This window comes from Ochotona princeps, chromosome 22 (assembly GCF_030435755.1).
Source record: "Ochotona princeps isolate mOchPri1 chromosome 22, mOchPri1.hap1, whole genome shotgun sequence".
NCBI lineage: Eukaryota > Metazoa > Chordata > Mammalia > Lagomorpha > Ochotonidae > Ochotona > Ochotona princeps.
The window spans coordinates 38,029,489-38,606,204 of record NC_080853.1 but is presented as its reverse complement, the minus strand read 5'-3'; the positions used below and the strand labels follow the sequence as shown (position 1 = coordinate 38,606,204).

The following is a 576,716-nucleotide window of genomic DNA, read 5'->3' as shown; positions in this document are numbered from 1 at the left end:
CTCCGTGCAATCTAGAGCTGCCTGGGGGCAAGGGCTGTGGCCCTGAGTTCTTTCTTTAACACTGTTTTATTTATTTGAAAGGCAAAGAGGGAGGGAGGAAGGGAGAGAGAGAAAAATCATAAAGATTTGCCCTCGGTTGGTTCATTCCTCGAACGCCCACAACAGCCGGGACTGGGCCATGCTGTAACCAGCAGCTGGGCGCTCAGTCTCCCATGGGCGGCAAGGACCAGGGACACGTGGTTGAGTCACCCAGGGAAAGCTGCGAGAGAGGGAGGAGGCAGGACTCCAACCTGGAGACTGAGATACAGAGTGTGGGACTCCCAGGGGGCAGCGAAGTCCCACTGCAAGCAGCAAGTAATTGGGGCAGCAAGGAGGAAGCCATGGCCAGGGGTCTGAGCCGGGAGCCTGGCAAGGTACACCTCAGAACCCCCGAAAACAGGCCCGTGATGCCCCGCACTCGGAGTCACTCCCAGCTCGCCCAGTCACAACCCAGCAGCTTCCTCACACACTCAACTCTCTTCAATAAGGCCTCGCTCACACACCCTCACAAGGCCTTCCTCACACACACACACACACACAGGGCTCCCTCACACACACACACCCTCACAATTCCTCCCTCACACACACACACACAGGGATCCCTCACACACACCCTCACAAGGCCTCCCTCACACACACACACACACACACACACACACACACACACACCTTCACAAGGCCTCACACACACACACACACCTGCACAAGGCCTGTCTCTCTCACACATACACACACACACATACCCTCACAAGGCCTTCCTCACACACACACACCCTCACAAGGCCTCTCTTTCTCTCTCCCCCCCCCACACACGTCCCCACCTGTCTGGTTAGCTCTGTCCGACCCGTGCTTCTCCTGCTTGCCTGGGCCTGGTTTAAGCGTCATCTTCCAGGAACTGCTCTTTAGTCATGTCAGCAGTGGGAGGGCTTTCCTATAGGCCAACATTCAAACCCATGGTTCCTCCAGATACATGACGAATGCTTCTGGAACGTTCAGCAGTGAAAGACAGAAGTTAAGAAAGCCAACCGTCCTTCAGCCCAGGCGCGGCATCCCACGTGGGCACCAGTCCAGGCCCCGCTGCTGCGCTTCCCGTCCAGCGCCCTGCTCTCGCCTGGGAAAGCAGCGGAGGACGGCCAGCTCCTTGGACCTCTGCCCCACGTGGGAGACCTGCGCGAGGCGGCCGGCTTCGGCCTGACCCAGCCCTGGCTGCTGGAGCCATCTGGGGAGTGACAAGATGAAGGAAAGGATATCCTCCCTTTCCCCGCCACGCCCTGCCCTGCCTCTCACCTTTCAAATAAATGAAAGAAATTGTTAAAAAGAGGGAAAAAAACTTAGCAACTGTATAGAAAGGTAGGTAATGGATTTGAGTAAAGAGTTCACAGAACGGAAAATACTGATGTCACACCCACAGATGGAAAGATTCTCAGCATTTCAGGACTATCAACTTAAAACTGCAATAAGCCGGTGCTTTCAACTAAGCAAATTGGAAAACCAGAGAATAAGGCCACCGGCCACTGTCTGAGCTGGCAAGGGGCCCTGCACACGGCTGCCCCGTGAGAGGCCCTGGCACACGGCTGCCCTGGAGGGGCCCTGGCACATGGCTGCCCTGTGAGGGGCCCTGCACATAGCTGCCCAGTGAGGGGCCCTGGCACACGGCTGCCCTGGAGGGGCCCTGGCACACGGCTGCCCTGTGAGGGGCCCTGCACACGGCTGCCCCGTGAGGGGCCCTGGCACACGGCTGCCCCGTGAGGGGCCCTGCACATGGCTGCCCCGTGAGGGGCCCTGGCACACGGCTGCCCCGTGAGGGGCCCTGGCACACGGCTGCCCTGTGAGGGGCCCTGCACACGGCTGCCCTGTGAGGGGCCCTGCACACGGCTGCCCCTTGAGGGGCCCTGGCACACGGCTGCCCCGTGAGGGGCCCTGGCACATGGCTGCCCTGGAGGGGCCCTAGCACACGGCTGCCCTGTGAGGGTCCCTGCACACAGCTGCCCTGGATGGGCCCTGGCACATGGCTGCCCTGCACATTACAAACCAGAGTGAAATGTTACAGCACTTGGAAGGATGGCTCGGCAGTCCCCGGCAGTCGCTAAGGTGTGTAACCTTTGACTGAGCAGTTTTGCCCCCAGGAATTTGTTCTGCCTGCGCTCTCACACATGGCCACGGGATATACAACCAGTGATATTCCTTGCAGCACAGTTTATAGGAGCAGAAATACGGGGAAATAGAAGCAGCCACTAACAGACAGAAATCTGGCAAAATACTTTATAATATAGTCCTACCGGCAAGTGCTCTGGAGTCGTTAAGGTTTACAGTGTAGCAAGGGACCACGCTCACTGAAAAACAAAAACCCAGGAAGTTCCAAGGCAAGAGCTAGGTGTTGACGGATGCCTGCCCCAGGCCAGTGTGTGACTGCAAGCGTGCGTGTCTGCGTGGCAGTGTGTCTCATGCCAGGGGACAGAGGAGAGAGGGGTGGGGTGGAGGGTTGAACTGTTGTTTCATTTGCAAGTTTCGTCTTACCTCTGATTGACAGGCAGCGACTGCACCTGTTGATGGAGCGAAATGTGGGCTTCCTGCGTGTGGACACACGTGCAATGATGGGAACAATTAGCCCACTGTCACCCTGAGCAGGTGGCACTGAGCTGCAGGAGCGTGTCCTCAAACCGCTCGGAGCTACATTGAAACACAGGATAGGCCACAGCCACCCGCAGCACCTGACGGGCATTAGACCCACGGCATTTGTTCTGCCATGTAACTGTCACTCTGTCTTCAGACAAACCTCCCCCCTCTGTGTCACTGTGTCCAGGCCTGCACACATGGTGCCATTGCCTCACACCCAGAGGCCGCCTCAGGCTGTCCTGCCACGGTCCTGGTGTCCCCCCCCAACACGGCGCACAGGTAAGGCAATCGCAGCCGAGAGACGGAGCCCCGTGCACCACAATCCGCTGGTCAGTATGCAGGGCCCCTTGGCACAGTGCCCGCCACCGTGGAGCCATGAGCTGGCCCGGGGCAGCCAGCCTTGGGGAGCAAGCACCCACCTCTTTACAAGCCCTCACCTCTCGTGTTGCAGGGCACCTCTGAGAGAGCCAGGCCAGAGTGAGAAAGTGGCTGGCTGAGGAGGCAGGGCTGACCAGCCGCCCTCAGGCCAGTGCTGGGCCCCGAGAGGGCAAGGTCCTCCTGGCTGGCCAGCTCAGCGCCTGGGGGAGGCTGGAGGAGGAGGTACCGTACTGCGTCCACAAGGCTTGCAGAGGCTATGGGGGGGCCTGGAGTGTTGGTGGCCAAGGCACAGGGTCGCGGGCCAATCCCGGCTGCTCCACCTGGGGGCATCAGGACACCAACCTGGGTGTGTGTGAGCAGCATGAAGTGATCAGAGCTGGGCCACGCTGGGCCTTCCACCTGCTTGACCCTCCGAAGGACAGCAAGAAACGGGTCCCTGAGCCGGGTCAGCCCGGAGCCCCAGGGCATCAGTGGTCCTACTTGGAGGCCAGGTCTGGACCAGGCCATGGGAAGCATGGACAGTGAGGGCCCCTACAGAGGGCAGGAGAGGGCATGGAGGCCCTCCAGGAGGGGAAATGTCCACTGTGATGGTTGCCTGCCTCTGGGGTCCCAGTCAGCAGCCTGGGCTCTGCAAGCAGCAGGAACCCTGTGAGGCCGGCCCACCCTGGGAGTGCCCCGAGTCCACAGGGGGCAGCCAAACCAACTGCTCTGCAGGTCAGCTCAGAACAGCATGTCCAGGGAGGCCTGCTCAGCAGAGAGAAGTGGCCTGTGCAGGGGCAACCCTGATCTGCTCTAGGACAGAGGGACATGTCTGCACCCTTGATACCCAGCTCAGCAGCCATGCCTGTAAAGGGGTTCGGACACCTGCCGGGCATGTCTGTTCTGCAGGCTCTCCAGGGCCTGGCTGCTAGCAGGGTGGCCGTCCCTCTCTGCCTTGGTTCAGCCGGCATCTGTAGGGGGATGGCAGCAGGCACAGCACTAGACTTCTCCCTGGCTTCCCCAGAGTGAGTGAGGCCGATTGGTGGCTGCCTTCCTTGGCCCAGACAGCTGTGTCTGCGTGCGCGGCAGGAACCTGGACTTCTGTCAAAGCTGCTGTCCAGCTGACCCAGCCTTCTGGCATGTCCAAACCAATTTGTTTGCAGACCGGGCCTTGGTCCTGGACACCAAACCTCAGTGTGACCGCCCCGGGATGGGCAAAGCCGCCCTGCATAACTGTCAGGGATCTGGGGGCACCTGCCCTGGGCTGCCTTGAGTGCCCGTCACCTGGATGAGGTCCACATGCACAGTGGCTGAGCAGTGAGGCTGTGCACCAGGCTGCAGCTCATTTACCTGGCAAGGGCTCTCATGCAGACTTCCAGGCAAGGCACGGCAGCCTCACCCTCGGCCCCTACGGGCTGAGCTCAGACGCTGCACTGGGGACTGCCTCGGGGACACAGCTCCCACAGGTGGAGGGGGCACCAGGGCATCGGGGCCGAGTCAGTGGGCTCCCTTTCCCTTGGCAGGCCCTCAGCAGCCCTGGGGAGGCGGAGGGTGGAGCACCGTCCCACAGTCACAGTGTCACGAAGGCAGCGCTGGTGGCACTGGCTCCAGAGGAGTCACTCAGCAGCAGCTTCACTGTATTAACCAGCTCCTAGTTTCAGTTGTTCCCAGAGGTGACAGAGAGCTGGCACATGTGGGCTGTCCCCAATGAGGGTCCCTTGGGGATGGGCAACCTCTGCAGAACCTGCCCTTGCACCTCAAAATCCCCTCAGATAGCCCTTCTAGAAAGTTCTGGAAAGTTGGGTGCTCACCCTTTCGATTCTGCCATCAAATGTCCCAGGCATGGATAAAGTGAGACCATTGCTGCACAGCCTGGTAACTCTCTTTCCCACTGAGGCCTGGGCCTGCAGTGGGTCTCCTAACATGGACATGGATGGCCAGCAAGTTCCTTGAGGGGAGGATGGAGAAGGGACAGTGGGCAGTGGCAGGGAGAGCCAGCAGAGTGGCTGTCATGGTTGTGACTTGTACATCACTTTTTCATGATTGCCTACTTGTGGATCCCCATGTGATCGTGTGCCTGTGGATCCCCATATGATCATGTGCCTATGGATCCCCCGTGTGATTGCATGCGTGTGGATCTCCTCTGCTCACCCCAGTCACACACAGGCCTCCAGAATGTGGGGGTGCTGGTCGGAGGGACAGGCTGCTGCTGTGCGGGAGGGACAAGCCCTGCGCCTGGGGGCAGCAGGGAGCCCACAGCCTGCAGTGTGGCACCATGGAGCTCAAATGTGCTGTGAGAGTGGATCGCAAGTTCTTCATCACACATGCAGTCACAGCAAGGTGGGGTGACAGCTATGCTAATTAGCTTGATGTGGTAGGCATTTCACAAGGTGTTCATATATCAAAACATCACACTGTACATTTTAAGTATATATCATTTTTGTCAATCATAACTCAGTAAATCTGGGGGAAAACAAGATCAGAGAAGGTGTATAGAATGCTCATGGTGTTGGCTCACACACACAGGAAGCACGCGACATGGCAAGTCAGCCACGCTCACGGTGTTGGCTCACGCACACACGGGAAGCATGCAACATGGCAAGTCAGCCAAACCCTCATCCCTCTGTCCTAGCTGTCTCCACCACCACAGCTTCTCCTTTAGCATCACCACCATCATCATCACCCCCTCTCCAGGTCCTCATTCTCTTCATCCTCCTCCTCATCATCATCACTTCTCTGCGGCCTCATCTTCATCACCATCACCACCCTCAACCCTCCACTGCTCTCATCACGGCTGTCACCATCACACCGGCATCGTCCTGCAGATCCTCTAGGTCTGACCAAGCCTGTCCAGCAGGGCTCCTGGACCCCAAGCATGGTCTAGCTCCTGCTTTCCAGGCTAGGCGTTGTACAACATGTGACCTCCTTGAGGGCCTGCGATGGGGCAAGCCCCCTGGGAAGCTGGCAGTTGCTGTGTGCCGCCCATGCAGCAGGGTCCCATGAGGTCATCCCAGCCTGTCCCCCACTAGGATTCCCTGAGGTTATGACTGTCTCTCCCCTCTCAGGAGAACCTACTGCACCTTCCCTGGGAACAACATTTATCAGTTATTGATTCTCCTGACTCATGAAATTGCACCCTTCAGGATGCCAGCAGGAAATGTTTAAAACAATTAGTGGACATGCATAAGGTAGATGAAAGATGTTAGCTTTCTTTTATCTCCAGAAATAGGACTTTAAATTCCTTCACTTTATGATCCTGAAAGAAAGAATTAAATAAGGAGTATACACAAAAAATTTATCAAACTCAGTCCTTCATTAAAGAGCAGAAAACAGAGCCAGTAACGTGGACAGGGAGAGGGTCTGGGGATGAAGCACCAACAGGAGACCAGTGATGGTGGAAGTCTCTGGAAGTCTCTCTTTATTGCTCCTTCACCTCTCCTTGTATACTCTTCCCCCCACGTCCTAATTTAGCCAGGATACTGGATACAGATGAGTCCAATTAGTCTAGGTGTTCTTAGCCACAAGCCCAGCTCCTATTCCTGCCCAGCCCAAGGAACGCTAATCAACATCTTAGCCCACAACAAAACAACACTCTCCCGTGTGAGTCTAGAGAGGCCAACAAGCCACGGGGCCTCTGGAGTGGGGAGGGGATGGGAGTGTAGGAAGGTGAACAGGGAGGCCAAGGTGAGCTGATGGGACTCTCAGCATGCACTGGGTGTGGTCTCAAAGATGCTGGGCGTGGCCTCAGTGAGTGCAGGGCATGGCCTTGAGGTGTTGGGCGTGACCTCTTTGAGTGCTGGGCATGGTCTCAGGGTGCTGGGCGTGGCCTCGATGAGTGCTGGGCGTGGCCTCAGTGTGTTGGGAGTGGCCTCAGTGTGTGCTGGACATGGCCTCAGTGAGTGGCTCCCGTGAGTGCTGGACATGACCAGGCAGCAGGTCGCTGCTGGCTTCCCGATTCTTCCCCTTTCTGCGTGGCGGCTGCCCGAGTGGGCAGAGAGCAGTGGGAGGAGATCTTGAAGTAGGTTCAGGGAGCAGTCAGTCCTGTGGAAACTGGGCAGGGATGGGCCGCCGCGGACACAGGCTTGGGATGGACTTGCAGCAGTCAGCCGAAGGAGAGCAATGCGTGTCCTTCCTCAGACCACGCCTGGACGGGTGCAGCTCCCTTGACTGCGTCCTGGTGGCTTCATAAGCAAGGGCAGATGGGCAGGTGGTCAGGCCGGCGGTCAACGCCCCCCGGCTCACGGCTTTGGGCCCTGGCTCCACTTCCAGCACCGGCTTCCTGCTGCCACAGCTGGCATGGGGTGAAGTGAGGGCACATTAGGGGCCCCCGGAGCACCTGGCCGGGGGCAGTCTCCCAGAAAGACCCAGCTGGGATTCCCTGAGGTGCCCTGTCGGTGAGGACACCTGTGCCAGGCTCCGTGGTTAATGGCTCAGGGCAGACTCTTGTCTTTCATTTCCTCCCACTGGTTGTGGGCTGAAGGACAGGCGTCCATCCCCTGGGGCACATCACTCATGGGCACCCAGCCAGCAGGAGGGAAAGAGAACTAGCCGGAAACAGGGTACTGCCGGGCAGCTGGGCCCCCAGCCCCTGATGGCAGCCACAAGGTCGCTATTTCTGAAAACAAGTGTGTGCCATGGCTCAGCTGGTCCACCCCTGAGCAGCCACGAACAGGATCAGGGCAGGCTGGTGGGCAGGGCGAGCTCTGGGCTCCCCAGGGTAGGAGAGCAGCAGCCACGTGGCGCTGTGGGGTCTGAGAAGTGACAGATGACGACAAATTTCACGTGTTTGTGCCTCTGCTCTCCTGGAACTGCTTCCTCCAGGGTCAGCAGCCAGGCACCACCGGTGTCTCCACCCTGGGGCCTGCCTTCTCAGGTACCTGCAGTTGCAGGGCCGTAATCATCCCCGCCCACTGTAATCCACTCTCCGAGTGGAGAGGAGCGGCAGCTGAGGCTCTAATGAGAAAACAGGTGCCTCCGTGCTAATGGAGCCACGCGGCCACCTGCAGGACCGGAGGCTGAGAGCATCATTAACTAGAACAGAGCAGCCCAACTTTGAACTTGAAGATCATTACCAGCTTGAGCTTCAAACACTTCCCCACAGAGGGAGCCTTCCCTTGGCTCTTCTCCTAATCAGAAATATTCTCCCAAAGACTTTTTTTTTTTTTAATTTAAAAAAACGCTACCATGTGCACTCTACTCCCAAGCAAGGTGGGAGAGCTGATTCCCACCACCGAGACGATGGCAGTGGTGCAGAGGGACAGGTGCAGGCTGGGGGCCAGCCCGGCAGAGCCTGGGGAACAGGGAACTGAGGGGTTCAGAGCCCGTGTAACGCACAAGGGGTTGTTGCCTTGCATGTGGCCTCGTCTTCCTTGGTGTGAGCAGTCAGGCCTTAGAGAAGCAGCAGGTGTAACTGTGTCCTGACGGCAGCTTTTGTGGCCCCAGCCGCACTGCTGCTACCTTACTCAGGCTGTGCCAGGGTTTGTGGGGTCCTGCAGCTCTGCCCACGGGCAGGAGGCGTCCTGCGGGGGTGCGCAGCAGTGGCAGGGGTGATCTCTGACTGGCGCTGCTTTCCTGCCTGTCTCAAGTCAGAGTGGATCTGATGAACTCCCCGCCTGAGTCAGATGGCTTGTGCTTGAGATATTGGTTTTTACCTCATTTGAAGATAATTATTCAGATAAATATTAATCTCCAATGACAATGCCATCAGCCAACACAGAGAATGCCCAGTCAGACGGGAGGGGGCTTGCAGTATGTACGGGGGCTCTATGCAGGAGGCTGAGAGTCAGGAAGCCAACTCCCACCCCAATGCACAACCCAGGCCCAGCCATCTGCCCAGACCATGGGGCCCTCTGGCTCATTCTCGGGGTGTGTTCTGAGCACCCAGGTGGCACGAGACGTTGCATCAGTACAGTGGGGGTGAGGAGCATGCTCAGCCCCTGAAGGATGTTCAGGGGAGCCACAAGTGAGTGGGGCCGTGCCCACGGGGTGGCTGGTGCCCAGGCATGAGAGCCACAAGTGAGTGGGGCTGTCACCACAGAGCAGTTGGTGCCCATGTGGCAGCAAGCATGGGAGACCATGAGCGAGTGGGGCTGTGACTACAGGTGGCTCATGTCCAGGTGGCTGTCACAAGTGAGAAGGCCATGACCATGGCGGGGGAAGGGGTCTGGTACCCAGATGGCAGCAAGCATGGGAAGCCAGGAGTGCCCTGGCAGAGCAGACCTCATGTGTCTGTGGCCAGCAGCCCAGGCCAGGTGGATGGCACCCTCTGGACACCTGGAGTCTGAGGCCACAGCTCGGCAGACTTGCGTCCAGGGCAGGCTGGACACTCGGGCTTCTCCTCGTGTATGTGCAACTTTCCCTTCCTGCCTGCCCCAGGGAAGAGTTCTCTGGGGTCTCTTCCTGTGAAGACACTAACCTTGCATCTTGGGGGTGTCTCTGTTCACACCCCATGACTTCCTTTATGCTTAGCCATGTCCCCAGGGAACCCATCTCCACACACAGTTCCAGTATCAACGTACCACCTGGGGAACACAGGGCCCCGTTCTCTCACGGCAACCCTGGCAGGTGGAGGCGAGATGAGGCAGGACATGGCAGGGCTCTCAGGAGGGGCTGGGCATAAGCCAAGGAGGTAGACAGGGTCAGATGTGTGGGACACGTGATTGTGAAGTTGTGCGTGTGCACACATGTATGACTGGTACGTGTGTGCGTACGTGTTTGTGTGTGTGCAGGCATACATGCATTTGCACGATGGGACTGGAGCTGACGGTGCAGTGAAGACCAGAACCCGGGATCCTGGGGCCACATGCAGCAGACCCAGCTTGGGCAGAGGCCTCCAACAGAAGATGGGGGACAGAGACCCTGCCACGGTCCTGGCCCTCCCTGCGGAAGGGGTGGCGGAGGCCGTGCGAGGTCGGGAGGCGCCCAGCAGCTGGTCAGCAGGAGCGACAGCGTGGCCGAGCCCTGTGTGAGGCCCCTCCAGGCAGGGTGCTCCGGCCTTCTTAGTGGGGGAGGGCTTGGGTTTCCCCCTCCTTGCTGGGCTAAGCAGGCACCTGGCCAGCCCCTGGCTTCTCATGCTGGAATTATGACATTTGCTCGGACAACTGAACCTGGACTCCTTATCACAGCTGCTTTCCAAAAGGTTTACTTATTTGAAAGTCGAAGTTACAGAGAGAAAGAGGGTGGGTGCATCATCCGAGCACATGCGCTTCTCCCACTGCACTGTCAGCATCCCCTTGGAACTCCCACGCTTGTCCCGGCGGCTCCACTTCTGACCCAGCTGCCTGCCGATGGCCTGGGGAAAGCAGTGCACCCACGTGGGAGGCATGGATGAAGCTCCCGGCTCCTGGCTTCTGTCTGGGCCGGCCCCAGCTGTTTTGGGGCCATTTGGGATGAATCAATGAGTTCAGCCCTTCTCTCTCTCTCTCTCCCTCCCCCCCACTCTCTCCCCTCCCTATCTCTCTGTCTCCACTTCTCTGACTCTGCCTTTAAAATGCGTAAGCTAACTTCCTATATATTCGCAATGTCTCCAGAGGGACCAGCCTTGTCAGAGTGAATGATTAGCCGTCCTCTGTTGTCACCGCTGAGCGGCACCATCCAGGGTGGGGACTGGGGCATGGCTGTCAGCAGATGAGCCCGCTCCTGCTGCCCTGTAGCCAGTGCCTGGTGTGCCACCACCGTGGATGTCTCCTGGCCTCGGCCGCGCTCCCCTGGGTGCCTCACTGAAGGCGTGGTGTTAGCTGGTGGATACGCTCTCAGTAAAGGACAAACCGTTGTTGTCGTTAACTCCAGAATGTTCTCTGCCATTGTTGTCAATGTTGCTGGTTTTCACTTGTTCTTCTCTCTGTCTCCCTCCTCCTCTTCTTACCCTCATTCCCAAAGTCATAGCCAGGTGAGAGCGACCCCCTCTCCTCGTCTCCCATCCTGCAGGTGACGGCGGCCCCTTCCCTTTGTCTCCCATCCCCCATGTGGGCGGCCCCCCTCACCTTGTCTCCTGTCCCCATGTAGGTGGCCCCTCTCCTCACCTCCCACCCCCACGTGGGCGCCCCCCTCACCTTGTCTCCTCAGGCATGGGCGGCTGCCACTCCACTCACCCTCTGTCCACATACTTCAATTCCTCATGCCCACTGAAAACTGGATAGGACAGGTGAGCTGCTTCGTTTGGAAAGGCCAATGATTTTTTGATACTGTCTAATTTTTCCAAATCTTAGCTGAAAAATCTGTTTCTTTGCACCTAAGTCCATTTTCCATTCTTGAAACCATGGGGTTGTTTGGTGGAGAGGCCCCTACACCTTCCTGTTAATGTGTTTGATTTCATTACCCTGATGACTAAATTGGACGTTGTGTCCTTGGAAATGCCAGGGAAGCCACAGAAAGTGGGTGCTGGAAGTGCAGGAGACAGGGTGGCAGCTGCATCCATGCCTTGCCTGGCAGGATGTCCATGGACAACCATGTCTCCAAGCAGGCACACCCAGAGCAGGACCTCTGTCTTACTCCTGGCACCAGGGCGGCCACCAGGACCCATGTGCCCGGCACTGGCCATCAATAGTACATGAGAAGCCCCTGGCAGAGGAGGGGGAAGCTAGTTCGACCCAGTGGTTGAGAGCCCAGGGCAGATGAGGGGCCCAGAGTAGACAGCGAGGCAGGCAAGGGAAGAATCACCAGACAGGAGACACCAACTCGGCCTTCTCCAACCACTACCCCTACCTCGGGTGAGAATCTTCTCAGGCCACACCCCTGGTGACCCAGGCCATACCCCCCTGGAGACCCAGGCAACACCCCAGGTGACCCAGGTCACACCCCTGGTGAACCAGGCCACACCCCTGGTGACCCAGTCTACACCCCTGGTGATCCAGGCCACACCCCCTGGTGACCCAGGCCACACCCCCTGTGACCTAGGCCACGCCCCTGGTGACCCAGGTCACACCTCCTGGTGACTCAGTCCCCACCCCTGCCAGGCCCCGCCTCCATCTCTTGGACTCCTAACTTATACTTTGGCCAGTGGGAGTGAGAGACCCAGCTGGTCCAAAGTCCCTCGGCAGAGGCTGCTTCTTCCCTGGCCACATCTGTAGGTCAGGTTTTAGTTAAATCCCAATCAACATGGAGGCGCTCCCAGGGTGGGCAGGGTGGACACGACCCCAGGCATTGCCCCCAGCCCTTCCAGCCTCACAGCTGCTCACACTGACCTCACTCTCCTGGTCTCCAGGATACCGGGGTTCCCCTGCTCCCCCTGCTCTGTCCGCTGCGTCCACCCAGCCTGGGGCCCTTCGTGGGAGACCCATCTCCCGAGGTGGACAGCCCTTGCTCATCGTCTGTGCATCGCAGGGACAGGCAAGGCCCCCTCCTCTGTCACACACGGAGGACCTAGATGCCAGATGTGTGGCAGTCAGTCGGCTCATAACCAGCTCACTGACAGCTTGATTTCCCATCACCCTGGCCACTTGCTGAGCACGCTTTGCTCGGGTACTAAGTTTGTCTGTGTCCAGGCGAGGTGGCGTATTTATTTTACTACCAGTGAAGGTGCACAATAAATCGCAGCCTTGGCTTTACCGCCAGATGGGCTGTTCATTTCTCAGGGCTTTCGGGGTTGAGCTGCTGCTTCTAGCACTTTTCTTTGGAAGAAAAGTTGGCTGAAACTCACTGAAAACTTCTTGCAGGCTCTGGCTGGGGCATAAAATTTGATGAGCGGTGCAGGGGATTTAATCCAGACCGGCTCGTTCCAGGACTCTGTGGCGGGTGCCCACAGTGGCTGCGTCCTCAGCGCCGCAGGTCTCTGCTCCATTTTACCTCGTCAGTTAAACGCTCCCTGAGGACATGATGTCCCTGACCTAGCCCTCTCCCAGAGTCCGCGTGATTTATTGCTGTTTGCCGTATCTGATGTGCCATGTGTGTTGCAGGTGGCATCTGCTCACAGGACCCTAGCGGGAGAGGGACTGGCTGGGTGGTCCATCAATGCACTTCTGATTCTGAGGCCAAGACCTGGAGTAGAAGGCTTGCAGGCAGACTGATGAGTGACTACCAGCTGCCCCTCCCGTGCCCGGGCCTTTCCTTGTTTCCAGGGGATTTGTACGTGAGACTGCAACAGAGGAGCCCTGAAGAGCTGTGTGAATGCCCGGCCTGGCCGTCCACCTCACAGCCTCCCCCAGACCCTGGGAGCTGGGATGGGGTGAGATGAGTCTCCTTGCCCACAGGGCCCTCAGCAGCTGCAGCCCCACGGGCCTGTGTGGCTTAGGGGTGCTCTCCCAGGGGGCACCTGGGGCAGCTGTGACGGCTGGGGGGGCCTAGGATTCAGGAGCAAAATGGCTGTCTGTCTCCAGAGTGCCCTCACTTGTGATGGGTGCCGGGGGTCGCTGGGGCAGGGAGGGCTGCGCTTGTGGGGAGAAGCCTAACCTGGCCTGGTGCATCAACACCGTGCCTTCGCAAGGAGCCTGCGCCGGGTCTGCAATTATGGGAAGGATGGGTCAACGACCGAGCCACAGACACACACACAGTCACACATACACCCCTACATTAACGCACACAGTCACACAATCACACACACACACCTACACTAACAACACACAGCCACACAATCACACACACACCTGTACTAACAAAAGTCACAGTCACACATACACCCCTACACTAACACACACAGTCACACAATCACACACAGACACCCCTATACTAACAACACACAGTCACACAAGTCACACCTACACTCACACAGTCACACAATCACACACACCCCTATACTAACAGTCACAAATCACACACATACACCTGTACAGTCACACACACACCCCTGTACTAACAATCACACAATCACACACACACCCCTGTACTAACAACAATCACACAATCACACCCCTGTACTAACAACAGTCACACAATCACACACACACACACACACACACACGAGCTCCATGTATGAACTCCACAGTTAGAGAGAGTCCACGAGGTCTGTGTTGCTCTTACATCATTGATGCCTTTGTCATCAAAAGTCGAGGAAATCTACCCTACCTTAGATGCTATGGGACAACTGTCGCTGGCCAAGGTCCACGCTGGCCCCCCGACCTCAGCCATGCCCACGCACTCCCCACAGAGAGGACCAGCACCCACGCTAGCCCTGTCAGCATGGCCACGGTCCATGCTGGTCCCCTGACCTCAGCCATGCCCACGCGCTCCCCACAGAGAGGACCAGCACCCACGCTAGCCCTGTCAGCATGGCCACGGTCCATGCTGGTCCCCCGACCTCAGCCATGCCCACGCGCTCCCCACAGAGAGGACCAGCACCCACGCTAGCCCTGTCAGCATGGCCACGGTCCATGCTGGTCCCCTGACCTCAGCCATGCCCACGCGCTCCCCACAGAGAGGACCAGCACCCACGCTAGCCCTGTCAGAGTGTGCATGTCAGACAGCTCCTGGTAGTCGCAGAGCCTGAGAGTGGCACTGCCATATCACGGTGCAAGTGGGGTTGTCAGGCTGGATTTCTGTCCTGGTGGCTGGCCCAGAATGAGCGCATGCTCCATGCAGCTCGGGAGCGCTGTAGGGATTCAGGCTTGTCAGAAGAAGAAGCCAGAATGTGTCAGTGTTTGTCATTTGTTCTCACCTCCGAAAGCCGCATGTCCAACATCTTGGGTTTTCTCACAAGTCACTCACAATTTCAAGGAGAGGAGCCAAAAAATGACGTGTTAGGAAGAGTTGGTAACACATGTGCCCACAAAACACACACATGGCAACAGACACGGGTACGCATACATGCACACACACCAACAGACACAGGCACACATGCCCATTCAACACACGTGGCAGCACACACATGTATGCACATGTCTATGCATGAGTACACACACACACAGCACACACGCACACACGGTGTACACATGAGCCGTGCACCTGTGCACACAGTATTCAAATGTGAACATGAAATCCACGTGCCTGTAAACATGGGTGCACGCATCAGCACACACATGCCCGTGTGCCCAAGGAATGCACACAGACACATGTAGCATTCACGTATGGACATACACCACGCAGGTGCACACACACTGGACAGATGGTCTGCTCAGTCGGGCGTGTGATGCCAGAGCGTGGGAGTCATGAATCGTGGTCCTGAGGGGGCAGACCACTGCTTGGTGCATGTCAGCATTCATTCTGGGATGTCATTATGGCATGTTCACAGCGTGCCCAGCTGGCCTCACACTCAGTATTTAAATACCATTTGCAAGTTGATGCGACTGTCTGAAGTCGCTCATCTAAAGATTTATTCTTCCTAGAACTTTTATTTATGTAGCTAAGTGCTGGGACTGGATCTTGGAGCGGTGTTTTACTGTATTTCTGAAGGGAAAAACCTGTTACACAAGGAGGTGCTTCTGCAGAGCTCTCCATGGTGCTGAAGCACCTGGCGGGGCTGGGAAGGCCTTAAACAGAGGCTTTCAGAGTCAAGCCAAGTGCAGCATCTCTCATTTCTTACTATTAATTCTGTGTTGCACAGCAAAACGAATCTGATGGCATCTGAGTATGCTGAGTGGTGTTTAATACTTTCCCTATCCATTCTGGCCGGCGTTGAACATCTGCGGACCTAGTCTGCAATCTACACCACACAACACGGTCCACTGTGTCTGTTGGGGCCATTGACTCCCTGGCGTCCAAGCTGCCACCTGCAGCACTCACAGGCACAGCACCTGCCTCTGCATGTGTCCAAATGTGATGCGGCCAGGCTTCGACTGTCAGAGGCTGCCAGGGAGCCCAGCCCAGAGCCACTGACCTCAGCGGCAGTACGCAACATTCACAATGGGTAAAAGCCATGATTCGTGTACCCTAAACTCCCTAAGAGGCAAGGATTGCCAGCTGTGGCTTCTTGGCACACCTTGGTATGCCATCAAGGACCCAGGTTGGCATCCCAAGTCTAGGCCTGAAGCTTTGCTGGGATTGCTGTCTGCTGTGCATGCTGATTGCTGAGTGCTGCTGTCCAGGATTTAGGACAAAAGCAACCAGGTTCCAACTGGGCAGAGGGTGCATCTTGTGGATTCAGGGGGACAAGGGATGTATGGGAAGAAGACTAGGAAGGGAGCCGGAGATAAGTGCCCCCAGCTGAGTCAGTGGGGAGAGGTGGCATCCAGGAGAGGTTGTTCCAAGGCGGAAAGGTAAGCATGAATCTAGAACGCCAGTGGGCCAGGTGTGTGGGCTCAGCCTTGCCCACCCTGGACAAAGGGCATGCCATCAGGGTGTTGAGCTTTATCAGTTTCTCCCTGGAATATGGTTCTTTTTCCTGAGCAATCCATGCCTCTCATGTCTAGTCTGGCACGAGGACACCGTACTAGACATGTCACCCTTGCAAATGCTGATGGATGTGTGTCGGTGGATGGCTTCCCTTGGGCTCATGGGTGACAGAGGGCTTTGCTGGCCGAAGGACATGGGGACAGACACTGCTGAGTAAAGCTGGGCTGATGGCCCCAGAGGGGTGCACTCCAGGTGCGAGCTGTTCAGAAGCAGGAAAAGTGGACCCAGTGGATGGCAGGCAGGCAGGGGGGCCAGCGGAGGGCACCTCTGCCTGGCATGGCTGAGGACACGCCCACCTCCTCCTGTGCATGAGTGTCTCTCCATTAGTGGGTGAAGATCGGCGCATGTCCTGTGTGTGTGTGTGTGTGTGTGTGTTTGTGCACTTCGTTGTCTGCATGCTTGAAACTTGACACTGCTGTTCACAGGTGCTCACCCCCCAAAGCAGGAACTGTGCTGTTTACAATCGTGTTTACAATGCAGAGGACTTATGCCTAAGGTCTGCTTGCTGCAGCATCCAGTCCCTGGGGTTGCTGAGCAGTCGGGCTTGCTCAAGTACACAGAAGGAAAGAAGGAAGGAATTGAGCAGGCAGAGCAAGGGGAGGGCCCTGTGGAGGGGGCTCTGGAAGCTGGGTCTGGAAGTCGGGGCTGCCCCGTTTCTGTGATGGCTTGTCTGGGGATCCAGGCTGTGCCACTTCCTGCAGTCTTCAGCCAACAAAGATCCCCCTTGCCGGGCCGTTTGGGGAATGCTCTGGAGCTCGGAGGGGGATACAGTTCTGTCAGGCTGTTCTTCCCTCTGCGTCCCCCTCCCCTGATCACTATCAGTCTGCTTGGCCAGCTGAACATGTCTGAAGTCCAGTGGTCAGCTCAGCAGCTGTGAGTCCCAGGGGCATTGGAGGAGTGTGCTGGGCACTGAGGCTGGCCTACAAGGAGGGATGTGCTGGGCGCTGGGGCCAGCCTGCGAGGTCATTTGTCCACTCTCTGCCTTCATCACTAGCTGTCACTCACTGACATCTTACTCACTGAGCATCGGAAATCAGTGAAACAACCTCCTGCTCGTCCTCCTGTGGAGGACCAGGACTTCTCCCCTGACACACAGAGCCATCTGCTCTGCCCAGGTGTCGCTGCCAAGCCAACTAGGCCATAAAATTCCCACTCCACTTAATCTAAGTTGGAGGGAACCCCTGTGTGCCTCTATAAAGCAGGGAACCATGACCGACAGCCTCTAAATCCATCCAGGTTGAAGATGTGGTGAACTTGACTAGGTCTGAGTGCAGCATAACCACTGATCACTCCTCCACCAGATGGCTCTGGGAGTGGGGGCCGTGGGCTCCCCTCATTGTTGACACCTCCATCTGTCCACCTGTCCAGCCATCCACCCACTGAAAGATGGGCATCCACTCACCAAGTGACCCCTCCATGCCTCCAGCACCCAGCAACCCTGTCTTCCTTTCTCCATACACTCTACTTTTCATAGATCCATCCACCCATCCACACACCCATCCACCCACCCATCCATCCACCCACCCACTCATCCATCCACCCACCCATCCATCCATCCACCCACCCATCCACCCATCCAGCCATCCATCCTCCAATCTACCTACCCATCCCTACACCCATCCACCCACTCATCCATACATCCCTCCATCTTTTCACACATCTATTCATGCATCGATTCACTTGTATTCACCCAGCCCTCTATCCAATCATTCATGTATTCACCCACCCTTTCCCAACATCATGTGCCCAATGACTTGCCCGACCATCCATCATCCACGTGCCTATCCACCCACCTCTCCGTCCTTCTGATGGCTCCATTCATCCACCCACTCTGTCTCATCCCTCTTTTCTTCTCATCCTTGTCTTATTTGTTGTGGAACTAAATACACTGAACTTGCTAGTGGTCCATTCACATAGATGTCCAGGGCTCGGTGCTGGCAGTAAGCATGATTTAATCAAGGGCTCAAGTAGGGCCTGATGTGAGCAAGGATGCCAGGTCATGCTGCCCGGCTCTGTGTGACAGGAAGGTCCCTGAGGTGTTAATGAGAGGCTCAGTGGAAGGCCAACGGCTGCCTCAGGTCCCAGACCAGGCAGCAGTGCCCTTCCAGGGCACCCTTAGGGAAAAGCCCATGTGTCTTCATGCTGGGCAGATGCCTGTCCCATCCAGCTAAGGCCTTCCCTAGCTTGGAAGAACTCTCTCTGGCACTCTGTTGTCTTCACACATGCTTCCAGGGACTGTGAAGACAAGCTCACTGGTGCTAGTCAGGGCGCCTCGTAGCTCCCTGGAACAGGAGAGGGTGCGAGGTTTGTAGGGAGCAGCCCCCAGGGTCTCGGGAAGTGGCTGGAGCCAGGTGTTCCTGCTGGGATACAGGGATCCCTCCCTGCCTGCCATCTGCTGCCCTGCTCTGCGGTGGCCTGGGCCCCTTGAGCTCACACTGCCCATCTGGCTGTGGGGCACCACACGTGGGCAGCCCCTGGGCTGTTTTTGCTGCCCTTTGTATAGCCAGATGCTCTCTGCACCTGAGACTGGCCCGCGTGTCCTCCCTAGCTGACTCCTCAGGCCTCGGCCTTGGCTTGTCTCCTGTGCTCTTGTCAAGCATCTAGGAATCTCCACTCTACATTCTCTTCATTAAAGAGTAGATTTTTCTGGTACTGCAAAGCCTCTCCCTTGACCAGGGCAGTCTTCAATTAATTTCCCCTAGTCCAGCTTCTTTAACGCTAAATCAATACTCAATGATTGAGTCAATTATTTAATCTTCTGGGCTTTCGGGATTATTTAGCAGCGATCTTCAAACTTGGCAATGAGTCGCTAAGGCTCGTCTTCCTTCCTAAACTTCTTTGATTCTTTCCTATTTCATGCCTTATCCAAACACCAATCTCCATTAGCCTGTGAGTGACAGGTCTTGCTTTTAATCTCCTACAAGCCCTGCCACAGCCTGGGCAAACAGGAGCGACACAAACACTGAAGTTTTCTCGTCGGGGCTCTCAGCCCCTGGCAGGGCTTCTCCTGCCATTGCCCAGGGGACTCCGGCCAGGGGCAAACGGACAGTAAGTTGATTTCTTCCCCTGCGGCTAGAGATTTCTTTGCTTATTTGGAAAGGAAAAGTGACAAAGAAAGATCTTCCACTCACTGGTGAATCCGTGTGTGACGCCTGTGCCGTGTGCAGACCTCCACCTATGTGTGACGCCTGTTGCCGTGTGCAGACCTCCACCTGTGTGTGATGCCTGTGTCGTGTGCAGACCTCCACCTGTGTGTGAGTCCTTTGTTATCTTTACCTGACTCTTTGACCTCAGACTTATATCAGCCGGTAAGCACTGGGGACATCACACATACCGGGAGGATGCGCAGCTGCCTGCTGGTGGTTGGGATGGGAGGCGGTGGAAGAGGGCCCTCCCTCCTGCCTCAAAGTGGCCCTGGTGTGTGAAGTTCATGTGCAGTTGGACTGGCTGTGCACACATAGGCACACAGCACAGTGCCTGAGGTACAGGTGTTGGGGCTGTGGGCCTGAGCCCTCAGAGCCCCTGAAGCCCACTCCTTGCAGAGCCACGGGCACTCAGTGGCCATATCTCATCTGTCAGCAGTGGCACCTGCCATGGGGGCAGTCAGTGGTGCCCACCTGCACAGAAACCATCCTCCACTACACAGTCCATGGGCAATGGGGTCACAGCCCACCCGGCACTGCTGGGCCCCAGACATCCAAGCTGAGGAAGGAGGCCCCCCGCCCCCGACTCTGCCGGTCACCTGGGGAGCCCAATCCAGGCTGTCAGTGGGAGTCTGTTAACCAGGCTGGTCCTGACAGCCTCAAACAGCCCCCAGCCTGCCGGCCTGTGACTATTTATAACTTTGTGTTCTCATCACCCAGATCAGAAGGGACAAAACAATGCCATTTGGTAGGAGACTCAGGCAGCCACGAGGCGATGTATGCGTACCCAGGGGACAGCCGTCATGGGGGCAGTGGGGCTGTGACAGCCCCCCCACTGGACATGAAGCAGCTGCTGCCTCCCCCTGTAGCTGTGACAGCCCAGGCACCTCGGGAGCCCCAGGAGCTTGTTCAGCCGGCACCCTGGCCCACTGCTGAGGTGCCTGGGCCCCACCCGAGGCTCTGAGATGATTCGGCCAGCCACAGGGTTTGCTCTAGACCCCTTTAGTAATTCCCGGGTGTAGCCGGATGTGCCAGGGCAGGGCTGGGGCTGGAGCCCAGAATCTAGAACTCGGTCCAATCCGGGTCTCCCACGCGAGTGGCACCATGGCCACTTCTGCACAGGCAGAGAGCTGGGGTTGGGGACGAGCCAGGCATGGAGCTCTGGTCCCCTGATTTGGCTTACCCAGTTCGCATGTTCTGTCTCCGGGTCTCCCGACCCACATGACTTGCACACCCGGGAATTATTGCAGGAATCCAAACCAAACCCTGGTGACTGGGCAAGTCCACTTAGCCTCCAGTGGGGCCCAGGCACCTGAGCAGTGAGCTGGCAAGTCTGGCTCCTTGGTTTCCCAGCCCGAGAGGGCTCCCCTGCAGCTGATCATGGATGAGCCCGGCGCTGTGGTGGGTATCGTGAGGTGGCATGTGCCAGTATGGGCTGGGCACATTCACCACGTGGCTGTGGGGAACAGGGCCAAGGTGGCTCCCCCAGCGCCTGGCCGTGGTGTGCGTGGAGCAGGGCCTAGGTGGCTCCCCCAGCGCCTGGCCATGGGGTGCATGGAGCAGGGCCCAGGTGCTCCCCCAAGCTGTTTTCGGTCCAGAGTGTCGGTGTGCTGTTAGTGGCTCCCTCCACCTCCTCACTCCTAGGCATCCCAAGCAGCTCTCATCCTTCATTATTCATCACCAATTCCACGTTGAGGGCGGCTGTGCTGCCTTCTGAGGGGATGAGAGCCACACGGGGAAGTTCAGAGAGCTCCTTTCTGCAAGTGTGAGCACAGAGATAAAAGCCGAACCCCAACAGAGCAGGGAGGGGCGGGGAGGGGCGGTCACTTCAGCTTCTCCTCCTCTGCGCTTGGCCGAGGACCAGCTCCTAGCCGCTGCCCAGTGGCACCTGCCCAGCCCCTGCCAGGCCCCATAACCCTGCCTGGCCATCAGTAAGCCCCCCAGGCCTATCTCCCTACATGTTCAGCCAAGGCCAGTGAGACCTTTCCAGGATACAATGTGCTCCAGACTTCACCACGGGTCCCCAAGGCCTCAGCGGCTCCCCTGTAATCTCAGTGCCCCGTCTGTGGCCATGGCGACACCTCCGTCTGCCTGCTGGGCCATCCCCAGGTTCCAGGGGTCCTGGGTCCTGCCTACTCCCAGCCAGGCCCTCCCAAAGCTAGCCTCCAGGCCGAGAGTCAAGATCCCTGGGTCTCCTGGAGCCTGGGCCAGCTCTAGCCACTGCTGCCGTTTGGGGAACCAATCAGCAGATTCACAATCTCTCTCCTCTCTCTCTCTCTTCCTCTGCCATTCTGCTGTTTGAACAAACAAATCTTTGAAGGAAGCAACTCTGGGTGTGAATGTGTGGGGCTCACACTGTGTCATCTGAGTCCAGGAATTCTGACTTGGGTGTCCTGGGCATCAGGCTGTCCAAGCATGGAGAAGGCAGGGCGACCCTACTGGACCCCAAGTCCCAGGTCAAGCCTCACCTCCAGCCCAAGCACTGCTCCCTGCAGGGCAGGAGGGGCCCAGGGCAGTGAGCCAGCAGCAAGGAGACGCTACATGCCTGCAGCGCTCAGATCCTTCCAGGCCAAGCCACGATGGCGACATGGCACCTGTGAGAATCCCCATTCAGAGCAGGGGTTCATCTCCTGCACCCCATCCCAGCCCATCACGGCTTCTCCCACGAACTGTCCCTGTGTCCACATGTTGATCTGACCACTATCAGACGAGTCCTGCTCAGAGGTCGAGAGCCAGACCAAAGGCCAGGACTTTGGGGTGTCTCATGGTGTGGGATATGTCTCCCAGAATTGCACGTTCAGGACCCAAACCCCATGCTGGGAAACAATCATCATGTCCACAACCCAGCTCCCCTCCATCCTTCACAGATGGTCTGGCCTAGTCAGCACCGGGTCCTGGGCTCTGGCTGCACCCAGCCGCACAGCACCGGGCCCTGGGCTCTGGCTGCACCCAGCCGCACAGCACCGGGCCCTGGGCTCTGTCCTGTGCCCAGCAGCAGGCTCTGCATCCAGCACTGGGCCCTGGACTCTGACTTGCACCCAGCACCAGGCCCTGGGCTCTAGCTTGCTCGGCTGTGAGCCCAAAAAATGCTATAACCCCAAAGCCTAAAGAAGTGGGGGAGGCCTTGGCAGGGCAGGCCCCATAGTGGCAGCAGTGGAGAAGGCGAGCTCAGAGGCCACAGTAGCATGCCGCTTTTCTGTCGGTCCCACATACAGGCAGCTCTGTCGCCAGCAAACCCACTGCCAGGAGAAGCACAGCCTCTGAGCCTCACCTCCTGCTAGAGAGGAGAGGGCAGCAGTGTGAACCCCAGGCCAGGGGCAGTGGCTGCCCAGCACTGGCCCACACCCCTCCGGACACGCTGAACGTCTGAATGAAGACCACTCAGCCCAGCTGCCCTAGCCAGTGGAGCGCATGTTCTCTGAGGTGGAAGACCAGCTGCAAGCCCAAGGCTTCGGGCAGTGTGCTTCTCCAGCTCACATGAAAAGCTCCCTTAATACGCTGTGACGTCATGCCCCTCAGTGGTACTGACACACCGCCCAGACCTGGTGTGGGGCACAGGAGAGACGGAGGCAGAAAAATGAACATGAGCTTCAGCAAGCTGTCCTTCACAGGTGGGCAGGGCCAGTCCCCCCCCACACTGTGCCCACAGGCGGTCAGGGCCAGTCCCCCCCCCGACACTGTGTCCACAGGCGGGCAGGGCCAGCCCCCCCCCACAGTGTACCCACAGGCGGGCAGGGCCAGTCCCTTCCCCCACACAGTGTACCCACATGCGGGCAGGGTCAGTCCCCTCCCCCACATGTGTCCACAGGTGGGCAGGTGGGAGCTTTCCCCTCTGTCCCTGAAGCTTTGACCGCCGCTCGGTTGAGAACTCTCTTTGCTGTACCCGGTCTTGCCAGGGTTGGCATTTGCATCTTCCTCCCATGGTCCACTGTGTCCTAGTTGCTCTCTCCACTCTGGCTGCTTTCAGCATGGGGAGGCCTCCCTGGGTCCTCCCTGGTCCCGCCCCAGGTGCGCTCACAGAGCTGTCCACTCAGTGTCTGGGTGCCCAGGGCAGCATGGGTCGCATAGTGGACCCAGTACAGGGGGGCAAGGACCACTGTTCCCACACTCAACAGCTACTTTTTCTATCCTCTCTGTGTAGCAGCTGGAGCCAGCGGAGTCCAACCCCGTGGGGTTCAGAGATGTGGGGCCCAGGTGGTCACGTGACACCCTGCTGGTTCTCTGACTTAAGCACATCTGCCGCTGGGCCCGTCGAGCCAGAAGGGGAAGTCTCTCCAGACCCGGCTCACGCGTACTCCCACGGAGCAGCTTGAGTTCGTGCTGTACTCTGGCTGTCAACCTGCCGTGCATGCAGCTTGCCAATGTCGTCCTGCATCTGCAGGCCGTGTTTCCCGCTGCTGACCATGTTCCTTCGCTGTCCTGGAGCCTATGGCCGAGTTTCGCTCTCGCTGTCTGTGCTTTGGCCACCGCACCACGTTGTCCTGGTGCACAGGAGTTCCCAAGCACCAGCTGGTCACGTGGACCTGGTTCTGCGGTCTGTGATACAGCAAGCTGAAGGGGGCTCACACGGGGTGCTGGGAGGTTCAAGCATAAAGGAACAAAGGTGCCAGTTGCCTGGCATGGTCGAAGCCATGCCGTGTGCATTGGGCACTCTGTCCCCTTTATCATGTGTGAATATTTCACATTAACCCAGCACATATCTATATATAGATTATAGGTGTAACTCATTATATATATGTTGTGCATATATGCATAACCTCACACATCTGAAAGATACGGTCTTTGTGTGTATGTGTGCACGTGTGTGCGGATAGGTGCGGCATATATGACCCAGTGTGAGCTTATACCCTCAGGGAAAGGCCTTTGTCAGTGGAATTGGTCCTGTAAGAGACTCGGGTTGTGAAAGAAAGTGCACCTTGATTGGAAATTGGTTGTGGTGGGTGCAGCTGAGTCCCCTGAGAAAGACATGACGGCGTCTCAGGGCTCAGGGCCTGGGGGTGCAGCTGAGCTAGCCTGGTGGCCATGATGAGATCCCGGGGCTTGGCCCTGACCCCAGGGCACCGTGTCCTACAATGAGAGCAAACCTGGCCGCAGAGGCCGGCGCCCAAGGAGGGCGGCACAAGCTGACCCCAGGAGCCGTGTGTGCAGCTGGAGGAGGTAGAGACAGGGTCAGAGGACACGGAGCCACGTCTGAGGGTGGGCTTCCCAACGGGCACAAGGCAAGGGGACCCCTGCAGCAGTGGGAGGCACAGGCTCTGCTGCAGCCTCATCTGGCTCCTTAGGCAGCTAACCCAGTGGCACCAGGAGCCCCCTCCAGTGCCACGCCACACATGCCACTTGCTCTTGGTTGTCCCAGCGGCAAAGGGCACCTGTCACACCAGGCACCCGTCACACCAGGCACCCCTGCGGCTCAAACTGTCCTGAGGCCCAGGGGAAGCCGGGAACACTTCTCACCATGTGGGAGGGCGGATCCTGAGGCCTGGAGCCCACCAGGTATGTGCGGACCTCAACCGGGATCCACAAGATGCGAGCCTGGTCCACTACAGCCTCCGGGGGTCCAGGTCCAGGTCCAGGGCGGCTGGCACTGCGGCTGCAGCCTTCCCTCCCCTTCCAGGCCCTGCCCATACCAGGACAGAGCCCAGGCTGCAGGGGCTGCAGGCAGCATGGGAGACCTCCGAGCCTCACCAGGGACAGCTGCCACAGGCTCGGGGTGGGAGACCTCGGAGCCTCACCAGGGACAGCCGCCACAGGCTTGGGGTGGGAGACTTTGGAGCCTCACTGGGGGCACAGGATCAGGGTGGGAGACCTCGGAGCCTCACCGGGGGCAGCCGATGCAGGCTCGGGGTGGGAGACCTCGGAACCTCACTGGGGGCAGCCAATGCAGGCTCAGGGTGGGAGACTTCGGAGCCTCATCGGGGGCACAGGCTCGGGATCGGGGTGTGGGAACAGGCTGTACCAAGCACAGGTTTCCATAGGAAAGCCAGGAAGTGGCTGAGGACCAATTTAGCTGCTGCCAGGGTGCTTGTCCCAGTTTTTGCTGGGAAATGTTTGAAACCATGTCCCGGCTTTGAAGATTCCTGGAGCGGGGAAGCCCCGCGCCTCCCACGCGTGGCGCTTCGCTGCCAGGCCCCATTCCTTCTCTCCTCTTTCAAGTCCTCACTAACAAGGAACTTGCCTCCCCCCGTCACGTTTTCCATTTTACACAAGTAAACAGCTTTTAATTGAAGCTCCTGGGCATTTAGCATTATTTATAACTCTGCAAATTAAAAGCCTCATGGAGCTGTAGTTACACCTCCTAGCCAGGGGCACCCAGGCTACTCCTAATTATTTGGAAGCCGGTGTGGCATGCCCACCGTGTGGGCTGCATCTAAAGCCATGGCATCAGAATCGCTCTTCCAAAAGGGGCAACCCCGATGCCACCACACTGGCCCGTTTTGGAGGCCAGGCCTGTGAGCTGGGAATTCTCCCTTTACTGACAGCCTAGCTGTGGGGCCTGCCTTCCCAGCGTGGCCTTGCGTGACCCCAGGAATGCTGGGGGCCACAGGGCTGACACTGAGGACTATTCTGGATGTGGGGGTGCTGGCGTAGACACCTCAGGGATGGGGCCGCATCTAGATGGCGATGCCTCACCCACACAGACCCCGAGGCGAGCTCGCACGACGTGTTTGGCAGTCTGTCATAGGATACGGTTTCGTGCTGTGTCGTTTTCCACTGACAGCACCCTGGCTGTGGCTCAGAAAGCTCAGGCAACGGGAGCGCTTTGGATTCTACTCTGCCTCCTCTCCCGTCTGCAGGCTCCACGTGGCGGGCCCTGAAGGCCAGCAGCTGAGTGGTCCTCATGCGTGGGAGAACCAAGCAGCACCCCTTCCTCCCGGCCTCTTGCCCAGGGACAGTCCAGGGACATGGTACTCTAATGTGTGAGGTGCTGGCAGCCTAGAACACTGACTGACTAGCCCCCTCGCGCACCTCCTGCCTTGCTGTTGCTGGGGTAAGGGAGGCAGAGGTGGACGCCGAGCCTCTGGGCACAGATGCTGCCCTGTGGACATCAGCGACTGGTCAAAGAGAGGCAGCAGGAGTGGGCAGACTTGCTTGGAGTCAGAAGGCCTGAGCACACGTGTCCTGCTATGTTGTGTAGCTTCCCTCATTTTCCCATCTGTCTGCAGAGGCCTTGCTCCTGGGGCTGGAGGGGGTGGTATTTTCAGTCCCTGAAAAAGCACCCAGCACGGAAGAGCAAGCCTGAGCGAGCCCACCGCAGCCCCCCACTGATGCCCACTGCCACAGCCCACCGCAGCCCCCACTAATGCTGCTCACTCCACGGCCCCACCCCCAGCTCCCCACCCGGTGGACAGTAGCTCTGTTCAGCACCTTGGAGAGCCCCCTCAACCTGTCATGCCTTGCAGGGCCCAGATCTCTGAGCTCTCTCCTGGGCCACAACAGGCACGTGTGGGCATTGTGGCAGCCAGACCCATGTCCCCATGGCAGAAAGGCCATAGTGTGCCCCTCACCCAGCAGGCTTGAAGGTTAGGCCTGCAGTTGTAAAACTCAGGGGAGCCTGGGACTTCTACTTTATGCAAGCATTCTCCGCCTTGACACCAAAGAGAGAATGACGGAGGGCCAGCAACCAGAATGCGCTTCAGCAGGAGGCAGCCTGCATCAGCCAGCCTGTCAGGTGGCCAGGGTTGGTGCCTGCTCAGATTCCACACACCCCCCAGCCCTCAACACAGCCAAGCCCTGGCTCTCATGGCCCCCAGCCTGCAACACAAGCAAGTCCTGGCTCGCAGAGCCCCCAGCCCTCAACACGAGCAAGTCGTGGCTCACACATCCCCCAGCCCTCAACACAGCTAAGCCCTGGCTCACACAGCATCAACCCCCCCCCCCACCAAAGCCAAGTCCTGCTCACACAGCCCCCAGTCCCCCACCATGACCAAGCCCTGGCTCACACAGCATCAACCCTCCACCACGGCCAAGCCCTTGCACACATGGCCCCCAACCCTCAACACGACTAAGCCCTGGCTCATACAGCACCAACCCTCCAGCACAGCTAAGCCTTGGCTCACACAGCACCAGCCCCCACCACGGTCAAGCCCTGGCTCACACAGCCTCCAGCCCCCCACCCACGGCTGAATACCGACTCACATAGCCCCACTGCAGATGGGGGTGGAGCTCAGTGTGGCCCCCACAGCCTCACCAGCATGTGTATGTGTTTGTGTGTGTGAGTGCATCTATGTGGCATGTGTATGTGTGAGTGTATGTGACATGTGTATGAATGTACTGTGCATGTGTGTACATGTAAGTATTGTGTGTGTGTAATGTGGCTGCATGAATGTGTGTTTGTGAGTGCATGAATGTGTATGGGTGTGTATGTATGTGTCTTGAGTGTGCATGTCTGATGTGTGACCGTGTGTGTGTGTGTGTGTGTGTGTGTGTGTGAGTGTGTGGTTTTCCCTCTCTTAGAGTTTTAATGTTGAAGTTTGACCATCACAGTTCTGCTTTAACAAACATAACCAAACTTCTTTTCCCCAGGGAGTGATCGAATGGCGCACGACCTTAGCTGACCTTCCAGCAGCAGGCAGCCCTGGCCCTGCGTGGCCGGGACCTTTGGTGTGTTTGCAGTGTTAGCTTGTCTTGTTTGTGGGGACTCTGTGCCCACGGTCTTCTGGTGAGCGGGCCACCCCGTGTGTCTTCACTGTCTCATTCTCCTGCTGCACTGGCTGTGGTGCCATGGTGATGCACTCCTGGTGTAATGAGGTAGGAAGCATTTTCATCTGTATTTTGTAAAAGAAATTGCCAGAGAAACGGTCCCTCCTGGAAACCGACCTTCTACAGACGCTGGAACCTGGGAGTGGAGTGTGTCAGTGGAGTGTATCAGTGGAGTGTGTTAGTGGAGTGTGTTAGTGGAGTGTGCTGGTGGAGTGTGTCGGTGGAGTGTGTCGGTGGAGCGTGTTAGTGGAGTGTGTCGGTGGAGTGTGTTGGTGGAGTGTGTCGGTGTTGTGTGTCGGTGGAGTGTGTTGGTGGAGTGTGTTGGTGGAGTGTGTTAGTGGAGTGTGTCGGTGGAGTGTGTTGGTGGAGTGTGTCGGTGTTGTGTGTCGGTGGAGTGTGTTGGTGGAGTGTGTTGGTGGAGTGTGTCAGTGGAGTGTGTCAGTGGAGTGTGTTGGTGGAGTGTGACTGGTGATCTGGTGATCTGGTCCATGCTCTGTGTGCCGGAGGTTTCTGGTTGTAAGGAAGTGACCCTAAGCCTAACACTAACCATAACCCCTGAACCCTAACCCTATCCTGATGCCTAACTCTAAGCCTAACACTAACCCTAACCCTAACCCTTAACCCTAACCGCTAACCAGAACACTAGCCACTAACCCCAACCTTAATCCTTAACCCCAACCCTAACCCTTCAGCCAAGGAATGCAGACATGCGCCTGCTTCATCCAGGTGAGACCTGGACTCTGGGTTATTTGGGATTGAGGTCAGTGGTGTCCAGCCCCCGACACACTGCCTCCCTGGCCAAGTCTTTGCCTCTGACCTTCTAGAAACCTGATGTCACAGCCAGTTCTGGACAACCCAGCAAAACCCATGAAGCAGCAGTATGAACTCCTGGGATCTGGTTAGGAGGACCAGAGTGTGTTTGATGTGATAGGGGAGACAGAGACCCCAGGCAGGAGCAAGATCAGGGCCTGTAGGAGAAAAACCGGCAGGGACTCCCAGCAGAGAGAAGGTGACGATGCAGATGCACAGAAGAGACAGCACCTGGTCTTGTGTGTGTGAGTGTGCGAGTGTGTGTGTGTTTAGGGGGGTGTGAGCACAGACAGGCATGTGTGTGTTTGTGAGTATCTGTGTGTGTGTGTGTGTGTGTGTGTGTGTGTGTACAGGCATGTGCACACAGGCCTCAGGCTGCACCTGTAGGCAGGCAGTGGAAGGGGAGGTGTTCCTGGGCTCACCCCATGGAGGTCATTGGCCATTTTTCTCTTCCTCCCTGAACACTCCTGGCTGATGCTCCATGTCTGGACCCATTCAGGCTCCCAGGCAAACCTCAAGGCCCCTTGGTGTGTGGGTAGGAGAGGAGCCTAATTTGTCATATCTACATACCAAATGCTGCTGGGGCTGGGCCGCAGCCCACACCGTGAACCCAGGCCTGCCTGTGAAGCGTCAGGCCATCCAGCATGTGAACACATGTTTGTTTGTGTGCTCAGACATGTGTTCTTGTGCATGTGCACAAGTACATATGTGCTCACATTCATGTGCGGTCATGTGTGTGGTCACAAAGTGTGCATGTGTGCTCATGTGTGTGCTCATGTGTGTGCATGTGGATATATATGCATGCCTGTGTGCTCTCACACAGTGCTCTCATATATGTGTGCCAACATGTATGTGATCATATGCTCATGTGTGTTCATGTGTTTGTGCTCCCAGGTATGTATGTGTGCCTTGTGCTCATGTGTGTGTTCACCCACTGGCATGTATATGTGTGTGCTTGCATACGTGTATGCATGTCTGTGTATTTGTGTACACATGTCCAGGTATGTGCCCTTGTGATCATGCGTGAAAGCATATGCATGCTCATGCATGTTTGTGTGTATGTGTCGTGCTTGTGTGTATGTGTGTCCTCACATGTCTGCCACACTGTGCTTCCTCTGTGTGAGGTGAAAGCTCCTGGTGAGGTGCCAAGTGTGTGAATAAACTGGTGCAAGCTGGAGGGGCAGCAGGGCCCCCCCCATGACAAGCCCATTGGGGCAGTGAGGACCCCAGTCCCCAGGCTCCTCCCACGCCGCACACCAGGCAGGAACCAGGACACTTTCAGCACCAGGTCCAGGCTGCCTCTGTGTGGGACTCCTGTGGCCAGGTCAGGTCAGTCCTGAGGCCGAGCATGCTGCCAGAGGTGAGCAAGCCCTAGGAGGCCTTGAGAGGCTAGCAAGCTCGCCTACCCCAGGATCCAGAGCTGATCCCCACTTGGGATGTGGGGCTGGGTCCTGGGGTCTCTACCTCCTGTGCTGCCCCCCAAAGCCCAGCACCTCTCAGGCAGTGGGCAACTGCAGCACAGCAGCTCAAGCCCGCAAAGTCCCCTTAGTTAGCACCAGTCAAGCCCCTGCCAGGCTGAAGGAGCCACTCTCCCAAGCAGCTCAATGGGGTGACAGCACTCTCCTGGGGCCCCATTCCTGGAGCCACTCAATCTGGAACCATTCCTGGAGCCACTCAAGCTGCTGAATGGACCAGAGGGTGTCGGGATTAATCCATCTTGGAGCCTACTGCCTCCAGGGAGGGCAGCCCTGTCAAAGACTGCCTCCTTCAACAGATCTGCCTGAGGCACTAGGGTGGGAGTCCCTGCTCATGCACCTCACCCAGGGGATATTTCACAGGCCCTGGCCAGAGGGCCAGGGGGTTAGGGATAGGGGCTGCCCACCCTGGACAGCAAGGCAGTCCTGCTCCAAACTTGGGCAAGTTTCTCAAGCCCTCTGTGCCAGTGTCTGTGTCTATAAAGTGAGGCTTGTCAGACCAGTGCCCAACAGCTGCCCAGGAACAGGCCTCAGGGTCTGCTGGAGACATGCCAGATGGGGAGTACAGAAGACACAACTTGTGGTGACAGCAGAGCAACGCTGGCCGGGTGCAGACCGAGGGGACACAGCTGGCCGCACAGTGCCCCATCCAGAGCCAGGTCACTGCGCAATGCCATCCATGTCCAGCGACCAAGTGCCCCAAGCCTGCAGACCTGGGACAAGGGGTTGGGTAAGAAAGAAGGACTACACAGCCATGGCCAGGCCAGGCCCGTGATTGTCCTGGGCCAGAGTGACCACTATGTGCTTGCGCATCTGATGGCTCCCCAAACCAGGGCCCAGCCCCAGGGGTCTCAGCCCCACCCACCTCCAGGGAAGATGAATGAGTTTGTGACACCTGCAAGTGCCACCTGCCACAGGCTGGAGAGGTGCTGCTGTACACACTTCCTGTGAGCGATTACCACCCTATGCCTTATCTGTGGTGGAAGTTAGGGGGCACAAGGTGGAGGAGGGGGTGGGGGACTCAGGCTTGCAGAAAGGAGCTGTTCACTCCTGGAGAAGAAGGGACTGACTCAGGGCCACTCACTGGTCGCCTGGCATGTGACCCCAGCTCAGGAAGCCCAGCCCTCAGGCCCCTTCAGACGTCTAAGCTGTAATTTGCATTCTCAGGGCTTAAGATATCTAGGATTTAACAGAGAAAAAAAGGTTCCGATCTGTCTCACCCCATACCCCAATATAAACTTGCACAGATTAGACAAAAAGTGTAATGATCAAAGCACTGGAGAACAGGCACGGCCCTATTTGTACCATTTCAGGAAGATGCCAAATCTCAAGGCTTGAAGGAACAACTGATGAACATGACTGTGCAGACACCAGGGCTTCTCTGGATGGAGACAGCAGCCTCCAAAGGGCCATGTGGCAAGCACGGATCAACTGTGAGCAACTGTGCAATGACCCTCTGTGCCAACAAGTGTCACGCATCAGGAGCTCCCAGGAAGCCAGGGGCGACATGGCAGAGGACAGGGCTGAGGTGAATCAACGACTGTCCATCACAGAAAGACGAGGCTGCAGATAATTCAGTGACAAAATGCAGTGCTGCCCAGGTGAGCAGAGGCCCGCAGGAACACTAACGCACTTAAGACGTGGGGGTGTAGCTGGTGTCCCTGTGTGCTGGCTGCAGTTCCAGCTGCTCTGCCCGCACAGTTGCCTGCTGGTGTACCTGGAAGGGCAGTGGAGGATGGCCCAGGCCCTTGGGCCCCTGCACCCACAAGCAAGACTCAAATGAAGCTCCTGGCTCAGCCTGGCCAGCCCTGGCCATGGTGGACATCTGGGGAGTGAACCAGCAGGTGGAAAATCTCACTACGTCTTTTCTTCTCACTCGGTATGTCTATTTTTCAAATGAATAGAAAAAATGTTTTCTCAAAAGTGGAGCTTTGGGTTAGTTTTTACTGGAACTAATACAGCCCATTTTAAGACTGTGCACTTAATTTTTTAATTTGAGAAGCAGAGGTGGTGGTAGGAATTCCCATTTGCTTCTTTTTAAAAATAACGATTTTTATTGCAAAGTCGGATAATACAGAGAGAAGAGACAGAGAGAAAGATCTTCCATCCATTAATTCATTCCCCAAGTGGCTGCAATGAAACCATACTCTGATTCCGGACTGGGGGTAGGGGAAAACCATTGCAATCCAATACAACAAAACAGTTCAGAAATAACACTGTCCATTTATGCTCAACTCATTCTCAATACAGGTAGCCTAGTTAAATCAATTGGACAATACTGTTTTAAAGAAATAGTGCTCATCAAAATTCACTATTCATATGCCCTCCGTCCCAAATAACCTGCCTATGTACCTGAGACGTTACACACAAACAAAAATAAACAGTTCAAGATGCACATGAACCTCAATGTAAAAGCCAATTGTTACAACACCACTTGTGAGACCCACATCCTACACGGGAGTGCCTGAGTTCAAGTTCCAGCGCCATTCCTAACTCAGCTTCCTGCCTGGCACACAACAGATGACCATGTAAGTACTTGAATCCCTGCCACCCACAACAGAAACCGAGATTGAGGTCCTGGCTTTACCCTGTCTGGGAGTGAACCTGCAGACGGAAGCTTTCTCTCCTCTCTTTCAAATAACATGAAAATAAGGGAATAAGGGAACTCAAAAGGAAATGCCCTGTAACAAAAGCTAAAACAACAGAACTTCTACATGGAGAAAAAAAAAATGACTACAGCCACAGATAAGGAAAATACTTCCTCAATGATACGAAAACTAAAACTAAAATCCATCAAAGGAAAACAGGAATCTGCAAGCCATTCTTCAAGTAGATACTATCAGAAAAATGAAAGCCTAAATTAGAGACAAGAATAAAGTTTTTGTAAATCATGTGTCTGATTAAGGACTTGCATGTAGTATAACAAGCTCTTACAAGTATACAAAGCCAACCCAACAAACACCCCCTTGAGGAAGATACACAAATGACTAACATCAACATAAAATATTGCAAATCATTATCAGTAGCCTTTAGGAAAATGCAGATGAAAACTACAAGGAAATACTGCAAGCAAATACCTAATAAAATGGTCATAACCAAAACAAGAGACAACGCGTGTTTACCAGGACATGGAAAAATCGGAAGCCTCTACATTACTGGGGGGAATGTAAAACAGTTCGGCCACTTTGAAAAACATTGACAGTTTTATATATATATATATATATATATATATATACATACATACATATATATACTTGTGTGTATATATATATATATATATATATACATACATACATATATATACTTGTGTGTATATATATATATATATATATATATATATATATCATAATACCGAGCAATTCCACTCTATTAAGAGAAATGAACACATATGTCCACACGAAGTGTTACACCTAAACAGGCATATTATTATTCCTAACAGCCAAAAACTGCAACAATCCACTGATCTTCAACTAGTAAACAAGTACAAAGGTACATACATACAAGGAAATACTATCAATCAATAAAAAGCAAATGAAGTGAAGCCCAGCACAGCATCTAGCAGTTAATCCTCAACTGGCATGCTCCAGGATCCCATATGGGCACCACTCAGGCCCTAGCTGCTCCAGCTTCCCATCCAGCTCCCTTCTTGGAGCCTGGCAAAGCAGTCAAGGATGGCCCAAAGCCTTAGGACGCTGCAGTCCCGTGCGAGTCCCAGAAGCAGCTCCTGGCTCCTGGCTTCAGTCTGCCTCAGCTCTGGACACTATGACCACTTGGGGAGTGAACCAGTGGATGTAAGATCTCTCTCTTTTTCTCTCTCTCTCTCTACTTGCCTTTCCAACATAAAATAGTTTTAAAACATTCTTCCCCCCTAAAAAGTTTTATTTTGATTGGAAAGGCGGATTTACAGAGACAAAGCTCTTTAATCCGCAGGTTCACTCCTCAAGTGGCCACAACAGTCCCAGCTGAGCTGCCAGAAAGCAGGAGTTCCTTGCTGGTCTCCCATGTGGGTACAGGATCCCAAGGCTTTGAGCCATCCTCCACTGCTTTCCCAGGCCACAGGCAGGGAGCTGGAAAGGAAGTGGAGCTACCGGGATACAAACCAGAGCCCATACGGGATCCTGGCACATGCAAGTTAGGGATTTTGGCCACTAGGCTACCACACCAGGACCAATTTATCCACTTCTAAGAATAATGCTGCAACTCACCAGAAGACTGACACCACACTGGAACAGCTCACACGGGTAGAGAATTCTTTCACAGTGAGACACTGAAGAGAGACCCAGTTTCTTTTCCTGGCAGATATCCCAAGCAGCTATCGACTTTAGACCGCTTCTTTTCCTTGGTGACCATTTCAAGAAATCCTTGGCTGGCAACAATCTGAATTTAAAAAAAAAAAAAAGTAAAAATTAGTGTTTGAGTCAAGCATTCTCTGCTAAATACATAAATAAATGACAACAGTGACAGCTGTAATATTTACAGGCAAAAAAATAGATAACGAGTATTAAAGCTTCTTTGTTGTTTCCTTGTTAAGATTTATTTAATGGGCCCAGCACGTTGGCCTAGTGTCTGAAATCCTCGACTTGTACGAGCTGCGATACCATATGGGTGCATGTTCATATCCCAGCAGCCCTGCTTCCCATCCTACTCCCTGCTTGTGGCCTGGAAAAGCAGTTGAGGATGGCCCAAAGGTTTGGGATCTTGCACTCATGTGAAAAACCTGGAAGAGGCTCCAGGCACCGGGCTTCGGATCACATACCACCAGGCTTTGCGGTCACTTGGGGAGTGAATCATCAGGCAGAAGATCTTCTCTGTCTCCCATCCTCTGTGCATATCTGACTTTGTAATAAAAATAAATAATCTTTAAAAAAGATTTATTTATTTTTGGGCCCAGAGCAACAGCCTAGTGGCTAAACTGCTCAACTTGCATACACCAGGATTCTAGATGAGGACTGGTTCATGTTCTGGCTGCTCCACATCCCATCCAGCTCCCTGCTGCTGGCCTGTGAAAGCAGTCAAAGAGGGCCCAAACCCTTGAGATCCTGCACCGATGTGGGAGACCTGTAAGAAGTTCCTAGCATCAGATTGGCTCAGTTCTGGCCGTTTTAGTCACTTGGGGAGTGATCCAGCAGACAGATCTTTTTTTTTTTTAAGATTTTTTTTTTTATTACAAAGTCAGATATACAGAGAGGAGGAGATACAGAGAGGAAGATCTTCCGTCCGATGATTCACTCCCCAAGTGAGCCGCAACAGGCCCGGGCGTGCCAACCCAATGCCAGGAACCAGGAACCTCTTCCAGGTCTCCTACGTGGGTGCAGTGTCCCAATGCATGGGGCCATCCTTGACTGCTTTCCCAGGCCACAAGCAGGGAGCTGGATGGGAAGTGGAGCTGACAGGATTAGAACCGGCGCCCATATGGGATCCCGGGGCGTTCAAGGTGAGGACTTTAGCCGCTACACCAATGCGCCAGGCCCACAGACAGAAGATCTTTCTCTCTGTCTCTCCTTCCCTGTGTATATCTGACTTGCTGAAAGAATAAATTAAAAGAAAAAACTTTAATTTTTGGAGAGGCAGATCAGATTTACACAGAAAGGGAAGCAAAAAAAGATTTTCATCCACTGCTTCTTTACCCAAATGGCCATAACGGTAACAGCTGAGCTGAGCAGAAGTTTCTTCTGACTCTCCCACAGGGGGATAAGGTCCCAAAGTTCTGAGCCACCCTCTTCCTCTTTCTCAGACCACAAGCAGGAAGCTGTATGGGAAGTTGAGCCACCAGGACACACTCAACCACAAGGGATCCCGGCACTTCCAGGACAGCATTTAGTCACTGAGCCTTTGTGCCAGTCCCTCTCATGGGGTTTTATGTTGTTTCTTTATTTGTTAAGGTTTATTTGTTTTTGTTGTGAAGTCAGATATACACAGAGGAGGAGAGACAGAGAAGAAGATCTTCCATCCATTGATTCACTCCCCAACAAGCTGCTAGGGCCAGAACTGAGCCAATTATCCCAAGCTAGCAGCCAGAAGCCTCCTCTGGGTCTCCCATGAGGGTACACGGTCCCAAAACTTTGGACCGTCTTTAACTGCTTTCACAGTCCATAAGCTGGGGGAATGGGAAGTAGAGCTAACAGGATTAGAACCGGCACCCATATGGGATCCTGGTACATTCGAGACAAAGACTTTAGTCACTAGACTACCTTGCTGGACCCTCTCTCAAAAGTTTTAAACTCTAAAATTTAATTCATATTAGAGTGCCTACACTGAAACTAGACATTGAACAGATTTACCCAATGTGTACCCATTGCCTGGTTTGAAGACCAGACTCATTTCTGTCTCTAACTAAATTCTTTGTAATTCATAACATAAAAGGCAGCAGATGAGGCTCAGCTGCCGGGTTCCACTCACATAGAAACCCAGTCTGAGTTCCTGACTCCTGGATGAGGCTGGCCCTGCACTAGCAACTGCAGATGTGTGCACAGTGATCAGCGGAAGGGAGGTCTCCCTGTTTCTGATTCTCTGCCGCTCAAAGAAATTACAAATAAATCACAATGGGTTAAGAATAAACACTCTCAGCTGCAATCATGGAAACGAAGAAACAAATTTTCACATCCCTTTGCTGAACTAAAATGGTTCATAATTTAATTTTTTAAATCTATATTCTCATTTGAAAGTGAACTGAGAACAGCTCTTCCATCCACAGGAGCTTCATCCAGGTCTCCCATAGAGGCGACAAGGGCTCAAGAACCTGGGCCATCTTCCGCTGATTGTCCCAAGCCACCAGCAGGGGTTGGATGGAGTAGAACAGCCAGGACCTGAGCAACGGGCTGGCGGCTGTGCAGGCAGCAGCTCTACTCATCACGAAACCAACTCAGTCTCACACCACTTCAATTTCTAACCTCACCAAACTAAGGACAAAAGCTCTCCACAAAACAAGATTCTTTGTGCTGAAAATATGCATGTATGTGCATATTTTAAACCTAAAACAGCAAACATGGAAGAGACAGACACATTTCTTCCACCCACTGGTCCACTCCCCACATGGCAACAATGGCCAGGCTAAAGCCAGAAGCTGGACCTCCGTCTGGGCCTCCACGTGGGGACAGGGATCTAAGGAACTGGGCCATCTTCAACTTTTCCCTCAGGTCATTATCAGGGAGCTGGATGAAGGCAGAGCAGTCAGGACTCACACTGGCAACACAGGCAGCAATTTCATCCACAACACCTCACAGGCCTCAAGCAGCAAGTTTCTAATTCACTTCCCACTGACCTTCTTTCTCATTCTACTAGAAGAAAAGATCCATCAAAAACATGAGGGAAACAAAGACCTGCAACAAAGGAAGAAGCAAAAGGAAAGCACAGAGGTTCTAGCCTCATAGCTAACCTTAAAAACAGCTGGTCTGGAGTGAACAGCAAAGATAACTGCAGCAAACAGCAACATGGCCATGTGGGATGTCGCATTACAGATGGTCGATTAGCGCACTGTGCCACAACACCAGCCCGCGCATACACCTCAACCAGAATATCAGCAGAAACTCTGACTTTTTACTACTTATACCTAGAAAACCACTCATCCAGAGAATAAGAGAGAGCATGAAATTGTCAGTGAAAACAAATCACTGGAATACTGACTTAATCAAAACCTCAACTAAAATGCAATAAATTGCTGCAGAAAAATGAACACAGCATTCAGTCTTACTGGGATTTGTGTAAGTAAAAACTGCTCTGTGGGTGTGAGGCCGATGAAAGCCAGTATTCATGGCAAAAGGGCCAAACATTTGGTTTTGTTTATTCTCCTCGGCAATTTTTAAAGGTACCACACTTTTTTTGTACTTTTTCTTCTTTTATTTTCCAGAATTGTCATTTAATTCTTAAATTCCCCTTTATTGAAGATGGAAATAGAATTTGGAGTTAATTACCTTTGCATCTAAAATAGAAAATTTACAAGTTAAATTGTTGTTCTTATTTTTAAAATAAATATAGGTAAATTTATATCATACTTAAATCTTCATTTTCAGCTTTCCTGGATACCTAACTTGTAACTGACAGTATTACACTGATCAGTATGTGAAACATGTTGTTCTACCCTGCTATTTAACATTTATTTAAAAGTAAGCAATGATAAGAAATTTATGAAAAATAATAGTATGTTTCTTTTGGTGTTAGAAAAAGTTACCCATGTAAAACTGATTTGTTAAACATACTACACGTCTAAAAATAAAGAACTGAATGGCAAAAAAAAAAAAAAAAAACACTTGCCACCTGCCCTCCTGGAACCCGTGCCTAGAGCCAAGCCAACTCATGCCTTTCATGGACCAAACAAATGAACAAGATGCCACCAGCCATCCCAGACAACACACAAAGCGCCAAGACACGGCCTGCCCTCCAAGTACCAAGCCACCACCTGCCTCCTGGACCCTGCACCTAGGCACAAGCCACCTCCTGCCTTCCTAGACCCCACGCAGATGGCCAAGCTGCAACCTTGCCACCTGCAACCCGCTCTGAGTGCTAAGCCATGGCCCGCCCTCCTAAACCCCACATGAAGGCAAGCGGCCAGGACGAGGCCAGCCTACTAGAACACGCACAGAAAGCAAGCCCACCTCCCCACCCGGAGCCAGTGCTGAGGTCCAAGCCACTGCCTACCCTTCCCACCCGGCACTGAGGACCAAGCCTCCACCTGGCCGCCAGGAACCCACACTCACGGCTAAGCTGCGGCCCACCCTCTTAAACCCCGCAGGAGTGCAAGTGGCCACCTCCCCTCCTGCAACCCCCGCACCCAAGGAAAAGCCGCGGCCTCCCCAGCTGCACCCCGCACCCAAGGTCAAGGCGCGGCCTCCCCAGCTGCACCCCGCACCCAAGGACAAGCCGCAGCCTCCCCAGCTGGACCTCGCCCCCAAGGACAAGCCACGGTCTCCCCAGCTGCACCCCGCACCCAAGGCCAAGCCGCGGCCTCCCCAGCTGCACCCCGCACCCAAGGCCAAGCCGCGGCCTCCCCAGCTGCACCCCGCACCCAAGGCCAAGCCGCCACGTGCGCTCCCGGACACGCGCTAGGGCCAAGCCGCCGCCTCCCCTTCCCGGACCTCTGGATCTTGGGGGGGTCTTACCTTGTGGATGTCCGTTTGGGTCTGAAGACTCCTCCCAGCAAGGCTCAAATACCGGCCACTCTGGAGAAGGCACCAACTCCACCTCGTGTACCGCGGGCCCTACGTCCACCATGGCGGCCACTGCCAGGCCCTCCCCCGGCAGGGTGCAGGTGGACAGCAGGCGGGACGAGGGCCAGCTGAAGTCCAGGAGCCCTGTCACGTCCACTCACGGGGCCCGCAGCATCTCTTGCGGCAGAAGAACGGCTTCCAACCGGGAGGCTCCAGCCACGCGTCCCTCTTCCTCGGCGTCTTCTTCCTGACTGAGGGTGCGTGACCGCAGCTCCTCGCAGGAAGTGACCTTGCGTCCAATCCCTCCGCGGCAACACCACGCAGGATCCCTCCGCCTTCCGGGACCCTTTTCTTCTTCCTCCCCGACCCCATGGCGCTCGGCTCAGCTGCATCTCCTCGTCTCCTCGTCCCGGTAAGTTTAGCGCGGCTTGTCGGGGCCTGGGGCTCCTCGCTGCGCTGGGCCTGGGGGCACAAGGGGAAAGATGCACGCGTTAGGTTTAGGGTTAGTGCCGGTAAACTTTGGGGCAGAGCAATGGGTGTGGTTAGGGGTAGACTTCGGGTTAGGGGAAAGTGAGGGTTAAATTTAGTGTAGACTTGGGGTGGACTTATGCTAGGGTCAGGGTCAAGTTCAGGATCAGGGTCAAGTTCTGGGCCAGGGTCAGAGTAAGGCAGGGCAATGGATGTGGTTAGGGGTAGAGTTAATGTTAGGGTAAGGTTAAGGCTAAGTCTAAGGTTATGTTCAGTGTCAAGGTGAGTGTCAAGTTCAGAGTCAGGATCAGTGTCAGGGTCAGGTTGAGGGTTATGTTCAGGGTAGGGTCAGATTCACGTCAGTTTCAGGCTCAGAGTTAGGGGTGGGGTGAAGTCTGGGATTCAGAGTCCTAGAAAACGTGTTTGGGTTTCTATGTTGTGTGGCAGGTGTAGTTAACTCAGACTGACATGCTGAATATTCATGAAGTAGACGTAGTGGGAGAGTTACAGTCGTAGACCCAGGTCTGACATTTTCCGGTCTGACACAGTCTGAGACTCGATGGTGAGTGCACATGAATATGGAATATTATTCTAAGTGGGTGGGAGGGGTCTCAGACACAGGCACACACACATACACACACAACTGTGACAGACTCTGAGACACACAGAGTGAGTCAGTCTGTATTTACATGAATATGCAATCTTACTCTAAGCAAGTGGGATGGGTGCGGGAGATTCCATCTCTGTGTGTGCGGTGGGTGTGGCTAACTCAGACAGACCTGATGAATAATCATGCGGTGGGGGCCCGGTGGTGTGGCCTAGCGGCTAAAGTCCTCGCCTTGAACACGCCAGGATCCCATATGGGCGCCGGTTCTAATCCCGGCAGCTCCACTTCCCATCCAGCTCCCTGCTTGTGGCCTGGGAAAACAGTCGAGGATGGCCCAATGTTTTGGGACCCTGCACCCGCATGGGAGACCCAGAAGAGGTTCCTGGTTCCCGGCATCGGATTGGCACAGCACCAGCCGTTGTGGCTCACTTGGGGAGTGAATCATCAGATGGAAGCTCTTCTCCTTTCTGTATATCTGACTTTGCAGTGAAATAAATAAATCTTTTTAAAAAAGGATTTATATCTCTTACTATTAGTACTTTTCTTTGTGATTTTTAAACTTCTAATTGAAATTGGGATCATGCCATACTCAGCAGGTATTTGATTCAGAACAGTAGACGACAGGTCCGGGTCTAATACTTTGATGATACACCCATCATGTTCTATTCTTGTTTACAGCAATAAAAATGCAGATAGATAGCTATTTAGATGTTTAAAATGGATTTAAAAATCAAGTACAGGATGTTCATTGTCAGTTCAATTTTGGATAATAGTTTCTTCATCATGTAACTTTTAAGCTGCTATGCAATTTTTCTATTAGTGAGATAGAATAACATTTGTAGTAGGCAAAATAGCTTTATGTTTAGGCTTTATTTAAATTTTATTTATTTTTATTGGAAAGGCAGACATACAGAGGGAAGGAGAGAGACAGACAGAAAGATCTTCCATCCACTGGTTCGCTCCCCAAGTGGCCACAATGGCCAGAACTGCACAAATCCAAAGCCAGAAACCAGGAACTTCTTTTGGGTTTCCCACATGGATACTCTGTCCCAAGGCTTTTGGCCACCTTCTACTTCTTTCCCAGGTAATGGGAAAGGGATGTGGATGGGAGGTGGAGCAGCCTGGACATGAACTGGAATCTTGGCATTTGGAACAAGAGGATTAACCAGTTGAACTATTGTGCCAGGCCTTCATTTTTGTTGTTGTTGTTGTTTCTTTAATAACTCTTTTGTGTGTTCGAGTGACACAAAGTGGGCATTGTAATAGTAAGTAGATCATTAAAAATCATGTGTAAGTAAGTCACTGGTAGCGCAAGACCCTCATTTTGGATTGTACAAGTTTAAGAAAAGTTCAGCACCACACCTCACCAAGCTAAATCCTCTACCTTCAATACCAGCATCCTAATAGCCACCAGTTCAGGTCCAGCTGCTCCACTTTCAAAGCAGCTCCTTGTTTATGGCCTGGAAAAACAGAGGAGGCTGGCCCCATTCATTGGGCTCCTCTACTCAGGTGGGAGACCTGGAAGAGGCTCCAGCTTGCTGCCTTTGGATGGGCTCAGCCCTCGCCCTGATAGTCACTTGGGGAGTAAATCAATGGGTGGAAGATATTTCTCTCTGTAAATCTGCCTTTCTAACAAAAATGCATAAATTTAAAAAAATTACAATGTGCTCAATGTAAAATAGCACAAAATCATAATTTAGTAAAAACCTCCTTTCTAGAAAGTGCGTGACCTTATTTGAAAGTTGTCCAAAATTGACCATGACCTTATGTTCATGGAGAAAACAGAGAAACAACATCTCATGCACCACATTGAACATTTGAAATGACTTATTTATTTTTTAAAAGATTTATTTATTTATTTTTATTTAATAATTTATTACATTGCATTATGTGACACAGTTTCATAGGCTCTGGGATTCCCCCATCCCCTCCCTGTACCCTCCCCCGATGGTGGATTCCTTGACCTTGTTGCAGTATTACAATTCAAATTAAGTCGAGATTCTTTCGTTGCAAGAAATGACTTATTTATGTAAGCATTGTAAATAGGGCTGATGGTCTGGTACAGTGATTTAAGTGCCAGTTGCGATGCCAGCATCTCACATAGGAACTGATCAAGCATGACCGCCTCACTTCCAACCCAGCTCCTTGCTAATGTGCCCAATTCCCAGATGGAGACTCAGGCTGAACCTCCTGGCTCCTGGTTTCTGTTTGGCGCAGTCCTGGCTATTGAGGTTATTTAGGAGTGACGACAGATGAAAAAACTCCCCTTCCCCTCTCCTTTCTCTGTAACTATGGCTTTCAAATAAGTAAAACAAATGTTTTTAAAAATTAGTTTCCAAAAGTACAGTATGAATACTATTCAAACCGTAAATACATCTCAGGAGTGATAAACAATAAAAACAACAGTAAGAACAGCAGCAGAAGAAGCATGTCTTCAAATACTTCGGATATTGAACCTATGAAACTCAGAGTATAAAGAAGAAGAAAGGGATGGGCTCAAAGATATTGTTTCTAGAAACAGGAAAATATGCACATTTCAATGAAATTCTTGAAAATGATTTAAAAAATAGATCGAAGAATTTTTTGAAAAAATAAGCAGTATACAATATACTATTGAAGCAGACACAGAGCATGTCAGAATGAAATATTCGGAGGTAAGAACAGAGGGATAAAAGTTTAAACCAGAAAAGTAGAGAAGTGAAACAGGATACGGTCATCAGGTGCAGCATAGTTCAGCCACAACCTCGGAAATACCGAACAAAGGAGACAGTACTCAAAATGAGAGTGGCTTGGGGCGAGTGTTGTGGTAGAGTATGTTAAGCAGCTCCCCGAAACAGTTCCAATCCCAAAGCCGAGTGGCTGATTAGAATCTTAGCTTGTTTGTGCTTCCAGTTCACCTTTCTACTGATTCACCTGGGAACCAGTGCATGACGTCCCAAGTCCTTGGGACCCAATCTCACGTGAGAAACTGAGGAAGCGTTCTGACTTCTGGCTTTAACCCCAACTGGCTCATGTGAAAAAGTGAGCCAGTGGAAGGAAGGTTTTCTTTTTGATCTCTTTCTCCCTCATTCCCTTTTTCTCAGCCTCTCCCCATTCTCACACTGCCTTGATCATTTATTTGAAAGACAAAGTGATAGAGAAGGAAAGAGAGAAACAAAAGCAGGAAATGAGAGGCAGAGCAACAGAGAGGCATAGAAAGAGGGAGATCTTCCGTCTGCTGGTTCACTCCCAAAATGGCCCCAATGGCCAGGTCTGGGCCAGACCAAGGTCAGGAGCCTGGAACTCTGTCCAGGTCTCCCACGTGAGCGGCAGTAGCCCAAGCACTCAGGTCATCACCCACTGCTCTCTCAAGTGTGTTACTAGAGAGCTGGATCAGAGGCAGAGCAGCCAGGCCCCTATGTGTGGCGCTCATATGGAATATCAGCTTAAATTATGAAGCCCCAGTGCTGGCCCCACAAGTGAATCTTTCTTTAAAATGATGTTACTTCGAGTTTTTCAGAACTGATACAAAAGCTTTAATTTAGAAATTCAGGTAGCCTCCACCTGAAAAAATTCCAAACCCATGTCAATGAAGAATTTTCTGTGTGGACAAATCACAAAGCTATTAGGACAGAAAGCATTCAGACTAGTAAGGATAGAGATAGACAGATGATAGATAAATGGATAGATAGATAGATAGACTAACATGCTTTTAGAACACCAGTCATCGGGTGGTCCTGTGATGAAGTAGGTTAAGTTTCTGCTGATGCATCCAGGAAGGCAGTGGGAGATGGTTTATCAGTTAGGATTCAAAGCTGAAGCAGAGATGAGTAGTTGAGGTAGAAAAGACAGCAGATTGGAGATTTAGCCAGTCAGGATAGCAGGCTTGAATGTGCCAAAAGCTTGTTTGATTTCCAGTCTTTGTCTCAGTCCCTTCGATACATCCTGGGAGAAAGATGCTTTTAAAATTCAGTGTCTGGCTCACAGAACATTGAGTATTGAAATAACAGCAAAGCCTAGGTGATCTGTTTGTGCCAACTCTTTTGGGTTTGAAATGTACTATTTTCCATGACATCCTAATAGATTCTAATGTCAATTGATTGGGACCTGCCACACCCATGGGAGATGTGGATGGATTTTCTGGCTCCAGGAGTTATTGAATTGCTATGGTCATTTGGAAAATGAACCAACTGATGGAAGATCTTGCTCTCACTCTAGCTTGGGCTCTCTCTCTAACCCATGTCCTGCCTTCTTTCCAATGTTTTGCCTATCAAATAAATAAATCTTTTATTAAAAATAATAGTGGTTGGGCCCGGCAGGTGGGCTAGCGGCTAAAATCCTCGCCTTGAACGCCCCGGGACCCCATATGGGCACTGGTTCTAATCCAGGCAGCTCCACTTCCCATCCAGCTCCCGGCTTGTGGCCTGGGAAAGCAGTCGAGGATGGCCCAATGCTTTGGGACCCTGCACCCGCGTGGGAGACCCAGAAGAGGTTCCTGGTTCCCGGCATCGGATCGGCGCGCACCCTGGCCCATTGCGGCTCACTTGGGGAGTGACTCATGGGATGGAAGATCTTCCTCTCTGTCTCTTCTCCTCTCTGTATATCCGGCTTTCCAATAATAATAAAATCTTAAAAAAAAAAAAACCACAAAGAACTTAAACAATGAGAAACCAATTGCTAAAAAATACAGGATCAATCATTACCTCTCAAAATCAACCCTTAACACAAATGGCTTAATCTCATCAAGCAAAAGATTACCAAACTGGGTCAGAAACAAGAGCCACTTGTTTGTTTGCTACAATACATACATCTCATCAACAAAGATAAATGGAAGCTGAAGGTGAAAGGATGGAAAAGCGTATTTCAGAGTAACAGAAAGGAAAAACTAGCTGATACAGCCATTCTGTTATCAGATGATATAGACATCAAAGTGAAAAGCTAAGCATTAAAAGTGATGAAGATGGACACCTCCTAATGACAGAGGGATCAATTCAGCCAGAAGAAATAATTATAATGCACAGATACACACCAGATGACAGGGCACCCAGCTATGTCAAATGACTGTCACAGGCCTAAGGAGAGATACAGACCCCAATACAATAGTAGTGGTGGACCTGAACACCCCACAGACATCAATGGACAGATCTACGGTGCAGAACCACAACAGGGAAACAATGAACTTACCAAGACAATGGAACAAATGTCCCTTATTTATAGCTACACAACTTTTCATTCTACGCACACATTCTATGCATACTTTATTTCATTAGCGCACGGAATCTTCTCCAGGATTGATTACACTATAGGTCACAAAACAGGATTCAACAAATTTAAAAACCACTCAAATCATCCTTTGTATCTCCTCAGACCACTGGAGAGTGAAACTGGAAACCAGTAAATCAAAATACTCCAGAAAATATACAAATACTTGGAAGCTAACCAAGATGCTTTCGAATGAACCATGGATTAGAGACGAAATCAAAGAATTAAAAAAATCCTTGAAATGAATGAAGATATCAATGCAACATATAGAAACTTTTAGGATGCCACCAAGGCAGTACTAAATGAAAAATTTATTGCACTTAACACCACTATCAGGAAACAAGAAGGCACTAGATAAATAAGCTCACTAACTACACATCAAAAGGAGTTGTAAAAGCAACAGCAAAATAACCCCAAAATGAACAGAAAAAAAATAAGGGAGGAACTAAACCACATAGATGCCAAAACAACAACATGCAAAATCAATGAATCAAAGAGTTGGTTCTCTCGGAAAATAAACTGAAAAATATTCCACTAGCCCAGCTGTCAAAAAAGGAGGAAAGGACACAAATCAATGGAATCAGAGACAACAAAGAAAGCCTCACAATGGATGCCTCAGACGTGCATGTAAGAATCAGGGACTGCTACACGCAGTTACACTAAAACAACTCAGAAGACCTTCAGGAACAGAGAGATTCCTGGATGCATGCCATATACCAGAAACGAATCATGAGATAACAAAATTCCAAATAAACCTACAACCAAGATGGAGATTGAATCCGTAATTAAATTCCTCCCAGTAAAGAAAAGCCCAGGACCAGATGGCTTGACTGCTGAATTCTCCAAACATTTCAAAAAAAGACCTGAATTTTTCACAATCTTTTTAAAACGCATAAAGGGAGGCAATCCTTCCAAATTCCTTCTAGGAAGCCCATATCAGCTTAATACCAAAGCTGAAAAGAGACACAACAAAGAGAACTTTAGACTGCAATATACCTGATGAACATAGATGTAAGAATCATAAGTAAAATATTAGCCACAAGAATTCAACAATACATCAAATGTCTCATTCACCTCAAGCAGGTAGGATCTATCCAGGATATGCAGGGATGGATTAACATATGCAAATCAATAAGCGTGATACACCACATCAACAAAATGAAGAGCAAAAACCATATAATTTTATCAACAGATGCAGAGAAAACATTTCATAAAAACATCACAACTTCATGTTAAAAACCTCAAATAAGGTAAGCATAGAAAGAATATTCTACAACACAATCAAAACACTTTACAAAACCCAATGCCAGCATCATACAGGATGGAAAAAGAATGGAAGCTTTTCCAGCAATATCTGTAGCTAGACAAGGACGTTCACCATCACCAGTGATGTTCAGTATAGTGCTAAAGTCCTTGCTAGAGCTATTAGGCACAAATAGAAATTAAAGGAGTTCAATTTGGAAACAAGGAGTTAGTTATTTCTTCTTATAGATAACATGCTTCTATACACAGAAGAACCAACAGACTCAACAAAGAGACTATTGGAACTCATAAGAGAGTTTGGCAGAGTAAAAAAAACCTACAAAAATAAATCAATGGCCCTTGTACACACAAATAACTCCATGGCTGAGAAAGAACTTCTAAGTACAATCCCTTTTAAAATAGCAGAGATGAATCTTAAGTCACTTGGAATAACCCAACCGAATATGCGGAAGACCACTCTGAATGAAAATCACAAAACATTAAAAAAAGAAATAGAAGACATTAAAAGTTGGAGAAATTTGTCGTGTTCCTGGATCTGTAGAATCAACATAATCAAAATGTTCATATTACCAAAAGTAATGTAGAATTAATGTGATACCAATCAAACAAAATTCTTCACAGAGCTGGGAAAAATATTTTGAAAAGAAAAATCATCTAGAAACACAAGACATCACAAATAGCGAAAGTTGTCTTAAATAAGCCACAGGAATCACAATTCCAGATCTTAGGACATACTACTGTGCAGCAGTTATCTAAACAATCTATTGTAGATACAAAAAAACAGAGAGAAAGCTCAAGAAGAGAGCCCACATGTATTGCCAACTAATACTTCCTAGAATAGTCACCAAAAGCATCCAGTCAAGGCCCAAATAAACAAATGGGATCATATCAAGCTAAGAAGCTTCTGTATAGCAAAGTAAACAATCAACAAAATGAAGAAGCAACCAACAGAATGGGAGAAAATCTTTGCATATTACACTACAGAGAGAGGACTAAAGTCTAGTATTTTCAAAGAGTTCCAGGAGCAGAAATAAAAACTGCATTGAGGTTCCATTTAATTCCAGCAAGAAAGGCCTACATACAGAAATCTAATAGTATATGCTCTGAAGGATGTGGGGAAAGAAGTACCCTATCTCACTGCTAGTCGGATTGTAGACTTGTGCAGCCAGTGTGTAAACCAGTATGGAGTGTGCTCAGATAACTGAAAATTGATCTACTCCGTGACCCCGCAATCCTACCCCTGGAAATCTACCCAAAAGAAGTGACACCTACAAAAGCAAAAGCAAAAGCAACCTGCATCCCTACGATCCTAGGAGCACAATCCACAATAGCAAAGACATGGAGGTAACCTAGAGATTCATCAAGAGAGATGGATAAAGAAACTGTGGAACATCTACTCTGTGGAATACTACTCAGCCATCAAGAAGAATGACATTCTGTCATTTGTACAAAGACCATCATGCTCAATGAAATAAGCCAACCTCAAAGGACAAATATCACATATTCTCTCTAAGATCCTCTTCATCCAAAATGCAAAAAGAAAAATGTATAGGAGATAAGTATGCACTTGTAATCTCACAAAAGAAGGGTGTAATGGAGACTAGAGTACTGGGAAACAAAGAAAAGTAGTATGCATCTCTACTTCAAAATAAAAGACATCCCCCCATAAAACTGTTAAATATACCTTGACAACCAAATACTAGGCTCTACCACTGCTTATCTATACAAGGTCAGGGCTGGAATCATGACCGTAGCTGAAAGGGAAGGAAAGGGAGGGAAAGTGGGGAAGCCCCAGACCTGCAGAACTGTATAATAAAATACAGGAATAAAAAAGCAATGAGGAAGGAGAAGGGTAGGAAAAGGAAAGGCCTCATGTGAGAAATGTCTTCCTAAACCTGGAGAACTGGGGAATCCTTACACTCAGATGAGCGATGCTGGGGGAATTGGAGCAAACTGACATTGTTGTGCACCCCAGTTTGCTATGCCAAGCTCATACCTTTGTTCCATGACGGTCATTCTAAACTCCACACTTCACCCAAATTGGCACAGGGTTATATTCTTTTCTGTTAGACAATACACACTTTTTAAACTGTGATATTAACATTACAATTCATGAACGTTGAAACAACATGGGATTATTATGACTTGCTGTGCCCCGGTTCTAAAAATAAATCACATTTATTACATTTTTCTTATTGAAGTTTTAACATCTGTGTATTGCCGTAGTAAAACTGTTGAGCAAATCTGTGGTAGGTGATTTTGTTTTGTTAACTACCAACCTTACATTATATTCACACATAATTTTTAGTTCCCATAAAGGTGATTAAATATTACAATTAAGTTTAAGGCAGTTATACTATATCTCAGTTTTATTTTGGGTAACAGAATATTTTGTTCCAAGCAGGTGGTAATGGTTTGAATATTGTATATGTGGTGTTCAGGCTGTCCTGTTCCATTAGAAATACCCTTGGACTAAAAATTTTAAGGCAGGTTTTTTCAACCCAATTTCACAGTTACTGATATAATTCTGATATAATAGCAGAATATCAGAATATAATTGACATAGTATGAGAAATCATTTGAATGTAAGCAAGTTGTTGTGGGCTTAGGGATGAGAGCAGCAGGTTTCCAGGCAAAATTAAAATGCTAGGAACTGAACAAAATATACCTGGATAATTGGGACCAGGAAGCACAGTGATTTCCTGATCAGGCTATTGTGTGGGTGATGGGAGGCAGAAATCTGCCAAGAAGCTGGTGAATTGAGCAAATAGAGGATGGAAAGTCAATGAGCTTTTTGGGTAGGAGAATTAATTTGATTCAGAAAGTCTGGAGCAAATCCAGTAGTCAAAAAACCCAAGGACACAGTTCTGGTATTGGCAGCAAACACAAGACCTGCCATTTCCATCAGGTAGCAAGAATAATGCTTCTGCTATCTTGACATTCTCTCAGCACGATTTTCCTAGGAGAGCAATGATCATAGTTTCATACAGTGATGATTCGTTCTATAGGACTGTTCTTCATGTATATAGCCATGCTTGGTGCGAACTAACACACTTCATCATCTGACTCCATTGTACATTAGAGGGAAATTTAACCTAATGAAAATCCTCCCGTGAGACCCTTTAATGCTTAATACTCTGTACTTCCCACTTAAGTCTGTTAGCCTGGCATGGCCACTTAGTACTTTAACTTCTTCATCTGGTAATATTCCAATCATCATATCTCTCACTTGCAAACCCATATGTAATTTTCTCTAAATATCTAACAAACAAAAAAGGCTTGCTGAATTTCCCATGATACTACCTTTGGACAGCAGAACCCTGAGTTCTCCCCTGATTTCCCAGGCCAGAAGCAGCAAGCTGGATTGGAAATGGAGCAGCTGGCATTGGCACTGGTGCCCATAAGGGATGCTGGTGACACATGTGGAGGATGAGTTTTATATGCCACCTCGCAGTCCACCCCAACCTGAGACTTCAAAACATCAAATAAAATTAATTTAAAAGTGTTGTTTGTATTAATAAATAAAATTAAATATATACTGAAGATAGTTTTATTTTTTAAATGTATCTATCACCTCTAAATTTATTCAATAGAGTTCTGAAGGAGACGTTTTAGATCCCTTCAATTACCGGAGTGTATGTTAACAATTAGGCTTACTTGTCTAGAAAATGCTCTGTAATCCGACTTCTATTTTTCTTTCTTGATTTTCTGTTCCTTTACTACGTAGCCTGATGTATACCTACTGAGAAAGAGAAAATCAGTTTATGATAGCTAAATGTTGGCCTTGCTAAGCTTTTAGCTTTGTTTCCCGTTGTTCTTTCTTCAGTGCAAACACTTTTGTATGACGTCAACCTCAGATAAAGCCATCAACATCTGTGAATGTAATTGATGATGGCCAAAATAGCACTGATCTCTAACCACATCAAAACATAGAGCCTGTCTCTGGCTCTGGCATCCCATACAGGTGCTTGTTCAGTCCCGGATGCTCCGCTTCTCATCCAGCTCCCAGCCTCTGTCTTGGGAAAGCAACAGAGGAAGGCTCAAATCATTGGGGGCCCTGCACTCCTGTGGGATTAGTGGAGAAAGTTCCTAGCTCCTGGCTTTGGATCGACTTGGCTCTGGCCATTTTGACTATTTGGACAGCGAGACTGTGAGTGTAAGATCTCCCTCAATGGCCCTCCTCTCTGTGACTGTGCCTTTCAAATTAAACAAATCTTTAAAAAAAAAAAAAAAAGATAAAAACATGAACAATTGTGAAAGCAAGCAATGACTAAAATTTACCTCTCCTATCTGATGTGAGAGTCCCTTACAAACCACAGCTTTAGATGTACTTTATTCCTTTTACAAATATGATAAAATTTCATGAAGACGCCTGCAGCCGACTGACTTCAACATGACCTAGATTATCCCCACGTCTCAGCGGTCACACCTTGTGGGTATTCCCCTTTCCTTGAACCTAGTTGGGAGCTCTGATCTGCTGCTAACCATTAGAATACGGCAATGATGACAAGATCTCATGTTTGCAATGTCATCTCCCAGGATTATTAGCTCCCATGTTTCTGTCACTTCCTTTTCTCACCTCCCTCCCTTGTAACTTTGAACAAGTAAGATGCCATAGAGAAAAGCCTGCATGGCAAGGAACCAAGGCTCCTGGTCTGATAAATCACAAAGAAGTGCTGTCCAAAACCACTTCTGGATGAACCGAGAGACCAGGGCCAGGGATAGCAGCTTCAGCTTCATGGGAAACCATGAAGCCCAGGCAGGCTTTACCCACGACCCAACTCACAGAAGGAGTAAGACAGATGTTTCATACTTAAAGCTATGACAGTTTCGCTAGTGGGTAAGATTCTGGGTGGATAAGCCTCATGCTGCATTGGAATTCCTGGGTTTGAGTCTTGAGTCTGTACCCAATTCTAACATTTTACTAAGGTAGGCTGGAAGGTTGTGGGTGGGACTCAGGTAGTTGGAACCCTGCCGCCCACATTGGATACCAACATTGGGCTGCTAGTTTCTGACTTCTGCCTGGTCCAGCCCTAGCTGCTGTGTGTAAATAAGAAGTAAGCCAGCAGATGGAATCTTTTTCTTCCTCTTTCATTCTCTCTCACTCTCTTGTTCTGCCCCACCCTATCTCTGCCGCTCAAATAAGCAAAATTAAAAAAAAAAAAACCTTCCATGTGTCTTATTTTAAACTCCTGCTTTCACAATAATTTGTCAAACAATAAGGAATAACTAACAGTGATTGTAAGATTGCATCCAATTCCAATTCATCCAATCTGATGCAAATGTCCACTTCCTTTAAGCCATTTCAGAATCAATTCCCAGAATTGTTGTGGGCTAACGAGTTGATTAGTGCTAGTTAAGCTGGGCAGGAAAAGGAACTGGGCTTGTGGCTAAAAACACCTAGACTAATTGGACTCATCTATATCCAATTTCCTGGCTAAATTAGGACTTGGGGGAAAAAGTATATAAGGAGAGGTGAAGGTGCAATAAAGAGAGAGTTTGGAGAGACTTCCACCATCAGTGGTCTCCTGTCGGTGCTTCATCCCCAGACCCTCTCCCTGTCCATGTTACTGGCTCTGCTGGCCGGAGCACAGAATCACATGTGTAAATGCCTTCTGGTTGCCCTGCTATTGCCACATATTTAGCAATTCCCCCATGGTGTGCATTTTTCTGTTTTTCACAAGAAGGAATCCCTCCAGCCTCATTCAGTTCAACTACAGCTGTGTTGGTGGTGATCTTAGAAGCATGGGTGCTGACACTTACACTCTATCTTTCAGCAGTGAACTGCTTGTATCTCTTGACCACTGGCCTTCCAAGGGGTAGCAGAAACACCTGGTGGTCAAACAAGGGACAAGGTGTTAGAACTTCTGTACACCCTCTGGCTAGCAGAGTTTGTTTAACCTCGGGTTAACAAAGTTTGTTTCACAAAATGAGGAGTTTAGGAGAGGCTATTTATGAAGCTTTTGGGCCAGGCCTGAATGATTTTAAAATGGGCTTAGTAAGGTGGGGAGCTGGTTGTGACTGAGCTGATACCGTAATAATCTTGGATGAAGAAACACAACTTAGCAGGCATCTGGATATGAACTCTTATGCACAAGCATCTTAGTCTTAGCAATTAAGGCAATTTAATCTATTCAGTGGTATTTTTAAAAGATTTGCATATATTTTTTTTGCAAAGTCATATATACAGAGAGGAAGAGAGAGAGGAAGATCCTCCATCTGGTGTTGTTGGGACCTCTCTCAAGGATGCCAGGAAGGCTTGCAAGAGGGTGTGGAAACACCGCTGCTTCATCTCCTGGCACCAGAGCAATGCCAAGATTGCCATCCACTGACCTTTGAAAACCTTGGAAACAATCACATACCTTCCTTTTGTACAAATCCGTGATTCAAACTCATCATCTTGGGTGCTGGGCAAAGACCCTCGCGCCACCCCTGGGCGCACCCTCTTGGTTAGAGGGCCTTGGAGTACAGGGGGTGATGAGATCACACCGGTGAAAGCAGAAGGTGAACTGTGGTTGGTTTTGATTTGGATGATACGTCTTTTGACTTTTATAATTTGACGATACACTTCTATAGGCCCTGACATTTCCCTGATTCCCTCCCCCCTAACTTCCTCCCCCCACCCTGTTTCCCTAAATCACTGCTAGAGCAGATGGAAATGCAGATGGAAGATCTTTCTCCTCTCAGTAAATCTCTCTTTCAAATTTAAAAACTGAATAGTAAAAAAGTTACCTAATTTAAAAAATAGTTCAGGAAGTAAACTTGGTTCCAGATGATATCTAGGTATCTAGGAAAATAAATTTGAAAATAAGTGTGATGCTCCTTAGAAAGGGTAAGTTTGACACAGATAGTTTCTGCATGACTTATCAGGCAGGTTCATTGTCAGTTCAGTGATAATGAAAGCAAAAGCATATCAATATTACTATATTTAAAGAATAATCAGAAATATTACATTTCCTTCTTCATTGCCGAATAAGCCACATAAATAGAAAAGCAGACTTTCTTACTTTTTCCAACACATAAGACAGATGACTCGTGGCCATAAGTTTAGCCTTTTTTAGATATACATCATGACCTTGCTTTTGCTTACAGAATTTCCTGGAAAAGGTCATCAATACATAGCTAGTCTTTAATGTCTCCGATCTACTGACTAGCAGCCAGTATGTGGCTGTAGATGTCCTTGCTGTGCATTATGGCAGCACAGTGTGCAAGCTCTCCAACATTCAAGATGCCCACAAATCCATTCTCTTTCTTTTTTCCCAACACCAACCAAGCCCAGGAAGAAAACCTCAGGAAGTTCTTCAAGGACAAGAAGTACAAACCCATAGAACTGTGGCCCAAGAGGACATGTTGTACACTGCTCGCCTAAGGAGCATGAGGAGAATCTGAAGAGGAAGTAGTGGAAAGTGAGGCTGTACCTGGTGCTGAAGCTTGCAGTCAATGCCTGAGCCAGGAACCCCAGGTCCCAGGGTGTTAATAAAACCACAAAATAGCAATAATAATGATAATAATAATAAAATAAGAATTCCAGGGACTGGCCATGTGTGGAAAAGTACATAAACCTTTGCCAGCTATGCCAGCTATATGGGTGCTGCTTCAAGTCATAGCTGCTCCTCTCCAACCCAGCTCCCTACTCAATGTACTTGCTATTGTGTCTGGGACAGCAAGCAGCAGGCATGGGCCCATGGGAGAGAGCTGGAAATAGCTCCTCTTCCAGCTCCTACCTTCAAACCTCCAGATATTGTGCACAACTGGGGAGTGAAACAACTGAGGAAGTATCTCTGCTTCTCCCTGGAACTGAGCATTTCAAATAGATAACTTTTAAAAAAAGTTCAGCATTAATTTTACTTTTATTTACAAGACAGAGTTACACAGAAACATGAGAGACAGCAGGAGGTCTTTCATCTGCTGGTTGACTTCCCAGATGGTTGCAATGTGCAGGGAAGGGCCAATTTGAGACCAGCAGCCAGAGAAGCCTCATCTGCATCTACCACATGAGCTCAGGGTCAAAAGACTTGAAACATCCTCCATTGTTTTCCCAGAGCATAAGCAGGGAACTAGATCAGAGTAGAACAGCTGGGACACAAACCTGTGACCATGTGGAATGTCATCATATAGACCAGCAAAATAAATCTTTCTCTCTTTTTTTTTTTTGATTTTTTAGTTCTTTTTTGGAAAGGCAGATATACAGATATATGAGATATTCAGATGTATTCAGATACATCTTCAATCCGTGGCTATGGACTATTTGTTCCATTTCCCAGGATCAACTTTGTCCTGGTAGTAATCAGTTCCACACACTGGAGACCAAAAATTGACAACCAGAAATCAACTTCAGAAATGGTGTCAACATGACAGCCAGCTCTTTGAGGCCTGCCAAGGACGATGAATACCACACCAGAGGATGGAGGACAGGACAGATTGGACAACATTCCTGGCCAAGTTAGACAGCAAGTGTCTCAGTGAGTTAATGTGCTAAGGTGGAGTATGTCAGTCAATGGGCATTGGAAGGATTTCCTCTACCTTGGAGCAATAAAACCAACAACATCTCAGAACTATTAAACCCACTTAAGCAAGACCTTCAGAACACTCTTCTTCACATCAGAGTTCCTAGTGTGAAAAGTGGTCCATAGGAGCATACATCCTTCTCAACTTTGAAACACCAAAAATAAAATAATGAAGAAAAAAAGAGAGAAAAAGTGGTCTCAGTCACATTTCAACTACAAAGACATAGAAAGGAGAGTTTTGGGTAATCTTTACCTGTAATTCACCATTAAAATAAACTCTCTTCTAGGGCTGGTGCAGTGGCATTGCAGGCCAATCCTCAGCCTTGAGAGCCAGAGTCCTATAATGGATACCAGCTCAAGTCCTGGAGGCTGCACATCCAATCCGTTTAGATTTTTTTATGGCTTGAGGAAGCATCACAGGATGGCCAAAGTTCTTAGGATCCTGCAGACCCAAAACCTGGTTCTCAGCTTTGGATCAGCCCACCTATGGACATTGTGAGTGTTTGGGGAGTGATCCAACATATGGAAAACCTCTCTCTCTGTTTCCAGTTTTCCATAACTCTTTGAAGCACACACACTAAAAAACAAAAACTTCCACCAGACCACCCACTCCTGGAGCTCATGGACACAGCACCCACTGTGCAGGGGAGCCTAAGGACTCAGGCCCAGCAAACTGGGTCCCACTGGACAAACCATCTCCAGGACTCATGCACCTGGCACACACCATGTAGGTGGGCCTAGAAACACAGGCCAAATGAACCAGGCCCTGCTGTACCCCTGGACCTGATACCCCCACATATCTTTAGAATAAAAAACAGAATAGGATTGATTACTTTGTTGGTATGCTGGTATGGTTAACACAGAATTGGAATTAACCAGGCCCAGGATGCCCACCAACTCTTAGCTGCTTTTCTTCCAGCAGTGTAACACTTGCCTATGTATAATGCAGCCTAAGCCATTGCTCATAGCTGGGGTATATTCAAATTTTTATAACAGCACTTTTTAAAAAATATTTTTATTTTGAATTTCAAATTATGTGACACAGTTTTGTGTAGGCTGGGATTCCCCCCAAATTTCCACCCCCCATAAGATTTTTCCCATTATGTTACAATAGTGTAGTCCTTCATAAGGAGTCATAATTCTATTAGTCTCTTATTTAAGTGTACCCCGACATTGTTGGTACAGACAATGTGAGACAGTTCAGCATCCCATTGTTTACACATGTCCAACAGTTTCATTGGGAATCCATCTTTTGTCTGGAAGCAGGGATGCATGTTCCATTATACCCCCACGTCTGTATATGATAGACCCCCAGTACCCCATCACTATATATTACCATAAGTGAGAAGCAATGAAACAAGGCAAACAACTGGAATGAGTTAGAACAGTCACAACAACACCATCAACAACAAATTACAGTACCAAGAAGAAAAAAAAAACGCGGCACTGAGTAACCAACACATGAGTGACAAAAAGGAAACACAGAAGTCTCTTGCGAAAAATGATGCCATCATATAATTCATGAGCCCGTGATGAATTCGACTAGAGAAAAGAGGTTATTTGGAATGAACCAAACTAAACTAAAAAACATCAAAACACATGGGACACAGCCAAAAAAGCAAACAATCAAAAAACAGTATGGATTGAACCATTGGAGTTACTTTGGAGAACTTTGGCGGGTGAGTCTCACTTGGATTTGATATTCACGCATAGGTTGCTATCTACTACTTGGTCAAGCTAGAATCAATCACATACAAGCCACAAGAGCTGAACTTGCTTTACTTCAGACTGAGAGTCCTCTGTGTAGAATCAATGCAATTAGAACAAACAGCTTTGTTTTGCTTCTGGTTCCTCATCAATAAATGCAATTTATAAAAATGTATACTATTTTACATTATGCTCCTGCAAATATAGGATTACAGAGCCCCTTCTCTTATACAGATTTCACTTCTATTGGGTATATTGCTAAGAGTGGGATAACTGGGTCATATGGCAGGTTTATTTGCAATTTTCCAAGCACTCTCCATGCTGATTTCCATAGTGGTTATACTAGCCTACACTCCCACCAGCAGTGAAGGAGGGTGCCTTTCTCCCCACATCCACGCCAGCAGGCATTGTTAGTTGAGTTCTGAATGTAAGCCAGTCTCACTGGAATTAAGTGGTACCTCAATGTGATTTTCATTTGTATCTCTCTGATGGCTAGGCAGCCTGAGCATCTTTTCATATGTCTGTAACAGCAGCTTTGAAGAAGAAGTATATTTATTTAAAATAAAGCTTGTTAATTTATTTTCTCTTCATAGGCAATGCACTTGTTATTCTGTCTAAACCTCATTCCCATACTAGCATCTCCTATGTTATTTTATTGTTTGATCTTCTCTCATTTTTATAATTCACATTTTTAATTTCAGAATATGGTGAATTTTTTATTGGTTTTGTAAAATGTAAAAGGTAGCTGACCAGATTTATATATTTTGGCATGGGTTATCCAGTTGCTTTAGCATTATCTGTTGAAAGGATACGTGTTATTCTCTGGCAGTGCCTTTATTTCTTTGTCCAACATCTGTTGTATATGCTTACATGGTTGCATTTCTATGTTGTTCCTTCTGTCTTAGTGAGTCCCTGCCGACCCTTGCACTAATGTGCCTCTGTGTTTGTTCTTGTGAAATCATCACAGTAAAATTTCCATAGGATTCCTCAGCGATGTTGTGTTGCTTATTTGATGTTAGCTTTTAAGTAAAGTGAAAATCAGTACAGTCACAAAATAGTTTTTGGTATTTTCACTGAAATTATTAAAGTAGAGAATATATAACAAATATATTATCTAATATTTAATAAATATATTAAAGTAGGGAAGTAAGTAAAGAAATTTTCTGTTCATAATTATGGAAAATTATAACGTTTTAAAATATTTATTTTTTTGAAAGCTAGAATTACACATAGAAAGAATAAGAGTTGAAGAGAGTGGGAAGAGAGGTGGGGGGTTGAGAGAGAGAGAGAGAGACAGAGAACCTTCCAGCACTTGGTTCACTTCATAATCAGTCATAACAGCTGCTGCTAAGCCAGACCATAAGAAGGAGCCTGGAACTTCGCTAGGATACAATGTACTGTGGTACGTTTGACTACGTTCCCAGGCATATTAGCAGGGAGTTGGATAAGAGGTAGCTTAGCTTGGACTTGAACTAGCACTCTCATGGGATGTCAGCACAGCAGGTGGCAATTAATTCCACTGTAGCACAGGTGTGGCCTTTGTAACTCCATTTTTAAGGTATTGTTTCCTTTCATAAAATATTTTGTGCTTTTACTCATGTAGATCTCTTATGTGCTTTCTTAGAGTTTTACCTGTTCATGTTTTTGCTAATGTAAATGACTGAGTAATATTAAGCCCCATTCTAATTGTTACTTGTTTATAGCTAAACAATACATTAATTCCAATTCTTACAGTTCTGGGAGAATAATTTGATTGGTTTTTAGACATGTTTCTTACATAAAATATTATCATATGTGAGGAAAGCCCACTTTATTTCTTCCTGCCCACAGTACATTTTGTCTTATTTTCTTCTTTTACTGCATTGTTAGAACTTCCAATATAACACTAAATAGGGGGAATAGTTTAGATACTCTTATTTTGCTGCTGATTTTACAGGAAAAATAATTCCAAAGGAAAATCTGTTAAAAACTGGTGTTGTGGGGCAGTAAATTAAGCCACCTGATGCCTCAGCTTCCCATCTGAGCACTGGTTTGAGTCCCAGCTGCTCCACATCTGATATAGCCCCGATACATGTCTGAGAAATCTTCCTAGAATGGCCCTACAGTACTGTACCTGCGAAGACTATTTGAGGATATTGACTTCAGAAAATTCATAATGAACATGAAAAATGAGGAAATTTAATATAGCCAAGATATTGAGAACATTAACTCCTTAGCTAGGTGGAGGGAACGGTTGAATAAATTAAAATGCATTCATGTTGTGACTAGTAAGCAAATGTAAAGAGAACAAAGGGAAAGTCTTAATAATGGGGAAATATTAATTATTGTTGGAGAAAACAACAGCCAGCCTAACTATACGACACTCACCCACTTCTAACTATACTCACCCACACCAAGATGATTCTTCAAATTTTATGAAAAATTGAATTAAAAATCTATTATTTTTTTAAATTACATTTTCTACAATTTCTAAAGTACCTTATAAATGTTAAAAACAAAAGAAAGATCTGATCACATTGTCTTGAATGCGTAATCAAGTTACTGTCACATACTAAGCTTATGCTGGCCATAACCAAGCCTGTTGCTCCAATCTATTCCAATGGGCAACAGGTTTTATAAGTTTTTTATTATATGATTTTGCTATTTGTCGGGAGCACTGCACGTGTACCCTAAGATGGCGCTGAGACTTCTCCTCCCCCCGGAGCTTGGCGGTACACAGGTTTCAAGAAGTGCCTTCTGATTGGCCCGTAGCTGCATGCTTAGCGCGTGTGCTACGCGTGATCAGAGCTGATTGGCGTGCCTGCCGCGTGCATCGGTGACCTTTAAGCTGATTGGACTAGGATTGTATTTAGCGATGAGGGTTTCAGGAAGAAGGGCCAGGACAGGAAGACGGAGACGGAGACGGACGGACTGAGACGGAGGACAGAGTACGACTGGGATGGACGGACGGACCGACGGACAGAAGAAGACTAAGGGTGACGAGGAGGTTGGGGAATGAAGCAGAGACAAATGGGAGGAAAAGGGAGAAGTTGAGTCGACTGGCTGGGAAACGGACTGATTGGAAAAATAAAGTTCCTCAAGAAACAGAGCCTGGAGTGTCGGGTGATTTCTTCTGCGGGACGGAAGACCCTGACAGCTATTATTTTTTAATCAGCCAGAATCTCCTGTCCCCACACCGCAGGCTGAATGGCTCAGTGCCTGAGTGTGGGGACCAAGCCCTGTCCAGACACTTGCCTTCTCCACCAAGCTAATCTGTAGGGCTGGACTTCTGACCCAGGACACACTAATCGAACTCCGAACTTCAAGGCTTCAACCCCAGGAGGTGGCTGTGGCCACCTACTTCTGCAAGCCTGACTCTCCCTGCCCTGGGGGGCGGGGTTCAGGCTCCCATAGGATTCACCCACCTCCCTCCCCTTCTCTCTTCCTACTCAAACCACTCAGATTAATCTTTCCTTGCCTGAGACCAGTTGGGAGCACTGGGGAGCAGGGAGGAGAAGGGGATGAGCCAGGCTGGGCTGCCAGGTTCTAGCCTCCGTTGCACTGAGGGCCAGATGATCACCTTGAGGGGAGAGCCCTGCAAGGCAGAAACTCACCAGGCAAGAAGACACGGACACTCCTGCCCTGCTGTGTATAGATGCAAGATATTTATATATTTTTTGGTTGTCAATATTAAATACAGACACTAAGTTATAGTTATATCTGGACAAACCAACTTGTAAATACATCAACACACTCCCTCTGTAACTTACCTAAACAGATATAAATGGCTGATTTTTAGAAAAAAAAATGTAGTCTAAATTGTCTAAAATAGTCAGATTGTATGTGATACTATTCCGAAGAGCAATGCTCTATGTAGCAGAAAACTCTGAGTTCAAGGTACAACTAAACAGTTCTGCTAGAGGAAAGACCTAAATCAATTCAAATGTATTTATAGGATGGTGATATAACAGATTATGATTCTGTGTTTGATACATATTTGCCCATTTCATTTTTTGTTTATCTCCACTCTGTCCTCTGTTATTCAAATTCATGGTCATCTGTACCCAACTGTTCAGGAGTATGAAGCATAGCCATTGAAATTACCTCTGGCCTCATAATTATCCAACTGAAAGGTCCATTACATGTTGGCATTGCTAGAGCATACAAGCTAAACAAAAACTGCCCAATGGCTTCCTCATTGGTATTCATATATGCCAAGGCTTTTATAATTTTTACCATTTAAAAATATCAGAATATCTATAGGAAATGGAATTAAACTGATAGCATTTCTTTGAATGCACTTACAGTTAATAGGTGTGTTTGAAAAAAATGTGGTTTTCGAGGAGGAAGAGAAGAATATTTGGACAACAAATATTTAGAATTATATGTAATATTTCATATGCAGGTTTGCATATGAATCTATCCATGGTCTTCACAGAGTCCAAAGAGAATATATATTTAATAAAAGCTAATTATGAATTTCACTTTTTCACCAAAATAAATTTATGTTTTATTTTCTTTTCCCTGAGTTTCTTGAAGTACGTTCTTATGCATAAGTGTGTGATGCATTCAATTGTCTATAAACAATGCCCACTATATAGGAGGTGTGATGTATGACTATGTACATGTCCCCCTCTCCATCACCAACCTACTTCTCATTTATGTACAACTGTAATAAGTGCACAGAGCCACATACCAAGTGACAATCAAACAGAAGGTGGGTTTCACTCCAGTCTTAATTTGGTTCCAAAACCCAAGATACGTTGATCCCAAGTTTTCTCAGAAGAACTACTCATAACTTCAGCACTGATAAAGAGATTTTTCTCATCTTGTAAGAGGGAGAAGGAAAGAGATTAGACCATTTATAACATTCCAATGTGAATGTCCCAAGTTTTAATGAAAGAATATCAGAGCAAACTAGAGAAAAATATTAATTAATTAATTTGTTAAATGCTTCTTTTAATCTCAGGGCTCAGGCTTTCTTTGAAAAGGTCATATTGCATGTTGAGCTATGTAAAACTAACTGTTCATTTTCATTCAATGTTTGCTTAAAACGCAGGTTCATACATCCAAATTTTGCCTCTGTTAGAATCGCTGTGGCTGTTTTTGAGCCACAAGGTATTATTTTTTAATTTTTTTAAAGATTTATTTTTATTACAAAGTCAGATATACAGAGAGGAGGAGAGACAGAGAGGAAGATCTTCTGTCCGATGATTCACTCCCCAAGTGAGCTGCATCGGGCCGGTGAGCGCCAATCCGATGGCAGGAACCAGAAACCTCTTCCAGGTCTGCCACGCAGGTGCAGTGACCCAATGCATTGGGCTGTCCTCGACTGCTTTCCCAGGCCATAAGCCGGGAGCTGGATGGGAAGTGGAGCTGCCGGGATTAGAACTGGCGCCCATATGGGATCCCGGTGCGTTCAGGGTGAGGACTTCAGCCGTTAGGCCACACCGCTGGGCCCAAGCCACAGGTATTTTTAAATTCACATCTGGTTTACACAGATAGCCTACATTAAGTTTTAAAGATTTATCTATCTTTTTGGAGAGGCATATATGCAAAGAGGAGGAGAGACACAGAGGAAGACCTTCTGTCCAATCATTCATTTCCCAAGTGGCCTCAATAGCCAGACTTGAGCTGACCTGAAGCCAAGAGCCAGGAGCCTCTTCCGGGTCTCCAACACCAGTGCAGAGTCCAAAGGCCTTGGGCTGCCATTGACTGCTTTCCCAGGGCGCAAGCAGGGAGCTGGATGGGAATCAGAGCAGCCAAGATGCTGACATGTGCCCATATGGAATCAGAGTGCATGCAAGGCGAGGACTTCACCATTAGGCTACTGTGCAGGGCCTGAGAGTCTGCATTTTTAAAATTTTTAATACTTATTTCAAGGACAAAGTAACAGAGAAAGCAAAAGAGACAGAAAAAGAAAAATGTCTTTGCCCCCTCATCCCTGGGTTTACTCACCAAATAGCCTCAGTGGTTGAAGTTGAGCCAGGCTGAAGCCAGGTGCCTGGAATTATGTAAAGTCCTCCCTGCCCCCAGGTGCGGGGGAAGAGATCGCTTTCTCATTCACTCACTTTCTCTCACCTTCTCTCTTTTTGTAACTCTGCCTTTACAAAAAAATAAATAATTTGTTACTTAAAAATTTACACTTAGTGCGTGACGTGGTAGCCTAGTGGCTTAAGTCATCTTACACTCTCCAGCATCCCATATGGGCACCAGTGCTAATCCCTGTGGTCCTGCTTCCCATCCTGCTCCCTGCTTGTGGCCTGGGAAAGTAATTGAGGACAGCCCAAAGCCTTGGGAACCTGCACCCGTGTGGAAGACCCACAAAAGACTCTGGGCTCCTGGTTCCTGGCCTCAGATTGCAGCTGCTCCAGCCATTCAAGCTACTTGGATAGTGAAACAACGAATGGAAGATCTTTCTGTCTCTCCTCCTCCTCTCTGTATATCCATCTTTCCAAGAAAAAGAAATACAATCATTAAATAAAACAAAATTTACATTTACTTGCTGTACTTTACAACCCGGCAGTCTTTCCGTCCTTTTTTTTGCACTGACAGCACCTCCCCATTTACTGTAAGGCATATTGGCCTACTGAGCAGGTGCTGTGGAGCACCGGTGACGCTCCTTCCTGAGGGCCTTGTCTCCATCCTGGCTGCTCCACTTACAGTTCAGCTCCTTGTCAGTGCATCCTGTGAGGTTGTGGTAATGGTGCAGGTGCCTGGATCCCTGTCCCCAGCAGGGGAGACCCGGATGGTATCCAGGTGCCAAGGTGTGGCTTAGCCAAGTGCTGACCTTTTCTTTGCAATTGAGGAGTTAGCCATCATGTGAAAGAGTCTCTCTCCCTCTTGCTCTCCTTGTTTTCTAACTAGATGAAAAAAAGAAAATAATCTAAAAATCTAGCATATTATGGCATGCTTAAACTAACGATATACGCCTCAAGATATTCACAGATGGCTCCGTCATCTCCCCTGCTACTCGGAACATATGAGAAGTTCAGCTTGTTTGATGAATCACATACTGTAAACTGTGTTTTTCAACAGCTTGAGATTGTTTTTTGAAAAACATTAATTTATTTTTATTGGATAGGCAGATTTGCAGAGAGAAGGAAAGAGAGAAAGAGAGAGAGAGAGAGAGAGAGAGAGATGTTCTACTCACTGTTTCACTCCCTAAGTGGCTGCAATGGTTGGAGCAGAGGCAACCTGAAGCCAGGAGCTTCTTCTGGGTGTCCCCCACAGGTGCAGGGTCCCAAGGCTTGGGGGCATCCTTGTGTGCTTTCCTAGACCACAGGCTGGGAGCTGGATGGGAAGTGGAGCAGCCGGTACATTAAGCGGTGGCCGTATAGGATCCTGGCAAGTGCAAGGCAAGAATTTAGCCATTGAGACATTGTGCAAGGCCCAAAACTTGCCATTCTTTTTGTTTCCTCAGAAGAGTGTTTTGCTGCTCTGAGGTAATTCCCTGGCTACATTCCAACTGTAAGCTTGATGGTGGGTGTTTGTGCAGTGATTAAGACCCCATGTGAGGGCCCAGTGTGATACCGTAGCAGTTAAAGTCCTCACCTTGAACAAGCTGGGATTCCATTTGGGTGCCGGTTCTAATTCGGGTGGCTCCACTTCCTATCCAGTTCCCTGCTTGTGCCTGGGAAAGCAGTTGAGAACGGCCCAAAGCTTTGGGGCCCTGCACCAACGTGCGAAACCCGGAAGAGGCTCCTGGCTTCGGATTGGCTCAGTTCCAGCCGTTGTGGCCACTAAGGGAGTGAACCATTGGATGAAAGATCTTTCTCTCTGTCTCTCCTCTTCTCTGTACATCTGCCTTTCCAATAAAAATAAATAAAACCTTTGTTTAAAAATGAACAGTGATTTGTATCCTAGCCAGGCAACTGATCCAGCTGCCTACTAACTCACCTTTGACAGGAGCAGAGGATGGCCCAGGTGCTTGCAGCCTGGTCACCCATGTGGGAGACCTGCATGGAGCTCCATGTTCCTGGTGTGGCCGTGGCTTGGCCCTGGCTATTGCACTCCTGAAGCTAACGGATGATCTGTCTGTCCCACTCTATAACTCTGCCTTTTACAAACCAAAGAAATCCTTTAGAAGTGAAGTAGGAAGCCAGGATTCGACTTGGCACTGTCATCATAATGTGACGGCTTGACCTGTTGCACAACACTAGCCTATGTGCCTCTTTCAACACATGCGAAGAAAGTTCATCTACATCATGATGTCTTCAGCAGCCTCTGAGTGTTTGAGACAGATTTTTGTCTTCCTTCATTTTTTTTTATAATCATGGCATCCTTTAGCCCTTATTATTTTTCTTAAAAAGAATACCTCATTTTTAATATCAACATTGGGTTAATTTATGCAGCTCAAGAGATTTATTGGTGAGCAACAATCCAGTCCTGAGTTGTGGCATTGTTGTCACTTTCCTTCTGCTTGCGGCTTGCCATCTGCTCTGGGGCTCTGAAATGCACTGTTTGAGGGATAGCAACCCTGTGCAGTGTGGTTTTCTTTTCTGTTCTTTTTTTTTTTTTTTTTAAATATTTTTCCATTTAAAAGGTTTTTTTTAAGTTTTCTTTTTAATTTACTCACCTTAAAGGCACACACACATAAACACAGATATTCTACCTGGTGTTTCACTGCAGATGTCCACATGGTCAGGGCTGGGCCAGGCCGAAGCCCAGAGCTAGAACTCCATCCAGGACCCCAGCTGATTGAGCTGCTGGTTGCCAAGGCACACATCACCAGAAAGCTGGAATTGAGCCTAGATTGAAGTCCAGGCACTTCCAACATATGGTGTTGGCAGTCCAGATAATACCCTAACTCATGCTCTAAGTACTTGCTTCTATGATTTTGATTCAACTGTATTTTCACCCCATTTTCCAGTGCCCCCTCTATCACCTTTCCCTCAATCACACTTAGCTCCGATGAGCTTCTAAAAGCACCTCCCACATGCTACAGAAAACCTTCAGTATTTCCCTTTTTGTATCTGGCTGCTAGGCAAGGAGCTGGACAAGAGGGAAGAGAGATTGGACTCCATGGGGAAGGGAGAGCCAACAGCTCACAAGGTGGCAGGAGAGCCCTGAGTCTGGAAGTGTGCCTGGTGAGGGGGACATGTGGAGAGTGTTGGGGAGTGATGACGGCCCAGGGTCGGGAGGCTGTGGGGCAAAGCTGAGGGCTGGACAAGTATGGTGGGAGCTCTGGGCAGGTGTGGGCATGCTCACACGGGCCCAGAGTGAGGTTGGGCAGGTGGTGCAAGTCAGTGCTGAGGTGCCCTGGGGAGCTGGGACAGCCCCCCCCCCCCCCCACGGGTGGGTGGGCGGGTGGAGAGCTGCTGGGGGAGGGAAGGATGAACACGTTGTAGATGGTGGAGGCCACTGAGGACTCAGAGCTGAGCCCAGAGCATGACCACTGAGGGGAGGGCGTACCAGGAGGGGCACGTGGACGTGTGTGTATGCAGGGCTCTGGTGGGGACCACAAGAGGTGGCGTGAAGTCCAAGAAGAGAGCTCCAAATTTCCTCACTGAGGAGGGCTGAATCCCCCAGAATGCTGGGGCGGAAGGAAGAGGTGCAGGATGAGATGGAAGGGAGACTAGGGATGGGAAGGATGTGATGGATGTCAGAGGATTGGAACAAGGTGAGTTGCCAGAACCGTGGGATGTTCAAACTACTTCTTTTTCATTTTAAGCAGTTGTTTCGTCTTGGTTCTCTTTGCTAATGTGGCTGAGCGATTGTTTTACTCTCTTTAGTGAATGGCTCTTTTTTGTTTCAATTTGTAGTATCTTGGTTTCAAATGCAAGTATTTTTCTGTGAATTTTTACCTTTTTGCAGTCTCTTTTTATTGGTCATTTTCAGTACATCCTTGTGACTCTTTAATAGATCATTCATGTGATCTTTGATTGTTTGTAAGGACCTGGTGTTGTCAATATCCCTTTCCACACTGTTCCTGGTACATCTCATGGGCATTGATATTCATATTACCAAAAGCAGTATACAAATTCAACACAGTTACAATCAAAATACCAAGAATATTCTTCACAGATATGGGAAAAAATGATACAGAAGTTTCATCTGGGAGCACAAGTGACCACAAATATCCAAATCATCCTGAATAATAAGACCTTAGCTGGAGGGATCATAATCATAGAACTTAGGATATGTTATAGCATAGTAGTAATCAAAAGAGCGTAACTGGCACAGAAACAGAGAAGATCAAAGAAACAAAAGAGAAACTCCAGAAGGGAACCCACAATGCACAACCAACTAATCTTTTACAAGAGAACAGAAAACACCTCTAGAAGGAAAGAAGAACTCTTCAAGAAATGCTGTTGGGCGACAGGATAGCAGCCCAATGAAGTAAGAAACAAGACCCCCAGCTTTCACCACATGCAAAGATCAAGTCTAAATGGATAAATAAACTAAATCTACAACCAGAAAGCATCAAACTATTAGAGTAAAATGTGAACAACACTCTGCAAGCTTTAGGTGCCTGCCAACTTCCTAGAAAAACTGTCAAAAGCAAGGGAAGTCAAGACGAAAATAAATAAATGAAACTACATCAAACTAAGAAACTTCTGCACAGCAAACAATTAAAAAAAAAAAAAAAGAAAAACAGCAACCAAAGAGTGGGAGAAAATCTTTGTACGTTACACAATACACAGGGGACTAATATCCATTAGATACAAAGAACACCAAAAAAGCTATAACGAGAAAACAAATCAGGTAAGAAATGATCAAAGGGGGCCTGGCATGGTATCCTAGTGCTTAAAGTCCTTTTCTTACATGCACAGGGATGCCATAATAGTGCCTTTTTAATCCCAGCAGCCCTGCTTCCCATGCAGCTCCCTGATTGTGGTATTGCAAAGCAGTCGAGGATGACCCCAAATCTTAGGATGCTGAACCCACATGGGAGACCTGGAAGAGTCTCTAGACTCCTGGCTTTGGATCCGCACAGCTCAGGCCTTTGCAGCTGCTTGGTGGAGTGAATCAATGGCCGAATATCTTCCTCTTTGTCTCTCCTGCATATCCGATAAAAAGTAATATAAATCTAAAAAAAAAAAAAACAAAGAAGAAGAAGAAGAAGAGGAAATGGGAGAAGGAATGAGCACTTTTCTTTTTTTTAATACTTTTTTATTATTGTTATTATTTTATAATACAGTTTCATATTCCCTTATCCCCTCCCCAGTTCCCTCCCGCCCAGTTCCACTATATCATTACTAACATAAAGTTCTTCATACTCAGTCCATCATTGCGGGCACGGAAAATGGCAGAGAGTCCAGAATCCTATTGTCAAGATATAGTAAACAGTTTCATTGTAAGTCCATCTTTGTCTGAAAGTAGAAATGCATGCCACACTACATCCTCACATCTGAATGTTAGTCTCCATTTCACAGCTACCATACATCCCCTTAAATGAAAAGTCATGATACAAAATCAACAATGAAAAGAAAAATAGAAATTTACAATGCCTGTAGTTAAATGACACGTTGCTAGATATGACAGTCTCCATTACACAGCTACTATACATCCCCTTAAATGAAGAGCCACAAAACAAAATCAACATCAGGGAGAAAAAAGAAATTAACAGCATCAAGAAGTTAAATACCATGCTATTAAATGACTAATGTGTAGCTGAAGAAATGAAAATCAAGAACCTTCTTGAAGAAAATGATGCCACTGCATGATCTACGAGTCATTGAATGATTTAATCAGAAGGAAGTGTTTTGAAGAGATGAAACTAACAGAAAACAACAAAACCTATCCCATATAGTTTCTGCTGATCTTTGTTTAAGTGAGTCTCCTCCAGACAATAAGAAGATGGGCTTTGATTTTTAACACAGTGTACTAATCTATGACATTTGATTGAGCTTAAGCCATTTACATTCAGAGTTTAATGTGTATGGATGTTATTTTGGTCCTGTCATTTTAGGAATGGGTTGTTCATTGGTTTAGTCTTCTGTTGTCATTTTCGTGGGATGTTCTTCCCATTTGCCTTTGGTTTTGGTAGGTGCTATTCCTCTTCTCTGTCAAGAGAACATCTTGAAGTATCATTTGTAGGGCAGGTTTAGAAGAGGCAAATTCGTGTAACTTTTCTTTCCTGTGGGAGAATTGTATTTTATTTTCAAAGACAAAAGAAAGCTTTGCTGGATATGTTATCCTGGGCCGAAAATTTTTTTCTTTTAGAATCTGGAATATGTCAGTCCATTCTCTTCTTGCCTGTAGAGTTTCCTGTGAGAGATCTCCCGTGAGCTTAATTGGCTTTCCTTTATATGTCAACTGATTTTTTTCACGTGCGCATTTCAGGATCTTTTCCTTATGTTCAATTGAAGAGAGCTTGATGATGATGTGTCTTGGTGAAGATCGCTTTTGATCAAGCCTGTTGGGAGTTCTGTGCCCCTCCTGGATCTTGTTTCCCAATTCTTCCTCTAGATTAGGGAAATTTTCCTTTATTATTTCATTAAATACATTTGCAAACTCAGCTTCTCTTTCTGCACCTTCTGGGACTCCCATAACTCTTGTATTTGGCCTTTTCATAGTGTCTTTCAATTCTTGAATCCTTTTTTTGGCCTGATCCAGCTCTGCTTCCAGCTTTTTGTTTGCTTCCCCCTGATGACAGGAAATACCTTCCAATTCTGAGATTCTGTCTTCTGCTTGCTTCATTCTGTTTTGGAGACTCTCCACTGTACTCTTAATTTGCTCCACTGTGTCCTTGATTTCTGATATATCAGCCTTGATTTGCTTTATTGCTTCCTTAAATTCTTTGAACTCTTGCATGAGCTTCTCATTGTTAATCAGAATCTTTAAAATGAGTCTTATGGATTCTGTGTGCCCCATTTTATCGATGTGTTCCTCAGTTAGCTCTGAGGTTGGCATAGGGTTTTGCTCCTTTGCAGGGGAGTTTTCGGGAATATTCATTGTGCCTTTGTCTCTTCTTTTGCTGTTGATCATTGTACTTCTGGTTAGCAGAGTCTTCTCCTCGGGGTAGGTTTCTAAGCTGTGTCACCCACAGGTCTACAATGCGATTTTACTTATTGCAGTTGGTACACACCTTTTTGCTTGCAGCCACTTGTGCTACAACATCCAGTGATTTCCAGGTTTGGGTTCTTATATCAGATTTCCACCGTGGTCTCCACAGCCCTAGCTCTTGGTTCACCACTCTCCTCCACCTCCTGTGATACCGTGCTGAGGCTTCACCATTGTCTCTGCAACCTTTCTCCCACTTTCAGTTGGAGCAGGTCCCAGGATTAGAGAGACACCAGGTATCCTATATAGTTAGGTTGTTGGTGGTGCTGATCTTGTCTGAACCTGTTGGACGTTAGGTCTGGGTGCCACACGGACATATTTTGGCCGATACGATGCCACAGTCGGTATTATTTTCCTGTGTGGGGCCAGTGCATTCACGGACCTCAGCAAGTTCTTGTGAGATCAGCACATGCGCAGTTCACTATTGTCCCCTGCAGTCCTAAAGCCATTGCCACAGTGCGCAAAATGGCGCCTGATGTACAACCACTAAGGTTCTTGATTTGTTGGCCGTGAGATCCGAGGGCTATCCCAGACCTGCCCTGAGTGGAACCCATAGAATGCCACGTCCTTGCAGTTTACCAAGACAGAAATGAGTTCACTCCCAGCTCAGCGCATGCTCAATCCTCTCCCTCGCCCTTTCCTCTTTACACAAAATGGCGCCCAATTCAGCTCTAGGGGGCTGACTGGGCTGTGAAATCCACTCTGTTCTAGTACTGCCCGTCTGAGATCTGCTGCTCTGTCTCTGCTCCTGGTCAAATCAAATGGACCAGCAGAACGGACAGTTCTTTGTCTGGGTTCACCTCCCAAGCTCCCAGTGAAAGTCCCTTCCTACCTGGTTGCTGGTGGAGTTCCGGCTGCTGTGGAGTTCAGATCGCCGTGCTGGAGTATCAGTCTCTGCAACACCACACCGTTGTGTCCACTGCTTTCCTGTGTCGGTCAGTCTCCAGGTATCCCTCTGCTGTTGTTCTGTCCTTTCCTACAACCTGAAATATGTCCTCTTTGCTTCATCCTGATTGAATGTTTTTCCATCTGTCTAAACGTGTCCTTACCTTATTCCGCCATCTTGATTTCTATTTTTGAATGGGCACTTTTCAAAGGAACAAATCCAAGTGGGTAACAGACGTGAAAAACTGCTCAAATTCCATAGCAATAATGGAAATTCCAATAAAAACAACACTGAGGTTCCACTTAACTGCAGTGAGAATGTCCCACATACAGAAAACTAGCAACAATACCTGGTGGCAAGGATGTATGGGGGAGAAGAACACTGGTCCACTTCTGGTAGAATTGTACACTGGTTTAGCCACTGTGGAAGTCAGTATGGGGAATATTCAGGCAGCTGAAACTTGACCTGCCATATGACCCTGCAATCCCACTGCTGGGAATATATCCAAAAGATCTGATACATACACAAGAGAAAGCAACTTGTACCCTTGTATTCGTTGCAACACAATCAACAATTGTATAAACATGGACACAACCTAGATGCCCATTGAAAGAGGACTGGATAAAGAATTTGTGGTACATCTTCTAGGAAATACTGTTCATTACTCAGTACAAAGAATGAAAGAAATGAAGTTACAAAGAATGAAATTCTATCATTTGATTCCAGATGGGCCCAACTGGAGACCATTATGCTAAGTGATATGAGTCAGTCACAACAGGACAGATACTATCTGTTTGTTGTACTGTAAGACAACTTCCACTGAAAGCACAAAAGAAAAAACAAAGGAATAAATACACACTGTATAACCCCACAAAGGATGTAATGAACAGCAGAGTACCAGGAATCAAAGAAAATCATCAGAATGCATCTCTTCTGAGGAATGAAGGTAGACTCCCATTCAATTTCAAGATATACCTAGACAACACAAAATTAGAATCTACTATTGCCAATGCCAACAGTGTCATGACCCATCTAAAAAGCAGAGAGTTGGAGCCATTGCTCTTTCACCTTGAATTTCTGTAGCGGAATGATGGCCTTATGACTGTTGATGAAGGACTACCCATTGCAATACTAGAAGGGAAATCAGAGGTGGGGGGAGGGTTTAGGAGAGGAGATGGGAAACCCCAGAGCCTATGGAACTGTGCCATAAAATAATAATAAAAAATAAATAAATAAACACAAAAAATAAACTTTGAAAATACTATGTTACCTAAGTGTAGTTCTTGAAATTAAAAAGCATTATAAAGGAAACTTTTTCTTTTAGTTCAAAGGCCACAGTAAACATCTAGCTGTTAACTTTGAGGATTGTGGTATGCATGTATTTTTGAGACCTAAATGATAACCTACGCATGAGAATCACCTATAGCAATGTTTTCAAAGTCTCAGAAATTATACAGTAAGGACACTGGGAATTCTGATTCGGTTTAACAGGGATAAGACCCGAGGTTCTAAATGTTTTCTAGCCCCAGTAAGGATGGGGTGTTATTCTGCAAACTTTAAATTTGATTCTCAAGAACCCAAATCTGAAGGGTTTACTGAAAATAGGGGCATTGTCCCTTCACTTCCACAACTCTTGTTATTTTATCTAGGGTAGAGATAGAGGCTGCAAAGTTTTAATGAACCTCCTCGTGATCTGAAGTGATTCTTTGATGACTTGCCTTGCAAAATCCTGGATATCATGTGTAAAGTTCCTTTTAATTATAAACTGGTGGCCGGATGCTTTTTTGTTTGTGATCTTCTTGATGATGACAAGCGTTCTTATACTTCTGTATGTTTTTATTTAGTTCCATTTGACTCTTAGGATTATCATTTGACCATTTGAGGAAGCAGCAGTTCAGAAATATGCCCAGACTCCAAAAACACAGTGATTTCCAAGTACAAATGACGTTGGAGGATACTGTAGTTCCTGAATGTTGAATTTACCTTTCAAGACTTCAGTTACCTGTTTTGCCTGTTCCTTAAAAAATGTTATACATTTCTAGAAATATCAGATAGACCAGTCAATTACATTAAGATTGCAAGTTTTGTCCTGATTGTCATTGAATGGTTTTTGGAAAGTTACGTAAGTATTACAGAAATTTAACTTTATTTCATTCAGATTCAAATTTTTAAATTTTTAAATTTTGGAATTAATTTTTAAAATTAATTATGATAGGAATTATCTAGTTAAAATCATTAGCTAGACAAGTTACTTTCTTTCAACAGATAATAAATTCAGCAGGTCCATGTGCATCCAAACCTCTTTTATGGAAGCTTATCTTCAGATTTGAAGAAGCTACAAGCCCAGTTGTCTGTGCTTAAAGAAAAACGGCTTGCATAGGATGCTGTGAGGTTGATTCACAAGCGTAGTGACTCTGAATACTATACTATTTTGGAAAGTATGTGGTAATAAACTGTTTCCTTAGATCTCACAGGTATTTGATTCCTAAGCTCAAAAATAAATGTACACTAGTAATGACTTTTTGCAGTTAAGGCTTCTGGTTTCTTATTTTTTTAGATGTGTTGTTAATATCAGACGAATTTTTGTTTGATTGTTTAACACTGCCTTATATTATTGAAGCCTTTTTCCCCTATTGTACCCTTTTGTCATGTACATGCATTACGTACTCCAAAGTGATTCTATACTGAAATTAAATATCTTGTCCAGAAAGACTCACTTGAAATGGGATCATCTTATAACTTTGTTTTGTCTGATGTGAGAACCATTGGAGAAGCATACCTATAGTGTCAGTGCATGTATTTTGAACTGATTCAGTTGTTTCAGAGTATTCTTCATATTAAACACTGAGTTTTTACATGAGTCTCAACATATAAAAAGTTATTTATTTATTTATTTAATTCATTCATTCATTCATTCATTCATTCATATGGCTATTTTCAAGGTAGAGACAGAATGAGAGATCACAGACCAGGCTGTGATTTGCTATCTACCGGCTCAATTCCCAACTGGTCACTGGGGGATGGACCAGACCAAAGGCTGGAACTCCAGCCAATTCTCCCTCTGTTTTCCAGTCACATTAGCAGGGAGCTGAATAGTCAGTGAAGGAACCAGGACTCCAGCAGGGTACCCTATAGGATGACTGCACAGCAGGCAGTAACTTAACTTACTATGCAGCAATGCTGGCCCCTACCTCAGTTGCTGGGTGGCATGGAGTAGAGTTTAAGGTTGTGGGGGTGGGTGGGTTGAATTTAAACTAAGCTGGACTTGTGTGAATTTCAATTAAAATACTGCTTATGTAGATTCATATTTTTTTATTATACAAAGTGTTTTGTATTAAAATAGGAGCTACACATATTATCTTAAAATCAAATAGTCTTGAGTTTAGAAATAAGTGGATCTCATTTTTAGGCTCAGTACCAGTGCCCCTTAATGGAAACCATTAGGCATTAAGTAAGTATATAACAGGCTCTAAGTCTTTGTGACTTATTACACGGATGGCAACATCATTTTTTTTAAGATTTATTTATTCATATATTTATTTATTGAAAAGGAAGAATTACAGGGAGAAGGAGAGACACAGAGAGGAAGATCTTCCATCCACAGGCTCACTTCCCAAATGGCTGCAATGGCTGGATTTTTTTTTTTTTTTTTTTGCTTTCCCAGGCTGTAAACAGGGAGCTGGATGGGAAGTGGAGCAGCTGGGACATGAACACCAGGGAAGCTGGTGCTTGAAGATAGAGCATTAGTCTGCATTACCAGCGTGCGGACCCTTTAAGTATTTCCTTAAGCATTCTGGAGTATATTGGAAAAGATATCAAGATGTGTCTCTCTTTTAATATCAGATTTTGAAGGAAGATAGATTTTTTTGGGGACAGAATATTGCTTCAAAAATTTGGAAATGTACAGCTGTGAATTTAGGTCATGGTAATTCGAGCCTCCATCAAACGTTGTGTGACTACTTTTGAAGTTGCTGCCAAGCAGTGCAATGTACTTTGTATTTTTTAGGTGAATGTTGTGGGAGACAGAAAGCAACTTATTTTGGAAGTCAGCTTCATGTCATTCTTTATGCTCTAGGAAAAGGAGTCATTTCAGAACGCCTGTAACAGGCAGCAGCGGGGAGTGCTTTGGGACTATGCCTTGCTTTTTTATGGGATTTGGGGGGGGTTGATATGAGTTTTATATGGTAAGCAAAGGACTATTGACAAAAAGACTGAGCCTTCCCATTGCGATATACTCAGCTAAGTCCTCCGGCTAGACAGTGTGTCCAGTCTGACTCAGAGGCAGCAAGGACCACCACAAAGTCTGGACAGAGCAGGGATGTATTTGCTTCATGAATTTCCAGAATATGAAGGTGGTCATTTCATTTTGCTTCTGCTGTGGTGGAGGGGTGGTGGGGTGGAGGGTGGGCCTCTGTTTCCTGGACACACACAGCCCCGGGCATCCAGCACGGAGCACTTTGGCTGCAATGAGTTCCTCAGACCCGCTCCAGGTAGCCGCGGGAAGAACAGGGGAGGGCCTGGCTGGTCCAGGACCAATAGGAGCGGGGAAAGGAGAACCTGGTTGGCCAGGGCCAATAGGAGAAGCGCGAGGGCGGGCCTGGCTGGCCAGAACCAATAGGAGTGGGGGAGGGCGGACCTGGCTGGCCCAGGGCAATAGGGGCAGTCGAGGGCGGGCCTGGCTGGCCCAGGACCAATAGGAGCGGTTAGAGGGCGGTCCTGGCTGGCCAGGACGAATAGGGGCGGTGCAAGGGCGGGGCGTACCCGGCGGGGTGTGGCCCCGCGCACAGTCAGGTGTGGGGCGGTCCAGCGGGATGGACGTGCTGGCGCGTATTTCTGCAGCCGCCGGACGGACGGACGGACGGACGGGCGGATCCGGCAGCCTCCCAGTCGGCCCTGGGACCCGTGGGCTGCAGGAGCCGGCGGATGGGCGGGCAGACGCGGAGCCCGCGCTCGTGGTCCCGGCCTCAGGAGCCCCGGGAACGCTGGAGAGGCGTCGTAGGTGAGTTCTTTTGGCGGCGGTCCCGGGTGGTGCTCGGGGAGGCCCCTGGGCGCCCGCGGTGGAGGGAAGTGGGATTCTGGAAGCGACTGTGAGGAAGGTGGTCCTGCAGGGTCGTGGCTCCGGGGCGTTGGGGGCCGGGGGTGTGGGCTTGTGGGCGGGCGGGCTGAAGCAGCCCCGGGGGAAGGTGTGGGAAGTGGCCGAGCGCGGCCATTGGTGCGCTTGCTTGCCCGGTCGGGTGCTGGGTTCTGTGGTGCGCGCCGCGCTGTGAGCACCTGCCTGGTCCTCAGCGGCGCTGTGGGCACCTGCGTGGTCCTCAGCTGAAGGCTTTCAGGACTCCTCAATTTGTGGTGAGATGATGGCTGCCTCCCAGTGGGAGTCATGGGTTGCTCACTGGACCAGTTGTTTTCACTCTGCAGGTGGGCTTGGCTGCACGCTGAAGAAAAAAAAAAAAAGCCAGAGGGATTGAGAAGGTCTGTAAGGCCAGCAGCCGGGTTAGGGAGTCACTTCCCTGGGTTATCCTGAAACAGTATCCATTTGTTAAGAGTTGTTGATTAGTTAGTATTCATTTGTTAAGAGTTGTTATTGGACACAGTTGCAAGGTGGATCCTATGGCTGCTAGATACTGCCGCTCTTTTATAATAGTTGAAATCAGCTTTAGGATCAGTGGTGTGTTTTGTAGGAAATCTAGGGGTTTCTTTTTGAGGTCTAACTGTTCCTGTCCTGATAATGATGTAAATTCACTATCCTCCCCAGCAAAGAATGATGTATGTCATAAAAGTGAAGTGGTTGTAAACCCCACATTCCTTTTATCTACAAATTCTTTTTAATTTTTTTTTCTGAGATGCGTTATTGTAACTGCAAGAGTTCATTTCTCCCCTTTCTCCTCCTCTTTTTCCTCCTTCCCATTTCCCCTCTTTCCATTCCTTCCTGCATTATCACAGTAGTATAGTTCCTAATTCGAAACTGCTCGGTGGACTCTGTGTAAAAACTATAGGGGGAAAACAGGAGGAAGTTCAGCAACGTTTTTAAAAATGGTTAACTTCATTTCTCCCTGGCCCACCTATTTCTAGGAAATTTCTCCCTGGCCAGGGCTATTTCTAGGAAAAGGGTCTTTCCCCAGCATGTAAAAAAAAAAAAGGAAAATGATTTTGAATAAGAACCAACTACTGAGTGCAAGAACACAGCCAGTTTGTCCTGCGTGATAACACGGTGTAGTCTCCTGTTAGTATTTTTGTGGGAGGCCAAGGATCTGTGCTGGACACCTGCATGCGGCCCAGCAGGTAAACAGTGTAGAATGTAATGGTAGTGAATTGGTAGTGGGTGTTGTTCCTAAGCCCAGCTGTCAACAGCTTGTCTGGCAGTGACAAATGGACTAGGCTGTAGGCAGTTCAGTTGTTCTTGATGAGCAGCTCCTGTTTCCATAACTGGTGTCTAATTGAGGGGGTTAGTATTCGCAGCTGCTCTTGTTCTGGGAGCTGCCTGAGTTTCAAGGAACTTTGGTTACTTTGCACTGCTTGTATGATCTTGGCCCTTGGAAATGTTGTGTTTCCTGGGTGGGCAGTGTCAGTGCTGGAGGGCTGTGTGAGGTGAGCAAGTGCAGCAAACTTCCCAGTGGTCCTCGGTAGAGGATGCATTCATCTGCTTTTGTTATTGTTATTAGTCTGCAAAGTAGAAAATTCCATATAGTGACTGAACTGTGTTGTTCATGTTCATGTCATGTGACCATGGAAAAGAGCTGCATGGTTTTATTTTGTGTTTAAGTTTCCTTTTGAAGAGAAAGTTCTGATTAGTATCTGATCAGGATTATACATTATTTTCATTCAATTTAAACAGTAATTTTCATGGGCAGTAAGCAGAAGAGGAACATTTCAAATGCATGTTTTCCTAATTATGAGGAATTTTATCATGAGAAGGTGACAGCTTGCATTTTTAGTAGTTTGATTATTGCACTTTGGCTGTCAGGTTGTAGTTGTCCATTTTTCCTTCTATCAACCGTGTTTTGAAGCAGTAGAATTTGTAGAATTGATCCAGTGGAATTTCAAATCAAGCGTGTGTAATGCCTCCTTTTTTGAGTATTGAGTCAGATAACAGTGTAGGACCTAATTATTAAGGCAAAACTTGACAAATTTCTGCACAATTCTAATTCCTTGGACATTGGAAGTATTTTCTTTTTGAAAATAAGGGTGCCTTTGTTCTGTAAATCAAAGGGGTATAATGCATGGAAAACCAAGTCTTTGCAATTAAAAAACTGTATCATGGACTATGAAATCATTCTGATTGAATCATGGTGTGCTGAACTCGTAACTATTGTACATCTGTATTGATTCTCAGTGAGTTGTGATGGTTGCCCATCCTTTCTTTTTGATTCAGAGAATGGGCAGAGTGCTGACCCTACAGCTATGCAAGCTTCTACTCACCATGAAAGTGTTGACATTTGGAAGTTACCTTTGAACTAAAATGTGGATGTAGAGGCAGAGGTAGGTAAACTGTTACGCAAACTTTCTTCTCAGTGAGCTGAAGAAGGACTTGTTCCTGAGGGTTAACTTTGTGGAACCGTCTGTTACTTGTAAATATTTTGAAGATTCGTATCTAAAAGAAAAGCCTTTTCTTAACATTTTTACTTTTTACCTAATTATTCTGAGTTGTTGTGTAGCCACTAAATAGCCTGTGTTGGAGGGATAAATAAGTCATCTTTGTTGAACTCATTTGCCCAGAAGGAAGTTTAATTTTAAGCCAATACATTCTACATCTGTTAATTACATGATATGTTATTACTGTGGTTTTCTGTGAATGGTGTGACATGGTTGAATTTTGGTTTATAGCGGTAATGTTTTAACATCTTTCTTTATTTGAAAGACAGAGCGAGTGAGAGGGCCAGGCAGAGACAGAGACTTGAGGTGTGTTGGTGTCTGCACTGATCCCTGCAGGACTGGGTCAAACCACAGGCAGGAACCTGGAACTCCACTGGAGTCTCTCCCATGGGTTGTAGGAGGGATGCAAGTACCTCAAGCGCCACCTGCTACCTTCCAGGTGCATTGGCAGGCATCTGTGCTGGAGGTAGAGTGGGTGGAAGTCCCAGCAGGCACCTGATCTGGGCTGCAGGTATCACAGGCTGCAGATTTAGTCTGCACAATTAGGCTGAGCATGTGCTTACAATGTTTTATTATTATTATTATTATTTCTTTCTTTCTCTTTCTCTTTCTCTCTCTGTCTCTTTAAAGAAAACTATTTTGGGTCCTGGGCACTAGCCTAGTGGCTAGAGCCCTCGCTTTGCATGGACCAGGATCCCCATCTGGGTGCCATTTTATATCTCAGGTGCTCCACTTCCTGTCCGGCTCCCTGCTTGTGTCCTGGGAAAGTGGTGGAGCCTTTGCCCAGGTGAGAGACCTGGAGGAGCTCCTGGTTTCTGGCTTTGGATCAGCTCAGCTCCTGCTGTTGTGGCCACCTGGGGAGTGAACCAGTGAACAGAGGGTCTTTCTGTCTCTCTTCTCTGTCAAATCTGACTTTCTAATGATGCTGGACTCTCCGATATTTATTGTCCACACCTCCAGTGTGGGGAAACACCTCAGTACCAGCATGATGGAATTTATGACTGTTCACAATGGACCACCAATTGTAAAACTACAGGGGGAAACATGGAGAGAGAGATAGGAAATCGCAGAGCCAGTGAAACTATATCCTACAACAGTAATGCAAAATGATAAGAAAAGCTTTATTTTAGAAGATATTGTCTATTACATAGGAAAAGATAGAGGGAAGAGGAAAAGAGAGATAGATCTTCTGTCCACTGGTTCAGTCCCTCAGTAGCTGCACCTGCTGGGTTGGGTCAGGCTGTAGGCAGGAGCAGGGTGTCCCACATGGATGCAGGGGTCCAAATACTTGGAACACCTTCTGCTGCTTTCCCAGGCACACTAGTAGGCAGACTAATGTGAAGTGGGGCAGCTGTGACATGAACCCTCTTGGATGCTTTCCTCATAGGTGGTGGCTGAACGTGCTGTAGCACGATGCCAGCCCCCGTAAGTCGTTGTTACATCCTTCTTGGTTGTGAATGTAAGAGTCCAATGTGCATTGTAAGGTGTTCTGTTTTGATGGAGAGATGGACAACTTTTAGTGTTGTGTAAATGGGAAACAAGCACATTATTTGGTTAGTATTTGTTTGATTTGAGGAAATGAAGTAAAATTCCCTGAGTTGAATCTCCTTTTTTATTTAGTGAATCCTGAAAGTGTATCATGTACTGAAACATTCAAATACTTTTAGTTACTAGGGAAATTAACTGCTTTCAAATCTAATCATTAAAGTAATATGAAAAAGACACTGAAAAGCTACGTGTTTTCCACCACGTTTATTGAAAAAACCCTGTTTTTGTTGTGAACTTAGTGACTCACTCTGGTCCTGTGGGATTCAGTGTGTGTGTGTGTGTGTGTGTGTGTGTGTGTGTGTAGATGTCCTCAATGTGAGAAGCTCTGCAGGAGGGTGGTACAACTGTCAAGTTGGGATTACACTGGATACTGCTTTGCAAAAGTGGATTTTGTGTTTTAGTTTTTCCATTGAGCTCAAAGATAACTTATTAGCTACCTCTGGGTGGAGTGAAGCTGAATATGCCAGGTGTTGTGTAAACTCTACCTGTTAAGTAGAGAGCTGTGAAGTCTGTAAATAGATAGTTGGAAAACTTTATGGAGAAATTAATTTAAAGAGGAGTTTCTTTCTGTCCAAACATTAAAAGCCATACATAGATTTTTTTTCATAATATTAATTTCCTGTCAACCTGTTGACAAATCATTATACTTGCAAAGTTTTCCCACTGCCCTCATTTAAAATTCCATTCTGTATTTTGTTCCTTTGAGTGGTTTTTACATTTTTTTTCTTGATTGAGATGTAGAGTGCCAGACACAGAGAGAGAAAGGTGAAGAGATCAAGAGGTGTCTCCCATCTGCTTGTTCACCCCCCATGCCTGGCAGAGCCAGCACTGCCTGAAGCCAAAGCCTGGAGCCTGAAAGGCCTGTGGGTGTTGTGTGTGGGTGGCAGGGACTCCAATCCCTGTATCATCATCTGCTGCTTGCCAGGTACAGAAGGTTGAAGCTGGACTGGAAGTAGAAGCTGGCCACAACCCCACGCAGTTAGACGGGGTAAGTAAGTCCCACGCATAGCTCAAGCTGCCTTGCTACAATGCTCGCCTCTGTTTTCTGTTTTCAAACCAAAATGGGCAGATGGAATTTTTTTCCAAAGATATATTTATTTTTTATTGCATAGACAGATATACAGAGAGGAGGAGAGACAGAGAGGAAGACCATCTGTCTAAAGATTCACTCCCCAAGTGACTGCAGCAGCCGTTGCTGTGCTGATCTGAAACCAGGATCCTGGAGCTTCTTCCTGGTTTCCCTTTGGCTGCAGGATCTCAAGGGTTAGGACTGTCCTCGACTGCTTTTTCAGGCCACAAGCAGGGAGCTGGATGGGAAGTGGAGCTGCTGGGGTTAGAACTGGTGTCCGTATGTGGACCCGGTGCATTCAAGGTGAGGACTGTAACTGCTTGGCCACCGCACTGAGCCCGCTGATGACATTTGTTAAAAAAAAAAAAAAATAGGCATTGGAATAGGAACAGAGTGATTTGTACATCAGGTTAAATTTGTAAAGTGATGATTTTGTAACTTGATAGCCAGTGTTGTGGGAAGTCAGGTAAAGGCTGCTGCCCGCATAGCCAGCATTCCATATGGGCTCTGATTGGAATCCCAACTGCTCCACGTGTAATGCAGTCCTCTGCTGATGTGTTTGAGAAGCCAGTGGGTGGCGTCCTGAGTGGTGAGTCCTCTGCACCCCTGTGGTGCAGCTGGATGAAGCTTCTGGTTTGGGTGAGACCCTGTCTGGCTCATTGGGATTATCTGGGGAGTGAACCAAGGGCGGGAAGACTTCTGCTTCTTTTCTCTCTTCCCCTCTCTGTGGCTCTGACTTTCAAATAAATACAAATCAACCCATAAAGATACATGAATTCAACTCATGTCCTGAGACTACAGTAAAATCTCGTCAATCCATTTTTTTTTTAAAAGATTTATTTGTTTTATTGGAAAGGCAGATATACAGAGAGGAGGAGAGAGAGAGAGGAAGATCTTCCATCTGATGGTTCACTCCCCAAGCGACCGCAGAGGCCAGTGTTGAGCCAATACGCAGCCAGGAGCCAGAAACTTCTTTCCGGGTCTCCCATGCAAATATAGGGTCCCAGGGCTTTGGGCCGTCCTCGATTGCTTTCCCAGGCCACAAGCAGGAGCTGGATGGGAAGTGGAGCTGCCAGGATTAGAACTGGTGCCCATATGGGATCCCAGCCCATTCAAGGAGAGATCTTAACCTTTAGGCTATCACGTTGGGTCCATCAATCCCCTTTTTTTAAAAAAAGCAAAAAAAAAAGATGTATTTATTTTTGTTGCAAAATCTGACATACAGAGAGGAGGAGAGACAGAGAGGAAGATATAGTGTCTGATGATTCACTCCCCAAGTGACCACAATGGCCTGTACTGTGCCGATCCAAAGCCATGAGCCTGGAACCTCCTCCAGGTCTCCCATGTGGGTGCAGGTTCCCAAGGCTTTGGGCCTTCCTCAACTGCTTTTTCAGGCCACAAGCAGGGAGCTGGATGAGAAGTGGGGCTGCTGGGGTTAGAACTGGTGCACATATGGGATCCCTGTGTGTTCAAGGTGAGGACTTTAGCTGCCTGGCCACCGTGCCAGGGCCCGATCAGTCCCTTTTTATAGTGTATTTAATATTGACCAGAGGGGGATGTTTGAAGAAGTCTGGAGACTTCAAGGTTTTGAAGAGAAATATGAGGAGAGCTTACATTTGCAGGTTCACACAGCAAATGTCTGCTGTGGCTGTGGCTGAAGCCTCGAACTGTGAATGCCATGGAGGGTCCAGCCCTTGAGCCTTCCCCGCTTCCTCCCAGGAACTGCATTAGCAGGAAGCTGGAATCTGGAAGCTAGAGCCAGAACTGCAACCCAGGAACCCTGCTGTGGGATGCAGGCATCTTTACTGCTGGACCAGTGGCCCACCGTTTACATCTTTTTAATTTTGCACTTGAGTGGTGGAATGCTGTGGACATCTATTGGATGGAAACCCCTGTCCACTACTTTGCCAGGCTGGGGAATCAAGCTGGCGCTTCTATGAGATGTCGGCATTTGGAATGCAGGATGAGCTTGAGCCATGGCACTGGCCAGTAGATTGACTTTCACATGCTCATGATGCCCGTGAGTCATTTATCTATTCTGTTGTTGTGGCATCTGCACCTTTTCTATTTCTTGCATTGTAGTTTTGGTTAAATTGTCAGAAAACATCAACTTATTTAAGGTTAGTGAAAACCACTTTAAACAGAATTAATATTAGTTTTTGTTGTAGAGACCAAGCTTTAAGGAATGATATGACTGTCTAAAAATGATGGTGGAGAAAACGTTTAATGTATGTAGCCTTTAGTTTCTTAATTTCTGAGAACAAAGGACTGGAAAGTGAAGGAAGACAAATACTTAAGATACCATTTAGTGTTCAGCATCCTGGGTGTTTATGATATTATTCCCTGTGTTTATTCTTTATTTTTTTAATATTTTATTATTATTATCATTTTATGTTACAGTTCCATAGGCTCCTGGATTTCCCTTATCCCCTCCCCAATTCCCTCCCCCCCACCTAGTTCCTGTATATCATTACTAAAATATAGTTCTTCATACACAGTCATATGTCCATCATTGCGGGCATGGACAATGGCACAGAGTCCAGCATCTTATTGTCAGGAAATAGTGAGCAGTTTCATTGTAAGCCCATCTTTGCCTGGAAGCAGAGATGCATACTACATTGTATCCTCACATCTGGATGTTAGTATTCGTTTCACAGCTACTGTACATCCCCTTAAATGAAAAGTCATAATAAAAAATCAACAAAAATAGAAAAATAGAAATTTACAATGCCATGAAGTTAAATGACATGTTATTAGATATGACAGTTTCCATTACACAGCTACTATACATCCCCTTAAATGAAAAGCCACAAAACAAAATCAACATCAGGGAGAAAAAAAGAAATTAACAACACCATGAAGTTCAATAACATGCTACTAAATGACTAACGTGTAGTTGCAGAAATGAATATCAAGAACCTTCTTGAAGAAAATGATGCTACTCACTGGTTTAAGTGAAGGATGAGTGTGTGATGGCCAGAACCAGGATGGGCTGCAGTACTCATTGGTTCCAGTGGAGGTCGGGGCTGAGAATAGAACCAACCCAGCAGTTGCAATCACCAGCTGATCGGGGTGATGGATTGTGGCAGGCACTGTGCTTACTAGTACATGTAGGAACCTGGTCTGGGAACACTTCAAAGTTTCTTTGGGAACTCCCTTAATCATAGTGGAGGAATCAGAACATTAACTAAGAAAAGACAGAAGATGGAATAGATCAATCAACCACCTCAGTTACATGTTGGCAGAGAAATACTGGACAAGGGGAGACGCTATGATGGTCTATATCAGTCAGTGGACTCTCCACCAGCCTCATCATACCTGGATTGTTGCTGATGATATGTTGGAGCTTCTAGTTGATCGGGATGACACTCTGCTGGCTCTGCCTTCAGACCTGAGAGGGCCTCCCTAAGAGGTCATTGAATTTGGACAATGGGATGCTGGACTCTATGTATGGTATAAGCTTGCAATGAGGGAATCCCAGCGGAACTTGAGCTGTGGCTATTCATCAGAATGGAGGAATCCACCGGGGGGGGGGGGGAGAGTTTGTGGTGAAGGGGAGAGAATCCCCGTACCTATGAAATTGTGTCACGTAATACATTGTAATTAATGGGAAAAAATAATAAAATTAAAAAAAAAGAAAATGATGCTACTGTATGATCTGTGAGTCATTGAGTGATTTATTCAGAAGAAAGTGTTTTGAAGAGATGAAACTAACAGAAAACCACAAAACCTATGCGATATAGTTTCTGCTGATCTTTGTTGGTGAAGTGTGTCTCTTCTAGACAATAAAGAGATGGGTTTTGTTTTTTAATCTAATCTACTAATCTATGACATTTGATTGAGCTTAAGCCATTTACATTCAGAGTTTAATGTGTATGGATGTTATTTTGGTCCTGTCATTTTAGGAATGGGTTGTTCATTGGTTTAGTCTTCTGTTGTCATTTTCGTGGGATGTTCTTCCCATTTGCCTTTGGTTTTGGTAGGTGCTATTCCTCTTCTCTGTCAAGAGAACTTCTTGAAGTATCATTTGTAGGGCAGGTTTGGAAGAAGCAAATTCTTGTAACTTTTCTTTCCTGTGGAAGAATTGTATTTCATTTTCAAAGACAAAAGAAAGCTTTGCTGGATATGTTATCCTAGGCCGACAGTTTTTTTCTTTTAGAATCTGGAATATGTCACTCCATTCTCTTCTTGCCTGTAGAGTTTCCTGTGAGAGATTTCCTATGAGTTTAATTGGCATTCTTTTATATGTCCATTGATTTTTTTCATGTGCACATTTCAGGATCTTTTCCTTATGTTCAATTGAAGAGAGCTTGAAGATCATATGTCGTGGTGAAGATCGTTTTTGATCAAGCCTGTTGGGAGTTCTTTGCCCCTCCTGGATCTTGTTTCCCAATTCTTCCTCTAGATTAGGGAAATTTTCCTTTATTATTTCATTAAATACATTTGCAAACTCAGCTTCTCTTTCTGCACCTTCTGGGACTCCCATAACTCTTGTATTTGGCCTTTTCATAGTGTCTTTCAATTCTTGAATCCTTTTTTTGGCCTGATCCAGCTCTGCTTCCAGCTTTTTGTTTGCTTCCCCCTGATGACAGGAAATATCTTCCAGTTCTGAAATTCTTTCTTCTGCTTGCTTCATTCTGTTTTGGAGACTCTCCATTATACTTTTAATTTGCTCCACTGTGTTCTTCATTTCTGATATATCAGCCTTGATTTGCTTTATTGCTTCCTTAAATTCTTTGAACTCTTGTATGTGTTTCTCATTTGTGATCAGAATCTTTAAAATGAGTCTTATGAATTCTGTATGCCCCATTTTCTCGATGTGTTCCTCAGTTAAGTCCGAGATTGGCATAGGGTTTTGCTCCTTTGCAGGGGTTTTTTCGGTAATATTCATTGTGCCTTTGTCTCTTCTTTTGCTGTTGGTCATTGTACTTCTGGTTAGCAGAGTCTTCTCCTTGGGGCAGGTTTTTTTTTTTTTTTTTTAATTCAAGGATTACATTGTATTATGTGATACAGTTTCATAGGTACTTGAATTCTCCCCACCACTCCCCGCACCCTCCCCCCATGGTGGTTCACTCCACCTTGTTGTATAACCACAGTTCACGTTCAGTTGAGATTCCCTCTTTGAAAGCATAAACTAAACATAGAGTCCAACATCTTATAGTCCAGTCAAGTCCCTCAGCTTGTTGGGGAGACCCTGTCTGGTCCGAGGGCAGAACCAGCAGAGTATCATCCCCATCAATTAAAAGCTCCAACATACCCTCCACAATAATTAACTTCGTTGTGGAATTAATTGATATAGTATCGAGTAACTAATATGTTGAAAACAAATGCGATTTCTTAACCACATTCTGTGGTCACCTCATTGACATATCAGTTTTAGTTTATATACAACATATGACATAACATGCATAAAATAACATGTTTTACATGACATCATATCCTCTTAAATTAAGGCAAACATGTGGTATCTAACCTTTTGGGATTGGCTCATTTCCCTTAGCATTATAGTTTCCAGTTTGGCCCATTTGGCCACAAAAAACTGCATTTTGTTTTTTTTTTAATAGCTGAGTAGTATTCCATGGAGTAAATGAACCATAGCTTTCTTAACCATTCCTCTGCTGATGGGCATTTTGATTTCTTCCATGTTTTTGCAATTACTGATTGTGCTGCTATGAACATAGGGGTGCATGTTGGTTTCTCATAAAACAGGTGTTTTGGGTATATTGCTAGGAGTGCTATTGCTGGATCATAAGGTATGTGGAATTTGAGTTGTTTGAATGTTCTCCATACTGATTTCCATAGAGGCTGCACCAACCTGCAGCCCCACCAGCAGTGGAGAAGGGTTCCCTTTTCCCTGCAACCTCGCCAACAAGTGTTGTTGGTGCTTTTTTTCATATGGGCCACTCTTATTGGCATCAGGTGGTACCTCATTGATGTTTTAATTTGGATTTCCCTTATTGCCAGGGAACTTGAGCATTTTTTCGTATGTTTATTTGCCATTTGGGTTTGTTCCTTTGTGAAGTGTCTGCCCATTTCCCATGCCCATTTATTGAGTGGCTTGTTTGTTTGGACATTTTGGTTGTTTTGTAGTTCTTTGCATATTCTGGAAATTAGCCCTGTATCACCTACGTAGTGTGCGAAGATCGTATCCCATTCGATGGGTTGCTTTTTTAGTTCGTTGATTGTTTCCTTCGCTGTACAGAAGCTTCTTAGTTTGATGAGGTCCCATTTGTTTATTCTGGTCTTGATTGCTATTGCTTTTGGAGTCCTTTTTAGGAAGTCAGGACCTACCCCTAGATCTTGCACAGTATTTCCAACATTTTCTTCCAGAAGTTTGAAGGTTTCTGGATGTAGGTTTAGATCTGTTATCCATTTAGATTTGATCTTAGTGTATGGTGAGAGATGTGAATCTATCTTTTTGTTTCTGCAGGCTATTAACCAGTTGTCCCAACAGCATTTATTGAAAAGACCTTCCCATTTGCATGGATTGTCATTTGTCTTTTTGCCAAAGATTATTTGGCCGTATTTTTGTGGGTTCCCATCTGGTGTTTCTACTGTGCTCCATTGACATTCTTCTCTATCTTTTTGCTAGTACCAGGCTGTTTTGATAACCACTGTTGGGGATGGTTTCTAAGCTGTGTCACCCACAGGTCTACAATGCAATTATACTTATTGCAGTTGGTACACAACTTTTTGCTTGCAGCCACTTGTGCCACAACCTCCAGCAAGTTCCAGGTCTGGGTTCTTATGTTAGATTTCCACTGTGGTCTCCACAGCCCCAACTCCTGGCTCACCACTCTCCACCTCCTGTAATACCATGCGGAGGCTGCACCATTGTCTCCGCAACCTTTCTCCTCCTCCTGGTTGGAGCAGGTCCCAGGATTAGAGAGACACCAGGTATCCTATATAGCTAGGTTGTTGGTGGTGCTGATCTTGTCGGAACCTGTTGGACGTTAGGTCTGGGTGCCACATGGACCTATTTTGGCCGATACGATGCCACAGTCAGTATTATTTTCCTGTGGGACCAGTGCAATCCACAGAACTCAGTGAGTTGTCACGAGCTCAGCACAAGCACAGTTCACTGTTGTCCCTGCAGTCCTAAAGCTATTGCCACAGTGTGAAATGGCGCTTGACATACCACTACTAGAGTTCTTGATCTGCTGGCCATCAGGTCTGAGGTCTACCCAGACCTGTCTTGGGTGGAACCTGTAGAATGCCACATTGCTGCAGTTCAGTGAGTCAGAAATGAGTTCACTCTCAGCTCAGCATTTGCTCAGGGTTTTCCCTTGCCTTTGTCTCCTTACTTAAAATGGCTCCCAGTTCAGCTCTAGATGGCTGACTGGGCTGTTGAATCCACCCTGTTCTCACACTGCCCATGTGGGATCTGCTGCTCTGTCTCTGTTCCTGGTCAAATCCAATGGACCAGCAGGATGGAGAGTTCTTTGTCTGGGTTCACCTCGCAAGCTCCCAATGAAAGTCCCTTAAAAGATGGATGAGTATTTATGTGACCCAAGGAAGAGTTTTTCCAATTGCTCTTTATTACTAGGTAGACTAAAATCTGAATCCCCAGATTTGAAAAGGGAACATAATTGTAGTGCTGCAGTCTTGCCTTACTAATGCATGCTTTTATGTTCTCAGTTTGAATATTATTCCCAATTTCTCTTTTTTTTTCTTCATTTTCTCCACTAAGCTCTTTTGTCCTGACCTCTAAAAGTTTTCTAGAATTCTGAAAGCATGATCCTCCCTGCTGCCAGCACTGTGGTGTTTTCAGCTCTTGTCTTTCCTCACAGCTTTCCCTCTGATTGTCTTCAGATATTTCCTCCAGTCTTCTCTGGGAGATTTCCCCCTTAGCTCTCCTTTGTAGTTGTTACACAGAGGCAGGTTTGCCTGTGACTGCACTAGAGGATTCAGGCAAAGCAGTGATGAGCATGGCTCAGGGATACTGACTGAGCATATCCTCTGTGGTTCTGGGACTGTTGAACATAACATTGGTGGGTCCATCAACTAAGATGGGGAATTCCTGGGATGAGATCAGGTTTTGAAGAATTGAGAGACAGAAGAGGGGAGAAAAAAAAGAGTCAATATCAGTGTTATTTACAGTCCCTTTCTAAATGATTTGAGAAAACCTTGGGAAGGTCATGTGTAACCTGGTCTCTTCAAATTCTCATTTGGTATCAGCACCTGAGAAATGCTGTATGCTAATTGTATTTGGGTTATTTAAGGTGGATTCGGAAGAACACAAAAGCTTACTAAATTAAGGTCTTAGTGCTCCTGTACTTCTTTCATCTAGAATAGACACCTGGAAATAAATTTGCTGTGATTTCTTGTGTGTTTGTGTATGTTCTGTAATCTTCAAATACGTCTCCTTTTTTTTTTTTAATAGTTTGGGTATTTCTGGATGCAACATGGAGTTTCAGATCCGTTACAAATAGGAATTCCATCAGGGCTGGCATTCGGGACTGGGAACCTCTCAAGCATGCTACTTTCCTGCCTCCCTTTTCAAGCATCGTTTCCATAAGTGGAACATTATAAGCAGCCTCTTTTGTGTGGTTTCACAGAAAGATTTGAGAATTGTGTGTATGTATAATTTTACTGGTTTATCTTCACTCATATCTTCCATTTTCCAATTCTTAAGCCTATACAAACATATGCTAATGCCTTACTGATGATGAATGTTAGTGTTGTTTGACGTTGTTGTGCCACTGAAATGGGTGACAGTTTTATGTTCCTAAAAAGGCATTCCAAAGTGCTTTATGTCCTATTGTGTTACTTCTGTCAAATTGTTTGTGTCCCCTAAAATTGATGTGGTGGCTCACAAACTAGGAGTAGGGAAAGATGAAATGGTTTGCCTTCCTACAGTATAGATACTATTGGTGATGTGTATTTCGCTATTGGTCTGATCCTAGATTAACCTGGGCTTACTGTTGATCTATGGAGTTAGTCATATTCAGGGGATAATGTGATGGCTGCCAGATGCTTGAGTCAGGGCCGGAGCAGCCAGCCCACAGTCGTGGTTCTCATGCACAAGAGTGGAAGCAGCAGCCCAGCCAGTGCAGTAAGCCAAGTTCCTGTACCAAGCCCAGCTCCAGTCCTGGGTCTTGCAGGCAGCAGTGGTTGCTGTGATCTCAACTGGGGTTTGGCAAACGTAGTGCCAGTTCTCAGTAGCAGCAGGTGCAGTAGCCTAGTGCACCAGGCCCATCACCAACCCTGAGGGTCACGTGAACTTACTGGTGTGTGGTGACACAATGGAAGCACCTGCATCCTGTCTATTGTGCCAGCAGAAGCTGCGTATGCTCTCAGCCACTGAGGGATTTGAGTAGGGAGAGGTTCACCTAAGGACTCTGGGTCAGCCTGCTGCACCTGTGAGCAAAACAAGAGGAATCTGGGCTAGGATTTCAGGGCAGTTTGTCTGAATAGCCAGCACTGTGGCCTGTGTTGTCCAGGAGATAGCACCTGTCAGTGAGTGAGAGGGCTGGAGCTGGGAACAGGCTTGGCAGGCATCCTCAAAGGACTCTGTAGGGCAGACTGATGCACCTGCTTTAGCAAAGTTTTACCCACCAGTGGCTTCTGGATTGGGCCAAGAGCCCATGATTTCATCTCATGTTGACGTCAGGCACAGGAGCATCTCCAGTCTCCGGGACCAGAACCTGTGAGTGTGTGGTCTGGCCTCGGCACACAACACATACTGCATGATGAGATCACTTCAGTGGCTGAATCCTGTGCAGAGAAGGCAGTGATATCAGGGTGATGATGAAGATGCAGGTAACCTGGCCACGAACATGGAGTGCAAATTCTCGAGCTCCTGAGAGGGATCCATTGAGAAGAGAGTTGCACGTAAGGGATAGGCAAGCATGGAGGCCCTCTTGTACAGGAAGTGAGGAGAGAAGCTGTGATGGGTCTGTAGCCCTCCAAAATCCTTGGAGGAAGATTCTAGCCATGAGAGGTAGTTTAGGCTATAGAACGGTAGGCTGAGTCTTAGCCTGATGTGCTGGCCTCTCGTAAGAGTGCCAGTTGGTGTGTTACCTGCAGTCCAGCTCCCGGCTGATGGCCTGGGAAACAGCAGAGGATGGCTTAAGGCCTTGAGCTCCTCCAGCCACGAGGAAGACCAAGAAGAAGCTTCTGAGTTCTTTCTTCAGCTTGGTTCATCCCCAACCATCACTGCGATATTGGTAGAGAACTATTGGATGGAAGGATCTCATAGTCTCTCCATCCCTCTCTGTTGTACTTTTGCATTTGAAATGGAAAGCAATTTTATTTTTGCAGGAAAGGTAGGTTTACTGGAGAGGAAGAGACAGTGATCAAGCTCTTGTGTCATCTGGTTTGCATCCCATGCGTTTGCAACAGCCACGACTAAGAAGACCCACGCCAAGGCTTGTTTGGGGTGCTGCATGCAGGTAAGGGTTCCCCAGGCATTAGACCTTTCATTACTGCTCTCCTGGTCAAGAAGCAGGGAGCTGGGTGGGAAATGGGAAGCAGAGGGGCTAGGACACGAAGCAGTGCTTGTATGGGATCCCAGCATACCTAAGGTGAGGATTTAGCCACTAGGACATTGGGCCAGGACCAAGAACGATTGATCCTTAAACAGCATACTACCATTCCATACCTTTCTGTCCTTGAGGAATAGTACAGGATTCTTTGCGTGGTACACATTCGTGGTACACATGAATGTTTTTAGAAGAGATTGATTTGAGGAGCCAGCAGTGTGGCCTGGTAGGCCAAGCCTCCCCTGGGTAGTGGTTCTTGAGTGACAGCAGCTCCAATTAGAAATCAGCTGTCTGGTGTTGTGCTGGAGAAAGCCTCAGTGTGTGATTCCAGTCCTTGCACACCTGCACATGCACAGGAGACTCAAAGAGAACTCCAGTGCCCTGGCTTCAGAGTGTCCCGGATGTGACTGCTGTGGCCATTAGGGGAGTGATCCATTTGGGAAATGATCCAACAGCAGATGGAAGATCTTTGTCTCTCCTACTCTCCCTGTGAACCTACCTTTCAAATATAGAACAGGAAAGCGAAACCAACAAAATGTAGATCTTGGTAATGAGAAAATGATGCTCATATGAATGGCAGAATGACAGGGAGAGAAAGAGAGACAGAGATGTACCATGTGCTGGGTCAGTGTTGAAATGGCAGGCAGGGCAGGGGCTGTGCTGAGCCAGAGTGAAGTCAGGGCTCAGGAGCTTTTTCCAGGTCTCCCATACGTTGAGCCAAGTGACCAAGCACCTAGCTGATTGTTTTTTTCTACTTGCCCATGCCAAGGAGCAGGGAGCTGGATTACAAGAGGAGCAGCTGGGACTAGACTCAGTGCCCATGTATGATGCTGGCATCCAAGGAGATGTCTGCATGACGTATGGTGACAGCGTGCTGATCCCCAGGAAGTCCTACTGTCCATCCACCCCTCTCCCTCTCCCATGCCACACCCACCCTCAAGCAAAAATTGGCTTGCTGTGTGTTCTGTGAGGGGCCCATTGAAGGGTTCTACAGATACTCCTCCCAGCAGTTTTGGGATGTGAGAAACTTTATTAGAACCTTGTCCACCTAGTGTTGCGGACACTTCTCAGTCTCAAATCGGTCTCTAGAAAGTACATGGTGCTTCCATTGGAACTCTTTTGCTGTTCGTCCTGCAGTCTGGTCTTGGTAGTTGTTTTCCAGTCTTCTTCTATAGACTTTTGTGGTGAAGGGGGGTCAGCTTTCCTTCTCACTGCATGAGTGATAGGTTCCAGTGCTTGTCTTTGTCTTGGGAAGCAGAGAGCTGTAATGACCATTGTCTCTCTGCTGAGCCAGCCTCTTGAAGTGTTTCTGTGTTGATGGCCTGAGGCCACCTGTATCTGGGTCCTTTGCACTTCTTGTGTGGGTGAAACTAGCCTGTCCCAGCCATTCCTCTGCTATGAGAATGGTATGAGGTGAGCCAGTGTATCATCTTGTCTTTGTCATGGGTTTATTTTCTAGTGCACAATTGGTAAGTTCAAGTTGGCAGATGACATATGGTCAAATCCAAATATCTTCAAAATGTCCACTTGGACAGATAGGAAACAACTCACTCAGTAAACCTTGCACTGTGTCCTGAGGAAACAAAGTCTGTGTTGATGATGCAGAGACAGCCTCAAGTCGCTGTCAGCTGCGTGAAGCATGTAAGAGCTGTGAGTGTGGGGTTCAGTGGTCAACGAATCATCCTCACTCAGTGCTGACGGTGGTTTTGTCGTGAGTGGTGGTGTTTGAGGTGTGTGACTCGCATGTGTGATTGCTTGATTGCTGGGTGAGTAAAGGAGATGAGGGTGATGTTGTTAAGGTGGGCATCCCTTAGCAAAGTTGTGGAGCAGGTGGATTGTAGGTGGATGACTGGGCGGCCCTTTCCTGTGAGCCATGTTGGTGTTTGTGGCTGTGTGGGCGGCTGCATGGGGAGCAGCTGAGAGGCGGCTGCTGGGCTTGGGTGTCTTGTCCCTGTTCTTGAGTGTGCTCTTGGTGTTTGCATGCAGCCAGGCCCTGGGCAGCTTTCAGCCCTTGTGCCTGCCCTGACAGCAGAGTGTGGGAATCATGCCTTTGGCTCCAGTCAGGTGGCCTCTGGTAGTTGAGTGGGAGACTTGGGCAGCCTTGGGACCAGCGAGGAGGGGCCTGGCCTTCTCAGGTGCTGTAAGAGCCCTGCTTGTCATGGTGAGGTGAGTCTGTGGGAGATGGCTCTGAGGAGCCCTGCGTCTTAGCATGACTGGAAATGGCTCCACTGGGCCAGGTGTCTGCTACCGTGGACTGCAGCTGCTCTGGAGCCTGTGATGTTGGCAGCCTGCACAGCCTTCTGGCCCTGCACCCTGTCGATCTGCCCATTCTTGTCATCTCCTAGGTCGGACAGGTACTTCTTGGGCTTCTTGTCCTCCATTGTGGTGGGCTCAGGCTTGGGCTGGGGCTAAGGCTCAGGCTTAGGCTCATGGGTGGCGGGCAGTTGTTGCTGGGTCTTGTGAGCATCATCTTTGGCCTGGCCTCTCAGGGTGTTGGTTTCAGTATCCAGGGCTGTCTGTGTCATGGGCTGCTTCCCACAGTGTGTCTGTATCGCTGGGCCTGTGGCATTGGTGGGGCTGCTCAGGGCTCTGTCTCCTGCTCCTACTCCTGCTCCTGCTCTGGCTTGAACTACCACCAATGCATGTGCTTTGTGCAGGCCCTGAGGCAGGTGAGACTCTTGGGACTGTGGAAGATGGTGGTGGTCCCTGTGGCACTGGCGGCTGATCATGTCTTGTAAGCTCTCCAGTGTGCTGTGCAGGGCCCATTCCTGCAGGTGTTTCTGACGCAGGGCCAGCAGCATTGAGTCTCCTGCTAGAACAGCAGGATCTGCCTCAGGATGGCCTCTGGGGCACTGAAGAGCTGCTGGCATCTGTCTTCTTTTTCTCTGAGCAGCTGCTCACGAGTGTGCAGCTCCTCCCTGAGTGCACAGGCAGCCAACAGGTCCTGTTAGATTGACGTGGGCCTATCCATGTTGGAGTCTTGGAGTGCCTTCTTGGTTTCCCGAGCTGTGTCGGGTCTTCTCTCGTGTTCTTGTGTGCATTGCTGACTCTGCATCTGCAGTGTGGACACGGCCTCTTCTAACTGGGTCACAGATTGCTTTAAGATTCTGTTCTCCTCCTCCTCCTGTGTCCCATCCAGCAGGACAGTCAACGGGGTCGCAGCCACCTAGGAGAGAATGAAGGGACAAGAGACGCGAAGAATGGACAGCAAGACAGTAGGTCTGATCAAGCTGTCAGTTTATTGATTTCAACTGAGGGTTTTTATATTCTTCAGTAACTAAGGCTCAGGGAGGGAAGGAGAAACTGGGACGCAAGCCATGTTCTCAAGACCGATTGTTCTTGAGCAACCACCACATCAACAATAGTAACCAACATATCAACAATAGTGACCAACATATCAACAATAGCATAGGTAATCAGTAACAAGATGTCGGTAAGTACGGCATAAATCACATTCTAGAACAGTTGTTACAAACAATTGAAGCTAAACGTGTGATTAGTTTCCTAACCTCTTTCCCAAGCATCTAGCCAACCGGGGATTTTCCACTGTCCCATAGGTCTATATTCAAAATGGCTTCAGTGTAGCTATAGTACATGGCTCCTGACACTTCTGCACAAGGGTGCCCTGGAGTGTGCGCACCTGCTGGGTTTTGTGTCTGAGAACCAACCCTTTCCCTCGCACGAGCTTCTCTAGCTCCTGTTGTTTCTTCCTCATTTCCTCGAGTGCTGAAGACTCTGGTTCATGTTGTGTCTGCAGTGACATGGTGTCGGTGGTGGAGTGCGAGAGTGTCCTCAGGGTTGCCGTAAAGTGTTATTTTCCTTCTCTTTGAGCTGGAGGTTCTTGTGGAGAGATCGTAGCTGCTTGCTTTTGGCATGCATGAACAGGTCTTTGCCTTTGAGTAACTTTTGCAAGAACTGCTGTTTGTCCTTGAGTTGCTTGATCTGCAGAGACATTTGGTGTTGTTGCATGTCGAGTGTGGTGGTGGTGTTCTTGGAAGAAGGTATTGTGTGTGTTTGTTCCAGAATGAGCGTGGTTGTGGCTTGTGTTGGTGTGAGTGATGCTTTGAGGTTGTGTCTGGCCCATTGGAGGAGTTGAGAAGACTCGCTTGAGGTCCCTGGTTGCGTGAGCTCTGGAGACTTGTGTGGATGGTGTCGTATGGGAGGCGTCTAGAGAAGAAGCTTGGAGGTGTCTTAGACGATCTTCCTGGGTGGAAGAAAAGTTGCCAAGAGTGTGTGGGACTTGGCGGGATTCATCCTCGAACTCTGTGGCCATTATGTTGTTGTGGAGATTGTGTGCCAAGTGGGTGTGACTTGGTGTGTCCTGGCTGAGGTGCTGTGTGGTGTCAAGAAGCCTCCCGATCTGGGTGAGTTTGTCCATGCATTGTTTGAGCATCTGGTTTCCCTGCTGGATCTGTGCCAGCTGGTTCTGCAGAGTGTGCACCTCCTTCTTCTTGGCAGTGAGAAAGAGCTCTATGCCCTTGGCTAGCTTGTGTAAGAGCTGTTGCTTCTTCTGGAGTCGTTTGATCTCAAGGGTCACTTGCCGGTGTTGCGTGTCCACGTGTGTGGCTTCTATCATGGCCTGACATAGTGTGCGGATGCTTTCCTGGAGGAGCCTGATTGCTTCATCTTTGGTGGCTAGTGAGGTCTTGAGGTTTTGGTTCTCCTGCAGGAGCCACTGAGGAGGCTCGAGGCAGGCCAGAAGTTTAGTTTGTTCGGGAAAGGTCGGCTTGTTGGAGGCTTCTGGTAGAGGCTCGGGTGCTCTGAGGAGATGCTCTCTGGGAAAGTGCCTGAGAGTTTGCAGGTGCTGGGCACCTTCCTTTCCCAGCTTTCCCACTTCTGTGTTGTCCTCTGTGTGGTGATGGGTGCAGTTGGTGCTGAAGAGTTTCGATTCAATTCTGAATTGATCCAGTGTTTGGGGTAAGGTGTGTTGAGAGGCGGTGTGCTGGTTGTTGCGCAGCTCCCATGTCTGATAGCGTGCTTCCACGTCTGTGGAGAGACTTGTCAGCATGTGCTCTTCATATCCTTGCAGGTGCTTCCTCCACACGCCTTTGCCAAGTCTCTCTGTGAAATAACTGCCAGTGTCCTTTGCTTGTCCCTGGTAGTGGCCTAGCCTGTTGCCTAGGCCACGGATCCCTGAGGACATGGCTGTGGGTCGCTGAACTGGTCTGGAGCACTCAGAGAGCGTCCAGCTCAGTCGGACAGTCCCACAAAGTGTCATGAGAGCAGAGCATGCTGGGCCTTATATAGGCAGCTCACAATGGGCATTGGTTAGCAACCAGCTGTTGCCTGGAGCTGCCCGGAACTTGGGCATGGGCCCCAGCCCACCCCCTTAAAACCTCACTGGCTCCTTTGCCTCTTCTAGAGTGCCAGACATAACCCTCATGACAGTGCTAAAAGCCCCTACATAGTCTTTCTCCCAAAGTTTGTGTTAGTGTCAGTGTCAGTATGAAAAATCTAGGAACTCACCTACTGCTGCTCCCCCCACACCCTTTGCTGTGGTTCTTCCCAGTGTCAGGTTCTGCCCTTGTCAGGGTTTTTCCTTTTTCCCTGACAGCCTGTAGCTTGCTGCCCCTGTGAGCTCTGGGAGGCATTCGGTGATCACTCAAGTTCCTCAATTCCTGTCTCGTTGGTGGCAGCACAGGTTGGAATCCTGTCTCCTGGCTTCTGCTGCGCTGTGCAGGCCCTGGCGGGCTTTGGGATAGTGAGCACATTCCAGCCTGTGCTCTCTCTACTATGTCTTTGAAATAAGTAGAAGCAATTAAAAAAAAAAAAGGAAAGGGAAAAAAATTAGGGTAATCTTGTCTTATCTCACAGAAGCTTTGGGTTAATTGCAGATAATGTAATTACATGATGTAAATTTGGTATGAGTAACTAATAGTGCACTTCTCTTGCTGACAGTTTATTATATACAGTACATACAGTTATGTTTCATTTGCAGTGCTCATACTCTAAAACGTACCTGTCAAAGTCTTTAGGCTTGAAAATAGCCATATAAAATGTGATTTTCTTGTTAGTTTCATCTCTTCAAAAGTTTCTTCTGACTAAATTCTTCAATGACTCCTATATCGTACAGTAGCATCATTTTCTTCAAGAAAGTTCGTTTTCTTTTACATTTCTTCAGCGACACTTTAGTCATTCAGTAGCATATTATTTAACTTCATGGTGTTTTTAATTTCTTTTTCCTTCCTGTTGAATTTGTTTTGTGGCTTTCCATTTAAAGGGATGTATTAGTAACTGTGTAATGGAGACTGTCATATCTAGCAACATGTCATTTAACTTCGTGGCATTGTAATTTCTATTTCTCTTCCTATTTTTGATTTTGTATTGTGACTATTCATTTAAGGGGATGTACTGTAACTGTGAAATGGAGACTAACATATCCAGATGTGAGGATACAATGTAGTATGCATCTCCACTTTCAGACAAAGGTGGGCTTACAATGAAACTGTTTACTCTATCTTGACAATAGGATGCTGGACTCTGCCATTGTCCATGCCCGCAATGATGGACATATGACTGTGCATGAAGAACTGTATGTTAGTAATGATGTAGGGGAACTCAGCGAGGGGGGGATTGGGGAGGAAATTAGGAAAATCCCTGGAGCCTGTGGAATTGTATTATAAAATGACAATAATGAAAAATAAATAGATAAATAAATAACTTTTAAGGTATTAATTTGTTTTAAAGTCATATTTACAGAAACAGCTTGGTGCCTTAGGATTTTACTGTGTTTTGTTTGGTTTTTTTCTAGACCTTTAAAGCTGTTGCCGGTTTTCTTTTTCTAAGTAAGAATTACCGCAGCCTTAGTGGCTTTTCAAAAGCCACTTACTGTTTCACAGTTCTGGTGGTCGGAATGCTGTGCACAGCCTGCCAGGGTTCTTTGCTCAGAAACTCACAAGCCTGAGCTGAAGGAAGGTGTCTAGTAAATGGCTTTCTCTTCTGAGGCATATGTCCTCCTTGGAAGTGCCATTAGGTAGTGAGCAGAATCCATGGAAGCTGGGGGCTGTGGTCTCTGTTGGCTGGGAATTTTGCTGCTGGTTGCACTGGTCATCCTCAGGTCTTGGTCACTTAACCCTGTGTGTGTTCTTTCAACACATGCAGTCTCTGCCAGAAGGAGTGTGACCCCTTTTGAATCCTCACAGGTATGCATGCAATCTTCCTTCATCAGAGGTAAGCATGCCCTACCATGTGACCTAGTCATGAGAGTATTGTTCCTGGGTAGCGTCTCTAAGATGATGCAGGGTGAGGACCAGGTCAGGGCTCTTGGAGTGTTCTGTCTGCATGGTTCGCAAAATCAGGTTCCTTAGTTTGGCCTCATTTTCCTCTGCTTAAAAGGTGTTCATTTTCTCTTTATGGAACTCTAGTTGATCAGGTAATAAAGCTCTAAGATTGACTTTCTTCTTCTCTTTTTTCCTGTTCAGTTTCTCCTGAGGTTCTCCTCCTCTCCCTCCCTTTTTGCTGCTTCTCTGTTGTGTTTTGACTTTTGGCAAGAATTTCTTCAAATTAATCTTCTCGTCTTTCTAATTTTTATTTCTTGTTTCCAATTTGAATTTCTTTAATTTTCTTTTCTTGCCTAATAGCTCTAGTGAGGACTTGTAATACTATATTGAATAGAAGTGGTGAAAGTGGGCATCCTTGTCTAGTTCCAGATCTTAGTGGAAACGCATCCAGCCTTTCCCCATTTGATCTGATCATAATTTCAATGTTTTCTTTGTTGCTTTGATTATGTTCCTTCTGTGCCTATCTTGCTTAATGTTTTTAGCATAAAGTGACATTGGATTTTATTAAGTGCATCTATTGAGGTGATTTCTATGGTTTTTGTTTTTTTGATTTGTTTATGTGGTGTATCATACGTATTCATTATCCCTGTATCCCAGGAATAAATCCTGCCTGGTCCAGGTGAATCGTCTCATGTATTGTCTTCTGTTGGTTAGTATTTTGTTGAGGATTTTTGCATTTATGTTCATCAGGAATATTGGTCTGTAGTTCTCTTTCTGTTGAGATTAAGGTAATGTTGGCTTCATAGCAAGAGTTTGAAAGGATTGCCTCCCTTTCTAGTTTCAGATAGCTGATGGAGAATTTCGGTAAATGCTCCTTGAAACATTTTTTAGAATTCAGTGGTGGTTAAACCGTGTAGTCCAGGGAGGCAGTTTAATTAGTGATTCAGTCTCTATCCTGGTCATAGCGCTGTTTCGATGATCAATTTTAGTAGATTGTACTTGTCCCCAAATTCATCCATATCTTGTAGATCTTCTGATTTGTTGGCATTGAGTTGTTTGTAATAGTTTTTATTCTGTATATGTTGGCAAATCCTTCTCTGTTTCAAGCTGTCCTCAACATCTTCTGACATCTGGAATCTGCTATCCATCTCTTTTAGAGTTCAAAGTATTATTTTACTGTAGTTATTTGTCTTATGCCTTCTACCTATTTTCCCATAAAGTAACATGACATTAACAAGGAATCAATTTCAGTTATCAGAGCTTGTCTGAGAAACTTGTGTATATCTTTTATTGTGAAAATTTTTGAAATCCTTGCACAATTTTTGAAAGTACTCAGTTTCCATGAGCTTTGTGAAGATCGTGTGTGTGTGTGTGTGAAATGAGTTTAAGAATCAGTGTTGTTGGGACCAGGCCTGTGGCCTTGTGAGTCAAGCTGGCACCTGTGATGCAGGCATCCATTTTGGGTGCTGATTTGTCTTGGCTGTTCCACTATTTTTATAAATCCCTGTTGATGCACTTGGGAAAGCAGTTGAAAATGGTCCAAGTCCATGGGTCTGTGGTAACTGTGTGGGAGCCCAGAGGAAGCTCCTGCCTTTGGCACGGCTTGGATCAGCCCCAGCCACTGTGGCCATTTGGGGAGTGATTAGCAGATGGAAACTGGTTCTGTGTCTCCCTCTCTCTCTACACGTCTGCCTTTCCCAGAAAAGAAAAAAGATGTCTGGAAAGGAGGCAGGGAGGAAGGAAGAAAGAAAGAGAATCAGCCTGGTTGTCTGAGTGGTCTAGGAATCACGTTTGGCTTTCCTATGTGAATGTGCAGTTTTAGCTTCATTGCCCACTTTTAGGGAAACCACCAAGGGAGAGTGCTAAAGGAACAAAGCAACTTCAGTCCTCTTGAACATCGTCACTGTAGGAGTTTTCTGCATGTTACTTTTTTAGCTCTTTAGAGAGTAGATTTCTTGTCAGTGATTTTGAATATTTGGTCAAACATGAAGAAGTTTGGTTTGAGTAATACGCTAATTATGTCAATAGAAACTTGTGTTTGACAGTTAAGTTTTTTTATGATCTATTTCTTCAGCTCACGTGAAATGATTTTTAAGTTTTAAAAATGATCATTCCAAGAACTGGCCTTTTTCCTCTGCTTAAAACAATTCTTTTCTCCAAATCTTCTGTTAGGTCCCAGAAATCCAGGACTGGAGTGCATCAGGCTTGCCCAGTGCAGCCTGTGTTCTCTAGGACAATGGTGCTAAGAACCTCCCTAGAGTTGGCTTTGAAGGTAAGCCATGAAGAGTCACAACAGGTGCAGTGTTGGCAAGCTAAACAGAAGGAAACCATAGTCTTACTGTGCTCATTTTTTCTGGTATCATTTTCTTCTGTCACAATAGTCATCTGACTCAGGATTTTGCAATAGAAAGCAAATTTGTGGTCCGGGCCTTGGGACTGGGGTAAATGCAGCTCCCTGCAGTATGGCGGCTGTGGGGGCGGGGTGCCCTAACCAGGCTGGACCCAATGCTGGGGACTCCGGCCAAAGCCACTGCTGAAAGGCAGTGACTGAGTCCTAGGTTTTGGTGCCAGGCTTTGCCTGCTGGCTGGCTGGCAGTGAACTATGGGGTTTTTAGGATATGTAATTGCTGCTAGGGACACCCATGAATAAGGCCAGTGTTAGTGTAGTTGAGAGATAAATTTTGGTGATGCCCAGTAACAGGGTCACGAAACATTCGGGCAAGAGTGGTGACAGACTGTATGATTTGTAGGGGAGTGTCCATAAGATCTATTTGGGCCAAACTGATTCACCAGCCCAATTAGGAATCCGGAGATCGGCTGTTAGGATAGAACATTACTGACTGCCACACACCAGTCCACAACAAAGCTATTGATGGGGGCCTGTCTGGCAGGGCTAGGTACAACCAGTAGCTGACTGGGTGGCAGAACACTGGACTGGTCACACTTGGCAGGCTCAAGACACTAACCAGCTCACAAGTGAACTAGGTCTGGGGGTAGACTCTGTGGGGGAAGTGTGGGCCCAACCCTGTGGAAATATAAGTCCTACAGGTTAGCTCACGCCCTGGGGTGGCGATGGGCTGAGCTAGGTATGACCATGGCACTTGCCATCATTTACGGGTAAAGAAACTGGTAGAAGTCTGAGCACATCAAGGCAGCAGTACCTGAAGGTGGATCCTAAAATAGGATGTGGAAGGGGGCGAACTGGAAAGGCCAAGCAAACTTCAACTCACAAGAAAGAACAGAAATCAGGATGAAGCACATGTCATGCTGAACTAGGCTCTTACACTAACTGGTCTACATGGAGCAGGGATGCTATGCCACAGCATTGTAGGCAAAGGCTGAGACAGGGGAGGGGCTAAACCAACTGGGTCAGAGCAACCACTGGCACACGCGAAATCTAGGGCTGGGAATATCTCGGTTGGGGAGCTGTGAGAGTACACCCTTGCTGGGTTGGGGTTTCCACAGGAGACTGTGGGGGGGGGGTGGCCAGAGTGGGAGCTGCGTTCTGGTCTGGATATGGCTGCGATCTCCCTTGGCACAAGTGTGGACTGAGGCTGGGCACACTGAGCTGCGCTAGACACCAGCACCATCTGGTGCTCTGGAGAACCTGGGTAGATGTAGGACAGACTAAGCTAGGTCTCTGCCCCTACTGAGCCATGTGTGAGCAGTGTCTGGGTATGAACAAGCCTTGGCTTGGCTGAAACATCCAACAGTAAGAACTGGAATGGATTGAAGGTTAGCAAAGAGGGCTGGCCCATGGAACCACCACTACACGCAAGATCTGGCATAGGGAGATATTCTGATGGAGGAGCTTGGGAAATTCCTCTTTTGGGACACAGTCCCTATAGGTAAGCCCAAAAACCATGATAAGGAGCAACCCAGACCAGGCCAGAGAAAGATACCCACCATCATATATATGGCATAGGTGGGGGAGCAGACCAGGCTGAACCAGTTCACATCACCCGCTGGCACATCTGAGCACCAGAATAGTGTGTGGGTTGGTCTGGGTTCGGTTGCAGCAGAAACCAGTGCACATTATTGAATGCCAGTGAGGGGTGAGGCGTACCAGATGTGGTCACAGTGCCCAAACAGTACATGTGAGAACCAGAGAAGAGGGGGCAAAGCAGACAGGGGGAATGTGGGCTCCCCTGCTGGACAACCACTCCCACTGGAGAGTGTGAGTTGGGATGGGGCATACCAGACCAGGCAGGGCTACAACACCTGTGGGCCTCATATGTCCTAGAAAAGGGAAGGGACAGGTTGGGCTGACTGTTCCGACTGGTGCAAGCAAAAATTAGAGTGGGTGAGAGTTGGTTGGGATTTACGACATCATCAAATGGCAGAGGCTGGCACTGGGGGATTAATCTGTCCAATTGAACTCCAGAACCACCTGGACAGCGCACATTCCAGGAGTAGGAGTGACCTAGTAGGGAAATAGTGGGCATCTCCCTCTTGGGTTACCACTCCTACTCTAGAGCACGATAACCAGGACAGGGACAGGGATGGCCAGACAGAAAGGCACCCTCCAGTATGTGTGTGGGCTGGAAAGTAGCGTTGGTTGGGTTGAACTCGGCTTCAAAGCCCATTCACATTTATGAGAGCTAAATGGGATGTGGGACAGACTGAACAAGTCTATGGTACATACTGGCCTGCATGGGAATCAGGGTAGGGGGCAGGCCTGGTGGGATGAGGGGGGGTCGCCCCCTCTAGGCTGCAGCTGCCACTGGTTTGCTTGAGGCCAGAGTTTGTTGTGGATAGGATTGAGCTGAACTGCAACACCCATGGATTTGCTTGGAAGACAGGACTGGAAACAGAACTGACCCAACAGTTGCAATGACCAGCAGCATGTGCATAAGCTGGGGCAACGGACTGTGCCAGACCCTCTTCGGGCAAGCACACACAACAATCAGGTCTGGGATTACCTCAGACGAAGTTTCTTTGGCAATCCCTCTAACTGAACTGCTGATCTCACAACCCCAACCATGAAGAGACTATGTCAGCCAGTGGATTCTGAATAGATTTCATCGCTATTGAGTGGCGAACTTGACAGTAATTCAGAACTGTTGAACTATCAAAACTTCTTGAGCAGGAACCTCAGAGCGTGCCTCACATCGGGAACCTGGGATGGGCGGGAGGCTGGGTGGGGCTTCTTCCTTTGTTTCTCCCCTGACCCCAGATACAGGGGAGAAAAAGTGATGAAATTAGTGTGGAAACAATGGTCTTACCCACTTTGATCCTGCAGCTCTTGACCCTTTATACCATAATCAAGTAAGTAAAGTTATTTAAAAAAGAAGAAGAAAGGAAATTTGTAAAGTGAGAATTTAATTTGCCCTCAAGATCTGCACAGTTCTTATTGTGCCTGTCCAGCACTTAGTAGTATGGACTTTGGCCTGAAGGTCACATTTGTGTCACTGCTGTGTATTGATTGTGTAGAGCTTATGTCTTCACCAGTACCCATTTGGAGGATTTACTTAAATCTGCCCAAACCATTTAGCATCAATAAGTATGTGCCTCAAAATGTTTGTTACTGTGATGCCTGCATAGTGGAATGAAGTGTTTGGTTAGAGTCCCAGCTGTGTCCCTCAGATCCAGTTTCCTGATTATGTATACCATGGCAGGCAGCAGATTGTGGCTCAAGTAGGTGCAACTTTGCCACACATGGCTTGCCTAGTGCAGGTATTTGGCAGTATTCTGGTACATTGAAGATTTCTGTCTCTACTTTTCAAGTAAAAACGGAAAAGGAAATAAAGACCACTTTTTGACATAGACTTCGAAGAGTACAATGTGGTTCTTCTCTGTTTTGTGCTGTGAGAGCTTATACAAATTACAGTAAATATTAGAATTATCTTTAAAGAAACTTTTTTTCTTTTTCATAGATTTTTTTGAAGGGCTGATTTATAGAGAGGAGGAGAGATAGATCTTCCAGTCCATTGGCTTACTCTCCAAATGGCTGCAACTGTTAGAACTGAGCCAATCTCAAGCCAGGAGCTTCCTCCAGGTCATTTCTGTTGGTGCATGGTCCCAAAGACGTGAGCCATCCTCTGCTACTTTCCCAGGCCATAAGCAGGGAGCTGGATCAAAAGTGGAACAGCTGAGACACACAGCAGGTTCCATGTGAGATAAAGGTGCTAACATGCCAAGTAGTAGCCTTTAAAGCCATCTTGTTGGCTCATTAAATATTTTTTAACTTATTTTTATTTAGAAGGTGCATTTTATAGAGAGAGGATGAGAGACAGATGTCCTCACTTCTCAGTGACTACAACTGTTGGAGCTGAACCAGAAGTTTCTGGGTCTCCTACGTGGGGACAGGTGCTCAAGGACTTTAGCCCTTTTATGCTGCTTTCCTGGACTCAAAGCAGGTAGATGGATTACAAGTGTAGCAGCCAGGACACAAACCAGGAACCATATGGGAGGAAGGCACAGGCAGGGGAAGGATTAGCCTGTTGTACCACTGCACTGACCACTGGCCCCAAGATTTGCTTACTTCATTTTTCATCCAAATGCTTTAAAATGTAGTTATTTGAAAGAGAGCTGGAAGAAGATGTAGATCATCCATTTGCTGATTGACTTTCCAAGAAGTCACAACTGGAGGAGGAGCAGGTTCAGTCTGGGTTCCCCATGTGCAGGCAGGGACACAGATACTTCAGTCATCACCTTCCTACTTCTGGTTTGGTTTGCAAACCAAACCAAGAAGCTGGAATAGGTACAGACTTGGGACTCAAAACAAAAAAGTTACTAAGATAGGGGATGTTGATATTATGAGTGGTGCCTTAATGCTATAGTTCTGGTTGATAAATGAAAACTATTGACCTGGAAATGCCCACAATTTCTTGAGCGTTCTGAGAATACTGCAGGTCTATTCAATGGAATAGCTTATTAACTTTTGGCATTTCATGGAACATTGTTTGTGCTTTGGCCTTGGTGTTTTATTTCCTTGCAAGCTTAGTCATTTCCCAAATACTGATTTCTTTCATATCTGTTCAATCTTGAACCAAATCCATATTCAAAGAATTTTTTAAACTTCGTATTTTCTCAGCTGCCCTGTGCCTTCATTAGCAAATGAGAAAGTATTCCCCTGTCACCTTAATGTATTCAAGTTCTGTGTGCTACCCAGATATGTGAAATTAAGCAGAAATTTTTTTTTTTTTTACATTCTGAATAGAATTTAAGTTACTTTGAGCATGTAAAGTTTGTATTTTTTCTTCTTTACTATCTTTGGTCTTGTTTACAGAGCAAAATAAAGTCTGAAAGGATACTTCAGAAAGTTCATGGAAATAGAATTTAAAAATTTGAGTGAGTAATTTTCATAATACATATTTTCTATGAGCATTATAGAACTCATGTGTCATGTATGCATATGTTATGTTCATTTCTTATTGATTGATGGGCTGGTTGGTTACTTAAAGTTTTTTTTAAAGAGTGCTAAGGATGGAGACAGAAATAAAGAAGTGTTCTATATCCTGGTCCATTTTCCAAAAGGCAGCAACAGTTAGGCCTAGGCCAGACCAAAAAGAGGAGCCAGGAACTCCATCATGATCTCCCATCCAGGTGGCTGAGGTCTAAATCCTTGGACCATCTTCGGCTTTCCCAAACACACACAGCCCGGAGCTAGATCGGAAGCCGAGTAGTGGATACTCACACTAACACTCCCAACAATCCTGTATGGATGCCAGTGCCACAGTGCCAGCTGCAGCGCAGTGTTGGCCTCTCCTAGGGTCTTGATTGGAAGTCTCACCCCCCTGTTCACATTCCCTCTTCTCTTACTGTTTGTCCTTTACCTGCACTTCAACCACGTATTCACTAGGAGTGATTTGAAAACTAGGTCTACTGGGCACATGTCCACTTGAAAGAAATTTTATAACTTACGTGGAAATAACTTCCACGTTCCCCAAAATATGATGGCTTTATATGACTACGTAGGAAAGCAAAGTCAATTCTAGACAAGTTCTACAGAAAAAATCAAATGAATTTTCAAGTGCTTGGGTCTTTGCTAGCCCACATGGGAGGCTTGCACTGAGTTCTGGGCTCCACGGCTGGGCCAGGACAGCTTAGGCTTTTGCAGGCATTTGGAAAATAACAACTGCATGGGAGATTTGTGTGTGTGTGTGTGTGTGCCTGTGTGTGTGTTTGTGTATATGTGTGCACCAGGATTTTAGATTTTAAAAAAAGGGTTATTTTTCTGGAAAACAAATGCAAACTAACTTTGTTTCTTTTTCTTCCACAGCCTATTTTTTCCCGGTTACCAACTGTTCTCAGGCTGATGGAGATGTAAGGTTGATCTTCAGCATAGAACAACAAGGTACAGATTCTTTTAGTGAAAGTTTCTTTTGTACCTTTAGTTTTTGAAGTGATTTTAGGGCAATTTAATATGTTTAAGTAATTACCTAACATGGATAGGAAAAGTTTATTCAATCTTCCCTCGACCTTATTTATGGTGCTACACAAGATTTACAGAGTGGAAGCATTTCAGAGACATTAAATGTTAAAGTTGTATTTCCTGAGTATGAAATGATACTTCAAAAATGTTGGGACCTGGTACGGTGACCTAGTGGCTCAAACCTTTTCTTGCATGTGCTAGGATCCCATATGGGTGCCAGGTTGTGTCCCAGCTGCCCTTCTTCCTATCCAGTTCCTTGCTTGTGGCCTAAGAAAGCAGTCCAGGGTGGCACAAAGCCTTGGGACCCTGCACCTGTGTCGGAGACCCTGCAGAGGGTCCTGGTTCCCACCTTCATATCAGCTCAGTTCTGGCAATAGCTGCCACTTGGGGAGTGAACCAGTAAATAGAAGGTCTTTTTGTCTGTCTCTCCTTCTCTCCATAAATCTGCCTTTCAATTAAAAAAAACAGATCTTTAAAAGGGTAATTATTTGAAAAATAGAGAGATAAAGAAACACAGATAGACAAATAGTTTTCATCCACTGGCTCACTCTTCAAATGATTGCATCTGTTGGGCCAGGCTGGGCTAAAGCTGGTGTTCAGGATTCGGTCCAGTCTCCCACATGGGTGGCAGGACCTCACATTACTTGAGCCATTAACACTCCATCTCATGATCTGCATTAGCAGAAAACTGGAGTTGGGAACATGGATTATCCAATCCAGGCGCCTCGCGGTCGGACACAGGAGCCTTCATCTGTAGCTCTAGATCATATCTGCCTCTAGTCTTTGACCTTTTTGTTTTATTTTGATTTTAAAATTTGAAGTCAGGATTAGAATGGGAGAGCGGAAGACAGAGGCAGATATTTTCCATCAATGAGTTTACTCCCCAAAGTCCGCATGGCCGGGAGTGGGCCAGGTCAAAGGCAGGAGCCAGGAGCTTCATCTGGGTCACCCACATGGGTGGCAGCGATTCAAGCACTTAGGCCAACTTCTTTTCCAGACTATTAGCAGGATGGCTTAACTTGTTACTCCATGGCACTGGTCCCTCAGATTTGACCATACACTCATTTGTGACTTTGTCTTATGTAAGGAAATCAATTTTGTCTTTATATAAGTCAGGTCTTATGTTTTGTTACAATTTGAAATAATCCATTTGTATCTTGGTGGAAAGGAAGATCAAAGCTTGTTGAATCTGTTGTAAATAACTACACTCCTGGTTCTGATGCTGATCATGGTAGATGGAGAACACAGTCCTGCTAAAGATCAGGGGACAGTCTGAACAAAACATAAGAAACCATTCTTCTTTTTTATTTATATATATATATTTTTTTTATTCATTGATTACATTGTATTATGTGATACAGTTTCTTTGGAACTGGGAATCACCCCACCCCTCCCCCTAACCTCCCCCCATGTGGAATGTTCCACCTTGTTGCATATCAACTGATCAAGTACAGTTGAGAGTCCCTTTTGCAAGCATAAACTAAACATAGAGTCCAACATCTTATAGTCCAATCTAGTTCCTCAGCTTCCTGGGGAGAACCTGTCCGGTCCGAGGGCAGAACCATCAGATTATCAACCTGATCAATTAAAAGCTCCAACATACCCTCAGCAACAATTAACTTCGTTGTGTAACTAATAGTTATAGTATTGAGTAACCAGTATGTTAAAAACAATTGCAATTTCTTAACCATCTTCTGTGATCACCTCATTGTCAATTCAGTTTTAGTTTATACACAACATATAACATAACATACATAAAATAACATGTTTTACATAACATCATATTCTCTTAAATTAACGCAAACATGTGGTATCTGACCTTTTGGGATTGGCTCATTTCCCTTAGCATTATGGTTTCCAATTTGGCCTATTTGACCACAAAGAACTGCATTTTGTTTTTTTTGTTTTTTTAATAGCTGAGTAGTATTCCATGGAGTAGATGAACCATAGCTTTCTTATCCAGTCTTCTGCTGATGGGCATTTTGGTTGCTTCCATGTTTTTGCAATTACTGATTGTGCTGTTATGAGCATAGGGGTGCATGTTGGCTTCTCATAAAACAGGTGTTCTGGATATATTCCTAGGAGTGCTATTGCTGGATCAAAGTTCCCTGGCAATAAGAGAAATCCAAATTAAAACATCAATGAGGTACCACCTAATGCCAGTAAGACTGGCCCACATGAATAAAAGCACCAACAACACTTGTTGGCAAGGTTGTGGGGAAAAGGGAACCCTACTCCACTGCTGATGGGGCTGCAGGTTGGTACAGCCTCTATGGAAATCAGTATGGAGAACATTCAAACAACTCAAAATCAACATACCATATGATCCAGCAATAGCACTCCTAGGAATATACCCAAGAAACCATTCTTCTTAAAAACCAAGTGTTGCCAACATAATCTGTCCTTAGGAGACAAGTCAAGAAGGAGAAAGTCCAGAGAGGGGAGACTGGCATGATTTGGACCACATTTGCCTTCAAACTGCTGTCTTAGGAAGAATCAGCTGAGAGATGAGCCTTAAGCTTTTGCAAACTTTGAAGATGAAAGAGGAAATCATCTTAATTGAAGCAAGGAAAGAAAGATAGAACATAAGCCAAATGCTAAGAGAACTCCTGGTTCATGAAAGTCTTCTATAGTATTTGAGTGCTTGAAAGAGAAAATAATTCAGAAATGATACAGGTACTTCAAAAACTTTGTGGAACATGGAATTTAAAAAGGTTTTGTTACAAAGGCATTTTATAGTCATTGTGTAAGTTTTAAAGATCATCTTCATTGGAACGTCAGATGTACAGACAGATGGGGAGAGAGAAAGGTCTTCTGTCACTGATTCAATCCCCAAGTGGCTGCCAGAACCAGTCTAAAGTCAGGAGCCAGTGGCTCGGTCCGGGTTGCAAGTCGACCAGGTGCCTGGTGACACTTAGTCTCACACAGGTGGATCCACTGGTTGCTGCTGCCCTCCTCTCACAGGCTTCAGCAGCAGTCGACCAGGTGCCCTGTGGCAGTTGGCATGCACCAGTACATGCGCTGTCGCCAGTAGCTGTCGCTGCTGAGCTGCTTACTTTCTGTGTCATGCTGTTGTCAGTCTTCTTAAAAATTCCCTCCTCCCTCTCTGTCCCCTCTTTTTCATCTCTCCACCACTTTTTTCTATTGTTCAGACGTTTAATTTTTTTAAAAGATTTATTTATTTTTATTGAAAAGTCAGATATACAGAGAGGAGGAGAGACAGAGAGAAATATCTTCCATCCGATGATTCACTCCCCAAGCGGCTGCAACAGCTAGAACTGGGCCAGTCTGAAGCCAGGAGTCAGGAACTTCTTCTAGGTCTCCCACACGGGTGCAGGGTCCCAAGGCTTTGGGCCGTCCTTGACTGCTTTCCCAGGCCACAAGCAGGGAACTGGAGGGGAAGTGGAGCTACCGGGATTAGAACTGGTGCCCATATGGGATCCCGGTGCATTCAGGGCAAGGACTTGAGCTGCTGGGCCACCATGCCGGGCCCCCAGATGTTTAATTTTAATTGGCTTGCTTTCTTGCTCTCTGTGTTCTGGGGGAGTCTTTCTAAAAACTGTTTAAAAAAATTTTTTTAAGATTTATTTTTATTACAAAGTCAGATATACAGAGAGGAGGAGAGACAGAGAGGAAGATCTTCCGTCCGATGATTCACTCCCCAAGTGAGCCGCAACGGGCCGGTGCTGTGCTGATCCGATGCCGGGAACCAGAAACCTCTTCCGGGTCTCCTAGGTGGGTGCAGGGTCCCAAGGCTTTGGGCCGTCCTTGACTGCTTTCCCAGGCCACAAGCAGGGAGCTGGATGGGAAGTGGAGCTGCCGGGATTAGAACCGGCACCCATATGGGATCCCGGGGCATTCAAGGCGAGGACTTTAGCCGCTAGGCCACGCTGCCGGGCCCAAAAACTGTTTAAATTTTAAATTTAATGTTTTGACTGACTCGTTGATTGACTTACACATTTATTTTCCCATTTCTTTAGAGAAAGGAGCACTTGTCCCACCACAGGAAACTGAGCTCAGCGTTGAGTGATGACCTGCCTCTGCTCGCTCACCTGGAGCAGCACAATACTGCCCGCAGCTCCTTCCCGCCCAGCCTACTCCCTAATTAGTCCAACACTAAACCACCAAGATGCTCAGGTGTGCTTCATGCCAGCCTAGAAATCCAGGCAAAATGGGCAGCTGGAGCCAGGGCCAGGGCCGGGAGGAATGATTTAGCGGCCTGTGCTTTAGTGGACACACACACAAGAAAAAAAAACCAGAGGTGCTGGGATGGAACAGGAACTAACTGGGCATTCATTTGATGAATGGACACAATGATCAGAGCTAACAACTCTGTGGCTGGCACTCACTGCTCATTTTTGTTTTCAGGGAAAAGCAGCTTTTGTGAGCAATCACACACCAGGCGGAGGGAGCGCCTCATTGGGAACAAGAGGTGAATGCAGAGGACGTGTCTTCCTGCTGCTGTCCAAAGGACCCACCCTGCCACCAGCGGTACACCCCCTCACCCCTGACACACCAACAGCACCCACATTTCTGCTTCCTGAATGCCCCTACCTATGGCTGCCTTAATGCTGTGATTGTGGAAGCCTGACCTTCCTGCCGCCATCTACTTCCATTATGTCCCCCCATCAATATAGCTTTCTTCTAAGCCACTAACTTCTGCTTGAGGCTGATGATTCGATGAAACACTGAAGCCAGGCGCATGCACACACACACCAGCACACACCAGTGTGCCATCCTGGTGGGTACGTGGGTGGGTGGATTGGTCTTTCTCCTGCCGCTGCAGTGACAAGTAGACAAGCAGACAAGCTTCCAGGCTGTCTTTCCTTGGCTTGCTTTAGCAGGAAGCTGGACCTTGGGAGCAGAGAATCACCACCCATAGTGGATGCTGGTGTGGTTTTGGCTGGCTGGCTGGCGGTGGGTGGCTTGGTATGCTTCTAGGGACTCAACTGACCCAATGACTGCTTTTAGAGCAGCCCATGCCAGCCCCTCTGCTTCCCTTACCAAACCACCACATGACTCGCCTTCACCCCAGGCTGACTTTGGGGAGAGTCCCTCCTGCTTCTCCTTGGTCCCCTGGGATCTTGCTTAGCCTTGCTGGGGGGTTTGGGGGGAGGGAGGATGATGTAGCAGGAATTGCTCCAAGTCCTGGTGAGACTACCCCCTACACATAGATCCCCACCACTGGCTGCTTGTGCTTTGGACAGGGTCCCAAGCACTGGGCAGGCTTCTGCTGGAAGGGAGAGAGGTGCATCATATCAGTCCTACCTAGAGCGGTCTGGACTTCAGTTCCAGTGCCGCTGTCATGCCACCATGCCAACCAACCCCAGAGTCTGTGCTTTAGTGTCTGGGAAACCCCATGATATAAGTGCACACATACAGGGTGGAGGCGAAAGCTGATGAAAACCCATTTCTGTCCAGAGTCCCATCCCCATCTCCTATCCCAGGCCAAAGCCAGAGCACCAGGATCTCTAAGGAGAAGTATGGGGGAGAGCACACCCTCCAACCTGTCAGAATGAATGTGTGTGTGTGTGTGTGTGTGTGTGTGTGTGTGTGTGTGTGCCCGCTCCCCCAAGGAAACAGCAGCCTTTCCTTTGGAAGCCACTGGCCTGTGGGACAAAACCCCTCGCTCACTTCCAAGAGGCGCCGTTAATTGCCTTCATTGAAAGGCACATGGTTTGCCCTGTTGTCTGTCAAAGGCTTCACTTTCTCTTCACTCCACCCAGAGCCTTATGTGCCCTCAACAGTTTGTCAGTAAAAGGATCTGCCTCTCTGGGGCAAAGGACAGCCAGAATCAGGCACTCCCCTTCACTTTAGGAGTCCAAAATGGGATGTGGCCACTGCTTTCTGACCTGCATGGGGCAGACCATGAGTGGTTCTCAGGAGCGGCTCCCTTCTGATGTGGCCTCTCCATTGGCGTATTGATTCACTCTTCCATCCACCACCTTAACTATGTGAACATGCGTTATTAACCTGTGGGTGTACTTCTGTCACTCAGACAAGCAGAACCGCTCAACATCCAGCATCCCTCCCTCTCAATAGAACAATCTAGCCAAGCGTGGTACTCCAAACATTGACATGAACCTCTTACCTCTCCCTGTGTATGTGTGCATGTGTGTCTGTGGGCGGTGGGGGGAGCAAGTGGGGGAGGGGCTCAAGCTGATCTCAATTGCAGGAATATACCAGGCCTGTGTTCTTTGCCCTGCACCAGGCCCAGTTCTCTGCTTGGATCGCTGGTGGACTGACCGACAGGACACAGCAGCCAGTGCCTTGGGCAGAGTCTCTCACCTCCTCTGAACTCTGAGCCGCCATGTTGATTTCACTGAGCGTCTTATACCTCCTATTCCACATCTGTTCAGAAAAACAATCCCTTTTTTCCTTTTTAAAGATTTATTTATTCATCCATCCATTCATCTATTCATCCATTTTTATTGGAAAGGCAGATATACAAAGAGAAATATCTCCTGCCAACTGGCTGGTTCACTCCCCAAGTGGCGAAGTGGCTGATCTAATCCACAGCCAGGAGCATCTTCCCAGCTAGGACGTCCCTTTTAGCTCCCCACCAGGTCTATTTCCAGCTATAGATTTGCATGTAGCAGTGGTTTTTCTGACCCAGCTTGGCCTAGTCCCTCACCTGTCATGACCTTTGCCTTTGAATTCTAGAGCCTGGCCTGACCCAGCCTAAACTAATTCCCACTACTTGCTGGTGCTGGAGTCTGTCCCTACTCCATCAGCTCCCATCCCAGTCTCTTGCAGCCTGGTAGGTGTGGCAGCCTAGCTGAGCTTGACCTGTGTCCATTCTGGTTTCTGCTCTTGTCAGTGGGGTAAGGTTGGCTTAACCCTGTCCAGTCGCTCCCTTCCAAAACCAACCCACACATTAACCAACAAGTGAAGCTACCCTGCTCAGCCTACCTAACACCCAGGCTTGAAACACGTGCACAGCAGTGGGAGCTGTGACCCCCTGTAGGTTCTCCACGTTCCCAGATTCTCCCACTCGGCCCACTCCCTGACCCAGATCTTACGTGCTCCAGCAGGTCCTAGGTCCTTGCCCAGCATAGCCTGCCACATCGTCTTGGGCTCTGTATGAGTTGGAGGATGTTTTGGCCTGGTCCGTCTCACATTCTGTGGTAGGATGCACTTGCAGGTGTTGCAGCCTGGACCTGCCCAGCCTGTTTCCAGCCCCTATGAATATTGGTGGGTTCCAGAGTCATTCCTAGCTCAGCCCATCACCACTCCAATTCTTAAGCTAACCAGCAGGACTTGTATTTACACAGGGTTGGGCCTATTTATCCCCTACAGAATCTACTCCAAGACCTGGTTATCCAGCATTTGGGTTGGTGTCATGACCGTTCCTAATGTGATCCATCCCATTTTCTGACACTCAGATGCTGGGATCTAGCCCTGCCAGACAGGCCCTCAGCCATAGCTTTCTAGTGTGCTAGCTTGTGGTGGTCAGCAATGTGCTGCACTAACAGCTCATCTCAGGAATTCCTTGTGAGCTGGTGATTCAATCTGACCCAAACATATCATATGGACTCTCCCCTCCAAACCACCAGGTCTCAGTCCCCACACCTGCCTGCAAGTTCAGTGACAATGTCACTAAGTGTCACAGGATTCATTTCTCACCTACATGCACATCAACTTTATCCATGGATGTCTCTAGGCAGTAACTACATACCCCAAATACCCTAGAGCTCGCTGCCAGGGGGCCAGCTGGCTGAACCCTGCACCACTTGGTGCACTGGCTGCCCGTAAGCCCAGGATTCGCTCACTGTGTGCCAATGGTGTCCATAGCCAGAGTCCCAAGCATTGGGTCCAACCTGACTCAGGTACCCTCCACAGCTACCACACTGCTGAGAACTCCTTTTATCTGAGCCCCGCAGCCAAACACCCTCCCCTTAATTTCCTCCTGCCACAAGGTGGTGGTGGCAGGGCAGGGACCAAATCCTGTTCCTAAGATTCCCTACTGGTGTACTCACCATCGGAGGAGAAATCTCTCAGGCCTCCCAACAGCCCAGGATTCACTCACTGGGTAGCGATGGTGTCCATGGTCAGAGTCCCAAGCATTGGGTCATTCCTGGCTCAGTTACCCTCTGCAGCTGCCACGCTGTTGAAGTCTCCTTTCACCCGAGCCCTTCAACCAAATACCAACCCCCTAGGTTTCTGCCACAAGGTGGTGGCTCTGAGAATGTTAATGATGAAGCTAACATCCCTTCTTCCTCTATCTCCCTTCCCTTCTTCCTCTATCTCCCTCCCTCATTTCCTTCCTTCCTCTTTCCCTCTGTTTCTTTTTTCTTATATTCCCCTTCCTCTTGTCCTCCCTCCCTATTTCATTCCTTCCTTTATTTCTTTGACATGTCATAATGAGAAAATACGGGCTTTGAAAATCCTGAATCAAGTACTTATTAGCAATGAGTCTTTGGGAAATTACCTAACCTGGTAAGTTTGAGCAGCTGCCGACTACATCCCATTGTACTTCTACATGTTTAGGAAAAGATATGTTACTTGTATGTTTTATCAAACAAACAACTGCATCTCTGAACACCACTAATAAGACTTTACCAAAGGATTATTGCAAGTAGTTAATGGGTGAACAAAGCCTTTGTATGCAGAGATCCCAGGATGAATGAATGTGAGGGAGACAAAAAACTAAAGCCTCTTAAAAGATCTTGATATTTAATTAAGAACCATATCGAAGTATTCAACAGTGGTAGATTGGGGCCGGAGGTGTTTATTTTCCTTTGGTGAATTTGCAGGGATCTGATCCTTGGATGGCCCCCAAAAAGCAACTGGAGATTAGCTCGTGTCAATTTGAGGGTGAGCTCTCAAATATCCTTATGGACAGGATTTCTCAGCACTGGTATTGCGGGGGACCAGTGGAAACATTTGGTGGGTATTCTGGCTAAGGTCAATGGTTTTAGAGCCCTACTGATCAGGCATATTAAAGAAGGTTGTGTAAGATACAAAACAGAAGGAGCCAGCAGTTAAATCCTAAGGATGTCCAGTGAGGGAAGCCATGCTGTCGGGGCAAATGGCATAGGAGTGTAAGGAGGACCGTTCTGCTGTTGGCAAGGCTATGAAGAGTTTCTGGCTGTGCGGCAAAGCCCAACAGAATGTCTCTCTAATCACCCATTGCTGCCTCACCCCATTGTATGGAGACTTGATCTCTGATATTTCATGAAATTCTCTTTTTTAAAAAAGATTTATTTTTATTGGAAAGGCAGATATACAGAGAGGAGGAGAGACAGGAAGATCTTCTGTCTGATGATTCACTCCTCAAGAGATCGCAACAGCCGGTGTTGAGCCGATCTGAAGCCAGGAGCCAGGAACTTCCTCCAGGTTTCCAATGCGGGTGGAGGGTTCCAAGGAGTTGGGCAGTGCTCGACTGCTTTCCCAAGCCACAAGCAGGGAGCTGGATAGGAAGTTGAGCTGCTGGGATTAGAACCAGCACCCATATGGTATCCAGGCACATTCAAGATGAGGACTTTAGCTGCTAGGCCACCGCACTGGGCTGTGAAATTCTCTCAAGTGTGTTGCTTTTATGCAAATGTGAAATGATTTCTGTAACTAGTATAATACCTGAAACTGATTTTTATTAATCATGTTATGGTAAAGGGATCTTTAGGAACTTAAGACGTGACACACAGCTATGAGCACTTAACAGTAAATTGGGGCCACCTTTGTTCTGAAACGTACCCTAGGATATGTTTCCCAATGTCTTATGTGCCCACCTTTTCCTAAAACTTAACCTCAGATATATAATGTTCCCCTTAAGAAATGGCTTAATAATATCTTAGAAACAGATGGCAATCATGCAGGTACAAAAAGTTTGTTTACCATGCAGCCTCAAACTGTTACAACACATGAAATGACACATTTTGATTTCTTACCATGGAAAGCAAAAAGTACGCAGGATTTCTTCTAAAGAGGGACAAATGTGAAACTCCCGCAAAATGGCTTAAAACTTCTACCTTATATTGGCACTTATATTTAGGGAAAGAAAATGGTTTATAAAATCTTATACTTTATATTGGCACTCATTTAGGGAAAGAAAATAGTTTTTAAAAACTTCTATTGGCACTCATATTTAGGGAAAGAAAACAGTTTATAAAGATAAAAAGAAGTTTCCTGTAAAGGTCGTCTGTTTGTAAAAAGGTTGAGCTGCCCTGATCCCTTTCACTGACCTTTAACAAAAGAACAAACAACAATTGAATCAGTACTAGGTGAAGGTGATGGTAATTAATGAATGATTGATGATAAGATTTTAAAAAGAATCTACGATGTATGCCTTTACAAATTCCATTCATTTATGAGATTTCCTTTTAATTCTGTGCTCATGATATTTTTTTTAAAGATTTTATTATTATTGGAAAGCCGGATATACAGAGAGGAGGAGAGACAGAGAGGAAGTTCTTCCATTCGATGTTACACTCCCCAAGTGAGCCGCAATGGGCCAGTGTGCGCCAATCCGATGCCGGGAACCAGGAACCTCTTCCGGGTCTCCCTCACGGGTTCAGGGTCCCAATGCATTGGGCTGTCCTCAACTGCTTTCCCAGGCCACCAGCAGGGAGCTGGATGGGAAGTGGAGCTGCCGGGATTAGAACCAGCACCCGTATGGGATCCCGGGGCATTCAAGGCGAGGACTTTAGCCACTAGGCCACGCCGCCGGGCCCTGTGCTCATGATATTTTAAGTAATATTAGTTTAGTGAAAATTGATTTTGAATATGAGTAAACCATTTGTCACTATGTAACTGCATGTGCTGCCAACCATGGAGTTCCTGGCTGCAGCCAGGTCACTGCAAGTTTGAATGAGTAATAGCTTGCTGAAAATATTTTCTCTGAAATAAAATAGTAATAATGTTTATTTAGGATTGCTTTTGTAATCATTCTTTTACAATGAAATAAAAATGAAACAATCAGATGTTTGTGCAAAAGCTTGTCATGATTTGTGTATAAATAAAGAAGGTAACTTTTTGAGTTGCCCATATGAGCATCATGCCACAGTGGCCCATGCCTCCTCTGCCTCTTACCTCCTTGCTGATCCACACATCCTTTGCAAGCTCTCCAGTCAACTGGAGCAGGTCTCTGGTACATACATGTCGTGGCCATATCAATGGAAGTCCCTCAGTTGTAATTCCTAATCTGGGCATGAAAACCACAGGTCATCTCCTACTGCTACCTGTGTGATCCCATCATCCCTGTGCATCAAGACACTCTTACCTTTAGGGTGTGCCCCTGAGCGGTCCAATGGCCTTTGCCCAGCAACTTTGGCACCCAGGATACCCAACTGCAGACACTGTGCAGGTCAAAATATCTAACCTCCAGAATGGGGTGTTCCTGGAGCCCTGCAGAGCTTCCTCCCCCAGGGATTCAGTGTGCTCAGTTACATGCACCTGTGCTGGGTTCTTTTCTTTTTTCTTTTCTTTCTTTTTCTTTCTCTCTTTTTCGCGTTGGTCCTGGTCCTGGTAATGATTTTGGTGCCAGCTGAAATTTCTGCCTTAGAAGCAGGCCCTGCTAATTTTTATTTTGCAAGTAGCTATTCATCATCTGAATCATGTGGAAAAAGATGTCTGAATTTAGAAATAAAACTTGCATATAGTTATGTGCAATAAGTTGTTTTCAAATATGTAGACTGTGGGGAATGGCTAAATCAAGGTAATTACCAATATCCTTTGTCTCCCAGATTTGCTGCTTCTGGTGGTAACACTTCATGATAGAGAGGGAGTCATTGCAGGGAAAGGGGATATGTGGAGGGGGAAGGGAAATCACAGTCTATGGGACTGTATCTTAAATTAATAAAATAAATACACTTAACACAAAAAAGTCTTCACTGATTTTCAGGAATGAAGAACATTTTTATTAGCTGTAGCAATCAGTTGAATTTTTTTGATTCTCATGTTTTTTTAGGATGTTAACAGCTTAGACAAAGTTTTCAGGCATTTCTGTATCTGTGGATGAAACTGTGGAATTTGGGAACTCATATTGTGGCCCAAAGGCTCCTTCTACTCTCCACAAACTGTAATTGCTTCACTATATCACATATATTTTAATGTGAAAGGAAACAAGAGAGTGAGTGATCTTTCATTCACTGTTAATTCACCCCCTAAATGCCTACAGGAGTTAGGGTTGGGTCACACTTGAAGCCAGGAGGCAAGAACTCTGTCCAAGGCTCGCCTTAAGTGGTAGTGATGTTAACACTTCAGCCATCACGTACTGCCTCCTGGAGTGTGTACTAGCAGAAAGTGGACTGGAAAGCAGAGCTGGGATTTGAACCCAGATGTCCAAGACAGGGTGCTGGTATCCCAAACAGCAGCTTAACTGCTGTGCCACACGCTCATCTGCAAGTCCGTTGGCTTCTCAGGAGATTGAGAATGGTTGTTAGCTTTGAGGTTGCAATATTCCTAAGCCTCACAGGATTCCAAGATTTCTTCTTGTTAGGAGGAGGTCTGTGTCCTAGTCCCAGTGAGACCCCCGGAGACCTCCCATGTGTTTCCGCCACAAAAGCAGTGAATTATTTCATCAAGGACCATATCCTGACTGCCAAGGAGATCACAGGGAATTTGAGTGACCTCGTAGGCCAAGAACTCTGAGGTCAGTCATTTCCTATCAGATTTCCCAGAAGGGATCAAAGCATCCCAGAACCCTCCTCATAAGGTTGGTGACACTGGAACAATGGCCAGGAGGCCCTGGCGGTCCTCAGAGAAAAAAGAATCGTAAATTTCCTTCTGGACTCAGGAGAGGAGCTTTCTCTAGTCCTTAGGTAGTTCCAGCTCTGGCTCCCCATCTACCTTGCACTGACCAATAGGATCACTCAGGAGCCCCCAAATTAGCTCAGATAGACGGAGAGAGACTCATATAGAAAGTTTGCCATAACATAGTTGATAAAATCAGTTTCCAGTATTAAACCAGTTACAGAGATTTCACATTTGCAGAAAAATAACACCCTTCAGGGAATTCCATGAAATATCAGAGAGATGATCGAGTGTCCATAAAATGTGATGAGGCAGTAATGAGGTGACCAGAGACATTCTGCCAGGTTTTGTCACCTGACCAAAAACAACTCGTAGCCTTGCCAACCAAGGAGCCGTGCTCATCACACCCCCATGCCATCCGACCCAACTGTTTGGCCACCATACAAGGGAAATAGAATTAAAAGAAAATGTCTGCTTCCTACCCTCTTCTCCTGCTTTTTTTTTTATTAATTATTTTGCATTATGTGACAGTTTCATAGGCTCTGGGAATCCCCCCACCCCTCACCCTCCCCTCCCCCCTGGTGGATTCCTCCACCTTGATGCAGTATTATAGTTCAAATTCAATCAAGATTCTTTCCCTGCAAACATATACCAAGCATAGAGTCCAGCTACTTCTTGTCCAGATGGGTTGAACAGTTTCTTGGGGAGACTATTTCTGGTCCGAAGTTAGAGCTGGTAGAATATCATCACAGTCAATTAAGAGTCCCAATATAACATCAACAGCAATTTGCAATATTATGGAATTGACATGGTTTTGAGTAACCAGTATGTTAAAAAAAATAAAATTAAAAAAGCAAGTCCTAACCACAACCTATGATTAGCTCATTGACATTTCAATTTTAGTTTATATACAGGACCGGCTGCTATATACCCTAAAATGGCTATAAGGTACCATTCAGCTGTCTCGTGTCTATTTGATTTTAGTATTTAGACATTTGTTGTGTTGAAGTATAATTTTGCTAATCTTGGCAGATTTTAGGATAATCTAGACTGGCTTGTAACTCTAACAAGACATTTGTCGACATTTAAGGTGCAGAACATTTTTTTTGGGGGGGGTGTGCAGGAAAATCCTCAACACCATGGTGAGGAGTAACTAATCTTTGTGTCCCACCCAGCTAGGCATGAGCCAGTCCACGCCAGCTCTTTCCTGTCAGATTTCAAGCTCTACTTTCTGTTGTTTGTCTATTTATTTTAGGTGGTTTTTTTTAGTTTGTATGATTGTTTGTTTGCTGTGAGGGGTTTTTGAAGCGATCCCGATGGTCACTGCAAGGGAGGACGGGGGTCCAGAGGTGGAGCCAGGCTCTCGGACCAGAGAAAGCTCTCCTCCCTGGTCCCGAAGGACATTTATTGTTCTTCTGTTTCTGCAGACCGCTCAGGGCTTCTGGTTGTCTTTCCAATGGCGTTGGTTTCTGCATGGTAGTGTTTGGACTTCTTCCATCCCCTGGGGAAGCTCCGGTTGGGGGTGGGTGACCTCAGAGTACTCGGCCTCCGAGGGCATCCAATTCCCTGTGGCCTCCTTGGCAGTTGGGGTATAGTCCTTGTTGCTCGTATTAATAGTTTGTGGTGAAGGTCTGGGAGTCTTCATGGTTGGAATCCAAGCTTCCTGCTTACCACCTGCTCCACTCTGGAGTGCCCCCCTGCTCCATGCACATGACCTCCTGTTAAGAGGTTGTCAGGATCACACCCGATTCCCCCCTCATGCATTGGTATAGTAGTTTTATTGTTGTTTAGTGCCGCTTTGAGTCTGTTGTCTATGAATTACCAGATTTGATCTTGATAGGCTATATTGTACTTTTTCTCACTCTTTTTATGGTCCTGAAAGATTTCCCTGCACTACCCCTCGCCCCCATTACAGGTTAACATAGCGTATTGAGGGTATAGTAGGTTTTATAGTTTTTCGATGTAGGTCTTAAGTATTCTGACATTAATTGTTGGTTTGTAGATTATATCACATTATCTTATTGCATTGGATACAGGTTGTTAGAGATTGCACTAATATTACAATATACAGGTACTATCTTCCAAGTTGTCATCTTTTCATCTCAGATTAAGGCAAACATGTGGTATTTAACCTTTTGGGATTGGTTCATTTCTCTTAGCATGATGGATTCCAGTCGGGCCCATTTGTCCACAAAGAACTGCATTTCGTTTTTTTTAATAGCTGAGTAGTATTCCATAGAGTAGATGAACCATAGCTTTCTTATCCAGTCTTCTATTGATGGGCATTTTGGCTGCTTCCAGGTTTTTGCGATTGTGGATTGTGCTGCTATGAACATAGGCATGCATGTTGGTTTCTTGTGTAGGAGATGTTTTGGATATATCCCTAGGAGTGCTATTGCTGGATCATATGGTATGTTGATTTTCAGTTGTTTGAGTATTCGCCAAACTGATTCCCATAGAGGCTGCACAAGCCTGCAGTCCCACCAGCAGTGGAGTAGGGTTCCCTTTTCCCCACAACCTCGCCAGCAAGTGATGGTGGTATTATGTATGTGTGCCATCCTTACTGGAGTTAGGTGGTACCTCATTGTTGTCTTCATTTGGATTTCCCTTATTGCCAGGGAACTTGAGCATTTTTTCATATGCTTGTTTGCCATTTGGGTTTGTTCTTTTATGAAATGTCTGCCGATTTCCCATGCCCATTTCTTGAGCAGTTTGTTTCTTCTGGTGTTTTGGTTTCTCTGTAGCTCTTTGTATATTCTGGAGATCAGCCTTCTATCTCCTATGTAGTGTGCAAAGATCTTCTCCCATTCTGTAGGTTGTTTTTTTACTTTCTTGATTATTTCTCTAGCTGTACAGAAGCTTCTTAGTTTGATGAGGTCCCAATTGTTTATTTTGGTCTCGATTTCTATTGCTTTTGGGTCTTTTTTAGGAAGTCAGGGCCTACCCCTAAGTGCTGCAGTGTGTTTCCAACATTTTCTTCCAAAAGTGTGAAGGTTTCTGGATGCAGGTTTAGGTCTTTTATCCATTTAGATTCGATCTTGGTGTATGGTGAGAGATGTGGGTCTATCTTTTTGTTTCTGCAGGCTATCAACCAGTTGTCCCAACAGCATTTATTGAACAGACCTTTCCATTTGCTTGGATTGTTGTTTGTCTTTTTGTCAAACATTAATTGACTGTATCTGTGTGGGTTTCCATCTGTTGTTTCTATTCTGTTCCACTGATCTTCCTCTCTATCTTTGTGCCAGTACCAGGCTGTTTTGATGACCACTGCCCTATAGTATGTCCATAGATCCCGTACTGTGATTCCCCCTGTTAAGTTCCTGTTCTTCAGAGTGGTTCTGGCTATTCCTGGTTTTTTGTGTTTCCAGATGAATCTGTGTATCGTTTTTTCCAGTTCGATGAAGAATGCTGTGGGTAATTTGATTGGGATTGCATTGAATGTATTTATTGCTTTTGGTAGTATAGACATTTTGATGGTATTAATTTTGCCTATCCCGGAGCATAAGATGTTACATCTTTCGAGGTCTTGTTCTGTTTGTTTTTTGAGTGTTTTGTAATTTTCTTCATAAAGGTCTTCTACGCTTTTGGTTAAATTTATTCCCAAATATTTCATGCTTTTCTCTGTTATTTTGAATGGTAGCTTATTGGTTATATCTTCTTCCATCTTGCGGCCGTTTGCATACACTATGGCTGTTGATTTTTGTTCATTTATCTTGTATCCTGCCACTCTGCTAAATTCTCGTATGAGTTCTAGGAGTCTTTGTATTGAGATTTTTGGTTCTTCTATGTAAAGAATCATGTAGTCTGCGAATAGTGAAAGCTTGGCTTCTTCATTTCCAATTTGGATTCCTTTGATTTCTTTGTCTTGTCTTATGGCTTCTGCAAGTACCTCTAGGACTATATTGAATAGCAGTGGTGATAGTGGGCAGCCTTGTCTTGTTCCAGATCTCAGTGGGAAGGGATCCAGTTTTTCTCCATTTAGTATGATGCTGGCATTGGGTTTTTCATATATTGCTTTGATTATATTGTGGATTGTTCCTTCTATCCCCACCCTGGTTAGGGTTTTTAACATGAAGGGGTGTTGAATTTTGTCGAAGGCTTTTTCTGCATCTATTGATACTATTATATGGTTTTTGTTTTTCAGTTTTTAGATGTGATGTATCACATTTATGGATTTCCTTATGTTGAACCATCCCTGCATTCCCTGGATGAAACCTTCTTGGTCTGGATGGATGATCTGTCTGATGTTTTTTTGTATTCTATTGGCTAGGATTTTGTTGAGAATCTTAGCGTCAACATTCATCAGGGAGATCGGTCTGTAGTTTTCCTTCTCTGCTAATTCTCTATTCGGTTTGGGGATTGAGGTGATATTGGCTTCATAGAATGAGTTTGGAAGAGTTGCTTCCTTTTCTATTGTTTTGAAGAGCTTGTAAAGGATTGGGGTTAGCTCTGGTTGGAATGTTTTGTAGAATTCTGTGGTAAAACCATCTGGGCCTGGGCTTTTCTTTGTTGGGAGCTCTTTAATCACTGATTCTATTTCTGATTCGGTAATGGGTTTATTCAGGTCTTCTGTTGCTTCTGGGGTGAGTTTTGGTAAGTGGTGGGAGTCTAGGAATCTTTCCATTTCCAAGTGGTTATCGAATTTGTTGGCGTATAGTTCTTTGTAATAATTTCTAATTATTTCCTTAATGGTAGTAGTGTCTGTTGTTGTGTTGCCTTTTTCATCTTTGATGCTGCTAATTCTTGCTTTGTCTTGTTTTTTCTTTGTCAATTGGGCCAGTGGGGTGTCTATTTTGTTTATCCTCTCAAAGAACCAGCTTTTTGATTCATTTATTTTCTGAATGGTTTTTTAAATTTCTTTCTGATTTAGTTCTTGTCTTGTTTTGGTAATTTCTTGTTTCCTCTTGTTTGTGGGGTCCTTCTGCTGCTGCTTTTCCAGTTCCTGGAGGTGTGTGCTTAATTCCTGCATTTGTTGCCTTTCTTGGGCTTTGACGTGTGCACTAATTGCAATAAACTTACCACGTAACACTGCTTTGGCAGTGTCCCATAAGATTTGGACTTTTGTATCTGGGTTTTCGTTGGTTTCCATAAATTTTTTGATCTTGTCTTTAATTTCTTCTCTGACCCATTGTTCGTTTAATAGCATATTGTTCAGCCTCCAGGAGTTTACATGTTTCCTGGGACATTTTGAGTTGTTGATTTCCAGTTTCACTCCGTGATGGTCTGAGAAGGTACATGGTATGATTCTGATATTTTTGTAGTTAGTTAAACTTGCTTTGTGTCCTATTATGTGGTCTATCCTGGAGAAGGTGCAATGCACTGCTGAGAAGAAGGTGTAGTCTGTGGCCTTAGGATGAAATATTCTATAGATGTCTACTAGGTCCAGTTGTTCTATTGTTTGTGTGAGTTCTGTGGCTTCTCTGTTGAGCTTTTGCTCCGTTGATCTATCTATTGGTGTTAGTGGGGTGTTCAGGTCTCCCAGAATTATCGTATGTTCATCTATGTCTCCCTTTAAGTCCAAAAGTAGTTGATTCACGTAGCTGGGTGCATCCAGGCTAGGAGCGTAAATGTTAAGAATTGCGATTGGTTCTTGTTGGATCCTCCCTTTCAAGAAGATGTAGGGCCCTGCCCTGTCCTTTTTGACATTCGTTACTTTGAAGTCCGTATCATCTGAGAATAGGACTGCCACACCAGCGTTTTTTTCTCGTCCATTGGCATGGAATATTTGTTTCCACCCTTTCACTTTTAGTTTCCTGAAGTTTCTTCTGGTTAGATGTGTTTCTTGCAAACAGCGTATAGTTGGGTCCTGATTTTTAACCCAATCTGCTACTCGGTGCCTTTTGATTGATGAATTTAAGCCATTTGTGTTGAGGATTAATATTGAGAAAGTATAATTATGCCATGACATGTGCCTGTGTTTTTGAGGTTGTTGGTAATTGATTGTCGTTTCTGTGGATGGACTTTATTGAGATCTCCCTGATTGCCATCCTTGCTTATGGCTTGCTTCCTTTTTCTCTGGGAGTAACGCATTTCTAAGGAGATTTTGTAGAGTTGGTTTTGTGTTGGCATATTCTTCTAATTTCTCTTTGCTGTGGAAGTATCTAGTTTCGTTCTCGTATACAAATGAAATCTTTGCTGGGTAGAGTATTCTTGGTTGACAGTTGTTCTCTTTCAGTACTTGAAAGATTCTGTTCCACTCCCTTCTTGCCTGGAGCGTCTGTTCTGAGAAGTCGGCAGTGATTCTGATGGTCCTGCCCCTAAATGTAAGCTTCTCTTTGGTTCGTGCTAACCTTAGAATTCTTTCTTTGTATTCATTGGAGGGTAGCTTGATTACCACGTGTCTTGGGGAGGATCGTTTTGGGTCCACCCTGTGGGCAGTCCTCTGGCCTTCCTGAATTTGGATTGGGTTCATGTTCCAGGTATTTTGGAAGTTCTCCTGCATAATTTCCTCAAGTACTGGTTGTATGCCTGTCTCTCTTTCCACTCCTTCTGGGAGCCCCATTATTCTGATATTTGACTTCTTGATGTTGTCATTCATCTCCTGGATCATCTTGGTTGCCTTGTGTAGTTGTGACTCTAATTGGTTAATAATCTGCCTGCTTTCATTCTGGGAATCTTCCAAGTCGGATATCCTGTCTTCTGCTGCTGTAATTCTGTTGGCTAAGCTCTCAACTTTGTGCTTCAAGTCTAGGATCTCGTTTTTGAGTGATTTTGTTTCTGTGATTATGTGGTTTTTAAAATCTTTGAGCTCATCCCATTGTTTTTCATTGTCTCTAAAGAGTTTTATAATTATTTTTCTGAACTCCTTATCAGAGACATCTTCGACTTTTTCATCTGTAATCTCTGTGATTGACCAGGCTTTATGGTGGCTTTTTGGGGTGGAGCAAGCTGTGTCTACGTCACTAACTCTCTTATTCAGTCTCATATTTGTGGCCCAAGGTGTTGCTGGATTCTCACCCTTGACCTCTGTTGCCACCTAGTGGGTGGCCTGAGGTCTTGCTAGCCTAGGTTTTTGTTTTCCTTCTGGCCCAGGGAGTTTTTGTTTTTTTGTTTCCCTTCTAGGTTTCAGGTTTCAGCGCATTAGGTTTCAGCACCTTAGGTTTCAGCACCTAGGCGCCCTTCTCATTTCTTGGATTTTTTTTTTCCTTTGTTTTTTTGTCTGAGGTACGGGATCTGGCAGCCCCGCTCCGCCGCCTCTTTCCCCCGGCCTGGGTTGGCCCAGAATTTAGTTTAGCTGTGATCCTGGGGGTTTCACCCTTGCTGCCGCAGCTGCTGGCCACTGCACTTCAGGGTCCTAGCGCCCTTCCGGTACCACAGCGTTTCGTTATGGGGGAATGTGTGTTAGTTAGCAGTCCCTGTCTTTGCCTGGGTCCCGCCAAGGTTACCAATATTGTCACCAGTGCTAGAGGTTTCAGCACTCCTGCAGTCTTTAGCCGCCACTGGAGGGGCTTTGTGCAATGACTTCCCAGAGTTGCCTGTATATTCTCTGGTCAAAATTCTCGCCAGCCTTTCCCCTGCTGGGTTCCCAACTCACCCTTTTCCGAGGCGCCGCTAAGCCGACTGCAGAGCGCTGCCTTGGTTTTTTTTTGTTGTTGTTGTTATTTTTGGTTGATTCTCCAGATTACGTGGATCTTGTTGATTCTGCAGTGTCCTGGGAGGTTCACACACCTGCTTATACTATTTTTGACTATACTTGCTCCTTCTTCTGGCACTCTTTGGCCCTCTCTCTCTGCCTTCCCCTCTACATCAACCCTCCATGGTCAGCCATGTTTTTCTCCTCATCATTTATTTGTTGAAATCTAAAATTGCAGCCGAGAGTAATTTATGTATTTAGCAGAGAAAGCTTGAATCTACTTAAATACTAATTTTTACTTTTTTTAACAGATTGTTGCCAGCAAAGGAGGTTTTGAAATGGTCACCAAAGAAAAGAAGCGGCCTGAAGTCCATAGCTGATTGGGGTAGCTACCAGGAAAAGAAACTGGATGCCGCTTGAATTCTCACAATGAAAGAATTCTCTACCCATATGAGCTGTTCCAGTGTGGTGTCAGTCCTGTGGTGAGTTGCAGCATTATTCGTAGAAGTGGATAAATTGGACCTGGTGTGCTAGCCTAGTGGCAAAAATCCCTCCCTTGCATGTGCCAGGATCCCATATGGGCTCTGGTTTTTATCCCGGCAGCTCCTCTTCCTTTCCAGCTCCCTGCCTGTGGCCTGGGAAAGCAGTGGAGGATGGCTCAAAGCCTTAGGATCCTGCACCCACATGGGAGAGCAGGAAGAAACTCCTGCTTTCTGGCAGCTCAGCTGGGGCTGTTGTGGCCACTTGAGGAGTGAACCAGTGGATGAAAGATCTTTCTCTCTGTAAATCTGCCTTTCCAATAAAAATAAAACTTTCTGGGTGGGGGGAAGAATGTTTTAAAAATATTTTATGTTGGAAAGGCAAGTAGAGAGAGAGAGAAAGAGAGAGATCTTACATCCACTGGTTAACTACCCAAGTGACCTTAGTGTCCAGAGCTTAGTCAGTCCGAAGCCAGGAGCCAGAGGTACTTCTGGGACTCCCACGTGAGTGCAGAGTCCCAAGGCTTTGGGCCATCCTTGACTGCTTTGCCAGGCTACGAGAAGGGAGCTGGGTGGGAAGCTGGAGCAGCTGGGGCCTGAGTGGTGCCCATATGGGATCCTGGAGCATGTCAGATGAGGATTAACGGCTAGACTGCTGTGCTGGACTTCACTTCATTTGCTTTTTATTGATTAATAGTATTGCCTTATATGTATGTACCTTTTTACTTGTTTACTAGTTGAAGATCAGTGGATTGTTGCAGTTTTTGGCTGTTAGGAATAATAATATGCCTGTTTAGGTGTAACACTTCGTGTGGACATATGTGTTGATTTCTCTTAATAGAGTGGAATTGCTAGGTATTATGATATCTCTCTCTCTCTGTCAATGTTTTTCAGAGTGGCCGAACTGTTTTACATTCCCCCCAGTAATGTAGAGGCTTCCGGTTTTTACATGTTCTGGCAAATACATGTTGTCTCTTGTTTTGGTTATGACCATTTTATTAGGTATTTGCTTGCAGTATTTCCTTGTAGTTTTCATCTGCATTTTCCTAAAGGCTACTGATAATGATTTGCAATGTTTTATGTTCATGTTAGTCGTTTGTGTATCTTCCTCAAGGAAGTGTTTGTTGGGTTGGTGTTGTATACTTGTAAGAGTTATACTACATGCAAGTCCTTAATCAGACACATGATTTACAAAAACTTTATTCTTGTCTGTAATTTAGGCTTTCATTTTTCTGATAGCATCTGCTTGAAGAATGGTTTGCAGATTCCTGTTTTCCTTTAATGGATTTTAGTTTTAGTTTTCATATCATTTAGGAAGTGTTTTCCTTATCCGTGGCTGTAGTCATTTTTTTTCTCCATGTAGAAGGTCTGTGGTTTTAGCTTTTGTTACAGGGCATTTCCTTTTGAGTTCCCTTATTCCCTTTTTTTCACTTTATTTGAAAGAGAGGAGAGAAAGCTTCCATCTGCAGGTTCACTCCCAGACAGGGTAAAGCCAGGGACTCAGTCTAGATATCTCTTGTGGGTGGCAGGAATTCAAGTACTTGCATAGTCACCTGTTGTGTGCCAGGCAGGAAACTGAGTTAGGAATGGCACTGGGACTTGAATTCAGGTTCTCCTGTGTAGGATATGGGTCTCAAAAGTGGTGATGTAACTATTGGCTTTTACATTGAGGTTCATGTGCATCTTGAACTGTTTATTTTTGTGTGTGAATAATGTATCAGGTACATACGCAGGTTATTTGGGACGGAGGGCATATGAATAGTCAATTTTGATTAGTACTATTTATTTCAGACAGTATTGTTCAATTGATTTAACTAGGCTACCTGTATTGAGAATCAGTTGAGCATAAATGTACAGTGTTATTTCTGAACTGTTTTGTTGTATTGGATTGCAATAGTTTTCCCCTACCCCCAGTCCTGAATCAGGGTATGATTTCATAGATTTTTTCTGTGGTTTTGATTACTTACAGTCAATTGCATTAAAACATTGCATGGAAAATTCCAGTATTAAGCAGTTTGTAAGATATTCACTTATTTTACAGAAACAACCCCAAAACACAACAGTAGTGATGTTGGCAATTTGGATATGCTAATGAGAGTCATAATATGTTTTCTCTCATAAGAAAAGTGAAATTAAAATAAGACTTGTTTAGATCAATGACTACCTTCACCTGTTATCATTGTATGTAATTGTGATTACTCAATTTCAGTATTTTTAATCTCATACTCTACCTAATATATAAACCAAACTTTTGTAGAAAAAAAAAAACCTGTACTTTTCCTCTATTTCAAACGTCCATTGGTGGTCTTGGAATACCTACTCTGTGTTGTGGTTCTACTGTATGTGTCTGAGCAAATCTCAGTACACTATTTTGAGTTCTGTAGCTTTAAAATAACTTTGGTATCTGGTAGTGGAAGTTCTCTTTTTTTTCCCCAAGTTTCCCAGCAATTTATATTTCCACATGAATTTTAGAATTTTGATTTTCTACCAAATAAAAAATTCTGAGGTTTCAATAGGGATTGCCTTCTGTCTGTAGATGAATTTGTAGTGGAACTGTCATCAGGTTTCATGAAGTTGTAGGAGCTTTGTTGGAAATGTGTTGTTCTCCAGCGTTGGTCAAACCTAACTTTTCTTTTTTTTTTTTTAATTTCATTGCGTTATGTGACACATTTTTCTATGTACTGGGATTCCCCCTGCCCCTCCCCAAGCCCTCCCCCCACCCCCCCAAGGTGGATTGCTCCACCTTGCTGCATTTCCATAGCTCAAATTCAGTTGAGATTCTTTCATTGGAGGTTTTGACCAAGCATAAAGTCCAGTATCTCATTGTTCTGGTATGTTCAATGATTTCTTGGTGAGACCATCTCTGGTCTGAAGGTAGAGGCAGCAGAGTATCATCCCAATCAAGTAAAAGCCCCAACATAATATTTCCAACCATTTACAACATTATGGCGTTAATTGACATGGTATTGATTAACCAATATGTTAATAGGAAATGCAGGTTCTCAACCACAACCTGTGACTTCCTCATAGACATTTCAATTTTGGTTTATATTCAACCATGTTCTATATACCTTAAAATGGCTTAGATTGCTATTAAGCTGTCTCTTGTCTATTTTAATTTTAGTATTTAGCAGTTTATAGCATTGAAGCATGATTTTGCTGAACCTGGTTGTTTTTCGGGTAGTCTAACTCTATAACTTTAACAGGACATATGTCAACAGTTTAGATGAACGTTTTTGGGAGGGGTGTGCAGAGAAATCTTTATTACCCCAGAGAGGAGTAACTGATCTTTGTGTCCCACCCAGTGAGTTATAAGTGCATCCCCGCTGACCGTTTCCTGTCTGTTTCTAAGCTTTCCTTGTTGTTCTCTGTCTATCTATTCTAGTTTATTTGTTCATTTGTTTGTTTGTTTGTTTTGAGGGGTTTCTGGAGCGATCCTGATGGTCCTTATGAAAGAGGGTTGGGACCCAAAGTTGGAAGCAGGCAAGGGCCAGAGAAAGCTCCTCTCCCTAGTCCCAAAGGAAGTTTACTGTTCTTCTGTTTCTGCGGACCGCTCAGGGATCCTGGTTGCTGTTCCGATGACCCTGGATCCTGCAAGGCAGGAATTGGGCTTCTTCCATCCCATGTAGTAGATCCAAATGGGGGTGGGTGACCTCAGAGTTCTTGGCCTCCGAAGGCACTCCATTTCCCCGTGGTCTCCTTGGCAGTAGGGATGTAGTCCTCGGTGCTCATATTGATAGTCCTTGGTGAGGATCTGGGAGTCTTTAGGGTTGGGATAAAAGCCTCCTCCTGTCCCCCTGCTCCACTCTGGGGTCACCCCCTGCTCTATGCATATGACCTCCTGTTAAGAGGTTGTTAGGATTACTCCTGATTCCCCTCACATGCCTTTGTAGTTTTGCTATTGTCTAATGCTGACTCAACTCTGTTGTCTGTGAGTTACCAGTTATGATCCTGATAGGTTATACTTCCTGTCTTCCTCACACCTACTAGGGTGATGTAAGATTTCTCTGCTCTCCCTCCCCATTTCCAAGTATCATAGGGCCTTACAAGTTTATTAGGTTTTATAATTCTTGATGTAGATCATAAGCAATCTGGCTCATATCGATTGTTGGTTCATTGGTCAAACCTAAGTTTTCTCAGGAAATTCTTTCCTTTGGTCTTTTAGGTTGTGCACATGCCTAATTTAGATCTTAAGGAAGAAGTGGAACCTGACGTTCAGATGTTGGCACGAGGAAGAATCATTGGCCAAAGAGAACGAGACGCCTAAAATCTCAGGTATCAATTCCCATAAGCCATTTTTCCTGAGAGTTTTGACTTCATTGACTCTTGAAAAAACAGTTGACTAGTTAAGGGAGGCCATTTGCGTAGTGTTTGAAACTTTAGAGCGATAATAACTTTTCTTTGAGATGAGTTGTAGAAGAAATTGTGAAAATCCTTCTACTCTGATTTAGAAGGCTCTTTGAGTTCTGAAGTGGGCTGAGTGGGAGAACCTGGGAAACTCTCCTAGTGGGTCACAACTCTCACTGATGGTCACATTGTCCAGGGCTGTGGGCTGGGCAAGCTGGGCAAAGTAGCACCAACTATTGGCTAATGTATTGATTGGTTATGGAAAGGAGTGGACTGGGCAGGGCCGCGCAAGCCTTTGCTCACCAGCAAGAGCAGAAGTCAGGCTGGAGCTCAGGTCATGCCAAACTGCCATACTAGACTCTTACATCGACTGGTTTGCATGATCCAGGGATGCCAGGCTACAGCATCTAAGGCAAAGGGCAAGACAGGTGAGAGGCTATGCCAAGCTGGGTGAGAACAACTGCTTGCATGAGCTCAATCTATGGCTGGAAACAGGCATATTTGGACATCAAGGCTGGGTTGAGTCTCCCATTGGTGTGTGCCGGATCCAGAGTGGGGGCTGTGTTCTAGTTTGGATATGGCTGCAGTGTCCCTTGGCTAAAGTGTGGCCTGGGGCTGGCTGCACTTAGTCGGGCTAGACTCTAGCACCAACTGGTGCTCTGCAGGACCAGGCTGGGCTGGAGAACCAGGATGGGCTATGCTAGGTCTCTGCCCCTACTGAGCCATGTGTGAGCTGCATCTGAGTGAGGATGAGCCTTGGCTGGGCTAAAACATCCAACAGTAAGAACAAGAACAGGTTGAAGACCAGTCAAGAAAGGCTACTGTTCATGGTAGAACAGGAGATGGACTAAGTAGGGCTGTCCCATGGACGCACCGGTGTGTGCGAGATCTGGCACTGGGAGAGGTTCTGATGGAGGAGCCTAGGAAACTCCCCTGTCAGAACAGAGTCCCTGTAGGTGAGGGCAAGGACCATGATAATGAGGAGCCCAGAGCAGGCAGGCAGGGAAAGGTATACACTGGCATACATTAGGCATAGGTTGGGGGCAGACAAGGCTGAACCAGGGCACATCACCCACTGGCGAATCCAAGCACCAGAACAGAGTGTGGGTTAGGCCAGATTCAGTTGCAGCATATACCAGTACACATAAGGACTAGGACTGGGTGCCTGCTGGGCTGGGCTGGGCTAGGCTGCAAACCCTACCAACGGGAGCTGGAATTGGAGTGAGCCACACTGGGTGAGGCTACAGCACCCAATGCAAATGCCAAGGTGAGGTGGGCCATGCCAGACTGAATGGCAGCATGCACCTAGCAGTCATGACAACCAGGAGGCAGGGGACAAAGCTGGTAGGGGAATGTGGATGGATCCTCTGCTGGATCACCACTCCCACTGGAGAGTTGGGATGTGGGCAGAGCAGACCAGGCAGGGTTACAACACCTGAGGTTCTCATGTGAGCTAGATCAGGGAAAAGCCAGGCTGAGCTGACTGTTCCTACTGATGCAAGCTTGAACCAGAGTTGGTGAGTGTTGGTTGGGCTTTGTCACAGCATCAGCTGGCAGAGGCTGGTGCTTGTGGCTAATTCTGTCAAGCCAGACTGCAAAACCATGTGGAGAGTGCATGATCCAGGAGTGGGAGTAACCCAGTAGCACTGGGTTACCCACTTGGGTTACCACTTACACTAGAGAGTATGAAAACCAGGGTTGTGGCAGACATGGCTGGGGTGAATGGCACTTACAAGAATGTGTGTGGGCGGAAGAGTAGGGGTGGTTGGGTTCAGCTAGGTTTCAATGACCATTGTTATGTATGAGAGCTGAATGGGATGTGTCACGGACCAGACCAGTGTACTGTACATACCAGCAAGCATGGGGACCAGGGCAGGGGGCAGGCCTGGTGGGGGTTATTGTGCATTTCTCAGACTAGGCTGCAGGTCCCACCAGCCTGTGTGAAGGCCAAGTGTGTGTTGGGCAGGATCAGGCTGGACTGCAACACCCAGAACTAACCCAGCAATTGCAACCACCACATGTGCATAAGCTGATTGGGGCGATGGACTGTGCTGAACACTGTATCTGGCATGCAGACACAAAAGTCACCTTTGGGATCACCTCCTGATGTGCTTAGGTTGTTTAGGGCATTGGTGGAGGATGGAAAGATTTTCTGGTCTTTACCAGGATGTGAAACCCCAAAACCCAGGAATTTGTGCATATAAGTTGGTATAACGTCAGTCACATTGGCAGCCAACAGCATTTTTCTCTTTGGTTAGAAGGAATGTGATTCCTCTGTTGTGTCCTAAGGTGTCCACTTGCCAGTGTGAAGTGTAACATGGTTTCTGTAATGTATAGAAGAAAAGTATTTTATTCCCTTATTGAAAGTCCCTGACCTTATATGGCCCTTGTCAAAGATGCTGGGCGGGGTTAAGTGGTGTCTCACAGGAGCATGATTAGTTCTTAGTGGAGGCTCCAGTCCACACTGTTGAGGCTTGGAGTTGGGTCTCCATTTGTCCAGGGTCGGTTTGCTGGAGTACTGGCTGGCTTGGCAGGACGTCCCCAGGCAAGTGGCCACCTAAGTCAGTTGCTGTCACAGCAGAGTAGATGTGCTTGCTTTGTGAGTGCTCCCACCCCACCTCATAACCTTCAAAGTAAAGGGCAGTAGAGCAAGCCCTGGGGCCACCATTACCCAACCTTGTCCAGTTTGCAGTGTTGAACTTGTAAACAACCTTTCATTAACACTTCCTGAATGGTTGAGAAGGTGTGAAGCAGTCTTGTTTACTGCCATGGTGCTTTCTTCTGGTCAGTTTCTTCTTGTAAGCAAAACCTCTTCTTTTTGTGTTCATTGCTTACATGAAAATAGTTCTAAGACTGCTTGGCAGTGAATGTGTTAAATTAATAGACCTTGACTCTGACTGTGACGGACGATGCCCCGCACCACGCCACTCTGCGCCCTGCTGCGGCCAGGCGCTTCTTGGCGGAGTAGCTGTGGGGGGCGGGGTGAATCTACATGCATGCGCACCTGGCACTCTCTGCCAGAGGTCTGGAGACTTTCCCCTAGGGGAAAAGATGAGGAACAAGTCCCCGTATGTAGCCTAGGAAACAGGCCTTCAGCGCGAACTAGATACCACATGTTTGCCTTAATTTAAGATGATATGATGTTAAGCATAACATGTTATGTTATGGATATTATGTCATATGTAGTATATAAACTAAAATTGAACTGTGAATGGGGGGTCACAGAAAGTGGTTAAGAAATCGCATTTATTTTTAACATGTTGACTGCTCAATACCATGTCAATTAATTCCATAACGATGTTAATTGTTGCAGATGGTATATTAGTGCTTTTATTTGACCGGGATGATACTCTGCTGTCTCTGCCCTCAGACCAGAGAGGGTCTACCCAATAAGTAGTTGGACTTGACTGGACTATAAGGTGTTGGACTCTATGCTTGGCATATACTTGCAAAGAGGGAATTTCAACTGAACTTGAACTATGGTTATGCAACAAGGTGGAGGAACCCACCATGGGGGGAGGGTGGGGGGAGAATCCCAGATTCTATGTAATTACAACACAATGTAATTAATGAATAAATTTAATAAAAAAAATCAATAGACCTTCTTCTGTCAATCCATCCTCTGCTTCATTTTCCTGTGTGTTTCATTTTCCTGAAAGAAGTTTCATGGGGGATTATTTGTAACAGTCTTCTGGACTTCTTTTGGGGAGCAAAAACTGAAGAAAGGTGATTTTTAGAAAAATCTCACCTTCCTCATTAAAACATTTACTGGCATTATCATGAACTCACGACCTCAATTCTTTGAGTTAGTATCTATTATTTCCTCAAAGACTTACCTTTTGGCCTTTTTCTAGGGGATAGGAGAAGGCAGATCAAATGTAAAAGACTTACAGAAACTAAGATTTGATTCACTCCACAAATGGCCCCAACAGCCACAGCTGCACCAATCTGAAGCCAGAAGCCAGGAGCCTTTTCCAGGTGTCCCACGCAGGCGCAGTGTCCCAAGGCTTAAGGATGTCCTCCACCACTTTCCCAGGCCACAAGCAGGGAGCTTGATGGTAAGTGGGGCTACCAGGATTAGAACCGGTGTCCATATGGGATCCTGGTTCTTGCAAGGTGAGGACTTGATCTGCTAGGCTGCAGCGCTGGGCCCAAAGCAAATGTTTAAAATACTATTTATCTGAAAGGCAGAGAGGCAGCCAGCTAGATGATCCACTTGTTCAGTCCCCTGTAGGTCTGCAGCAACCAGGGCTGGAGCAGCGAGCAGCCAGCAATCCAAATACTTGAGCTACCAGTGCCTTCCTCCCATGAGGTAAACCCACACACCTCAATGGGATTCAGGTTTCCAAACAGTGTGGCTACACTGAGCAAATGCCTGCCCTGGAACGAAAGAGGAATGTTTCTATTGAAAGGAATTTTATGACTTGAGAAACAGAGCAACAGAGTAAGTAAATGACAGGGAGTGGAATCTTCCATTCACTGATTTATTGCCCAAATGGCTGTTAAAGCCAGGGCTGGGTCAGGTTGACTCCAGGAGCCAGGAACTCCAGCTGGGTCACCCCGGTGTGTGGCAGGGAGCCAGGTATTTGGGTGCTGTCTTCCCAGAAACAGTAGAAGAAAACTGGATGGGAAGCAAGAGTATCAAAGGAGTCAAAGTGGCACTCCCATATGGACTGTTGAGCGTCCTGAGTGGTAACTGGACTGGCTGTACCACAAAACTGGGCCCTCTGCAACCTTTCTGAAAAGGAACATAAAATCTCCCTATCAGCAGCTTCCCTGCTGCTCCTGTCATTACTATTAAGATTGCAGAAAGATGTGATAAAGTCAGTATTTTCCCACTGCCCTGAGCAATTAGACTATTATGGAGCGATGATGGTACAAAACCCAGATGACACACCCCACCGGCGACAGAAGCCAGGCTCGCTGGTGTTGATCGTTTTTTGTTTAGACAGTGTGGAAACAGTTTTGGAGAAAGAATCGGTAGTTAATTTTGTTATTGCTTTTAATGGACATTGGGAGAGTGGCATCATCCTTGGATCGGTGAAAAGGGCAGTGTTTCAGAACTATCTAAACCACTTGGACAGAACCCTCGGAATATGTACACATGGAGGCTCTGGGTTGATGTGAGGTGGCAGTTCCTCATCCCAGGGTGCTGGGTTGTGTGGAAAGGCTTGAGTGGTTCCCCCATTTGGCTCTCCCCTTCCCTCAGAAACAACAAGAAGAAATAGCAAATTTGGAATCAGTGAATTCACCCAATTTCCCTTAAACCTAGCTCCTTCACACCATGATCAACATGTAATTATTATTAAAAAATAAAATTAGAGATTTATTTATTTGTGCCAAGCACAGTAACCTAGTGTCTAAAGTTCTTGCCTTGAAGGTGCCAGGATCCCATATGTGAAGCAGTTTGTGTCCTGACAGCCGCTCTTCCCATCCAGCTTTCTGCTTGTGGTGTGGGAAAGCAATCAAAGATAGCCCAAAGCCTTGGAATGCTGTACCCACGTGGGAGACATGAAGAAAGCTCCTGGCTTCAGATCAGCTCAGTTCTGGCCATTGCGGTCACTTGGGGTGTGAGCCAGCAAACAGAAGACCTTTCTCTCTGTCTCTCCCTCTCTCTGTATATCTGATTTTCCAATAAAAATAAATAAATCTTTTAAATAAAAGATTTATGCATTGTTTGAAAGGCAGAATTACCAGAGAGGAGGAGAGACAGAGAGAGATAAAGATCTTCCATTCAGTCGCTCACTTTCTAGATCTAAACATCCAGATTTGGGCTGGTCTGAAAGTGGGACCAGGAGCTTCTTCTAGGTCTTGGGCCAACCTCTCCTGCTTTTTCCGGGCTACATTGGAGCATCCAGGACTCCAGGTGATGCCACAGGTGGAGGCTTAGCCTGTCCACTGTGGTGCTGGACCTGAAATTGCTAGGACTGAATGAAGATTTAAGTCTGGGGACTGGCATGGTAGCCTAGTGGCTGAATTCTTCACCTTGCACATGCTGGGATCCCCTATGGACACCAGTTCTAATCCTGGCAGCCCTGCTTCCCAACCAGCTCCCTGCTTGTGGCCTGGGAAAGAGGTGGAGGATGGCCCAAAGCCCCAGAACTCTTCACCCACTTGGGAGACTCGGAAGAAGGTCCTGGCTCCTAGCTTTTGTATTGGCACAACTCCAGTCCTTGTGGCCACTTGGGAGAGTAAATCCACAGATGGAATCTCCTCCTCTCTATATATCTGACTTTGCAATAAAAATAAAATTAAAAAGATGTAAGTCTTGTATTGTTAGCTAGGCTAGAATTGAGTGAAGGAAGAAGACTCATTTACTAAGTGGAATGGATATAAAATTCCAAGCCTAGTGGTAATAGGGAAGAAAGTTTGTCAGCATGATTGAGGAAAGAGTAGGTAGCACTCAGTGATCAACAGTGTAGGAATACATGAAGAAGCTTGTATTAGCTACAGACTCTGGGCCATCCTCCTCTGTTTTTCCAGGCCACAGGCAGTGAGCTGGATGGGAAGTGGAATTGCTGGGATTAGAACCAGTGCCCATATGGGATCCCGTGGTGTTCAAGGTGAGGACTTTAGTTGCTAGGCCACGCTGCTGGGCCCTCAAATAATTTTTAAATTTCTCCTTGGATTATACTATAACCTCTTGTTTATTCAACAGCATATTATTTAGTCTGTATGTGTTTGCATGTCTTCTGGAGTATTTTGACTTATTGGTCTCCAGTTTCACTTCATGGTGATCTGAGAAGATACATGGTATAATTTCAACTTTTTGAAATTTGCTGAGGCTTGTTTTTTGGCCTGTACTGTGGTCAATCTGGAGAAAGTTCCATGTATTGATAAAAAAAAAAAAAAAAACTGTATCCACTGTAGGAAGAAAGTTCTACCAATATCAATTAAGTCCTTTTGCTATAGTGTCTGGGTGAGCTCTGTTATTTCCTTGATCAGTTTCTGTCTTGTTGATGTGTCCATTGATGTTAATGGGGTGTTAAGGTCCTCCATGATTATTGTGTTGGAGTCTATTTCTTCCTTTAAATCCATTAATATCTATTTCATGTAGCTTGGTGCCCTGGCATTCGGCACATATACATTTATTATAATGAGCTCTTCTTGCTGAATGGATCCTTTGATCATTACATGGTGTCCTTCTCCCACTCTTTTAATGTTTTTCACATTAAAGTCTCTCTTTTCTGAGATAAGAATGGCTACAGCAGCTCGTATTTCCTTCTCATTAGCTTGGAATATCTTTTTCCATCATTTCACTTTTGGTGGAAGTGTGTACCTTTGTTGGTGAGATGTGTCTCCTGTAGACAACAGATAAATGGGTTTTGGTTTTTGATTCACTCTGCTAATCTGTGATGCTTGATTGAAGAGCTTAAGCCATTTACATTCAGGGTTAATATGGATAGGTAGTAATTTGGTCCTGTCATTTTAGCAACGGGTCATTCATTGTTTGATTTAGTCATCCTTTGTTATATATGGGGACATTCTCTACATTTGCCTTTGGTGTTGATAGGTTCTATTGCTTTTCTCTGACAAGAGAATATCTTTAAGTATCATTTGTAGGGCATGCCTGGAAGAGGTGAATTCTTTGAGCTTTTTTTTTTCCTTCTTTTTTTTTTTTTTTTTTTTGGCTGTGGAAGAATGTTCTTTGATTTTCAAAGGCAAAGGAAAGCTTTGTGGGTAAGTTATTCTGGACTGACAATTTTTCCCCCTTTAATATCTAGAATACGTCATTTCTCTATTCTGGCCTATAGAATTTCCTGTAAAAGGGCAGTAGTGAGTCTGATTAGGGTTCCTCTGTATGTTGATTTTTTTCATGTGCATATTTAAGGACCTTTCCTTATGTTCAACTGAAGAGAGCTTGATTATCATGTGTCATGGTGAAGATTGCTTTTGGCCAACCCTCTTTGGAGTTCTGTGCCCTTCCTGTATGTTGTTTTCTAATTCTTTCTCCATTTTACAGAAGGTATCATTGTTTCATTAAATACATCATTAAACCCAGTTTCCCTTTCTGTGCTCACTTTAATAGTGTCCCTTACTTCCTGGATGTGTTTCTTAGCTTGATTCAGTTCCTCTTCCACTGTTAGACTGTTTTCCCATTGTTGTGGGTAATGTCTTCCAATTCTGAGATTCTTTCATTCTGTTTTTGAGGCATTGCACTGAATTTTTTTTTTAACACTTATGCCTTTTATTCTTACTTACAAACTTAATACAGAAAGACCAAAAGCCACAATTTACTACTACCAATAACTGCTAACACTTTGGATATACTTTTCAATGATTTGGTGTTACAATGCACAGATGTACTCATAGTAAGAGTTGACACTGCCAGGAACATTCCAGACAATTGTATGTACTCAGCAGGAGGCCAGATCGAATGTGGCCCTTCCAGGGATAACAGTTGAGGGTTCTTCTGGAGGAAACAAGTCCCCTGGGCCATCATATTTAAAACAATATTTCAAATTAGAAAAAAATTACAGAGTTAGAATAGTTCCAAAGAACTGAGAACTAAGAGAACTGCTTCTCTTGAAATCTTCTGTTTAAATGACAAAGACAAAACCCAAACAAACCAAAACGAAATTCTTATCAGATCATGTTGAGATTGTTCTCAAGTTGCAGAACAATTTCTTTCAAAGTGCGATCCTCTGCCCATTTAGCTTTGCTCCCCAAGATGAGGTTCTGGAACAATGCTGAATGACGGTGGTGATGTGCAGCTTCTTCTGCAGGAAAATTCAAACAAGATACAGATGCTACATCAGAACCTGCACTAAATTTTTAATTTGTTCCATTGTGTTCTTAATTTCTTGCATTATTATAATATCATTCTAAGAAATTATTGATGATTTTAATAAATTATTATTTTAATAAATTCCTTTTAGTTTAATAAATCCCTTTTATTTTTGATTGTGTACATAGTTGAGAGTGATACATACACTTGTGGACCATGAATTAGAACAGAGAGGCTCAAGAATTGGAGAAAGTAGATGAGACAACTGCCTCCAATCTTTTTTCCTTTGGCATCTGGAGAAAGTGGAGATAAATGGGGACAAGGCCGCTCCTAGCAACCTAGTTGCATTCGTACTCAGGAATGGAGGAAGGCAAACTGATGTCAGTGCAGGGTCCCAGATGTGGAGCATGTTCAGAGGATGCTGCTTAAGTGGTCTTGATAGTTCTGAGATGCTGTTGATTTCATTGCTCCAGGATTGAGGAAATCCTTCTAAGGTTCATTGGCTGCCATACTGCACCTTAGCATCTTGATTCACCCAGAAACCTGTCTGGGAGAGCTCTTTAGTTGGTTCTGCCCTCCATGATCCTCTGCAGGCCTCAGTGAGCTGGTAGTCTTGTATGGGCATCTGGGCATGCTGTCTACTGGCTCAGCAGCCCTGGAGACCCAGTTCTGGGACATGCACTCAATGATCAGACACAGAACCTGCAATTCTCCCCATGGTTGGAGTTCTGAGTCCAATGGTCCAGTTGGGGTGTCTCCAAAGAAATCTCACCAGAGGTCACCCCTACCTGACTGTTATGGATGCCAGCCTGTTTTGGGTGGCTTATTCCATTACCAACATTAGTGTACACACATACACTGGTGGTTGCAGTGACCTGGTCAGTTCTGTCCCTAGCCCCAGCTCATATGCAAATCAATGGATGCTGCAGCCTAGCCAAACCATGCCCACTATACTCTCTGCCCTCTGTACACAGCAGGAACTGCAGCCTAGTCAGAGTGATCCCCAATCATCTCCACTAGGCCCGCCCCCAGCCCTGTTTCCTGTGCATTCCAGTATGTGCACCATACTAATCCAATCTGTTCCACATCCCATTCAGCTTTTGTACACATCAATGAGCTTTGGAACCTAGCTCAGCCTAACTTTCCCCATTTTTCAGCCACACTCATGCCAACAGGTGCCTCTGTATGTCTACCCAGGTCTGCCCTTAGCTCTGATTCTCTTGCTCAGCAGCTGGAGTGCAGCCCATCAGAGAGGTGCCTGCAGTTTCCCTCCTGGCTCTACTACCAGTCATGGATATTGCATTTTCCAAGTGGTTCTGCAGTCTAGCCCGGCAGGATTTATCCCCAGTCCCAGCACATGCCAGCTGATGCTGCAGCAAAGCCCAACCAGCCAGCATTTACTGTGGCTCACGCATGAACCAGTGGGTATGGTCGCTTAGCCCAGCCTGGCTCTCCCTTTAACTAAGCTTACATGCACAGTAATGGGTTTCATTGCCCTGCCCAGCCTGGTTTGCTTGCAATCCCATCTGTCACACTCAATTGCCCAACAGGAGAGCTTCCCTGCTGGGCTTGCCCCCTTCTAGGGTTTTATGTTTGCTGGAGGGAACTGTGACCCATACTGCATGGCTTGCCTCACCTCAGCATTCACCACTGGGTGTTGCAGACTGGCTTGACCCAGCCTGCCCCCAGTCCAGCTATTGCTAAACCTAGCCTAGCCCAGCCAGCCTCCAGTTCCGGCCTGCCCTCAGACAAGACCCACAAATATAATAGTGGGTACTGTAATATGGGCTAATTTGGGCTAGTTTGGGCTGCTCCCAGTCTTGGTTCTTGAGCTTATTTGCATGGACTACATCCTGACAAAGGAATTCCCCAAGCTCCTTTATCAGATCACCAATGGCAGATCTTGTGCACACTGGTGAGTCCTTGGCCCAGCCTGATTTGGCCTACTTCCTGTCCTGGCAGGAACAGCAGCCTTGACCAAGGGCCCACACCCATTTTGACTCTTAGTGTTGGGTGCTACAGCCCAACCCTACCTGGTCCACTCTCAGACACAGCTCTAACATGGTTCAGCAAGGGCAGAGACTTAGCTCAGCCTGTCTTACACCCACCCTGAATCTCACAGGCAACAGTGGATGCTGGCATCCCAGTCTGGCCTACCACAAACCCAATGCACGCCTATGCTGAAGCCATATTGAGCCCAGTTGACCACCCCAATTCTGACCCTTGACCTCATCAGTGGGAACCACAGCTCAGCCTGGTTGTCCCCTTAACTCCTGACCAGGCTTGCTCCCAACAACAGATCTTGCGCTTGGGTCAGTGGTTGTTCTGACCTAGCCCAGGATAGCCTATTGCTCATCTTTGCCTTTGCCATCAGATGCTCTAGTCTGGCTCCCAGTCCCAACTGTCACTGGTGGGTGCTACAGCCTTGCCTTTTCAAGCTTGCCTTATCCCAGGCTTTTATGCAAACTGGTATGCATGATAGCCTAGTCCAGCCTGTCTCACACCCCACCCTGACTCCTGTGCAGGGTGCAATGATTTGGCCTAGCCCTGTTGGTCTGCCCCCTCCAGAACCAACCCACACACTTGCCAACAAATGGAGTTGCCTTGCCTGACCTGACCTCAGGCCTGACTCACATGCTCACCAGTGGAAGCTACAACCCACCGGGGGAGTTTCCTATATTTCCCTACCAGGCCCAGGCCCAGACCCAGGTCTCATGTGTGCCAATGGGTGCTAGACCCTTACCCAATACAGTCTGCTCCTTCTATCTTGGCCTTTGTGTGTACTGGTGGATATTACAACCCTGCCCACCCCACTGCCTATTCTTGGGTGTGCCTATAAGTGATGCAGCCTGTACCAGACTGGCCTGTTCCCTGCCCCAGTACCCATGAGTGTGGGGGTTCCATGGTCATGCCTAGCTTAACCTATCACTACCCCTATTTCTTGATTACTAGTGGGTATTTCCACAGGGGTGAGCCCACATATCTCCCACAAAATCTGCCCCCAGACCTGATTCTCTCACGTGCTTATTAGTGTCATAGCACAGCCTAATGTTACCCATTCCCTATTCTTACACTCACTGGTGTGTTCTGTTCTAGCCCTGCCAGCTGGCTGTGACTAGCATGAGATGTGCTGCTATCAAGCCCTGCTTGATCATATACCTTTTTCTACCATTGCACACAGTTTGCTCTTGTGGCCCACCACATAAATTAAGTGCTTCTGCATCATACTGGCTTAGCATCAACATGCGACTCGATATCCATTGACATGTATGAGACCTGAATGGGATGTGGGATAGTCTGGACCAATCTGCTGCACATACTGGCAGGTACAGGAACCAGTGGATAGGGCAGAACTGGTGGGGTTATTGTGGGTCACTCTGACTAGATTGCAGTTCCCACTAGTTTGCATGAGGGCTGAATGTGCAATGGGCAGGATTAAACTGTGCTCCAATACCAGTTGGTTTGTATAGAAGACAGGACTCGAGGCAGAATTGACCTGGCAATTGCAACTACCAGCATATGCATAAGCCGGGCAGTGGACTGTGCTGGACCCTGTATTGGCAAGCACACACAAGAATCAGGTCTGGGATCACCTCAGATGAAGCTTCTTTGGGAATACCCCCAAGTGAATCGCTGGACACAAAACTCCAACCATGGAGAGAATTGCAAGTTCCTTGGTCTAATTGTGGATTGTATGTGTCAGAGCTGGGCCTCCTCAGTGGCTTAGATGGAGCAGTGGATAGCATATCCAGGTGCACAAGCAAGGCTTGGGGGTATATTGGAACCTGCAGAGGACATCCGGCGCCATAGCAAAGGACAGAGGACAGAACAAATTGATCAACTACCCCAGTCAAATGTTGGCAGTGAGTTTCTGGGAAAATGGAGACTCTAAGGTGGACAATTTCAAACGGTGGATTCTGGAGAGATTTTTATCATGCCTGGAGTTTTGAGCTTGGCAGTATTTCAGAACTGTTGAACTATCAAAACCTTTTGAGTAGGGCCCTTGGAGCATGCCCTACGTTGGGGACCCTGGGGTGGTGTCAGATGGCTGTTCTCCATCTTAGGATGCAGAGACATTTGGGAGGCTGGGTGTGGCTTTTCCCGTTATCTCTGTCCTTTCCCCAGATACAGGAAGGAAAACAGACAATGCGGAAATGGTGATCTCACCCACCTGCCTGTGGACCTTGACCTTTATCTTCCTAAGTAACTATGTAAAACTCATCAAAAATAATAAATATATATAAAAAAAGAAAATGATCTTTGTCTTTTGTGGGAATGTGTCATCTGGGGCTACAGGCCCTTCCTGAGGTGGGACCCTAACATACAAAAATGTGTTGTGGAAAACAATAAAAACACATAGAAAAAGAAAGTGCAACGTAATATCAGAGTGTCACATAGAACTTGATGTAATTTCTATATTTTTATAAAGGATAATTATCATGTCGCGTTTCTGAATTTGTAGCGTATAAAACTGTAACATGAGTTAAAATTTTCCCTGTTTCTAGGAGAGGTAGACGAGGCATGCGTGTAATCAAAAATGGAAGAAAATGATTCTGGGTTTTGTAGATGGTCCTTATTTTCTTGTTTAGTGTTATCAGTAGCATCGCCTCTGGGCTAGACCCTGGAGAGAACTTCTCTGCTCTCCTAAGGGCATCCATCCACTTACAGGTCTGCTTGACATAATTACTACCTTGAGGATTTGGGCTTCAGCACAGGATCGAGGGGGACAGAAACTTGCAGTCCACAATGAACTTTCCATACTTCCTTTTGGTGGGTGCTTTGCTGTTGCTTCATTCTGTTCTGTAATCAGGAAACATTCCCAAGTTATTTTCCATGTAACACTAAGTCTGCACTAACATGGCAGGTATTCCAAGGGAGAAGGTTGGGGGGAAAGAAGGAGGAAGACAAGTGTGGAGAGGAAGGGGGGATGGAGGTGGGCGTATGTGTAAATTAGGAGAGCAGAGCCCTATAACTGTAAACTAACTGAAGTGCCTACATTCATGGAAGTGAAATCTCATCATAGAATATCACTATCAGTAAGAGGAGACAAAAAGGATAACTATGGAAGTGTAGACCAACTCCCAGTTAAAAATGAAACTGAGGGCCTGGTGCAATGGCTCAGAGGTTAAATACTTGCTTTGCACATGCTGGGATCCCATATGGGCACCAGCTCATGTCCGGACTGCTCCATTTCCCCTCTGGCTCCTTGCTTTGTGGCCTGGGAATGCAGTAGAAGATAGTCCAAAGGTTAGGGACCCAGAACCTGTATGGGAGACCCAGAACAAACTGCTGGCTTCTGGCTTCAGACTGACTCAGCTCGTGTCATCATGGCGACTTGAGGAGTGACCCAGTGGATGAAGATCTTTCTGTATATGTAAATCTGCCTCTCCATTAAAAATTAATATTTAGAACAAATGGAAGTGAAAAAATCAGGGATATGGAACCTGGAACATGTTTCACAAGTTTCCTACCAGGGAATACAAAACTGGCATTGGTTGTCGCAAGGCCAGGATTTTAGGCATAGAGTGTGAATTTAATGTAGTTTTATGCTGTATAAGTGTTTTTTTAGCATTAACTTAAACTTCAAAGAACAAAGTAGTTTAGTGTTAAATGTTAGGTAGGTAGCTGCCTGACATGGTGAAGTTCACATCCTGTCAGAAATGTGGAAACACACAGAAATAATCACAAAAAAAGCGACCCTTGGGACCCTCACCCCAGAGAGACAGTCAGGGTTGGAGAAGAGGAGCACCGGGTGGGTGGCAGGGCTGCTGTGGTTGCAAGCCACAGGTTCGGACACTAGGTGCTTCCCTCAGGCCGCAAGTTCCATCTAGAGCACCCTGCATCGCTGCAGCGCTGGAAGCAACTGCCTCCTATCCCATGAGGCAGGTGGCTGCGACTGCAACCCCAGCCTGGGGGACCAATGGCAGATGTCCTCCCTGACCATCTTGAGGGCAAGCGCAAGGACCAGTGGCCTTATTCTGCACTCCTTGCTGAGAGCTGGCTTGGATAGCACCCAAAGAAGGCCGGTCTTCCTGACGTCTTCCGTCAGCTGTTTCGGTGGGCTCCCGGTGGGCGTCAGCCTCGCATAGTGAGGTGCCCATGTGCATGATGGACAGGAGACGCTGGCACAGGTGCGTGGGGTCCCGCAAGTGGTCGTGTTATGGGCCGCGGTCGTGGAGCAAGTACCCTGGGTGGCAGGTTGGAGCTGCTGAGCGGATTGCATGTGGCTGGCCAGGCAGGAGGGTGTGAGGTGGCCAGGTGAGACCCAGCACAGAGGGGGGCTGAGGTGACATTACGCTTGGGAACCAGATGCCCGGGTGCGTGGCCTCTGGGTTGCCTGAGAGCCCTCTCCAGCAGCAGCGCAGAAATGGCAGGGTCACTCAGGAATCTTTTCACCTGGTGAATGCATCCTGCTTCCTGCCATGTTCACCAGTTTGCCCTCACTCTGGGAGTGAATAATCCAGGCATTCTTTGTGACTATGGCGAATTTACGTCTCTTTTGTCCCCTAAATGGTCACCGTGATATCACATAAATGCATTAAATATTTATAGTTTTCTTTCTTTGTAAAAGAAAAAAATTGGCGGTCTAGGATAACATATCCAGCAAAGCTTTCTTTTGTCTTTGAAAATGAAATAAAATTCTTCCACAGTAAAGAAAAGCTAAAAGAATTTGCCTCTTCCAAACCTGCCCTACAAATGATACTTCAAGAAGTTCTCTTGACAGAAAAGAGGAATAGCACCAAACAAAACCAAAGGCAAATGGGAAGAACATCCCAGTAAAATGACATCAGAAGACTAAACCAATGAACAACCCATTCCTAAAATGACAGGACCAAAGTACCACCCATACATATTAAACTCTGAATGTAAATGGCTTAAGCTCAATCAAAGGTCATAGATTAGTAGACTGGATTAAAAAACAAAACCCATCTGCTTATTGGCTGGAGGAGACTCACTTCAACAAAGATCAGCGAAAACTATGTCACATGGGTTTTGTTGTTTTCTGTTGTTTTCATCTCTTCAAAACACTTCCTTCTGACTTAATCATTCAATGACTCGTAGATCGTGCAGTGGCATCATTTTCTTCAAGAAGGTTCTTGATTTTCATTTCTTCAGCTACACATTAGTCATTTAATAGCATGTTATTTAAATTCGTGATGTTGTTAATTTCTTTTTTCTCCCTGATGTTGATTTTGTTTTGTGGCTCTTCATTTAAGGGGATGTATAGTAGCTGTGTAATGGAGATTGTCATATCTAGTAACATGTCATTTAACTTCAGGCATTGTAAATTTCTATTTTTCTTTTCATTGTTGATTTTGTATTATGACTTTTCATTTAAGGGGATGTACAATAGTTGTGTAATGGAGACTGTCATATCTAGTAACATGTCATTTAACATCATGGTATTGTAAATTTCTTCTTTTCTTTCTATTGTTGATTTTGAATCATGACTTTTCATTTAAGGGGATGTACAGTAGCTGTGAAATGGAGACTAACATCCAGATGTGAGGATGTAGTGTGGCATGCATTTTTACTTCCAGACAAAGATGGACTTACAGTGAAACTGTTTACTATATCTTGACAATAGGATTCTAGACTCTCCGCCATTGTCTATGCCCGCAATGATGGACATAAGACTGAGTATGAAGAACTATATGTTAGTAATGATATAGAGGAACTGGGGGGGGGGGGCTGGGGAGGGGATAAGGGAATATGAAACCGTATCATAAAATAACAACAACAATAATAAAATGTATTTTAACAAAACACCCCAGCCCCCCAAAACACCACCTTGGGGTTCAGTGAGGGAAGCTGTTGGTGACACCAGCATCTCATAGAACCCTGGTTGCTATTCCAGCTGCTTCAGTTCTGATCAGTTTCCTGCTAATGTGTCTGGAAAAGCATTGAAATGTGGCCCGAGTTCTTGGGGCTCTGTCACCAACGTGGGAGATCCAAATGGAGTTCCAGGTCCCACCTGTGGCTGGCCCAGCCCTGGCTGGCATGGACATGTAAGAAGTGTAATAGCACCCGGGGAATCCCTTTCTCTTTGTTTGTTTGTTTGTTTGTTTTTCTCTTTGTTGGCACTATTGTCATTTTGCCTTTCCTGAAAAATAAATATTTATTTATTTTAATTTATATGGAATGTCAACAAAGAAAAATCTTTTGTGTACTGGTAAGCTTTCAAAGTTGCTACAGCTGCCTGATCTGGGAAAGGCCCAAATGGAGCCCATCACTTTAACCTTCGCTTTCTCCTTGGCTGGAGTTGGTATCACAGCTCCCTGCTAAAGACTTTTGCTAGGCTTCTGTCTCCTGGTCAGCTTTTGACGCCTCTAGCCTAATGGGAAAAAGCAGGAAGAAGCAAGAAACCAGTCCTTTTAACCTTTGCCTGTCTGTCATGGGTGTTATTTCTGACATTGATTGGGTCTGTTTCACGGGTCGTTCTTACACTAGTCAGGCCCGTCATGGGGCCAGTTCACCAGGGTAGCGCCAATCCCTGTTTTTCTAATAGAGTGCCCTCTTTGTGTCATTGCAGCTTAAGGATGCTGGTGGCTTCTTATCCATCTCTACATTGCTTGGCTGTTCCCATATGGTTATTGTCCTCTTTCGTCACTCCTGTAAGTATGACCTCTTTTTTTAAATTATTTTTTAATAATCTTACTTAGTTGATTAGGGAACAAAGTGTCAAGGGCTACAGGGTGGAAGTGGGTAATACCATTGTTTCCACATCAATATCATTTTACCTGTATTGGGGGTCAGGGAAAAAAACAAAGGGAAAAGCCCCACCCAACCTCCCACCCAACCTCCCAGATCCCCAACGGGAGGTGCGCTCTGAGGGTCCTGCTCATACAGTTTTGATAGTTCATCAGTTCTGGATTGTTGCCAATCTCTCAGATCCAATCGCAATGAATCCTATTCAGAATCCACTGGCTGACAGTCTCTTCATGGTTGGGGTTCTAAGATCAGCAGTTCAGTTGGAGGGATCTCCAAAGAAACTTCATCTGAGATGATCCCAGGCCTGATTCTTGCGTGAGTTTGATAGTACAGAGTCCGACACCATCCGTCACACCAATCAGCTTATGCTCATGCTGGTCGTTGGGATTGCTGGGTTCTTTATATAATGTTTTCTCTGTATTGAATACACAAAGTGATTTAATTTTTTCTTTTGAAGTGCACATGCATTCGTACATAAGCACATTCCATCTATAGGCAGTGGTTTAAAAACACACTTAGATAGTGCCCAGTGTTGTGGTACAATGAGTTATGCTGCCACCTGTTACCCTGGCATTCCACATTGGATTGCCAGTTAGTGTGCTGGTTGCTCCCAGCTCCTTGTAATGCACCTGGAAGGTGGGGAAGATGGCTCTCATGCTTCATCCCTGAGACATCCATTCATGACAGGTTCTCAATCCTTTGTACTGGCATAGAGTGCAAACAATTTTCTGGTTTTATTATGTTTGTGATAATTTCATGTATAATTGTATTTGTTCTGAGGCATGTATATGGGGGATAACAGCTCAGTAGAGGAATCTCAGCTTCAAAAATGTATTCTCTTGAAAGTGAGGGGCTGGCATTGTGGTATAGCATGTTGAGCTACCATCCGTGTCTTATATGGGCTGTGGTTTAGGTCCTGGCTGCTCCACTTATCCAAGTCTCTGTTAATGTATTTGGGAAAGCAGCAGCAGATGACCCTATTGCCTGAGGTAGAACACCTAGATGAAGCTCCTGGTTTTCCCTGACCCAGTCCTGGCCATAGTAGCCATCTGCGAACTGAGTGCATTTCATTGGTGGAGCCCACAAGGTCTCCTGGGTGATGAGGTAAGTGAAACATGAGACATACAGAAGGTGCAGAAAGTTTCAAGGTTGCTTCGAGTAGCTGAAAGAACCAAGTTTTTCTTCCCTGTGATTGACAAACGGGCAGTGTGTGTGGGAAAGAGTATTGCCTGGGCACATTCCATGATGGTAGTAGTCCGTTCAGACAGCTGATTACATATATCTGTGTGAAAATTCAGAATGGGGGTGTTACTTCTGACTAGAAAGAACATATACTGATAGAAAGTTATGAGCTAAACTCAGGGACTGTTTTAGATACAGTCACTGCAATTGTATTTATCTGAACAAGAAATATTCTTTTTAACATGCAAGCAAGGCACATTATAGTTTTATATACCATATTTGTAGTTGAAATACAAATATAAAATACAACAGCTTGCACATTGACCTAAAGCATCTCGTTATAGAAATAACGATGAACTATTCTTAGTTTTCCCTAATTTCAACATTTAATTATTATGTACTTATAAGGAAACCGATGAAAAAAGTTAAAAAAATGTAATCAGAAAGTTGAAGCAACATTAGCAAATTTAGCGAAATTCCAACTAAATTAGGACAGGGGCACTCAGACATTCAAAATTCTTTATATGTAGCCAATAGAAACAATAATAAAAATGGATGGGAAATAATGTTGAAATCACCAGTAGGAGATACTTTGATAGGTATGACATATTTACCAGCAACAATTAGTGACTTTTTAGAAAATGTTTATGACACTGTATAGGAATTAGCTTGTTTGAGCATATGATGACTGAGGGAGCATATAAGGACTAAGGGAGTTGATTTCCAAAGATACAGTTTAGCAGCCACAGTTGTAGTTACAGTTAAAACAATAAAATGCTGAAAGCAAAATTTAAAAGCAATAAAAGTAACATTGGGGTAAACTACTCTTATTTTGTAGATGGCAGATAAGAGCATACTTTAGTTTTTTAAATGTCAAAATATTCATACTAATTAGCATCTCCATTAGACTGAGTATTGCAATTGCTTCCCCCTTTTCCAGAGCTTCCCATGTCTGACTTTTTGTTTTTTTAAACATATATTTCTATTGCATTTCCTTTTTTTTTTAAGTAATTACATTGCATTATGTGATACATTTTTTTATGCACTGGGATCCCCCCCGCCCCTCCCCAAACACTCCCCGCCCAAGGTGGATTGCTCCATCTTGTTGCATTTCCATAGCTCAAATTCAGTTGAAATTCTTTCATTGGAGGTTTTGACCAAGCATAAAGTCCAGCATCTCATTGTCCTGGTAAGTTCAATGGTTTCTTGTTGAGACCATCTTTGGTCTGAAGGTAGAGCTGGCAGAGTATCATCCCAATCAATTAAAAGCCTCAACATAATATTTCAAACCATTTACAACATTATGGCATTGATTGACATGGTATTGATTAACCAATATGTTAATAGGAAAATGCAGGTTCTCAACCACAACCTGTGACTTCTTCATAGACATTTCAATTTTGGTTTATATTCAACCGTGTTCTATACACCTTAAAATGGCTTAGATTGCTATTCAGCTCTCTCATGCCTATTTTAATTTTAATCTTTAGCAGTTTATAGCATTGAAGCATGAATTCGCTGAACCTGGCTGTTTTTCAGGTGGTCTAACTCTATACTTCTAACAGGATATGTGTCAACAGTTTAGGTGAACATGTTTAGGAGGGGTGTGCAGAGAAATCTTCCATACCCTGGTGAGGAGTAACTAATCTTTGTGTCCCACCCAGTGAGGTATAAATGCATTCCCGCTGACCATTTCCTGTCTGTTTCTAAGCTTTCCTTGTTGTTCTCTGTCTGTCTATTCTAGTTTTGTTTGTTTGTTTGTTTGTTTGTTTTGAGGGGTTTCTGGAGCAATCCTGATGGTCCTTACGAAAGAGGGTTGGGACCCAAAATTGGAAGCAGGCAAGGGCCAGAGAAAGCTCCTCTCCCTAGTCCCAAAGGAAGTTTAATTCACCCGGACCAGGTGGGATTCATCCCAGGCATGCAGGGATGGTTCAACATTCGCAAAACAATAAATGTGATACATCACATTAACAAATCGACAAATAAAAACCATATGATCCTCTCAATAGATGCAGAGAAGGCATTTGATAAAATCCAACACCACTTCATATCAAAACCCCTAAACAAGACAGGCATAGAAGGAACATTCTACAACACAATCAAAGCAATTTATGATAAACCCAATGCCAGCATCATACTAAATGGGGAAAAGATTGGAAGCCTTCCTGCTAAAATCTGGAACCAGACAGGGATTTTCACTCTCACTGCTACTCTTCAATATAGCTTTGGAAGTCCTTGCCAGAGCTATTAGGCAAGAAAAAGCAATTAAAGGAATAGAAATTGGAAATGAGGATTTGAAATTATCCCTATTTGCAGATGACATGATTCTCTACATAGGAGTACCAAAAGATTCAGTCAAGAGACTATTGGACTCATAAGAGACATTGGCAGAATAGCAGGATACAAAATTAATAAACACAAATCGATGGCACTAGTTTATACATATAATTCCATGGCTGTGAAAGAAATTGTAAGTACAGTCCCCTTTAAAATAGAGGGGAGGAATCTTAAATACCTAGGAATTAAGCTAACTAAATATGTAAACGACCTCTATGATGAAAACTATAAAACATTTAAAAAAGGAATAGAAGAAGACCTTGAAAAATGGAGAATCTTACCATGTTCTTGCATTGGCAGGATCAACATTATCAAAATGACCATATTACCAAAATCAATATACAGATTCAACGCAATCCCAATCAAAATCCCAGCAACATTCTTCTCAGAAATAGAAAAGATGATACAAAAGTTCATCTGGAATCACAAAAGACCACGAATAGCTAAAGCTATCCTGAAAAATAGAAATTAAACTGGAGGAATCCTCGTTCCACACCTCAAGACATACTACAGAGCAGTGGTTATCAAAACAGCCTGGTACTGGTACAAAAACAGAGAAGAAGATCAGTGGAACAGAATACAAACACCAGAAGGGAGCCCACACACGTGTAGTCAACTCATCTTTTACAGGAAAACTGAAAACAATCAGGCAAAAAACCTGGTCTATTGATCAAATGCTGTTGGGACAACTGGATAGCAGATTGCAGAATAAAGAAGCAAGACCCACACCTGTCGCACTATACAAAAATCAGCTCTAACTGGCTCAAGGACCTAAATCTACACCCAGAAACCATCAAATTATTAAAGGAAAACATAGGAAACACACTCCAAGATACAGGAACAGGGAAAGACTTCTTAGAAAAGACGCACAAAGCAAAGGTAATTAAATTCAAAATGAACAAATGGGACTATATCAAACTAAAAAGCTTCTGTATAGAAAAGGAAACAATTAAAGTGAAGAAGCAACCAACAGAATGGGAGAAAATTTTTGCATTCTACACAAGTGATAGGGGACTAATATCCAGGATCTACAAAGAGCTTCAGAAACCCAGGGACAGAAAAAAAAAAAAAACCCTGTAGCAAAATGGGCAAAAGAAATGAACAGACATTTCTCAAAAGAACAGGTTCAAATGGCTAACAGACATATGAAAAGATGCTCAGGCTCCCTATCCATCAGAGAGATACAAATAAAAACCACGTTGAAGTACCACCTAACTCCAGTGAGACTGGCCTACATTCAGAACTCGAATAACAACACCTGCTGGCATGGATGCAGGGAGAAAGGCACCCTCCTTCACTGCTGGTGGGAGTGTAGGCTAGTACAACCACTGTGAAAATCCGTATGGAGAGTGCTTGGAAAATTGCAAATAAAGTTGCCATATGACCCAGCTATCCCACTCCTAGGAATATTTCCTTCTTCTTTTACCTTCCCTTCCCTTTCCTTCCCTTCTCTTCTCTTCCTTTCCTTCCCCCTTTCCTCCTTTCCTTTCTTTTCCTTTCCTTTCCTTTCCTTTCCTTTCCTTTCCTTTCCTTTCCTTTCCTTTCCTTTCCTTTCCTTTCCTTTCCTTTCCTTTCCTTTCCTTTCCTTTCCTTTCCTGGGGAGGGCCTAGTTGATACAGTACAAACAGAGCCTACATGGGGTCCATGGGGAGGCTCTGAGACCAGAGACCCTTGAGGTAAAATGGTTGCCTAGCTCTGTAGTGAGGGGGCCTGGGGCTGCAGCTGTGCCACTTGGAACCTGGAAGACATGGAACATAAGCCTGCCTACTCCAACATACCAGTTGAAGACCTCAAACACCTCTTTAAAAGGTTAAAAAAATTATAAGCATTACTTTGTCTAAGTTAACTCTGATGGCACTTTAAGACAGACATGTTTCACTGAGCTCTTTCTTCTCTTGATCCTATCTGTAAGCTGTTGTCCTATTGAACATGACACTAATCTAAATGAAAACAAAAAACAAAATTTAATAAAAGGAAAAGAAAAGAAAAACAAAAATATCTGGACTGTTGCATTGCTTTCTCCTATATTTCATGACAACTTCTGCAGCAAGTCTCTAAGTCTGTTGACACTCTGACAAAGCTGTCATGGATGACTGACAGGCCTTAGAACATACATTTGCCAGAATAGCCAGCCAGGGATGTGACTCTGAGTGTCTAGGTCTTCCCCCATAGTGTGACACAATATCAATGTGGGAACTGCCAGTGAAAGGCCTGATGCTATGGTCCTAGAAGAAGGCCATACATTTGCTGAGCCACCATAGCAATCTGGGAGAAGGCAGCAAGAGGTTCATGGGGGAATTCATGGAATTCATTGGATAAAATATGGAGAGAAATATGAGCCTGTGGTGCCTATGGCCCAAGTCTCTAAACATCAAGAAGTAGCAAGAAAAGTTGAGGTGAAACTACATCTTGAGCAACTTTTAATAATAGATTCTGGAAATCTCAGGATAGAATGAAATGGAACAAGCAGGTAGCAAGCTTAGACACACTACTTGGAAGCCATAACTCCTCTTCCTCTTTTTCTAATACAGTCTGCCTAATGTGTTGATCAAATGACCCCTTTCACCAGATTTTACACTGCCTTGGGATTGGAGGGTGTGTCTTGTAACCCTACCTCTGCCCAGGCACATGAGAAGCCAGGCAGTTGTGAGGGTTGACCTAGCTCTACTGTGGACACAAGATAAAAGAGATGTCTCTTCCACTTTTCCACTCTGGCCATTCTACCCATGAATGATTTTCTGCCATTATGTCACATTTTAAATAAACCTGACAAAAGATTAGCCAAGTTCTTGATAGTTCTTTGAGTTCTAAATCTGAGTACTTCTATGAGTATTACGTATTAATTATCTTAAAAGCTAACACTTTCTGACACTACATGGCTATTTTACCTTTATTTGGGCTGCTTTTCAACAAAATATGCATAAGCTTTATTTCACTTGACATCTGTTTATCCTTCGGAACCGCTTGCCCGAGCTTTAAGGTAAAATAAGAAAACAACTTGATAGATGTGAAAGAAAATACTTGAAACCTAATCAGTGACTCACAAACTTATTGTTGAGTAGGTCATTTACAAAACGAAACCCTTGGGCCAGGCAGGATAGCTTAGCAGTTAAAGTCCTAGGCTTTCATATGACGGGACTCCATATGGGTGCCAGTTCATATCCCGGCCGACCTGTTCCCCATTCCAGTTCTTACTTGTAGCCTGGGAAATGCAGTTGATGACATCCCAAAGCCTTCCAACTCTGCACCTACATGCAAGACCCAAAAGAGGCTCCAGGCTCCTGGCTTCAGATTGGTGCAGCATTGGCCATTGTGGCCGCTTGGGGAGTGAATCAACAAGTGCAAGATCTTCCTGTCTGTCACTTCTCCTATATGTATATCACACTTACCAATAAAAATAAGATAAAGCTTAAAGAAAAATACAAAAAACCTTGTATAAAATACACAGCACATGATACCTCCCCCTTACATAGGGGTGTTATGTGGTGCAAGAGAGATCACATCAGGCAGACAGAGGACGCATTATGGAGTCTTTATCAACCAAGCTTGGTGAAGGCAGGGCCCTCTAGAAATCAGCAAATGAAAAGTCATTGTGGCAATCCAGTCAGAATTGAAACCCTGAAAGGAGCAAAGGGTCATTGCTGGGAAATCCACCTGCTAAACTAAAGCCTTCTTCAGCTTCTCCAAGAATATAAACTGTTGTGATAGACATGCAGTGAGAATCTGGAACACACAAAGCTGAAAGCCTTAACCTTTCCCTGGCTTCTCTGACCATATTCCATTACTGCTAGGCCTTGCCTCTCCTGGAACTCCTGAAAGTACAAAAGTTACAAATACAAAACTTTTCAGCATTTGCATCTTTGCTGACTGATGGAAGCAGTGAACAGAGGCCGTGGGCTACAGACATACAAGGGGCCATGTTCAGGGGATCCATCTGTCCTCAGTTTGTCTATGGAAGGCCAGAGAGCAAGTGAGTACTAGGGAGGCCAAAATTCAGAGTGGGAGAGTGATGGAAGCACACAGTCAAGAGAGTCAGCCCTTCCCTACTATGGGCCTTTAAAGGGCCTTAACAAGAGAGTGCTTATGCACAAATACCACCTCTTCTCTGGCTCCAGGTGATGATCTGTGAGTGTCATTTGACTCACAAGTAAGCAAATAGGATGGCCTAGTTGAAGAGGCATGGTTCTCCAACTGATGGCCCTGAACTATCTGCCTAATATAAGAGTAGGAGAACTTAATTAGGAGAAACCAGATGTAAGGAATCAGACAAAAATTGACTAGAAGTTGAAAGGTATAATTAAATGCATTACAAAAGAAGCAAAAAATTATAATTTTAATACTAAAATAAAAGTAAAGCCTATAAAATAGGTTTAAAGAACTTTATAAAAGGATTTTGAAATTATTGTCTATTGCTACAAACAATATTTATTAGCCAATATTAATTATTATGAATGCTTATACTAATCCATTAAATCATTATTAATTAAATAAATCTATTTAATTATGATTTATTTTATAATTATTTATTAACATTATTAATATTCCAAAACTTGCGGGACACGGAAAAAGCAGTGATACGGCACAAACTCATCGCAATTGGAGCTCATGTTAAGGCCCAAGAGAGGCGCAAAATACAGGAATTAAAAACACACCTCCGGTTCGGGCCTTGGGATTCGGGGGCAACTGCCACTCCTCACAGTGTGGCGGCTGTGGGGTGTGCCCCTGCCGGGTCGGACCCAATGCTGGGGGCTCACGCCAAAGACACTGCCGCAAGGCAGTGAACGAGTCCTCGGCCTCATCCAGGACCCAAGAGAGCTCATTCCTCGGGTAAGTGCGCCATGAGGGAACTTGGGAACTGGCTTAAAATTCCTAGCTCCACCCAGCTGCTAATATCTGGCAGCTAGGTGAGTTTGGGAGGGGTTTGGGCCTTGGGTTTGGGGGCAACTGCCGCTCCTCACAGTGTGGCGGCTGTGGGGGGGTGCCCCTGCCGGGTCGGACCCAATGCTGGGGGCTCACGCCAAAGACACTGCCGCAAGGCAGTGAATGAGTCCTCGGCCTCATCCAGGGCAGCCAGTGCACCATGTGGTGCCAGACTTTGCCTGATGGCCGCCCGGTCAGGAAGCTCTGGGGTAATGGATGTCCGAATTGCTGCTTAGATAGCTCTAGGGTGACCCCACTGTTTCTGCGTTCTGAGTCAATCCTAAAGATTCCCAACGCCAGTGGCTCTTCTTTTGGAGAACTTCTAATCACTCAATAATGCTGAGCTTTGAACACCTATAATGCAGAAGATAACCCCCAGATTGTCTAGCAGGATATTTTTTTGCCTGATTTGATGTTGGTTCAGGAGACTGGTCACGTTAGGCAGGTCCATAATTTTAACTAGCACTCTAGAACCTTATCCTGGGGTGGACTCTGTGCAGGATGTGTGGGCCACACCCTGTAGAAAGTTTGGCCCCACTGGTAAACCTAAATTTTAGGTGGTTATGGACTAAGCTAGGTGTGACCAAGGAGCCTGCCATCAATCACAGGTAAAGGGATCCGCCATAGACTGGACTGGGCAAGGCAGCAGCACCCAAATGTGCATCCTGAATAGGTTGTGGGGTGGGCTGGGCTGCAACATTCACCAGCTCATACAAGGCCAAATGGGAGGCCAGAGTACACCGGGTACTGGCCTAAAAACCAATGGCATGTATGTAAACTGGGTTTGGGAGTGGATCAAGTGGAGGTACTTGGGAAGCTCCCCTGGCGAGTCATAGCTCTCGCTGGTGAACACGCCGTCCAGATCTGGGGGTCGGACAAGCAGGGCATAGTAGCTCCAAAATGTGTAAATTGGTAATGGAACGCAATGTACTGGGCAGGACTGAGCAAACCTTTGTTTACAAGCAAAACTAGAAACCAGCATGGAACACAGGTCATACCGAGCTAGGCTCTTGCACCTACTGGTCCTCAGAGCAACCACGGGCAGGTGCATGATTTACAGCTAGGAACAAGCCCAATCGGGGAGGTAACGGGACACCCTAACTAGGTTGAGGTTCCCACCAAGGGGCGTATGTGCTAGAATTGGGGTTGCGTTCTATCTAGGAAACAGTTGCAGTCACCCGAGGCACTAGTGTGGGCTGGGATTGGATGCACCAGGCCAGTTCAGACCCCAACACCATCTGGTGTCATGGAGAACCAGGGGGTAGATGTGGGACTGACTAGGCTGGGTCTCAACCCCCTACTGAGCCATGCGTGAGCTGTATGTGGGTATGGACGAGCCATGGCCGGGCTGAAACATCCAACAAGAACCAGAATGGGGTGAAAGCCAGCCAGGAAAAGCCACTGTCCCTGCTAGGACAGGAGGTGAACTGAGTTGGGTTGGCTCAAGGACCCCCTGGCATGCGCAAAATCTGGCATTGGGAGGGGTTCTGATGGAGGAGCCTGGGCAACTCCTCTGGCAGGACACAGTCCCTGCAGGTAAGCGCAAGAAGCATGATAGGAAACAGTCCAGAATAGGCCATGGGAAGTTTCCCACTGGCACACATTCAGCATGGGTCAGGAGCAGACCAGGCTCAATCAGTCCATATCACCCACTGGCAAATCCGATCACCAGATCAGAGTGTGGGATGAGCCGGGTTTGGTCACGACAAAACCAGTACACATTATGGAATGCCAGGGCGTGGTTGCCTGTACTGGATATGAATGCAGCACCCAACCAGCACACGTGAGATCCAGGAAGGAAGGGAGGGGCAGAACTGGCGGGGGGATTAAGGGGCTGGTTCCCTCGCTGGACAGCTACTCCCACTGGATAGCGTGGGCTGGGATAGAGACAGACTAGACTATGCAAGGCTACAACACCTGTGCGCTGCATGTGGAATAGATCAGGGAAAAGCCAGGCTGGGCTGATTATTCCTGCTGGTGCAAGCATAAATTAGAGTGGGTGAGGGATGTTTGGGCATAGCCGCAGAAGCTGACACTGGGGACTAATTCTGTCAGGTCAAATCACAGAACCACCTAAAGAGTGCATAAACCGGGACGGAGAGACCTGGGAGGGAAAAAGTGGGTTCCCCCTTCTTGGGTCACTATTCCTATGGGAGGGCATGAAAACTAGGACCGGAGCTGGGATGGCTACATAGAGAGGCACTCAACAACACCCATGAGGGTTGGATGGTTGAGTTGGTTAGATAGAACTAAGCTTTAATACCCATTGACAAGTGCCAGAGCCAAATGGGATGTGGGACAGACTGGTCTTCTGCTACACATACTGGCAAACCAGGGGCGGGCCGGGTGAGGGTTATCGTGGGTCGCCCCAACTAGGCTGCAGCTCCCACTGGTTAGTGTGAGGGCCGAGTACGTGCTGGGCAGGACCAGACTGGACTGCAACACCCATTGGTTCCACTGCAACTCGGGACTGAAAACAGAACCAACCCAGCAATTGCAACCACCAGCTGATCGGGGTGATGGACTGTGCCAGGCCCTGTGCTTGCTAGAACATGCAAGAAACTAGTCTGGGAATACCTCAAAGTTTCTTTGGAGATCTCCCCAATCGAACTGCTGGACTCAGAACTCTAATCAAGAAAAGACAGAAGACAGAGCAGATCAATCATTCATCTCAGCTACATGTTAGCAGCGAAAAACGGGGCAAACAGAGACTTTATGATGGACCATATCAATCAGTGGACGACCTCATCGAGCGAAACTGGCAGCGATTCATAACTGGAGAACTATTAACACCACTCGAGCACATATCTCAGAGCATGCCCCACATCCGGGACTCGGGGTGGGCGGGAAACCGGGTGGGGCTTCTCCCTCAATATCCTCCTTTACCTCAGATACAAGATGGAAACAATATGGACATAATAGTATTGCCTACTTCCCTATCCCCGTGAAACTTTTTTTTCCTTTTTCTTTCTTTAACTGTAATTAAGTATGAAAAGATTGTCAACAACAACACAATAAAATAGATTATAAAAAAAAAAAAAACACACACCTCCAGGAATTGGAAGAACAACAGCAGAAGAGTCCCACACACAACAGGGAACAAGAAATAGTCAAAACAAGGGAAGAAATTAATCAGATAGAAATTAAAAAAACTGTACACAGAATCAATGAATCAAAAAGTTGATTGTTTGAGAAGATAAACAAAATAGACACCCCGCTGGCCCGACTGACAAAGAAAAAACAAGAGAAAGCAAGAATTAACAGCATCAAAGATGAAAAAGGCAACATAACAACAGACACTGCAACCATTAAGAACATAATTAGAAATTACTACAAAGTGCTCTACTCCAACAAAGCAGAAGACCACCAAGAAATGGAAAAGTTCTTAGACTCACACAACCTGCCAAAACTTAGCCCAGAGGCAACAAATTACCTGAACAAACCCATAACTGAAGCAGAGATTGAATCAGTGATTAAAGATCTCCCAAAAAATAAAAGCCCAGGACCAGATGGCTTCTCTACAGAATTGTACAAAACATTCAGAACAGAACTAACCTCTACAAACTCTTCAAAACAATAGAAAAGGAAGCCACCTTCCCAAACTCATTCTATGAAGCCAACATTACCTTAATCCCAAAACCGCACAGAACCTACAGAGAAAGAAAACTACAGACCTATCTCTCTGATGAACATTGATGCTAAGATACTCAACAAAATCCTAGCGAGTAGAATTCACAAAATCATCTGACAGATCATTCATCCAGACCAAGCAGGATTCATCCCTGGAATGCAGGGGTGGTTCAACATACGGAAATCCATAAATGTGATACACCACATCCAAAAACTGAAAAACAAGAATCATATGATAGTATCAATAGATGCAGAAAAAGCTTTCGACAAAATCCAGCACAACTTCCTGCTAAAAACCCTAACCAAGGTAGGCATAGATGGAAAAATTCACAACATAATCAAAGCAATATATGAAAAACACAACACCAACATCATACTGAAAGGAGAAAAACTGGAACCCTTCCCACTGAGATCTGGAACAAGACAGGGATGTCCACTTTCTCCACTGCTATTCAACATAGTCCTAGAGGTACTTGCTGAGGCCATAAGACAAGAAAAAGAAATCAGAGGAATCCAAATGGGAAATGAAGAAGTCAAGCTTTCACTATATGCAGATGACATGATTCTTTATATAGAAGAGCCAAGAGGCTCAACACAGAGACTCCTAGAACTTATACGAGAGTTCAGTAGAGTGGCAGGGTACAAAATTAATGAACAAAAATCAACAGCCATAGTGTATGCAAACAGCCCCAAGTTGGAAAAAGATCTAATCAGTAAGATACCATTCAAAATAACAGAGAAAAGTATGAAGTATCTGGGAATAAATCTAACCAAAAATGTAGGAGACCTATTTGAGGAAAACTACAAACCACTTAAAAAAGAAATTGAACAAGACCTCAAAAGATAGAGTAACATCCCATGGTCCTGGATAGGTAAAATCAATATCATTAAAATGTCTATATTGCCCAAAGGAATATATATACATTCAACACAATCCCAATCAAATTGCCCAAAAACATTCTTCATGGAACTGGAAACAATGATTCAAAGGTTCATCTGGAAACAAAAAAACATGAGTAGCCAGAACCATCCTGAAGAACAGGAAGTTAGCAGGGGGAATCACAGTTCCGGACCTCTGGACATACTATAAGGCAGTGGGTATCAAAACGCCTGATACTGGCACAAAGATAGAGAGGAAGATCAATGGAACAGAATAGAAACAACAGAACGGAACCCACACAGATACAGCCAATTAATCTTTGACAAAAGGACAAATGACAATCCAGGCATATGGGAAGGTCTCTTCAATAAATGCTATTGGGACAACTGGTTAATACCCTATAGAAACAAAAAGATAGACCCACATTTCTCACCATATACTAAGATCAAATCTAAATGGATAAAAGATCTAAACCTACACCCAGAAACCTTCAAACTTTTGGAAGAAAATGTTGGAAATACTCTGCAAGATCGAGGGGTAGGTCCCTACTTCCTAAAAAGGACACCAAAAGCAATAGAAATCGAGACCAAAATAAACAAATGAGACCCCATCAAACTAAGAAGCTTCTGTACAGCAAAGGAAGCAATCAACAAAATGAAAAAGCAACCCACAGAATGGGAGAAGATCTTTGTGCACTACATAGGTGTTAGAGGGCTAATCTCCAGAATATAAAAAGAGCTACAAAACAATCAAAACACCAAAACAAACAAGCCACTCAATAAATGGGCACGGGAAATGGGAAGACATTTCACAAAGGAGCAATCCCAAATGGCAAATAAGCATATGAAAAAATGCTCAAGTTCCCTGACAATAAGGGAAATCCAAATTAAAACATCAATGTACTACAGCAACTCCGCTGCCAGGTCAGCAGGCTTTGTTTAGCAGCCTTAAAACATCAATGAGGTACCACCTAACGCCAATAAGACTGGCCCACATGAAAAAAAAGCACCAACAACACTTGTTCGCGAGGTTGTGGGGAAATGTGAACCCTACTCCACTGCTGGTGGGGCTGCAGGTTTGTACAGCCTCTATGGAAATCAGTATGGAGAATATTCAAACAACTCAAGATCGACATACTGTATGATCCAGCAATAGCACTCCTAGGAATATATCCAGAACACCTGTTTTATGAGAAGCCAACATGCACCCCTATGCTCATAGCAGCACAATCAATAATTGCAAAAACATGGAAGCAACCAAAATGCCCATCATCAGAAGACTGGATAAGAAAGCTGTGGTTCATCTACTCCATGGAATATTACTCAGCTATTAAAAAAAACAAAATGCAGTTCTTTGTGGCCAAATGGGCCAAACTGGAAACCATTATGCTAAGGGAAATGAGCCAATCCCAAAAGGTCAGATACCACATGTTTGCGTTAATTTAAGAGAATATGATGTTATGTAAAACATGTTATTTTATGTATGTTATGTTATATGTTGTGCATAAACTAAAACTGAATTGACAATGAGGTGATCACAGAAGATGGTTAAGAAATTGCAATTGTTTTTAACATACTGGTTACTCAATACTATAACTATTAGTTACACAACGAAGTTAATTATTGCTGAGGGTATATTGGAGCCTTTAATTGATCGGGTTGTTAATCTGATGGTTCTGCCCTTGGACCAGACAGGTTCTCCCCAGGAAGCTGAGGAACTAGATTGGACTATAAGATGTTGGACTCCATGTTTAGTTCATGCTTGCAAAGAGGGAATCTCAACTGTACTTGATCAGTTGATATGCAACAAGGTGGAATATTCCACATGGGGGGAGGGCGGGGGGGAGGGGTGGGGTGATTCCCAGTTCCAAAGAAACTGTATCACATAATACATTGTAATCAATGAATTAAAAAAAATCAATGAGGGGGCTGGGGACGGACTGAACCACTTCTCAGGGTGGTAGCTGCGGGGAGGCGTCTCTGCTAAACGGAATCCGGCTACGGGTTCAAGCCAAAACCACCCCGCAAGACGGTGGATGAGCCCTTGGTCATCTCCACGCCTGGGAGCAACGATCCTTCCAGTAAGCGGACCCCCGTTCGTAACCATGAGGACAATTTGGGAGCTGGACTAATCTGGCTCCATCCTGCCGCCATGGAGGCAGGACAAGTTAGGGCGGATTCCATTCTTGGGGCTGGGGATGGACTGAACCACTTCGCAGGGTGGCAGCTGCAGGGAGACGCCTCGGCTAAGTGGAATCTGGCTAAGGGTTCAAGCCAAAACCACCCCGCAAGGCGGTGGATGAGCCCTTGCTTTGGGCGGCCAGTGCACCAATTGGTGCCAGGCTCTGCCTGCTTGCCACCCAGTGGCGAGCTCTGGGGTTATTATGAATTGTAATAGCTGCTCAGGGACACTCATGAATTAGACCAGCTTTAGTATAGGTGAAACATGAATTCCTGGCGATTGCCAGTGATAGGAACAAGCAACTTTGCGCTTGCACCTGCTGGTCTACTTTAGTCAGGGATGCTGGGCCACAGTGTCTGGGGCAGAGGCCAGGATAGGAGAGGGCCTGAGACAAGCTGAGTCAGAACAGCCACTGTCGGGTGTGTAATCTGCAGCTAGGAGCAGGCCAAGTTGGAGAGCTGGGGGGACACCCTAATTGGGTTGAGGTTCCCACCAAGGGGCACGTGTGCTGGAATGGGGGCTGAGTTCTAACTAGGAAACAGTTGTAGTCTCCCATGGCACTAGTATGACTGGGATTGGATGCACCGGGCCGGGCCAGACCCCTGCACCATCTGGTGTCCTGGGGAACCAGGGTAGATGTGGGACTGACTGGGCTAGGTCTCAATCCCCTACTGAGCCATGTGTGAGCTGTATAAGGGTATGGATGAGCCATGGCTGGGCTGAAACATCCAACAACAAGAACCAGAATGGGATGAAAGCCAGCCATGAAAAGCCACTGTTCCTGCTAGGACAGAAGGTGAACTGAGAAGGGCTGGCTCATGGACCCCCTGGGATGCGCAAAATAAGTGCAAGAAGTATGATAGGAAACATCCTAGAATAGGCCATGGAAAGTTTCCCACTGGCATACATTTGGCATGGGTCAGGGGTGAACCAGGCTGAATCAGTTCATGTCATCCACTGGCTAACCCGAACACCAGAGGAGAGTGTGGGTCGGGCCAGGTTTGGTCGCTTCAAAAACTAGTGCACAATATGGAATGCCAGGGTAAGATTACCTGTACTGGATTTGAATGCAGCACCCAACCAACACGTGTGAGAACCAGGAAGTGAGAGGGCAGAGCCAGCGAGGGGATTGAGGGGCTGGTCCCCTCGCCAGACAGCTACTCTCACTGGATAGCGTGGGCTGGGATGGGGACAGACCAGACTGGGCAGGGCTGCAACACCTGAGCACCGCATGTGGACTAGATCAGGGAAAAGCCAGGTTGGGCTGATTATTCCTTCCGGTTCTAGCATAAATTGGAGTGGGTGAAGGTTGTTTGGGCTTAGCCACAGACAGCTGGCAGAAGCTGGCACTGGGTACTAATTCTGTCAAGTCAAACCACAGAACCACCTGGAGAGTGCATAAACCAGGACTGAGAGAGACCCGGAAGGGAAGTGGTGGGGTCCCCCCCTCTTGGGTCACTATTCCCACTGGAGGGCATGAAAACTAGGACAGGGGCTAGAGTGGCTAGAAGGAGAGGCACTCAGCAACATCCATGAGGGCTGGATAGTTGAGTTGGTTCGAGGGAACTAAGCTTCAATGCCCATTGACAGATACGGGAGCCAAATGGGAAGCGGGACAGACTGGACTAGTCTGCTATGCATACTGGCAGGCCAGGGTGGGGGGCGGGCCTGGTGGGGGTTATTGTGGGTCGCCCCTACTGGGCTGCAGCCCCCACTGGTTGGTGAAAGAGTCGAGTGCGTGCTGGGCAGAACCAGGCTGGACAGCAACACCCTTGGTTCCAGTGCAAGTCGGGACTGAGAGTGGAGCCAGCCCAGTGATTGCAACCACCAGCTGATCATGGCGATGGACTGTGCCGGCCCCGGTCCTTGCTGGAACATGCGGGAACCTGATCTGGGAATACCTCAAAGTTTCTTTGGGGATCTCCCCAATTGAACTGCTGGACTCAGAGTCCTGGCCAGGAGAGGATGGAGGACGGAACAGGTCAATCAACCACCTCAGCTAAATGTTGGGCGGCGAAATACTGGGCAAATGAAGACTCTATGATGGACTGTGACAATCAGTGGATTCTTCAATGACCTAATCAAGCTGGGAGTGGTGAGACTGGCAGCAATCCATAACTGGAGCACTATTAAGACCACTTGAGGAGGTATCTCAGAGCATGCCCCACATCCGGGACTTTGGGCGGGTGGGAGACTGGGTGGGACTTCTCCCTCAATATTCCCCTTCACCTAGGATACATAAATAGTATAATAAATGTGTATATATAAAGAATATTTGTATAGCTTTCACAATAAAAAAAATCAATGAGGTACCACCTGATGCCAGTAAGATTGGCCCACATGAAAAAAAGCACCAACGACACTTGTTGGCGAGGTTGCGGGGAAAAGTGAACCCTACTCCACTGCTGGTGGGGCTGCAGGTTGGTACAGCCTCTATGGAAATCAGTATGGAGAATATTCAAACAACTCAAAATCAACATACCATATGATCCAGCAGTAACACTCCTAGGAATATACCCAAAACACTTGTTTCATGAGAAACCAACATGCACTCCTATGTTCATAACAGCACAATCAATAATTGCAAAAGCATGGAAGCAACCAAAATGCCTATCAACAGAGGATTGGATAGGAAAGCTATGGTTCATTTACTCCATGGAATACTACTCAGCTATTAAAAAAAAACAAAATGCAGTTCTTTGTGGCCAAATGGGCCAAACTGGAAGCCATTATGCTAAGAGAAATGAGCCAATCCCAAAAGGTTAGATACCACATGTTTGCCTTAATTTAAGATGATATGATGTTATGCATAACATGTTATGTTATGTATGTTATATGTTGTGTATAAACTAAAATTGAAATGTGAATGGGGTGGTCACAGAAGATGGTTAAGAAATCACATTTATTCTTAACATGTTGGTTGCTCAATACTATGTCAATTAATTCCATAACGATGTTAATTGTTGCTGATGGTATGTTGGTGCTTTTATTTGATCGGGATGATACTCTGCTGGCTCTGCTCTCAGACCAGAGAGGGCCTCCCTAAGAAGCAGTTGGACTTAACTGGACTATAAGATGTTGGATTCTATGCTTGGTATATGCTTGCAATGAGGGAATCTCAACTGAACTTGAACTGTGGTGATGCAGCAAGGTGGAGGAACCCACCGTGGGGGGAGGGTGTGGGGAGGTATGGGGAGAATCCCAGTTCCTATGAAATTAGAACACAATGTAATTAATGAATAAATTTAATAAAAAACTATTATGAATGCTTAAACCTATTCATTCAATAATTATTAATTAATTAAATCTATTTAATTATAATTTATTTTATAATTATTAATTAACATTATTAACTATTATTAATAGTTAAAACTATAACTATTAACATAAAATCAGTTGCTTAAACTTATGGTTATAAATGCTAGCTTCATGGTATTGTGCCTTAGCCATTTAAAATAATATTTTAGGAAGTATCAAAAATCTTTCACTAATCTCAGCAAATAAAATTTGATACAAAGTTCATCTTCTTTCAATCTTCTAAAGCACTCTAATGTTCACTTGAGTATTTGTTCCATACTACTACTATTTCTTCATGTGACCTCTGCAGCACCTCTTTTTAGATAAACCAATAGGAACTGATATTCAGAGACAATATTTTTTTCTCGTCTAAAAAAAAATAGAACATGTCTCTCTTACCTCAGTCTTGAATAATATAAGACACATTCTCATATTCGTAATTAGCATTTCTCTCACTAGCACTTCTGGATTTTTAAATATACATTTTAAAATATCAATACTACCATGGTGGTGAGACAGACATATAGTGTTGGCATCTCATATGGATGTCAGTTTGAATTCCAGCTGCTCCATTTCTTGTCTAGTTCCCAATGTGGAAAAGCTGCACAGGATGGTTGTGATCTCTGGGCCCTTGTTTCCACATGGAAAACTGGAGAATGTTCCTGGCTTCTGGCTTTCAATTGACTCAGCTATGACCACTGAATTCATTTAGGGGTGAAATTCAAATGGGAAATATCTCTTTCTCCACTCCAAAACTTCCATTCAAATAAAATCTTTTTAAAATTCCATAGCAACTCTGAATTGAGATTTTAAAAAACCTGAAAAATAGTCAGTTTTAACCTAGGGTTATTTTGAAATAAAGCATAGAGGAATTACATTACAAAGGTAGATTTTTATCTTACATGATACTTTATTCAGAGATTTTGTTAACAGTCAATTGCAAGTCTAAAAATGTCATAACGGTAAGGAAAAACATCCAAAAAACATCCCTGAATCCTACATGATCATCTGTCTTTAAAAGGTCTGATGCTGTTAATAAACTTCAGCTATTGACCATCAGGTATTTGTCCACAAGTATTATTAGTGGCTCCATGCACCAAGTCTATTACTGCTGGACAGCCAACACTATGTCACAGTGCTTGCCCCATGCTCATTCCCATAATTAAAATGCTGTTGGCACAGGGTATACCCGGAGGATGACTCATCCCAGTGGCATCAAACTTGCTGTGGGCAGCCATCATGCATGAAACCAGTGTGCATCTGAGCAATGGTTGTAGCACTTGATACTTAACCTCCAGTGGCCATTACCATATCCCAGGTGTCTGTTAGCAGTCAATTCTTTCATCTCTGGGATAAAACTCCTATAGTATATAAGGTGAGGTGGTGGGAATGCTTCACCAGATACCACAAGAGAATCACTCACCACATTGGACAAAAGATCCACATATTAAAGTTGGGAGTTTAGCATGACAATTGTCACATGCATCAGCTGACATGTTTGTGACAGCAATATTATTGTATTGAATAATGTGTGAGCATTATGAGGATATATTAAAACAGCTATGTTAGATAACTGCAAATGACAAAGACGGTACTTCAAACAAATGAATGTAATAAAATGAATATTTATTTATCGAATTAAAAAGTGAAAGCAGAGTTCATTTACATTTCTCCAGTCATAACAGGAAAATCAAGAACTGACTGATAAGATTTTCAGAACATAGTGCCTGATTGTGATATGCAGCAAGATTCTTTATGAAACTTGCTGAGACTTTTTTCTTGTGTTCTTGATTTTATTTTTAAAAATTTGTACTGTTTACTTAATTGAGAGGTATGCACACATATACATGCCTCCAGTTAGAGTGGGGATGGTCAAGGAATGGAAGAAAGTGGGTGGAGCAAATGTTTCTATTCATTTTGCTTTTATTTGCTTTTGTGTCCACAGAAGGGAATGGGAAGTGGCTGCTCTTTATTCTCAGATTATATCAGAACCTGGCAATGGGGTACAGTAACTTGATGATGCCTCAGAGACCCCAATGTGTGGAAGAATGTCTGAGAGTGTTACTTGAGTGATTTTGACAGTTCTCAGATCTTGGCTTCTTTATATAAGGGTTGGGAAAATATCTTTCCAAGGCCTAAACACTGGCCAAGTCCACCATGGTGCATCCACAGACTCAGATACTTGTGCAAAGCTTGATCAGGGGAGATGTCCATCCTGTTCTGTTTACCATCTTCTGATGAGAAACTCGATATCCTCTACTAGCCTAAATAACCTGGCTGTCACTGCAAAGGCATCAGCAGCTTCAAGGACCCAGTCCCAATAAGTGCACTCAAGGTAGGACCACATAGGTTGTAACTTTTCTCTGTGGCCAGGTTTTCAGTTCAGCAATCAACTGAGGAGTACCCCATTAGATCTCACTTGCTATGACCTCAGATTTGACCCTTGTGTGCACCAGTTTCAGTCTGTCAGCCACAGCAGCCAATGCACTTTCGGTGAATACAACTGACAGGTCAATTGTTGTCCCAGTCCCATCTGTCACTTGAACCCACAAGGGCCATAGCCTGATTCTTGCTGAGATATTCAAGGTATTCTTCTGCATCCATTATATCCTACAGTGTTTTCTATTTGTATTCTTGATAGTGCTCATTTCATGCTCTGTGTAACATCCAATAATGAGCAGGATTATAGTACTAAATTTTCCCTTTTACATGATTTTAAACTTCTCAAATCTGTAAACTATGTAGAACACTGACTTCAGAAAAGGGATGTTTCAATTAGCATAGTGATAGTTTTTTTTCCCCCTTTCTATGAATTTGTAGCTGGCTGTTTAATTGTAACTCCTGGCATTTTTTTTTTAATAGTGAATACAAGATTTCCTTTATGTGTGAATTATTTTCACAATAGTTGTGGCATTTAAAAGTAAACACATTTTATTACACTCAATATATTAGATTTCATATTTGTGAATTTGCTGAAGTGTGATGAGAATTGTCTGTTGGTAAAAGGCATTTTTAAACTACTTTAATTCAAAAGGTTTGTCACCTTTATGAATTTTCTCATACCTCAAGAGGCTTGCCTTCCTGTTGTATGCTTTCCCACATTCACTACATTCATAAGGTTTTTCCCCTGTGAATTTTCTGATGAATCATCACATTTGACCACTGGTTAAGTCTTTTTCCACATTCATTGCAATAAGGTTTCTATCCTGTGTGAATTCTCTGATGTCTAATGAGATTTGACCTCTGGCTAAAGACTTTTCCACACACTTTACATTCACAAGGTTTCTCCCTTGTGTGGATTCTCTGATGTCTAAGGAGATTTGACCTCTCTCTAAAGACTTTTCCACACACTTTACATTCGTAAGGTTTCTCCCCTGTGTGAATTCTCTGATGTCTAATGAGATCTGATCTTTGGCTAAAGACTTTTCCACACACTTTACATTCATAAGGTTTCTCCCCTGTGTGGATTCTCTGATGTCTAATGAGATGTGGCCTCTGGCTAAAGACTTTTCCACACACTTTACATTCACAAGGTTTCTCCCCTGTGTGGATTCGCTGATGTATAATGAGCTGTGACCTCTCTCTAAAGACTTTTCCACACACTTTACATTCATAAGGTTTCTCCCCTGTGTGGATTCTCTGATGTCTAATGAGATGTGGCCTCTGGCTAAAGACTTTTCCACACACTTTACATTCACAAGGTTTCTCCCCTGTGTGGATTCTCTGATGTATAATGAGCTGTGACCTCTCTCTAAAGACTTTTCCACACACTTTACATTCACAAGGTTTCTCCCCTGTGTGGATTCGCTGATGTCTAATGAGATGTGGTCTCTGGCTAAAGACTTTTCCACACACTTTACATTCACAAGGTTTCTCCCCTGTGTGGATTGTCTGATGTCTAATGAGCTGTGACCTCTCTCTAAAGACTTTTCCACACACTTTACATTCACAAGGTTTCTCCCCTGCGTGAATTCTCTGATGTCTAATGAGATCTGATCTTTGGCTAAAGACTTTTCCACACACTTTACATTCGTAAGGTTTCTCCCCTGTGTGGATTCTCTGATGTATAATTAGAATTGATCTCCTGTTAAATGCGTTTCCACACTCATTACATTCATAAGGTTTCTCACCTGTGTGAATTCGCTGATGTCTAATGAGATCTGATCTCTGGCTAAATGCTTTTTCACACATGTTACATTCATAAGGTTTCTCCCCTGTGTGGATTCTCTGATGTCTAATGAGATCTGATCTTCGGCTGAAGACTTTTCCACACACTTTAAAATTGCAAGGTGTCTCACCTTTGTGGATTCTCTGGTGTCTAATGAAAACTGACTTATGACAAAAGGCTTTTCCACACTTACTACATTCAAAAGGTTTTTCACCTGTGTGGGTTCTCCGATGTGTAATGAGGTAGAACTTGGAGAAAAAAGCTTTCTCACACACACTGCATTCAAAAGATTTCTTCCCCTTTTGAATTTGCTGATGTGCATGGAGGACTGACTTGTCATGAAAGGCTTTTCCTGGCTCATTACTTTCATATGGCTTTTCTACTGTGCAAATTATCTGATCTCTACTGGGTTCTGATTTCTGGTAAATGTGTTTTTCACTTTCATTGCACATATAGAGATTTTGCCCTATGTTACTTTTCTGTTTGGTGGAAAAGCAAGATTGAGAGCTCAAAGAGTTTTTACAGTTGTCACATGTGTACTGACTTTTTGGTGTGTGCATTGTCTGTTTTAGTTTAAGATCTGTTTCATAAATAAGAGGTTTGTCTTTCTTACAACACTCATGGAGTTTCTCTCCCAAGTGTGCTTGCTGATTCTTGCCAATGTAAGAATTGTTATGGAACATCTTCATTCCTATCTGAATTGTTGCTCCCACAGTGACAGGTGGTTTATCACAGGAGTCTTTGTGATAAACTCCTTCACACATAGAGAATATCTTGTCCCTGCTGCAAGTCGTTATTTTCTGACTGTGTTTAAGAGAATGCTGATCAGTTTGCACCTTGGCATGCTGGCAAAGAATCTCCTTGCACTGGAGGTTGCTCCCAGGCACATTTGAGGCTTCATGTGTTTTCCCAAATGCCATTTCTTTAGGTTTCCTGGGAAAAACAATTTGAAATGAATTATATTCTCCAAGTTTCTTTTTTGTACAGTTTCCCATTCATATAATCAGTTTCACTTTGGCCAGAAATTTAAGTAAGCTTCTTTGTCAATACAACTGCTTTGGATGAATTATTATATATATATATAATCATCCTTATATATTATGTACTAATTTATAAGGATGATTATAACTTGCCTGAAGAGTTTTTCTTGACTTTCCTGATTATCTTCAAGCAGCTCATTCTTTTGGTAGGAATCTGAAAATAATGAATAAGAGCAACTATATGAATGAATTATGTATTTTTCAAGGGTTCATGTAAAACAAATGGCATTTCTTGCTGATCTTGTGGCATTACACTTACTGAGCTATTTTTCAGCTTCCATGGCCAGGTATGTGCTGACTTACCTGAAAGTGGTTGGTTTAGAGATTTTTCCACTTTCCATGGCAATGCTCCCTGCTCCAACTTGAAGATCACATCAGGCTTGGTAATTGAATATCCTGTTTGTGAAAGACTAACATCAGATTTAAAGAAGAGAAAAGCATGGTGACATGTTTTTTGCCAATTCATGTTAAAGTACTAACATGAATTATTTCCTGGAGGTTCAATATTCACATTGTTTATAAGCTCAAATACTAGTCTCATGAAGCAGTAAACTTTATAAATTATTTTTTGATCAACTGAGAAGAAAGCATTCTGTTTGGGCATCACAGAATTTCACTCACCCACAGACAGCAGATTGCTATAGGTCTCAAGCATCACATCTCTGTACAGGGTCCTCTGGGTATTGTCCATGAGCTGCCATTCCTCCAGGGACAAATCCACAGCCACATCTTCAAATGACAGCAACACCTATAATAGCAAACAAATGAATAATATACATAGCAAAAATATAACAAAATAGCACAAATTAGCACAGTTCCTGATGACTAAACAGAAAGAATAAGAGTGAATCTTTCTGTTCATACTTAACTTTCATCTTTTGTGGTACCACTTTCTTTGCAATCTATATGGCAACACAGGGCAAAAACAAAATGCAATATCTTATGCTCTATTAACTTGGCAATTACAAAACTATAATTTTCCTTATTCTGCAACTGATTCTTTCATTTAATGATTCGCTTATTTAAGGTTTACTGTGTAATGTGCAGATATAGGTATAAACACATGATATATACAATATGCTAGATACAGAAGATACATGTTAAATATTGGTCTGGATAGGAAGAAAAAAATAATGATTCATGAAGATTATTTGCTCAAACATTCTGAGATTTTGAAAAATCCACAAAGTATATTAACACATTCCAATTTTCTTGCTCCAACTTGGAAAAGTGGAATATTGGAAATATTGTTTAAACTAAACTTGCATAAATGAATAAATACTTCCTAAGGTTCTTCGTGGAAATACTTACCTCATAAATGTTTATAAATTTTATTTTTTCTTTAACTTTTCAAGATGTATATATCTGAATTCTTTCTATTTATTTTAGTTTTTTCACATTGAACTTTATTGCCCATATTCATTTGTTGCATCCCTAGAAAAAGAATGCCAGGAATTTTGCTCCTGTGTCTTGTTGTTTTGCTTCTTTGTGATCTATGATGCCAGCTGAGACTCTCACTGCAATGAAACCAAACTGGCAAAATAGGAGCAGATTATTCTTCCAGTTTTCTAGATCTTTCTGCTGCCTCTCATAACTGGGGCTATCACTCCACACTTGCTCAACCTGAATGTGAGGTTCACAATTTCCCCAGCCCTGTGATCATCATTAATTTCAAGCTCATCATTGTATCCATGCTTCATCATCATGCTGAGGGAGCAGATGATGACATAGGAATACTGTCTGGTAAGAATCTAGTTATCTTGCTTCTTGGCATTATTGATGCTCTCCAGGGCACTGGCCAATGGTCACACACAACAGTGTAGTAGCATAAAAAGACAGTGGGAAAGCTTATTTTACTTTTCCTGGAATGACCATCAAATTATGCCCCCTTATTGTCTATTTTTCTTAAAATTTGGAATAACACATTATAAGTTTACATTAAAACCAATATCCTAATGGTTCATTATGCAAAGAGTTCTAAAGAAAGCTATACACACATAGTTTAATAGGAAATGACTGCAAAATATGATCAAATGTGAAATTATTAGCTTCAAACACACAGTTGAAAAGCAAAGATCATTACAACTGTAGTAGAATATCATTTTTCATTTGTCTCAGAAAGACATAAAAAAGTGACAAAAATATTTGCAGAAATATTGACATACATAGAAACACTCTAGGGCCCGGCTGCGTGGCCTAGCGGCTAAAGTCCTCACCTTGAAAGCCACGGGATCCCATATGGGCACCGGTTCTAATCCCAGCAGCTCCACTTCCCATCCAGCTCCCTGCTTGTGGCCTGGGAAAGCAGTTGAGGACGGCCCAAAGCTTTGGGACCCTGCACCCGCGTGGGAGACCCGGAGGAGGTTCCTGGTTTCCGGCTTGGGATTGGTGCGTACCAGCCCATTGCGGCTCACTTGGGGAGTGAAACATCGGATGGAAGATCTTCCTCTCTGTCTCTCCTCCTCTCTGTTTATCTGGCTTTCCAATAATAATAAAATCTGAAAAAAAAAAAAGAAACACTCTAATTGTTCTTTATCCTGATTTTCATTTTTCAAGCCATTCTCTGTAATGAAGAATATTTGATATTTGGATGTCTGTGCTCAACTTATTTCATTCAACATCTTGCTCTCTGGTTACCTTCTAACTGTAATGTAAGGCACCAAATCTTGCTTTTATCACAGCAAAGTAATATCCCCTTGCATGGATTTGATACACCTTTTATAACCTTTGTCTACTTAAAAAACAAACAAGCAAACAAAAGCAAGCCACTCTCACAGAGATGACGCGATGGTTCCTTGTGATTCTAACTTGGAAAATAAGCCAAAAATCAATATCTACACATCATAATCTCTCTTTCATTTTATCCAAGTAAATAAATAAAAGTCATGTACTTTGAAAATCTACCCATGGAAAGTTGAATTGATAATATATTTTCCAGCAATGAATTCAGTCTTCATCAAAAATAGTAATGTTTCCCTAATCAATGATAACTAATACATCAATAAAAACACTAATTTATGTGTAAAAATGACACTCTGGGATATAATTATTATATACTGCCTTTGTTTATACTCATGTGGAATGGTAGGTTTTTGTGCATTGCTATTATTTTCTACATTCGATGTCCCAATATCTTTACCTAATAGAGTGCTACAATTGAGTGTGAAATGAAATCAATGTATGCAATTGTATAAACTGGAACAACAGACCTTGGCATGATTGCCTAGTGATTATATCCTTGCCTTGCAACTCTGAGATCCCATATAGGCACCAGTTCATGTGCCAGATCCTCCACTTCCCATCCAGATCCATGCTTCTGCTTGAGGAATAAGTCAAGGATGGTACAACCCCTTGGGACCCTGCACCCACATGGGAGAACAGAAGAGCTCCCTGGCTCTTCGCTTTGGATTGGATCAGCATAAGCCATTGCAGAGACTTGTGAACAAGAGGATGGAAGAGCTTTCTCTGTGTCCTTTCTGTAAATTTGGGCAGTGAATGGGATTGGGTAGGGGCACGACCTTGGGCCTAGGAGTTTCAACTTCCTGCAGTTACCCAGCTTCTGGTGGGTCTCAGGACGGGTGTTTTGCTTGAATCCTGACTCCAGACACCACGCGCACATGGTGAGCTGTCCCTGGGTGGCCAGTGCACTATGTGGCACCAGGCTCTGCCTGCTGGCCACCCAGCCGGGGACTCTGGGGTTTTGGTACTAGGACGTGAATCAATTCTAAAGACAGTAACTCTTCCTTTGAAAAACTTGTAATCACTGAACAATGCTGACCACCAAACACCAGTCCATACAAAAGCTATGGCTTGGGGCTTGTCCAGCAGTATCATATCCTGTTACCTGACATGATGATGGATCAGGAGAAGGGTCACATTAAGCAGGGCATTTACATTAACTGGCACTGGAGAACCATATCCGGGGGTAGATTCTGTGAGGTATGTGTGGGCCACACCCTGTGGAAATTCTAGCCCCAATGGTTAGCTCAAAAGTTGGGGTGCCTCAGATACAAAAAGGAAACAATATGGACATAATAGTCTTACCCACTTCCCTATAGCCCCTGAACCTTTTTACCATAATTAATTATGTAAATATTGTCAACAATTAAAAATAATAATAATAATAATAAAGCTGGGGTGGTAATGGACTAAGCTAGGTGTGACTAAGGAGTCTGCCATCAATTACAAGTGAAGGAACTGACAACAGTCCGGACTAGTCAAGGCAGCAGCACCCAAATGTGCATCCTGAATGGGGTGTGGGCTGGGCCAGGCTGCAACATTCATCAGCTCATACAAGGACAAATGGAAGGCCAGACTTCACCGAAACCTGGCCTAAACCCAATGGCATGTATGAGAAATGGGTCTGGGAATGGATTCAGTGGAGGAACTTGGGAAACTCCCCTGGTGGGTCATAGCTCCCACTGCTGAACATGTGGTCCAGACCTGGGGGTCAGACAAGCTGGGCAAAGTAGCTCCAAGAGCTGTCTAATGTGTCAATTGGTAATGGAACAGGGTGGCCCGGGCTGGACTGAGCAAACCTTAGCCCACAAGCGAAACTAGAGACCAGGATAGAGCACAGGTCATGCTGAGCTAGGCTCTTGCACCTTCTGGTCTGCATGAGCCAGGAATGCTAAGCCGCAGTGTCTAAGGCAGAGGTCAGGACAGGTGAGGGGCTGAGCCAAGCTGAGTCAGAGCAACCACTGGCATGCTCGTATTCTACGGCTGGAAACAGGCCCAATTGGGAAGCTAAGCAGACAACCCCAGCTGGGTTGAGGTTCCGACCAAGGGGCACGTGTGCTGGAATGCGGACTGCGTTCTGATCAGGATGTGGTTGTAGTCTCCCTTGGCACAAGTGTGGACTGGGATTGGATGCACCAAGCCGAGCCAGACTCCAACACCATCTGGTGCTCTGGAGGACCAGGGTAGATGTGGAATGGACTAGGCAAGGTCTCAATCCCTTACTGAGCCATGTGTGAGCTATAATGTGGGCATGGATGAGCCAAGGCTGGGCTGAAACATCCAACATCAAGGACCAATTTTGGTCAGGAAAAGCCACTGTTCCTGCTAGGACAAGAGGTGAACTGTGTAGGGCTGGCTTATGGACCCACTGGTATGCACAAAATCTGGCATTGGGAGAGGTTCTGATGGAGAAGCCTGGGCAACTCTGGCAGGACACAGTCCCGGCAGGTATGCACAAGAAACATTATAGGAAACAGCTCAGAACAGGCCATGGAAAGTTACCCACTGGCATACATTTGGCATGGGTCGGGACACACCAGGCTGAAGCAGTTCACATCATCCACTGGCAAATCAGAGCACCAGAACAGTGTGGGTTGAGACAAGTTAGGCCGCAACAAAAAACAGTGTACAATACGGAGTGCCAAGGTGAGGTTTCCTTTACCAGATGTGACTGCAGCGCCCTACCAATACACATGTGAGAACCAGGAATGGAGAGGCAGAGCCAGCAGTGGGAATAAGGATAGGTTCCCTTGCTGGATAGCTACTCCCACTGGAGAGCGTGACCTGGGATGGGCGCAGACCAGACTAAGCAGGGCTACAACACCTGTGGGCCTCATGTGTGCTAGATCATTGAAAATCCAGGCTGGGCTGATTATTCCTACTGGTGCAAACAATTAGAGTGGGTGAGGGTTGTTTGGGCCTAGCCACAGCATCAGCTGACAGAAGCTGACACTGGGGGCTAATTCTGTCAAGTCAAACCACAGAACCACCTGGAGAGTGCATAATCTGGGATTGGGAAAGGCCTGGGAGGGAAATAGTGGGCTCCTCCCTTTTGAGTTACCACTTCCACAGGCAGGCATGAAAACTAGGACAGGGACTGGGGTGGCTAGACAGACACCCAACAGCATCTGCGTGGGCTGCATGGTGAAGATGGTTAGAGGGAACAAAGCTTTAATACCCATTGACATGTACGAGGGCTGAATGGGATGTGGGATAGACTGGACTACTGCTACACATACTGGCAAACCAGGGTAGGATGCAGGCCTCTTGGGGGTTATTGCGGGTCGCTCCAACTAAGCTGCAGCTCCCACTGGTTTATGCGTGGGCCGAGTATGTGCTGGCAAAACCAGGCAGGAATGCAACACCCATTGGTGCCAGTAGAAGTCGGGGCTGAACACAGAACCGACCCAGCAATTGCAACCACCAGCAGATTGTGGTGATGGACGGTGCTGGGCCCTGTGCTTGCTAGAACATACAAGAATCTGGTCTGGGAATACCTCAAAGTTTCTTTGGGGATCTCCCCAATCGAACTGCTGGACTCAGAACCCTAACCAAGAAAAGACAGAAGACAGAACAAGTCAATCAACCATTGCAGCTATATGTTGGCAGCGAAAAACGGGGCAAATGGAGACTCTATGATGGACTATGTCAATCAGTGGATTCTTCAAAGACCTCATCGTGCTTGGAGTGGCAAGATTGGCAGCGATTTATAACTGGTGAACCATCAAAACCACTTGAGCAAGTATCTCAGAGCATGCCCTATATCCGGGACCTGGGAAGGGTGGGAAATTGGACGGGCCTTCTCCCTTAATATCCCCCTTTAAATATGAAGGAAACAATATGGAAATAATAGTCTTACCCACTTTCCTATAGCCTTGAACCTTTTTACCCTAATTAACTATGTAAAGATTGTCAAAAATAAAAAATTGAAAAAATAAAAAATAAAAAAAGCTACTTAACAAAAAGGGAGCAGGGAGGGTGAGGGGATACAAGCATGAAGAGGATAAAAGGAGAGAAGTTAAAGGCACTATTAAAACAAAATCTGTATAATGATATATGTAAAATTTGTCCATTGTACACAAATACATACTTGTATTATATTTATATGCATTTATATATATTATGTACATGTACACAAATATACACTTATATGCACACATATATATACATATATGCAAAACTATGTATTTCATCATACTAATTATATTATGAATGACCTTATTATAAATCTTATTATACCTAAAAATGGAGGCTCAAAATACATGAAAACAAAGTAACACAGCGAAAAAAAAACTAAACTAAAAAAACTCCTAAAATCATGCTGGAAAACACATACTCATTTTAGAGTAACTGATGAACTAAACTGATAAAAAGCAATTATAAATACAAGTGACAATATTCATATACCACTCCGTGGAATATTGATATAATATATTCTGATTCAAAAGTAAGACCATCAGAGCCAATGTGTGGTGGAGGCTGATGCTTTAGCCATGAAGCCAGCATCACATATGGGATTCCAGTTCATGTCCTGGCTGCCCCACTACCAGCCAGTCCCCTGATTCTTGCCTGGGAAAAAACAGAGATTACCTCAAGTTCTTGGAGTCCTACACCCATGTGGAAATCCTAGAGAATCTTGGTTCCTGATTTTGGATCACTTCAGTTCTTGCTGCTGCATTAAATTGGAAGTGAACCTACAGATGGTATATATCTCTCTTCTTCCCTCCATGACACACTCTCTCTCTCTCACACACTCTTTCCCCTTTTATATTTAATTCTGCCTTTCAATTAAAAAATAAATACTCTACATGAGGTAAGCACAGTAATTTAGCAGGTGAAGCCACTGGAACCCCATAAGGACAATTGGTTTATGACTGGATGATCCCATTCTGAACCAAATCCCTGCTGATGGGACAGGAAATGACAGACCCAATTCTGCTCTCAACTAACCAGCCATGCAAAAGAGTGGAAGACAGTCCAATTATGAGACTTAAATATGAAACCCAGATTAACCTCCTGGTTCCTATCCCTGACATTGTTCAGCCCAGATTTTGTGACCAGTTGGAGAATAAACCAACAGATAACAACAAGCCTCTGTTTATATCTCTCTTCTTTTGGTGATTCAGTCATAAAATAAAAATAAAACAAACTTATTTTTAAAAAAGAGTATGTAACAGATTATGTTTCCCATACATTTTTGTAGAAATTCGTGAATATATTGTCATCCTCAGAACAAAACTATTTCAGCAATTCCAAAAAACAAAAACTGAAAATTGCATGATACTTTTATGCTAGGGAAATCTTACAATTGAACTAGGGAAATCTTACAAATACTTCTGTTTCCAGTGTTGAAGTCCAGAGGATATAATGAAAACGATAGTAAACCACTTTTATTAGTTTAGTACCACTTTCAATATATCATGTGTAAGATCAATTAAGACCTTCTCTGTTAGTTCTCTGTCTGGTTTTGGGATTAAGGTAATGTTGGCTTCATAGAATGAGTTTGGAAGGGTTGCCTCTTTTTCTATTGTTTTGAAGAGTTTGTAGAGGATTGGGGTCAGCTCTGTGCGGAATGTTTTGTAGAATTCTGGAGTGAAGCCGTCTGGGCCTGGGCTTTTCTTTGTTGGGAGGTCTTTAATCACTGATTCAATCTCTACTTCAGTTATGGGTTTGTTCAGGTCATTTGTTGCCTCTGGGCTAAGTTTTGGCAAGTGGTAGAAGTCTAAGAACTTTTCCATTTCTTGGTGATCTTCTAATTTGTTGGAGTACAGTGCTTTGTAGTAATTTCTAATTATGGCCTTAATGGATGCGGTGTCTGTTGTTATGTTGCCTTTTTCATTTTTGATGCTGTTAATTCTTGCCTTCTCTTGTTTTTTCTTTGTCAGTCGGGCCAGTCTATCTTGTTTATCTTCTCAAAAAACCAGCTTTTTGATTCATTGATTTTGTGTATGGTTTTTTTTATTTCTATCTGGTTGATTTCCTCCCTTGTTTTGATGATTTCTTGTTTCCTATTGTGTGTGGGGCTCTTCTGCTGTTGTTTTTCCAATTCCTGGAGGTGTGTGTTTAGTTCCTGTATTTGGCGTCTCTCTTGGGCCTTGACATGAGCTCCAATTGCGATGAGTTTACCCCGTAGCACTGCTTTGGCAGTGTCCCACAAATTTTGGAATGTTGTGTCAGAGTTTTCATTGGTTTCCATAAATTTTTTGATCTCATCTTTAATTTCTTCTCTGATCCATTGTTCGTTTAGTAGCATATTGTTCAGCCTCCAAGAGTTTCTGTATTTCCTGGGGCATTTTGAATTGCTGATTTCCAGCTTCATTCCGTGGTGGTCTGAGAGGGTACATGGTACGATTCCTATCTTTTTGAAGTTATTTAGGTTTGCTTTGTGTCCTATCATGTGATCGATCCTGGAGAAGGTGCCATGCACTGCTGAAAAAAATGTATAATCTGTGGCCTTAGGGTAAAAAATTCTATAAATGTCAACCAAGTCCAGTTGTTCTATTGTTTGTATGAGTTCTGTTGTTTCTTTGTTGAGTTTTTGTTTTGTTGATCTGTCTATAGTTGTTAGTGGGGTGTTAAGATCACCCACTATTATTGTGTGCATATCTATGTCTCCCCTTAAGTCCGTGAGTAATTGCTTCACGTAGCTAGGTGCGTTTGAATTTGGTGCATATATGTTCACAATGGTAATTACTTCCTGATGGATCAGTCCCTTCACCAATATATAATGTCCTTCCCTGTGCTTTTTGATGTGTGTCACATTGAAGTCCACATCATCTGAAATTAAGACAGCTACCCCAGCCTTTTTTTCTCGTCCATTGGCATGAAATATCTGTTTCCAACCTTTCACTTTCAGCTTCTTCGAATCTCTTCTGGTTAGATGTGTCTCTTGTAAGCAACAGATAGTTGGGTGCTGTTTGATAATCCATTCTGTTAATCTATGCCTTTTGATTGGCCATTTGTGTTAAGAGTTAAAATTGAGAGATTGTGATTTTGCCCTGCCATACTTGTTTTTGTGGGTGTTGATATCTGTGTTATTGCCCTTCCTTGTGTGAACTTTAGTGGGGAGATCTTCCTGTTTGCCATCTTTGCTTATGATTCACCTCCTTTTTTTCTGGATTTAGTGCATTTCTAAGGAGATTTTGTAGAGCTGGTTTTGTGCTGGCATATTCTTCTAATTTCTCTTTGCTGTGGAAGTATTTGATTTCGTTCTCAAATACGAATGAGATCTTTGCTGGGTACAATAGTCTTGGTTGACAGTTGTTCTGATTCAGGATTTGGAAGATCTTTGTCCATCCTCTTCTTGCTTGTAAGGTCTCTTCAGGAAAGTCAGCAGTGATCCTGATTGGTTTTCCCCGGTATGTGATCTTTTCTCTGCTTCGTACTTGTCTCAGGATTCTTTCTTTGTCTTCGTTGGAGTGGAACTTGAGCACCATATGTCTGGGTGAAGATCGCTTTGGGTCATATCTGCTGGGAGTCCTCTGACTGTCCTGGATTTGAGCTGGATTCATGTTCCAAGTGTTTTGAAAGTTTTCCTGTATAATTTCGTCGAGCACCATTTGCATTCCTGATTCTTTTTCCGCTCCTTCAGGAAGGCCAATAATCCTAATAACCAGACAGAGAACTAACAGAGAAAGAAAACTACAGACCTATCTCTCTGATGAACATTGATGCTAAGATTCTCAACAAAATCCTAGCCAACAGAATTCAAAAACACATCAGACAGATCATTCATTCAGATCAAGTAGGATTCATCCCTGGAATGCAGGGATGGTTCAACATTCGAAAATCTATAAATGTGATACACCGCATCCAAAAACTGAAAAACAAGAATCACATGATAGTATCAATAGATGCAGAAAAAGCTTTCGACAAAATCCAACTTCACTTCCTACTAAAAACCCTAATCAAGGTAGGCATAGATGGAAAAATCCACAACATAATTAAAGCCATATATGAAAAACCCAACGCCAGCATCATACTGAATGGAGAAAAGCTGGAACCCTTCCCACTGAGATCTGGAACAAAACAGGGATGTCCACTTTCTCCACTACTATTCAACATAGTCCTAGAGGTACTCGCTGAGGCCATAAGACAAGAAAAATAAATCAGAGGAATCCAAATGGGAAACGAAGAAGTTAAACTCTCACTATACGCAGATGATATGATTCTTTATGTAGAAGAGCCAAGAGACTCAATACAGAGACTGCTAGAACTTGTACGAGAGTTTGGTAGAGTGGCAGGGTACAAAATTAATGAACAAAAATCAACAGCCATAGTGTATGCGAACAGCCCCAAGATGGAAAAAGACTTAACCAGCAAGATACCATTCAAAATAACAGAGAAAAGTATGAAATATCTGGGAATAAATCTAACCAAAAATGTAGAAGACTTATTTGAAGAAAACTACAAACTACTTAAAAAAGAAATTGAACAAGACCTCAAAAGATGGAGTAACATCCCATGCTCCTGGATAGGTAAAATCAATATCATTAAAATGTCTATACTGCCAAAAGCAATATATACATTCAACGCAATCCCAATCAAATTGCCCAAAACATTCTTCATGGAACTGGAAACAATGATCCAAAGGTTCATCTGGAAGCACAAAAAACCACGGATAGCTAGAACTATCCTGAAGAACAGGAAGTTAGCAGGGGGAATCACAGTTCCGGACCTCTGGACATACTATAGGGCAGTGGTTATCAAAACAGCGTGGTACTGGCACAAACATAGAGAGGAAGATCAATGGAGCAGAATAGAAACGCCAGAAGGAAACCCACACAGATACAGCCAAATAATCTTTGACAAAAAGACAAACGACAATCCAGGCAAATGGGAAGGTCTGTTCAATAAATGCTGTTGGGACAACTGGTTGATAGCCTGCAGAAACAAAAAAATAGATCCACATCTCTCACCATACACTAAGATCAGATCTAAATGGATAACAGATCTAAACCTACATCCAGAAACCTTCAAACTTTTGGAAGAAAATGTTGGAAACACACTGGAACACTTAGGGGTAGGCCCTCACTTCCTAAAAAAGACTCCAGATGCAGTAGAAATCAAGACCAAAATAAACAATTGGGACCTCATCAAACTAAGAAGCTTCTGTACAGCTAGAGAAACAATCAACAAAGTAAAAAGGCAACCCACAGAATGGGAGAAGATCTTCGCACACGACATAGGTGATAGAGGGCTGATCTCCAGAATATACAAAGAGCTACAAAACAACCAAAATGTCAAAACAAACAAGCCACTCAAGAAATGGGCATGGGAAATGGGCAAACACTTCACAAAGGAACAAACCCAAATGGCAAATAAGCATATGAAAAAATGCTCAAGTTCCCTGGCAATAAGGGAAATCCAAATTAAAACATCAATGAGGTACCATCTAACGCCAGTAAGACTGGCCCACATGAATAAAAGCACCAACAACACTTGTTGGCGAGGTTGCGGGGAAAAGGGAACCCTACTCCACTGCTGGTGGGGCTGCAGGTTGGTACAGCCTCTATGGAAATCAGTATGGAGAATATTCAAACAACTCAAATTCAACATACCGTATGATCCAGCAATAGCACTCCTAGGAATATATCCAGAACACTTGTTCTATGAGAAACCAACATGCACTCCTATGTTCATAGCAGCACAATCAGTAATTGCAAAAACATGGAAACAACCAAAATGCCCATCAACAGAGGATTGGATAGGAAAGCTATGGTTCATCTACTCCATGGAATACTACTCAGCTATTAAAAAAAACAAAATGCAGTTCTTTGTGGCCAAATGGGCCAAACTGGAAACCATAATGCTAAGGGAAATGAGCCAATCCCAAAAGGTTAAATACCACATGTTTGCCTTGATTTAAGATGATATGATGTTATGTATAACATGTTATGTTTTGAATGTTATATGTTGTGTATAAACTAAAATTGAAATGTATAGGTGAGGTGGTCACAGAAGGCGGCTGGGAACTCGCATTTACTTTTAACATATTGGTTACTCATTACTATGTCAATTAATTCCATAATGATGTAAATTTTTGCTGATGGTATGTTGGACCTTTCAATTGACTGGGATGATACTCTGCTGGCTCTGTCTTCAGACCAGAGAGGGTATACCTAAGAAGCCGTTGAACTTGATGGGACAATAAGATACTGGACTCTATGTTTGGTATACGCTTGCAATGGGGAAATCTCAACTGAACTTGAGCTGTGGTTATGCAACAAGGTGGAGGAATCCACCATGGTGGGAGGGTTGGGGAGGGGTGGGGAGAACCCAAGTATCTATGTAACTGTGTCACATAATACAATGTAATTACTGAAGTTAAATAATAAATAATTTAAAAAAATAAATTAAAAAACTGGTTTAAAAGCTAAAAAAAAAAAAAAAAAAAAAAAATAAGATCAATTAAGACCATGTCAGACTTGATATTCCGCAAGAATTAAAGTCTTAGTTTCAGTTTTAACAATGTAATCAACAAGTCTTGATAATTGCATTGGGAATCCAGGAAGTAAATTTTCTTTTCTATTTTATTTCTATCATTATTTTTTAATTAACATTATTACTTTTTTTCAACCATGCAGGTCCCAAGCTGGTAGCAGTATATATATATTTTTCAGTTTTACTTCTTTATTAGTATTATCATTATTATTATTATTGCTATCATCATTTTATGATACAGTTCCATAGGCCTTGGGATTTTCCTTATCCCATCCCCAAATCTCTCTCTGCTCACTGGGTTCACATATATTATTACTATAGTAATAATAGGCTGCTCCCTATTGTGGTTCTTGCACTCACCTGCAAGGACTGTGTACTGATGGAGGAGTTTCCCAAGCTCTTCCATCAGAATTTCTCCCAAAGCCAGATCTTACATATACCAGTGCATCCATTGGCCAGCCCTGCTTAGTCCACCTCCTGTCCTGGCAGGAAGAGTGGCCTTTCCTGACTGGCCTTCAACCCATTCAGGTTCTTTCTTTGGATATTTCAACCCAGCCAATGCTCACCAATGCCCAGTCAGAGCTCACACATGGCTCAGTAGGGACAGAGACACAGCCTAGTCCATCCTACATCCATCATGGTTCTCCAGAACACCAGATGGTGATGGAGTCAGGGCGGCTTGGTGCACCTAGCCACAGTCCACAGTTGTGCCAAGAAACACTGCAACTATATCCAGACCAGAATGCAGCCCCTACTCTGACCCACCCACTCATCTGTGGGAGCCCCAACACAGCCAGAGTGTCCTCTTAGCTCCTCAACCATTCCTGATCCCTGCCATAGATCATGCACATGCCACTGGTTGCTTTGATCCAACTTGGCATAGTTCATTGCCTGTCTGGCTTCTTGCCTTAGATGCTCTAGCCTGGCATTCTTGGCTCATGCAGACTAGAAGGCATAAGAGCCTATCTTGGCATGACCTCTGTTCTAGCCTGATTTCTGTTCTTACTGGTGAACTAAGGTTTGCTCGACCCTGCTCGGTCCACTCCATTCCATAACCAACCCACACATTAACCAATGTCTAGAGATACTTTGCCCAGCTTTTCAGACCCCAGGCCTGGACTATATAATCATCAGTGACAGTTATGACCCACTAGGGGACTTTCTCAATTTCCTCCATTGACCGACTCTCTGACCCACATTTCATGCCAGTGTGTGTTAGGCCAGTGGCCAGCATAGTCTACCCTGCCAATATTGCAGCCCAGACCAACTCACATCATGTTTTAAGATGCACATTTGGGTGCTGCTGCCTTGAGCTGCCCAGACAGTTGTTGGTGACTTTACCCGTGAGTGATGGCAGGCTCCATGGATCACCACCCCAAATCTTAAGGTAACCAGCAGTTCTTGTATTTCCACAAGGTTGGGCCCATTCATCTCCTGCAGAATTTACCCCAAACCTGGTTCTCTCGCGTAATGGTTGGTGTCATGACCCTTCCTAATGTAACCCATCCCTTGTTCCAACACTCAATCAGAGACTGGAATCTAGCCCTAAAAGACAGGCCCTCAGCCATAGTTTCATGTGAGCTGGCATGTTGCACAAGCGATGTTGTGCACTGACAACTCATCTCGGGATTCCCATGTGGGCAGTGAATCAGTCTGACCCAAACAGGTCTAATGGACTCTCTCTTCCAAACCACCAGGTCTCAGTCCCCATGCTAGCCAGCAAGTTCAGTAACCCTGTCACTGGAAGTCACATTGGATTCATCCCTCAAGTACACTCACATTGGCATTATCCATGGATGTCTCTAGGCAGCAATTACATAACCCACAAACCCTAGAGCTTGCCACTGGGGGACGTTCAGTCAGAGCGTTGCACCACTTGGTGTGTTGTCCCCCCAAAAGTTCAGGACTCACTCACCACATGGGGATAGTGTCCAAGGCCCAAGTCCCAAGCTTTTGTTCCTACCTGGCTCAGGTACCCTCCGCAGCCACCATGCTGCTGAAGGGTTCTTTAACCCATGATCTGCATTTGAACACCCACCCCCTAAGGTCTTCCTACCACAAGGCAATGGTGGCAAAGTGGGGCCAGAGACCTAATGCCATTCAGTAGATTTCCTCATGGCACATTTAACATGGGGGAAGAAATCTCTCATGCCTCCCAAAAGCTCAAAACTCCTCAGTTAACTCTATCTTTGGCAAAGGCTTTGGCCGCTTTGCAGTTGAGTCTTCGGTAATATTCACTGTGCCTCTGTCTCTACTTTTGCTCTTGGTCATTTAACTTTTAGTTAGCAGAGTCTTCTCCTTGGGGCAGGTTTCTATGTTCTGTCTCCCACAGAACCGTGGTTTGATTTTTCATATTGCTGTTGGTTCATGCCTCTCTGCTTGCAGTCACTTGTGCCAATTACTCCATAAAGTTCCAGGTCTGGGTTCTTATGTTAGATTTCCACCATGGTCTCCATAGCCCTAGCTCCTGGCTCATCACTCTCCACGTCCTGTGATACTGTGCTGAGGCTGCACCATTTTTTGGTACAACCATTCTCCCATGTCCTGTTGAAGCAGGTCCCAGGATTAGGCAGACACCTGGAGTCTTATATAGCTAGGGTGTTGTTTGTGGTAATCTTGTAGGAACCTGATGGCTGTTAGGTCTGAGGACCACACAGACATATTTTGACCCATTTGATGTCATACCCGGTATTATTTTCCTGTGGAACCATTGTAATGCACTGAGCTCAGTGAGTTCTCACCCAGATCAATGCATGTGCAAATCACCACTGTCCCTGCAATCTTAAAGCCTTTGCCACACAGTACACCATAACAAATGGCATGCCACTACTAGAGTTCTTGATCAGCTGGCTGGCTGTCAGGTCTGAGGGCTCTCTGCACCTATCTTGGGTGAACCCTGAAGGATGACATGTTGTTTAAGTTCACTGAGTCAGAAATGAGCTAACACCTACCACAGTCTTTTTCCTAGCCTTTGCCTCCTTAAACAAATTGCCACCCGTTTCAGCTCTTGGGGCACTACTGGGATGTGAAATCCACCCTGTTCCAACATGGCCCATCTAGGATCTGCTGCTCTGCTCATTTTCAAATCAAACAGATCAGCAGGATGAGCAGTTCTATGTCCATGTTTTCCTCCTGAGTTCCCAGTAAATGTCCTTTCCCACCATGTTGCTGGTGGAGTTCTGACTGCTCCTGGAATTCACATTGCCACTCACTGAATGCTGTTAGGGCATCTGTCACTGCAACACCACAATGTTGTGTTCACTGCTTGGCTGAGTCTGTCAGTCTCCAGATACCTCTCTGCTGTTGTTCTGTTTTCTATTTCCTGCAATATGCCCTCACTGCTTCATACCGTGTCATGTTTCTCTGGCTGTTTAAACGTATTCTTACCTTATTCCACAATCTTGATTATCTCCAAAGAAATTTTCAATCAAGTTTCACATCTCTAATGGCTGAGTTATATATGCATTTATATATATATATATATATATATATATATATATATATATATATATATATATATATAAAACTACTATCTATCTGTCTACTAATATACAAATAAAAAGTATATATAAATAAATATATATCTATTTATATATAAACAAAAACTATATAAAATTATATATGTAGCATATATCATACATTACAAGTATAAATAAAAACTACATATGTATATAGTTTATATTTTCAATATTACTTTTATTGCACTTTTGCTCACGTGCCTGCTGGTTTATTGTAAGGCTAAAGCTGAAAATTCTACATTAGTTTCAGCCATTTTTTCATCAGGTGAATTACTATAGAAAATTATTTATATTTTGCCCTGGTTTCACCATTCAGAAAGTAGAATGTTAAGCTTTCTAATTTATTTAGGTACTGGAACAAGGATTTTTGTTTTTTAATAAGTTAAACACGGAGAAAGGTTGCAGAGACAATGGCAGCCTCAGCATGGTATCATAGGAGGTGGAGAGTGGTGAGCCAAGAGCTGGGGCTATGGAGACTACGGTGGAAATCTGACATAGGAACCCAAACCTGGAACTCGCTGGAGGTTGTGGCACAACTGGCTGCAAACAAAAAATTGTGTGCCAACCGCAATAAGTAAAATTGCATTGTAGACCTGTGGGTGACACAGCTTAGAAACCTACCCCAAGGAGAAGACTATGCTAACCAGAAGTACAATGACCAAAAGCAAAAGAAGAGACAAAGACACAATGAATATTACTGAAAACTCCCCTGCAAAGGAGCAAAACCCTATGCCAACCCCAGAGTTAACTGAGGAGGACATCAAGAAAATGGGGGACACAGAATCATAAGACTCACTTTAAAGTTTCTGATTAAAATGAAAAGTTCATGCAAGAGTTCAAAGAATTTAAGGAAGCAAAAAAGCAAATCAAGGCTGGTATATCAAAAATTAAAAACACAGCAGAGCAAATTAAAAGTACAATGGAGAGTCTCCAAAATAGAATGAAGCAAGCAGAAGAAAGAATCTCAGAATTGGAAGATATTTCCTGTCATCAGGGGGAAGCAAACAAAAAGCTGGAAGCAGAGCTGGATCAGGCCAAAAAAAGTATTCAAGAATTGAAAGTCACTATTAAGAGGCCAAATAAAAGAGTTATGGGAGTCCCAGAAGGTGCAGAAAGAGAAGCTGAGTTTCTAAATGTATTTAATGAAACAATAAGGGAAAATTAACCTAATCTGGAGGAAGAATTGGGGAGCAAGATCCAGGAGGGGCACAGAACTCCCAACAGGCTTGATCAAAAGTGATCTTCACCACGACATATGATCATCAAGCTCTCTTCAATCCAACATAAGGAAAAGAGCCTGAAAGGTGCACATGAAAAAAATCAATTAACATATAAAGGAAAGCCAATTAAGCTCACAGAAGATCTCTCACAGGAAACTACAGGCAAGAAGAGAATGGAGTAACATATTCCAGATTCTAAAAGAAAAAAAAATTGTTGGCCCAGGATAACATATCTGGCAAAGCTTTCTTTTGTCTTTGAAAATGAAATAAAATTCTTCCACAGTAAAGAGAAGTTAAAAGATTTTGCCTCTTCCAAACCTGCCCCTACAAATGATTCTTCAAGATGTTCTCTTGGCAGAGAAGAGGAATAGTGCTTACCAAAACAAAGGCAAACGGGAAGAACATCCCAGTAAAATGACATCTGAAGACTAAACCAATAAACAACCCATTCCTAAAATGACAAGACCAAAGAAACACTCATGTATATTAAACTCTGAATGTAAATGGCCCAAGCTCAATCAAATGTCATAGATTAGTAGATTGAATTCAAAAACAAAACCCATCTATTTATTGTCTAGAAGAGACACACTTCACCAACAAAAATCAGCAGAAACTGTATCGCATGGGTTTTGTTGTTTTCTGTTGGTTTCATCTCTTCAAAACACTTTCTTCTGATTAAATCATTCAATGACTTGTAGATCATGCAATGGCATCATTTTCTTCAAGAAGGTTCTTGAATGGCGAGCCGAGGGCTGCGGGAGAGGACGTCTAGCTCGGATCCCGAACCCAGTCCGCCATGTGCCCATGGCTCATGGCGGGCTGGGCCCGGACATGCCTGGGTGCGGCCTGCTTCCTTCTGGGGTGAGTACGCCGAGGGGGGAGGCCTCCGTGACTGGGCATGTCCGGGACCCACCCAACACCCTCATTGGGTGGTGGGTGAACGGGATTGGGGAGGGGCGCAACCTCGGGCCTGCAGGATTTAACTTCCGGCTGCCAGAGGCGAGCCGAGGGCTGCGGGAGAGGACGTCTAGCTCGGATCCCGAACCCAGTCCGCCATGTGCCCATGGCTCATGGCGGGCTGGGCCCGGACATGCCTGGGTGCGGCCTGCTTCCTTCTGGGGTGAGTACGCCGAGGGGGGAGGCCTCCGTGACTGGGCATGTCCGGGACCCACCCAACACCCTCATTGGGTGGTGGGTGAACGGGATTGGGGAGGGGCGCAACCTCGGGCCTGCAGGATTTAACTTCCGGCTGCCAGAGGCGAGCCGAGGGCTGCGGGAGAGGACGTCTAGCTCGGATCCCGAACCCAGTCCGCCATGTGCCCATGGCTCATGGCGGGCTGGGCCCGGACATGCCTGGGTGCGGCCTGCTTCCTTCTGGGGTGAGTACGCCGAGGGGGGAGGCCTCCGTGACTGGGCATGTCCGGGACCCACCCAACACCCTCATTGGGTGGTGGGTGAACGGGATTGGGGAGGGGCGCAACCTCGGGCCTGCAGGATTTAACTTCCGGCTGCCAGAGGCGAGCCGAGGGCTGCGGGAGAGGACGTCTAGCTCGGATCCCGAACCCAGTCCGCCATGTGCCCATGGCTCATGGCGGGCTGGGCCCGGACATGCCTGGGTGCGGCCTGCTTCCTTCTGGGGTGAGTACGCCGAGGGGGGAGGCCTCCGTGACTGGGCATGTCCGGGACCCACCCAACACCCTCATTGGGTGGTGGGTGAACGGGATTGGGGAGGGGCGCAACCTCGGGCCTGCAGGATTTAACTTCCGGCTGCCAGAGGCGAGCCGAGGGCTGCGGGAGAGGACGTCTAGCTCGGATCCCGAACCCAGTCCGCCATGTGCCCATGGCTCATGGCGGGCTGGGCCCGGACATGCCTGGGTGCGGCCTGCTTCCTTCTGGGGTGAGTACGCCGAGGGGGGAGGCCTCCGTGACTGGGCATGTCCGGGACCCACCCAACACCCTCATTGGGTGGTGGGTGAACGGGATTGGGGAGGGGCGCAACCTCGGGCCTGCAGGATTTAACTTCCGGCTGCCAGAGGCGAGCCGAGGGCTGCGGGAGAGGACGTCTAGCTCGGATCCCGAACCCAGTCCGCCATGTGCCCATGGCTCATGGCGGGCTGGGCCCGGACATGCCTGGGTGCGGCCTGCTTCCTTCTGGGGTGAGTACGCCGAGGGGGGAGGCCTCCGTGACTGGGCATGTCCGGGACCCACCCAACACCCTCATTGGGTGGTGGGTGAACGGGATTGGGGAGGGGCGCAACCTCGGGCCTGCAGGATTTAACTTCCGGCTGCCAGAGGCGAGCCGAGGGCTGCGGGAGAGGACGTCTAGCTCGGATCCCGAACCCAGTCCGCCATGTGCCCATGGCTCATGGCGGGCTGGGCCCGGGCGGCTAGTGCGTCATTTGGCGCCAGGCTGAGCCTGCTGGCCGTCCGGCCGGGGAGCTCTGGGGTATTGGACATCTGAATCGCTGCTGAGATAGCTCTAGAGTGACCCCACTGTTTCTGGGATCTGAGTCAATCCTAAAGATTCCCAATGCCAGTAACTCTTCCTTTGAAGAACTTCCAATCCCTTAATAATGCTGAGCTTTGAACACCTATCAAGTAAAAGATAAGCTCCGGCTTGTGTAGCAGGCTGGCACCTAATGGTCCTCGGAGCAACCACGTGCAGGTGCGTGATTTACAGCTAGGAACGGTCCCAATCTGGGAAGCCACAGCTGGGATGAGGTTCCCACCAAGGGGTGTATGTGCTGGAATGGGGGCTGCGTTCTATCTAGGAAACAGTTGCAGTCACCCGAGGCACTAGTGTGGGCTGGGGTTGGATGCACCAGGCCGGTTCAGATCCCAGCACCATCTGGTGTTATGGAGAAACAGGGTAGATGTGGGACTGACTAGGCTGGGTCTCAATCCCCTTCTGAGCCATGTGTGAGCTGTATGTGGGTATGGACGAGCCATGGCTGGGCTGAAACATCCAACAACAAGAGTCAGAATGGGGTGAAAGCCAGCCAGGAAAAGCCACTGTTCCTGCTAGGACAGGAGGTGAACTGAGTAGGGTTGGCTCAAGAACCCCCTGGCAAGCGCAAAATCTGGCATTGGGAGGGGTTCTGATGGAGGAGCCTGGGCAACTCCTCTGGCAGGACACAGTCCCTGCAGGTAAGCGCGAGAAGCATGATTGGAAACAGCCCAGAATAGGCCATGGAAAGTTTCCCACTGGCATGCATTCAGCATGGGTCAGGAGCAGGCCAGGCTGAATCAGTTCATGTCATCCTCTGGCAAATCCGATCACCAGAACAGAGTGTGGAATGGGCCGGGTTTGGTTGCGACAAAACCAGTACACATTCTGGAACGCCAGGGCGTGGTTGCCTGTACTGGATATGAATGCAACACCCATCCAGCACACGTGAGATCCAGGAAGGGAGGGGCAGAGCTGGCGGGGGGGTTAAGGGGCTGGTCCCCTCGCTGGACAACCACTCCCACTGGAGAGTGTTGGCTGGGATAGAGACAGACACGACTAAGCAAGGCTACAACACCTGTGCGCTGCATGTGGACAAGATCAGGGCCACAGCATCAGCTGGCAGAAGCTGGCACTGGGGACTAATTCTGTCGAGTCAAATCACAGGACCACCTAAAGAGTGCATAAACCGGGACAGAGAGACCTGGGAGGGAAAAAGTGGGTTCCCCCTTCTTGGGTCACTATTCCCGTGGGAGGGCATGAAAACTAGGACGGGGGCTGGGATGGCTAGACAGAGGCACTCAACAACATCTGTGAGGGCTGGATGGTTGAGTCGATTAGATAGAACTAAGCTTTAATACCCATTGACAAGTACCAGAGCCAAATGGGATGGGGGACAGACTGGTCTTCTGCTACACAAATTGGCAAACCAGGGTAGGGGGCAGGCTTGGTGGGGGTTATTGTGGGTCGCCCCGACTAGGCTGCAGCTCCCACTGGTTGATGTAAGGGCCGAACCAGACTGGACTGCAACACCCATTGGTTCCAGTGCAACTCGGGACTGAAAACAGAACCAACACAGCAATTGCAACCACCAGCAGATCAGGGTGATGGACTGTGCCGGGCCCTGTGCTTGCTAGAACATACAAGAATCTGGTCTGGGAATACATCAAAGTATCTTTGGAGATCTCCCCACTTGAACTGCTGGACTCAGAATTCTAACCAAGAAAAGACAGAAGACAGAATAGGACAATCATTCATCTCAGCTACATGTTGGCAGCGAAATATGGGACAAATGGAGACTTCATGATGGACCATATCAATCAGTGGACCACCTCATCGAGCGAAACTGGCAGTGACTCATAACTGGAGAACTATTAACTCCACTTGAGCACATATCTCAGAGCATGCCCCACATATGGGACTTGGGGTGGGCGGGAAACCGGGTGGGGCTTCTCCCTCAATACCCCCTTTTACCTCAGATACATGATGGAAACAATATGGACATAATAGCGTTGCCCACCTCCCTATCCCCCTGAACCTTTTTTTTTTTTTTTTTTTTTTTCCTTTCTCTTTCTTGATTTTCCTTCAACTATAGTTAACTATGTAAAGATTGTCAACAACAATACAATAAAATGGATTATATATAAAAAATAAAAAAAAAAAAAAATAAAAAAAAAAATAAAATAAAATAAAAAAAAAAAAAAAAAAGAAGGTTCTTGATTTTCATTTCTTCGGCTGCACATTATTCATTTAATGTGCGGGGAGGGGGGAATTGGGGAGGGAATAAGGGAATATGGCGGCGTGGCCTAGCGGCTAAAGTCCTCGCCTTGAAAGCCCCGGGATCCCATATGGGGGCCGGTTCTAATCCCGGCAGCTCCACTTCCCATCCAGCTCCCTGCTTGTGGCCTGGGAAAGCAGCTGAGGATGGCCCAATGCCCAATGCATTGGGACCCTGCACCCATGTGGGAGACCCGGAAGAGGTTCCTGGTTCCCGGCATCGGATTGGCGCGTACCGGCCCGTTGCGGCTCACTTGGGGAGTGAAACATCGGACAGAAGATCTTCCTCTCTGTCTCTCCTCCTCTGTGTATATCTGGCTGTAATAAAAATGAATAAATATTTAAAAAAAAAAAAGAAAGTTCTTGATTTTTATTTCTTCAGCTACACGTTAGTCACTTACTGTCTTGTTATTTAACTTCTTGGTGTTATTAATTTCTTTTTTCTCCCTGATGTTGATTTTGTTTTGTGACTCTTCATTTAAGGGGATGTATAGTAGCTGTGTAATGGAGACTGTCATATCTAGTAACATGTCATTTAACTTCATGGCATTGTAAATTTCTATTTTTTCTTTCTATTGTTGATTTTGTATTATGACTTTTCATTTAAGGGGATGTACAGTAGCTGTGAAATGAAGACTAACATCCAGATGTGAGGATGCAGTGTGGTATACATTTCTGCTTCCAGACAAGGATGGACTTACAATGAAACTGTTTAATGTATCTTGACAAAAGGATTCTGGACTCTCTGCCATTGTCCATCCCTGCAATGTTGGACATATGACTGAGTATGAAGAACTATATGTTAGTAAGAATATAGAGGAACTAGGTGAGGGGGAGGGTACTGAGGAGGGAATAAGGGAATATGGAGCTGTATCATAAAATAATAGCAATAATAATAAAATGTAAAAAAAAAGAAGTCAGGGCCCGGCGGCGTGGCCTAGTGGCTAAAGTCCTCGCCTTGAAATCCCCGGGATCCCATATGGGCCGGTTCTAATCCCGGCAGCTCCACTTCCCATCCAGCTCCCTGCTTGTGGCCTGGGAAAGCAGTCGAGGACGGCCCAAAGCTTTGGGACCCTGCACCCGCGTGGATGACCCAGAGGAGGTTCCTGGTCCCGGCTTCAGATCAGTGCGCACCGGCCCGTTGGGGAGTGAAACATCGGATGGAAGATCTTCCTCTCTGTCTCTCCTCCTCTCTGTATATCTGGCTTTCCAATAAGAATAAAATCTTAAAAAAAAAAAAAAAGGAAAAAAAGAAAAAAAAGAAAATAAAAAAAAAAGAAGTTAAACACACAAAAACAAACCAAACTGTACTCCTTAAAGAAAAATATGTCTCTCTATATTATCCAGAATCAGAGAGCTTCTGATTATACAACAAGGTCACAATAATTATATATTAACTCATTTCCAAACTGTTCGATTTTATATGAATTTAATCACAGATTTAAGAAATGTCAATACTATGAGAAATTGATTATTTCACAATTAAATCAATCAACAGACAAGAAATCAATCAACATAATGACTCAGAATTTCATAAATTATTATCTTGTTGGAAATTTTCCAGAATATGCAGAATTCTTCCTTTCTCCCTACTCCCAACCTTTGCCTAATGCAAAAGGGAGAAGAAATGTAGTCCCAACTGAAATAATTGATTATGCACCTATTTTACGTTAATCAATGCCATATTTTCAAAAGCACAGTGACAACAAGCATTTTCAAAATCTTCTAAATTAATAAATTCAAATCTCAGGTGACATATTATTTTTAGCATATAACTGGTAAAATTTTACACCCCACTCATAAGTCCATATTTAATTTAAACCCAATAAGTTTTCCTTTCAAACATTTTTACCTAAAGATTTACAAAGATCACAATTCTGGTTTTCATTTTAATTATACAAACATCATATGCTGCTCATGCTACCTCGAATGATCTGTTAACAAATCTGTAGGAGCTCCTTTCATAGCCTTTGCTTATAACAATCACAATTATTAAAATTGCATCTTAACTTCACAGTGAACTGGCATCCATGCTTATTCCACATGCATATGGGAAGTGGTCCCTGAGTCCTTTCAACAATGACAAATCTATCAGGGTTGCCAAATGCCTCAGAGAAAACTAGTAAATCTTGTATTGCATGCTCCTCAACCTGAACAAGAGCCAAGGGTTTTTCTCGACTTCTGACAAGGGCTACTTCCTGCTGTAGCTCTTCTTCTACAATAGATGAAAAAGTGTCTGGAGCTACCACTAAAGGAACAGTCACTGAAGAAGACAGCCAAGGACTGGGATAGGCTAGAAGTGGTAAATCTGATATCTGGCCTCCTCCTGGTCCTGGAGTACCATGGGGAGAGCTTCTTACAATTTTTGATACCTGAGAATATTCAATTCCTTTGAAACAAACTTTCTTACAATGATCTCCTAAACTATGTCCAGTCACAGAATTTTTTTCTTCTGGCAAAAAATCCGGTAATAAAAAAATTAAAAGATAAAATAAAATAAATCCTGTAATGATTTGGATGCAACAATAGTCAGAGAAGACATTGGCACATTTGCTGGTTTATGGGGTTTGAAGGAGGAGATAAAAATGCTTCCACACTGTTCAATCCTGAACTGTTTTCTTTGGTACTCAATGCAATCATTTTTCATTACTTCTGAGAATGCTTAATTCCATGAGAAATCACTTTGCCAAATTTGCCTTTATATATATAACCATGGTTGTCACATCTTTTCTATTCCATCTTAAGTTAAAAAAAAATACATAAAGCTCCTAAAATACACTGTAAAACAAGCTGAGAAATAAACAAGCTACTTACTGAATGTGTGTTCATGTCCTCTTTCCTAAAAACACCTGCAGTTCACTTCAGGACTGTATCTGCAAGTTAATGTAAATGGAGTTATAAAAACTGGTCTGGAAAATTCAGGGCAATACTCAACAAAAGAATGAGTAAAATAGTGAAAACATCTCAAATTGGATGAAATCTCCTGCAGCAATAAGGAAACAGGGTAACAATCCACCATGGTGGGAGGGTTTGGGGAGGGGTGGGGAGAATCCCAGTACCTATGAAACTGTGTCACATAATACAATGTAATTAATGAATTTAAAATAAAATTAAAAAAAAAAACAATTAAAAAGTCTTTAGAACTGATTCAAAGGATGAACATAAGAGTTATGGGCATTTCAAAAGTCTCTAAAAGGGAACCAGGATTTAAAGATGTATTTAATGAAAAAAAAAAAAAAAACTTTCCTAAAAGGGAGGACGACTTGGGTAACAAGATAGAGAACAGGAACAGAATTCCCAATAGGATTGACCAAAAGTAATCTTCACCATGATACACCATAATCAAGTTTTCTGAAGTTGAAAATAACATCCTTAAATATTCAAAAAAAATCAATTAACTTATAGAGACATGTCAATCAGACTCACAACTGACCTCTCAGAGAAACCTTCACAAGTCAGGAGAGAATGGAGTGACATCATACAGATTCTAAAAGGAAAAACTTTCAGCCAAGAATAACTAAGTCAACAAAGCTTTCCTTTTTCCTTGAAAATGAAAGAAAATTCTTCCACAGCCATAGAAGGAACATTCTATAACACAATTAAAGCAACATTTTAAAAATCTAAAACCACCAGCATGGCAAAAATGAAAGACTAGAAGCTTTTCCACTAAGCTATAGAACTAAAAGTTGTCCACATTTACCATTGCTATTCACATATAGTAGTAAAAGTCTTGCTAATGAATTAGATAAGAAAAAGAAAATAAAGGAATTTAAATCAGAAATGAAAAGAACAAAACATGTAAATGAAAATATTTGGAACTCATAAAAGAATTTGGGAGAGTAGAATATAAAATTAATGTGCATAAATCAATGGTGTTAGCATATACATGAGAAATTGTTAATACAGTCCTCCTTAAAATGAAAAAAGATTCTCAAATTTCTTGAAATGAACCAAGTCAAAAGTGTAGGATACCTCTATGATGAGATTTAGAAAACATTTAAAAAAATAGAAGATAGATAAACCCAACATGTTCCCAAATAAACAGGATCAGCATCATCTGAATGTCCATAGTACCAAAAGTTACGTACAGATTCAATGTAATCCCAAACAAAATCCCAACAGCATTATTCTCAGAAAGATGATTAAAAAGTTCATCTGCAAACACAGGAGACCATGAATGGCCAAAACCGTCCTGAAGAATAAAACTCAAGCTGGAAAAAGCCCAATTCCACACCTCAAGACATACCACAGAACAGGGGTCATGAAAAGAGTGTAGTACTGGTACAGGAACAGAGAAGATCAATGGAACAGAATGAAAACCCCAGAAGGAAACCCACACACGCACAGCTAACAAACCTTTACAAGAGAACTAAAAATAGCCCTAGAGACAAGCCTGGTTTCTTCCACAAATGCTGTTTGGACAATCAGATAGCAGCCTACAATATAAGAAGCAAGACCCCTAAATTTGTTTATATCAAAATCAGTTCTAAATGGATCAAGGTCCTAATTCTCTACCCATAAACTGTCGCTGTCCCGCAGCGATGGACTTGGTGCACGGAGCCGATAATAACACGCGTGGACCCTGACTGATGGTCAAAAGCCGTAGTTTATTAGTGGCATCAGACTTTATACACTGAGGGCCATACAGGATAAGGGAGGAAGTATTGAGCTCATCAACAAAGCCATCAATGCTTGTTTGGAACTCTTTTGTCTTGTATATTCCATCAGGTGTTCTCATATACATACTCTGCACTCAACTGTTCTTATGCAAATGATATCCACTAAGGTATACCTAAGGTAGCCATTTGGTTGTTCTTCTCCAAATATTATCCAACCAACTGTAATCCTGTGCTCACTGACCTTCTACGGTCACATTGTCCTCCTACAATAAACCACCAAACTACCAGAAAAAATGAAAAACACTCAAGCTTCCTGGCTGTCAGGAAAATACAAATGAGAACCACACTGAGATATTACCTAAGTCCAGTAAGATTGGCCTGCATTCAGAACTCTACTAACAACATGTGCTAGTGTTGATGTATACAATAAGCTACTCTCCTTCGCCATTTGTGCAAACCTGTAGACTGGCATAAGCACTGGGGAAGTCAGTATGCAAAGTACTAAGAGAAAACTGAAAATAAACCTGACATATGACTCAGTTTTCCAGCTTCTGGGAATATAGCCAGAGGAAAAGAAGTCTGCATTTCACAAAGTGAACTGTAATCCTGTATTTATAGCAGCACAATTCACTACAGCAATGCATGGAAAAAACCAAGGTGACCATCCAAAGAGGAGTGTATAAAGAAACGGTGGTGCATCTACTCTATGCAATATTACTCAGCCTTTAAAAGAAATGAAATTTTACCATTTGCAACAAAATGGTGATAACATAAACCATTATGCACAGTGAAATAAGTCAATCCAAAAGGACAAATATATGTTGTTTCTGACACAGGCAACCTTTACGCAGAACACAAGATTGATAAATACATAGGTCAACACACATATACATATAGTCATCTAGAAGAACTGTACATTAGAACCTATCATACTGCGATTTGAAGATACAATCCTGTATGCACCTCTACTTCTAAATAAATGATTAACTCCAAATGCAATTGTTAAATATATCTTGACAATTGGATGCTGGACTTTCTGACATTATGTATGTATGTATAACAGGACACATTTAGGTAGAATAATGATAGACTTGTGTCCATTTCTGAAGCAATATATCATTCTAATAATATGAGGGAAATCAGCGAGTGGAGAGTTTTAATTTAGTACATTCTGTTATAAGACTTTGGGTAGAATCAAGATGGTCGAATAGAGAAAACATGGAGAATCATTATGCAAGTTTAAGCAGAGAGGACACATTACAAGAAGTGGAAGAGGACAGGATAAAGCCAGAGGGCACTTGTAGAGCAAAGGACACAGAAAAGCAGTAGAGACAACAGTGTGGGGTTGCAGTGACCAAATACCCCAGTGGCAGTCAGCAAGGGGTAGACTGAGCTCCACTAGTGGCCACAGAGCTCCACCAGCAGCCAAGTGGGAAAGGCAGTTCACCACAAGCTCAGGAGTTGAACCCAGGTGAAGAACTACCAGTCCTTCTCATTTGTTTGATTTGACCTGGAGCAGAGGCAGAGCAGTATACTCCAAACAGCTGGTGCAGGAACAAGATGGATGTTATGGCCTAGGACCCCACCAGAACTGTATCAGGCACCATTTTCTACAGGGAGAAAAAGGCTGTGGGACAGGATTGCACATGCACTAAGCTGGGAGCAAACTCATTTCTGGTTCAGTGAATTATAACAGCATGGCTTCCTACAGACTCAACCCATAATAGGTCTGGGTAGCTCTCAGACCTAATAGACAGCAGATTCACAACTCCACCACTGAAACATCAGTGGCCATTTTGTACAGAATGGCAAAGGCTTTGAGACTGCAGGGACAACAATGTACTGCTGTTCATGTGATTAACTGGGAGCAAACTCACTTCCTGTTCAGTGCATTGCACTGCTCCCACATTGAAAATAATACCGACTTTGCATCTTACAACTCAAAATAGATCTTGAAGCTCTAAGACATAGCAGCAAGTAGGTTATGGCAACATCAGCACAAACAACAACCCCGTTATTTAGAATACCTGTTGTCTCACTAATCATGAGTAATCCTCAAAATGGAAGTGGGAGAATGGTCGTACAAAAGCAGTGCAGCCATAACACAAAATGTGAGGAAGTGAAGAGTGTTGAGCCAGGAGCTACAACTACAGAGACCATGGTGGAAGTCTAACATAAGAGCCAGATCTGAATCATACTACAGCAAGTGGCATAAGTAACTGAAAAGAACCAGGTACCATACACAATCAGTAAAATCAAACTGTAGACCTGTGGGTGACACAGCTAAGTAACTTGCGCTAAGCAGATGCATCTGCTAACCAGAAGTACAATGACCAAGAGCAAGGGACAGAGGTACAATATATACTACTGGAGATTCCCCTGTAAAGCAGCAAAATCCATTGCGAACCTCAGAGTTAACTGAGGAATACATCAAGGAAATGGGGGAATACAGAATTTAGAAAACTCATTATAAACCTTATCAATCACAAGAAACACCTACTGGAGTTCAAGCAATATGTCACATAGGAAATAGCAACACTGAAACAAGATCAAGTCAAATTAGGAGAAATGAAGGAGACAATGAAACACATTAAAAATTCAGTAACAAATCTCCACAATAGAATGGATGAGAGAGATGAAAGAATTTCAGAATAGGAAGATATTTCTTGCCACAATGGGGAAGCAGCCAAAAAGCTAGAAAAGGAACTAAGGGAAACTAAGAAAAGTACTCAAGTATTAAGGGACACTATTAAAAGGGTAAATATAAGAGTTGTGGCCGTTCCAGAAGGCACAGGAAAAAAATCTGGATTGAAAATGTATTTAATAATAAAGGAAAATTTTCCTAATCTAGAGAAAGAATTGGGAAACAACATCCAGGAGCAGCATAGAACTCCCAACAGGCTTGATGAAAAGCGATCTTCACCAAGACACATGATAATCAAGCTCTCTTCAATGGAAAATAAGTAAAAGGTCCTTCAATGCTCATGTTAAAAAAATCAATTAACCCAAGAATAATGGCAATTAAATTCGAAGCTGATCTCTCACAGGAAGCTCTACAGACCAGAAAATTGAGCAACATATTCCAGATTCCAAGAGGAAAAAATAATTGGCCAAAAATAACATTTCCAGCAAAGCTCTCCATTGTCTTTGAAAAGAAAATTCTTCCACAATTTAAAAAGATCAAACAATATCCCTCTGCCAAACTTGTCCTGCAAATGATACTCAAAGACCTTTCTAAACAGAGAAAGGGAATAGAACTCACCAAAACCAAAGTCAAATATGAAGAACATCCCATAAAAAATAACAACAGAAGACTGAGTCAAACTTGAACAATCCATTGCAAATAATACAAGACCAATTGCAACCCATTCAGATTAACCCTGGATGTAAATGACTTATATCCATAAATAAAACATCATGGTTTAGTAGACTGGATGAAAAAAACAAAAAACATCTCTCTGTTGAGTACAGGAGACACATCTCACCAACAATTATGATGTGAAACTCTATCTCCTTTAGATGATTCATTTTTTCTTTTTTCTTCATTTTCACAACATTTTAGACTTATTTATTTATATTGAAAAGGCAGGTATACAGAGAGGAAGAGAGACAAAGAAGATCTCTCCACTGATTCAATCCCTATGCAGCCAGAAAAGCTGGAGCTGAGCTAATACAAAGCCACGTATAGGTTCCCAAGATTTTGGACTGTCCTCAACTAATGTCCCAGGCCACAAGCAGGGAGCTGGATGGGAAGCGGGCCACTGGGACATGAACCAATGTCCATATGGTATCCAGTGAGGATTGTGACCCACTAGGCTACCACACTAGGTACCCAAGGGAAATTTTGTACCCATTAAATTTTCCACTGACTACTAGGTCATAAGTAACATCATTTTCTTCAAGAAACTACTTGATTTTTTTTTTTCATTTTTTTCAGTGACACATTAGTCATTCTGTAGCATATCATTAACTTCATGGCATTGTAAAATTTCATTTTTCTTACTGTTGTTGATTTTGTTTTGTGGCTTTTCATTTAAGGGGATGTATAGTGATCGTGCGATGTAGATGATGATATCCAGATGTGAGGATGTGGTGCAGTATGCATCTCTTCTTCCAGATCAAAGTGGACTCCCAATGAAAAGCTTACATATATATTGACAACAGGAAGCTGGACTCTCTGCCGTTGTCTATGCTTGCAATGATGGACTTATAACTATTTGTAAATAACCATACTACTGCTTATAGCATAGGGGAAATCAGTGGGTGGTGGGAAGGGATTTTGAAAGTGGGATCATGGAAATCTCAGAGCCTGTGGAAGCATACCATAAGATAATAATAATAATAATAATAATAATAGGAAAAAAAGAAGTTAGGTAGTGAAAATCAGAATGTAGAAGTCTTGTGTTACTCTCCATGCTCTGTGTTATCACTTCTAAAATAATCAAATCATATAAAAGGATGATGGCTAAGCATCACCTTCAGTGCTGGCATTCCATATGGCTACTGGTTGAGTTGCAGCTGTTCCACTTACAATCCAGTTTCCTGCTAATGGCCTGGCAAAGCAGAAAAGGATGGGGCAAGTTCTTGGGGCCTTCTACCTACATGTGGGAGAGCAAACAGAAGCTTCAAGCTCCTGACGAGGACCAGTCCATCTTCAGATGATGAGCACATTTTGGGAGTGAACTAGCACAACAAACATTCCTCTCCACATCTCTCCTTCTCTCTCTGTAACTCAGCTTTTCAAATAAAATTAAAGTTCAGGGTCTTACGTTGTGGCCTAGTGGATAAAAGCCTCATCTTTTTTATCTTTTTTCTTTTTCTTTTTTTTTTTTTTTTGAGTTCTTCAATTTTTTTATTTTTTTCAATTATATTTTTGACAATCTTTACATAGTTAATTATGGTAAAAAAGGTTCAAGGACTATAGGGAAGTGGGTAAGACTATTATTTCCATATTGTTTCCTTCACATATCTGAAGTAAAGGGGGATATCGAAGGAGAAGCCCCACCCAGTTTCCCACCCACCCCAAGTCCCGGATGTGGGGCATGCTCTGAGATACTTGCTTAAGTGGTTTTGATAGTTCACCAGTTTTGAGTCACTGCCAGTCTCACCATCCCAAGCACGATGAGGTCGTTGAAGAATCCACTGATTGACATAATCCATCATAGAGTCTCCATTTGCCCAGCACGTTCGTTGCCAACATATAGCTGAGGTGGTTGATTGACTTGTTCTGTCTTCTGTCTTTTCTTGGCTACGGTTCTGAGTCCGGCATTCTAAAAGCCTCATCTTGAACTTGCTGGGATCTCATTTTGGCACTGCTTTTGATCCTGGAGTTCCCATTTCCCATCCAGATCCCAGATTGTGACCTGGGAAATCAGTCAAGGATGGCCCAAAGTGTTGGGACCCTATACCTATGTTTGAGACCCAGAAGAGCTCCTGGCTCCTGGCTTCGGATTGGCTCAGTTTCAGTAATTGTGGCCACTTCGGGAGTGAATCATCAGATGGAAGATCTTCCTCTCTGTCTCTCCTCCTCTCTGAATATCTGAATCTGCTTAAAAACAAATAAATCTTTAAAAAATGAATACATCTCAAAAACCAATTTTTATTGTTTAAAAAAGAAACAATATTCCCTGGAATTCCCACTAATACCATTAAGCACTTCACTGCTTATATCCAGCTTATATATGATTCGCCCATGGTGGCCACTGCATACGATTAAGATGGGATCCATGTGTTCTCATGCTCAATTAAGAGACTCTTCACCCTTGCAGGCCCTGGGAACATACTTCTCAGCTCCACTCAGCCAGAGCATGGTTCTGGCCACAGGTAACTGAGGACAGAAAAAGCAGTGATGTCAGCTTCTGCTGGCAGTCAGCACGAGGTGGAGTCCTGTGATCTCATTTGCAATTGCCTAGAGTACAGTTTTCTCTTGACCTGGTCTTAATGGGGGAGGGACAAAACAGGTATAGGTTAAAATAACACTGAGTCTCTACACCTTTATCAAATCCTGAATTTTCTTCAAATATGCCTTCATTTGCTTTGTCTGTGGCACCATTTTGATACACTTATGAAAATTTTTTTTCTTTAAAATATTTTTTATCTGGCTAGCAAGTTGGTTCACCTAGATCCCATATTTTCACTTGTTCCTGTCTCAGCTGCATAACTTCAAACCAGCTCCCTGTTTAAACCTGAAAAAGCAGAGGAGGATAGTCCAATGCCTTGGTACACTGCACACACATGGGAGACCTGTAAGTTGCTTCTGGCTCCTGTCTTTGGATTGGCTCAGTTCCAGCCATTTGTGGAATGAGCCAGAAGAAGGAATATGTTTCCCTCTGTCTTATCTTCTCTTTGTAAACATGACTTTCCAATAAAAATATATAATTTTTAAAAATTTTAACATTTTGGATTTGTGATATAGGTTGAATTAGCACTTGCAATAATGGTATCTCATTACCAGAGCATGTTTTAGTGCCAGTCACTGCTTCTGATCAGCTTCCAGATAACACAGCCAGAATGGCAGTGAAAGATGCCAAAGATAGCACTCCTGAAAACTACATGGAAGACCCAAATGGGACTCTTCTCCCTGGTATTGACCCGGCCAAATGTGGAATGGAGATATTGGGTTCACTGTGGGAGTGAACTGGTGAGCTGAGGAACTTTCTGTCCTTTCCACACTCTCTGAAGGCCCTTCCTGCATTCTGAGAATTTATAGGTCCCAAATTCCACACAATAAGGGCACATTAGCTAAAATAAAATGAAATCCCATGATGTCTCCATTGATGGCACACATATGTTTTATGCCTTGGAGGCTTTGAGGATAAGATTAGAATGCGAATTATCTTTATGATCTGATATCACCTTCACAGTCACTGAAATGGTAACGTGTGAGTGTGTGTGTGTGTGTGTGTGTGTGTGCATTGACAAACACCCCTACAATAAATTTGGAAACATACATCTTATAACTGCTTATTAAGGAGCACAAAGCCTACACTGATTTACCATTGAATTAATTAGGCAGAGAATGTAAGAAAATAAAAAAGCATTAATCAAAATTCTGCTAAAGTGTTGTAAGACTTATGCTTTTGGAACTGTGTCATCTCAAGTTTCACTTAATCCTAAGTACCAGTTTTTACTCACAGTGATTTACCATATACGAGACATAGGAAATCATCACTCATGCTCATTGTAGCTTAACTTCTCATATTTCAGAATTTACATTTTAGAAAATATAAATATTAGCATATACACAGTTTTTAATTCTATCTAGTTCACATTAGGTTTGTGGACTAATGATTGGACAGCATCATCAAGCAATTTCATAATCATTTATATATGTGTATTGAGGTATTCGAGTTATGTGTGTGTCTTCAAACTTACGGTAATGCTGACAGAGACAATATGTAAAATGAAACTCCAAGAAACCAACCTTTACTGCAAAAACAAATCCCCTTTAAACATGCTGGTCTCTAAGGCAGACCACTGGATCCCTTCTACCTGCTATTAGTGTATCCAGATTTTGAGATCCCCAGAAATCATCATGAGTCTGAAGTTGATACAAACATGTAAGAGCAGTTTACTCATGCTAGTTTGGGCTCCCACTCACCTCCCATCCAGTGGGACTTGGGCAGAGCATCAGCTGGGGATTGGACAGCATAGAGTTTTTATACACTTTACGCCAATTCCACACAAATACACAGTCAAGATTGGCCAGTCTAACAGTTAATTTTAAAAAGAGCAAGTTGGCAGGCTTCTATTGGTGGCTTTGATGTGAGCAACTAAACAATAATATTAACTGGTGGGCTATGGCATATTGAAAAAGCCTTCCCTAAAAAGCACACAATGAGGGAGAATCAAGATGGCAGAATAGGGTAAGGACATGTTTAAATGGATGGAGAAACATTTAATCAGGATGAAGCAGAGAGGACACATTCCAGGAAATAGGAGAGGACCTAACAACGCAGAGGCATACCTGGAGACTGTTAGACACCGGAAAGCAGCAAAAACAATGGTGTGGTATTGCAGTGACTGATACTCCAGCGGCATTCAGCTAATGGTGATCTGTACTCCACCAGCACCCAGAACTCCACCAGCAACCAGGTGGGAAGGGACTTTCACTAGAAGCTTGGGAGGTGAAACCAGACAAAGAACTGTCCATCCTGCTGGTCCATCTGAATTGACAAGGAGCAGAGACAGAGCAGCAGATCACAGATGGGTAGTACAAGAACAGGGTGGATTTCACAGTCCAGTCAGCCCCCTTGAGCTGAATTGGATGCCATTTTGTGTAAGGAGGCAAAGGCAAGGGAACGGACTGAGCATAAACTGAGCTGGATGTGAAATCATTTTTGACTCAGTGAACTGCATCAACGCTGCATTCTACAGGTTCCACCCAAGACAGGTCTGGGTGGCCCTCAGATCTGACAGCCAGCAGATCAAGAACTCTAGCAGTGGCATATCAGGTGCAACTTTGCACAGTGTGGCAAAAGTTTAGGACTGCAGGGGACAACAATGAACAACACATATGTTGAGCTTGCAAGAACTCACTGAGTTCAGGGGAATGCACTGGTCCTGCTGTAAAATAATACCAACCGTGGCATCGTACGGGTCAAAATAGGTCCGTGTGGCACCCAGACCTAATGTTCAACAGGTTCCAGCAAGATTAATACCATCAACAACCTAATTATATAGGATACCTGGTGTCTCTCTAATCCTGGGACCTGCCCCAACCGGAAGTGGGAGAAAGGTTGTACAGACAACAGTGCCACCTCAGCATGATAGCATTGGAGGTGGAGACTGGTGAGCCAGAAGCTGGGGCTACAGAGACCATGATGGAAATTTAACATACGAATCCAGACATGGAACTTGCTGGAGGGAGTGGCATAATTGGCTGCAAGCAAAGAGTACAAATTGCAATAAGTAAAATCACATTGTAGACATGTGGGTGACACAGCTTAGAAAATTGCCCAAAGGAGAAGAATCTGATAACTAGAACTACAATGATCAAGAGCAAAAGAAAACACAAAGGTGTTGGGAGCACTGCACAAGTGCCCTGCCCTAAAATAATGACTGGTTCAAGGCCAGGAGGCAGCAGGAAGACAGGAGGTCACAGGTGAGGCGGATCTGCCTCCTTTCCAGGGCCTGGCCAGTCAGGTAGCACCCAGTGGACCCACGGGAATGCAAGTGATGGGAGTGAGAGCTGAAATTTTATGGCAATAAGTATAGTTATTGTTATTTTATAGGCTAGCCTGTTTTTGCAATTTTTTGGAGCATAGAAAATGTAGCTGTTTTAGCCACTTTTATACTTTTTAGCTAGAGGAATTAAGGATGCTTTCATTAAAGAAAAGTGCTTTTGATTATTGTCTTATTGTTTATGGGGTTGTAGAGCTTATAGTTGTAGGGAGATTTAATATTTGTAATTTTTGTTTTTAAATTTATATTTTTTCCCTTGTAAACTATTTTCCCATTGAATAATGGGCAAGTTGTAGAAATAGAAATGTGGTAGAAATGTACTACTGATTAGCAGGTAACTGCATGTGCCTTGGCCTTGGAGTCCTGGCTGCCGCTCCATGGCTACTGTTGAAGAATGAATAATGGCTTTCTTTGAAGAATATGAATACAGTGTTTTAAAGAATTATCTCTGGGGACACCTGCTTAGCCTTGAAGTGCGGACAGAGTGACCAAATGTCTGTACATGCCCCCTTAGTCTTGAAGTAAAAATAGAATAATTAGTTGCTTGTGCAGAAGCTTGTGAGGTTTTGAGTAAATAAAAAGGACAGCTTTTTCTTGGGTTGTTGTGAGAACGCACCAAGTGTCAGTGTCTGTGTCTTTCTTTATCGCCGACTCCACGCACCCTTCCCGAGCTCCGAACTCTCGACTGGAGCTGGACTCCGGCACAAAGGCAAAATGAATATTACTGAAGACTCCCCTGCAAAGGAGCAAAACCCTATGCCAACCTTAAAGTTAATTGAAGTAGATATCGAGAAAATGGGGGACACGGAATTCAGAAAACTCACTATAAAGCTTCTGATCAACAAAGCACATACAAGAGCTCAAAGAATTTAAGAAATATGTTAAACAAGATATAGCAGCAATGAAGCAAATCAAGGCTGATATATCAGAAATTAAAAACACAGTAGAGCAAATTAAAAGTACAATGGAGAGTCTCCAAGATAGAGTGAATCAAGCAGAAGAAAGAATCTCAGAATTGGAAAATATTTCCTGTCATCAGGAGGAAGCAAACAAATAGCTGGAAGCAGAGCTGGATCAGGCCAGAATCAAAAGACACTATTAAGAAGCCTAACATAAGAGTTATGGGAGTCCCAGAAGGTGCAGGAAGAGAAACTGGTTTTACAAATATATTTAATGAAATAATAAGGGAAAATTTTCCTAATCTAGAGGAAGAATTGGGAAACAAGATCCAGGAGGGGCAAAGAACTCCCAACAGGCTTGATCAAAAGTGATCTTCACCATGACATATGATCATCAAGCTCTCTTCAATCGAACATAAGAAAAAGAGCCTTAAATGTGCATGTGAAAAAAATCAATTGATATATAAAGGAATGCCAATTAAGCTCACAGGAGATCTCTCACAGGAAACTCTACAGGCCAGAAAAGAATAGAGTGACATATTCCAGATTCTAAAAGAAAAAAAAAATTGTTGGCCCAGGATAACATATCTGGCAAAGCTTTCTTTTGTCTTTGAAAATGAAATAAAATTCTTCTATGATAAAGAAAAGTTAAAAGATTTTGCCTCTTCCAAACCTGCCCTACAAATGATTCTTCAAGATGTTCTCCTGACAGACAGGAGGAGTAGCACTTACCGAAGGCAAATGGGAAGAAGATCCTAGTAAAATGACATCAGAAGACTAAACCAATGAACAACCCATTCCTAAAATGACAGGACCAAAGAAACACCCATTCATATTAAACTCTGAATGTAAATGGCTTAAGCTCAATCAAACATCATAGATTAGTAGATTGAATTCAAAAACAAAACCCATCTATTTATTGTCTAGAAGAAACACACTTCACCAACAAAATTCAGCAGAAACTGTATTGCATGGGTTTTGTTGTTTTCTGTTGGTTTCATCTCTTCAAAACACTTTCTTCTGATTAAATCAATCAATGACTCATAGATCATACGGTAGCATTAGTTTCTTCAAGAAGGTTCTTGATTTTCATTTCTTCAGCTACATGTTAGTCATTTAGTAGCATGTTATTTAACTTCATGGTGTTGTCAATTTCTTTTTCTTCATGTTGTTGATTTTCTTTTGTGGCTTTTCATTTAAGGGGATGTATAGTAGCTGTGTAATGGAGACCGTCATATCTAGTAACATGTCATTTAACTTCACGGCATTGCAAATTTCTATTTTTCTTCCTATTCTTGATTTTGTATTGTGACTTTTCATTTAAAGGGATGTACAGTAACTGTGAAATGGAGACTAACATATCCAGATGTGAGGATACAATGTAGTATGCATCTCCACTTACAAAGTTTAACTTAGAATGAAACTGTTTACTGCATCTTGACAATAGGATGCTGGACCCTCTGTCATTGTCCATGCCTGCAATGATGGACATATGACTGTGTGTGAAGAACTATACTTTAGTAATTATATAGAGGAACTAGTTCGGGGGAGGAATTGGGGAGGGGATAAGGGAAACCCCAGGAGCCAATGGAACTGTATCATAAAATAACAATAATAATAATAAAAGGAAGGAAATAAAAAGCACATGAGGATCAGCCTCCTTCCTGAGGAATTCTCTGCTTGAGGAATTCCTGAGGAGTTCACGTGACCTGTCAGGTGTCATGTAGGCTGTCAGTCCTGGCACTCCCACAGCCCCCCAGCCAAGTAAGCAAGGCAGATACCACAAAAAACAGAAAACACTGAGGTTCGTCACTATGGCCAGAAATGTGTCTCAAACTTTAAATGATGAACTGCTAATCTCCAATGTGACTTTTCTTGGAGATCAGCGAGTCTGGGAGCAGTTCGGGCCTTGGAGTTAGAGGCAGCTTGTAGCCCCCTGCAGTGTGGAAGCTGAGGAGGGTGCCCCTGCCAGGCTGGACGCAATTCTGGGGACTCAGGCCAAAGCTACTGCCGAAAGGCAGTGAACAGTTCCTTGGCTTTGGGCGTCCAATGCACTACATGGTACCAGGCTCTGCCTGCTGGCTGCCCTGGAGTAAGATCTGGGGTTTTTAGGATATGAAATTGCTACCTTGAATAAGGCCAGTTTTAGTGTAGGTGAGAGATGAATTCTGGGTGATTCCCAGTAACAGGATCATAAAACTTTAGGGCAAGCATGGGGATTGAGACCTGATGGTTGGGAAGGGAGTGTCCATAAGATCCTTTTGGGTCAGGCTGATTAACCAGCCAAATTAGGAATCCTGAGATGGGCTGTTAGCATAGAGCATCACCAACTGCCACACACCAGTCCACACCAAAGCTATGAATGGGGGCCTGTCTAGCAGGGCTAGGTACTATTATTTGACTGGGTGGTGGAATAGTGGACAGGTCACATATGGCAGTGTCAAGACACTAATCAGCACATGAGAGAACTTGGTCCAGGGGTAAACTCTGTGGGGGAAGTGTGGGCCCAACCCTGTGGAAATACAAGTCCCACAGGTTAGCTCGTGAGCGGGGGTGGTGTTGGGCTAAGCTAGGTGTGACCATGACACCTGCCATCACTTATGGGTAAAGGAACCAATGTCAATCTGGGCAGGTCAAGGTAGCACCACCTAAGGTGAATCCTAAAATAGGATGTGGGGTGGGCCGAGCTGCAATTGGAAGGGAGCAGGCCGGGCAGGGCCAAGCAAACTTCAAGTCACAGAAAAGAATAGAAAACAGGATGGAGCACATGTCAGTCCGACCTAGGCTCTTACACCAACTGGTCTTCATGAGGCAGGGATACTATGGCACAGCATCGAAGGCAAAGGCTGAGACAGATGAGGGGCTGAGCCAACTGGGTCAGAGCAACCACTGGCACGTGCACAATCTAGGGCTGGGAATAAACTCAGTTGGGGAGCTGTGAGAGTACACCCTTACTGGGTTGGGATTCCCATGGGAGGGTATGGGGGCTGTGTTCTGGTCTGGATATGACTGCAATCTCTCTAGGCACAAGTGTGGACTGGGTGCACTAACCTGGGCTAGACGCCAGCACCATCTGGCACTCTGGAGAACCTGGGTAGATGTAGGACAAATTAGGCTGGGTCTCTGCCCATGTGTGAGCCATGTGTGAGCAGTGTCTGAGTATGGACAAGCCTTTGCTGGGCTGAAACAGCCAACACCAAAAACTGGAATGGATTGAAGGCCAGCAACGAGGGCTCGCCCATGGAACCACCAGTATGTGCAAGACCTAGCATAGGGAGAGGTTCTAAAGGAGGAGATTGGGAAACTCCTCTTTTAGAACACATTCCCTAAAGGTGAGCATGAGAACCACAATAAGGAGCAACCCAGACCAGGTCAGAGGAAGCCATCATACATATGGCATAGGTGAGGGTCTGACCAGGCTGAATCCATTCACATCAACCACTGGCAAATCCGAGCACCAGCATAGAGTGTGGGTCAGGCCAGGTTCTGTCGCAACACATAACAGTGCACATTAAGGAATGCCAAGGTGAGGTGAGCCATACCAGATGTGGTTGCAGCACCTAAACAGCACACATAAGAACTGAGGGGAAGGAGGCAAAGCTGGTAGCGGAATGTGGGCTCCCCTGCTGAACAACCACTCTCACTGGAGAGCATGAGTTGGGATGGGGGCAGACCAGACCAGGCAGGGCTACAACACCTGTGGGCCTCATGTGAGCTAGATAAGTGAAGGGCCATGGTGGACTGACTGTTGCAACTGGTGCAAGCAAAAATTAGAGTGGGTGAGGGTTGGTTGGGCTTAGCCACAGCACTAGCTGGCAGAGGCTGGCACTTGGAGCTAATTCTGTCAAGTCAAACACCAGAACCACATGGAGAGTGCACAATCTGGGAGTTGCATGGCCTAGTAGGGAGATAGTGGGCACCTCTCTCATAGGTTATCACTCCCACTGGACAGCACGAAAATCAGGACAGGCACAGAGGTGGCTAGACAGAAATGCACCTGCCAGTATGTGTGTGGGCTGGATAGTAGGTTGGTTGGGTTGAACTAGGCTTCAATGTGCATTGACAAGTGCAAGAGCTAAATGGGATGTGGGACAGACTGAAAAAGCCTGTGGTACATACTGGCATGCCTGGGAACCAGGGTAGGGGGCAGGCCTGGTGGGGGTTATGGGGAGTTGCCCCAACTAGGCTGCAGCTCCCACTGGTTTGCCTGAGGACCAGGTATGAAGTGGGCAGGATCGAGCTGGACTACAACACCCATCAGTCCAAGTGAAAGATAGGGCTGGAAACAGAACTGACCAAGCAATTGAAATGACCAGCATATGCATAAGCTGACTGGGGCGATGGATGCTGCTGGACCCTGTATTGGCGAGCACACACAAGAATCAGGTTTGGGATCATCTCAGATGAAGTTTCTTTGGAGATCACTCCAACTGAACTGCTGATCTCAAAACCCCAATCATGAAGAGACTATGTCAGCCAGTGGATTCTGAATAGGTTTCACCGTAATTGGACCAGCGAGACTGGCAGCAATTCAGGCCTGTTGAACTATCAAAGCTGCTTGAGCAGGACCCTCAGAGTGGACCTAACATCGGGGATCTGGGATGGGTGGGAGGCTGGGTGGGGCTTTTCCCTTTGTTTCTCCCCTGACCCCAGATACGGGGGGGCAGGGGAAACTGATGATATTAGTGTGGAAACAATGGTATTACCCACTTTCCTGTAGCCCTTGACCTTTGTACCCTAATCAACTAAGTAAGATTATAAATAAATAAATAAATAAATAAATAAATAAATAAATATTTTAAAAAGAAGGTAAATAACAGCAAATGATGTAGTATCTGTGAATACTTGTTTAAATGAGTTAAGTTCCTTTAAAAAGGATACCCATGGACAGAGGAAACACTATGTAAGGGTACAAAGATATTGTGGCTTTAAGTAAGAGAGAGAGATGTGAGGAGACACCAAACCTGATATAATTTTGCTGTTAAATTTTCAATCACTAGAACCCTATGAGACAAATTACTGTAATTCAGGCACATATTCTACAGCATCTTATTATGGCAACCCAAACAAGGCACTGCACTGAAATTTTACCTACATTTCTGATAGCCAAAGAGAAGAAACTTGCAATTTTCAAAGACATACAGAAATCAAATGCTATGATTTCAGATGGCCAAAATCTGAACAAAGAAAAATACAAAATAAGCAAACTAACTACTCATTTCCAACACCCAGAATAATAAGAAGCCTAACCAGCAGCAGTAAAAGAAAACTGTAAAGATCAATGAAGAGGGCCCGGCGGCGTGGCCTAGCGGCTAAAGTCCTCTCCTTGAAAGCCCTGGGATCCCATATGGGCGCCGGTTCTAATCCCGGCAGCTCCACTTCCCATCCAGCTCCCTGCTTGTGGCCTGGGAAAGCAGTCGAGAAAGGCCCAATGCATTGGGACACTGCACCCACGTGGGAGACCCTGAAGAGGTTCCAGGTTCCCGGCTTGGGATCGGCGTGCACCGGCCTGTTGCGGCTCACTTGGGGAGTGAATCATCAGATGGAAGATCTTCCTCTCTGTCTTTCCTCCTCTGTATATCCTGCTTTCCAATAATAACAAATCTTTAGAAAAAAAGATCAATGAAGAAATCAATAAAAGGTATATAAACATATTGAAAATGATGGAGATATTGATTTTTGAAAGGACTGAAATGAAAAATCTTTTATCCAGGTTAGGAAAGAAGTAGACTCAAGCAAGCAAACAAAAAACGAATATAACACATTGCAATGAAATTACGGAAGTACAATAGATCATGATTTTCTGTGAAATAGTGGGTTTTAGGAGAAAGAGAGAGACATCTCTCTGCAAATGGCTACAATGGCTGTAGCTGGCCAGTCTGAAGTCAGGAACCAGGAGCTTCTTCCGGGTCTCCCATGCGGGTCCACCATCCCACTGCTTTGGGCTGTCCTCTATTGCTTTCCCAGGCCACAAGCAGGGAGCTGGATCAGAAGTAGAGCAACTGGGACATGAACTGGCACCCATATGGGATCACAGCACATGCAAGAGAAAGAATTTAGCCTCTATTCCAACACACCTGGCACAGTCTCTATACTCTTTACAAGTGAAATAGATGAAAAATTTTTAAAAACATAATGGGAGAGAAAAAGAAAGATTTTGAAAACAAGACACTAGCTTGGATGTCTGGTGGAGCTTCTTACACATACTTTTTAGGACCACATGCATCTGTCCTTGACCCTAGAAGAGCACCAAGTTATAGAAAGGTAAAGCTTATAGAAAAGCAAGTTAAAGGACATACACACTCACTAGAAGTTATCAGTATAAATAGCATGATGTAATAGTGTAAGCACCTGTGTTAAGCACTAGTGAGCAATATTATCACACAGAGATATCAGTTCACACCAGAAAAAATAATAGTCAAACCAAGTGCTAAGAATCACTTATAAAGAGATAAAGAAGTGCATATGTATAAAATGGCAACATACTGAACTTTCTACCCTACCACCACTTCCTACAGCATCACAATGTATCCTCAGTTTGTAAGGTAAGAATATTGTAAAACACTTGCTAGGAATTAGCATATGAGAAATACAAAGCAAAACACAAAATACATTGTCACCAGGATTAAAATTTAAAGCAAAGGCTAACACTACAGTGTAACCTGTAAAGTTGCCAGTTGAGGCACCAGCATCCCACATGGAACCAGCCCTTCCGCTTCCAGTACAGCTCTGTTAGTGGCCTGGACTAATCAGTGTAAGATGGCCCAATGCATGGGCCCTGACTACTCACATGGAAGACCTGCAAGAAGCTCTGGGATCCTGGCTCCACCTTGGTCCAATACTGACCATTTCAGCATCAGGGGAGTGAGATAATAGATACAAGTTCTCTGTCTCTCTCACTTATTCTTTAACTCTCACAGATAGAGAATTATAATTTTTTTAAAAGATTTATTTACTTTTATTGGAAAGTCAGATATACAGCGAGGAGGAGAGACAGAGAGGAAGATCTTCCATCTGGTGATTCACTCCCCAAGAGAGCCACAACGGGCCGGTGCTATGCCGATCTGAAGCCGGGAACCAGGAACTTCTTCCGGGTCTCCTATGCGGGTACAGGGTCCCAAGGCTTTGGGACGTCCTCGACTGCTTTTCCAGGCCAGAAGCAGGGAGCTGGATGGGAAGTGGAGCTACCGGGACTAGAACCGGCGCCCATATGGAATCCCGGGGCATTCAAGGCGAGGACTTTAGCCGCTAAGCCACGCCACCAGGCCCAAGAATTACAAATTTTAAAGCTGTATATATTTACTTGCAAGGCAGAGATAAAAAAGGAGATATTCCACCTGATTTGCCAGGCCAAAGTCAAGAACCTTGATTATTCTTTGAGAGCTGCCAGATGGGTGCAGGAACCCAATCACATGAGACACCCTAAGGTGTTTTCTCAGCTTTCTGATCAGGGAAGAGCGTTGGAGTGGAGCAGCCAGTTCTCCAGCCATCACACACATGCAAGTAGAGGCTAAACCTGTGTGCTGCCACATCAGCTGAAGAAATACATTTTAAGCAATAAAAACCATTCAATGGAACTAGGACTGACCACCTGTGGGGACAGAAGTATACTACATCAAGATCTGAACTGACAAAGACTTTTTTGTACCTGTGTGTTCATTTTATGGTGTTTGCAATGTTAATGAATCAAGGTAGAAAATTTAAAAAGGCAAGAGCTTTCTTTTCTGCCTGAGATCAATGAATGAATGCAGGTTCCATCACAGAGATTAAAGAAGTAACACTTAAAGCACGGCATATAGATCCTAGAGAAGTGAGCAAACTGAAAATAAAGGCAGCATGTGTTTGCACAAAGACTTGAGAGAGATTGAGCTCTGGGAAGCAGCCTGCTTACAGTTCACAAGGGGATTCACTCTGAAGTTTACCCAGGTTTTCAGGCCTTGGGGATCACTCTCACTGAGGATATATGTCCTGAGGTGGGGAGGGACCAGTGGGGAACCCACTCCAGTGATGGAGGGAATCCTAAGCAGCCAGAGAATAATTAATTCTCAGAACTTGACACCTTTCTCTTTCTAGTCCCATCAACCTGCACTGTCTCCTCAGACTCTCTGCTCTCTTCTGCAACCACTCACTCCAAGGTTGTTATCCCTTCCAAACTCAAATGTCTTCTGTTTGCTCACTGCCAGTTTACACCATTGGACAGTTAGAAAATTATTTAATTGTTTCATCACCTGGAGTTAATACAGGCCTCACATTCAAGGCTGAATCTGCATACCACTGAAGGCAAATGTTAATAGAAAACATGTGTCTGCTCTTTCTGGACATTTTTGTCCCTTTTAAGAAGTTATCTAGGGAACCTGCCCAGAGCTATCTCCTTAGCCTTAGCTTACTTTTTTTTTTTTCTGGTGGGTTCTTGCTATGCAGTGGCAACAGGTGGAAACATGTAAGAAGTCATTAAGACAACCCAATTCAAGTAATTAGTGCCTTAAAGGTGTACCGCTTGTGTTCTTCTATACAAGCCACTTTAGTCCCATCTATAATCACTTTTTGCCCATTAGGTTGGTATGCCACCCAAGGCCACTGTTAACCAGAAGGTCACCAAATGCTGCCCCTCATCCTCGGAGCAAAACTATGAGGTAAGCAATACTGCCCTTGCTGGTCTGCTATCAGGACCAAGAAAAGTCCCACAGACCCTTGGGAGGAGCTCTGCTGAGGACTGACCTGAGGACTTCACACTCTATTTCTCAACGCCAGAAAATCAGGACCAAAATGAAGTTCTAACTCTGCCAGAGGACTCCCGCAACCTCACAGCACAATGCTGGAGAGTGAGGACACCAAGGTCTGGCTACTGGCTCCCCTCCCACCCTGGGGGCCTGAGGAGATCCTCTCACACACTCACCACTTCCCAGCGTCTAAGGAGTCAGGCGTCCTCCCCAGGGCTCCTGCGCTGGAGGCAGCTCACAAGGCAGCAACAGCTGAGCCACCTGTGGCCTCTGAGCAGCAGATCCAAGCAGGTGAGTATGGCCATGCTATCATTAAAGATCTCGCCTTATTCATCAGGGTTTCCCAGGATTTCCTGATTGGAGCTTTTGCAAAGACTGTGGTTAATTGTGACGCCAGAGGACATGCACCCAACCAGAGGGTGGGCACTTGGAGTGTTGAAGGGAGGATGAGTGAGGGGCGGGATTTCATCCCAGGTCTCAAGCTGCCTTAACTTTCACACCTGGAACCATTCGAAGGCTGGGGCTGCTGTCACTTCTTGATAATCCCACTCCCTGGCCTCTCTTGGCTCCTATCTTGTGGATGATTTGGGGATTCAAAGTCTTGAAACTCAAAAATGTATAATGATGTTCAAGACTAACTATTTTCTGAATGTTCACTGGGTTCTGGGAGTTTTCTTCTTTGTACTGAGTTTTTATAATATACAATTGAAAAATATCAAAATATCAAAGCTAAGATTTCTGAAGGAAGACTGATATTTACTCTGATGTCGGTTTTTCTGCCTCCATTTTTGAAAATTGTTTTGAGATACAGACAGCGAGATAGAGTATGATCTTTCATCATCTGAACTGAGAACACTAGAATAAATTGAGTTTCGGTTTCCTAGTTTAAAACCAACAAATTCTCATATATTGCAATCATTTGGAAAACAAGGCAATAATCTATAGCCATACATCATAATCTTTCTCCAAATAAATAAACAAAAGTCATATACTTTACAAATCTTCCCATAAAAAGTTGAATTGATACCACACTTACCAGTAAAGAGTTTAGTCTTCAACACATGACAGTTATATTTTTTCCTAATCTGTGATAACCAATACAACAATATAGAAAAAAGCAATCTATCTGTAAGAATGGCACTCTGGAATTTATTATAGCACATATTTGATTACACTCGTGAGGATTGATAAGCTTTTGTTTTTGTTATTATATTCTACATTCTATGTCCTGACATATTTATGTAATGGAGTGTGAAATGAAATCAAACTATGTAAGTGTCAAAACTAGAGCACTTGGTCTGGCGTGACAGCCTAGTGACTAAATCCTTGCATGTGCTGGGAACTTATATAGGCACCAGTTCACATGCCAGATGCTCCAGTTTCCATCCAGCTCCATGCTTGTGTCCTAGGAAAACATTCTACAATGGTCTAAAACTTTGGTACCCGGCATTGCGTTAGAGGCCTGAAGGAGGCAACTGGCCCCTGACGCCAGATTAGCTCATCTCCAGCCATTGTGGAGACATAGGTTGTGAGCCAGTGAGTGAAAGATCTTTGTCTCTCAAACTCTCTCTGTAAATTTGATTTTCCAATAAAAAATAAATAATTTTTTAAAAGCTAGAATAAACAAAAATTAAGGAGAAAGCTGTGGGAATAAAAGCAGGAAGGAGGTTAGAATTGAGTAGTATCATTAAACTACAATCTGCATACTGATACATGTGAAATTTGTCCACTTTATACAAATGTGCTTTATAAATTTGTCCACTTTATGGGGCCCAGCAGCGTGGCCTAGTGGCTAAAGTCCTCGACTTGAAAGCCCCGGGATTCCATATGGGCACCAGTTCTAATCCCGGCAGCTCCACTTCCCATCCAGCTCCCTGCTTGTGGCCTGGGAAAGCAGTTGAGGATGGCCCAATGCATTGGGACACTGCACCCGCGTGGGAGACCCAGAAGAGGTTCCAGGTTCCCGGCTTCGGATCGGCATAGCACCGGCCCCTTGCGGCTCACCTGGGGAGTGAATCATCGGATGGAAGATTTTCCTCTCTGTCTCTCCTCCTCTCTGTATATCTGGCTGTAATAAAATGAATAAATCTTAAAAAAATAAATAAATAAATAAATTTGTCCACTTTATACAAATATATGTGTGTATATGTATACATGTATGTACTAGAAAAGCACATATTTCGTCATAATAGATTATAAGCATGACATAATTATAAGTGATAATATGCCTAAAAATGGAGACTCCAAATACATAAAAACAAATTGAGTAAAACCAAAGTGAAACTTAAAAAGCACTAGAAAATTTATACTTACTTTATAGTAACAGAAAAAAACTGAAAAAAAAATCAATGAGAAGGGCCTGGCGTGATGGCGTAGTGGTTAAGGTCCTAGCCTTTCACGTGCCAGGATCCCGTATGGGCGCCAGTTCTAACCCCAGTGACCCCACTCCCATCCAGCTCCCTGCCTGTGGCCTGGGAAAGCAGTCGAGGACAGCCCAAAGCTTTGGGACCCTGCCCCTGCACAGGAGACCTGGAAGAGGCTCCTGGCTTCAGATTTGCTCAGCTTCAGCTGTTGCGACTCACTTGGAAAGTGAATCATAGGATGGAAGCTCTTCCTTTTTGTCTCTTCTCTCTGTATATCTGCCTTTCCAATAAAAATAAAATAAATCTCTCAAAAAATCAATGAGGAATATAAGAGAATATTTATACACCACTCTGTGGAATCATGATAAAATATATGCTGAATCAAAAATAAAACTATCAGAGCCAATGTGTAGTGGAGGCCAACCCTTTACCCATGATGGCAGCATCAAGTATGGATTCCAGGACCTCTTTCTCTCTCTCTGTCTCTCTCTCTCTCTCCTATCTTCTACTCTCTCCTCTCTCCCTTTATGTTTAATTTTGCCTTGCAAATTAAAAAAAGAAGAAGCATTCAACATGGGGTCAGCATGGTAATTTAGCAGGTGAAGCCCCTGGCATCCCACATGGACATCCACATGTCCTGGATGTTCCCCTTCTGATTCCTGCTGATGGGACTGGAAGGCACAGACCTGAATCCAACTCCTGGCCCATGGGTTCAGAATGGTTTACTTTTCACCATTTTGGCCATTAACCAGGGGAGTTAACCGGGAGATAGAAAATCTCTTTGTCTCTCCCTGTCTCTCAGCATATCTGTCTTTAAAATTGGCAAACAAATCTTTTAAAAGAATCTGCAAATGGAAATGCTTTATCAGATTAAGCTAACTCTTGTTCCACTTCCAATCCTGCTCTCAACCTACAAGCCATGGAAAATAGTAGAAAATAGTCCAAGTATTTATGCACAAGTCTTATATAGGAAACCCAGGTGAACCTCCTGGTCCCTCTCTTTGACTTGGTCCAGTCCTGACGTTTGTGACCATTTGGAAAACACACAAACAGTTAGCAACATGCCTGTCTCTACATCTCTCCTCTTTTGGTAATTCAGCCTATAAACAAATAAAAATAAAACTTTTTATTAAAAAGATTAGGTAGCAGATTCTGTTTTCCATACATTCCTGCAGCAACTCATGAATATAGTGCCGTTCACAAATGTTATAAGGAATAAAGCTAGAGTCACAGGATCTGTGGTCTGACCATGGAATGCATGTGTCAGAGCAGGGCCTACTCTTTGGCTTGGATGGAGCAGTGGATGACATGCAAAGATGCAATGGAGGATATGACAGTCCATTAGAGCCTGCAGAGGACATCTGGTACTATACCAGAGGGGGGAGGGCAGAACAAACTGGCCAACTACCCCAGTCAAGTGTTGGCAGCAAATTCCAGGGTGTATGGGGATTCTAAAGTTGTCTATGCCAGCCAACGCATCTTGGAAAGATTTCTCATCCTTGGATTTTATTTCAGAATCACCAATATTTAAAAACCACTTGAGCAGAAACCTTTGAGCATGCTCCACAGCGGGCAATGGGATAACAGAGTGGGCGTTCAACAATCCTGGGTAGTGAGGCATTTGGGAACTTGGGTGTCACTTCTCCCCTTATCTCACCCTTTCTCTCAGATACAGGAAGAAAAACAATACATTAGATAAAAAATGGTCTCAAATACTTTCTCCTAACCATTGGCCCTTCCCACCCTAATCAACTATGTAATCATCATCAATAAAAAAAAATTGTCTCAAAGGAATGAAAAAAAGACTTCTCTTGAAAAGTCACTCAAAATACAGGCAAAGCAAAAATAAATAATTGGGACTGTATCAAACTGACTAGCTTCTGTACAGCAAAGGCAATGATCAATAAGGTGAAGAAATAACCAACAGAATAAGAGAAAATCTTTGCACACTACATGACCAATATAACACTAATATCCATGATTTCTTAAAAAAAAAAAACAAAAAAGCAAAAAACAATTTCAGCCCTCAGCCCAGTAGCCTAGTGGCTACAAGTCCTCATCTGGCATGCATTGGAATCGCATATGGGCACAGGTCCTTGCCAGCCCTTCTCGGGCCTGGAATCAGCGCTTTCCCACTGTGCCCTTCTGTTCTGAAACTAGGGCCTCTGGTAAGGATGCAGGGAAATAGAGGGAAAGCCTGCACCCACCCATCTGCATGCTGGACACGCCCTAGTTGCTGCTTCCTGACAATGTGGGGCCTCGGAGCCAACACATTAGCACTCAATAAACACGACTTCCACGTGCGAAAGCCCTGAAGATTGGTCCGGAAGCCCCCACAAGGGTCTACAGGATCAGGCAGTAGTCAAGGTTTGGTCTGGAGCACCCTGAGCCTCACCCCCCAGGATGGACAGGGAGGGGCATCTGTGAGCTGCACAGTACTCCTCCAGCACGAGCCCACACTGCCACGACTACATAGGCTAGAGAGCTAGACACAGTAGAGGAAGGGCACAGGGCACTGGGAGGTGCTGCATGAACAACTCAGCTGGTCACTGGCTCAGTGGGTTTCCCCTTGTCATCCAGGTGACACACTGGGCAAGGGCAGATGCTCCTCCCCCCGCCCCATCAAATTCTCAGAATTTTGGTTAGGGACTTCCCCACTGTCCCCTTCATCAAGCAATTAGAAGGCAGACCGTGGGCCCAGCGGTGTGGCCTAGCGGCTAAAGTCCTAGCCTTGAAAGCCCCGGGATCCCATATGGGCACCGGTTCTAATCCCGGCAGCACCACTTCCCATCCAGCTCCCTGCTTGTGGCCTGGGAAAGCAGTTGAGGACTGCCCAATGCATTGGGACACTGCACCCGCGTGGGAGACCCAGAAGAGGTTCCAGGTTCCCGGCTTGGGATCGGCGTGCATTGGCCCGTTGCGGCTCACTTAGAGAGTGAATCATCAGACAGGACACATATCACACGGGGCACGTTTCCAGCTGCTGAGTCCAGGGCTGCTGAGGTTAGACTTGAATCTCAGGGAACCTGGACCTGGCTGTGTAGCTGGGGGGGGGGGGGGTGGGGTGGGCGGGGACACCATGGACAGCCCCTCCTCGGGATCCAGAATAGCTTGAGACAAGACAGCCATGCCCCAGACACACCTGCCTCCCCTCTGCTCCCTTTCCCAGTCTGGCGGGGAAAGAACAAACCCAGCAGCTCCCTCCCTCTGGACCAACAGAATCTGCACCACCTGTGCTCTAGCTCTGACCATTTGTTCCTGTCCTGAATGCGGCTCCTCCTGGACCTCACACCAGAGAGTGCCTCCCTCTACTCTTCTGCGAAGGCTTCCTCCCCTCACCCCTGTTTCCTCTCCTCCCTGCCCCTGTCTCTTCTCCTCCCCTGCCCCTGTCTCCTCTCCTCCCCTGCCCCTGTCTCCTCTCCTCCCCTGCCCCTGTCTCCTCTCCTCCCCTCCCCCTGTCTCCTCTCCTCCCCTGCCCCTGTCTCCTCTCCTCCCCTGCCCCTGTCTCCTCTCCTCCCCTCCCCCTGTCTCCTCTCCTCCCCTGCCCCTGTCTCCTCTCCTCCCCTCCCCATCTTCTCTCCTCCCCTCAGCCCTGTCTCTTCTCCTCCCCTCCTCCTCTTCCTTTCTCCCTCTCTCCCTCTCTCCCCCTCACCTTCTCCCTGCTCCCTCTCTCCCCCTTCTCCTTTCCTTTTTCCCCCCTCTCCTTCCCCCTTCTTCCCACTTCTCCCTTCCTCTTCCTCTCCTCTTCTCTTCCCCTTCCTTCTGTTCCAAGAGCTCCACCAGGAAAGAATCACATGGAAAACCCATCTTCAGACACAAGCACTCATGGGTCCGCTGTGTCCACATAGCTGTGCCACTGGACTTTGCAGCTTGTCCTTACACAGAAGGATCCCTTAGCAACATCACCAACTCCCTGGTTCCCTCCACCTTCCTGGCTCTGGGCATTCTGTGTCCGGGGCACACTTTGTATCCAAGGACTGGCAAGGTACTTGCCCTCCACAGTTGGGACTCACAGGCGTGACCTACCATGCCATCTAAAGGGTGAGAACTCTTCATTTAAAATGTCAAAATCACCCATTACAAAGGCTGAGAACATGATATAGTGTCTGACACACTGTAATACTACAGAAGGGTACTTCCAAAACTGAGGAATTAAAGGACAACTTCATTTTGGTGCAAAAAAAAAAATTGAAAATTTTAAATCTGTGTATAGTTTTCTCATAACACATTTTCCACAAACTTTTGGTGGAGACCTTATGCGAGTACAAAGGTTGACATTCTTCTTCTTTTAGAAATGGTTTATTTGTTTCTTATTTGACAGAATGAGCATCAGAGAGAGACAGAGAGGGAAATCTTCCTCCTCTCGCTCACCCCTTGAGTGATTATGATGACCAGAGCTGGGGCTAGAACCTGCAGCTCCACCAGGGTCTCCCACGTGGAGGCAGGAACCCAAGTACTGGAGTTACCACTGCTGCCTTCCCAACTCACTAGTGGGGAGCTGGATTGGAAGCAGAGCAGTCAGGACCTGAACTGTGCACAGTGACAGGTAGGAGAGGCCTGGCCTAGGCCAACCCTCTCGGGGAGGAAGGAGGCAACCTCCTCGGTAAATGACTGTGGGAAAGCCGGATCCCGGGGCAGCAGCCAGGGCCTTATCTTGCACTGCATCAGCCCAGAATAGACTTCAGGCCCAGAGCCTGGAAAAGAAAGAGTCAAGAAAATGTTCAGGAACATCAGTCAGGATGGAGACTCTGAGTTGGACCCAGACACAAGCAGCAAAAGCAAAAACTGACAAGTGGGACAATATCCCACTGGCAGCTTCTCTGGGGGAGGATACACTCAGGGGTGCTTTCTAGCATGCATTTTATCCAAACAGCTGGAGAGCAAAGGAAGAGCCCAGTTCAAACAGGAAGCCACAGCTCAGAACCTTGGTCAGGATGGCCGTCACCAAAACCACAGAACCCAGTGAGTGCTGGCAAGGGTGTAAAGAAGGGGTCCTCAGCACAGTGTTACTAGAGCTGGCAGTTACAGGCCTCTCTGGAGGGTCCAGAGAACTGGCAGCAGAGCCGGCCATGACCAGCCATCCCGCCTGGAGCCTGCACCAAGGCGCTGAGCCAGTCTGTACAGCAGACACTGCACTCTGTGTTGCTCACAGCACTGTCCACTGTGGCTAGCACAGGGAAACAGCCCAGAGGCCTACATCCGGGGGAGTGGACCAAGCTCTGGTTTATAATAGAATGCTACTCAGCCTGGAAAACGGGTGAAATCCTGATGGTGCTGTGTCGGGGGAAGAACTGTGGGCCATCATGTGACGGAGTTATTCACCAAGATGTCACTCCTTCCTCATGTGCATAGCTGCTTGTCTGGACAGAAGGGTTCTCAGGGCCAGAGGAAGCTATGGGGAAGAAGGATGGGAGCAGGTAGGGTACCAGACAGTGGCAGGGGGAATGCTGGATAGGGGCAGAAACCTGTGTAGCAAACACTAAGCCATCGAGAAGTATGGTTATCCCCTGATTTCTAGGAGGATTGCTTCAAGGACTCAGTGAGAATGTCAAAGGTGTGGATGCTCCTAACCCTAACCTGAACCCCTAATCCTAACCCCAAATCTAATCTGAAAAAGAACCTGAAACCTAACCCCCAAATCATAAACCTAACCCATATCCTATCCCATACCCTAACTGGCACCCGTACCCTAAACAATACCCTAACAAGAACCCTAACCCTAGCCCCAACCCTAACCCTAATGCAAACACATAACCCTAACCAGAACCCCTAACCTTAAGCCGAACCAGAACCCAAAACCTAACCCTAACCTCAACACTAAGTCTAACCCGTACCCATACCCTGTACCTGTACCCTAACCCTAACCTATAACCTAACCTCTACCTATACCGGTACCCTAACCCTAACCACTAAGCCTAATCCTAGCCCTAACCCTAGCCATAACCTTTACTGTAACCCTGACCCTAACCCATACACTGACCCTTACCTGTACCATAACCATACCCGTACCCTAATCCTAACCCTTACCAGCACCCTAACCCTAACCCATTCCCTTACCTGTGCCCCAAGCTGTACCCTAACCCAGCCCTGAAGTGCTGCGCATGCTCAATAAAACAAACAAATGTGGAAGATGCGTGTGCAGCGAAGGGACAGAACTGCGCATGTGCGAAATGCTAAAACTGCAGGAATACCACATTCCTCTCCGCCTGGCACAAAGGTTCCTTCCCCCGGAGTGCGGATGGGGAGCTGGTTCCTCCTCTTCCTGCTTCCTTCATCCTCCTTCCGGCAATGGCAGCCTCCATGATTGACGGAATGTGTTGCATTTGGTGCAGCGGGGAGCCTAGCCACATGTTCTAGGTTTTCCTGTTTCTTCTTTGTGTTGCTGCTTGTGGTATTCCTTGGGGTTTCTATTTCTGTGTTCTTTTTTGTACACGCTGCAGAGTGAGATAGAAAGAGAGGGCACAATCTGGGAATGAAGAAGCAGCGAGGTAAGGCCAGCAGGCCTGGCAGGGAAGGACCGGAAAGGCCAGGCAGGGGAGGCCAGGGATGGATGGGCATTGCCGGGAAGGACAGGGAAGGATGGGGGAGGATGGGGAAGGCTGGAAAGGCCGGGCGAGGACTGGGAAGGACTAACGAAGACAGGGGAGGAAGGGCAAGGATGGACAAGCCTGGGGAAGGACAGACAAAGATGGGGAAGGCTCGGCAAGGACAACAGAGGATCGGCAAGGCCAGGGAAGGACAGAGGAGGACAGGGAAGCCTGGACAAGGATGGGGAAGGACAGAGGAAGATGGGCGAGGCTGGGGAAGGCAGGGCAAGGATGGGGAAGGAAGCGAAGGACGGGCAAGGACGGTGGTGCAGCAGGTGGAGAAACTGGAGGGAAAAAAAGACAAAAGAAATGGTGGCTCCTCAGTGGCTTCAGTCAGCTGAGCTGTGCACGTTTTTGGCAGTGGAAATTTTTCAAAGATATTAAAAAGCCTGGTTGTTATGTGAAATTATCAAATTGTGTATTGCTTTTCATTTGTGAAATGATCAAATTGGCATTGGCATAAAGCACTTTGTGTAGGAGGAGGGAGGGAGGGAGGGTCACAGAAGGCTTCATGAATGCCTGTCTGTGGCACAGACAGAGCTGAGGCCCCATGAACACTGATACCTGTTTTCCGCAGGAGTGTGGAGCCATCCTATGTAAACATGCCATGCTATGTAAACATAGAAGGAGGGCGAGGAAGAGGATCACGAGGAGCTGGGGGAGGGCCACAAGGAGGAGGACGAGCAGGAGGAGGAGGTGACAGACCACGAAGACGAGGAGGAAGAGGAGGAGGAGACATCCAAGAAACTGCCGTTTGACACTGGTGCAGTAAATCAATAACTAAAGAGAGAAATAATTCCTGGCTGAGACTCATTGAGGCTTGTGTATGCAATGAAGGCGCTCTCCAAGAGCCACTGGGCACTGCTCATAAGTAGATGAAGCATGAAGTCCCTGCTTGCAGAGTGAATGTGTTTAGGAAGAGGGAGAGGGGAGAGTTAACAGAATGCCTCCTGAATCTTAAGGAATAAATGCTAAACTCCCGAATGCTTGATTCATGACCATGCTGTGGGAATTAGAGGTGAGGCCTCATTAACAATGATGCATCCTCTCTCCAGGTATGTGGAGCCTTCATTCGTCCACACGAGAAGAAGAGGTGACATCAGAGCAAGTGATCCCATCAGATTGTCACATCCATCCATCCATCCATCCATCCGTCCATGTGTTAATAAAGGTCTGTGTTTGGGCCCAGCGGCGTGGCCTAGCGGCTAAAGTCCTCGCTTTGAAAGCCCCGGGATCCCATATGGGCGCCAGTTCTAATCCCGGCAGCTCCACTTCCCATCCAGCTCCCTGCTTGTGGCCTGGGAAAGCAGTTGAGGATGGCCCAATGCATGGGACACTGCACTCGCGTGGGAGACCTGGAAGAGGTTCCTGGTTCCTGGCTTCGGATCGGAGCACATTGGTCCGTTGCGGCTCACTTGGGGAATGAATCATCGGAGGGAAGATCTTCCTCTCTGTCTCTCCTCTCTGTATATCTGACTTTGTAATAAAATGAATAAAATCTTTAAAAAAAAAGTCTGTGTTTGTGTGAGAACCTGACAAGTCTGGAATCTTCCATCCCTCACACCTCATGATGAGGATTCCTCACAGATGTCCCCTTAACCACACTAACCTCAAACAGAGAGACCAAGGATGCCAGGCTGTCTTGTGGGTCTCAGAGCTTAGAATAGCTTTGCCTGTCCATGTCTCCAGGATTCTGTATCCCAGAGCATGGCAGCCATCTACCAGAATGTCTGTGTGCATAGGTGTGTGTGTCTGTGTGTGTGTAGGTGTGTGCGCACGCACGCACACTTTGGTGGCCGTGTATGTATATGTGCACGTGCCTAGCTTGCCCTAGCTGGTATGCTCTGACTGCGTAAACACAGACACACACATACTCACACTCACAGGTCCTAGGTTCAGGAACTCTCTACTGTAAAGGCAGGCCTCTTTCGGCCAGTGTTGAGGGCTCAAGGGGGACTGGCCCCAGGTGAGGGTGCTAGGTATGTATTTGGAGGAGTGGTTAACCCTTCCTCAGCTGGAATCTGCTGGCTAGGCGAGTTGTCTGTGGGGGTCCTCTTTTCTTTCCTCCAAGAAGGCACAGAACAAGACATTAGTTCCCTCTCTTCCTTCCCACTCCATCTGCCATGATCCCCATTCTAAAATTAGATTTTCTCCTTCCCTCTCACTTGGCCTTCCAATGTAACAGGGATTCTCAGGAAAATTGGCTGTGTGATGAGACCCAGTGTGAGGAAGAGGAGAGGAAGGGACAAGAAAGCCGGGGGAACAGGCTGCTGTCCATTCCTGCTTTGCACAGATAGCTATTAGCATCCGTACCCCACCCCATGGGGTAAAAAGTGTAATTCTTGTTAATTACCTTTGCCTACATGTCATACAGGAAACTTCAGAGATGTGTCTATACAGGGAAGAAACTGTTTACAAAACTATTTCAAAAAGTGTTATGCTCTAGTTCAGCACTGAAAAGCTAAACACACTTACCCTCCTTTGGAGTTCCCTGGTTGGGGCAGCTTATTTGAGCGAGGTTCAGATACTGCTGTGGGGATACCTAATGCCTTCTACCTATTTAGATTAAGTGGGTGGACAGAGGCCTGAATTCCTTGTCCAATGGGTCCCTGTGGAGACTACATTCTGGCTCCTGGCCAGTTCTGTACAATGTCAATATTGAGAGAATCAAGATGGCGGAATAGGGTAAGGGCACGTTTGAATGGATGGAGAAACATTTAATCTGGATGAAGCAGATAGGAATTATTTCCGGAAATAGGAAAGGACAGAACAGCAGCAGAGGGGTACCAGGAGACTGACAGACACCGGAAAGCAGCAGGCACAATGGTGTGGTGTTGCAGTGGCTAATAACCCAGCAGCATTCAGCAAATGGCAATCTGAACTCCACCAGCAGCCGGAACTCCACCAGCAACCAGGTGGGAAGGGACTTTCACTGGGCGCTTGGGAGGTGAAACCAAACAAAGACCTGTGCATCCTGCTGGTCTGTTTGATTTGACCAGGAGCAGAGACAGAGCAGCAGATCTCAGATGGGCAGTGCGAGAACAGGGTGGATTTCACAGCCCAGTCAGCACCCTAGAGCCGAAGTGGGTGCCATTTTGCGAAAGAAGGAAAGGGCAAGGGAAAGGACGGAGCATACGCTGAGCTGGGAGTGAGCTCATTTCTGACTCAGTGAACTGCAACAAGGTGGCATTCTACGGATTCCACCCGGGGCAGGTCTGGGTAGCCCTCGGATCTGACAGCCAGCAGATCAAGAACTCTAGCAGTGGCATATCAGGTGCAACTTCGCACAGTGTGGCAATAGCTTTGGGACTGCAGGGGACAACAGTGAACTGCACATGTGCTAGCTTGAGAGAATTCCCTGAGGTCAGTGAAGTGCACTGGTCCCACAGGAAAATAATACCAACCGTGGCATTGCACGGATCAAAATAGGTCCGTGTGGCACCCAGAACTAATGTCCAACAGGTTCCGACAAGGTCAGTGCCACCAATATCCTAATTATATAGGACACCTGGTGTCTCTCTAATCCTGGGACCTGCTCCAACCGGAAGTGGGAGAAAGGTTGTACAGACAACGGTGCAACCTCAGCATGGTATCATAGGAGGTGGAGAGTGGTGAGCCAAGAGCTGGGGCAATGGAGACAATGGTGGAAATCTGACATAAGAATCCAGACCTGGAACTCGCTGGAGGTTGTGGCACAACTGGCTGCAAGCAAAGAGTTGTGTACCAACTGCAATAAGTAAAATTACATCGTAGACCTGTGGGTGACACAGCTTAGAAACCTGCCCCAACGAGAAGACTCTGCTAACCAGAAGTACAATGACCAAAAGCAAAAGAAGAGACAAAGACACAATGAATATTACTGAAGACTCCCCTGCAAAGGAGCAAAATCCTATGCCAACCCCAGAGTTAACTGAGGAAGACATCAAGAAAATGGGGGACACAGAATTCATAAGACTCACTTTAAAGTTTCTGATTAAAATGAGAAGCTCATGCAAGAGTTCAAAGAATTTAAGGAAGCAATAAAGCAAATCAAGGCTGGTATATCAGAAATAAAAAACACAGTAGAGCAAATTAAAAGTACAATGGAGAGTCTCCAAAATAGAATGAAGTTGGGCCCGGCGGCGTGGCCTAGCTGCTAAAGTCCTCGCCCTGAACACCTTGAGATTCCATATGGGCACCGGTTCTAGTCCCAGAAGTTCCACTTCCCATCCAGCTCCCTGCTTGTGGCCTGGGAAAGCAGTCGAGGATGGCCCAATGCATTGGGACCCTGTACCCACGTGGGAGACCTGGAGGAGGTTCCAGGTTCCTGGCTTTGGACTGGCGCGCACCGACCGTTTCAGCTCACTTGGGGAGTGAATCATCGGACGGAAGATCTTCCTCTCTCTCCTCCTCTCTGTATATCCGACTTTGTAATAAAATAAATAAATCTTTAAAAAAAAATAGAATGAAGCAAGCAGAAGAAAGAATCTCAGACTTGGAAAATATTTCCTGTCATGAGAGGGAAGCAAACAAAAAGCTGGAAGCAGAACTGGATCAGGCCAAAAAAAGTATTCAAGAATTGAAAGACACTATTAAAAGGCTAAATATAAGAGTCATGGGAGTCCCAGAAGGTGCAGAAAGAGAAGCTGAGTTTCCAAATGTATTTAATGAAATAATAAGGGAAAATTTCCCTCATCTGGAGAAAGAATTGGGAAACAAGTTCCAGGAGGGGCACAGAACTCCCAACAGGCTTGATCAAAAGTGAACTTTTTGACATGCACATTTAAGTCTCTTTTTCTTATGTTCAATTGAAGAGAGCTTGAATCTGGAATATGTCACTCTATTCTTTTCTGGACTGTAGAGTTTCCTGTGAGAGATCTCCTGTGAGCTTAATTGGCATTCCTTTATATATCAATTGATTTTTTTCACATGCACATTTAAGGCTCTTTTCCTTATGTTCGATTGAAGAGAGCTTGATTATCATATGTCGTGGTGAAGATCACTCCCATGACTCTTGTCTGTACACAGATGTCCCTCTAACATAGCCATGAAGCTCTCTGGCTCCTGAGAGATCCAGCAGACAAAATTATCAACTATATAAAGGCAATTAAGTTGGAGTCAACCTTTCCTTTTAATGTGGTTAATATTTCACTGACTTTCTGGTTGTAGGGTTTTTTTTCTTAATACAATTCATTATAAGGCCACACCGAATAGTCCAGGATCCTTCCACCCAGCCACACATGAGAGAATGACTTTGCAATATGTATACATGTGTGGAAATCTGGCTACTAAAATCATGGCTATGTTAGAGGGACATCTGTATACAGACAAGAGGGGCAAGTACAGAACTCTGCCAGATGGAATTTTGTTTCTGGGCATTTCCCATCCCCTTTCCTTCTCCCCCACTGTATATGTGTCTATATCTAGAGTTTGGAAGGAGTAAATACATGATATTATCCTCATATTTCAATTTTGGTGAAAAAGTCCATGTGTCCTATGGCGTTACCAATTTCTCAACATTTTAACTTCTGTGTTTTTATGCAGATAAGAGCAGCTGTTCTAGGAAGTACATATTTAACTTAAAAATTAGACAAGTTCTAGTTCTCTTGAAAGAATGAACCTCTTCTAGAATTAGAAAAGAAAGTGGAATTTACTTTCATTAATGTGTAGAAAGTGTGTTCTTTAAAAGAATGGGATTTGAAAGGGCACAAAGCAAAACCCATAACATTTCACAGGTAATGTGGAGAGCACAAAGCCAAAACAAACAAACAAACAAAAAAAACCCCAACTTATGCAAACCCTAAAATAGATTACAATGACCTCAGCCACTTTAATTTTCAAAAATAATAGCTATGCTTCTAGTGGGGAGGAGGTGTGTTGTACTTGGAATGATACTCTCGCCTTATTGTAAAGACTGTTTTGAGGTTAGAGAACTGCTTCATTATAGATAAAAGATGCAAGTAAATTCTTAATTAAATGCCTGACTTCAAAATTGTTCATTCTTAAATTACTAGTCTTTGATTTTTGGTATTGTTCTTATTCATTAGCAAACATGTTTCAGCTGTACATTCAGGCAACCGTTTCCTGCCAACTTCTGTAATAATTCTGAGGTGGGAGATTTTTTATTAATTCTTTCAGTAAATGCCTGCCTGGGGGTCAATGATCTGTGACAGGAAGAGCAGGAACTCTCTTAACTATACTCAAGAACCTGCCTTGTTCAAATGACAAAGTCTTTGGAGGCAGCATTTGGCGGGCTTCGGGCATAGGCAGGCTTATAAAACGAGTGTCAATGAAGTACTATGGTTAATAGGTGTGGACAGAGCACATCCCCTGCTCTGAATATTCACATCAGAATTTGAATGTGAATCCATGATCACTGATTAAATAGTCATCTTCAAGTGCCTGAATGCCTCTGGTCCTCCATATCTCTACTTGTGAACTGGAAGTAATAATACTTCCCTCCTTGAGTTGCTGTTCAGGTTAATCTGAGAAATGTGTGCAAAGCAACTAAGTCACATGCAATCACTCAATAAATCTTAGTCACTTCCCTTCTGATTTATCAGTTAAGTTTTTTGAAGAGGAAACATTATTTTCTCCCTCCTGTTCTTTCTTCTTTTCCTTTCTTTCTTCTTTTTTTTTTTTTTTGTAGACAGTTTTTGCATGTCTATGGTTGGCATTTTATATAAATTATGCCTTCAGGATGGAGGGAAGTCGTATCTAAAGTTGACCTCATTGTCATTGTCTATACCAAGACAGACAGGCAGCAGGTTTATTCTGTACACTTGTCTTTTTTTTTTTTTTTTTTTAATGGAGGTGGGATGGAGAGGAAGGGGGACATATCTGAATAAGATGATTGAGACTTTAGCTTTCTTCTTAGATTTTGGCATTGTGGTAGCCACACAGCTGAATTCAGTTTTCCATACTCCCCATTTCTTAGATCCAGAATGAAAGCTTGGCTTTCCATGGAGTGAACTTGTCAGTTACTTCACTCTCCTGGCCAAGGCACTGCTCTCTGAAAGCAGAGGATGCAGCACCCTCACAGGGCTCTTAAACTGAAGTGCTGCTGGGAAGTTACAGGTATGCTATGTGAGTCAGGCAAGTGGGTGTAAGTACTAGGCCCTCTCCTGTTTTGTATTTAACTCCTTGGCATCCAGATTTTGTATTCCAGAACAAGAGGGAGAGGTTGGGATACAGCAAACTCACAGCCCATGGTTTCTCTGAAGGTGGCCATCGCTGCTCAGCTCCAGCTCATTGCTGCCCTCTGGATGAGAGAGCCCAGAAGGAACTGTATCATAAAATGATAATAATAATAAAATGTTTAAAAAAATGTAGGCCCAACCAAACATCTCTGGATGCAATACGTATTTTGTGAGCCTTAATTTTTCAATATCTGGATTAGCTGATTTCTAAGCCTCTTTATTCTTGAAAGTTGCAGTACTCTACAATATTCATGATGTTTCCTGAATTTTATCTTGTGTTTTTAAGATCTGTATCTTCCTCTGTACCCTAAAGGTAATGTGTATACGTGTATGTGTGTGTGTGTATGTGTGTGTGTGTGTGTGTGTGTGTGTTTTGATAGATGGAAGTGCATATTACAGATTCTGATATCTGGCCATTTATCTGGAAAAAGAGTAGTTCATGGTCATGTTGTGTCTTTCTTTCCCTACATTCTGCCTCATCATTAATTGGCTTAAGAAAATAAATGGAACCACCCCCTTCTCCTCTTGCAGCCACTGGCTGCAGATAACCATCCTCCAGCTGTGAGTGATTATTAGGTTTCAGTGGCTGCTGGATGAGGATTCCCCTTCACCAAGACTAGCCTGGCGGGGACTTCTTGTTCTTAGGAATGCTCTTCAGTCAGTGGGAGCCCCTGGAAATGATGGTAGGGGCTGACAAGCACTGCTATTCTACTTCAGTGCTGACTGTAGACTTCACCTGTGGCAGGGGCCATGAAATGAACTAGTAGTATAACAGTTTATGAAATGACCAAAGGAATGGAATTGGATTCAGTTGGCTCATGATTTGTGAATTTCTTTTGGGTTTCAGACCCCTGGGAGACTCTGATGAAAGGTTTGAAATCTCTTTCCAGAAACTGCTTAAATGCATAGGATTTTTTTTCATTTAATTTCAGCAGTTCATAGACTTCTCAGTTCCAGAGATATTTATTCACGTTTTCAGACTTGACTTACCCTAGAGTATTTATTTTGTAACATCTTAATGTTCTTATCAAATTTCTCATTATGTTAAAAGTGTATGCTTTTCTGATCACAGAACTTCCGCACAATAAAAAATGAAACATCAGAATGTATCCTACAGAAAATGAAAGTTCTTTTCTTCCTCTTGTTAAGCTCTATTTGCGGATGAGCACAATCTATCCTTTACTTAAAAGCTCCTGCAGCTCTCCACCCCATACATACCAGGGTACTTCAAAATGTTTGTAGAAAATGAAATTAAAAGATGTATTTATTTTGGTGCCAAGAAAGTGAAATCCAAGGTGTTCATGCAAATATGTGTACTAGGAAGAAGCTATGCATGCATTTCAACATAATTTTCATCAAAATAAACATGTCTTTCAGTTCAGTTTCTTCACATTTTGAAATAATTAACACATTCATGCTTATTGAGTTAGAATGCTTTAGAGTAACTTTCCAATTTACTTCAGACATCTTCCTCTTGCATTGCTTATAAATCTAACCTATTCTTTTTTTCATTTTTTAGTTACTTTTGATTGTGTAACACAGTTTCATAGGCTCTTGGATTCCCCCAACCCCTCCATGTACCCTCCCCCCATGGTGGATTTCTCCACCTAGTTGCAGTATTACAGTTCAAATCCAATCCTCATTCTTTCATTGCAACCATATACTTCACATAGTATCCAGCATCTTATTGTCCAGATAAGTTCAACAGTTTCTTAAGCTGACCATCTCTGGTCTGAAGGCAGAGCTGGCAGAATATCATCCTGACCAAATAAAAGCCTGGACTCATATATAACTTACCAAGTAGGACACAAACAAAAGTTACTCCTCACTAGGGTATTGAAGATTTCTCTGCACACCCCTCCTAAAACTATTCTGAGCCTTAACTATTGGCATATACCTTGTTAGAGTTATAAGCCAATAAAGACTATCCCCAAATCCACCAAGTTCAGTAAAATTAACCTATTCTTTTTTACAGGTAGCAGATCTCCCATGGTTTGGATAGAATATGTTTTTCACTTGAGCCCATCCCCCATGGATCACATTTGAGCAGGACAGAAAAGCTCCCCAAAACAGGACTCTAAGGAAATGAAAGTGAAGTCTACAATTAAAGGAAGCTCACAGTTCAGGGCGAAGTGTGCTGGCCCCTTAGCTGTGGGGCAGAGGGCTCTTGGGAGGTCCCAGCAGAGTGCCTCGGCCTGTCAGGATCGATCAGATTTCCAGGCATCTCTCCAGCTGTAGGGACCCAGGCTAAGGCCCAGAGTGATGGCCTATCTGTGTAAGAGCCTCTGAGATCTGCACTAGTTCAAGCTTGCTGGGCTCTTCTGAACCTGAAAATGGCCTTGTTGCCATTTCCTTCTGATACTTTGAACAGGCTGTAGCTAAAACCAACCCCAATAGCCCCAACTGGAGAAGAATAAGTAAGTTGTAAACATTTCAGGTCTCAAGTTTCTTCCTTCCTCCTTCTCCTTTTTCTCCTCCTCCTTTTCTTTCAAGGAGAGCTCCTTGTTGTGTGGGGCATCACTATCATTCTCCCCATAATGTATACATACCTTAAGCCAAATGATGCAACTAGATGAATGTAGAAGTTTATCTGAAGTGAAGCAAAATGTTTTTGATGATCTTAAAAACCCCCACATAATTTCTAATGCAGGAATTGGAAAGACAATTTTTAAAGAAAAATGTTTCTCACTGGGTAACCACTATGGGAAAATTTTTATAATGGAAACCATCTATTACTTTTAACTATAGCATAAAAATATGACAGTATAAAGTTACACAGTAAAGCCCATCAGATGCAAAACTCCAGTTTTTGATTATAACTTATAAACCAGGATAGACAAATTTCTGAAAAGTGGTTTTCTTTGGCAATGATGTTGTTGATTAAATATTAAAAATTCAGAAAAAAATTAGTCTAGTCCATTCCTTTACATGGAAGATTACAAAAATGAGGTAGCTGCATTCTGGTTCTACTGGGAACTACTTTGTTTATTATAGCTCATCAGATTATATTATTCTAGAAAAACAGTGAACATTTTAGATTGTATTTGAAAAGGTAATATTCAAGGAATGAAAATTTAATCATGTAAATATTTTAGAAATTAATTTACCTGTCATCTTGATTCTTTATAGTACAATATTTGTCCTAAGCTCACATTTTTTCCCCTGTGGATGCATAAAGTTTGTTCTGTGGGGCCATTACTCAATTCAATGTTATTCAAAGTGTACTTTAAGTTAAATCAAATTGAGTCAGAAAACGAAATCGTACAATAGCCGGTCTCATGAATATAGTGGACCTCATCATTTAACAGACATTTAATGGAAACAAAGATCATCATGTACCTGTGGCTGGTTGTCAATGACTGTAAAGTTGTTCTTGGAGTTTGAAATGCTGGATCCTCTGCCTACTTCCCCCAATATCTGTTCTCCAGCTCTTTTGCTAACCTATGAAGTCACACACCCAACATGTGTCAGTGCTATTCTATGCATTTAGGATCTTCCACCTGCAAATAATACCACATTTCATTTCTTTTAATACCTATCAGATGTGGAGGTCATTGTTGCCACACTAAATTATCTGTATCTTATTGCTGCTATGGTTCTCAATCAAGGTACTTGGAAACAGGAGAGTGGCTGTTTATCCTGGTGTGAGAAACACCCTCGTCCAACACTGGAACACCTAGGGTTGATGCCTGGGCCTACTGCTCATTCCAGCTTCCTTCTAATGTACACTATGAAGGTGGCATTGATGGCAGCCTGGTTCGAGAGCCTAGATTCTGGCTTAGGTGTGGCACAGCCCTGGCCATTGCAGGCATTCAGGAAGTGAACCAGCAGACAGGGGCTATCCATCTCTATCTCCCTCAAAAGAAATTCGTGAAAACAAAACCAAGGGGTCAGTGTTGTGCAGCAGCAGGTTAAGGTGCTACCTGCGATGCCAGCATCCCATATAGATACTGGTTTGAATCACAGCTCTTCCACTTCCTGTCCAGCTTTCTGCTAATGGACCTTGGCAAGCAGTAGAGGATAGCCTAAGTACCTCAGCCCCTGAACCCATGTGAAAGACCTGGATGAAGTTCCTGGCTTCAGCCTGGCCTACCCCTGACCATTGCTGACATTTGAGGATGGAAGATTTCTCTCTCTCCCCCACCCCTTCTTCTCATTTCTTCTTCTCCCTCTGTAAATTTCCTTTTCAAATTACAAATAAATCTTTCTTTAAAAGAGCCCTTTGTATCACCCATCCATTCACTCAATAGGTGTTTATTGCATGTTTATAACTGTAGATCAAGGGAAAGCAACAGCAAACAGCATGGACAAGGCTGTTGCCCATAGGGAGTTCACGTTCTGGAGGAGACCAGGGTATAGGACTGTATACTACAAGATTTGTTGTGGTATGTTTGAAGGAAGAAAAGCAGAATCACTTCCTAGAGAGCCCAAAATGACCATATTGTGGAAGAGCAATTGAAGATTGAAGATACTTTGAGAAGACGACATGTAAGCAGAGAGCTAAGTGAAGAGAACGTTTATTAAATGTTTGGAGTGACACGTATCCCCAGAGCTTAGAGAATGGCAGGAATAGCCACCTGCCTTGTTTTTTCATCTTTAGACGGAAGCAGATAATGGACAAAAGTTATGAACAACATTCATTCCAGTTGTGTCAAGTACATTTTGAATATCATATCTACAATGGACTGACTCCAAAACTTAGGAATCAAGATAAAGATGCTTGTGTCTTCTTTTATAGATAGATGTAGGAAGTGAAACTTCCGTGTTTGGTCTATAAACATTGGGTTAGTGGCAGCAGCAGAATAAGATATTAAATTTTTAGACCTATAATTCAGTCCAGTTAAACAAACATTTATTGAATCTGCGTCAAACAATCCAAGCCAAGTTCTAACTTAAGCACTATGCATACAAAGAGAGATAAAATATGTTTCCTGCCCTGGAGGACCTTCTAGTTTAGTGGGAAAGACAAGCTTGTGACCAGATGCCGTTAGTCCAGTATGGGTCACTCACTGAACAGGAGCGATGTGAGCAGTGGTCTGTAACAGGTGGCATGCTCTCTTTTCACATCTGGGCTTACAAAAATATTTAAGTTATGCTCTCCCTAAACAGAAAAGAGTATATGATTCAAATTTGAGGGTAAAAGATTGCGTGTGTTTAATAATGTGCTTTAAGACATGTTTCTAAATGCATCTTCTGAGATTTCCATTGTCTAATACAAGGGCAATTCGTACATTAAATGGACAAGTGTTTTCTGAGAAGTCTGTCCATGATATTAGTTTGTTGTTAGGGAAATGCTGGTTGTAACAGCAGCCTAAGATAACAGGTGTATTCCCCACAGCCTTTAGTCCTCAGATAGGTAAACTATTCTTCTGTCCTCACCAGTTTAGTCTACTGTATTCTCTGTGTAGTTAGAATAAGGTTTCCCATCACAGTTCAAGAAGTTCCTTTTGGAGGGTCACCCAAATTTTTTCCTATTTCCTTGCCACTTGGTGCACTGTCAGAGAGTAAACAACTGATCAAAATGATCAAAGTGAAGCTTCCATGGCATAACAAGGCACATCACATTTTAGGTTTGATTTTTATCCAGTAGAAGACTCCTAAACACACATGAACTTGAGTGGCTTGTCTCTCAGGCTGTCACATGATTTTATTGTTTGCAAAACAGAAGCAAGCAAAAAAAAAAAAAAAAAGGCATTGCCTGCCTTCTCTCCCAATTCTATGCCAGCCTTCATGCTAAATTGTGTGTGCATCCATGCCAACATTCCAGCCCGAGCCCAAACCCGAACACAGACCCTAAAACCGAACACTAATCCTAACCCAAACACAAACACAAACCCTAAAGCCAAACACTAATCCGAACCAGAAACTGAACCCTGAATCGCTATCCCAGAACCTAGAACCCGAACCCAAATCTGAACCCGAACCAAAACTGCTATCCCAAGCCCAAACCCAGAACCCAAACCCGGACCCAAAACAAAACCCCTATCACAAACCCAAACCCCAAACCAGAAAACAGACCCTAAAACTGAACACTAGTCTGAACCCACACCCAAACCCTGAAGCCCGACCCCAAATTCGGACCCTAAAACCGAACACTAATCTGAACCTGAACCCGAGCCCCAAACCCCTATCTGGAATCCGAACGCTGAACCTGAACCCAGACCCTAAAAGCCAACACTAATCCAAACCCAAACTTCAAACCCCTATCCCAAACACGAATCCAAACTTGGACCTGAACCCTAAAACTGAACACTAATCTGAACCCGAACCCAGAACCCGAGCCTGAAACAAAACTGCTATCCCGAACATGAACTGCAAACCAGCTACTGGACCCTAAAACTGAACACTATTCCAAACCCAAACCCCGGACCTGAACCAAAACCCCTAACCTGAGCATGAACCCTGAACCTGGACCCTAACCCTAAAACCGAACACTAATCCTAACCAGGACTCGAACCCGACCCGAAACCACTATCCCAAACCTGAACACTGAACCTGAACCCGGACCCTACTCACCTCCCCACCCACCCCCCAGACCATTTTCCAACAACAGACTTGAGCACTGGCCAGCATCCCAGCAGTGCAGAGTGGCTCTTGGAGAGCACTTTCAGTGACTTACTACAGCAGTGTCAAGCAACAGGTTCTTGGATGTCTCTATCATCTCTTCGTCCTCCTCCTTCTCCTACTCCTCCTCCTGGTGGTCCTCCCCCTTCTCCTCCCCCTCCTGTTCCTCCTCGTAGTCTTCCACCTCCTCCTCGTGGAGGAGGACCATGTCCTCGTGGTGCTCCAGCTCCTCCTACTCCTCCTCCACCTCTTGCTCCTCGTCCTCCTCCTCCTCGTGGTCTTCCACCTCCTCCTCCTCCTATGTTTACGTAGCATGGTGTGTTTATGTAGAATGAATGGCTCCACACTCCTGGGGAAAATAGGTATCAGTGTTCATGAGGCCTCAGCTCTGTCTGTGCCACAGAAATGCATTCATCAGTCCACCCCAGTGGACTGATGCACCCGCCGTTTCCTGGGTGTGTTTTCAGTGTTTTCATTTTTTTTCCCCATTTTTTCCCTGTAGGTGATCACTCCACCTTGGAGTGAGGGAGCATCCCCTCCCTCCCTCCCTCCCTGGGGTGGCTGCCCTCAGGAAGACAAAGGGCCAAGCCTCCGCACTAGGAATGAAGAGACGCCAGCAGCTCACAGAGCAGAGCAGCAGCACAGCAGAATGGCAGCAGGGCAGCGCAGAGGTGGCCGGATCAAATCCCAGCAGTGGCAGCAGGAATCCAGGTAAGCAGGTGATTCAGGGGTTAGAGAGAGGAGGGGAGCAGGTGTGGTGGGGGGCAGGCAGGTCAAGAGAAGGGTGGTTAGGTTTAGGGTTCAGCCCTCTCCTGCCAGTGTGTCCTGGCTAATGAACCACTGCGAGTGAAGTGAAACACATCTGAAGGTGACTTTGCTATGGACTACACTGGGGTGCACCAGTGACACCCAAGAGGAGGAAAGGCCTGCCTGCCTTCCAAGTAACAGGATGTTCTCTGTCATAACAAGTGGTTTTGCTACCACTCCTCTCCTTGCCCCTCCAACACAAGGGAAGGACAGAAGAAAGCTGTGTTTAAGTGATGGTGGGTGGATCTTGTGTGCATCTTGCTAGTCACCTCCCCCATCCACATCTCCTTTCCCAGGCCAGAGACAGAGCCAGGTCCAGCGTACAGGGATGTGTAAGGAGAAGCATGGGGGAGGGCACGCACATCCTGCCTCCTGTCAGAATGCGTGTGTGTGTGTGTGTGTGCCCCCAAGAAAGCAGCAGCTTTTCGTTTGGAAGCTACTGGCCTGCGGGACTCAACCTCTTACTCACTTCTAAGAGGCCTCATTCGTTGCCTTCATTAAAATGCAGATGCTTCTTTGTTCGAAATAGACACGAGACAGCTGAATGGTACCTTATAGCCATTTTAAGGTATATAGCAGTCAGTCCTGTATATAAACTAAAATTGAAATGTCAATGAGCTAATCATAGGTTGTGGTTAGGACTTGCTTTTTTTTTTTTTTTTTTTTTTTAACATACTGGTTACTCAAAACCATGTCAATTCCATAATGTTACAAATTGCTATTGATGTTATATCGGGACTCTTAATTGACTGCGATGATATTCTGCCAGCTCTAACTTCGGACCAGAAATGGTCTCCCCAAGAAACTGTTCAACCCATCTGGACAAGACCCTATGCTTGGTATATGTTTGCAAGGAAAGAATCTTGATTGAATTTGAACTGTAATACTGCATCAAGGTGGAGGAATCCACCGGGGGGAGGGGCGTGGGGAGGGGTGGGGGGATTCCCAGAGCCTATGAAGCTGTCACATAATGCAAAATAATTAATAAAAAAATGCAGATGGTTCTGCCCTGTTGTCTGCCAAATGCTTCACTTTCTCTCCACTCCACCCAGAGCCATACCTGCCCTCAGGCGTTTGTCAGTGAAAGGATCTGCCTCTCTGACTGGGGTAAAGGTCAGCCAGAGTCGGTCACTCCCCTTCACTCTGGAACTACAAAGTGGGATCTGACCACTGCTTTCTGACTTGCCTGGGGCAGACCGTGAGTGGTTCTCAGGCTCCCTTCTGATGTGGCCTTTCCATGGGCATATTGATTCACTCTGCCATCCATCACCTTAACTATGTGAACACACGTTATTAACCTGTGGGTGTACCTCTGTCACTCAAACAAGCAGATCAGCTCAACATCAAGCATCCCTCCCTCTCAACAGAACAATCTAGCTGAACCTATTACTCCAAACACTGAAGCGAACTTCTTACCTGTCCTTGTGTATGTGCATATGTGTGTATGGGGGAGGAGGGGAGCAAGCAGGGGAGGGGCTCAAGCTGATCGTGGTTGCAGGAATATACTAGGCCTGTGCCCTGTGCCCTGTGCCAGGCTCAGTTCTCTGCTTGGATCAGTGTTGTTCTGACCAACCTACCGGCCGACCGACCAGGACACAGCAGTCTAGTGCCTTGGGTAGTCTTGAGCCTGCTCTGAACTCTGAGCTGCTACTGTCGGTTTCACTGAGCCTCTTACACCTCACATTCAGTGTCTGAGAAAAACATTTTTGTTGTTGCTAAATAGTTATTCATCCATCCACCCATCCATTCATCCATCCATTTTATTTTTATTGGAAAGGCAGATATATAGAGAGGAGAGACAGAGAGAAATATTTCCTGCTTGCTGGCTGGTTCACTCCCCAAGTGGCCACAATGGTCGGGGCTGAGCAGCTCCAAAGCTAGGAGCTTCTTCCGAGTCTCCCACATAGGCAGGTACAGAGTCCGAAGGCTTTGGGCCATTCTTGACTGCTTTCCCATGCCATGGGCAGGGAGCTAGATGGGAGTGGAGCAGCCAGGACATGAACCAGCGCCCATATGGGATCCTGGCACATACAGGGCAAGAACTTAAGCCACTAGGCAACCGCATGCCTGGCCCAAACAACAATTCTTGTCTTCCACTTGTATTCTTGTCTGGTCCCAGGAGATGCACGCTGTCGACATCTCTGGCCCAGGCCTTGTATTTTTGGCACATACAGCCTGATGATCTATGAGTAACTTGCTGTTTTAGTCCAGCAGGTCTTAACGTGCTCTCCGATGGGAGCTACAGCCTAGCTGACAGGGGGAATGCCTGCCTGCCTGCGGTTCCCCTGGCAGGCTGGCGGGCTCCCAGCCCCAGATCTTGGGACTGTCTGGGGGTACTGTAATTTTCACCCAGTCAGTCCCGGCACTTTGCTGACAGCTGGGTGTTGCGGCCTAACCTGGCTGGCCCGCCTACACTGCACCCACCCATTTTGGCTCTCTTTTTGCGTGACTGGGTGCAGCGCCCTAGCTCGATTCCTGCTCTCACGCTCCCTCTCCCTCACCTCCACCCCCAGGTCTTGTGTGCACCAGTGTGTGCTGTGGCATAATCTGAGATGGCCCACCCCCAATCCCAGCTATCGCCACTGGGCTGGGGTACAGCATCCTAGCCTGGCATGGTCCACCCCTAGCCCTCCTGTGAACTGGTGGGTGCTAGCCAGTTCAAAGTTCAACCCAGCCTGGCTTGCGCCCCAACCTGGCCTGGCCTGCGCCCCAACCCAGCCCGGCCTGGCCTGGCTATTTATATGTGTATTTTGGAAGGCAGCTCTCCTTTGTGCTCACATCAATGCCCCCCAAAACGTGGGTAGAAGCTGGCACAGTGGTTGCTGTAACAGACTGTCCCTCTGCCTGACAGTGCCAGGACACCACATGGGATACTGCTCCACTTTCCAATCCAGCATCCTGCTTGTAACCTGTGAAAGCAGCGTGGGTTGGAACCAGTTCTTGAGCTTCTGTGCACCCACATGGCAGACCTGGGAGCAGTTCTTGGCTGCCAGCTTCAGGCTGGCCTGGCTATGCTGCAGCCATTTAGGGAGGGAGTGAATCACTGGATGGGTTCTCTCTGTCTCTCTGTTACTCAGGCTTCCCAACTACAATAAATTTACAAAATAAATAGATACACAAATAAAACAAAAGCAAAAGCATTGTTAGAAAGCCTCACAGTGAGAACGGAGCCTGCAGAGTCTCCATTCCCAGGCAGCTGGAGTTGTCAACTGCAGCCAGGAATCCAATGTGGATACTCCTTTCGTGGCACTGGCATGTAAGTCATCTTAATGACTAGTCAAGAAGAACATCCCACTATCACTTCTTTTCGGTATAGTAGAGGTTTTCATCTGTATGTTGGAGAGACAGAGTTGCAGACTAGAAGGGAGGTGAGGGAGGAAATGCCAGCCTTGTGGGGCATTTGATAGGGCCACAGCATGGTAGCCTAGCAGCTAAAATCCTCGCCTTGAACATCCAGGATCCCATATGGGCACCAGTTCTAATCCCAGCTGCCCTGCTTTCCATATCCAGCTCCCTACTCAGATATGGCCTGGGAAAGCAGTCAAAGATGGCCCAAATCCTTGGACCCTCACCCATGTGGGAGACCTGGAAAAGGCTCCTGGCTTTGGACTGGTTTAGCTCTGGCTGTTGCAGTCACTTGGGGAGTGAACATTCAGATGGAAGATTTTCCTCTCTGTCTCTCCTCCTCCCTGTATTTCTGACTTTCCACTAAAAATAAATAAATCTAAACAAAACAAATGGTTTATTTCAAAAATTAGTTAATTAATTAATTCAGTAGCTGGGTGGGGATGCCAGCATTGCCAGTGGAGGAGGGTGGATTGATTACGGAATTCCATGACCCGGGTTATTTATCCTTTCATCTTTTTTGGCCTCTTGACCCTGAGGACGCTTCCCCTCCCCCCACCCTCCTCCCACAGCCTGCTGAGATCCATGTCTCTCCAGCCAGGCCTGAAGTTTGAACTCCATTTAGTGGCCACTGTAGCGGATACGGGGCTGGTGAAGGATAGTGAGATGGAGCCGGTGGCCACAAGATATAGTCAGGAGGACTGTGTGTGTGTGTGTGTTGAGGGTTGTTGATCAGGGAGTTCTGCTTGGTGTGTGTGGAGCGCAGCTGGACTTTTTCCTTGAGAAGCAGCTGGTGCTTGTGTGTGGCTGGCACATCTGGGTGGGACTGACTGCGGTCGCCCTCCCTGTCTCTGGAAAAAGAACCCTGTCTCTGTCTCCCTCCATTAGGGAAAGCTCCCTCAGCCTGGGTGGAAAAAAGAAGGAAGCGGAAGCTTGAGAGGGCGGAAGTCGCGGTGCATTGTGGGCTCGCCTGAGTGAATAAAAGTGGCGCATGGCCCCTGACAGTCTGGGCCGGGAGCCGTCAGCATTCACATCCTGCTTGGCGTTCTGGGCCGCCGGCCTCCAGTGGGGATCGGGCCTCCCTACCTCCGGTGGGGATCGGGCCTCCTGGCCTCCAGTGGGGATCAGGCGGCGGGGAGGCGGTGGCCGAAAGTCGGTGGGCTTCCGACAGGCGGAGCACACTGCAGCACTGCAGGGCCCCAGACATGGCTCCAAACAAGATCCCACCGTGATGGCTCAACTGTCTACGCGTGGCCAGCTGGTTGCAGGAAGATTCTTACCTCTGAAGACAATGTTAAAACCAAGAAACGATAGTCAAGTTGCTGAATAAAATCGATTCCATCCCAGCATGCTCTGAAGAGTCGAAAGGTTAAAATGAGCTTATTGGTAGACCTGACAAATACTTCAAGATTGTATGATAGAAATGACATAGAAAAAGAAGGAATTACGTATATAAAACTTGAGTGTAAAGGACATGGTGAATGCCCTACAACCGAGATTACGAATACATTTATTCTTCTGTGTGAGCGGTTTAATGACAGAACTCCACCCGAATTTATCGGTGTTCATTGTACTCATGGTTTCAATTGCACCGGCTTCCTCATATGTGCCTTTTTGGTGGAAAAAATGGATTGGAGTATTGAAGCAGCAGTTGCTACTTTTGCCCAAGCCAGACCACCAGGAATCTAGAAGGGCGATTATTTGATGGACACATAAAGATTAAACTATGAATTGGAAACATTGCAAGAAATGAAGACATAGACTAGAAGCCTGGCCCCCATGCTGAGCAGTTTGAGCAGCAGACGCACTGTGTAAAATATTCCTACATGGATTGCAGGCCCTGGCCTCTCTCAGATAGTGGGTGGAGCTGTTTCTTTGGCACTCAGTAGAGTGACTTCCATATATGAAACTTGAGAGTACTATTACTCCCAGCTCATAGTCTAGAAAGAAGAAAAAAGTGAAAACATCACCTATAGCTGCCTTAATGATAAACAAAACATGCGTGGAGATTAGGGGACTTTAGAATGACTTCATTCTTCAAGGCCATTTTATAACATTTTACTGAAATACAGTATGTATACCAAAGAAATGCACATAAAAGTACAGAAAAGCAAAAACGTGTCCCCTGAGCACACCCATAACCAGTGTTCAGATGAAGAGCAGAGCATGACGAGTACCAGAGGAGCCCTCGGCACTCAGGTGGGAGTCAGGAGGGGGCTGGTCAGCATCTACGAGAGAATGCTCTCATAACACATTTATTCTTTTTTTTTTCTTTTTTTTTTTTTGGAGGAGGGATATTTCATTACTTTCTTTAAACCATTTGTAACTATATGACATGCCCATTTTTTTTAAGATTTATTTATTTATCACAAAGTCAGATATACAGAGAGGAGGAGAGACAGAGAGGAAGATCTTCCGTCCAATGATTCACTCCCCAAGTGAGCCGCAACGGGCCGGGCCGGTGCGCGCCAATCCGAAGCCAGGAACCAGGGACCTCTTCCGGGTCTCCCACGCAGGTGCAGGGTCCCAAAGCATTGGGCCGGCCTCGACTGCTTTCCCAGGCCACAAGCAGGGAGCTGGATGGGAAGATAACACATTTATTCTTACAAGGGAAGTTATTGGAAAGTGTTATTTTCAGGAATTTACGTTTTAATCACAACGTAAAACTAAAAAATGTATGTAATGGCAAAACACCATTGGTGAAAGTTTTATTATTCCCGAATAACTACATCTTCTTATTCCTGAATAACTACAACCAGAGAAACAGGAGAAAAAATGAACTACATGATATGTCCACACTACATTAAAACTATCAGTGCACGTATAAACACACCAGAAGGCAGTGGCTCAAGTACTGCCTTCCTCATTTCTCGTTTCTGGAAGGATTCCATCTGTACAGCAATATCACAGTGATGGAAGTGTGTCATACATTCAAGAGAAGCTGGTGTAGAAAATCAGCACTGGATCATGACCATGGGATGCAAGCTATGAGATCCTGGGAAAGTCATTAAGCTGCTGGAAGCCTCAGTCTCCACAAGTTGAAAAAGGTGTTAATTTACAGAGGACTTTTATAGCTTCTGTTCTATTCAAATGTAACAAGTAGCAGGATTCTAATTAACTTACCCTAAAGATTACTTACATGCGGATTAATATGTTGGCCCAGAAACAAGAGTATCATTTGTGAATAAGAGCCATAATATTTATTTTTACATTCAGATTCAGAATTAAAACATGTTCAGTGAGTTCTTCTTGGAGTCACAATGTCAGTCATTGCCTTGTTACATGATCAGGGCCAATGTTTCCCTTCCCAAACAGTCTGAGAGAGAATTTCTCTCAGTCTAGACATTGCAAGCAACTATGCCCTTCCACAGCTAATCCACGTACAGACTGAATTAGTACTTACTGGAAGGTGTCCATGAATTCCATTGCAAGCCCACCCAAGAAGAGCAACATTTTGTCACAGGTGTTAATCCTTTCCTCCAGTTTGTCCACCATGTAGTTGATCACCTGCAGGTAGTTGGGTGACATTACATGCTTAATATTAAAGTTGTTCTTTATTTTTAGAAAGTCAAGCAATAATCAATATTAGTTTGTTTCTGAATTATTATGGGAGAAGCTATGCTCCTGAGAAGACTTCTTGTTGTACCTGCTACATAAATGTTTACATCCATTCCCCATGAGTGCACAGCACAGAGGACCATAAGATAGGACTCTACAAAGTGTGTCCTGAGCACAGCCAGCCTAAGGAGCGTCCTGAACAAACATAATTAAGGGGAGCTTTCTGAATGCTGAATATGTGTTGCGGACCACACTCTAAACGCTAATTTTTAAAGAACCATTCATTCATGCATTGCCTGTATTGTACCTATTTCTTACTTTATTTGGGAAACTGAACAAATATCAGAAAGCACATGATTAATACATATTTTTTTGAGAGATCGAGACAGACCAGGAAGGCTGGTATTGCATTTAGTGGGTAAGACTCCTGCCTTCAGCGCCAGCACCCCACAAGGGCACCAATTTGAGTCATGGATACTCCACCCTTTATTCAGCTCCTTGTTCATGCAACTGAGAAAGAATCACTTGGACCTCTGCTCCCACAGAGCAGACCTGGAAGAAACTTCTGGCTTTTGGCCTTGGACCAGCCCACCACCAGCCGTTGCAGCCATTTGTGCAGTGAACTGCCAGAGAAAGATCTCTCTGCTGCTCCTTCTCTTTAGTTCTGCCTTTCAAATAAGTAAACCTTTTAATGAAGATAGAGACAGACTAAACATGCACAACCTTGGATTTCATGGATTTAAATATGTTGAGTGATACCTTTTGTAAGCAATCTAAGACATAAGTTATTTTAAGTTTCCTTTCTTAAGATTTGCTTCAGAAAAAATTTTCTAGCTTGAATTCAGGTAGCTAAATTTGAAGCATTGTTTTTCTCCTCTCTGGCTGTTACCTGAGGGGTGATACCTGTTCCTAAAAGCTGGCTGTGTCCTTCTGTGCCAGTTCCCTTGACTTATGCAAATGACATTTACATGACAATGTTGGGTTCATTTGGGATTATCTTTCTTTGTTAGGGTTGAAAAGCTGATATGTCTTCACAGTGTATTCTGTTTTCTAGCCTATTCATAGATGGCAGGGGTTTGGGTGTGGAATGTAGAGTATTCACTTGAGGGGAATCTTCCTACTACTGACATCCAACACACTTAGGGATGAGAAGCAGTCACTAGTGCTACCGTGGTTGCCCTAACTTCCCAGGTGAACGAACACGAAGCCTATGATGCATACAGCTTGACAGTCTGGGAAAGTGTTTCAGGGAAGGTTGATGGCATGGGGGCCTATTGCATGTGAGTACAAACAGAAACAGGCTGGCAAAACAAATCCCCTGCAAACACATTCTACTGTTCCTGAGAAAGTGAGGCTGACACAGAACACAGCCAAAAGCATAAAGGGCAGGACCAGTTGCCCAGAGGGTAGACCCAAGAGCCACAAAAGACTGTGGTTGAAGTAACCTTCAGCAGTTTACAAAACAACTTACATACACAATGCACGTCGAAGGATCACTGAAAGAAATATGAATTCCCATGTGAATGTCAATGATGGTGTGAGAGGAGTCAGACTGTGTGGTAGGCAGTTAGGGTTTTCTGGGTCCCCAAGTCATTTTTTTCTCAAATATAAAGGGGTATTTTCCCCACCATGTCTTGGATTCACCAGAACATGTCTCTCCCAAGACAAATGCATATCTTATCAAGAGTGCTTCCCCCAGGAGACAAGGGTGACATTAACATATCTATTCCCCACCTGAAGCCTCCACCCAATTCTGTCTCCAGCCATTGCCAAGGGGGAGGGCTTCAGACTGGCCTCTTTATCATTAGAAAGGGACCAAGGAAGTTGGCCAGTGACACCTTTCTGGCCTTTTGTCCCAAGGCCAGGTACCATGGAAACCAGGAATTTCCTTTGTTTATGGAGAAACATCTTTGAGGGGAACCTTTAAAAGATACTTTCCCCACCATTAATACGAGTTCTCTCTTAGCTTTTCCTCCTGCCCCTATGGCAGGGGACTAGGGTCTCTCTTTTTGCTTTTTCTCCTGCCACTATGGCAGGGATAAGGGTCTTTTCTATCTCAGAGCCCCCTCCTGTCACTAGGGCGGGAGTCTTCTTTCTTAGCTTTTCTAATAAGTCTTACTTTAAAATTAAACTGTGTCCACATGAAAATTCTTTCCTGCGAGACAAGAATTTGAGGTTGCTGCAGTATTCAGGGTTCAAAAACCCTACAACAATAGCATTTGTAATAAAATATATAATCTTTAAAAACTCATGTGATTGTTAAGATTATAACAAAACAAAGTGTATTTTGCAAAAGCATTCTTAAACTGTAAAGTTCTCCACAAATATTTGCTGCTAGTTCATTGGAATGAACAGTGTCAGACAGGTCCTTTAAGAAGTGTCTGATTCAATTAAGGGAAACATATACACATTGCATTTTCCCAATATCTTAAACTAATTGAGACTTTCAAAACTTATATTTCTAGTCGTTCACCCAGTTCATTCTGCCAAGACATTATGCTACACTCTGTATGAAACACCTAAGTGAGTATGATGGATTTAATTGACCAACCACTGAATTTTTCAAAATTGGAAGCAAAGCAATGTGTAGACAAACATGTAAAACAAAATAATACCAAGACTTATGAATAAATAATTGCGGGTTGGATTCATGCTAATATGAAACTGAATGTAATGAAAGATTATGGTAAAGTGAGTCCCATCTTGTCATTCAAATTTTATGGGGAAAAGGGGCTAAGGAACGTAAAATACTGGGTACATTAAAATGTGTACAGAGACCAGACCATTTTTTCTATAATTTGGTTGTACTTCCACCATATTCCAAGAGATCTCTGTGACTACACTAGGAAAAAAATATAATGAAGAAAATATTAAACTCTTATGAATAGGGCAGAGATTTTCAGAGACTTACAGAAACATAATTTTCCCAGAGCACAGGCAGCTTTGTCTTCTGAGAACATAAAGTCTATTGTCTCATCTTGGCAGCACTAATTCTTTTTTTTTTTTTTTTAAGATTTATTTTATTACAAAGTCAGATATACACACAGGAAGAGAGGCAGAGGGGAAGATCTTCCATCCGATGATTCACTCCCCAAGTGAGCCACAACGGCCGGTGCATGCCAACCCCAAGCCGGGAATCAGGGGCCTCTTCTGGGTCTCCCACGCGGGTGCAGGGTCCCAATGCTTTGGGCCGTCCTCAACTGCTTTCCCAGGCCACAAGCAGGGAGCTGGATGGGAAGTGGAGCTGCCGGGATTAGAACTGGCGCCCATATGGGATCCCGGGGCTTTCAAGGCGAGGACTTTGGCCACTAGGCCACGCCGCCAGGCCCAGCAGCACCAATTCTTAACAACACCAGTAGCTTTTTATGAAACGAATACTGAAGTTACAGATTAGTTCCTATGTTTTAGGGGAAGCAAGTCATACATGTTTTGGCGGTGCTGGTCTATTTGGATGATCTCAAATCACACATGAAGAGATTACGTTGTGTAGCACAGATCTGAATGACCTTCTAAAAGCTTGAGCTGCATTTTGGTTGATAAGAACCGCTTTTTTCTTTAATTCTTGACACAGAAAATGACACAGCCTGTGGGCCTGGTGAGATTTGAAGATAAATCAGGCAGCACCAGGAACTCTGCAGTAGCCAAGGCAACTTGCTGTTACGATGCAAGGTTCCAAGGCTCATGCCATAACTGACAGTCTGTCATACTGACTTCTCATATTTAAGTCCCTTTTAATTTTTAAAAATAGGTAATTATCAATTCACATGTAATCTGGGAAACCACCAAGTTCTTTTTAATTCAGTTTTACAATTGACTCAAACTGGAATATAATTTTTTTAAAAGATTTATTCATTTTATTACAGCCAGATATACACAGAGGAGGAGAGACAGAGAGGAAGATCTTCCATCCGATGATTCACTCCCCATGTGAGCCGCAACGGGCCGATGCACGCCGATCCGAAGCCGGGAACCTGGAACCTCTTCCAGGTCTCCCACGCGGGTTCAGGGTCCCAATGCATTGAGCCGTCCTCAACTGCTTTCCCAGGCCACAAGCAGGGAACTGGATGGGAAGTGGAGCTGCCGGGACTAGAACTGGTGCCCATATGGGATCCCAGGGCTTTCAAGGCGAGGACTTTAGCCACTAGGCCACGCTGCCAGGCCCTGGAATATAATTTTATATCCATATATTTCAACTTATTCTCTATTTCTCTGGGAAATACTTGGGGCCTTGTAAATTCATAAAAGAATGAGTTTTCTTTTACTTGTTACAGTCTAACATTAGGGAGTATTGCTGATCTAGCCTTTTCCTGGCTTGTAAATGGCCATCTTGTGTGCCTTCACATGGCAGCGAAGGAGAAAGAGGTGAGGGGCTCAAACAGGGACATGTGTGGGGACACAAAAGTGGTCATCTACATTTGTTTTTTATTGTCAACACTGACCTTTCCCCCCTGAGTACCAAATGGAAGAAATAGTATAAAGTGATGCTCCGCCTAGAAATAGTTTCCCCCCTCATGTTTCTGCACGAATGATCAAATGTCACTTATTAGCTGGACTGAAACCTCTTTTGGTTACCATGTGTGTCACACAGGGAAAAATAGTGTTTTCTAGAAATATCTCTAAGTCTTGGTTTGTATAATAAAGGAAACACCTTCGAGGATTCTCCCATAATTGCAAATAAATAAATAAATATACAATAAAATAACATCACAGAAAAGGCAGTATGGATATAGTCTTGGCTTAACAATTTAAATCACCATGTTTGCCAGTAGCATTCCATATCAATGTGCTATTGATGGGTGTCTAGGTTGTATTAAGTAGTCTTTATTAACCAAACTAGGTGGTAACAGGGCCCACTAGAAACACCAAATCACAAGCCCATATGGCAATCCAATCAATCGTAACTCCAAGAGGAACAAATGGTCATTACTCTCAAGTCCATCCATTAAGCTGAAAACCTATGTCCCAGCCTCCCCAACAATATAAGTTATCCTAAGAGACGTGCAATGAATAACCTGCAACACTTCATTGCTATCTTCATTGTCCTATCCACGCATTAAACAGAGGGTAAGGAATATAGACACACAGGGGCCATGCTCAGGGGATACCTGTCCTCAGAGGTACTGGGGAGGCCAAGAGTTGGAGTGCCAGAGCAACAGACACACACAACCAATAGGGTGAGCCCCTCCCTATCATGAGCCTTTATAGGGGCTTGTGAGGGGACTGATTATATAACAATGCAGTAACGCTCCCCTCAGGTGATAGGTGAGACACAGGTGGCCAGGAGGGGATACCTAGGAGGTAGGGCAGTGACTTCCAAGCTTATGACCCTGAACTAGCTACCTACTTCACCACAGTGTCAGTTTTAGTCTTGGCTGTTCCGTTTCCAATCTCTGCTAACATACGTGAGGAGGCACTGAAGACTGAGCCAGATCCTTGGGCCTTCTCCCATGTGGGAAACCAGGATGGAGTTCCTGGTTCCTGCCTTCCTTCTTGCCCAGCTCTGCTAATTCAAGCCATTTGAGAAATGAATCAGAAGTTGAAAGATCCTATTCTCATTTATTTATCTATTTACTGATTTATTTTAGTTCCATAGGCTTTGGGTTTTCCTTTCCTCTCTTCCCCAAATCCCCTTCCCATTCTCTCTTTGATGCTCCCTTTCTTTTTCATATTTGAAAGACACACATGATGGTTATTGCACTTACAAGAAGTGGGTGGAAACCATAATGACTTCAGCCAGAGATCTGGCACACCCCAAAGGCAGCCAAGGCCACATATGGGCGAGTGATGGACAAAGACCAACATTCCTTGCCCTAGCAGAACCCACACAGGTCCAATGCCAGCACTCACATCAGAAGGGGTATAAACCTTTGTCTTCACTACTCAGCAAGTAGGGCCCTGTGCTCCCCGAGGACCCATTCCTGGGATGCTCAGAAATCAGCTCTGGGCTGGCAGGAGTCCAGGAAGAAGCTGTCAGGTGTCTAGGAAGACACCCTTCTTGTTTCATAGGAGCACTTACCAGGCCACGGGGGCAGATGGAGAGTCTCGGGCAGGAAGGTTGCACCCTGGCAGCCATCCTCCAAGGGTACTGAGGTCTGCAGTGGCAGCCAAGGCCTCCTCCAGCTGTAGCACCAGCTCTGGGGGCTGTGGTGAGAATGCACCAGTGTCCACTCTCTGGAAGTCAGGTTGTGCCATGACAGAGAGCAGCACCTCTGTAAGGTGGCTGATGTCAAACGCAGCCTTCCAGTGGCCCAGCCTTCTGCCCCCTATCCCAGAACAAGGCGCCTCCTTTCAGTGAAGACCTTGAGGAAATGGTAAAACTCTTCAATTTCATGATGATCTGAACCAGAATGAGAGGCCAGTCAGCCATGTGGTCACCGCTAAAGACAGCACAGGATCCTAGTGCAGGCCCAATGAGCAGCGGCACTGAGAGGTAAGGGAGCAACCCATGGGTTCCAAGTCACAGAGCCTGTGAGCCTCCTGAGACAGGCAGCTGGCCCTGACAGCTGGCCCTTGATTAACCCTCACACATGGCTGATGACTGCCTGCCTGTTGGGCTTTACAGGCACATCCTCCCCAGAATGGTGGGCTACTGACACGAACTCCTCTCGTACCTTGAGTCAAGCCCTGCAAGCTACAGCCCCTCCCATGGTCCCAGTCCAGCCCAGCAACCTCGGGCCTGACATGAGCCCTTCCCTCACACCTGTCCAGTTCCAGCAACCCTTAGCCATGAAAGCCCCTTCTATGATCCTAGTCCAGCCACAGAAAGCCTTGGCCCAGTCCCCTGGATCCCCTGGTGGTGGTGGTGCCAGGTTGGCGTCAAATCCCTCCACTTACTGATCTCCAGCTGCATGGCACAGAGCTCCTGTTGCAGAAAGTGCCACATGAAAGCCAGGTTGCAGCCATTGACTCAGTTGTGCTTGGTGGAGATGGTGTCATCCTGGAGGGGCCAAGGCAGTAATCCAAAAGCTGCTATAGGTGTCCCAGGTGCCAGCTCAGCTGGGGGAGGGCTATGGGCCATATCGGAACATATCCAGAAGCTAAGATCATCTCAGTTCATAGCCTCTCAGATAAGCCCAGGGTAGGAGTAGGGCCCAGGGGTGGCTTGGTGGTACCACTCATATTGTCTTTGGTATCCTGCCCTCTGTCCTGGTTCATCAGGGAGCCACTAGGAGATGTGACAGGGACTTTAGTGAGTAAGAGCAAGGAGTGCAGGTTGTGGGGCGTTGGGCAGATAGGGCAGTTTTAGAGTTAGTTATAGAGCAGGGTGCAGGTTAGTGATACGGTTAAGGATAGAGCAGGGTTAGGATTAGGGTTAGTGCTAGGGAAGGGTGCAGCTGCCTCACCAGGCTGTTTACCTGATGGTGCCACCTGCTGGACACAAATACCATCGATCTGGAGTACTGCGTCACCTTGAGGGTGATGACCCTATGATCACCCTGTCACAGTGCTGATGCATGGTATGGAAGTGAGCATACCAGAGCATGGAGGAGGGGAGGTTACATCATAGGGCAGGACAATGTGGCCCTCCCACAGAGACTCAGCTTGTTAGAGTCACTATACAGACCATCTGTGGGTATTACTACACTCTATGGACATCACATCCATGTTACAGCCAGCATACAGACCAGCTGTGGGTGTTACTATTCTGTGTGTAAATCACATCAATATATCGCACCAAAAACTGAAAGTTTTCAAAAACGGTTGTGCTCGCAACAGTACCAATTCACTTAATTTTCAGATTTATTCTATTTTATTTGAAAGACAGAGTTATAGAAAGAACGGGACAGAGAGATCTTCTACCTGCTGGCTCACTCCCCAAATGGCCGAGCTGAGGTGATCTTAAGCCACGACCCCAAATGACCAGTTGCTTTATGCACATGGGTCTCCCACATGGGTTTAGGAGATCAAGGCTTGAGCCACCCTGTACTGCTTCTGCAGGCACTTCAGCAGGGAGCTGGATCAAAAACAGCTCCTGGGACACAAACCAGCACCTACATGGATGCCAAGGCTGAAGGAAGTGATCTAGTGCACTACAACCACAGCACCTGGCCCACCATCCATTTAGCTTTAGGGAGAATGAAAGTGTTTAGTTTTAAAAGACAGATGGATTTGAATGGCTGAGCAAGAGCTACCCCAAAAACAGCTGGTGTACTCTCCGGATTACAATTGTCGGGGCTGGGCCAGAGTTAGGGTTAGGGTCAGAGGGGTCTCCAGTTCTGGTACAAGCACAGGCTCTAGGACCACCTTATACTGCCTTCCCAGGCCACAACAGGAAGCCCCAGGGACAGCAACAGGGACAAAGCCTTGTGGGGTGACTACAACAGAAAGGCTGAAGCAGACACGTTCGTGTCCAGGGTCAGCTACACCATCACACGCTTCCCGGAGCACAGTCCAGGTGGGAAGGTTCCCAAACAGGCGAGCCACCTCTGGCTTCCCTTTCTTCTTTCTTTGTTTCTCTTGCTGCTGCTGCTGGGACTCAGCTCACAATGTGCACCCCATCCTGGAGTACATAGGAAATGAGTGAAATTCAGTCCTGAGCTGAAGACTACTCAAGGTCACAGTTCAGAAATGAAAATGGAAAAGAGGCGGGCTCCTGGGCACAGCTTTCTGTTGTTTTGGGGCACTCACTATCATGCATCTTTCCCATAAATGAATCTGTTACTTTGCAACATAAGCTTTAAACATTAATAAACTATGAACACTACATTGATGTAAAAATTCTCCTGGGCAGACACATGGTAAAGGACAATGCCAGCAGGTGGACTAAGTAGGGGGCTAACACCAAATTGATTTGGAGGGGAGAGCAAGAATAAGAGAAGTGTGTCTGACAGCAGAATTTGTGCAGAAAATGTGTGCTCACCCTTATGGAACAATCTCTGCTGGCATGTCCAAGAACTGTGCATGGGTACAGGTCTGGCTGGGGAGCTACGGGGATGCCCCAGCTTGGTTGGGGTTCCCATTGGTGAGGACAAGAATAGGATCAGGGGTAGCAAGCTGGGCTGGACATGGCTACAACCTCCACTGGTGTGGGTGTGTACTGGGTCTTGGCAGTGACAGATTGGGCTAGACTCCAGAATCAACTGGTGCTCATGAGAGCCAGGTTGGGTATAGAATGGCTTAGGCTGGGTCTTGACTTCAGCTGAACCATGTGAGAGCTGTGTCTGGGTGTGGACCAGGTATCACTGAGCTGAAACATGACAACCAGAATGTGTGTAGGCCAATTGAGCAAGGCCACTGTTCATGCAAGGACAGGAGGTGAACAAAGTCAACCTGAGCCAAAGACCTACTGATGTGCACCAGGTTTGTGAGTCCCAGAGACAGATGATCTGGTGAGGCTCAGGTTGCATGGCCCAGCTCCTGTGGCCTGCCTTCTAGGTGGGTATTGGGCTCTTGAGTCCCAGGGGTTGGGTATCCAGTGGAACCCAGGTCACTTGGCTCGTGTCTTTGGGCCCACCTGTGAGGGGTTGCTAGGTTAATAATCCTCATGGGTGGGGAATCCAGTGGGACAAATGTTGCCTGGCTCAGGTCTCTTGCCCACCTGCAAGGTGGGTGCTGGTCTTGTGAGTCCCAGGTTTGGGGGATCCGGGGGGTCTTGGGTCACCTGGCTTGGGTCCTTTGACTCGCCTACGAGGTGAGTGCAGGTACATGAACCCCAGGGGCAGGGAGTCTTGTAGGGCTCAGGTCATCTGGTCCACGTCCTGGGACCTGCCTGTTAGATGGGTGCCTGGTTCATGCTTCCCAGGCATGGGGGATTTGTCCAGGCTCGGGTCATCTGTGAGGGGAGTGCCAGGTTAGTGAGCCTCAGGAGTGGGGGAATCCGGTGAGGCTTGGGTCATCTGGCCCAGGGCCTGGGGCTCATCTATTAGGTCAGTGTCAGGTTCATGAGCCCTGGGGACAGGGGATCCAGAGGAACTCGGGTTGCCTAGCCTGGGTCTTGGGGTCTACCTGCGAGGTGGGTGCCAGATTCATGAGCTCCAGGGGTGAGGAAATCCAGCGAGGCTTGGGAGGCCTGGCCTGGTTCCTTGGGCTCACCTGCAAGAATATGTCCTACCTAGTGAAAAAGGCAGAGCAGTGGACACCAGCCATGTTATAAAAAAAGAATATGGTAGCTCATCTGGTGCCATAGCAGAAAAAGGAGAACAGAACAAACTGAACAACTACCCCAGTCAAACGATGACAGGAAAAATATCTCAGCGAATGGAGACTTGACACTTACTATATTAGGACGGTGGCATCATCCTTGAATCAGGGAAATCAACAGAATTTTAGAACTATCCAAACCACTTGGTCAGAATCCTTGGAATACGTACACATTGTGACTCTGGGTTGATATGAGGTGGCAGTTCCTCATCTCTGGGTACTGGGACATTTAGAAAGTCATATGTGGCTTCCCTCTTTGTTTCTCTCCTTCCCGTGGAAACAAGAAGAAGAAATAGCAAATTTGGAAACAATGAGTTGACCCAATTTCCCCTGAACTTTGATGCTTTCCACCCTGGTCAACCATGTAACCATTATAAAAAAATAAATTTTTTAAAAAACATGCAAATCAAAATATAGCACCATCCTGTTTCTACTTCTTAAAAAAAACATTTATTTATTTTTATTGCAAAGTCAGATATACAGAGAGGAGGAGAAACAGAGAGGAAGATCTTCCATGCAATGATTCACTCCCCAAGTGAGTGCAATGGCCAGTACTGTGCCGATCTGAAGCCAGGAGCCAGGAACCTCCTCCAGGTCTCCCACATGGGTACAGGGTCCCAAGGTTTTGGGCTGTCCTCGACTGCTTTCCCAGGCCACAAGCAGGGAGCTGGATAGGAAGCGGGGCTGCTGGGATTAGAAACGGTGCCCATATGGGATCCTGGCATGTTCAAGGCGAGGACTTTAGCCGCTAGGTCATCATGCTCAGCCCCTGTTTCTACTTCTAAAACTGATGAACAGACTTTCCTAGGAGCAATATCGAAACTCAGGAGAAGTCTTACCATGCATATTTACAGACCTGTGTACAGATACATAAACACATAAATTTTTTTAATTTTAATTTTGAATTTTGGAATTTTATAGTACAATTTTTTAGAGACTGAGATTCCACCTCCCCTACCCCAAACAATACATAACTTTTTAAATAGGTTTATTTATTTCTATTAGAAAGTCAGGTTTACAGAAAGAAGGAGATACAGAGAGTAAGACATTCCATCTGCTGGTTCACTCCCCATATGATCTCAATGGTCGGAGCTGAGCAGATTCACAGCCAGGAGCCAGGAACTTCTGTGTCTCCCATGTAGGTATAGGACCCAAGAATTTGGAGCATCTTATACTACTTTTCCAGGCCACAAACAGGAAGCTGGATGGCAAGTGGAGCAGCCACGACATGAACGGGCACCCATATTGGATTCTGGTGCATGCAAGGTAGGGACTTTAGCCACTAGGCTGCCTCACTGGCCCCTGAATACATAAGTTTTAACCATTGAGGCCTGGCATAGACATGCTCATGATATTTACTTAAATTGATCAGGGTGGGAAAGATTGAGAGTTTAGGGTAAAATGAGTGATATCAGTTTTTGCAGATTTTCTTTTTATTCCTCCTGTATCTGGGGAAGAAGCGGGGGATAAAGGGAGAAGCTGCACTCAGCTTCCCAATTGCCATCAGTATCCGGGGTTGGAGATTGGCCACCCAATATCATCCCAGGGTCCCCGATATGGAGCATGCCCCAAGATTTCTACTTAAGCAGTTTTGATAGTTCTGAAACGTCCACCTTGCCAATCCAAGGATGAGGAAATCCTTCCAAGGTCCATTGCTGACATAATTCACATTAGAGTCCCCATTAGCCCAGATATTTACAGTCAACACTTGGCTGTGGTAGTTGTCCAATTTGTTCTACCCTACATCCTCTGCTATGGTAGCAGATGTCCTCTGCAAACCCCAATGGACTGCCATATCCTCCATGTGCATCTGGGCATGCTGTCCATTGCATCTTAGCCATTGAGGATGAGCAGTTCTGACACATGCACTCATTAGTGAGTCCACCAATCCTCCAATTCTCCTCATGGTTGGAGTTCTTAGTCCAAGAGTTCAGTTGGGAGGATCCCAAAGAGACCTCACCTGAGGTGATCCAAGACCTACTCTTGTGCGTGCTTGCCAGTATGGGTCTGTCTCAGTCTGTCACCAACACACACAACCTGCACACACACTGGTAGTTGCAATCACTGGGGTCAGTTTTGTCTCCAGCCCCATATCATATGCAAACCAACAGATACTGCGGCCAAGACCAACCCAGCCTATTACACACTTGGACCTCAAGTACACCAGCGGGAGCAGTAGCCTAGTTGGAGAGACACCTAATAACCCCCACCTGGGCCACCCCCATCCGATTCCTGTGCTTGCCAATATGTGCAGAAGAATGGTTCAGTCTGTCCCACGTTCCATTCAGCTCTCCTACATATAAATGGGAACTGGAGCGTAGTTCAACCCAACCGACCCCACTATCTAGCCCACACTGATGCCAGTGATTGCCACCACCTGTCTAGCCAGGCTTTTCTTCAGTCCCAGTTCTCATGCTCACCAGTAGGAGTTGCTGCCTATCAGAGAGGTGCCCACAACCTCCCAGCTGGACCTGCTCCCATTCCCAGATCACTCGCCAGGTGACAGCAGTCTAGTTTGACATGATCTGTTCCCAGTCCCAGCACTGACCAGATGATGCCATGGCAAAGACCAACCAGCCAACACTCAGTTGGGCCCATGAATGTGCCAGCAGGCACAGTTAACCCAGCTCGGCTCTCTCCCTAACTCAGTTCACATGCAGGCCAACAGGTGCTTCAGCCCTTCTCAGCTCAGTCTGCCCCCAGTCCCAGCCCCTATGCTCACCTGTGGGATGAGTGGCCTAGCAGGGAAGCCCACGCTGCCCCCAACCAGGCTCGTAACCTCCCCTCTGGACTCCATTATGTACTGTTAGGTGCACAGCCCAGCCTGGCATGGTCTTCCTTACCCCAGCACTAACCAGCAGGCACTGCAATCTGTCCTGCCCTGACCTGTGCCCAATTCCAGCTCAAACTGGTGGGTGCCACAGCTCAGCCCAGCCCAGCCAGCCACCAGTCCTGACCCTAATGTGAACTGGTTGGCATTGTGCCCCTACCTTTGTTGTCCTGTATCCTGTCCTGGTTCTCATTTCTGCCAGTGGGCACCATGAACTGGCCCAATCTGGTCTGTACCCCAGACCTGACCACATATATACCAATTGGTACTGTAAACTGGCTTGGTCTGGGATGCTCCCAGCTTTGGTTCTTGCACTCATCTGTGGGTACTGCATTCTGACAGAGGAGTTCCCCAAGTTCCGCTATCAGGTGTTTTCCCAGTGGCAGATCTTGCACACAGTGGTAGATTCCTGGCCCAGACTCAGACTTGTCTACCTCTTGTTTTGGAAGGAACAGTGGCCCTGCCCAACTGGCCTACACCTATTCTGGTTCTTGCTGTTGTGTGTTACAGCCAAGCCACATCTGACCCATGCCCAGAAACAGCTCTCACATGGTTCAGTGGGAGCTGAGACCTAACCAAGCCTGTCCTATACCCACCCTGGCTTTCACAAGCATCAGTGAGTACTGGAGTCTAGCCCAGTCTGGCACACTGTGGACCCAGTCTACACCCACGCTGAGAGATACTACATTCACATTCAGCCCAGATTGCCACTCCCATTCCAGCTCTTGCACTCACCAGTGGGAACCACAGCCCAACCAGGGTGTCTCCTTAGCTCCCCAACCAGGCCTGTTTCCAGCAAGCCACAGATATTGCACGTGCCAGTGGTTGCTCTGACCCAGTTCAACACAGCCCACCTCCTGTCTTGTCCTTTGCAATTGGATGCTGTAGCCTGGCCTATTGTGCCTGCTCCCAATCCCAGCTCTCACTGGTGGATGCTGCAGCTTAGCCCTGCCCAGTTCGCTCCCATCCCTGGCTCATGCAAATTGGCAGGTGTGATATCTTAGACTGGCAGGGTCCACACTCCAGCCTGACATCCGCATATACCAGTATGCTAAGGTTTGGCCCTACCCTGCCTGTTTGGCCCCCGCTTCCTAGAATCAACCCTCACACTTGCCGACAGGTGAAATTACCTTGCCTGGCCTGACCAGCACCCAGGCCTGAATCACATACTCACCAGTGGGAACTATGGCCCATCAGGGAGTTTCCCCAAGTTCACATACCAGGTTCATTCCCAAACCCAGATCTTACACATGCCAGCAGGTGCTAGGCCCTTATCAGCATAGTCTATTCCCTCCACCCCAGCCTATGTATGAGCTGGTGGATGTTGCGGCCTAGCCCACCCCACACCTTATTCTTGGGTGTGCCTGCAGGTGCTAGCCTGGAATAGCCTGACCTGTACCCAACTCCAGCACCCATGAGTATTGGACAGTTCTATGGTCATGCCTAGCTCAGCCTATCAGCCCCCAGCTCTTATGCAAACCAGCAGAAATTTCAGATCACACAGGTGGGTCCACATATCCCCCATAGAATCTGCCCCTGGACCTGGTTCTCTTACGTGCTGGTTAGTATCATGGCCCAGCCTAACGTGACCCATCCTCTGTTCTGACTCTCACTGGCAGGCACTAATGATCCTGCCCTACCAGGCATGCCCCCAGCCATAGCTTTATTGTGCACCAGTGATAGTCAATGGTGTTCAATGCTAACTCAGTCCCAACTCAGGTGACCCACTTGGGCGGGCATATCAGTCTGACTTAGGAACATTCTCCAGTTCCTCCCTCTAAATTGCTTAGTCTCAGCTCCCATCACTCATCTGCAAGTACAGTGGCCTTCTTGGTGGAAATCCCCCAGAAGTCATTCCTCACATGCATCATACTCCCTCAGTGGTTCTCCTTCACATCCCCATACACCTTCCCAGATCATCCATAGTCCTTGTGCCTGGCATGTTGGCCTGTCCACCAGAGACCCAAGATCATAGATGGGTTCCCAGACCTTGTGCTCTGGCACACATGCATGTCTGGGACCTTTCCTCTTCACTAACCTGGGACACAAGTGCATATATGAGACCACAGGCATGGCACATGAATGCACCACACTAGCCTGGGTCCTCCCCCTGCCACCACCACCCTTGGGACAAACACATGCATGATCTCAGACCTGCTCTGACATCTCCCAATGCAACTCCCCAGAACCCAGAGCTCTCAGAAAAGAGCAAAGCTTCTGGTGGAAAGAAGCTGCCAGCAGCTCTGGCTCTACAAAAGCAAGAGGATTAGAGACAGTTTTGTGCACCAAGTGTCTTGGGTACCAGCATGGTCCTGTGCAACAAGGCCATTGGGTACAGATACTGCCTCATGAAACTTTGGCCTTTGTACGCACAGATGGCATAATGCGTGAGGGATCTGTGGGTGCAGAATGGTCTGGAACAACTATGGCCTTTTTGTGTATGGATGGCCTCATGTGACAGAGAACTGTGGGTGCAGGATTGCTTTGTGCAGTATTTCCCTTTCATTGCAGAGGTGTCCTTGTATGACAGGAGCCTATTGGTGCAGGGATGGCCTTGTGTGACACTGGCCATTGCAGGTTCAGTTAATGTGACAAGAACCTATTTGTACAGGTTGGCTTCATGTTGCAGGGACCTATATGGGCTGAGATGGCTAACGGGGGCCTTTAGGTGCAAGAATGGCCTCATGTGACAGGGACATCTGAGTGTAGAGCATTCTCATTTGCCATTGGCCTTTTTTGTAGGGATGGCTTTGTGTGACAGAGGTCTGTTTGTGCAGGATGACATCATGAGACATTGTCCTTTGAGTGAGGGATGGCCTTGTGTGACAGGCCTGAATGCAAGTCAGCCACAAATGAGTTGAACCTGTAATTCAAGAGATGGCCTCACAGGACCAGTCCCTGTGTTTGCAGGGACTTCTCGAAAGACAAGAGTCTGTGGTTTCTGGAATGGTCTTAGGCAGCAGGGGTCCTTGGGTGCAAGAATGGCTCTGTGAAACAGCGGCCTTTGTGTGCAGAAATGGCTTAATACAGGAGGGATCTGTGAGTATGGGGAAGTTTCATGCAACTTGGGTTTGTGATGCAGGATGGCCACACCGGACCAGCCCCTGTGTTTGCAGGGATTACCCGGAAGACACAAAACTGGTTCAGTGCAACAAGTGCCTTGGGTGCATCCATGGGTTTAAGTGAGGGTGTCGATTGTGTGTAGGGACAGCCTTGTGCTACAGGAATCTCATGAGAAAGAGAGAGACCTGTAGGTGTAGGAGGCCCTCGAGTAGCTGGGATATCGGAGTGCAGGGATGCTCTCTTGTGATAGCGACCTGTGCATGAAGTGATGGTCTTGTGTGAAAGCAATCTGTGGATGCAGGGCATCCTTGCACATCTGAAGCTTATGGATGCACAAATGGCTTCTCCAAACAGAGGCCTTTTGTTTCAGGCATGGCATTGGGTGAGAGGCATCTGTGCAATACAGACTTGTACAACATTCATTTTTGGTTGTAGGGATTATCTCAACAACTAAAGCCTTTGTGCAGGATAACATCACAATACAGGGGCCTTTCTGTTCAGGGAAGGCTTCATGTGATAGCAGCCTGTGGGTGCTGGGAGGACTTCATGCTCCTTTGGCTGTGGGTGCAGGGATGGCCTTGTTTGACATAGACCCACGTGTGCAGGAGTGCTTCATGTTAGTTGGGCGTATAATGCAGGATGCCTTCAGGACCAGTTCCTGTTTTTGCCAACACTGCCTTGAAGACAAGCATTTGTGGCTAAGGGATGGCTAGTGTGACAGAGGACTTTGGCTGTAGGCATCTGTTTATGCAACATGGATCTGTGGTACAGGGCAATGGATCATGGATGGCCTTTAGAGACAGGGGCCTGTTCATGGTATCTACATGCAAAAAGCATCTGTGCATGCAGGAGGAGCTGGGCCAACAGAAGCCATTAGGTGCATGGATGGCCTCTTGTGACAGGGACTTATGGGTGCAGGTTGCACTCATGTCACATTGGCCTCTGGCTACAGTCATGGCCTTGTGCAGCATTGGCCCTTGGTTATGGGGATGGCCTTGTACAACAGTGCCTGTGAATGAGGACAGCCTTGTGTGACATTGGCTTTTGGGTGCAGGACAGCCTCATGCAACAGGGACCTGTGGGTGCTGGGCATCCTTGTGCAACATTGACCTTTAGGTAAAGGGATGGCCTTCATGATTTCCCAAGATTTCCCAGCTCAGACAGCTGTCCTCCATCTATACCATAGGTAGTACTAAGTCACTCAATAGAGTAGCTTCATTCTTCCTCTACAACAATGCATGTCCCACCTAAGGGTTAAGGCTCCCCAAGTCCTGTGATCCCAGGTGGGAGGCCGGGCAGTTTCTGTTTCAGGCCACAAGCAGGCAGTCATGTAAAAGTGCTGAACAGAATCCTTGCCAGTTAAGCTACACGTTATTAAGACATCCCTTTCCGAGATTGGCAGCAATTCAGAACTGTTGAACTATCAAAACCACTTCAGCAAAATCCTCAGAGCATGTACCACATTGGGGATCTGGGATGGGTGGGAGGCTAGGTGGGCCTCTTCCTTTATCTCCCCCTTTACCCCAGATACAGAAAAAAAGACTGTGTGAAAATAATAGTTTTACCCACTTTGCTGCAGCCCCTGAACCTTTATGCCCTAATTAACCATGTAAAGATTGTCAAAAATAAATTAATTAAAAAAAAAAAAAGACATCCCTTTCAAGTACAGCTTGGGCATCTATGGCCCTGATCTATACTTAATTCATAGTGTTTTAGCATTCCAAATCCCATTAATGCTGCTGCTCACAAAGTTTTGTATTTGCTTAGGTCAACTTAAACTGGGGGCTTGCTTATTCCTTCTTTCAGCTCTGCCTGCCTCTTCTTCTTCATTATTTAATCCTCCCCACCCTCATTTCTCCTTTTCTTTATTCTCATCCTCTTCTTTTGCTACAAAGAATGCAGATGTATTATAAGGATGTGTTTTTGTCACCAAACTCTAAGCACCAGACAAGTGAATTTGGCTTTCACTCCCCTTTTAACTCCCACCTCTGGGCTAATTTCTGGTAATGTGGTCCAGCTGTGGAAGATGCTGCTGTTTTTTTCTTGCTTTCTTTTCCTTTCCTTGTTCATTTCTCTTCCCCCCCCACCTTTTCTTAAATTCCTTCCTTTTTAATGTTTCACATCCTTAAAAAGAGCCTTGACCAATGCAAAAGTTATAAAACTTCCAACATCTCCATTAGCATCCCCACCCGTTTCCTCCTCACCTTTCACTGGAGCAGAGATGGTGGTTCGCCCCTTCCCCCGTCCTCTGACTGAGGCAGCCTGTGCTGGAGGCAGCCATGTGGTGCCTTGCTCGACTCTCGACCCCATTGCTTATCCCTCTCCAATGACCTCTCCTGCGCCAGAATGAAATGTCTCCACCCAGCTTCACTTGAAATGCAGCATGGAGATGCCTGCAGCCAGATGTGTGCCAAACGCCTGAGTGGCAGCCATGGCCTGATGGAAGTTAGAGCGAGAAGGAACCTGAGCACCTGCACCGGTCAGAGGGCCTATTCTGTCTGTTCCCATGGCCACACAAAAAGTGCAGGCAGTGCTGGGGATGTGGGCTGGTGTGTGGATGGCTCCACACCTAGCATGGATCCAGCACAGCAGAAAGGGTGGGCCAATGTCCTGTAGATACAGATCTGGCAGACTTCACAGGGCATGGGCCATGGTGGCTCTGGCTTCACATCCTACTTCTGCCTCAATTTGTGGCACTGAACACACTGGCAGGCACAGCAGTGCCTTCTTCACTTTGCCAATGGTGTTCAAGGCAGATCCTGTATGCACTGGCTCCCTGCTGAAGCACCAGTTCCACCAGGAGCAACTAGAAACAGGAGAACAAGGCCAGCACCTAGGGCCTCAACTACCTGTGTGTGCGGTAGCCTCCTAGAGCTCAGCCAGCTGAATGAAGAGGGCACCCCGGGCACGGATCACCATGGAAGAGTTTCGGGACATGGGGACTGCATGAGGAAATCATTGCCTGCTGTAACACCATGTCCCATTGTTCTGAAGCAGCAGCCATGAGAAAGCAGATGGTGAAATGGATGGTGAACCTGATGGCTGATGTGCAGATATTTGGTGGTGTTAGCACAGGTATTTATCTTCCCTCCAGCAACGTAGACCTGGTTGTGTTTGGAAAGTGGGCGTGTCCTCGTTTGCAGCTGTTGGAGCAGTCATTTGCAGAAGCACAACATGGTAGACACATGTTCCATCAAGGTCCTTCACAAAAACCACAATATTGATAATTAAACTTACAGTGCATGTGGCTGAAGTTCAAGTGGAAAGCAGCTTTAAGATCGATGGGCAGCAGAGGCCATCAAGGACTACATGAAGAAATATTAACTGCAGCTTTAATTGGTTTAGTAGTGAAACAGTTCCTGCATTGGAGGGATCAGAATGAGTTTTGACAGGAGGAGTCAGCTCGTACAGCCTCATTCCGATGGCCATTAGCTTTCTCCAGCTGCATCCACGAGTTCATGCCCAGAGACCTAACGAGAACCTGGGAATGCTTCTCATAGAATTTTTTGAATCCTATGGAAGAAATCTTAACTACTTGAAAATTAGAATTAAGATAAAAGAAGGAGATACCTGTATCATCAATATCTTGAAATCCATGACCAGTGGGTGCAATCAGGATGCTGTGCTAAGGAGTCCCTGCTGCTGGAGACGATGTTGGTAGGAACTCCTACAGCTCATGCAGGTGAAGTGTTCAATTCACCTACATCGTGCTCTGTGATCTTTCCTTGCGGGTACCTGGGGAGGGAAGGGGTCTAAAGAGTCAGACAGTTTTGTGGGAAACTGACAAAAGTTTTATTTCCAGGGTTTCTGTTTTCATATGTTAGGCAAAGCAACAGTTCAAACTTAGTTGAAACAGGTTAAACTTCTGCAAAACATTAGTTACCATCACCAGGTTAAATAACGTTAGTTTAAACTTAGGCTATGTCACTAGGATTAATCGAAATAGTTCAAATTCAGAATTTTGTCACAAGAATTAATTGGCTAGTCATTTACATTTCCCATATGGGCAGGAAATTCCAGGAAAGTTAACAAAGCTAATCCGATCTGGAGTATAGTTTCGTTCTTGGCTAATCTATTAACTTGAGTACCGACGTTTATTGGGAAAGCATGAAAGCACCTCCAAGGTGTCACTGGGGGGAAAAGTTACTCTGGGCAAGGAGGCCCTCTGCCTCCTCTTCCCTGGAGTCTCTGTTCAACAGATTCTCATAGGCCTCTGCCCTTCCAGCTAACCTGTAATTCCACAGTTCTTGGTCATGTCATGTCACCACTTACGAGATCCCACCCCTACCTATTTAGAAAGGACTTTAGGAAGGATCATTAAGGATCATTAAGGATGTGATCGTCTACCACAGGTGGGTCAAGGTCCAGAACTGGAAGTAAGGTCACCCTACACACAGGTGCCTGTCTGCCCAACCCCAGCTTCTCTCTTCAACTCCTCTGCACCTTTATGTTGTCACTCTCTGGAAACAACATTGATTCAGACATGCTACCTTTTACCACATCTAGTGTTTATCAATTCAGTAAATATTGACTTCTCTGATGGCCAAATGAACCACTGTCTAGCTGACACCCCATAGCAAAGCTCAGTCCATGCCTTCCAAACATCAGACCAGGTTCACCACACTTCTGCTGACTCTTGTGATGGCTACAGTTGCTTGTAGATAAGCTACTGTCAAAGGGACTGCCTCCCTGAATGTCCATCATTCATCATCTCTGGCCATCTCCTCCACTTCCTCCACCCAGTGGTCCAGTGTGCATCTGTATTGTAAGTGGCATAACAGCATGAAATTATCCATGAAAGGTTCTCATGGCTATTTGGAAGCTCTGGGCAGCAGAGGCAGGGATCCCCTGTTGGCAACTGGAGACACAACAGTACATCTGAAGGAAGAAACCACACATACACACACAAGTGATAGCCTGCCTATGAGCCAGAGCAGACAGCGGCTCTGGTATACTCTGTACCCTATGCCGCCCAATGACCTCGGTGCCCATGGGGACCCAGAGCAGTGCCAGCAGGTGAGCCTGTGGCTGGGCCCACAACCATCACTGTGCATGTCTGTGTGAAGGTGGTGTTGGATCCAAGAACAACATATGCTCACCTGTGAAGCCTTACAAGGCATGGGCGATGTCTACTCTCATGTTTGGTTTTAAACTCTGGAACTGTTTTTCTGTGTAAATATTGAAAATTACAATTTGTGCAATAACTTAGATTTTTAAATATAGTTTCATATTTTCACATCATATTTTAGAAAGTGTTTTTTTTTTCTTTTAAAAGAAGTCAAGCTCAGATCCTTTGCCAAGTTGCATTTTCTAAGATGGGTTCATTGTGTCAGCTGTAGTCAAATGGGCACTGTCAGAGGTTCTTGGAGGCCTCAGTTTCATGATTTTACTTTTAGTCAGACATGAAGCTAACTGCCTCCAGGCTTCTGGAGGCTTCAGCCCCAGAGCTTGGGGCAGGCTGTCCAGCTCTCATCCTGTTCTGACTGCAGTTCTAGCATTTTTTTTTTTTTTTTTTATTCTTTCAACCTTGACAGAAAATCCAGCATTGAAAATGCCAGAAGTATAATTCTTTTAAGATTTATTTATTTTTATTGAAAAGTCAGATACAGCAATCCAGTCAACTGTAACCCCAAGAGGAACAAATGGTCATTACCCTGAAGTCCATCCGTTAAGCTGAAGACCTATACCTCAGTTTCCCCACCTGGGCACACTTACAAATCTGCAGACATTCACCTTTCCCTGGCTTCTCTGTCCATATTCCATTATTGTCAGGTCTCACCTCTCCTGGAACTCTCAAAAGTACACAAATTAGAAATACAAAGCATTAACATCTTCACTGTCCTGCCCAAGCAGTGAACAGAGGATGAGGACTTCAGACATACAGGGCCCATGTTTAGGTGCTACCTGTCCTCAGAGACTGTCTGTGGGAAGCCAGAGAGCAAGCAGGTACTGGGGAGTGCCAGAGTGATGAGACACACAACCAAGAGAGTGAGCTCCTCCCTATCACGGGCCTTTATACGGGCTTGTGAGGGGAGTGGTTATACAACCATGCAATACTGCTCCCTCTCAGGTTCCAGGTGGTGATAGCTGAGCATCACAGCTGGGCAGAAGGGAACACCTAGGTGGTGATGGGGGAGTGGCTTCCAAGTTTGTGCCCCTGAACTAGCTGCCTACCTCACTGTAGACCATTACCGCTAAGTGTTAAAAAGTTTTTAGTAAAATTAAGCTTCTAATGAAGGAAACTGTTAGCAGAATAGAAAATAGCGATTTCCTTATAATTAAGATAGGATACAATGCATCTGTAATGACCAGTATTGCTAATATATAACCCTAGACAAGATATCTTCTCACTTTGTCTCTTATTGTGAATCCACAATCAGGTGTTGGGTCGGAATTTATCCCACCACCTTGAACAGAGGAGTTCCACACGAGATAATGCAAAGGCGAAGGAACTTTATTGCTAGCACGCTAGGGTCCAAGTCTCATCTGACACAGTGGAGTCTTGACAAGGATCCCGAACATACATTTCACATCGTTCATATGGGGTTTTGGCTGCATTTCTAGGAATGGGCCATTGATTCTACAGACATTGGCAAGATTGTTTCACTTATGACCCTTCTGGTGGCCAGTCTCTCTTGTCCGTGCCCACCCCAGTGGTCAGACTCTATCACCATGACCACTTGATGACTAGGGACCTTCCAAGTCTCCTCTGATTGGTCAACTCTAGGGTGTGTAGTGGCCCACTTTCGGGAATCTGCTGCCTCAATTCTAGGGACTGAAACTTAGGCCTAGCCTGTCTGAGGCCTGCTCAAGGCCTGTCATGACCTTACCTTGGTTCTCCTCACAGCAAGCGAAGCTCTCATTACAGCAGCCAGAATTAGTGGTTAGCTTAGCCATTGATCAGTCAGCATCACTTATCCTGTATTCTGATTACCATTACTTATCCAACCCTCTGCTATCTGCTATCTCTTAACATTCACATATGTCTTTAATTATCTTATTACTAGTTACTCACTCAATGCTATCCCTAGTGTTTTCTTGTAACACTTGCATATTTTTGCCATTAACTTGATTTTCTTTATTGCCAGACATTCATTTAACTATTTACTAGGGCTCCCCAATACTATTCCTTGTTGATATCATCCTAGTACTATTTATCTACTGCTTAGCACACTATTTTCTTAATTCATTTATCAGCACACTTCAGTACTACTTAGCTCTTATTTTAGTTCCTCAGTCTCACACAGGAAATTAAACACAACAAAGAAACTATGCATAGTGGTCAAGTTTGAAGAACTATCAATTTATATTAATAGACCTTTTATGTGTGGAGGTAATCCAATAGAAACTGAAACCAAAAACGATGAGATAGGCAAGCAAGTTACTATGTACTAATAAGAAAGATATGGAACATTAAAATACAAAATACAGACCAGAAAATTAACACCAGTAAGATATATGAGACTGAAAAAATAAATGTATACTGTATTTTCAAATGTTCTTCAGTTCTGCATTTTACAAAGCCAGCCAGGCAGCACAGAGGCTTGGGGTCTGTCAGCAGCCCGGAGCGCGCCCGCAGCCTCCCCGGGGCCGCCATCTTGGCCCTTCCCTCTGCCAGGCCGTCCGCGGGCTTCACAACGAAGATGGCGGCGCCATCCGGCGAATGCCGGGATGAAGATGCCAGCCCCCGAGGCCCGCAGGCTCCGCCACCGCCCCGGCTCCCGAGTCCTGAGGGATGGACGCGCGGGGCTGTCCTCACCCTGCAGCGGCTTGCCGAGTGGAGAGGCGGCGGGGGAGAGAAGGGACAGGCGGGAGGAGAAAAAGACGGGAAGCGCGCATGCGCTGCCGGAGGCGAGGCGGGCGAAGTGACGCAGCCGAGCGCCCGGGAAAGGGCAGATACAAAGAAGGAAGAATCTCCTGTAACTCGTGAAGGTTGGCACACTTTTAGGGAAGGAGAGCGGCCAGCAGGCGGACTTCTCTGAACCGATAGCGCTGCCCGCTGCAGGGAGGCTGATGCTGCAGAGGCGCCCGCTTCCGCGCTGAGGCAAGCCTAACCCGCCCTCACACCGTGTGATTCGGCTTGGCTGCCCGTCCTCTGACGGTCTGAGAACGGTCCAATCGCGCGCTCCCAGGAAGCCCTGCAGAAGCGCGCCGGTGTTGTTTCCCGGTGGCGGCAAACTCCTCCCGGTTCAGCAGTGAGAGAAGCCCGGGACAGCGTATCCGCTGCCGCCCGTGAGTTGCTCTGCTGTGAGAGGCCCCGGGCAGTGCAGCGCCTGCTGCCCGTGACCGTCCTCTGCCCAGGAGAGCAGCCCGAGACAGTGCATCCCCTGCCGCCCGAGACCGTGCCCGTCCTCTGCCCGTGAGAGAGGCTTCAGGCTCTGCAACCCCTGCCGCCGTGCCCGTGACCGTCCTCTGCCCGTGAGAGAGGCTCCAGGCTCTGCAGCCCCTGCTGCCCGTGCCCGTGACCGTCCTCTGCCCGTGAGAGAGGCTCCAGGCTCTGCAACCCCTGCCGCCCGTGACCTTGCACATCCTCTGCCCGTGAGAGAGGCTCCAGGCTCTGCATCGTCTGCTGCCGTGACCGTGCTCCAGCGCCGGAGCCCTGGGAAGGACGCCCGACTCCTTAGACGCTGGGAAGTGGTGAGTGTGAGAGCATCTCCTCAGGCCCCCAGGGCGGGAGGGGGGCCAGTAGACAGACCTTGGCGGCCTCACTGTGAGGAGCGATTTGAAGGTCATCCCGGAGACTGATAGCCTGGACCCGGCGCCATTCCTTCTTCCTCACAGCTCACGAAATTCCCGCTGGCCTAGCCATCCACCAATCAGATGTAACCCCGCATTCCAGCTGAGAACCCCATCCCCTTTCTTCCAGCCCCTCCCCAACTCCGCCCACTCACCAATCACCTCCAGGCACCAATCCCCTGGGCCCCGCCCTGCAGCCCTCCCAATCACCGCCCCCACACCTTGCGGGCCTAACTGCATAAAAAGGCCCCAGGTGCTTCCTTCTCCCCTTCTTTCTGATCTCAACCCCTCCTCCCCTCTGGAATAAACCTCCTCAGATACCTGGTTGCGTCTGGTGTTTTCAGCTCACGGTAAAGAACCAGGTTGCGGGAATTAGCTGCGCGTAATAATATTGTAATAATATCGTAATATCCTATGAACTAGAACTCTATTTTGTCTTTTTAAATAGCTAACACTTACTCTGCAATATTGACCTTGAGCCTTCAGGACTCACATTTTTCCAAATTGTGCTGAGGGGAGGGGAGAGTGCCCAGGGACAGTTGCAACTTCACGTTGGGACGGATTTTCTTTTTTAAAAATTGGTCCTAATTTTGTTGAGAAACAGCGTGTGGAGCCCACAGCTAAGTCCTCAGTGTAGCTCCTCAGGGTCTCACAGTCACCTTGTTCTAATGTCAGAGCAGCGCAGACTCCGGCAGTTTACCTCACAGCTTGGCTCCAAGGTTGGGGGGCACCATCTGGTGATGTCCTGGTTGGCAAAAGCCTGGGGTAGCACAGAGACCTTGCAGACAAATACATCTCCCTTTTACCTAACTGAAGTGCAGGCATTTTATCAGAATTCCCTTTGTGATTCCCTTTGGAAAATTTTGGTTTGGCTGAGTCTGAAAAACTTCTGTAACAAACAGGACCAACTTATCTTGTCTCACTCATTCCTCCTGAAAGATAGCAGTAGAATGCTGCCCTAAAGCTGGAGGGCATCTATTGTGTTCCCTCTGTTTTGTATGGTTAACCCTGCAGCGTTAATACTTTCCTTGCCCATCCTCATTTCCATTCCTTGCTGACATATTGGTGTCAACTAATTAGCAGCTGATTACTTGGTTCATTTAGCCTTGCCTAGGGAGTGAAACCTTTGCAAAGACCCAGGTAAATCCCAGGACAATGTGCCCTTTTTTGAATGTTAAATCTTTTTTCTTTTGCATGGATTTTGAGTTTATTCAATAATCTCAGAGAAAGAAAAGACAATTCTTGACAACTTTATTTTCTGCCAAGTTTTCAGTGAGACTGTAAACAATGGAAACCTAATGCCTGGGTGAGGAAAAAAGCATTTGTGAGTTCAAGTCTTGGTCTTTTTTCCCTGCGTCTGCAGAGGTGACTAAGTCCTGGTTCTATCTGATGTGTTTGATTGCCTAAAATGTATTTCTTTGTTAATGTGGTGGCACAGCAAATCAAGCTGCTACCTGCATATGGGTGCCAGTTCAAGATCTGGCTGCTTCTTACAATTGTGCTCCTCACTAATAAATCTGCCACTGGCTTTCCCAGCTGATTAACAGAGAGCTGGGTTGGGAATGAAACAGCTGATTCCATATGGGATGCTGGTGTTGTAATTGATAGCTTTATATATTATACCACAATGCTGGCCTTGGCTTTATTTTTTTATACTGATGACAATATTTTTCTTGCTTTTTATTTCTCATATGCTGATTCATAGCAAGTGTTTTACATATGGGACAATAGTCTCATTATAAATCGTGGATAAATTCTGATGCTATATAAAGCATTGGTAAGGTAGAAGGATTGGAGTTTCACAGTTCCTTCTTGTACATTTATTTATTTTGTGATTCTCTAGGAGTTGGTTTGACTTATTTTTTTTTCATCTAGTATTAACTGAATTCTCTGTGTGATAACTTTGCTAAATAGTAGTTGCCACGAACTTATACTGTAAGCAGGAACTTGTACTGATACTGCAAGCTGGTGTGCACTTGACTTGCGTTTTACAAGATTTTCCTCTATGTTGCTCTGTTTAGAATCACTGGGGAGAAGCCTGTGGTCCTCAAAATTATGTGTGAAAAGCTGCACCAAACGTCCATGCCAATTCTTGTCTTCAAATTGTTTCTTTTTCTCATAGTTTTTAACAATATTTATTATTCAGGTATTTTATTTATAAAAGTCATGGAGACAGAGTGATCTGTCATTTTCTGGTTAACCCCTTACATTCTTGCAAAATTGTGCCAAAGCCTGGCCGAAAAATAGGAGGCAGGAACTCCGTGTGTGTCCAGGAGAGCAGTTGCAAAGACTCACTTGCGAAATTCCCTGATGGCTTCCAGGGAGTGCGTTAGCAGCAAGATGGAGTTTGTTGTGGAGTCGTAGGACACACAGCAATTCCAGTGTAGAATGAGGGTCTTCTGAGCATTTTCACCTCATTTTATTTGAGCATCTTATTGGATTCTGTTTTCTGTCATTTATTAAGGTATAAAGGATATGTGTCTCCTAAATTTTTATTTGTATAGTTTCCGTAGAGTCTGCAATGCTTATTGCCTATAATCTAAACCCAATTTTAAATAACACTGTGCTATTCCTTGAGAAGCTCAGGTATGTTATGGTCCCAAATTTTTCACATATTCTATATATAACTTCTGTCATTCCTTTTAGTTAGTGTAAATTGAAACAATGTTGTTCATTGTTGGTAATATCATTTTGAATAAAGATGTATGTATTAAATGATATGTGGGGCCTGGTGCTATAGTGTAGGTTAAGGTCCTCACCCTGAAGGTGCCCCGGGATCCCATATGGGCACCGGTTCTAATCCCGGCAGCCCCACTTCCCATCCAGCTCTCTGCTTGTGGCCTGGGAATGCAGTTGAGGACGGCCCAAAGCTTTGGGACCCTGCACCCAAGTGGGAGGCTTGGAAGGGAGGAAGTTCCTGACTCCTGGCTTTGGATTGGCTCAGCTCCAGCTGTTGCTGTCACCTTGGGAGCGAATCATCAGAGAGAAGATCTTCCTCTCTGTCTCTCCTCCTCTGAATATCCACCTTTCCAATAAAAATAAATAAATCTTTAAAAAAAGTTATGTGAATAGAGAAAGTGAATGTCTGTACCTTCATTTGATGTCAAACACTCGTTTTGAATGACCTGACATCTAAAATCATGTTGAACTTTTTACCTGATTAGTTTCTCTATTATTTGTTTAAGAAAATTTGAGAGAAAATCAGAATTCCAATTCACTGGTTTGCTTCTTAAGTGTCCACAACTGCCAAGTATGTCTCAGGGCTTAGGCTGGGAGCTGAGAACCAATGCAGGTTCTTCCTGTGGGTAGCAGAAACCCAGTGCCCAAGGCCATCACTGCTTTAATAGAAACTGGAGTCAAAACCAGAACTAGGAATGGAACCCTGGTACTCTTACCCTGGTACTCTTACCTGCTGGGCTAAACACTCATGTTCTGTTTTTTCGTCATTACTGTTGTTAACTGAGATACATTAATTAAAATTTGAATACCATACCTGTAAGTTGACAGCAATATAAAAATGAATAAAACAGGGTAAGACAGTATGGGTATTTTGGAGTGAATGCATCTCACTGCACTGCAGCTGATTCAGGTCCTGGCTACTCCATCCTTTCAGTCCAGCTTCCTACTAATGCATCTGAGAAGCAGCTGGTGGTGGCATAAGGGCTTGCACATCTCCCACCCATATACGAGACGCAAGAGGAATCGTGGGACTTGGAGTCAGTCTGACACAGCCACAGCTGTGAAAGCCATTCAGAAATAAACCAGTGAATGAAACATCTGTTTTTCTGTCATTCTTTTAACTGAATAGAGACATTGTAACTAAAGAATGTAACTATCTTTCCACCCAAGTTCAAGGTTAGTTTTCCAACAGTGACATTTACAAAATGCCAGGTAACACCATTGTAAATCAAGCATGGGATGAGTGAGAGGTTCAATGGGAAAAGCAATCCTGAGTTTTGGTTGGAAGATTTTTGTGACAGGTGTTGTGAGGTCACATGTTACATTGCTGCTAGTAATGCCAGCAGTCCATAGAAGGATTGATTATGGTCTTATGTTCATTTTCTGATCTAATTCCTGCTAATATGCTTGGAAAAGAGCAGAAAATGTCCCGATTCCTTGGACACCTGCACTCCTCTGGAGGATGTGAGTGGAGTTCCAGGCTCCTGGTTTGGACCTGCGCCTTGCTGCCTATTGTGGCCACATGGGGAGTGAACAAATGGGGGAAACTCTCAGTCTGTCTGGCTTAGATTCTTGCTCTAATGCTCATGTTTAAACAAATAAACAGGCTGTTTTTTTAAAAAAATTAAAAAGGGCCTGGAGTGATAGTCTAGTGGCTAAAATCCTTGCCGTGCATGAGACATATAAATAAATATAAAGAAAAAGAAAAAAAAGCAATAAAGAATTAAAAGAGCACTAATCATATTTTATACTCTGTAAATGGGAACTGTTGAATTTCTTTTAGATAGTCCATTGTTAGTGTGAAGGGGTGATTTCTAATTTTTGAAAATTCTGGTAAATTTTGATCAGTGTGTTTATGAATGCTATCGTAAGTAGCCAGTGCAGTATTTGAATATATATACAGCATAAGCCAGGTAGCCAGGCTTTCCATTTGTCTTTACTGTTACAGCATACCAGGGCCTTCATTCCACTTTCTTAAGTTTGTCTTATTGTGAAGTGTAATCGCCACACACTGTGATGGAACACTGGATCTTGTTCTTTCTGTCACATGTCACCAGCTCCATCTCCTTCCTATCCCCTGTCCTCATTCTTCTTAATGATAATATGCTAGATTTATTTCTACATTCACCTTATTTCAGTTTACAGTATCTTTTTTTTTTTCAAGATTTACTTATTTTTATTGAAAAGTCAAATTTACAGAGAGAAGGAGAAAGATCTTTCCTCTGCTACTTCTGCATCCAAGTGGCTACAACTGCCAGGCTGCACTGATCAAAGCCAGCAGCCAGGAGCCAGGAACTTCTTCTGATTCTCCCAGGTGGGTGCAGGGTCCCAAGGCCGTGGGCTATCCTCAGCTGCTTTCTGAGCACACAAGCAAGTAGCTCGATGAGAAGTGGGGCATCTGGGACAGGAGCCAATACCTAAATGGGATCCTGGTGCATGCAAGGTTAGGACTCAGACCCTAGGCTACCACACTGAGCCCTATTATATCCAGTTGCATCTATTTTGCAGCAAATAATAATATTTTATTCTTTTTAATGGCTGAATGCCATCTTGGCAGTCATTAGGTTTCACTACTAATACATTCAGGAGAAACAATATCTAAAAACAAAAAGGCTTGATTATCTTCATTTCTGCTTCAGTTCCTTTGATTTCCTTCCCTTGCCTACCTCCTTTGGGAAAATATTAAATTGCATAACAGTGAAAGGTTGGCATTCTTATTTTGTAGCATATTTTAGAGCTTTTGAGTTTTTTGGCATTCAGTTGTATGATGGTTATAGGCTTGTCATCTGTAGATGCTTTATTGAGGTGTATTTATACCTCAATTGTGGTATATTAGGGTATGTCTATAAATATTGTAGATTTGCACAACTTACATATGTGTAAGTATTACATAATATTGAACTTTATTGAACGTTTTCTAGAAGACCATTTCAATGATGCTTATCTTCCATCCTGCTTATGTAAAATAGTATGAAAAGTTATTTCAGAAGAAGCATTAAGAAGTAATTCCACTGTGTTTTTCGATTTTAAATACAGCCAGCTGTAGGTTAAAATCTCCCAACAGCTGATTGAGTCTAGTTTTGGAATCTAAGTATTGTTGGGTGCAGAATAAATTGGGAACTCTTTTCTTCCTTTCATATTTTTACATTAGTTCTAGCATCTTCGGTGTTAATTTGATAGAATTTATTAGTGAAGACATCTGCTATTGACCTTTTGTTTGTGATTTTTATTCCTGATTCAGTGTTGTTACTTTTGATTTTGTCAGGCTTTTTTTTTTTTTTTTAAGGTTTATGTATCTTTATTGAAAAGTAAGATTTATAGAGAGGAGGAGAAACAGAAAGATCATCTGTCCACTGATCCCCAATGACCAGAGCTGAGGCAATTTGAAGCCAGGAGCCAGGAGCTTGTTTTGGGTCTCCACTTGGATGTAGGGTCCCGAGTCTTTGGGCTGTGTTCAGCTGCTTTCCCAGGCCACAAGCAGGGAGCTGGATCGGAAATGGAGCAGCTGGGATTTGAACTGGTGCCCATATGGGATCCCAGTGCATTCAAGGTGAGGACTTTAGCCACTAGGCTATTGCACTGCCCCCTTGTCAGATTTTTCATGTCTGTGATTCAGTTTGGTAGGCTCCAAAATTCAACCATTTCTAACAACTTGTTTGTTTTTAATTACTGTTAGCAGTCCCTAGTGATCCATTGAATTTCTCTCAAATCTTGAAAAAAGAAAACTTGTTTATTTTTATTGGAAAGGCAGACATACAGAGAGAAGGAGATACAGAAATATATTCCATCCACTGGTTCACTCCCCAAATAGCCACAGTGGCTGGAGCTGAGCCAATCCAAAGCCAGGAGCCAGAATCATCTTCTAGGTGTTCCATGCAGGTTCAGGGTTCCAAGGCTTTGGGTCATCCTATACTTTATCCTATACTATACTTTCTCAGTGCACAAGCAGGGAGCTGGAAGGGAAGTGGAGCAGCCAGGATAGAACTGGCATCTATATGGGATCCTGGTGTATACAAGGAGAGAACTTCAGATACTTGGCTGCCACACCAGGCCCAATGATTGAAAATTTCAGAGCAATATGATGATAGGTTTGGTTTCTCCTGAGGTCTGTTCTCTTTGGCTAACTCACAGCTTCCATCTTTTTGCACCCATACATGGTGTTTCCTCTATCCTATACAAATCTTTTTCAAACTGGGCTTCACAGTTTTCATATTATTTCCAATTCGAGGCTTGGCCAGGTCCAATCCAGGAACAAGAAATCCCACTGGGGCTCCCATGTAGGTATCAGGGGTTCAGTCTGACATCAGTCACTGCCATTTCAAGAGTCTCATCAGGAAGTTGATCAGGAGCAGATTGGCTGTGTAGAAACTGGTGTTCTGTTAACAGGATGACAGCATTACAAGTGCTGGCTCAACCTGTTATGTCTCTGTGACAACCCTGACTAAATATTTTAAAGAAAGAAAATTCTCACAAAGCTTCTCAAAATGGTGTCAAACAGAGAGCAAATAGGGACATATTTGCAGAAAATTCAAGATTCAATAAAGGCAGGGAGACTCGGTATTATTTGAACTTAGAACTGGTTTCTGTGTACCCAGTCATGACCAGGTCAAAGGAAACCTCCAGTCTCGGCAAGTGCAAGTAAAAGCACAGGACTCCACCTCTGCTGACTACCAGCAGAAGGTGACATCACTGCTTCTCCTGTCCACAGTTCCCTGCGGCCAGAACCATGCTCTGGCTGAGTGGAGCAGAGGTATGGGCCCGGTTCCTGTAGGGGTGATGAGGCTCTATATGAGCATGAGGACACGTGGATACCACCTTGTCCATCTGCAGTTCCGCTGTGGGCGACTGTATGGAGGCAGCACATTTGTAGTGACTCTGCATTGAAAGTATTAAAGGTATTAGGGAGAAGTCCACAGAGGACGGGGCTTCTTTCTTTCTTTTGTATGCTTTTTTTTGTTTGTTTGTTTTTGGAATAAATGTTCTTTTAAAATTTATTTCTTTTTTTTTTTTTTTTTTTAAAGATTTATTCATTTTATTACAGGCAGATATACATAGAGGAGGAGAGACAGAGAGGAAGATCTTCCATCCGATGTTTCACTCCCCAAGTGAGCCGCAACGGACCGATGCGCGCCGATCCGATGCCGGGAACCAGGAACCTCTTCCGGGTCTCCCACGCGGGTGCAGTGTCCCAAAGCTTTGGGCCGTCCTCAACTGCTTTCCCAGGCCACAAGCAGGGAGCTGGATGGGAAGTGGAGCTGCCGGGATTAGAACCGGCGCCCATATGGGATCCCGGGGCTTTCAAGGCGAGGACTTTAGCCGCTAGGCCACGCCGCCGGGCCCTAAAATTTATTTCTTATTTGAAAGACAGCATTACAGAAAAAGACACAAAGACGGAGAGGGATCTGCCGTCTGCTGGTTCACAACCAAATATCCTCATTGGCTGCAGGAGGGCTGGCCCTAGTTAGGAGCGTGGAGCTTCTCCTGGTCCTCCCACATGGGTAGAGGGGCCCGAGCACTTAGACCATGCTTTATTCCTTTCCCAGGCCATTAGGGAGCTGGATTGTAAGTGGAGCAGCTGGGACTTGAGCCAGCACCCATATAGGATGCCAGCACTGCAGGTGCTTAGCTACTGACTGCTGGTCCTGTCTTTCTGTATGTCTTTGTTTTAGAGGCAAGGACAAAGAGCATGGAGAGAAACTACTCATAAGCTGGTTCACTACCCAAATTCTGGTAACACAATGGACTAAGTTAATCTTGGCAGCTAATGAGGCAGGTATGGTAACACAGCAAGTTAGCAAGTGATTTGGATACCAGTATTTTGTTTATAAAGAGTGCCAGATCAGGATTTGTCTACTTTTAATTAGCAGCTTCCTGCTGATGTTTCTGGATAGACAGCAAAAACCTACTTGAATTTTTTAGAAAGAAATTTATTTTTATTGAAAAGTCAGATATACAGAGAGGAGGAGAGACAGAGAGGAAGATCTTCCGTCCAATGATTCACTCCCCAAGTGGCCGCAACAGCTGGAGCTGAGCCAATCCAAAACCAGGAGTCAGGAACTTCCTCCCTTCCAGATGCAGGGTCCCAAGTCTTTGGGCCGTCTGGGCTGCTTTCCCAGGCCACAAGCAGGGAGCTGGATGGGAAGTGGGGCTGCCAGGATTAGAACCGGTGCCCATATGGGATCCTGGTGTGTTCAAGGGGAGTACTTTAGCTGCTACGCCACCGCGTTGAGCCCCCTACTTGAATTTTTAACTGTCCTTATGGGAGGAAGCATGGATGGAATTCCTCATTTCTAGCTTTGTCTTGGCTTAGCTTGGCTCTTGTAAGTGTGTGAGGAGCATGAACCACTAGATATAAGTTGTTTTTGCATTGTAAATAAATGAAATAATTGTTAATAGTTGGAAGCTGTGTCTTAAATCTAAGTATCCAACATAGCTTAATATGTCTACTTGAACTTCGTATTTCAGTGATGTTCCACGTTGACTTGTGCAGTCAGCTATAATTGAATCTGGCATGGTGCTTGCATCTCAGCCAGATACTCTGGGTTGTGTTTATGCAAAACAGAAACTAAATCATTATGGCAACAGTTTTTAGAAGTTAAAAGTGTTTGAAAATTGATGGTGGCGATGATCAGAATTGAAAAAAATGAGTTAAATTTGGAAATTTTCTGGTGAGTTCTACTTAATATCCTTTTTGACATTATAAAAGGATGCAATGAATTGTTTCAAAAATTTCAAGTGATAGGTTATGTTTTAATATCTCTAACTCCAATCGACAATAAGTGTGATTACCTGTATAGGCTATGTTGCATATTTATATGTTGATGTGAATATACATGTAACAGTAAGGGATGGTCACACATAAATTACATGAATTACAATGATTGTTTCAGAGCTAAGAGCTTTTGGAGAAAGGTAACATTAATGTGCCTAGCCTTTTAAGAATGGGATTATAAAATGAATTAATTTTTTGAAGGTACATGACAATATTTTTAGTAGTAATGAATCAAGGAGACTAACCTTTGGGCCTGGCATTGTGGTACAGTGTGTTAGATCGCTACTGGTCATACTGCATAGAATATTGCAATGCCAGGTTGATTCATGGCTACTCCTTATTCAGATTCCTGCTAATGTGCTTGGCAAGGCAGTGGAATTTGGCCCAGAGATTTGGATCCTTGCCCTCCATGTGGACGAAGAGAAAATTAATTGCCACCGTTTCCTGGTCCATTGACCTTGTCTCTGCTTCTGTACCAATACCAGTACCAGGCTGAATTGATTCCAGTGCACTGTAGTATGTCTTGATCTGGAATTGTGATTCCAGCTTCATTTTGTTATTCCAAATAGCTTTGACTATTTATGCTCTTCTCTGATTCCAGATGAATTTTTATATGATCTTTTCTAGCTCTGAGAAGAATGTTTTCAGGATTTTGATTCATATCACCCTCAATTTGTATATTACTTTCAGTAGTATGGATTGTTTTTTTGTTTTTAAGATTTATTTATTTAATATATATTTTTTATTTTTATAATTTTTACATGGTTGACTAGGGTACAAAGGGTCAAGGCCCTAAGGAAAGTTGGTAAGACCATTGTTTCCACATTATTATTATTTTTTCTGTATCTGGGGTAAGGGGGGAATTAAAGGGAGAAGCCCCCCAGTCTCCCACCCATTACAGGTCCCTGACGTGGGGCATGCTCTGAGGGTCCTGCCCAAGTGGTTTTGATAGTTCACCAGTTCTGAATTGGTGCCAATCTCACCACTCCAAGCACAATGAAATCTCTCCAGAATGTACTGGCTTAGGTAGCTCACCTTAGAGTCTCTGTTTGCTCAGATTTTCACTGCCAACACATGGATGGGATAGTAGATCATTCATTTCTAACCTCTGTTGTGGCACTAGGTGTCCTCTGCAGCTCCCGATGGACTGCCATAACCTCTCTGTGTACCTGGGTATGCTGTCCACTGCTCTGTCTGAGCCTCTGAGGTGGCTCAGCTTTGATACATGCACTCCATGTTCACACCATGGAACCTGCCCTTGTCTTCATGGTTGGGATTCTGGAATCAGCAATTCAGTTGGGGGGATTTCCAAAGAAACTTCATCCCAGGTGTTCCCAGACCAGATTCTTGTGTGTACATGACAATACACGGTTTTGCACAGTCTGTCACCCCAGTCAGCTTATGCAAATGCTGGTGGTTGCAATTGCTGGGTCAGTTCTGTTTCCAGCCCTGTCTTCCACGTGAACCAATGGGTGTTGCAGTCCAGAACGATTCTGTCCAGCACACACTCGGCCCTCACATAAACCAGTGGGAGCTGCAGCCTTGTTGGAGCGACCCACAATGACACCCACCAAGTCTGCCCATTGCTCTGTATCCCAGGCTTGCCCATATGCACCACCGACTTGTCCAGTCTATCCCACATCCCATTCAGCTCTCCGACATGTCAGTGGACATTGAAACCTAGTTCAACCCAGCCAGGCCTACTATCCAGCTCACACACATGCTAGCAGGTGCCGTTCTGTCTAGCCACCGCTGCCCCTGTCTTGGTTTTCATGCTCTCCAGGGGGAGTAATAACCCCAGAGGGAGGTGCCCTTTATTTCCCTACTGGACCACTTCTATTCCTGGATCATGCACTTTCCAGGTAGTATTGCAGTTGAGCTTAATAGAGTTTGCCCCCACTGCCAGCCTCTGCCAGCTGATGCTGTGGCAGAGGCCAGCCAACCCTCACCCACTCTGATTTATGCTTGCCCCAATAGGAACAGTCACCCGAGCCTGGCTTTTCCCTGATCTAGCTCACACGAGGCCCACAGATGTAGCCCAACCTGGTCTCGTCTACTGCATTCCAACTCGCGCTCTCCAGTGGGAGTGACTGTCCTGGAGTAGAGCCCTCCACATTGCCCCTCCTGGCTTTGCCTTCTCCCCACTTGGTTCTCATGTGTGCTGGATGGGTGCTGCAGTCCAGTCTGTCTAGCGCCTCCTAACCTCGGCATTTGCCAGTGGTGCTGTAGCCTGGCCCACCCCCAGTTCCAGCTGATGCTGGTGAGGGTTACAGCCTAGCCCAGCCCAGCATGCACCCAATCCCAGCTGTAATATGTACTGGTATGTGTTATGACTGAACCTGGCTCTACCCACACTCTGTTCTGGTGCCGAGATTTGCCAGCAGGTTATGTGAACTGGTTCAGCCTGGTCTGCCCCCAACCTACGCCAAATGTATGTCGGTGGGTACTATTACCTGTCCTGGTCTGAGCTGCCCCTGTTGTGGTTGTTGCGCTCACCTGCAGGGACTGTGTCCTGACAGAGGAGTTTCCCAAGCTTTTCCATCAGCACTTCCCCCAATGCCAGATCTTGCGCATAGTGGTGAGTCCATGGGCCAGCCCTACTTAGTCCACCTCCTGTCCTGGCAGGAACAGTGGCCTTTCCTGACTGGCCTTCAACCAATTCTGATTCTTAGGTTGTATGTTTCAGCCCAGTCAAAGCTCATCCATGACCAGACACAGCTCATGAATGGCTCAGTAGAGTCAGAGGCCTAGCCTAGTCCTTGCTACCCCTACCCTGGTTCTCATGAGCACCAGATGGTGCTGGAGTCTAGCCTGGCTCAATGCACCCCAGACTCAGTCCACACTTGTTCTATTGGACACTGCAGCCATATCCAGATCAGAATGCAGCCCCCACTTGGGTCCCCACACTCACCAGTGGGAGCCACAACCCAGCCAGTGTGTCGGCTTAGTTCCCCAACCAGGCTTGTTCCCAGCCATAGATCATGTGCGTGCCAGTGGTTTCTCAGACACAGCTTGGCGTAGCCCCTCACCTGTCTTGTCCTTTTCCTTAGATGCTGTGGCCTAGCGTTCCTGATTCATGCAGACCAGTAGGTGTAAGAGCCTAGCTCGGCATGACCTGTGCTCCATCCTGATTTCTGTTCTTGCTTGTGAGCTAAGGTTTGCTTGGCCCTGCCTAGTCTGCCCCCTTCTATAACCAACCCACACATTAGCCATCTGTTGGAGTTACTTTTACCTATCTTTCTTGACCCCCAGGCCTGGGCCTGTGATCATCAGTGAGAGTTGTGACCCACTAGGTGAGTTTCCCATGTTCCCTCACTTGACTCACTCCCACCAGATCTCATACATGGCAGTGGGTGTTAGGCCAGTGCCCAGCATAATCTGCTGTTCCATCTTGATCTTGCACGAGCTGGTTAACATTGCAGCCCGACCCACTCCACATCCTATTTTAGGATGCACATTTGGGTGCTGCTGCATTGGCCTGCTCAGACTGTTGTCGGATCCTTTACCTGTGAGTGATTGCAAGTTCCATGGTCACACCTAGCTCAGTCCATCACCACCCCGACTCTTGAGCTAACCAATGGGACTAGTATTTCCACAGGGTTTGGTTCACACAGTCCCCACAGAATCTACCCTTGGACCTGGTTCTCTCATGTGCTGGTTAGTGTCGTGGCCCTGCCAAATGTGACCTGTCCCCTGATCCAACATTCTGTCAGGAACTAGGATCTAACCCTGCTAGACAGGCCCCCAGCCTTAGCTTTCGCATGGATTGGTGTGTGTTGGTCAGCATTGTTTGGTGATAGCAAGTCCTACACAGGACTCACAAGTAGGCTGGTGCATCAGTCTGACCCTCTGAACCACCAGGTCTCAGTACCCTTGCTGACCTTCAAGGAAAAGTTACTCTGTTGCTGGGAGTCCAGTGGGAGTGATTCCTCACCCAGATGCACAGTGGCCTTATTCATGGATGTAACTGGGCAGCATTTCCACACCCCCAAGGCCCCAGAGCTTGCTACTGGGCAGCTAGCAGGTGGGGCCTGGCGCAAAATGGCACACTGGCTGTCCAGGCCCAGCTCACCACATGGTCAAGGTGACTGGAGCTAGGGTCCCAAGCATGGAGTCCAACCCGGCCTGGGTGCTCCCAGCAGCCGAAGTTCTCTCTACCCAGATCCCAAGGTCATACTCCTCAACATTTATTTTTTTCTTGGAAAGCCTGACATACAGAGAGGAGGAGAGACAGAAAGGAAGATTTGTCCGATAATTTAATCCCCAAGTAGCCGCAATGGCCAGAACTGAGTTTATCCAAAACCAGGAGCCTGGAGCCTCCTTTGGGTCTCCCACTCAGATGCAGGTCCCAAAGGCTTTGGGCCATCCTCGACTGCTTTCCCAGGCCACAAGCAGGGAGCTGGATGGGAAGTGGGCCATAGGGATTAGAACCAGTGCCCATATGGGATCCTGGCACGTACAAGGCAAGGACTTTAGCCATAGTCTACTGTACCCGGCCCAGTACTATAGATATCTTAATGATCTTGATGTTGCAGATCAAGGAAAAGATAAATTTCTCCATCTTGTAATTGTCTTCTTCTATTTCTTCTTTACATGTTTTGTAATTTTCATTGTAGAACTCTTCCACATCTTTAGTTAGGTTAATGAATTCCAAGGTATTTAAGGTTCCTCTCTACTATTTTAAAGGGGACTGTACTTGCAAGTTCACTCTCAGCCATGGGTTTTGTAAATACTAGGGTAATTCATTTATGTTCATTAATATTGTATCCTGTTACCATGCCAAACTCTCTCATGAGGTTCAATACTCTTTATTGTCTTATATTTCTGCTTGTATAGACTGCTATCATTGTATACACTGATAATTTGACTTTTTCGTTTCCTGTTTGAATTCCTTTGTTTTTCTTGCCTAATAGCTCTGGCCAGGATTTCTAATGCTATATGGAATAGAAGTAATGAAAATGGCCATCCTGGTCTAGATCCATATCTTAGCAGAAAAGCTTTCAGCCTTTCTCCGTGTAGTGTGATGCTGACATTGGGCTTCCATTTATTGTTTTGATTGTGTCATAGAATGTTCTTTCCAGGCAATTTCTTGCTTAAGGTTTTAGGATGAAGTTATGTTGGATTTTATCAGATGCCTTCTCTGCATTGATTGAGATGGCAATATGGTCTTCACTTTTCAATTTCTTGATGTGGTGAGTTGTTGTAAATCAGAACACAGAGTTTTCAACCTTTCCAGGAAAAAAGAAAAAGAGTTTTGTTATGGAGCAAGGTGGCAACTATCTTACAGGATAGTGCACCAAGGGGAAGGCAAAACAGTTTTCCTAGTCAGAAGTGAATATACAGTCATGTTACGTGAACAATGCCAGAGTGGTCACTGGTAGCTATCTGTTCTATTGCAACAATATCTCAAGCAAAGTGAAATCTTCTGAAGTTGACCCCATGTCAGCAGTTTGGCAGTTGTCACTGTGATAAATGGCACCTTGGCTGTCAGCTACATCCTTTGAAACTCCTGTTTCTTAAGGGAAGATCCGTTTTCTTCAGGGACAGGGATGTTTCCATGGGAACTGCTGCACTTCTCAAGCCAGATGAGCAACAGAGAAACCTGCAGTTTTTGAGAGGCTCAATCAGGAAATCCTGTGGCGATAAGAGCATAACCTCTGCCCAGAGACAGTAGTGTTCCAGTCAGTTAGTTGTCTTACCAAGGCGGTGATTTATAAGGCCATATTAGAGAATATTTGTTAACAGGAGTATTAAAGTCTTCTTGAGTGAAATTATAAAAATTAAGTGTTAAAAATGCTAGGCATAGGGTGTCTCTGGGGGGTATCACCCCTTTTATTATTTTTAAGTTATTTTTTTACCAGCTGACTTTTATTAGTATGTGATGTGATGTGTACATTCAATAATAGTTTGTTCTTGAAGCTTATAAAGAATTCTTGTAATGCATAGTATGGATTACTCTAAGACGGTTTGAGATTTTTGCTTAGTATATGTAGGTTTATTGTTTGTATTAATAGTTGAGGGAATTTTTACCATAGGAAAATTGCTGAAAAGGAAAGATTTAATAGTTAAAGTGTATTTCTAACTCATCGGTTGTGTCTAGAGGAATTTACAGATGCTGTGAGGTAATGTCCATGAGGAGATAATTGATACCTATTCTTTAATACGTGTTCAGGCATTACTACAGAAAGCATTATTCATTGTTTCTACAGGGTAGGGAGATCCTGAGAGGCTTTTGTTTAGAGTTTTAAGAGAGCATAGAGGAAAAATGAAGAAAAAGTCGGAGTCACAAGGTTGTTTATTCTAAGGAACAATATTAAGTGAAAACTGTTAAACAACAGTTTTAGAAAACATTTAGCCAAAGATTTGATGTTTGCTATAAATTTAGGAGTATAAGTTAATGATTAAACTGAATTGTACATTATGGACGCTAGTCAGAAAATAACATGAGTAACTTGTTAGATTGGCGAACTTGGGGGTGCGGGCCTTGGGTTTGGGGGCAAGTGCCGCTCCCTCCAGTGTGGCGACTGTTGAGAGTTGCCTCTACCGGGTCGGACCCAATGCTGGGGACTCATGCCAGTGACGCTGCTGGAAGGCAGTGAATCAGTCCTCGGCCTCCCCCAGGACCCAAGAGAGCTCTTCCCTCAGGGTAAGTCCGCCATGAGGGAACTTGGGAACTGGTTTGAGATTCCTAGCTCTGCCCTGCCGCTAAGATTTTGTGGCTGGGTGAGTTTGGGAGGGGTGCGGGCCTTGTGTTTGGGGGCAAGTGCTGCTCCCTGCAGTGTGGTAACTGTGGGGGGGGTGCCCCTGCCAGGTAGGACCCAATGCTGGGGACTCATGCCAAAGACGCTGCCGCAAGGCAGTGAACAGGTCCTTGGCCTCCCCCAGGGCGGCCAGTGCACCAAGAAGTGCCAGGGTTTGCCTGCTGGCCGCCCAGTGGCAAACTCTGGGTTTTTTTTTTTTTTTTTAAAGATTTATTTATTTTATTACAAAGCCAGATATACAGAGAGCAGGAGAGACAGAGAGGAAGATCTTCCGTCCGATGATTCACTCCCCAAGGGAGCTACAATGGGTCGATGCGTGCCAATCCAAAGCCGGGAACCAGGAACCTCTTCCGGGTCTCCCACACGGGTGCAGGGTCCCAATGCATTGGGCCGTCTTCTACTGCTTTCCCAGGCCACAAGCAGGGAGCTGGATGGGAAGTGGAGCTGCTGGGATTAGAACCGGCGCCCATATGGGATCCCGGGGCATTCAAGGCGAGGACTCTAGCTGCTAGGCCATGCTGCCGGGCCCAACTCTGGGGTTTTTTAAGAAACGTTTGCTGCCTGGGGACACCCATGACTAAGGCCAGTTTAATTTCTCGCCTACACTAGTAGGTGAGAAATGAATTTTGGGTGATTCCCAGTGACAGGCTCATGGAAGTTTTAGGCATGCATGTGGACTGAGACCTGGTGGTTTAGAGGGAAGTATCCAGAAGACAATTTGGGTTAGACAGATTCACCAGCCCAATTAGGAATACAGAAGTGGGATGTTAGCATAGAACATCACTGAATGCCACACACCAGCCCACACCAACACTATTGATGGGGGTCTCTTTGGCAGTGATGGGTACCATTATCCAACTGTGTGGTGGAGTGGTCATATTTGGCAGGGTCAAGACCCTCTCCAACACACAAAAGAACTTGGTCTGGGGGTAGGCTCTATGGGGTTGTGTGGGCCCAACCCTGTGGAAATAAAAGCCCCCCTGGTTAGCTCGCAAGCTGGGGTTGGGATGGACTAAGCTAGGTGTGACCATGCCACCTGCCATCACTCACGGGTGTAGGAACCCACAACAGTCAGGGCAGGTCAAGGCGGCAGCACCTGAATGTGCATCCTGTAACAGGATGTGGGGTTGGCCGGGCTGCCACTGGAATGGAGCACAATGGGCAGGGCTGAGCAAACCTTAACTCACAAGGAACAACAAAAATCAGGTTGGAGCACAGGTCATGCCGAGTAGGCCCTTGCACCTACTGATCTTTGTGAAACAGGGACGCTAAGCCACAGCATCTAAGGGGTCATGACAAGTGAGGGGCTCTGCCAAGTTGAATTAGAGCAGCCGCTGGCCTTCACGAGATCTAAGGCTGGGACTAGGCCCAATTGGGCAGCTAAGGGGATACTCTAGCTGGGTTGAGTTTCCCACCAATGAGCACATGGGCTGGAACTGGGGCTGCCTTATGATCAGGATACGATTGTAATCCCACTTGGCACAAGTGTGGACTGGGAATGGAAGCACCAAGCCGGGCCAGACTCCAACACCATCTGGTGCTCTGCAGGACCAGGGGAAATGTGTGACAGACTAGGCTAGGTCTCAGCCCTTACTGAACCATGTGTGAGCTGTATGGGGGTATGGAAGAGCCATGACTGGGTTGAAACATCCAACAATAAGAACCAGAATGGGCTGAAGAACAGTCAGGAAACACCACTGTTCGTGCTAGGACAGGAGGTGACCTGAGCAGGGCTGGCTCATGGACCCACTGGTATGCGCGAAATCTGGCACTGGGAGAGTTTCTGATGGAGGAGCCTGGGCAGCTTCTCTGGCAGGACACTGTCCCTGCAGGTAAGCGCAAGAAGCACAACAGGAAACAGCTCAGAACAGGCTACGGAAATTATCCCACTGGTATACACATGGAATGGATTGGGGGCAGACCAGGCTGAACCTGTTCACATCAACCCCTGGTGAGTCTGAGCGCCAGAACAGAGTATGGGTCAAGCCAGGTTCAGTTGCGACATATACTAGTACACATTAAGGAATGCCAAGGTGAGATGAGCAATACCAGATGTGCTTGCAGCGCATAAACAGCACGTGTGATAATCAGGAGGAGGAGGCAAAGCTGACAGAGGAATGTTGGCTCCTCTGCTGGACAACTACTTCCATTGGAAAGCATGAGTCAGAATGGGGGCAGATCAGACTAGGCAGGGCTATAACACCTGTGGGCCTCATGAGTGCTAGACAAGGGAATTTCCATGGTGGGCTGACTGTTCTGACTGGTGCAAGCAAAAATTAGAGTGGGTGAGGGTTGGTTGGGCTAGCCTCAGCACTAGCTGGCAGAGAGTGGCACTTGGAGCTAATTCTGTCAAATCAAATGCCAGAACTACCTGGAGAGTGCACAATCTGGGAGAGGGTGTGGCCTAGAAGGGATATAGTGGGCACCTCCGTTGGGGCTACCACTCTCACTGGACAGCACAAACACCAGGACAGGGGCAGGGGTGACTGGACAAAAGGGCACCTGCCAGTAGGTGTGTGGGCTGGATAGTAGGATGGTTGGGTTGAACTAGGCTTCAGTGCCCATTGACATATGCAAGAACTAAATGGGATGTGGGACAGACTGAACAAGCCTGCGGTACATACTGGCAAGCATGGGAACCAGGGTAGGGGGCAGAACTGGTGGGGGTTATGGGGAGTTGCCCCAACTAGGCTGCAGCTGCAACCGATTTGCATGAGGACCGAGTATGAAGTGGGCAGGATCGTGCTGGACTATAACACCTGTTGGTTCACAAGGAAGACAGGGCTGGAAACAGAACGAATCCAGCAATCACAATGACCAGCATGTGCGTAAGCTGATTGGTGTGATGGACGGTGTTGGAGTCTGTACTAGCAAACTCACGCAAGAATCAGGCCTGGGATCATCTCAGATGAAGTTTCTTTGGAGATCCCTCCAACCGAACTGCTGATCTTAGAACCCCAACCATGAAGAGACTGACAGCTAGTGGACTCTGAATAGGTTTCATTGCGATTGCAACTGAGAGATTGGCAGCAATTCAGAACTGATGAACTATCAAAACTGTGTGAGCAGGACCCTCAGAGCACGCCTCCCGTTGGGGATCTGGGATGGGTGGGAGGTTGGGTGGGGCTTTTCCCTTTGTTTCTCCCCTGACCCCGATACAGGGAAAAACGATAATATTAGTGTGGAAACAATGATATTACCCACTTTCACCCTGTAGCCCTTGACCCTTTGTACCTAATCAACTAAGTAAGATAATTAAAAATTAATTAAGAAAAAAACAAAAATAAAATAAAATCTTAAAAAAAAGATTGGCGAACTTGAGCATAAATGTATTAATGACTTAAAATATTTTAAAAACAGTTTTTATTAAACATTTAAATTATATGAACCAGAGATAATTTGTGTTGACTTTGTGATTTTTATTTAGGGCAGGACAATAAATTTTAGCATCAGTTTAGGATTTTTAGATTTATGGTGGTTTTTAGCAACATGAGTTTATTAATTTTTTCAAGATGGCGTACAAATATAAAATATAGCTAGAGTCAGATTTTAAACAGTTGTGGCTGGAACCATAAAACCCATTAATGAATGAGACAGCTGTTAGTTCTCTTAGCTTTGTCCAATTTATACTTAATTATCAGAATGACTTAGGAAACATATATAACATCTGTTCTTCAAAAAAAATTTTTTTTGTTATAGAAAACTCTAAAAATTGGTTCACAATAGGTGAAAGGTATAATTTTTTTGAAAGGTATAATATTTTTTGACCAGCAAGCACAGACCGTAATGTGTGTTAACAATTTAAAATATTTCTAAAAATAACTCTGACTGGAAAAGAGTGGCATAAAACTAAAATTTATTATATGAAGCCATTTTTAATTGAATCTCAAGGGGTATAGTGGCCAAGTAGTGTTACTGTAAAGCAACACCCTTTTTTGCAAAATACACAGTAGAGGACTGTAAGATCAGCAGTTGCTCTCTCCACCACTCCTGTAGAATTCAACAGTAAAGAAACATAGACATCAAGGTACACAAGTGACCATCTCACTCAGACAGAAACCTGATGGGCCATAACAGCATCTCCTATGGAGCCTGACCTATAAAGCTGCGTGGGATGCAGCCTTCCTGAGTGCAAGATGAGTACTCAGAACAGAAACAGATCAGGTGGTGAGATACATGTTTATGGTTAACGGTCAGTGCGAATCCTGTGAGCCTGGAAGCTGGAATCGACTGCCAGGGCTGTGTTAATCATCTCGGTGCCCCGCTCCCCCGACTACTAAGCCTGTTTTGGAGCTCAGGATGACCGCTACCCTCTGACTAGGGTCTCCAAAATGCAAGGCGTGTAAGAGAGATCGTGTCAGATGAGTATAGGATGCACTAAGAAGTCTTCATTAGCCAAGCTTAGCAATGGCAGTAACCACTAGAAATTAGTAAGTGAAAAGACGCCATGATAATTCGGTTTGAATTGACCCTGAGATGAAAAAATGGTTATTACTGTGAAATATATCCATTCAACGTTAAGACCTATAGTTTGTTTCTCAGTAATGTAAATTATCCTAAGAGATATGCATTGAGCAACCTAGATACATTGACGAAACTGTAGACATTCATCTTTTTCTGACTTTGTGGTCTACATTTTACTAATAGGCTTCATCAGTTCTGAAACTCTTGAAAATACGCCGAATTGAATTAGGCTTTTATAAGTTTTCAGACAAAGGGAATGTTTAAACTAGATGAGAGAGAAACTATGCAGTATGGGTTTGACTCAAGCTCAGCCACTGAAGGGTGCTGTTGCTCACCTATAAGGCCTTGGTTTATCCCTTTGGTTTCAAAATGTTGGTAAAATACATCTCCAGATTTCCAGCAAGATCCCTGGATCTTTTGTTTTTCCACTGTGGGACAGGTGAATTTATGGGGTGCTCAGAAAATGAAGTGTTTTTTACATTGCTGTGTGATGTACCTTCTCAGTTTCTTTCTTTGAGTTTGCAGAGCTTTATATAAAACTTAGTTTACAAGGGCTGAGGGGTTTATGATGGCTGTTAGAGTATGGATTAAGATCTTCCTTCCTTCCTTTGTAAACATATCTCTATGTCTGAAAGTCAGAGTTAGAGAGAGAGTGATCAATCTTCTGTGCACTAGCATAGTTCCCAAATGGCTATAGTGTTCAGAGCCGGGTCAGGCCATGGCCAAGTACTAGGAATTTCTTCTGCTTCTCGCTCTCCCACTCAGGTGCAGGCTCCAAGTACTGGGCTACTTTCCCACAAGCACTAAGAGGGAGCTGGATTAGAACTGGAGAAGCTAAGGACTTCAGCTGGCACCAATGTTGAATCCTGGCATTACAGGCAGAGCTTTTTTCTGCTTATCCACAGCAATAGCACAAATCCTGTTTCCTTCCTAACACAGTTATTCGTGCCAAAGGAAGCAATAAGCTTTATGAACTGGAATTCACTTTGAATAGTGCTTCGCTGCCCAAACTCTCTAGTGCTTCACAGGAGAGGCAAGGGAAGGCAGAAGAGGTGAGGACCCTTCCTTACATTGCCCGAACAACCTTTTTTTCTGGTAGAGATTTATTGTTTTATTTTAACAAAGTATAATTTTTTTTAAAGATTTATATTCTTTTCATGACAAAATCAGATAAACAGAGTGGAGGAGAGACAGAGACGAAGATCTTCCGTCAGATGATTCACTCCCCAAGTGAGCCGCAATGGCCGGCGCTGTGCTGATCTGAAGCCAGGAACCAGGAACTTCCTCGCTGGTGCAGGGTCCCAAAGCCTTGGGCCGTCCTTGGCTGCCTTCCAGGCCACAAGCAGGGAGCCGGATGGGAAGTAGGAAACTTTTTACTGTATCTTGACATTAGGATTCTGGACTCTCTGCCATTGTCCATGCCGAGTCGGACATATGACTGTATGAAGAACTATATGTTAGTAATGATATAGAGGAACCAGGTGGGGGGGGGAATTGGGGAGGATAAGGGAATATGGAACTGTATCATAAAATGATACAATAATAAACTGTAAAAAAAAACCTAATGAAAGGCACAAAACACAAAGATTACTTTTATATAATAAGCACTTGGATATAAAGGGTAGTACATTCACATGTCTCATATTTTGAGAAAAATCAACAGAGCTAGAGTTTACTGGAGCTAGGTAGAACATTTTACTATTAATTAGGTAAAAGCCCTTTAGCCATTTAAAAGATGTTACAATAACATGTATTTTGGGCCCAGTACGGAAGCCTAGCGGCTAAAGTCCTCGCCTTGAACACGCCAGGATCCCATATGGGCACCGGTTCTAATCCCGGCAGCTCCACTTCCCTCTTCCCACTCGCCCTAAATTTTTCTTTCACAGTCTTCCTCATCAAGAACACATTTCCATGTTTGTAACCATTTTGCATGTTAATATTAACTAAGAGATAGAGAACATGTGTTCATCTCATACATTGAAGCAGTGTAAGAGATGATTAGATTCTAATTCTATACCAGTTTATCCTTGATGTAAACATTTCATTTTTTTAGAGAATGCTTTCAGTGTTATATTTAATTATGCACATTGTTCATACGGTACAAGAGGCTAGATATTAAGTTTATATTCAGAAAATATTTATCTCTGAGTCTGGCTTAGTGATGGCTTAGTGGCTAAAATTCTCACCTTAAATGCACCAGGATCCCATACAGTTGCAGGTTCTAATCCCGACAGCCCTGCTTCCCATCCAGCTCCCTGCTTGTGGCATGGGAAAGCAGTTGAGGACAGCCCAAAGCCTTGGGTCCCTGCACCTGCATGGGATACCCAGAAGGAGGTTCCTGGCTCCTGGCTTCAGATTGGCTCAGCTCCGGCCATTGCGCTCACTTGGGGAGTGAATCATCAGACAGAAGGTCTTCCTCTCTGTTTCTCCTCCTCTCTGTATATCTGACGTTCCAATAAAAATGAATAAATCTATTCTTTAAAAAAGAAAATCTCTTGCTTAAAATTTAAACTCTGTACAAATCTTTAGTTGAATATTCATTGTTTTGGGGGGTCTCTGTTACAGCAAGTTACTGAATAAATTTGTAAATAAATAAATTTTTTTTCTTAATTGTTTTTAACTTATCTCCTACCCCAGTGAGTGCATGATGGGTGGGGAAGAGACAAAGATAAGAAATGGGGAAGGAGAGTGCAGTGAGGTACAGATGAAGAAAGCAGTGAGAGCTGAGGAATGGGAAGGTATAGAAGTGGGTATTGGGAGTGCAGGGCCTCAGGCTTGGCAGGTGCAGATGTAAGTGGACAATGGGGATAAGTACCACAGGGCATTGGTGAATAGAGCTGTCAGATACCGTGTCATAAAGTACAGAGGATTGGCAGAGAATACAACTTAAACCTAAAGGCCATGAAGCTTATAGTTGTGAGGCACTAAGGTGTTCAAGACCTAGGAGCGGCAGGTATTTAAGATGGCACATCTGTCTTAGTGGCCACTGTTCCAGTCAGTCCTTACAATAAAGTAATGAATAGATAGAAATGTTTTCAAAGATATAGAGTATCTAAAAATATTGCATATTGAACAGAGTGAATAATGATTCTTTACAAGCAGCTGGTTTATGCTGTAGGCACAAGGACAATTGACTTTAATGATCTGGTTTAAATGAGATGTTTATAATGGGTAAATGCAAGGATGAACATCGGTCCCAGTCATGTGAGGTGTTCAAACTGTAGATAACTTACGGTGGCATAAGCAAGACCTGAGGATACATAAAAGCAGGCATAGCCAGAGGCACATAGGGCTGGATACAGGAGGAGACAGACAAGTCTTGTTAGTATAGTTTTCTGAAACACAAGAAAGAATACAGAGCATGCTAGATAAACTGGCAGAGTAGATGGGGCCTTGTGTTCATTTATTGTGAGTTCATTTATAGCTTCAAGTGTTTGAGTATACTGAAAATCAGCTATTGTGGCAATCCATTAATAGCTACCCAGGAATGGGGCAAAGCCACCCAGTGTCATCCAAAGATCCATCTCATCTATTTTCTTCCATTCCTCAACCTCCCCACTCTAATTGGTAGTCCTCATGGGCATGCATCCCTCTCGTATGTAAATGTATCAAAAATAGGATTTACTTATTTTTTTAAATTTATTTTTATTGGAAATTCAGATATAGATAGAGGAGGAAAGACAGAGAGGAAGACCTACCATCCACTGATTCACTCTCCAACTGGCTGCAACAGCAGAATTGAACCGATCTGAAGTCAGGATCCAGGAACTTCTTCCGGGTCTCCCACACAGGTGTAGGGTCCCAAGGTCCTGGGCCATCCTCTACTGCTTTTCTCAGGCCACAGACAGGGAGCTGGATGGGAACCAGGGCTGCCAGGACACGGACTAGCACCCATATCGGATCCCGGCATGTGCAAGATGAGGACTTTGGCCACTAGGCTACTGAAACAGGCCGATTAAATTACTTATTTCTAAAAAAGAATATATGAGTCGGGTTCAAGGATCCAGGCCAGGAGACTTGGCATGCACTGGACCCCATTTCCCAAGGGGCTCACTTGAGCAGCATCCACCATGCACGCGGGCCTCAAAAGCTGAGCCATGTAATCTGAGCCTCACTGGACCCCTGCCCCCAAGGCCCAAGACCCGGTGCCCATTGTACAGGCAGATTCAAGGACCTAGAACACATGACCTAACCTCTGCCTGAACCTGCACACATTTTGCAGGAAGGCCCAAGGGCCTGGGCTATGCAACCCTGACACCACCGGACCTCTACCCCTGAAGCTCACAGACCTGGCACTCACCATGCAAGTGGGTCCAAGGTGATCCAGATCTCACCGAACCTCCCCTCCCCAGGACTCATGAACACAACATCCACCTGCATATGGGCTCAAGGAAGGACTGGGCTAGACTACCTGGACCTTACTAATCTCCTGTCCCCGAGGCTCAAGGACCCAGCACCCACTGTGCATGCAGGCTCAAGGACCTCTACCAGGTTACTTGAATACCCCTGGACCAGGTACCCTCCACACAGGTGAGCCCAAGGACCCCAAGCATGTGATGCTGGCCCTGCCAAAACCCCCATTTCCTAGGGCCTCACAGACCCAGTATCCAACACACAGGTGAGCCCAAGGACCCAGGCCAGTTGTCCCCAGTCCTCTCAGACCAACGTTCCCACGCCTCACAGTCACTGCCTTTCCACCGCAGACTGGAATGGCTAGCCTTGCTTCGGCATCAACCAATGGGTGCTTCAGCCTGGGTCAGTCCAGCCTGCCCACAGTTCCAGCTCCTGTTGTTTGATGCTGCAGCCTAGTTGGTTGTGGACAGCCCTGGCTCCTCCTGCAAGCTGGTTCTTAGATCTGCCAGTGGAGTTCCAGTGGGCCTGGTGCTGCATCCTAGTGGTCAAACCCTTGGATACACCTGAATCACATATGGGTACCAATTAATGTCTCAGACGCTCCACTTAACCATCCAGCTCCCTGCTCGTGGGCTGGGAAAGGAGTAGAGAATGGCACAAATCCTTGGGATCGTGCACCTGCGTGAGAGACCAGAAAGAAGCTCCTGGCTCCTGGCTTCAGATCAGCTCAGCTCCAGCCATTGCAGCCGCAGCCACTTGGAGAGTGAATGAGCAGGGATCGAGACCTTTCTCTTTGTCTCTTCTCTGCACATCCTTTTTCAATGCTTTGGATTGTGTGAATACAATAGACTTATAATGCAGTTTTTCTTACTTAGTATGTTATCCATTACTGACAGGCAAAAGTGCTCCAGATTTTAGCATGAATCAGCTTTCAAGTATTTAAAAATTTAATTTTATTGGAAAATTGGACATAAACAGAAGAGGAGAGACACAGGAGGAGATCTTCCATCCATTAGTTCACTCCCCAAGTGGCCTCAATGGTAGGAGCTGAACCCATTCTAAGGCAGGATACAGGAGTTTCTTCTGATTCTCCCGTGCAGGTACAGGGTCCTGAGGCTTTAGGCCATCCTCGAGTACTTTCTAAGGCCACAAGCAGGAAACTGGATGGGACAGGAACTGGCTGGACAGTAGACAAACCAGCTGTGGTATGGGATCCCAGCACATGTAAGGCGAGGACTTTAGCCACTAGACTATCATACCAGTCCCATTTTCTTTTTTTAATTTTACTTTTTTAAATTCATTAATTACATTTATTATGTGACACAGTTTCATAGGTACTTGGGTTCTCCCCACCCCTCCCAAGCCCTCCCACCATGGTGGATTCCTCCACCTTGTTGCATAACCACAGCTCAAGTTCAGTTGAGATTCCCCCATTTCAAGCATATACCAAACATAGAGTTCAGCATCTTATTGTCTAGTCAAGTTCAACGGCTTCTTAGGTATACCCTCTCTGGTCTGAAGACAGAGCCAGCAGAGTATCATCCCGATCAATTAAAAGCTCCAACATACCATCAGCAAAAATTTACATCATTATGGAATTAATTGACATAGTATTGAGTAACCAATATGTTAAAAGTAAATGCTAGTTCTTAACCACCTTCTGTGACCACCTCATTGACATTTCAATTTTAGTTTATACACAACATATAACATACATAACATAACATGTTATACATAACATCATATCATCTTAAATTAAGGCAAACATGTGATATCTAACCTTTTGGGATTGGCTCATTTCCCTTAGCATTATGGTTTCCAGTTTGGCCCATTTGGCCACAAAAAACTGCATTTTGTTTTTTTTAATAGCTGAGTAGTATTCCATGGAGTAGATGAACCATAGCTTTCTTATCCAATCCTCTGTTGATGGGCATTTTGGCTGCTTCCATGTTTTTGCAATTACTGATTGTGCTGCTATGAACATAGGAGTGCATGTTGGTTTCTCATAAAACAGGTGTTTTGGATATATTCCTAGGAGTGCTATTGGTGGATCATATGGTATGTTGATTTTGAGTTGTTTGAATGTTCTCCATACTGATTTCCATAGAGGCTGTACCAGCCTGCAGCCCCACCAGCAGTGGAGTAGGGTTCCTTTTTCCCTGCAACCTCGCCAGCAAGTGTTGTTGGTGCTTTTATTCATGTGGACCATCTTACTGGCTTTAGGTGGTATCTCATTGATGTTTTAATTTGGATTGCCCTTATTGCCAGGGAACTTGAGCATTTTTTCATATGTTTATTTGCCATTTGGGATTGTTCCTTTGTGAAGTGTTTGCCCATTTCCTGTGCCCATTTCTTGAGTGGCTTTGATTTGACATTTTGGTTGTTTTGTAGCTCTTTGTATATACTAGAGATTAGCCCTCTATCACCTACGTAGTGCGCAAAGATCTTCTCCCATTCTGTGGATTGCTTTTTTACTTTGTTGATTACGTCCCTTGCTGTACAGAAGCTTCTTAGTTTGATGAAGTCCCATTTGTTTATTCTGGTCTTGATTTCTATTGCTTTTGGTGTCCTTAGGAAGTAGGGACCTACCCCAAATCTTGCAGAGTATTTCCAGCATTTTCTTCCAAAAGTTTGAAGGTTTCTGGATGTAGGTTTGGATCTGTTATCCATTTAGATTTGATCTTAGTATATGGTGAGAGGTGTGGGACCAGTCCCATTTTCAAGTGTTTAAAAATCTATAAACCATTTTACTACTACTAATAAAATTCTTATTATCCATAAATTACACTAGAGTACCCAAATACCTGAAAAAACAAGTTACAGAAATGTCTTTGTGGATTTCTGTTTAATTGAACTTGAAATTTAATTCCTTATTCCTCACAAGATATATCCACAAATCAACCTAAACTATGTAGTTTTAGATACAGTATATTTCTTTCTAATCACTTTTATTAATACAGTATTTATTTGAAAGGTAGATTGCAGGTAGGAGAGAGATATTCCATTAGATGGTTGAGGGCTATGCAATGCTTAGTTCAGCAACAGGAATCCATTTAGGCATGCCAATAATCCATTTAGTATCCCACCCACGTGTTGCAGGCACAATAGCAGGATCCTGCGTTGGAAGTGTTGGATAGCAAGGCAATTGTGTATCAGATGTGATCTATCCCAAGCGGCAGCCCAACCTCCTGTATCATGAGATTCAATCCTCTAAGTCTGATGGTTTTCTCTGACTGTTGCTATTATATAACTATTTAATGAGGTAAAATAAAAATACATTTGAAACTATGTTTCTGTCATATTTATGGATGTCCTGTGGGCTAAGGCAAATAACATGGCAAAGCCAAGTGTCATTGAAGGTTTAAGAACTGGGAAATGTCATTGAAGTCTTAGGAAGTTTCAGTTGGAGCAGTTACTAGAAAGCTGTATAGAATAAATATGTATTATATCAGTTTTTCCCGTATAAGTGCAGATAAAATTACTCTAATTGAAAAATGTCTGCCTTCAACAGAGAAATTTTAGTATTAACAGCAATAAATGTTCTAATGGAAGTCCTTACATGGAGTCCTGTGCAGCTCATCTGTAGAAATAGACAAATGCTTAATACCCCCAATTATTTTTGAGTAGCATGAATTTTAGTGACAATGTATTTTTTTATGGTATGTTGTAATTTTTTTTTTATTTTTTTTTTATAATCCATTTTATTGTATTGTTGTTGACAATCTTTACATAGTTAACTATAGTTGAAGGAAAATCAAGAAAGAGAAGAAAAAAAGAAAAAAGAAAAAAAAAAAGGTTCAGGGGGATAGGGAGGTGGGCAATGCTATTATGTCCATATTGTTTCCATCATGTATCTGAGGTAAAAGGGGATAATGAGGGAGAAGTCCCACCCGGTTTCCCGCCCACCCCAAGTCCCGAATGTGGGGCATGCTCTGAGATATGTGCTCAAGTGGAGTTAATAGTTCTCCAGTTATGAGTCACTGCCAGTTTCGCTCGATGAGGTGGTCCACTGATTGATATGGTCCATCATGAAGTCTCCATTTGTCCCATATTTCGCTGCCAACATGTAGCTGAGATGAATGATTGTCCTATTCTGTCTTCTGTCTTTTCTTGGTTAGAATTCTGAGTCCAGCAGTTCAAGTGGGGAGATCTCCAAAGATACTTTGAGGTATTCCCAGACCAGATTCTTGTATGTTCTAGCAAGCACAGGGCCCGGCACAGTCCATCACCCTGATCAGCTGGTGGTTGCAATTGCTGTGTTGGTTCTGTTTTCAGTCCCGAGTTGCACTGGAACCAATGGGTGTTGCAGTCCAGTCTGGTTCGGTCCTTACATCAACCAGTGGGAGCTGCAGCCTAGTCGGGGCGACCCACAATAACCCCCACCAAGCCTGCCCCCTACCCTGGTTTGCCAATTTGTGTAGCAGAAGACCAGTCTGTCCCCCATCCCATTTGGCTCTGGTACTTGTCAATGGGTATTAAAGCTTAGTTCTATCTAATCGACTCAACCATCCAGCCCTCACAGATGTTGTTGAGTGCCTCTGTCTAGCCATCCCAGCCCCCGTCCTAGTTTTCATGCCCTTCCACGGGAATAGTGACCCAAGAAGGGGGAACCCACTTTTTCCCTCCCAGGTCTCTCTGTCCCGGTTTATGCACTCTTTAGGTGGTCCTGTGATTTGACTCGACAGAATTAGTCCCCAGTGCCAGCTTCTGCCAGCTGATGCTGTGGCCCTGATCTTGTCCACATGCAGCTCACAGGTGTTGTAGCCTTGCTTAGTTGTGTCTGTCTCTATCTCAGCCAACACTCTCCAGTGGGAGTGGTTGTCCAGCAAGGGGACCAGCCCCTTAACCCCCCCACCAGCTCTGCCCCTCCCTTCCTGGATCTCACGTGTGCTGGATGGGTGCTGCATTCATATCCAGTACAGGCAACCACGCCCCGGCGTTCCAGAATGTGTACTGGTTTTGTCGCAACCAAACCCAGCCCATTCCACACTCTGTTCTGGTGATCGGATTTGCCAGAGGATGACATGAACTGATTCAGCCTGGCCTGCTCCTGACCCATGCCGATTGCATGCCAGTGGGAAACTTTCCATGGCCTATTCTGGGCTGTTTCCAATCATGCTTCTCGCGCTTACCTGCAGGGACTGTGTCCTGCCAGAGGAGTTGCCCAGGCTCCTCCATCAGAACCCCTCCCAATGCCAGATTTTGCGCTTGCCAGGGGGTTCTTGAGCCAACCCTACTCAGTTCACCTCCTGTCCTAGCAGGAACAGTGGCTTTTCCTGGCTGGCTTTCACCCCATTCTGGCTCTTGTTGTTGGATGTTTCAGCCCAGCCATGGCTCGTCCATACCCACATACAGCTCACACATGGCTCAGAAGGGGATTGAGACCCAGCCTAGTCAGTCCCACATCTACCCTGTTTCTCCATAACACCAGATGGTGCTGGGATCTGAACCGGCCTGGTGCATCCAACCCCAGCCCACACTAGTGCCTCGGGTGACTGCAACTGTTTCCTAGATAGAACGCAGCCCCCATTCCAGCACATACACCCCTTGGTGGGAACCTCATCCCAGCTGTGGCTTCCCAGATTGGGACCGTTCCTAGCTGTAAATCACGCACCTGCACGTGGTTGCTCCGAGGACCATTAGGTGCCAGCCTGCTACACAAGCCGGAGCTTATCTTTTACTTGATAGGTGTTCAAAGCTCAGCATTATTAAGGGATTGGAAGTTCTTCAAAGGAAGAGTTACTGGCATTGGGAATCTTTAGGATTGACTCAGATCCCAGAAACAGTGGGGTCACTCTAGAGCTATCTCAGCAGCGATTCAGATGTCCAATACCCCAGAGCTCCCCGGCCGGGCGGCCAGCAGCCAAAGCCTGGCGCCAAATGGCACACTGGCCGCCCTGGCCCAGCCCGCCATGAGCCATGGGCACATGGCGGACTGGGTTCGGGATCCGAGCTAGACGTCCTCTCCCGCAGCCCTCGGCTCGCCTCTGGCAGCCGGAGGTTAAATCCTGCAGGCCCGAGGTTGCGCCCCTCCCCAATTCCGTTCACCCACCACCCAATGAGGGTGTTGGGTGGGTCCCGGACATGCCCAGTCACGGAGGCCTCCCCCCTCGGCGTACTCACCCCAGAAGGAAGCAGGCCGCACCCAGGCATGTCCGGGCCCAGCCCGCCATGAGCCATGGGCACATGGCGGACTGGGTTCGGGATCCGAGCTAGACGTCCTCTCCCGCAGCCCTCGGCTCGCCTCTGGCAGCCGGAGGTTAAATCCTGCAGGCCCGAGGTTGCGCCCCTCCCCAATTCCGTTCACCCACCACCCAATGAGGGTGTTGGGTGGGTCCCGGACATGCCCAGTCACGGAGGCCTCCCCCCTCGGCGTACTCACCCCAGAAGGAAGCAGGCCGCACCCAGGCATGTCCGGGCCCAGCCCGCCATGAGCCATGGGCACATGGCGGACTGGGTTCGGGATCCGAGCTAGACGTCCTCTCCCGCAGCCCTCGGCTCGCCTCTGGCAGCCGGAGGTTAAATCCTGCAGGCCCGAGGTTGCGCCCCTCCCCAATCCCGTTCACCCACCACCCAATGAGGGTGTTGGGTGGGTCCCGGACATGCCCAGTCACGGAGGCCTCCCCCCTCGGCGTACTCACCCCAGAAGGAAGCAGGCCGCACCCAGGCATGTCCGGGCCCAGCTCGCCATGAGCCATGGGCACATGGCGGACTGGGTTCGGGATCCGAGCTAGACGTCCTCTCCCGCAGCCCTCGGTATGTTGTAATTTGAACAATAGTTGTTGAAAAAAATAAGTTAGTTCAATCACTGCCAATTATTGAACTTGTTTATGCTATTTCTAGGAAGCCTTCGTGGCACTTGTGATCTGTAATGCACTATGCTTGCCCAGGAAAGTTGATTGTCTTTGTTTCTCTAACCGTTGTGTCTGATTCCTGTCTTGACATTACTTACACAATAGGAAATAATAAGGAAACTTGGAAAAGCAAAACCAATTCGTAACTCCTTCTGTCCACCTTTTCTTCCAGGTGTATCCCTGAAACCCACTACATGCTTCCAAGTCTAGAGAATTCAAACACAGTTTCAGTAAGTTATATGTTTATGTCTCAGCTTGTTTTACATTGTGTTGTAGGAGCTTTATGATGCTTTTCTTAAACTGAAACAAAGAAGTAAATATGAGAGTAAGAAGGTAAGATTGTCAGAACTAGACATTGGAGCAGTTAAATCTGATTCAAACTTTCCAAGTTTTCTGATTATATAACTAAGACATATTTATTATGTGATTCAAACTGAAACTAAGAATGTGTTAATTATAATGGAATATCAACTTTGAAATGGTGAGTATGAGTTTCCAAATATAAAAATAGTTATCAAGTTTTCAGTTTTGCTTTTTTGGAATTGCTGAAATGGTGCCTAGTAGCATTTGGAGGTTTTTATTTATTTTAAAAACCGATTTAAGACGTGTCTGCTATCTGCTGATTGATTTTCTAAATGGTCACAATGGTCAGGGCTGGCCTGTGTCAAAGAGAATAACCAGGAGGTCCAATTGTGTCTCCTAGATGAATCTCTCACCCCAGTGCTTGAGCCATCTTTGCTGTTTCCACTGCACATTAGCTTAAAGCTTGATTGGAAATGGGGAAGGTGTTAGTTTAACTTGATACGCCACAATGCCATTTCCTTTTGCAGGGTGTTCTTTCTTCTTTCCTTCCTTTCTTTTTCTTTCTTTCTTCCTTTCTTTCTTTTTCTTTCTTTCTTTCTTTCTTTCTTTCTTTCTTTCTTTCTTTCTTTCTTTCTTTCTTTCTTTCTTTCTTTCTTTCTTCCTTCCTTCCTTCCTTCCTTCCTTCCTTCCTTCCTTCCTTCCTTCCTTCCTTCCTTTCTTCCTTCCTTCCTTCCTTCCTACTTTCCTTCCTTCCTTCCTTCCTTCCTTCCTTTTTTTCTGATTTATTACTTTGAAAAGTAGAGCTACTAAGAAAGACAGACAGGTGGACAGAGATCTCTTGTCTGCTGGTTCACTCCTCAAATAACCAGAATGTCCAGAGATGAGCAAGTCTTAAATCATGGGCCAGGAGTTTCGTCCAGGTCTCCAACTTGGTTACAGGAACCCTAGTGTTTGATCCATCCTCCACTTCCTTTCTCAGCCTGTTATCAGGGAGTTGGGCCAGGATATAAATCAATGCCCATGTGGTATTTCAGTTTCTTTATCTGCTAGAGCAAAGGACTGGCTCCTGCTGCATATGCTTTGGTTTTTATTTAAAATGCAGAGTTGCAGAGAAAAGATGAAAGAGAGTGAGTGAGCTAGTGATCTCATAGGTAGTTCTTAAAAAGTTGCCATTAGGGAAATGTAAATCGAAATCACAATGAAATATCACCCCAACCCTGCCCAAATGATTATTGTTAACTTGGAAGAAAGGGTAACAAATGCTGGTGAATATGTGGAGAATGAGAACTTTTATACATGTTGATGGGGTTATAAATTAATTCAGTCACTGTATAAAATTTCTGAAATGGTTATGCTGTATGATTGAGCCATCTGCTAGTTGTATGCCCTGAAAGTATGAACACATTGTATGAAAGAGATATCTGTAGCCATCTTGTTTACTGTAGCAGTGTTCATAATACAGAATATATGGAATGATATGAGGTGTCCATCATTAGATGAAGGAATAAAGAAAATGTGCATATCTACAATAGACTTAATATTCAGCTATAAAAACAAAATTCTGTGGATTACATGAAAATCAGTGTAACTAGAGGGTGAGGGGTTAAGTAAAATATACTAGTAACAGATATGTAAATATCACTTATTCTATTACATAGAGTAAGTAGCTTGAAGAATCAAATGCAACAAAAACAAGGAAGAAATACCTGTGTTTATCAATATTGGTGCAAATGCAATCTTCTCAAACAAATGGTGAAGCATGATATTAAAATAAATAAGTAGCTAGAAAACAAAAGAGATAACTGGTTAATTTTAAGGGGCTTCCAAAGCACAGAAACAAGTTGTTTTATAGCAGCATGGCATTTGCCTTGTATGTATATTTTCTGTACAATTTGGAGCCTGTGACTGGCTGAGACTTAGCTACTTGTTACAAGAAGGTAGATCTGAATGAGTTGTAATTTGTTTCCCTACTATATTTGAAGTTCACTGTAATTAAAATTTTAGCTTAATTTAAATGTTTTTTCATAAAAAGTAAAACAAATGGAAAGCAGAAAGGATTTTAATATATGCATCCTCCAAAGTTAAAAAAAAAATCACATATATATTTAAATCCAGAATAAGCTGTAGGAACTATTCACTCATTTGTGCAAGTTTAATTTAAAATGTTTTCCAATATTTCATTTTTCAAGTTGAAATAAGAAAATTGAATTTTATTAATGTCACTTTATAAGATTTTTTAAATATTAACTTCTTTGAATAAAATATAAATCATTAAAATTTTTTCTTAACATTCTATCCAGTACTAAATATGTGTATTTCTTATCTAACGTGTTATTTAGCATGTTATGTTCATATTTATATCTACAGATTACACAGTGAACTCATAATTATTAGAAGGAATTCCATTATAACTTCAAAATTGCAAATACAATGTAGGACAAGATGTTTTTGTTTTTACTTTATGTTGCCATATAGATTGTAAATTAATCTGTCTTTAGAAGATGCAAATCAAATATGCAAAGAATAGTTGTTCTGAGCTGAAGTTTTAGTAATATTCCTCAGAAGACTGAACGTGACACATCCATGGATACTGATTCTGTTCTTAATGTATGGTTTTCAACAGAGAACCGACTCACTTCCTAATCCTATGCCTTAAGTGAGTGATGCATAAAACTTTCCCCTTATAGCTGAGAATTCAGCAGAGAAGCCCCCAATATACCATTCTTAAAAGAAAATCTACAGAAAGAGAATATGGGGCAACATACCAGTTGGAAAACACTCAGCTTACTATTACAGGCACTGAGTTTATATTTTTGCTCGGTGTTAAAATGCTTATTTATTTTAATTTAATCGAAAAGCAGAGTGGCAATAACAGGGACAAACTGAGAGTACTATCTTCTACTTGCAATTTTATTCTAATGATGCCTTCAACATTTAATCAAAATCATGGGCCCGGCGACATGGCCTAGCGGTTAAAGTCCTCGCCTTGAACGCGCCGGCATCCCATATGGGCGCTGGTTCTAATCCCGGCAGTCCACTTCCCATCCAGCTCCCTGCTTATGGCCTGGGAAAGCAGTGGACGACGGCCCAATGCTTTGGGACCCTGCATCCACGTGGGAGACCTGGAAGAGGTTCTTGATTCCCGGCTTGGGATCTGCACGCACCAATCATTGTGGCTCCCTTGGGGAGTGAATCATCGGACGGAAGATCTTCCTCTCTGTCTCTCCTCCCCTCTGTATATCTGACTTTGTAATAAAATAAATAAATCTTTTTAAAAAAATTTAATCAAAATCAGAGTCATTAGAGGAAAGAGTCTACTACAGAATAATAAGGGGTAGTCTATTGTAGTTTGGGAATTGCAAAAGTAATGCAGAATGAGTATTTTCATTTTGCCTTTACTTTATAATGCCATATTGATTATAAATTAAACTGCATCCCTAGAAGTTGCATATCAAACATACATAGAAGAATGTACTGTCAGTCTTTCTATTTAATGATCCAGAACTGAAGACACATGTGCTTTTGCAGGTGTTGGTGTCATTTGAAGATGTAGCTGTGCACATTACCCAGGAGGAATGGCAGTACATGGACAATACTCAGAGGACTCTGTACAGAGATGTCATGCTTGAGACCTATAACAATCTGCTTTCCGTGGGTGAGTGAAATTCTGTCATGCCCAAGCAGAATACTTTCTTTATACTTGACAAATTAAAGAAGAGTTTATATAGTTTAGTACCTAGTAGGACTAGTATTTGATGCTTTAAAGAATCTTAATATCTATTCTTCAGATAATGATTCATATTAGCCATTTTGTGACAGATTCTAGATCTAATCTTTTAGCTGCAAGATAGTGATTTCACAAAATCTCTATTATTTCCAATTAACAGGGTACTACATAACAAAACCTGATGTGATCTTCAAATTGGAACAAGAATCAGTACCATGGACTGTGGAAAAATCTGTAAACCAGCAACTTCCAGGTAGGTCAGTACATATTTGGAAGGGAAGTTGATACATATCTCAGTAAATATTCACTGGAATTCATGCTGATCTTTTTTTTTTTTAATGTTTCTTCCCAAATCAGCTCATTTCATGCATGAGACAAAGGCACTCTAAAACCTCCATGTGTGCAGTTCTATTCTAACAATGCCTTCAAATGTTAAAATTTATCAACCTGAAACCAAAAATGTAGAACTAAATATTGATCTTTTACATGGTCCCAGCAAGACAAGATAAACTGGAACTGTTATGCGATGTAATACATCTGAAGCATTAGTTTGAATTTCTGTACGATATTGTCTGTCCTACCCCCATCAACTTAAAATACAGAATTCCAAGTAATTGAAAATGGAAAAAGAAACTATTTATTGTATTAATGTATTAACTTAAAAAAGTGTAATGATCATAAATGCATGCATTTTATGATTATCAAAACCTGCTATATCTAGAATGGCGAGAAATGTAATTGTTTTACTTCAGCATTTGAAAAGAAATACTTAGATGTGATTCACGAATGCTCTTTTTCCTCATTTCAGACCCTTACAGAAAGAATGAGCTGCTTGGAACCAATCAGGAAAATCAAGAAACCACTTTCAGGCAAGTTGTAATCACAAAAGTTGTATAACTTCAAAAAGAGTTGCATTGCCAAGACGATTAATTTAAGCTCTGGTCATGATTGTAACATGCTATGAAAAGGAAATTGTATAAAAAAGAAACTAGAAATATAATTTTTTTTAATTATTTGCAGAGAAGTTTTATTTGCAGAGTTACCAGGTGAATGTAGAAAGCAGAGGGAGTGGAAAAGAACCACCTGGGAGAGAGAGGAGATATGGGATACCTGTTGAGTGGAAAGAACGAGATACACCAACATTTTTCAGAAGGATCTTGGGTTTTTAAGTGTTCCATGACACTTTGTTTTCTGAGCAGGAATCTGTGGGAAGACATTTCCCATTTGTTGTCTCTCACCCAGTAGCTCCTACTGTGTAGTTTCAAATGTACCCCTCCTGTTCTGTGGCTGTTCAGGTCTCAGATTTTGGAAGCCGCATGGGTGATAGAATTGAGACAGGAGACAAAATAAAGGAACTGGTCTTTTCTCAATTCATCTCATTAGTGTGGAGGAGGTCATCAAAGGTCCACATGAATCATTTCAAATGATCAAATCCGAGCAGAATACTTGTCGGGGTGCCATGAGTCAGCCCTCCTTCACTAAGGATAAACCAACATGAAACATGAGGAAGGAGCTTTGCACTTGGGTACCATGCCAGGTGGTCAGCATTTAGAATCCACCTCGAGAGTTTCCAGTCATGCAAAAAGTTGCCTCTGACAGGGACTGGCAGTCCTCCACCAGGTTTCTTCCAGACACGCACCCAGAGCCTTACTCCCAAAGGGAAATTGAGATGATCGGAAAAGAGCAAATAGGTAGTTGGGGATTAGAGACTCTTAATTACTAGACAGCTATGCTTCCTATTTTCATCCCCCTAAAAAAAAGCATCGCCTTTGGAGTTTCAGCCAGTTAGGTGGTGGACAGTGGATGGGGTGGAGGGATTCATGTGTATGCAGAACCATGGGGTATCAAGAGTCATTTTCAAGGTTCAGTCCCACTTGAGGGACAGCATACCAACACGGTAAATTCTCTCTGTTGAGTCAAGCCACATGACTGACATAAGAAGCCTTTTTCATGCCCTATGTTGGGCAACAGAGAAAATGTTACCAGGACATCTCAATGGATCCTTCCTCAGCTTAGTATAGGAACAGAAACTGGGACTCAGTTGCTTACGGAAGGTTTGCTTCTTTTTTTTTTTTTTTTTTTTTTTTTATTATTATTTTTTTTTTGATTATTTATTATTTAACTTCAGTAATTACATTGTATTATGTGACACAGTTACATAGATACTTGGGTTCTCCCCACCCCTCCCCAAACCCTCCCACCATGGTGGATTCCTCCACCTTGTTGCATAACCACAGCTCAAGTTCAGTTGAGATTTCCCCATTGCAAGCGTATACCAAACATAGAGTCCAGCATCTTATTGTCCCGTCAAGTTCAACGGCTTCTTAGGTATACCCTCTCTGGTCTGATGACAGAGCCAGCAGAGTATCATCCCAGTCAATTGAAAGCTCCAACATACCATCAGCAAAAATTTACATCATTATGGAATTAATTGACATAGTAATGAGTAACCAATATGTTAAAAGTAAATGCGGGTTCCCAGCCACCTTCTGTGACCACCTCACCTATACTTCAATTTTAGTTTATACACAACATATAACATTCAAAACATAACATGTTATACATAACATCATATCATCTTAAATTAAGGCAAACATGTGGTATTTAACCTTTTGGGATTGGCTCATTTCCCTTAGCATTATGGTTTCCAGTTTGGCCCATTTGGCCACAAAGAACTGCATTTTGTTTTTTTTAATAGCTGAGTAGTATTCCATGGAGTAGATGAACCATAGCTTTCTTATCCAATCCTCTGTTGATGGGCATTTTGGTTGTTTCCATGTTTTTGCAATTACTGATTGTGCTGCTATGAACATAGGAGTGCATGTTGGTTTCTCATAGAACAAGTGTTCTGGATATATTCCTAGGAGTGCTATTGCTGGATCATACGGTATGTTGAATTTGAGTTGTTTGAATATTCTCCATACTGATTTCCACAGAGGCTGTACCAGCCTGCAGCCCCACCAGCAGTAGAGTAGGGTTCCCTTTTCCCCGCAACCTCGCCAACAAGTGTTGTTGGTGCTTTTATTCATGTGGGCCAGTCTTACTGGCGTTAGGTGGTACCTCATTGATGTTTTAATTTGGATTTCCCTTATTGCCAGGGAACTTGAGCATTTTTTCATATGTTTATTTGCCATTTGGGTTTGTTCCTTTGTGAAGTGTCTGCCCATTTCCCGTGCCCATTTCTTGAGTGGGTTGCTTGTTTTGACGGGACCAGGTAAACTTGGAAGAGGGGAGGTGGAAAGTGTGTCCCAGGAAAGATCTCAAACCATAACTTATTTCAAAATGTGTTTTTTTCCTAGGAAGCCTGATGAAATGTCTCTTGGGAAAAAGCATGTCTCTAATGTACCTGAGTACAAATTCGAGTGTTGGGAAAATCTCAGTCAGCAAGACAAGGCGTACACTTGTAAGCAGTCTTTTGAACACAATTTGAAACAAAAACCTTTCAGCAGGAAGATGTTCCTTAGGTGTGAGAAAATTTGTATCAAAGACCCATGTAATGACCCTAATGTAGGAGAAACAATTCAGGTTGACAAGAAAATGTTCCATGGCAATCCTTATTTTGGCAAGCATCAGCAAACACACTCAGGAAAGAAACTCCATGAACCGTTCAATAGTGAGAAATCACCTATTTATGAAATAGATCTCAAAATAAATCGGATAATCCGAGCAGCGAAACATCACTATATATGTCGCTACTGCAAACAGTCTTTTAGCTGTAACTCTAGCTTTACCACCAAACATAGAAGTGACATAGGAGAAAATTTCTGTGTGTGCAATAAATGTAAAAAAAACATTTACCAGAAGTTGGAATTCACTAGAAATAAGATGCTTCCCACCAAGGAGAAACCATATGAATGTAATGAACTTGTAAAATCCTTTTGCGCTCAATCTGGTTTCCTCACACATCAGAGAATTCATACAGGGGGGGAACCTTATAAATGTAGTGAGTGTGGAAAAGCTTTTTGCAAGCCATCACTTCTCATTAAACATCAGAGAATCCACACAGGGGGAAAACCTCATGAATGTAATGAGTGTGGAAAAGCGTTCTATACACAGTTAGCTCTCTGTAGACATCAGAGAATCCACATCGGTGAAAAACCTTATGAATGTAATGAGTGTGGAAAAGCGTTTAGTCGAAAGCAATCCCTAATTGCACATCAGAGAATCCACACCGGGGAAAAACCTTATGAATGTATTGAGTGTGGAAAAGCATTTTACACACAGTCAGCTCTCTGTAGACATCAGAGAATCCACACAGGGGAAAAACCTTATAAATGTAGTGAGTGTGGGAAAGCTTTTAGTCGAAAACAATCCCTAATTGCACATCAGAGAATCCACACCAGGGAAAAACCTTATGAATGTATTAAGTGTGGAAAAGCTTTTTGTCTAAAGTCAAACCTAATCATACATCACAGAATTCACACAGGGGAAAAACCTTATAAATGTAGTGAGTGTGGAAAAGCCTTTTGCATGCCATTGCTTCTCATTAAACATCAGAGAATCCACACAGGAGAAAACCCTTATAAGTGTAGTGATTGTGGAAAAACTTTTTATCACAAGCCATCCCTAATTCAGCATCAGAGAATCCACACAGGAGAAAAACCTTATAAATGTATTGAGTGTGGAAAAGCTTTTAATCTAAAGGCAAACCTAATCATACATCAGAGAATTCACACAGGGGAAAAACCTTATAAGTGTAGTTATTGTGGAAAAACTTTTTGTCACAAGCCATCCCTAATTCAGCATCACAGAATCCACACAGGGGAAAAACCTTATGAATGTAGTGAGTGTGGAAAAGCTTTTTGCCAGCAGTCTAATCTCATTCAACATCAGAGTATTCACACAGGGGAAAAACCTTATAAATGTATTGAGTGTGGAAAAGCGTTTTACACACAGTCAGCTCTCTGTAGACATCAGAGAATCCACACAGGGGAAAAAGCTTACAAATGTGGTGAGTGTGGAAAAGCTTTTAGTCGAAAGCATTCCCTAATTGCACATCAGAGAATCCACACAGGGGAAAAACCTTATGAATGTAATGAGTGTGGAAAAGCGTTTTATACACAGTCAGCTCTTGGTAGACATCAAAAAATCCACACAGAGGAAAAAGCTTATAAATGTAGTGAGTGTGGAAAAGCTTTTGGTCAGAAGTCAAACCTAATTGCACATAATAGAATCCACACTAGGGAAAAACCTTATAAATGTATTGAGTGTGGAAAAGCGTTTTACACACAATCAGCTCTTTGCAGACATCAGAAAATCCACACAGGGGAAAAAGCTTACAAATGTGGTGAGTGTGGAAAAGCTTTTAGTCGAAAGCATTCCCTAATTGCACATCAGAGAATCCACACCGGGGAAAAACCTTATGAATGTATTGAGTGTGGAAAAGCTTTTCGTCTAAAGTCAAACCTAATCATACATCACAGAATTCACACAGGAGAAAAACCTTATAAATGTGGTGAGTGTTGTAAAGCCTTTTGCCATAAAAAAGACCTAATGAAGCATCATAAGAGTTCACACCAGAGAAAAACTCTTTCAATATGACAAGTACGGGAAATCTTTTGGCTATCAGACAGTTATTACATAAGCTAAGTCGCATGTCTGAATAAGTGTTGAAAAACTCATACAAAAATACATTGATTTCAATAGAATGCAAAGACTTATATTGGGTTGCAGTTCAGTAACATTCACAGGACGGAACAAAAACATTAGATTGACGGAAATCATTTTTTGGAAGTCAATCCTCTGCAGATCCCATAAAGTTAAGAAAAACAAAAGTATGTAAACAGAAAAGCTAGCTACTATAAAGCTGCCGTCACAGTCAAATCTTATAAAGTCCAAAACAAGCATTAGTAAGATTACATATAGGACTCATTGTAAAATTGCAGTAGGATGTGGAAAGACACTTTGAAAGTCTCAACAATTGTCAAGTAATAAAAATGAGTGTCATTTCAGAACAAGGCTATGTGTTGTTAAGATACTTGAGATGGAATCTGTACTTGATCTCGTTTTGTTGTAAATAATTTCTGCTTTCACATTTTGATTTTGAAAATAAATATTCTGCGTATAACACTTGTGTTGAATTCCATATAGCTTTTATGCAGTTATGTATTATAGCATTTGTTACAGTGTTAGTTCACCAATATTCTATTACAAATTAATATGGGACTCACAAATATCAACTGATGTACGTTGCAGTTGTAATGCTAATCACCCAGTTTTGAAGGATGGATGTTTTGTTCAGAGCACGGAGTGATTAATTTGTGACATCTGGCAAACTGGATCACTATTGGCCCTTGTCTAATAATTTCATACATTTAGAGGCATGTGCAAGAGGCACAAGTATTGTTTGGCATCAGATTTTGGGATGTGTTAATGGCCACCGGAGTTTAAATATCAGCTGCCAACCTGTGCCTAAAGTCTTTCAACTGTGAGGATGAACATCAGATCCAGCCCTGTGGCATATTAGGGTAAGCTTCTGGTTACCCTACTGTGGTAACCTAGGGCACCAACTTTCATGTCCTAGCTGATTCACTTCTGATCTATCTTCTGGGTTCACACCAGCTCAACTACTGTTGTTGCAATCATTTGCGATTGGAATCAATGGAATAGAGATGCCTCTCTGCTTCTGTCTGTCGGGGAATCTCCGAACCCGCGGAAGAAAACCCGAGGCTGCGTGAACATGTAGGAACTCTATTCCACCAGGTAGCATGCAAACAGGAAAACTGTCTTCTTTCTCTCCCCTCTTTCTCCTTCCTCTCCAGGACCCAAATTGCTTATATATACCACCTAGCCAATCAGCCAAAAGCTCACTCCTGCACACGGGAAGCGACCAATCAACCAAAAGGTCACTCCTGCACGCAGGACACGCAGCTTCGCCCCAGCGGGAAGACACTTCCTGAACTTGCCCTCGCCAGGGCGTTGGTTCGCGGCGCTGTCCTACACAGTCCCATAGATTGTTAGGCGTTCTCAACAGCTCCCCCTTTTTGTTTGATTAACAAGGGACCGTGCCTGTCTTAGGTGTTCCAAGTTAGCACTCTCCTTACCCGTCATGGGCTGACCATGCGGCCGTGGACGCGGCACCTGTCTTAGGTTGGTAGAGCCCATATCAGATACTTAGCCGTCTTGAACTACCGGTCCAGCATGTTCAGCCATACCTTGGGGGACTCTTGTCTGGAGCACAAGTACCGCTTGCACTAGCACCTATTGTTGGGCTTAATGGTGCCACACCAGAATTAGGGTGATGCGGCCAACCCAGAGCACATGAATGACAAGGAGCAGACCAACGTTGGTTAGACCAGCCCACTGGTGAGCAAATGAAAGGCCTCTCAAGACCCAATCGGGCCACTGCTCTACTGAAGCTACTCACCCATGTGGCATTGATGGAAAGAATTTGTGTGTGGAGCTCTCTGGTTAGATTACTGAAACTCAAGGACCAACTGCCATTATCAGCACAGCAGTGCCTAAGCCATATTCACTACAATTCAAATAAGAAACATTGAACCAATGGGAAACCAAAAACAAATGATGGGGAAACGCAAAGGCAGGGGTGCAGAGACATTACTCTTACAGGTCACATTTACATTTTCTTCCTAACTGTATGAGTTACTATAGATAGGGGCACAGTTCTGTATCACTGTCCCACGAGCTGAAGCGAATGCTGATGTATCTGAGCGGCCACCATTGCTGGTACACAGTACCCAGGCATTCCAAGCTTGAGCGAACACTGAGCAGGATCACCATATGAATAATTATACCCAAAAAATGTTGAGTTGGAAAAGATGGAAAACAAATTTGTCACAGCAAAACCTTGCAACACTCTTCTTTGACACAGTACTTTGACATCCCGTTCATTCCGGGGGCGATCTCCAAACACCAGCACAGTGTGGCAGTATCTGACGTACTCTGGTCACAGATGCGTTGCCACATTCAGCTTGTGGGCAGAGTCGAATGGTGACAGTCATGGTCATAGCTACTCCATCAGTTTGGTTACCCTGAAACCTCCCTATGGTCTGCTCTGCCATCAGGATGCAGGGTCGAGTCTCATTTACAGCATAGGCCCAGGCTTCGAAGCACACAGTACCAGGCAAGATGATATTTATATTCCTTATGGTACTGTTTTATTATCCAAAGGGATAGTGGGCAGCCCAATACTCTCATTGTTGATAAAGAACGGAGGCAATATACAGCTGTTATTGGTCACCAGCAGAGGCATCAGCCATGCCCTCACTATCATCCACAGGTGAAGGTCCTGGTTATGCCTGTTCGCTGCCAAGCTCGTTCTCAGTGCAGTCATTAGCATCCAGCACATTGGGGGCTTCATCTTGAGGAGGCTCCTTCACCACACGTGTCAGACGTTCGAGTATCCACACTGGACCTTCAGAATCCTGAGGGAAAACACAAACTGCACCTCGTGTCCATTGTAAGACAAGATGTGGGCCTCGCCATGCTTTTGTTAAGACATCTTCCACATAACCCGGTCTTTACAGGGGCCATTGCCCGAGGCATGCCGCTCGGCAGTGTAGCGGCCATGCAAATCCAAAATAAAAAAATTAAAAATATATGTAACAAGAGCTAATTGGTGTTTTGGGCTACTGGGGAAGAGGGAGGCTCCTACTCCCCCTTTTTACTTAATTAACAAAGTCTTGAGTATGGCATGAGCACGCTCTACTATAGCCTGACCCATGGGATTATAGGGAATGCCAGTGGAATTTTTGATAGCAAATGCAGAACAAAATTTATACTCCTGAAAATTAGGAATATTTATATACTTGGATATCTAGCATTTCCCAATGCAATTTTAAGAGCATCTTTTTAGTTTAGGAGTACCAAATATGCTATACAATAATTTCCTCTTTTGCTAATTTGATAAATCATCATCCTTTTAATTATGATATCTAATTAGAAACATTCGTGACAACAGCTTTTACCATAACCACAAAAAAATAAATCTTTCTTTTGAAGAACAGTCATGATTTATTTACAGCAGTAATAGAATGTTACTTTTTTTACGGAAGACTACATATGCTCTAATGCATCCCAAAGCAAATGTACTATAAATTTTATATACCAATTACACAGTAAGAGGGCTTCAATATTTGCTTTAATGTATTCATTGCAAGTACAGTTTGAAGCCTCTTAATTTGGGGTTGATATGATGAGGTTATATAGTATCACCTGTGATATGATCGAAACTGGTTTAAAAGGCCTCTAATTATCTTCAGGTACTATTTAACACTCTATTCACCATCTTTAGGTTTTCTCTTTGCCTTTCTAAATATATACATATATAGACACAGGGGTATATATAAAAACTGCAGTGAATTTTGCATCCCATTTGTCTATACAACTCTTAAATGTTCATTTATTATGTAAACAATAAAAGAACTATTTCATGAGGTTCAGGCATTTTCCATAAAAGGATGAATCATTAGTCAATTTAAAGAAAGATATTTGATTTTTGTATGTTGGATTGTGATGACTCAAATCATTGTGGAACCTAGTAAACAAAATGGTAAATGAAAGCATCTAATTCAACTCTTTCACTAGCTTGAAATCTAGTCGGACCCAGGAGAGTACAGGGGGATTTGGGGTTCGGTCCTCCTGTACGGGAAAGACCTGCCCAGGGCACGCAATTCCTTCCAATCTTGCCTCTCCTCCACATTGAGGTCGCGTGGCCGGGCCCCTAATACATTCTAATCAGTGGTCCATGGAGGGGCCGTAGGCGCCAAGGGCGGGTCTCCTGGTGGGGGTCTAGATACCCAGGATTTCTTTGAATGACTCACCGACGTGGTTTCTAGTCTTTCCACCAACTCATCCAATTCGCTCCCCGAGGCTTCCTCTTTCTACTCTGAATCTGATCTTCCTGACTCACTAGTCACTCCTTTTGAAGAAGCTTCCTCTTGCATTTCTCACAACAGCTCTTCCCCTTCCTGCAAGATTTCCTTAAACCTGTCTGACTGTTCATTGAGACATGACTTAACCAGGGTCCAGAAACCAATCGTTCCTGGCGGTAATGGACTCTTCCGCTCCACCCGCAGAAGGTCTCTCCTGAGGCGCTCCCATTGGGGCAGAGTCAGAAGACCTGCATCTAAGAACCAAGGGGAAACCCTACCCGCTGTCTGCAAAAATGCAAGCACCGTTTTCACCTTCATGGGAGTACCATGTTTTTTCAACAGTTTCCATAACAGCTCCTGCATACACATACTAGAAGATAGATTCCCCATAATGTTGAACGGTATTATTCCCTAACTGAAGGTTGTCTCATCGCTACCGTGCGAACCTCTCATCACTACCCATGAACCTCTCGTCACTACCCTATGAACCTGACAAGCGTGTCCTCGCAAAAGCGGCTTCCTGAGCCTATGCTCAGCTACTTACTTTTTTCCCGCGTGTGTGGCTTCCTGAGCTGTGCACTCAGTTGCTTACCTTGTCCCGTGTTTTGCGGCTTACCAGCTGAAGTGGATCCGAGTCACAGCGCCAGACGTTGGGGAATCTCCAAACCCGCGGAAGAAAACCCGAGGCTGCGTGAATGTGTAGGAACTTTTTATTCCTCCAGGTAGCATGCAAACAGGAAAACCGTCTTCTTCTTCTTTCCCCTCTTTCTCCTTCCCCTCCAGGACCCAACCTGCTTATATATAACACCTAGCCAATCAGCCAAAAGGTCACCCCCGCACACGGGAAGCAACCAATCAGCCGAAAGGTCACTCCTGCATGTGGGACACACAGCCTCGCCCCAGTGGGAAGACACTTCCTGAACTTGTTTACCGCTGCCCTCGCCAGGGCGTTGGTTCGCGGCGCTGTCCTAGACAGTCCCATAGATTGTTAGGCGCTCTCAAAACTGTCTATTATAATTCCATGTTCAAATGAATTAAAAATGTTATTTTAAGCATGGGCATCATGACTGATGTTTAGTTAAGTCAAATATTTACTATTAAGCTCATTGGCATGGTCCCATCTGTGACAGCCCTGATTACTTCTGTTACTTACTATTTAGAGACATGACCCTATCAAGTTCCATAATGCTGAGGATCAAGTACGAGAGAGGCATCTTTTTCTGTAGAATGTATCATGTAACATATTATCAATGCCTTAAATTGCAGAATGATTTCCACCAGCATTCTCATGTGAGCCCCTAGCTGTGATTCCTCTGATATTGATACTGACCAGATCCTGGTCAAGGTCCTCCCTAGGAACACACTTCAGCGAGACTATTTTACATTGAGATTTATTTAATCTTTTGCAGTCCCCCTTTTCAAACATTCCCAGTACCTCTGATAGCATTCTAATGTCCTTTGATTCTTTTCATTGCCTCCTAGGAAGGTGGAATAGGAGAAATGAAGGGATTTGTGAGTTTTGAGATAAAATAGTATTTATGTATTCAGGTTATAGATCATGCTTTAGTAACCATGGGTTGGAACAAGTTTCAAAAGAATGGATCCACTTTTTGCATCTTTCCACCCCCTGTATATGAGCAACAGGTACTTAATCTAAACCTCCCTATTTTGTCTTTTTTTCATGTGCAATTGCTGTTATCTAATTTTTTCAAACTGTTTCTATGTCTTAAAACATTGGTAGTTTTGTACTAGAGTGTAACAACATTTAAGAAGGTATTAAGTAAAGTAAAATGTATTTTTTTTTTAAATTTGAAAGTCATATATACAGAGGGAAGGAGAGACAGAGAGGAAGATCTTCCATCTGCTGCTTCACTTCCCAAGTGGCTACAACAACTCGCCATGGCTGAGCCAATCGAAAGCCCAGAGCCAGGAGCTTCTTTGGTGTCTCCTGTGAGGGTGCAGGGTCCCAAAACCTTGGGCCATCCTTGGCTGGTTTTCCAGGCCACAAGCAGGGATCTGATAGGGAAGTGGAGCAGGAGGAATACAAACTGGCACCCATGTGGGATCCCAGTATGAAAGGCAAGGACTTTAGTCACTTGACTACTGTGTAGGACCCATAAAATAAAAACATTTCCCTGTTTTTTCACTTAATTCCTCCAAACATCAAATTTTTAAAAAACAATTACAAATAAAGTTCATATTTTTATCCTTTCATCTTAATTTAGATATGCTGCATTATTTTTAATTCTTTATTTGAAAGACAGATTGACAGTAGGGGCAGAGAGATCTTCCATTCATTAGCTCACTCTCCAAATGGCTGCCATGGCCATCGGTGATTCAGCTGAAAAAAACAACCACCTCCAGCTTTCCCATGTATGTGCAGTGGCCTAAACATTACAGCCCTCTGCTTCTTTCCAAGGTTATAAGAAGTGAATTAAACATGAAGTGTAGCAGCTTGGATTCCAACTGTCATAAGATGCTGGCATGGCACCAGAGGATTAGCCTGCTAGACCATCACTGACAGTCCTAATTTTTTTTTTTAATGTAAAACGAAAAATCCATAAAGAGTGGAGAAAATGTAATTGAAACCACCTACATGAGAATGTCATGAATATTGCAGACTGAGGTATGAGAGATGTGTTCTGTCTTTATTATAATAGGTAGTAATTTGATAAAGGCATTTTTATTTGTTTTGTGTTGAGTTTAATTACACCTGTTCAACATGTAATGATTTCTTACCTAGTTCCTTATCTCTGTTTTTTTTTTCTTAATTGAACTTTTGACAATCTTTACATAGTTAATTATGGTAAAAAGGTTCAGGGGCTATAGGGAAGTGGGTTTGACTATTATGTCCATATTGTTTCCTTCATGTATCTGAGGTAAAGGAGGATATTGAGGGAGAAGTCCCAACCAGCTTCCCACACACCCCAAGTCCCGGATGTGGGGCATGCTCTGAGATACTTGCTCAAGTGGTTTTGATAGTTCACTAGTTATGAATCACTGCCAGTCTTGCCACTCCAAGCACGATGAAGTCATTGAAGAATCCACTGATTGACACAGTCCACCATAGAGCCTCCATTTGCCCCGTATATTGCTGCCAACATTTACCTGAGGTGGTTGATTGACTTGTTCTTTCTCCTGTCTTTTCTTGGCTAGGGTTCTGAGTACAGCATTTTGATTGAGGAGATCCCCAAAGAAACTTTGAGGTAATCCCAGACCAGATTCTTGTATGTTCTAGCAAGCACAGGGCCTGGCGCAGTCCATCACCATGATCAGCAGGTGGTTGTGATTGCTGGGTTGGTTCTGTTTTCAGTCCTGACTTCCACTGGAACCAATGGGTGGTGCAGTCCAGCCTGGTTCTGCCCAGCACATACTCGGCCCTCACAGAAACAAGTGGGAGCTGCACCCTAAGTTGGAGCGACCCACAATAACCCCCACCAGGCCCGTCCCCTACCCTGGTTTCCCAGTCTTTGTAGCAGACTAGTCCAGTCTGTCCCACATCCCATTTGGCTCTCGTACATGTCGGTGGATATTGAAGCTTGGTTCTATCTAACCAACTCAACTATCCAGTCTTCAAGGTTGTTGAGTGCCTCTCTGTCTAGCCACCTCATCCCCCAATCCAAGTTTTCATGCCCTCCCGCGTGAGAGTGGTAACCCAAGAGGGAGAAATCCACTATTTCCCTCCCAGGTCTCTCTCAATCCCAGATTATGCACTCTCCAGGTGGTTCTATAGTTTGACTTGGGAGAATTAGCCCCCTGTGCCAATTTCTGCCAGCTGAAGCTGCAGCTAAGCCCAAACAACCCTCACCCACTCTAATTTATGCTTTCTCCAGCAGGAATAATCTGCCCAGCCTGACTTTTCCCTGATTTAGTCCACAAGCAGCGCATAGGTATTGAAGCACTGCTTAGTCTGGTCTGTCCCCAGCCCAGCCCACATTAACCAGTTGCAGTAGCTGTCTGGCGAGGTGAACAGCCCCTTAATTCCCTTGTCAGCTCTGCCTCCTCCCTTCCTGGATCTCACGTGTGCTGGTTGGGTGCTGCATTCAAATCCAGTACAGGCAACCTCGCCCTGGCATTCCATAATGTGTACTGGTTTTGTCGCAACCAAACCCGGCTCAACCCACACTCTGTTTTGGTGATCAGATTTGCCAGTGGATGACATGAACTGATTCAGCCTGGTTTGCCCCAAACCCATGCCAAATGTATGCCAGTGGAAAACTTTCCATAGCCTATTCTGGGCTGTTTCCTATCATGCTTCTTGCGTTAATCTGCAGCGGAGTTGCCAAGGCTCTTTCATCAGAACCTCTCTCAAGGCCAGATTTTGCGCATACCTGGGGGTCCTTGAGCCAGCCCTACTCAGTTCACCTCCTGTCCTAGCAGGAACAGTGGCTTTTCCTGGCTGGCTTTCACCCCATTCTGGTTCTTGTTGTTGGATGTTTCAGCCAGACCATGGCTTGTCCATACCGACAGATAGCTCACACATGGCTCAGTAGGGGGTTGAGACCTAGCCCAGTCAGTCCCACATCTACCCTGGTTCTCCATGACACCAGATGGTGTTGGGGTCTGACCTGGCTCAATGAATCCAATCCCAGCCCACACTAGTGCCACGGGAGACTACAACCGTTTCCTAGTTAGAACACAGCCCCCATTCCAGTACAAGTGCCTCTTGGTGGGAACCTCAACCCAGTTAGAGTGTCCCCTTAGCTTCCCAACTGGGCCTGTTCCTGGCCATAGATCACGCACCTGCCAGTGGTTGCTCTGACTCAGCTTGGCTCAGCCCCTCACTTGTCCCGGCCTCTGCCTTACACACTGTGGCTTAGTGCCCTTGACTCACGCAGACCAGTAGGTGCAAGAGCCTAGCTCGGCATGACCTGTGCTCCATCCTGGCTTCTACTTTTGCTTGTAGCCTAAGGTTTGCTCAGTCCTGACAGTACAATCTGTTCCATTACCAATTTACACATTAGCCCAGCTACTTTGCCCAGCTTGTCTGACCCCCAGATCTGGGCCACACGTTACCAGCGGGAGCTATGACTCTCCAGGGGAGTTTCCCAAGTTCCTCCACTTGATCCCCTCCCAGACCCAGTTCTCATACATGCCAATGGGTTTTAGGCAAGTGCCCGGCGTAATCTGGCCATCCATTTGTCCTTGCATGAGCTGGTGAATGTTGCAGCCCGGGCCACCCCACATCCTAGTCAGGATGTACATTCGGGTGCTGCTGTCTTGACCAATCCAGACTGTTGCAGGTTCCTTTATTTGTGATTGATGGCAGGCTCCTTGGTCACGCCTAGCTTAGTCCGTTACCACCCAATCTCTTGGGCTAACCCGTGGGTCTAGAATTTCCATAGGGTGTGGCCCACACATCCCCCACAGAATCTACCCCTGGATATGGTTCTTGAGTGCTACTTAATGTTATGGCCCTGCCTAATGTGACCAGTCTCCTGATCCATCATCATGTCAGGTAATAGGATATCCTGTTGGACAAGCCCCAAGCCTTAGCATTTGCATGAAAAGTGTTCACTGCTCAGCATTGTTAAGTGATTACAAATTCTTTAAAGGAAGAGTTACTGTCATTGGGAATCCTTAGGATTGACTCAGATCCAAGAGGCACAGTGATATCAACCTGGAGCTACCTAAGCAGTGATTCAAACAACCAATACACCCGAGCTCCCTGGCCGGGTGGCCAGTAAGCAAAGCCAGGTGCCAAATGGCACACTGGCTGCCCAGGGACAGCTCACCACGTGCACATGGTGGCTGGAGTCGGGATCCGAGCAAGAATCCCCATCCTGCAGCCCACCAGCAGTCTCCAGGCTGCCAGAAGTTTAAATCCCCTGGCCCAGGGTTGCACCCCTCCCTAAACTCGTTCACCCCCGAAATAAGGTGTTGGCTGGGCCCTGGAGCTACCTAGTCACAGAGACTTCCCCCATTGGCGTACTCACCCAGAAAGGAAGCAGCCCCCAAACCCAGGCAGGCCTGGGGACAGCTCACCACGTACACATTGTGGCTGCAGTTGGGATCTGAGAAAGATGCCTCTTCCTGTGGCCCCCCAGCAGCTGGGAGGATGCTGGAAGTTTAAACCCCCAGGGCCAAGGTCGCGCCCCTCCCCAATCCTGTTCACTGCCCAATGAGGGCAGTGGGTGGGTTCTGGGCCTATGCAGTCACAGAGACTTCCCCCTCGGTGTACTCACCCCAAAGGAAGCAGCCCTTGAACCCAGGTAGGCCCGGGGACAGCTCACCGCTTGCATATGGTGGCTAGAGTCAGGATCGAACAAGATGCCCCATCTTGCGGCCCACGTGTTTTCTTATATATTTAAATTCTCCCAAGTAAAGGGAAGGTGTCACGTGGTAGATATTTTATACAAGGATTTTAGGTTTTTTGACTTATTAAACAATGAATTTGTACATCTTTGGTTATGTTTTAAGTATTCTCTTCTATAATGAATTTTATTTGCTTAGTGAAAGTTGAGCTCTAAAAGCGCTAAAAGCATCCAATTATTTTACCTTAAATTTGTGATTAAACTGATCCATAGTATAAGCAATTTAAATGAAATAAATTGTTATGTATACTTTGTTGAAAAGTAGCCCAAATGAATATGACATAGCCATGTTTATGCCAGAAACTATTTTTAAGGTCAATAAGCAAATATGTACTAAATGTATACTGCTCACTCCTTTAAGCACTGAGATATATAACTCAAAGAATGCTTTTGGGGACTCTCGCAAGATGGCCGACATAGGAGGATGGATGTGAAGGAGATCACAGCGAGAAAGGGATAGAACAAGACAGAAGCGTAAGTGGATCAGCATGGAGTGCAGGGAGAGGAGCGTTACGTTCCCTGTACAGTGTGGAGCCAAAAAAATCCACACAACTCGGAAGAGCAACCAGGAAAAAAACAAATAAAACAAAAGGCAGGGAAGACGGTGTCCTGCTTCAGATCTGCTGAGTCACGTTTAAGTGCAACTGCCAGGAGACGCAACTGCCAGAAGATGCAGCCAGACGATAAGGAAGGTTGGAGGGATCATCACTGGCGAAGGTCCTCACCAGCGGCAGAGGCAGACTTTAAGAGCCTGAAGTTTGGGTGAGCTGAGTAGGGGCAGCAATGGGTAAGAAGCTCCTGGAGCTCACCCTCCAGGGGCATGCAAGGATGCCCGAGCATCCTTGGTGCTCATCTCCCCAACCTTCTCCACTCCCCTGGAGATTCCAGCATTTGAGGACACAGGGCAATTGCCTTGAAATTGCCGAAACTGTGTCTTGGAGGTGAGGCACAGTGCTCCTGTGCGCTGAGGAGACAAAGAAAAACCGCACTGAATACTCCCCCGTGCCGTGCGGAAGGGCACACATTTGGGCAGTACTGACCCACGGGACCCGCGGGTGCCTCTAGGCTGTGTAGACTCGTGCGTGCCTATGGGCTGGGCGGACCTCGCTGCTGGGGTGGGAGGACCTGTGCAGGAGGAGTTTCTAGAGAGCACCTGGAACACTCCATGCCCTACAGTCCTGCGAGTGGGAGACACAACAGAAGGGCACTGCGGATCCATATGCAGGAGGCATTCCCAGAGAGCAGCTAGAAACTCCATGCCCTGCAGTCCCTGGCACTGGGGACACACCAAGAAAGCACCTAGAATCCTCCGTGCCCTGTGAACCCATGCACAGTGGGAGCACCCAGAGAGCCCGTTCATTCCCCCACACCCTGTGGTAGCGTACGTGTAGGGGATGAGCTGAGAGTGTGCCTTGAATTCGCTGGGCCTTGGAAGTGGCGCCCTGAGGTCCAGTGCACTGGAGATGCACCAAAAGTGCCTTGAAAACTCCCACACCCTGCTACTCCACACCTGCAGGCTCCAATATCTGCAGTATAATGCTTGGAGACCTCTCAGCATGCTGGTGCCTGGGTCTGTCAAAAAGAAACACAAACGCAATGGGAACAAATACCAGAAAAGGTAATAATCCAGATGACAGAGCCAGCACTCTACCAAAAAAAGACCAAAAGCCAGTATCTATTTCGGAGATGCAAGACTAAGACATGGAAGTTCTACCAGACAAGGAATTCAAAAAAGTAATGTTAAAATCGGTCAGAAACAATGAGAAAAATTGGGAAGACTTCAAGGAATTCAAGAACCACATAGTCACAGAAATACAACAAGTGAAAAGTAAAATCTTTGACTTAGAGCACAAAACGGAGAGCCTAACCAACAGAATAAAGGCAGCAGAAGAGAGGATCTCTGAAACGGAAGACATGCAAAATGAAGATACCCAGTTCCTTAAACAGCTGGAGGCAAGTCTGAACAAAGCCAATAAGACCATACAAGAAATGAAAGACAACCTCAGAAAATCGAATATTAGGATTATTGGCCTTCATGAAGAAGCGGAAGGAGAGTCAGGAATGCAAATGGTGCTTGACGAAATTATATAGGAAAACTTCCAAAACACTTGGAACATGAACCCAGCCCAAATCCAGGAGGTCAGAGGACTCCCAGCAGATACAACCAAAAGAGATCTTCACCCAGACATATGGTGCTCAAGTTTCACTCCAACGAATTTGAAGAAAGAATCCTGAGACAAGTACGAAGCAGAGAAAAGATCACATACCGGGGAAAACCAATCAGAATCACAGCTGACTTCACTGAAGAGACCTTACAAACAAGAAGAGAATGGACAATGATCTTCCAAATCCTGAAACAGAACAACTGTCAACCAAGAATAATGTACCCAGCAAAGATCTCACTTGTATTTGAGAACGAAATCAGATACTTTCATAGCAAAGAGAAATTAGAAGAATATGCCAGCACAAAACCAGGTCTTCAAAATCTCCTTAGAAATGCACTAAATCCAGAAAAAGGAAGCAAGTCATAAGCAAAGATGGCAAACAGGAAGGTCTCCCCACTAAAAAGTCCACACAAGGAGGAGCAATTACACAGATATCAACACCCACAAAAATACATACATATGGCAGGGCAAAATCGCAACCTCTCAATTTTAACTCTTAACACAAATGGCCTAAACTCACCAATCAAAAGACATCGATTAATGGAGTGGATCATCAAACATGACCCAACTATCTGTTGCCTACAAGAGACACATCTAACCAGAAAAGACACTAAAAAACTGAAAGTGAAGGGATGTAAAAAGATATCTCATGCCAATGGACGAGAAAAAAGATGCTGAGGTTGCTGTCCTAATTTCAGATGATATAGACTTCAATCTGACACACATCAAAAAGGACAGAGAAGGGCATTATATATTGGTGAAGGGACTGATCCATCAGGAAGCTACTACCATCGTGAAAATCTATACCCCAAATTCCAATGCGCCTAGCTACGTGTAGCAATTACTTACAGACTTAATGGGAGAAATAGATATGCACACAATAATAGTGGGTGATCTTAACACCCCGCTAACATTAGAAAGATCAACAAACCAAAAACTCAACAAAGAAACAACAGAGCTCATACAAACAATAGAACAACTGGACTTGGTAGACTTTTATAGAACATTTTATCGTAAGGCCACAGATTATACATTCTTTTCAGCAGTGCATGGCACCTTCTCCAAGATCGACCACATGATAGGACACAAAGCAAATTTAAATAACTTCAAAAAGATAGGAATCATGCCATGTACCCTCTCAGACCACCACGGAATGAAATGAAATCAGCAATTCAAAATGCCCCAGGAAATACAGAAACTCTTGGAGGTTGAATAATATGCTATTAAATGAACAATGGGTCAGGGAAGAAATTAAAGATGAGATGAAAAAATTATGGAAATGAATGAAAACTCTGACACAACATTCCAAAACTTGTGGGACACCACCAATGCAGTGCTACGGGGTAAACTCATCGCCAATGAAGCTCATGTCAAGGCCCAGGAGAGGCGCCAAATACAGGAACTAACCACACACCTCCAGGAATTGGAAAAGCAGAAGCAGATGAGCCCCACTCACAACAGGAAACAAGAAATCATCAAAACAAGGGAGAAAATCAACCAGATAGAAATAAAAAAAAAAACCATACACAAAATCAATGAATCAAAAAGCTGGTTTTTTGAAAAGATAAACAAAATAGACACCCCTTTGGCCCGACTGACAAAAAACAAACAAGAGAAAGCAAGAATTACCAGCATCAAAGATGAAAAAGGCAACATAACAACAGACACTGCAACCATTAAGACCATAATTAGAAATTACTACAAAGCACTGTACTCCAACAAATCAGAAGACCACCTAGAAATGGAAACATTCTTAGACTCACACCACCTGCCAAAACATAGCCCAGAGGCAACAAACGACCTGAACAAACCCATAACTGAAGCAGAGATTGAATCAGTGATTAAAGACCTCCCAACAAAGAAAAGCCCAGGCCCAGACAGCTTCACTACAGAATTCTACAAACATTCCTAAGAGAACTAACCCCAATCCTCTACAAACTCTTCAAAACAATAGAAAATGAATCAACCCTGCCAAACTCATTCTATGAAGCCAACATTATCTTAATCCCAAAACTGCACAGAGAACCAACAGAGAAAGAAAACTGCAGACCTATCTCTCTGATGAACATTGATGCTAAGATACTCAACAAAATCCTAGCCAATAGAATTCAAAAAATCATCCAACAGATCATTCATCTGGATCAAGTAGGATTCATCCCTGGAATGCAGGGATGGTTCAACTTCTGGAAATCCATAAATGTGATACACCACATCCAAAAATTGCAAAACAAGAACCACATGATAGTATCAATAGACTCAGAAAAAGCTTTCAACAAAATCCAACACCACTTCCTGCTAAAATCCCTAACCAAGGTAGGCATAGATGGAAAAATCCACAACATAAGCAAAGCAATATATGAAAAACCCAATGCCAGCATCATACTGAATGGAGAAAAACTGGAACCCTTCCCACTGAGATCTGGAAGAAGACAGGGATGTCCACTTTCTCCACTGCTATTCAACATAGTCGTAGAGGCACTTGCAGGGGCATAAGACAAGAAAAAGAAATCAAAGGAATCCAAATGGGAAATGAAGAAGTCAAGCTTTCACTATATGCAGATGACATGATTCTTTTTTTTTGTTTGTTTTGCTTTTCTTTTTTTAATTTTTATTTTATTTTTTTATTTTTTTTATTCATTTATTCATTAATTACATTGCATTACATGACACAATTTCATAGGTACTGGGATGACATTATTCTTTACATAGAAGAGCCAAGAAGCTCAACACAGAGACTCCTAGAACTAATATGAGAGTTTGGAAGAGTGGCAGGGTACAAAATTAATGAACAAAAATCAACAGCCATTTTGTATGCAAACAGCCCAAAGATGGAAAAAGATCTAACCAGCAAGATACCATTCAAAATAACAGAGAAAAGTATGAAGTATCTGGGAATAAATCTAACCAAAAATGTAGGAGACCTATTTGAAGAAAGCTACAAACTACTTAAAAAGGAAATTGAACAAGACCTCAAAAGATGGAATAACATCCCATGCTCCTGGATAGGTAAATCAATATCATTAAAATGTGTGTACTGCCAAAGCAACATATACATTCAATACGATCCCAATCAAATTGCCCAAAACATTCTTCATGGAACTGGAAACAATGATTCAAAGGTTCATCTGGAAACACAAAAAAACACGAATAGCTAGAACGATTCTGAAGAGTAGGAAGTTAGCTGGAGGAATCACAGTTCCGGACCTCTGGACATACTATAGGGCAGTGGTTATCAAAACAGCCTGGTACTGGCACAAAGATAGAGAGGAAGATCAATGGAGCAGAATAGAAACACCAGACGGGAACCCACACAGATACAGCCAGATAATCTTTGACAAAAATAAATGACAATCCAGGCAAATGGGATGGTCTGTTCAATAAATGCTGTTGGGACAACTGGTTGATAGCCTGCAGAAACAAAAAGATAGACCCACTTGTCTCACCATACACTAAGATCAAATATAAATGGATAACAGATCTAAACCTGCATCCAGAAACCTTCAAACTTTTGGAAGAAAATGTTGGAAATTCTCTGCAAGATTTAGAAGTAGGTCCCGACTTCCTAAAAAGGACACCAAAAGCAGTAGAAATCAAGACCAGAATAAACAAATGGGACCTCATCAATCTAAGAAGCTCTGTACACCAAGGGAAACAATCAACAAAGTAAAAAAGCAATCCATAGAATGGGAGAAGATCTTCGTGCACTACGTAGGTGATAGAGGACTAATCTCCAGAATATACAAAGAACTACAAAACAACCAAAATGTCAAAACAAACAAGCCACTCAAGATTTGGCAGACATTCACAAAGGAACAAACCCAAATGGCAAATAAACATATGAAAAAATGCTCAAGTTCCCTGGCAATAAGGGAAATCCAAATTAAAACATCAATGAGGTACCACCTGATGCCAATAAGATGGTCCACATGAAAAAAAAATGCACCAACAACACTTGTTGGCGAGGTTGCGGGGAAAAGGAAACCCTACTCTACTGCTGGTGGGGCTGCAGGCTGGTACAGCCTCTATGGAAATCAGTATGGAGAACATTCAAACAACTCAAAATCAACATACCATATGATCCACCAATAGCACTCCTAGGAATATATCCAAAACACCTGTTTTATGAGAAACCAACATGCACTCCTATGTTCATAGCAGCACAATCAGTAATTGCAAAAACATGGAAGCAACCAAAATGCCCATCAGCAGAGGACTGGATAACAAAGCTATGGTTCATTTACTCCATGGAATACTACTCAACTATTAAAAAAAACAAAATGCAGTTTTTTGTGGCCAAATGGGCCAAACTGGAAACCATAATGCTAAGGGAAATGAGCGAATCCCAAAAGGTTAGATATCACATGTTTGCCTTAATTTAAGATGATATGATGTTATGTAAAACATGTAATGTTATGTGTGTTATGTTATATGTTGTGTATAAACTAAAATTGAAATGTCAATGAGGTGGTCACAGAAGGTGGTTAAGAAGTCACATTTATTTTTAACATATTGGTTACTCATTACTATGTCAATTAATTCCATAAAGATGTAAATTTTTGCTGATGGTATGTTGAAAGGGTCTCCCTAAGAAGCCGTTGAACTAGGCTGGAGAGTAAGATGCTGGACTCTATGTTTGGTATATGCTTGCAGTGAGGGAATCTCAACTGAACTTAAACTGTGGTTATGTAACAAAGTAGAGTAATCCACCATGGGGGGAGGGTTTGGGAGGATTGGTGGAGGGAATCCCAGTACCTATGAAACTGTGTTGCAAAACACAATGTAATTAATGAATAATAAAAAAGAATATCTTTAGATTAATACCAGCTTATTATGTCTTTCAATCTGTGCCTAAGTATAATAGCTAAATAATTCTGAAAATAAAACTACCAAACCCAATATGGAAGGAGAACATAGAGACTTCTATTTTTTGGATGAAAGTGTTAATAGTAAAGGTGACTGCACTCCTAGAGATCTGGGATCTCAAAAAAGAGACACCTGCACCCTGTTATGAGAAAAAGATCCTGCTGCCTGAAACACCAGGAAGCAGATAGGAAACAGAAAGGATCTTGGAGTTTTAGGATTTATGTGAAAGACAGCTACCTTTACGGTGTGCTGTTTTACTACTGTCCACATTGAAGTAGGATCAGGATCTTAAGTCTATGCATTGTAAATTTCTATTACATGCTTTCTGCTTTGTGTCACAAAAAGCCCCTAACCATGTCTTTGCCCACTGTCATGTAGATTTTGATTTTTCTATAGATATTTTCTCTAAAAACCCCACACTTTTTGTGCTCAATGTGCTTTTTCTCCATGGCAAGATGTGATGACTCAACTGGAAGTTAAATAAAATTATTTCACTAACATTGGTGTCTTACAAAAATATCTTTGAAGTCTTACACCTGGAGCATTTATTTTTTAAAAATTAAAAAGATTGACTTAAACTTACTTTCATTATATTTCAGGACAGAAGGAGAGGGTTCTTCCACCCATTGGTTCACTCTCCAAATGCGTATAACAATAAAGCCAAAGCCAGGAGCTCAGAACTCTATTTTGGTCCATCATAGGACTGACAGGGATAAATGTACAGGAGTCATCATCTACAGTCTCCCAGGATGCCCATTAGCCGGAAACCGGGTGGGAAATGGAGAACCCTTGAATATGAGGAGGCACTTCAATATGAGATGTGGGCATCCCAAGTGGATTTATTTGTTGGATTACATACCAATTCCAGCTGTGTAAGTTTCAGTGAGGAAGAAGTCCATTTCTTTTTTTATTAAGATTTATTAATTACAGAGTCAGATATACACAGAGGAACAGAGACACAGAGGAAGATCTTCCGTCCAATGGTTCACTCCCCAAGTGAGCACATCGGCCAGTACTGCGCTGATCCGAAGCCGGGATCCAGGAACCTCTTCCAGGTCTCCCACGTGGGTTCAGGGTCTCAGAGCCTTGGGCCGTCCTCATCTGCTTTCCCAGACCACAAGCAGGGAGCTGGATGGGAAGTGGAGCTGCCGGAATTAGAACCGGTGCCCATATGGGATCCCAGCGCATTCATGGCGAGGACTTTAGCCGCTAGGCCACGCCACAGGGCCCAAGAAGTCCATTTCTAAAACATATCAGACACAGCCTTGCTTAGAGATAGTACAGAAATAGCTAGCTCTTAGTAGGTGCTTACTTGTCAGAAGTATTTCAGAGTCACAGTTGAGATTTGGGAGATTCAACTAACATCCCAATGTCATACTTCTGATAAATGGCCCAGCTAATCAATTTCAGGTCTGCTTTGTTTTAAAGTCCTATTTCCTACATATACTAGTTGCCTCTGAAGGTTTCCACAAGTCTTTTTAAACTAATTTATTTATTTTTCATTGCAAAGTCAGATATACAGAGAGGGGGAGAGACAGAGAGAGGAAGATGTTCTGTCCAATGATTAATTCCCTAGGTGACTACAACAGCCCGTGCTGAGCAAATGTGAAACCAGGAGCCAGGAACTTCCTCCAGGTCTCCCACATGGGTGCACGGTCCTAAGGCTTTGGGCCGTCCTCGATTGCTTTCCCAGGCCACAAGCAGGGAGCTGGATGGGAAGTGGAGCTGCTGGGATTAGAACTGGCACCCATATAGGGTCCTAGTGTGTTCAAGGTGAGGACTTTAGCTGTTAGACCACGGCACTGGGCCCTGCACAAGTCTTTTAATACAAAGTTTTAAGTGTCTGAGATAGAGGAGGTTTAAATGCTTGGCCATGGGGATGTGACTATTTGGCTCCTTATGCCCCTACAAAGATGGACCATGTAGCACTGGAGCTCGTTTGATGACACTTCTTGAATAACCTATAGTCAAGAAAAGCCAGATGGTTATTCCTCCCATTTCAATACAACCAATTGGTAACGAGAATGAATAGCGTTAATGAATAAAGAAAAATTTTCCACAAGGATATGTCCTTGGGATCCATTGCAAGAGCCTAGTTGCTAAAGTTCTTGCCTTGCATGTGGCAGGAATCCACACAGGCACTACTTAATCTCAGCTGTTCCACTCCCTGCCTGTGGCTTTGGAAAGAAGTTGAGGATGGGCCAAAGCCTCGGGTCCCTGCACCTATGTGGGAAACTGCGATGAAGCGTCTAGCTCTAAGCTTCAGAGCAGCTCAGTTCCAGCCATCACAGCCACTTGGGAAGTGAGCCAGCTGATGAAAGATATTTCCCTCTGTATATCCTTCTCTCTATGTATCTCCCTTTCAATAATGATAAACAAATCTTTAAAATAATGCTCACTTGAGGGAATGTATAGTGACAGCCTAATGGAGACCCATCATATCCAGATGTGAAGATATAATTTAGTATGCATCTCTACTCCCAGATCAGCAATTTGCTCCAAATGAAATTGTTGGATAAGTCTTGACAATATGAGGCTGGACTATTTACCATTGCCTGTACCAACAATGTCAGTATACACTGAAATAGCAGACTGATGAACATATGACTGCTTATGACAGATTATACTATTGAAATAACATTGGTAAAATCAGTCTGGGGTAGGAATTTTGGGAGGGGCCAGGGAAATCCAATACCCTTTGCAATTGAGCCATAATATTTACACAATAATAAATTAAAAGGAATAAATCTCTTAAAAATAAAAAGGGTGTGGCCTTAAAATGAGGCTAAGATAGTAGGTTGCTGTTAATCACGTGAAGATCATGGAAAGCGGTTCATGTACCAGGAAAAAGAAGCAAAGAAAAAGAAAGTCCTAGCAGCAGCATGAATAAAGCTGTGAAGGCATGAAACAGCCTGGGACACACAAAGCAAAGCAAGGGAAACTCTGTCATGGAAGCACAAGATATATTTAAAATGTCTAAATCCTTGAGAAGCAGAGAACCACAGAAAGGGAGCACAGGTTTGCTGGCTTCCTGTGGAGACACACTGTGCAGCCTGCTCTCCCTGCCTCCAACATAGCAGCATCTGCATTCCTCTGATTGGCTCTGCTTCCCCCAACCTTATCTCTATTGTGGTTCTGCAAGCACAGGGTGACCTTGTCAGCAAACCAGCTCCCTCACAGCCATCAACTGGGATATGAACAGGTGTCCATGAGGCATCCTGGCAATTGCAATGCGAGGACTTAAACTGCAATGCTACTGTGCCAGGGCCTGCATTATTTCTTCTAAGCCCAGCCCTATTGTGACCTGGAAGACTGAGCATCTGGATATAATTATCTCAGTGCCAATGATTCTTTAATTTGTTTATTTTCTTTAAAGGCTGTCCTATCTACTCAAGTCATCCCCACACATAGAAATGGCATTTCACTAAAAATGAAGTGCAAAGCATCTTCTGATGCTGAGGGTCTGCTTGGGCAGTGCATGGCAGAGATTGAGAGCCTATGGGATCATCAAGGCTAGGTTGGATTTGCAGTACAGGCACATGCTTGCATTGTGAACTTGACCCCTGAGTCTCATGTTTTATGCCTATCTCAGGACAGATGTGCTAAGTAAAATAATACAAAAAATAGCACAGTGCCTAATTCCTAATGATCAGTAATGCTTCTAAACATTCATTATTCAATAAATTATTCATTATTATTAAGAAAGCTACTGTTCTATCTAGGACATGGGGAATATGCATACCACAACCTACCCTCAAAGTGTAATGTGGAAATGATCTTCCCTTTCTCAAGCAGTTCTTTTTCTTTTCTTTTTGCAAACATTTATTTATTTTTCTTTGACAATTTACAGAGAAAAGGAAATACAATGAGAAAGATCTTCGATCTGCTGATTCACTCCCAAGTGCTGCAATGGCCAGAGCTGCACCAATCTGAAACCAGGAGCTTCTTCCAGGTCTCCCACATGGGTGCAGAGTCCCAAAGCTCTAGGCCAAACTCGACTGCTATACCGGGCCACAAACTGGGAGATTAATGGGATGCAGGGCCTCTGGGATTAGAACCAATGACTATATGGTATCCCAGAAAGGTTTGAGATGGGAAAGATGGCACCAGGAGTTGTGGCTAAGAAGTTCGACCACAGTTTGTATAGTAAGAATCACCGTGTGAGGTCTGGTCCCCCACGGCTGAAGTGAGTCTGGGTGAAGAATCTTAAGTAGGATGGAATCTTCTGGTTGGAGAGTGAGGGCGTTTGGGTCCAACGATGTGTTTGGGTCAAGACATGGGAGTCACAGGTGTTCGTGTTCATGGAGCAGCTTGCGAATCAGTCAGACAAGGTTAATAGTCTACCAAGGGAGGATGCTGGAGTCCAGCTCCAGCTGAGTTCGGAACTCGAGAAGGGTGCGTGTATTCAGCGATAAAGAAAGACATGGACACTATCAATTTGTGTGCTCTTGCAACAGCTCAAGAAGAAGGTGTCCTTTTTATTTACTCAGACACATTACAAGCCTCTACACAAATAACTAATTATTCTATTTTTACTTCAAGACTAAGAGGGCATGTTCAGATATTTGGTCATTCTGTCTGCACTTCAGGGCTAAGCAGGTGCCCCTAAAGATAATTCTGCAAAAATACTGTATTCTTATTACTCAGAGCAAGCCATTATTCATTCTTCCTGAAGCTCACAGGAATATGGGGTCTCTGAAGGTTGGTCTTGAGAAGCTACTCTGGGGTGATACTGTGGTGGCAGATGGAATAACATGGCAGGTGTTGACCTTCTGTGCAGACTCTCCATTTCCACCACTTTTGGATGGAGTGCCCATCTGGCTTTGGCAGGGAACTGGGGTCACTTCTACTCAGCCCCAATATCCAAGCCTTTTGTTGTATGATATTAGTGGGGAGGCTTGGGCAGGAACGTACGGGAAAGATTGATTAAGACTATCTAGTTAGGCCCTAAGAAACGAATAAGACATGAAAAGAAGCAGCACAACATGTATGGCTGTGGGAAAGAGAAAACATTTCTGAACATATTCTAGTGGAGACAGACTAGTCTGCTGTTTGTCCTGTGCTCTTTCGCTCCCTCTGCTCATGGGGACTCTGGCTTCTAGCCAGAGCTAGGGTGATTGTTTTGGTCTTTTGGGCTGAGCAGGAGCAAAGTAAGAGCCTATGGTAAGGCCAGGATTCCAGCTGGCTACAGTGCCAGCTAACACAAATTATTTCTGATATCTTATACACATATGTACTAGAGTTTTACTGTAAGAGACATCATAAATGAAGTGCAAAATGCTATGGGCAGACGTCCCGTTGACTCCCATTACCTGGCTGGACAGAGAGGAGAGCTGGCCTAAAAAGGAGGCTAGTAGAGAACATACGGTGTCTCTGGATGAAATATACAACTTTATCTGTGATTTTGTTGACCTTAGGCCATCACTCCACAGTGATGGATGCTTTGGGAGCTGGACAGAGTGAAGAGCTTTCTAGCTGGTGGCCCACCATGGTTCTGACCCAGGGTTTCTTTGACCCCCAAGGGCCCTCCCTTTTCTAGTGGCTTGGCTCTTGATCTTTGAAAGCCACTTCTGTGATTGGCAGCTGGTTTCCCAATCCTCTAGCTGCCCACATTGCAAGCAGGTGCCACTCAAGGGTATACTGGCCTTGCTGGGTCACCTTGAGAACAGGTTACTGTGTAAAGTCGCATTAAAAGGCCTCCTGCTGCCTAGCTCACTACTCTTCCTCTGGGCCCTGGTTAAAGTGGACCCCAGAGGCAACCTTGGGATGTCAGCCAAGAGGATGCTCAATTCTATCCATAAATTTGTTAATGGACTGAGCTAGAAATTTGTAGTCATAGACACATACTGACAGTTTTTAAGGAGATACCCATGAGGAGATAATTAGGCTAGTAAGTTAGCCACACTGTTAAGGTCTGAAGATCAAACTATGCAGCCTGAGTCCTCAGTGCCAGAGAGAGAGAGAGAGACAGAGAGAGAGAGAGAGACAGAGAAGGTAAAAAGGGGGGCTGGAGGGGGTTGGAAACACCAGATTAATTACGCAACATAGTCAAGTGAAAACTATCAAATAAAACTCTAGAAAACATTCACCAAAAGTATGAAGTCTGCTATAAATTTGAACGAAGAGTACAAGTTTATACTTACCTTACATTGTAAATTTGATTGGCTACAAATGTAGATAGAATAAGATACAAACTTGTAAGTTGTGAGAAAAACTTTAAGCAGTTAGATTTCAAACAGTTGTGGCCTATAATCATAAAAACTCCTGAACGAGACAGCTGTTCATTTCCCATGGCATCTGAAAAAACTCAAATAATTTTTTCTTACCTTACCCCAATCCATATTTGTTAAGGGTAGAAGGATTTATTAGATCTGTTTTTTAAAAACATTATTTCTTACAAGATCTCTTAAAATTAATTCACAAATGCAAAGCATTTTTCAATTAATAAACACTGATAGTAAGACATAATAATAATTTCAATCTTTTACAAAAGACAAAATTGAGACACACACTGTATAGCGCCACACATACACACACACACACTTTTGCAACCAAGGTTGGCCAGGACTACAGTCATTGCATGAAATTAGTAACTGAGGTCCCAGAGCAGTGGCCTAGCAGCTAAAATCCTTGCCTTGAACACATCAGGATCCCATATGGGCTCAGGTTCTAATCCCTGCAGCTTGACTTCTCATCCAGCTCCCTGCTTGTGGCCTGGGAAAGCAGTTAAGGATGAACCAAAGCTTGGGACCCTGCACCTGTGTGGGAGACCTGGAGGAAGTTCCTGGCTACTGGCTTTGGATAAGGGCAGCATCAGCCATTGAGGTCACTTGGGGAATGAATTGTGTAACAGAAGATCTTTCTCTCTGTCTCTCCTCCTCTCTGTTATCTGACTTTGCAATAAAACTGAATAAATTAGTTTAAAAAGAAATTAGCAACTGAAAATTTGTTAACCTAGTCTGATTCAAAATCTTGAGAAAAATGCTTATTGCTGTGAACTCAAGTTATACGTTACAATTTTTTGTCATTTCTAGTCTTTTTTTTTAAAGACATTATTATTATTGGAAAGTGGATATACAGAGAGGAGGAGAGACAGAAAGGAAGATCTTCCATCTGATGTTTCACTCCCCAAGTGAGCCGCAACAGGCCGGTGCACGCCGATCCCAGGACGGAAACCAGGAACCTCTTCCAGGTCTCCCACGCGGGTACAGGGTCCGAGAGCATTGGGCCGTCCTCGACTGCTTTCCCAGGCCACAAGCAGGGAGCTGGATGGGAAGTGGAGCTGCCAGGATTAGAACCTGCGCCCATATGGGATCCCGTGGCATTCAAGGCAAGGACTTTAGCCACTAGGCCACGCCGCTGGGCCCCATTTCTAGTCTTCTTTCTTTTTCTTTTTCTTTTTTCTTTTTTCCATTTTAAAGGGCAGAACAGGGAAAAGGCAGGAGAAGGAGTGGGAGGAAGGGCGGGCCAGTCCCCTTGTTCTGGACTCTGGTGCTGGCAGGGAAGTGGGAGGTGGAGCTTGCACCATGGGCAGTTTCTTTGAAAGTGGAGTGGCAGAAATGAATTTGAAGACAGTGCCTGCAGAATAATGGAGGAGGTTATGGGCGGGGAAATCAGCATTGGCTGCATCTGTGGATATGAGGTGGGAGGGGATGAAGGTGCTGCAGGCGAAAGTCCTAAAAGTTAGAAGAATTTTGGAAACAGATCAATGAGAGCAGACAGAAGGATGAGACCACAACTCCCAGAAATTATGGTATTTCAGGCCAACTGCTGTGGCGAGGGCGGGAATTGTCCAAATCTATGAAATTGAAGTCCTCTTCACTGGCCACTTTGAGCTTTTATCTCACAGGGTTTGGGACTTAATGATATCCATCTTGCTCCGAAAAAGTGTCCTTGGCCCAGATCAGATTTAGGAAGGGATTCTCCCCCCACCCCTGAAACCTGTGCTAGGCTGGAAGCTCGTTGCTTCCCAAGGAGTGGGTCTCAGACCTGGCGTCCCAAAATCTGCAAGGGCTCCAAAATCTGGTGGGACCAGTGCAATCTGGGATGTCTCTCCCTTGCAGCAGGTTCGTAAATGAAGGTCTGGTGTGCCCGTGACTAGGCAGACTTGAAGGAAATGATTGGGGTCCTAATTGGAACTCACCTTCTGCAGCAGCCAGCAGCAGTCTTCAGCTGGTTGAGGTTTGGAGGGAGGGAAACCACAACCCTATGAGTGGTGGGCAGCTTAATGAGCTCTCCTCCTGGCTGGCTCGTTTAATGTTAGATTTGCAAACCAGCAGGGAAAGAAGAACTCAACCGAAATATATAAAAAGAATTTAGACAGCCTTTATTTCTATTTTTTAAATTTATATTTATTTATTTATTTATTTATTTATTTTTGGTTTCTATAAGTGCTTTTACTCAGATGTTACATGAAGTGTTTTTTTTTTTTTTTTACTTTTTTTTTTTTTTTAAATTTTATTTTAAATTCATTAATTACATTGTATTATGTGACACAGTTTCATAGGTACTGGGATTCTCCCCACCCCTCCCCAAACCCTCCCACCATGGTGGATTCCTCCACCTTGTTGCATAACCACAGTTCAAGTTCAGTTGAGATTCCCCCATTGCAAGCATATACCAAACATAGAGTCCAGCATCTTATGTCCAGATAAGTTCAACGGCTTCTTAGGTATACACTCTCTGGTCTGAAGACAGAGCCAGCAGACTATCATCCCGATCAATTAAAAGCTCCAACATACCATCAGCAAAAATTTACATCACCATGGAATTAATTGACATAGTAACGAGTAACCAATATGGTAAAAGTAAATGCGATTTCTTATCCACCTTCTGTGACCACCTCATTGACATTTCAATTTAGGTTTATACACAACATATAACATTCATAACATAACTTGTTATACATAACATCGTGTCATCTTAAATTAAGGCAAACATGTGGTATTTAACCTTTTGGGATTGGCTCATTTCCCTTAGCATTATGGTTTCCAGTTTGGCCCATTTGGCCACAAAGAACTGCATTTTGTTTTGTTTAATAGCTGAGTAGTATTCCATGGAGTAGATGAACCATAGCTTTCTTATCCAATCCTCTGTTGATGGGCATTTTGGTTGCTTCCATGTCTTTGCAATTACTGATTGTGCTGCTATGAGCATAGGAGTGCATGTTGGTTTCTCATAAAACAAGTGTTCTGGATATATTCCTAGGAGTGCTATTGCCGGGTCATACGGTATGTTGTATTTGAGTTGTTTGAATGTTCTCCATACTGATTTCCATAGAGGCTGTACCAGCCTGCAGCCCCACCAGCAGTGGAGTAGGGTTCCCTTTTCCCCGCAACCTCGCCAGCAAGTGTTGTTGGTGCTTTTATTCATATGGGCCAGTCTTACTGGCGTTAGGTGGTACCTCATTGATGTTTTAATTTGGATTTCCCTTATTGCCAGGGAACTTGAGCATTTTTTCATATGTTTATTTGCCATTTGGGTTTGTTCCTTTGTGAAGTGTTTGCCCATTTCCCGTGCCCATTTCTTGAGTGGCTTGTTTGTTTTGACATTTTGGTTGTTTTGTAGCTCTTTGTATATTCTGGAGATCAGCCCTCTATCACCTAAGTCGTGTGCAAAGATCTTCTCCCATTCTGTGGGTTGCCTTTTTACTTTGTTGATTGTTTCTCTAGCTGTACAGAAGCTTCTTAGTTTGATGAGGTCCCAATTGTTTATTTTGGTCTTGATTTCTACTGCATTTGGAGTCTTTTTTAGGAAGTGAGGGCCTACCCCTAAGTGTTCCAGTGTGTTTCCAACATTTTCTTCCAAAAGTTTGAAGGTTTCTGGATGTAGGTTTAAATCTTTTATCCATTTGGATTTGATCTTAGTATATGGTGAGAGATGTGGGTCTATCTTTTTGTTTCTGCAGGCTATCAACCAGTTGTCCCAACAGCATTTATTGAACAGACCTTCCCATTTGCCTGGGTTGTCGTTTGTCTTTTTGTCAAAGATTATTTGGCTGTATTTCTGTGGGTTCCCATCTGGTGTTTCTATTCTGCTCCACTGATCTTCTTCTCTATTTTTGTGCCAGTACCAGGCTGTTTTGATAACCACTGCCCTATAGTATGTCCAGAGGTCCGGAACTGTGATTCCCCCTGCTAACTTCCTGTTCTTGAGAATGGTTCTAGCTATTCGTGGTTTTTTGTGCTTCCAGATGAACCTTTGGATCATTGTTTCCAGGTCTGTGAAGAATGTTTTGGGCAATTTGATTGGGATTGCGTTGAATGTATATATTGCTTTTGGCAGTATAGACATTTTAATGATATTGATTTTACCTATCCAGGAGCATGGGATGTTACTCCATCTTTCTAGATCTTGTTCAATTTCTTTTTTAAGTAGTTTGTAGTTTTCCTCGAATAGGTCTCCTACATTTTTGGTTAGGTTAATTCCCAGATACTTCATGCTTTCCTTTGTTACTTTGAATGGTATCTTGCTGGTTAGATCTTTTTCCAACTTGGGGCTGTTAGCATACACTATGGCTGTTGATTTTTGTTCATTAATTTTGTACCCTGCCACTCTACCGAACTCTCGTATAAGTTCTAGTAGTCTCTGTGTTGAGCCTTTTGGCTCTTCCATATAAAGAATCATGTCATCTGCATATAGTGAAAGCTTGACTTCTTCATTTCCCATTTGGATTCCTTTGATTTCTTTTTCTTGTCTTATGGCCTCAGCGAGTACCTCTAGAACTATGTTGAATAGCAGCAGAGAAAGCGGACATCCCTGTCTTGTTCCAGATCTCAGTGGGAAGGGTTCCAGTTTTTCTCCATTCAGTATGATGCTGGCATTGGGTTTTTCATATATTGCTTTGATTATGTTGTGGATTTTTCCATCTATGCCTACCTTGGTTAGGGTCTTTAGCAGGAAGTTGTGCTGAATTTTGTCGAAAGCTTTTTCTGCATCTATTGATACTATCATGTGATTCTTGTTTTTCAGTTTTTGGATGTGGTGTATCACATTTATGGATTTGCGAATGTTGAACCATCCCTGCATTCCAGGGATGAATCCTACTTGATCTGGATGAATGATCTGTCTGATGTGTTTTTGAATTCTGTTGGCTAGGATTTTGTTGAGAATCTTAGCATCAATGTTCATCAAAGAGATAGGTCTGTAGTTTTCTTTCTCTGTAGGATCTCTGCCCGGTTTTGGGATTAAGGTGATGTTGGCTTCATAGAATGAGTTTGGAAGGGTTGCTTCCTTTTCTATTGTTTTGAAGAGTTTGTAGAGGATTGGAGTTAGTTCTGTTCGGAATGTTTTGTAGAATTCTGGAGTGAAGCCGTCTGGGCCTGGGCTTTTCTTTGTTGGGAGGTCTTTAATCACTGATTCAATCTCTGCTTCAGTTATGGGTTTGTTCAGGTTGATTGTTGCCTCTGGGCTAAGTTTTGGCAGGTGGTGTGAGTCTAAGAACTTTTCCATTTCTTGGTGGTCTTCTGATTTGTTGGAGTACAGTGCTTTGTAGTAATTTCTGATTATGTTCTTAATGGTTGTAATGTCTGTTGTTATGTTGCCTTTTTCATCTTTGATGCTGTTAATTCTTGCTTTCTCTTGTTTTTTCTTTGTCAGACGGGCCAGCGGGGTGTCTATTTTGTTTATCTTTTCAAAAAACCAGCTTTTTGATTCGTTGATTTTGTGTATGGTTTTTTTTATTTCTATCTGGTTGATTTCCTCCCTTGTTTTGATGATTTCTTGTTTCCTGTTGTGTGTGGGGCTCATCTGCTGCTGCTTTTCCAATTCCTGGAGGTGTGTGGTTAGTTCCTGTATTTGGCGACTCTCTTGGGCCTTGACATGAGCTCCAATTGCGATGAGTTTACCCCGTAGCACTGCTTTGGCAGTGTCCCACAAGTTTTGGAATGTTGTGTCAGAGTTTTCATTGGTTTCCATAAATTTTTTGATCTCATCTTTAATTTCTTCCCTGACCCATTGTTCGTTTAATAGCATATTGTTCAGCCTCCAAGAGTTTCTATATTTCCTGGGACATTTTGAATTGCTGATTTCCAGTTTCATTCCGTGGTGGTCTGAGAGGGTACATGGTATGATTCCTATCTTTTTGAAGTTATTTAGATTTGCTTTGTGTCCTATCATGTGGTCGATCCTGGAGAAGGTGCCATGCACTGCTGAAAAAAATGTATAATCTGTGGTCTTAGGATAAAAAATTCTATAAATGTCTACCAAGTCTAGTTGTTCTAATGTTTGTACGAGCTCTGTTGTTTCTTTGTTGAGTTTTTGTTTTGTTGATCTGTCTATAGTTGTTAGTGGGGTGTTAAGATCACCCACTATTATTGTGTGTGTATCTATGTCTCCCCTTAAGTCTGTAAGTAGTTGCTTCACGAAGCTAGGCGCATTGGAATTAGGTGCATATATGTTCACGATTGTAATTACTTCTTGATGGATCAGTCCCTTCACCAATATATAATGTCCTTCTCTGTCCTTTTTGATGTCTGTCAGCTTGAAGTCTAGGTCATCTGAGATTAGAACAGCTACGCCAGCCTTTTTTTCTCGTCCATTGGCATGAAATGTCTTTTTCCATCCTTTCACTTTAAATTTCTTACAGGATTTTCTGGTTAGATGTGTCTCTTGTAGACAACATATAGTTGGGTGCTGTTTGATGATCCATTCCGTTAATCTATGCCTTTTGATTGGTGAGTTTAAGCCATTTGTGTTTAGAGATAATATTGAAAGGAATTGGTTTTGGGCTGCCATGAGTGTAAGTATGCAAGTGTGTATTTGCGACTATTAGAGTTCTTGATTGGTTGACTTTTCTTGTATGGATTTTAGTGGGGAGGTCTTCCCATTTGCCATCTTTGATTTTGGTTTGTATTTTTTCTTTCTGGGTTTAGCACCTTCCTGAGGAGATTTTCCAGAGCTGGTTTCGTGTTGATGTATTCTTCGAGTTTCTCTTTACTGTTGAAGTATTTAATTTCATTCTCAAATATAAATGAGAGCTTTGCTGGGTACATTATTCTTGGTTGGCAGTTGTTTTGTTTCAGGATTTGATAGGTTTTACCCCATTCTCTCCTTGCTTGGAGCGTTTCTTCTGATAGGTCGGCTGTGATCCTGATTTCCCTTCCCCTGAAAGTAATCTTATCCTTTTTTCTTACTTGTCTTAGAATTGTTTCCTTGTGTTCACTTGAAGGTAGCTTGAGGACCACATGTCTGGGAGACGATTTGTTTGGGTCGTATCTCCTGGGGGTTCTTTGCCCTTCCTGGATTTGTGCTGGATTTATATTTCCAATATTCTGGAAGTTCTCCTGTATTATCTCATTGAGCACCCGTTGCAAGCCTGTCTCCTTTTCCACTCCTTCGGGAAGGCCTATTATTCTAATATTTGATTTTTTGAGGTTGTCTTTCATTTCCTGTATGGACCTATTGGCTTTCTCTAGATTTGTCTCCAACTGTTTGATGAGCTGCTGCCTTTCATTCTGATTGTCTTCCAATTCTGATATTCTGTCCTCTGCTGTGTTCATTCTGTTGGTTAGGCTTTCAATTTTGTGCTCTATATCGAGGATTCCCTTTTTGATTTGATTTATTTCTGCAGTGATATGGTTTTCGAATGCCTTAGACTCTTCCCAGCGCTTTTCACTCTCTCTGACGAATTTCATCATTAGCTTCTTAAAGTCCTTATCTGATAGTTCCTCTATGTCTTCATCTTGCATCTCAGATATTGAGATTAGTTTTTGGTTGTATTGGGAGGGAGTGCTTGATCTTTCCTCTGGGTCATTGCTTTTTCTGATACTTCTCCTCATTGTGTTTTTGCTTCTTGTTGTTTTGAGATTTTAGCGGTGATTCAGATGAGCTGGCTCTGGTTTGGGGCCTCCGGCTGAGCCCAGCAGGGCTTACTGCCTGAGTCACCAGCTGCTTTCAGGGTCTGTAGATCACAGCCCTGAGCTGGGTCAGGAGGCTTTGTGGGCCAGCCCCAGTGCCAGGCCCCTTCCCCTGTGGCTCCCTCTCAAAGGCAGTGCCCTACAGATTCACTCTGCTGAGCCGCGCCTGGGCTTTGGGTCACAAGGCTAATACAGCGGGGGTCTCCGCCTCAGTGCTGAGCCGAGACTCTCCTTCAGGGCTTGAGGTTAGCACAGCAGGGGCTCCTGCTGCTCAGAGTCTAAAATCCCCAACCCCGGCCTGTGCTGGGCTGGAAATCTCCTCGGCCCCAGTGCCAAACTCGGAAGCGCTGCTCCGCTGAGGGCTGCAACACCACAGGCAGGTCTTTCCGAGTGGGCTCCTGCTGGGAAAACCTGTCCGGCCAGTTCAGCTGAGCCCGCTCTGGTCTGGCCTCTCTAGCTGAGCCCAGCTGGGGACTCTGCCCTGAAGAAGCCACTTCCTCAGCTGCACTCTCTCAAGGGTAGAAGTGGATCTCTGAGAGGCACAGAGCCCTTGAGGTGAAATGTGCCCCCACTAGTCCGCTCCTCTGACCAGGACGTGAGGCCCTGTCGAGCGTTGCCCAGCCTCTGGGGCTCAGGGCTAGTCCAGCAACAGGATCCACTGACTCTCCCGCAGCCAGTCCACAGCTCAGAGCCGATACGGGGATCTCTGAGCCCCAGTCCCACAGCGCCGCTCCTGTTCCCTCTGCACTCTCCCTCAGCCGCTGAGCAGCGGGTAGGCAAGCCTACATGAAGTGTTTTTACAGAGTGGTTTCAGTAAGCGGTTTTTCACAGTGGTTTCAAGAAGTGGTTTACACAGTAGTTTCAATAATTGGTTTTACTGCTTGGCATATGCTTGCTAAGAGGGAATCTCAACTGAACTTGAACTATGGTTATGCAACAGGGTGGTGGAACACACCATGGGGGGAGGGTGTGGGGAAGTGGGGGAAGAATCCCAGTTCCTATGAAATTACAACACAATGTAATTAATGAATAAATTTAATAAAAAATAATTGGTTTTTACATAGCAGTTTTAGGATTTGTTTTCACACATCAGTTTCAGGAAGTGGTTTCACATAATGGTTTCAGAAAGTGGTTTTACACAGCAATGTCAGTATGATGTTTTAAACAGCAGTTTCAGGAAGCGGTTTTACACAGCAGTTTCAGGATGTGATTTTATACACTGGTTTTAGTAAGTGGTTTTACATAGCAGTTTCAAGAAGTGTTTTTTTTTAAATTTCATAAATTAAAAAAAAATTTAAATTATATTTTTGACAATCTTTAGATAGTTAATTAGGGTAAAAAAACGGTTCAAGGGCTATAGGAAAGTGGGTAAGACTATTATTTCCATATTGTTTCCTTTCTATTTAAAGGGGGGTATTAAGGGAGAAGGCCCACCCAATTTTCCACCCTCCCCAGGTCCCGGATGTAGGGCATGCTCCGAAGTTCTTGCTCAAGCATAAGTAAATCATTTTTCACTATGTAACCACATGCACTGCCAACTGTGGAGTTCCTGGCTTTAGTCAGGTGACTGCAGGTTTCAATGAGTAATGATTGTTGAAAATGTTTCCCTTAGGGTTGTTTTTTGTATTCTCTTAATCATGTTGTAAAAATGAAACAATTGGAAATTGTGCAAAAGCTTGTGATGATTTGTGTATAAATAAAGAAGGCAGCTTTTCTGAGTTGTCCATTATGAGCATCATGTCATAGTGGTCCACGTCTTATCTCTTCTTATTGTCTCGCCGATCCACCATCCTTTGCAAGCTCTCAGTCAGCCGGAGCTGGTCTCCGGCACTCCAAGTCCAAACATGATGAGGTCTTTGAAGAATACACTGATTGACATAGCCCATCATAGAGTCGCCGTTGGCCCCGTGTTTTGCTGCCACCATTTAGTTGAGATGGTTGATTGACCTGTTCTGTCTTCTGTCTTTTCTTGGTTAGGGTTCTGAGTCCAGCAGTTCAATTGGTGAGATCCCAAAAGAAACTTTGTCTGAGGTATTCTCAGACCAGATTCTTGTATGTACTATCAAGTACAGGGCATGGCACAGTCCATCACCACGATCAGCTGGTGGTTGTGATCGCTAGGTTGGTTTTGTTTTCAGCCCTGACTTCCACTGGAACCAATGGGTGGTGCAGTCCAGCCTGGTTCTGCCCAGCACACACTTGGCCCTCACATAAACCAGTGGGAGCTGCAGCGTAGTTGGAGCGACCCACAATAACCCCCACCAGGCCCGCCCCCTACCCTGGTTTCCCAGTCTTTGTAGCAGACTAGTCCAGTCTGTCCCACACCCCATTTGGCTCTCGTACATGTCAATGGGTATTAAAGCTTTGTTCCATCTAACTAGCTCCACTATGCAGCCCACACAGATGCTGTTGGGTATCTGTCTAGCCACCACAGCCCCTGTCCTAGTTTTCATGCCCTCCCGCGGGAGTAGTAACCCAACAGGGAGGAGCCCACTATTTCCCTCCCAGGCCTCTCCCACTCCGGATTATGTACTCTCCAGGTAGTTCTGTGGTTTGACTTGACAGAATTAGATCCCAGTGCCAGCTTCTGTCAGCTGATGCTGTGGCTAGGCCCAAACAACCCTCACCCACTCTAATTTTGTTTGCACCAGTAGGAATAATCAGCCCAGCCTGGCTTTTCCCTGATCTGGTCCGCATGAGGCGCACAGGTGTAGCCCTGCTTAGTCTGGTCTGCCCCCATCCAGCCCACACTCTCCATTGGGAGTAGCTGTCCAGCAAGGGAACTACCCCTTATTCCCCTGCTGGATCCGCCCCATCTCTTCCCACAGTCACAGGCTTCCCTTCCCCATGCAGCAGACAGACGTGAAGGAGTGGGCTGCAAAAGAGGAAAAACAGCGCAGAAGAGGTCTTTTTAAATTCTCCTTGACACGGAAGCCGAAACTGGGGTTGCTTCAGCCCTTATTTGGTAGGGAAATATGGGTCTATGCCACTCATTGGTGCAAAGGTGGTTTCACAGCCTGAGGGGCCTGCCAGAATGCCGCCATCCATTCCAGGTTTGGTTGGAGGCAAACTCCTCCCTTCCCTGGTTACCATGGTAGCCATCATCAACCTCCCCAGAAACAGAAACAGAAAGGAAAAATAGAAAATCTGAAATATAATGATCACACTCACTTTTGCCTAACACTTGAATCATCTCACCCTGGTCAACCATGTTAACATAATCTTCAAAAAAAAAATGATACATACATTGAGAGCAAATAAGTATGCTGGGGTCCATGCAGTGGATGTGAATGACATGAAGGTGTGAGGAGAGCTGCTCCCCTGAAGGCAAGGCCATGAAGAGCTCCCTGCTGCAAGGCAACACACAGTAGATATATCTGCAACGACCTCAAGGCAATCCCACCCTTGTGTGCAAGGACACCCGACCACCTGCTGAGAGTTCTGTAATCTATTGAGGTTTTGTTGTTTGCCTCAGCAGATTTGGCTTTTACTATCAATGTGACAATAAATGGAAGTCGATGTTGCTGATTGGCAAATGAGCATTTTACACTTCATGCTGTCTCAGCTGACCCCACTGACCATCCTGGATCTTTAGGTCCCTCCTTTTGTGATGCATTTCATCCCTAACTGATTCAAGATTAAGTTGTAGAATGAGGATTGTTATAGGAATGTGCTACTGATTGATATGCACCATATATTGAAAACTTCCTGACCACAGGTTCAGGATGGGTAACATCCTGCTGTGAGCTGAAACAAATGACAGAACTATTCTTGGAAACATACATTTGACCATCACATAACAAGTTTGTGCCAGAGTTTGCAGTGATTGCATCTGTATAAATAAAGGGGACAGCTTTCTTGCATTGTCTAGTATGATGCTGAAATAGCATTGGTTCATTTATTTTCCCTTTAGGCCTACTCCATGCACCCTTCTTGAGTTATGAACTCAGCTGAAACTGGTCTCTAGTAAAGTCACTACACACATGCACACACAAAAGACAGAAAAGCAAAACTTGCAAAAAAAGATTAAAATAGCAAGTTCTGCATTTTTAAAAATCATATTAATTACTCAATACCATGTCAATTAATTCCAGAATGTTGTAAATTGTTGTTGATGTTATGTTGTGGCTTTAAATTGATCAGGATGATATTCTGCCAGCTCTGATTTCAGACCAGATATGGTCTTCCCAAGAAACCGTTGAATTTATCTGTATAAGAAGATGCTGGGCTCTATTCTTGGTATACACTAGCAATGAAAGAATCTTGACTGAATTTGAACTGCGGCAATGCAATAAGGTGGAGGAATCCACCATGGGAGAAGGGTATTGGGAGGGGTTGAGGGAATCCTAGAGACTATGAAACTGTGTAACATAATGCAATGTAATTAATAAAACAAAACAAAACAAAACAGAAAACACCAAGCTCACAGGAGTAAAGTGAAAATACGGAGATTTGGATTGAGTCCTAGTTGCCAACATTCAGAAAGTGGATAGATATGGAAACTGGATTATTAATTTTCATTTACCATTAATTTTTGTGCAAAGTTTTATTCATAAAATGGCCAGGTGAGTGGAGAAGCAAAACATAAGGGGAAAACCCATTCCAAGAGAAAGCAATGTGTTGATGGGCCTCTTGAAAGCACGGGAGAGGTACCTGTGTAATTCTTGCACTTTGTTCCAACCTATCATAACTGAACTAAGATCTAAAACCCCCAATACATACCTCACTCCTCTGTTTTATCTCAACCCCCATTAATCCCATCCTCCTGCCCTATTCCACCTCCCTATGACACAATCACAAGAATCAAAGGATGTCAGGAGGCTGTCAGAGACTGGGAATGTTTGAAAAGAGCAATTACAAAATATTAAATAAGTCTAATTGCAAGGTAGGCTCTTAGAGGAGTGTTCCTAGGCAGGGCCTGAGCCAGGAGATGATCAGCAACAACAGATGGTTCACAGCTCACATGAGAATGCTGGTCGGAAGCAGTTAGGAGTGTACAAACTTTTTAAAAAAGATGTATTTATTTTTATTACAAAGTCAGATATACAGAGAGGAGGAGAGACAGAGAGGAAGATCTTCCGTCTGATGATTCACTCCCCAAGTGAGTGGCAATGGTTGGTGCTGCGCTGATCCGAATCTGGGAACAGGAACCTCTTCTGGGTCTCTCACATTGGTGCAGGGTCCCAAAGCTTTGGGCCATCCTTGACTGCTTTCCCAGTCCACAAGCAGGGAGCTGGATGGGAAGTGGAGCTGCCAGGGTAAGAACCGGTGCCCATATGGGATCCAAGGCTAGGACATTAGCCACCAGCCCACGCCGCCGGGCCCAGGGGTGTACAAACTTTATTCTATACTTTAAGTAAGGCATTGATTACATGGCACATTCTGCAGAAAATTTGCCTCTCTTGCACTCAGTGCTCACCATTTTGGGGCTTGAAAGGGTCTTGACTCTAAATAGCAAGTAGTGAAATTGCTTGAGGTTGTCACAAATGGGATACATGCCAGCGGGTTTCACATGCAGAATTTGATTTATGTCAACACCAGTCATGGTATACACCGGGAAGAAAAAAAGATTTTATTTACAGAGTTACAATAAGCAGAGAAACAGAGGCAGGGAAATATCTGCCATTCATTGGTTCACATGCCAAACGGCTGAATGGCAGTAGCTGACCCGATGTGAAGCCAGAAGCCATGAGCAAGATCAGAAGAGGATCCACTAGGATGTGAACCAGTGGTGTCCATCTGGGATACCAGCTCCTCAGACAGCTTACCTATTATGCCACAGTAGTGCTGATCCTGGTGCTCACTCATACAGTTCAGGCTTCAGGCACAGGCTGATATCTAGTGGAGTTGCTCATCCAATGCAAAGACACTTATTGTGGAAAGCCGATGCATAAAAGCAGTGTGAATCTGAGCAGCAGTTGTGGCAGCTGATACATAGACTTACTAGAATTATCTAATGTCAGACAATTCCAATGTCTCCCTGATATATATATATTAGAGTCAGGGTTTTCCTGACCAGCAGTCCCTGAGACCACTGAGGGGTGAGGTGATGGTGTTCTTTGGCCAAAGAACCACCAATGACAAACTGGTGAGGGATGTTCATTTATTGGGGAGAACTTACAAGCTTATATAGAGTACAAAAAAGGGGAAGTTAGAAGGGTGGTTTCAACAGTACTCCTACACAATGACATTGTAACTGGCTAGTAGGCATGCCTACCTCTCTCAAGCCTCCAGTCAAGGCACAGGTCACATTTCACACAGGGCTGGAAGCTATGTTTCAAGCCACATGCAAATAGTCGAAGATAAGTTAGCGCCAGGGCTAATAGGTATGCCTTGGGGATATGTTCATTACACGTGACTGGAAAACAGAATGAGGGTTGCATGTAATTTGTTGGAGTTGATTAACAGCCAAGATTACTGTCAGGGGTTACCCCAGGAACACTGTGTGCCATGTGCCTATACTTCCTACAGGGACTAGGTAGGCAGAGTCCAAAGGTGATCTCGCACACTACAGTATTCAAGGAGTGACAGCAGCCAAATGAGATCCACATTTGGTCAGATGTCACAAGAGAATCTTCACTCTGGTCAAGATTCATCATTCACAGCTGGATCTTTAGCATGACAATTGCCACACGCATCAGTTGATAACTGTGCTTTCAATAGCAGTCTGTAATCGAGTGTGGAATTTTGAGATTCTAACAAAATGACATTACATACAATGTGAAAATGAAAAAGATGGTATTCCAAACAAGTGTTATGCACTGAACATTTATTATCAACATAAAAATGTGAAAGCAGAACTCATTCATATTTTACCCCTCACAGAAAAGGGAGCTCGTGTACAAATGGCTTCTTATTTCAGCAACACATGCCATGTTTATTATTTAACAATTGCTGAGACTTCCAAAGTGTTTTTCCACATCTATTGCACTTTTACTGTTTTCTATTTGCAAAGTTGCTAAGGCTTGTTTCATTCACTCTGTAAGCAGATAGACCATGGCAGTATGTTTATGGCAGCTAATATTTGTTTACATGCTTTTGTAATGAAAATTGACAGCTTTCAAAAGGCTTCTGCACAATTTCTTCATTCGTAATGTTTTTCCCATTTGAATTCTGATGTTTAACGAAAACTGACTGCGTGCAAAAGGATTTTCAATAAACAGGACATTCTTGTTTTTTTTATTAATTACATTGCATTATGTGACACATTTTTATATGCACTGGGATTCTCCCCACCCCTTCTCAAACCCTCCCCCCTTGGTGAATTCCTCCACTTTATTGCATTTCCATAGTTCAAATTCAGTTGAGATTCTTTCATTGGAGGTATTTACAAAGCATAAAGTCCAGCATCTTATTTTCTTGATAAGTTCAATGGTTTCTTGGTGAGACCATCTCTGGTCTGAAGGCAGAGCCAGCAGAGTATCATCCCAATCAATCAAAAGCCCCAACATAATATTTACAACAATTTACAACAGCCTGGAATTAATTGACATGGTATTGATTAACCAATATGTTAATAGGAAAACGCAGGTTCTCAACCACAACCTGTGGTTTCTTCATAGACATTTCAATTTTGGTTCATATTCAACCGTGTTCTGTACATCTTGAAATGGCTATAAATTGCCATTCAGCTGTCTCATGTATATTTTAGTTTTAATATTTAGCAGTTTATAGCATTGAAGTATGGTTTCTCAACCTGGCTGTTTTTTGGGTAGTCTAACTCTATAATTCTAACAGGATATATGTCAATCATTTAGGTGAACAGTTATAGGAGGGGTGTGCAGAGAAATCTTCAATACCCCAGTGAGGAGTAACTAATCTTTGTGTCCCACCCAGTGAGTTATAAGTGCATCCCCGCTGACCGTTTCCTGTCTGTTTCTAAGCTTTCCTTGTTGTTATCTGTCTATCTATTCTAGTTTTGTTTGTTTGTTTGTTTGTTTTGAGGGGTTTCTGGAGCGCTCCTGATGGTCATTATGAGAAAAGGTGGGGACCCAAAGTTGGAAGCAGGCAAGGACCAGAGAAAGCTCCTCTCCCTAGTCCCAAAGGAAGTTTGCTGTTCTTCTGTTTCTGTGGACCGCTCAGGGATCCTGGTTGTTGTTCTGATGACCTTGGATGCTGCAAGGCAGGACTTGGGCTTCTTCCATGCCATGTGGTAGATCCAAATGGGGGTGGGTGACCTCAGAGTTCTTGGTCTCCGAAGGCACTCCATTTCCCCATGGTCTCCTTGGCAGTAGGGATGTAGTCCTCAGTGCTCGTACTGATAGTCCTTGGTGAGGATCTGGGAGTCTTCAGGGTTGGGATACAAACCTCCTCCTGTCTACCTGCTCCACTCTGGCATCCCCCCTGCTGTATGCATATGAGCTCCTGTTAAGAGGTTGTTAGGATTGCTCCTGAGTCCCCCATATGCCTTTGTAGTTTTGCTATTGTCTAATGCTGATTCAAGTCTGTTGCCTATGGGTTACCAGTTATGATCCTGATAGGTTATACTTCCCATCTTCCTCACACCTTCTAGGGTGATGTAAGGTTTCTCTGCTCTCCCTTCCCATTTCCAAGTATCATAGTGTCTTACAAGTATATTAGGTTTTACAATTCTTTGATGTAGATCATAAGCAATCTGACTCATATCGGTTGTTGGTTCATTGGTTACTTCACAATATCTTATTGCATGAGATACAGGCTGTTTGGGGTTGAAATAATATTACTGTTTTTCAGATTGACATCATTTCACAACAGCCACATGAATCACAACAGGAACCACAACATCAACAACAAATTATAGCACCCTGATAAAATAATGCACCACTGAGTAACTAACACATGCTTAATAAAAGGAAACACAGATGTCTCTTGGGAAAAATGATGCCATCGTATGCTTCATGTGCACGTGATGAATTCTACTAGAGAAAAGAGATTATTTGGAAGCACCCAAACTGACATAAAAACAATCAAAACATATGAGATACAGCCAAAAGAGCAAACAGGCAATCCAAAAAAAAAAAAAAAAAAAAAAAAAAACCAGTATAGATTGAACTGTTGGAGTTACCCTTTCCATGTTGGCTTCCTTATATGAGAGAGAATATATGGTATTTGTTCTTTTGTGATTGACTCATTTCACTGAGCATGATGGTTTCTAGTTGGGACCACCTGGTTTTAGATAGAATAATATCATTCTTCTTAATTGCTGAATAATTTTCCATAGAGTAGATGTACCACAGTTTCATTACCACTCTTCCTTGGTCGCACATCTGGTTTGTTTCCATGTCTTTGCTATTGTAGATTGTGCTGCCGTAAATATAGGATTACAGATCCCCTTCTTATATACAGATTTCCCTCCTTTTGGGTATATTCCTAGGAGCGGGATAGCTGGGTCATATGGCAGGTTTATTTGCAATTTTCCACGCACTCTCCATGTGTTAGCCATTTGAACCTGTTCTTTTGAGAAATGTCTGTTCATTTCTTTTGCCCATTTTGTTACAGGTGTTTTTTTTTTTTTTTTTTTTTTTTTTTTTACTGTCCCTGGGTTTCTGAAGCTTTTTGTAGATCCTGGATATTAGTCCCCTATCACTTGTGTAGTATGCAAAAATTTTCTCCCATTCTCTTGGTTGCTTCTTTACTTTGTTAGTTGTTTCCTTTGCTGTACAGAAGCTTTTTAGTTTGATATAGTCCCATATGTTCATTTTGGATTTGATTGCCTTTGCTTTAGGTGTCTTTTCTAAGAAGTCTTTCCCTGTTCCTATATCTTGGAGTGTGTTTCCTATGTTTTCCTTTAATAGTTTGATGGTTTCTAGGTGTAGATTTAGGTCCTTGAGCCAGTTAGAGCTGATTTTTGTATAGTGCGACAGGTGTGGGTCTTGCTTCTTTATTCTGCAAGCTGCTATCCAGTTGTCCCAACAGCATTTGATCAATAGACCAGGTTTTTTACCTGGATTGTTTTCAGGTTTCTTGTCAAAGATGAGTTGACTATACATGTGTGGATTCCCTTCTGGTGTTTCTATTCTGTTCCACTGATCTTCGTCTCTGTTTCTGTACCAATGCCAGACTGTTTTGACAACCACTGCTCTGTAGTATGTCTTGAGGTCTGGAATTGGGATTCCTCCAGTTTGATTTCTATATTTCAGGACAGCTTTAGCTATTCGTGGTCTTTTGTGATTCCAGATGAACTTTTGTATCATCTTTTCTGCTTCTGAGAAGAATGTTGCTGGGATTTTGATTGGGATTGCGTTGAATCTGTATATTGCTTTTGATAATATGGTCATTTTGATAATGTTGATCCTGCCAATCCAAGAACATGGCAAGGTTCTCCATTTTTCAAGGTCTTCTATTTCTTTTTAAAATGATTTATAGTTTTCATCATAGAGGGGTGGGGGGAATCCCAGTGCATATAAACATGTACCACATAATGCAATGTAATTAATAGAAAAAAAGAACATAAGAAAAGAATATTGTGAAGCAATCTCTTGTGATCAAAGTTGGCCCCTAACTCCACCCACCACCACCATCTTGCAGCAGGAGGGACGCAGGAGAGTTTGACCTCAGGGACTGGGTGGTGGGAGCTTCATACAGCATGGTGGCTGCTAGGGGTACCCAAGCCAGGTCAAGATCATTGCACGGGGTCATGGCCACAGCTATTGCTGCCACACAATGAGCAAATCCTGGGTTTTGGTTGGCCAGTGAGTCAACTAGAGCCTGGTGGCCACCCAGGGGCAAGCTCTGGGGTTTGGGGGATGTGCAATTACTAAATAGAGACATCCATAAATAAGACCACTGTGCATGTTGGTGAGAAATCAATCTTGAGGGATTTTCAATGACGAGGTCACTTTACTTGCCAATAAGCAAGGGGACTAAGATCTGATGCTTATTTGGGGAGAGGAGAGATGATTGAAGAATGTGGAGGCTTGGACAAAATTGAAGCTCTTCAAAACCATGAAAATTAATCGGTGTACAGGGCTTCATTAAACTTGATTGAGAAATATTTCTCTGTAGAGGAAGAGGAAGATCAAAATGTGCCAGGAACTACCTCTGAAGGCTACACCTTCCAAGTGCAGGATGGGACACCGGGCACCTTTAACTTCTAAGCTGTGCAGCTGAGACAGATGTTGTTTTGTTGTGCACTGTTTGGTAAAAGTTTGTCTTACTGTTTCTCTACTAAGACCTCTTCTTAAAATGTGGTTTGTTACTGTAGCACTTTTACCACAAAACTATACTTGAACAGTTCCAAACTGTACATACTGTATGAAGCTTACCCTCTGAATGAGTTTCTCTCAGAAATGTGGAATTTTGTATCTTACAGTGTCCTGTAAATAAAGATTCAATTAAAAAAAAAAGTCAGATTGATACACCAACCCACATGGAAGTCCTGAGTAGGATTTGTTATCACCAAAGAATGCTGACCACCACACATCAGTCCATGTGAAAGCTAGGGCTGGGGACCTGTCTAGTAGGGCTAGATCCTAGCACCTGACAGAATGTCAGAACAGAGGATTGGTCATATTAGGCAAGGCCATAACACTAAGCAGCATGCGAGAGAACCAGGGCCGGGGATAGACACTGTGGGGGATGTGTAGGCACAAACCCATGAAAATGTAAGTAACGCTGGTTAGCTCAAGAGTTGGGGTGGTGATGGCTTGAGCTAGGTGTGACCATGGAACCTGCCATCTCTCAGGAACTGATAACAGCCTGGGCTGATCCAAGCTGCAGCACCCAAATGTACATCCTTAAACAGGGTGTAGGGTGTGACAAGTCATAGCATTCACCAGTTCATACAAGGTAAAGATGCAAGGGCACACCATGCTGGGGGTAAGGGCCTAACAGCAGCTGGCATGTATGAGATCTGGGTCTGGGAGTAGGCCAAATGAGGGAAACTTGGGTAACTCACCTAGTGGTTCATAACTTCCACTGATGATCACATGATCCATGCCTGGAGGTCAGGCAAGCTAGACAAAGTAGCTCCACCTGTTTCATAATGTGTGGGTTGGTTGTGGAAGAGGGTGGACTGGGAAGGGCCGAGCTAGGCTCTTACACCTACAGGCTTACATGAGCTAGGGATGGGAGTAGACTGAACAGGGTCAGGTTCCATCTCCCACCAGCAAGAATCAAGATGGGGGTCAGGCCAGGCTATAGCACCTAAGGCAGGAGCCAAGCCAGATGAGGGGCTATGCCAGTCTTTGTCAAAGCAAACACTGGAACAAGGGCATCTATGACTGGGAATAGGCTGGTTGGGAAGCTAACAGACACCCTTGCTCGGATGGGGTTCTCACTGGTGAGTGTGGGGGCCAGAGTGGGAGCTGCATTCCAGTCTGGATATGGTTGCAATGTTCCTCGCCACAAGTGTGGGCTGGGTATGGACCTACTGGACTGGGCTAGACTCCAGCACCAACTGATCCCATGGGGAGAGTAGCACCAGTTTTATGCCCTGCAGGGTCTGTGTGGACCCTGGAGGTGAAAGCCAGCAAATCCAGTTTCCAACAGCACAAAGCTGGACCCTATGTTTTGAAGCAGAGGAGCAAGTGTGGATTTCAAATGATGGTCTAGCATGGGCATGTTTCTAGCTAACTGCACTGAACTGATGGCCAACAGCCCAGGATCTCTGTCAGTGCCCCCTATGGGGATCATCTTGCACAGAGTAACAAGGACTCACAGTATTGGTAATCTGTAGGAGGAGCAGAAGTAAACTGTGCATGTGCTAAATCTGTAGTGCTCAGATACCAGTGTCAAGGGACCAGGCACTGTTAGACTGAAGGGAGGATAGCTGAGTTGTCTAAGAGCTAAGCTGGCAACAAGATCACCTCCATCTTAGAGCACTCCACAGGCTCCACACACACACACACACAAAAATCAGTCCCTTCATGGCACCCTACCCAAAATAACTCCAAGAGGCACTAAGACTTATTGGCCATCAGATGCTGATAACATCAGAGCTGCCAAAAAACAGTTATTCAAGACAACTGGTGTTTTCCTAATCCAAGGAACTGATTGAACATAAAAATCAACTTTTAGGGCCCAGCGCAGTGGCCTAGCAGCTAAAGTTCTTGCCTTGAACATGCCAGGATCCCATATGGGCACCCGTTCTAATCCCGGCAGCTCCAATTCCCATCCAGTTCCCTGATGTGGCCTGGGAAAGCAGTCAAGGAAGGCCCAAAGCTTTGGGACCCTGCACCCATGTGGGAAACCTGGAAGAGGTTTTGGGAAACCTGGAGTATAGGTTAATGCTATGATAGTATATTAGTATGCTAAAACAGTACGTTTTTGTTGGGCAGTGTGAGATTCCCTTGTGCTAAAGAAAACTGCTACTTTGCTAGGCCAGGAGGTGCCTGGACTTTGGGAAGATTCAGCTTTAGCGATAAATCTATTCTTTGCTGCCTTGCAACTTTGTGAAGGCAAGGGCACAGTTCTTCTCCGGTCCCAAGAACAGGAGGAAGATAAGGGTGTGAGAATGGGAACCAGCCATTTTGAACCCTGCCACTTTACTGCCTAACCTGGACATGGAGACCCCCCTCCATGACTGTCGTGAAATCCTGTCAAAAGTCACTCAAGTTCGTCATGATCTCCTGCACACGCCCTTGCCTAACAATGAGTTGACCTGGTTCACGGATAGTAATAACTTTGTAAAAAATAGAGTGCAAAATACGAAGACAGCGGTGGTTGACCTCAACAAGAAAGTAGCCTATAGAGTTGTACCCTTCCCCCAGGGACTTCAACACAAAAGGCAAAGCTAATTGCGCTATCCGAGACTCTCGAACGAGCAAAAAAAGACGGGTGACTGTTTACACAGACAGCCAATATGCCTTCGAAACTATACATACTCACGGCGCCATATACCAAAAACAAGACTTCATGACAACCAAAAGGAGAAAGCTGCAAAACCTAACAAAAGTACAACGCCTACTTACAGCCATAGAGAAACCCAAGACGGTCGCCATAGTACATATACCCGGTCATCAGTCCGTAAACACTACCAAAATAGTGGGAAACCGCCATGCAAATAAAAAAAACAAAAAGAGTGGCCGTGACTATTAGAGACTCCAGAAACAAAGAGAAAGAAGCCATCGAAATAAAAACAATAAACTTACCAATACCAAAACTCCCCGCATTACCACCCCAGCCAAACTACACCTCAAAAAATTTAGAGTGGATCCAACGCCAACACCTCCAAGAGACCAAGTCAGACAATTAATACAAAAACTCAAAGGAAAGATTGCTTTTGCCTTCAAAAGTAGAAAAATTTTTCATCACCAACTTACATGAGACCACCCACTTAAAGTGGAAAAAAATGCTAGATCTATTCAACACTGCCTCCCTCCGGTTTCCACATCAAAACTCTAAGGCCAAATTAATAGTAAAGCGGTGTGTGAAATGCCAAGCAATAAAACCTGACAAGAGAGGATTCCCACATACAAGTACTCAAATTTGGAGGCAAACACCAAAACATAATTTAAAAATAGACTTTGTAAAGATAAGGCCGAGAAAGTTTAAGTACCAGTATCATCTAGTCTTTGTAAATACATTTTCAAGATAGATAAAAACATTCCCTACTAAAAAAAAAAAAAAAAAAAAAAAAAAAAAAAATCAAATAGTGGCTAAAGTATTGCTTGAGAAAATTATACCTCGATATAGGGTTCCAATTATACTAAGGTCGAACAACAACCCAACTTTCATTAATAAAGTCTTACAAAGACTGGCCCAAACCATAGAAACAAATTAAAATGACAAATAGAAAGCTACATTGTAAATACAACCCACAAAAGCTCAAGACAAGTAGAGAAAATAAACAAAACCATTAAAGAGACCTTATCTAAATTAGCCTTCGAGACTAACAAAGACTAGGTGACTCTCCTTCCCTTCGCCATCTTCCGAGCCCGGAATTCTCCTTACGTACATGAATTTATCCCATTCAAAATTATGCACGGGGCTCCGCCCCCTATTGTCCAACGAGCTCTCTCTATGAACAAGACCAAAGTGGCTCCAAATTACTTGACCAACATGCAAGCATTGCTCACAATACAACAAGAGATTTGGCCTCTAATACAGACTTATTATAAAAAAAAAAAATAAATATCCGGGCCTAAAACATGACATTGTCCCGAAAAACTAAGTCTAGATATGACGTCATCAAACCAAAACTCTTAAATCACATTGAAAAGTTCCTTATATTGTACTTTTTACTACCCCATCTGCCCTAAAGGTCGACGAAGTTAGACCATAGGTGCATCACACACACGTCCAAAAGGCCGCTACTCCGTCCCCCAAACTAGAGACCAACAACTCGTGAAAAACACAACAACATCCCAACAACCCACTAAGACTCAAACTAGTAAAAAACTCCAAGACAAACACCCAGTCTACGTGTCCTTCGGACTCTTCTTCGTAGTCCTTACAACCTTAAACAGTGAGACCACTACTGACAATCCACATCAATCTTACGACATCACCTAAAAACTAAAGAACAGCCGCACTCATGAAGTTCTTGCCTAGACATCAGCCTTACAGCCTCTAAACTCATAGTGGCCAAATTTATACTTCAACTTAAGAGACTTAACCACCAATAATAATAAAAAAAAAAAAGAAGAAAGAAGCTGGGATTAAAGGTGTATTCAATGAAGTAATAAACAAAAGCTTCTCTAATCTAGAGAAAAAATTAGAAAATGTTCTAAGGAGGGCCACAGAACTCCCAACAATGTTTATGTTAAGAAGCTAGAAAAGCACCCAAGTAAATAAGCTAAGCTTACAGTGAAGAAAAGCAACAGCAAAGCAATCCCAAGATTAGTAGGAAAAAGAAACAATCAAAATAAGGGAGGAAATAAACCAAATAGAGACTAAGAGAACTGTACATCAGATCAATGAATCAAAGAGCGGTGCTTTGAGAAAATCAACAAAATACACTCCCCATTAGCCCCACTAATCAAAAAAGGAGAATATATTCATCAATAGCATCAGAGATAAGAAAGGAAATATGAAAACAAATACTTTGGACATACGGAGAATTATTAGGATCTATTACAAGCAATTGTATTCACACAACTCAGAATACCCAGAAAATCATAGGTTTTCAGACACATACAATCCACCAAAGTTGAATCAAGAAACAATTAACAATCTAAATAGACCTATAACATGGACTGATACTCAATCAGTAATTTAATCTCTCTCAACCAAGAAAAGTCCTGGGTCAGATGGCTTCATTGCTGAATTCTACCAAACATTTCAAGAGGAACTTGCCCCAATCCTACACAAACTTTTCCAAATAATACAAAAGGAGGCAATCTTTAAAAATTGCATTGTGGCATAGCAGCCTAAGCCACCATCTACATCACTTCCAATCCAACTTTAAGTCAATGTGAATTGGAAATAGTGGAAGATGACTCAAGCACTTGGGTGGGAGACTCATCTGGGAGACTAGATGGACCTCCTGGTCCTTCTGTGACATGATCCAGCCCTGACCACTGTGACCACTAGGAGAATCAATCAGCAGAGAGCAGACATGTCTGTCTCTGTCTCTCTGCTTCTCTTTCTGCAAGTCAGTCTTTAACCAAATAGAATGATCTATAAACACCACTTCAAACTTGATATCCTACAGTCATTTACAAATTCTTAGTTTCTATTTGAATCATGTAGTAATAACCATGTCTTGGCTATCACATTAGAAAACCTTGAGAGTTTCAATCAGCTTTGACAGCTCCAATGCGTTAGTTATGACAGTTTTGCCTTCCTTCTCTCACGCTTGTTTTTTCATTTTATTTTGCCAACCACTATAAAGCTCCTAAAATGAAATGTAAAACAAGGTCAGAAGTAAACAAACAACTTACTGAAGGTGTGTGTGTGTTCTCCAGTTTTGGAAGCATGAAGCAGGCTGCCGGGCTACACCTGCAAGAGAAGGTGGGCAGAGGGAGTGATGAGTTTTTCTTACTTGTTATCAGTCTGCTTAGTGATTCCTACTGTGCTAAGTAATGTCAAGGCAGGAAGCAGACACAATGCTTGGAGAAATAAAAGCAACCAGCTTCCATGGGCAAGAGTAGTGCTTTACAAGTGCCAGCAAGGCTTCCTTGAAACAGTATTAGCAATTTCAATAATTGGTAGTGATTAAACTCAAGATATCATTAGGATAATGCAAACAACTACTGCTTATTTTAAATGTTATTGGGCCCAGCGCCATAGCCTAGTGCCTAAAGTCTTCACCTTACATGTGTCAGGATCCCATATAGGTGCAGATTCATATCCTGACTGCTACATTTTTACTTCCAGCACTCTGCTTGTGGCCTGGGAAAGCAGTCAAAATGACAAAATACACTGGGACCCTGCACCCACATGGGAGACTTGGAAGAAGCTCCTTGCTCCTGCCATGGATTGGCTCTCTTCTGGCTGTTGGGGCTACTTGGAGGGTGAGCCAGGTGATAGAAGAGTTTTTACTCTATTTCTCCTCTCTGTAAATATGACTTTCCAATGATAATTAAAATAATAATAAGAAGAATGTGACAACCAAGCAATAACTCATTTATTGTACAAATGTTGTTAGTATATTGTCACTAAAATATATGCTACAGAGAAATAATTGGGTGGTATAAAGTATTTCTGTATTGCTACAATGAGCTGCATAGTACTCCAGCTAAGGACTTCCATTGGAACACTTCTTGCTGGGAATGCTAACATGTGTAGAAGGCAAACATCTTTCAATCAGCAATTTTGTCTACACCAATATATGCTAAATGAATATAATACATATGTTTAAGGTCCAGCACAGTGGCCTAGAGGCTAAAGTCCTTGCCTTGAATGCACCGGGATCCCATATGGGCGCCAGTTCTGGTCTTGGCAGCTCCAATTCCCATCCAGCTCCCTGCTTGTGGACTGGAAAAGCAGTCAAGGATAGCCCAAAGCTTTGGGACCCTGCACCTGTGTGGGAGACCCGGAAGAGGTTCCTCATTCCTGGCTTCGGATCAGCACAGCACTGGCCATTGCCACTCATTTGGGGAGTGAATCATTGGACGAAAGATCTTCCTGTCTGTCTCTCCTCCTCTCTGTATATCTGACTTTGTAATAAAAATAAATAAATCTTTAAAAAATACATATTTATATTCTATACAGGATTCTAGTAATTGTCCCAAATGAAAGTTCTGATAATTTCTCTTTTTGTTGTTTTTGTTTTATTTTTTAAATTTATTTTAATTTGTTTTTATGTAACGTCCTGAAAATGTCAATGACATTTCCCAACTCCTACACCTTCAATGACACTTGACTTTATGATTCCATTTGCCTTAGCCCATAGGATATCCATAAATGCGACAACAACATAGTTTGAACAGTGTTTTTACTGGGGGCCGTGCACAATAACCTAGTGACTTGTCTTTGCCTATGCCACAATCCCATATAGGTGCTGGTTGTTGTCCTGGCTGCTCTACTTCCCAATCAGCTCCCTCTTGTGGCCTGGGAAAGCAGCTGAGGATGTCCCAAAGCCTTGGTATCCTGTACCTATGTGGGAGACCTGAAAGTGGCTCCAGGCTCCTGACTTGAGCTTAGCACAGTTCCAGCAATTGTGGTCGCTTGGGGAGTGAATCATTGGGTGGAAGGTCTTCCTCTCTGTCTCCTCCTTTCTGTTTATCTAACTTTTCAATAAAAAAATAAATCTTTTTTTTTTTTAAGTGTTTTTACTGCACCTTATTGGATAGCAACCTATGGCAACAGCCAGAGAAAACCATGACTTGAATGAGTGAATGTCATGATACAGGAGGTTGGGTTGCAGCTAGGGATACATCACACCTGATACCCAAATGCCTTGTGTATGTATACTGGCTATTTAACACTTCCAATGCAGTATCCTGCTGTTTTCCCTGGGATAGATTCCAGGAGCCCTGGGGAAACCTAGATGGATTCCTGTTGCTGGACTAAGCATGACAGAGCCCTGATTCTTGTAAGTGAATCAACTGGCTGAAGGATCATATCTTTGCTCTATGCAATTTACCTTTTAAACAAATATCATATTTATTAAAAAACAATTACACAAACTATGCTTTACCTAAAACTACAAACTTTAAGTTGATTTGTGGATATATCTTGGTGAGTACTACAGATTACATTTTAAACTCGATTAAGAGGAGAAGCAAGAATGTAGAATAGGGTAAGGACAAGTTTAAATAGACGGAGAAACATTAGCCATTATGAAACAGAGAGGACACATTTCAGGAACAAGGAGAGGACAGAACAACATCCGATGGGTACCTGAAGACTGACAGACATGGGAAAGCAGAGGAGACAAGTGTCATATTACAGTGACCAACAACACAGTAACATTCAGAGAGTGGCAATCTGAATTGCACCAGCAGCCAGAATTCCACCAGCAACAAGGTGGAAAGGAACAAGAGCTGAAATCGGGCACCATTTTTTTGAAGGAGGCAAAAGCTATAGGACAGGACTGCACATGCACTGAACTGGGAGTGAACTTATTTCTGGCTCAGTGAACTGCAACAACATGGCATCCTACAGATTCCACCTAAGAGAGGTCTGGGTAGCCACCAGATCTGACATCCAGAGATCAAGAACTCTAGTAGTGACGCATCAGGCATCATTTTGTATGGTATAACCAAGGCTGTATGGCTGCAGGGACAACAGTGAGCTCTTCATGTGTTGAGCTCAGAGAGAACTCATGGACCTCAGTGCATTGCACCAATCCCATAGGAAAATAGTACCAATTATGGCATTGTATGGGTCAAAAAAAGTCCATGTGGCCCTCAGACCTAATAGCCAACAAGTTCCTGCAAGATTAGCATCACCAACAACTTAGCTATATAGATCTCCTTGTCTCTCCCTAATCCTGGGACGTGCTCCAACCAGAAGTGGGAGAAAGGCTATGCACACAACGGTGCATCCTCAGCACAGTATCACAAGAGGTAGAGACTGATGAGCCAGGAGCTGGGGCTACAGAAACCACGGTCAAAATCTAACAGAAGAATCCAGACCTGGAATAAATCCAGCATTTGCAACCACCAGCTGATCGGGGAGATGGACTATCCAGGTCCTGTACTTGCTAGTACATGTAGGAATCTGGTCTGGGAACACCTCAAAGTTTCTTTGGGGATCCCCTCAACTGAAATGGTGGATTCAGAATCTTAACCAAGAAAAGACGGAAGATAGAACAGGTCAATCAACCACCACAGCTATATGTTGGCAACGAAACATTGGACAAAGGGAGACTCTGTGATGGACTACGTCAATCAGAAGATTATTCAACAGCCTCATCGTGTCTGGAGTGGTGAGATTGGCAGCAATGCATTACTGGTGAACTACCGGGACCTGGGGTGGGTGGGAGCATGCCCCACATCCGGGACTTGGGGTGGGTGGGAAGCTGGGTGGGGCTTCTCCCTCAATATCCCGCTTCACCTCAGATACAGGAAGGAAACAATATGGACATAATAGTCTTACCCACTTCCCTATAGCCCCTGAACCTTTTTAACCGTAATTAACTATGCAAAGATTGTCAACAATATAATTTAAAAAAAATTAATATTACTGAAGACTCACCTGCAAAGGGGCAAAACCCTTTGCCAGCCTCAGAGTTTCCTTGGGAAGACATCGAGAAAATGGGGGATACAGAATTCAAAACACTTGTTATAAACTTTGTTATCAACAATGAGAAGCATGTAAAGCAGGCATTCAAGGAATTTAAGGAATATGTCATTAAGAAAATAAATAAAATGAAAGCTGATATATCAGAAATGAAGAATACAGTGGAGCAAACTAAAAGTACAGTTGAGAGTCTCCAAAATAGAATGAAAGAGGCAGAGGAAAGAAACTCAAAATTAGAAGATGTTTCCTGTCACCGGGGGAAACAAACAAACAGCTGGAAGCAGAGCTGGGTCAAGCTAAAAAAATATTGAAGAATTGAAAGACACTATTACAAGGTCTAACATAAGAATTATGGGAGTCTCAGAAGGTGCAGAAAGAAACTGGTTTTAAAAATATATTTAATGAAATAATAAGGGGAAATTTCTCTCATCTAGGGAAAGACTTGGGAAACAACATCCAGGAAGCGCACAGAACTCCCAACAGGCTTGACCAAAAGCAATCTTCACCAAGACATATAGTAATCAAGCTCTCTTCAGTTGAACATAAGGAAAAGATCCTGAGATATACACATGGAAAGAGTCAGCTGACATATAAAGGAATGCCAGTTAAACTCACAGGAGACCTCTCACAAGAAACTCTACAGGCCAGAAGAGAATGACGTGACATATTTCAGATCCTAAAAGAAAAAAATTGTCAGCCCAAGATAACATATCCAGCAAAGCTTTCCTTTGTCTTTGAAAATGAAGTAAATATTTTCCCAGGTAAAGAAAAGTTAAAAGAATATGCCTCTTCCAAACCAGCCCTATAAATGATACTTCAAGATGTTCTCTTGCAGAGTAAAGAAATAGAACTCACCAAAAATAAAGACAAATGTGAAGAATATCCCAGTAAAATAAAAACAGAAGACTAAATCAACGAACAACTCATCACTAAAATGGCAAGACCAAATTAACAACCATTCATATTAATCCTGAATGTAACTGCCTTGAACTGGAATTAAAAAAAAAAAAAAACCCCTATCTGTTGCCTATAGGAGACACATCCTACCAAGAAAGATCAGCAGAAACTATATCTCATGGATTTTTTCTTGTTCATTTTATCTCTTCAAAACATTTCATTTCATTAAATTCTTCACTGACTCATAGATCAGAGTGGCAGCATTTTCTTCAAGAAGGTTCTTGATTTTGTTTTTCATTACTTCAGCAACACTTTAGTCTTTAAGTAGCATGTTATTTAACTTCATGGTGTTGATTTATCTTTTTCCTTCCTGTTGTTGGGTTTGTTTTGTGGCTTTCATTTAAAGGCATATATAGTAACTGTGTAATGGAGACTATCATATCCAGATGTGAGGATACAATACAGTATGCATCTCTACTTCCAGATGAAAGAAGAACTCCCAATGAAACTGTTTACTATAACTTGACAATAGGATGCTGGACTCTCTGCCATTGTCCATGTCCACAATGATGGACATATGACTATTTATGAAGAACTAAACTATAGTGATGCCATAGGGGAACTCAGTGAGGGGGGAGGGAATTGTGCAGGGCATAACGGAAATCTCAGGGCCTATGGAGATATATCATAAAACGATAATAATAAAAACAGGAAGAATAGGGGAACAGTGCCATGGCCTAACAGCTAAAGTCTTCGCTTCTCTCATTCCGGGATCCCATAGGGAGCCAGTTCTAATCCCAGCTGCACCAATTCCCATCCAGCTCCCTGCTTGTGGCCCGGGGAAGCAGTTGAGGACGGCCCAAACCCTTACAACCCTGCACCCACGTTGAAGAACTGGAAGAGGCTCCTGGGTTCAGATTGGCTCACTTCCAGCTATTGCGCCGCTAGGAGAGTGAATCAATGCACCTAAGATCTTCCTCTCTGTCTCTTTCCTGTCTGTATATCTGAATTCCCAATAAAAATTTAAAAAAAATTAATTATTGCAAAATATAAAAAATAAAGTATATAGAGACATAGGAAGACATCACTCATGTTGACTGTTGAGTAGGATTGTTATGTCTGTGTTTTGAATTGCTTAATTTCTCAAATTTTAGAGTGTATGTTTTGAAAACTGTACATTTTGATTAACACACATCTTAATTTTTACCATTCTTTCTACTTTATATGTTTTGTGGATTACCCAGCAATGACCTGCATATGATCATCAAGCATTTTCATAATGGTACATATATGCATATACAGGGGTTCTGGGTGTGTGTGGGTATGGGTATGCATGAATCAATGCTGACAGAGACAATATTTAATATGAAACATATTTAATGAGCAATCATAATACTAATTTCAAAACCCAAACCCATTTCAGAGAAGGTTGTCTTTGGGTCAGATCACTGGGTCGTTCTAAATGCTATAGACAGAAATGGGTCTCCCTAAATTTCATAGCATGGAGGGTGGATCCCCAATGTGATTCCACTTTGAGACAGTACTTTTTTTCTTAGAGAACTGCTTAATTTTTTATTACAAATATATATACAGAGAGGAATATCTTCTATCCATTGATTCACTCCACAAGTGATCGCAATGAAAAGAGCTGAGATGATCCAAAGCAAGGAACCTGGACCCTCTTCTGGGTGTCCCACACAAGTCCAGGGTCCCAAGGCCTGTCTTTCACTACTTTCCCAAGCAACAAGCAGGGAGCTGAATGGGAAGTGGGGCAGCCAGGATTAGAACACAACCCATATGTGACCCTACCATGTAAAAGGAAAGCAGTTTACCTACCAGGCTACCACACTGGGGACAAAACAGCACTTCAACAATGTAATTAATGGACCCAGTGTGGTAGCCTTGTGGCTTTAGTCCTCACCTTGCATGTGCTGGGATGTCATATGAGCACCAATCCATGTCCCGGATGCTTCTCTTCCCATTCAGCTCCCTGTTTGTGGGTGGGAGAACAGTAATGGATGGCCGAAAGCCTTCGGACCCTATACCTGTGTGAGGGACCCAGAAGAAGCTTCTGGCTCCTAGCTTTGAATCTTCTCAGGTCTGGTCTTTTCATCCACTGCAGAGTGAATCACTGCATGGGAGATCTTCCTCTGTTTCCCCTGTTCTCTTTATGATATTCCAAAGTAAACACATAAATAATTTAAACATTTTTTAAAATATGGTAATTACCAGAAAATGTAGTCACTGTGAATCCCCTTCAAATTGATTTTGGTTCCTTTAAGGATACACAGAGGACAGAGGAAACATCATGGAGGCTGTGAGTTGGCCAGGGAGTGACCTCAGGACAAACCAAGCATATTCTCATCTTGCTCTGCAATTTTCAATCATTCGCACTGCAAGAAATGAATGACTGTGATTCAAGACACATACTCTATTCTGTTATGCTGACTAAAGCACACTCTTCATTGTAACTGTCCTTTCTCTAGCAATGAGAAAGAACCCACCACCGTCAGAGACATAGAAATCAAAGGCTATGAATTTAGATGCTAACACCTAAACAACAACAGCAACAAAAAATCAAATAAGCAATCAATGTACTGATCATCAATTCCCTCCCAAAATAAAAAGCCAAGTAAAAGCAATAAAAGGAAACTCAAAATAAAGATTAATGAAGAAATGAATAAACTCTATTAAGCAAAACTGAAGACAAAGGAAACATTTTGTTTCAAAGACAGAATTAATAACTCTTTAGATAGATGAAGAAAAAAAGTAGACTCAAGTACATAACATCAAAGAGAAAAAAGGAACATACAAAAATTGCTCTCATGGATGGAAATGGCCCAGGACTGTCTGTGACAGAGTGCGTTCTGTCATTGCTTGTGGTGTGACCATCCCATGTGGATCTTTTAATCTGCCTCTCCTCTGCACATTTGCATCTCCAATAAAAGTAATTAAATCTAAAAAAACTCCTGTGTACTTGGCATGATAAACTAATGCATATTTTGCATGTGTCAAGATCACAAATGGGCACTGGTACTTATTTTTTTAAAAGATTTATTCATTTTATTACAGCCAGATATACAGAGAGGAGGAGAGACAGAGAGGAAGATCTTCCGTACAATGATTCACTCCCCAAGTGAGCCAAACTGGCGGTGCACGCCAATCCGAAGCCGGGAACCTGGAACCTCTTCCGGGTCTCCCACGCAGGTGCAGGGTCCCAATGCATTGGGCCGTCCTCAACTGCTTTCCCAGTCCACAAGCAGGGAGCTGGATGGGAAGTGGAGCTGCCGGGATTAGAACCGGCGCCCATATGGGATCCTGGGGCTTTCAAGGCGAGGACTTTAGCCACTAGGACACGTTGCCAGGCCCTCTTTTTTTTTTTAATTTATTTTATTGTATTGTTGTTGACAATGGTTACATATTTAATTACGGTTTAAAAAAAAAAGGGTTGGGGGTATAGGGAAGTGGGTAATACTATTATGTCCATATTGTTTCCATCATGTATCCGAGGAAAAGGGGAATATTGAGGGAAAAGTCTCACCCTGTTTCCCGCCCACCCCAAGTCCTGGATGTGAGGCATGCTCTGAGATATTTGCTCAAGTGGTTTTAATAGTTCTACAGTTATGAATCGCTGCCAGTTTTGCTTGATGAAGTCATCCACTGATTAATATGGTCCATCATAAAGTCTCCATTCGCCCCATATTTAGCTGCCAACAATATACAGCTGAGGTGGTTGATTGACCTGTTCTGTCTTCTGTCTTTTCTTGGTTAGAGTTCTGAGTTCAGCAGTTCGATTGGGGAGAAAGAAACTTTGAGGTATTCCCAGACTTGATTCTTGTATGTTCTAGAAAGCACAGGGACTGGAACAATCCATCACCCAATCAGCTGGTGGTTGCAATTGCTGGATTGGTTCTGTTTTCAGCCCCAACTTCCACTAGAACAAATGGCTGGTGCAGTCCAGTCTGGTTCTGCCCAGCACATACTCAGCCCTTACATCAACCAGTGGGAGCTACAGCCTAGTCAGGGCGGCCCACAATAACCCCCACCAGGCCCACCTCCTACCCTGGTTTGCCAGTATGTATAGCAGACTAGTCCAGTCTGTCTCACATCCCATTTGGCTCTTGTACTTGTCATTGGGTACTAAAGCTTAGTTCCATCTAACCAACTCAACTATCCAACCCTCATGGATGTTGTTGAGTGCCTCTCTGTCTAGCCACCTCAGCCCCCATCCTAGTTTTCATGCCCTCCCGTGGGAGTAGTGACCCAAGAAGGGGGAACCCACTTTTTCCCTCCCAGGTCTCTCTCAATCCCAGTTTATGCACTCTTCGGGTGGTTCTGTGATTTGACTTGACAAAATTAGTCCCCAGTGCCAGCTTCTGCCAACTGATGCTGTGGCTAAGCCCAAACATCCCTCACCCACTCTAATTTATGCTTGCACCGGCAGGAATAATCCGCCCAGCCTGGCTTTTCCCTGATCTAGTCCACATGCAGCGCACATGTGTTGTAGCCCTGCTTAGTCTGGTCTGTTCCCAGCCCAGCCCATGCTCTCCAGTGGGAGTAGCTGTCTGGCGAGGGGACCAGCCCCTTAATCCCCTTGCCAACTCTGCCCCCTCCCTTCCTGGATCTCACGTGTGCTGGTTGGGTGCTGTGGTCAAATCCAGTACAGGCAACCTCACCCTGGCATTCCATAATGTGTACTGGTTTTGTCGCGACCAAACCCGGCTCAACACACACTCTGTTCTGGTGCTCGGATTTGTCAGTGGATGACATGAACTGATTCAGCCGGGTCTGCCCCTGACCCATGCAGAATGTGTGCCAGTGGGAAACTTTCCATGGCCTATTCCTGGCTGTTTCCTATCATGCTTCTTGTGCTTACCTGCAGGGACTGTGTCCTGCCAGAGGAGTTGCCAAGTCTCCTCCATCAGAACCTCTCCCAATGCCAGATTTTGCGCATACCAGGGTGTCCTTGAGCCAGCCCTACTCAGTTCACCTCCTGTCCTAGCAGGAACAGTGGCTTTTCCTGGCTGGCTTTCACCCCATTCTGGTTCTTGTTGTTGGATGTTTCAGCCCAGCCATGGCTCGTCCATACCCACATACAGCTCACACATGACTTAGTAGGGGGTTGAGACCTAGCCTAGTCAGTCCCACATCTACCCTGGTTCTCCATGACACCAGATGGTGTTGGGGTCTGACCTGGCTCAATGAATCCAATCCCAGCCCACACTAGTGCCACGGGAGACTACAACCGTTTCCTAGTTAGAACGCAGCCCCCATTCCAGCACATGCACCCCTTGGTGGGAACCTCAACCCAGTTAGGGTGTCCACTTACTTCCCCATTTTGGCCTGTTCCTAGCCGTAAATCGCGCACCTGCCCGTGGTTGCTCTGAGGACCAGTAGGTGCAAGAGCCTAGCTCGGTATGACCTGTGCTCCATCCTGGCTTCTACTTTTGCTTGTAGGCTGAGGTTTGCTTAGTCCTGCCCAGTACATTCCGTTCCATTACCAATTTCACAGCTCAGCATTATTAAGTGATTAGAAGTTCTTCAAAGGAAGAGTCACTGGCATTGGGAATCTTTAGGTTTGACTAAGGTCCCAAAAACAGTGCGGTCAGCCTGGAGCTACCTAAGCAATGATTCAGACAACCAATACCCCAGAGATCCCCGGTCGGGTGGCAGGCAGGCACAGCGTGGCGCCAAGGGGCACACTGGCCGCCCAGGCCCAGGTCACCATGAGCACATGGTGGCTGGGATCGGGATCCGAGCTAGATGCTCCCTCCTGCAGCCCACAGCAGCCTCCTGGCTGCTGAAGTTTAAGCCCGCAGGCCCAAGGTTGCGCCCCACCCCAATCCCGTCCACCGTCCAATGAGGGCGGTGGGTGGGCCCTGGACCCACCCAGTGCCGGAGACTCCCCCCGCTCCAGTGTAATCACCTGAAAGGAAGCAGTTCCCGAATCCAGGTGGGCCCAGGCCTAGCTCACCATGAGCACATGGTGGCTGGGATCGGGATCCGAGCTAGACGCTCCCTCCTGCAGCCCACAGCAGCCTCCCGGCTGCTGAAGTTTAAACCCGGAATGGGCACTGGTTCTAATCTCTCCTGCGGCACTTCTCATCCAGCTCCCTGCCTGTGACCTGAAAAAGCAGTAGAGAATGACAGAAATCCTTGGAACCCTGCGCCTATGTGAGGGACCCAGAAGCAACTCCTGGCTCCTGGCTTTGGATCAGCTCAGTTCCAGCAGCTCTGGTCACAGAGGCCACTTGAGGAGTGATCCAGTGGATGGAAGATCTTTGCCTCTGTATCTCCTTTTCTCTGTGTATCTGCCTTTCAATAATATGAACAAATCTTAAAAAAAAAAAAAAACTCATAAAGCCAGTAGTAAGTAGCAGCACTGAGTCAGGAATAAAAATTGCAAACATAATGTCAATACCAGGTGTCTTCACTACTAAATTTTACCAAAGTAACACCAACGTTTAATAGATTTCGAAACTAGACTGAAACTGCAGTGGGGAGATCTTATCCTACATCTGACTGTTTTCAATTGAAAAATATGATGGAATGGCTCAGGAGACCATCACGATAACCACCTGTGGTGACATGGGGAACCTCAAGGTGGGCTGGTTGGTGGAATGAGAGGTTCTCCTTGGGGAGGCATGGTGCAGAAACCAGGCTTTGGAGTGGGCAGGGGTCTTGCTCCAAGTCAGTAAATTTCCTCCACTGATCGTCATGCAGCATATAACCCTTAGCTCCTGCAGAATGAATTTCTTCAACCAGCCTTTCACGTCTTGGAGAATGACATAGTCTGTTATAAACTGCTAAAGTTTGTTCAACTTCACTTACATGTTAAAAGTGTGTGCTCCCTTTCCTTCCTTCTCCCTCCCCTTAGTCCATCACTTCCAATTTTGTGGAATGGTGTTTTAGGAGTATAGGATTTATAAAGAAGAAAAAAGACTGAATTTCCTTGCTCATACGCTGCATATACAAACTTGACTTTTTAAAAATAGCCATTTCCCCAAAGGAATGTCTTTGTCTTATTACTGACATTTGGTATGTTTCATTCCTTGAAATATTTCTCATTTTCTACATGTATTCTAAACCCTGAGAAACAGAGTTTGGTAAGCATTATGAAGGCAGGAAAAATCCAAATTGTTTCTTTGAGATTGATAACCTTCTCATGTACAAAAATTGCCATTGGAAAATTTGACGAGTGTGATTTTTGCTACTATGGCTAACAACTGATTAAAAGGTATTAATAGTTCAAAAATGTCATCTCCATTGCAGCACAATTGGTCTTCTGTAGATTTATTTCTTAATGCTTCTTCTGAAATAATCTTTCATATCCCAGAAATCTAATTAAACATATCTCACACCGTTGTAAACAATAAAAATAAAGGTAAACAAAAGGAAGAAAATCAAAGGCACAGAACTAGGAATGAAGATGCTATTCTTTTTGCTTTAGATGTTGTTTCTCCTGATTTTATTAAGCGTGAAGTCTAGGGGGTTTGAACTTCCAGCAGTTGCTAGGCTGCTGGGGGGGCCGCAGGAAGATCCCGACCCCAGCCACCATGTGCTCATGGTGAGCTGGGCCTGGGCCTACCTGGGACCAAGGGCTTCTTCCTTTCAGGGTGAGTACACCAAGGGGGGAAGTCTCCGTGACTGGATAGATCCGGGGCCCACCTACTGCCCTCATTGGGCGGTGAACGGGATTGCGGAGGGGCACAACCTTGAACCTGGGGGTTTAAACTTCTGGCAGCTGGGAGGCTGCAGGGGGCCACAGGAAGGGGCGTCTTTAGTGGGTCCTGACGCCAGCCACTAAATTGTGCACTGGCCACCTTGCCGGGGATCTCTGGGGTATTGGTTGTCGGAATCGCTGCCTAGGTAGCTCCAGGCTGATCCCACTGTGCTTCTTGGATCTGAGTCAACCCTAAAGATTCCAATGGCAGTAACTCTTCCTTTAAAGAGCTTGTAATCACTTAACAATGCTGAGCAGCGAACACCTTTCATGCAAATGCTAAGGCTCGGGGCTTGTCCAACAGGATATCCTTTTACCTGACATGATGATGGATCAGGAGACTGGTCACATTAGGCAGGGCCATAACATTAGCTAGCACTCAAGAACCATATCCAGGGGTAGATTCTGTGGGGGATGTGTGGGCCAAACCTGTGGAAATTCTAGCCCCACTAGTAAGCCGAAGAGTTTGGGTGGTGATGGACTAAGCTAGGCGTGACCAAAGAGCCTGCCATCAATCACAGGTAAAGGGACCTGCAACAGTCTGGACTGGTCAAGACAGCAGCACCCGAATGTGCATCCTGAATAGTGTGTGGGGTGGCCCGGGCTGCAACATTCACCAGCTCATGCAAGGACAAATGGATGGCCAGATTACGCCGGGCACTTGCCTAAAACCCATTGGCATGTATGAGAACTGGGTCTGGGAAGGGATCAAGTGGAGGAACTTGGGAAACTTCCCTGGAGAGTCATAGCTCCCGCTGGTAACTTGTGGTCCAGATCTGGGGGTCGGACAAGCTGGGCAAAGTAGCTGGGCTAATGCGTAAATTGGTAATGGAAGAGATTGTACTGTCAGGACTGAGCAAACCTCAGCCTACAAGCAAAACTAGAAGCCAGGATGGAGCACAGGTCATGCCGAGCTAGGCTCTTGCACCTATTGATCTACTTGAGTCAAGTATGCTTAGCCACAGTGTCTAAGGCAGAGGCCAGGACAAGTGAGGGGCTGAGCCAAGCTGAGTCAGAGCAACCACTAGCAGGTGCGTAATCTATGGCTACAAACAGGCCCAGTTGGGAAGCTAAGGGGACACTCTAACTGGGTTGAGGTTCCCACCAAGGGGTGCATGTGCTGGAATGGGGGCTGCGTTCTAACTAGGAAACAGTTGTAGTCTCCCGTGGCACTAGTGTGGGCTGGGATTGGATTCATTGAGCCAGGTCAGACCCCAACACCATCTGGTGTCATGGAGAACCAGGGTAGACGTGGGACTGACTAGGCTAGGTCTCAACCCCCTACTAAGTCATGTGTGAGCTGTATGTGGGTATGGACGAGCCATGGCTGGGCTGAAACATCCAACAACAAGAACCAGAATGGGGTGAAAGCCAGCCAGGAAAAGCCACTGTTCCTGCTAGGACAGGAGGTGAACTGAGTAGGGCTGGCTCAAGGACACCCTGGTATGCGCAAAATCTGGCATTGGGAGAGGTTCTGATGGAGGAGACTTGGCAACTCCTCTGGCAGGACACAGTCCCTGCAGGTAAGCACAAGAAGCATGATAGGAAACAGCCAGGAATAGGCCATGGAAAGTTTCCCACTGGCACACATTCTGCATGGGTCAGGGGCAGACCCGGCTGAATCAGTTCATGTCATCCACTGACAAATCCGAGCACCAGAACAGAGTGTGTGTTGAGCCGGGTTTGGTCGCGACAAAACCAGTACACATTATGGAATGCCAGGGTGAGGTTGCCTGTACTGGATTTGACCACAGCACCCAACCAGCACACGTGAGATCCAGGAAGGGAGGGGGCAGAGTTGGCAAGGGGATTAAGGGGCTGGTCCCCTCGCCAGACAGCTACTCCCACTGGAGAGCATGGGCTGGGCTGGGAACAGACCAGACTAAGCAGGGCTACAACACATGTGCGCTGCATGTGGACTAGATCAGGGAAAAGCCAGGCTGGGCGGATTATTCTTGCCAGTGCAAGCATAAATTAGAGTGGGTGAGGGATGTTTGGGCTTAGCCACAGCATCAGTTGGCAGAAGCTGGCACTGGGGACTAATTTTGTCAAGTCAAATCACAGAACCACCCGAAGAGTGCATAAACTGGGATTGAGAGAGACCTGGGAGGGAAAAAGTGGGTTCCCCCTTCTTGGGTCACTACTCCCACGGGAGGGCATGAAAACTAGGATGGGGGCTGAGGTGGCTAGACAGAGAGGCACTCAACAACATCCATGAGGGTTGGATAGTTGAGTTGGTTAGATGAAACTAAGCTTTAGTACCCAATGACAAGTACAAGAGCCAAATGGGATGTGGGACAGACTGGACTAGTCTGCTATACATACTGGCAAACCAGGGTAGGGGGCAGGCCTGGTGGGGGTTATTGTGGGCCGCCCTGACAAGACTGCAGCTTCCACTGGTTGATGTAAGGGCAGAACCAGGCTCGACTGCAACATCCATTTGTTCCAGTGGAAGTCAGGACTAAAAACAGAACCAATCCAGCAATTGCAACCACCTGCTGATCATGACGATGGACTGTGCCAGTCCCTGTGCTTGCTAGAACATACAAGAATCTGGTCTGGGATTACCTCAAAGTTTTTTGGGGGATCTCTCAAATCAAAATGCTGTACTCAGAACCCTAGCCAAGAAAAGACAGAAGACAGAACAGGTCAATCAACCACCTCAGCTAAATGTTGGCAGCGAAATATGGGGCGAATGGAGACTCTATGATGGACTGTGTCAATCAGTGGATTATTCAACGACCTCATCGAGCTGGGAGTGGTGAAACTGGCAGCGATTCATAACTGTAGAACTATTAAAACCACTTGAGCAAGTATCTCAGAACATGTCCCACATCCGGGACTTGGGATGGGCCGGGAACAGGTTTGGGCCTCTCCCTCAATATTCTCCTTTTCCTCGGATACAAGAAGGAAACAATATGGACATAATAGTCTTACCCACTTCCCTATAGCCCCTGAACCCTTTTTACATAATTAACTATGTACTGATTTTCAACAATAAAAAAAAAGTGAAGCCTAATGAATGCTGAGACTGCATTCAGCCATTAGAACAAATCAAATATTGTATTTGCTGCACAACAGATGAAACCGGATATGATAATACCTAGCATGGTGGTTGTTCCAGGTTGCGAAGAAGGGGCCTGGGGACAGGAGGGAGATGGAACAGCTAGCAACGAAAGTGAGGCAGAATGAACAAGATCCAGGATTCCACCCAGCGTGTAGAAATTACACTTCACAATATGATAAGCTTATGCAGGACACTGGGACAGAGGACCCCGTGTGCTCTCAAAAGAAAGCCTGGGCACCTGGTTTACTCAGCTTATGCTATATATGTGCTCAAATACTGCACTGTACCTGATGATAGCATTCATGTATATGCTGATCAAAATTCACTAGCATTTGTGTAAAATCAGAATCATCTCTTCAAACTAACAGTGAGCCATCTAAAACAATTAAACAGTTCTGATGTACACAGTATACAGTACAGTAACCATCTTTCAAATTCATCGTTGCATTTAAAGTATTTCTTTATTTATATTGGAAATTCAGATTCACAAAGGAAGGAAAGACAGAGAGAAAGATCTTTTATTTTCTGGTTCACGCCTAAAGTGGCCACAACAGGCAGAACTGAAATGATCTGAAGCCAGGAGTCAGGAGCTTCTTCATGGTCTCCCATGCAGATACAGGGTCCCAAGACTTTGGGCTGTTCTCTATTGCTTTTCCAGGTCACAGGCAGGGAACTGCATAAAAAGTGGAATACACAGGACATGAACAGGCAAACATGTAGAATCCTGGCTCACTCAAGGTAAGGATGTTAGCCACTATGCTACCATGCCAGGCCTTTTTTAATTCTTTTAAAACAACTTATCATTGACTTAAATGTGAGAATCACAGTACAAGAGTCAAACACAGGGCCCGGTGGCATGGCGTAGTGGCTAAAGTCCTTGCCTTGAAAGCACTGGGATCCCATATGGGCATCGGTTCTAATCCCGGCAGCTCCACTTCCCATCCAGCTCCCTGCTTGTGTACTGGGAAAGCAGTTGAGGATGGCCCATAGCCTTGGGACTCTGCACCCACGTGGGAGACCCGGAAGAGTTTCCAGGTTCCCAGCTTCAGATTGGTGCAGCACCGGCCAGTGCGGTCAGATGGGGAGTGAATCATTGGATGGAAGATCTTCTTCTCTGTCTCTCCTCCTTTGTGTATATCTGGCTTTGTAATAATAATAAATAATTTTTTAAAAAAAGAATCAAACACAGAAAGACTGAGATCTTCCCTCCACTTGTTTACTCCCCTATGGCCACAATAATTAGCAAGGTCCAGCCAAAACCAGGAGCCTGGAATTCCATTCAAATCCTCCACAGGGCTGCTGGTATCCAAGGAACTGGGACATTTTATGTTATCTTCAAAGTACAGTAGCAGGAAGCTAGGTCAGAAAGGGAACATTAGAGTGTAACTTGTCCTTATATGAAATGCTGGCATTGTATGCAGGAATGTAACATGTTATCTTATAATATCCACCCCAAGGATTATTTAAATACTCAAAACTTAGGACTGGCAAGCTAGTCTAGCAGCTAAAGTCCTCACATCAAAGGAATCCCATATAGGCACCAGTTCTAATCCTGGCTGCTCCACTTCCCATCAAGCTCCCTTCTTGTAGCCTGGGAATGCAGTGGAGGACAGCCCCAAACCTTGGCACTCTGCACCCACGTGGGAGACCAGGAATATACTTCCAGATACTGGCTTAAGATTGTCTGAACTCCAGCTGTGCTCCAGGTGTTGTTCTGCTTGAGGAATGAACTAGCAGGCAAAACATCTTTCTGTATCTGCTTCTCTCTGTGTATCTGCCTTTCCAACAAAAATAAATCAATCTTTCAAATAGGTACATAAGTAAGTAGCAAATAAATAGATAAACACATAAACAAACACACCCTTGTAATCAAACCACAGGGTTGTTTTTCTCATTGAACCTCTGCTCACCTTTTGTGTGATTTACAGTCATGTTACCTGGCATTTTGTACATACCACCGCTGGAAAGCTAACCTTGAACCTACATGAAAAGAGAGTCACACTGCTTTTGCTCAAATGTGCCTATGCACTTAAAAGGAAGAATGAGGGAAAAACATGTTTTGTGCAATGTTTTTGTTTGTTTTTTTGATTGCCTTGAACAGCTGGGGCTGTGTCAGACTGACTCTAGGCCCCACCCTCTGCCTTGTAGGTCACATGTGGATGAAAGACACTCAAGTACTCATGCCACCACCAGCTGCTTCTCAGATGCATTAGTAGGAAGCTGGATTGAAATGGTGGAGTAGAGACCCCTGCTGTAGCATAGTGGCTAAGTCCTCACCTTGCGCACACCCCTGATCCCATATGCTCACTGATTCAAGTCCCAGTGGCCCCACTTTGCATCCAGTTCCCTGCTTGGGGCCTGGGAGGGCAGTCCAGGATGACGCAAAGCCTTGGGACTCTGTACTCGCTTGGGAGACCCAGAAGAAGCTCCTGGTATCTGGTTTTAGATCAGCTCAGCATCAACCATGGTGGCCACCTGGGGAGTGACTAAGCAAACAGATCATCTATCTGTTTCTCCTCCTGTCTGTGTCTCTTACCTTCCAATAGAAATAAATAAAACTTAAAAAATAAGACAGGTTGGAGCATCCAGGCTTAAAATAAGTACATTGAAATAAGATGCATTCATTTCACCTCACCCATAATATCCTCCTCACAATGTTTGATTCATTTTAATTCTGCTGTCAAATTACAGGCAAGGTATTCAAAATTGGATCAATGTATCTCAGTTGACACTAGTGACTAAAACAAACAACAAACAAAAAGCCCCCATGCATGATGAGTGTTGAGCCTAGCAGGTAAGGAACTTCTACCTTACATTGCAGTACTTGGGTTCCATTCCTAGTTCTGACCTTGATTCCAGCTTTGTGTTAATGCAGACCTTGGGTAGCAGCAGTGATGGTTTAAGGTACTGGGGTTCTACCCACAGGAAAAATCCTGCATCCAATTCTCAGCTCCCAGCTTAGCCCTGATTGATACTTTGCAGCTGTGGTCAAGTCAGAACTAAACCAGTGAATTGGAATTCTGATTTCGCTCACATCCTCTTAAACAAATAATAGAGAAATTAATCCAAAAGTACAATGTGGTTTTGGCTGTTGGGTCACTGAAAAAAGTGTTTTGACACCAAGGAATGGTACAAATATTCACTTTAACTATTTTGCTGCCATTTAATATATAAATCTTGTTCAAAAAGATACTAGCAAAAATGAACAAAATTGTTACAGTTTACAATAAGTAAAAGAAATGACAGTAATTACACAAGGAAAATGTAAAAGAATTTTGGAGTATAATATACCTTAACTTCTCAAGAAATAGTACAGTGCAAAGTAAAATTAAGTTGAGATTATTGCAAAGAACATGACATAATTTAGGAGATACATATCCTTGATATCGTAGCAAAAGACAGAAAGTGTCATAAGATGTTCAGTTAAAATGAGGAGGTGTGGGCCTCTGCGGGGGTGGAGACACTGCTAGGAGACCCTCACCTTACAGCGGACTTCCGGTGTTTCCCTTAAGGCTAAACACCAAATTCCACCTTGCTGCTAAAGCATACCCTAGAAGCAACCAGGGAAATTCTCAAGTACGCAATTGTTTGCAACTGCTGTCATGGACACAGATTTACTTCCTGGCACCTGTTTTACCCAGGCCTTGTCACAATCTTGCAGGAATTGAAAGAGTTATCCATTAGATGGTAAATCACTGTGTCTCCACGCCTTTTTTTTTTTTTTTTTTTTTATCTTCCATCCGATGTTTCATTCCCCAAGTGAGCCACAACGGGCCAGTGCGCGCCGATCCAATGCCGGGAACCAGAAACTCTTCCAGGTCTCCCACACGGGTGCAGGGTCCCAATGCATTGGGCCGTCCTCAACTGCTTTCCCAGTACACAAGCAGGGAGCTGGATGGGAAGTGGAGCTGCCAGGATTAGGACCAGCGCCCATATGGAATCCCGGGGCATTCAAGACGAGGACTTTAGACGCTAGGCCACACCACCGGGCACGTCTTTTTACAAGAAATACATTAACAATTTTTTTTTTAAATGAGAACAAGAAATAATTTGAAAATAACAACTGACCGGAATGTTTGGTGCAGCTTTTCACACACACACAATTTAGAGGACCACATGATTCTTCCCACTGATCCTAAATAGAGCGGCACATTATGGGAAGGAAAATCTCACGGAACAGCAAGGGAAGGTACACACCGACTGGCATGAATCAGGACAAGTTAATGCTGTAGTGTCAGTGCCCAGCCAGGGGTGGCGACTGCTTGGGAAGGTGATCACACAGCCATATTAATTAACATCACATGAAGAAGAGAAGGTCAAACCAAGTCCTAGAGAACCACAAAAGAGAAAAGAACACAGGAAGGAAATGTTAAGACACCAATCCTTCTACCCTACCAATACCTCATACAGCATCAGAATTCATCCACATGTTGTAACATAAGAAAGTTGTCCCATATGTAAAACAATTGCCATGAATCAACATATGAGAAGTAAAAAGCCAGAAAAACACTGCTACCACCACAAAAACAAATGCAACAGCCTTTCCTCTTACTCTTGTACCTGGACACGGTAGCTATGAGTGGAATTCTGCCTTTTGTTGAAGTTTCTGTCAACAGGCCTGCATAACAATATGTTTCCCTTAGCTGTCTAATCAACTAACAGCCCATGATGGTTATTTTCAACCTATTGCATAGTAACATTGCTGTCTCATAGTCGCTTTCACATAGAAATTAAAAAGAAAAAAAAAAAGACAGCTCAGGTTGCAAGCATTTGTTTTCAGATTTGAGATTATGTGCTTCACTGGTAGACATTTTCCTCTCTCTCTCTCTCTCTCTCTCTCTCTCTGTGTGTGTGTGTGTGTGTGTGTGTATGTTTGGGTTTGGGTAACCCTGACATTCATTGAATGAGAAATTCTGTGTTTTGAAGACTTCAAAGAAAGGACGAGTGAAATTCCAAGAAGAGCTGTTAAAGTAAAAAGTATTCATGACAAAGTATTAATTTAAGAAACGGGATTGCTGTAATCTGGCTAATAGTAAAGGGGAGAGTTTGTGCCCAGCTCTGAACATGACGAAGGCAAGGGGATTTAAAGCAGAGAAGCTGGCTGGTAAAGTACTTGGAAGAAGGAAGATTCATGACTGAATTAGTCCAGCAGGTGCTTTGCTGCAGGCAGACCCAGGGAGCAAGTGACAGAAGGTATCAGAACTGTGATAAAAAAAATTTTTTTTCTTAATTGGCTCAGCAAAACTTTTTCTAAATTGGGAAAAAGTTGGACAACATCAGTTGTAGCAAGAGAAAACATTCAGAGATGCCAGACAGCAAAAATTGTTTGCTATCAACCGAGGTGCAAACGGTTTCTCCAATCTGTCGCAGTACTGACAGACATTGTGTGATGAGAGAAGGGTGGACATGTGCAGGACTTAAGATTCCCCTGCTTCCTGTCCTCTGCTCTTCGAATGGGATAAGACAAGACCTCAGCCATCTTATGCTGGTATAAGAAATGTGATCAAGTCTTCACAATTGGGACAACTTTTCCTTTGAAAATTCAAGGGTACAAAGAAGGAATCCATGATATCTCCCCCTGCCAATCCTCTTCTTGTAAGAAAAAAAAGAAAAGAAAAGCAAATCAACAACAAATGGTAACTAAAAAATAATATGTAAGATGAAGATGAAATGTTTTGATATAAAAACAATCAGCTCATTGTCTCTAGACATAGTAATCAGGATATTATGACCGATCAAGTGACGATTTTTTTCTGACTGCTCTTTCCCTGGCAAATAAAAGCTAAGTACACAGAGAATGCCAGCCTCATGCTGAACTGCAGTAAGCTCTGTATTGGTTAAAATTCTCTTGAAAAAGAAAAGATGAAAGAAATTGTGCAAGGGAATCAAGATGGCGGAATAGGGTCAGGACATGTTTATGCGGACAGAAAAACATTTAATCAGGATGAAGCAGAGAGGACATATTTCAGGAAATAGGAAGAGACAGAACAACAGCAGAGGGAGACCTGGAGACTGACAAGACACAGGAAAGCAGCAGACACAGTGGTGTGGTATTGAAGAGACTGATACTCCAGCACGGCGATCTAAACTCCAACAGCATCCAGAACTCCACCAGCAACCAGGTGGGAAGGGACTTTCACTGGGAGTTTGGGTGGTGAACCCAGACAAAGAACTGTCTGTTCTGCTGGTCTGTTTGATTTGACCAGGAGCAGAGACAGAGCAGCAGATCTCAGATGGGCAGTGTGAGAAAAGATGGATTTCATAGCCCAGTCAGCTCCTTAGAGCTGAATTGGGTGCCATTTTGTGAAAGGAGAAAAGGGCAAGGGAAGGGATGGAGCATGCGCTGAGCTGGGAGTGAGCTCATTTCTGTCTCAGTGAACTGCAATGATGTGGCATTCTACGGATTCAACCCAGGACAGGTCTGGGCAGCCCTCGGATCTGACGGGCAGATGATCAAGGACAGTAGTGGTGGTACGTCAGGCGCCATTTTGGGCACTGTGACAATAGCTTTGGGACTGCAGGGGACAATAGTGAACTGCGCATGTGCTGATCTCGCAAGAACTTGCTGAGGTCCATGATTGCACTGGTCGCACAGGAAAATAATACTGACTCTGGCAGCGTACTGGTCAAAATAGGTCCATGTGGCACCCAGATCTGACGCCCAACAGGTTCCTGCAAGATCAGCACCACCAACAACCTAATTATATAGGACACATGGTGTCTCTCTAATCCTGGGACCTGCTCCAAACGGAAGTGGGAGAAAGGTTTCAGTGACAACAGTGCAGCCTCAGCACGGTATCACCGGAGATGGAGAGTGGTGAGCCAAGAGCTGGGGCTGTGGAGACCACGGTGGAAATCTGACATAAGAACCCAGACCTGGAACATGCTGGAGGTTGTGGCACAAGTGGCTGCAAGGAAAAAGATGTGTGCCAACCACAATAAGTAAAATTGCATTGTAGACCTGTGGGTGACACAGCTTAGAAACCTGCCCCAAGGAATTCAAGACTCTGCTAACCAGAAGTACAATGATCAAGAGCAAAAGAAGAGATGAAAGCATAATGAATATTACTGAAGACTCCCCTGCAAGGGAGCAAAACCCTATGCCAACCTCAGAGTTAACTGAGGAGGACATCGAGAAAATGGGGGACACAGAATCCATAAGACTCATTTTAAAGATTCTGATCAACAATGAGAAGCTCATGCAAGAGTTCAAAGAATTTAAGGAAGCAAAAAAGCAAATCAAGGCTGGTATATCAGAAATTAAGAACACAGTAGAGCAAGTCAAAAGTACAGTGGAGAGTCTCCAAAATAGAATGAAGAAAGCAGAAGAATCTCAGAATTGGAAAATATTTCCTGTCATCGGGGGAAGCCAACAAAAAGCTGGAAGCAGAGCTGGATCAGGCCATAAAAAGTATTCAAGACTTGAAAGACACTAGTTAGAGGCCAAATCAAAGAGTTATGGGAGTCCCAGAAGGTGCAGAAAGAGAAGCTGAGTTTGCAAAAGTATTTAATGAAATAATAAAGGAAAATTTCCCTAATCTGGAGAAAGAATTGGGAAACAAGATCCAGAAGGGGCACAGAACTCCGAACAGACTTGATCAAAAGCGATCTTCACCACGACATATGATCATCATCAAGCTCTCTTCAATCGACATAAGGAAAAGATCCTGAAATGTGCATGTGAAAAATTTGACTGGCATATAAAGGAATGCCAATTAAGCTCACAGGAGATCTCTCACAGAAACTCTACAGGCAAGAAGAGAATGGAGTAACATTTCAGATTTTAAAAGAAAAAAAATTGTCGGCCTACGATAACATATCCAGCAAAGCTTTCTTTTGTCTTTGAAAATGAGATAAAATTCTTACACAGGAAAGAAAAGCTAAAAGAATTTGCCTCTTCCAAACCTGTCCTACAAAGGATACTTCAAGAAGTTCTCTTGACAGAAAAGAGGAATAGCACCTACCAAAACCAAAGGCAAATGGGAAGAACATCCCAGTAAAATGACAACAGAAGCCTAAACCAATGAACAACCCATTCCTAAAATGACAGGACCAAAGTAACACCCATGTATATTAAACTCTGAATATAAATGGCTTAAGCTCAATCAAACGTCATAGAATAGTAGAATGGATTAAAAAACAAAACCCATCTGCTAATTGTCTGGAAGAGACACACTTCAACAAAGATCAGTGGAAACTATATCGCATGGGTTTTGTTGTTTTCTGTTGGTTTCATCTCTTCAAAACACTTTCTTCTGATTAAATCATTCAGTGACTCGTAGATCATGCAGTGGCATCATTTTCTTCAAGAAGGTTCTTGATTTTCATTTCTTCAGCTACACATTAGTCATTTAATAGCATGTTATTTAACTTCTTGATGTTGTTAATTTCTTTCAAATTTTTCACATGCACATTTCAGGATCTTTTCCTTATGTCGATTGAAGAGAGCTTGATTATCATATGTCGTGGTGAAGATCGCTTTTGATCAAGTCTGTTTGGAGTTCTGTGCCCCTTCTGGATCTTGTTTCCCAATTCTTTATCCAGATTAGGGAAATTTTCTTTTATTATTTTATTAAATATTTTTGCAAACTCAGCTTCTCTTTCTGCACCTTCTGGGACTCCCATAACTCTTTGATTTGGCCTCTAACTAGTGTCTTTCAAGTCTTGAATACTTTTTATGGCCTGATCCAGCTCTGCTTCCAGCTTTTTGTTGGCTTCCCCCGATGACAGGAAATATTTTCCAATTCTGAGATTCTTCTGCTTTCTTCATTCTATTTTGGAGACTCTCCACTGTACTTTTGACTTGCTCTACTGTGTTCTTAATTTCTGATATACCAGCCTTGATTTGCTTTTTTGCTTCCTTAAATTCTTTGAACTCTTGCATGAGCTTCTCATTGTTGATCAGAATCTTTAAAATGAGTCTTATGGATTCTGTGTCCCCCATTTTCTCGATGTCCTCCTCAGTTAACTCTGAGGTTGGCATAGGGTTTTGCTCCTTTGCAGGGGAGTCTTCGGTAATATTCATTGTGCCTTTGTCTCTTCTTTTGCTCTTGATCATTGTACTTCTGGTTAGCAGAGTCTTGAATTCCTTGGGGCAGGTTTCTAAGCTGTGTCACCCACAGGTCTACAATGCAATTTTACTTATTGTGGTTGGCACACATCTTTTTCCTTGCAGCCACTTGTGCCACAACCTCCAGCATGTTCCAGGTCTGGGTTCTTATGTCAGATTTCCACCGTGGTCTCCACAGCCCCAGCTCTTGGCTCACCACTCTCCATCTCCGGTGATACCGTGCTGAGGCTGCACTGTTGTCACTGAAACCTTTCTCCCACTTCCGTTTGGAGCAGGTCCCAGGATTAGAGAGACACCATGTGTCCTATATAATTAGGTTGTTGGTGGTGCTGATCTTGCAGGAACCTGTTGGGCGTCAGATCTGGGTGCCACATGGACCTATTTTGACCAGTACGCTGCCAGAGTCAGTATTATTTTCCTGTGCGACCAGTGCAATCATGGACCTCAGCAAGTTCTTGCGAGATCAGCACATGCGCAGTTCACTATTGTTCCCTGCAGTCCCAAAGCTATTGTCACAGTGCCCAAAATGGCGCCTGACGTACCACCACTACTGTTCTTGATCATCTGCCTGTCAGATCCGAGGGCTACCCAGACCTGTCCTGGGTTGAATCCGTAGAATGCCACATCATTGCAGTTCACTGAGACAGAAATGAGCTCACTCCCAGCTCAGCGCATGCTCCATCCCTTCCCTTGCCCTTTTCTCCTTTCACAAAATGGCACCCAATTCAGCTCTAAGGAGCTGACTAGGCTGTTGAAACCAACCTGTTCTCACACTGTCTGTATGAGATCTGCTGCTCTGTCTCTGCTCCTGGTCAAATCAAACAGACGAGCAGAACGGACAGTTCTTTGTCTGGGTTCACCACCCAAACTCCCAGTGAAAGTCCCTTCCCACCTGGTTGCTGGTGGAGTTCTGGATGCTGTTGGAGTTTAGATCGCCGTGCTGGAGTATCAGTCTCTGCAACATACCCCTCTGCTGTTAGTCTGTTCTTTTCTATATCCTGGAATATGTCCTCTCTGCTTCATCCTGATTAAATGTTTTTCCATCCTTTTAAATGTGTCCTTACCCTATTCTGCCATCTTGATTCTGTTCAGTCTCAAAGCATTTCATTTTATGCTTCAAGACCAGATTGCACTTTTATCCTGGGTACTGTTCAGTTTCTATTTCTGTACATTGTGTAAAGCCATTTACATAATGATTCAACAAGATGAAAATACTAGTTATTAATATTAATAATATTTATAGCACTTGTAGATTTGAATTCTTTAGAAGCTAGTTGAAATGTAGACAATGATTTGTACCCTTGTTACTTATAATAACAGAGAATGTAGTCCAAAATTATGCAACTTTTGCTAAGTAATACAAGTGAGTCAGAAATGATGGGAATAGTTAAGTACATTGCATCTATCTCTATTCATCTATCGATCAATGATATACGTTTATGAATACATTTATATGTATATGAAACTGGTGAAACTATATATATATATATATATATATATATATATATAGTTTCAGCACCACTGGCAGCAGGTCAATAGTAAAGCCTCTGGATTGTTTATATATTATGATACAAAGTTAAGTGTACTAAATGCTATTTGCATATATGAATCAGAAAAATGACTACATAAATATGTAAGTTTGAAACCATGACCAATTGTTTAACAGTGCCTGTTTCTGGGTTGTGAAATTGTACAGTTGTTAGCAATACATTGTACCCTTTTGCAATGGATTTAAAATGCAGATTTAATATATTAAAGCTTTAGGTAAATTAATTTTCAGATGTGATTTTAATTCATACTTTCAGAACAAAGTTGTTTAGATTAGTAGTTGTCAGAACCCTTATGTAGATTAGCATGTTAAAAGAATAGGAGCAGTCACTCTAGCTGAGCATATAAGTCATTTTGCTGAAAGCCAGATGACTACTATTATTTTTACTGTTTGCAATTTCTGTGTAATTTCAGAGATGCTTTAGTATTTAGCAAGGTTTAAGGAGCATTGGCAGTAAAGGTTGTGGTAGGAGTTTAAGGAACATTGGCAGTGAAGGTTGTGGTAGAAGTGTGTGTGTGTGTGTGGGGGGTCTGTATGTGTATTTCTATTAAAAACTTCATTTTTTAGACCCCAAGCAAAATACGTTTCAACTACACTAAGACATATGACTTTTGCAGATCAAATGATCCCCTTTTTTTCTGCTCTATTTTTATTTTTTATTATCATTTTATGATACAGTTCCATAGGCTCCTGGTATTTCCCTTATTCCAGCCCCAATCCCGCCCCCCCACCTAGTTCCTCTATATCATTACTAAAGTATAATTCTTCATATGCTCATATGTCCATCATTGCGGGCATAGACAATGGCAGAGAGTCCAGCATCCTATTGTCAAGATATAATAAACAATTTCATTGTAAGTCCATCTTTGTCTGGAAGTAGAGATGCATACTACATTGTATTCTCACATTTGAATACATTAGTCTCAATTTCACAGCTACTGTTCATCCTCTCAAATGAAAGGTCATAATACAAAATCAATAATAGGAAGAAAAATGGAAATTTACAATGTCATGAAGTTAAATAACATGTTACTAGACATGACAGTCTCCATGACACAGCTACTATACATCTCTTTAAATGAAAAGCCACAAACAAAATCAACATCAGGAAGAAAAAAGAAATTAACAACACCATGAAGTTAAACAACATGCTACTAAATGACTAACGTGTAGCTGAAGAAATGAAAATCAAGAACCTTCTTGTAGAAAATGATGCTACTGTATGATGTATCAATCATTGAAGAATTTAATCAGAAGAAAGTGTTTTGAAAAGATGAAATTAACAGAAAACATCAAAACCCATGCAATATAGGTTCCACTGATTTTTGTTGGTGAAATGTGTCTCTTCTAGACAACAAATAGATGGGATTAAAAAATCAAATGCGCTTTAATTAGGAATAGATGTTGAGGCCCGGTGCAGTAGCTTAGCAGTTTAAGTCCTTGACTTGCATACACCAGTATTCCATATGGTGCAAATTCTAATCCCAGCAGCTCTGCTTCCCATCCAGCTCCCTGCTTGTGGCCTGGGTAAGCAGTGGAGGACAGCCCAAAGCCTTGGGACCCTGCACCTGCGTGGGAGATCGAGGAAAGACTCCAATCTTCTGGCTTCAGATCAGCTCAGCTCCATCCTTTGCAGCTGCTTGGGGAGTGAATCATGGGACAGAAGATCTTCCTCTCTGTATATCTGACTTTCCAGCTAATAATAATAATAATAATAATAATAATAATAATAATGTGTTGGTAGTTTTGAAAATTAAATACAGATTTCCAGGTTCTTTGGCAAAAACCAGAGAGCAATCTCCAAGTGCAAATGGCAGTCGTGCCAGCTGACCTGGAATGAAATCAAATTTCCAGCTCAAGAATGACTGTAAAAGTCAACTTTTCAGTTGCATAAACAGAGGATAGGGAGAAACACACAAGCCTCTTTAAATATGTCTAACTTTTTTTTCTGTTTTTCACATGAAACAATGCAAGGCTGGGACTCGTAAAGAATGGACAGAAGGTGAATATTCACTTCAACAGTTACAGAAAAATGAAGAGTCAAAATTCAAGACCCTTTTGTGATAAAAACTGAATGGGTCAATTATAGAAAGCTTATAGCTCAACAGAGCAAAGGCCACCTATAACCAGCCCACAGCTACAATCATGCCCACCAGGAAGGAGTGAAAGCCTCTTGCCTAACAGCAGGCACAAGACAACGGGGCAGCTCTCATGATTTTTCTTTGATAGAGTAATGTAAGATTCACCAACAAATTAGCTGGAAGAGCGAAATCAAAGGCACCAAAATCAGAAAGGAAAATGGAAAAATACCTTTTTCCAGATGACATCATCTTTATATACAGTAATTTCTAAGACTTTACAAAAATAATTGTTAGAGCTAGTACATATATTCACCAAATTTTGGATTAGAAAAGCGGCACACGGAGAAAATTTGTATTTCCATACATTAACACAAAATCTCAAAAAAAAAAGTTCCATTGCTAGTGCCATTAAAAGGGGTTAAATGTTTTGGAATAAATTTGGCCAAATCCTTAAGTGGAAAATCAAAACGTGTCAATAAAAGAAGTGGGAGAAATGCAAAGAAATAGAAATATACCCTGTGTTCATGAATCAGAAGAACTAATCTTGGCAAATATAATCATACTACCCAATCCAGATATTCAATGCAATCTTTATTAAATTCCTGAGTAAAAAAACCCGAAAATTCAAGTGGGACTACAAAAGACTATAAATACCAAAGTAATTCTGAGAAACAACAAGCTTAGTAGCCTCACACTTCAATTTAAAGATTAAAAGTCAAATATACAGAGGAGGAGCGCCAGAGAGGAAGATCTGATGATTCACTCCCCAAGGGGCTGCAATAGCTGGTGTTGAGCCCATCCAAAGTCAAGAGTCAGGATCTTCCTCCAGGCCTCCCTTGCGGGTGCAAGGTCCCAAGGCTTTGGGCCATCCTTCACTGCTTTCCAAAGCCACGAGCAGAGAGCTGGATGGGAAGCTGGGCTGCCAGGACACTAACCGGTGTCCCGCTGTGTAAAGCAAGGACTTTGGCCACTAGGCTACCTTGCTGGGTCTCCACACTTCACTTTAAAAGGATGTTACAATCTAGTTCCTCAGCTTCCTGGGGAGACCCTGACAGGTCCGAGGACAGAACCATCAGATTATCAACCCAATCAATTAAAGGCTCCAACATACCCTCAGCAACAATTAACTTCGTTGTGTAACTAATAGTTATAGTATTGAGTAACCAGTATATTAAAAACAATTGCAATTTCTTAACCATCTTCTGTGATCACCTCATTGTCAATTCAGTTTGTTTATACACAACATATAACATAATATACATAAAATAACATGTTTTACATAATATCATACCCTCTTAAATTAACGCAAACATGTGGTATCTAACCTTTTGGGCTTGGCTCATTTCCCTTAGATGTTGGACTCTATGTTTAGTTTATGCTTGCAAAGAGGGAATCTCAACTGTGCTTGATCAGTGGATATGCAACAAGGTGGAATATTCCACATGGCGGGAGGGTGGGGGAGGGGTGAGGTAATTCCCAGTTCCAACGAAACTGTATCACATAATACAATGTAATCAATGAATAAATTTAAAAAATTGCAAACTTAAAAGGATGTTACGAATACAGCAATTAAAACTACCGCACTGGTATACTGACAGTTCAAGTAGTTAGACGCAACAGCTCCAATATAAACTCAAGCTCCTATGGTAAACAAATCATTGAGACAGGGAACAAGAATAGCAAAATAGACATGGAACAGCCTTTTTACTACATTCACAATCAGAGAAGAAATGCACATGAATAAGGACATAGTTGGATCCTCATTTTATACACTCACAATGGATTAAATACTCCAAGGTGCAATGAGAACCTGTAAAAATCTGAGAGGAAAACAGAGGAAATGCTCCTTTACATTGCTCTTTTCGATGACTCTGGATATGACACCAAATAGAAGCAACCAAAGCAAAGCTGATTCCATGGATTGATGCCTAGCAGAAGCATCTCTGCGGAGAAATGAGAACAGCGAAATGAGGAAAGCACTTATAGCATAATTTGCAACTGTATATCTCAAAAGAGGCTAGCAGCCAAATCATTCAAGAAATCAGTAAAATAGCACAAAATGAACTCCAAATAATCTTATTTAAAATTTAGCTAGTGATCAAGGCTTTTTTTTTTTTCTTAGAAAAACCATTGAAACATTCAGAAGCTAGGTAAAAAATGCACTGCTGCTGTTTAACATTAAGGAAATGCAAAACCACCGTATCTCCTCATATCTGTTAGGCTGGTTAGTAACAGAAAGAAAATAGATGGTGAATATTGAGATTGATATGGAAAAAGGAAGTCCTTGCACACTGTATTGGGGTATTGATAAGTGTCAATGGAAAATAGAGTAGATGCCCCTTAAAAATGTGAAAGCATATGATCCTATATGATTGCATTTCTGAATACACATGTCAAGGAAAGAACACCAATATCTCAGGGATGTCTGCATTCCTATACTCATGGTAAAGTAACACAGTGACCAATACATGGAAACTGCCTAGGGATCCCTCAGCAGATAAGATGGATAAATATACCGTTAAGGACATCTATTTCCCATGCTTTAAAATGTTATTCAGCCAAAATAAAAAGGGATGTGCCACAATTTGTGACAACATGGATTAAATTGGAGGACACCATAGTAAGTGGAAAAATGCCATACAAACATGGACAAACATGTAAGACCCAAGTAAGTAGAGTCCATTTAAGCCAATAGAAGAATGATTGCCTTACATGATGATGTGATGGAAATTGGATGCTTATCAAAGGTTTATATGTGTCATTTTCTTAAAGATTTATTTATTCTTATTGGAAAGGCGAATATACAAAGAGGAGGAGAGATAGAGAGGAAGATATTCCGTCCAATGGTTCGCTCCTCAAGCGGCCATGATGGCTGGAGCTGAGACAATCCGAAGCCAGGAGACAGGAGCTCTTATGGGTCTCCCACACAGATGCAGGGTCCCAAGGCTTTGGGTCGTCCTCCACTGCTTTCCCAGGCCACAAGCAGGGAGCTGGATGGAAAGCAGGGCCGGCGGGATTAGAACCAGCACCCATATGGGATCCCGGTGCATACAAGGCGAAGACTTTAACCATTACGCTATTGCGCCAGACCCTATATTTGTCATTTTTAAAACGATCCAGATGGTGATGGACGTGTCAATTGATTGGACTGTGAAAATCTCTACAGAATACATGCATATATCAAATTAATACCTTGATCATACAGATGATTTTAAAATGTTAGAAAATAAATTGGAGGTGAGCAATTGACACAGTGGTTTATTCGTCCCTTGGAATACCCTCATTGTCATCTTGGGATGCCTGTGGAAGTCCAGACACCTCTGTTGTCAACCAACATCCTGCTCTTACGCATCCTGGGAGGGAACAGGTTAATGATCGAGTACCTGGGCCTTGGTTCCCTACTATCCACAGCGGGACCAGGCTTTCAACTTTTTACCTAGCTTGGTATTAGCTGTTGAGGGCATTTGAGGAATAATCCTACAGATGGCCAAGTAATGGTGTCTATCTCACAATTTGTGTCGTGGCAAAAAGCATAGCATGGAGGAATCTAGAAAGCTCCTTAAACTAGGCTAACAGATCCAGAAAGAAAGCCACAGGCTTGACTTTCCCCTTCCTTTTTAATCTAGCATGTAATTATACCATCTCAACCTCTGGCAGCCTTATGACACCCCACTATGAGGTAAATGACTTAGCAGAAGTTAGAAGAATCCAGGTCAGGAAATACATCACATGTCTGAGAGTAACGTATTTTCATCATGTTTTGAGAAGGGTAGGGAAGAGCATTCTTAAAGGTGCTGAATCAGCACATTCTTTGTCCTACACTTCAAAATGTTTGTTCCAGGCTGAACTGTGTCCCCACAAAAATCTGCATGTTGAAGTTCTACATGCATTAAATATAAACATACATATTAAATAAAACTTATCGGTAAGCCCTCTTTTCTCCATTGCAAAACAAAATCACAGTTACTCACATTACAAGCTCATGTGAAAGGTTAAATAACGATGGGATCCATTGGCAGAATATTTGTAATATATTCAATATTTAACAAGTTATCTCCACTACGAGTATAAAGACAGTAAAAAAAAAAAAAAAAAAAAAAAAAGAGGAATCACATGAAAAGTCAGTCCTTTGTAGAGAGCATCTGGGAGCCACATCTGTATAACTGAAGATGGCTTTTCTATGGGAATACAGGTGACTTTCTCTATTCTTACTTCTCATGTCTTCCCAATGTCCTGGACCCTGAACAAACTGATTTCTCATGGATCATGGGAATCAAATTGCATTTTCTACAAATTGGCTTGTTCTCATTTTGGTCAGCCAGTCTAACGGTGAGTGGACTCTGACCCCTGGGCCTTGCCGAGTAGGTGAGTCCTTATGATCTCGGGTCTCCTGTGGAACTGCTTTCAGCCTAACAGGAGGACCACAAGGAAAGCTGAGTCAAGAACCAGAAATTGTGCACACGTCCCACTGATGTTGGAGAGCTACAAAGTACTTCAAAAAGTGTGTGAAGAAACAGGATTAAAAGCTGTATATTTTGCTACAAAATGGAAATCCATATGCATTTTTCAAAATATGTATTTGAATATTTTCTATGCATATTTCTTGCAGCAAAATGCTTTTTATTCAAGAGGCAGAGACAAAGAGAGGAAGGGAGAGAGAGAGGAAGATCTGCTTATCTGCTAATTCGGTCCTCAATGACTACAGTGGACCCTAGTTGTGTCCAGAGCTAGGAGCTCAAGCCAGGTCTCCCACACAGGTGTCAGGGATCTGACTTCTTGAGCCTGGAGCTTGCCAAAGGGTGTGCAATATCAGAGAGCTGGTACCTAAACCCAGGCACTTCTGTATGGGGTGTAGATTCCTCAGGTGGCACCCTATCCACTACCTCAAACACCTGCCTCTACACTTGTACTTTAATTAGGTTTTCCACAAACTTTGTGAAGTGTTCTTCACAATATCACACCCACAGAATGAAACACACTCCTCATCGTCTGCCTAGACAAGCAGGAGCATCTCCTAGGGCTGCTCATTTACCACTCATCGTGAGAAGCTGACAATGTTCCAGAGAGAGGTGAGGATGAAATTCCTCCCCATGAACTGTGCTCACAAATATCCACCACCTGGCACATGTAACAAATAGTGGCATATTCACACCCCAGCCCAATTCTGTGTTTCTTATTAGTACATAGTAACTTGTTTGAGTATCTCATCGTTTTTGGTTTCAGTTTCTATTTATTAATATAAATTGATAGTCCTTCAAACTTGACCAGTATGCATACGGTTTCTTTATTGTGTTTAATTTCCTGTGTGAGACTGAAGAACTAAAATAAGAGCTAAGTAGTACTGAAGTGTGCTGATAAATGAATTAAGAAAATAGTGTGCTAAGCAGTAGATAAATAGTAGTAGGATGATATTAACAAGGAATAGTATTGGGCAGCAGTATTAAATAGTTAAATAAATGAATGTCTGGCAATAAAGAAAATCAAGTTGATGGCAAAAATATGCAAGTGTTAGAAGAAAACATTAGGGATAGCATTAAGTGAGTGACTAGTAATAAGGTAATTAAAGCACATATGTGAGTGTTAAGAGATAGCAGTTAGCAGAGGGTTGGATAAGTAATGGTAATCAGAATACAGGATAAGTGATGCTGACTGATCAATGGCTAAGCTAACTACTAATTCTGGCTGCTGTAATGAGAGCTTCGCTTGCTGTGAGGAGAACCAAGGTAAGGTCATGACAGGCCTTGAGCAGGCCTCAGACAGGCTAGGCCTAAGTTTCAGTCCCTAGAATTGAGGCAGCAGATTCCCGAAAGTGGGCCACTACACACCCTAGACAGAGTTGACCAATCAGAGGAGACTTGGAAGATCCCTAGTCATGAAGTGGTCATAGTGATAGAGTCTGACCACTGGGGTGGGCACGGACAAGAGAGACTGGCCACCAGAAGGGTCATAGGTGATACAAACTGACCAGTTACAATCTTGCCAATGTCTGTTTGTAGAATCAATGTCCCATTCCTAGAAATGCAGCCAAAACCCTATATGAACTATGTGAAATGTATGGTCGGGATCCTTGTCAAGACTCCACTGTGTCAGATGAGACTTGGACCCTAGCGTGCTAGCAATAAAGCTTCTTCGCCTTTGCATTATCTCGTGTGGAACTCCTCTGTTCAAGGTGGTGGGATAAATTCTGACCCAACACCTGATTGTGGATTCACAATAAGAGACAAAGTGAGAAGACATCCTGTCTAGGGTTATATATTAGCAATACTGGTCATTACAGATGCATTGTATCCTATCTTAATTATAAGGAAATCGCTATTTTCTATTCTGCTAATAGTTTCCTTCATTAGAAGCTTAATTTTACTAAAAACATTTTAACACTTAACGGTAATGGTCTGCAGTGAGGTAGGCAGCTAATTCAGGGGCACAAACTTGGAAGCCACTCCCCCATCACCACCTAGGTGTTCCCTTCTGCCCAGCTGTAACGCTCAGCTATCACCACCTGGAATCTGAGAGGGAGCAGTATTGCATGGTTGTATAACCACCCCCTCACAAGCCCCTACAAAGGCTCATAATAGGGAGGAGCTCACTCTCTTGGTTGTGTGTCTCATCATACTGGCACTCCCCAGTACCTGCTTGCCCTCTGGCTTTCCACGGACAGTCTCTGAGTACAGGTAGTGCCTAAACATGGGCCCCGTATATCTAGTCCTTATCCTCTGTTCACTGCTTGGCAGGACAGTGAAGATGGTAATGCTAAGATGCTTTGTATTTCTAATGTGTGTACTTTTGAGAGTTCCAGGAGAGGTAAGACCTGACAATAATGGAATATGGACAGAGAAGCCAGGGAAAGGTGAATGTCTGCAGATTTGTAAGTGTGCCCAGGTGGGGAAACTGAGGTATAGGTCTTCAGCTTAACGGATGAACTTCAAGGTAATGACCATTTGTTCTTGGGGTTACAGTTGATTGGATTGCTGTATCTGACTTTTCAATGAAAATAAATAAATCTTAAAAAAATATACTTCTGGTATTTTCAATGCTGGATTTTCTGTCAAGGTTGAAAGAATAAAAAAAAAAAAATGCTAGGACTGCAGTCAGAACAGGATGAGAGCTGGACACCCTGCCCCAAGCTCTGGGGCTGAAGCCTCCAGAAGCCTGGAGGCAGTTAGCTTCATGTCTGACTAAAAGTAAAATTGTGAAACTGAAGCCTCCAAGAACCTCTGACAGTGCCCATTTGACTACAGCAGACACAATGAACCCATCTTAGAAAATGCAACTTGGCAAAGGATCTGAGCTTGACTTCTTTTAAAAGAAAAAAAAACACTTTCTTAAATATAACATGAAAATATGAAACTGTATTTAAAAATCTAAGTTATTGCACAAATTGTAATTTTCAATATTTACACAGAAAAACAGTTCCAGAGTTTCAAACCAAACATGAGAGTAGACATCGCCCATGCCTTGTAAGGCTCCACATGTTGTTCTTGGATCCAACACCACTTTCACACAGACATGCACAGTGATGGTTGTGGGCCCAGCTACAGGCTCACCTGCTGGCACTGCTCTGGGTCCCCATGGGCACTGAGGTCATTAGGCGGCATAGGGTACAGAGTATAGTAGAGTCACTGTCTGCTCTGGCTCATAGGCAGGCTATCACTTGTGTGTGCATGTGTGTTTTCTTCCTCCAGAGACCCACTGCCTCTGCTGTCCAGAGCTTCCAAATAGCCATGAGTGCCTTTCATGGATAATTTCAAGCTGTTATGCCACTTACAATACAGATGCACACTGGACCACAGGGTGGAGAAAGTGGAGGAGATGGCCAGAGATGATGAATGATGGACATTCAGGGAGGCAGTCCCTTTGACAGTAGCTTATCTACAAGCAACTGTAGCCATCACAAGAGTCAGCAGAAGTGTGGTGAACCTGGTCTGATGTTTGGAAGGCACGGACTGAGGTTTGCTTCGGGGTGTCAGCTAGACAGTGGTTCATTTGGCCATCTGAGAAGTCGATATTTACTGAATTGATAAGCACTAGATGTGGTAAAAGGTAGCATGTCTGAATCAATGTTGTTTCCAGAGTGACAACATAAAGGTGCAGAGGAGTTGAAGAGAGAAGCTGGGGTTGGGCAGACAGGCACCTGTGTGTAGGGTGACCTTACTTCCAGTTCTGGGCCTTGACCCACCTGTGGTAGACGATCACTTCCTTAGTGACCCATGATCCTTCCTAAAGTCCTTTCTAAATAGGTAGGGGTGGGATCTCGTAAGTGGTGACATGACATGACCGAGAACTGTGGAATTACAGGTTAGCTGGGAGGGCAGAGGCCTATGGGAATCTGTTAAACAGAGACTCCAGGGAAGATGAGGCAGAGGGCCTCCTTGCCCAGAGTAACTTTTCCTCCCAGTGAACTTTGGAGGTGCTTTCATGCTTTCCCAATAAACGTCGGTACTCAAGTTAATAGATTAGCCAAGAACGAAAACTATATCCCAGGTCAGATTAGCTTTGTTAACTTTCCTGAAACTTCCTGCCCATATGGGAAATGTAAATGACTAGCCAATTAATTCTTGTGACAAAATTCTGAATTTGAACTGTTTCGATTAATCCAAGTGACATAGCCTAAATTTATTTATTTTTAATATACATTTTATTGTTATTGCTTTCATTTTATGGTACCGCTCCATATTCCCTTATCCCCTCCCCGCCCCACCTAGTTCCTCCATATCATTACTAACATATAGTTCTTCATACTCAGTCCTATGTCCATCATTGCGCGCATAGACAATGGCAGAGAGTCCAGAATCCTATTGTCAAGATATAGTAAACAGTTTCATTGTAAGTCCATCTTTGTCTGGAAACAGAAATGCATTCCACACTGCATCCTCATATCTGGATGCTAGTCTCAATTTTGCAGCTACTGTACATTCCCTTAAATGAAAAGTCATGATACAAAAGCAACAATAGAAAGAAAAATAGAAATTTACAATGCCTGAAGTTAAATGACAAGTTACTAGATATGACATTCTCCATTACACGGCTACTATACATCCCCTTAAATGAAGAGGGACAAAACAAAATCAACATCAGGAACAAAAAAGAAATTAACAACATCAAGAACTTAAATAACATGCTAATTAAATGACTAATGTGTAGCTGAAGAAATGAAAATCAAGAACCTTCTTGAAGAAAATGATGCCACTGCATGATCTACGAGTCACTGAATGATTTAATCAGAAGAAAGTGTTGTGAAGAGATGAAACCAACAGAAAACAACAAAACCCATGCGATATAGTTCCACTGACCTTTGTTGAAGCATGTGTCCTCCAGACAATAAACAGATGGATTTTGTTTTTTAATCCAGTGCAATAATCCATGGCGTTTGATTGATCTTAAACCATTTACATTCAGAGTTTAATATACATGGGTGTTACTTTGGTCCTGTCATTTTAGGAATGGGTTGTTCATTGGTTTAGGCTTCTTTTGTCATTTTACTAGGATGTTCTTCCTGTTTGCCTTTGGTTTTGGTAGGTGCTATTCCTCTTCTCTATCAAGAGAACATCTTGAAGAGTCATTTGTAGGGCAGGTTTGGAAGAGGCAAATTCTTTTAGGTTTTCTTTCCTGTGTCAGAATTTTATTTCATTTTCAAAGACAAAAGAAAGCTTTGCTGGATATGTTATCCTAGGCCGACAATTTTTTTCTTTTAAAATCTGGAATTCTCTTCTTGCCTGTAGAGTTTCCTGTGAGAGATCTCCTGTGAGCTTAATTGGCATTCCTTTATATGCCAGTCAAATTTTTCACATGCACATTTCAGGATCTTTTCCTTATATTTGATTGAAGAGAGCTTGATTATCATATGCTGTGGTGAAGATCACTTTTGATCAAGCCTGTTGAGAGTTCTGTGCCCCTCCTGGATCTTGTTTCCCAATTCTTTCTCCAGATTAGGGAAATTTTCCTTTATTATTTCATTAAATACTTTTGCAAACTCAGCCTCTCTTTCTGCACCTTCTGGGACTCCCATAACTCTTAGATTTGGCCTCTTACTAGTGTCTTTCAAGTCTTGAATCCTTTTTTGGCCTGATCCAGCTCTGCTTCCAGCTTTTTGTTGGCTTCCCCCGATGACAGGAAATATCTTCCAATTCTGAGATTCTTGCTTCTGCTTGCTTCATTCTGTTTTGGAGACTCTCCACTGTACTTTTGATTTGCTCTACTGTGTTCTCAATTTCTGATATACCAGCCTTGATTTGCTTTTTTGTTTCCTTAAATTCTTTGGACTCTTGCATGAGTTGATCAGAATCTTTAAAATGAGTCTTATGGATTTTGTGTGCCCCATTTTCTCGATGTCCTCCTCAGTTAACTCTGAGGTTGGCATAGGGTTTTGCTCCTTTGCAGGGGAGTCTTCAGTAATATTCATTATGCTTTCGTCTCTTCTTTTGCTGTTGGTCATTGTACTTCTGGTTAGCAGAGTCTTGAATTCCTTGGGGCAGGTTTCTAAGCTTTGTCACCCACAGGTCTACAAACACAACTTTTTCCTTGCAGCACTTGTGCCACAACCTCCAGCGAGTTCCAGGTCTGGGTTCTTATATCAAATTTCCACCGTGGTCTCCACAGCCCCAGCTCTTGGCTCACCACTCTACCCCTCCTGTGGAGTTAAGGGTACACTGTTGCTCTGCAACCTTTCTCTCACTTCCGTTTGGAGCAGGTCCCAGGATTAGAGACTCCAGGTGTCCTTTATAATTAGGATGTTCGTGGCACTGATCATGCCAGAACCTGGTGGGCGTCAGATCTGGGTGCCACATGGAGCTATTATGACCAGTACGATGCTACAGTCAATATTGTTTTCCTGCAGGACCAGTGCAATCCACTGACGTCAGCGAGTTCTTGTAAGATCAGCACATGTGCAGTTCACTGTTCACCCCTGCAGTCCCAAAGCTATTGCCACAGTGCCCACAGTGTTTTACGAGAAGCCAACATGCATCCCTATGCTCATAGTAGCACAATCAGTAATTGCAAAAACATGGAAGCAGCCAAAATGCCCATCAGCAGAAGACTGGATAAGAAAGCTATGGTTCATCTACTCCATGGAATACTACTCAGCTATTAAAAATAAGCAAAATGCAGTTTCTTGTGGCCAAATGGGCCCAACTGGAAACCGTAATGCTAAGGGAAATGAGCCAATCCCAAAAGGTTAGATACCACATGTTTGCGTTAATTTAAGAGGATATGATGTTATGTAAAACATGTTATTTTATGTATATTATGTTATATATTGTATATAATCTAAAACTGAATTGACAATGAGGTGATCACAGAAGATAGTTAAGAAATTGCAATTGTTTATAACACATTGGTTACTCAATACTATAACTATTAGTTACACAACGAAGTTAATTGTTGCTGAGGGTAGGTTGGAGCCTTTAATTGATCGGGTTGATAATCTGATGGTTCTGTCCTCGGACTAGCCAGGAAGCTGAGGAGCTAGAATGGAGTATAAGATGTTGGACTCTATGTTTAGCTTATGCTTGCACACAAGAGGGAATCTCAACTGTACTTGATCAGTGGATATGCAACAAAGTGGAATATTCCACATGGGGGGAGGGATGGGGTGACTCTGTTCCAATGAAGCTGTATCACATAATACAATGTATTCAATGAATAAAAAAATGAAATTAAATTAAATTTGAAAAAATAAAATAAATTAAAAAAATATTCATTTTACCTTTGTGTATTCATTTGCTCTAGGTCAATGTAGTTGTAATTATCAGATTCTTCTCCTTGGGGTAGGTTCTAAGCTATGTCATGTACAGGTCCACAGTTATTGTGAGGGTTTCCCCCAGGGACATATTGTGCCACGGGCCTATATCTTCCTACAAGGACTAAGTGGGCAGAAATCCAGGGATGATCTCCCACATTAGAGAATTCAAGGAGTGACAGTGGCCAAATGGGCTCCACATGTGGCCAGGTGTCACGAGATTCTTCACTCTGATCAAGATTCATCCTTCATAGCTCAGTCTTTAGCATTAGAATTGCCACATGCATCAGTTGATATTTGTGCTTTCAATTTTAGTCTGAAACAGAATGCGGAATTTTGAGACTCTAAAAACTCATACTACATACAATCTGGAAAAGATAAAGATGGTATTCCAAACAAGTGTTATGCACTGAACATTTATTAGCCAAGTGAAAATCTGAAAGCAGTACTCATTCACATTTTACCCCTCACAATAAAGGCAGATCACACACAAATTGCATCTTACTTAAGCTACACATAGCCTGTGTTTTGAAATACACTGATATTCCTCATGTTTACTTTTTAACACCTGCTGAAACTTCTAAAGTGTTCTTTTCACTTCCATTTTACTTTAATACTTTCTGTTTGCAATGTTGCTAATGCTTGTTTCATTCAAGCTGCAAGCTGATAGAGCATGACAGTATGTTTATGGCAGCTAACATGTGTTTACATGTTTTAGTAATGAAAATTGACGGCTTCCAAAAGGCTTCTGTACATTATCTATAATCATGTTTTTTCCACGTTAATTCTGATATGTATGAAAAGAAACTGGCTGCAAAAGGATTTCCCAACAGGACATTCATATTGTTCTTATCATGTGTGGGTTCTCTGATGTGCAATGAGGTAGGACTTCCGAGAAAAACTTTTTCCACACTCATTACATTCATAAGGTTTTTCCCCGGTATGGAGAGTTTGATGTGCAATGAGGTGTGGCTTCTGAGAAAAAGCTTTTCCACACTGGCTACATTCATAAGGTTTTTCCCCTGTGTGGATTCTCTGATGTATGATTAGGTCTGACTTGTAATGAAAAGCCTTTCCACACTGGCTACATTCATAAGGCTTTTTCCTGGCGTGGAATCTCTGATGTCCGATTAGATACGACTTCAGCTTAAATGCTTTTCCACACTCACTACATTCATAAGTTGTTTCCCCAGTGTGAATTCTCTGATGTATAAGTAGGTATGACTTCAGCTTAAATGCTTTTCCACACTCAGTACATTCATAAGGTGTTTCTATTGTGTGAATTCCCTGATGTTTAATGAGATATGAATTCTGAGAAAAAGCTTTTCCACATTCACTACATTCATATTTTTTTACCCCGGTGTGGTTTACCTGATGTGTGATTAGGGATGACTTCTGCTTAAAACCTTGTCCACACTCACTACATTTATAAGGTTTTATCCCTGTGTGGATTCTCCGATGTGAAATGAGGTGTGACTTCTGAGAAAAAGCTTTTCCACACTCACTACATTCATAAGGTTTTTCCCCTGTGTGGATCCTCTGATGTTTGATTAGAGATGACTTCAGTGTAAATCCTTTTCCACACTCACTACATTCATAAGGCTTTCCCCCAGTGTGTTTTATCTGATGTGTGATTAGGGATGACTTCTGCATAAAAGCTTGCCCACACTCACTACATTCATAAGGTTTTTCCCCTGTGTGGATTCTCTGATGTGTAATGAGGGTTGACTTCTGAGAAAAAGCCTTTCCACACTCAGTACATTCATAAGGTTTTTCCCCTGTGTGGATTCTCTGATGTACAATGAGTGGTGACTTCCGAGAAAAAGCTTTTCCACACTCGCTACATTGATGCGGTTTTACCCCTGTGTGGATTCTCTGATGTGCAATTAGGTCTGACTTGTAATGAAAAGTTTTTCCACACTTCTCTGCAGTGTCAAGGATCTGATCTCCCACAAGTTCTGACTTCCGGTAAATGTTTTCCTTACAGTCATTGCACACACAGAAATTTGCTACTCTGTTAGTTCTATGCTTGCTGGTAATGCATGATTTAGAGTTAAAAGGCTTTTTACAGTAACCACATATACAGTGATTTCTAGCTGTTTGGGTTTTCTGAATTACTTTCACATCTGTTTTATAAATAAGTGATTCCTCACTCAGGAAATGCTCATGGAATTTCTCTCCTGATTGTGTTTGTTGATGATTGTCAAAGTCAGGATTGTTATTTAACATTTTCTCTTTAAGCTGAACAGACTCTCTGACATTGACAGGCTGCTTATTACATGCGTTGTTGGTATAAACTTTCTCACTCACAAGGAATATCTTCTTCCTGCTGAAAGTATTTTCTTTCTCACTGTGTTCAAAAGACTGCTGACAAGTGTGCATCTTATCATGCTGACTGAGATTTTCCCCACTCTGGAGTTTGGTCTCCGGGAAATTAGAGGCACGGTTTATCTCAAGTGTCATTTCATCAGGCATCCTGGGGGAGGAAAAGATTTCAAATGAGCTATGGTGTCTTTCTTCTTTGCTTTCAAAAGCCAGTTGACTTCTAAAATCTCTTCTTGGAGTTGCTTTTGCTGCCCTGCATCCAAGTTTACTTGGTCACTTAGCAAGTAAACCTTGTATTGAAAACTGATTTCCTACTTCTGTTTCTATAGTATGATCCAGAAAGAAGCACTGAGTTTTCCTGGGTAACATTTGCTATGGTGTCATAATATAAGACCTGAACAAAGACCCAACTCCAACCACTGCCTGCCTCTAGCTAAACCTCCAGAGGGATTGCACTTATAGAGGGGTGGAGGTAGGAAGGACAGCAGTTTAGCACTTCAGACAAACTACTCATTAACTACCTATTTGCACTCTTCTTATCAATTCAAATTTCATATTGGAGTCTAAGCTCTGGATACTTGTGTTTGGACAGCTCCTTAGGGAAGATTGACTGTCCCCGGCAAAGGGCACTTTTATGCATGACTTGAAACACCCGAGGTGGATTCTGAATGCCAAGCACCTGACATGGTAACTAAGTTCTGGGATCCTTTCTCATGTTTCAGGTTGGTTTATCCTCTCTTCAGGAGTGATGAGACTCCTTGCACCCCAGTATGCTTCTTGGCCTTGATTTTTTTTTCGGTTTAAGATTTATTTATTTTTAACAGAAAGTCAGATATGCAGAGAGGAGGAGAGTCAGAGAGGAATATATTCCATCCATTGATTCACTCCCAAGTGACCACAATGGCTGGATCTGAGCTGAAACAAAGCCAGAAGCCAGGAAGTTCTTCTGGGTATCACACACAGGTACAGGGTCACAAGGCTTTGGGCTGTGCTCGAATGCAATGACAGGCAACAGTCAAGGATCTGGATGTTAAATGGGTCTGCCAGGATGAGAATAAGTGCCCACTTGAGATCAATGCATGTACAAAGCAAGGACTTTAGCTGCTAGTCTACCAGCTGTGCCTTGGGTTTGAGCTTTAGAAATGGCCAATGTGGGCCCTTAGATTACCCACTCTACAGATCATAGATGTCCTGAGAATAGAACAGTTGCTTTCCTTTGTATCCTGTCTCAATTAGATCACTCGCATGTCTTCCTAAATCTGAGACCTGAACAGGCATAGAATAGCAAGGGTACATTTGGAGCTACAAAGTAGGAGCTATTCCCTGGCTCTTCAAGAGAAAATCACTGGGAAATGCCTTACGCACAGGCTCCTGAGCAGAAAAGGGCGGGCCAGGGGACACTTAAACACCTAAGACACTTTTGAAATTTTGTTGTCTCTACCTCTCTCCATTCAAGAGGCACACCATCCCCTGGCTCTCTCCAACGTAACGTAGTTTCATTCCATCTGCTTTCTACATTCACCTCATCACTTTCAAATTAACACTCTAACTATAAATGAAATATATATGTATATATAAAGAAACAAATTACATTTCTTAAGTTTCATTTTTGTACAATTTCTCATCCATATCATGTTTTAATCATGAGCACAGCTAATATTAAGCATCTTTACCAGGGCCCTGTGAGGTATACTAGTGGCTAAATTCCTAGAATGAATGTACCAGGCTCACATATGGGTGCTGGTTCTAATCCAGTCAGCCCCGCTTCTCATCAAGCTTGCTTCATGTGGTCTGAGAAGTCAGTCAAGGACAGCCCAAAGTCTTGAGATTCTGCAGCTGTGTGGGAGACCTGGAAGGGGTTACATGCTCCTTGCTTCAGCTCCAGTCATTGTGGTTGCCTGGGAAGTGAATCAATGCATGAAATCTCCCTCTCTCACCTCCTCTCCTTATGTCAGACTTTGCAATAAAAATAAGTATATCTTCAGAAAAAAGTCACCTTGGGCAATACAACTCTCTTTTGGGTTATTATACGATTTTTGTGATTACAACTTGCCTGAACATTATTTGTTGATTTTCCTGATTAGTTCCAAGTAGCTCATTCTTTCTGTAGCGATCTGAAATGAGGAAAAGAGCAACCATCTCCATGAAGCTCATCTAAGTTTTTGTGTTAAAATGCTCAATTAATCCCAGTGAGGTTTGTTGCCATTTTAGACACAACACATTTTAATATTAGTGAAATATGGACATTTATGAGCATAATTAATGAGCATTGTTTCTTTATTAATGCATTAACATAACTTTTTTAAATGACAATTTCAATTACTTGGAATTGTGTATTTTAAGTTGGTGCAGGATAGGACTGAAAATGTGGCACAGAAATTGAAAATAAGGCTGGGGTATCTTACATCCCATTACAGCACCAATCTGTCTTGGCTTGATTACTCTGATTCAAACACAAATTCCTGAGAATGTATCTGGCTGTGGCAGATGATGATTCAAGTGCTGGGGATCATGAAAAGACCAGTAAGTAATGCTAGTTGTATGGTTACTTGCCAACAAATTTTGAAAGGCATTGCTAGGATAAACCTACAATGCAGACTGTGGAATTCCTATGTCTCATCAGCTATCCTCTGGGAGGAAACTTAAAAAAAAAAAAAAAAAATCAGAGAGTTCCAGTCAACCTTTAATGAGCTATGTTTTAACTTCAATGCCCACTAGGTGCTGACCTACCTGGAAGTCTCTGGTTTGTAGATTTGTCCACTGTCCATGGTGCTGAATGCCATTCCAAATTCAAGATCACATCAGGCTTTGTCAAGCTGTACCCTGTTCATGGACAATGACGTAGATTTTGTGACATCAGTGCTAGTCTTATCTAATGTGGAACTACAGAAACTCTCCTTTCACTTGTCAACCATAAAGAAGTATTCTGTTTGGGCATGACAGATTTTCACTCACCCAAGGACAGCAGATTGTTATAAGTCTCAAGCATCACATCCCTGTACAGTGTCCGCTGAGTGTTGTCCATGTGCTGCCATTCCTCCTGGGTAAAGTCCACAGCCACATCTTCAAATGACACCAACACCTATGAAGTACATGTCTCCTCAGTTCTGGATCATTACGTAAAAAGACTGACAGTGAATTGTATGTATATTTAATTTGCATCTTTTATGGATGCAATTTAATTTACAGTCTATACAGAGTAACAACAAAACAAAAATAAGTTCTCCTGTATTAATTTTACAACTGCAATATTACAATACAATAGCCCTTATCATTCTCTTAAAGGATGTGTTCTATAAATATTTTGAATCTAAGGAACTGTTGAGGGCGTTGTTCAAATACATTTATAAGAGGAAGACATCACTCTGTCTGCCCCTGATTGTCGTTCTGATTTTTAATCAAATTAGAATAAACAATCACTTTAACACTGAGCCAAATTATTAACTCAGTACCTGTAATAGTAAGCTGAGTGCAATTCTTTTGTGTTTGTTTAACTTGCACCTTGTATGGATGCAGCTAAATTTACAATCTATACTGCAACATAGGGCAAAAATAAAAAATATGTTGTCCTCCTGTATTATTTCTGCAATTCTAAAGCCACAATTCCATTATGATTCTGTATCAGATTGTTTTCTATGACAATTATAAAACTAATTAACTATGTAATCTGGAAACACACACACAAACACATGACAAATAACCTGTTTGGATTAGGAAGAAACATGTATATATGTGTAAATATTTCTTATATCTTACATTGGAAATAAATATATATAAGTATCCCTCGCCATTATTTTTTAATTTTTAGTATAAACATATTAAAGCTATTTCTACATTATTTGCTTTGCTTTTTATGGAATAACATTTAAATTAAACTAAAATTTTAATTTCTACATAGTGAACTATAGCTTAGTAGGAATCCAAACTGCAGCCTCATACAAAACTATTTTTTGTTAACAATGACTAATATCAGCCAATCACAACCATCCAGTTGAACAGAATATATACATATACATATACAGCAAATGCTATGTTGTAACATCATTGGAAGCAAAAATAATTTTAATCAGTTATCTGGCTTTTCCATGGTTATCTATTTACTCATTTTAATATAAAAAAGAATGAATGTAGCTGATATACAGAATTTCTTAAAAAAAGATTGATACTTCTTCTGTATCTTAACGTTTTATCTCTAATGCTTTTTTAAACATTTGAAATAGCATGTTTTAAACTTACATTGCATTCAAGATCTTAATCTTTCAGTGATTAAATGGAAAAGAAAATCTTCATAGTTCAAAGAAAAAGCTATAAATATCATGAAAACAAATGTTTCAATCATACCAGTTTACGAATACAGATCATTAAAACTATAGCAGAATGTCTGTTGAATGTGCAGAATTTTCTTTTCACAGTTGAATAACTTGAAGTTTTTGTTATTCACTTAATAATATTTGACAATTTTTAAGTGCAATGTAGAAACAAAGGTAAAAAGGGGTGAATACTGGAATGAGGATTTATTCAGTTTCTCTCTCTGAGAATGCAAAAATGTGCAGTGAGAAAGGACTCCATTCATATGACACACTGTGATGAAAGCTGTTGAGATTTAGTGATGTGGGATAATTGCAAAGAGTGCGAATAGCTATAACTGCAGATTTCGGTAGATTTTAAGAATGTGGAAACTAAATGCTTCCCAAATCTAATGGATGCTATAATCCTAATAATCCAAGAAGCCCATAAGACAACTGAAAAACATCTCTCAAAAATTAATATTTCCTCATGAAACATGACCTTCATTCATATTTGTGGGTTTTGTCTCCTTCTTTTTCAAAGATTTATTTATTTGAAAACCAGCGAGAAAGAGAGAAAGACAATCAGAGAAATTGGAGGTGGAGGGACCTAGGAGAGTTCGAATTCAGGGCCTTGGTGGTAGGAGCTTTGGGGCCTGGCTGCTGGATTATCTGTATGGATGAGATTGATACACCAGCCTACCTGTAAGTCTATGTAGGTTTTGTTATCACCAAAGAATAGCCACCCCACAGAGTCAATGTGAAGGCTAGGACTGGAGTCCAGTCAAGCAGGGCTAGATCCTGGTACCTAACAGAATGTCAGAACAAAGGATGGGTCACATTAGGCAGGGCAATAATACTAACTAGCATGCAGGTCGGGGGTAGATTCTGTGTGTGTGTGGGGGGTGGGAGGTGTGGGCCAAACCCTGTGTAAATACAAGTCCCAATGGTTAGCTTCAGAGTTGGGGTGGAAATGGGCTGAGCTAGTGTAACCATGGAACCTATTATCACTCAAGGGTAGAGGGGCGACGAATAGGCTAGCCAGATCCAAGCTGCAGCACTCAAATGTGCATCCTTAAACAGCATATGGAGTGGCTTAGGCTTATATCAGCTCATACAAAGCCAAGATGTAAGGCATACTAAGTTGGGCAAGGGCCTAACAGCAGCTGGAATGTATGAGACCTGGGTCTAGGTGTGGCCTAAGTAGGGGAACTTGGGAAATCCATCTAGTGGGTCATAACTCCCACTGCTGATCACATGGTCTAGGACTGGGGTTCGGGCAAGTTGGGAAAAGTAGTTTTAACTGTTGGTGACTGTGTGGGTTGGTTATGGAAGGGTGTGAACCAGGCAGGGCTAAGCAAAGCTTGGCTCACCAGCAAGAACAGAAACCAGGCTGGAGCACAGGTCATGCTGAGCTAGGCTCTTACATGTATTGGTTTACATGAGTCAGGGATGGCAGCAGACTGAGCAAGGCAAGGTTCAATCACCTGCCAGCACAATTGAGACCAGGGCAGGCTGAGTCAGGCCAGGATACAGAATTTAAGGCAAAGGTCAAGACAGGGAAGGGAATATGCATGCAATCTATGGCTGGGAACAGGCCTGATTGGGAAGCTAAAGGGACATCCTGGCTGAGTTGGGGTTCTCAGTGGTGAGTGTGGGGGACAGAGTGGGAGCTGCATTCTGGTCTGGATATGGCTGCAGTTTTCATTGGCGCAAGTGTGGATTGGAGCTGGACCACTGGACTGGGCTAAACTCCACACCCACTGGTGCTCTGGAGGACCAGGGTAGGTGTAAGACACGCTAGGTTATGTCTCTGTTCCTACTGGCCCATGTGTAAGCTGTGTCTGGGCGTGTACCAGGATTGGCAGGACTGACATATCCAACAGGAAGAACTGGAATGGGTTGAAGGCCAGTCTGGAAAGGCCACTGTTGTAGCTTGGACAGGAAGTGGACTAAGTAGGGTTGACCCATGGACACATTGGTGTATGCAAGATCTGGGACTGGAAGAGGTTCTGATGGAGAAGCTTGGGAAACTCCTTTGTTGGGAGAGCCCCAAACCTTTGGACCCTGAACCTGTATGGGAGACCCAGAAGATGCTCCTAGCTTCCAGCTTGTGATTGCTTCAGTTCCAGCCATTGTGGCTACTTTGAGAGTGAACCAGCATAGGGAGAATCTTTTTCTTCATATATCTGCCTTTCCAATAAAGAAAAATCTTTTCACATGAATTTTTTGGTTTTTACTTTTATTTTGATTATACTAACATAGATGATAAGTATGGTATTGTTCAAGGCTTAGATAAAAATTGGGTATGATCTTTGTGTCCAGATTTTCTATTTCTTCTCCCTGTATAAAAAATTTTGACACATGAAAACTACAAGATCTAAAAACCAAAATATGAAAGTCATATAACATGATTTATATAAAAATCCTGATAACATGGAATTAATATATAAATAATTTTTAAAAATCAGTTTAGGGGGAAGCATAGGGTACAGACATGTCTGGGCTGATGGAGAATCTTTGGATAGGGTGAAGTACAGGGAGCAGAGTACAGGGAAAACTTAGGGGTCACAGAGCAGGAAGGGGTCATACCTACAGACCCCTGGACATAAGGAAGTGCTGGTGATGGCAGAGCAGTGTTGCAGTGAACAGAAAAACCCACCAGTGCCTGGCGAGCAGCAATCTAGACTACAGTGATCCAGGATCCAGCAGCAGACCCTCCTTGGCTCTTGTGTCAACCAGGTGGGAACTTGGGTTCACACAGGGAGCTCATGAGGCGAATGCATTCTGAGACCTGCCAATCTCACTGGAGAGTTTGTACCAGCAAGAAGCAGAGAAATGATAATGGGCTCCGGGCGCCATCTTATGTGGTGAAGCAGTGGGGAGGATGGCACCAGCTTTGTGCCCTGCAGGGTCTTTGTGGTCTCTGGAGATGAAAGCCAGCAGGTCATGGTGGGTGCCAGGCCGGTATCATCTCCATGCTTGGAGCACCAATTCCAGCCACTGCATCCATGCAGTGACCTGTCCCTGTGCCTGCTGAACTTCAGAGACTGCTCTGTTCGTGTTGAGTAACAGAAGCGGGAAGTTTGGAGGGGGTGGGCTCAGACCCAATCCGCTGCCATCATGGCATGGTGGATGGGATTGGGGAAGGGGTTCAGCGGATGGCATTGGCTCCTACTCTGAGGTTGTGGGTTCGGAATTTCTGCTTAGGTATCTCCATGTCAAACCCACTGTACTTCAGGTATGTTAATCAATACTAAAGAATCCCAACAACAGAGAAACTTTGCCTTTGAAGGTTAGCGAGGGTAATGAGACCTAGTAGGTTGGAGGAGAGGGACTAGATGATTTTTATGTTTAAGACTGATATACCAAACACCAGTCCATGCAAAAATAAGGCTCAGGGCTTATCTAGCAGGATCATATTGCATTATCTGACATGTTGATGGATCAGGAAATGGGTCACATTAGGAAAGGCCATGTAATTAAGTAGCACAAGAGAACCATATCAGGGGGTAGGTTCTGTGGGGGATGTGTGCGCCAAACCCAGTGGAAATGCTAGCTCCACTGGTTAGCTCAAAAGTTGAAGAGGTGAGGGACTAAACTAGGTGTGACCAAGGAACCTGCCATCAATCACAGGTTAATGAACCGACAGCAGTCTGGATTGGTCAAGGCAGCAGGACCCAAATGTGCATCCTGAATAGGGAGTGGGGTGGGCCAGGATGTAACATTCACCACCTCATATAAGGCCAATAGGAAGGCCAGACTATGCCAGACACTGGCCTAAAACCCAATGGCATGTATGAGAACTGGGTCCAGGAGTGGTTCAAGTGGAGGAACTTGGGAAACGCCCCGGGGAAGTCATAGCCAAAAGGATCCAACAGTACATCAGGCAAATCATTCACCCAGACCACATGGGATTCATCCCAAGTGTGCAGGGATGGTTCAACATCTGCAAATCAATAAATGTGACACATCATATCAATAAAATGAAAATAAAAACCATATGATCCTCTCAATAGATGCAGAGAAAGCATTTGATAAAATCCAACACCACTTCATGCTGTAAATCCTAACCTAGATAGGCATAGAAGGAACATTCTACAACACAATCAAAACAACTTAAGAAAAACCAAATAGCAGCATCATACTAAATGGACATGGCATGATAGCATAGTGGTTAAGGTTCTCATATTGCACGTGCTGGGATCCCATAAAGGCCCCAGTTCTAATCCCGGCAGCCCCGCTTCCCATCCAGCTCCCCGCTTGTGGCCTGAGAAAGCAGTTGAGGATGGTCCAAAGCCTTGGGACCATGCACCCGTGTGGGAGAACCAGAAGAGCTCCTGGCTCCTGGCTTTGGATTGTCTCAGCTCCAGCCATTGCGGCTGCTTGGGGAGTGAACCATTGGACGGACGATCTGCCTCTGTGTCTCTCCTCCTCTCCTCCAATAAAAATAAAGAAATCATTAAAAAAAAAAAGAAAAACCCAATGACAGCATCATACTAAATGGGGAAAGATTGGAAGCTTTTCCATTAAAATCTGGAACTAGAGAGGGATGTCCACTGTCACCACTACTCTTCACTACAGTATTGGAAATCCTTGCCAGAGCTATTAGGCAAGAATGAGGAATTAGACTAATCCACATTGGATGTGAGTAACTGAAATAGGAGAACCAAAAAACCCAGTCAAGAGACTAGTGGAGCTCCTAAGAGACATTGGCAGAGTAGCAGGTTACAAAAATTGATGGACACAAATCAATGGCCCCAGTGTACACAAATAATTCCATGGATGAGAAAGAAATTTTAAGGACACTCTCCTTTGAAATAGCAGAGAGAATCTTAAATACCTAGGAATTAACCGAACTAGATATGTGGAAGACTTCTATGATGAAAACAATAACACATTAAAAAAAAAGAAACAGAAGAAGATATTGAAAACTGGAGAAACTTACCATGTTCCTGGATTGGCAGGATCAACAGCATCAAAATGACCATAATACCAAAAGTAATATACAGATTCAATCCAATCATAATCAAAATCCCAACAACATTCTCAGAAATAGAAAAGATGATAAAAAAAGAAAGTGCACCTGGAATCAGAAGATACCACAAATAGCCAAAGCAATCCTGAAGAATAAAAAACTAGGTGGAGGAATCATAATTTGAGACCTCAAGAAACACTACAGAGCAGTGCTCATCAAAACAAGCTGGGTCTGGTACCAGTGGAATAGAATAGAAATACCAGAACGGAGCCCACACATGTATAGACAACTAATGTTTTAGAAGTAAACTGAAAACAATGCAGGCAAAAAGTCTGGTCTCTTCAAGAAATGCTGTTGTGGCAACTGGATAACAACTTGTATAATTAAGAAACCAAATTTACACCTGTCACATTGTACAAAAATGGATCAGCCATGTAAATCTACACCCAGAAACCATGAAACTATTTAAAGAAAACATAGGAAGATCACTTCCAAGATATAGCAACAAGGAAAGGCTTCTTAGAAAAGACACCCAAAGCAAAGGTAGCCAAAGCCAAAATGAATAAATGAGACTACATCAAACTAAAAAACTTCAGTATGGCAAAGGACACAATTACAAAGTGAAGAGGCAACCAACAGAATTGGGACAAAATTTTTGCACACTACACAAGTGATAGAGGAACTTCAGAAACCCAGTACAACAAAACAAAACAAAACAAAAAAACTAACAACAACAACAAAAACCCTGTTGAAAAAGTCCAAATGCCTAACAGACATATGAAAAGATGCTCAGGCTCCTAGCCATCAGGGAGATAAAAACAAAACCCATATTGAGATACCACCTAACACCATTGACTGGCTACATTTAAAACTCTATTATCAACAGCTGATGGCATGGATGTGGGTAGTAAGGTACCCTCCTTTACTGCTGGTGGAGTGTAGGCTAGTACTACTATTGCGGTAATAAGCTTGGAGAATTGTAAATAAACATGGCATATGACCCATCTATCCTGCTCGTAGGAATATACCCAATAGAAATGAAACCTGCATATGAGTAAGAGACATGTAATCCTATATTGACAGCAGCATAATCTACAATAGCAAAGACATGGAAACAACCCAGATGTGTATCCAAAGGGGAGTGGGGAAAGAAACAGCGGTACATCTACTCCATGGAGTAAAGAATGGAATTATACCATTTGCAGTGAGATGGGCCCAGCTACAGACCATTATGCTCAGTGAAATACATCAACCCCAAAAGAACAAATGCCAAACGTTCTCTCTGATAGAAGGAACCCGTCATGCAATGTCTAACTTCAGTCACACGTTCAATAATGTCCTTATCTCTCTCTCTCTCTCTCTATCTACTTGTTTCTATCTATCTACTTGTTTGTTTGTTTATTTATTTATTTATTTATTTATTCATTTATTTATTTTTGGCTGCATGCCATGTGTTTTGATTTCAGTTCCACTCTTCCAAATACTTTCTTTACTCTTGTCAAATTCATCACTAGCTCATGGGTTACAGGGTGGCATCATTTTACCCGGGAGACTATTGCGTTTTCTTTTTTGTCACCCATGCGTTGGTTACCCAGTGGTATGTTTCTCAGGGTGCTGTAATTTTGTTGTTGCTCCAATTCATACCGGTTGTTTACCTTCTTTTTGGTTTCTCATTCATGGGAATGTATAGTGATGGAGAAATAGAGATTACCATATTCAGATTTAGGGAAACAATGCAATAGGCATCCCTCCTTCCAAATCAAAGATGGACTCGCAATGAAACTTTTAGAAATGTGTAGAAAATGGGATGCTAGACTGATGTTGTCTATATCAGCAATGTTGGGCCACACTTAAATGACAGACTGTTGGAATCCTGACTCCTTATGAAGCACTATACTATTGTAGCAACTGGGGAAAAAACTGTCAGGGGGTGGGAGTTTGGCAGTTGGGGATCCCAGTGTCTAAGAAATTGTACCATAAAACTAAAAACTGCAAAATTAAATTTAACAACAATAAACAAATATATTTAGAGCCTGGCGTGGTAGCCTAGTAGCTAAAGTCCTTGCCTTGCATGCTCTAGGATCACGTATGGTTCATATCCTGGCTGTTCAATTCCCTCCCAGTTCCCTGCTTGTGGCCTAGGAAACCAGTAGAGAGAGTTCAATGCCTTGGAACCCAGCACCTGTGCAGGAAACCTGGGAAGGTTTCCTGGCTCCTGGCTTAAGTTCAGCTCAACTCCAGAAGCTCTGGCCGTTGTGGCCACTTAGGGAGTGAAATAGGAGGTGGCAGATCTTTCTCTCCATCTCTCTATAAATCTGACCTCCCAATCAAAACCAGTTAGAAAATAACTTTATAAAGTTGTACCTTAAGGATTGCATTATAAGTCTCTATGATCGGATCCCTGACTGCAGCCAGTGCGTGCATGTGGTGAGCTGTCCCCGGACGTGCCTGGGCTCCCAGGGTTGTCCCCTTTGGGGTGAGTACACTGAGGGGGGAGGTCTTGGGTGCCCAAGTAGGCCAGGGACCCACCCACCACAATCATTGGACGGGGGATGGGATTGGGATGGGGAGCAACCTTGGAATCTGGGACTGAAACTTCCAGCATCCAGCTGGCTGATGGTGGGTCTCAGGCCGGGGTGTCTCTATGCTCGGATCCCTGACTGCAGGCACCGTGTGCACATGGTGAGCTGTGCCCAGGTGGCCAGCGCCATCTGGTGTCAGACTCTGCCTGCTGGCTGCCCGATGGCCTGCTCTGAGGTTTTGGTTCTTAGAATTACTGCTTATGTCGCTCCATGTGGAACCCACTGTGCTTCTGGGATGTGAATCAGTCCTAAAGATTCCCAATGACAGAGTAACTTTTCCTTTGAAGAACCACTGAACAATGCTGACCACTGAACACCATTCCCTGCAAAACCTAAGACTCCATGCATGTACAGCAGGATCATATTCTATTACCTGACATGATGGTGGGTCAGGAGATGGATCACATTAGGCAGGGCCACGACATTAACCAGCATGCCAGAGAACCATATCAGGGGGGAGATACGGTGGGGGATGTGTGTGGGCCAAACCCAGTGGAAATATTAGCTCCACTGGCTAGCTCAAAAGTTGAAGGGGTGAGGGACTAAGCTAGGTGTGACCAATGAGCCTGCCAACTGTCACAGGTGCATCCTGGATAGGGTGTCAGTGGACCAGGATGCAACATTCACCAGCTCATACAAGGCCAAACGGAAGGCCAGGCTAAGCCTGGTACTGTCCTGAAACTCAATGGCATGTATGAGAATTGGGTATGGAAGTGGATCAAGTGGAGGAACTTGGGATACTCCCCTGGCAAATCATAGCTCCCACTGGTGAATATGTGGCTAGGTCTCAACCCCTACTGAGCCATGTGTGAGCTATATGTGGGTATGGACGAGCCATGACTAGGCTGAAATATCCAACAACAAGAACCAGATTGGGTTGAAGGCCAGTCAGGAAAAGTCACTGTTCCTGCTAGGACAGGGAGTGAACTGAGTAGGGCTGGCTCATGGACCAATGGTATGCACAAAATCTGGCATTGGGAGAGGTTCTGATGGAGGAGTCTGGGCAACTCCTATGGCAGGACACAGACCCTTCAGGTAAGCGCAAGAAGCATGATAGGAAACAATCCAGAACAGGCAATGGAAAGTTTCCAACTGGCATACATTTGGCATGGGTCAGGGGCAGATCAGGCTGAACCAATTCATGTCATCCACTGGCAAATCCAAGCACCAGAATAGACAGTGGGTCAGGCGAGGTTCGGTTGCGACAAAAAACAGTGCACATTACGGAATGCCAAGGCGAGGTGACCTGTACAGGATGTGGCTGCAGTGTCCAACCAGCATGTGTGAGTACCAGAAAGGGAGCGGGTGGAGCTGGCAGGGGAAACATGGGGGGCACCCTGTTGGACAGCTACTCCTACTGGCGAGTGTGAGCTAGGATGGGGGCAGATCACAGTAGGCAGGTCTACAACACCTGTGGTCCTCATGTGGATAAGATCAGGGAAAAACCAGTCTGGGCTGATGACTCCTCATGGTGCAAACAAAAATTAGACTGTGTGAGGGTTGTTTGAGCTTAGCTGCAGCATCAGCTGGCAGAAGCTGGCACTGAGGGCTAATTCTGTCAAGTTAAACCACAGAACCACCCAAACAGTGCATAATCCAGGAGTGGGAGAGGCCTGGGAGGGAAACAGTGGGCTCCTCCCTCTTGGGTTACCACTCCCACCCGAGGGCACAAAAACCAGGGCAGGGGCTGGGGTGGCTTGACAGAGAGACACTCAAAAACATCCGTGAGGGCTGGAGAGTTGAGTTGGTTAGATGGAAGTAGGATTTAATACTCATTGACATGTGTGAGAGCTGAATGGGATGAGGGACGTAAAGTACTAGTCTGCTACACAGACTGGCAAATCAGGGTAGGAGCTGGTCCTGGTGGGGGTTATTGTGGGTCCCTTCAACTAGGCTGATTCCACTGGTTTATGTGAGGTCCAAGTATGTGCTGGGCAGAACCAGGCTGGAATGCAACACCCATTGGTTCCAGTGGAAGACAGGGCTGGAAACACAACCAACCCAGCAATTGCAAAAACTTGATCGGGGTGATGGACTGTGCCAGGCCCTGTACTTGCCAGCACATATAAGAATCTGGTCTGGGAACACCTCAGACCAAGTTTCTTTAGGGATCCCCCCAACTGAACTGCCAGACTCAGAACCCTAGTCATGAAAAGAAGACAGAACAAGTTAATCAACCACCTCAACCATATGTTGGCAGTGAAAAACTGGGCAAACCAAGCCTCTATGATGGACTATGTCAATCAGATTCTTCAACGACCTCATTGTGCTTGGAGTTGTGAGATTGACAGCAATTCATAACTGTTGAACTATTAAAACTACTTGAGCAAGACCCTTGGAGCATACCCCACCTTGGGTGGGGCTTATCCCTTAAAATCCCCCTTTACCTCTGATATATGAGGGAAACAATGTGGAAATAATAGTCTTATCCATTCTCCTGTAGCTGTTAAAATTTTTTAGCCTAATGAACTAGGTAAAGAATGTCAAAATATAATTAAAAATGGGAAAAATAGAATAGCATTAGCAGCCAATTTGTACTTACCAAGACTTCACTCCTATTCACACATCACAGCACATCCAGTCTGGGCTCATTTTAGGAATTGCTTTCCCAACATTAAACATATTGTGACATTGAAAAAGTCATTAAGTGTCACTGACTGGTAGAGTTACAGGACAATCTCAATTTAGTTTGTGCATTAGTTGCAAAGTAAATTAATTTTGTATTGCGCTATAAGTATGACTGTCAACTTAAATACCACCTGGTGGGCGTGACTAACAGCCCACCTACCCGTAACCTGAGGCATGGCTTGCACTTGTGTGCAAAATATGACCTGTGACAAGATTGGAGGGTTTAAAGGGATACACAAGTCTTATAGTCAATTACAGTGTTGTTGTTGGGTGGCAGGCCTGTCAGGCACTGCTCTGCTGCCATCTTCTTTCCTAGTCCATAACAGTTGTGCTCATTTCACAAAAAATGGACATGCCCTCAAACTATCCCCAGTGGTTCTTGTAGCTGGAGAACAATGATGCCTCACCCCCTCAGATTGCACCCTCTTGGGGCCATCTGGCTGGAAACCCCCGAATAGACTCAAAAGCAATAAAAACAGATTCCAAAATGGACAAAGAACTAAACACATATTTCTACAAAGATCACCAAAACCCTGATTAGCACAAGCAGATTCTCAGCAGGATTCATCATTAGCTGAATGAAAATGGCAACCACAACGAGATACCACTTCACACTCATTGCAATGTCCTTCATTCAAAAATGTTCACAGAGAAATAGAAATCAGGCATTGCTGATTGAAGTGGAAAATGATGAAACTAATATTACAAATGGTACTCAAGGACTGCCTATGGTTTTAACCATCTCACAAACTTTGGAACTAGTACAGGGTATCATCCGGAAGAACCAGGGAGCATGTCAGTGTTTTCATGGTCTGCCCCTGATTCCTTTGAACCAAGTCAGTATCAGTGGACTGAACTGTGGCCTGGTGGGCTAAGCTATCATATTGGTGTAGTCCATGTCCTGTGTGTTCCACTTCCAATCCAGTCTCCGGCTTTTGCCCTGGGAAACCAATGGAGGATGGCTCAAGAATTAAACACCTGCACCCATGCGGCAGGCCCAAAGGAGGCTCCTGGCTTTGGATTGGCTTAGCTCTTGCCATTACAACCAAGTAGAGAATCTTTGCATTTGAAATGAAAACCAAAGAGAATGCAACAGGGACCTGGCATCCCACTTGGACATTGGTACATATCCTGGATGCTCCAATTATGACCCAACTCCCTAGCAACAGGCCTGGAAAGGAAGTGGAGGATAGCTCAAGCACTTGGGTTCCTGTAATCAAGATGGAGACCTGGACAATACTCCTGCCTTGTAGCTTCAGACTTGCTCACCTCTGCTGATTCTGGTTATTTGAGAAGTAAACCAGCACATGGGAGATGCCTCTCCATTTCTTTCTTTCTTAAAGACAAAACTAACAAAAAGAAACCACGCAATAGCAAAACCATTCTTCAGTAGGAAATGGCATTGTAGCAGAGCAGCCTAAGCTACCACCTACGTCACTTCCAATCCAGCTCTAAGTCAATGTAAATTTGAAGCAGTGGAAGATGACTCAAGCACTTGGGTGGGAGACTCAGAAGAACCACCTGATTCTTCTGTGATATTGTCCAGCACTGACCACTGTGCCCACTGGGAGAATCAATCAGCAGAGAGCAGACATGTCTGTCTGTCTCTCTCCTTCTCTTTCTGCAAGTCAGTCTTTAAATAAATGAATAGGATGATCAGTAAACACCATTTCAAACTTGATATCCTACAGTCATTAACAAATTCTTAGTTTCCATTATCATCATGCAATAATAACCATGTCTTGGCTATGCCATCAGAAAACCTCGAGAGAAAGTTTCAACATGTTTTGACAGCTCCAATATCTTGGCTATGACACTTCTGCCTTCTTTCTTTTATACTTGCCTTTTCATTTTAGTTTACAAACCATCATAAAATTCTTAAGATACAATGTAAAACAAGGTGAGAGGTAAACAAACAACTTACTGGAGGTGTGTGTGTGTTCTCCAGCCTTGGAAGCATGAAGCGGGCTGCAGGGCTACACCTGCAAGAGAAGGTGGGCAGTGATGAGTTTTTCTTGCTTGTTCCCAGTCTGCTTAGTGATTCCTACTGTGCTAAGTAATGTCAAGGCAGGAAGCAGACACAATGCCTGGAGAAACAAAAGCAATCAGCCTCCATGGGCAAAAATACTTCTTTACACGAACCAGGAAAGTTTCCTGGAACCAGTATCAACAATACAATAGCTGGCAGTGATGAAACTCAAGACGTCATTAGGTTAATTGAAACTACTACTGCGTATTTTAAAATGTTGCTGTACATGGCACCATAGCATAGAGTGGCTTAAAGTCTTTACCTTGCATGTGTCAGGATCCCATATGGGTGCTGATTCATATTCTGACTGCTACATTTTTATTCCAGCACTCTGCTTGTGTCCTGGGAAAGCAGTCAAGAATGACAATACTTTGGGACCCTGTACCCATGTGGGAGACTTGGAAGAAGCTCCTTGCTCTTGCCATGGATTGGCTCACTTCTGGCTGTTGGGGCTACTTGGAGGGTGAGCCAGGTGATAGAAGAGCTTTCATTCTGTCTCTCCTCTCTGTGAATCTGATTTTCCAATGAAAATTAAATAATAATAATAATCAATAATGTGAATGTCAAGCAGTAACTGATTTTTTCAACAGCTACTCTTACTATTGTACAAATTGCAAAATATCATAGAAAATATCATGTTGTCACTAAGATGCTTGCTACACAGAAAGAACTGGGTGGTCTAAAGTATTTCTCTTATTTCTACAAAGAGCTGCATAGGATTCCACGTAAGGACTTGCACTGAACACACTTGAGGTTAATGCTAGCATCTGTAGAAGGCAAACATCTTTCAATCAGAGCAATTTTGTCCACAAAATACATGAAACATAGGTAACACATATTTATTCCATACAGCTTTCTAGTAATTGTTCCAAATGAAAGTTCTTAAGACTTCGATGACACTTAGCAGCTCTGAAACCCACAATGACATTTGACTCTGCCATTTTAGTGGCTTAGCCCGTAGCATATCCATATACATGACAGCAAGATAGCTTGATATGTATTCTTACTGGGCACGACGCCAAAGCCTAGAGGCTAAAGTGTTTGCCTTGTAGGCGCCAGGATCCAACATGGGCACTGGTTCTAATCACAGCAGCTTCTCTTCCCATCCAGCTCCCTGCTTGTGGCCTGGGAAAACAGTCAAGGATGGCCCAAAGCCTTGGGACCCTGCAACCATGTGAGAGACCTGGTACAACACCAGCTGGTGCAGCCACATGGAGAGTGAATCATAGGACAGAAGATTTTTCTCTCTGTCTTTCCTCCGCTCTGTACATCTGACTTTGTAATAAAAATAAATAAATCTTAATAAAAAAATACAAAACGGTGAAACATGAATTCTGTGGCTAAGAATCCATCTGCAATGCTGGCATCCCATATGGTGCTGCTTTGGGTTCGGCTGCTACACTTACAATCCAGCTCCCTGCTAATGGCTAGGAAAGCAGCAAAGTCCTTGGGCCCCTCTACTCATGTCAAAAGGTAGGACAAACCCCAGGCTCCTAACTAGGACCAGCCCACCTTCAGCTAATGAGGACATTTAGGGAGTGAACCACCTACCAGATGGAAGATCCCTCTGTCTCCATTTCTTTTTCTATCTTGCTGTCTTTCAAATAACAATATGGTGAAGATGGGGTCCAGGTGTCCTCATGGTCAATAAGAGCCCCATAACCTTTGCAGGCCCTGGGCCCATTCCTCTCACACCACTCAGCAGAGCATGCTTATGACTACAGGTAACTGAGGACAGGAAAAGTGGTGATGTCATCTTCTGCTGGCACTCAGCAGGAGGTGGAGGTCTGTGTTCTCAGTTGCAATTGCCTGGATAGTAGTTCCCATTTGACCTGGTCATGGTAGGAGAGGAGGAACCAATTCTAGGTTCAAATAAAACTGAGTCTTCCTGCTGTGAATAAATCTTGAATTTTCTTCAAATATGTCTTTCTGGCCCAATTTTGAGAATCTTCATAAGAACTTTTTTTTTTTTTTCTTTTCTTTAAACTATTTTTTGAATGAGGGTTGTCATTGAGACACTTCACTGGTTGAGCCGCTACTTCTAATGCTGCCATCCAGTTATTATAGCACTGGTTTCTGTACCAGCCATTCTGCTCCTGGTCAGCTGTATAAAATACACCTGCCATGGCAGGGAATGATGCCAGTAATTGGGCTCTAATACCTACATCAGAGACCTGGCCAACCTGGAATGCAGACCCAAGGGTCATGGTGGGAGTGACCTGGTGGATGCAGGATCTTTTTATTCTTTCCACTCTCATGACTGCTTGCATACTTTGAACTTGCATGTCTCTACTTGCCACACAAGTAGGACACACTAGGTAAAAGAAAATTAAACTAGTGATATGCATCCCATTAATGACCCTCATTATTTGTGTGCTTCAGAGGCTTTGGCTATATTAACATAACATGTTTTAATCTGATAAGTACAATATAAATTTTCTTTTTAATCTTGTCAATGTCACCCCAACCTCACTAAATGGGCAATATCAGCTTGTGTGTTGACAAACACTCCTACAATACACTTGAAAATCTGAGTATTGCAATTGCTTATCAAAAGTAGAAATTCTGCATTGATTTATTTTTTGTGCGACAATAGTATTAGGTTTATGCAATTGGGAATGCTTCATTCCATCTTTGATTTACTCCCAAGTACTACTTTCCAGGAACAGTGATTTAAAGCAGATACAGACATAGGAACACATCCCTCATGTTGACTGTTGAGTAGGATTATTATATCTGGGTTTTGCATTGCTTAATTTTTCAAATTTTAGAGCGCATATTTTAAAAATTACAAATGTTGATTAGCACACACGTTAATTTTTATCATTCTTTCTGCTTTATATATTTTGTGGATTATCCAATGATGACCTGCATATGATCATCAAGCATATTCACAATGCTACATATATGCATATACAGTTGTTTTGGGTATATGTAGGCATGGGTATGCATGAAGCACTTCTGACAGAGATAATATTTAAAATGAAACCATGAGCAATCATAACACTGGTTTCAAAAAGCAAATAAACTTCAAATGGTTGTCATTGCGCCAGATCACTGGGTCCTTCTAACTGCTATTGACAGAAATGAGTTTCCCTAAATTTCATAGCAAAGAGGCTGGATTTCCAATGTGACACTACTTTGAGACAGTACATTCTTCTCTTTTCTCTTATTTTCTTCTTTTTAGAAATTTATTTTCATTGCATTGTCACATATACAGAGAGGAGGAAAGATAGAGGAAGGTCTTCCGTCTGATGATTCAGTCTCCAGGTGACCACAATGGCCAGAGATGAGCCGATCTAAAGCCAGGTACCCGCAGCCTCCTGAGTGCAGGTCCAGAGGCATTGGGCCATTCTTGACTGCTTTCCCAAGCCACAAGCAGGGAGCTGGATGGGAAGCAGGGCAAGTAAGATTAGAACCAGTGTCCATATAGGATCTCGGCAGCTTCAAGGCACGGACCTTAGCTGCTAGGCCACCATGCTGGGGACAAGACAGTACATTTTTTTCTTAAATACTTTCCTTTTACATTACAATGTCAGACATAAGACCTTCTGTCCATTAGACAAAGATCTTCTGTCCATTGACTCACTCCCCAAGTAACCACAATGGCCGGAGCTGAGACGATTCAAAGCAAGGAGCCTGGACCCTCTTCTGGGTCTCCCACAAGTCCAGAGTCCCAAGCCCTGTTCTCGACTGCTTTCCCAAACCACAAGCAGAGAGCTGAATGGCAATTACTGGGCCTAGCACGGTAGCCTAGTGGTTTTAGTCCGCACCTTGCATGTGCTGGGATGAAATATGTACAGGGTTCTTTTCACGGATGGTCCACTTCCCATTCAGATCCCTGTTTGTGGCCTGGCAAAACAGTCAGGGATGGCCCAATGATTTGGGATCCTGTACCTATGTAAAGAACCCAGAAGAAACTCCCAGATCCAAGCTTTGAATCAGCTCAGGTCTGGCCATTTTATCCATTGCAGAGTGAGTCAGTGCATGGGAGATCTTCCTCTCTCTCCCCTCCTCACTGTTGTTAATATTCCAATAAAATAAATTTATAAAAATTTGTAAAAGAGGGTGATTACTGAAAACTATAGTCATTGTGAATCCACTTCAAAATAATTTCTGTTCCTTTAAGGATACACAGGGAGAGAGGAAACACCATGGAGGCTGTGAGTTGGCCAGGGAGTGACCTCAGGAGAAACCAAACCTATTCTCATCTTGCTCTTCAATTTTCCAACAATTAGAACCAAAAGAAATGAATGATAAGACTTAGGATGGTGATTATTCCAGGTTGGGAAGAAGGGGCCCGGGGACAGGAGGGAGATGGAACAGCTAGCAAAGAAAGTGAGACAGAAGGAACAAGATCCAGGGTTCCATCCCAGCGTGTGGTGACTACAGCTCACAATAGGATAAGCTTATGCAGGACATTGGAACGGAGGACCTCGTGTGCTGTCGAAACAAAGCCTGGGCACCTGGTTTACTCAGCTTATGACAAAAATGTGCTCAAACGCTGCACTGTACCTGATGATAGCATTCAAGTACACGCTGATCAAACTTCACTAGAATTTGTTTAAAATCGGAATCATTCTCTGAAAGTAACAATGGGACATCTAAAATAGTGAAACAGTTCCAATCTACACAGTATACGATACACTTATTAATTTTTAAATTGATAACTGTGGTTTTTAAAAATCTTTATTTACTTATTGGAAATTCAGATTTGCAGAGAGAAGGAGAGACATGGAGAAAGATCTTTCATTCGCTGGTTCACTACCCAATTGGACACAAGAGCCTGAACTGAAATGATCTGAAGCCAGAAGCCAGGAGGCAAGAGCTTCTTCAGGGTCTCGCATGCAGATGCAGAGTCCCAAGACTTTGGGCTGTCCTCTAATGCTTTCCCAGGTCACAGGAGGGAGCAGGATAAAGAGTGGAGCAACCAGGACAAATGAACCGACAAACATATAGGATCCTGGCTCACGCAAGGTAAAGACTTTAGCCACTATGCTACCATGCCAGGCCTTTTTAATTCTTTCAAAACAATTTATAATTGCTTGAAGGTGAGAATCACGGTACAAGAGTCAAACACAGAGAGACTGAGATCTTCCCTCCACTTGTTTACTCTCCTGGGGCAACAAGAATTACCAAGGTCCAGCCAAAGCCAGGAGCCTGGAACTCCATTCAGATCCTCCACAGTACTGCAGGTGTCCTAGGAATTAGGATGTTTTATGTTATCTTCCATGCACTGTAGCAGGAGCTAGATCAGAGAGTGAATATCAGAGTATAACTGACCCTTGTATAGAATGCTGACATTGCATGCAGCAATGTAACATGATATCTTGCAACATCCACTCCAAGGATTATTTAAATACTCAAAACCTGGCACTGGCAAGATAGTCTAGTGGCTAAAGCCCTGGCACCTAGAGGGATCCCATATAGGCATCAGTTCTAATCTTGGCTGCACCACATCCCATCCAGCTCCCTTCTTGTGCCCTGGGTAAGCAGTGGAGGACAGCCCAAACCTTGGCACCCTTCACCCATGTGGGAGACCAGGAAGACACTCCCAGATACTGGCTTCAGATTGGTTGAGCTCCAGCTCTGCTCCAGGTGTTAAGACCACTTGAGGAGTAAACTAGTAGGCAGAAGATCTTTCTGTATCTGCTTCTCTCTGCATATCTGCCTTTCCAACAAAAATAAATCAATCTTTGAAATAGGTAGATAAGTAAGTAGGAAATAAATAACTACATAAACAAACAAGTACAACCTGTAATCAAACCATAGCATTGCTTTTCTCATTGAACCTCCTGCTCACCTTGCATGTGATTTGCAGTAATGTTACCCGGCATTTTGGACATACCATTGCTGGAAAGCTAACCTTGAACTTAGATGGAAAGAGGCACACTGCTTTTGTTCAAATGTGCCTATGCAGTTGAAAGGAAGAATGATGGAAAAATAGATGTTTTGTGCATAATTTTTTTGAATGCTCTTAACAGCTGTGGTTGTGGCTGTGTAACACTGACTCGAGGTCCAACCATTCCCCTTGAGTCATATATGGATGGGAAACAATTACTTATGCCAGCGCCAGCTGCTTCTCAGATGCTTTAGTAGGAAGCTGGATTAAAAGGGTGGAGTAGAGACCTATGCTGTAGCCTAGAGGCTAAAGTCCTCACCTTGCACACACCCCTGACCCCATATGGGCACTGGTTCGTTTCCTGGTGGCTCCAATTTCCATTAACCTCCCTGCTTGTGACCCAAAGCCTTGGGACTCTGCACTCACATGGGAAGTCCAGAAGAAGCTCCCAGCTCCAGGCTCAGCATTAACTAGGGTGGACACTTCGGGAGTGACTAAGCAGACGGATCATCTCTCTGTCTCTCCTCCTGTCCCTGTCTCTGACTTGCCAATAAAAATAAATAAACCTTAAAAATAAGACAGGAAGGAGTAGCCAGGCTTGAATTAAGTGCACTGAAATAAGATCCATTCACTCCACCTTATCCAAACCCTACTCCTCACAATGTTTGATTCATTTTAATTACACGCAAGGTATTCAAAACTGAATCAATGTACATAGTTGACAACAATGACAAAAACAAACAACAAACAAGCAAACACAAAAAACAGTACTTGATGAGTGTTGAGCCTAGCAGGTAAGGAAGTTCTACCTTACACTGCAGTACCTGGGTTCCATTCCTAGTTCTCACCTTGACTCCAGCTTTGTGTTAATGCAGCCCTTGGGAAGCAGCAGTGATGGCTTAAGGCACTGGGGTTCTGCTACCCACAGGAAAAATCCTGCATCCAATTCTCAGCTCCCAGCTTAGCCCTGATTGATACTTCGCAGCTGTGGGTGTCTCAGAAATAAACCAGTGAATTGGGATTCTGGCTTCTCTCACATGCTCTTAAACAAATAATAGAAAAATTAATCAAAAAGTATAATATGATTTTGGCTGTTGGGTCATTGAAAAAAAGGTTTTGACACCAAGCGATGGTACAAATATTTCCTCTAACCATTTCCCTGCCATTTAATATGTAAATCTTTGTTCAAAATGATACTACCAACACTGAACAAAATAATAAATAATTAAATAAAAAAAAACACTGAACAAATTTGTTATGGTTTTTAATAAGTAAAAGGAATGACAATAATTACACGCAGAAAATGTAAAACAATTTGGGACTATAACATACCTTAACTTCTCAAGAAATAGCACAGTGCAAAGTAAAATTGAGTTGAGATTATTTGCAAAGAACATGACATACTCTGGGGAACCTCTTTAAACAAAAATTTAGGAGACACATATCCTTGATATCTTAACAAAAGACAGAAAATGCCATCCTATCAGAGGGTCAGTTAAAATGAGGAGGTGTGGGCCTCTGGGGAAGGGGCTGCGGTGGAGAAACTGCTAGGAGACCCTCACCCAACAATGCACTTACTGTGATTGTGTTAAGCCTAAGCACTAAACTCCATCTTGCTGCTAATGCACACCCTGGAAGCTAGCAGGGAATTTCTCAAGTATGCAAGTCTTTGCAACTGCTGTCATGGACACAGATTTACTTCCTGGCTCCTGTTTTGCCCAGGCCTTGTCACAATCTTGCAGGAATTGAAGGAGTTAGCCATCAGAGGGTAAATCACTGTGTCTCCATGACTTTTTACAGGAAATACATGAATAAACTTATTTTTAAAAAATGATGAGAACAAGAAACAATTTGAAAATAACAACTGAAAATGTTTGGTGCAGCTTTTCACACACACAATTTAGAGGACCACATGCTTCTTCCCACTGATCCTAAATAGAGCAGCACATGATGGGAAGGAAAATCTCACAGAACAGCAAGGGAAAGTACACACCGACTGGCAGGAATCAGGACAAGTTAATGCTGCAGTGTCAGTGCCCAGCCAGGGGTGGCGACTACTTAGCAAGGTGATCACACAGGCATATTAGTTAACATCACATAAAGAAATGAGAGTCAAACCAAGTCCTAGAGAACCACAAAAGAAAGAAGTGCACAGGAAGGAAATGTTAAGACTCTAATCCTTTCACGCTATCGATATCTCATACAGCATCAGAATTCATCCACAATTTGTAACATAAGAAAATTGCCTCATATGTAACACACTTGCCATGAATCAGCATATGAGAAGTAAAAGCAAGAAAAATGCTGCCATCAGTACAAAAACGAAAGCAAAGGCCAGCCTTGTGGTATAATATGTAAAGCTGCCAACTGCAAAACCACCATCCCATATGGAGTCGGCTGTTCCACTTCAACCCAGCTCTCTGCTAATCACCTGGGACAAGCTGCAGGTTCCAGGACTCAGTTTGGTCCAGAACTGGTCATTTTGTCCATTGCAGTTTCCAGTGGATTAATAGACGTGTTAAGCTGTTAAATACCAATTTAATACCCCAAACTAATTCCAAAACAACTCAATTCTTTCTTAATCTACAGGTAGTAGAGGCCTCAGAGTCAAGGCTCAAAGTCTACACACCCGTGCAGGATAATCTTAGTGGACAGCAAGTGTTAGCTCTCTCTGATCTTTTGTTCCCTTTAAGAAGTTATCTAGGAACCCCACCCAGACCTATCTCCTTAGCATTAGCTTATCTTGGTTCTGGAGGGGCATGTTATATGGAATCAGGGCGACTCAGGAAATCCCCATCATCTTCAGACCCTTGTGCCATTTACTGAGTGCAGAAATAACTTTTCATTGAACCAAATACACTCACAAATTGATAAGTGCTCTGGCCACCAAAATTGCTCCTTCACCAAAATTCTTTCTGGGTACAAAATCTCCTCTGACTTAATCAATTTGCGGAGCAAAATGAAACTCCTGGGTACCCCAAATACATTGTTTTAGCATTTACTCAGTCCTTTGCAAAGGTTTTCCTCCTTAGCTAGGCAAGGCTGAGACAACCAAGAGTTCAACCATTTCTGTATTGACCCTTAAATATGAGCTATGAATTAGATGATACTAATAGGTCACCAAGGAATGGAACCATGATGCATAAAGAAAGTATTAATGCTCCAATGGATTAGCTCTATAAAATAGAATAAACATAATATGCCCTCCAGTTTAGGGCATCAGATGCCACTCTCAACAGCAACCCTGTTCTTCTGCTATCTTTCAGGGGGAAGGAGTGACCAGGATAAGTTGGTCATGTTGGTCTGTTACAAAGAATTTTGAAACTCAGCAAAACAAAACAGAAAGGTATCCTGAGGACCATGTCAATTTGTCACGAGGGATCACAGACTGAGGACATCCTGATAAAATGTCTGCACTCAAATTAGGCAAAAGGAGACGTGCCAATGCTTTTAAAGCTTAATTGAGTTTTGTATATTTACTGTACAGAGATAAGGGTAGACCTTTTCATCCATTGCAGCAGACAAGGCTGAGACAAGGCTGAAGTCGCAAGACTGAAAGTCAATCAGGTTTTTCTCACAGGGACTTACAGCCCAAGCCACTGTCTGCTGCCTCCCAGCCTGGGCAGTAGCTGCACACTGCATCTGAACAGAACTGAAACCCGGGCATTCCGATGGAGACACAGGAGTCCAATGTCATCTTAACCACTGTCACTCTCACACACACAGGGCAGTGATTCCTTCCTGTGTTGTGTCAGGTGGGCATGCACAGCTTTCCTCTCATGCCTGTTGTTCACAGAAAACAGTCCTTTTCAAGAGATAATGCTGATTTTTGGCGGGTGGAGAAAATTCAAGTTTTTAAAGTTAAATGAGTTGTATCTTATGGGGAAAGAGTGGATAGTGTTGTGATTTTTCAGGGCAGACCACAGCACCTGGAATTGAGGTAAAAGCTCTAGACACTGAGGAATTTATTCCCTGCCTTATTGCGCTCTGCTAAACCTGACTTATCCCCTCTACAACTCATGGGGACATCTAGTCCCAATTATGAGAACTTAAGCAGTGGGGACAGGGGGCACCATATCAAAAGCCATCAGGATACATCAGTTCAGGGAACTGGTGCCCTCATGGTTTAGAGTTCGGGTTCTGCTACAGAAGCCCCTTGAAGTCCATCCCTGCTGCACTCCCTAGACTTGTCTACAAGGTAGCTGTGCCACCTGACACCTCTGCCCAGCACAACGCCATCAGCGGATGCTGCCTCTCAAGCTGGGAGCAAAATCGTGAGGAAAACAAGACTATTGGTTGTAACTGCGGGAGTCTGTGCTCAGCTCACATCAGCAACAAGAAATCTGCCCCAGACCCTTAGAGGGGCTACACTGAGGACCGAGCTGTAGGCTTGAGACGCTGTTTCTCAAGTCAGGGAAACCGGGGCCAAAGGAAAAAAGGCAATTTCAATTTAAAAAGAGGAGAGAGAGAAAATAGGGCTAACATGAAGGTCAACCTGTCCCTGGGCACACTCCCCTCCTCACTGCACAATTTGGAAAGATGGCAGTCCTAAGGTTCAAGATCAGGGCTGCAGCGTGGGACAATGAGGTCCCCCTCCCGTCCCCTCCCGCCCTGCGGCCTGAGGAGATGCGCTCACACACTCACCACTTCCCAGCTCCTGAGGAGTCGGGGGTCCTCCAGAGGGCTCCTGCGGGGATGGAGTTCACAGGGCAGCACTGGCTTAGCTTCCTGGGCCTCTCTCAGTAGAACAAATAGCCGCGCGAGCATGGAAATGGTGGAACCTGAAAATATCATGCTGCCTCCTTCTACAGGGTTTCAAGGCCATGCGTTATTGGGCCGCTTGCACAGACGTCATACTGTGTGCAGCCAATGAGAATGGCACTGGGTTTAGGGGCTGACACCTGTGTTTTGGGCGGGAGGAGGAGAAAGGGGCGGGGCTTAACCTCAGGTCTCAGGCACCCTCCTTTTTTGCAGTTCCGCTTCCCAACAGCAGGGGACACTGTCAGCTCTCAGATAAGTCCACCTGCTGGCCTCTCTCCTTCCCTCTCTAGTTCAAGATCCTGTTCAAACCTAGAATCCCCCAAAATGGGTGACAATCCCAAAAATGAGTTACAATTCACTGTTCAATAGGTTTTGGGACTTTTCTTCTTAGTGTTGCTTTTTTGACGTTGCTTCATTTGACATTATTTTCTTTAAAGATTGATTGATTTATTTTTCTTGGAAAGGCATCTGCAGAGATGAGGAGAGGCAGAGAGGAAGATTTTCCATAGCATGGTTCACTCCCCAAGTGGCCACAACAGTTGGAGCTGAACCAATCTGAAGCCAGGAGGCAGCAGCTTCCTCCGGGTCACCCATGCAAGAGCAGGGTGCCAAAGGTCTGGGCCGTCCTGGATTGCATTCCCAGGCCACAGGTTGGGAGCTGGATGGGATCAGAACTGGAGTCCAAATGGGATCCCAGTGAGTTCAAGGCTGGGACTTTAACCACTACACTCTCAGCAGGCTCAATTTGACTTTTTAAATTATAAAACTGAAGGATATTTGAAAACACAATATAAACAAATCTTTTCTATGTCATTTCTCTTACCGATGTTTATTTTGTGGTCTGTATTTTGTATTTTGATGTTGTTCCATAACTGTTTCTGATTAGTACATAAACATCTTGCTTCATTCTCTCATCAGGTTCACTTTGGTTTTCCAGTTTGTTGGATTATCTCTGCACATTTTAGGGTCATTAGTACAGACTGAGAGTTCTGTTGCTTAGAACTTGGCCACTATGCATACAATTTCCTTTCTGTGTTTAATTTCCTGATTACACATCCAGAACAATGTTGAAGAGAAAAAGTGAGAAGAAGCCTTGTCTAGGTTTACTCAAGGGAAAGACTGTCAGTGTTCTATGTTAGCAATGCTGGTCATTATACATGCATTGTAACCTCAGTTATAGTAGGGAAACTGCCATTTCCTGTCATCCTGCTAGCAGCTTCTTTTTATCACTAGGAGCTGAATTTTATTTAAACAACTTATTAAACATTTGATATTAATGGACTTTTTAAAATTTTGTCTTCCACATGAATTGCTTTCTTGATTAATTTTGGAATGTTAACCACTTTGCATCTTCGTTGCATATCCTGATTGTTACTGATTTCCTCTGCTGTCACAGTTCACTTACTAATGTTTGCTGAAAATATTTGTGTATATTTCCATAAAGCATTTAAACTTCCTTTCCTTATGTCCTCATACAATTGTGTGATCCATGTAACGCTGAACTCACACAGGAAATGCAAACATGCTTCTTGGGGGGGAGGGTTGTTCGTCTACATGTCTAGGCCTGCAGTTTTGATGGTGAATTTTATTCATTGGCTGATTTGATTTTTCAAATTATGCTTCAGTGTAACTTATGTTTTTTGTTACTAAATATGTGCATCTGGGTGAGCTGATTTGAAAGTTTAGTCTCTTGGTTTCTGCTTAAAAAACATCTGATCTAAGTATTTCTAACATTCTTCTTACAAAGTCTAAAAGCTTACAAATTTTGTGAAGGATGATGTTTACATTCCTGAAAGGGAATGTTTCTGTCACATTTCTCCTTTTTAATAGTTTTTACTGATATTTGTTTATTTAAAGGTTTATTTCTTTTTATTGTAGAGACAGGCAGAGAGAGAGAAAGAAAACAGAAAGATCTTCCATCTGCTGTTTCACTCCCCAAGCGGTACTTCAGCCAGAGTTCAGCTACTCCAAAGCCAGGAGGCTCTTCTGGGTCTCCCAAATGGTAGAGGTTTCCAAGAATTTGAGCCATTGTCTCTGCTTTTCTAGGCCACAATCAGGGAGCTGGATGGATTCACAAGGACACGAACTGGCACACACACATGATGCTGACATGTTCAAGATGAGCATTTAGCCAATGAGCCCTAATCCCAGTCCCCCAATTTTTTTTTAAGGATTTATTTATTTTTATTACAAAGTCAGATATACAGGGAGGAGGAGAGACAGAGAGGAAGATCTTCCGTCTGAAAATTCACTCCCCAAGTGAACGCAACGGCCGGTACTGCGCCAATCCGAAGCCAGGAACCTGGAACCTTCTCCAGGTCTCCCATGCAGGTGCAGAGTCCCAAAGCCTTGGACAGTCCTCAACTGCTTTCCCAGGCCACAAGCAGGGAACTGGATGGGAACTGGAGCTGCCGGGATTAGAACCGGCCCCCATATGGGATCCCGGGGCATTCAAAGCGAGGTCTTTAGCTCCTAGGCCATGCCACTGGGCCAGTGCCCCAATTTTTATAAATGTTGTTAATGAATTTCCACAATGGTGGATCTAAGTATACAGTATACCTGCAGCTACAAATGGACTCAGATAGATCCCCACCTACTGTGTCAGTTTATGTGGCATGTTCCATACTCCCAGGCAAGTTTCAGAAACCTAGCAGAGCCATCCAAATGTCAGGAGTCAGGAACATATTCCAGGTATACTATGTGGGTGCAGGGTCCCAAGGACCAGAGGCCATCCTTCAAAAGAGCTACATAATGACAGCAATGAAGCCTACGTTGTAAACACCCAAAAACAGTCTCTGAAAGCCTTGTCTTGACAGAATATCAGCAAAAAGAAAATACAACATTCAAATTAGTTTTAGAACAAAGCTGTGGTAAGCAACTTAAAAATGATCTTTTCATTTTAATTTCAGAAGGCAGCTTTACAGAGAGAAGGAGAGGCTACAATGAGCAGAGCTGGACTGAACTGAGGTCAGCGCTCATTTGCAGTCTCCTATGTGGGTGCAGGGTATCAAAAACTTGGGCCATCCTCCACTGCTTTCCTAGGCCATAAGCAATGGGTCAGATCAGAAGTGGAGCAACTGGGACATAAATAAGTACATATATCAGATGCTGGCACTGGAAAGGTAGACGAGTGACCTGTTGAGAAAAGGTGCCTGACCCATGGCAAGCAAATCTTGTGTGAATGTTTTGTATTTCATATTTACAGTGAAACCAAAGAAGGCAAGTTCCTACTGAACTAGTTAGAAGTTCTTCTTCCTGAGACAAATTCACTATTTTAAAAAACACTTTATCTTATGACCTGATGACGTATTATGCACATGTAAAAAACAATGTTGGTGGAAACAACATTCCAGAAGGCATAGCATCCTTTCCTACTGACAGACTCTGTTCATAGAAAAAAATTCAGAAACCATATGTGTCTTGAAACAATTATCCCTTATGCTGAGTTTGAATATTTGGCACAGGGATATTTACTCAGATGCATAGCATTCATATAATCTTTGTGTTCTAAGAGAATGTAAACATATATTATTAATGTGAATCAAATAGGATATGGATTACAGGATTTGATAAAAGCTTGTCTACAGCAGAGGAGTTCTGCTTACTCCAGAACTCATTCCCCTTATGTTTGCTTTGGTGTACCTAATATAAATTGAGTCCTGGCAACAGGCGACAGTCCCTGATCTCACAGGAGAAATGGGATGGAACAGTCACCATCAAATGGAAAGACTAATTTGATCCCTTGAACTAACATCAGTGACAACACGTATTTCAACTGTTGCATGAGAATGATGAAAGCAGCATGGGGCCCGGTGAGGTGTCTAGCAGCTAAAGTTCTCACCTTGAATGTGCCAGGATCACATATAGGTGCCAGTTCTTATCTCAGCAGCCTCTTCCCATCCAGCTCCCGACTTGTAACCTGGGAAAGCAGTCGAGGACAGCCCAAAGCCTTGGGAGCATGCACCCGTGAGGGAGACCTGGAAGAGACCCTAGGCTCCTGGCTTAGATTGGCTCAGCTCAGGCTGTTGAGGTCACTTGGACAGGGAATCACTGGGCAGATGATCTTCCTGTCTGTCTCTCCTCCTCTCTATATGTTTTTCACTGAGCAATGAAAATAAATCTTAAAAAAAAAAAAAAAAGAAAGTAGTATGGGTACTGAAATGCTCCTTCAACAAATCACTTATGATCATTATATATTGAGTTTCCACAAAAACAAATGTCTTATGCTCCTACTAAATAAGCTACAAACTACTCTTAGCATACACTTCTTTTTGATACAAACTTCAATAAAATTAAGGGTCTGTCCTTTCTCATATAGGCAAGATGAATTCAACATTCCTATTCTAGTTTCAGAAGAACTCTACTCTTGGAAATAACTTCAGAAACAATGTGGTTGTTGAACAGATTCCATGTACCAGCTTAAAACTTTGGGAAAAGGAATGTCGCTGGGATGCATGGCATTCAGATCAATTGTGTGTGAGAACAGGAGTGAAAGCTGTGCTTCAAATGCATACCAAATTGGGTCTTAATTCCATGGCATGACAGAACTTTGTCTTCAACACTGGAAGCATGCTAGAAACATGCAGTCGGGGCAGATGGCACAAAGGTGTGGGAGTTTGACTCCACAGTTAACAAGGCTGTGTGGAGTTTCTGGTTGCATGGCAAGACCTGGCAGAATGTCTCTCTAATCACCTCATTGCTGCCTCAATTCATTGTATGAACACTTGACCACTTCTCTGATATTTCATGGAATTTTCTTGAGGGTGTTGTTATATTTCTACAAATGTGAAATGATATCTGTAGCTGGCATAATCCCTAAAACTGACTTTATCAATCAAGTAATGGTAAAAAGGGTCTCAGGCAGCTTAAGGCAATGACCCACAGCAAAAAGCACACAGCAGTACAATTGAGCCTACATTCTTCCCAAATATATTAGCATGTACTCAACTTTGTCTGCAAATTTACTCTGGGATGTGTAATATTCTCCTGAGGAAATGGCTTGACAGGGCCTAGTGGCATAGCCTAGTGGTTAAAGTCCTCATCCTGAACATGCTGTCTTCTTATATGGACACCGGTTCTAATCCTGGCAGTAACGCTTCCAATCCAGCTCCCTGCTTGTGGTCTGGAAAAGCAGTCAAGGATGGCCTAAAGCCTTGGGAACACACACCCATGTGGTCGATCTGCAAGAGACTCTGGGTTCATGGCTTCAAATTGGCTCAGCTCCAGCCATTGTGGCCGCTTGGGGAATGAATCATCAAAAGGAGGATCTTCCTCTCTGTCTCTCCTCCTCTCTGTATATCTGACATTGCAATAAAAATAAATAAATCTTAAAAAAAAAAAGAAGAAATGCCTTGATAATATCTTACAAACTGATGGCAATCCTGGAGGCACAAAGATTTTATTTCCTGCACAGTCTCAAACTGCTGTATTACATGGGATGATGCATTCTGACTTCCCACCACGTAAAGCAAAATGCATATGAGACATCTTCTAAGAGAGATAAATGTTGGGAGTCCGCAGTGGAAAAGTGGTTTGAAATATCTACCCTAAATTGGCGCGTATATTTAGGAACAGAAAATAGCTTAAAAAGACAAAAAGAAGCTTTTTGCCAAGGCCCTCTGTTCATGGAGAGGCTGAGCTGCCCTGATCCTTCTCACTACCTTTCACAATGACAAAGAAAAAATGACAACTGCATCAGTACTAGGTGAAGGTGATGATAACTAGTGTATGACTGATTATAAGACAATAAGAATCTATGATACATGCCTTCATAAATTCCTTTACTTTATCAGCTTTCGTTTCAATATTGTATTCTTGATCTTTAGGTAATTTTAGTGTAAGTTTAGAGAAAATTGACTTTGCATATATGTAAATCGCCTGTCACTATGTAACCACATGTGCTGCCAACTGTGGAGTTCTGGGCTTCAGCCGGGTGACTGCAGGTTTGAATGAGCAATGGCTTGCTGAGAATGTTTTCATAAAGTAAAATGATAATATTTTTTTTTTTTTTAAAGATTTATTTTATTTTTATTACAAAGTCAGATATACTGAGAGGAGGAGAGATAGAGAGGAAGTGGAGCTGCCGGGATTAGAACCAGCGGCCATATGGGATCAAGGCGAGGACCTTAGCCACCAGGCCACACTGCCGAGCCCAAAATGATAATATTTTTTAGAAATGATTTTGTGAGCTCAGCGTGGTGACCCAGTGGCTAAAGTCCTCGCCTTGAATTACCAGGATCACACATGGCTGCTGGTTCTAATCCTGGCTGACCCACATATCATTCAGCTCCCTGCTTGTGGCTTGGGAAAGCAGTTGAAGATGGCCCAAATCCTTGGTATACTGCACCTGCGTGGGAGAACTGAAGGAGGTACCTGGCTCCTGGCTTCGGATTTGCGAAGCACCAGCCATTTCAGTCACCTAGGGAGTGAACCGTCATTACAAAATTGTTTTTGCAACCATTCTTCTAATCAAAAGGTGCAAATAAAATAATTGGATGTTTTATAAAAGCTTATGATGCTTCCTATGAAATAAAGAAGGCAACTGTTCTGAGTTGCTAATATGAGCATCACACTGTAGTGGTCTGTGTCTCTCCTTGTCTTCTTTCCTGCCAATTCATGCACCCTTCCTGAGCTCCGAAATTGGCTGCAGCAAGAATTAGGACTAGGGTTACAATGATGGTAATGGTAATGGTTGTGGTTACATATAAGGCTATGATTTAGTTTATTGAAAGAGTTAGGAGTTTGATTTCTGTTTGAGCTAGGGGTTCTCTTAGTAGTAGAGATATGGTTACCATTTGGTCTAGGGGTATTGTTAGGTAAAGTATAGACCTTTGCTTTGAGTTATACACAGGGTTGGCCATAGGGCAGGGTTGTTTTAGGTTTAGAGCTAGGTTCAGGGTTAATGGAATCTTCAGTGTTATGTTTAGGTCTGGGGTTTCAATTGGGGCTATGACAAGTTGGCATTATGTTTAGCTTTAATGCTCATGTTTCAGTTAGATTTTCTTTTTTATTTTGTGTATAGGATTTGAATAGGTTTATGATTAGTGCTGGCAGTATGGATGGACAAGAATTTGGGTTAGTATTTGGTACAGGGCTAAGTAAAAGCATAGGTCTATGAGAGTAGTGCTAGTTTTAAGATTAGAATTAGGGCTAGTTTCATAGTAAGAGTTGAGACTAGTATTAGCATTAAGGCTAGAGATTTGATTGGCATTAGGGTTAGGATTAAAGTTAGCTGTAAGGAAAACTGTAGTGTTAGGAATGGGCTAGTATTAAACTTTGGGTGAGCGCCACCATTGTCACTAGGATTAAGATTGGTGTTAGCATGAGGGCTGGGGTTAAGGCAAGTGCTTAGGTTGAAGTTAAGGTCAGAATTAGAGTTAGGATTAGAGTGATAATGGATATTAGATTTAGGGTTACGGTTATTAGTGTTAGGGCTGTGGTTTGGTATTATTCTTAGGGTAGGGTAGGTTTGGCTTTCAGTTAGGAGGAAAAGTAGGATTACAGTTAAAACTATGGCTATGATTCATGCACATGTTATGGTTAACATTAGGTATAGCTCAATGGTTATAGAGATAAGCTAACATTACAACTACAGCAAAAGTTAGTAAAAGGGTTTAGAGCTATGTATCTACCATAAATATTAATCTATCCCTAATACTAATCATAATGCAAACCCCACTTCATGCCACATACAAAACCTAAGTTTGTACCTAATCTTATTTGTAAGTTGAACCCTAACCCTAACCATTGGGATAACCATAACTCCAATCTCAAAACCTAACAGTAACTTCACTACTAAACCTTACCTTTAGCATTAGACCTAGTCCTCACCTTAATTCCACCGAATCATAATCCTAGTTCCATTCCTAATAGTAACCCAAATCAGAAGCCTAAATTGAATCTTAACATTCAACTTCACTCTAACCCGAAATCTAGACTTTGACATCACTGCAACTGTAAGCCTAGATATCATTAGAACCCTGTTTCTAACCCTGTACCCAACCATGTTTTTGAACCTAACCATCTCCCTGAAATGATCTCCTTTACACTATGGTGACCTAGTTACATGACACTGGATTGCATTAGGGAAAATTCACTGAGAGCCATGACAGGAAATGTCATGGAGTCTGCCTATGGAAATCAGCTTGGCTTGGCTCCTCTACGTTACATAGGTTTTTCCACACACTACCTCTGAGAACTAGGATCCGTTTGGCTCATTGAAGAGGCACAAGCATTCTCATTGATAGAAAAGTGAAATGCTTTCATAGTACAGTGTTGAAAAGGCCCTAGGCTTCACTACATTTTCAGTGGATTTGCAAACTCACACTCAAGGGAAACCCAACACCACACACTCACGTTCTGCTGGCTTCCATGGAGACTGAAAATCCTCAATGCCAGGGCCTGTGGGGAAGAAAGACCAGAGAAAGCAGAGCTTGAACCACTCTCCATCTTTCTCCACCCCGCAAAGGAGGGTGCCTGTCACCATGGCTTTTCTAGAATGCTGAGGCTACAGGATTCCGGGCTGCTATGACCAGGCAGCTGTTGATTGGACAGCTTGTATGGCCACACAGCCCTTTGAGGTCTTAGAGATGCAGCCAATCAGAATGCTCCCTTGTCATCAATACAGCCACAGGGAGTTAGGTGAGTGAAGCAAGAGTGATGCCTGAGTGTGTGCCAGGCAGAATCAGGCTGGACTGCAACACCCATTGGTTCCAGTGAAACACAGGCCTGGAAACACAACCAACCCAGCAATTTCAACAACCAGTTGATCAGGGTGATGGGCTGTGCTGAGCCCTGGCCTTGCTAGTGCATACAAGAATCTGAAATGGGAATGCCTCAAAGTTTCTTTTGGGATCTCCTCACTCAAACTGCTGGACTCAGAACCCTAACTGTGATAAGACAGAGGACAGAACAAGTCAATCAACCACCTCAGCCATATGTTGGCAGCCATACATTTTTGTTGTTGTTGTTGTTGTTGTTTTAAAGTTTTATTTATTTTTTTATTACGAAGTCAGATATACAGAGAGGAAGATCTTCCGTCCAATGAGTCACTCCCCAAGTGACCACAATGGCCAGTACTGCGCCAATCCGAACCCGGGAACCTGGAACCTCTTTCTCCAGGTCTCCCACGCTGGTGCAGGGTCCCAACACTTTGGGCCATCCTTGGCTGCTTTCCCAGGCCACAAGCAGGGAGCTGGATGGGAAGTGGAGCTGCCGGGATTAGAACCGGTGCCCATATGGGATCCCGGGGCGTTCAAGACGAGTGCTTTAACTGCTAGGCCATGATGCCGGGCCCGCTAGCATTATGTTGGTAGTGAAAAACTGGGCAAACGCAGACCCTAAGATGGACTATGTCAATCAGTGTATGCTTCAACGACCTCATCGTGCTTGCAGTTGCAAGATTGGCAGTAATTCATGACTGTTGAACTATCAAAACCACTAGAGAAAAACCAAACAAACAAACAAACCCACTTGAGCTAGAAAAACAACATCAAAGCAATCCCAAGATTAGTAGGAAAAAAGAAACAATCAAAATATAGGAGGAAATAAACCAAATAGAGACAGAGACCATAAAATCAATGAATCAAAGAGCTGGTTCTCTGTGAAAACAAACTAGACTCTGTACCAGCCCAACTAATTAAAAACACGAGGGAGAAGATACTCTTCAATAGCATCAGAGACGAGAAAGGAAATATGACCAGACATACCTCGGACACAGAGAGAATTATTAGGAACTATTACAAGGAACTATAAACCAAAAAATCAGAAGAACTAGAAGAGATAGATTTCTAGGCAAATACAATCCACCAAAATTGAATCATTAAGCAATTAACAATGGAAATAGACCAATAACATGCACTGATATTGAATAGGTAATTAAAGCCCTCTCAACCAAGAATAGTCCTGGACCAGATGGCTTCACTACTGAATTTTTACCAAATGTTTCAAGAGGAACTTATCCAATCCTACACAAGCTTTTACAAATAAAGAGAGAGGCAATCCTTCCAAATTCTTTCTATGAAGCTACTATTACCTTAATACCAAAGCCAAATAGAGAAACAACATGGAAACAATATCCCTGATGAACACAGATGCAAAATCCTCAACACAATAGTAGCCAATAGGATCCAACAGCACATCAGGCAGATCATTCACCCGGGTCAAGTGGGATTCACTCCAGGCAGGCAGGGATGGTTCAGCACTTGCAAATCAGTAATGTGATACATCACATTAATAAAATGGAAAATAAAAACCATATGATCATTTCAACAGATGCACAGAAGGCATTTGATAAATTCAACGCCATTTCATGCTGAAAACCCTAAGGAAGATAGGCATAAAAGGAACATTCTACAAGACAATCAAACCAATTTATAAAAAACCCAATACCATCATCATACTAAATGGAGAAACATAGGAAGACTTTCCATTAGAATCTGGAACTAGACAGAGATGTCTACTGTCACCATACTCTTCACTATAGCATTGGAAGCCCTTGCCAGAGCAAATTTGGCAAGAAAAAGGCAAATTGGAAATGAGTAACTGAAATTATCTCTTTGTAGATGACATGATTCTCTACATAGGAGAACCAAAAGACTAAGTCAAGAGACTACAGGAACTCATAACAGACTTTGGCAGAGTAGCAGGATACAAAATTAATGAAAACAAATTGATGGCACTAGTGTAATTAAATAAATCCATGGATGAGAAAGAAATTGTAAGCACAGTCTCATTTAAAATAGTGGAGAGGAATCTGAAGTACACAGGAATTAAGCAAACTAATATGTGAAAGACCCATATGATGAAAACCATAAAACACTTAAAGGAAATAAAAGATATGGAAAAATGGAGAAACTTACCATGTTCCTGGATAGGCAGGAAAAAGATCAAAATGACTGTATTACCAAAAACAATATTCAGATTCAACACAATCATAATCAAATTTCCAACAACAGGGCCCGGTGGCGTGGCCTAGCAGTTGAAGTCTTCACCTTAAACATGCTGGGATCCCATATGGGCACTGGTTCTAATCCTGGCAGCTCCACTTCCCATCCAGCTCCCTACTTGTGGCCTGGGAAAACAGTTGAGGACAGCCCAAAGTGTTGGGACCCTGCACCAGCGTGGCAGACCTGGAGAAAGAGGCTTCTGGTTCCTGGGTTCGGATGGGCGCAGTACTGGCCATTGTGGTCACTTGGGGAGTGACTCATTGGACGGAAGATCTTCCTCTCTGTCTCTCCTCCTCTCTGTAGATCACAGTTTCCAATAAAAATAAATAAATCTTAAAAACCATTACAGCATTCTCAGAAATAGAAAACATGATACAAAATTTCATCTGAAATCACAAGAGACTAAGAATACCGAAAGCTATCCTGAAAAATAAAAATCAATCTGGAGGAATCCCAATTCCAGACCTCAAGACATACTACAGAGCAGTTCTTATCAAAAGATACAGAAACTGGTACTGGTACAGAAACAGAGAAGATCAGGGTACAGAAGAGAAACACCAGAAGGGAGCCCACACATGTATACTCGACTAATCCTTGACAAGAAAAGTGAAAACAAAGACTGTTGGGAGTAATGAATTAAGAAGCAAGACCGACTCCTATCACAGTATAGAGAAACCAGCTGTTAATGTGTCAAGGACCTAAACTACACCCAGAAACCATGAAACTACTAAAGGACATATAGGAAGCACTCTCCAAGAAATAGGAATGGGGAAAGACTTCTTGGAAAAGACACCAAAAGCAAAGGCAGTCAAAGTAAAAATGAATACATGGGACTAATCAAACTAAAAATGCCTCTGTACAGCAAAGGAAAGAGTGAAGAAGCAACCAACAGAATGGGAGAACATTTTTGCATACTACACAAGTGAGAGGGAACTAATAGCCAGGATTTACAAGGAGCCTCAGAAACCCAGTACAGTAAAAAAATAAAACAAACAAATAGTGTTAAAAATGGGCAATGGAAATGAACAAACATCTTTTAAAAGCACAAATTCAAATGGCTAAAGATATATGAAAAGATGCTCAGCCCCCACGCCCCCAGCCATCAGATACTAACAAAAACCACATTGAGATACCACCTAACTCCAGTGAGACTGGCCTACATTCAAATCTCCACTAATAACACCTGCTGATGTGGATATGGGGAGAAAGGCACCCTCCTTCACTGCTGGTGCGAATGTAGGCTAGTACAACCACTGTGAAAATCAATATGCAGAGTGCTTGGAGAACTGCAAATAAACCTGCCTTATCACCCAGCTTTTCTGCACCTAGGAATATACACAAAAGAAATGAAATCTGCATGTGAGAAGGGGACATATAATCAAGTATTTACAGCAGCACAATCTACAATAGTAAAGACATGGAAACAATCCAGATGGCACGTCCAAGGTGGAGTGATTAAAGAAACTGTGCATATGGAATGACAGGGTGAGATTGCCTGTACTGGATGCGACTGCAGCACCCAACCTGCATGCGTGAGAGCCAGGAAGGGAGGGGCAGAGCCGGCAGGGGGATTAAGGGGCTGGTCCCCTCGCTGGACAGCTACTCCCACTGGAGAGCTTAGACTGGGATGGAGACAGACCAGACTAAGCAAGGCTGCAACACCTGTGCGCCGCATGTGGACTAGATTAGGGAAAAGCCAGACTGGGCGGATTATTCCTGCCGGTGCAAGCATAAATTAGAGTGGGTGAGGGATGTTTGGGCTTAGCTGCAGCATCAGCAGGCAGAAGCTGGCACTGGGGCCAATTCTGTCAAGTCAAATCACAGAACCACCTAAAAAAATGCATAAACCGGGACTGAGAGAGACCTGGGAGGGAAATAGTGGATTTCCCCCTTCTTGGATCACTATTCCTATGGGAGGGCATGAAAACTAGGATGGGGGCTGGGGTGACTAGACAGAGAGGCACTCAACAACATCTGTGAGGGCTGGATAGTTGAGCTGGTTAGATGGAACTAAGCTTTAATACCCACTGACAAGTACAAGAGCCAAATGGGATGTGGGACAGGCTGGACTAGTCTGCTACACATACTGGCAAACCAGGGTAGGGGGCAGGACTGGTGGGGGTTACTATGGCTCGCCCCAACTAGGCTGCAGCTCTCACTGGTTGATGCAAGGGCCGAGTATGTGCTGGGCAGAAGTGCAAGTCAGGACTGAAAACAGAACCAACCCAGCAATTGCAACCACCAGCTGATCGGGGTGATGGACTGTGCTGGGCCCTGTGCTTGCTAGAATATACAAGAATCTGGTCTGGGAATACCTCAAAGTTTCTTTGGAGATCTCCCCAATCGAACTGCTGGACTCAGAACTCTAATCAAGAAAAGACAGAGGACAGAACAAGTCAATCAACCACCTCAGCTATATGTTGGCAGCAAAATACTGGGCAAATGAAGACCCTATGATGGACTGTGTCAATCAGTGGACGACCTCATCGAGCGAAACTGGCAGCGATTCATAACTGGAGACTATTAAAACTACTTGAGCAGGGATCTCAGAGCATGCCCCACAGCCGAGACTTGGGGTGGGTGGGAATCTGGGTGGGGCTTCTCCCTGAGTATCCCCCTTTACTTCAGATACATGATGGAAACAATATGGACATAATAGTATTACCCACTTCCCTATACCCCTGAACCTTTTTTTCACCGTAATTAACTATGTACAGATGGTCAACAAGAACACACACACACACACACACAAAAAAAAAGTAAAAAAAAAAGAAAAGAAACTGTGATACATCTACTCCATGGAATAAAGAATGAAATTATACCATTTGCAATGATCTGGTCCCAACTATAGACTATTATGCTCAGTGAAATAAGTCAATCCCAAAAGAACGAATACCATATGTTCTCTCTGATATATGGAATTCATCATGCAAAATCCAACTTCAACAATCAGTTCAAAGCTTTTTTTATTTTTTGGCTGCATCCAATGTGTTTTGACTTCAGTTTCATTACTTCTAAATAGTTCCCTTTCTCTTGTCGAATTCTTCACTATCTCATGGATTACAGGGTGGAACCATTGCACCCAAGAGTCTTGTGTTTTTGGTTTTTTTCTTTAAATATTTTATTATTATTGGAAAGCCAGATATACAGAGAGGAGGAGAGACAGAGAGGAAGATCCTCCGTCCGATGTTTCACTCCCCAAGTGAGCCGCAACGGCCGGTGCGCGCCGATCCGAAGCTGGGAACCAGGAACCTCCTCCAGGTCTCCCACGCGGGTGCAGGGTCCCAAAGCATTGGGCCGTCCTCAACTGCTTTCCCAGGCCACAGGCAGGGAGCTGGATGGGAAGTGGAGCTGCCGGGATTAGAACCAGCGCCCATATGGGATCCCGTGGCATTCAAGGCGAGGACTTTAGCTGCTAGGCCACGCTGCCGGGCCCGAGTCTTGTGTTTTTTGTCCCCCATGCATTGGTTACTCCGTGGCGCTTTGTTTCATGGTGTTTTAATTTTGTTGTTGTTTCAGTTCATGCCAGTTATTGACCTTACTTCCTGGCTTCCCACTGATGGGAATGTATAGTGATGGAGTAATAGAGACTACCACATCCAGATGTGGGCATACAATGCCATATGCACCTGCTTCCAAATCAGAGATGGAGTCCCAGTGAAACTGCTGGAAATGTGTAGACAATGGGATGCTGGACTGACGTTGTCTGTGCCAGTAAAATTGGGGCACACTTTAATGGCAGACTGATGGAATCACGACTCCTTATCAAGGACTATATTATGCTAACATACTGGGAGAAACTCCCAGTCTCTACCAAATTGTACCGTGAAAATAAAAAATTCAAAGTAAAACTCTAACAAAAATGAATAAATAAATAAATGAATTGATTTATTCTGCACACCTGAGGAGTGAACCAGTTGATGGGAAATCTTTCCTTCCATCTCTCCATCTCTGTGTAAATCTGCTTGCCAATCAGAATCAATTAGCAAATAAGTTTATCAAATTGTAACTTGAGAATGGTGTTATGAGTCGATGTGCAGTTATCAAGATTTCACTCCTATTCACACATCACAGCACATTCAGAGTGGGCTGCTTTCAGGAATTGCCTTCCCAACATTAAACAAAATTGTGACATTGCAAAAGTTATTCAATGTCACTAGGTGGTAGAGTTGCAGGACAATCTCAATTTAATTTGTGCATCAGTTGCAAATTAAGTGCTATTTTCATAGTACAATGTAAATGATTGTCAACTAAAATACCACCTGGTGGGCATGACTAACAGCCTATCTACCCACGACCTGAGGCATGGCTTTCACCCGTTTGTGTGCAAAACGTGACCTGAGACATGGTTAGAGAGTCTAAAGAGATAGACACACATTCTAGTCAATTACAGTGTCATTGTTGGGTGGCAGGCCTGTCAGGCACTGCCCTGTTGCCATCTTCTTTCCTAGTCCATAACAATTGTGCTCCCTTTACAATAAATGGACATGCCCTCAAATTGTCCCCAGTGGTTCTTGCAGCTGCAGAACACTGACGCCTCACCCCTCAGTGGTTTTGGGGCCAGCTGGCAGGAAACCCACCATAGACTCATAGGCAAAAAAACAGATTTCAAAATGCAAAAAGAACTAAATAGATATTTCTACAAAGATCACCAAAACCCTAATTAGCACAAGAAGATTCTCAGCATGACTCATCATTAGGCCAATAAAAATGACAACCACAATGAGATACCACTTCATATCCATTACAATGTCCTTCATTCAAAAATGCTTCTAAAGAAAAATGGAAATTAGGCGTTAATGATTGAAATGTAAAATGATAAAAGTAATATAATATTACAAATGGTACTCAAGGACTGCCTGTGGTGCTAACCATATCACAAACTTTGGAACTAGTACAGGGTATCACCTGGAAGATGTAGGGAGCGTGTCAGCGTTTTTATGGTCTACCCCTGATTCCTTTGAAAGAAGTCAGTATGAGTGGACTGAACTGTGGCCTGGTGGGCTGAGCTTCCCATATCAGTGTAGTTCATGTCCTGTACGTTCCACTTCCAATCCAGGTTCCTGCTTTGGCCATGAAAAGCATGAAGGATGGCTAACGTCCTTGGACACCTGCACCCATGTGGCAGACCCAAAAGAGGCTCCTGGCTTTGGATTGGTTTACCTTTTGCCATTGAAGACAAGTGGAGAAACTTTGCATTTGAAATGAAAACCAAAGAGAAGGCAACAGGGACCCAGTCCTGTGGTTTAGCAAATAAAGACCCTGGCATCCCACATGGACATTGGTACATATCCTGGATGCTCCACTTCTGACCCAACTCCCTAGCAACAGGCCTGGAAAGGAAGTGGAGGATGGCTCAAGCACTTGGGTTCCTGTAATCAAGATGGAGTCCTGGACAATACTCCTGGCTCATGGCTTCAGACTTGCTCACCTCTGCTCATCCTGGTTTTTAATCCTGAAAATGTCACCCCGACCTCACTAAATGGGAAATATCCGCTTGTGTGTTGACAAATACTCCTATAATACACTTGCAAATTTGAGTATTGCAATTGCTTATGAAAGAGCAGAAATCCTGCATTGATTTATGATTGGATTACTTTAATAAAGCATTTTAGCAGCAGTTGCTAAAATTGTGCAACCATAGTATTAGGCTTATGCTTTTGGAGACACATCATTCCATGATTCATTCAGTCCCAAGCACTACTTTCCAGGAACAGTGATTTAAAGTAGATACAGACATAGGAAGACATTCCTCATGTTGACTGTTGAGTAGGATTGCGATGTCTGGGTTATGCATTGCTTAATTTCTCAAATTGCAGAGTGGATATTTTGAAAGCTATAAATGTTCATTAGCCCACATGTTAATTTTTATCACTCTTTCTACTTTATATATTTTGTGGACTACCCAATGATGACCTGCAACTGATAATCAAGCATCACCATAATAGTGAATATATGCATGTACAGGTGTTTTGGGTATGTGTAGGTATGGGTATGCATGATCCAAAGCTGACAGAGGTAATAATTAAAATGAAACTATGAGCAATCATAACACTAGCTTCAAAAAGCAAATAGGGGCCCGGCAGTGTGGCCTAGCAGCTAAAATCCTCGCCTTGAACGCCCCGGGATCCCATATGGGTGCCGGTTCTAATCCCGGCAGCCCCACTTCCCATCCAGTTCCCTGCTTGTGGCCTGGGAAAGCAGTAGAGGACGGCCCAAAGATTTGGGGACCTGAACCTGCGTGGAAGACCTGGAGGAGCTTCCTGGTTCCTGGCTTCGGATCAGCACAACACTGGCCATTGTGGCTCACTTGGGGAGTAAATCATCAGACGGAAGATCTTCCTCTCTGTCTCTCCTCCTCTCTGTATATCTGACTTTGTAATAAAATAAATAAATCTAAAAAAGAAAAAGCAAATAAACTTCAAAGTTGATTTTTTTGGGTCAGATCACTGGAGCATTCTAGCTGCTATAGACAGAAATGGGTCTCCCTCAATTTCATAGCCTGGAGGGTAGATCCCCAATGCGACTCTACTTTGAGACAGTACTTTTTTTCTTAAAGAATTGTTTTATTTTTTGGATGGGAGGCCTGTCAGCGACTCTGTGGATGATTTCTTGGAGGAGACCAGGACCTGAGGTGTGATAACCACAAAGAAAGATTGGGACACAGGGGATTCAAGGTGAGGAAAACAATGCACAATTTATTGAACTCAACATATCAGGTTACCTAGGCAACCAAGGATAGCCCCTCTAAGGATAGCCAATAGGAAAATAAAATAGCAATCACCTTGGCACCAAAGGAGTAAACATGGTTTTCAGGAACGGATTCTAACAATCAAGCCAATCAGCTGTGGAAGGGGAAAAGATTGACTACCACCAACTAATGAGAAAGGAGACACAGGGAGGAGCTTCTCATTCCCAGCCAAGCTGGGCCAGCAAGGCAGCCGTAGTCCTACACAAGTCTGCTTCCTGCTGGCACTCTCCTATGAGTTCTGGGATCCTCGGGCATCTGAGGAACTGGTTCAGATATGCACTTCCACAGATTGCCCTTCTGCCACCTCCTTTTCTTGTCCATAAAAGTTGTGCTTGCTTTATAATAAATGGACATGCCCTCAAACTGTCCCCACTGGCTTTTGTAGCAGGAGAACACTGATGCCTCACCCCCTAAGTGGTCTTGGGGCCAGCTGGCAGGAAACCCACCATAAATTCAAAAGCAATAAAACCAGATTCCAAAATGGACAAAGAACTAAACATATTTCTCAGCATGATTCATCATTGGGTGAATGAAAATGGCAACCACAATCAGATACCATGTCATATCCATTGCAATGTCCTTCATTCAAAAATGTTCACAAAGAGAAACGGAAATCAGGTATTGCTTATTGAAGTGTAAAATGATGAAACTAATATTGCAAATGGCACTCAAGGACTGCCTATGGTGCTAACCATCTCACAAACATTGGAACTAGTACAGGGTCTCACCTGGAAGAAGAGAGATTGTCAGTGTTTCCATAGACTATCCCTACTTCCTTTGAAAGCTGTATCAGCGGACTGAACTGTGGCCTGGGGCTTAGCTTCCCATATCAGTGTAGTTCATGTCCTTTGTGTTCAACTCATAATCTGGTTTCCTGCTTTTGCTCTGGGAGAGCATAAAGGATGGCTCAAGTCCTTGGGCACTTGCACCCATGTGGCAGACCCAAAAGAGGCTCCTGGCTTTGGATTGGCTCAGCTCTTGCCATTGCTGCCAAGTGGTGAGTAAAGTTACACATGGAAGAGCTCGCTCTCTCTCTCTCTCCTTTTTCTGAAACTTTGCATTTGAAATAAAAATCAAAGATAATGCAATAGGGGTCCAACATTATGATTCAGCAAATAAAGACACTAGCATCCCACATGGACATTGGTTCATAACCTGGATGCTCTACTTCTGACCCAAATTCCTTAAAACAGGCCTGGAAAGGAAGTGGAGGATGGCTCAAGCACTTGGGTTCCTGTAGTTAAGATGGAGACCTGGACAATACTCCTGCCTCGTGGCTTCAGACTTGCTCACCTCTGCTCATTCTGGTTAGTTGCGAAGTAAACCAACACATGGGAGATGCCTCTCTATCTCGCTCTCTCTCTCTTTCTCTCTCTTAGTACACCTACCTTTCAAATTAATAAATCTTTCAAAAAAAATAGCCAATAAACCTAGCCCTTGCAATAGCAAAACCACTGTTCAGTGGGAAATGGTCTTGTGGCATAACAGCCTAAGCTACTGTCTACATCACTTCCAATCCAGCTCCTAGTCAATGTAAATTCAAAACAGTGGGAGATGGCTCAAGCCCTTGGTTTAAAGTCAGCCTTGAAACAAATAAATAGGATGATCAATAAACACCACTTCAATTTGATATCCTAGAGTCATTAACAAATTCTTAGTTTCCATTTTAATCATTTAGTAATAACCATGTCTTGGCTATGCCATCAGAAAACCTCGAGAGAAAGTTTCAACATGTTTTGACAGCTCCATTGTCTGAGTTACAACAATTATGCTCTCTTTCTCTCATACTTGATTTTTCATTTTAGTTTAAAAACCATTACAAAATGAAATGTAAAACAAGGTGAGAAGTAAACAAACAACTTACTGAAGGTGTGTGTGTGTTCTCCAGCCTTGGAAGCATGAAGCGGACTGCAGGGCTACACCTGCAAGAGAAGGTGGGCAGAGGGAGTGATGAGTTTTTCTTGCTTGTTCCCAGTCTCCTTAGTGATTCCTACTGTGCTAAGTAACGTCAAGGCAGGAAGCAGACACAATGCCTGGAGAAACAAAAGCAATCAGCTTCCATGGGCAAGAGTAGTGCTTTACAAGTAGTGCTTTACCAGGAAGGCATCCGTGAAGCAGTATCAACAATTTCAGTAATTGGCAGTGATGAAACTCAAGATGTCATTAGCTTAATGCAAACTACTACTTAAAAATGTTATTGAACACTGTGCAGTATCATAGTGGCTAAAAGTTCTAAACTTGCTTGTGTCAGGATCCCATATGGGTGCTGATTCATATCCTGACTGCTACATTTTTATTCCAGCACTCTGCTTGCTTCCTGCAAATGCAGTCAAGATGAAAAAATACTTTGGGATGCTGCAACCACATGGGAGACTTGGAAGAAGCTCCTTGCTCCTGCCATGGATTGGCTCACTTCTGGCTGTTGGGGCTACTTGGAGGGTGAGCCAGGTGATGGAAGATCTTTTGTTCTGTCTCTTGTCTCTGTAAATCTGACTTTCCAATGAAAAGAAAACAATAATAATGATGTGACTGCTAAGCACTAACTTATTTTTTTTCTACAACTACTGTTACAATTATTCAAATAACAAAATACCATAGAAAAATATCATAGTTTCACCAAAATGTTTGCTACACAGAAATGATTAGGTGCATAAAGTATTTCTCTATTTCTACAGGGAGCTGCATAGGACTCCAGGTAAGGACTTGCATTGAACACACCTGAGGTTAATGCTAAGACCTGTAGAATGCAAACATCTTTCAATCAGAGCAATTTTGTTCACACAGTATATGAAAATTGGATATAACACATATTTATTCTATATAGCTTTCTTGTAATTGCTTCAAATGAAAGTTCTTAAAACTTCAATGACACTTCCCAACCAATACACCCTCAATAACACTTGACTTTGTGATTTTATTTGCCTTAGCCCATTTATTATCCATAAATATGACAGCAAGATAGTTTGAAAAGTTTTTTACTAGGGTCCCGGCACCCTAGCCTAGTGGCTAACGTGTTTGCCTTGATGCGTCAGGATCCCATATGGGAGCTGGTTCATGTCCTGCAGCTCCACTACCCATCCAGCTCACTGCACGTGGCCAGGGAATGCAGCAGAGGAGAGCCCAAAGCCTTGGGACCCTACACCCATGTGGGAGATCCAGAAAAGGCTCTGGGCTCCTGGCTGAGGCTTACCACAGCTCCAGCATTGCAGTCACTTGGGCTGTGAATCACTGGACGGGAGATCAAGAAAGAGAAGCTGGGTTTACAAATATTTTTAATGTAGTAATAATGAAAATTTCCCTCATCTGGAGAAAGACTTGGGAAAACAACATCCAGGAGGGGCACAGAACTATCAACAGGCTTGACCAAAACTGATCTTCACCATGACAAATGATAAACTATTATCAATTTAAAAAAAAAGATTCTTAAATATGCACATTAAAAAAAATCAATTGATATATAAAGAAATGCCAAGTAAACTCACAGGACATGGCCCCTCCGCCAAGGATTAGCAGCTAAAGTCCTTGCCTTGAATGCGCCGGGATCCCATATGATTGCCGGTTCTAATCCCAGCAGCCCAACTTCCCATCCAGTTCCATGCTTGTGGCCTGGGAAAGCCATCGAGGATGGCCCAATTCTTTGGGACCCTGTACCCATGTGGGAGACCTGGAGGAAGTTCCTGGTTTCTGGCTCTGGATTGGCACTGCACTGGCCATTGCACTCACTTAGGGAGTGAGTAATCACACAGAACATCTTCCTCTCTATTTCTCCGCCTCTCTGCATATCTGACTTTGTAATAAATAAATCTTTTTAAAAAAACCCACAAAAACTCACAGGAGACCTCTCAGAAAACTCTACAGGTCAGAAGAGAATGGAGTCACATATTCCAGATTCTAAAAGCAAAAAATTGTTGGACCAGGATAACATAGCCAACAAAGCTTTGCTTCATCTTTCAAAATGAGATAAAATTTTTCCACAGTAAAGAAAAGTTAAAAGGGTTTGCCTCTTCCAAACCTGCCCTACAAATGATACCTAAAGATGCTCTCTCAACAGAGAAGAAGAATAGAACCAATCAAAACCAAAGACAAATGTGAACAACAGTCAAGTCAAATAACAACAGAAGACTAAATAAATTAACAACCCATTGTGACACTAACAGGACCAAATTATCACACATTCATTTAACCCTGAATGTAAATGGCTTAAACTCATCAATCAAACATCATGTCAGGATTAGTAGACTGGATTAAAAAAAAAAAAAAAAAAATATCAATTTACTGTTACAAGGAATACATCTTACTAAGAAATATGAGTGGAAACTCTATCACATGGATTTAGATATTTGTTAGTTTTATCTTTTGAAAACTTTCCCATTAAATTCTTCAATGACTCATAGATCATACAGTAACATCATTTTCTTCAAGACAATTCTTGATTTTCTTTTTCCTTTGTTCAGTAACACATTAGTTATTCAGTAGCATGTTATTTAACTTCATGGTGTTGTTGATTCATTTTTTCCTTCCTGTTGTTGATTTTGTATCATGACTTCTCATTTAAGAGGACATATAATAACTGTGTAATGCAGATGATCATATCCAGATGTGAGGATACAAGGCAGTATGCATCTCGACTTCCAGACTAAGATGAACTCCCAATGTAACTGTTAACTATATCTTGACAACAGGATGCTGGACTCTCTGCCATTGTCCATCCCCTCAAAGATGGACATATGTCTGTTTATGAAGAACTATACTATAGTAATGATATAGGGGAACTCAGTGAGGAGGAAAGGAATTGTGGAGGGGGTAAGGAAAATCCCAGGGCTATGGTACTGTATCAGAAAATGAGAAAAATCATAATAAAATCATAATAAAAAAAAATCAGAATGAATGAAAGACAGAAAGGAGAATTGAAAAACTATTGGCCTAATAAACCAGAAATAGGAAGGAGACCCAAACTGATAAAATATAAAATCAGAGATGATAAAGAAATATTACAATACTGCAGAAATATAAATATATTTAGGAATTATTGCAAACCATTAGATGCTAGCAAATTAGAAAATTGAGTAGAAATGCAAAGATTTCTGGATGCACACAATTTACCAAGTCTGAGATTAAAATACAGAAAATCTCATTAGGCAGCCAACCGAGACTGAGGTGAAATCAGTAACAAACAGCCTTCCCACAACATGAACCATGGGACCCCGAGGCATCCCTGCTAAATTATACAAACTTTTAAGGGAGAAACAACCCCAATACTTCTTAAACTTTTCTAAACAATGGAAACAGCAGAAATCTTTCCAAACTCATTATATGAGGCCAGATTACCTTAAAACTAAAATCAAAGAAAACTACAGTAAAAAAAAAAAAAAAAAAGAAGAATTATTGACCAACATCTCTGATAAACTAATTTTTTTGGAAAAAAATTTAATTAAGAGGGCCCGGCGGCATGGCCTAGCGGTTAAAGTCCTCGCCTTGAGAGCCACGGGATCCCATATGGGCGCCGGTTCTAATCCCGGCAGCTCCACTTCCCATCCAGCTCCCTGCTTGTGGCCTGGGAAAGCAGTCGAGGACGGCCCAAAGCTTTGGGACCCTGCACCCGCTTGGGAGACCCGGAAGAGGTTCCTGGCTCCCAGCTTCGGATTGGCGCGCACCGGCCCATTGTGGCTCACTTGGGGAGTGAAACATCGGATGGAAGATCTTCCTCTCTGTCTCTCCTCCTCTCTGTATATCCGGCTTTCCAATAATAATAAAATCTAAAAAAAAAAAAAAAAAAAAAAAATTTAATTAAGAGAACTTCACAAAGACACTTCTGCAAGTGATATTTTTACAAGTACAATGGGTATTGTGCTTCTTTTTTCTTCTATTTTATTTTTAATTTTGTGATAAAATTCCACAGACTGTAGCATTTTCCCTACCCTAGCACTGCAAAATTATATCCTATGCAGAATCACCACCAGAGGTCTAAAACACTACACCAGAAAGCAGCCACATAGTCTTTGTTACTCATTACTGATCAAATTAATCCCATGTACTTTGCTGTCTGACCAAATTTAAAAACAAAAATAATTAGCTTTCTAATCCCATTGTTAAAAAGACAAACCCGTTATATCATTTTTCTCTTCCAGCTCTTGGACGTGGAACATGTTCAGTGTGGATTGGAGTTTGACACACTTAAAAACACTTTAAAATTTTGAAATAATTTATTGCATCTTTTTACCCTGTCAAAAACCATCTCTGTAGACTTCCTCAGAAAATATAAAAGTTGAACTCATGGTTTCTTAATTATGATCACTACCACAATCAACTTTCAGTTATTTTTATCTTCAAAAAAGTTGACCATAGTGGGAAAATTTCTGCTTGAAAACAACACAATCCTGACTGCCTGCTCTGAATGCAAGCACCACGCCTGATTCAATCACAGCTGCCTTCACCTGGGACATCATTGAAATGGGAAAATGAAGTAGATTTTCAGCTAGGTTGGACACTTACATTTAACACATAGCTTCCAACTATTAAGAATCATTTCATTGATTTGAAATGCGAAGAGAGCTTATATCTGGTGGTTAAGGCTCCCCACACACACAAGGGCCAAGATGAGTCAAGCCAATGCTAGCAATGAGGAATTCTATCCATGCTCCCATAGGGATGGTAAGAAACCCAGGTAGCTGGGCTATTCCTGCTGTTTATCCAGGAACACTAACAGGAAGCTGCAACAGGAACAGCAAAATGAAGCTGCTAAGTGCAAGTAGCCAAATCCTGATCTGGCACTCTTGATAGAAAATACGGGCATCCAAATCACTGGCTAAACTTGCTGTGCTGCCATACCTGCCTCATTAGCTCCCAATTTTAACTTAACCTAATAGAGTACAAGAATTTGGGTGGTGAACCAGCTTCTGAGAGTACTCTTTCTCCACGCTCCCTGTCCTTGCTTCTAAAACAAAACCATACAAAAAGATGGAACCAGCATCCTGTGGCTAAGCATCCACCTGCAGTGCTGGCAGCCCATATGGTGCTGCTTTGGGTTCGGCTGCTACACTTACAATCCAGCTCCCAGCTCATGGCTAGGAAAGCAGCAAAGTCCGGACTAAGTCCTTGGGCCCCTCTACACATGTCAGATGGCTGGGAGAGACCCCAAGCTCCTAACTAGGGCCAGCCCAACTTAAGCTAATGAGGACATTTAGGGAGTGAACCACCAGATGGAAGATCCCTCTGTCTCTACTTCTTTCTCTGTAATGCTGTCTTTCAAATCAAAATAGATTTTAAAAGAAGGTTTATTAACAAAAAAAGGGAAGGAAAGAAAGAAAAGCGTCCTCTCTGGACTTCTCCCTGATACTTTAATACTTCCAGTCCAAAGTCACTGCAAATGTGCTGCTTCTATTTAGATTCATCCACAGTGCACACAGCACACGGTGAAGATGGGATCCAGGTGTCCTCATGCTCAATAAGAGCCCCATAACCCTTGTAGGCCCTGGGCCCATTCCTCTCACATCACTCAGCAGAGCATGCTTATGACAACAGGTAACTGAGGACAGGAAAAGTGGTGATGTCATCTTCTGCTGGCACTCAACAGGAGGTGGAGGCCTGTGTTCTCAGTTGCAATTGCCTGGAGAGCAGTTCCCACTTGATCCTGGTCATGACGGGGGAGGGAGGAACCAGTTCTAGGTTCAAATAAAACTGAGTATCCCTGCCATGAATAAATCTTGAATTTTCTTCAAATATGTCTTCATTTGCTGTCTCTGACACCTCATAAGACTTTAGCTGTTAGGATGTGGCTCTGAGGCTGAAGCAGCACTTTAAAGAAGGTAATTACTGGGCCAGGTTCGGTAACCTAGTGCCATTAGTCCTCACCTTGCATGTGCTGGGATATCATATGAGCATCAGTCCGTGTCCCAAATGCTCCACTTCCCATCCAGCTCTCTCTTTGTGGTTTGAGAAAGCAGCCATGGATGGACCAAAGTCTTGAGACCAGGTACCAATGTGAGAAACCCAGAAGAAACTCCTGGCTCCTAGCTTTGGATTGGTGCAGGTCTGGCCTTTTCACCCATTTCATTCAGAGTGATTCAGAGCATGGAAGATCTTCGTCTGTTTCCCCTCCTCTCTATATATGATATTCCAAAATATAAATAAATAAATGCTTAAGATATATATTCAAACAAGTTAATTACCAGAAAAAAATTGATATTGCGAATCCACTTCAAGCTGATTTTGGTTCCTTTAAGGATACACAGGAACGGAGGAAACACCATGGAGGCTGTGAGTTGGCCAGGGAATGACCTCAGGACAAACCAAATCTATTCTCATCCTGCTCTGCAATTTTCAATCATTAGAACCACAAGAAATGAATGACTGTGATTCAGGACACATACTCTATTCTGTTATAGCGACCAAAGCACACGCTACCTTCCAACTGTCCTTCCTACAGCAATGAGAAAGAACCCGCCACCATCAGAGACAGAGAAATCAAAGGTTATGACTTTTGATGGCAACACCTAAACCACAACAACAAGAATATAAAATAACCAACCTAAGGACTGACCTTCAAGTCCCCCTTAAAATAAAAAGCCAAATCTGTGAGTAGTAAAAGGAAACTCAATATAAGGGTTAGTGAAGAAATGAATGAACTCTATTAGCAAAACTGAAGACAACGGAAACATTGATTTCTTTTTAAAGACAAAATTAATAACCCTTTAGGCAGATGAAGAAAAAGTAGACTCAATATATAACATCAAAAAGGAAAAAGGAACAAACAAAAATTGCTCTCACGGAAGGACAATGGCCCAGGGCTGTCTGTGACATGGGTTCTGCCACTGCCTGTGGTGTGACCATCCCACGTGGATTCCACCTCAAGTCCTGGCTGCTTCCTTACTGATCCAGCTCCCTGATAGTGCACCTGGGAATGCAGAGGATGCCCCACGTGCTTGAGTCCCTGTACTGATGTGGGGGAACTGAAGAAGCCACTGACTCCTGGCTTCCACCTGGCCCTGCTTTAGCTATTGTGGTTACTTGGAGAAGGATAAGCAGATGGAAGATCTCTCTAACTCTCCCTCTTTCTCTATAACTCTGCCATCCTTATAGATAAATAAATCTTCACTGACCCTCCGCCCACCCCCCCAAATGGCAATGGATCACTAGGGACTACTAACACTAATTTAAACAACTTGTTAGAAATGGTTTATTTCTGCATATGTACTAGCCTATGAAACTAAATCAGGAAGACATTAAAAATCTCATCAGGAGGGCCTGGCTTGGTAGCTCAGTGGCTAAAGTCCTCCCCTTGAATGTGCCAGGATCCCATATGGGCTCCGGTTCTAATCCTTGCACTCCTGCTTCCTATCCAGCTCCCTGCTTGTGGTCTAAGAAAGCAGACAAGAATAGCACTAATTTGGGGGAATCTGCACTTGTGTGGGAGTCCTGGAAGAAGTTCTGGACTCCTGGCATTAGAGTGGCTCAGCTCCAGGCATTGTGACCCCTTGGGCAGTGATTCAATACATGGAAGCTCTTCCTTTCTGTCTCTCTTCCTCTCCGTATATCTGAGTTTACAACAAAAAAACAAATTAAAAAATATGATAAGGGCCCCAGCACATTACTCTAGTGGCTAAAGTCCTTGCCTGGCACTTCCAGGATCACATTTGGCACCAGTCATGTCCTTGTTGCTCCACTTCAAATTGACCTCCCTGCTGTGGCCTGAAAAAGCTGTAGAGGGTGGTCCAATGCCTTGGGATACGGCATCTGAAAGGAGACCTAGAAGAAGCTTCTGTATCCAGTTCAGCTCTGCTCTGGATGTTGCAGCCACTTCCATAGTGAATCATTGCTTGGAAGATCTTTTTTTCCTGTCTCTCCTTCTCTCTGCACATGTTTTTCCAAAAAAAATAATTAATTATAAAAAAAATGCCTGAGGGCCCAGCATGACGGACTAATGAATATTTTGTATGTGCCAAGATACCAAATGGGCACCGGTTCTAATCTCCCCTGGTGCCCTTCCCATCAAGCTCCCTGCCTGTCACCTGGGAAAGCAGTAGAGGATGACCCAAAGCCTTGGGACCCTGCACCTCTGTGAGGGACCCAGAAGAAACTCCTGGTTCCTGGGTTGGCTCGGCTCAGTTCCAGCAGCTCTGATCACTGAGGCCACTTGAGGAGTGATCCAGTGGATGGAAGATCTTTCCCTCAGTATTTCTTTTTCTGCGTATCTGCCTTTCCAATAATATAAAAACTTAAAAAAAAAAGACACTGAGAAAACCAATAGTGAGTAGCAACACTGAATCAGGAATAAAAACTGCAAACAAAAGATTAATGCCAAGTGTCTTGATGACTAAATTCTGCCAAAGTAACACCAATGTTTCTAGAATTATTGTAAAAATTTGAAAGGCAGAAAGCAATTCCAAACTTTTCCTGGGCTCAATAATATTTAGATTTCAAAACTAGACTGAATCAGCAGTGGGGAGATCTTATCCTACATCTGACTGTTTTCAATTGAAAGACACAACGGAATGGCTCAGTAAAAATATAATCTCCATTGCAGCAAAAGTAGTCTTCTGTAGATTCATTTCTTAATGTATTCTTTTGAAATAACCTTTCATATCCAAGAAATCTAATTAAACATATCCTACACTAGTATACCTGATAAAAATAAAGCTAATATTCTTAAGATAATACGCGTAAAATCAATCCAAAGACATCAATAGTCCTACACATGCTAATCAAAGTGACCCTAACCAAGGATGTAGAAAATGGGCAACAGAAGCAAATCAACAAACCAAATATTCCACCTAAACAGGATGAAGCATAATCATCATTAAAATCATCTTAGGGAAAACATTCAATAAAATTCAATATTTACTTTATAAGAATGTACATATATGTATGTTGAGCAGACCTACAAATATTTAGATATATCTCAGTATACTACAATTGAGGCATATAGAGATATTTCCTCTAAGATATGCAACAAATAAGAATGTCAACTTTTCACTGTTATTTAATATTTTCTCAATGGAAGTAGACAAGGGAAAGAATCAAAGGAACAGAAATAGAATTAAGATACAATTCTTTTTGCCTTAGATGTTGCTTCCCCAATTTTATTTATTAAGAGTGAAAACTAATGAATGCAGAGACTGCATTCAGCCATTAGAACAAGTCAAAAATTGTATTTGCTGCAGAACAGATGAAACCGGATATGATAAGACTTAGATTATTCCAGGTTGGGAAGAAGGGGCCCAGGGACAGGAAGGAGGTGGAACAGCTAGCAAAGAAAGTGAGACAGAAAGAACAAGATCCAGTGTTTCATCCCAGTGTGTGGTGACTACACTTCACAATATGATAAGCTTATGCAGGACACTGGAGTGCGAGACCCCTGTGCTGTCGAAACAAAGCCTGGGCACCTGGCTTACTCAGCTTATGACAAAAATGTGCTCAAACACTGCACTGTACCTTCCAATAGCATTCAAGTACACGCTGATCAAAACTCACTAGAATCTGTTTAAAACCAGAATCAACCCTTCAAACTAACAATGAGCCATCTGAAACAGTTAAACAGTTCCAATCTACACGGTATACAATACACTAATTGCTTTTTAAAATCATCATTGCTTTTCTAAATATTGCAAAGTCAGATGTAGAGACAGGAGGAGAAACAGAAAGATCTTGTGTCCGATGATCATTCCCCAGCTGACCACAACGCCTGGTGCTAAGATGATACAAATCCAGGAGCTTCCTCAGGGTCTCTCACATGGTGCAGGGTCCCAAGGCTTTGAGCTGTCCTTGACTGCATTCCCAGGCCACAAACACTGAGCTGGATGGGAAGGAGGGCTCCCAGGAATAGAACCGGCACCCATATGGGATCTTGGGTCATTCAAGGAGAGAATTATAGTTGCTAGACTAGGGCGCTGGGCCCAAAATTGTGTTTTTTAAAAAATTACTTATTTACTTATATTGGAAATTCAGATTAACAGGGAGAAGGAAAGACAGAGAGAGCTTTTATTGACTGGTTCACATTCCAAGTCAGCCAGAACTGAAATGATCTGAAGCCAGGGGCCAGGAGGCAGGAGCTTCTTCAGGGTCTCCCAAGCAGACACAGGGTCCCAAGACTTTGGGCTGTCCTATAATGCTTTCCCAGGTCACGGGCAAGGAAATAAAAAAAAAAAAAGTGGAATACCCAGGATATGAACCGGCAAACATATACGATCCTGGCTCACACAAGGTAAGGATGTTAGCCACTATGCTACCATGCCAGGCCCTTTTTAATTCTTTCAAAACAATTTATCATTGGCTTACCCGTGAGAATCACAGTACAAGAGTCAAACACAGAAAGACTGAGATCTTCCCTCCACTTGTTTACTCCCCTATGGCCACAATAATTAGCAAGGTCCACCAAAACCAGGAGCCTGGAATTCCACTCAGATCCTCCACAGGGCTGCAGGCATCCTAGGAACTGGGACATTTTATGTTATCTTCCAAGCACAGTAGCAGCAAGCTAGATAAGAAAGGGAACATCAGAGTGTAACTGATCCTTATATGGAATGCTGGCATTGCATGTGCAATGTAACATGTTATCTTACAGCATCCATTGCAAGGATTATTTAAATATACAAAACCTGGGGCTGGCATGGTAGTCTACCGGCTAAAGTCCTCGCATTCAGAGGGATCCCATATAGGCACCAGTTCTAATCTTGGCTGCTCCACTTTCCATCCAGCTGCCTACTTCTGGTCTGAGAAAACAGTGGAGGACAGCCCAAAACCTTGGCACCCTGCACCTACCTGGGAGACCAGGAAGACACTCCAGGATGCTTGTTTTAGATTGGCTGAGCTCCAGGGGCTGAGGCCACTCGAGGAGTAAACTAACAGGCAGAAGATATTTCTGTATCTGCTTCTCTCTGTATATCTTCCCTACCAATAAAAAGAAATAAATCTTTAAAATAAATAAATGAATAAATAAATAAGCAAACAAGCACAACGGTGTATTAAATGTCAGGGTTGCTTTTCTCACTGAACCTCTAGCTCACCTTGTGCATGATTTACAGTCAAGTTACCTGGCATTTTGTACATGCCACTGCGGGAAAGCTAACCTTGAACCTAGAAGGAGAGTTACACTTCTTTTGTTAAATTGTGCCTAATTACTTCAAAGGAAGAATGATGAAAAAACAGACGTTTGATGCTATGTTTTTTTTTTTTCACCCTGAATGCCTTTAACAGACCTGTGCTGTAGCCTAGTAGCTAAAGTCCTCAATGTGCGCACTCACCTGATAGCATATGGGCATTGCTTCCTGATCTGCTGGCCACACTTTGCATCCACTCCCTGCTTGTGGCCTCGGAGGAAGTTGAGAGCTGCCGAAAGCCTTGGGACCCTACACTCACTTAGGAGACCTGGAAGAAGCTCCTGGCTCCTGATTTTGGATCGGCTCAGCATCAACCATGGTGGTTACTTCGAGAATGACTGAGCAGATGGATCATCTCTCTGTCTCTCCTCCTCTCTGTGTCTCTGACTTGCCAAAATAAATAAATAAGTCTTAAAAATATGAGAGGGTGGAGAAGTCAGGACTTCAAATAGATTGAAACAGATGAATTCACTCCACCTTATGCAAACCCTCCTCCTCACAACGTTTGATTCATTTTAACACTGTCGTCAAATTACAAGCAAGATAATTTCAAGCAAGATAATTCAAAGGAGGATCAATTTATCCCAGTTGACAACAATGACAACAATCGTAAAGACACACAACCAAGGAACTACTCCTCCACCCATGAAGGATGAGTGTTGAGCCTAGCAGGTAAGGAACTTCCACCTTACACTGCAGTGCCTGGGTTCCATTCCTATTCTGACCTTGATTCCAGCTTTGTGTTAATGCAGCCCTTGGGAAGCAGCAGTGGTGGCCTAAGGCACTGGGGTTCTGCTACCCACAGGAAAAATCCTGCATTCAGTTCTCAGCTCCCAGCTTAGCCCTGATTGATACCTTGCAGCTATGGGCGTCTCAGAAATAAACCAGTGAATTGGAATTCTGATTTCTCTCACTTCCTCCTGAAAAAATAATAGAGAAATTAATCAAGAAGTATAACATGATTTTGGCTGTTGGGTCGTTGAAAAAAAGGGTTTAACACCAAGCAATGGTACAAATACGCACTCCAACCATTTCCCTACTATTTCATATATAAATCTTTGTTCAAAAGGATACTACCAATAATGAACAAAATAGTTACAGCTTATAATACGTAAAAGGAATAACAGGAATTACACACAAAAAATGTAAACCATTTGGGGCTATAACATAATTACTTAAGAAATAATACAGTGTTATTTAAAATTGGGTTTAGATTTGAAAAAGTACATGACATACTCTAATTAAATCATACAAACAAAATTTGAGGAGACACATATCCTTGATATCTTAATAAAGACAGATTACGCCAACCTATAAGATGCTGAAGTTAAAACCAGGAAGTGTGGGCCTCTGGGGAAGGGGTGAAGAAACTGCTAGGAGACCCTCACCCTACACTGGACTTCCTGTGATTGTGTTCAGCCTAAACACCAAACTCCATCTTGCTGCTAATGCACACCCTGGAAGCTAGCAGGGAATTTCTCAAGTATGCAAGTCTTTGCAACTGCTGCCATGGACACAGATTTACTTCCTGGCTCCTGTTTTACCCAGGCCTTGTCACAACCTTGCAGGAATTGAAGGAGTTAGCCATCAGAGGGTAAATCACTGTGTCTCCATGACTTTTTACAGGAAATACATGAATAAAAATGATTTTAAAAAATGATGAGAACAAGAAATAATTTGAAAATAACAATTGAAAATGTTTGGTGCAGCTTTTCACACACACAATTTAGAGGACCACATGCTTCTTCCCACTGATCCTAACTAGAGCAGCACATTATGGGAAGGAAAATCTCACAGAACAGCAAGGGAAAGTACACACCGACTGGCAGGAATCAGGACAAGTTAATGCTGCAGTATCAGTGCCCAGCCAGGGGTGGCGACTACTTGGCAAGGTGATCACACAGGCACATTAGCTAACACCACATGAAGAAAAGAGAGTCAAACCAAGTCCTAGAGAACCACAAAAGAAAGAAGTGCACAGGAAGGAAATGTTAGACATCAAACCTTCCACCCTACCAATACCTCATACAGCATCAGAATTCATCCACAATTTGTAACATAAGAATATTTCCCCCATATGTAACACACTTGCCATGAATCAGCATATGAGAAGTAAAAGCAAGAAAAATGCTGCCATCAGTACAAAAACAAAAGCAAAGGCCAGCCTTGTGGTATAATATGTAAAGCTGCCAACTGCAAAACCACCATCCCATATGGAGTCAGCTGTTCCACTTCAACCCAGATATCTGTTAATCACCTGGAAAAACAGTGGGAGATATCCAAGTACCTGGAACCTGATTAGCCACTTGGAAGACCTGGAGGAAGCTGCAGGCTGCAGGACTCAGTTTGGTCCAGGACTAGTCATCTTATCCATTGGGGAGTGAGCCAGTGGACACAAGATCTCTGTCTCTTTTACCTTGTAACTCTCACTTGAAAATGAGCCAATGCATTTTTATAAAGTATATTTATTGGAAAGGCAGAGAGGGAACAAGTATCTTCTATTTACTGATTCACTCTCTATATGACAGCACTTGTTGGGCCAGGCAAAAGTAAGGGAATTAGAGCTTATTCTGGGGGTCCCACCAGGAAGCTGGAACCCCAGCACTCTGGACTCCTTAGGCTGCTTTCCCAGATGTATTAGGGAGGAACAGACTTGTAACTGAAGCAGCCAGATCTTGAACTGACAAACATAGGCAGGTAGTATCTTAATTTGCTGTGCTACCACATTGCAAAGGAAACAAATTTCAGGCAATCAAAAACATCAAACCTGCACCTGGCATGGTAGCCTAGCAACTGAAGTACCTGCACTGCACATGCCATGATTCCATATGGGCGCTTCTTCTATTCCCAGTGGCACAACTGCCCATTCAGCTCCCTTCCTGTGGCCTGGGATAGCAGTAGAGCACACCTCAAAGACTTGGGTCCAGACAGGGGTGAGGGAGACCTGTGAAATGGCTCAAGGCTCCTGCTCAATTGGCTCAGCGCTGGCCGTTGCTACTGCTTGGAGCGTGAATCACCGGATACAAGATATTCCTCTCTCTCTCTACTCCTCTCTGTATATCTGACTTTAAAATAAAAATAAAATAAATCTTAGCAAAAAAAAACAAAAAGCAAAAAACAAAAACCAAGACCAGATAGAACCAGGAGTTAGTCACCTCTGGGGACAGAGGTAAAAGAGACCAACACCTGAACCGACAAAGGCATTCAGTTATACAGCTTACAGTCTTACTGAAACTTGGCAGTAAATAAAGTTGTCAAGAATTTTCTATTCTTTCTGAGACCATTGAATAAATTAGGTTCCATGCAACAAAACAAAGATGTAACATGCAAATCAGAACACATCATTACTACAGAAGTGGGCAAACTACAAATCAAAGCACAAGGGCATAACAGAGAATGAGCTCTGGGAAGCAGCCTGCTTACACTTCACAGGGAGACCCACACTCAGCAGCTTTCCCACGTTCCCAGGCCCTGTGGATCACTCTCACTGAGGACACAGTGCCCAGGGGGTCTCACCGCACTGTTGGAGGGAATCCTAAGCAGCCAGCAATGTGACAGTGTGGCCTGGGAACTCCTCATAGCCTGCAGTGTCATCTCCAGCTTCTTAGTTCCCTTTTGAATGAAACCACACACTCAAACCAAGTGAAGCTTGTGGCCCCTGGAAATTCCTCTTAGCACTTCTAACACCAGATGTGTTATGTTGCTAAATTTTGATATAACAGTAACAACGAATCACAAAAAAACTTAATTCTTTCATCTTCTACAGGTAGTAGAGGCCTCAAAAACAGGAGAGAGAGAAAATCGGGCTAACATGAAGGTCAACCTGTCCCTCGGCACACTCCCCTCCTCACTGCACAATTTGGAAAGATGGCAGTCCTAAGGTTCAAGATCAGGGCTGCAGCGTGGGACAATGAGGTCCCCCTCCCGTCCGCTCCCGCCCTGCTGCCTGAGGAGATGCGCTCACACACTCACCACTTCAAGCTCGTGAGGAGTCAGGGGTCCTCCAGAGGGTTCCTGCGGGGATGGAGTTCACAGGGCAGAACTGGCTCAGCTCCCTGGGCCTCTCTCAGGAGCACGTCCAGCCGCGGGAGCACGGAAATGGCGGAACCTGAAAAGATCACGCTACCTCCTTCTACAGGGTTTCAAGGCCATGCATTATTGGGCCGCTTGCACAGACGTCATACTGTGCGCAGCCAATGAGAATGGCACTGGGTTTAGGGGCTGACACCTGTGTTTTGGGCGGGAGGAGGAGAAAGGGGCAGGGCTTCACCTCAGGTCTGAGGCAGCCTCGTTGTTGCAGTTCCGCTGCCCAACAGCAGGAGACACTGTCAGCTCTCAGATAAGTCCACCTGCTGGCCTCTCTCCTTCCCTCTCTAGTTCAAGATCCTGTTCAACAATAAATGTCCTTTGGACCAGGGAGGAGAGCTTTTTCTGGTCCGAGCCTGGGTCCACCTCTGGCCCCCCGCCCTCCCTCGCAATGACCATCGGGATTGCTTCAAAAACCCCTCACAGCGAACAATCATACAAACTGAAAAAAACCTAAAATAAATAGACAAACAACAGAAAGTAAAGCTTGAAATCTGACAGGAAAGAGCTGTCGTGGATTGGCTCATGCCTCGCTGGGTGGGACACAAAGATTAGTTACTCCTCACCATGGTGTTGAGGATTTTCCTGTACACCCCCCCCCCCAAAAAAAAAAAAATGTTCTGCACCTTAAATGTCGACAAATATCTTGTTAGAGTTACAAGCCAGTCTAAATTATCCTAAAATCTGCCAAGATCAGCAAAATTATACTTCAACACAACAAATGGCTAAATACTAAAATGAAATAGACACGAGACAGCTGAATGGTACCTTATAGCCATTTTAAGGTATATAGCAGCCGGTCCTGAATATAAACTAAAATTGAAATGTCAATGAGCTAATCATAGGTTGTGGTTAGGACTTGCTTTTTTTTTTTTTTTTTTTTTAACATACTGGTTACTCAAAACCATGTGAATTCCGTAATATTGCAAATTGCTGTTGATGTTATATTGGGACTCTTAATTGACTGGGATGATATTTTACCAGCTCTAACTTCGGACCAGAAATGGTCTCCCCAAGAAACTGTTCAACCCATCTGGACAAGAAGTAGCTGGACTCTATGCTTGGTATATGTTTGCAAGGAAAGAATCTTGATTGAATTTGAAGTGTAATACTGCATCAAGGTGGAGGAATCAACCAGGGGGGAGGGGAGAGGGAGGAGTGGGGGGATTCCCAGAGCCTATGAAACTGTCACATAATGCAAAATAATTAATAAAAAAAAGATCCTGTTCAAACCTAGAATCCCCCAAAATGGGTGACAGTCCCAAAAATGAGTTACAATTCACTGTTCAATAGGTTTTGGGACTTTTCTTCTTAGTGTTGCTTTTTTGACGTTGCTTCTTTTGACATTTTTTCTTTAAAGATTAATTTATTTTTCTTGGAAAGGCATCTGCAGCGACAAGGAGAGGCAAGAGGAAGATCTTCCATAGCATGGTTCACTCCCCAAGTGGCCACAACAGTTGGAGCTGAGCCAATCTGAAGTCAGGAGGCAGCAGCTTCCTCCGGGTCACCCATGCAGGAGCAGGGTGCCAAAGGTCTGGGCCATCCTGGACTGCATTCCCAGGCAACAGGCTTGGGAGCAGGATGGGATCAGAACTGGAGTCCAAATGGGATCCCAGTGAGTTCAAGGCTGGGACTTTAACCCCTACACTCTCTCGCCAAGGCTCAATTTGACTTTTTAAATTATAAAACTGAAGGATATTTGAAAAGACGATATAAATAAATCTTTTCAATGTCATTTCTCTTACCAATGTTTATCTTGTGGTCTGTGTTTTGTATTTCGATGTTGTTCCATATCTGTTTCTGATTAGTACATAAACATCTTGCTTCATTCTCTCATCAGGTTCACTTTGGTTTTCCAGTTTGTTGGATTATCTCTGCACATTTTAGGGTCATTAGTACAGACTGATAGTTCTGCTGCTTAGAACTTGGCCACTATGCATACAATTTCCTTTCTGTGTTTAATTTCCTGATTACACATCCAGAACAATGTTGAAGAGACAAAGTGAGAAGAAGAAACCTTGTCTAGGTTGACTCAAGGGAAAGACTGTCAGTGTTCTATGTTAGCAATGCTGGTCATTATACATGCATTTTTGCCTCATTTATAGTACAGAAACTGCCATTTGCTGTCATCCTGCTAGCAGCTTCTTTTTATCACTAGGAGCTGAATTTTATTTAAACAACTTTTTAAACATTTGATATTAATGAATTTTTTAAAATTTTGTCTTCCACATGATTTATTTACTTGATTAATTTTGGAATGTTAGCCACTTTGCATCTTCATTGCATATCCTGATTGTTACTGATTTCATCTACTTTCATAGTTCATTACAGATGATATTTACTTAAACTATTTCTGTATTTTTTCATAAAGTTTTTTTAACTCTCTTATTTCAAGTACTGATACTGTGTCATCCATGTAATGCTGAACTCACACAGGAAAGTCAATCATGTTTCTTTTTTTTTTTCCTCCTTTGTGATCATCTTGGAAATGAAGGAGTGCTTTTCCCTCTTGAGTGTCTGGAATGTTGTACAAGTCTGGATCTGCAGTTTTTATGGTAAATTTTATTCATTGATTCACTTGATTTTTCAAATTTTGCTTCAATGTAGTCTGTTTCCTGAGTTAGTATGTATGTTTATTTTATTAAATTGTTTTCTACAATATAGTAGCTTTTGCTTTCTGCTTTAAAACATCTTATTCCTAACTATTTCTGAAAATACTCTTATGATCTGGTGAAAGCTTACAAAGTTTGTGAAAGATGATGTTTGTATTCCTGAAAGTGATTGTTTCTGTTGCATTTCTGCTCTTAAGTGATTTTTGCTGACATATACTTCTTCATTCATTCAAAAATTAATTAATTTTTATTCTAAAGGCTGATACGTAGAGAGAAAGATAATAGAAAGATCCTCAACCTGCTGGTTCACTCCCCAAGTGATACAGCAGCCAAAGCTGAGCTGCTCCAAAGTCAGGAGGCTCTTCTGGGTCTCCCTTTCTGGTGCATGCTGCCACGGGCTTTGCCATTTCTCTACAGCTTCCCTAGGCCACAACCATGGAGTTGGATGGGAAGTGGAGCTACAAGAGCAGGAAGTAGAGCCACAAGGACATGGACTGGCACCCATATGTGATCCCAGCATGTACAACATGAGGATTTAGCCACTGAGACATTGGTCCAGTCCCACATTTTTATTAATGTTGTTAATGAATTGCCACAATAGTGGATCATCAGCATGCCTGAGGTTTAAATGGACTCAGGTAGATCTCTACTTACTGGGCCATTTTATGTATTATACTCTGTACTCCCTCAGACCCTATGCTGACAAGCCTTGTCTGCCTCCTCATGTCTCCAGCCCCATGAGCCTGTGATTACATCTGGTATTGTGTATCTCTAATCTTCTTCCTAGGACTACAGGTGACCTGCCATTTCAACTCCTAATGTGAATGGGACACATGTTCATCCTCAAATCGTGTCATTTTAAAAATGTATCATTTAAAAGTGCATCACTTAAACCAGATCATTAAAACCATTATTCCTTGTTGCTACAGTATAGACCAGTTGCATATAAAGTATTATTATTCATTATGATCAATAATCAATATTTAGATATTCTACATTTTTGCAGAAATTTTTATTAACTCATTTGTTTATTAGAACCATTTTATGTAATTGAAGTATCAGTCTCATTCTTAGTTTTTTAAAATTCTTCTTTTTTTCATTTTTTCTCTCTCTCAACATTGAGACACTCAGTAAAACCTCTTCCATCCATTGAGTCATTCTCTAAATGGCCTTAATAGCTAGGGCAGAGCCATTGAAAGTCAGGAGCCAGGAGCTATTCCAGGTTGACTATGTGGGTGCAGTGTCCCAAATACCTGAGGCCATCTTTCAAAAGAGTTACATAATGACAGCAATGAAACCTTAGTTGTAAACACACAAAGAACAGTGTCTGAAATCTTTGTCTTGATAGAATATCAACACAAAGACAACACAACATTTAAATGCATTTTAGAGCAATGCTGTGGCAATCAACAATTTTTATAACAAAAAATATTTTATTTTAATTTGAAAAGGCAGCTTTACAAAGAGAAGGAGAGGCCACAATGAGCAGAACTGAACTGAACTAAAGCCAGCACTACTTGGGTCTCCTGTGTAGGTGCAGGATATCAAATACTTGGGCCATACAAAGCCTTGGGAGCCTCCACCCTCATGGGAGACCCAGAAGAAACTCTGGACTCCTGGCTTTGGATCAGCTCAACTTTGGCTATTGTGGCCACCTGGGGAGTGAATCAGTGCTCAGAAGAACTTCCTCTCTGTCTCTCCTCCTCTCTTTATATCTGACTGTAATAAAATAAATAATAAAAAAACCCCCAAAAACCAATACATCTTAAAAAAAAAAACCCACTTAGGAAAAGTTAAAAAAACAAACAAAAAAACCAAAACAAAACAACAACAACAAAAACTTCAGCCATTGGCCACTGCTTTTCTAGGCCATAAGCAAGGACTCAGATTAGACATGGAGCAGCTGGGACATGAACAAGTGCCTACATGGATTCTAGCACTGGAAAGCTGGATGAATAGCCTGTGTGGCCAGGGTGCCTGATCCATGTCAGGCAAGCAAGTCTTAAGCAAACCTTGTGTGAAAATTTTGTGTTTCATATTCACAGTGAAACCGAAGAGGTAAGTTACTACTGAATTAGTTAGAAATTTCTTTTCCTAAGATAAATTCACTATTTTTAATAGCACTGCATCTTATGAGCTGATGGCTCATTATGCACAAACAAAACAAAACAAACAAACAAAAAAACAATGTTTGTGGAAACAACATTCCAGAAGGCATAGCATCCTTTTTTACTTACAGAACTATGTTCATAGAAATAACATTTGAGGGCTTGGGGCAATGGCGTAGTGGTTAAGGTCTTCGCCTTGCATGCCTGGGATTCCCTAATGGGTTCCAGTTCTAATCCCAGGAGCCCTGCTTCCCATCCAGGGCCCGGCCTGTGGCCTGGAAAGCAGTCCAGGATGGCCAAAAGCTTTGGGATCCAGCACCAGCTTGGGAGATCCAGAAGAAGCTCCTGGGTCCGGGCTTTAGATTGATTCAGTTCCAGCCATTGTGGCTGCTTGGGAGTAAATCATCAGACAGATCTTCCTCTCTGTCTCTCCTTCATGTATATTTGACTTTCCAATACATATAAATCAATCTTTTTTAAAAAAGAAATACCTTCAGAAACAATAGGCACCTTGAACCAATTGCCCTTATGCTGAGTTTGAATATTTGGCACAGGGATATTTGCTCAGATGCATAGCATTCATATACTTTTTGTGTTCTAAGAGAATGTAAACATATACTGTCAATGCATATCAAATAGCATATGGATTACAGGATTTGATATAAGCTTGTCTACAGCAGAGGAGTTCTGGTTACTCCAGAACTCATTCCCCTTATTTTTGCTTTGGTGTACCTAATATAAATTGAGTCCTGGTAACAGGTGACAGTCCCTGATCTCACAGAAGAAATAGAATGTGACAGTCACTCTCAAATGGAAACACTAATTTGATTCCTTGAACTATCATCAGTGACAATATGTAGGTCAGCTGTTGCATGAGAATGATGAATGTGGCATGGGGTCCAGTGCTGTGGCATAGTAGCTAAAGTTCTCACCTTGATTGTGTTGAGATCTCATATAGGCACAGGTCCTAATCCTGGCAACCCCACATCCCATCCAGCTCCCTGCTTGACCTGGGAAAGCAGTCGAGGATGGCCCAAAGCCTTGGTGTCCTGCACCTGTGTGGAAGACCCTGAAGAGGCTCCTGGCTCTTGGCTTTAGATTGGCTCAGCGCCAGCCATTGCAGTCACTTGGGGAGGGAATCATTGAGTGAATGATGTTCCTGTCTCTCCTCGTCTCTGTGTTTCTGACATTGCAATGAAAATAATATAAATCTTAATTTAAAAAAAGAAAGTAGTATGGGTAGTGAAATGCTCCTTGAACAAATCAGTTGTGATCAATGTGTTGAGTTCCCAGAAAAACAAATATTTCATGCTCCTACGAAATGCGCTACAAGCTACTTTCTTAGCATACACTTCCTTTCAAGCAGTTTCAATAAAATTAAGGTTCTGTTCTTAATTTGTAAGATGACTGCATATTACAAATGTGGAATTAAAGCTATGGGTGAACATTGCATATCACAAGGTGCAACATTCTTATTCGAGTTTCAGAAGAACTCTACTCTTGGAAATAACTTCAGAAGCAATGTGGTTGTTGAACAGATTCCATGTACCAGCTTAAAACTTTGGGAAAAGGAATGTCACTGGGATGCATGGCATTCAGATAAGATGTGTGTGAGAACAGGAGTGAAAGCTGTGCTGCAAATGCATACCAAATTGGGTCTTAATTCCATGGCATAACAGAACTTTGTCTTCAACACTGGAAGCATGCTAGAAACATGCAGTGGGGGCAGATGGCACAAAGGTGTGGGAGTTTGACTCCACAGTTAACAAGTCTGTGAAGAGTTTCTGGTTGCATGGCAAGGCCTGGCAGAATGTCTCTCTAATCACCTCATTGCTGCCTCAACTCATTGTATGAACACTTGATCACCTCTCTGATATTTCATGGAATTTTCTGGAGGGTGTTGTTATTTTTCTTCAGATGTGACATGATTTCTTTAGCTGCCGTAACCCCTAAAGCTGACTTTATCATCAAGTTATGGTAAAAGGGGTCTCTGGAAGCTTTAGACAATGACCCACAGCTAAAAGCATACAGTGGTGCAATTGAGCCTATATTCTTCCCAATCCTCTTAGCATGTACTCACCTGTGTCCTGGAAGTTCCCCTAGGATATGTAATGTTCTCCGAAGAAATGCCTTGATAATATATTAGAATCGGATGGCAATTCTAGAAGTACAAAGGTTTTATTTACTGTGCATCCTTAAACTGCTATATGACACAGAATAATGCATTTTAACCTCTCACCTTGTAAACCAAAACTTACATGAGACATTATCTAAAGCGGGACAAATGTTGGGAGCCCCTAATCTAAAAATGGTTTGAAATTTATACCCTAAATTGGCACTTATATTTAGGAAAAGAAAATAGTTTCACCAAATAAAAAGAGGTTTTCTGTAAAGACCCTCTGTTCATAGAAAGGCTGAACTGACCTGACCCTTCTCACTGACTTTTGACAAAAGAACAACAGTGATGAAGAATAAAACAACAGCAACAATTTCATCAGTACTAGATGAAGGTGAGGATTAACTAATGTATGACCAAGTTAACATTTGATAAAAATCTATGATTTTTTCTTCATACATGCCTTTGTTTTATAAGCTTTCTTTTAAATTTTGTATTATGATTTTTAGGTAATATTAGTATAAGTTTAGACAAAATTGACTTTGTGTATACATAAATCACCTGTCACTCTGTAACCATATGTGCTGCCAATGGTAGAATTCCTGGCTGCAGCCAGGTGACTGCAGTTTGGAATGAGCAATGACTTGCTGAGAATATTTTCAAAAAGTAAAATGAGATTTTTCAAGGATTATTTTGTTAATCATTGTTTAATCAAAGTGTGGAAATAAAACAATTGGATGTTGTTTAAAAGTGTGATGCTTCCTATAAAATAAAGATGGCATCTATTCTGATTTGTCTATTATGAGCATTACACTGTAGTGGTCTGTGTCTCTCCTTGTCTTCTGTCCTGCCAATCATGCACCCTTTCTGAGCTCTGAAATTGGCTGCACTACGTCTGCAGCAAGAATTAGGATTACAGTTATAATTATTGTGATGGTTATGGTTACAGATATGGCTATGGTTATGTTTCCTGCAACAGTTAGGAGTTTGATTTGTGTTTGACCTAGGGATGCTCTTACTAATAGAAATAGAGTCATTATTTGGTCTAGAGGTGTTGTTAGGTAAAGCATAGAGCTTGGCTTAGAGTTATAGACAGGGTTGTCTTTACGGAAGGTTTGTTTCAGGAATAGGGCTAGGTTCATGATTAAGGGAATCTTTAGTGTTGTGTTTAAAGCTGGTGTTACAGTTGGGGCTATGACTATGGTGGGCATTATGTTTAGTTTTAATGCTCATAGATAAGTTAGATTGGCTTAAAATTCTGGGAATAGGATTTGGCTAGGATTATGGTTAGGGCTAGTAGTATGGATGGGCAAAAATTAGGGTTAGTATTTGGCACAGGGTTAAGTAAAAGCATAGGTCTATGACAGGCATTTGCATTATGGTTAAGATTTGATTAGGGTTAGTTTTACAGTTAGTTAAGACTAATATTAGAATTAAGGCTAGGTATTTGAATGGCATTAGAGTTAGGATGACTGTTTTGATTAAGGAAAATTGTAGTGGAGGAAAGTGCTAGTATTAAATGTTGGGTGAGTGCTACCATTGGCACTAGGATTAAAATTGGTGTTAGCATTAGGGCTGGGGTGAAGGCAAGTGCTAAGGTTGAGATTAAGGTTAGAATGAGAATTAGGAGTAGAGTGATATGGATAGGAAGTTTAGGGTTAAGGTTAGTGTTAGTGTTACTCTTAGGATAGAGTAGGGTTAGGGTTAGGTTTTGGGTTAGAATGAAGAGTATGATTTGAGTTAGGACTACAGTTATGATTGGTGTTCATGTTATGGTTAACGTTAGGAATAGTTCAACGGTTCTGGAGAAAGGTTAGCATTAGGATTTGGGCAAAGGTCAGTGTAAAGAATTGAAGCTAGAATTACAATAAGGGCTAAGACTACAGTTAATGTTAAAGTCAGTGTGAGGATTAATGTTAGAGCTAAGGTTAATGTCAGGGGAACTGTCAGGGTTAAGACAGGATGAGGGTTATGTTCTAAGATTCATTTGGTATTATGGTTAGAGCCTTGGGTAGTGTTAAATCCATGTTAAGGGTTAGGGTAAGGTTAGGGTTGGATTAGGGAATGATTATTATTAGGGTTAGGGTTAGAATTTGAGTTTGGGGTCCGGCGCAGCCTAGCAGCTAAAGTCTTTGCCTTGAACGCCCCGGGATCCCATATTGGCGCCGGTTCTAATCCCGGCAGCTCCACTTCCCATCCAGCTCCCTGCTTGTGGCATGGAAAAGCAGTCAAGGATGGCCCAGAGCACTGGGACCCTGCACCCACGTGGGAGACCTGGAGGAAGTTCCTGGATCCCAGCTTTGGTTCGGCGTGCACAGGCCGTTTCGGCTCACTTGGGGAATGAATCATCGGACGGAAGATCTTCCTGTCTGTCTCTCCTCCTCTCTGTATACCTGCCTTTCAAATAAAATAAATGAATCTTTAAAAAAAAAAGAATTTGAGTTTGGGATAGTGCTGGGATGAGAGCTACAATAGGGCTACAGTTGGTTACATATTTAATGATAGGACTTGGACAAGAATTAAGATTAGGCTTAGGACTAGTTATAGAATCAGGCCTAGATTTAGAATTTGAAATCACCTTAGTATTAGCTATAGGGTTATGGCTAGTGCTCGCAGTAGGTCTAGATGAGTGTTAAGATGAGGGTTGTGGCTAACCCTAAGCATAGACAGTAGCAGTCTCAAGAACTAACCCTAGCCCTAACTCAAACCCCAACCTCAAACTTTATCCTAACCCACAGTCTCCTTCCAGCCCCAACCCTAAACCTGGTACCAACCTTAGCATTTCTCATAATCCTAACCCTGACTGTAATGCTAACTCAGTCTCTTGACTTTTTGCATCTGTAGACATGAACCAAGCTGTAGGCTGAATCCTAACACTATCATTGGCTCTAGTCTTAAATTCAACCTGAACTAGCCACAATTCATTTAAAAAATTACTCCTTTTTGTTTCAAAGTCAGATATTAAGAGAACAGGAAAGACAGAGAGGAAAATCTTCCATCTAATGATTCACTCCCCAAGATACCAGAAATGATTATCCCTAATCCTTGCCATCATCCTAACCCTCATGCTGATACTAGCTCTAGTTGTTTTGTGTTGATTTTAGTATTATGATTTATTGTATTTAGTATTATGGTTGATTTAGTATTATGGTGAGGTTAGAGTCATGCTAGAATTATTATGCTTAGAGCTAGAGTTAATGTTACGGTGTGGGCTAATGCTAGTGCTAAAGTTCTTCTAGGATTAAGGGTACATCAAAATCTAGTGTTACATTTATGACTAAGGTTTTGGCTACGGTTGGATTTAGGTTTAGTGTTATAATGAGGGTGATGATTCCAGTTATCATCAGGGTTAGGTTTAGAAATACAGCTAGGATAAGGTTCAAAGTATGGCTACATCTGTGTCAGGGTTGGAGTCAGTGTTGGAACTATGGATTTAGTTGGGTTTAGGGCTAGGATCACTTTTAGGATTGGGGCTAGAGCTAGAGCTAGTATCAGCATGACAGTTAGGATGATGGGAAGGGTTGGAGATCATCCTGTCTGGTTTAGGGTGTGCTCTAGGTTGTAATTAGTACTAGTGCTAGGCTTTGAAATGGGGGTTGGGTAAGTGCTGTGCATCTTACTTTCCAATAAAACATCATAATTCTTAAAAACAAAAGAGTTATGGCTACTTTCGCTTGAGTTTATGACTAGGGTCAACGTCAGGTTTAGGATTAGGCCTAAAGCCTGTCTGCTGATTACAGCTATCCAAAGTCAAGAGAATGAGTCGGCATTACAGCCAGAGTTATTCTCAACTCTTCCTATAAAACTAACCCTAATTATAATCTTAAACCTAGCGCTGCTCTCACTGACCTCTGCTTTGACTTAACCCTGTACCAGATATCAACCTTAATCCTTGTCCATCTGTACTACTCACCCTAACCATAGTCCTACACCAATCATAATCCTAAGATTTTTAAAACAATCTAACTGAAATTTGAGCATTAAAGCTCAAGAGAATGCCAACGATAGTCATAGCCCCAACTGTAACACCAGACCTAAACACAATGCTAGAGATTCCCTTCATCCTGAAGCAGCTGGGTTCCTGAAACAAATCTTCCCTGAGGCCAACCCTATCTCTAACTCTAAGCCAAGCCCTAGACTTTACCTGATCATACCTCTAGACCAAATGATGACCCTATTTCTACTACTAAGTGCATCTCTAGCTCAAACACAAATGAAACTCCTAAAGCTAACCATAACTCCTTTTGTTTTGTTTTTTAATTCTATTTTTGACAATCTTTACATAGTTGATTATGGTAAAAAGGTTCAAGGGCTACAGGACAGTGGGTAAGACTATTATTTTCACAGTTTCTTCTTTTGCTGTATCTGGGGTAAATGGGGAGGGAGATCAAGGGAGAAGCTCCACCCAGTCTCCCCCCACCCCCACCAAAGGTCCCTGATGTGGGGCATGCTCCGAGGGTCCTGCTCAAGTGGGTTTTTTTGTTTGTTTGTTTTTTCTCGAGTGGTTTTGATAGTTCAACAGTCATGAATTGCTGCCAGTCCTGCAACTCCAAGAACGATAAGGTCGTTGAAGCATACACTGATTGACACAGTCCATTTTCGAGTCTGTGCTTGCCCAGTTTTTCACTGCCAACACATGGCTGAGGTGGTTGATTGACTTGTTCTGTCATCTGTCTTATCACAGTTAGGGTTCTGAGTGCAGCAGTTTGAATGGGGAGATGCCAAAAGCAAATTTGTCTGAGGTGTTCCCAGTCCAGATTCTTGTATGTATTAGCAAGGCCAGGGCCCAGCACAGCCCATCACCCTGATCAACTGGTTGTTGAAATTGCTGGGTTGGTTGTGTTTCCAGCCCTGTCTTCCACTGGAACCAATGGGTGTTGCAGTCCAGCCTGATTCTGCCCTGCACACACCCAGGCATCACTCACCTAACTCCCTGTGGCTGTATTGATGCCAAGGGAGCATTCTGATTGGCTGCATCTCTAAGACCTCAAAGGGCTGTGTGGCCATACAAGCTGTCCAATCAGCAGCTGCCTGGTCATAGCAGCCCGGAATCCTGTAGCCTCAGCATTCTAGAAAAGCCCATGGTGACAGGCACCCTCCTTTGTGGGGTGGAGAAAGATGGAGAGTGGTTCAAGCTCTGCTTTCTCTAGTCTTTCTTCCCCACAGGCCCTGGCATTGAGGATTTTCAGTCTCCATGGAAGCCAGCAGAACGTGAGTGTGTGGTGTTGGGTTTCCCTTGAGTGTGAGTTTGCAAATCCGCTGAAAATGTAGTGAAGCCTAGGGCCTTTTCAACACTGTACTATGAAAATTTCACTTTTCTATCAATGAGAATACTTGTGCCTCTTCAATGAGCCAAACGGATCCTAGTTCTCAGAGGTAGTGTGTAGAAAAACCAATGTAATGTAGAGGAGCCAAGCCAAGCTGATTTCCATAGGCAGACTCCATGACATTTCCTGTCATGGCTCTCAGTGAATTTTCCATAACACAATGCAGTGTCCTGTAACTGGGTCACCATATTGCAAAAAGGGTCACTTCAAGGACATGGTTAGGTTTGAAGTTGTGGTTTGGTGCAGGGTTAGAATATGTGTTATATTTCTATCTAGGGATATGGTAGTTTTCATGTGAAAGCCTAGATTTATGGTTAGGACTAATTTTATTTTTCAGGTTATATTAGGCCTATTTAAGTTATTAGGAATAGATCTAGGAATAAATTTAGGTGTAATTAGTGTTAGGGTTAGAGCTAATGCTAAAGGTTAGGTTTAGTAGTGAGGTTGCTGTTAGGATTGAGATATGACTTATGGTTAGCCCAATGGTTAGGGTTATGGTTAAAGTTACAAATAGATTTAGGTACAGACCTATGTTTTGTATGTTGCATGAAGTAGGGTTTGCATTAGGATTAGTATTAGGGATAGATTAATATTTGGATTAGTGGCAGATACAGAGTTTGTGCTGTATTTCTGGTTCATACTTAGTTTTCATTAGTGTTGAATTGAAGGTTATTGTGAGGATTGGTGTAAGGAATGTGTGGCTTTAGGGTATAGTTAGGGTTACAATTAATGTGAGGATTAAAGCTGTGGCTACATTTAGGGTTAAGATGTTGTTTTGTGTTAAGTTTAGTATTATGGTTAGGTTAGAGTCAATGCTATAATTACTATGCTTAGAGCTTAGAGCTAGAGTTAATATTGCAGGAGTGCTAATGCTAGTGCTAAAGTTCTGCTAACGTTAAGGTTAGGACAAAATCTAGTGTTAGGTTTATGATAAAGGTTTGGCTGCAGTTGAATTTAGGTTTTGTGTTATAATTAGGGTAATGATTTGGGTTAGCATTAGGGTAAAGATTCGGGTTAGGTTTGGAAATACAGCTAGGGTAATGTTCAATATTATTGCTAGGCTTAGTTATGGCTACATCTGTGTCAGGGTTGGAGTCAGTGTGAGTTTAGGGCTAGGATAACATTTATGATTGAGACTAGAGTTGGAGCTAGTGTTGGCATTAGGGTTAGAATGATGGCAAGGATTAGGGATAATCATCAATTCTGGCTTAGGGTGTAATTAGTATTAGTGCTAGGCTATTGGATAGGGTTTGCATAAGGGCTATGTCTAGGTTTAGGGTTAGGTTAATGGCTAGGGTTTGAATTATGTTAATATTAGCGCTGGAGCTAGATTTGGAATAAGAGTAGAGTTATTTTGGAATTAGTGTTATAAGTGAGGCTTGATTTATACTTAGTAAGATTAGGGTCATGGGCATAGCAAGGGTTAGGGTTCTTGCTAGTATCTGAGTAAGAATTATGCTGGGTCTGGCACAATAGCCTAGCAGTTAAAATTTTTGCCTTACATGTGCTGAGATCACATTTGGTGCTGGTTCTAATTGCAGCAGGGCTGCTTCCCATTCAGCTCCCTGATTGTGTTCTGGGAAAGCAATCTGGGACAGCTCAAAGCTTTGGGACCCTGCACCCATGTGGAAGACCTGTGAGAGGCTCTGTGCTCCTGGCTTCAGATGGTGTGTCTACGGCAGTTATGGCTGCTTGGGGAATGAGCCATCAGATATAAAGTTTTCCTCTCTGTCTCTCCTGCTTTCTGTATATCTGAGTTTGAAATGAAAAGGAATAAATTATGTAAAAAAAGAATTATGGCAAGTTCAGATTGAATTTATGATAAGGGTTAACTTCAGTGTTAGGATTCAGCCTACAGATTGGCTGATAATTACAGCTAGAAAAGTCAGGAGACTGAGTTAGCATTACAGTCAGGGTTAGGATTAGGAATAATGCTAAGGTTGGTACAGGGTTTAGAGTTAGGGGTGGAAGGAGATTGAGGGTTAGGCTCAAGTAAGGCTGGGGTTTGAGAGGCTAGGGTTATTTCTTGAGATTATTATTATCTTTGTTTAGGATTAATGACAACCAAATCTTAGCTCTCATCTAGCCCTAATGTGAGCACTAACCATAACCCTATCATTAACCCTGAACTAATTCCCAATTCTAAATGTAACCCTGATTCTAAGTCTAGTCCTAACTCTCATCCAAGTTCTAACCTTAACCCTACAATGAACTGTAGTCCTATTGTAGCTCTGACCCCAGCACTATCCAAAACTCAAATTCTAATTCTAACCCTAATAATCATGCCCTAATGCAAACTTTGACCCTGCCCTAATCCTAAAGATGGGTTTACCTTGAACTAAAGCTTTAACCATAATACCAAATGAATCTTAGAACATGGCCCTCTTCCTGTCCTAAACCTGACACTTCCCCTAACATTAACCTTAGTTCTAACCAGAACCCTTACACTGAGTTTAATACCAACTGTAGTCCTAGCCCTAACTCTAATCATAGCTCTAAATCATTTTACTAACTTTTGCCCTAGTTCTAATGTTATCCTATCTCTATAACCATTGAGCTGTCCCTAACATTAAACATAACATGAGCACCAACCATAGCCATAGTTGTAACTGTAGTTCGGCTTTTGTTCTTAACTGAAAACCTAACCCTACCCTACGCTAAGAGTAATACCAAGTCACAGCCTTAACACTAACACTACTCCTTTTTTCAAAACTTATTCATTAATTACATTGTATTATGTGACACAGTTTCATAGGTACTGGGATTCTCCCCACCCCTCCCGAAAAACCTTCCCCCATGGAAGAGTCCTCCACCTTGTTACATAACCACAGTTCAAGTTCAGTTGAGATTCTCTCGTTGCAAGCATACACCAAACATAGAGTCCAGCATCTAATAGTCTATTCAAGTCCAATTGCTTCTTAAGAAGACCCTCTCTGGTTTGAAAGCAGAGCCCACAGAGTATCATCCCGATCAATTAAAAGCTCCAACATACCATCAGCAAAAATTTACACCATTATGGAATTGATTGACATACTATTACTAACACTACTCTTAACCCTAAACGTAATATCCATTATCACTCTACTCCTAAGTCTCATTCTAAAGATTTATTTATTTTATTGCAAAGTCAGATATACAGGGAGGAGGAGAAACAGAGAGGAAGATCTTCCATCCAATGATTCACTCCCCAAGTGAGCCGCAATGGCCTGTGTGCACCGATCTGAAGCCGGGAACCAGGAACCTCCTCCAGGTCTCCCACAGGGGTGCAGGGTCCCAATGCTTTGGGCCATCCTCGACTGCTTTACCCAGACCACAAGCAGGGAGCTGGATGGGAAGTGGAGCTGCCGGGACTAGAACTGGCGCCCATATGGGATCCCGGGGCTTTCAAGGCGAGGACTTAAGCTGCTAGGCCGCGATGCCGGGCCCTAAGTCTCATTCTAACCTTAACTTCAACATTAGCACTTGCCTTCACCCCATCCCTCATGTTAACACCAATCTTAACCCTAGTGCCAATGGTAGCACTCACCCAAAGTTTAATACTAGCCCATTCCTAACACTACAGATTTCCTTAACCCTAACTGTAATGCTAACCCTAATGCCAATCAAATCTCTAGCCTTAATCCTAATGCTAGTCTTAACTTTTACTATAAAACTAGCACTAATTCTTTTTTTTAATTATTTTTTAATAATCTTACTTAGTTGATTAGGGAACAAAGAGTCAAGGGCTACAGGGTGAAAGTGGGTAATACCATTGTTTCCACATCAATATCATTTTACCATGTATCTGGAGTCAGGGAAAAAAAACAAAGGGAAAAGCCCCACCCAACCTCCCACCCATCCCAGATCCCCAATGGGAGGCGTGCTCTGAGGGTCCTGCTCATACAGTTTTGATAGTTCATCAGTTCTGGATTGCTGCCAATCTCTCAGTTCCAATCGCAATGAACCCTATTCAGAATCCACTGACTGACAGTCTCTTCATGGTTGGGGTTCTAAGATCAGCAAAAACTAGCACTAATTCTAATCTTAACCCCTACATTAATACTTATCATAGATCTTTGCTTTGACTTAACCCTGTGCCAAATACTAACTCTAATCCTTGTCCATCCATACTACCAGCCCTAATCATAAACCTAGTCAAATCCTATTCACAAAATGAAAAGGAAAATCTAACTGAAATATGAGCATTAAAGCTAAACATAGTGCCAACTAGTCATAGCCCTAATTGAAACCCCAGACCTAAACACAACACTAAAGAGTCCATTAATCCTGAACCTAGCTCTAAACCTAAAACAACCCTGCCCTACGGCCAACCCTGTGTATAATTCTAAGCCAAGCTCTATACTTTACCTAACAATGCCCATAGACCGAATGGTGACCCTGTTTCTACTACTAAGAGAATCCCTAGCTCAAACACAAATCAAACTCCTAACTCTTTCAATAAATAATATCATAGCTATGTATATAACCATAACCATTAACATTACCATAATTGTAACCCTACTCCTAATTAGTGGTGGAAACCAGCTGCAGCCAATTTTGGAGCTCAGGAAGGGTGCATGAATTGGCAGGAAGAAAAACAAGGTGAGACACAGACCACTACAGTGTGATGCTCATTAGAGACAACTCAGAACAGTTGCCTTCTTTATTTCATAGGAAGAATCATAAGCTTCTATAAAACATCCAATTATTTTATTTCCGCCCTTTGATTAAAAGAATTATTACAAAAACAATTTTGTAATGATGAGCACAACAGATGGTGCTGTGCCGAACTGAAGCCATGAATCAGGTACCTCCTCCAGCTCTCCCACAGGGTTGCAGGGTCCCAAGGATTTGGGCCATCTTCAACTGCTTTCCCAGGCCACAAGCAGGAGCTGGATGAGAAGTGGAGCTACCAGGACTAGAACCAGCACCCATATATGATCCTGGCACATTCAAGGCGAGGACTTTAGCTGCTATGCCTCCGAGCTGGGCTCACAAAAGCAATTCCAAAAAAAAATCATCATTTTACTTTATGAAAACATTCTCAGCAAGCCATTGCTCATTCAAACCTGTAGTTACCGACTGAAGCCAGGAACTCCACAGTTGGCAGCACATATGGTTACATAGTGACAGGCGATTTACATATATGCAAAGTCAATTTTCTCTAAACTAAAATTACCTAAAGATCAAGAATACAATATTGAAAAGAAAGCTGATAAAGTAAATGAAATTATGAAGGCATATATCACAGATTCTTATTGTCTTATAATCGGCCATGCACTAGCTATCATCACCTTCACCTAGTACTGATGCAGTTGTCATTTTTTCTTTGTCATTGTGAAAGGTAGTGAGAAGGATTAGGGCAGCTCAGCCTCTCCATGAACAGAGGGCCTTGGCAAAAAGCTTCTTTTTGTCTTTTTAAGCTATTTTCTGTTCCTAAATATAAGTGCCAATTTAGGGTAGATATTTCAAACCACTTTTCCACTGCGGACTCCCAACATTTATCTGTCTTAGAAGATGTCTCATATGCATTTTGCTTTACGTGGTGGGAAGTCAGAATGCATCATTCCGTGTAATACAGCAGTTTGAGACTGTGCAGGAAATAAAATCTTTGTGCCTCCAGGATTGCCATCAGTTTGTAAGATATTATCAAGGCATTTCTTCTTTTTTTTTTTAAAGATTTATTTATTTTTATTGCAATGTCAGATATACAGAGAGGAGGAGAGACGGAGAGGAAGATCCTCCGTTTGATGATTCACTCCCCAAGTGGCCACAATGGCTGGAGCTGAGCCGATTTGAAGCCATGAACCCAGAGTCTCTAGCAGATTGACCACATGGGTGTGTGTTCCCAAGTCTTTGGGCCATCCTCAACTGTTTTTTCAGGCCACAAGCAGGGAGCTGGGTGAGAGCAGTATTGCTGCCAGAATTAGAACCAGTGTCCATATGGGATCACAGCGTGTTTAAGACGAGGACTTTAGCCACTAGGCCACACCACCAAGCCCTGTCAATCCATTTCTTAAGGGGAAAATTACACATCCTAGGGTAAATTCCAGAGCAAAGGTGAGTACATGCTAAGATATTTGGGAAGAATATAGGCTCAATTGTACCACTGTATTCTTTTAGCTGTGTGTCATTGTCTTTTTTTATTATTATTAATTCCATTGCATTATGTGACACAGTTTTATAGTCACTGGAATTCCCCCCATCCCTCCCCAAATCCTCCCCCCATGGTGGAGTCCTCCACCTTGTTGCATTACCAAAGTTCAAGTTCAATTGAGACTCTTTCATTGCAAGCATATACCAAGCATAGAGTCCAGCATCCTATTGTCCAGATAAATTCAACGGCTTGTTGGGGAGACCATCTCTGGTCTGAGGGTAGAGCTGGCAGCGTATCATCCCGATCAATTAAAAGCCCCAACATAACATCAACCACAATTTATAATGTTATGGAATTGATTGACATAGTATTGAGTAACCAATATGTTAAAAGAAGAAGAAAGAAAAAGAAAGAAAGAAAAAAAAACTGCAAGTTCTTATATACATCCTGTGCCTTCTTCATTGGCATTTTAATTTTAGTTTATATACAACCGGGTTCTATACACCTTAAAATGGTTATAGATTATTATTCAGCTATCTCATGTCTATTTTCATTATAGTATTTAGGATTTTATAGCGTTGTAGCATAATTTTGCTGAACCTGGCTGTTTTTCAGGCAGTCTAGACTGGCTTATGACTCTAACAAGATGTATGTCAACTGTTTAGGTGCAGAACAGTTTTAGGAGGGATGTGCAGAGAAATATTCAGTACACTGGTGAGTGTCCCACCTAGTAAGGTATAAGTGAATCCACACTGACCATTTCCTTTCTGATTCTAAGCTTTCCTTGTTGTTCTCTGTCCATCTATTCTAGATTGTTTGTTTGTTTTGAGAGGTTTCTGGAGCGATCCTGATGGTCATTGCTAGAGAGGGCGGGGACCAAAAGTTGGAACCAAGCAAGGACCAGAGAAAGCTCCCCTCCCTAGTCCCGAAGGAACTTTACTGTTCTTCTGTTTCTACAGACCACTCAGGGCTTCCAGCAGTAGTTCCTATTCCCCTGGATCCTACAAGCAAGGTTTTGGACTTCTTCCATCCCAGGTGGTAGATTCAGATGGTGGTGGGTGACCTCAGAGTTCTTGGCTCTGAAGGCACTCCAAAGCCCATGGCCTCCTTGGCAGTTGGGATGTAGTCCTTGGTGCCCATACTGATAGTCCTTGGTGAGGATCTGGGAGTCTTCAGGGTTGGGATACAAACCTCCTCCTGTCCCTCTGCTCCACTCTGGGACCCACCCCCTCACCCTGCTCCGTGCATATGACCTCTTATTAAGAGGTTGTCAGGATTGCTCTTGATTCCCCCCATACGCCTTTGTGGTTTTACTATTGTCTAATGCTGATTCGAGTCTGTTGTCCATGAGTTACCAGTTATGATGCTGATAGGCCATACATCACATCTTCCTTACACATTCTAGGGAGATGAAAGATTTCTCTGCTCTCCCCCCCATTACGGAATAACATTTTGGTTGTGCGTTATTGTCTTACGCTGCCAGAGACCCCTTTTACTATAACTTGATGATAAAGTCAGTTTCAGGTGTTACACCAGCTACAGACATCATGTCACATTTGTAGAAAAATAACAACACCCTCAAGAAAATTCCAGGAAATATCAGAGAGGTGATCAAGTGTTCATACAATGGGTTGAGGCAGCAGTGAGAGCAATGAGGTGATTAGAGAGACATTCTGCCAGGCCTTGCCATGCAACCAGAAACTCTTCACAGCCTTGTTAACTGTGGAGCCATACTTCTTACACCTTTGTGCCATCTGCCCCGACTGCATGTTTCTAGCATGCTTCCAGTGTTGAAGACAAAGTTCTGTCATGCCATGGAATTAAGACCCAATTTGGTATGCATTTGAAGCACAGCTTTCACTCCTGTTCTCACACACAATTGATCTGAATGCCATGCATCCCAGTGACATTCCTTTTCCCAAAGTTTTAAGCTGGTACAAGTGACCTCAACGGCCCGAGCCAATCCAAGCCAGGAGCCTGGGGTCTCTTCCAGGTCTCGCACAGGGGTGCATGTTCCCAAGGCTTTGGACTGTCCTTGACTGCTTACCCAGGTTACAAGTAGGGAGCTGGATGGGAAAAGGCTGCCGAGATAAGATCTGGCACCCATATGTGATCCTGGCACGTTCAGGGCGATAACTTTAACTGCTAGACACCTCACCAGGCCCCAACTGCTTTCATCATTCTCATGCAACAGCTGACGTACATGTTGTCACTGATGTTAGTTCAAGGAATCAAACTAGTCTTTCCATTTGATAGTGACTGTTCCATCCCATTTCTCCTGTGAGATCAGGGACTGTCGCCTGTTGCCAGGACTCAATTTATATTAGGTACATAAGGAGAATGAGTTCTGGAGTAAGCAGAACTCCTCTGCTCTAGACAAGCTTATATCAAGTCCTGGAATTCAGGTCCTGTTTGATATGCATTGGCAATATATGTTTACATTCTCTTAGAACACAAAGATCATATGAATGCTATGCATCTGAGCAAATATCCCTGTGCCAAATATTCAAACTCAGTGTGAGGGCAATTGTTTCAAAACACATATGGTTTCTGAATTTTTGTTTTTTCAGGAACAGAGTTCTGTCAGTAGAAAAGGATGCTATGCCTTCTGGAATGTTGTTTCCACCAACATTGTTTTTTACATGTGAATAATATGCCATCAGATCATAAGATAAAGTGTTTTTTAAAATAGTGAATTTATCTCAGGAAGAAGAACTTCTAACTAGTTCAGTAGGAACTTGCCTTCTTTGGTTTCACTGTAAATATGAAATACAAAACATTCACACAAGATTTGCTTGCCATGGGTCAGGCACCTTTTCTCAACAGGTTACTCGTCTACCTTTCCAGTGCCAGCATCTGATATATGTACTTATTTATGTCCCAGTTGCTCCACTTCTGATCTGACCCATTGCTTATGGCCTAGGAAAGCAGTGGAGGATGGCCCAAGTTTTTGATACCCTGCACCCACATAGGAGACTGCAAATGAGCGCTGACCTCAGTTCAGTTCTGCTCTGCTCATTGTGGCCTCTCCTTCTCTCTGTAAAGCTGCCTTCTGAAATTAAAATGAAAAGATCATTTTTTAAGTTGCTTACCACAGCTTTGTCCTAAAACTAATTTGAATGTTGTGCTTTATTTTGCTGATAATCTATCAAAACAAGGCTTTCAGAAGCTGTTTTTGGGTGTTTACAGCATAGGTTTCATTGCTGTCATTATGTAGATCTTTTGAAGGATGGCCTTTGGTCGTTGGGACCCTGCACCCACATAGTATACCTGGAATATGTTCCTGACTCCTGACATTTGGATGGCTCTGCTAGGTTTCTGCAACTTGGCTGGGAGTATGGAACATGCCACATAAACCAGCACAGTAGGTGGGGATCTATCTGAGTCCATTTGTAGCTGCAGGTATACTGTATACTTAGATCCACCATTGTGGCAATTCATTAACAACATTTATAAAAATTGGGGCACTGGGACAATGGCTCATTTGCTAAAGGCTCATCTTGCGCATGTTGGGATCATATATGGGTGCCAGTACGTGTCCTTGTGAATCCACCTCCCATCTAGCTCCCTGCTTGTGGCCTAGAAAAGCAGAGACAATGGCTCAAATTCTTGGAAACCTCTACCATTTGGGAGACTCAGAAGAGCCTCCTGGCTTTGGAGTAGCTCAACTCTGGCTGAAGTACTGCTTGGGGAGTGAAACAGCAGATGGAAGATCTTTCTGTTCTCTGTCTCTCTCTCTGCCTGTCTTTACAATAAAAAGAAATAAACCTTTAAATAAATAAATATCAGTAAAAACTATTAAAAAGGAGAAATGTGACAGCAACATTTCCTTTCAGGAATGTAAACATCATCCTTCATATGATTTGTAATCTTTTAGACTTCGTAGAAGAATGTTAGAAATACTTAGAAATAAGATGTTTTAAAGCAGAAAGCAAAAGAGACTAAACTTTCAAATCAGTTCACCCAGATACACATATTTAGTAACAGAAAACATAAGCTACATTGAAGCAGATTTTGAAAAATCAAATCAACCAATGAATTAAATTTACCATCAAAGTTGCAGGCCCAAGCATGTACAGGATTCCACTCAAAGAAGAAAAGCACTCATCCATTTCCAAGATCCTCATAAAGTAGAAAAACAAACAAACAAAACCAAGAAACATGTTTGCATGTCTTGTGTGAGTTTAGCGATACAAGGATGACACAACTGTATGAGGACGTGAAAGAAAAGGAAGTTGAAATGCTTTATGAAAATATACACAAATATTTTGAGCAAACATTATTAGTAAGGAAACTGTGACAACAGATGAAATCAGTAACAATCAGGATATGCAAAGAAGATGCAACCTGGTTAACATCCCAACATTAATCAAGAAAGTAAATTTGAAAAGTCCATTAATATAAAATATTCAAAAACATTTAAAAATAAATTTTAGTTTATACTGATAAAAAGAAACTGCAAACAGAATGACAGAAAATGGCAATTTTCGTGCTATAACTGAGGTTACAATGCATGTATAATGACCAGCATTGCTAACATAGAACACTGAGAGTCTTTCCCTTGAGTCAACCTAGACAAGGTTTCTTCTTCTCAGCTCAGGCGTTTGTGGTCCCTTGGGGAGTCAATCATGCCATGGAAGATCTACCTCTCTGTCTGTCCGCCTTTCAGGAAATTAACCACAGGAAGAAAATAGTGGCCAAGTTCTGTATTAATGACCCTAAAATGTGTAATTCAACAGATTGAAAAACTAAAGTGAACCTGCTAAGCGAATCAAGCAAGACTTTTATGTACTAATCAGAAACAGATACGGAACAACATTGAAATACAAAATACAAAATACAGACCATAAAACAAACATCGGTAAGAGAAATGACATTGAAAAGATTAAATTATGTATTTTCTAATATCCTGCAGTTCTGTAATTTAAAAAGTCAAATGGGGCCCGGAATGATACTGTAGTGGTTAAAGTCCCAGCCTTGAACTCACTGGGATCCCCTATGGACACCAGTTCTGATTCCTTCCAGCCCCCAGCCTGTGGCCTAGCAATGCAAGTCCAGGACAGCCCACATCTTTGGCACCCTGCACCTGCATGGGAGACCCAGAGTAAATCATGCCATGGAAGATCTTCCTCCTTGTCTCTCCTCCTCTCTGTATATCTTCCTTTCCAATAAAAATAAATCTTTAAAGAAAGTCAAGTGAACCAACGTAAAAATACTACCACAAAGAAGAACAGCCCCAAATCCTATAGAACATTCAGTGAATTGTAACTCATTTTTGGGACTGTCACCCATTCTGGGAGATTCTAGGCTTTAACAGGATCTTGAACTAGAGAGGGAAGGAGAGAGGCCAGCAGGTGGACTTACCTGAGAGCTGACAGTGTCCCCTGCTGTTGGAAAGCTCCAGCTGCAAAAGAGGAGCCTGCCTGAGACCTGAGGTGAAGCCCCGCCCCTTTCTCCTCCTCCTGCCCAAAACACAGGTGTCAGTCCTTAAACCCAGTGCCATTCTCTTTGGCTGCAAACAGTGTGATGACTGTACAAGCGGCCCAATTACACGCGGCCTTGAAAGCCTACAGAAGCAGGCATGATGATGTGTTGAGGTTTCACCAATCCAGGTCAGCTGGTTGTGCTCCTGAGAGAGGTCCAGGGAGCTGAGCCAGTGCTGCCCTGTGAACTCCATCCCCACAGGAACCCTCTGGAGGACCCCCGACTCCTCACGAGCTGGGAAGTGGTGAGTGTGTGAGCACATCTCCTCAGGCCCCAGGGCGGGAGGGGACGGGAGGGGGACCTCATTGTCCCACTCTGCAGCCCTGATCTTGAACCTTAGGACTGCCATCTTTCCAAATTGTGCAGTGAGGAGGGGAGTGTGCCCAGGGACAGGATGACCTTCATGTTAGCCCGATTTTCTCTCTCTCCTGTTTTTGAGGCCTCTACTACCTGTAGAAGATGAAAGAATTAAGTTTTTTGTAATTCGTTGTTAGTGTTATATCGAAATTTAGCAACATAACACATCTGGTGTTAGAAGTGCTAAGAGGAATTTCCAGGGGCCACAAGCTTCACTTGGTTTGAGTGTGTGGTTTCATTCAAAAGGGAACTAAGAAGCTGGAGATGACACTGCAGGCTGTGAGGAGTTCCCAGGCCACACTGTCACATTGCTGGCTGCTTAGGATTCCCTCCATCAGTGCAGTGAGACTCCCTGGGCACTGTGTCCTCAGTGAGAGTGATCCCCAAGGCCTGGGAACGTGGGGAAGCTGCTGAGTGTGGGTCTCCTGTGAAGTGTAAGCAGGCTGCTTCCCAGAGCTCATTCTCTGTTATGCCCTTGTGCTTTGATTTGTAGTTTGCACACTTCTGTAGTAATGATGTGTTCTGATTTGCATGTTACATCTTCGTTTTGTTGCATGGAGCCTGAGTTTATTCAATGGTCTCAAAAAGAACAGAAAATTCTTTTTTTTTTCTTAGGATTTATTATTATTGGAAATCCGGATATATACAGAGAGGAGGAGAGACAGACAGGAAGATCTTCCATCCGATGTTTCACTCCCCAAGTGAGCCACAACGGCCGGTGCGCGCCAATCCGAAGCCGGGAACCAGGAACCTCTTCCGGGTCTCCCACGCGGGTGCAGGGTCCCAAGGCTTTGAGCCGTCCTCAACTGCTTTCCCAGCCCACAAGCAGGGAGCTGGATGGGAAGTGGAGCTGCCGGGATTAGAACCGGTGCCCATATGGGATCCGGGGCGTTCAAGGCGAGGACTTTAGCCGCTAGGCCACGCCGCTAGCTGCTAGGCCACGCTGCCAGGCCCCAGAAAATTCTTGACAACTTCATTTTCTGCCAAGTTTCAGTATAAGAATGCAAGCTAGATAACTGAATGCCTAGGTGAGAAAAAAGCCTTTGTCAGTTCAGGTCTTGGTCTCTTTTACCTCTGGTCCCAGAGGTGACTAGGTCCTGGTTCTGTCTGGTGTTTGATTTTTTTTTTCTTTCACTAAGATTTATTTTATTTTTATTGGAGAGTCAGATATACAAAGAGGAGTAGAGATAGAAAGGAAGATCTTGTGTGCGGTGATTCACACCCTAAGCAATAGCAATGGCCAGAGCCGAGTCACTGAGCAGGAGCCTTGAGTCTTTTCCAGGTCTATCATGCAAACGGAGTGTCCCAAGGCTTTGGAACCTGGTACACTGGTTTCCCAGGCCACAAGAAGGGAAAGTTGCCACAAGGATGGGCAGTTGGGCCACTAGGATTAGAACCAGTGCCCATATGGAATCATGGCATGTGCAATACAAGTAGTTCTGTTGCTAGGCTACCATGCCAGGTGCAGGTTTGATGTTTTTGATTGCCTAAAATTTATTTTTTTTTTTTGGTAATGTGGTAGCACAGCAAATCAAGGTGCTACCTGCCTATGGGTGCCAGTTCAAGATCTGGCTGCTTCACTTGCAATTCTGCTCCTCCCTAATACATCTGGGAAAGTAGCCTAAGGAATCCAGAGTGCTGGGGTTCCAGCTTCCTGGTGGGACCCCCAGAATAAGCTCTAACTCCCTTGCTTTTGTCTGGTCCAACAATTGCTGTCAATAGGAGTGAATCAGTAAATGGAAGATACCTTGGTCTCTCTCTGCCTTTCCAAAAATAAATAGACCGTATAAATATGCATTGACTTATTTTCAAGTGAGAATTACAAAGTAAAAGAGACAGAGATCTCTGTCCACTGGCTCACTCCCCAATGGACAAGATGACCAGTCCTGGACCAAACTGAGTCCTGCAGCCTGCAGCTTCCTCCAGGTCTTCCAAGTGGTTATTCAGATCCCAGGATGATCTCCCACTGTTTTTCCCAGGAAATTAACAGATATCTGGGTTGGAAGTGCAAGGGCTAACTCCATATGGGATGCTGGTGTTACAGTTGGTAGCTTTATATATTATACCACAATGCTGGCCTTTGCTTTTGTTTTTGTACTGATGGCAGTATTTTTCTTGCTTTTACTTCTCATATGCTGATTGATGGCAAGTGTGTTACATATGGGAAATATTCTTATGTTACAAATTGTGGATGAATTCTGATGCTGTATGAGGTATTGGTAGGGTGGAAGGTTTGATGTCTAACATTTCCTTCCTGTGCACTTCTTTCTTTTGTGGTTCTCTAGGACTTGGTTTGACTCTGTTTTCTTCATGTGGTGTTAGCTAATGTGCCTGTGTGATCACCTTGCCAAGTAGTCACCACCCCTGGCTGGGCACTGACACTGCAGCATTAACTTGTCCTGATTCCTGCCAGTAGGTGTGTACCTTCCCTTGCTGTTCTGTGAGATTTTCCTTCCCATCATGTGTTGCTCTAGTTAGGATCAGTGGGAAGAATCATGTGGTCCTCTAAATTGTGTCTGTGTGAAAAGCTGCACCAAACATTCCGGTCAGTTGCTATTTTCAAATTATTTCTTGTTCTCATCATTTTTTAAAAACAATTTTATTCATGTATTTCCTGTAAAAAGTCATGGAGACACAGTGATTTACCCTCTGATGGCTAACTCCTTCAATTCCTGCAAGGTTGTGACAAGGCCTGGGTAAAACAGGAGCAGGAAGTAAATCTGTGTCCATGACAGCAGTTGCAAAGACTTGCATACTTGAGAAATTCCCTGGTAGCTTCCAGGGTGTGCGTTAGCAGCAAGATGGAGTTTGGTGTTTAGGCTGAACAGAATCACAGGAAGTCCAGGGTAGGGTGAGGGTCTCCTAGCAGTTTCTCCATCCATCATCCAGAGGCCCACACCTCCTCGTTTTAACTTGAGCATCTTATAGAATGGCATTTTCTGTCTTTTACTAAGATATCAAAAATATATGTCTCCTAAAATTTTGTTTGTATGATTTAATTAGAGAATGTCATGTTGTTTTGCAAATCATCTAAACCCAATTTTAAATAGCACTGTGCTATTTCTTGAGAAGTTATGTTATAGTCCCAAATTGTTTTACATTTTCTGTGTGTAATTACTGTCATTTCTTTTACTTATTGTAAACTGTAACAATTTTGTTCATTATTGGTAGTATCCTTTTGAACAAAGATTAATACATTAAATGGCAGGGAAATGAGAAGAGTGAATATGTGTGTAGCATTGCTTCGTGTTAAACCCGTTTTTTCTTTTTCTTTTCTTTATTTTTTTTAAAGATTTATTTTATTTATTACAAAACCAGATACACAGACAGGAGGAGAAACAGAGAGGAACATCCTCTGTCCGATGATCCACTGCCTAAGTGAGCCGCAATGGCTGGTGCTGTGTCCATCCAAAGCTGGGAGCCAGGAACCTACTCCAGGTCTCCCACGTGGGCGCAGGGTCCCAAGGCCTTGGGCCATCCTTGACTGCCTTCCCAGGCCAAAAGCAGGGAGCTGGATGGGAAGTGGAGCTGCCGGGACCAGAACCGGCACCCATATGGTATCCTGCCATGTCCAAGGCAAAGGCTTCAGCTGCTAGGCCACGCCACCGGGCCCATACCCGTTTTTTTAATGACCCAACATCCAAATTCACATCATACTTTCTGATTAATTTCTCTATTATTTGTTTAAGAGGATGTGAGAGAAATCAGAATTCCAATTCACTGGTTTATTTCTGAGATGCCCACAGCTGCAAAGTATCATTCAGGGCTTAGCTGAGAACTGAGAACTGAATGCAGGATTTTTCCTGTGGGTAGCAGAACCCCAGTGCTTTAAGCCATCACCACGGCTTCCCAAGGTCTGCATTAACACAAAGCTGGAGTCAAGGTGAGAACTAGGAATGGAACCCAGGTACTGCAGTGTAAGGTAGAAGTTCCTAACCTGCTAGGCTGGACACTCATCCTGTATGGGGTTTTTGTTTGTTGTTTGTTTGTCTTTTGCCATTGTTGTCAATTGAGATACATTGATCCAGTTTTGAATACCTTGCCTGTAATTTGACAACAGTATTAAAATGAAGCAAACATTGTGAGGAGGAGGGTTTAGGTAAGGTGATATGAATGCAGCTGTTTCAATACATGTAATTCAAGTCCTGATTACTTCACCCTCTGACATTTTTAAGATTTCTTTATTTATTTTATCAAGCCAGAGACAAAGACATTTGCTAAGTCATTCTCGAAGTGATCACCATGGTCAATGCTGAGCTTATCCAAAACAAGGAGCCAGGAGCTTCTTCGGGGACTCCCAAGCGAGTGCAGGTTCCACAGCTTTGGGCCATCCTCAGCTTCCTCCCAGGCCACAAGCAGGGAGCTAGATAGAAAGTGGGTCCAGCAGAACAGGAAGCAATGCCCATGTGGTATCAGGTGAGTGCACAAGCTGAGGACTTTAGCTACTAGGCTACAGCACAGGTCTCTGCTCCAACCTTTCAATCCTGCTTCCTACTAATGCATCGGAGAAGCAGCTGGTGGTGGCATAAGTACTTGTATATCTCCCATCCACATGTGACAAGTAATAGAAACGGTGGGACCTGGAGTCAGTCTGACACAGCCACAGCTGTTAAAGGCATTAAGGGGAAAAAAATAACATAGCATCAAACATCTGTCTTTTCATCATTCTTTCTTTGAAGCAAGTAGGCACAATTTAACAAAAGAAGGGTAACTCTCTTTCCATCTAGCTTCAAGGTTAGCTTTCCCGCAGTGGCATGTACAAAATGCCAGGTAACTTGACTGTAAATCATGCACAAGGTGAGCAAGAGGTTCAGTGAGAAAAGCAACCCTGACATTTAATACACCGTTGTCCTTGTTTGCTTATTTATTTATTCATTTATTTATTTTAAAGATTTATTTCTTTTTATTGGTAAGGCAGATATACAGAGAGAAGCAGATACAGAAATATCTTCTGCCTGTTAGTTTACTCCTCAAGTGGCCTCAGCCCCTGGAGCTCAGCCAATCTGAAACAAGCATCCTGGAGTGTCTTCCTGGTCTCCCAGGTAGGTGCAGGGTGCCAAGGTTTTGGGCTGTCCTCCACTATTTTCCCAGACCAGAAGTAGGCAGCTGGATGGAAAGCAGAGCAGCCAAGATTAGAACTGGTGCCTATATGGGATCCCTTGGGATGCGAGGACTTTAGCCGGTAGACTACCATGCCAGCCCCAGGTTTTGTATATTTAAATAATCCTTGGGATGGATGTTGTGAGGTAACATGCTACATTGCTTCATGCAATGCCAGCATTCCATATAAGGACCAGTTACACTCTGATGTTCCCTTTGTGACCTAGCCTCCTGCTGTTGTACTTGGAAGATAACATAAAGTGTCCCAGTTCCTTGGAGGCCTGCAGTCCTGTGGAGGATCTGAATGGAATTCCAGGCTCCTGGTTTTGGTGGACCTTGCTAATTATTGTGGCCATAGGGGAGTAAACAAGTGGAGGGAAGATCTCAGTCTTTCTGTGTTTGACTCTTGTACTGTGATTCTCACGGGTAAGCCAATGATAAATTGTTTTGAAAGAATTAAAAAGGTTTGGCATGGTAGCATAGTGGCTAACATCCTTACCTTGTGTGAGCCAGGATCGTATATATTTGCTGGTTCATGTCCTGGGTATTCCACTTTTTATTTATTTCCCTGCCCGTGACCTGGGAAAGCATTAGAGGACAGCCCAAAGTCTTGGGACCCTGTGTCTGCTTGGGAGACCCTGAAGAAGCTCCTGCCTCCTGGCCCCTGGCTTCAGATCATTTCAGTTCTGGCTGACTTGGGGGAGTGAACCAGTGAATGAAAGCTCTTTCTGTCTTTCCTTCTCCCTGTTAATCTGAATTTCCAATATAAATAAATAAGTAATTTTTTAAAAACACAATTTTGGGCCCAGCGCCCTAGCCTAGCAGCTATAATTCTGTACTTGAGTGCCCCTGGATCCCATATGGGTGCCAGTTCTATTCCTGGGAGCCCTCCTTCCCATCCAGCTCAGTGTTTGTGGCCTGGGAATGCAGTCAAGGACAGCTCAAAGCCTTGGGACCCTGCACCATGTGAGAGACCCTGAGGAAGCTCCTGGATTTGTATCAGCTTAGCACCAGGCGTTGTGGTCAGTTGGGGAATGATCATCGGACACAAGATCTTTCTGTTTCTCCTCCTCTCTGTATATCTGACTTTGCAATATTTAGAAAAGCAATGATGATTTTAAAAAGCAATTAGTGTATTGTATACCATGTAGATTGGAACTGTTTAATTTTTTTCAGATGGCTCACTGTTAGTTTGAAGGGATGATTCTGATTTTAAGCAAATTCTAGTGAATTTTGATCGGCATGTACTTGAATGCTATCATCAGATACAGTGCAGTATTTGAATACATATATAGTATAACCAAGGCCCTGGCTTTGTTTAGACAGCACAGGGGTCTCGCATTCCAGTGTTCTGCATAAGCTTATCATATTGTGAAGTGCAGTCACCACACACTGGGATAAAACACTGGATCTTGTTCTTTCTGTCTCACTTTCTTTGCTAGCTGTTCCACCTCTTTCCTGTCCCTGGGCTCCTTCTTCCCAACCTGGAATAATCAGCATTCTAAGTCTTACCATATCCAAAATCATCTTCTTTGCAGCAAATAGCAATATTTTATCCTTTGTAATGGTTGAATGTAGTCTTGGCATTCATTAGTTTTCACTGATAATAAAATCATGGGAAGCAACGCCTAAGGCAAAAACAATTGAACCTTCATTCCTATTTCTGTGCCTTTGATTTCCTTCCCTTGTCTACTTCCATTGAGAAAATATTAAATCAAATAACAGTAAAAAGTTGACATTCTTACTTATTGCATATCTTAGAGGAAATATATCTATATACCTCAACTGAGGTATTGTGAGTTGTATTGAAATATTTGTAGGTCTGCTAAACTTACATATATGTACATTCTTATAAAGTAAATATTGAACTTTACTGAATGTTTTCCCTAAGATGATTTTAATGATGATTATGCTTCATTCTGTTTAGGTGGAATATTTGGTTTGTTGATTTGCATCTGTTGCCCATTTTCTACATCCTTGGTTAGGGTCACTTTGATTAGCATGTGTAGGACTATTGATGTCTTTGGATTGATTTTACGCATATTATCTTAAGAATATTAGCTTTATTTTTATCAGGTATACTAGTGTAGGATATGTTTAATTAGATTTCTGGGATATAAAAGGTTATTTCAAAAGAATACATTAAGAAATGAGTCTACAGAAGACTACTTGTGCTGCAATGGACATTGTATTTTTACTGAGCCATTCCATTGTGTCTTTCAATTGAAAACAGTCAGATGTAGGATAAGATCTCCCCACTGCTGATTCAATCTAGTTTTGAAATCTAAATATTATTGGGCCCAGGAAAAGTTTGGAATTGTTTTCTGCCTTTCAAATTTTTATAATAATTCTAGAAACATTGGTGTTATTTTGGTAGAATTTAGTCATCAAGACACTTGGTATTAATCTTTTGTTTGCAGTTTTTATTCCTGATTCTGTGTTGCTACTCACTCTTGGCTTTATCAGTTTTTTTTTTTAAGTGTGTATATTATTGGAAAGCAGAGTGCTGCAGTTGAGGTGATCTTGGGGCAGCACTGGCACTGAGGTACACACCTATGCTTGCGCCATAAAATCAGGAGATGGTCAAGAGATGAGAGGCACAGTTGGAAAAGGCTTTATACTTTCCCTGAGCTGATGAGATGGCACGGATGGAGGAGACAATCTTAGAGTAAGAGAATAGGATCCCTGCCAGGGGACACCCTGGCACCAGCACAGTTGCAAGATACATTATGAGGTCATTGAGGAAGGTGTCAGAACAGGCTCTGTGGATCACCTGATTTATCTCACAGAAAAAAATGAGGGATTTCCAGGTGTGTGCAGAAGCTCAGCCTCAGCACCAGTAAGATGCTTAACAAGGCAAGCAAGACACTGATGGTCCAGCACAACAGAACAGGCTGGAAACAGAAATGGGAGTTCATGATGACCGTGTAGTGCAGTGGGTGACAGATGGCCACAAACCTGTCATAGGCCATTATAGCCAGAAGAAAGTCATATAGTCCTGTAAAGAGTATGAAGAAGAATATCTGTGTGATGCAGCCTGTAATTGATGGGATTGGTTCTGCATGTGGATGTTCACCAACATCTTGGGGATGGTGGTGGAGGTGAAGCAGATGTCAGAGAAGGAATGGTTGGTAAGGAAGAAGTACATGGTTGTGTGGAATTGGGAGTCTGAGAGTACGGTCAGGATGATGAGCAGGTTCCCAATGAAACAGATCACATACGTGGAGAGGAATAACTCAAAGATAATAGGCTGCAGTGCTGGGTCCTCTGGGAATCCCAGGAGAAGTATTTCTGAAAGCTGAGTTTGGTTGCTCAGTTTCATGTGGTGTATATCACTACCAGGAAGAAGAGGTTGAAGCTGAAATATATTCATAAAGAACAGATGTAGCCAACACAGCAGAAATCCTAAATCTATCTTTTCCCATTCAGAATGTAACTCTCACATTTACAGATGACTTGATACTACTTTTCGTCCTTCCCAATGGGATCATTGACAAATAATCCCTTCCCACTCTCATTCATTCCCATTCACAATCAAATGCTTCTCACATAAAAATGAGATATTCTTTGACCACTTGAGGTTAAAAACCAGAGGTTAAAAACTCACTATTGATTTTCCAATTGAATGCATGAAGAATAGATCGGGGGAAGTAGCAGTGTATATCGTGTGGTTCCACGTATCTTAAGAGACACACATACTGGCAAACCAGGGTAAGGGGCGGGCCTGGTGGGGGTTATTGTGGGTCGCCCCGACTAGGCTGCAGCTCCCACTGGTTGATGTAAGGGCCAAACCAGACTGGACTGCAACACCCATTGGTTCCAGTGCAACTCGGGACTGAAAATAGAACCAACACAGCAATAGCAACCACCAGCTGATCGGGGTGATGGAAAGTGCCGGGCCCTGTGCTTGCTAGAACATACAAGAAACTAATCTGGGAATACCTCAAAGTATCTTTGGAGATCTCCCCAATTGAACTGCTGGACTCAGAACTCTAACCAAGAAAAGACAGAAGACAGAGCAGATCAATCATTCATCTCAGCTATATGTTGGCAGCGAAATATGGGGCAAACGGAGACTTTATGATGGACCATATCAATCAGTGGACGACCTCATCGAGCAAAACTGGCAGCGATTCATAACTGGAGAACTATTAACACCACTTGAGCAAATATCTCAGAGCATGCCCCACATCCGGGACTTGGGGTGGGCGGGAAACCGGGTGGGGCTTCTCCCTCAATATCCCCCTTTACATGATGGAAACAATATTGACATAATAGCATTACCCACTTCCCTATCCCCCTGAACCTTTTTTTTCTTTTTTTTTCTTCTTTTTCCTTTAACTGTAATTAACTATGTAAAGATTGTCAACAACAATACAATAAAACAGATAAAAATTTAAAAAAAAGAGATAAAGAGATTCAGTTCTGATTATGAAATAAAGTGATCCTTAATCACATGGGACAAGTGAAGGCAGAAGTGCTAGGATTGTGAGCAAATGACTCAATCATGTTAAACAAACAGGAATCAATAAGGGTGCCAAATGATAAGAAAGGCTCAGTGTGGAAAAGGTTGGAAGTATATATGAAACTGACTTATGAAGACTCCATTTGCAGAACTAAATTTTTATATATTTATTATATGCCTGTTTGGAACCCAAGATGAATTAGTGACATTGGCAACAGAAAAAATACAAGCTTTCACACATCCTCTTAAATGTTACAGAACATCCAGTAAAATGTCTTACAACTGCAGCTTAAATCTTCATTTATTTTTTTGCATACATTTGGCAAAATTGAGTTGTTCCAATATTGATTACATTTTGTAAGCATGGATTAAGGTATAAATTTGTATCAGATTTTGTAGGAGAACAATCTACCTTGTAGTTATATTTTTCATTGCACTAAAATAAACTCAAGTACGCATCAAAGGACTCCATGGCAGCAAGAAAGCTGTCAATAATGGCCGATCTTTGTAGGTAAGAAGACAGTTAGGACAGGAATAAAGGTCTCTCACCTGACAGCACACCAGGATAGCAATGAAATTGTGGGAGAAAATGAGAGTGACAGGAAAGCCTTGAGTGTATCCAACTCACAGATGATGTAATAACTCTCAAGCAAGTGTCGTTGATAGAGCTATTCTTACTGCCTGGTTAAGATAACATTGAGTTATCTAAGTGCAGTGAGAGAAGACAGAAGACACTGAGACATGTGAGTTCCAGCAGCTGCTACTATCAGGATTTCCATGCAGACATTTGCCCACTCCTGGTCCTTTCCTGTCAATACTGGGACAGTCAATTACACCCCTTCTTCACTGCCTGAATGGACAGAGTGGTGACAGTCTGCACAGGCTGTTCCAGGGCCAAGGAATGTATTCAGCACTAGGTCTCGTCTCACTGCCAAACTAGTGTGACGTCACTCCACCACATATCCACCAAACACAGAAAATTCCCTCTACTTCCTTCAGATCCACCAATGCTGCAAAGTACATTGTATGTATAAAGAAACTTATACTACTCATTGTCTATTAGAATTGATCTTTTCTTGCCCTCATTTCTTCATTAGCAATGGTTACTGCCCTTTGAGATCCAACATGTCCCTCCCCATTAACAATCACTGACAAATACATTCATTAGTTAAGTATAGCAGTGACTGCCACAGACCTAACCCAGGTGTTAGCTAGGTTATTTCAGTCCTAGGTTAACCCCAGGGAAATCTGCGTTCACAGTCTGCGATCCCTCCTGCAGTGTCTGCCAGGCTCACATGCATGGCAACTGTATGACTAAAGTGGCAGTATGCCCAAATTACTGCCTGGATGGTGGATGCTGGAGACTGAAGCTCCGTCCTAGGCACAGCAGAGGAAAGAGGGAAGCTCTGGTCCCTGAGCCAGACTCAGGACCCCAAATGCAACCAGCAGGCTGCTTCTAGCCCAAGGTTGCACAGTCTGAGGAAACACAGCAGAGGAGCTATTGCAGCTCCTGGCACTTGCTCATTAGGAAGCTCCCTGACCTCTAAGCACTTGCTGGCCCTGAAGGACTGTGGCCGTGATAGAAAACTGTGTTTTTACAGGTGTTTCCCAAGAGACCATGATGGACTCAGGTGGATCCTCTCTCTCATTCTCCTGCTCTGTGGCAATTGCAAATAGCTGCCATTTAGTTACTCACTTTATTGTATTTAGTGAGACAAGCCAGTTCCTCTAAGACAATTATCGTGTGTTTCTCCTACTATATGGTTGTGAATATTGAACACAAAAATAATGTAGAAATGGTGAGAGCATCTTGAGACTTGATTGTTGCTTCTATTCTTGTAAGCTGTCATTTCTCTAATTTTTAACTTCTTGTATATAACGTTAGTGGTGCACTAAGCGTGAGTAAAATGTTGTAGTTAATATTTTTAACTCAGTTTACAAGAATTTATTGTATATTTCAAATTAGTGTTATAAGCTTCTCATACAGATATAGGATAATATATATTTTAACCATTACTAATTTTTATTGCGGATTTGGACTTACAGAGAGGAGGAGAGGCAGAGAGGAAGATCTTCTGTCCAATGAGTCACTCCCCAAGTGACTGCATGGTCAGAGCTGAGCCAATCCAAAGCCCAGAGCTAGGAACTTCTGGGTTTCCCACATTGGTGCATGGTTCCAAAGCTTTGGGTCATCCTCAAGTGCTTTCCTAGGCCATAAGCAGGGAACTGGCTGCAAGCAGGCCTTCCGGAATTCGAACCGGTGCCTGGAGGATGCACAGTGTGGACTGTAGCCACTAGGCCACTGTTCCGCACTGAAAACTTATATAGAAAAATATATAGGGAAATGCAAATTCAAGTACCATGATTTGATTTTTACACATTGCTTACACATATCAATTCTCATATTATATACCCTAAATAAATGAAAATATTTTCTTTAAAAGTCTTTTTAGAATAATTTATATCTATCTGCTTATTATTTAACTTCACGGCATTGTAAATGTCTATTTTTCTTCATGTTGTTGATTTTGTGCTGTGGCTTTTCATTGAAGGGGATGTACAGTAACTGTAATGAAGACTATCATATTATATGTGAGTATACAATGTAGTATGCATCTCTTCTTTCAGACAAAGATGGATTCTCAAGGAAACCATTTACTATATGTTGACATTTGGATGCTGGACTCTCTGACATTGTCCATGCCCGCAATGATGGACATATAACTGTGTATGAAGACTTAAACAATGGTAATGATATAGGGGAACCAAGTGAGGAAGGAGGAAATGGGGAGGAAATAAGGGAAATCCCAGGACCTTTGGAACTGTATCATAAAATGACAATAATAAAAAGAAATAAAATTTTAAAAAAATGGGAAATACATATGAAAAAGTAAAAATAAAATTAGATTATTCAATTGGGCCACTTCAGACAGGATTGTAGTATGTGCTGGCACACACAAGAACTGGGGCTTAGAGCACCCATGTTAGGGTAACTTTGAAGACTCCCTTGCTGATAGCCGCTTCCACTGGTAAGTGAGAGAGCTGAGACGGGGGTGGGGCAGTCAGGGAGTTGGACTGATTGGGCTGGGACCACACTCATTGGCAAATACAAGAGCCTTAATGGGTATAGGCCAGCTGAGCTAGACCACAGACCAGCTGACAATTGCCGGCACTAGATATGAATCATGTCAGGCAGGATTGCAGCAGCCCCTGGCAGGTGCAAGACTTGGTAAGGGAACTGTGAGCACTTCTCTGCTTGGCTGTACCTGTTACTTGCCACAGCACACATCAGTTCCAGTCCCAGTTGGGATTGGGCACCAGTATGTCCATCCTCTGGTGCAGGTGATAGACTGAAACTCATCCTGTCCTGTCCACTGCACACAAGAGTCAAATTGAAATTCGCCCTGGGTGAGATTTCTTGGGGACTCTCCAAGAGAATTGTGGGACTCTAACACTAGAATGCAGGCATTGACATTGTGTCTTCTCAGTTGCTGATGCTGAGTAGTGAATATCATGGGAGACAGGACAGCCAGCTCATCTGGGACAGCAGGAGATGCTGTGTGTATCGTCAGAGGATCGCTCTTGTGAATTAGCACTGTTCTGGGGCATATTCAAGAATGACCTTCCCCAGAAAGTCCACATATGTGCTGATAAGTGCTCTGGTCTGGCCATGCATGGTTTGCATACAACCCTGCTTTTCACACTCACCAGTAGGAGTCGCAGCCCAAAAAGCATGTTCATGAGTTCCCCTACTTGCATTTTCCAATCAGGGTCTTGTGTTTGTTGGCAGGTGCTTAAATGCAACACAACCTGGCACACCCACAGACTGCACTTTTTTTTTTTAAATTTATTATCCTTCTGAATACTTTATTTTTTAAAATAATCTAACTTAGTTGATTAGGTTGCAATTGCTGGGTCAGTTCTGTTTCCAGTCATGTCTTCCACGCAAACCAATGGGTGTTTTGGTCCAGCTCGATCCTACCCATTTCATACTTGGTCTTCATTCAAACCAGATGGAGCTGCCGTCTAGTTGGGGTGACTCCCCATAACCCCCACCAGACCTGCCCCTTCCCTGATTCCCATGCATGCCAGTATGTACCGCAGATTTGTTCAGTTTGCCTCCCATCCCATTTAGCTCTGGTATATGTCAATGGACATTGAAGCCTAGTTCAACCCAACCAACCTACTATCCAGCCCACAAACATCCTGGCAGGTACATTTCTGTCTAGCCACCCCTGCCCTGTCCTGGTTTTAGTGCTCTCCAGTGGAAGTGGTAACCCACAAGGTGGGTGACCATTATATCCCTACTAGGCCACTCCCACTCAAAGACAGAATTATCCCCCAGTGCCAACATCTGCCATCTGATGCTGTGGCTAAGCCCAACCAACCCTCACCCACTCTAATTTTGCTTGTACCAGTCGGAACAGTTGAAACAGTCAGCCCAACCTGGCCCTTCCCTTATCTAGCTCACATGAGGCCCACAGGTGTTGTAGCCCTGCTGGTCTGGTCTGCCCCCATCCCAACTCATGGTCTCCAGTGGGAGTGGTTGTCAAGCAGTGGAGCCCACATTTTCCTGCCAGCTTTACCTCCTTCCCCCCAGTTCTTATGTGTGCTGTTTAGGTGCTGCAACCACATCTGGTATGGCTCACCTCACCTTGGCATTCCTTAATGTGCACTGGTATGTGTTGCGACCAAAGTTGGCCTGACCCACACTCTATGCTGGTGCTCAGATTCACCAGTAGGTGATGTGAACAGGTTCAGCCTGGTCTGTCCCCCAACTATGCCATATGTATGATGGTGGGTATCTTCCACTGGCCTGGTCTGAGTTCCCCCACATCATGGTTCTTGCGCTCACTTGTAGGGGCTGTGTTCTGACAGAGGAGTTTCCCAGGCTCCTTCTTCAGAACCTCTCCCTATTCCAAATCTTGCTCATACTGATAGTTCTATGCTGGCCTTCAATCCATTTCAGTTCTTGGTGTTGGCTGTTTCACCCCAGCCAAGGCTTGTTCATACCCAGACACTGCTCACACATGGCTCAGTAGGGGTAAAGACCCAGCCTAGTCAGTTCTACATCTACCCAGGTTCTCCAGAGCGCCAGATGGTGCTGGCATCTAGCCCAACTTGGTGTGCCCAGCCCCAGTCCACACTTGTGTCTAGGGACATTGCAACCATATCCAGACCAGAATGCAGCCCCCACTCCGACTCCTGCACCCTCCAATGGGAAATCCCAACCCAGCAAGGGTGTATGCTCACAGCCCCCCAACTGAGTCTATTCACAGTCCTAGATTATGCAGGTGCCAGCAAGTGCTCTGACCCAGTTGGCTTAGCCCTTCACCTCTCTCAGCTTTTGCCTTTGATGCTCTGCTTGTAGTATCCCTGCCTCATGCAGACCAGTTGTTGTAAGAGTCTAGGTTGGAATGACATGTGCTCCATCCTGATTTCTATTCTTTTTTTGTGAGTTGAGGTTTGCTTGGCCCTACCTTGGTGCCCCCTTCCAGTTGCAGCTCGGCCCACCCCACATCCTGCTTTAGGATTCATATTTGGGTGGTAATTCCTTGACCTGCCCAGATTGCCATTGATTCCTTTACCCATAGGATGGCAGATGCCATGATCACTCCTAGCTTTGGGTGGTGCCATCACCACCCCAGCTTGCGAGCTAACCTGTGGGAGTTAAATTTCCACAGAGTTGGGCCCACTTCCCCCACAGAGTCTATTCCTGGACCAAATTCAATGACATGCTGGTTAGTGTCTTGACCCTGCCAAATGTGACCTATTCCACCACTCAGTCAGGTAATGGTACCTAGCTCTGTCAGCCAAACCACCATTCATAGCTTTGGTGTGGACTGGTGTGTGGCCATCAGTGATGCTCTGTGCTAACAGCCCATATCAGGAATCCTAATTTGGCTGGGGAATCAGTTTGGCCCAAATAGATCTTATGGATACCCCCTCCAAACCAACAGGCCTCAGTCCCAATATTTATCCAAAAGTTTCATGACATTGTTACTGAAAATCACCCAGAATTCATCTCTCATCTACACTAAAGCTGGCCTTATTCCATGGTGTCCTTTGGCAGCAATTTCATATCCTAAAAACCCCAGAGCTTGCTGCCTGGAGGCCAGCAGGCAGATCCTGGCAACACTTGGTGCACTTCTGCCTAAAACCAAGGACTCGGTCACTGCCTTTTGGCAGTGGCTTTGGTCTGAGTCTCCAGCATTGGGTCCGGCCTGGCAGGGGCACCCCTCCCCAAAGTCGCCACACTGCAGGGAGCTGCAGTTGCCCCCAACCCTAAGGCCTGAACCCCTCCCCAAATCATCCTGCCCAAGACGATAGCAGCAGGGCAGACCTAGGACTTTAATCCAGTTCCGAAGTTTACCTCATGTTGTACTTACCCTGAGGGAAGAGCTCTCCTGGGCCTGGAGAAAGCCAAGGACTTGGTCACTGGTTTTAGGCAGTGGCTTTGGCTTAAATCTCTAGCATTGGGTCTGCAGACTGCGCTCTTGCTAGTGAATACTACAGCCCATCCCAGCTGGCTCTCTTTATGCCAGCATGTGATCAGGCCTGGCCCAGCATGGCCTGCCCTCAGACCTGGTCCACACAAGTGCTGATGTGTGCTGAAGACTGGCCTGGCCTGAACCTCCCCACAGTCGAGATTCTTGTGCTCCCCTTGGGGAAACTGCAGACTTATAGGGGAGTTCTCTTAGTTATGCTACCAGTCCTACTCCAAGCTCTATATCTCACTCATGTCAGGAGGGGCAGTGTCCCTGCTTGTTATGATCTGCCCTCAGTCCCGGTCCTTGCATTTGCTTGTCCCACTTTGTCTCTTCACAGTCCCAGCTTCCATGAGTGTCAGGTAGGTTCTGGTGAGATAAGCTTGTTGTCCACCCTGCTTTGGCCTGTCACCACCCCCAGTTCTCCATGTAAACCAGTGGGTACTCTAGTCGCATGGGGGCAAGTCTGCAAATATAATACATAATCTATGCCCAAATCCAATTCTTTTTCACTGTGTTTGGTGCTGTGGCCCAATTTCATGAGTCTCATCCTTGTTCTGACATTCATGGCCAGCTACTGTGACCTAGCCCAGCCAGGTATGCCTCCTAGCATCAGCCTTTGCTTGCATCAGCAGGCAGTGGGTGATGCTATTTTGCCCAGCCCAGTTCTCCTACATCAGCAGGTTCCTTATCCTGACCCAGACGTGACTTCTGGTCTCCCTGTCTAAGCCATCCATCTTACTTGTCTTCCTGCAAGTGCACTGGTGCAGTGTTTGGAAGATCACAGATATCACTCTTCCCCTGTCAAACTTGCCCTCAGCCAATCACCCTTCAAAATGTCCCCAGGCTCCCTTCCCCAGGAAAGCTACAGCAACCCGAACAGGAGCCACAGTGACATGTCACAGCCTAGAGTTCTCCAATTTCACCAGTTACCACAATACAAATAATAAAAAGGGGATAAACAACTCTGCTGGTGTAGTGGGATAGTTAACACAGATTTGGTATTAACAATGCTCAGAATGCCCACCAGGTACTAGCTGCTTTTCTCCCAGCACTGTAATAGTTGTCTATGGAGTAGGCAGCTTAGGCAGCTGTGTTCCATTTCTGATCCGCAGTCCTTGTAATAAGCCTCAGAATGTGGTGGAAGATGGCTTGCATGTTTTGACCTCTACCATCCATGTACTTTGACCTGGTCTAGTTTCAGCTGTTATGACCATGTAGGGAATAAGAAATTCTTGCTCTTTTTCTTTCTCTCTCTCTCTCTCTTTCATTCCCTCTAACTCTATTTCTTTCTATCGAGTGAAAATTAAATAAATATTTAAAACAGGCAAGATAACCATTTAAAATATTTTAAAAGTTTATTTAGAGTTCACTTTTTGTTGTTGTTTAGGTTTTTAGGTATAGATATTTTCTCAATGTTTGGCTCCCTATATTGTATACCATTTGATAATTTTGATAAAAGAAATTAAGATGTTTTAAAAATTGATTAATACTATGCTGCTGAAAAATTGCAGTGCAATGTCTACAGAAAGCTAAAAATGAAAGATAACTAATTTGGTTAGTTGTCAAAGGAAATGATAACCACTGTCTTACTTTCTTGGTGTTATATATTTAGAGAAGATTATTTAGAAAGAGAGAGAAAGACAGAGACTGAGAGATTGGGAGGGAGGACGTGAAAGAGGGAGATCTCTTCCACTAGTGGTTCACTCCTAACTGTCCATGATAGCCAGGGCTGGGCCTCCATGAAGCCAGGAGCTTAATCCTGGTCTCCCAGCTAGGTGACAGGAATCCACACACATCTGCAGCCATCCCAGAGTGGATCAGAAGGGGAATGGTGGGACTCAGACAGTTGCTTCCCTGTGGGATCATGGAAGCTGAACCTTCTGAGTCGTATTTTCATGAAGGTTCTTACACATGTCTCAGAAACAGTGTGGCATCTCTAGAAATCTGATACATGAAGCAGCACTCACTGGGTTATGGCACTTGCTCATTAGGCAGCTCCCTGACCTCTAAGCACCTACTGGCCCTGAGGGACTCTGGCCATGACAGAAAGCTGTTTTATTGCAGGTGTTTCCCAAGAGGCCATGGTGGACTCAGGTGAATCCTCTTTCTCTTTCTCCTGCCCTGAGGCACTCGCAAACAGCTGCCATTTAGTTACTCACTTTAAAGTTTTGCTTAGTAGACAAGCCACTTCCTCTAAGACAATTATCATGTATGTTATAGTTATCATTGAACACAAAAATAATGTAGAATTGGAAAGGACATCTTGAGATTTGATTGCTGTTTCTACTCCTGGGAAACTGGTTTCTCTAACTTTTACTTGTTGAGTATTATGGTTAGTGGTACACTCAGCCTTTGAGTAATATGTTGTAATTAATATTTTTAACTCAGCTTACAAGAATTTATTATATGTTTCAAATTAGACTTATAAGTTCCTCAATACTTACATAGTTATTTATTTTTATTGCAAAGTCAGATATACAGAGAGGAGGAGAGGCAAAAAGAAGATCTTCTGTCCAATGATTCACTCCCCAAGTGACTGCAATGGTTGAATTGGAGCCAATCCGAAGCCAGGAGCTAGGAACTTCTTCTGGGCCTCCCACATGGGTGCATAGTCCCAAGTCTTTAGACTGTCCTCAACTGCTTTGCCAGGCCATAAGCAGGGAGCTGGCTGCAATTGGGGCTGCTGGGATTAAAACCAGCACCTGGCACATGCAAGGTGAGGACTGTAGATAATAGGCCACTTTTCCGTGCCCCAAACACATAGGATAATATTTAAGGAGATGCAAATTCAATTTCCATTATTTTATATTTACACATTGCTTACACATATCAGTTCTAATATTATATACCCTAAATAAATGGAAATATTTTCTTTAAATGTCATTTTAAAATAATTTATATCTAGCTGCTTATTATTTAACTTCATTGCATTGTAAATTTCATTTTCTTTCTGTTTTTAATTTTGTGCTGTGGCTTTTTATTGAAGGGGATGTACAGTAACTGTGTAATGAAGACTATCATATTATATGTGAATATACAATGTAGTATGCATCTCTACTTCCAGACCAAGATAGACTCTCAATGAAACCATTTACTATATATTGACATTAGGATGCTGGACTCTCTGACGTTGTCCATGCTCACAATGATGGACATTTAATTGTGTATGAAGACTGAAACTATAGTAAAGATATAGGGGAACTCAGTGAGGAAGAAGGGAACGCGGAGGGAATAAAGGAAATCCCAGGACCTATGGAACTGTATCATAAAATGATGACAATAAAAGGAAGCAACATTTTGAAAAGAAAATAATTTACTTAAAAGGGGCAAATATATATGAAAAAATAAAAGTAAAACTAGACTATGCAGTTGGGCCATCTCAGACTGGGTTGTAGTATCTGCTGGCACACACAAGACCTGGGGACTAGAGTACCCATGGTAAGGAAACATTGGAAATTTCCTTGCTGGCTGCTGCTTCCACTGGTGAGTGAGAGTCCTGGGATGGTGGTGGGGCAGTCAGAGAGTTGGACTGGCGGGGCTGGCTACCGTACTCATTGGCAAACACAAGAGCCTTAATGGGTGCAGACCAGCTGAGCTAGGATATAGCCCATCTGACAATGGCCAGCACTAGATATGAGTCATGTCTGGTAGGAATGCAGCAGTCCCTGGCAGATGCAAGACTTGGTGCTTGGAACATGCCTGGCAAGGGAACTGTGGGCACTTTTCTGCTTGGCTCTATCTATTACTTGCCACAGCACACATCAGTTCCCGCGTGTGAATTGGGGTTGGGCACCAGTATGTCCATCAGCTGGTGCAGGTGATAGACTGAATCTGACCCTGCCCTGGCCAGTGCACACAAGCATCAAATATAAAGTCACCCTGGGTGAGGTTTCCTGGAGGATTCCCCAACTAGATTACAGAACTCTAACCCTGGATACAGGTGTTGGGACTGTGTCTCCTCAGTTGCTAATGCCTGAGCAGTGGACATCATGGGAGACAGGACACCAGTTCATCTGGGACAGCAGGGATTGTTGAATATAACATCAGAGGATGGTTCCTGCAAGCATCAGTGAGTTCTGGAGTCTAATCCAGAATTGCCTGCCCCCAGAGCAGCCGACACATGTGCTGAGGTGTGCTATGGCCTTGTCCAGTATTGTCTGCACAGAATCCTGTTTCTCACACTCACCAGTGTTTCCTATGCTCAAAAAGGGTGTCCAAGAGTTCCCCTACCTTCCCTTTCCAAATCAGGGTCTTGTGTGTGTTGGCAGGTGCTTCAGTGCAACCCTACCTGGCACACCCACAGACTGCACTCTTGTTAGTGGATACTGCAGCCCATCCCAGCTTGGCAGATCACACACCTGTCCAGGCTCTCTTTTATGCCAGCATGTGCTCAGGCTTGGCCCAGAATGGCCTGCCCTTAGACCTGGTCTGCACAAATGCTATGTTTTCTGAAGATTTGCTTGGTCTGAGCCTCCCCAGCCATGATTCTTGTGCTTCCCAGAGGGAAATTGCAGACATGAAGGAAAGCTCCCCACGTTCTGCTACCAGGCCAACTACAAGCTCCACATCTCACACATACCAGCAGGGGCAGTGTCCCTGCTGGTTACGATTGGCCCTCAGTACCGGCCCTTGCTTGTGATGGTCCTAGTTGGTCTCCTCATAGTCCCAGCATCCTTGAGTGTCAGGTGGGTTCTGGTCCGATGAGCTTATTGTGCACCCTGCCTTGGCATGTCACCACCCCACATGAAGTGGAAGATGCTGTAGTCCACAGAGGTAAGTTACTATATAATCTATATCCAAATTCAATTTTTTAAACTGGTTGATGCTGTCACCCATCTTCACATGGCCCATCCCTGCTCTGACACTCGTGGGTAGCTACTGTGGCCTATCCCAGCTTGGTATGACACCTAGCACCAGCCTTTGCATGCACCAGCAGGCAGTGGGGGATGCTATTCATCCAGCCAGGCCTCCCATGTGGGGAGGTGCCTTGACCTGACACTGACATGCCCCCTGGTTTTCCTGTATACACCATTCCATCCCACCTCTTTTCCTGTAAGTGCAGTGGCCCGTCTTTGGAAGACCCTGAAAGTTATTCTTCTCTGTCAAATTTGCCCTCATCCACTCCCTCTCTAATGTGTCCCCAGACCCTTTCTCCAGGCAAGCTGCAGCCTCAGCTGCCTGAGGACTATGCTGATGTGTCCCAGCCTGAACTTTCCTACTTTCTTCACTTATCATTTAAAGAAAGAAGGAAGCAAGATAAAAGAATAAGTTACTCTGCTGGCAGAGTAAGATAATTAAGGTAGATTTGGCATAACCATGCCCAAAATGCCCACCAGATGCTAACTGTTTTTCTCCCAGCATTGTAATTGCCTAGGGATAAGGCAGCCCAGCAAGTTGTGCTCCACATCTGGGTGTGGCTTCTCCTCTTATTCCCCCACCCCAGAGAACAGAAGGGAGAAATAGAAAATTAGAAAATAAAGATCACAGACACTTTTCCCTAACCCTTGTCTTACTCAACTCTGATCAACAATGTTAACATCATGTAAAAATAAATTAAATTATTTACAACATTGGGGCTATAAACAAAATAGGTTTCATGTATTTCATACATAAAAATCTAAGAAATCTGTCATACATTCCTGCCTCAATCTCCCCTTTCTTCATTGTTTCTTGAAATTTTTACAGTAATGTAATTTCAACTATATAAGCCTAGTCTTGACGACAAGTGAAAAGCAGAAAGACTACTGCTGTATAGGAGTATAGGTAAGGGTTAATACAATAATCAAATCACAAGATGCCAGTTTCATTGCTTTTTAAATTATATTAGTGATAATGTTTACATAGTTGATCAAGGTGGGAAGGGTCAAGGATCAGGGGGTAGTGGGTGAGACCTTTGTTTACACATTTTCTTCTTCTCCCCATAGAAGGAGGAGAGGAGGAGAGAGGGTACAAGAGGAGAAACTACACCCAGACTCCCAACTGCCACATAATCCCAGGGATGGGGGGAACTGCCATCCAATGTCATCCTAGGGTTCCCAATGTGGAGTAATTTCTGAGGGTTCTGTTCAGGTGTTTTTGGTAATTATGAGATGTTGTATGTATTACTGCTCCGAGGATGAGGAAATCTTTCAGAGCTCGATTGTCTATCATAGTTCACCTTTGAGTTTCTTTTGGACAAAAGGTTTGCTATCAAGTTGCACTGGGGTAGTTGATCGATTTATTCTTCCCTCTATCCTCAGCAAAGCAATGGGTACTCTGGTCCAGCCCAGACCTGCACAACAAATGGCCAGTCCTCACATTACAGGGGGAACTGCAGTCCAGTCAGAGCGACCCCCAACGACCACCACAGGACTGGCCCTCAGTTCTGGTTCCTGTGCCTGCCAGCATGTGCAATGGAGTAGTCACCAGTTTCATTCCTATACACTGTGTTTTCTTGGTGTGTAATCCGTATTAGCTCTCACATATAAGAAAAGAATCAAATATGTGTCTCATTGATGTGGCTGGAATAGGGCATCCAACCCTTTTACTATATTGTTTCTCAAATGTATGTTGTCTGAAAAATAAACTAGCAAGCTAAGCTGGAGAACATCGAAATCGAATATTGCTTATGATGTTATCTGAGACAAAATTGTATCATGAGAAAAGTGGGTATTCCAATTGCGCACACTTAACTTCAGGCAATTCAAGGGGCATATGCAATTGTTATGCTAATTAACATTTCATCAACAGGCATCTGTTGCTCATATAAAATGAAATACCACCCAGAATTAAAAGAACAAAATCTTATCTTTCTTGCACTGACTGTTGTGTAACTGGGGAACATCATACATACTAAATTAGGCCAAACCTTATATAGACACATTTATGTGGTAGTTAAAAGAGAATACAGAAAAATCGTAGGCATGAAATATAAAAAGCACTCTATACACTGTAAAGATACACATGGAATTAAAAGTTTTTTAGCACATAGAATTCACCTCCCCAACTTCCATTTTCCATGAAATATTTGAGTCTTGTATTGCTTAAGCAAAGTGTACCTTAAATTCAGAGAAAAGGAATACTCAGGAAGAAATTGTGAGTGTCCAGAGATAACATATAGTGCAATGCAATGGTTCAGTCATTTGCAGCATACGCAGAGGAATTAAGTATTGCAAAAAATAAAGTCAAGACAGTGATAAAAATAAGCAAGCACTATTTCCTCTTTTGGCAAATTCATCACAGTGTCTGAGCCTGAGACTTGAGACATGAAGTCACCGACACTGCTCAGCCCCAACACCATGGGTTCCACTATCATTTATGCAACAGCAGTCTTTTTATAGCCCTCTTCATGTCTGTGTTCCTCAGGCTGTAGATGAATGGGTTCAGCATGGGGGTGACCACGGTATACATCACCGAGGCTGTTGCAGTTGAGGTTGAATTTGGGGCAGTGGTGGTACTGAGGTACACACCTAAGCTTGTGCCATAAAATAGAGATATGCTCAAGAGGTGAGAAGCACAGGTGGAAAAGGCTTTATACTTGCCCTGTTTTGATGAGATGACTCGGATGGAGGAAACAATCATAGAGTAGGAATACAGAATCAGAGCCAGGGGACACCCTGCCAGCAGCACAGCTGCAAAATACATCATGATGTCGTTGAGAAAGGTGTCAGAGCAAGCAGAATGGACTACCTGATTTATCTCACAGAAAAAGTGGGGGATTTCCACGTGTGTGCAGAAGCTCAGAATCAGCACCAACAAGCTGTTTAACAAGGCATGCAGGACACCAATGACCCAGCACAGCAGAACCAGCTTCACACAGAGCCAGGGAGTCATGATGACTACATAGTGCAGGGGGTCACAGATGGCCACAAATCGGTCATAAGCCATCACGGCCAGAAGAAAGTCATCCAGACCTGCAAAGATTATGAAGAAGAACATCTGTGTGATGCAGCTTGCATAGCTGATGGCTTGGCTCTGCATCTGGATGTTCACCAGCATCTTGGGGACAGTGGTGGTAATGAAGCAGATGTCCACTAAGGACAGGTTGGATAGGAAGAAATACATGGGTGTGTGGAGGTTGGTGTCAGAGAGGATGGCCAGGACGATGAGAAGGTTCCCACTTACAGTGACCAGGTACATGGAGAGAAACAGAGCAAAGATGAGAGGTTGCAGGGCTGGGTCCTCTGAGAATCCCAGGAGGAAGAATTCTGCAGGTTGAGTTTGGTTTCTCAGCTTCATGTAGTGCATGTCACTATCAGGAAAAAGTGGTTTAACTAGAATCATATTCATTCACAACAGACATAACCAACAGAGCTGAAATTCAAAATGCATGTTTTCCCTTCAGAATGTGCCTCACACATTTCGAGATGGCTCAGGTGCAATTTGTTTCTTCACAGTGCGATCACTGAATTAGAATTCAAACTCACACTCAATCCTTCCCCAAAACATCAAATACTTCTCACATATAATGTGATACTTTTTTGACCATTGGAGAATCATTGTTTCCTCAGTGGTTATGAACTCACCATTGAATTTCCAATTACATATATGAACTAGAAACCAGGGGAGGATGTGTGGTTCCAAGGATCTTAACTGATTATGGGATTCAACTCCTCTTATGAAAGATGAAATGATCTTCAGTGACATGGTGCAACTGAAATCACAGGTGTTATGACTTTGAGTAAATGACTCAGTCATGATAAACAGGAATCACCAAGCATGTCAAATGATAAGAAGAGCTTAACTTGAAGCAGGTGACTTATTAAGACTCAGTTTGCAGCACTCAATTTTTGTAGAATTAATAACAGTTTGGTTTGAACCAAGGATGTGTTATGATTTTTGACAACAGAAAAATATACGCTTTTACATGTCCGCTTAACATTTACTGAAAAAGTCCACCAAAATAAATGGGGAAATGCATCTAACAGATACATTATTTTTGTGCATGGCTTTTGCAAAATAGAGTTCTCCAAATTTTGATGACCTCTCCTAAGTATGGATTAAGATATTTTTGTGTCAGACATTTTGCAACATGACAACTTACTTTCTTAATACATTTTCATAGCACTGAAGTACACTTCGGTACACATCAAAGGACTCCATGGCAGAAAATAAGGTGTTCACAATGGACAATCTTTATAGGTTAAGCAGACAATAAAGAGAGAAATAAAACTCTCTCACCTGGTAGCACACCAGGAAAGAACTAAAAGTGTAGGAGAAAAGACAAGTAGCTGGAAACCATCGTGTGTATCCTACATACAAATGATGTAATAACTATGATGCAAGTGTCTTTGAAAGTGTTCTTCTTACTGCATCATTAAGTTCACATTACATCAGGTGAGAGCAGTAGGTGAGAGAAGACAAAAGACCCTGACATATGAGTGTTCAAGTATCTGCTACCATCAGAATTTCCATACAAACTTTTACTCTTTGCTGGCCCTTTCCTGTCAATATTAGGATAGTCTGTTAAACCCACTCTTAATTCACAACCCGAATGGGTAGGATACTATTCCAGTGTGCAGAAGTTATTCCAGGGCCAGGGGTTGTGATCATCCTGTCTTTAATCAGTTTCATCCTGTCTTTGATCACATCCATCGTTCAAGCAAACATGGCCGCTTTGGCAGTGAACCATCAATTGACAAGGACCAGGTCAATACATTCAGGACAATTAAACTGTGGCACAGTTATTGCTTTTGCTAATCTACACATTCATTGGAGAGAGCCACATGATCAAGTCCCTAAAATCTGTCAGTGCAAAAATCTGGTCATAAGTTTCAAGTGGCAAATAGCCAAGCTCCTTTGCACTGGAAAAGTGATATGACTTCACTCCACCATATCTCCCTCCACATGGAAAACTCCTCGTCTACTGCCCCAGATCTCCAAATGCTGCAAAGTTGACTATAGGTATCTTGGGCAACTTATGCCTCCCATGGTCTAATAGGATTGATCTTTTCATAATTTCTTTTCTGTACCAGAAATGACTATTGCCCTACGAATGGCAAATTTTCCTGCACTTTGAAAATCACAAACAAATGAATTCATTAGTTAAATTCAAAAGAACACATCTTCCTGGAGGAGTTAGCTAGGTTAGTTCAGTTCTTGCTTAATCCCAGGGAAGGCTCTCTGTGTCCACAGCTTGGGACCCCTCGTGTCACGACTGCCAGGCTCACCTGCATGGAAACTGTGGATGGAGAAAGTGCTTATGGATGCCCAAATTCCTCCCTGGATGGTGAGTGCTGCAGACTGAAGCTCTGCCCCAGGCACAGAAGAGGGAAGGAGGGAAGCTCTAGTCCCTGAGCCAGATTCAGGACCGCAAATGCAACCAGCAGGCTGCTTCTAGCCCAGTCTGTGGGAACACAGCAGAGAAGCTACTTGCAGCTCCTAGCACCTGCTTATTAGGCAGCTCCCTGACCTCTAAGCACCTGCTGGCCCCTGAGGGACTCTGGCCATGACAGATAGCTGTTTTCTTGCAGGTGTTTCCCAAGAGACCATGATGGACTCAGGTAATCCTCTCTATCTTTATCCTGCTCTGCGGCAATCACATATAACTGACATTTAGTTTCTCACCTTAAAATATTTTGCTTAGTGAGATAAGCCACTTCCCCTAAGACAATTATCATGTCTTTTTCCTAGTAAGATGTAGTTAATGCTGAATACAAAAAAATATGTAGAAATGGAAAGAGAATCCTGAGATTTGATTATTGTTTTTACTCCTTCGAAACTGTGACTTCTCTAATTTTTACTTGTTGAATATGATGGTTAGTTGTATGCTAAGCCTGTGACTAATATGTTGTACTTAATATTTGATGACCTAGCTTAAAATAATTTATTAAATATTTCAGAAACAATCAGTTATGTTTCTCAATACTTGCATATGATAATGCTTAAGGAGATGCAAATACAATGTTCACACATATTCTCATAAACTCAAATAAATGAAAATATTTTTCAAACGTCTGTTTAGGATAATTAATTTAAAAAGAGACAAATATATATTAAAAATAAAAGTAAAATCACACTATTCAATTGGGCCATCTCAGACAGAGCTAGAGCACCTGCTGACATAATTAGACATGAGCCTAATAGCATCCCTGGAAGGGTAACTTTGGAGACTCCCTTGCTGGCTGTTGTTTCCACAAGTGAGTGAAAGAGCTGGGACTGGAGGTTTGGCAGTTAGGGTGTGAGACTGGCTGGGCTGGCTACCATACTCACTGGCAAACACAAGAGCTTTAAAGGGTGCAGGCCAGCTGAGCTAGGCCACAGCCAAGGTGATGAGTGCCAGGATTAGATGTGAGTCATGTCAGCCAGGATTGTAGAAGCCCCCGGTAGGTCCAAGATCTGGTGCTGGGAACATGCCTGGCAAGAGAAACTGTGGACACTTCCCTGCCAGGGTGTACCTCTTGCTGGGTCACAACATCCATTAGTTCACATGTGAACTGAGGTTGGGCACCAGTATGTCCATGGGCTGGTGCAGGTGATAGACTAAATTGAGCCTGTCCTGGCTAGTGCACACAGACTCAAACCTAAAGTCACCCTGGGTGAGGTTTCTTGGAGGACTCCCCAGCTAGATTACAGGACTCTAACCCTGGATACAGGTGTTGGGACTGTGTGTGCTCAGTTGCTGATGCCTGAGTAGTGGATATCATGGGAGATATGGTAGCCAGCTCTTGTGGACCAGCATGGGATATTTAATGTGTCCTCAGAGGATGGCTCCTGCAAGCACTAGTGGGTGCTGGATCTTATTCCAGACCTTTTCCCCAGACCAGCCCAGATGCATGCTGGTGGGTGCTGTGGCCTTGCCCAGCATGGTCTGCCTAGTGTGAGCTTTAGCTCAGCAAGGATGTACCTGTAGTTTCCCTACTAAACCAGTTACAATTTCCTGGGTCTTGTGTATGTTGGCAGGCGCTTCACCCGAACTGAACCTGGCACATGCATGGACTCTGTTCAGCTTGGCACAGCACACATCCTGTCCAGGCTCTCCTGTGTGCCAGCATGTCATCATGCCTGACCCAAACAAATGCTGATGCGTGCTGCAGACTTGCCTGTCCTGACCTGCCTCTAGCTCCAATTCCAATGCTCCAATTCTGATGTAGACTTGTAGGAGAGTTTCCTATGATGTGCTATGAGGCCTGTTCCCAGCCCCAGATTTCACATGTGCCAGTGGTGGCAGTGGCCCTGCTTGGCATGATCTGTTCTTAGTCCTGTCACTTGCATGTGCTGGTTTCAATTTGTCTCCTCATGTTCCAGCTCCCATGAGTGTCAGTTGGTTCCATTCAGAATAGTTTCTGGTCCAGCCTGTTTTGGCCTTCTTCACGCCTAGCTCTCCATGTAAAGCAGCAGGTGCAGTGATCCCACAGAAGTGAGCCCATAATCTCCTAGAGAATCCATCCACAAATCCAGTTCTTTTGCATTCTGGTGGTTGCTGTGCTCCCTCCTCATGTGGCCCATCCCTGCTCTGATACTCATGGAGATCTAATGTGGCCTAACCCATCCATGTATGCCCACTCTCACCAGACCTTTATTTACCAGCAGGCAGCAGTTGTTGCTATTATGTCCAGTGCAGGTCTCCCAGGTGGGCAGGTGCTTTGGCCTGACTCAGATATGCTCTCTGGTTTTTCCTGTTGAAACCATTCCATTTTAATGGTCTTTCTGCTAGTAGAGTGGCCAAGTTGTTTTACGACCCAAGAAGTCATTCTTCCCTGTCCAACATGCCCTCAGGCACTCCTGCTCCAATATATATGCAACTCTCTTCCCCAGGCAAACTGCAACCAACCTTCTGGGGACTAAGAACATATCCCAAGTGGAGTTCCCCAGCTTCTCCACTTCTCATTTAAACAAAAAAGGAATAAATACATATGCTGGCATAGTGGTATAGTTAGCACAGTTTGGCATCAACCAGGCCCAGAATGCCCACCATCTACTAGTTGCTTTTCTCCCAGCACTGTAATATATACCTAGGGACATGGCAGCCTAGGCAGTTGTGCTCCTTGTCAGACCCATTGTCATTGTCACATGCCTTAGAAAGTGGTGGAAGATGGCTTGCAAGTTTGGTCCTCTGCCATCCATGTGCTTTGACCTGCTCTCATTTCAGCTATTATGACCACACAGAGAACAAGAGATCTCTCTTTTTCTCTCTCTCTCTCTTTCACTCTGTCTGTTAGTTATTTAAAGATTGTGGAGTTCTAGTTCATAGGATATTGCGATATTATTATGCGCAGCTAATTCCCACGACCTGGTTCTTTACCGTGAGCTGAAACACACCAGACGCAACGAGGTATCTTAGGAGGTTTATTCCAACAGGGCAGGAACAGGGTAGAGGTGGTGAAGATCAGGAAAGAAGGAAGAAGGGGAGAGCAAAGAAGAGTGGGCAAAGGAGAGAAGAAAGAGGGAGAGAGAAGAGGAGATAAGAGAGAGAGCTGCACCTGGGGAGGGGGGGAGGCTTTTTGTCTGCCAGGTGTAGGGGCTGGGGATTGGGAGGGATTGAGGCCAGGCCCCCAGGGGATTGGTGCCTGCCGGTGAATGCCTGGGGATGATTGGCGAGTGGGCGGAGTTGGGTAAGGGGCTGGAAGATTGGGGTGGGATTCTCAGGTGGAATGCCAGGTTACATCTGGCTGGTGGATGGCTGGACTGCCGGGAACTTCATGAGCTGTGTGGAAGAAGGAATGGCACTGGGTCCAGAGAAGAATATTGGAATAACTCCTTACACTGTCTGTCTAACCTTTTTTCTCTCTCATTCTCAAAAAAAAAAAAAAAAAAAAAAAAATAGTTAACACAGGCAAGGTAACTGTGGTAAAAAAGATTTTTGTGAAAATCTATGGGTAGTTGTGTGTCTTTTCTTCTGTGTGTTTTTAACGCTTTTTTAAGGGTATACACGTTTTCTTCAATGTTTGGCCACCTGTATTTTAAACCTTTTGACATTTTTTTAGAAAGGAAGCTAATATATTTTTTAATGTTTATTCATTATCTTATTGCAAAGTCAGATTTACAGAGAGGAGGAGAAACGGGAAAAGATCTTCCTTCTGTTGATTCACTTCCAAAGTAGCCACAACTGCTGGAGTTGTGACAATCTGAAGCCAGGAGCTAAGATACCCTTCAAGGCATCCACACAGGCACAGGGGTCCCAAAGCTTTGGGCCATACTCAACTGCTTTCCCAGGCCACAATCAGGGAGCAGGATGGGAACTAGGGCCTTGCGTGATTAGAACCAGCACTCATATGGGATCCCTGCGAATGTAAGTTGAGGAATTTAGCCACTGAGCTGCCACACAGGGCCCAGGAAAGTAATATTTTACGAAAATATTGAATTGATATTAAGGTGCACAAAAAAAAGTGCTTCTGAAATGAATCTAAAAATAAAAGATGAGTACTAATTTTTTTTAAAGATTTATTATTATTGGAAAGCCGGATATACAGAGAGGAGGAGAGACAGAGAGGAAGATCTTCCGTCCGATGATTTATTCCCCAAGTGAGCCGCAACGGCCAGTCCTGGGTCAGTCCGAAGCCAGGAACCAGCAACCTCTTCCGGGTCTCCCACACGGGTGCAGGGTCCCAAAGCTTTGGGCCTTCCTCGACTGCTTTCCCAGGCCACAAGCAGGGAGCTGGATGGGAAGTGGAGCTGCCGAGATTAGAACCGGTGCCCATATGGGATCCCGGCGCGTTCAAGGCGAGGACTTTAGCTGCTAGGCCATGCCTCCAGGCCCAGAAAGATGAGTACTAATTTCATTTAGTTGCCCATGTAAAAGAGAAGCTGCCCAGCAGAGGAGCCCTCCACATTTCCCCTACTGGCTTTGTCCCCTTTCTCCTCCCTGGTTCTCAAGTGTGCTGGTTGGGCACCGCGGCCCAGTCTGGTATGGCCCACCTCACCTTGGCATTTGGCAGTGGGTATTGTAGATTGGTCCTGCCCAGCCCACCCCCATTTCCAGCTGATGCTGGTGAGGGTTACAGCCTAGCCCAGCACAGTACGCATCCAATGCCAGCCATAATGTGTACTGGTATGTGTTGCAACTGAACCTGGCCGACCTACACCCTGTTCTGGTGCTCAGATCACCAGCTGGTGATGTGAATTGGTTCAGCCTTGTCTGCCTCCAACCTGTGCCAAATGTAGGCCAGCGGGCATCTTTCTTAGGCCTGGCATGGGTTGCCCCCTTTCTTGGTTCTTGCATTCACCTACAGGGTCGGTGTCTCGACAGAGGTGCTTCCCAAGCTCCTCCATCAGAACCTCTCCCATTGCCAAATCTTGCACATACCAGGTGGGTCCATGGGCCAGCCCCACTTAGTCTACCTCCTGTCCTGGCAGGAACAGTGGCCTTTCCTGACTGGCCATCAACCCATTCCAGTTTTTACTGTTGGATTTTTCACCCCAGCCAAGGCTCATCCACACCCAGACACAGCTCACACATGGCTCAATAGGGGGCAGAGACCAAGCTTAGTCTGTCCTACATCTACCCTGGTTCTCCAGAGCACCAGATGGTGCTGGAGTCTAGCCTGGCTTGTTGTTCCCAGCCCCAGTGCAGAACTGAATATCTGATCCAGAATCATGTATATGGGACTCAAATCTCCCAAGAGGCATCTTTTTATATTCAGGCATAAATCATTGTTATTTTAGATGATGTTTATATAATCTATCAGGATGGGAAGGATCTAGGGTTAGGGAGAAGTGGGTGTGATCATTGTTTCCAAACTTTATTTCTTCTTCCCTTTCCAGGAGGAGATGGAAGATAAGGGGATATACTATACACAGTCTCCCTACCATCCCAGTGCCAGGAGATGGGAAAAGGCCACCCGGTATCAACCCAGGATATAATGTGTTGCATGTTCCATGGGTTCTGCCCAAGTGGATGCAATAATTCTGAAATGCTATTGATCTCACCAATCTATGGATGAGGAATCCCTTCCAATGTCTATTCGCTGACACACTCAACCTGATAGTCTGCATTTGTCCAGATACTTGCTGTCATCATTTGGCTGTTCTCCTTTCTCTGCTATGGTACCAAATGACCTCTCAAGACCTCAATGGACTGCATGTGCTCTATGTGCATCATGACCTATCATCCAATATTCCATCCTTTACACTGAGGAGGACCACCCAGGCTGCTGCTGCACAGGGGCCAATCATCTGTGCCCCTTTCCCAAACTCATCTGAGATCCACCCACAGCATGGCAGTGGTGGGCAGAGCCAGGCTCTTCAGCATGCCCAGACCCATCTGAGATCTGCCCCCAGCATGGTGGCTGTGGTCGGAGAAATTTCTCAAGCCTCCAGCCCAGACCAGCTCCAGATTTCCCCACCATGTGGCAGCTGTGGCTGGAAGCAGGATGCAAGGATCAAGACTGGCCCCACCTGGATTCACTCAGCTGTAGCCACACAGCTGAGCAGGTCAAGCACTCACACCCTAAGAGGCATCCTTTTTTTAATGTATTTATTTTATTGCAATATTACATACACAGAGAGGAGGAGAGACAGGGAGGAAGATCTTCTGTCCAATGATTCACTCCCCAAGCAGTAGCAATGCCCAGAGCTGCACTGACTCGAAGCCAGGAGTCAGAAAACTTTTCCAGGTTTCCCTTATGGGTGCAGGGTCCCAAGGCTTTAGGCCATCCTTGACTCGTTTTCCAGGCCACAAACAGGGAGCTAGCTGGGAAGCGTGACTACTGGGATTAGATCTTGAGCCCGGTGAATTCAAGGTGAGGGCTTTAGCCACTAGGCCACAGTGCCAGGCACCCTAAGAGGCATCTTAATCATTATGCTAAATGCCTGCCTTTGAGAGAAACATTCTGAAAACCCCTAATAACACTTGAAGTATTCAAGTCTGTAAGCACCACAAGATTTTTCATGTATCTATTTCCTTTCAGCTTATGTACACCCACCAAGCAATTATTCTCCCAGCCATATGTGCTTGCACAATACTGTTCAACAGATATCTTTGACTACATTGTTTTATACAAACTTTTCATTCTACTGTTTCATGATGTGACCAAGAATATGATCCCTGAAGAACTGACACTTGGTGCACTTTTTCCACTAAGTCTCCCAAGTTCACAATATCGATAGCCATTTTGAATCCAAGTTCACCAATGATTCCAGTGGCTTCTGGTTTTTCTCATCAAGTAAGTGCTCATGTCACACCAGAGTTCAATGTCTTGACATTTTTCATCAGTGTCGTCAGCTCATGATTTAGTTCATCACATATGCTTTGGGCATGATAATGTCCATGACTCAGTGGAATAAGATGTCCAAGGCCTTTGTTTCCCCCAAAGAGTCATGGCTGAGCAGCATATATGGATCCTGTTGTCCCATAAACTACACAGGTCAGTGAAGATGTTCCTTTGTGTGAGCCCAAAGCTGACAAGAACTGAATCAAAACAGATGAGAGCTTCTATTCACTGGCCAACCAAAGACTGCCCTATCTCAGATACAGCATTGCAGTGGAAAGAATAAACCCTCAACTTTTCCTAGCATTTCTCCGTGGAAGGGACTGGAAGGTGGAAAGTTTTATATTCTCATGGGCTGCCTGAACAGCTGGTTAATAGCTTGCAAACTGGGAGTACTAATGGTAAAGGCATGCTCTATGCATACCAGATCAGAAAAGACATTGCAAATAATAAGACACCTACTTACAGCTCCAGAAGCAGAAAGACACACCAGGAACATAAATAGTGAGCTCTTGAGAGCAAGGACAACATTTTCACTGTAAAGTCTCTCTCTTTTCTCTCTCTCTCTGTCACACACACACACACACACACACACACACACACACTGAGAAGATGCCTCCCCAGAAAAGATTAAGAATCCTACAATCTTCAGCGAGTCTGCCAGTGAAGGGATTTTCCTGTATAAAGCCAATCCAGGGAAAAAAATTGGGAAACTTTCCCCCAAGTGTCCAAAATTGAACAGAGACAAAGAATGCACAGAAACTGCACAAAATAGTGGTGGGGGGAACCCCAGGGTGGAGCAAGTGGACAGGAGGAGGCTTGTATCCCAACCCTGAAGACTCCTGGATCTTCACCAAGGACTATCAGTACAAGCACCAAGGACTACATCCCAACAGAGAAGGAGACCATGGGGAATTGGAGTGCCTTCGGAGCCTGAGAACTCTGAGGTCATCCACCCCCATTTGGATCTACCACATAGACTGGAAGAAGCCCAAACCCTTCCTTGCAGGATCCATGGTGATCGGAACAGTAAGCTTCCTTCAGGACTAGGGAGAGGAACTTTCTCTGGTCCTCACTTAGTTCCAACTTTGGATCCCCACCCTATCTTGCAATGACCATCATGGTCAGTCTGGAGCCCCCTACCCCAAAACACACACACACACACACACACACACACATACACACACATACACATTGGAACAGATAGAGAAATACAAGGAAAGCTTGGAACCAGACAGGAAATAGTGAGCGTGGACTCACACATGCCTTACTAGGTAGGACATAAAGATTAGTTACTCCTCACTAAGGTATTGAAGATTTCTCTGCACACCCCTCCTAAAACTGTTCTGCACCTAAACTGTTGAGATATGACTTGTTAGAGTTATAAGCCGGTTTAGACTATCCCAAAATCTGCCAAGTTCAGCAAAACTATGCTTCAACACTATAAACCGCTGAATGCTAAAATGAAAATAGACACGAGACAGCTGAATACTATCCTATAGTCATTTTAAGGTGTATAGCAGCTGGTTCTGTGTATAAACTAAAACTGAAATGTCAATGAAGTAGTCACAGAATGTGGTTGAGAACTTGCATTTTTTTTTAACATATTGGTTACTCAATACCATGTAAATTAATTCCATAATGTTGTAAATTGATGTTGATGTTATGTTGTGGCTTTTAATTACTCTGCCAGCTCTGCTTTCAGACCAGAGATGGTCTTCCCAAGAGACTGTTGAACTTATCTGGACAATAAGATGCTGGACTCTATGCTTGCAATGAAAGAATCTTGACTGCGTTTGAACTGTAATACTGTACCAAGGTGGAGGAATCCACCATGGGGGGAGGGTACTGGGAGGGGTTGGGGGAATCTCAGAGCCTATGAGACAGTGTCACATAATGCAATGTAATCAATAAAAAATTATATAACAAAAATTACATACTCTAAGATTAAATAAACAGTATTGAAAAGTAAAAAAAAAAAAAAGAATGCATACAAACTGGAAAAGATGATCCCACTCAACGGAATATATTCTGTCTTCAGGAATAAATTACCAAACCATTATTTTTCTAAATTTTAATTTATTTGAAAGGCAGATTTTTACAGAGAAAGGAGACAGAGAGGTCCTCCTTCTGCTATTTCACTCTCAAAATTATTTCAACAGAGATGAGCTGATTCAAAGTCAGGAACCAGGAGCTTCTTCTGAGTCTCCCACATCATTACCGGGGCTGTAGCACTTCTACATTCCTCCACAGCTTTCCCAGGATACAAACAGGGAACCAGATCTGAACTGGAAAACCCAGGACACAAACCACTACCCACGTATGACACTGCTGCCAAAAGTGATGATGAGCTTGTTCTGCTCCCACATCAGCCCCACTAAATCATTATTTGAAAGGTGGAGACATTTGACTTTCTGACAAAAACTCAGACTAATCATCTTAAAGATGGTCCGTAAGATAACACATATCATAGATAGATAATCTATATGCAGTCAGGAAAAATGCACACACATCATGATATTTGAGCTAAAACACTCAAAAAAGAAGAAAAACAAATAATGGAGTTGAGACACACAATAACAAAATTGGACTAATCACTATTCAACAGAAAATTCTATCCAGTACAGTACTTACCTTGTTGACTTTCAAAACATTGATATAATAACAGTTCTATTTTGTTTTTAACGTTTTATTTCAGAAACAGTTAAAATTTCTTTACCCCAAATTTGTCAATAAAAAAGATTCTTTTACCCACTCACTCAATTTTCTCTATCATTTTATATTAATATATGTATCATCAATAACCGAGTATATCCAACTTTTATAACTTCCATGCCTCCCAAACTCCTGTAATCAATTTTCTGTGCTCAGGATTTCTTTTCATTTAAAGTTATCAAGTCAAAGATGCAAAGAGAATGAAAACAAGAGATACACGGATCTATAAGAGGAACAATATATTTCTTACAGAAGTCCCACAGTCCCGAGGTCACCAGCCCCGTCTGGATCTACCACATGGGATGGAAGAGGCCCAAATCCTTCCTCGCAGGACCCAAGGTCATCGGAACAATAGCCAAGAGCCCTGAGGGATCTGCAGAAATAGAAGAACAGCAAACTTCCTTCGGGACTAGGGAGAGGAGCTTCTTCTGGTCTTTACCTGGTTCCAACTTTGGATCCCACCCTTGCTTGCAATGTCCATCAGGATCACTCTGGAGCCCCCCCCCACCCCCCAAAATAGAATAGATAGTCAGAGAAATACAAGGAAAGCTTAGAACCAAACAGGAAATGATCAGCGTGGATCCACATATACCTTACTAGATAGGACACAAAGATTAGTTACTCTTCACTAGGGTATTGAAAATTTCTCTGCACTCCCCTCCTAAAACTGTTCTACACCTAAACTGTTGAGATATGACTTGTTAGAGTTATAAGCCAGTTTAGATTATCCTAAAATCTACCAAGTTCAGCAAAATTATGCTTCAACACAATAAACTGCTGAATACTAAAATGAAAACAGACACGAGACAGCTGAATAGTACCCTTTAGCCTCTTTAAGAAGTAAAGCAGCCGGTTCTGTGTATAAACTAAAATTGAAGGGTCAATGAAATAGTCACAGGATGTGGTTAAGAACTTGAACTGTAATAACGTATTGATTACTCAATACCATGTAAATTACTTCCATAATGTTGTAAATTGTTGTTAATATTGTGCTGGGGCTTCTAATTGATCGAGACAATATTCTGCCAGCTCTGCCTTCAGACCAGAGATGGTCTTCCCAAGAAACTATTGAATTTACCTGGACAATAAGATGCTGGACTCTATGCTTGGTATATGTTTGCAACGAAAGAATCTCGACTTAATTTGAACTGTAATACTGCACCAAGGTGGAGGAATCCACCATGGGGGGAGGGCACAGGGAGGGAATGGGGGAATCCCAGAGCCTATGAGACAGTGTCACATAATGCAATGTAATAAATAATTAAAAAAAAAAAGAATCTGAAGCAACCCCCCCCAAAAAAACAGTGCCTTTCAAGAAAAATAAAACAAAAATTTTTAAAACATTCTCACCCAGGTCTTTGCATCAGTTCAAGGAATCAGAATCTGTGCCACTGAGGACCTGGTCTGTGATTGGGTGAATGTCACAGGTGGATCAAGAAAAAGGAGAAGTGCTCTAGGTTCACATTGAAAACCAGCAAACAAGTTACATCCAAAATGCTTATGGAAAGTGGATATGATGTATGGGAGATGGAATCTCCTAAAATTCCCAAATTGTGGCTGGCTGGACATCTGTGCAGAGTACCTGGATCATCAATAATAAACTCCAGGAAGATCCACATGTGTAATAGAACTCGGTGTGAGACTTCCCATGCATAAAAGCTCTAAACATTCCCCAATAAGGAGCAATATTGAGACACAGGATTGGAGAGGACAAAAGCCTCATTTATCACATCACAGAGAGTTGAGACTTGAAGGTTTGCATTGTTAGATTTGCTCTCCTTTCCCTCTTGCGGTCCAACAGCATGGCACAAGGACCACAGGTGCACTGCTGAGGAGCCTCCTCATGGCCCTCTTCATGTCCCCATTCCTCAGGCTGTAGACAAATGGGTTCAGCATGGGGGTGACCACAGTGTACACCAATGAGGCCACAGCATGCTTCCAAGCAGAAAATGAGAAAGTTGAACTGAGATAGACACCAATGCCTGTTCCATAAAATAAGCAAACCACTGTCAGGTGAGAGCCACAGGTGGAGAAGGCTTTATACCTGCCACTTGGAGATGGGACCCTCAGAATGGAGGACACAATTTTAAAGTAAGAGAAGAAGATCCCCGACATAGGGAGGAAACCATACATGACGCCAGCAAGATATATGACTATGTCACTGCTGAGGGTGTCAGAGCAATTAAGGTTGAGAAGTTGAGAAGGGTCACAGAAGAAATTAGAAATATCCACTCCGTTGAAGCAAGTAACCCTCAGGATCACAAAACTCTGCATCAGGGAATCCAAAAGGCTGGCCATAAAGGACAGCAAAAGTAGATACCCACAGCGGTGAGGATTCATGATGACCTGGTAATGCAGGGGGTGACAGATAGCAACAAACCGGTCATAGGCCATCACCAACAGGAACACATCATCCATGCATCCAAAGAGGTTGAACATGAACATCTGAGTCAGGCAGCCATCATAGGAGATAACCATGTTGTGGGTGACAATGGCCACAGTCATCTTGGGAACTGTGGTGGAGATGAACCCCATGTCAGCCAGGGACAGGCTGCAGAGGAAGAAGTACATGGGTGTGTGTAGGTGGGAGTCTGAGGAGACAGCCAGGATGATGAGCAGGTTTCCAAGCACTGTGACCAGGTACATGGAGAGAAACAATCCCATGAGGAGGGGCTGCACATCTGGATCTTCTGAGAAGCTCATGAGATGGAATTCTGAGACACGTGTGTGGTTTTGTGTTTCTATATAATCTGCACTCCTTCAGGAAAAGAAAATAGTGTTGGTGAAAAGAAAACCAGGTCACCTCAGTTGCATATTTTTTCTAAAGCAACATGCGATTGTGATACTATAGCAGAAACTATAGGGTAGGTAGTAAAATGGAATTTGAGAAAATATTTTGACACATAAGTTTTAAAATTCATGATTTTATGTAGATATATTCTTCACAATGTTTGAAAATGTCCCTAATTTCTCTTATTTCACCTAAAATTCACCAAACATGTCTGAGACAGAAAAGGATGTACCTTCTTCTTTAAGAAGGTACCTTCTTCATTCAAGGAAATGAAGTAGCTCAAACACACCTTAATTTTTCTATGGTAACAGTAAGTTCTCCTGAGTTGAAATATTTGCAAATACTCTGCACTTCAAGTAAGCAAGCACTGCATTGCCTAACCACTAAATTACATTTGATTGTACAGATATGTGGGCAGTCATTCATAGGTCTCGGCCTGCTACCTGGTGGTGTGACTTATGGCTTACCTGCCCATGGCCTGAGACACAGTTTCTATGCCTATACATGGAGAGTGACCTCTGACATGACTACAGGTCAAGGGGAATACATGTGGAACATGACTCCTGACATGACCATGGAGAGGTTGAAGGTACTGACAGCAAACAACCAGGGGCTTATAGACACACTGTCTATGGCCAATGATCATGAGCCAAGGGAGGCTGTGTTTAGCAGGAACAGAGATTTTTTATTTTGATGCCTCCTCTGTGCCAAGCAGCAAATGGTGCACGGGAAAGCAAAAGCGAAAGACAATCACCCTCAAAATGCACAGCTTAGCCTGAGCGAGTGCAGTTGACACTCTAAAAACTATTGTAAGAATCGAATAAAAGAGTGAGCTTATTTTAATATGCAAATAAATTAGGCACGAAAAGCTTTTGATGGTATGTGGCAAATGAACTACATACAAAACAAGTGAATTGATTTTAAATAGCTTGTACTACGTTAAACACAAATTTCTCCCATGTTCCACAAATGTGCTGAGTTTTCATATAAGCAGAAGAGCAACACATCCTGGTGAAGAATTGTTATGCACAGTGTCCAGCAGGTTGTATTTTAGTGAATAAAATTGTTGATTTTAACAAATAATAACAGTATGTAAAATGTATTTGTCCACTTTTAGATTCATCTGTGCATGTAGGTCACATAGGAGATTTCCATTACAAGTTCGTTCGTCATTCAAGGAGCTATTAACTCAGATGACAAGCCCAGTCTCACACATACTGACAACAGTCCCCCAACCCACAGGTAAAAAATATATCAATGGAGAGGTCAGGATTTAAAATGACATCATCTCTGCATTTGACACCTCAAACAACAAAACTGTCCCTGATTCATTAAAAAGTATAAGCAGAGTTCCAGAGGCCAAAGCATCAGATATGTTTGAAGTTCATTGTTATTCCTTGTGCAGATTCTGCAGCAGAAATGCAAACTCACACCCCAACGGAGTGTCTCATTTTGAGATAGAGCGGGATGACTACAAGAACAGAGAGAGAAGGAGAAAGTGGAAGTGACATTTCTCCAGAGAGAGATCATCCCTGAAGGACCCTGTGCCTGCTCTGTGATCTTTGAGTCTGAACTCTGCCACCCTTCACTGGCTCCTGCCACCCACCATGATCTGTAAAGAAATCCCAAAGGAAGAGCACAGTGTACAGAAGGGCTCTTCCTGGGGGAAGAGAAATGAGAAATGCCTGGGTCGTCCATCACAAGACATTAACAGCCATGCTCCTTACACATTGCAATCTGGCAACCTGATAGCTTTCATTTCTTCTATCTGAGAATCTGTTAACAATTTACACAAAAGTGCTGATCCTCTGTCCTGTTGAATAAATAAAAATGTGTGCCGCATTACTTGGGAGATTACGCAGTGGAATAAAGCAAGTTACATAGGATGTAGACTCCAGAATCTGGAAATGGAAGGAAGCTCTCAGTTGAGGTCTGTGATGCTTTGCTTGCTGTCATTCTGATCCTCACCTTCCTGGATGTGCAGGGACAGTTGATGTATATTCCGTTCCTACTATCACGAAAGAAATCCCATTAGGAAAAAAAATCCATGTGAGACGAAAAAAACTAAGGATGAGTTTTTGGTTCTCACCTGTAAGATCCACGACCATAAACTTCACAACATCCTGAGCCTAAATGCTGCCTCATGGTTCTCTGCCCTCTGTCACAGCTAGTGCTTTTGTCTTCATGATGGGAAAGCAATGATTCTGATAATCCACAATGCTCCTGCCTCCCTCAGCACTTACCAGGCTGTGCTGAGTCTCAGCTGAGGCATGACCCAGAGAGAGAGCTCTGCTTCTCCTCCTCTTCCCACCATGCAGTGGTGCCTCACATTCTTTGCTCAGGATTGGAGCAGAAACAGACTCAGGCTGTGTTCTTCTCATATGGGAGCTCACAATGCTTTGGCTCATAGCACAGGGCTTCAATATCTCCACTGGCAAAGCCAAGGTCTGAAGGTGCTGGCTCATTATTTACCCTTGCAGTCCCCTTGGCGGCTCAGTGCCCAGAGCACCTCATTAGCCAGCAGCTCCAGGATGTCTCAGTCTCTGAGGACTGGCTGATACTGACGGAGGAGGGAATGGGGAAAAGAACGTGTACCTTAAACCTTGACACAAGAAAGATCACCAGTGCTCCTTTGCTGCTGCTTCCAAGTGCAGACTGTTGACATCAAACTCCCAGTGCTAGTTTTCCCAAAAGTCTAAATAAGGGACCGCTGAAACTCAAAACAGCCTTTGGCAAGATGACAAGACACAAAATTAATAAACACAAATCAATGGTGCTAGTATACACAAATAACTCAATAACTGAGATAGAAATTGTAACTGCAATCCCCTTTAAAATTGCAGAGGGGAATTAATCACAAATTCTTTGGAATAATCTCACCATTCATGTGGAAGACCATGGTGATGAAACTAAAAAGCATTTTTAAAACTAACAGAGGACTTGGGGCCCGGCACCGTGGCCTAGCGGTTAAAGTCCTCGCCTTGAATGAGCCGGGATCCCATATGGGCGCCGGTTCTAATCCCGGCAGCTCCACTTCCCATCCAGCTCCCTGCTTGTGGGCTGGGAAGGCAGTCGAGGATGGCCCAATGCATTGGGACCCTGCACCAGCGTGGGAGACCCGGAGGAGGTTCCTGGTTCCTGGCATTGGATCAGCATAGAACCGGCCGTGGCGGCTCACTTGGGGAGTGAATCATCAGACAGAAGATCTTCCTCTCTGTCTCTCCTCTCTGTATATCTGACTTTGTAATAAAATAAATAAATCTTTAAAACTAACAGAGGACCACACTAAAGTTGGAGAAACTTACCATGTTCCAGGATTGGCTAGATCAACCTCATCAAATGTCCATAATAGCCAAAGTAATATACAGCTTCAATGTGATACCAATCCAAATCTCAACAGCATTCTTCTCTGAAACAGAAAAGAAGATACAAAAATTCATCTGGAAACACAAGAGAATACGAATACCCAAATCTATCATGAAGAATAAAACTCAAGCTGGAGATTCACAATTCCAGACCTCAAGACATAACACAGAGCAGTAGTTATCAAAACAGTCTCATTGTGGTACAGAAACAGAGGTCAATGGAACAGAATAGAAACCCAGAAGGGAGTCCACACAAGTATAGCTAACTAATCTTCGAAAAAAATTGAAAACAATCCATCAAATAACCTGGTCTCTTCAACAAATTCTTCTGTTGGGACAATTGAATAGCAGCCTGCAGAGGTAAGAAGCTAGAAAGCAAGACCCCCCACCTCTCACCTTATTTAGAAATCAGCTTTAAATGGATCAAGGACCTCAATCTGCACCCAGAGACCATCTAGCTATTAGAGGAAATCATAGGAAGTACTCTCCAAGATACTTGGATGGGGAAAGAATTCTTGGATAAGTCACCAAAAATGCACTGGCAGCCAAAGCCAAAATAAATGGCACTACATGAGTTTGAGACGCTTGTGTACAGCAGAAAATCTTTGCACACTACACAAGTGATACAGGACTAATATCCAAGATTTATAAAGAGCTTCAGAAACTCATTGGCAGACAAATAAACAGCCATGTGAAGCAATGGATGAAGAAAACGAACAGACATTTTTGTAAAGAACAAATTCAAATGGCTAGTAGGCATATGAAAAAAAAAAATCTAAGGCTCCTTCAATGTCACGGAAATACAAATGAAAACTGCATAGAGGTTATACCTACCTCCTCCAGTGAGATTGACGTACATTTAGAACTACTAACACCTGCAGGCATGGATATGGGAAGAAAGGTCCTGTTTTCAGTCTTGGTGGGAGTGTAGGCTAGTACAACTATTATGAAAATCAGTATGGAGAGTGCTAAGAGAGCTGAAAATTGATCTGCTGTGTAACCCAGCTATCCCACTTCTGGGGATATTTCCAAAGGAAATGAAATCTGCATATGAGAAAGGGATCTGTAACCCTGTATTTACAGCAGCAAAATCTGCAATAGCAAAGATATGGAAACAATACAAAGAAACCATGATGCGTTTACTCCATGGAATATTACTCAGCTATTAAAAGAATGAAATTTTGCCATTTGCAGCCTAATGGGCCAAACTAGAGACCATTATGCTCAGTGAAACAAATACAATATGTTCTGCCCAACATAAGCCAATCTCCTTGCAATGTAGAAGATCAATAGACCATTTAATACTGTTTTTGCTGCATCTCAGGAGAGTTTTCTTACTTTCATATGCTTCAAGATAGTTTATTTTCTTAAATTCTTCACTGACTCATTAGTCATACAGTAGCATCGTTTCCTTCAAAAATGTTTTTTCTTTTTCATTTCTTCAGCAACATGTCAGTCACTCAGTAGCATATTGTTAACTTCAAGTTCTTGAAAATTTTCTGTTTCTCTCTCTGTTGTTGACGTTCTTTTATGGCATTTCATTTAAGAGGGGTATCATAACTGTATAATAGACACTGTCATATCCAGATTTGAAGAAACAGTGCAGTATGAATCTCCACTTCCAAATCAAATATGCACTCCCAATGTAACTATTAAATATATCTTGACAAAAGGGTGCTGGACTCTCTGTCATTGTCCATACCTACAGTGTCAGGATTCACTTAAATAGCAGGGTGATAGACTTATGACTTTTTATGAATGGCTACTGTTGTGTGAAATAGTAGAAATTAATGGGAAGAAGTGAAATGAGGAGACAGCAAGGGATAGTCCGGAGCCTATGGAACTCTATCATCAATAATATTTTTTAAAAAGATTTATTCATTTTATTACAGCCAGATATACAGAGGAGGAGAGACAGAGAGGAAGATCTTCCGGCCGATGATTCACTCCCCAAGTGAGCCGCAACGGGCCGATGCGTGCCGATCCGATGCCGGGAACCTGGAACCTCTTCCGGGTCTCCCACGCGGATGCAGGGTCCCAAAGCTCTGCGCCGTCCTCAACTGCTTTCCCAGGCCACAAGCAGGGAGCTGGATGGGAAGTGGAGCTGCTGGGATTAGAACCGGCGCCCATATGGGATCCGGGGCTTTCAAGGTGAGGACTTTAGCCGCTAGACCATGCCACCGGGCCCATCATCAATGATATTTTTAAAAGAAGGAAAAATGTAACAGATGAAATAAAACAGCAAGAATTAGCAAAAGTAATCAGAACTTAAAATTAATAAAGACAAAATATATTTTTAAATGAAGTGCTGGTTTCCACTTAAACTCAATATGTGATTCTTTGTTTTTCAATGTGTGGGATTAATCATGAAATCAAGAGAATGAGACTCTATAAAATATTCTGAAACCATTTTTTTTTCAAATTGTAAAGTGTATTTTATTTATTTGACAGGCAGAGTATATATATGTATTTATAAAATATTTATTTTTTAATTTTATTTTATTGTATTGCTGTTGACAATCTTTACATAGTTAAAAAAAAGGTTCAGGGGGTATAGGGAGGTGGGTAATACTATTATGTCAATATTGTTTCCATCATGTATCTGAGGTAAAGGGGGATATTGAGGGAGAAGCCCCACCTGGTTTCCCGCCCACCCCAAGTCCCGGATGTGGAGCATGCTCTGAGATATTTGCTCAAGTAGTTTTAATAGTGCTCCAGTTATGAATCGCTGCCAGTTTCGCTCGATGAGGTCGTCCACTGATTGATATGGTCCATCATAAAGTCTCCGTTTGCCCCATATTTCGCTGCCAACATATAGCTGAGATGAATGATTGACCTGTTCTGTCTTCTGTCCTTTCCTGGTTAGAGTTCTGAGTCCAGCAGTTCGATTGGGGAGATCTCCAAAGAAACCTTGAGGTATTCCCAGACCAGATTCTTCTATGTTCTAGCAAGCACAGGGCCCGGCACAGTCCATCACCATGATCAGCTGGTGGTTTCAATTGCTGGGTTGGTTCTGTTTTCAGTCCCGAGTTGCACTGGAACCAATGGGTGTTGCAGTCCAGTCTGGTTCTGCCCAGCACATACTCGGCCCTTGCATCAACCAGTGGGAGCTGCAGCCTAGTCGGGGCGACCCACAATAACCCCCATCAGTCCTGCCCCCTACTCTGGTTTGCCAGTATGTGTAGCAGTAGACCAGTCTGTCCCCCATCCCATTTGGCTCTTGTACTTGTCCATGGGTATTAAAGCTTAGTTCCATCTAACCAACTCAACCATCCAGCCCTCACGGATGTTGTTGAGTGCCTCTCTGTCTAGCCACCCCATCCCAGGATAGGGGCTGAAACCATTTTTGTTCTCTCACTCTCATTAGTCTCTGAAGAGAGCATTCCCTTTTATTTCCCAAGCAGTTGTTTGGTTTTAATTCAGTTTCTGGAAAACTAATGGGCTTTTACTAATTTGAATGACTCCTCATTTCTAAGCAGTGTCTCTTTGTCAAATTGCATTGACAAATACTATTGACTTTTTTTAAATTTATTTAAAATTAATATTTAGCATTATGTGACAGTTTCATAGGCTTTGGGAATCCCCCTCCCCCTCCCCCCCTCCCCTCCCCCCTGGTGGATTCCTCCACCTTGATGCAGTATTACAGTTCAAATTCAATCAAGATTCTTTCCTTGCAAACATATATCAAGCATGGAGTCCAGCTACTTATTGTCCAGATGGGTTGAACAGTTTCTTGGGGAGACCATTTCTGGTCCGAAGTCAGAGCTGGTATAATATCATCACAGTCAATTAAGAGTCCCAATATAACATCAACAGCATTTTGCAATATTATGGAATTGAGATAGTTTTGAGTAACCAGTATGTTAAAAACAACAATAACAACAACAACAACAACAAAAAGAACAAAATAACAAAAAACAAGTCCTACCCACAACCTATGCTTAGCTCATTGACATCTCAATTTTAGTTTATGCTATTGACTTTTACATATTTATCCTTAATTTTATACTTGTACTCAGTACTTTGTTATTTTATTTTCAAAAATAATGATTACACAGTTGATCAGGGTGGGAAGGGTCAAGGTTTAGGGAAAATTGGGTGAATTTGTTGCTTCCAAATTTGCCATTTCTTGTTGTTCCTGTGGTAAGGGGAGAAACAATGGGGAAAACCACTCATGACATTCCACAAATCCCAGTACCCAGGGATGAGGAACCGTCACCTTATATCAACCCAGAGTCTCAATGTGTACATATTTCTGAGGCTTCTGTCCAAGTGGCTTAGATAGTTCTAAAATGTGTTCTAAAATGTTGATTTCACCAATCTAAGGATGATGGCACCCTCCCAATGTCCATTGCCTCCATTCACCAAAATTATTTTTGTGTCTTCATTTGCTTGGGGTTGTTGTCGAATTAGTTGTTCTTCTGCTACAGCACCCAATGTGATGCCTTAATCTCATTTTACATAAGGGCCTGTGTGCACTGCTCCACCTTTTTCATTAAGTAGGGCATATTCTTGCAGGCAAGTCCAAGAAGCTGGGCCAGGTGTCTCAAGCATCACCAGATCCCACACTCCTGGGAGAGAGGCACTCTCTCCAGGACTGATAAGAGCATGGTCAGACTCCTGATACAGATGAGCCAAGGTACTTGACACACTCTTCAGATTTTTATAGGAGTAGACAGATTTTTTTTAAATGTAATGTTTTACTATACATTTCCATCGGCTCTGGGATTTCAACTCCCTCCTGCCCAATTTGACTACCACACACACTGAGAGTAGAGTCCTTCATGAACTGTCATAAGTTCATCATTCTGCTATTGAGGTGTAGCCTGACATTGCAGGTAAGGGCGATGGTGGAGACTTCAACATGCTATTTTCAAGGCAAGCTTTGCTGGGGATGGCATTCTGAGTTGACAAGTTTTTCCTTTTAGAATCTGGACTATAATACTCCACTCTCTTCTGGCAGGTAAAGTTTCCTCTGAGAGATCAGCTGTGAGCCTAATTGTGATTCCTTTATATGTCAGCTATTTTTTTATGTTCATATTTAAGGATCTTTTCCTTGTGTTCAACTGAGGAGAGCTTGATTATCACGTGTCTTAGCAAAGATAGCTTTTGGTAAACACCGTTGGGAATTTTTTCCCCCTCCTATGTGTTGTTTCCCAATTCTTTCTCCAAATTAGGGAAGCTCTCCTTTACTATTTCGTTGAATACATTTTTAATCCCATCTTCTCCTCTTGCGCCTCTGGAACTCAAACTCTTATGTTTGGTCTTTTAATAGTGTCTCTTAATTCTTGGATACTTCCTTTGCTTGGCTCAACTCCTCTTCCAGCTTTTTTTTTTTTTTAATTTCTCCGCATTGTTTCAGAAATGTTTTGCAATTCTGAGATTCTTTTTCTACCTTGCTCATTCTATTATGGGGGCTTTCCACTGACTTTCTAATTTGTTTCATTCTGTCCTTCATTTCTAATAAATCAGCTTGATTTTATTCCAGTGCTGTTATTTCCAGTGTGATATATTCCTTAAATTCCTTGAAATCCTGTAAATGCTTCTACTTGTTGTTAAGAGTTTTAAGACAATTAAAAAAAACTTTTATCTCACATTTTCTCAATGTCTTCCTCAGAAAACTGAGTTTGTAAAGGGCTATTGCTCTTTTTGGGGTAGGCAACAGTAATAGTCATTGGTCTCTCACTGATTTTGTGCTTGTTCATTGCTATTCTATCTTGGGTAGAAACTGTAGGATGCCAAGTCAGCAGTGTAATGTATTGAGCCAAAAATGAGTTCATTCCTGGCCTAGCACCAGCACAGCTCAGGGTTGTTTATCTAACCCCACAGCCTTTTCCGCAGTATGCAAAGTGGCATCCATTGTGACACTGGTGGGGATCTGAGCCATGAAATCCATCCTGTTCCGCACCTACCTGCTAGGGTTCTGTCACTCTGCTCCTGGTCGTGGTCAAATCAAGTGAATCAGCACGATGGGCAGTTCAATACCTGGGTCACCTCCTGAGATCCTGGTGGAACCCCCTTCCTATGTGACCACTGATAGCACTCTGCTCACTGCCAACATCACTGCTAGTTATAGAGTATCACTGACTTCTACCACCTGCAGTCAAAATGCATGCCACAGGGGCAGAGATGAAATTTTTTGTTGAAGACCATGCGCAGGGCATTCTTGTCCGTGTTCCTTAGGCTGTAGATAAAGGGGTTGAGCCTGAGGGTGACCACAGTGCATACCACAGAGGCCAAGGCAACCTTCTCAGCAGAGAGTGAGAAAGCTGAACAGAAATATACAACAACCACAATAAAATTAGCAAACTCTGCATCCTTAAAGCTGGTGATTGTAAGACCATCAAATTTTGAAGCAGAGAATACTAAAGGTTGGCCTAAAAGACACTAAAGCAAAGAACCCACAGAGGCAGGGTTTCATGAAGACCTGATAGTGCAGCGGGATGACAGATTTTGACAAAGTGGTCATAGGCCCTCAGTGTCAGGAGTAAATTCACCCATGCATCTGCCTCTTCAGTGGCTCAGACAGAGCAGAGGACAGCATATCCAAATGCACATGGAGGATGTGGAAGTACATCAGAGCCTCCAGAGGACACCTGGTACCAAAACAGAGGACGAAGTACAAGACAAACTGGTCAACTACCCCAGCCAATCATTGGTAGTGAATAACTGGGCAAACGGAGACACTAGGTAGACTATGGCAGCCAATTGATTCTCGAGACATTTCATCATGATTGGAGTCACGGGATTGCCAGCAATTCAGGACTATTGTGAGAAGTTCATGGTGTTGTAAATTTCTGTGTTTCATCCTGTTGATTTTGTATTGTGGCTTTTATTTAAGAGGAATGTGTGGTGACTGTGTAATGGAGGTTATCATGTCCAGAGGTGAGGATGCAGTGCAGTGTGCATCTCTACTTCCGGATCAAAGATGGGCTACTAATGAAACTGTTAGTTGTATCTTGACAATGAGAGGCTGGACTCTCTGCCATTGCCATGCAATGATGAACATGTGACTGTTTATGAAGAGCTATGCTATAGTGATAATATAGGGGAATTTGGTGGGGGGAGGGGACTTAGGGAGGAGGCAGAGGAAGCAAAAAGAGAAAGCAAGCAAGCAAGCAAGCAAGCAAGCAAGAAAGATCTGAGTTAGGCAGCCAGCATAGGAGATGATTGTGCTGCTCAGGAACCATAGTGAAGTGTGAACCCCACATCACAAAATACAGGATGCAGAGAAAAAGCGCATATGGTGTAGAGGTGGGAATCTGAGGTGACAGTCAGGATGATGGGCAAGTTCCCAAGGCCTAAGAGCAGGTACCTGGAGAGAAAAACCTCCAAGCAGAAGGACTGTACTGCAGTGTTGTCTAGGAAACCTATGAGATGGAATTGTGAATCAAGGGTTTGGATTTGTATTTCTGCATATCCTGGACTCCTCAAGGAAAAGAAAACAGTGTTTCAGAAAAGAAAAGAAAAACAGGCACACAGCAGTTTCAGCTCAATCATTTATGGGAATTCATCTTAGGAGGAAAGCTAAGCTATGTAGTATAAACAGAATTTGAAGAAAAAGACTTGGTGCATAGAATTTGCAATTCATAATTTCATTTAGATATATTTTGCCAGTGTTTGAAGACTCCTATTTTTTTTTTTTTTACTCTAATGACCATCAAAAGAAAGCAACAATTCTAAGGAGACAATATAGGGAGTAACGTTTCCCCTTTTAAGGAAAATACTTGCATTAAAATTGCCACAGCCAAGCCTGGTGCAGTGGTCTAGCAGCTAAAGTCCTTACCTTGAACACGCTGGGATCCCACACAAGTGCCGTTTCTAATCCTGGCAGCACCGCTTCCCATCCAGCTCCCTGCTTGTGGCCTGGAAAAGCATTTGAGGATGGCCCAAAGCCTTGGGATTCTGCACCCATGTGCAGGAGACCCAGAAGAAGTTCCTGGCTCCTGGCTTTGAATCGATGAAGCTCTAGCCATCGAGGTCACTTGGGGAGTGAATCATCAGATGGAAGATCTTCCTCTCTCTCCCCTCCTCTATATGGATCTAACTTCGCAATACATAACCAAATAAATCTTTTTAAAAAAAATTTCCACAGCCATCTCTTATCGCACTTCACCAAAGGGGAAAAAAAAAAAAAAACAACCGCAAAATTCACAGGCTACTTAAATAAAAATCTTGTATCTGGAGGTGGTTGAAGCAAAGAAATAATGGGAACTTGAAACCAGATGTGATATATATAAACTGGAATAGTTCTCCAAGATACTTATAAACTCACATGCTCTATTTACTGAAAATATTTTTTTAGCTTATGTTTTAGATTTGGGAAATTTGTGGGAGTAGGAAAAGTGGATGTAAAATTCAGAACTGACTATTAACTCTTTTTTGAAGCTTTCCAAGTAGTTCATGTCATTCAAATAAATAAAATAAAGTAGTTGATATAAGCAATGCTATTTGATAAGATATCTAAGGACAGACAATGCATATTTACTTATATGGAGGTATAATAGAAATTCAATTTCACTCTTCATCTGTTATAGTTGGAGCTCCTTGTATTTTCTTATCTTTACTAAGTGTATCTGTGTAATTTACTCTGGAATGGTGTTTTCAAGACTGGATTTTGCTTGTAGCCAATTAGTTACATATTTTAAAAGAGGTATGAAGCTGGGGCCAGCACAGTGGCAGAGCAGGCAATCCTTTGACCTTAGCATCAGCATCCTATCTGGGCACCGGTTCAAGTTTCAGCAGCTCCACTTCCCATACAGTTCCTTGCTGATGCTCTGAAGAGGCACTGGAGAATGACCCAGTCCTTGGGCTGCTGATCCCACATGGAAGACCCAGAAGGAGCTGCTGGTTCCCAGTTTTGGACCCTCCCAGCTCTGGCTGTTGCAGCTAACTGTGGAGTGAACCAGTTGATGGAAGATTTCTGTCTCTGCCTATTCCCCTGTACTCTTTAAGGTATAGCAAGTATTTTTAAAAAGACAGACAGAGAGGAGAAGAATGTAGCACTAATAGATACTCTGTTTTAAAAGAACCTTGGAAATATTGTGCTGAGAAAGAGAAATAAGATAAAATCATGGCAGAATGTCTTGCTTGACTTATGGGAATATCAAACACAAAGAAATAGCCCATTTTACAGGACAAGGAAACAGTGAATGGAGAAAAGATTGATAGTGTTGATAGGTTTGCACAGTCTGAGGGAGCACAGCACAGGAGTTACTTACAGAGCCAGCCACCTGCTCATTAAGCAGACCCCTGACCGCTAAGCACCAGCTGGCCCCTGGAACTCTGGCAAGGACAGAAAGTGGATGTTTCCCAAAAGATCATGATGGACTCAGGTGAATCCTCTTTCTGTTTTTCCCACTCTGTGGCAAATGCAAATAGCTGCCCTTCAGCACCTCACCTTGCAATGTTTTGTTTAGTAAGACAAGCCAGCTCTCAAAGACAATTATCATGTGCTTCTTCTAGTATGTTGTAATTAATACTGAATACAAAATAATGTAGAAGTGGAAAGAGCATCTTGAGATTTTATGGTTGTTTCTACTCCCATGATTCTGTGATTTCTCTAATTTTTTACTTGTTGACTATGTGGTTGGTGCTGTGCTAAGTCTTTTACTGCTATATTGTAGTTGATATTTTTAATCCTAACTTGCAATAATTTATGATATAATTCAAATCATTAGAGATATAATGATTACATTAGTGGTGATTACAATGATTTCTCAGAATTCATATATGATAGCATTTATGGAGATGCAAACGCCTGGTAGGGAAACTTAGGTAACTCCCTTACTGGCTGTTGCTTCCACTGGTAAGCACAATAGCTGGGACAAGGGGTGGGAAAATCACAGTTGGGACTGGCGGGGCTGGCTATTCTATTCATTAGCAAATATGAGAACCTTAATGGGTGTAGGACAGCTGAGCTAAGCCACAACCCATTTAAAAACTGCCAGAACTAGAAGTGAGTCACGTCAGGAAGAATTGCAACAGGCCCTGGCAGGTGCAAGATCTGATGCTGGGAAATGCCTGGCAGGGGAAGTGTGGGCACTTGAATAATAGGTGATACTTACGCAGGGCCATACCATCTATCAGTCTATGTGAGAATTTTGATTGGGGTACCAGAATCCCCATTGCCTAGTATAAGCGATGGATTTATGTTATCCCTGACTTGGCCAATTCACACAAGAGTCAAGCCTGAGGTCACCATAGATGAAATTTTTGGGGGCCTCTCCAAGTGGATCACTGAACTCTAACCCTAGAGTGCATGTGTTGGGACTGTTTCTCCTCAGTTGTTTATGTCTGAGTAGTGGACATCATAAGAGACATGACAGGCAGCTCATCTGGGTCAGCAGGGGATGCTGAGTGTGTCATCAGAGGATGGCCCCTGTAGGCACCAGTGGTTGCTGGGCCTAATCAAGACTTGCCTGTGTACACACAAGCCCACACGGATGCTGACAGGTGTTGTAGTCTTACCCAACTTAGTCTACCTATAACCCTGCATCAAACACTAAGTAGAAGGAATTACAACCCAGCAAGGGAGCCCCAAGAGTTTCAATACTAGGCATACTCCCAGTCCCAGGTCTTGTGCGTGTTGGCATAGTTTCAATACCACCTGCCCGTGCACACAGTCTCTTCTCTTGCTAGTGGGTAATGCAGCCACGCCCAGCTGGGCACAACATACATCCTGTCCATGTTCTCTTCTGCGCCAGCATGTGCTCAGACCTGGCCCAAACAAAAGCTGCTTTGTACTGCAGACTTCCCTGGCCTAACCCACAACCAGTCATGACTCTTCTGTTCCCCAGGAGTAACTGAATCCTTCTATGGGAATTCCCCAAGTTCTGATACCAGGCCTGATCACAGCCCCAGATCTCACACATGCCAGTCGTGGCAGTGGCCCTGCTTGGCATGATCTTCCCCCAGTCTTGGCCCTTTCATGTGCTGGCCCCACTTGTTCTCCTCATAGTCCCCCTCCCATGAGTGTCAGCTGGATTCTGGTAAGATGAGTTTCTGGTCCAGCCTGGCTTGACTTATCAGCACTTATCAGCACCTCCCACAGAGGTGAGCCCATAATCTAGAGAATCCAACCCCAAATCAATTCTTTTGCATTCTAGGGGTTGCTGTGCTCCCTCCTCATGTGGCCCATCCCTGCTCTGACACTTACAGAGATCTACTGTGGCCTAACCCAGCCAGGTATGCCCACTATCACCAGACTTTTAACACACCAGCAGGCAGCAGTTCTTGCTACTTAGTCCAGTGCAGGTCTCCCACCTGGGCTGATGCTTTGGTCTGACTCAGATATGCCCTCCGTTTTTTTCTGATTAAATCATTTCTCCTTACCTGTCTTCTTGCTGGTAGAGTGGCCCAGTCGTTGGAAGACCCCAGAAGTCATTCTTTCCCTGTCCAACATGCCCTCAGCCACTCCCTTTCCAATATGTCTACAGGCTCCCTTCCCGAGGCAAATTGCAACCAACCTGCCTGGGGACCACAGTGACATGTCCCATCCTGGAATTCCCCAGCTTCTCCACTTATCATTTTAAAATGAAAAAAAGAATAAAAATGAATAATCAACTCCGCTGACATAGTACTATAGTTAATACAGATTTGGCATAACCAGGCCCAGAATGCCCACCAGCTACTAGCTGCTTTTCTCTAAGCATTGTATAGTCACCTTGGGACCAGGCAGCCTAGGCAGTTGTGTTCCACGTCTGACCTATTGTCATTGTAATGAGCCTGAGAATGTGGCGGGAGATGGCCTGCATGTCTGGGCCTCTGCCCTCCATGTGCTTTGACCTGGTCTCGTTTCAGCTGTTATGACCATATAGGGAGCAGCAAATCTGTGTCTTTCATTCACTCTGTCTAACTCTTTTTCTCTCTTACTCTAAGTAAAAAATAAATATTTAATGCAGGCAAGTTAATCCTGGTAAAAATATTTTGAAAATATATGTGGACTTGTGTGTGTCTGTGTGTATGCTTCTTTTTTAGGCACACAAATTATTTTTAAAGGTTGGCCACCTATATTTTAAACCTTTTAACATTTTTTTGAAAAAGAAAACAAATATAGGTTTAAAGATTTATTTATTTTATATTGCAAGGTCAGATATACAGACAGGAGAGACAGATGTTCTGTCTGTTGATTCATCCAAAATCGGCCACAATGGCTGGAGCTGTGATGATCCAAAGCCAGGAGCCAGGATTCTCTTCCAGATCTCCCAGATGGGTACAGGGTCCCAAAGCTTTGTGCCATCCTCTACTGCTCTCCCAGGCCACAAGCACGGAGCTGGATGGGAAGCAGGGCCTGCTAGGATAAGAACCTGTGCCCATATGGGATTCTGGTGCACTCATGGTGAAGACTTTAGCAGCAAAACTACAGTGCTGGGCCCAAAGAAAGGTTTCTGGTAGCATATGGTCCTAGTATGCTTAGGAAGAATACTCAAAGCTCCAATGAAGAAACAGAAGTTCTCCCAAAATTTCTATCCCAGTACCAAGGAGAGCAATATTGAATTACATGAGTGGTGGGTGCGGGGTGAAAGCCAGTTCGGGGGATCAGGCAGGGTTTAGTTCACCTGGCTCAGCTTCTTGACCTACCTGTGTAGTACTTGCCAGGTCTGTGAAAACTGGGGATGGAGTTTCAAGCAGACCTGGGTCACCTGACTCAGGTTCTTTGTCCAACTGTGTGGCTGGTGCGGGTCTGTCAGCCCTGGGTGTCTGGGATACGGTAGTGTTTGCGTTACCTTTTCTAGGTCCTTGGCTCAGCTGTGTGGTGGGTGTTGGATCCGTGAGTTCCACAAGCAGGGTATCCAGCGGGACTGGGTCTTCTAGTTTAATGCTTTGTCCTGCCTGCATGGTAGGTGCCTTGTCCAGGGGGGTTCCAGTGGAACTGGGTCGTCTGCTCTGATCCTTGGCCTGTGTGCACAGTGGGTGTTGGTTCCATGAGTCCTGGGTGTTGGGGATCTGGCAGGGCGTCCTATGTATGCCTGCATGGTGGCTACCGGGTCCGTGGTCCTTGAGGTGTGTGTTGTGGCAGGGGATTCCAGGAGGTTTTGCGTCACCTGGCCTACATTCTTGGCGTGCCTACCTGGTGGATGTTGTGTCTCTGGGTTTGGCGGTGGGGAAGCCAGTGGGGTTCTGATCACCTGGCCTGGGTTCTTGGCTACACGGTGAGTGCTGCCTACACAGTGGGTGCTGGGTCTCTGGGCCTTGGGTATATGGGGGCCAGGGAGTCTGAATCACCTGACCTGGGTTCTTGGCCCACCTGTGCTATGGGTACAAGTTCCATGAACCCTGTGGGTGTTGGTGTGATGTGTCTGGGCCAGCTGGCTCTGGCCCTTGGCCTACGTGTGAGAACTGATCCTCCATAGCAGAAAAGACATATTAGTGGACATTGACCAGATCCATATGGAGGATATTACAGCCCATTAAGCACTGCAGAGGACATCTGTACTAAGCCAGGGGAAGGAAGACAGAATAAATTGAATAACTGCCCTGCCCAAATGATGCCAGTATATAAATATGTATTTCACAAATTAAAAATCTAAGAAATCTGTCATAGGTTCCTGCCTCAATCCCCCTTTCCTTGTTTCTTTAATTTTTAACAGTAATGTAATTTCAACTATATACTCATAGCCACAAAGACAAGAAAAATGCACAAAAATTACTGCTGTACCAGAGTGTAGCCAAGTATAGAGAAGCAGTATAATTTACTGATTAAAAAATAATCAAATCACAAGATGCCAGTTTCATTTTTTTTATTTTATTAGTGATAAAGTTTACATAGTTGATCAGGGTGGGAAGGGTCGAGGATCAGGGGGTAGTAGGTGAGACCCTTGTTTACACATTTTCTTCTTCTTCTCCCCGTAGATGGAGGAGAGAGGGATGCAAGAGGAGATACCATTCCCAACCTCCCAACTGCCACATTACCCCTGCGATGGGGGAACTGCCACCTGGTGTCATTCCAGGGTCCCCATTGAGCATTTTCTGAGGGTTCTGTTCATTTGTGTTTCATACTTTTGAGATGCTGCTTGCATTGCCACTCCAAGGATGAGGAAAATCTTTCTGAGGTCACTTGGCTGCCATAGTCCACCTCTGAATCTCCTTTGGTGCAGAAATTTGCTGTTAAGTTGCGCTGGGGTAGTTGATCAATTTGTTCTGCCCTCTATGGTCAGCAAACCAGTTGGAACTGTGGCCCACCCCGGTGCTGGCCAACACAAGCTCAGCCATCATATACCACAGGGGGAGCTGTAGCCCAGTAAAAACAACCCCCAAAAAGCTGCCTTGGACCACCACCCCAGCTCTGGTTCCTGTGTCTGCCAGCATGTGCAGTGGACTGGTCGCAGTTTCATTCTTATACATTGTGGTTTTGTGTGTGTGTGTGTGTGTGTGTGTGTGTGTATTCTTTCTGTATTACTATTACATACAAAAGGCATCAAAAATACTAACTTTTGATCTAGCTGGATTAGGACATCCAAACATTTTACTAGAATGATTCTTAAATGTATGTTATTTGAAAAACAAACCAGCAAGCTAAGAAGAACAGTGAATAGTGTCACATGATGTTATTTGAGAAGTAACTGTGTCATGAGAAATGTGGGAATTTCAATTCTGCACACTTAACCTCAAGCAATTCAATGAGCAGTTGTAATGACTATGCTAATTAACATTCCATCAAGAGGCATCTGGTACACATATTTAATGGAATACCACCCAGCCATCAAAGAATGAAATCGTATTGTTTTGCAAAAATTTTGGTGCAATTAGAGAACATTATGCATACTAAAATAGGCCAATTATTACAGGGACACATTTATATGGTAGTTAAAAAGAGTACAAAAAATTATACGCATGAAATGAAATATCAGTATATACACTGTAAAAAATACAGATGAATTAAACACTGTTTAGCACATAAATTACTTCCTCATTCATTTCATTTCTACATACAGTTTTAGGGTCTGGAACAATGTTGACAGTAAATGTGGGAAAAAAGAAAAATCTCAGAAAGAATTTGTGTGCTAACAGAGATAACTCACAGAACAATGCAATGGATCTTACATTTGCAGTGTACACAGAGGAATTAATCATTAAAAAAAAAATCCAAAACAGTGAGCAGACTAAGCAAGTCTGTTTACTGCTATTCTAAATGACACACAATGTCTGACCCTGAAGTATGAGACATGAAGTCAGAGACACTGCTCAGCCCCAAAACCATTGGGTTCCACTAGAGTTTAAGGCATGAAAGTTTTTTCAGAGCCTTCTTCACATCAGTATTCCTCAGGTTGAGATGAAGGGGTTCAGTATGGGAGTGACCACTGTGTACATCAACAAGGCAGCTGCAGTTGAGGCTGAATGTGGGGCAGTGCTGGCACTGAGATAAACACCTATGCTTGTTCCATAAAATAGGGAGATGAGAGGCACAAGTGGAAAATGCTTTACATTTCCCATGCGCTGAGGAGATGGTACGGATGTAGGAGATGATCTTGGAGTAGGAGGACAGGATCCCAGACAGGGGAACTCCTGCCAACAGCACAGCTGCAAAATCCATCATGAGGTCATTGAGAAAGTTGTCAGAACAGGCTCTGTGGATCACCTGATTCAACTCACAAAAAAAGTGGAGGATTTCTAAATGTATGCAGAAGCTCAGCCTCAGCACCAGTAAGCTCTGGATAAGTGCATTCAGGAAAGCAATGACCCAACAACAGAACAAGCTGCACACAGAGTCGGAAGTTCATGATGACCATGTAGTTCTGGGTGTGACAGATGGCCACAAACCAGTCATAGGCCATTACAGTAAGGAGAAAATCATCCAGACCTCCCAATAGGAGAAAGAACATCTTGGCCCAGCGTGATAGTGTAGTGGTTAAGGTCCTCACTTTGCACGCACCGGGATCCCATATGGTTGCCAGTTCTAATCCTGGCAGCCCTGCTTCCCATCCAGCTCCCTGATTGTGGCCTGGGAAAGCAGTTGAGGATGGCCCAAAAACCTTGGGACCCTGCACTCACATGGGAGACTCAGAAGAGCTCCTAGCTCTTGGCTTCGAACTGGCTCAGCTCCGGCCATTGTGGTCACTTGGGGAGTGAACCACAGGATGGAAGATCTTCCTCTCTGTCTCTCCTCCTCTCTGTACATCTGACTTTCCAATAAATATAAATAAATCTTATAAAAAGAAGAACATCTGTGTGATGCAACCTGCATAGCTGATGGCTCTGCTCTGAGTCTGAATGTTCACCAGCATCTTCGGGATGGTGCTGATAGTGAAACAGATTTCTACCAGGACAAGTTGGCGAGGAAGAAGTACATGGACGTGTGGAATTGGAGGTCAGAGAGGATGGCCAGGACAGTGAACAAGTTCCCACTGACAGTGACCAGGTACATGGAGAGGAACAGCCCAGAGATGAGAGGCTGCAGGGCTGGGTCCTCTGAAAATCCCAAGAGAAAGAATTTCGAAAGCTGAGTTTGGTTTCTCATTTTCACGTGGTGCATGTCATTACCAGGAAGAAGTAGTTGAACCTGAATCATATTCATACAAAATGGACATAACCCCCAGAGTACATATTCCAAATGTGTGTTTTTCTTTCTGAATGTAACTTCCACATTTGGAGATGGCTCAATTCCCATTTGGTCTTCCCAGCGGGATCACTAATTCAGTCCCACCCTCATCCTGCCCTAAGGCATCAAATATTTCTAACATTGAATGAGCTATTCTTTGAGCACTTGATAAGCATATTTTATCGCTCATTATACACTCAGCATGATTTTCCAATTACATGGATGAGTCAGAAAGCTGGACAAGATACTCTGTATAATATGTGCTTGCACGTATCATACTAAATAATGAGATTCAATTCTGCTTATGAAAGATAAAATGAACTTCAGTCAAACCATGCAACTGAAGGCAGAAGTGCCATGTCTAAGTAAATACATGTCTGTCTGACTTAGTCTCATTTTGCAGAACCTAATTTTTGTAGATTTAATAACAGTGGATTTGGAATTGAGAATGAGTTACAGGTTTTGACAACAGAAAAGTATAAGCTTTCACAAGTTCTCTTAAATTTTACTGAGAGGGTCCATCAAATGTCTTGGAAAATGCAGCTAACAGATTAATTTATGTTTGTGCACACATTAATCAAAATAGGTTTCTCTTAAATTTTGATGACCCCTCGCAATATGGATCAAGACATATTTTCGCACCAGACATTTTGACCATAAAAACCTACTTCTAAATACATTTTTGATTGTACTGAAACACACTCAAGGACACATGAAAGAACTCCATGGAAGAAAAAAGCTGTCATCAATGGCCAATCTTTGTAGGTAACAAGACAACAAAGACAGGAATAAAACTCTGTGTCGTAAGAGCATACTGGGTAAGCACTAATATGGAAGGAAAAAAACGAGAGTGGCTGGGTAACCTAGAGTGTATCCAACTCACAGGTGATGTAATAACTATCAAACTCTTCTTACTGCATCATTAAGCTAACATTGAGTCATGGGAGAATGCAGTGTGAGAGCAGAGAGAAGACTGTTGGTCCAGAGAAGACTGTGTGGTCCAGCAGCTGCTACTCTCAGGATTTCTATACAAGTGTTTCACCTCACCTAGGCCCTTTCCTGTTAGTATGGGGACAATCAGTTACACAAACTCTTTACTGCCTGAAATGGCACCGTGGTGACTCAGTCTGCGGAGGCTGTTCCAGGGCCATGAGCTGTGATCTTCCCTCCTCTAATTAGTTATGAGTGGTGATGAACCAAGCACACTTGCACCAGAAAACTGTTACAATCTCACTCCACCACGTATTCCTTCACACAGAAAAAAAGTCTTCCTCTACTCTTTCAGATCTCCAGATGCCGCAAGTTGTCTGTGTGCACTCTAAACAACTAATGTCTCTACTGTTTCATTATAAATTATCTTTTCTTACCCTCATTTCTTCATCAGCAATAACCATTGCCCCAGGATATCCAACATTTTCTTGCCCTTCAATAATTATGAATATACGTATTCATTAGCTAAGAATAGCACTCAACAACCCCATGCATGTCTGGTGTGTTACCATGATAGCAAAACTCCTGGCTGACTTCAAGAAAAGCTCTCTGTGCCGACAGTCTGGGAGACTCCTCCTGCAGTGTCTGCCAAGCTCACTTGCATGGCACCTGTGGGTGGAAGATGACTTTGTAGATGCTCAAATTCCTCCCTGGATGGTGGATGGTGGCTAGGGGTTGGTGGATGCTGCAGACTGAAGCTCCGTCCCAGGCACAACAGAGGGAAGGAGGGAAGCTCTGGTCCCTGAGCCAGACTCAGGACTCCAAATGCAAAAACCAGGCTGCTTCTAACCCAAGGTTGCACAGTCTGAGGGAATACAGCAGGGGAGCTACTTACAGCTCCTGCTCATTAGGCAGCTCCCTGACCTCTAAGCACCTGCTGGCCCCAAGGGACTCAGTCCATGACAGAAAGCCGCTTTCTTGCAGGTGTTTCTCAAGAGACCATGATGGACTCAGAGGAATCCTCTTTCTGTTTCTCCTGCTCTGTGGCAATCACAAATAGCTGCCATTTAGCTTCTCACCTTAAAATATTTTGCTCAGTGATAAGAGCCAGTTCCCAAAGACAATTACTATGTGTTTCCCCTAGTACATTTTGATTAATGCTGAATACATAAAAATCTAGAACTTGAAACAGCATCCTGAGATTTGATGCTTGTTTTACTCCTGAGAAATTGTGATTCATCTAATTGTTTTTCTTGTTGAAATTTATGAAATTTAATAAAAATGTAAAATCACACTTATAGTAAAATATTTCCTATATATTTTTGCAGGTGAAGAATTTATTTCCTGGATCAAAAACAAAAACCGGGAAAATCTCACATCCCCTAAAATTAGCAAACATTATCTGCATTTTTGGAGTAACATCGGGAGTAGACTCAAAAACATAAAACAAGGTTCATGATGTATGGCCTATTTTTGTCAAATGGAAACCCGTAGTTATTCAGATAGAAAAAATAAAGTACTAACTACACTCTATACTCAGATAGGATTAAGCTCTTATAACTTCAGTCATACAGACTGCATATTACACACACACACACACACACACACACAGACACACAACTTTCTGTCCACACAAGGACAGAAAGCTCATGTATAAGTGAAATTTGATAACAGGTTTTTGTGGCTTGCACTGCGACATTGCTGTCCCCCACTGGAGTATCCATTCAACTCCCAGCTGCTTTGTCTCCTTCTAACTCCCAGCCAGTGCACATGAATGGCAGGCAGATTTTGATCCAAGATCTTGAGTCCTCCACACCCCATATGGGAAACAAAGGTGGAATTCATGTTCCTAGGTTCAACTCTCAGCCACTGAGATCTTTGTGGTAGTGAACCAGCATAACGTAGAACACCCTCTCTTTCTGCAACTCCCTTTCTGTTGGTCACTTTGCCCCTCCCTCCAATCTTCAACTAAATCAGTGAAGTTAGCTCAGTCTTGGAGCATTTAGGAACTGGGACCACCATTGACACTGGCAGAGGTACATCATGGAAATGTCACAGGTCTAATACAGGCTGGAGGAAGAGACTACATCTCAGGAGATGAATTCTGAAAGACAGACACCACAGCCACACACAGAGCCTCAAATGAACTTCAGAAACATGACCAAAGATACACAGTGGACTGGAGAAGCAGTGGAGCCTGATCTTCAGCATGAGTCTCCATTGCACCATTCCACTCTGTCACAAGATGTCATCTTAAACTCTTATTGTGGGATGGCTCTTTCTGTGCCAAAGGATAACTTGTACAATAACCAAGGCAACAGAGCAGAACAGGGTCATAGCAGTCTGGGGAGTTTTATTGGTTCCCATTTTAGAAGATACTATTTATAAAGCAATATGTTACTGTAATTAATTTCCACTCTTTTATTACTAAGTCATGAAGTGGAGGCTGCCTTCTAGGGAATCAGAAATGCTGGAAGACACGCACATTGGAACAAGAACATGTGAGATCCTGACACACGGCTGGATGAGCACTCCAGTTTTGTGTGAGTTCATGTTGTTGCAAAGTTCCCTGAACCTGAGTGGGCAATTGAATGGATGGTGTCCACGTGGTTCCCTCGGCTTCTCCATTCCTCACCTGGAGTGGCTATGCCAAATTCAGAAAGGACAGGATGTCACCTCCAGGGCAGGCAAGGAGGCAAGGTCAGAGATCTCTCTGGAACTTTTCAAGCAGGAGCAGGAAGAAAATTCAAGGAAAATAAACATCCACCAACCATTCACCCAATCCAAGACCCCTATACCTGGACCACAAGACCCTTTCAGCACAAAGTACTTGGACACAGGAGGGCAGAATACTGTCACACACAAACTGTCTAGGAAGGAAAATTGTTCTTCCTTTATCGCTGCTGTTTTCTTGATTTATATCCATTGCAAACAACTTGCTTACATGGGACCTTCTTGGGCAATGAAACAGGGATGAGAGTTTTTGGAGTAACTGAGTCTATTTTTGTCATTATTTCTGAGAATATAGATCGCACACTGGGTTCCAGGAGCAAGATCCTAGACTGGAAGGAAACCAACTGACCACTCACACACTACACTCTGGTACTGAAGTTGGTGCTGTTTGGTAGTAGGATGCACATAGGAATGCTGAACAAAGATCAGAGTTTCATCCTGCTCTAAAATTGCATACATGGCATCCCATGTGAGAAATCACTGCCTTATTCTCTCAATAGCTGCCTTATTCACAGCTACCAGGTGCACCATTTCTTATATAGATATGCTTATCCTATTTCTAACAGTAAGAAAAGGGATATCAGCATAGAAATGATGAACCAATGGGTGTTGCTAGGAGTTACTGGGAATGAAGGGCTTTGCTGTTTTCTACAAAAGAATTATGCTGGGGGTCTTTCCCTGGCACATCTGTTTTGTACTCTTGACTGTTCTTGGTGATGCTTTCCTGGAGTGATGATGTAAGTGTGTGAGATGTTACTCTGTAGGCAAGTAAGTCAAGATTGAGCCTACAGGTATCATCATTCAAGTAAAGGCAAAGATAATAAAACTCAAAAAGCTGAACAAAATTCATGTAATAGTAAAATCCTGGCACCTGTACCATTTTTACTTTTTACTTTGCAACAAAAAAAATGTGTTATTATGCAGCCAATGATTGAAGTTTTCTCAACACATTTTCTATTCATGGAGACGTAGAAATACATGAATGTCCTCGTTCTTCTCGGGGCTGTGTTTTTGTTGTTCTGCACAAGGTAGGTCCCCTCAGGCCCAGCAGGTATTTCCTAAATAAAATTCTAAGAAATAAGACATCTTCCTTGCATCTTCTCCCCTTCCTTTATTTTTTATTTAATTTCATACGATAATGTAATTTCAAGCTTTTAATTACAATATTAATGATTAGAAAAAAGCAGAAAGACTACTGCGGTACAGGAATATTGGCAAGGGTTAATAAAATAATCAAGTCACAAGATACCAGTTTCATTCCTATATATCATGGTTTATTTGTGTGTATTCTATATTAGCTATCACATATAAGGAAAAGCATGAAATATGTGACTTTTTGATGTGGCTGGAATAGAATATCTAAAGTTTTTACAATAATGATTCTTAACTGCATGTTTTCTAAAAAATAAACTAGTAAGATAAGAAAGAGAATGTTAAATAGTATCACATGATGTCATATGATAAGAAATTGTACCATAAAATACGAGAAATTTTCAGTTCTGCACACTTAACCTCATGCAACTCAAGGAGCATGTGTAAGACTAATGCTAATTAAGATTCCCATCAACACTGCATGTGGCATAAATATGCAATGGAATACCACCCAGATATCCAAAGAATGAAATCTTATCTTTTTGCAATAAATTTGGTGAACTGGAGCTCGTTATCCATACTGAAAAAGGCCAGCTCCCAAGAAGAAAAATTTGTGTGGTCATTAAAATAGCATTTTAAAAAAAGGAATTAATTGCAAAAAGTAGTATAGGCACTGTAAAATACACACGGATTTAAAGATTTTAGCACATAGACTATCACCACATGAGCATCGATTTCTCCATGAAATTTTTGAGTCCGTTTTATTTCTGGAACAATAAAGGTGGGAAGAAGAAGAAATCAGAAAGAAAGTTTGTTGACCTACCAGACATAACACACAGTGCAATGCATTTGCAGTGTACACAGAGGAATTAATAATAATAATTATAATTATTTTAATAATAATTAATAATAGTAATAATAAAAGCAAGACAGTGAGTGGAACAAGCAAACACTACTTCTTCCTCTGATAAATGAATCACAGTGTTTGACCCTGAGGCTTGAGACATGAAGTAACTGACACTGGTCAGCCCTGACGCTATGGGTTCCACTAGAGTTTATGGAGCAAAAATCTTTTCAGAGCCTTCTTCATTTCTCCATTTCTCAGACAGTAGATGAAGGGGTTCCACATGGGAGTGATCACCCTGTACATCCCTGAGGCCATGGCAGTGAAATGTGAATTATGGATAATAGAAGAACTGTTGTACACACCGAAACCTGTGCCTTAAAATAAGGAAACAACAGAGAGATGAGAGGCACAGGTGGAAAAGGCTTTATACTTGCCCTGAGCTGAGGAGATGTCATGAATGGAGGAGGAGATCTTGGAGAAGTACAGGATCCCTGCCAGTGGACCTCCTCCCAGCAGCACAGCTGTAAAATACATTATGAGGTCATCGAGAAAGGTGTCAGAACAGGCTCTGTGAACCACCTGATTCAAATCACAGAAAAAGTGGAGGATTTTTAATGTGTGCATAAGCTCAGTCTCAGCACCAACAAGCTGTGTAACAAGGCATGCAAGACACTGTTAATTCAGCACAATAGAATGAGCTGCACACAGAAATGGAAGTTCACGATGACCGTGTAGTGCAGGTCACAAACTGGTCATAGGCCATCACAGCCAGAAGAAAGTTGTCCAGCAATACAACAACTATGAAGAAGAACATCTGTGTGATGCAGCCTGCATAGCTGATGGATCTGCTCTGCATCTGGATGTTCACCAGCATCTTGGGGATGATGGTGAGGGTGAACCAGACATCCACCAAGACAGGTTAGTGAGGAAGAAGTAAATGGGAATGTGGAGGTTGGTGTCAGAGAGGATGGCCAGGGCAATGAACAGGTTCCCATTGACAGTGACCAGGTACATGGAAAGGAAAACTCCAAAGATGAGAGGCTGCAAGGCTGCATCCTCTGAAAGTCCCAGGAGGAAGGAATTCCACAACCCATGTATGGTTCATTGGTTCCATGTTGACAATGTGACTACCTATTGGAGAAAGAACAGGACAGAGGTGAGAGCTGGGTGCCCTGCAGAAACATCATCATTTTTTATAAATGGGTCCCTCCAGAATCTCTCTGCTCTTTCTGATGAAGAATTCCTCTCTTATGAGTCCCGTTTCCTTGTGAGACTGTGCACCTGCAGCTATGAGATTCATTCATACACTTGAGAATGAATATTGACCACTCATCATGTTACCGGCACCGTACCAACAATGTGTGAGCAGCCCTGAGATCCAAACGTCCTTAATCCTGACGACCGAATGTAAGCAAAGAGAAATTATGCAATACATCACTTCACGCTGATGTATGCTTGGAGGAAAGCAACAAGCTTTCAAGCATGGGAGATAGATAAGGTTGTGCTACTAATGTCTCTGGTCAGAGAAACCCAGTAAACATTGTGTCATTTGAACAGATTAAGTGCACAACATTGTCTTGGAAATGGTGTGTTTGGCAAGAGATACAGGCCAGGCTGATAACCTGTGACGGGGCTCTTTTCAGGTGATTAAGACAACTGTGGAACGCTTTTACAACAGGAATGAGCAATAGGGAAATGTTGACATGGATCAGAGAGTATTAAGGCAGTAGGTAAGCTCATGCCCCTGACACTTTAAGATGGAAGGAGTCCTTCTGTCCAATGCCACTGCATTTGATCTTTTTCTGATGAGCTACAAAGGCCTTTCTTGCAGTGGAAAGGGTACTGCTCTATGTCCACCTCTGCTTGTGTGTTCTGGCTATTGTATTATGTGTGACCTTTGACAGCACAGCTGCTCTTGATTTACAACATGCCCATCTGAACCTAAAAGTGTCATGATGTCAACAATACACTGAAAAGACAGAAGATCCTGAAAACTGTGCTTTAACAGCTTGTTTTGGTAGTTGTGAATTGCACAGCCCCGTGGGATCCATGGTTCAGTGCAAACTGCCCACAAGTGAGAAAAATCACAACCTTGTGAAACTGTCAGCATTCAAAGCACAGTTTGGGTTTTTCAGCATGAGAAAGTCAATAATCATGACCTTAAACCAGTGCAAACTGGAGATGGTGTGATGTGCCTAGGTGCCCATTTTCTGTTACTGTCACTACTAACCATGTCCACAGATGTACATGCACACACAACAATATGCATGTACATACTGGGCATGTGGGAGCATCAGAAAGTTAGTGGAAATTGGCACTGTCTCTTCCTTCTGTATTTCTACCATCTCCTTTAAGCCCCAGTGACACACATGGTGAACACCATGGTCCCCTTCCTCATGTGGCACAAACGCTCTACCCATTCCATCACATCACTGGAGAAGAGCTCTGCAGGACTGTCTCTGTCACACTGTCCGTCCCTATGGATTGTGGAAGTTACCCATAACTTCAGCTTGTGACTCCCCTGTGGGCTACATTTCTATATGTCCATTAGCCTACCTGGGCTGGAAGATTTTTTTTTAACATCCTAATAAATAGAAGTGTTCCCAAGGGGGATCTGACATGATCAGGAAGCTCCTCAGAGAGGTCATTAGAACTTTCACTGATCTTGGCAACTTGCCTGGTCCTATTATATCTTCTTGATATCCAGCATGAAAAAAATAAAAAGAAACAGCAGGTTGAAAATCAAGAGTCTAATAGAAAAAAGTGATGATATCCTCAAGGCATTGAGAAACATGCAGACTGAATGCTACTGCAGGAGCAAATGAGCAAAGAGAATAAACCAGCCATTCACCAAAGTCAGCACACAGAGAACACCATAATTTGGCTTGGGTTTTTGTGTCAACCAGAATTATTTTCCTGTGTCTATTGCATATTATTTGACAGTTGGTTTCTATGAGGTCTGATGGCTGCTGAGAGAAGGCCTTCATTTTCTCTTTGAAGTGTTTCATATTTATTATTCCATTATTCTGAGTCTCTCTCTTGTGCCATAACCCCATTGAGCACTCTATCTTCCTAGTTCTCATCTTTGCCCAACCTATACACAGTCTGTCATGCACACATATTTACAGAAGTAACCATTTCTTGATTTTACATGAAATAACATTCTCCATGGAATGTGTTCCTTGAGACATTATGTCACAGGCATTTCTCTAAGTATGGGATGTCTTTCCTTTGTTCAAGCAAGGGCTAAATGAGCAGTTGCCTTACTTGTTTTATTTCTCTATCAATCATGACATGGTTCAGGGAACAGGACTACATAACATAGAAACAGATTTGAAGTAAGGAAATGGCAAGAACAGAAGAAATCAAATCATTAAGATTCTCCAAAAATGTTTTAAACAAAACAAAGTCTCCTACATGAATTGCATAGCAAGAGTTTAACATAAACATAGATTCATACATCAGCGACTATCTGATCACAAATTATATGACATGGAATATTCTGGCATAAAGCAGATTTAATGTCATAACCGATCGTCTTGAATAATAATTGTCATTTAGATGGCATGTGTATCTCTGGTCCTTGCCTGCTTCCAACTTTGGGTCCCCACCCCCTCTCGTAATAACCATCAGGAGCGCTCCAGAAACTCCTCAAAACAAACAAACAAACAAACAAAACTAGAATAGATAGACAGAGAACTACAAGGAAAGCTTAGAAACAGACAGGAAACAGTCAGCGGGGATGCACTTATACCTCACTGGGTGGGACACAAAGATCAGTTACTCCTCACTGGGATCTGGAAGAATTCTCTGCACACCCCTCCTAAACATGCTCACTTGAACTGTTGACATATATCCTGTTAGAATTATAGAGTTAGACCACCTGAAAGACAGTCAGGTTCAGCGAAATCATGCTTCAGTGCTATAAACTGCTAAAGACTAAAATTAAAATAGGCATGAGACAGCTGAATAGCAATCTAAGCCATTTTAAGGTGTATAGAACACGGTTGAATGTAAACCAAAATTAAAATGTCTATGAGGAAGTCACAGGTTGTGGTTGAGAACCCGCATTTTCCTATTAACATGTTGGTTAATCAATACCATGTCAATTAATGCCATAATGTTGTAAATGGTTGGAAATATTATGTTGGGGCTTTTGGTTGATTGGGATGATACTCTGCTGGCTCTGCCTTCAGACCAGAGATGGTCTCACCAAGAAACCATTGAACTTACCAGGACAATAAGAGGCTGGACTTTATGCTTGGTAAATACCTCCAATGAAAGAATGTCAACTGAATTTGAATTATGGAAATGCAACAAGGTGGAGCAATCCACCGGAGGGGGAGGGTTTGGGGAGGGGCGGGGGGAATCCCAGAGCGTAAAAAAAATGTATCACATAATGCAATGTAATTAATTAAAAAAAAGGAAAAAAAACAAAAAAAATAGATAGCATGTGTATTTATTATTAATTCCTTACACGGTTTTTGTTTAAAAATAATAATTTAAAAATATTTTGAGATTCAACAGATTTTCAAATATATAATATTCTCTTCATATGTAGAAATTCTATGCATACATACTATTCTTTCTTTACATCAGGGATATTATCTCATGTCACGTGGGGTTCATTTCAACAAACATAAAGTGAGGAGACTAAGGTATGTAAGGTCCCAATCCTGGGTTTACCTTACCGTCAGTCTCAAGAGGTGAGCTCCCCAAAAACCACCAAGGCCGAGGCTTGATGCAAAAGCAGAAGGTTTATTTGGTTACCAGTGCACTAGGGCCTGGACCGGCACCTCTCACAGGAGGGCAGAATCCAGAGCCCCGAGCAATCTCTCAGCACACATTTTCAAGGCAAAAACAGCAACATAGGCAATATATGCGGTTAGGTTACATACAACCTGGGCAACTAGGGAAGGGGACCATGGGGTTAGGTTACATCAAGATCATAAGCTGTTGTGGTTTTTAAGTTTTTAAAATAGATCCCCATCTGTCTGGGTAAGCAAGGGGTTTGTAACTTCTGTATTTCAGCCACTCATTTGGTAAGAATTTTAGCAACTTCTGTGTTTTAGCCTTTTAGCAACTTCTGCATTCTAGCCTCTCAGGTAGAATATTCAAGACAATGTTAATTTCATAGCAAAAGAGTGTTACAATTTAGATAGCAAAGTTTGAAAGGTTTCATAAATTCTGGCACAGGTGTCTATCTGCAGAAACATAGAATGGGTTTGCACTGTACATACTGTTACAGAGGATCACAAGAGTCAGAGACCTGAACTGTGCTGTCTATAACAAGCTAAGCACCTCTGACAGGGGCTGGCATCCCTTATGACAGCTGCAGTTTGAGTCCCAGCTGCTCTGCTGCAGATGCAGCTCTGGGGATGCACCTAGGAGGCCAGCAGAAGCTGACCCCACGCCTCATCTGAGTGGAGACCCAGATGAAGTTCCTGGATCCTGGAAAAGTAACAGAAGCTGACCCTGGTGCTTAGATCCCTGTCCTCCACATGAAAGACCCAGTTGGAGTCCCTTTCTCCTGGTTTCCGCCTGGCCAGACCTGGGTATTGGAGTGGATGGAGGCACTCACTCTCTCCTCTCTGTCATGCTTTCAAATGTTTAAAATGGTTCTAGGGTACTATGCATCTGTCTCATGTCTATTTTCATTTTTATATTTAGCACCAGCATCCTATTTCCAAGACACATTTAATAGTTCCATTTGGAGTCCATCTTTCACTTGGAAGTAAAGATGCATGTTACATTGTAACTTCATATCTGAGTATGATAAGCTCTAATACACAGCTATCATGCTTTTCCTTAAACGAAAAGTCACAAAACAAAATCAACACAGGAACAAAAAAAGAAAACTTATGGCAACAAATATAAAACAGAAGGCAAAGCTTTCTAGAACATTGGAGTTTGAACACTGTTGGGCATGTACCGATATTCTTTGATTTCCGTTTGAGCTTCTTCATGGTATCAGTTACATTTAGGGCCAAAAATAAATTTAACTTTCTGAAGGTCAAGTTTTTATATGCCATTTGTTTAGTAAGAAAAAAAAAAAAGAAAGGAAATCCAGCAGTGTAATACCTACTTGAGGAAATCCAGGAGGAATGGTTGGACTTCTAAAACTAGTTGATCAAATGTTCAAGATGACATTTTATTAATCACTGATCCATTTATATTCTCCCTATCATATTTCAGTGCAAGCTACTTGTTAAGCAGTAGCACAAATAAGCCCATGAGGTAAGCATATGTGGCACCCATGTGGTTAGATATCCGAGGTAATATACTTCTCAGGGACTAATAAGAGCATTGCTTAATTTTTCATAAAATAATTTAAAATTAAAATAAATTTCATATTTTAAAATAAAATAATTGGAGAGTATAAGAATTTACCAGTAGCCAAAGGCTTAGCGTGCAACTGACAATCATAGTCAACAAGTAAAAAATTAGAGAAATCACAACTTCCCAGGAGTAGAAACAATAATCAAATCTCAAGATGCTCTTTCCAATCCTACATAATTTTTGTGTTCAGTGTTAACTATGACATATTATGGGAAACACATGATAATTATCTTAAGGAAACTGGCTTGTCTCACTGAACAAAACAGTTTCAGGTGAGGAACTAAATGACAGCGATTTGCGATTGCTCCAAAGCAGGAGAAAGAGAAAGAGGATTTCTCCGAGCCCATCATGGTCTCTTGGGAAACACCTGCAAGGAAAAACCTTCTGTCATGGCCAGAGTCCCAGGGGCCAGCAGGTGCTTAGAGGTCAGGGAGCTGCCTAATGAGCAGGTGCCAGGATCTGTAAGTAGCTCCCCTGCTGTGTTCTCTCAGACTGTGCAACCTTTGACTAGAAGCAGCCTGCTTGTTGCCTTGGGAGAAGCAGCCTGGTTTTTGCATTTGGAGTCTTGAATCTGGCTCAGGGACCAGAGCTTCCCTCCTTCTGCTGTATCTGGGACCCAGTTTAGGTCTTCAGCATCCAGCATCCACCGTTCCCATGCAGGTGACCCTGGCAGACACTGCAGGAGTGGTCCCAGGCTATGGACACAGAGTGTGTTCGCAGTTGTCACCCAGGAGCTGAGCTAACACACCAGACAGTTCTGGGGTTGTTGGCTTGTGCACTAAACTACTGAATACAAATGTCAGTGATTATCAAAGGGCAAAAAATGTTGGATCTCTTGGGGCAATGGTCAGTGCTAATGAAGAAATGAGGGCAGAAAAAGATCATCTCCCAGAGACAATGGGAGGCTTAAACTGCCTAGAGTACATGGAGCCACCTTTCCAGCATTTGGAGCTCTGGGGGAGTAGCAATTTTCTTTGTGTAGGGACATGTAGTGCAGTGAGGTCTTACTTGTTTTCCAGAGAGAGACTGGTTGTTCCCCATTCAAAACTAATTAGAGGAGGGGAAATGAAAACGCCCTGGCCCTGAAACAGCCTCTTTACACTGAGTCACAACCCTCCTCATTTGGGTTATAACTAACTGTCCCTGTACTGATGGAAAAAGCCATGGTAGGGGGAAATGTTTGCATGGAAATCCTGATAGAAACAGCTGCTGGAACACACATGTCTAACAGTCCTTTTTCTGCTATCACATTGTGTCTCAGATGATTCAGTGTTAATGATGCAGTAAGAAGGGCTCTATCAAAGACACCTGCTTGACAGATATTGCATCATCTCTGAGTTGGATACACTCAAGGCTTTCCAGTCACTTGCATTTCTCCTGCAATTTCACACTTTCCTGGAGTGCCTTCAGGTGAGAAAGTTTTATTCCTGTCTTTATTGTCTTTTTGCATACAAAGATTGGCCATTTTTATAGCTTATTTTTTCTGCCATGAATCTCTTTGATATGTACTTGGAGTGTTCTTTAGTGCAAAAAAATACTGGATTTAAAAGGTAAATTTGTTATGGTCCAAAACATCTGGTGCAAAAGTATTTTAATCCATACTTTTAAAAGGTAATCAAAAATTTGAGAACTTTCTATTTCGCAAAATGCACACATAAAAATACGTGAATCTGTTAGCTGCATTTTAAGACATTTTGATGTACCTCCTTAGTAAAATTTAAGAGAACTTGTAAAAGCTTGTAGTTTTCTGTTGTAAAATCACAAACTCATCTTGAGTTGCAAATCCACTGTAATTAAAATCTACAAAAAATTTGGTTCTGCACACTGAGTCTTATTAAGTCACTTTTACATATATTTCTAAACTGCTCCACATTGAGTTGTTCTTCTCATTTGACATCCTTTATGAGTCCTCTTGTATAGCTGATTGAACCATTTACTCATAGTGATGCACTTCTGCCTCCAGTTGCATGATTTGACTAAAGATCATTTTATCTGTAATAAGCAGAATTGCATCCCAGTATCTCTTCACAAAGCCACATATTATACGTCGCTTCATCTCCTGCTTATTTGTTTATACATTTCCTTGGAAAATCTATAGTGAATGGGTTAACACTGATGAATAGAAATTTCTAAGGGGTCAAAGAATATCTCATGAAATGCGAGGAGTGTTTGATGCGTTAGGGAAGGCTTGATACTGGGAAGGAATTCTTAGTCAGTGATCCCACTGGGAAGGAGCAAAAAGGGAACTGAGCCATCTCCAAATGTGGAAGCTACATTCTGAACAGGAACACATGAATTTTGGATTTGCACTCTGTTATTTACATTGTCTTTGTATAAATATGTTTCGGGTTCAACTACATCTTCCTGACAGTGATCTGCACCGCATGAAACTCATAAACCAAACTCAGCTTGCAGAATTCCTTCTCCTGGGATTCTCAGAGGACCCAGCACTGCAGCCTCTAATATTTGGGCTCTTCCTCTCCATGTACCTGGTTACTGCAAGTGGGAACTTGCTCATTGTCCTGGCCATCTTCTCTGACACCAACCTCCACACACCCATGTACTTCTTCCTCGCCAACCTGTCATTAGCAGATGTCGGCTTCACTGCCACCACCATCCCCAAGATGCTGATAAACATCCAGACTCAGAACAGAGCCATCAGCTATGCAGGTTGAATCACACAGCTGTTCTTCTTTCTGCTGTTTGGAGGCCTGGATGACTTTCTCCTGACCGTGATGGCCTATGACTGGTTTCTGGCCATCTGTCACCCTCTGCACTACACAACCATCAGGAACTCCCAGCTCTGTGTGCAGATGGTTCTGGTGTCCTGGGTCATTGGTGTCCTGAATGGCCTTATTCAGAGCTTACTGGTGCTGAGGCTGAGCTTCTGCACACACCTGGAAATCCCTCACTTTTTCTGTGAATTGAATCAGGTGATCCACAGTGCCTGCTCTGACACCTTCCTCAATGACCTCATAATGTATCTTGCAACTGTGCTGGTGGCAGGGTGTCCCCTGGCAAGGATCCTATTCTCTTACTTTAAGATCTCCTCCATCCGTGCCATCTTTTCAGCTCAGGGCAAGTATAAAGCCTTTTCCACCTGTGCCTCTCACCTCTTGACCATCTCCCTATTTTATGGCACCTGCATAGGAGTATATCTCAGTGCCAATGCTGCCCCAAGTTCAGCCTCAACTGCAGCAGCCTCGGAGATGTACACAGTGGTCACCCCCATGCTGAACCCATTCATCTACAGCCTGAGGAACACAGACATGAAGAGAGCTCTGAAAAGACTGCTATTCCACAAAATACAGTGAAACTAACTGTGTTGGGGCTGAGCAGTGTCCGTGACTTCATTTCTCAAGCCTCAATGTCAGACACTGTGACGAATTTGTCAGAGGAGGAAGCAGAATTGCTTAGTCTGCTCATTGTTTTGTTTCTATTATTATTATCAATATTATTAATATTATTTATTCTTCAGGATGCACTTCAAATGAATGACCCACTGCATTGCAGTGTTTGCAATCTGGTATGTCAACAATTTCTTTCTGAATTTTCCTTTTGCCATCTTTAACGTCAATATTGTTTCAGAAATCCAAGGGGAATCAAAAATTTCATGGATGATGAGAGTCAATGATGACAATATTTGTACTATATTAATTTTAATTCAATGTGTATTTTTTAGAGTGCCTATACATTTTTATAATGAATTCGTATATGTTTACATTCTGTTGAACTACCACTTATATTTGCTTTTGGAATGACCTTTTTCGGTATGCATACTGATATCCAGTTGCACCGAATTTAATGCAGAAAGATAAGACTTCATTCTTTTGATGGCTGTGTTATTCCATGATATGCGTGCACCACATGCTCTGTTGACGGGAATCTGTATTAGCATAGGCTTATGCATATTCTTTGAAGTGCATGCGGGTAAATGTGTGGAATTGGAATGTTCACGTTTCTCATGATATAGTCATTAAATATCATCTCATATGACTATTCAACATTCTCCTTTTATAGCTTAGGAGTTTATTTTTTAGATAATATACATTTAAGAAACACAATAGTAAAAGGTTTTGATGTTTTATTCCAACCAGAACAAAAAGATACATATTTTATGCTTTTTTTATATATGATAGTTCATATATAACACACAGATAAGAACAAGATATATAAGAATGGAACTGACATCTTGTGAGTTGATTATTGTATTAACCCTTGTCAATACTCCTGCACAGCAGTAGTCATTCTGATTTTTACTTGACGTTAAGGTTATGATTAAAATATTTAAACTACATTACTGTATAACGTTGTAGAAGAAAAGGAAGAAAGGGGGTTTTGAGGCAGGGAAATACGACTAATTTCTTCAAATTTTATTTATGAAAATCCTGAAACCTGTTCTCTTTCTATTTGTAGAAATTTAAGAAATGAAATTTTAAAAGTTCACAGGAACATCCCCATCCATTTGTTCAACTCACTTGATGCAACCTTGCTCTCCTCAGTGCTGGGATAGAAATTTTGTGAAAATACCTGTTTCTTCATTGGGGTTCTGAGAATTCTTCCTACTCCTGGTAGGACAATATGTTATCATGAACCTGTTCTTGTTGTAATTCATCCCATGAAAATCCTGGAATGTGAGACACTTGAAGGTGATGGTATTTTGCAAAAACTTTCAGAAGAAACTATATTTAAAAGATTTAAAATATCCATGCATAACACCTTGACAGACAGCCATGATAGCACAAGTAGCTGCTTTTGCCATGCCCATGCTCCTGGCTCAGCCCTAAGCTCATCCATTGTGAGCGCCTCTCTCTCTGCCTCTGAAAAAGAATTTCCACGTGATTCCTTTTTTAAAGTTTAACGAAACAATATTTGTAAAACCTCCGATCTGTGGAGTTGTTGGCAGTGGGAGCTGGTTTGACCTGGGGCGGTTGTCTGCCCTGAGATGCCTCAAAGCAATGTTGACAATGTCAGGGTCCCAAGAGGGTCTCTTACACCCAGGCTTAGCGGGAGATTTGGCTAGTAATAGGGCTCATGAGTGCCAGAAAAAGAAGCAAAGCTTCGGAAGGTTGTAGTCCTGCTCACGGCCATCACTAACCAGCTCTGCTCCAAATGCCCACGGGGACCAATGCTGTGTTTGGTGACAGCCTGGAAGGTTATGGCTACTAACTGGGGCATCATTTACTCTGTGGCATGAGTTAAGGAATCTGTTAGCTGCACCACGAAATGAAACAAAAAGCAAAAATCCAACCAAACCAACCAACAAACCCTCAGTCATGCAAGCTCTAGAGACTCTATAATCTGCCCATCTGTATCTAGTGATGTGATGGTGGAAACATTGTGTTGACCCAATACAGCCACATTAACAAAAACAACCTAGAAAAATGTGACATTTCCCTGAAATCTTGCATATTTATTGAAAAATACTGAGCCTTTTGTCTTATCCCCATACACTTTTTCTATGCTGTTTTAATCGGCATGCCCCACGTCAGTCAATGCTCTATAGGGAGGACACAGACAAGATTCCTGCCTAGTGGAGAGAATGTTTCATCTTTCCCTAATTCTTCATTCATGATGTTAAATTCGTGATTTATAAATCTGTATCACAATTGCACTTTCTCATCCTTGCTAAATACTTGTTTGAAAAGTCAAGAGCAAATTTGTGTACCATAAATGTTTTCTAAGAATGAAAAAAAATGTAGTGAAAGTTCATTGTAAAGAACGTGCAGAGGACCATAACATCTAATCATCTCAGTGACATACATTTCCACATACCCATAATAATGCTGCTGACATATCAGATTTCTAGAATTCCATGCTATTTCTGAGACACATGTAAGAATCCTCTTGAAAATATGGTTCATCAGGAAAATATGACTCAACAGAAACTATGAATCAATGGATTATCTCAGTGACATATTTCCACTATGTCACATAAAATCTTGAACATATAACTTCATCTTATGGCTAAAATCTTCACCTTGCACATGCAGAGATAACATATGGGCACGGGTTCTTGTCCTAGCAGCCCACTTCCCATCCAGCTCCCTGGTTGTGGCCTGGGAAAGCAATTAAGAATGGCCCAAAGCCATAGGACCTTGTACCTGTGTGGGCAACCAGGCAGAAGCTCCTGGCTCCTGGCTTTGGAGCTTGTTGCTACATGCTTTGGGGAGTGAATCAGTAGATGGAAGATCTTCCTCTCTGTTTCTCCTCCTCTCTATATATTTGACTTTCCAAAAAAAAAATAAGTCTTTAAAAAAGTATGACTTTGTGAAAATATGACTCAGCAGGTTTAGCTGATGTTGACAATGTCAGGAGCCCATGTGGAAGCAACTGTCTGAGTCTCAGACACTCCACTCCTCCACTCTTGGATAACGTATCTCAGAATGCTGCAGATGGATGTGAATTCCTGTCACCCAGTTGGGAGACCAGGATTGAGTTCCCGGCTTCATGGAGGCCCAGCCTTGTCTATCATGGCCCATTTGGGACTGAGCCAGCCATTTGAAGATCTCTTCCCCTCTCTGACTCCCTCTCTGTAACACTCTCAGTCTCTTTGTCTTTCAGATAATCTTCTTTAAATTCTGTTACACAAACAGAGTAAAATATTTCTTCTCTGACAGTGCTTCTGTTTTAGTTTGGCAATAAATCAAATTAGTTCTCATCTTTTCTTTTTAGAATTCTCAAGACATTCCTGAGGCCATTTTAGGCAGCTTAGTATTACTTTAAGATATCTTAAAATATTAATTTCCTTTATCAAAATGTGTCCAAGGGTGGAAAATTTAGGAAGCCCAGCTTTGAGGAAAATGTGAATAGCTAAAATAATAAAAGAAAAACAAAAGTACAATTACACATATATATTTAAAATAATTTTTAACCAAGGTTAAGTTGCTTGTGTTACATATTTATTTGTTTTCTACTTGTAAGAGTTTGAGAGACAAAGCGTTAGAGGGAAAGAGAGAGAGAGAGATTTCCTACTCCCTAAGGGCCCATAACAACTGAAAGAAGACAAAGTCAGAGCACATGGATGGCAGAGGCCCAAACATGCAAGCCATCTTCCACATTGAACAGCAGAAAATAAATTGTGAAGAGCATAGGTGGGGAATCCCCAAAAAAAGTCTGAGCCAGTTTATATAACCTAAAAGTTTTTCAAGTCATTAATCATTTTGAGATTATCTCGGCAAATTGGAACATGGAGACAACACTGGTCCATCATCCTGACCCATACTGACAGCTGCTCTGATCAAAGCCCAAACAGTCCAAAAATCAACAGGCTCCTTCTTTCCCTGTCTCAGCGATTTTTCCATATTCTGTTCAATTCTGAACCAAGTTTCCAAGTCCAAAGAGCCTTCCTCCAGGAACCAAGGATTAAACTCAACAACAACCTTAAGAAAACAATCTATCTGACCTTGGGAGACTCATGCCCCTTTTGCTAAGAACATGGTGCAAAAGAATAGCAAATATAGTAGACCTAGCTTATCCCATTAAATTGTAGCAACTTGGCCCAATAGGCTTTTAGGTATCACCAGTGGCCTCCGATATGCTTCTTCTATTCAGTTCCTACTTAAGGAATGATCCCTCTGAGGAGGCTGGGACCTGAGGTGTGTCAACCAGATGGAGAAAGATTGGGACACAAGGGATGCAAGGCCAATGAAGCAAAGCATACTTTATTCAACTCAACAGGGTATATATATGTACTAGGCAGATTACCTAGCAACCACAGAAAGCCCCTCAAAAGGTAGCCAACAAGGAAATGAAGTTGCAATCAGGGTAGAGGGAAAGGATGAAACATCTTTTTTCAGGAACTGATTCTGGCAATCAAATCAATTACCTGAGAAAGGGGATACAATAGTGTCACCGCCACCCAGCAGCGGCAACACTAAAAACACCGAGTCATACTCTTGGGAGTCCAGGAAAAGCCGGCAACCGGACCTCTCACTGACAAAAGTGGCTGCATTTAAAACCTTCTCTCTACTGCTCCTGTACCCATTGGTCTAAGCTTTCCTACCCGCTTCTTTCACCACCCTTCCTACCATTTTCTGCCACCCTTCTTCCCACATTTCTTCCCGTACTCTGTGTTGCATTCCCCCGAGTCTTTCTCCTCATCACCCCCCAGTCTGTCTACTCATAGCCCCCGAGTCTGTCTTTCCGTCCATCCGTCTGTCCTCTGTCCATCTTCATCCATTCTCATCAAGCTTTTACTGGCTACTTTTATATAGTTCTCCACCAATCACTTCTCTCCATGGATCCACTTGGCGCTACGTGATAGGCTAGTAATCACCGTGGGGGAACTAGCCTATCCTGTTTACCTGCTGGCGAGACCAGCTCAACCTCCTGGCCCTGGGCCAGGCGCCATCTTGCAACTGCCCCTCCCAGTCCCAGGAGTGGCTTTAGCATCCTGCTCCCCACATCTCCCCCCTTTTCATTTTTTGCTGGGAGAGATGATTTTCAGGGGTTGATTTCAACCACCTTCATGGCCACGGAGTGTTAAGGTCCTTTCCAGCAAGGTTCCAGGGTTTGTGGGTGACTTCCAAGCTCAAGACCCTGAACTAGCGCCTAATTTCCTTAGAGACCACCCAAACCCAATTCTAAGGGTTGCCGAGGGGTGTAGAATTATATCTTCTGTAGCTACTTCCTGCTGTTTTAGGGGCACCGTAGGTCCTGCTCTTTTGGGGTTCAGAAGTCTCTTCCTACCTCATCTAGTTCACAGGTCCATCTTATGAGCAGTACAAACAAGAAACCATTGCCTCTTAAGGCTAAAATCTTTCTCTTTGGGCTATTTTACTGCCTCTTAGGGCTAAAATAGGGCTAAAATCTGCCTCTTTGGGCTATCCTGCCTCTATGGGCTGTATCCCGCCTCTCTGGACTGTATCCTGCCTCTCTGGGCTAAAACCATTTAACTGCCTTGAAGGCAAAAATGAAATCCCATTCCTTGTTCCCCTTTCTCTGCTGCTTTTCTTCCTTCCTGCTCTTGTTCATACACTGATGCCAGCACATGCCGAAAATTTCCCTCTCTGCCGCTTTTCTTCACATTTTTCTATGCTGGCACAGGCTGAAAGCTCCCCTATAAGTTGTTCTGTCTCGTTTTGCCCTTTGCCGGCGCAGGGCGAAAAATTTCTCTCTCTGCTGTTTTTCTTATGCCAGCGCAGGACGAAAAATTTCTGTCTCTCTTTGCTGTTTTTCTTATGCCGGCCCAGGCCAAAAAATTTCCCCATACGGGTCACCACTTGTTGTCACCACCCAGCAGCGGCAACACTAAAAACACCGAGTCATACTCTTGGGAGTCCAGGAAAAGCCGGCAACCGGACCTCTCACTGACAAAAGTGGCTGCATTTAAAACGTTCTCTCTGCTGCTCCTGTACCCATTGGTCTAAGCTTTCCTACCCGCTTCTTCCACCACCCTTCCTACCATTTTCTGCCACCCTTCTTCCCACATTTCTTCCCGTACTCTGTGTTGCATTCCCCAGTTTTTCTCCTCATCGCCCCCCAGTCTGTCTACTCATAGCCCCTGAGTCTTTCCACCTGTCCGTCTGTCCTCTGTCCATCTTCATCTGTCTGTACTCTATCCATCTTTGTCCATCGTTGTCTAGCTTTTACTGGCTACTTTTATATAGTTCTCCACCAATCACTTCTCTCCATGGATCCACTTGGCGCTACGTGATAGGCTAGTAATCACCGTGGGGGAACTAGCCTATCCTGTTTACCTGCTGGCGAGGCCAGCTCTACCTCCTGGCCCTGGGCCAGGCGCCATCTTGCAATGGCCCCTCCCAGTCCCAGGAGTGGCTTTAGCATCCCACTCTGCACACAATAGGCTACAAGCATCTAATGAGAAAGGAAGCATAGGGAGGCGCTGCTCATTACCAGCCATGCTTGGCCAGCAAAGCAGCCACAGTCCCATGCAGGAAGTCTGCTTCCTGCTAGCACTCTCAGGAAACTGAGAGTGTATAAGTTCTGGGGTCCTAGGACATCTGATGGAATGGTTCAGAGATGCACTTCCACACGACAGCCAATTCTTAGGTTGCCAAATGGAATACTATGATTTTACTTTTATTTTTTAAAATACACTTTTCACTTTTAAAATTAATTCTTTTTAAAAGATATTTTAAGAAAAATATTTTCATTTGTTTAGGGCATATGACAGTTGAAGTTGAGCTTAAAAATATTAACTACAGTGTATTAGTTACAGACTTGGTGTACCACTAACCATCATATTCAACAAGTAAAAAATTAGAGACCTCAGTCTCCCAGGAGTAGAATCAACAATCAAATCTCAAGATGCTCTCCCCATTTCTGCATAATTTTTATATTCAGAAATTACTACAACTATTACGGGAAAAAAATGATAATTGTCTTAGGGGAATTGACTTTTCTCACTGAGCAAAACATTTTAACGTGAGGAACTAAATGGCAGCTGTATACAATTGCCCCAGAGCAGGAGAAAGAGAAAGAGAATTCAGCTGAGTCCAACATGGTCTCTTGGGAAACACCTGCCAGAAAACAATTTCCTGTCATGGCCAGCTGGTGCTTAGAGGTCAGGGAGCTTCCCAATTAGTAGGTGCCAAGAGCTGTAAGTAGCTCCTCTGCTCTGTTCCCTCAGACTGTGCAACACTGGACTAGAAGCAGCCTGCTGGTTGCATTTGCTTCCTGAGTCTGGCTCAGGGACCAGAGCTTCCCTCCTTCCCTCTGCTGTGCCTGGGACATAGCGTCAGTCTGCAGCATCCACCATCCCGGGAGGAATTTTGTCATTCATACAGCCACCTTCTTCCCGCAGTTCTCATGCAGGTGAGCCTGGCAGACACCGAAGGAGGGGTCCAAGACTGTGGACACAGACAGCTTTCCCTGGGGTCAACCAAGAACTGAACTAACCTAGATAACACCTGGGATAGATCTGTGACTGGCGGTGACTGCTATACTGAACTATTGAATGCATTTGCCAGTGATTATCAAACGGGAGGAAAACATTGAATCTCCTAGGGCAATAGTCATTGCTGATGAAGAAGTGAGGGTAAGATAAGATCAATTCTAATAGACAATGAGACGCATAAGCTGCCTAGAGTACACACAGCCACTCAAAAATAATTAGAGAAGAGAAAATGACCACTCCTGTCCCTGGAACCACCTCTGCAGACTGAGCCACTACGGTGTCCATTCAGGCAAGGAAGAGTTGATGTAACTGATGTCCCCATATTAACAGGAAAAAATGAGTTGAGGGGAAATGTCTGCATGGAAATTCTGACCTGCTGGAAAACACGTCTCAGGGTCTTCTTTCACTGCACTCTACATGACCCAATGGTTTTTTTTAATATATATTTTTTTATTAATTACATTGCATTATGTGACACAGTTTCATTGGCTCTGGGTTTCCCCCAGCCCCTCCCCATACCCCCCATGGTGGATTCCTCCACCTTTATATGACCCAATGTTAACTTAATGATGCAGGAAGAAGAGCTCTATCAAAGCACCTGCTTGACAATTATTGCATCATCTGTGAGTTGGATATAAGCTTGCATTTCCAGCCACTTGAATTTTCTCTTGCGATTTCAAAGCTTTCCTGGTGTGCTCTGAAGGTAAGAGAGAGTTTTATTTTTTCCTGTGGTACTATCAAGTGAGACTCTTGCTTTTTTGCTTTATTGTCTTCTTACCTACAAAGACTGGATATTGTTGATAGCTTTTTTTTCTGCCATGGAGTCCTGTGATGTATATTTGTATTGTTCTTAAGTGAAAAAAAGTGTATTTAAAAGGAAAGTTTGTCTTGTTCCAAAATGTTTGGTGCAAAAATTATCTTACCCAAACTTAGGAGATATCATCGAAATTCAAATCTATTTCTCAAAATCTGTGGACAAAAATGAGTATATCATTTGACTGCATTTTCCAAGATATTTTGATGGATCCTCTTAGTGAAATTTAAGAGGACATGGAAAAGCTTGTATTTTTCTGTTGTCCAAATCAGTAACTCTTCCTGGGCTCCAACTGCAGTGTTACCAATTCTACAAATATTTGATACTATAAATTGAGTCTATATGGTTTCATATATGTGTATATATATATATATATATATATATATAGAGAGAGAGAGAGAGAGAGAGAGAGAGAGAGATTTCATATGTATTTCCAACCTGCTCATATTGAGCCATTCTTATCATTGAGATGTCTTGTGATTTCTCTTTGTTTTATATAAGTACATTACTGAATCATACCAATTCTGCCTTCAGTTACACCATTTGAATGAGGATCACTTTAATTTTATAAGCAGAATGAAATCCCACGATCTCATGATATGTGGAACTACACATTATACCCTGCCTTTTCACCTGCTTTCTTGTTCATGTCTTTAATTGGAAAATCAATGGTGAGTTTGTAACCACTGATGATCAGACATTTCTCATGTTGTCAAAGAGCATCTCATTAAATGTAAGAATCACTTGCTGCTTTAGGGGAGATGTAGGACTGCAAACAATACTTGGTCAGTGATTCCAATAAAAAGGACCAAATGGGAACTGATACATCTAGAAATCTGGGAGCTCAATGCTGAATGGGAAAACATGAATTTTGGGCTTCTGCTCTGTTGGTTACATCTTATTTTGTACGCACATGATTCAGGTTCAACTACACCTGCAACATATAAAACTGAAAAACCAAATGCAGCTTTCACCGTTCCTTCTTTTGGGATTCTCAGAGGACCCAGCACTGCAGCCACTCATCTTTGAGTTATTCCTCTTCATGTACCTGATCACTGTAAGTGGAAACCTGTTCATCATCCTGGCCATCCACTCTGACCCCCACCTCTACACACCAATGTACTTCTTCCAAGCCAACCTGTCCATGGTGGATGTTGGCTTTACCACCACCACCAACCCCAAGATGCTGGGGAACGTTCAGTTGCAGAGCAGAGCCATCAGCTATACAGGCTGCATAACACAGATGTTCTTCTTTCTGCTATGTGGAGGTCTGGATAATTTTCTCCTGGCTGTGATGGCCTATGACCATTACATGGCATCTGTTACCCCCTGCACTACATGGTCATCGTGACCCCTTGGCTCTGTGTGCAACTGGTTCTGCTGTGCTGGGTCATCAGTGTACTGAATGTCATGTTATACATCTTAATGGTACTGAGGCTGAGCTTCTGCACACACCTGGAAATCCCCCACTTCCTGTGTGAGTTGAATCATGTGGTCCAGCTCGCATGCTCTGACACTTTTCTTAATGCCCTCATGATTTATATTACATCTGTGCTGCTGTTGAGAGGTCCCCTGTTGCGGATCCTGTTCTCCTACTCTAAG

The 576,716-nt window shown here is 44.1% G+C and overlaps 4 protein-coding genes and 5 pseudogenes across 5 annotated transcripts; 3 read left to right on the top strand and 6 right to left on the bottom strand.

Moving 5' to 3' along the window:
- Window positions 1-171,473: 171,473 nt before the first annotated feature.
- Window positions 171,474-406,899, bottom strand: LOC131483040 (zinc finger protein 850-like; annotated as a pseudogene).
- Window positions 175,099-175,469, bottom strand: LOC131483008 (small ribosomal subunit protein uS8-like; annotated as a pseudogene).
- Window positions 279,854-316,396, top strand: LOC131483016 (zinc finger protein 345-like). The gene is given in 7 exon segments (XM_058679857.1): window positions 279,854-279,892; window positions 306,955-307,012; window positions 310,614-310,740; window positions 310,973-311,065; window positions 311,621-311,685; window positions 314,116-316,317; window positions 316,319-316,396. Coding segments are annotated over 6 exon segments (2,601 nt in total). The 5' UTR covers window positions 279,854-279,892; window positions 306,955-306,976.
- On the bottom strand, window positions 406,733-423,689 carry LOC131483006 (zinc finger protein 334-like). 2 transcript variants are annotated; one of them, XM_058679826.1, is made up of 5 exons: window positions 423,608-423,689; window positions 423,241-423,298; window positions 409,798-409,924; window positions 409,573-409,665; window positions 406,733-406,993 (listed from the first exon to the last, which is right to left on the bottom strand). In XM_058679826.1, exons 1-5 carry the CDS (start codon window positions 423,643-423,645, stop codon window positions 406,977-406,979), a joined length of 333 nt encoding a protein of 110 aa, XP_058535809.1. In that variant the 5' UTR covers window positions 423,646-423,689; the 3' UTR covers window positions 406,733-406,976. The 2 variants fall into 2 exon arrangements, with proteins under 2 accessions (XP_058535809.1, XP_058535808.1); XM_058679825.1 differs by lacking the exon at window positions 406,733-406,993 and adding an exon at window positions 408,857-408,956.
- Window positions 423,690-516,251: 92,562 nt separating this feature from the next.
- On the bottom strand, window positions 516,252-517,178 carry LOC105942250 (olfactory receptor 7A10-like). The gene has a single exon (XM_012929271.2). It carries the CDS (start codon window positions 517,176-517,178, stop codon window positions 516,252-516,254), a length of 927 nt encoding a protein of 308 aa, XP_012784725.2.
- A 13,388-nt stretch (window positions 517,179-530,566) lies between these two features.
- On the bottom strand, window positions 530,567-540,663 carry LOC101528583 (olfactory receptor 7E178-like). Its single transcript, XM_058679907.1, has 3 exons — window positions 540,554-540,663; window positions 533,200-533,253; window positions 530,567-531,557 (listed from the first exon to the last, which is right to left on the bottom strand). Exons 1-3 carry the CDS (start codon window positions 540,661-540,663, stop codon window positions 530,567-530,569), a joined length of 1,155 nt encoding a protein of 384 aa, XP_058535890.1.
- Window positions 540,664-557,301: 16,638 nt separating this feature from the next.
- LOC131483039 (olfactory receptor 7A10-like) lies at window positions 557,302-558,013 on the bottom strand (annotated as a pseudogene).
- A 7,810-nt stretch (window positions 558,014-565,823) lies between these two features.
- Window positions 565,824-566,753, top strand: LOC101529316 (olfactory receptor 7A10-like; annotated as a pseudogene).
- A 9,274-nt stretch (window positions 566,754-576,027) lies between these two features.
- The window catches only part of LOC131483038 (olfactory receptor-like protein OLF4), a 959-nt pseudogene continuing 270 nt past the window's right edge, over window positions 576,028-576,716 (top strand).

Excerpts from the sequence above, each read along its gene's own strand:
- LOC131483006 (XM_058679825.1), bottom strand. The coding sequence starts at position 423,645 with ATGAATCAGCACCCATATGGGATCCTGACACATGCAAG. Across the intron at positions 423,299-423,607 it reads GGGATCCTGACACATGCAAG|GTGTAGCCCTGCAGCCCGCT; the intron begins GTAAAGACTTTA and ends CTTCTCTTGCAG. Across the intron at positions 409,925-423,240 it reads AGAACACACACACACCTCCA|GTGTTGGTGTCATTTGAAGA; the intron begins GTAAGTTGTTTG and ends TGTACTTCATAG.
- LOC105942250 (XM_012929271.2), bottom strand. The coding sequence starts at position 517,178 with ATGAAGCTGAGAAACCAAACTCAACCTGCAGAATTCTTCCTCCTGGGA.
- LOC101528583 (XM_058679907.1), bottom strand. The coding sequence starts at position 540,663 with ATGAACAAGCACAAAATCAGTGAGAGACCAATGACTATTACTGTTGCC. Across the intron at positions 533,254-540,553 it reads GAGGAAGACATTGAGAAAAT|GAAGAGCCCTTCTGTACACT; the intron begins GTGAGATAAAAG and ends CTCTTCCCCCAG. Across the intron at positions 531,558-533,199 it reads GGATTTCTTTACAGATCATG|TGCAGATTATATAGAAACAC; the intron begins GTGGGTGGCAGG and ends TTCCTGAAGGAG.